The following is a 483,768-nucleotide window of genomic DNA, read 5'->3' on the forward strand; positions in this document are numbered from 1 at the left end:
TCGAATCGGCTTAATTATTTCCGAATTCATAACTTTTCTTTATCCATAGAAAAATTTATACATGTAGTATACCTGTATGTATCGACTCGAATACTCGTGTACGAATCGAACATTTCGTAGAGAGGATTAGATTGCGCGCAAGGTATACAGAGGATCTAATTATTATTCAGAGGGCGAAGATATCATCATGCGGGTCCAATTCGCACGGTTTCCGGTAAGTTCGAACGGTTTGGAAACTTGGAAACTGTGTTCCTTCGACGTGTTGACCCGTGCGACCCGACTGTGACATATTGCGTAATGCAATGCGGTGCGCAACACATTGCGATGCATGAAGAGAAATGGCGGGAGGGGAGGGGAGGGGTTGGTGCGCGTTGCGGAGAAGAACTCGGGTGTCCTCGATAAAGGGAGGAGGGCGCGATTCTTCCTCGTGAATCGATTATCGGGACCGCAGTCGATAATACGAATCCTCGCCTATTATTGCCACCTACGTGTTCCGTTCTTCTCGGTTATATCACACTTCCGTATGCATTGAATACATTTCTGTTTTTCCCGTGAAGATGATACCTTCCTGAATCTATATTTTATGCAAATGTGAGGAAGGGGCTGAAGGGATGAATGCGCGGCTTTGTTGGCAAGTTGGTTTTTATATAGGCGTGTTATTGGATTCGGTATTAGGATTGATAGCCGCGTGAGAAAAAAAAAAAAAAGAAAAAATTTTGCTCCACATTTTTGTTCTCCCTTTTTGAGAATTTATATACACTGTATAGTGGTGAATATTGATGAATAATTCTGCGTGAACGTGTGAGTTAATTTTTAGAAAATCGGTAGTTGAAGTACGTAGAATGTGAAGTCGGATAATATTTTGGATATCGAAATGCAATCTTTTTTATTTTTCTCTGATCGTGGTGAATAAAATCGATTTTTCTTTTGAGAATATATTTTTATATAAATGCACGAAGTACTACTCTCTTCACAAACAAACTTTTTTCTCTTAATCATGAATTTTAAAATTCAATTTTCACGAATTTTTCTTTTCTCTTCCAAACCGCACAATACATTCGCAAACCATTGTCCTCCGTTCCTCGCGAAATCTCTTCGAATGCCAAACTCCATTTGCTTCCATTTTCTCTAGATTGTCGATTCTTCGAATCAATTCTTGAAATATTTTCTCTTCTAAGTCTTCAAGTGATTCTCTCGGATTTGATGCCATTTCCCTGGTAAAATAAAATTTTCACGATACTCATTTTCGTTATTAGCAGAGATAGTTACAAGTGCTGTTTAAATATTACAATTCGAGGAAAGACATTGCTACAAATTTATTTTAACACTCTCTGATCTCTAAATCATGTCTCAATTATATTTCAATATACAAATATCGTTAAATCTTAAACCGTTGTTCCAAGATTTCAAGAAAATTGAACCGACTTATTAGTCCGTTTGATGATTTTTAAGCAAATAATAATAAAATTGACAAAAGAATTTGTAAATTCGCTTCTCTTCAGGAGACTAAATCCAATTTCGAATCGCTCGTCTCACCCGTTACGTATCGGACGAGGTTACAGACTTTTCAATTTTCTTTCACAGTCCGAGTGTTTCAGGGAGAGCATTAGGGTACAGATACGAGGCACGTATAACCGTAGAAATTTTCCGAGGCTGCATTTCAGCGGCCATTATGGTATTTCCATTTCCTGAATGTGATATCCAAGTGAAAGGCGGTTAAAGGATGGATACAGGGGACACGTGCGGTCCACGACAGCCGCAAGGACCGTGGCCACGGGGATACGGACGGATGGTGGTCATGGCTGGCAGAGATACGAAAATAATTGGGCAGAAAGCAGCCGGTTTCTCACATGAGTTTCTCTGCTGATGGTACACAGGCTTTTAATATATTCTTTGGAGACCTCGATTCTAGAAATTGAAACAAACAAAAGAGTAAATACAAATTTCGGTGAAGATTTTATTATAAAGAATTATTTACTAAGTTACCAATTTAAATTTAATAAAACTGTCTCACTTTCTTATATGATCATCATTGGGTAGAAAGCAGCTAGTTTTTCAGTTTTTCTGGTATGTACAAGGTGTTAATATCTTCTTTGGAGGTCTCGATTTTAGAGATTGAAACAAACAAAAGATTATATACAAATTTCAGTAAAGATTTTATTTATAAGGCTTATTTATTAAGTTACAAACAATTTAAACTGTCTCACTTTCTTGGTTTCTCACATGAGTATCTTTGCTGGTGGTATACAAGGTATTAATATATTCTTTGGAGGTCTCTAGAGATTGAAACAAACAAAAGATTATATACAAATTTCGGTGAAGATTTTATTATAAAAAATTATTTATTAAGTTACCAATTTAAATTTAATAAAAACTGTCTCACTTTCTTATATGATCATCATTGAGCAGAAAGCAGCTAGTTTTTCAGTTTTTTTGGTATGTGTTAATATCTTCTTTGGAGGTCTCGATTCTAGAGATTGAAACAAACAAAAGATTATATACAAATTTCGGTGAAGATTTTATTATAAAGAATTATTTATTAAGTTACCAATTTAAATTTAATAAAAACTGTCTCACTCTATTATATCATCATCGTTGGACAGAAAGAAGCTAATTTTTCAGACGAATTTCTCTGCTAATGTTAATATATATTCTTTGGAGGATTGAAACAAAAGAGTTGGTGTATATAAAAATTTTTGTGGAAGCTTATTTATTAAATTACGAGCAATGTAAATTTATTTAAAGTTCGTTGTCTCGTTCCAGTTTCGCGTTGCTCCATCATATGATAATTTGAATTTAAATTGCTTATAATTTAATAAATAACTTTCAACAATTTTTGTATATCAACGTTTGCTTTAATCTTGAGAATTAATCCTGCTAAAGTGTTATCACGAATATATCAACATCGTGTAGAACGATATTCGCCAGTTGTGCCGTATAATTTAGACGGTGGGACGGAAATACTGGGAAAGAGATGAAGGGCAGCGTGAATTTTTCCTTATCTCTTGGTAATGTACCGGGTGTCAGCGAAAATCTGTGACGATATCTTTCGGATTGAATTCGTTAAAAGCAAGGTGGGCTGGTTTATGAGAATTTGCATAAACTTCCCACCACCTCTTTGTGGATGGAGGATTTCTTTCTTTTATTACGGTTTTGTTCCTCGAGCAATTTTTTTTTATATTTTTTATGAGTGAAAGAGGCTTAGCTCGCGAATCCAAGGGAAAATGAATTCTATAGATTGAGATTGTTTTAGAATTAATTTATTAATTGTGAGAAATGGGAATGTCGTAAAAGATAGATTTAAGAATTCTGATCAGAAGTTGTAAGATAAATTCGCAAATAAACTGTATAATAATAATTTTTTAACTCGCTTAATTAATCTTTGTATATTTCGTGAAACGAAATTTTTATGATTAAGAATTTTATCAAAAAAAAGATTATTCTAAATTAATAATCTAAATAAAGTTATTTTTCAAGAAGGAATTTAATTTTCAAACTTACTGAATTACATTTCAAGTAGAAATTAATCTTTGGGATTAATTTTCAAGAGAGAATTAAATCTACCTTAAGATTATTTTCCAAGAAAGAATGTATACTCGAATCATTTCTAACTCGTGTATTCGTTCTAACGTATTCATCATATACATAGATGTGTTCAATAACGTGTTCGTTAATGGTATCGCGTACGCTTACCGATAATATTTAATCGACTATTGTGCGCGACGTATGTATAGCAATGATGTGTAGCGAAGCGTGGCATTCAGGTAATTATAAGTCTTGTTATAACCTAGCTGCAAACTGTTGGTCGTATCGTGATACAAACGCGCCGACAGCAAACTTAACAGAGGGGGTCCCGTCTCTTCTCGTGGAGACACGAGTAATTTGTCTTTGGTGAATTAATAACGTCGCGGTGTGCCTTTCATAAGAAGTTTTCAACGCGGCCTGTCAACCGTTTGAAATTCCATGATTTATCTTTTTTGCACAAGCGCGTCATCGGTGTGCAAATTCTAATTAACTGCATGCAAATATGCGACATTGAAGTTCGTAAGAGATATCGTATAATATCGTTGAAGCGAAAGGAAAAATTTAAGGAGAAAAGTATTTTTCATCAAGAACGGGGTTCTTCCATGTTTCCAAATGTTTCGTTTAGTAGGATCTTTGATTTTATTTTAGAAAATAATTAATTCTTCATCGGAGAAGAAGTTTGTGTTTAATTTGGTAATTGATCGCGATTCGAATGTATATATAGAAATTTGTACACGAGAAAAAGCTGGTATACGAAATTACAGTGCCAAATTAAAATTAATTAATTAGACGAGTTATTAGCCGGAAGCAACGAATGGAGTTTACGAACGACGTACAAGCATGTATACGTTCCATCCGGTTGTGTGCATTATCTACCGGTTAATTTATCGATTCTCGTTCGCACACAACAAGCTTCAGGCAAACGGTAGGAAATGTGTCAAAGCAATTTCACAATATATATATACATATATATATATATATATATCCTACCTGGGACTGTCCGACAATTTATCGAAATATACTGAATCTCCTGATGAATTGATCATGCCTACCTACGCTAATTTATTTGTCACTAATCTAATTTACTTGTTTCCGTTCTTAATATTTATGCGATCGATGTACGAATATTTCGATTTTCTTCCATATTTTTACACATTAGCTATTGCGTATTATATATATTTCAATACACAAAGTGCAATCCTGTTATCATTTCGAAGCGAAGAAGAACCTTTTAATTCTGATATTGACTCTATTTTATGAGCATTAGATACGATTAGATTAAATTACTTATCAATCTTCTTCGAGTTTCTTCAATAATATTTCCTCCTTCCAAACGAAAGAACAATATTCTTTCGATCATTAGACAATAGGAGCTTCTTTATTTATTTTTCTAGATACAAGAAAAAAAAATAAAATCGAAAATTAAGCTCAGCGAGCGGAGAGAAAAAGAAAAAGAGAGGCAAGAGAATTGTCTGGAAATAAATTTTAACGAGACACCAAGCGTCTTTTGTTTTCCATCCCAGTCCCAGGCTTCAGTTTTCCATAAATTAATATTTACCAGAAAGGATGAGGTTAAAGCGAGCTACTTTCCAACTTCGTCCCTATTTAGATCAAAGCAGTTCGCTAAAGCAAACACGGCCACTCTGTATTTCTCCCTCGCGTCTTCGGACGGCGAAGCTAAATTCTCATTACCTCGTTGCTCGATAGTTTAAACAAGTGTCGTTTCTTATCGACGAAACGGAACGAAACGAAAACGGAACGGAACGAAACGGAACGGAACGGAACGGAACGGAATCGCGTCGATATTGTGTTTTCTATTATTCTATTTTGAGTCTTCGCTCCCTCGAAGGATCCTCCCCTCCTCCTCCTCCTTCTCTCTGGAAGAGGAGACGCGCGAGCAGTTTAAAGAGTTCATTGAAGCCAATGCACTTCTATAAATCTAAATGAACGACAACGAACAGGAAAGTGGAACGCTTAAATGCAACTGAAAATGATGCGTGACTTCATCGCGTTTCAATTTCACGCGTCATCGTGGAATTATTGCGAGAAACGAATAAACTCTTCGTGGATAGGCTACATTACGATGGAATATATTTCGGGAATAATGAGTATCGAAAGTAGATTTTTTGGTTTTAAAGTTAGGATTTTAAGGAGTAAAGAGAGGGAATTTTTTTTTTTATAAAAATTTTTTCTTTCTTATATTCTTATCTCATTAGGTTAAGTATGGATGTATACAAGTTTCTTTCGTTATATTAAGTGGGAAAATATTATATCGATACAAACGTTGTATAAAAGAGAAATTTATATTTCATTTTATAATTGAACACAGGAGGTAAAATATAAAATGCTGTGTCAAAGAAATAAGCGAACTATTTTTCGCACCAATGAATCGTGTTAAAAGATAAATGTTAATAGGTGCGTCGATGAACTTTATTCGTTTGATCTTTTCCTTCTTGTCAATAAGAACGTGATATCATCGTGCAATGAAAGTTTTAAATGTTCAACGACACGATTTTATTTATCTCTTAATAGAAACTTTGTTCTTCATTTCGTTCGGGTTAAAAATTGTATATTGTAAAAAAAGAAAAAAAAAATAGATAGCGATGTTAATTGTGGTCAAACAGTGCGAATCGACAATGGACGTTGAAAAATTATCGTTAGTGATGCAACGAACGAAATAGAAGTTTTACAAGTTCATTCCAATTGTATACAGTTTTTTTTTCTAGTCCAATTCTTTCAATCTTAATTTATTTTACATTTTCATTTCAGTTTTATACTGAATCATTTTATATCAATTTATTTCCCTTTCATAGCTGTTCGTAAGTTAGGTTAAATATTCATGATGAAACTCTTGTGTACATACGATATAGAGAAATCACAATATGTTAAGAAATAAAGATAATTTCGAAATTGGAAATAAAAATATTCCATTTTATAAAATTGTATTTCTTAAATATCGAAGGATTAATAGGATCTTTTCATTTATTCTCGAATTATAAAGAAACGAGTCACGTAATACGCTTCATCGAAAATGGACAAAACTTTTGCCGTTCGATCGATATGTTTATATAAGAACTTAGAGACCGACAGTAGGAATAATTTTGTCCATGAGTGGATAGCACAAGTTTTATCGTCATGATCGATAGCGAGGCATCGATGGTTTGGGACGAAGAGTTTCTGTGGGGACAGCGAGAAATTCAGTGAACCGTTACAAATATTTGCACGTGTGATTGTTCTTATTCAGCAGAGAGCGTTAATTTCATATATGAAATCCCGGATAAAATTTCTATAAATTTCGTTTAATTTTCGAGTCAATAACTCATCGAAATAATGATTTTCCATGACGTTTTGATGGAGTCATTAATACGTGAATTTATATTTTGTTTAGTATTTCGATAATCTATGATATAATATATCAGGTTATTTTTATTTTGATTTTTACAAATACAATAAGAGAGAAAATGAATTTCCATTCTTTTATTTTTATCCATTTCTATCAGAAAATATATTTTTTATATATGAAATTCTAAATTTATAACGTTTCTTTTGTATTGCAAATATGTTTTATTACTTTAGTAAGATACTTAAATTCGATACAAAGAGAGAAAAAAATTGTTGCCCCCAGAGAGATTTGAACTCTCGACCCCTGGTTTACAAGACCAGTGCTCTAACCCCTGAGCTATGGAGGCTCACGGTTTTCCAATTCTTTGGGACCTTAGAAGAATGTTGTAAAGATTTTCATTTTTGATTAATTTGCTATATTTACTTCGTTATTTTTTTAAATATTTCTAAAAATTATTAGGACGATTAAACAATGATAAATATTTGCTTTTCAATTTTGTATATAAGTTAAACTCGAGATACAAATTGACTATAACATGCAAATGCTATTTGTTGTAACAAAAGAAGTATATGCGTATGAGATTGATATTTTAAACATCTACTGCTCTTTTTTATCTTCTATTTTACATTTGAATATTTATTCGGGTATACTATTAAAAGTTGAAGATAATTATTCCAACAGATAAACGATACGTTAAGAAAGATACATTTTTGTTACAATATAAAACTATTCCCGTATCTTTTCTAGTTAAATATTATAATTTCATTTAAATATATCTTTTATTTATGCATGAAATTTTACTTTTATAAAAACGTTATATCTCTATCTCAGCAATAGAATTTTTTTTATTTATTTTTTTTAATTAATTTATTTTTTATTACCATTTTATTCGAAACTCCAGGAATAAATCTTTTCTTAAAAGATTATATATATCGCATCTATAAAAATATTTATTCGTTACTCTTTCATTATTAATTTACAATGTATCACGTTATTAAGTAATAACGCGTTAATATCATCATCATTATCAAAAATTCACACAAAATCCACAATTTATTAAAACACATATATAAAACAACAAACATAAATAATTCAATCCACGTTTCATTTATCAAAATTCATTCATTCACCGAGTAAGAAAATTTACAAATTTATCTTTTTACCATGTACGTACTCGTTTGAACAGCTATTTCATATTTTCACAAATGAGTCATTGAAACGGCGGTATTTCAACGTTAATTCCCTCGTTAATATTACTAAAATGGAAGAGTGTCGATAAAATCTGGAATGGGGTGATTAGTATTCGCGTGTAACGGTGATTGACAAACACACAATTTGTAACAATTAAAATTGTAAGTGGTCTGATGGGGAAACGGGTAAATTGTACATCGATCTTGTTAGCGATTACCTAATTACGTTATTACTACACGGTAACTGCGGCACTCGATCGTAATAATGTTATTCAACCGAGTTCCAGAGTGATTTATTATGAATACGCTATGCGTCATCCGAGTAGTCATGGCTCTCTTCCGCGAATTTTCTACGGGAAAAGGAGGATTTTTCTGAAATTTTGATTTCACCTTCCCCAAGTTATCCACAAGGATTCGAATGTTTTCGAATGTTTAACGCGTAGCAACTTCTTCGAAGAAAAAGCTTCGTTACCTCTCCGTTACTTTTTCTTCAAATTATTAGTTTGCAATCGCTGTGAAAATCGTGTTCGTGCATATATAATCAGCGTAAATCGTCGTTTCACGTAACTATGATTAATTCAATTACATCTACACATAAGACCTCGTAACTCTCTTCTAGCTACGGTTAGCTAGTTTGTCAAACCGTGCTCCCTTCAAACTTTTTAACAAGAGGAGGAGGAAAAATAAGAGGAAGAAAGAAGAAAGTAAGCGTAACCCTCCTGAATCTTTAATTTGATAAACGTGGCAGCGAAATAAGTTCCAGTTTCTGTCCAAATAACCAAGTGCACGGCTACTATATTGTACAATGTCTGCAAGTACTCGAAGCGTATCCCTGTGCTCCATTTTCGTGTTTAATCGGTGTATCCCTTCTACATAATGTACACGGTGTTTTCTATTTTTCGATCCAAACTGCAGCAACTAGGAAACAATAAAAAATTGTAAACTTTGTCTGAAGAATTTACAAAGTAAATTGTACAAACCAAATTCCAAAACAAAGAAGATTAAAGAATTATACAAATACTTATAAACGATTATAATCAATTTTACAAAATATCGAACAACTTTTAAGTTTAAATTTTCCTTAAATAAAAGGAATATCACAAAATTTCTATGCATTTCAAATCCAATTCGTATCCAATTAAATAATAAACTCACAATTAATCTCGTGTCCATGATTCCTCCTCCCTCCCGCCAAAAAAAATCGAAAACACCTTGTGCCGATGTTGTTGCACAACAGGGCGAAATCGAAGATGAGGGAGGGGGGCGAAGGTGGAGGAAAAACGAGAACGGACGGATCTGTGAAGAGTCATAGGAGCTCGGGGAAGCCAAATGTTTGCGGACAAATCGTCGTCGTTTTCAACGGAGGGAAAAATCAACAAACGTTTCTGGCTTGGCCCTAATGCACCAGGAGGAGAACGATGTGCCAATCGTTTCCAATCGACACGGCTCCGACCACCCGAATTCCCCGAATCTGTCTAGATATTGGGAAGGATATCCGGCGTGTATCCGTTTTCGTTCGAGGGGTTGTCGCGTGTCGAAGAATTTAGGGACGGTTTGAGAAAAAGATTTTATGACGCGCGTCACTTCGAATTCATGGGGACTACTTGCTGTCCCCCATGAGATTGTTTCGAGGTTGGGGATCCTTTTGGAAGTGAGCAGGCAGATTTTCACCAAAGTGAAATTTGTTGTTCGTGAAGGGGAGGAGAAGATTAATTATTATGAGGTATCATGGGTTTGGAAGTGGCAGGAACGATCGTGTGACAGAAGTTATACGTTTTGTTATACACTTTTTTTTTTACGGGCGATTTATTTTATCGAGGTTGGTCTTTTTTTTTTTAAGAGAAATTTCAAGAATTTAATATTTTTGTTATTTGTTGTTCCGTCCGTAGATCGATGTTTTTCAATTTTTCTTTTTTTTAATCGTATTAAAAGAAGAATTATATTCAATTGATATTATGAAATTAATAGTTAAATTCGCGAAGTTAAAGATGTGAAATTAGGACAAGGATTATTACAAATTTTTATCACTTTCTTATCGCATAAAAATGTACTTTCTACAATCTCTAAAAACTAAAGTTCTGATCATTCCTCGTTCAAAAAAGTACAAAGCTATCACTTTAACTCTTGATTCAGCTGTACTTACGATAAATCCGTCAAAAAATGTTGATCAAAGGAAAGAAAAAGAAGAAGAAAAAAGGGAAAACAATTTGTACCAACTTTAATAAATTCATCCTCATTTTCACAAAGTGTTTCAATTTTCAAATTCAAATTTTTTTCAAAATAAATCCGTCGAAAGTTGATCAAACAAAAAAAAAAAAAGATTCTAAAATCCCAAGTTTACCGTTGAAAACCACGATTCGGTAGCTACGGGTCGATCGGTCATGTAATCCGGAAACGCTTTGACGAGTTTTTCCTTCCTCCTCTGCTGGATGCATGCGGTTTTAATTTCGACCCGCACGAAATTTCGGGATTCGAATTAAGCGGTTTACCGAGAATCGCTGCTCCCCCTTCATTCTCGCCGGGACTTCTCGTCACCGTCCCCCTTCGTTCACCCCCTCCCCACCACCTTCGTTAGACTAATATCAAACCGGATGGCGAATCTTTGGTTCGATGGGGAGGCAGGGAATTTCGCTTTAATTTTCTAACCACGGAGGTATCGGGGGCTCGACGATGCGGGCGTCGATGCTGGGTCCGAAATTCGCCTCGATTCTCCAGAAACTGCGTTACGTACTTCCTATTAAATTAACTCCCTTACCGTTTTAGAAATTTCCCAGCACGGTCTAGTAAACGAGTTGCGAAACGTTTTCGTAACCGCGCCATCGATATTAATTGCGCGTCCACCAACTTCGCCCGATTCCGATTTAATTACGTTTTCATTATTTTCCATCTTCTTGACTTCGTTTTCTTCCTCCTTTTGTTTTCTCTTTTCTTTCGTATCTTCACACGACGTTACGCGAAAATTTTATTTCGTATAACGTAACGTGTTATTAGGAAACAAGATTTATGTATTATTGATACGATGTTGATGCAATGGAAAAGCGATTGGTATACACGATAGGGTGAGGATTAGTTAATAATAATTGACGAAATAAAGTTGAATATTTAGAACAAAAAAGAGTTACTCGATTGTATCTTTAGAGATGAATGATATCGAGAATTTATTTGTCGAAGTTATTTATTTATGAAGCACATCAATTTTTGTATTTATTTTTACCCTCCAGTATCGATCCTCCTTAAAGGTGTTCCGCGAATATATTAATAATCTTGTACACGAAGAATTCAGAAGTCAATCGATACGAGTCACGTTTTCTGAACATAACTCAAGTCCTCTTCAATCCCTTTACATTTCTCTTCGAATCATCGACGAATTAATCGACGAATTAAAAATAATCTAAACGAATACTTTCATTCCCTTCGTTTTTACCTATTTAATATCATATCCAACACCAGCTTATCCTCCAACCCCCTCCACTGTCTCGAGAATAATATTTCGTATAATAATTTATCTAGCATTATTCGTGGCGGCCAACATTTAAACAGGCAGTCAAAAAGAGGAAGATGTATCGTTCGAAAACTCTGGCCCGGGATATAGGATATCGTTCCTTGTTAAATTTACAAGATGGCAATAACGTGGGCGTGCCGCTTCACCAACGATCCTGCTTCACCATGTATTTCGAAATTCCCTATAATTTCTGCCACGTATCGGCGAATATATACGGCGCCTTTACATTATCGGTGGAAAACCGGTCACGGGACAAGGCGTTCTCTCTCTCTTTCTTACCCCCTCTTTTCTTCTTCCAACACAATGGCGCTTTGCAACCCTCCAACTTACGATTCAAAACCTCCTTCCCTCGCTCTTTGTTGCGCGAATTTATCGATTTCTTAACCGATATCCGGTCGATATATATATATGCTTTGTTCGAGAGCCGGTAAAAAGTTCAAACCGTTAATTTGGCCGTTCATAAAGCGGCTCGTTGTCTCGTAGAAATAAAAGTCGAGGAGAAAATTTTCGAATTTTTAAAGAGGGAAGGGGAAGAGGGTTTCTTAATCGATCCTCTTTTTTTCACCCTCGTTGAATCCGATGGTTTTTAATTAAACGGGTTTTTTGAAAAGCTTGAATAAGAATCTTGGCGATGGCTGAGTTTTTTAAGGAAGGTAGATTTTTTAGAAAGAGGGTAGACGACTTTTTGAAGTTAATTTGAAATGGGGATTGCATTTTTGTTTTGTTAATTTTTTTTTCTACTTCTATTGAAAAGAGAGAGAGAGAGAGAAAGAATGCTCAAGATTCTAAAAATTCTTGAATTTAGGGATTTAAATTTTTTATTATTAGGATTTTGAAAGATACAATTTCAAGTAATCCGTACAAATTTAATATGTGACAAGGGAGAAAACGAAGGAGGAGAGAAAGTAAATCGCGTTGAAAATGAGGCGAAGTTCAGTTTCAGAAAAATGGTGAAAGTAACGAAATTAAATTGAATTTGGTTACTTATTTCCTTCTTTTACGACTTGGTATCTTTCGTTTCATTTTTACGTACAATTTCAGTTTATACGATCTTATTAACGCGAGGCTCACTTAACCGATAGCATTAGCAAAAGTAAGAAAAGGTAGAGTGGGAAGCTGTGAAAAAATTTGCCTCCAGAGAGATTTGAACTCTCGACCCCTGGTTTACAAGACCAGTGCTCTAACCCCTGAGCTATGGAGGCTCTTGAAGTTTTTTTTTCTTCTGCACGTCCGGCTATATCCACGTTTTAAATTGCTTAATATTTTAACACAATATTCCAATTTTTTGTGCAAAAATCAAGAGGTGAAAATATATATTTTGCATCCGCAAGATAAATTTTTTGAAAAAATTCAGAATAGATATCAAGAGTTAAAATTAACAATATAATAAATTAGTTAATATTTTCTAATTGATATGATTGATCGATGTTTCTTTATTATTATTATATAATTTATAAAATTTCACAAATAATATTATTTATTTTAAAATAACGATCTTAATCTTCATATTAAAAATAAAGAATTTAATGTTTTATTGATCTTTAAAATGTGATCTATTATGCAAAATGACTTTACTGTCTTCGCCTTCATGAATAGGAAACACTGAATGAAATTTTTTTTATTCATTTTATCTTAGTTTTCAGTTTCTTTATCGTAAAAAAACCTTTTTATATTTATCACTTGAGTCCCTCTGTCTTCCTCATTCATCATCTCTTACCTGCAATATCCTAATATTCTTTGGACTTAATCTCTTCACATTTTTAATTTATTTTATTCAAAGTATCTTTTTAAATACAAGATAGATATAATTTAACGCTTGAAGTATATTTATCTTATTTTCGAGCTTAATAAAGTTTCGTAAAAATTAATTTTTAAAAAATTATTTCTCACATATATATATATATATATATATATATATATATATATATATATATATATATACACACATAATGGAGGAAATATGAGTAAAAAATTTTTATAAATATTATAAATATTAATATATAAATATTAATCTATATTTACATAAAAAGTATGTTATAGCACATAATGATAATTGAATTATCTTGCTAGAGCGACTTATTAAAATTTTAGTAAAATTTTGAATCGTTATAACTTTGAACTTGCAGTTAACGAGTGAACGATCATTAGAAGCGTGGAACCTTTCCTTTTAAAACGCTTCTTCATTCACCTCAATACGAGTTCCGGTTCCGGAAATATAATCATCTAAAGAAAAAGTAATTTTTATTTGCCTTAAATCCTATTAAAATTAGAAAAACTTTAAATCGTTATAACTTCTAAGCTAGTGATTTCCGATCAACGAATGAACGATCGTTAGAAGCGCGGAATCTTGCCCTTTAAAACGCTTCTTCATTTATCTCGATAGGACTTCCGGTTCCCGAGATATCGTCGTGTAAAGAAAAGGATAATTTTCGATCGTTTATCATCTACGTTCTTGCCGCTTATTCGGATCTCTCGCTCGCGCCTGACCTATCTCAAACTATAGACAAATGGTAAACACGGATTCTTAGAAAAACACAATATACATTTCCAGGAAAAGTATATAAATCAACGAATCCATTCATAATTTCTTGCCGCTTATGGACTTTGTATCTCGGTAACCAATTGAGATACCGAGAAGAAATAAAAAAAGATTTCAAAGGCACACTTTTCTCTATTTTCTGAGTAAGATTTCGACCACGAAATTTTTATAATTTCTTCTTACCTACTTCACATTGGAAGATTAAAATTTTTCAATCGTGACGATTAATGATAGTTTGTTGTCGTAACGTAAAATTTAAAGTAACGTACGTAAATGATATCCACGATCTTTCAAGTCGTTTTTTCGAGGTTGCTTCGTGTACTCGAGTGTATTCGTGAGTGCAATCACCCACGCTTCTGCGCTTCCTCCGCGAAAAGGCAGCTGGCATTGGTCTTAAAAGTTAATTGTAACGACGGCCAGGAAAAGCAGCCGCAGATGCTTCGAATGTGAATTTTCCTTTTTGGTTGGGTGGCGTGCCAGGGACACGGAAGTTGCGCAGTTTCAGCGGAAATAATAGCAGTTGCCCCGAGTTCCGGCGGCGTGGCTTCCGGGTCGCGTACACCTTTCCTTAAGTTGAAATCGAAATGGGAAAAAGGAGGGGACCGATAATTCGTTTCGTGGATGGCGGTAGTTTGATAACTGCGGTTGGTGAAACGTCAGATCCGGTATGGGGGAGGGCATTTGCATGGTTAATTCGTCGCTTAGTCGGATGAAAATGGAAAGTTATTGTTATTGCTCCTCGCCAAAGTCTGGAGCACATTATTATACGTAGCTGGGAATTATATTGGGCGGATTATCGAGAAGTTTCTGCGATATTTTTTTTTTAAAGTGTTTGAAAGAGCTCTTTTCATCGACTTGAGATCTAATGGATTATTTTTCTTTCTTTTTTTTTTTTTTTTTTTTTAACTCTAAGAGGATTAAACCAATTGTTAAAAGCTTTCCCTCCTCTCAATAACAATAATCGATACAGGGATAAAATTCCACTCGTTTCCAAATGGATCCAAGAATATTATCTTGCCCGTTATGTTTCAACCTCGTGTTTTCCTCGAATCGTTTAAATAAGATTTGAAAGATAGATAATTTGTTGTATTTAACGGCGATACGCACGTGAATACAAGACTCGTTTGTGTGCAGCAACTTTCAAAGCCGAGGGAAGAAAAGGAAACGATCGGACGTCGCATCAACCCCTCTCTCCCTCTCCCTCTCGTTTTTATCACCTCCATTTTAAAAGCTCTTTCGGTCTGAATACCGAATGCACGATCGCGAACTAATTAGCATTTAATTAAGCCCAGAAAACGCTTTATTATACCGCCAAATTCATTACACGTACATTTTACAGAGATTTCCACAACGTTTCATTCGAATTTATTTCGACCTGTTTCGCGAATCGTACAACATAACATAACACGTTGAAAATTATTCGATAACGAGTGTTTTATATTCAATCGACGCGATAGTGAAAATATTAGGGAATTTGGAATACGGTACGAAATGATGGGTGATTAAATGATGCACGAAATTTGAAATAAATTGGAGGATCGAAACGATTATTTTTTCTTTTTTTCCCCTCGATGCTTCGAGACATTTAATCGCGTCGAATTCGAATTGTTTTAAAATCGATCGTCGCTACTGAAGCTTATTTAAAAAAAAAAAGAAAGAAAAGTTGTTCTGCTTCACGATTGAATAGTTAAGATAATTCGATACACACGGGAGGTAGGAAGTATGCAAAGTAACTACTCACTGCATTGCGACAATTGTTTCCAACAAACTAAATACGGTGGCTCGACATTTAGTACCAAAGTTGAAGTGGTGGAGATCGATAATTGTGGTGCACGACTTTTACAAAGTTCAAACTGTTATAAATTTCACTTTAATAAGATCGAATATTCGAGTATAATTATTGCGATTCGATTCGAGGATTGAAAAATAATTAAATACGATAAATTTATAAAAAAAAAAATTAATATTATTCGAATAATTTTTAATATACGTATAAATTTTCAAATTAACACGTAGCGAAAGATTAACACTAAATCCAGTTACATTTTGCCCTGTTCGTTCTCAAAACGGTTCAATCTATTACGAGGTTTAAATTGTTGCATAGAATAGTGGAATATGTCAACACGATAGAGACGATAACAGTATGGATTAATTGCATGGTCAAGCGTGTTTGCCGTTACACGCGTAACAAGTGTGTTCCCGCATCCTTGCGAAACAGATCATTGGCTTAACAATGACGAAGAGAATAGCATAATTTAGAGTCCAGGATAATTATCTCCAAAATTGACGAAACGGTATCAACGATTCTTTTACGTTTCGTCGACCTGAAATTTTATTTTCATTTTTATTTTTGAAGAGGAAAATGGACTTTTTTTCATTATTTTTGATTATATATTTGATATTAATATTAATTATTTTTTTTTGAATAAATTACGTTTGTTAAAATTATAAGGGTTATTTTATAGAATAGAGGAAGTCAACATGGTCAACAACATTATGTGTAATTACAAATTCCCATTTATTATATTAACAAATTACCGAGGGAGCGCAACGTTGTAACAATAAATATTAAATAAAGTGTCCTCTTGCATATGAATAGATGTTATTTTGGTAAAAATACAGGGGTAAATTATTATTCTTGTTTACATAAATTTATAATTATTGAATTGAAATGTTTTCGTAAATAAAAAATTTGAAAATATTTACATTATTACATTATGTATTTACATATTATATACTATGAATATAAAAAAATAGATATAAAAAATACAAAAAAAAAAAAAGAATAAGAATTTCTGAATAATTTTAAGGAAAAAATAAATAAATAATGTATATTTCTTACAAGAAGAAAAATAAAATTGGATTTATATAAAATTCGTATAAAAATTAAATCTTTTAAAATAAAAAGAATTTATGATCTTTTTGGTACAGTATTTGTACAATAATTATTATTATTATTCTTATTTCTTATATATTTTAATACAATATTCATAGTATGTAATTATTTCCTTCTTTTCATGCTTTTTAATAATTATGGAATTTTTTTTCTTCATTTTATCATATTTACTATATTTCTTCCCCTGTAATAATAATGATATGATTTTCTCGTTATTATAAGCTTTATGCCTTCGCTATTGTGTTCTACAAATAAATATCTATCGATGTTTTTTTGCCCAAGAAAACTATTATGTCCAAATCTTTTTGAAATCGTGCTTCGATATCTCCAAATCATTTTTACAAAATAATAAATTAGAATATAAATTGTATTTCTAACATTAAAATATCAATAATTCCAATATAACGTATTATTGACACAAAATTAAAATAGTATTAATTTTTTCAAGAATCAGAAAATTTTCAGGAATAAATAAAATTTGAGGGAATTTAAAGTTCTATAAAAATAAAATTTGTTATCGAAAAAATACCAAATCATTAAACACCACAGACGATATCGTTTAAGTATTTTTATGCAAAAAAATTTAAAATTTATCCAAAGATAACATTTATTGATTTTAAAATAAATCGTGAACCAGAATCTTCCGACAATATTTAAATTCTTCCCAGTTTCTTGTATCGTCACGATAATTTACGATCGAGTTACAAATCGTTTCCGGGAGAGAGAATTTAGATATTTTCAGAAAGAAAGTTCACCCCGCAAATTATGCGTCCCCTTTTCACGGAATTTTTGCCTCATTTCCGTGACGTTATCCCATCTTTAACGTTCCTGTTTTCATGATTAATGGATCTGTCTCTGCCCCTCCCCACCTTCATCCCCACTCATCCATGCTTCTTCCCGTTCTCGAGGGAATGATTCGAAAAAAGCGCGGCAAATAGCCGGAATAGCTCGGCCAACGGAGCGGAGATAGTGGAACGTGCGAAGTCGATTATTGCAGGTATTCTCGCGGCACGTGAAAATCGATACCTAATTATCGGCCGAGGCGCATTCACCAACTACTGTGGGAATCGCTTTGTTTCACGTTTACAGGCTTAACACCCGTTAGGTACACACGATCGATGCTAAATTGTTCAAACCGGTTCCTTATTTTTTTTCATCTTATTGAAAAAATCTTGCACGTCCAATTTTTAATATATAAATGGAAAGTGAATATATAAATGGAAATTCTATCTTCTTGAATTTTTTTTTTTGAATTTTAACGTCAAAGTACACGGCGAACGTTTGATTTTGCAAAATTTTGCAATTTTTTTTGGAAGAATCTTTTACGATCTTTGATACATCGTGTAATTTTATATAATTTTAATCGAGAAACATCGAATACGACCGATCGTCGATTTTATTACACACAACGTTATACTGAAAAGGTTAATCGTGCTATTACACGATGAATATTTAATTTTCCACAAATTAATTAATTATCTTCGATGAAGTCAAATTCGATTTCTTTAAAAAGTTGATTTATAATTATTTTATTATTCAACATTGGACAAATACGATGATTTAGAAAATTTTAAATATTAAATTCATTGACTACTACTGGATGAAAAAAATGGCCGATATTTCAAGCACAGAAGGCGTAGGCGATCGAACTTTTTGCGATTTCATTTTACGTTTCGTTTGTTTCAACCCTACTATCAAATTGAAAAATATGCTTTCCGTTTTTGATAAATGATGCGAATTACTCTTCAGATCCCGAGTTTAGCAAGTCAGCAATCGATTCTTTTCTTTACCACTTATAAAATGATCCGACTATTTCTCTTTACTTTTCCCATTCGTTACTTCGAAATGATTGCCCCCGTTAAATTTGTCTGAAAAAGCTTTATTATCAGAATCTTGATGGAGTGTTATATCGATCGATTGCGAGTTTCATTTCCCCTGAAGCTATTACATCGATATCGACAAAAAATCTTTACATTTTTCCACGTTTCATTTACGTTTTATTTGCCTCCTTTCGTTCCATCAACTTCGTCACATTAATATTATATCAACGAATTATTTTATTTTCTCTCTATTCATCACGTTTCATCACGCTTTATTTCCTGCTTTCTTTACGTTCCATCATCTTTATCAAGTACAAGTTCAAACTCATTACATTATACCAACACGACATTTCTTTACATCTTATTCTTCCTTACATTTTATTTCATCTTTTCCTTAAATTTCATCACGTAAAGTGGTTCACATTTTTTTCTCAAATTATCTCTACATCCACGTAACAATCACGATAATATTACATCAATAATATTTCTATATATTTTTTACAATTTATACAATTAATCCATACTCCTTCGAATCAATTCAAAAACAAAACATCTTTTCACACTCTTTTTTTCACATTTATCGCATCTCACGCCTCGCCACCCTTTATTTCGCGTCCTCTTTACATCCCATCCTCTCCCATCGCACCAAATAACTCGAGCAAAGACACCAATCCGATCCATTTATCCGACACGATCGTTTCTGACAATCTCCCCCTTACTAAGACAACGTTTACTTTGGACATCGTGACAAGCTCGTATTTTCTCGAATTTCCTTGGAAATAACAGCTTTTCACAACGGAATTACGACTCGTGGAAATGATACACCTAGGAATTTCGCAGCGAGAAATACAACGAAATGAAACTAAATGCGAGAGCGATGGATGATACGCATTATGCGAGCGTATACGTCCCTTGTTTCCTTCTTGCGCGAAATCGTAGATTCTTTGGGATGGATACGAATAGAATATGATACGATCTCGTCGAAAATTTTTATAAAAGAGGATAAAATTAGCTTGAAGTAAGCCAAGATTTTTTTTTTTTAAGATTTGTTTCTTATAAAATTTATATCGATAAACCTTAACGTTGGTGTTTTAATACTTACGTGAAATGGTTAATGGAAAGATGAGATACACGTAAATTAAATATATAATATGTTTAAATATTTTTGGTACATCAAGAGTGGAACGTATCATTGAAAATTCTACAGTGCTAATCGAATATTCTTCTTAATCCTCTTATTATATCCCAACAACCTCTTATATTCATTATTATTTACGCAAAAGATATCGAGAATCGATTCTGTTATCGCTTAACGCAATTATTAGCGCAACGTATACAGCTCTCCTTTCAACGGGATTATAATAAAGGATTTAAATTAATTAGCTTGACTCGATCGAAAGCGAAAAAGGGCAACACGGATGTTCGAGTAAGATCATCCTGTTCACCTCGGTTTACGGAGCTACATTTATTGCGCCGCGTTTCTCCTCAAACAGCTTCTCATCGATTCTGATTCGTCCGCGAACAATGGGACGATAGTGGTGGAAACAGCGGTTGTCAGACGCACAAAGGGATCAAGTAAATGCTAATTGCTTTTTCTCCATGAAAATTCTGTCTTCCGCTCCTCCTCGCTTCCAACGCTTCCTCTCCCCTTCGTTCCTTCCGTTCGCCAAGAGCGAAGATGCCGGCCCTTCCACTTCCGTTAAATACGGAAATTTTAATTAAACCTCCCTTTCATATCACGCGCCTCTTATTAGAAAATCCGGTTGTGTACATGAATTATTAAGAAGGTTATTAGGAATTGAAGAAATTATTCGAATTGATCGATGACGAGGTTCCTTCGTCTGCAATTCGATGGTATTCAAATTTTATTTTGATTTCTGTCGTGATTCTTGGATATTATTATTTTGGGAATCGAAGATCGTTTACCAATTTGAGAATTGGTAAACGCTTTAAAAAAGGCTACCTGGGAAGAAATAATTTTCGTAATAAGCATTAAATATTTTCGCATTTTTAAAAGTTTTAAAATTATTTTTCGTTAGCGACTATTCCAGATTATACAATATCGATTAGCAACAAATTATTCTCGAATGTATTCGAAGTGACTTAAAGAGATTAGATAATTCTAATACATTGGCCGTTGACGAATACGGTTACGTCACGAACTTGTTCAAGAAAAAGTGTAAAGTGAAAAGGAATTTTCTTTCGTATTCTGATTCGTTCGATTTTTCTTTCGTATGCTGATACGATATAACCGTGATCAATACGCACAATTATTTTTAATTTTCCAGCAGTCAAAAATAAATGTTTGTGTTATGTATAATATCCAAGATTCAAATAGAGAAATTGTTAGTTTTAATTAGAAATTTTACGAGATGAGATTAAGCTTGTACCGCGTTTGGAAGATATGAATCTTATTTCCAACACGTAGTATGCATCTACTCAGAGAGATATTCATCCCCTATGAACGTGTATTTATCACGAATCCAACTCGTGATAGAAATATATTCGGATCAATTCATTTGGGATACATAAATCAACGTGGAAGTCCGTTGGAAACCCCAAAACCGACTGACAAAAGTTTGAAACACGAGCCGACGGTTTCAGTTATATCGACTTTGTTCGTATATTCGTATTTATTTTTTGACAATATACAAATATATAAATTGCGATAAAAAATTGGAAAATTAAAAATATTCAATGTCTAATAAAAGAATTAATTAAAAATAGATTTTTAATATTAGAATTATTAGTTATTCTTCATAATTACTAAAAATTAAAAAAAAAGAAAATCTATAAATCAAATTTAATAAACACTTTTTTTAAAAATTTTAATGAATAAAGAAGCAACTAAGCAACCAATTTCGATTTTTAATATATTAAAATATCGTCAAAGTGATTATAGATAAAGTAGATTTTATTTGGCAATCGTTATTAAAAAGTTACCTAACCTAACCTAACCTAAATTATCTAATAAATTTTTGTTCTTGTTTAATCAATTAATTTATATTAAACCAATAATAAATCCAATTACAATTAATCTGTTCTAATCTAATCTAAATTATTTCAAAGAAACATTTTTATTAATAATTTTTTAACGATCGCCATTGCGAAATAAAATCTTCGTAACACTATTCATAACCTTAACCATGTTATAAAAAATCATCGAGATCAAAGCGTGATATCCTTTCGTTAATAGTTTATCAAAAATTTATCATATCTTTTCCAACAAAATTAACCAATTCGTTTAATTCGTATAAAAAAAGAAAATTAAAAATTACGCTCGACGTGGAGATTGTAGTTATACACGTCGATATATACGAACGATGTTATTACCGATCGAGTTCAAAGGGTTCGGATTATTAGATTAAAGGAAACATTGTTTCGCGGAACGAAGCGAGATCTTGATCGTGTGTACGTCCATCCGCGAATCACGTACGCAAGTAGGTGAATGCACATTCGGCGAGGAGATACGGGTATGTAAATTGGAAATGGGCGTTGCTCTTCTCTCTCTCTCTCTCTCTCTCTCTCTCTTTCTTCCTTCGAGTGAAACGTGAGACGTGTATAAATGCTTTATATATCCACCGACACATATTTTACACGGTGAATAGAGAGCAAGTAAGTAAGTACGGTCGATTCGATACGAGAAAACGGAAGATAAGGGGAACAAGTCGGCGAATATAATTCGTCGTTTCATTGCGAATATATAATTATTTTTTTTTTTTTTTTTTTTAAATGTGTTTTTGCCTTGGAATTAAAAACAAATGTTATAATTTTGATCGTGTATCTTGTTGATTAATCAAGTGAAAAAATTAAAGAAATTGGAATAAACTTCAATTTCGATATATTATCATCGTGTTCACTGATTTTTTCAGAACTTAACAGAAAAATTTCCACCAATTAAGTGTAATAATTAAGATAAACTTTTTGACAAATAAATAAGAGAAGAAATTAAAATATGTCAAGAAATAATATATGTAATTGCGATAAAGTTTGATAGAGACGGAAGAGAGAATTATTAAGTTGTAAGGAAGAAGAAGTTTGCAAATAGGATAAGAGAACTGATAAAGAAATATATATTCTGGAGAAACAAGACGAATTTTAATTAACATAGTTCAAGTATTTTAATCGACAACGACGAAATGCCATGCAATGATCAACAGTAGACCTGTTCACGAGATATCTGTTACGAGGATCTCTTACGAAAGAAAAGTGGAATCGTTCATTCATTCGCAATGCTTATCGTAACGTGGATCTTTTTATCAATCAATTAAATTATCGTATTAACTTTGTCTCGAGATTAATTGTGACACTTTATTAATTTTTTTTTTAATTTATCTTGATATGTCGTCGTTGATGTAGCCACTCACTATAATAGTACTTTTTAGATAAATGCCTTTGATATCTCTTCTGGAGAGGACAATTGAAATCTCTTATGATATCTCGACGACACATCGTTCGTTTGATTGAATAATCTAAAAATAATTGTCGAAGTAATTATTAATTATTTTAATTCAAATAATTTGAGAAAACAATAAGAAATGTATTATTATAGACGCATTGTTCGATTACTATGGACTATTATCTTGGAAATAAGACAAGATTGTCCGTTTCTTTTTTTTCATCTTTGATTACACTTGATGCGTACTTTTATTACGTAAAAGATTCTCGAGTTTAACATAAACAAAGCAATAAGCGTATTTTAATCAAGCAATCAATATACGTTTGATTGTATAAAATAAAAAACACAGAGAAAAAAAAAATAGAAATATTGCTAAGTGTAAATGATAAATTGCAAGAAATCACACCCTTGCGTCTTATATAAAATAAAAAAACTAATAATCCTTCGAATAAAATTATATAACTACTCGTTGTCAACAATTCTTAATTAATTCTTGAGAAAACTCACGCCGAGCAAGCCGAGAAAATAAATTGAAAACATCCTTTTAAACAAAACCTAAAACCTAAAATCTTCTTAAGAAGAAAAATCTAAAAATCTAAGAAAAAATCAACAAGACTGTAAATAAGTAATCAAGATCAATTTCTTCAAAACCAAATAACTTTACAAAATTTAATAATGCACAAAATACACGTTAACAAACAAACTCATCGCTGATTTCAAACAATTAAATTTAAACGCAAGAATTCCTCCAATCTTCTCACGTGCGGACACACGTGGAAAGTATACTATTTCACGTATAAGAGATAGTTCCACTCGAACGTTTCCGCATAGAAAACGATAACACGTGGCAGGAACAATGGCTAGATCCTAGCGTAACGTTCTATCTGGGGCGAGGATCGCGTGGAAGAGGCTTGAACGATGGGACACAGATCCTAGATCACTTCTGGTACACCGGAACGGAAGAAGCCATCCGTTAAAGTTTATATTCCACACTCCACGCGATATACCTATGGCTATACCCATAAGTCACGCGCTCTTTACCATTATTTTTCAACCTTTCTCTGTCATGAAACTTTCCTCGAAACAGCTTTTTGTTCTTAAAAAAAAATTGCGAATTTTTTTGGATCGATTTTCCACTCATTCGTTGCAGAAATTCTATAATCGTATATATCTGTTCAACCGTTCAATCGAACAGTTGTGTATTAAATTTAGATAATTTCGTCATCGATCGAAAATGTACAGTTTTTCAACAATTTTTGTTCTTCACCTCTTCGTCTATTTTGCATCTGGTTGTCCGATCATAAAATAACTCGTCTCACCAACTCGATTCACTCGGTTCAATCTTGTTATTTATGTTACAAAATATCGAAACGAAGTTTACCTTCACCCAAGAAATAATAAACTTACGCGATATCGTTTATATATAAATAATCCTGAATAACAATATTATCCTACGATATCCATCATAAAATATTAAATAGGAACAATTGTGACTCGAGGCACGAATCACGAGCAATATAAATAACGAGATAATTGATAAAATTAAATTGATGAATTCGATCGATGGACGAAACCACCAGCACACAAATCTCTCTCTCTCTCTCTCTCTCTCTCTGTTTATCAAGAGATTATGGGACGTCATTTGATCGCCTGATCGAACCGGAAGTCCAGTGAAGGTTCAACCCCGGAAACCATTGACAGAGTCGGTAAAAGCGTGGCTGGCTAGTGGAGTTTCCTATGGGATTGGTTACGAAGTTTCCATCCGAGTTAAGATTAGTTAGGATATCACCAGCTTCTCTAACGTGTCGTCCCATCTCCTTTCATCTCAGTTTCTTTTCTTTCCTTTTTTTATCGAGCAACAACTTCTTTCCTTTCTCCCTTCCTTGCTCGAAACAGGTTGTACGACGTTGTAATTGGCCAGGCTGAAGGAAAGGATTCATCGTGTTTTCCAACCACGAACTTGGATGTTCATTTTATATATATATGTATGTATATATACGTGTACGTGGTATCTCGTGAATGGTGATACGCATGGAAAAGTGGAGAAGATAAGGTCGAAGATATCGTGGATTAAATTTTCCTTTTGCGAGAAAAGTAAGTATTTGTAAGTGTTGAATTTTGGCTAATTTACACGAGGAAATGAAGATTAAGAAGGTTCACGATTCTAGTTTATCCGCTCGTAAATAAGGAGGAAATCAAATCTTATTGCAAGATTATAAATTTACTATTGTACTCTGCTCGTTTATGAAAATAGAGACTTCGAACGAAGAAATTTTAACATTACAGCGAATTTTAACGAATTAATTAGTTGTAACAAGACCATTGGAAAGTTATATGGAATGTAATTTGCTCAAATTCGGAGTTGGATATTGAAACTCGTTAAAAAAGTAACTCGGTTGAAAATTTCGAATAAAGTTATTTTAAATAATTACTTGTTAAAATGTTTGAATAACATTTATTCCGTTGTTATAGTTGATTCATATAACTTTGATTAACCACGATTATTTATTATTATTATGTTTATCACGAAGGATAAATTATTGAGGTAACTTATCCAAGTAACTTTATTCAACAAGTAAGTTTAATTGTTAAATTTTGCCTTAAATCGTTGCTCACAAATCTGAAGCACATTGAACGAGATCGGTAAAACTTAAAAGCGAGCAACAGTTAGTAGAAACGGTCGATTATAGTCAGCCAAGGAAACCAGTGATTCCTTGTCTGCTCTTCTATTATATTATTATTGACCGAGAATAACAATATAAATAATACTATTCATCACGTGACACTAAGAATAATTATTAAAAATCTTGTTAAAATAATTAAAATAATTAAAAATTATCCAACGCAAAGATCACGAATTCCAGTTAAGCTACAAGAATAATTACTAAAAATTTTCTTTTCAACGAATAAAATAATTAAAAATTATTAAATGATATTATTAAATAATTAAGATTAAAAATTATCGAATCTTATAGAACTACGAGAATAACTATTAAAAATCTTCTTTTCAACGGATAAAGAAAATTAAGATCAAGATTTATCGATTACTTACAATTATCACCAATGATATCTCGACATTCGATATCGATTCGACGTCCAACGCAAAGATCACGAATCGTGTAATTAATATATTCTGCGTATTAAGAAATATTTAAACATTTAAGAGAATCGAGATAGGCGATAATTAAAATTCATAGGAGTTGCGATTGAGAATAACCAGCATGACGGGTTAACCGGCGTCACAATAAAAATCACTACAAATTACGCATAATTTATCACAGAAACACGCGGAAACGTCCATTTTTCAATCAGTCACGTCGCCTCGGACCGCGAGCGGGAAACTCTTGATTCTCTTCTGCTGCGAGGATGATTTAAACGCGTTGTATCGGCCATTTAACGGAGGCATTATTAGCCCAAGGTTCCTTGCCGATTATCGTTCATCAGTAGAAGGAATCACGAACGTTTCCAAAGCCTATAAAAGATGGGATGGCGGACGGATCGCGCTAGTGCTACATGGACATTCGGCCCAATCCATTCATTGATTTCGATCCGAAACCTTTATAATTTTTTATATTGTCTTTTAATATTCCGTGAAGTTTGACAAATGTATCAAAATAACTTTTTCATTCTTCGAGTTTGTTAACAGAGTTCGGTTAAATTTTGTACTTGTTGTTGCTATAATTTTTTTTTAGGAAGAAACAAACGATGGATGAGCAGAGTGGAAGAATCGATTGAAAATTGAAATAAGAATTGGTGAGTGTTTATACTTACGTATTTTGTAATTATGTTTGTACGATCTTTTTTTAATAATTAAAATTCTTCGCAGTTCTGTGATCTCGTTCGTCGACACAATGTTACTTATGTATTTGATACGATGTCGTTGCACGCGATGTATATAATATCAATTTCATATTAGGGTAACGATAATAGAGAGTGCTACGTTCTCGTAATAGGAGGTTTAGATAGTGGAACATTCGAATAGTAGGACGTTTAGATAGCAGGTGTTCGAATAATGGAAATTCTACCGCGTATTGCATCCAGGTGGCGCGATAATTTTGCGTATTACTTGCTATTTTGATTTTTAATCAATGTGGATGTTACACGATATTTATTTGCCCAGTTACATTTTGTTTACGTGTCAAAGAAACGTGATTTGGACGAGTGTTGTTTATTCATCGAATTAGATCCGCGTTGTTTTTCAATGTACGTGAAACGTGATAGTTCTAGTTTTTTTTTTTATTGATCCTGTGCGGAGAAATATCGAAGAAAATTCGACTAACTCGGTTTTCAAAATCCCGTCTATCTCGACGTTTCGTATTTTATCTTGTATATTGCTTTCATATTATATTAGAGCTATAAAACCATGGAAAATTAAAACGTAAATCTTTTATCACTTTTCGAACTGTGCATACAACTGCCTGTGTTATATATCGTTTATTCAAAAGTGATAAATGTTCAAAAGAGCGATACGTTGAAAAAATTATTATTTTATATGGAAAAATTCTATTGTTCAAAACAGTTTTTATGAATTTTTATTTCAAAACAGTTGAAATTCCCTATTCACTTTTTAACTTCGTTTTAACACGGATTTCGATGCAAATTTTGAATGTATAAATTCAAATTAAATTACTTTATTATTTTCATAAATTATTCGATATCTGGTTAAACAAATTTTTTAATTTTCTCATCAATACATATATACAATAATAATGACAATTACTTTATACATTCTATACATTAAATATTCCAATATAATTTAATCCAATCGATACCTTAATTCAAAAAAACTTCTCTAATTTCTACCATTCATGCTTTACAATTTTATACAACCTTAAAGGGAAACACGCAGAAACATTTGAATATTTATAAAATATTCAGTACTCGATCGAAATAAACTTCCTCAATTTTTTTTTACCACGATTTCCAATTTAACACAACTATTCTATATTCTCATTCGACCAACCAACACCGAATAAATTTCTATACCTCTATCTTGAAAGAACTACGCGAAGAACATTTAAGCAACAATCATCCTTCATCTTGCTCACTCATAATTGTGAATTAACGATGCCAAGTGGCACCATGTCGGATTTCCAGTGAAATGGAGAGGGGGAGGGGAAAAAAGTGGATTTCCGGATTTAACGGGGGAACCGGATGACCGGCTCGAAAGCTAGTCTTCGTCCGGAAATGGTTTTAACGAGGTGGTTCGAAAGGGACGCGAGGAATCAAAAAAAGAAAAAAAAAAAGGAAAAGAGAAAAAAAGGATGGTGGACGAAAGAGTCCCCCTTTGGGCGGGGATAATCGCCCCTCGGATTCGCGCGTGCCGCCGCCGATTGATGGAACTGAGCTTCTCGTCGAAATTGTAACGCGTTCAAGGGTCCCTGTATGTTGGAAACGTTCGATTCGAGAGTTGTCCCGGACAGGTATTATCGCGTGGTATTATTATACGTGGTATTCTTCGAGTATCGGTTCACGTTCCGCTTTTGTATTTTCCGGGATAGTACGATTTTCCACCGAGGAAATTACGCGTTTTTTAAAAAATTTGGACGTCAATTCAATTCTTCTCGAATTGAATTTTTAATATCGATATCAAAGTTGTTATAGATTTTCTCTTTTCTTCTTCAAATTTAAAATAATAATTAGGATGAATTTGTTTTTCTAATTTAATTTTATCGATAAATCTGTAGTTCTGAAATTTTATTTAGAAGAAGAGTTAGAAAAGACGAATGTTTGTTAAGGGGATTATTATTTCCATTCGAGGTGTTTCATCGAACTTTGTTTATTAATATTTATATTTGAAATTGTTAGACAAGTTTCGAGAAGGTTTTAAAGTAAAAACGAACGAAATTTTAATGAAGTTTCTTTCTTTGTCGAGGGAAACTTTCTGAAACGAGGAAGAGAGAGAGCAGTTTTTCATAAAAATCTCCACGACTATCACCGGTGGAGATCTGCCGACTCGGTTGCAGTGGGATTAAAACGCTTTTCGAGTTTGTCCCGTTGCTCTCGATTTTGATATGAAACGTGCTCCGAGGTGTTCAAGTTAGATGTTGGTGAATAGGAATAGATAGGATAAAGATAGGGGGAAAAAATGGAAATGACGGAGCGCCTCGTATCTGGTTAATCGAATGGGATTACCTATATCGTTTCGATGGTCAGGATGCATAATAAATCAAAAGGGGTGGGTAAGATTGGAAGTGGATGTCCTTTCGACCTCCTTTCAATCCAATAACGTATCATTCCACGTTGGATGTCACGTTCTTGATTGAAAATTATCGAACTGCTCCTAATTATCCTTATTAATCGGTGGAAAGATTAAAATTTATCCCCTCCCCTCCAAAAAGAGATCAATCATAGTCCGTTCAATTTGAAACGACGAACAAGCAAACAAAGAAATTGCCAAGGGGGTATTAAATTCTGAAAAAAGAAAAAAGAAGAAATAACGTAAGAAGCCTGTTATGCTTTCTCCCGATTGGAACACCAATTTCATTTTTCCACTCTTAAGAAAAGAAGATTGAGAAGGAAGGGGGGAGGGGTTTGTCTTCGAATACTCGAAAAGAGTCAAGGTCGGTAATTAGGGGGAAGGAAAGAAGTCCCACATCGAAGTTTCGTCGTTTTTATTTTATCGTATTAATCATTTATTTCTCGTGACAGGTTGGAAAATTGAAAATGTGTTTACCCCGAAATGAGAGTCTGGAATTTTTTTTTTTTCTTCTTCTTCTTCTTTTTTCTCTCTCGTGTTAATCAAGTTACTGCCTCGTTTCGTTTCTTTTATCGAGAGACTAAAAAAATATCGAGGATCCCTTAAATCCCGTGAAAATAGCAATATCGTCCTACAGAAGAGGAACAAATGTGTTTTTATTAATAAATCGAATTCTAAGACTCGATTATTCTCTGTATTGAGATAGAACTTGAAGAATATTTCTTTCACGTTTATGCGAAAATTTAAGTACTTTGTATTGGGTTAAGAATCAAATCTCATAATTCGTAAAATATGGAATACTTTAAAAAAATAATTCGGACGAAAGTTGTAGGAGGATCGATTATTTCGATATCTGCAAATGAAGAATTTTAGAACTATCAAATTTTGAACAGAGAATAGATAATCATTTTCATTCAAAAAATATTAATTTTCACAATGAAATTTTCAACGATATTATAGAATAAAAGTTTAAACTAGACTAGAAAGAGTTATTCGAATAAACAAAAATTCTACGAGTTACATTAATACAGTTCGAAAATAATAATTTCCAATTTTAACATATCAATGCCAAAATAATTAATAAAAAAAAAAAAAGAATTAAAATACCAAAAATTAAACGAAAGGAATCACAACTCATAAATCCTTGGACTCGAAAATACCCATCAACATTGACGACTCCCTGTCACGCCACGAATCGATCCAAGCTCGAATCGATACGAGATGAAGACAGCAATCAAGCGTACCAATAAAAAAAAACAGAAAAAAATTTCCCTTTTCACGAAACACAGGGAGGGATGAAAAGATGCGATCGAAAAGGCAGCATGTAACGGTTGATGACACCGATCGTTTGGATATGGAACATCGGCACACGGCTGCCGGCCATATCCGAGTTTGCAACGATGACACGCGCACGTCAAACAGAGATTTCGGTTTCGCCTGTCATTTTCGAAAGTTTCGTCACACGGCTGACTCGTGGAAAATCTTGCCATTTTGATGGATGGAATAACATCTTGCGCGACATATTATCTCGAATATTATCCAGTTTCTGCCGCGTCAAAATTCTCCTTTTTTTTTTTTTTTACCTATGCTTTGTTATCCACGTGGATCGATGGTTCGTTTCATTGTTCCCAATTTTTCAAAGAATCGCGTTTCCATGCAGGCGTTTCTATCAAAATGCGCGGGAAACGGGATGATTTATTCATCTCAAGGCGGTTTTAATTGAGAAGAATTTCGCTTTTGGCTTGTATAGCGATTAATCTAGGGGAAAATTCGTGTTCATCGTGGTTGAGCTTGATTAATCGATAGGGGTATTGTTGTTGTCGAGCGTAGTTTCAAGGGAAGAAGAATTTCGTTCCGAATTTTGAGAGTTCTAATCAATAATAATAATAATAATACGAATAATCGAACAGTTTTTGAGAAGGGAAGAAAGAAATTAGATAGATCAGACGGTTCATATTTTTCTACGTTATAATTTTTAATACTTTTTCTTTTATCGCTAGCCTTTATCCGATATGCGTTTAAAATGTAAATTGTACGACAGATACCTATTATTCTCTGATCGATAGATTCGATGTTTATTAACGAGTTGGTTGAAACAATTAGAAGCACGCTTTTGTTATGGAGGAAGCGATGAAATGGCTTCGAGATTGTACGAGACGAAAATGGAATACTAATTAGAAATCAATTGCCTACAAATACTTAATTACATCTCCCTTGACTTTCGTGAAATTATTTCGTCTATAAGCTTATACATTTTTTACAATTCCTGTTAGAGAATCGGATAATTATTTACGTAAATACAGATAGCTGTCTTCGATCTTGATGATTTTTTTTAAATACGTTAGTCAAGATCGCGTTCCATAAAAAATTATTAACAAAATTCTTCGAAACATTTTAGATTAAGTTCAAGTCAGATTAACAAATTTGTTGCTATGAATAATTTTAGATGAAATTAAATTCAGAATTTGTTCAATTTTTGACTTCGTAATTTATATTCAATTTTAGATTAGGTTAATCAAGATCGCGTTCCTTAAAAAATTATTAACAAAATTCTTGGAAACAGTTTAGATTAAGTTCAAGTCAGGTTAACTTTAATCAAATTTATTGGATAATTGATTTTAGATGGAATTTGTTCAATTTCCGACTTCGAAGTTTATATTCAATTTTAGGTTAGGTTAGATTAATCAAGATCGCGTTCCTTAAAAAATTATTAGCAAAATTCTTCGAAACATTTTAGATTAAGTTCAAATCAGGTTAACTTTAATCAAATTTGTTGCTACGAATAATTTTAGATGAAATTGAATTCAGAATTTGTTCAATTTCTGACTTCGTAGTTTATATTCAATTTTAGGTTAGGTTAACCACTTCTCGATAAACCAAATAAAATCTTACGCGATATTATTCAGCGCGTGTGATAATCTTGACAGTCTTATTAATAAAAATCATCGAGATAGAAGAATTTTCATTACTTTTCATAAACCTGATCTGTCGAAAAGCGCTTCGATCCCCCTCTTTGCCTTGAAATTCAAACTTGATATAACAAACTTGGCCCGATTTCGAACCGTAAAATATAATATTCGGTTTGTACGCGTTATTCGAACGTATCCAGTGTTCCCGAGTAACTCGAAAACAGCGAATAATAAACTCGGTTGAATAAATCTCGCAAATTCCTTAATTGCTTCAGCAACTAGCAGCTTCATAACTTGGCTCCGTTTCAAACATCGGGGAGAAAATTAACAAGATTTCGTGCCTTCGGTGTTCATGTTTTTCAATGGGACAACGCTATTTTGGTTACGTACCGTACACTTCGCCCCCTCCTCGAAAACTAATCTATCCGTAATTGGGTTAATATCTTCCGTACCCGTGGAATATTTCTTCAGGGAAATTAACTTTGTTAAATAATTATCAATTCTCTCTTTTTCCTTTCTTTTCTTCTTTTTTTTTTTTTTATAGTTTGAAATAACAGCTTTGATACAGTGGCTTACTTTTTCGAAAATTTTTTAGTCGAGACTTATAATCGACGTTATCGCTATCTTGTTTTTTATTATTTTATTGAAAGGTAAAAAAAGAAAAAGTATCTTCCATTTGATTTTTATAATCCAAATTTAGAAATTTCAATCGTTGGACGAAGTTTTTTTTAGAAAAAAACGATGCGTCGAAATTTTGAAATATTTGAATCGTGTCAAATGTCGAAACATTCGGATCGAAGATAGCTTTTACTCGATCTTGCTATAATTCATTTTCGCGGGGATACTTTTTCACTTTTTTCGCTCGTGCATTCGAAAAAGATTCAAGGATTCCTTCTTTACTCTTCCGTGCTTAAATTATAAATTCGATATAAAATAACTGTGTATCGACTCGCGTGTTTCCCGAACGAGCATCATTTTTCACGTTTTCCGCGTTGCGTACAACGATAGTAATTCGATGCCTCGAGGAGAAACGTTTTCGATATCTTCGATTCGACCCTTACATGCATTCGTCCCGGATTGGATTTTTCGAGGAGGGTCGCGGCAAGCTTTATTTCCATGTTTTCCACGTCGAGTTTATGGCTAGTTACTCGAGAGTAGAGTTTGTTTTATTCGAGAATATCGACTCCTTTCTTTTTTTCACGCGTGTTTACGTGCGCACGAAATTCATTAATTTAGCGTAAATATTCGTTTTTCATTTTACGCGGAAGGGAATATTGCTTGTGAGATAGATAGGTTGAAATTTGTGCGCATAAAAAGGAGGGGGGAAAAAATTCTTTTTTAATTGTTATTTGCAGTAGCCAATTTTCGCGCCAATATTTCCCAATTTAACCTTTTTCACGATATTCCGCCCGTTTCATCACTCTTTAATTTAACACGAACGATTAATTTCTCAAACTCTACTCTTCACGAAATAACTTCTTTCATTTACGTTTCACGCGCGAACGAAAAATTATCCCAATCGTTCATTTTCTTGATAATCCCTTTCCCAATCGCTCCACCCTCTTTCTCCTTTTGTATAATAAAATTCACCTGTGATGTTACCTGTATTAATTAAATAAACATCTTGTCGTATCGATCGATACATATCATCAAGTCATTAGAAAATTACTTACTGTCTCACACACAATTAACAAGAAAATTGGTGTCGAAAAAATATTATTGGCACAAATACTCGCGCCATAAATCCAATAAATGAATCGTAATCGGTGTGTTTGAGAAAGGAAGATGATCATCGAAGCTTTCGTTTGTCGTGCAACACATCGGATAGCACGAACGGATCCTAATCCATCGTTTAGATAAGCGTAAGAATCTTCGTAGACGAAACTTTTCGCTCGTTCCACAATGGAAACGTTCTCTATCAACGGCAGGAATATGAGTCGAATAAACGAACATGATTCGCGTGCCTTATCTTCGTTTACGAAAGAGCGGAGATACGAAAGAGATGACTTAATTTTTGCTCGTACAAACCTTAAACTAATTAACGATAGGCAGGGATGTTCGTGACGTTCGATGTAACGTCTTTGCTCGCAAAAGAGAGAAGACGTAGCGAAACTTTTTCCTCGTATCGTCGCACAATACCTGTGAATTGCATTATATGGAATAGGATATGATAAATGGATCCTAGTTGTTGTGTTCGTTATTTTTGGTGTGCAAAAGGGCGAAGATAAGAGACGATTTAATTTTTGCTCGTGTCATTATACAAGTATTGCCAATTTATTAATATGTATTGTTACAATAATCAATTTGTATAAATGGATCTTAATTCGTTTATGTCATCTTTGCTCGCAAGAAAGTGAAAATAATACGTGAATCGTATCGAACAGCATAATAAACGAATCCTAATCCATCTTCCTCTCTTTTGTAAAAGAGTCAAGATAAGAGGCAACTTAATTTTTGTTCATAAACAATTAACGATAGAATTTAGAAATGTTAATAGCATTGTATAAATGGATCAGGGAAGATAATTGTCTTCGTAGCAAAACCTTTTCTTTATTATCGTCACACAATATTCAAGAATACGCGTACCGATTTGTTCATATTCAAATACTCAATTAGCAATTAAAAAATAGGAAATAGCGCCATATCGGATACGTCAAATGGATTTTAATTCGTGTGTGTCGTTTTTGCTCGCAGAAAAGTGAAAATAATTATTTTCCTGGCAAAACTTTTTCGTCACATAATACTCAAAAATATACTCGAGTCGTATAGAACAATAAACGAATCCTGAATCGTTTTTTGCAAAAATCGTTGTGTCACACAAACATTTCAATTAACATAAATAGATCTTAATCTGCATGTATCATTTTTGTAAAAAAAAAAATAAACTTTCTTTTTCTATCGTCACACAATACTCAAGAATACATGAATCGTATAGAACGGCACAATAAACGGACTCTGATCCATGTGTATTGTTTTCGTTTGCAAAAATCATTGTGTTACACAAACATTTCAATTAACATAAATAGATCCTAATTTGCATGTGTCATCTTTGCAAAAAAAAAACTTTCTTTTTTTATCGTCACGCAATACTCAAAAATATGTGAATCGTATGGAACAACATAATAAACTCTGATCCATGTGCATCGTTTTCTTTGCAAAAATCATTGTGTCACACAAACATTTCAATTAACATAAATAGATTCTAATCTGCATTTTTGCAAAAAAAAATTTTCTTTTCCTATCGTCATACAATATTCAAAAATATGTGATTCGTATAAAACGGCACAATAAACGAACCCTGATCCATGTGCATCGTTTTCGTTTACAAAAATCATTGTGTCACACAAACATTTCAATTAACATAAATAGATTCTAATCTGTATTTTTGCAAAAAAAAATTTCTTTTTCTGATCCATGTGCATCGTTTTCATTTGCAAAAATTATTATGTCACAATTAACATAACACATTTCAATGAACATAAATAGATCCTAATCTGCATGTATCATTTTCCCAAAAAGAATAAACTTTCTTTTCCTATCGTCATATAATACTCAAGAATACGTGAATCGTATGGAACGGCATAATAAACGAACTCTGATTCATGTGCATTGTTTTCGTTTGCAAAAAGTCATTGTGTCACAAATATTTCAATTAACATAAATAGATCCTAATATACATTTTTGCAAAAAAATTTTCCTATCGTCACACAATACTCAAGAATATGTGAATCGTATGGAACGACATAATAAACGAACTCTGATCCATGTGCATCGTTTTCATTTGCAAAAATTATTATGTCACACAATTAACATAACACATTTCAATGAACATAAATAGATCCTAATCTGCATGTATCATTTTCCCAAAAAGAATAAACTTTCTTTTCCTATCGTCACGCAAGAACACGTGGTGAGCGTATTACTCGATAACAAACCCTGATCCATCCAAACGAGGGAGGATAAGAGACGAAGTTAATCGTTGCCCGTAACGTTACGCTTCGTTACGAACGCGTGTATCGGATAGCATAAACGGATCCCAATCCGTGTGCATCGTCTTGGCGCGCTTGCGAAGGGGTCGTGGGCCAAGTTTTTGCCCCCCGAGGGTCGGCGAGAGGCGGCCGAGTTTGCGCCAGTTGGTCTCGCGCCGCACGGAGAGACGCGCGCCGCCGCCAACCGCTCCGCTCCGCTTCCAGCCACCTCGCGCGCGATCCTCGCCAGTCTCGCTCATCCGCTCGTGCCACGCTCACCTGCGCTCGCCGCCCGCTATGCCCGACTCTAACTCGCGCCTCCGCGTCGCTTGACGATCCATCCTCCTCCCCCTCTCCCCCTCCACCCTCCCCCGCCGCTCTCTCCATCCGAATCGCGCGTGAATCGCGTGTGTGTGAACGTTGAAGGGAGTGGAACGAAGCGTGTGGAGTGTTGATTCGAGGAACAGTCGGAGAAAATTGATTCGAAGGGATGAACTGAAGACGGAGGCTGAACCGAAGGGTAGGAAGGAGGGATTTTCGATTTTTACGAAGATCGAAGAAGGAGGGAGTGGGTTGGTGCGGTCGAAAAATTCGAAATTCGACGAATTTTTCATGTGCAATTTTTCATGGCCGAGGAGATAAGAATATTATAAGAATATTGTAAGTACGTGTGTAATACATTTCGAAGGAATTCCAATTGTTGCGGATTGTTGCAACAAATTGAAGGAGGAACATCCCGTCGCCGAGGATCGTAAGAACGTAAGGGAAATTTCGAATAAGGTGAATTTTCACGGAGGATTTATTTCGTGGATAACGTGACAATTTCCAAAAAATTGTATTTTATATTGATTTTAAAAATTCAATCGAATAATAATAATAATAATAATAATAATAATAATATCGTAAGATCTAAGAAAAATTTCGAACAACGAGTTTGAAGAATATTATCGCGCCAGGAATCGTAACATTTCGAAAAAAATTCCAATTATGGGTATATTAGAAATTCAGTCGAGGAACAAGGATATATGATATAAATATCGTTGTGGAGGAATCGTAAGAAATATCTCGGATTTCTCAAAGACTGCGGCGGAATAATAAAATTCTAAAGATCCGAGGAAGATTACAAGAGGATCGCTACGTGCAACGCTGTTTGGCAGAATTATCGCGACAGGGTTAATAGTATCTCCAGGCTTTAGGGGTTCGAGAGATCCGAAGTGGACGATCGTGAGGTTTAACGGGGGCCTGTTAGTTGTAAATCTCCTTTCGTGTCTTGCCTCCATTGCCGTAAACGCCGTACCTCTAACGTTCGAGATAAGTGCGAGAATAATCATCGAATAAGCTCATCTGTTTACCATCGAACACGTGCAAAAGCAAGCCCGATTTCATCCGCTGTAATGTAACGAATAATAACGAATTTTAAAGAGTTCTAAGCACCGAGGAACGCGTGGATAACAACAATAAACAGCGAATAGTGCGCAATTTGTGTCGATATAATTTTAGAGTGAGACGAGGATGAAAGGACGAATGGTTGGTACGTCGTAGCAAGGTCGATGAAGATACGAGCTGGCCATACGGAAACTGGCCAAGGAAGTGTTCGGTTGGATTATTGACAAGAGGAGAGGAGCTGTTCGAGTTGGATACAAGAAAATGGAAAACGTTCACGGGCCGGTGAAACGTTCAGATTGGAAGGATTGACGCGACGATTTGATCGTTTGATTAATCGTTCCATAATACGTTCTGCGTACGTGTTTTTCACCGATTCTGCGTGTCTCTGATTCTTTCTCCAGTTTTCGGATCGAGGATTCCTCGAAGTCTGATCGGTGAGTAAAAATATTTCTAGCTTAAATTCCTGAGAAATCTCGTATAATTTGGGCGAATTGATATTGTTGGAGAGTCGATAAATGTTTTCGTCGGAAACATATATCGAATAAATTGATATTTCAAACGTAGAAGTTAAATTTCTTAGTTAAATTTCTGACTTCAGATTTGGTAATAACGACGATCTAATTAATATCGTTCAAGAGTCAACGTGTTTTTATCGGAAATAAATATTGAATTAATTAATATTGCAATTTGAAATAGGTAATTATAGATATTTTGGAGATAGAGTTTAGTAATTGTTTTAATATCACTTTGTGTATACAATTAGATATGGAATTAGATTTACGTTAGTGTATGAAAGTGAAATTTGAAGATCTCTATCTGTTAAATTAATCCGCTATTTATTTTAACGAAGATTCGCTTCCCGGAATTATGCGAAATAGGTCATCAGTATCCAAGTACGCTAATCAATAATAAAACGAGCTATATTATTTTCCACGAATAATATCCATATAGAGCATTAATAAATTATTCAAATATAGACGAGCAAAAAAAAAAAAAAAAAAAAGAACGAGTTTCAATATTTTTGATCCGAAATGATTTCAATCCACGAGCGAAAATTTACATTTTTATTACACGAAATACACATTTATAACGGGAGATCATTTACAAAGCATATACGTACGATTCGTAATTTCCAATTTATCAAAATATGATACGAGTCTCTGACCTCGGTAAATATTTTCATCGATATTTCGTCCAATTTTGTAATTTTCATTTGTTATTATTCTTCTGGTATTTTTTTTTTTTCCCCCCTCTCTCTCGGAACAAGCGTATAAACTTGGCGTTGAAATTCGTGCTTCATGGAACGTGTTTTGTTCACGTGCAGTGATTGATAAAATAACTGGACAAACGCGTTTCGACTTGGTTGCGTATATAACATGGACGTTCGCAAACTGATGTAAATATTTGCCTGGAAAATTAAGCGAACAAAATTCCTCGTTTGTTTCCTCTTCCCATGTTACGATATGGGTAAATTTTTATCCGAAAGAAACGTCCTTACGAATCGAACGCGTTTGTTTGAATTTCTGCTTATAAAAAGAACGAGAAAATTATCTCTTAAATTTCAAATAAGAGAAAAAAGAATAGAAATTTATATATATATATATAAATTACTCTTCTTTCGATTAATCTAACGAGTAAAAATTAAATCTGAAATGGAAGATAAAATATCAAAGGTAAAAAAAGAAAAAGAATAATAAAAATGAATATGAGAGAAAAATTTAATTTTTGCGAAATTTAATTTTTTTGAATTTCATTGAATTTCACGGTTTGAATTTCGTAACGGTAATTAGATACAGATTAATTAATTTAAGGGATTGTCAGGTATAACGGGACGGGAAAGAATTTTCTTCTTACAACGCGAAGGAAGTTTCTTATTCGTCGCGTGATAAGAAAGAAAAAGATGTCACAGCAATTCTTACAGTTAGTTGAGCTCCCAAGGATGGGAGTGGAGCGGGTCGAAAAAAGTTGGGGAATTGAGTTATCTTCATATTTCCTCTTCTTATCGTCAAATCTAACGTGTCCTTTTACCGGCGAATACTTAAACTTTTTTAATCCTTATTAAATTTTATACCTTATAATCTTTTATACGTCGATCGAAAAAAATTTAACATTTTTATCGGTAGGAAATTTTTTTAATTAAAACTTGAATCTTATATCCAGAATTTTGCTAAATTTTTAGGCAATCGTTATCCCGGCCGCGTAAAAAGAAAATAAATTCCGATTCAAATTATATTCCATATACTCGTATTAGATTTATTTCTTCTTAAATTTTGGATCTCACATGCTTTGAATATTTATAACAATCCAAATCACACTCTATGCATCGTAACTTTTTTCTCAAGTTTAAAATTTTAATTTCATTTTCAAATTTTTCCAAGAGAAAAGAGTTAAATGTTAAAATTTCGTTTTTTTTTTAATTTTAACAAAATATAATAACGATTTTCCTAAATTTTCATGGATAATTGTCTCGGCCATCGAACGACGTCAAAAAAAAAAAAAGAAAAAAATAACCCAATAATGTCAACTCCAAGTTACGTTCTGTCAAAGACAAGCTCGTAAATTTGTTCCAAATACCATGACACGTTACGTATCTATACAATTCTATATACGCAACGATTCGGTTAAGCTGTCTTCGATTCGGGTCAAATGTAAAAGCTCCTATTACGATTCACCAGTTAACCGCGAGTCTATGACCTGCATCTCGTGTTCAGATCGGCCGGCCAGGCCTCCCTGCAACTTTGCGTCCGTATTTTACATTTATGCGCAAGATAAGTCCATCCTATGTATCCGGTTTATTGTACACCTCATCTGTATCGACTTTTCCGCACCACTTTCCGTTCTTCCCTTCCGCCCGCGATTTTTCTCCAAGTATTACGATCTTACATCATGTGGAACAGATAGAATTTTAAAGGGAATTCGACGCGTTGAATTGCATACAGTTCTTGAAAAGATTAAATTTTCAATAATTCGGATAGTTTTTCTGTAAAAAGAATTTTCCAAATTTCAAATTTCGTAAGATCGCTTTGAAGATCGCTCATTTATTGTTGAGGTTAGTTCAGGTTATAAATTTTCAACATTTATTTCGATACACGGAAATGTGATAAACGAGGAGTTATTTATGATGTATCGTGGTCACGAAATAATGAAGTCGTCAAAAAATATTGTGAACACTCCACAAGACAGATTTTCAATATCTATCTCGATATTTCGATAAAACTCGAAATCAATTGATTTAAAGTGCACTATTTAAAAAAAAAAAAAAGAATCGCAGTTTAGTTGTGAACGAATATTTTACGAAATTTTAGAAAACATCTCGTTGAGAATAAAATTCTTGATATTCTTCATCGCATTTCAAATTGTCGGTTCGAACATAACCTCAAAATCACGAACGGGCAAATTAACGAACGGTGCCCCATCGAAATTACGATCGCGCGTGAATCTCAAAATGGAAAGTCAAAAATACAGAGCACTGTTGATAGATACGAGTATAAAACGAATGGAATAACCAATAGCTTTTCAACAATGACGCGTTATTTGGATCGGTAATATTGAAGCGGACGTTTCGAGTGCGCCCCATCCAACGTTTCATTTACGATATAATGCCGAATTTGGTGGAGTATCGTTACGGTTTTAAAACGTTTCCAGGATTTTCGCGGGAACCTTTGTTTCCCGATTCGAGTGAACTCGCCGAGCTACCAAGTTTTTCAAGCGGAGTTGGAGGGTTTTCTGCCATGGTCGTACGAATTTTCTTCTTTTTTTTTTATTTTTCTCTCTCTTTCCCCTTTTGTTTCTCGATCGAGGTACGATTGTTCGATGATACGAGCGAAGGGAGGATGGAAATGCTCGATTGTTCGTTACGCGGAACAACATTTTTCTGTTTCTTTGTAACGGAGCAAATGTAAGAAAGTCTTTTTTGAAGAATAATTTTTATAAAAAAATTTGTTTTCATTTTGTGAATAGTTTTTTTTAGAAGTTATGGCAATTTAGTATTATACGATATTGCAATGTTATTATTGAACATTAAAAATTTTAAATATCGGAGTATGATTGTTTGATAATACAAGGGGGGAAAGAATAGATTTGGATTTATTATCGTTTTTCTTTTTTTTTTTTTTAATCTTATGGAAGATTATTTCTTATTTTAAATATTCATAAAAAAACTCGTATAAAAGTTCTTTCTCTGAATTTTATTCCTGTCTATTATTTTTCCAACGCGATAAATTTCATTCAGTGTTGGCAAAGAAATAAAGCAAGGACCACATCTGTGTATCTACTAAATGCATTTCGACGTCATGTTAAGCGATAACGATTTTATTATCGTTTAAAAATAACGAATAAATGAAATAATAACGGTATAAAAAGAATTTTAATCGTACAATGGATACGCGAAAAGCGACGAAAAAACATTTTCGAAAAAATTCAATTTTCGTATATACATATATATATATATATAGATATTTGAACCGTGAGTTACCCCAATGATACTCCTTTTGTCAGAATTTCACGCTGTCAACGGAATCCAATTAAATATCGGATCTGCCTTTTGCGTTAATGGATTTATACAGGGAAGAAAAATCACATCTATCGGTGAAAAAAAAAAAAAAAGGAAAAAAAATATTTTAATTCAACAATTTTTTCCCAAAAACAAAACAACAAATCTTTTTTCTTTTTTTTTTATCAACAACTTAAAATGACATAACACTTTTATAATTCGATCAAGAGAATTTTCCCTCTTTTTTCATTTCATTTTCATCGCGTAAAAATTATCGAAAATTATTCGTTCGCATCGAATTCGAACGTGAAAAATTTTAATACCATTATAACGAGAAAAAACGAGAGCAAAAAAAGGAGAGAGAGAGAGGGAGAGAGGGAGAGAGAGAGAAGAAAAATAACATAAAATAAAATAAAATAAAGAGACGAAAAAAAAAAGGAAAAAGAATAGTTAAAAACGGACAGTCGTTTTATTCGGGTCGCGTTAAAGCATGAAATGAACTCTAATCGGTCAGTGTTGCGCGCGCCAATCCATCCCCCTCTTTTGAAAATCGGATCGTATTTGGACAACTCGTTAAATATTTCACACAGGGTTTCGCAAACCTGTGGCGGACAACTTTGCTTTCGCCCTCGTACTCGAAATTCTTCGTTAACGATTCCATCGACGCGTTATTTAATTTATTTAATTTATTTTCGGTCTCCAGAGGGGGTTGGAGGAGACCGGTGCAAACAATCGGTCGGCGGTGAAAATTGATGCTCGCCGACCAGTTTCGCGAATGTACATATTCTCCACAAGTACAATTGGAACCACGATTGTGCTAATTCATCAAGTTTTCCCACGTTTTTTTCTTCTTCTTTTTTGCCTCCTTGATGTTCGACTCTGCTCTGGTCGAGTATAAATCCGATCGCAGAGAAAAGACAAGTTGAGGGACGTGTAACGTAGTTTGAGAAATTTAGTATTTCTGTGATTTGTGTTAAAAAATTTTAACGATGTTTGTAATATCGATGAATCGTGGAAAGTATGCTTTTTTTTTTATTTTCGTTCACTTCTTTATCATTTCTTTATTCTTACTTGTTATGTATTTTGTTATATTTTCTCTCGTATATTTTTCTCAGATTCAAAATTTCTTTTTAAAACAAAAGCAAACGCGGTCGTTTACAGTATGTACAGCGATGGAAAAGTTACAGTTACGAAGTTTGTTTTTGGGGATCATTAAATTTTTCCGGATAACAGATATATTTAACGAACGTGGCTTGTGTTTATTAATTCGCTGATTCCGTAACTTATCTAATCATTCTCCTATTGCAATAAGCAATAAGTTTGTATATACGCTGTGTATAAATATTTCAAAGCGTCGAATTCAAGATTCATACATAATAGAGCATAATAGACACGTAGCAGATATATATTATATCATTCCACGTAATATCAATGCATTAACTTGGCCAGAAGTTATTTATCCTTGGAAAGGAAATATTCGACGATAGAAAAAATTAATTAATAATTTAAATTGAATCACCTCTATTTTATTTTTCTGAGTTAAACAATTCCATCGTTACAATTTCACCGTTTACAAAACAATTATCCAACAATTTAATCAAATTGTTAATAGCTTTCTTTATTTTATATCCTATTCGTGAAAACTTTTTGCAAAAAAACGGAAAAGGATTTTTACAAAAAAAAAAAGGAATCGAATAGTAAAGTTTGGATTGACGAAATTATATACTTCTAACGTTAATATTTCTCCGTGTTTTGCATTAATGAACGCATTTCTGTCTCGATAAATTGACAAAGATAAATTGAATGAAATCGGTGTTAAATTCCACATTCGTACCAATCGTTAAATAACAACGAATTCTGTTATAATAGAATACAATTAGTCAAATAACGATAATTGACGGGAATATTCCGTTGATTAAAGACCGATTTTATCGTATTTGCCCGCGAGATAGCAACAATAATGGATTCCCTGTGTGGATAAGTAATTCGAGCGAAAATATTTGTCGGAAAATTGAGATGGATAATTTACATATCGTTAAGCAGGGCGTGATATCAATACCGCACTTTACACATTGTTCACATTGTCGCGGCCAAATCTACTTACGTTTCTTTGATATCGGAATTTTTATTTATATAAAATAAAGAATCGAAAGAAAAATTCCTTTCTTTCAGTCAGGATCGTCAAAGTTTTATTATAACGAAATACCTTTGCTAAAAAGATTTTTACCATCTGTTCCTATTTAAAAAGCTTCGCAAAATTATCTTACATTTTTTAGAAATATTTCGCTTCATCCTATTGCGAATAATTCGAGTAGTATAATTTTCACACAATTATTTTTTATTAGTACACTGTATAAAAATAATCTGTAGATCGAAAGATTCTCACCCTTAAATTATTATACGATTGTAGAAGAGATTGAGAAGAAGAAGAAGAAGAAGAAGAAGAAGAGGATTGAAAGAACAAAGAAATTTTTTTTTTCTTTCTTTCTTCATAAAAATTATTTCAATTTTACAGTTATTTTCCTGGAAGAATTTATTTTTCAGGGTGGATGATGCTTGTCGTTACTCTCGTTTCTTCTTATTTAAACCGCATAAACTCGACGACGTACTCCACGTGAAAACAGAGCCGGGAAACAGTGAGCTCATTACGGTCCACTGTTTCTCGTTAGTTATCTGCTGTGTCGTCCCCAGCTATTCGTATGGCTCGGGGCAAAAATTATTTCGCCTCGAAAATTCCTTCCATCGCGCTTTCTTTCCGCGTGACAATCGCTACGACGAGAAACAACGACGCACCTGCGTTTTTTCGCTTCTTTAATTCGAGAATCGATCGATAAAATATCGATATTATCGATCGAGCATTTTACCCCAACGATTCGACATTATCCGTTCAAACGAACGTATCGAATGTTTCCTAGTATTTTATTTGATCGAATACGATGACGTTTTAATTAAAAATATTTATCACCAGTCATTTTATATTACAGATAGAGAACTTTAAACGTGAAATATCATCCCGCGTAATTGTGATCGAAACGTTGATTTAATTTTTAACGAGGAAACTTGCTTGTTTTTTAGGTTATGGAATCAGCTTTGGAAAAAGATAGGTTAAATGATTTTAAATCTATATTTTAATTTTGATTCACGCTTCTGATATTTTTCTAAAATACGATAAGAGATAGAAATGTAGAAAGTGAATCGAAGTAGATGTTTTTTATTGTATTTATTGATATTGGAAAAATTAATTTAACTGAAAAATGGTTGGCAAGAGGTTATATTTTATATTTTCGAAAATAAGAAAATTTAAGAGAAACATCAAGGAGAGGGCAAGGAATATGGTCAGAAAGCTATGGCCATAGAAGAATGGAGAGAGTTAGAAATAAAATAAATGGACAGTGCTTGTCTTGGTGTTCTAAGTTCGGGCGAGGTCTCTTTTCTTTTCGCGCTGTCTTCGATTCAAGCTTACAAAAGAGGTTACCATCGGGAAGAGTGTTTTTTGAACAAGAACTGGTTCAAGTGTAGAACATTAAGCCAAAGTAAAGGACAGGAGGTAGCTAAGATATTTTAACAAAAGCTAGAGGATTCGTTGAAGTAGTTGAAAAATTCGATTTTTTCTCGATATTTTTTACGTTATAAAAATTTTAACCATCGCATTCCTTCTACGACACGTTAAAATTATTTTTGTTTTCCAAAGGAATTATTTAAAAAAATCGTTCGAACAGTTTTCCTAATTCTAAAATTAGAATTATTTCTCAAAACCATAAACTTTTTCATGTTTTAAACTTTATGAAACGCGTTGTAACTTTAAATTATTCAAATTATTTTGTTCTCCAATGAAATTATTATAATCATAAAAAAACTTTTGCGATTTTGCAATATTTTTGCATTCCAATATTTTCCGACAGAATTATTTACATTATATTAATATTACGATTTATCGCGAAATTTTGCAATTTTTCTCTTCCCACCCGAATATCTATTTAAATTTATGTGCTAAATCAACGTATTCGCGTTCGTTTCGAATGAAAAATTGATCGTTCAATTAAACTGTTTATTCAATTTTGATGCTCGATCCGTTCTCGAGAATAGCAGACACGATCCTTTAATTGTTTTCAGCGGTGTATTATCGGCTTAAGGCTTGTTCGCTCACTTGTCCGGATAATCGGCATCCCCTGTATTTCCCTTTTACTCGAAAGCGCCTCGTTGTTGGCCGGGGTCTCTCTTCGAAAATTACACCGGAAGTCCGCTTGTACAATTTTCCGCTCCACGGATTTCGACAGGGGACAAGGGAAAATTTAAATGGAATTAAAATAAAATAAAATAAAATAAAACGAAAAAATATTTCGATTATTATTATTATTATTATTTCCCGTCAATACCCGTAATAATTTAAAAAAAACGTTATAATTTGACGGTTAAACACGAAGCGAGAAACTTGTAAATTGTTATTTAATGTAATCGAGATTAAAATTGTAATAAAACAAATGGAATTTAACAAATTGAGAGAAAAATCACGAAAAATTTTGCATAAAATGATATTGCAATTTGATGTTGTGATAGAACGAAGGATTAAAATTTTATCGAGATAATAATAATGGAATTTGGGGTATTAAAAAAAAAAAAAAGAAAAAAAAACATTTCAACAATAGTTTAAAATTCGTTTTGCGTAATCAATTTAGTTAAATTTTGTAGGTAAAATTTTCAATTTTTTATATACAGAGAAGCGTATATTACGTGTCTCTCGTAATTATTCGAACGACAACGAATTCTAATTTAATTGCATATCGTGATAATTATTCCTTTAGTCAATATCCTTTTATCCTCGAGAGATAAATATAATCTTGAACGTCGTAGAAATATTACATTTTTAGCCAAGTACGTTGAAGATGTAATAAATTTATTTTCAAGTGCCTTTTATCAATTATTCTAAATATTTATCGTAAAAGATTTATATTAATATGAATAATAATTCAACGATATTTTATTCAAGCACTCTTTAAGTTTGATTAAATATACATAAAAATTAAAAGGTTTATCACACGAACTCGTAAAACCAGAAAAAGATAATTGCTTTTTTTCAAACCAATAAAAATACCAATGCTACAAATTTATGAAAAAATCCGAACAAATTCGCTCGCTAAAACATCTCTCCAAATCGTTACGAACCTCCGAAAATTATCTCTTTAATGGATGCTTCGATCACAATTCGAGCACAAACGAGGATAATTAATTAACGGTTGAAAAACGTTTGAACCGTATTCTCAAAATTTCACCTTTACCCATCGATACACCTGTTAAAAGCGCAATTACAACACCCACGAAATCGTATACCACGTTTCTCCACCACAACATATCGCGTCGCAACACTTGCCCCATTTTGCTCGTGCTTCAAAAATAACATAGTTACCGGCTCACCGACGAGAAACTTTCTCCTCCCTCTCCTCTCCCCCTCTCTTTCTCTCTCTAAAAAAAAAGAAGAAAGAAAAGAAAAAAAAAATGGAAAAAACTCGGAGGCCGCAACGAACACTTGGTATCTGGCCACCAAGCCTGTGTACACGAGGAAGGGAGAGGGCGATGGTTGGGCGGGGAAAACAAGTGGAGATAAATCGAATAATCGTTGGATCAGTGTGCGAGGGGCGGATGGCGAGAGCCGCCGATTCCTATGGCATAAAAGCGTCGCCTGCAACCCGGTGAAACGCAAATGCTGGCGGAGTGCGGTTTCGTGTTAGGGGTTGCGAAAGGACCTTCTCCACCCCCGGCCCTGCTCGTTGTTCGCGCGCGTCTTTATTGACTTTCGCGGGAACCTGCCGATTTTTGCCGATCTACATGGCAAAATTATAATTGGGCGAATGAAATTTTGATTATTTCGATTTCTTTTTTTTCTTTTTTTTTTTTAGAATTTTTTAAAATAGAACGAATATGTATCTGATTTTTCGTTCCGATTTTCGAGAGAAATGGCGAGAAATTTTGTGGCGAGTTTCGATTGTTATTATTTTTGAATGTTTTTTGAGAGTATATATGCAAAATATATGGTTAATGAATTAAGTGAAATTTATTTTTGCGAAACGAGCGAGGAATTAATAGATTTTAAAAATAAAATTTTGACGAGTTAAAGTCGTTTCGTAAATTATTCTTTTCATTTTGCATTTTTTTGAAATGCGAACAAGCTGCTTGGTTGACGAATATATTCAATTTTGCGTTTATTTTCGAGAATCGAAATTTTGATTATTTCTTTTAAATAAAATATTCTTTAGACTTTGAGAGCAGATCATTATATTAAAGCCATATTTTTAAAATAATAAATCCATTTTTCATAAATATTCTTTTCGATACTTTTGAATATCGATTTCATATTAATAAATACATCCAAACTTGCATCTCGGTTGATCCTTTAACGCGCTGAGAAACAGACTAAACATCTGAACAATAATAAAGTTCAATACAATTAAAAACTGGGACAATCTTTGATTTCAATAATCAAACGATTAACACGATATTTCAACAATATTATACAAATAATATCTACCTTGCAAAAAATTCTGAGAAAAAAGAATTATTATATTCTTTAAATTTCTTCTTTTTTCTTTAAATCTTAAAATAAAAATAAATCCATCAATTTCCAACGTTATAATTTTCCCATCCAAAGGCAAATCCGAGCGTAACTCATCAATAGTATTAAATCACGATTAAATACGATTTCGAATCTCGTCTCGTAAATTCTTTCGCCAAGCTTTGTTTCGTTTTCATACATGCTCGTTCCACCGGTTCGTTATCCACGAGGAACGAGGGAATGAAGATGGAACGCCAAAGGGACGTCCCTTTCCCCCCTGTCCTCCCCCCTGTGATCGGTGGAAAATGGCGCAAGTTTTTCGAGGACGTATTTAGGGAGATGGAGGAGACGGCTCCCTTGTTACGTTGCTGTCCCTCTGTTTCCCTGTTACGTTGCACGCGTGTAAATTGGCGTGCATCTGTCGCGTTCCCAGAGCTAGAAAATACGAGGAGCTTCCAATTAAAAGGAAATAAAGATGGAAATTTCGAGTACTGGCAGAAATTCCCTCGTTTCTCTCTTACACTCTGTATATATGTATGCGTGTGAATACGTATATTTGTCGATACAAATAAATGCACTTTACCTGTTAAGCGAGATGGACGAGTTAAATCGGTAACCGGATTGGACGATAGTTTGGGATTTAATGTATATTTATGTAGTTATGTCTCTTCCTTTTAACTCCTCGATGCGTGGCAAAAGTGTAGAGGGAAAAAGGAGGCCCCAATTTTCTTCCTCGAGTTGTTTAAAATAATTTAAACATTCTTTCGAATTGTTGATATACACACCGACAAGAATAGAAGTAATCTTTTCAATTGCCTTTAAATATAAATGCACGTATATGGATCTTCAAAATTTTAAACAGAAATCATTCTTTTGCCGGCAGAACTTATTTTTACGATTATACGTGATATTTTTCTCAACGCCATCTTTTTTGGAAAATCAGAAGCGGCCTTTCACAGACCCATTCCCCGCAGGATGTTGATCCTCGAGGTTCTCAGGGCCACTTTTCCTATCCTCCTTTTCCTTTCCCCCGACGCGAAAAACGTGCGAATCGGTTGCGCCTCGCATTTCCACGCGAGGCCATTCGATTTTATGAATATTGTTGGCGAGCGCCCCTCCTTTTACAATTCTCGTCGTGCAACCACCAGGATAGCTCGTAGAACGTTGCAGCGCGCTTCCAACGCGCGAATTTGCAAACGACCCCTCCCTTCCCCCACCCCTCTTTTCGGGAAAAGCACCGCTTTATTTCCGCGAATAAATCAGCTCGAATTCGAGGGGAGCTCGAAAGCAAACGGCGTTGTTAACGGTGTTGTGCCGCGTTACGTCCTTTTCTTTTCCTCCGAAATATCGAAATATCGCGAAACAAGGCGGTTTCAAGATATTTTTCTTTCAAGGAATTTTCCCTCTTCGATGAAAATCGAATGATTGCAAAATTTAACGAATTATTATGAATTGTCTTCGATTTCGAAGGATTTAAGGTATTTTGGAATTTCTTTCTTTGCTGAGAATCCAGCGAAATTTAATAAATTATCGTGCCAAGCGTCTTCGATGTGTTCGAGGAATTTTTTTCTTTCTTCCTCTACGAATGATTGCAAAATTTAACGAATTAAGTGTCTTCGATGAAGGTGTATGTAAGATATTTTGGAATTGGAATTTTCTCTTTTGCTGGAAATTAAGCGATTGTAATATCGTGAAATTTAATAAATTATCGTGTCTTCGATATTTCTTCCTTTTTTCCTTTTTTCCTCTGAATGATTGCAAAATTAATTAAATCGTTACGTGGAGCGTCTTCGATGCATTTAAAATATCTCTCATAAAATTTCTCCTTTTCTTTTCAAAAACATCGATATATTTCTTCGACTGCAATTTCTAAGATATTTCGCCTATTAATCTTTTCTTATTTAAATAATTACGAAACTTTTCGAAGAAGGAAGGTTCATGTAACGAAAAGTGAATCGAGCGAATCGTGTCAGAAGTTTAGATCTAATTAAAATTAATTACGCCGCGATATAAACCGCCGCGGTTGAAATTAAAATTCATCCGATCCCGGCGCACGAAAGGAAATTAATCACAAGTTTCCCTCCTGCGGTTTTCTCCTTCTTTCCCCCCCTTTCTCGCGATACAAGTGGCTAATTGACGAGAGATTTATGCAAATTTAAAACGAGCCTTTAATACTACTAAGATAATCAAAGCCTTTCTCTTTTTTTTTCTTCTGCTTCCTTTCTTTTCTTTTCTCTTTTTTTTCTTACAGTTGGATCGGATGCACGAAACGCGTAAATGTCTCCAGAGTTTCCTTACTGGACGATTCGTAAGTAATTCCTTGTCCTTGTAAATTGATCGATTTTTAGAAATAATTATTCCGTTTTAGAAGAAGAAAAAGAAAATGTGATAGCTGTTCAGTCGATGTAATTTCGATGGAAGGAGTTCAGATTAGATTTCGTTGACGCGACATTAAGATTCTGTGTCTCGTATCGTCTCTCTACATGTTTCGTAATATACGGTATGACACGTAGATACGCGTCACGAGATATTTCTTTATCCAAATTTCCTATTAATTTTTCTTTTAATTATCAAACATTTAAGTAAAGTGTAGATATAAATTAATTTCAATGTTAATATTTTCGTAGAGTAGCTTTGGAAGATTGATTCTCAAGATAAAGTTGAGTGCAGAAAAAATTAACGAAATGAAGTTAATCCAACGTAAACTTTAATCGCTCGTTTAAACTTAATAATAAATTTATTTCATTCGAAATTTTTATACGCCAACTTTTGTTTCGATCCTTCTAAAAACATTCTATTAAACATAATAACACCGTATATAAATAGAAAATTATGATACAATGGTAAAAAAAATTAATAGATGGAATTACTCCTCTGCACAAAATGAAGAATTTCAAAATTTTCAATATAAGAAATATAATTTACAAACTTCGTTACGTTTTCTTCAAGTTTTATATATATATATATAAAAAGATTAGATTTATTAGCAGAGAGATAATAATCCACCACTCGATAACGAGAAGAGAAACTTTCATGTTTCTAAAATGAGGAAGCGTCGTTGGTTGGAAAATTACGATAAACTGGAAAATGTTCAACCTTATCAATCGAATTCTAAAACTCTTCGCCGTTTCTCAGTATAATTCGATCGAACTTGTTCCAGCAAAACGAAAAAGAAGAAGAAGAAGAAGAAGAAGTTTGTCCTGGACATTTATTTGACGTGGAAAAAATGGCAAAAGTTGTTGTTTCATTTTTCATCCTGATTATATTCCATCGATCCATCTTGAACAACCGTGATCAATTTTCTTATCATATTCGTGAATTTCTTCGTTGTCTTCCTTTTTTTCTTTCCATTTAAAATGAGACAGAAAGAAATCGACGAATTTTTTTTTATACTTCCGGATCCGAATTCGATTCTCGTTCGTTCATTGTTATTACTTTTTTTCAATCAATTACACTACTCTTTTCGTTGCAATCGTTCGAATTACACGTGCCAGGACTTTCAACGCAACAATTTCGAGGGAATTTATCCGCGAATACGTCTACAACGAGACAAGACGCGTACAATCTTGGTGAATACCTGATGGATTATTCCAAGAGAATGTCTGAATGCATTACTGCGACGTACAATTGTTCTCGTGGCTCGCGATTCTAATAGAAGCCATCTTACAATACCATAATATTGTATATTTCACGTTGGTGCATATCGAGTTTTGCGTTTATAAATTCGCGCGAGACGTATTACGATATTTATAACATTTTGTGTTATAAAATCGTTACTTTTTAAAAAAAACGGCCAAGTTAGAGAGATCGAAATTCGACCAATTCGAAACAATTCCGTGTATTCGGATAAGTATTCGTGTCCGTAAAAATTCAACAACAAATTCGAGGAGAGAAACGAAGAAAAGGTTTACATTCGAAATAACGTTGTTTCAACGTTATTTCGAAACAATTATGATTTAAATTTAAAAAATAAAAAAAGCATCGAGCGCGCCGATTCTTATCGCCGCCATTCCATGCTCCAAGTCTGCCATTACGACGTCGTTAGCTTAAAACAACCACATGGAACACGTGTCACGAAATAAGCGCAAAAGAGTGTGTGTGTGTATAAATATGTATATACATAAAGTGAGCACACAACCACGGCAATATATATTTTCTTTTTTCTTTTCATTCGCCACGTTTTTCTTTGTGTCAACAACACGCGAGTACACATCGACACGACGAGTGTAAACTCCTTTCCCCTCCCCTCTCCCCTCCTTTTTTTTCATCCTTCATAACGCGGCAACCTTTTCTTTTTCTCGTGGAAGAAAAATAAAAATGTTGCTTTGAAAAATAAACGGCGTTACGACGAGGTTCACGAGTTCTCCTCCACCGCGGTAAAAAATATTTGACGAAATTAACGAAGGGTCGATGCTTAAACATTTTTTTCGCGTGTTTGCATCAGTGTTTCTCCGAATCCGTGCTTCTTTTTTTCTCTCCCCCACGGCAAAAAGCCGTCGTTTCTTTCTTTTCTTTTCTTTTTCTTCTAAAGGACGATTATTTATTTTTCAAGCTCAAGAAATTTTGCGATATTTAAATATCGTATAAATTCGAACGATTCGGGCGAGGAAAAGTTTCTAAGGGATGATTATTATTTTATAAGGGGGAAATTTTCGTAGTACAAATTTTCCGTATCGCGATTAACATATTTTACATCTTCATTTATACAACTATTGCAAAAGTTATAATGATATAAATTTTGAATATATTCTATGGATGAAAATGGATCTCTCTATTCCGATTTATACATATATATATACATACAGCTTCATCGATTTTGATTTTGATAAACTACCGATGGTAATAGAAGCTTGATTCTGATAAATGAGCAAGCAATTGCATTCAACGTAGCCACCTATTCCGCTTCATAATGCCACGTCATTTTTTTCATTTTATTATCACATATACAGGGTGACTCTGCAGAAACGAATCTTGCCTCTAAAGGTATCAATATTTTATGAATATTCTCAAAATGTTCTTAAAATACAAATATTTATATTACTTAAGAAGAAGAAAAAAAAAAAGAATAAATCCGTAAATTAAAATTGAATCATTTGCGAGTAACTTGTTGCGAACGTGTAAACAATTTTTTCGAGTATTTTTGCTGCAGTTTTCCAATGTTTGGGAAGTTTTATTGTCGGATGTTTACGGTTGAAGCGAAGTTGGAATCTCTTTCTCGCCCACGAATTAGAACACGATGCAACGAAATTATTTGGCTTAAAATGTTTCACGCTACTCCACACCTTTCACAACGTGGCCCCTTCGTAAAAATATATCTCAGAGGAGGGTTGTTCTCCGACGTAACGACATCGAGCTTCCACCGTCTTTTCCTATTTTCCCCGCAGTTTCGTTCCGTGATTTCTTGTTTACTTCCCTACGTGGAAAAATCAACGTTCCATTACGATAAAGAGGACGAAGAACGAAGTAAGGATATTATCGTGTTTTCTCCTCCTTTACACGCAAGTTTAATCCTGCTAAGTTAAATGCGCGGTGTGTACGATTAATAAAAAAAAAAGAAAGAAAAAAATAGCAGCGATGATATATTTTTGAATTTAAATTTTATTCTTCGAGCGAGGTTGTATTGAATTGATCCAAGGATTGCAATTGATTGGGAAGGAGAAGATTAAATCGTGCTAAGGAATATTCGTCGAATGAAAAAAGAATTCGATTAAAAATTTTACAACGAGATCTAAGACTTTCTTGCTTAAAAAGCAAGGATTTTGAACAATTAATTAAAAAAAAATATTAACGCAAAATTTTTCAATTAATATCTCGAGAGTCTCGAATCTGGGTCAATCCTTTGCGACGTGGTTGAAGTTCGACAAACTTGCAACAATTAAAAGTTCAATATTTAATAGCTCGATCGAGGAGGAAAAGCGAAGGAAAATCTTTCTTAAGGATTGGATTATTAATCGGAAAAGAGACGATGCGAGATATAATACTTTTGCTGAAGCTTCTGAGATAAGTAAGGGGAGGAGATAAGGCGGATATAAAAGAAAAATTGATTCTTGGTTTTAGTTTTTCCAACCTTCTTAATCGTGGAATTTATCAAAAAGCACGATTCTCTATATTTCGAGCGTTGAATGGAGAAAAGTTTTTAACGAGAATTCTCCACCGATGATGTTTCTTCTGCGATTTTTTTTTGCTTTCTTAGAATGAAAAATATAGATTTATAATACCAAATATTGATAGGAATAATTAATTAATTAAAATCGTAAATATAAAATGCAACAAATTAGCTCAACTTAAAATTAAAATATTTTGCTATTTTCTTTTTTTATCCTATTGTTTGTAAGTTTGCATACATATGGAATAACAAAAGAGATGTTGAAAATACTTGTTCGTAGCCGTATTCTTCGCAGTTACATCACGAGATTAAAGAAAAATGTTTAACAGTGGAAAAATTCAGTAGCTGAAGTAAAATTTTAAAAACCTTTGTTCGCTTCGTATTACGCATATCGCACAGAAGAATCGGTATTAAAACGGAAATCCCGATAATTTAAGAAAATTCTTTCTCTCGATCATAATCTTTACAATTTTTATGAATAAAGGAATGAAAAGAGAAATTGTCCAGAATTTTTAAAACGAGACAAATATTTCTTTTTGCTATGTGAATATTATCACACGTGTATTAGGATAAATTTAACATTAATTTAGAGATATCGTTGCTGATCGAAAATTTAATTGCAGAAAAAACAGATACTCTTAAAAAAAAAAAGATAAATATCATAAATTTAAAAAATTTCTTCAGTAGATCGAATCACAAAAACATCGAAATTTTTCTCGACACTTTTCAAAATTTCGTACGATCCATTTCTATACAACAATATACATCACGAACACATTTCACTTACAGAGATAAACCCACCTTATAACTATCTAATATTTTATCAAACCTCAAAGGACAGTCACGTAGCAAATAAATTCTAGTATAAATCAAACAAAAACCTGGCTCCAATAAATTCCCAAGAAACTGAGAAAACTATACACAAGGTATCGAGAATGCACGTACAAGTGTGAATACTCCCGTGAATTTTTTAACAGCATCGTTTCGAAAGATGAAAAAAAAAAAAAAAGGAAAAAAAATGGAAAAAAGGAGAAGAAAAAGAAGACGAAGAAGAAGAAGGGAAAAACGTGGAACAATGAGATCGGTGAGGTATTATAAAAGTCGAGAAAGTTGAAAAATCGCGGGCACCTTGTGCTCGAGCGAGTTAAAGATGGCGACAGGTACGACATAACCTAAGATAAATCTGTGGCCTCGGGATTATAAATAATTGTGGGTGTATTCTCATGGGAAGCAGGCCTCGGTAGAATTAAATTTCGTAGGGCTGGTTTCTTCTTGCTTCCTCTCGTCCATCGACCCATTCTTCTTTCCCTGCTTTCGCATCTCGTTCTGTTTTTCAATTAAGCAAATTTTCCTGGGATTATTTTAGGTTTAACGGGAGAGAGATTCGACGAACTTTCAAATTTTCTTGCGTGGAAATACAAATTTAGTATAAATTTAAATTTTATCTTTTCTGTTTAATTTTTACAGATATGGGAGTTCATTAATAAAAATTGCAATAATTAAGATTAATAAATATTAAAATTTGTGATTTTTTTTTTAATTTTTCCAAGATGAAATGATAAAGTTGTAATATTTTATAAAATTATTGCATTCGTGTATCGTTCGTACACAGAAAGTATTGTACATATCTTCATTTTCTATAACAATATCTATAATAATGTTGTGCAAATGCAATTTAATTAAATTTTCGAATCTTTTCTAACAAAATCAAATTTACATCAAAAAAATTTAAAAGGAAATTTCAACTGAAACTCTCTATAAAAAAATTACTCGTATAAATTTTTTACTCCATTCGAGTTCCGATGGAAAATTTCATTTGAAACCTTATAATATTCCAAGCATCTAAAAATAAAGCCGAAAAAGCGCAAAAGGATACACGTAGTAATCGACTCCTATCCCGAGTAATCTCTTCGTTTAAAAGATTTCAAGAAAAAAAGGAAAGAAAAAAGAAATAAATAAAAGGAAAAAAAAATAGAGCAAAGAAAATCAAGATCGACGTTTAATTAAACATAATTATACAATTACGATCTCTTGATAAATTTTTTGAACGACCCTTGATAAACTCGACTCCTTATTCCTTTGAAACGAATGAAAAAGAGAGAAGAAAGAAGAGGAAAGGAAAGAAATATACACGTCGGCCATTTTTCTTTCTCGTGTCTCTCCGTGAGGGGAATACCCATGGGGACAACAGAATTTAGGATATTTAGGCTGTGCCAGGTGGGTCGAGATTAAATTTCGCGTTGTATTGATTGCCACGAGTAGCCATCGTGGAATTTCTGCAACGAATAAAACTGACTTCGCCCGAGATGACCATACGTAGATTCGATTGCGAATTCTGGCGACCTTTTGCCGAGTTGGAGCAAAATTGTTTCGAATGAATTATATATATATATGTGTGCGTGTGTGTGCACGTACGTTTGCGCGAAATGAATTTAAAGCGAAGGAATGGATGAAGAAGAAAAAAAAGTGATCTCGACCGGATGTCTGGACACGCGATTTCGCGCGATATTTAATTTTCGCCTCGTGAGATTTGATTCGTGGCATTAGAATTTCGTACATCTTCAAGATGATTTAATTTTTATAATCGAATCTCGACTTATGTTGTACGATATTATTTATAATATTTTGGATATTGATTTTTACGATATCGCATTTTGTCGGATTTATTTTTGCTCGGAATTAATTTTCCTTGGAACAAATATTATGATTCGTAATATTAGTTTAATATTCAGAATGCGGATATAATTTGAGGAAAGTATAAATGGATTTGTTTTAAGATAAAATTTAATTTATGACGTAATATGTCTATCTCGATTGATATTTATTTCGTTATTAAAATCGCAATGGAAATTAATTTCGCATTGAATATTAATCGTAATAATTTGCGATAAAAAGAGAGGCTCGAGAATTTTAATATAATTTATTTAATTCTATTTATCTTGATGTTAGGATCTTCATTAAATATATAATTTAATTCGAAAATTTCGACCGAGTGAGATAATGAACGCGTACGATACGCATAATTTTATGTACGGTGGAAATATTCGTTGTTTGCATAAGAAATCACATCGCTAATGTTACATTGATTTTTCAATACAGACCTTTTCGATTCTACTTTTGTGCATCGATATTCACAATGTAGTTTCACGAGGGTTTGATATTTAAATGTTCTGAAAACAATGAATATTCGTGTAGCATAGGAACTCTACAGTGTTCTCTATTAAATATTCAAAAAGCGATGGAATATATGGTATAGCCAGGCAAAGGTTGATTCTCTCGTATAAAAATAAATTCGAATTCGATTTTTCGTGTAAAAATAAATTCGTGTAAAATATTCTATTTTATCTGTTCTTCCCTTTTCGTAAAAATTGAAAAATTCAATTTTTACGAAACGATTTTAAATTTTTAATCATTTATGTTTCGAAAATTAAATTTCTTTTTGGTATATTTGGTATAAATACCAATTACAGTTCGATCGTTCGTTTCATTTTGATACGCCTTTGATAACAAAGCTTAAGATACGTTGATTCGATTAAAGAAAGTTTTTCTTCCGTACTTGGATTTTATCCAAGTTCACCCTTATCCAAGTTATCGATAACATTGGATAACTTGTATCATTACGAAAGTTGAAAGGTACTCGGTTTAATTATAATGAGATAAAATAATAATCTTGTGGATGATGGAAATATTATATTATTTTAACATAATGGGAATATATCGAAAGCAATATCGCTTTTTCTTTAAAAATGGAATGAAAAAAGAGAGAGAGAAAAAAAATTGGGAATAAAAATTTGGAATTAAAATTTTTTATCTTCTACGAATTAAAAATGATTACTATCTTTGTAAAAAAAAGTCATGTTGTAAAAAATGATGTACATCGTCGTGATGGAATTAATCTACATAAGAGCGAAAAAGTCGCAAAATCCAGATTTCATGATAATAAAAGGACCAGATTTTATAATAATAACTCGAGGGCATTTTATGCATTTACGAGGAATTTAAATGTGCAAAAATATATAACCAGAAATGTGAACATAATATGCAAAATTATGCAAAATATTCAAAGTATTCATTGTAATATTTCGAGGACGAAACAAATCTTCATTTGCGTAATTTTCATTTCTTTAGTTTTTATTCGCAAAAATATAAAAATTTATATGAACATCCAATTTTACATTTGTGACTTGTAAAAGAATTTACAATATTTAGCAATTAATTTCTAATAAAATATTCAAATTTCTTTTTTCAAATAATATTATAGTCGAAGAAAATTTCGATAAATTATTTAATTTATTTTTTTAATTTATGTTGATAACGTTTTTATTTTAATTTATGTCGAAGAATGCCTGATTATATATATATATGCATATAATATATTATATCAATACATTATTCGATTAAAAATTTATCAAGAATCATTAAAGAGAATATTTACTAAATTGTTGATGAAAGAAAAATTGAGAACGAGAGAGATTAAATTTTTTTAAGATAATTTAAAAAACAGATTCCTTGAAACACCATGCATTTAATATCGCACGATAATTTTTACGCAATAATAAAAAACAAATAATAAAAAACAGGTTATGAAATGATTCGATCGAAATAAAGAATGCGCAATAAAACAAGAAATTAAAATAGAATATTTAATAAAGGAAATAGGAACGAACTATGTTGTATAGATGTGGATCGTGCCGATGCCTTTGTTCTACTACGCCGAGCTCGTGTCGCACGGTTCGAAAAGGGGAAATAAACAAAACGGAATTCGAAACAGCGCTCAATGACGCCCAATACGACTCGCATCTTTACGTGTATAAACTCAACACAAAATTAAAATCTTCGTAGAAAATGAAAAATTCACATATCAAAAAAAAAAAAAAAATTAAATCACCATTGGAAGATGATCAATTAACAACAATATCTTATTGCTAATTTAACTTTCGTTCGAGATACATTTTTATACATCATATAATTGCGAATATTTTCTAATTCGAATAACAAATTTTCCCCGTAAAAAAATTGTTGAAGCGTTTCGAAAAGGAACGATTTTCGTTTTCACAAAGGCGGGTTAATTAGTTCTCCAGTTCCGATGGTTAAAACTCTCGATATTAACGCGCAATAAAAACTCGAAATTAATCTTTTCAACCGCCGTCAAGATTATTTTTTTCAACCATGGTGAAATCACGCCTCCAACTCTTCTCCCTCTCTTTTAAAAAATTCTAATTGACCAGCTAACCAAGCCCCTTGAAGCCAGCCATGATCAGAAAAGAGAAGGGCCGAGCAAAGAGTTACCGGAACTCGGCAAACTTGGAAACGGAACTCGATCTCTCGAGGAATGTACTTTTAATTAAAGCAAGCTTGGTAACTCGCGCCGCTTTAATATCCAGCCAAATAAACAGATCTTGGTCTCTCTGTTCGAACAATCATCGAAACCGAGATTAGTTTTCTCCTTCCTCTCTTTTTCCTTTCCTCGTGATTTTCGAAATTTTACATTTTCATGTACAAAGTTCCTTTTTTCTTTTAATGTTCGAAATTAAATTCTCGCCTTTTTTTCTCGGTCTCCAATTCGAACAATTTTCGAAAATTGATTTCTCAGAATTGTGACGCAATATCCCAATAAACAGGTCTTGGTCTTTTCTTCGAACGATCATCGAAACAGAGATTAGTTTTCTTCTTTCTCTCTTCGTTTCTCCCCTTTTTTATTCTTGCGATTTTGGAAATTTTATATTTTGATGTACAAAAATTCCCTTTCTCTTTTAATGTTCGAAATTAAATTCTCGAAAGAATGCCTTTCTTTCTCGTTTTTTTTCCAAATCGAGCATTTTCAAAAATTGACTTCACAGAAATTCACGCCATTTTTCAATTGTGACGCTGGTATAATATTATTGAAAATTCTCAGTATCCAAATTAATGCAATAAATAAAGTTGGGAAAATTTAAAAAATCTTTGTCTAAGATTTATAGCAGCATCGTAAGGGATGATTATTTCTGAATTATTCTTGAAAGGTTAGCTCAATGCGTCTTTCCTGTTCTATTATTTTTAACGTTCGATAGAAAGTGGTTTCGATATTTTCTCTGAATTTATCAAACAACCAATGGCACTTTCTCTGGAAGAAATATCGCGACCCTTCCAAGAAATTCCAAATCTTGCGTGATCCTTAGGTGACATTTTTCGAAGCTTTCGAAATGGCCAATCAATCGCGTTTTTGGAAGAACAGTTCATCAAACACAAACAAGAATTCTAAGAAATCATTCAGGACTAGAAATCATTGTCTTTGGACGCCGACCTCAATTTCTTATTTATTTAAATTAAAAGCTGAACACGATTTAAATGTTCACAAACGATTGACCAACAATAGGTTTAACGCATCCTTTGTTTCAAAACCTTCTTCTTAACTCGAGTTTATTTTTCTCCTCTTCTCCTGAAAACCGATGATTCTAAATTTCGAGAAGAAGATTCGTAATTCCACTTTCAATTTCTCGAGAATTTATCCCAGGAGGAAATTGTTGCAGAGACCGATTGTACGGGGGAGTTGATCCCTCTTTGTATCGAGCAAACTGCAATTAAAACGGGTTCGTTATCTCGAATAATGAAATTTTCGCGGCGTAGCGCCGTGTAGTAATCGCGTTAATGCAGATGTTTCCGAGTTTCTTCCGTTGATTGGACGGGACAGGATGAATTATGCGTTTTTGTTGTTTCGAAATTCGGATTCTCGTTTTAGGGAACGACATTATCTCAATTATCATCCGAAAGATGTCCATTGTTTTCGAATCAGCTCCAAACGATCAAGGAATATTTATAAAATTAACTTTCGTTCGAACGATTGGTATCCGTAAATATAATTTTCAAAAAAGAAAGATAAGAAAGTTTGCATCATCGAGAAGAAATTGGATTGTTGGAACGAATAAAATGTCAAACTGTTAACGTTTTTTCAAGAAATTTGACAGAAGATAAGTTCGATCGAATCGCGATAAGATTCATTTAAAAAATATCAAACGTCAAAAGTATCTATCTGTTGTAAAATAATTGTACAAATTATTCATTTACGTATCAGTTCACTTTTCGTACATTAATACATCAATAAAGAATCGTCATTGAAACTATTTCAATTTGAAAATGGAATTATTTAAAAATCGCTGTGTTATATGTTTCACACTATTCGAAATAATTTTTAAATATTTCGAATAACTTTTTAAATTTTGAAATAAATGATAAATAATTTTGGAATAAATTTCGGATAAATTTATACCGATAAATAATATTGTGATATTTTTAAATAATTTATATAATTTTTAAGAGATAATAAAATAAAATTATCTGTTATAATTTTACAACGTAAAGAAAATAGATTACGAAGGGGACGAATAACGATGCCATTGTATTACATTATGATAATACGTAATACAACGATGGTAATATTCTTGTTGTGAGAGTGATTGGTTTCTTATTAAATCCCTTAAATTTGATCCGGTTCAATTATCACACGATTAGACCAGGTTGCTTCGCTGACCTATATATCCACGTAGACGACTTTGTGTCAGCTTATCCTAAAATTGTTTTCACCAACACGCACTGCAAAGTTAATTCGACTAAGGGTGGCTGATTCAATTAACAACGTGCACGTTCGCCAAGATCATCGGTGGAAAGTCTCCCTCGATTTAAAATACAAACACGAGTATGAAATACTTTGGAAGGAGTGCTTTTTTTTTTCTTACAAAATCTGACTTATATACATATTTTTGATAAAATATCCTCCTAGAAAAAGGAGAAGAAGAGAAAAGAGAGAAATAAAAAGAGGAGGAACGATTCTCAATTTTTTTTAGAGGGAACGCTTATTATCGAGAAATTGGAAAAATCAGATTTCCCTGCTTTTGATTACCTTTGACATTTTTACGAACGATAAATCCGCGCAGGTGTATCTTTCTCCAGGTGGAATTTAATTCGAAAGCGAAAGAAGCGAGGTGAATACGGAAAGAAGAGTGGAAACTTCTTTCGCGAGAAATACACTTGCGCGTATTTGAAAGCGTTTGAGAGAGAGAGAGAGAGAGAGGAAAGTTTTTTAGGATACTAAATGTCCAGCCAGCTCCTTCAAGGATTCGAACCGAGTTTCTCACGTTCACTTGAGAGCCAAGTTTTCGAGTATCTCTCACTCGATGAGAAAGTTGAAGTATCCGAGTGGAGTGGAAACTGACTCTATGGAAAATGATGGATAGACGTTCGTCATCGTGGATTGATCTTATATAAATATTTTTAAAGCCTCCACGATATTGGTTTTGAACAAGTATTTCAATAGAGATTCATCTCTTCCGGATGATTCCCTAGAAAGGGAAATTGCACACGTTTATTGCATCCCTTCTGGTGTAATTATAGATGTAATTAATTATTTAATGGAATTTATTAGCGATATATAGTTAAGTATTAAATAATATAATTGTAATCGATGTGATGCCATGCACGTGTGGTTAACGTAATTAACGAATTGCTTTATACGATGACAAATTGAATTTTCATTTATTTTTTTTATTATTATTGCTCGTTGATAATTAATTTTCAAAGAATATTCAAGCAAGTTCGATTATTAAATTTAACTGAAAATCAAATCGATGCATCGAATAAAGGTATACAATAATCGGAATATTTTTCTTTATCGTAATCTTTGGAATAATAATCAAAGTATCATCTTTCGTTACAATTCGTATCGAACAACTAGTTTATATATTTTTATTTAAGAGTAACAATAATTGAAATAACTTTTCTTTATCCCGATTACTCACCTTCTTCAGAATAATTGGAATATTCTCTTACAACTTTTATCAAACAACTACCACTCTACGTATTTCTATTCAAGATACAAAATAACGATAATTAGAATTACCACTCTACATATATTTATTTAAGAATGATCAGGATATTTTCCTTTATCGCAATCTTTAAAATATACAATATTTAAGAGTGACAATAATCGAAACAACTTTTCTTTATCTCAATTATACTTCTTCAAAACGTAGGATAATAATAATAATTTCGAATCCTCTATTTTACCATTTTTCTTTTTACCAAACAAATTAAGATGGAAAACACGAATATTTTTCATTATCCTCGCCGAAAACAGAAAGCTCTGTTTATATTTTTATTCAAAAGATGGGACAACGACGAGCGGAACAATTATCGTCAAGTTCTCGGGGACGTCGTTACAAGCAACGATTTATCGGCCGTATCCGTTTCCAATTTGCCGTACAATCGGCTCATTTCGGGGAATAACTTGGCGGCTAGGTTGTTCCAGAGACGGCATATCGGTGCCTTAACCGACTCGGTTAACTTTACTCACCGGTTAACCGAATCGGTCTATTGATTGTTTCGCTCGGTTAACTAGCCAGACTATAGGCAATAACAAGTGAACCGACCAAGGTTAACCAATTTCACCAATTTCGAGAGCCGGCCCATGCAGAAATTTACAATTGATTTTCATTCACGGTATCAACGTTCCAGTAGTTCCACGTTGCAGAAATACGTAAACGCGCGTGAATTCGATGTGAATTTGTTCATGTTTCCCAGGAACCACAGAATTTTATTTTTTCCACATATCTCGAAAGGAATTTGTAAAAGAATTTTCCATTGAAATTTCCTTTCGATATTTACGTCTGAAGTTATCTTAACTATTTTTACATACGAACAGATTTTCTGTTATGAATTAATACGTGGCTCGATTGCAAATAAAATCAAAATTCTGCTTAGAAATTGTTGATATGGTTATTCGTCGAGTCTTCCAACTAAAAAATTTGATTCACTTTTTACTCGTCGAATAAAAAAAAAATTAACATACATTCACATCGTCTCAGTTTAAAGAATATATATCCATCGATAATTCGATCTTTATCGTGACAATTAAGTATTAAATCTAAACGTTCTATTATTTCGCTATTCACAATTCAAATATTCGCGCCAATTTCGAATTCGCACGATGCTGATCGAGCGAATGATTTTTCGAACGAATAACCTCTCGAGAACTAACGGCGACGCGACTCGTTAACGGCTGATAACGGGATGTAATTGATCGCGAGAAAAAAGCAGGGATTCGAATGTTTGGGAATACGCGAATTGGGAAAACAATCGGCGTAAAATAAAAGTTTTCCGCGCGTACACACACACACATACATATACATATATATATCGCGTGGAAAACATCCTGACCGATACGATTGCATTAAATTTTCCGTGCAACAGTTAAATTTCGCCGAGTTTAATTGACTGGGAACCTGGACGCGTTCACACGTGTAAATGACGCGATGCATCGAAAGGCAGAACGATTTTTCAAAACGCGTATGGTATTATTTCACCATCAGAAACGGGATCGTGTTAAACGAGCACGCGATTCTTTTCTTTTCTTTTTTCCTTTCTTTATATTGGCTAATGTTGTATACTTTTTTTTTATTTGTTGTTCGTCATTTTCATTTCTTTGGATTTTTAAAAGTGATAGGTTAGGTTATAGGTTGAATTTGTTATTCGGTATGTAACCACGAGCTGAGAAATATATGTTGCTCGCAAAAAATTGATCAATTAATAATAATGAAAAGTTACATTTTCAAAAAATTAGTCCTTTCATCGATATTAAAAACAATATTTTTCAAATACTTAGGTTGTTTAGTTAGGTTATGTGAGTTTGTTATTCGGTATGTAACTACGAGCTGAGAAATATATGTTGCTCGCAAAAAATTGATCAATTAATAATAATGAAAAGTTACATTTTCAAGAAATTAGTCCTTTCATCGATATTAAAAACAATATTTTTCAAATACTTGAGTTAAAATTGTTTCGCAAAAAATATGTTCCGAATAGATAAAGATTCCGATATTAAAATATTACATTATATATTTCATATATAAGATATATTCAGATTCTAAAACAATCCAATACATAAAGAAAATTTCCAAAACATCATTTTTCCGCAACCACTTCTTTCTTCTACTTCGAAGAAAAGAAACTATTCAAAAATTTATCCCTTAAACCACGAATTAACCCATCCACCGTTGTTCAATTAACCCGTACGAAACATCTAAATCACGTCTGATTAAAAGCTCGCCTGAGCACAATTCCAATCACGCGCCCTAATTAAAATCCGTTTCGAAAGTCGCCAAGTTCATCCCCTGTCCACTGCACAAGAAGATCCAGAGATACATATCTTTTTAATTACCAAAGGGGGACATCTCTCTTGCCGAAGAAACGAGGCTCGGGAATGGAAGGACTTGAACAAAGAGGGCGTTATTAAAATCGATAGAATTTCATCAACGAGTGGATCATTAATTCCTGTTTCGAGGAAGGTTAAAAAGTGTGATGGAAAGTTGAGAAATGGATATCGATGCGGATTAACGTATCCAAATGTAAATTTCTACCGCGTCGATGTTATTACGACGTTTCACGTTCGGAGGGAGAGAAATGGGATCTCGATGGTGTTGGAAAAAATGGCGGATATAAAGCACGCTCTCGTACGATCTAATAACTTTTACGGGGGGAGGAAGATGCGTGTTGTAATGTAGGGGGTCTGGTAATTGGTAGCGTGCGGTGATGGGTGATTCTGTACGAAGTAAGAGGCAAGTTAGCTTTTTTTCTCCCCCCTCTTTTGTTGGGATTGTTTGGTCTAATTGATGCTGTACCAGGGGATGGTAAAATTTCTTGCCTCTGAATTGTTGCATAGAGAGACAGAAGAAAGAAGAATGAGTTTATGGATATTTATACAAAATATCGAAGGGATGGTTGGATATTATTCTTTTTTTTGGATTTTACGTACGACAAAAGTGATAAAAGTGGCGAATCATTGTTATAGATTGTGAAATTTATCAAAGGTACAAACAGTAAGAAAGAATATATTTAATAAAATAGGAACGAAAAGTATTATGTAGATATGGGTTGTGCCTTTGTTCCACTGTGCTGAGCTCGCTATTGCAAGCTCAAAAATGGAAACAAACGAAACGGAATAGAAACAACGATCGCGTTCAGTGAAACACACATCAATTCACGCATAAATATACAAGATATGATACTTTTACACGTACAAACTCAACGATCATTTTATAAATCTAAAGGAATTTACAACCGAGTTAATAAAACATCATTATTTGTACTTTGTACACATCTCATTGATCAAAAGAAGCATTCAACGAGATCAAACTCGACCATTTATAATAAAAATCATGGATATTATTATTCTCATCGATACAGTTGCAGTAAAATAACTCACCACGCTTGTGATCTCTTTTGAATCAACCACAGGAAAAAAAGGGGAAAAAAAACAGCAGTAATCGAGAACGAGCACTTTTACGAAATTTTCATTGCGAAAAGGAAAAAAAAAAAAAAGAAAATTAACCGAGGAGAGGAAAGAAAAAAAGAAAGAGAGGGGGAAAAAGGAATTTAAATTCGAGAATCTCCGCGAACCGTTTCTCTTCTAATTTTTCGCGGAAATTCCGACCACGTTTTCGAACCTCGACCACGCACCTCGAAGTGATCAAACGAAATTAAACTGGATGGCAAGGGATGGATGATTATTCGAAAGTTGCGTACAAATATTAATCTCGTGAAAAATTTGTTTTACTTTCGTGCTTTAAATTATCGACGAAATGAAACAAGACAAGCGAGAGAATAATAATCGACCGAAGAATTTTTCGTTTTTAACGCGGCTGGGACGAATATACGAGTCTCAGGGATCGTCTATTTTATGGCGAATGGTTAATAGATTTTCTGAGAAATTGTGAAAAGGATGAACAAGGATTTCATCTAACAAGTAAGTATTGAAAACCAATATTCATTCTGAATTTTTCTTTATTACTCCATTCTATATTTTTTTGTTATTTATCGAGTAATTCATTCAATTGATTCGATGAAATTAACGAATTAAGGACACTGAAGGAAGAATATCGTTGTGAATGAATCTTCTATCGTGATTCATGTATCGGATTATAAACTCTCGAATAAATGAAAATAATAAAAATTGCTGCAATATTTTTTATAGTAATGGAATTTTATCATAGCGAAGAAAAATCAAGCATCGAATCATAAAAATACTCGTAAAAAATAAATAAACGAGGAAGAAAAACAATAATAAAACGTCGTCTCATATGCAACGTGTGAAATTCGGAGGGTCAAATTGAGGGGAAAAATTGGTGGAAGCTGATTGGACAAAGAACGGATGCAAAAGGCAATCCGATTGATCGATCCTTGTCGCTCCTTTGAGCTCTCTCGTTCTCGATGATGATTGCAAGCTGCCAGTAGATTTTGATCTTCCTGACGGATCTCAGATTTCGGTAACCCGATACCGAAAGGATATGGAAGCTGGGTAATGAAGTAAGTTTGATTTAGTTGAGATTGGTTTCATAGAGGGATTTCGTCGAGTAATAACGAAATTTTAACGATCCAAGACGATTTTGCGAAATCAATTCATCGAGGAATGATGAATTCGCATGTGCTTTCATTTTTTCTTTTTTCTTTTTCCCTTCTTCTTCGATAATCGGAGGATTAAGGGAGCTCGAGTAGAAATTTATCTCGCTTCTTAAATCAATACTATTCCTCGCGCGCTCTGCAAATTTTCTACAAACGCGGAAACCATTCATACGATCCCTCAACGAACGCGAGAATCGAAGAGATTATTTTCTCAATAGTAGAACTCGAAGATAGAGCAACTCGTGCAACGAACTTCACGCCTTCAAGAACGAAACAACGCTTTGCGTACGAGATATCTCGTGCACGGCAAACCGAACTTTGTGGTTGATATCTCGTTTCTTTCGAGAAATTAAAAACACTCGAACGGGAAAAGAAGAAATCCCCTACGAAAAAATGTAAAATCTATTCGTCGAATGGAGAAAGGAGTAAAACCATTGCACAAAGGAAAATGCTTCATCACATATCATAACATTTAATTTTATTTATGTAACGAATAAGCCTACATAATAAATAGAAATGTGTAGTAATATATATGGTAATATAAGAATAAACTTTAGTGCACATAAGCGTGGTATATTTTTTTCTAGAGCGCTCAAAAACGAGGCCTGGAAGCGCGTCGAGCGAGCAGAGTTTAACGAATGATTGTCCAATATAATAATTCTGTCCCGTGAAACGAGTTTTCAATAAATTCGAAAAAAGGTGGAAATTTCTGAAAGTGATTTCCCCCATCTTTGGAACGTTGTTCGTCGAGAGATAACGGGAGGATTCATCCTCGCCTCGAAATTGTCCCGCGAACGGAGCGAGGCTGTGATCTCGCTTCCAAGCAATTTTTCAACGGGGCCATTATTTTTAACAAACTAGCGCGGAACCGGCTGCTAGCGGCCCTCTCGATCCATCGATCGCCCGCTTCATTTCCATCGAAGGGGGCGACGGAAGACTTCCGGTTCTCGGCACGCTTCCTCTTTCCAGATGGATGTTTCCATCGAGAACCCCTTTAAAAATGGATGGAGGTGGATTTTTTTCCGAAAAGAGTTGAAATAAGACATTTAACGTCGATAATACTTTTTAAAAATTAGATCGAGTAAAATTATTAAGTAAGAGTTTTACGTGGTTGAAATACCATGTTTCACGTCGAGTCGTCAAATTCGTTTAAAAAAGGAATCAGGAATATTTCTCGTTTATTACCGAATGAAATTATTGATACTTTCATATCTTATTTCTTTTTTGTTCTTTGAAAAAATCAGGAACATAACGTATAAATAGATTAATATTTTTATTGTATCCTGCTGGAAGTAATTCTACGAATTTTTATTCGTATTTCGTATAAATTACTATTCAAAGAAAAAGAGAAAGAGAGAAAAAGAGAAAGAGAAATAGAGGTGTTCGATAATTCGAAGAGAATCTTACGTGGTGTAGCTTTCGTGATGAAATCGTGATGGGAATGGAGAGAGAGAGAAAAAAAATTAATCGCTCTTTCTTCACTCTACGACTGTAAACGATTGTTCGATCTTCTTGATGAAACGGGATATCCCCATTAAAATATCGAAAATATTCGTGGAAATAAAAAAAAGAGAAAAAATTATTATACTTAAGTGGTTGGAAGTTTAAGAGCACTGTACGAGATGAGATGAATTTATACGAGATATCAAGGATCGCCGATTTCTATGCAGGCTGAATAACGTTTTCAAGCACTCTCACCTGGAAGGATATAATTCGGATTGCAAATTGGAGTGGTTGTAAGACCGAAGTGGATCCGGGATATTTTACCGGGAAATTCTTTAAAATAAATCATGGTTACACACACGTTATTATACAAATCTTCGAAAATCGATACACGTTTTAGAATTAATTAATTTTTCGAGACGAGCTAGATAATTAATCATTCTGATAAATTAAAAATTCTAAATTCAAAAATTACATCAACACATTCGCTCGTTCTACAGGATTCTCCTAGAATAGCTTCACCAAAAAGATGTATTTTTGTATTCGAAAGAGTTTAACGCAACTATTGGGATAAATCTTCATTGTTCGATAATTAAATGCGTGGATAATCGATCGTTCTTATAAATTAAAAATTCTAAATTTCGAAAATTACATCAACACTGGCTACGATACTTTTTCTTAAATTATCGCTGGTTCCACAGGGTTCTCTTAAAATAGTTTCACTATTGCTCCAACGAGGATGTATTTTTGTATTTGAAAGAGTTTGACACAAATCTTCTATTAAATCTTCAGAGACCATTGTTCGATCCACGTATCGAGCCATAATAATAAGATAATTAAATAATTGAATAATTAATAATTAATCGTTCTTATAAATTAAAAATTCTAAATTTCGAAAATTATATCAATATTGACTACGATGCAACACTTTTTCTTGAATTATTATTATTCTTAAATTATATATTCTACAGGGTTTTCCTAGAATAGCCTAGAATAGCCGACGAAAAGGGAATGTATTTTTGTACTTGGAAGAGTTTAACACACTTACTATTGGGATAAATCTTCAGAGATCATTGTTCGATAATTAAATGCGTGGATAATCAATCGTTCTTATAAATTAAAAATTGTAAATTTCGAAAATTATATTAATATTGATGCAACACTTTTTCTTGAATTATTATTATTCTTATATTATATAGGATTCTCATAGAATAAGTTCACCGCTGCTCCAACGAAAAGGGAGTGTATTTTTGTACTTGGAAGAGTTTAACACACTTAACTATTGGGATAAATCTTCGGAGAGCATTGTTCGATCCGCGGATCGAGCGGCGTAATCCATTCCATTCCATTCGCTTCTTTCCTTTATCCGAAGAAAGGGGGAGACACAGAAAGAAAAAGAAAGAGAAAAGGGAAAAGAGAAGGAAAATCGCACTCGAAGAACATCTCGAAGATTGAAGAAGAGCAAACCGGTTAGATGTGAAAGAGTAGACGTCTGGTGATCGAGGCGAAGTGACAGAAAGGCAATTTGATCGATTGCCGCGATTTCAGATTTCAGGGGGAATCTCTCTTGAGAATTTCTTCTTTGTTCCTATCAGAGAAGAGAATAAAATGCGTTCGCCGATTCGCGAAAAATAAGGATAGAACGAAGAGTCGGATAAGTGCAGAGAATCATTAGGCGATTCCTTCTCCCTTTCCCTCTCTTATTCGCCCCTTCGTTCATTCTCTCATTCATTATTTCCTTTCACTTTCTTTTTTTATTCATTCTTCCATTCATCCCCTTTCTCTCTCCCTCTTTCTGGAAGAGAGAATACCGTTATCTGGTCGTTATCTCTTCGACAGACGTCTGATGCCCGATAAATCTCATAACGGATGTCATATCGATCTCTGCCGGAACCAATCGTGACTCGACCGAAACCGTCTTAACGTTTCCCGATCGCTGTGTCGTTATCGTGCAACCGTTTCGTTCCATTACAATTCCGTTTAAACGATTCGATTAAAAAATCTAACTTTCGTAACAGTACATCGAGGACAGAGGTGTCAAGTAATAATCGATCGTTTCGATCACGTCGAATTCTTTAAAAAGAATTTCAGAAAATCGATCCACTACAACAAGACAAGAAGTTCAAATAAACACGTAAGAAAAATTTATTCACCCCTCATGTGAAGTAGCAATTGAAGAACTGTTATTATTAATCAATGACCGAATCGATTCGACGAAAGAAAAATGTGAATCGCGGGGAGAGTTCGGCGTCTCGCCGATTAGAGAGAGACACCGTAGGAGGACAAATTACAAGCGCGTGCAACTGTCTGTCGGTGCGATTCGTTGTTCGAAAGGGGAGGGATCGATCGTTCGTTCGCTGCGTCGATCGATCTCGGCGGTGGTGCGGTCTAGGCAGCGTCGGCGGCGGTGTCTAATTGCTCCGAAGGGAATCGGGTCGCCGCCGCAAAACGCATCTACGGCCGCGATCTACGTAGCCAATTAACTAAGTCGCTGAATCGCACCGTAAATACGTACAAATGGCCCGTAGCTGATTCGACGATCGAATGAACGCGCCGCTTCCAGCCGATCATTCTAATAACCGGCCCGCCTTTCACCGCGGAGCCCGCACACAGCTGCGCTAATGGACAATTTCAATCGGCTCTCCCTTTTTGCCAGAGAAGTTGTTTCAATGTTGAATCGAATGCTTTTTTTTTTAGGAAAACAACGATCGGAACTTTTTCTTTTTTTTTTCTCTCTTGAAAGGAGGTTGGAGGAAAATTATTCGAATACTATTCTATACTATTTTAGTTTATTCATTAATTGTCTTTTTCTTCGGAGAGAGAAAATTCTTGGTTGAATCAAATTTAGAAAAATAAGGATCGAAACTTTTCTTTTGATACTTATAAAAGAAGTTGTTGAATTACGTTTAATAGAGTAATAAGTAAAATTTTCTTTCGTCGGTGACAAGTTATTGGAATATTGAATTAGGCTTAGGAAAATAACGATTGGAATTATTGGAAAAAAATTATTCAAATGTTTATATGTTTAGTTGTGTTGTTTTTTTCTTGATAGAAATTGTTCGAAAGTTGAATTACGTTTAATAAAGTAATAATTAAAATTTTCTTTTGTCAATGAATTAGGCTTAGGAAAATAACGATTGGAATTATTGGAAAAAAATTATTCAAATGTTTATATGTTTAGTTGTGTTGTTTTTTTCTTGATAGAAATTGTTCGAAAGTTGAATTACGTTTAATAAAGTAATAATTAAAATTTTCTTTTGTCAATGAGAAATTATTGGAATATTGAATTAGGTTTAGGAAAATAACGATTGGAATTATTGGAAAAAAATTATTCGAATGTTTATATGTTTAGTTGTGTTGTTTTTTTCTTGATACATGATAGAAATTGTTCGAAAGTTGAATTACGTTTAATAAAGTAATAATTAAAATTTTCTTTTATCAATGAATTAGGTTTAGGAAAATAACGATTGGAATTATTGGAAAAAAATTATTCGAATGTTTATATGTTTAGTTGTGTTGTTTTTTTCTTGATACATGATACTTATAAAGTTAGGAAAATAATGTGTATCCTTTTCTTGGATATTCTTATATATTCTTGGTATAGAGAACGTTTAGAGGACTGAAACTTTTTATTTTTATTCGTGTATTCCTTTTCTCTCTTTAATTACAAGGAAATTTATGCGAATAACGAACAGATTTTAAGTTTGGATTTTAAAGATTTAAAAAATAATTGTTGGAATAACTTTTTATTATACATATTTTCACTCGATTCACCTTTTTTCTTGCTAATTATGGAGAAGTTATTCGAACATTGATTTGGAAAACCAAGATATCCATTTCTTGTATATTTTTAATAATTACAAAGGAAGTTATGCAAAATAATTGAGTTAGATAAGGATTGAAAACTTTTTATTATACATATTTTCATTAAGTATATCTTTTTTTCTTCCAAGTTTTCTTGAACATTGAGGTTTAGAAAAGCAACGATTGAAACTTTTTATTGTACACTGGCCGCAACTGTGTACTCTTTTTATTCTTGGAAGTTATAAAAATGTTGAAACAATTTTAAGAGTATTACTATTGGAACTTTTTATTGGACCATTATGCCCTTTTTTTTTTCTCGATAGTTACAAGAAACAAGTTATATGGAATGTTAAATCAATTTTGGAGAAAATAACGATTGGAACTTTTTATTGTACATTTATCTACGCGTATCTGCCTGTCTATAAAAATATATTAACACGGTTAATCGAACCATTATAACTTCGTGAAAAATTGTCGTACAATAATCTTCGTGGAATCATCTTTTTTAAAGTTTAAACTCTCTCTATGCCCTTCGAATTCCCTCGAAAATTACTTTTATTCGAGATATTGAAAGAAATAAACGAACGTAAAAAATCTATCACTCATAAAAGAAGGTCGAAACTTTCTTTTTAACCATCTTAAAAATTAGTATTCCTTCCTAGATATATAATATACGAATTATCCTTGTTGACTAGGCAGTGAAAATAATAAATATAAATGTACGAGTTTAGCTGAATGAATATATTTTGATTATACGTGATTGCGCGTATCTGTACGAAACAATTGAACTATACGTATCTAAAAAAAATAAATTGATGCCAACTATGAAGTAGTGGCATTGCTAGCAACATTGAATAATAAAACCATAAATAAAATTTTAGTGAACTTTAAATTCTATAACAAGATGAATAAGGATTGTGAGAACTTGTGAGATTTTTGTGATTGAGAAATTAAGTAAAGGGGAATATTGATATTCACGAATAATTATATCGAAAAGTATGGGATTATTGAAGATGTGTCGACAGAGCAGTGAATAAATATAAATGTACGAGTTTAGCTGAATGAATATATTTTGATTATACGTGATTGCGCGTATCTGTACGAAACAATTGAACTATACGTATCTAAAAAAAGCAAATAGATCCCAACTATGAAGTAGTGGCATTGCTAGCAACGTTGAATAATAAATAAAATTTCGGTGAATTTTAAATTCTATAACAATCCTCTTAACATGATTTAAAGCGATTCTTCCTCCAAAACTAAATAAATAAATTTAACCGATCGTTATCCAATTCTCTAACACCGTTCCATAAATTCGTATCGACACACCTCCTCTCGAGTAATAATCATCGAATTCCATAAAATTCTAATCCCGAATCCCGCTCATTTCTTATCCGTCCCCTACAAATCTTAATTCCCCCCTCCCACGTAACAACGTCTTTACGTGCCGATATTCTCATCCAGGGGCAATATACCTGGTGGAAAATCCCAACGGTTCCTCCGTGATCCACGAGGTTTTAAAGGGAAATCCGGATGTTGTCGGGAAGGAAGGTAAAGCGGGTGGAAATACGAGGGTGGCGCTCGCAAGCATGCAAATCCTTCGCATTTCGGATTTCTCTCCCCCTGGTTTATCCATATTAATGCCCCTAATTAAGCCGTGGATGGGTCATACTTCGCGCGCTTATTCTTGCTTCTCTTCTGATAAACCGATATTCATTTTCCGTTTCGATCCTTTCGAAAAATTGACTCGAGTGAGTGAGAAGTAATAACAACGATCGAATTTCGATGAAAGTTTTCCTTGAGATTTGTTTGTCAGGCATTGAGATGTATCGTCGTTATTATTATCGGAGATTTAAATTTTTTAGATGGTCGTTTTTTTGCTCGAGGAATTATTTTTGCTTAAGGTGTACGCAAGCTTTTTCGATTTTTCTTGACAAGCTTTTACCACGTTTCACTATCGATCACTCTTTCAATTTTTGATCGATCGAATTTTGGCGTTGATTAAATTTCAATCTGTTGAAATCTGAATTTAAGTTTACGAAATTAAAATTCAATCGAGAGATTGTTCCACAAAATTACGAATTAGTATTAAAATATTCACTTCGGTTATTTCATTCTTTTTTTTTTTTTTAATATTCGCGATACCAGAGAAAAGAAGAAGAACAACAACGAAATAATAATAATTTCCAACGCTACTTTTCATTTTCACGCAGAGAAATGTATTCTCTATGGAATAAAATGGAGAAAGGATCAAAAAAAGTCGTTATCTTCGTTAACCCCGGAATACGAGGATTGTTGGACGCGCCGTTTCTCGCGCTTCCAATTCGTTGCCGTGGCTTCATTACGCCCCGTAATTGCTCCGCTAATTAATTACACCAACTCCGCGCGCTGCACGCAAATTCCGTACGTCGAATCGCGCACAACGCGTGCACCAGCGTCAATAAATAATAGATGCGCGCGTGTCGCTTATTCGCGATCTCTACGAACCGATTAACGCTATTATTCGTCCAAGAATCTTCATCGATTCTATCCCAATTCAGAATTACGTTTGATCCATCGTTTTTCGCGTCTCTCTATATATCTTCTAAATCACGAGTGATTTAAAATGATACTCGGAACGATTTATCGTTATTATTATTTTCTTAAATGTTTCAGGAGGATGAAAGTTGAATCGATTGGAAATTTTTATAATTTTTCAAAAGTTACGTCGAATCATTTATTTTTGTACGTTTATTTAATTGTATTGTTTTTGAAATATCTAATCAGATTTTATTGAGATAAAAGTTGCTTTCTTATTTATAAAGTTTGGTTAGTTCTTATTTTTTTGAACGTATAAAATTGATGATTTCCACTTTTTTTTGTATAAATTATGTATTTTACGTATCAAATTTTGCACGAACAATCGACAATTAGAATTGATTTTTATTTAAATAATCTTAATCCTGTATTTTGAGTGTCATTTATACTTTCCTTGGATTTAAATTTTCTGCAAATTATATTTCATAAATATAATAAATTTATCCAATAAATTTAGTTGAAACTCGTTAGGCAAAATTTAATCGACTAATTCAATCGTCTAAACTAAAACGGTATTAAAGATATTACTTCTTTCGCGTTCATTAAAAATTACACACACGTATACAGAGAACAAATTTAATTTCGCCGTCAACTTTAAGTAAATTCTCATACATCATCCACATACGTTTCAATTTCTCTCTTTTCCCCCTGTTACAGTTTTTTCTCCTGCGGTGCCGGAAGAAACGAATTGTCCCACCGATTCCTGGTAAGTTTCACCTTTTTCTTTTTCTCTCCTCCCCCCCAGTAATAATTTTCGGCGGACCAACGAACGAAATCGCCAGATTGGAGGACCGTTAATCGAGAATATTTTACGCGGCATTCGTTTCCATTTCACTGTTTTTCTTTCTTTCTTTTTTCTCCTCGTCAATAACTCGAGCACGAGATTTGAACCGCGTTTCGAAACCTCGGTTCTGGATCCATTAATCGTGGCTACTACTTTTTCCATTTTCCATTTGGATTTGAGATTAGAGCGACTTTTTCTTTGTTAATGATAAATCGAATTTTTTAATTTTTGGTAAAAATTTGAAGAAGAATTAGAGTTTTCTCGAAGGCGAATAATTGAACGTAGATAAAACGAGTGGATTTGACAAAGATTTGGTATTGGATTGTATAAGATCAATTTGAATATAAATAATATTCATTTCTTTTATTATTCCATTATTCTATTCTGTATTCGATTTACATATTGCGTCCTATCTTGAAATGTCAACGAGTTATCAAAATATTTGTCTCGCGTATAATAATTAATAGAAGGATATACACAGGGACAATTATTTAAATTATTTCTGTCATAAATCGTGTTTACGTTATATTTTAATTCTCTTTTTTAAGAAAATTCCCAAACAAGTATTCTTTAAGCGTACAAAATTTTTATTCGCATATTTCATATTTGCGACAACTCTCCTCCACGCAGCAACAAAAAAAAAAATGAGGCTGTACAATAAAATTCGACGCACGTTCAATCATATTTTTGAGGAAATTTTCGAAGGAAATTCGCGCGAACGGTAAGGAAATATTATCGTTCAGACATGATACATGCGCTGATATATTGAATAGTTTATGGAGACAAAATACGTCCCCGTAATAAAGCTTTTCTGTCGAGACGAGAAAAATTTTCGCATTCACAACCGAATGACTGATATCCCCCGTAAATCGATCCTGAGTGATATTCATGATTTTTCTGGGCGACGCCGTTCCACCCTTGTTACGCGTGATAACCGTGCATGGACCAAGCTTCGCCATAAGAAAGACAGGGTTTCAAGATTCATCGTTCGATCTCTCTTGAGCAAAGTAAAATATATTTATTTTACGGGGACGAGATAAATGATAAGGGGAGGAAATTATGAAAATATGAAATAATATATATATATATATATTTGAAATGAAAGATAAATCGAAGAAGATATCGTAAAAAGTTGGTGGTGAAATAAAGAATTTGTCGATTAACCGAATAAATAAAATGTTTGAATAGTGAGATCGGTAATTGGACGAAAAAATTGCTAAGCGAAATATAAATAGTTGGTTTCGTTAAAAGATAAAAAGAAAAGAAATATCGAATGGAACGTTTGAAAGAAATTGGAGAAAATTACAAAAAAATTGTTGGCGTGGAGACAAAGAGTTTGTTCGAATGAAAATGATGGAATTTAATAATTAAATAACCGGTGAATAACATTTTACGTAAAATAATATATTTTCTGGCACGAATTCTTTCAACGTGATTTTCTTGCTATTTTATTACTTGGCTATTTTATTTTCTACAATTTTTCCCCCATATTTGACGTTTCTTCCGTGAGAATGAATAATAAAAGGAGAAAGAGTCTCGTTTATCTTTATCGACACAACATTTCAGGACTTGTTCGATTAAAAATATAAAACAATTACACAATGTTTCATTTCGTCGGAATAATTATTATTACACGAGGAATACCAAGTTCTTTTATTTCCCAAATATTGACGAAACGAAAAATTTTTCCCAAAATTCACCCGCATCTGGCAAAACAAATTATCAAACAGCAACGAATAACACGGTTCGTCGCGCGAGCTCTACCGAATAAAATAATACTTTTATCACAAGCTTCCATTTTATCATCGATAAATAAGAAGAAGAAGAAGGAAAGAAAAAAATTACCCAACCTTTCGATATTTCCTGGTCGTCGATCTCACGAGGTTATCAACATGGAAAATCACGGGCGCGCAAAAGAGGAGAGAGAAAGAGAGAGAGAGAGAAAAAAGAACACTTCTCTCCCCACACTCGAAGAGAGAAACGACGAAAAACGCATTTGCATTCGGGTCTCTGTGTTTAAACTATCGCAGTGCCGCGTTTATATGGAAATTCCACGAGCGATGAGCCCCACAAAGGTCCCTGGGATCGAATTAAATATCACCGTTGCTCAAAGGTGGAGCTCGAATCGTTTGCCGATGGTTAAATGAAAATATTCCTGGTGGAACGTGTGTATCTTCCCTTGGCCCTTTCTCGTTCCAACGTTGCCACTCGTTTCATTAAGATCGTCTTTTGCGCTTTTCGACCGTTCTACTCCGCGTGTATATCGTTAACTATCTATATGTTTGACGAGTTTTGAAATACGTAAGAAGAAAGAAGAGAGAGAAAATGTTTGAAGAGAAAAAAGTTGTCCAAGTGGGTGTGTTGTTCGATTAAAAAAGCTGCACGACGAAAATATCAGCGAGCTTAACTCTCTTAGATACAGATCGTACAAATAATACATTTCTGAAAATGTCCATGTCCTTCCCGAGATATCCTTTGGACGAAACGAGATTGAAATCAACATCCGCCTTTCCATTTCGTCTCCCATTGTTATACTTGCAGATGACCCGTCTATCCGTCTTTCTCTATCCTCCAAACTTTTGATTACTTTTCCAACGAAGAAACGAAACCGTGTATAATAACCGTAATAACAATTGATCCAATTAATAAAATTATTCCCGCGATTATCCACGTTAACGATACTCGAACATCGAGACATATCACGGCGTGGTATTACATCGTTCAAAATATCTTTGCAAATATTTTATTCAAACACCGCGGGACTCGTTACGTCCCCTTTCACGAATTCTCGATGAAACGAGGTTTCGTTCGTGTCAAAGGATCGTTTGAACAATCCACCTCCCCTCCCTGTCGAAGATCGTGGACGTTAATATTTCATTCCCCTCTCCCGCTCCTTCTTTCCCCGTCGCGACGAGGAACCTTGGCTCGTCGCAATATTTAATTTGCCCTTCCCTTTGTAAACTTGGTCGTCGTCCCTGCCCGACCAAAATTTGCATGTAACGTGCCGCGCCGCGTCTCAACGTCCACGAGGCCGGCCACGAAAATTCAAAGCTCGAAATTCCCCTCACGTATCGCTAAATAAAACTTGTACCTTTCTCCTTCTTTCCTTTCTTTCTTCTCTTCATCTTACGCGTGATCCTAAGATGATTTTACGAATAAAATTATCGAGCTTATTTATTTTTTCCATCGCTTTTCATTGTTTATTTCATTGTTTTCTTGGAATGGTTGGAATACAATTCGTATAAAACGCCATGATACGCTATGGTATAACTATAACCGCTCTGCACAAGATGCCACGTATTATAGGACAATTATTATCGAGTCTGGAAATGTAACATCGGTATTTTCATTACAGTTATTATTACCATACAAATATATCATATTATTATTCCAAAGTGTAATTAAATGTGTTTAGAAGTTATAAATACCCCGTTTCGAGGAAACATTCTTTTTCGACAAACGCAGTGAAAACATTGCAGTGAAGCACTTTCAAAAAAACCCCTCATTCCCAATCATATTTTTCGCGGAAAACGCATCAAACTTTATTAATTTCCAACACCTCCGCGAAGTAACTCAACTTACACGGATTCACTTGTCTCTCGCCAACTTAATATTTTCCCCATTGTCGAGGGTAGTTTCCAAGACGAAACCACCACCCGGCACGTCTCTCTCTATCCTTCCACAGTCGCATCTCTGTTCTCGTCGCGATACCTCGGCCCAATTTACGACGCTTGGGCGAACAGCATCGAGGGTGATTCGAGGGTTGTGTATTCGGGGGAGGTTTACTAGAACGCCTCCGTTGAACGGCGGTCTCGCATGCGTGCACCACGGAAACATCGTTTAAGCGGAAGCATCCACTAAGCAGGAACTTAGCCGGCACGTCCTCGAGTTTTGCCGCGCAACAAGCGCCATCTAATAACCCGGGAGGGGGGAGTGACATTCTCTCCCTTCGTTAAGTTTGGAATTGTTACTTGGTTGAAGTTTGGGTGGTTGGACGTTTCTAACGAGGATCGAGGTTAATGAAGATTCCCCTTGAATCGTGATTTCCCTCCTTTTTTTTTTTATACAGGAGTGGAGAGGAGGGATTCGGATGTGAGTGGATGGGATTTGGTATTGTGATTGTTGTACGATTATTTTGCCAATTATGGAGGTAGAGGAAAGATGGAGGTAGAGAATTTGAGGAAATTGAGGAGAATCTGATCTTGATTATCGTAGGAGAAGAAAGGTGTAGAGAATTTAGAGAATTTGATAGATTAGACAGAGAAGTTTTTAATTTGGTAGAGTCTTGATATCGTTTAGATTTTTATTACGAGAATATTAATTAATATTAATTTAGTGGAGCACGAATATTTTATTTCGTAGGAGGAAAGGAAAAGAGATATAATATCGTTCCAGAAATGTCTGTTCTCATAATTTATTTACTTCGTCATATTTATATACCCAGTGTATATAAAATTCGATCACGAGACAATATCTATGACACGGAATGTTTGTCACCGAATACACATGGCGTGTAAGAAACAAAAATGGAATGGAAGTTTTGATAGCAGTTTGTATCGAGAAAAATGTCCGTGAAATTCCAACATTGTTCTTGCAAGTTAAACAACATTTCTCTCTTTCTTTCTCTCTCTCTCTCTCTCTTTCTCTCTGATGTTTAAATTTATCGTTAGGAAGGGACGGAGGATGCAACGGACTGCATCCTGTTTGGTGTTTCGAGTTCTTTTCGGAATATCAGATAAAGTATGACCGTAGAAATGCATCGTAAGGTTCTTTATATTCCGTTGACGACATTTACAGAGTGGCTCAGCAGTTTTAAGACCTCTTATCGTTGGGTCGAATTGAATAATAAACGGATGTATTCTAGAGGGAATAAATTTTAAAACTTGTGCCTTTCCTTTCTCTTCTTAATTTCTCTCGTTATCGAAATCATAAAAATATATTTTTAACGAATACCATAAATTGGTAAAAGACGGGAAATTGATATAATGTAAATATATTTGAAAATATATTTGCTTTAAAAATTTGTTTCCTTCCTACAAAATAACGTAACAAGGGAAGAACAACAGAATTGTTTGATTGGTTCGTACGAACGAAAACATAATATTTCCTTTCATTTCCCGTATTTATCGCGAGTACAAGTATTCATTATATTTGTGGAATATATCCATAAAAATGGTTTATTGTTATTATTATTACGTTATAAATTTTCAAACGGACAAACGTTGTTTCTCCATTTTATTTATTTTTCCGAACCACTTTCGAAAAACAGAAAAATTCCTTCTCCAATTGTATTCATTATCGATTCATTATCGATTAATCGAAACGTACATTTCGAGCACTTTGAAGCCGGAGCACTATGTATCCAAATCATTTCCGAAATCAATTCAACAAAATTGATTGGAACAACGCGAAATAAAATGATTTCTAATTCTTTTAAATAGTTATTAAATTCCAGAAAATTTTAACGAATAATCTCACGTTCGATAGCCTCCTAAATAAAACTCGCGAGAATGCGATTCGCGCGACAGGGATGAAATAAGAGGAATTTAAGTTCGTCTTACGAAAGAAAAAAAAAAGAAAAAGAAAAAGAAAACGAAAGAGAAGCGCAGGTGGAAGAGTTGGAAAGCAGTTGGAGCCGAGTTTCACAATCGATATCGCCCGAAGACGTTTCCTCACCGCTCATCCCCATTGCTTTCGCCTCTATCGTCGAAATATAACTCTATCCACAAATGTTTATCGACGTTGTTTCGGCTAATACAATCGCGAGTTTGTTACAAGATGAAATCGATGAGAGGAAGAGAGAGAGAAAGAGGGAACCGAGTGTTGACTCAACGAGTTTTGCCTGTCGCCTTTGTAGTTTCCTGTGCTATAGTTGTTGGAGAGTTCGCCAAGGTGTAGGAATCCGAGGGGACCGAGATACGTTTGTTTTGTCGAGCACCGTGCTTCTTTGGTTTCGAGGGACTCTTTGCATGACTTTGCACACCAACTTTGCTCCGCGTGGTGGGAGAAATTGGTACGTTTTTGGGAGAGAAGAAGGGAATTAGAAATTGAGAAATTTTGAAGAGAGAAGAACGTAGAAGGATTGGTAAATTTCGAAAGGGAACAGAAGAAAAAGAACGTAGAGAGAGTGATAAATTTTAAAGGAGCAATGGCAGAAAGAAATTTTGGGGAGAAAGTAACCGCATAGAAATCGATAAATTCTGCCAGAGAGGTTGAAACATAGGGAATAATAAATAAATTTTGAAGAGAAAATAACATTATCGAGATAAAGTGAAGTATAATTCGTTTAAATAAACCTGCTTCGAGCGACGTATCACACGACCTCCCCATATTAATAATCATCAGCCATAATATTACCATTCGTAATACCTCTTTCGCGCTAATTTCTCTCTCGATCGAAGCAATCCTCCTCCTCCTCCTCTCATCTCGGTCGAAAGGAAGCCACGAAACGGTGAGAGAAGGAGGAGGAGAGCTAGTTTCCGATGCGTCTTCCAATCCTGATGGAATTGCGCGTATAACTAATCAGGCTGGAGGCGTGGACGTTCACGTATGTACGTAAACTGTTCGACAAACAGGGATCCCAGGTTGAATAGGAAATTGCAAGAGAGTAGAAGAGAGAGATGGCAGTGGACGAAACGAAACAAGAGAAACTCGGCTGTTGTAATAATACCCTCTGCACAGGAACGTGACTGTTTCAATATGAAAAACAGATTCGCCTCTCGAGTGTTGTTCCGTTTTATTGCGACCTTTCAAACGTTTCTCTTGTTCCGCTGGCAAAGAAAAGCCACGATTGCTTTTTTCCTTCAACCTGCCACGAGAGAAGAAAAATTTAGCAACTTCTAGCTTCCGATCACTATTATCTTATCCACTCGCCTCTTACGCTCCCTCCAATCTAAGCATTCGTTCGACCACAGTTGAATTAGTTGCATTCCAACATTTTTAATCGTACCATTGCAACGTCACCGCGATAATTAACCAGGGAGACGCATAGTTTTTTCCCTCGCGTCCAAAGAGGGGGTGTAAAGAGAGTCAAAGGTTTAAGCACGTTTTAACGGCGGGTGTCGCAACAGTGAAACAGGTCTGTGTCGGTTACCGCATTTTCTACAGCCGGGAATTCGAAATGAATAAAATCCCTTATAAAATAGCGCGGTGTCCATGCATGCAGGAGAAACGTGCGGGAGGGAAACCCCTCGAATTGCTGGCGCGCCGCAAATCTGAAACGAGCCCCCTTTCTCTCCTCTCCTCCTCACCCTCCCAGGGGATAAACGTTTCCTTCGAAAAGCAAACGCGCTCTTTTCCCTCCCCCAATTGCCACTCGAGAACCAATTTCTTGCCAATTCTTTTTTTCTTTCTTTCGAGGATAGATGACGAACACGCTCTCGCCTTTGGAATCGGCCGATATCGGTTATATATTTACAAGGAACGTTTAAAACGATGAATTCGACGAATCGAAGGAATATTGGAATTTTAGAAAAATGGAGAGAGAAGTATTCGCTTCTTTCTGTCTTTTTTTATTCAAATTATTCGTTGAATAAATAAATCTCGTCGAGGGATGAAAATGATTGCCTTTGACGAAACGATTAAATCGGAGGAATTTTTAAGAAATATTTTATTTTATTCGAATTATTCTAATCGAGTTGCAAAGGGGAAAGATTCATCGTCGACAAGTATAAGATTCTTCGAAATCGTCAATGCATTGGAAGATGAAAATTGCGGAGAAATAGCACATTAAATCTGCATTATACATTTTGCAAATCCTTTCCTATTCTCGAGGAAGAGATGGATATAATATAATTTTGGACGGTTCAAAAGTCCAATTTTAATGACGTTTTCACAACCAACCCCGTCCCAAAACTGTTACCGTCCCATCGTGGTGGTAATTGCCCGTCTACGATTTCCTGATCTCTCGCTAACCCCGAGAAAACGATGAATTCTGACAGCGTTATCATTGCCACGCGCACTGTTTGCATAAACCCACGTGCAAAACAAACACACTCCTCCCAATACTGAGATAACGAGCGGTGGTTTTTGCTTATTTTAACGATGGATCCGAAGGTTTTTCGCGCGAGGGGACACTCTGTTCCCGGATAACGCCCTCCCCCTCCCTTTGACGTATGTATTCGGTTCAATATCGATTTCATGCTCCTTTTTTTTTTGGAGAAATTATTGTATTCCTGTTTTCTTTGTTTCATTTCTTTTCGTATATATTTCGTAAAATAAATGATAAAAATGTGAATATATATGACACGTTTGAAGCGTTAAATAAGAGAAACTGTAATTTTGTGAAGGTTCCATTAAGGCGCGAGTAAGATTGTGAGTCGCTTAACGATAATCGTCTTATTTGTCCGAGCCAACGTTTCTGCTTATCTTAGAGCCTAATAAAACTCCATAATCGTTGCAATGAAATAAAATTAAGTCGACGATGGTTGAATGTATACGTTCGCGTTAAGTTGTGCGATTCGTATCTCGTACTTTATTAGATACGTTCCTTCTTACCGTGTACTCTTCATTTCACAAGACTAATAATGATGATGAAATAAGAGGGTGATAAAATATCGGTACAATCGGCGGCTGAAACGATGTATCTAACGAGATATAATTTTTGATCGAAAGTCAACCATTGGCAACGTTGAATAGGAGAAAATTTTCCATATTTTTATTCCCATTGCGATGTTGAATAGAGAAGGGCGATCAATAACCATCCACGGACGAGAGTGCATTCTTAGAAAGTGTCTTTTGTTACGCAAACACGCACGGTTCGAGAACAATCCTGAGAGAGGAACAAAGCTCGTTGGATTGTTGTCAGACACCACAGCAAGGAATGAATAACAAGGAACGAAATTCCAGAGAAATATTAGTCCGAAAGATTCAGATTTTAAAATTATATTATGAATTATTAAAATTTTACACGAAAAATCATAGTGTAAGGTTAAAATGATGGAAATTTTTATTTTCGATGCTTGGAAAGAAGAAATATTTCTGCTCGTTGTATCATACTCATTTTTCACATACACATGCCAAATTTTAATCTTTCAACGGCTTCTATTCTCATTGTGACAGTCATTTCTCAAAAAATTTTCACGCAAATGATAGATTTCTCTACACCTTTTGCGTCGCCATCTTTTCTATGTTCGAGTCGCGCGAGATTCGAAATTATGCGAAAAGCGCATATACAAAAATCTTCTTCGAGGGATTAATAATATACGAAAGATTCCAAGTATTTTAAAATTAAATTATGTTTTGAAGATACAAGCTCGAGCACGATTTATTTACCGTATGCTGCATATGTAATGGAAAAGAAAACGACGCAAGAATTTCTAACGAAATCCTGAGACGTTTCCTCTCGAAATTAATCTTACCTTCATTTTTCACCGAAATTGCCATTTACGTACTTTATGTACTTTGCCGGGTTTCAATTCATTCTTGACAAGCGTTGGCAACTTCTTCCCATCCATCGTGATCGCGAAGATAGAATCTATAAAGTCCGCGAGATCCATTATCCGATCTTTTGCCAAGTAAAATATTCATCGCGGAACTTGGATCATTTCGAAAGATACACCGAAACCAAGTTGGTCGAAAGCTGAAGAGCATTAAATCGGAATGATAAATCCCCACGGATTTTCTTTGACGCGTTTTCCACCGTGTATCGATAAATCATTCGGTACAGTTGTTCCGAAAGAGCGCGCCCCGCCCACGTTGTCAGAAAAATATCATCGTCCGCGATTGATTTTTACAAACAAACAGAGAAAAAAAAAATCGATCGATCGATCATCTTTCGCCTCGGTGAATTGGTTTAAAACTAATTTTATCTGTCTCCTCTTTCTGTTTGTTTATTCATTGAAATATAAACATCGTGTCTTTAAACATTAAACTTGGAAAAAGCAAGAAGATCGGAAATTAGATAGATAAATTTTGGGAAATAATTCGAATCGGGTTGTTACGATTAAACGTATCGTTCTTGCATATGTTTGTCACATTTTTTTCGTACGAAAAAAAGGAGATAGAGGGGAATGGAAAAGTTGGTTCTAGCGGTTCGAGGGGGCAACGAATAAATCTCGAGAGAAGGAAACTTGACTGCGTTTTCGCCTGCTGTTCTAAAAAGTCGAGCAACTGTGAACAAAAGTCGCGTTTCTTCTCTGGGCAATAATCCATGTGAAACGTCTCGGTAAAGGGAGAGAAGTCGACAAAGCGGAATGATCGTGGAACGATACACTTTTCGCAATGTTGTCTTCCTCTTAACTCGCATACCTCGCGTAAGTAAAAACGAAATTTTTTCGTCTCGTTTAAAATTCACTCGCAACGTCCATTTAGTCGGCAAACTCGCATAAATTTCCATCATACATCTACGTTCACTATACAACCTCTACGGAAAAAATATAGAGTCCCTCGTACAAAGTCCTTCACGAGAATCTGAACACTCATCTTTCGTTCATAAAAAAAATAAGTACAATTTTTTCTAGCAAATCCGCCCAACTTTTCTATATTATTATCTGCTATATTTTAACAAGCTTTCCAAAAAAATCCAAAGACACCTAAACTCACCATAAATTCATAAATTCATTTCTCCTTAACCACAGATAGAAGAACACTCGAGTCACTCGTGTTTTACATTATAAATACCTACGAATATGCTACAAATCCTTGGGAAAACTCGAGAACACGTTCAAGAAAATGATGTCTCTCGAGAAAAAAAGGAAGAAAAGTAATCCGTGTACGGTCCCTAACTGCTTCTCGCAGCGTTGGAACACGAAACTCCACTCTGCCCTCTGGCGGCAGTGGAGTAAATCGAAGAAAAATCAAACGGAAATGCGATCTCTGTACTCGTTTCGAGCGGACCGGTGTCCGGATGATGTAAAGCGGTCGTCGAGCGCAAAACCCAGGTTATTTCCTCTCTACATATTCATAGCTGCCCCAAGTATACTCGATCGTCTCCACCACGACACGAATTCGGCGCTTGGAGTGGAGAGAGAGAAAGAGAGAATGGAAGAAGATAGTCGAAACGAGAGGAGTGATCGCAAGAGAGGATTCGAAGAATAAAAGGGACGTTCTCTCCTCGAACGAGTTCGAATTAATGGTTATTTTGGCTCGATATCTTAACGATAAAAGCATTGGAAAAAGTTTCGAATAACCGGGTCGAAGTTGTGACTATGTCTTCGATATCTCTCGTTACTTTCTGGTTTTTTTAGAAAAAAAATATTATTTTGATGACGTAATTAATAATGAAACGTCGACGAATCGATCGATTTTATAAACGTATAAAATTGTTGGAATATTCGAGGTTGGATTATTATTAGATGCACACGTAAGTATATAATAACGAAACGTGTAACGTTTGGCGAATTTGTTCAACCGAGGAAAATCATTCCTCGGAATATATACCTTATACGTCTTTCCCCGGTATTCCCACGAATGCCTTTGTAATGCGGCGAACAATCTCGATCCCTTTGTCTGAGGAAAGCCAACGGGGGATGAAATCGCGTTTCAGCAACGTCGATTCGGTTATAAAAATGCGAATCATGCGACAAAGGTCTTAATAGACGTTACCGGCTTTCTTTGACGGATTTCCTCGGGGATCGTTCTTCCCTCTTACTACTCGAACTCTCGTCTCTCCACACAGACCCCTCTTTTTTCACCTCTTTTCCCCCCCCACGCTCTATGATTAAACGCACGAAGATGTATATTTCCATAATCATCGAAGAAGTCGATTAAATTTTTCCTTCGATCCTCGAATCGTCGATGAAAAAGTAGTCGTGGAGCAAGCATGCTTTTCATCCGCATCCACAATTGAGTGTACCGTTTATCGAACTAAATATAATAATCAGAAATGTGATCGAAAGTGAAATTTCAAATTTGGGATGGAGATGGTTAAAGCGATGGATTAACTTTCTTTTCTTTTATTGATTCTTCCATTGATATATTCCGCGGAAAGTGTATCATAATTAAGTTAGAAGGATCGTTCAATTATAGACGGGATTGTGGTATTGCTTGTATCTCGAGCTAATTTATTATGGGAAATATTGATCCGGCGTTATGTGTATATAGAAGTTGTATTGTTTCCTACCAATACTGATACCGATTGATTAAACAACTAGCTAAACTCCATTGTTAGAAACTAACTTTGCTATTCTGGCCGTTATTTGATTGATTGATAGCCACACGGTTTAATTCGTTGAGCGTAAGGAATAAACTGATTAGCCTTCTCCGAAACTTATCCGTCTCTCGAACGTATACGAATATTATTGATCGACGGGAGAAATCCGGATATCTTGAGAAAATGAAAGTTTTATTGAAAAATATTATTATAATTCAATTCTCATTTCGAATTTTCGCGGGTTTCCATTTGCCATTATGCAAGATTGCCACTTCTTTTCTTGAACGCGATGTCAAATTTAAACGCGAAAACTGGGTCGAAGTGTTTCGATTGCGATACACGGAAAACAGGCTAATTACGCTGACTTCGTTTCTAGTTATTTTTATCTCGACGACACATTTTTCCACTTAATGGGAAAAATGGATTATCGAAAATATGGAAATTCGTAGAAATTTGCGAGAAAAAGGGTGGGGTGAGTGGAAGAAAGGTTCTTAAGTATTTCTCACTCAATTGCTTAATAATTCTCAAGATTCTTTTTTTTAAAGTTACAATAAATCCACTGGTACACAGAATCCACATTGAAATTTAGCCAAACAAAAATACCTCCCGCTTAAAATTTTCGCCCGTCGCCTGTGGATGTTTTCGTTTAATTCCACGAATGATACTGGGATCCCGCTCGTAATAACGCTCAGCGTAATGTAATTTCATTGGAATGTGCGTACATTCCCTATGTATTCCATTCCTGAAAATTCTTCTTCGTTTAATCGCTTCAATCGTGGAGAAAAAAATTGAGAGGATCCCTTTTCCCTGATCACCGAATGTCCAGATACAAATATATATCTCAAAGTGAATTTAAAAGAAAAATCTTTTCCTTTCACCAGAAACAACTTCTATATGACGTATTCACGACTTGTTCTGTATTCATACTTTCGCGTGGAAAATTCGTGTTTTGTCGTGAAAAGCGATAGCGCGTCGATGGCAGTTCCAGTAGTCGAAATCGGTTATAGGCAGACTGGCTGAGCGCATCCCTGCTTTCACCACTGGAATTCGATATGACACGAACTGGCAACGTTTCGGCCACGCTTCCTCTCTAAACGATAAAACGTGGCGTCTAATGAACCTCGTTCATTTCGTTCAAATATTTCTATATAAATCGTTTTAATCCGAAATTCCAAAGTGTAATCATTTTGTCATCATGGTGAATTTTCCGCGATATTTTCACTCGAGAATTCGAGAGATGATTTTTCATTAAAACTCGTTATATATATTTTTTTTTATGTCGCGAAATTTGTTTAATATTTTCATTTGAGGATATTGAGATTTGTAAATGTTTGAGATATATCGTATGTATATTCGTTGTACATTTTTTTAAATCAAAGTATTGGTATAAACTTTTTAGAATTTTCTTTCGGTGTCAAATTTCGTGACGTGGAATTTTTCGTTATTGGAATTTTCCGCGGGGAACAACGGGGAGGAATTTCGAAAATTCGGCTCTATCTCCGTCTACCCTAATTTTCGAGCCCCGTACAACTTTACGCATCGAAGCTCTAAAATTCTGAACCTTGCAATCTTGAATGCTCCGCAATGCTCTTCAATTCTAAACTCTACAACCACCGAGTTCTCTAATCTTCCAATTTCACAGTTTCCAACTTCTCAAAAAGCTATTTCTCATTCTCGCCAAATATTCCAAACCGTTCTCTAAAATTTCAGCTGCTGCGAGATCAATGAAATTTCAAGTATTAAATTTCGTTTTTTGAATATCTTGAAATTAGTAAAGAAGCCATTATAATAGTGATAGTTTATATGTAATAGTTATATGTGATAGTGGAGGAAAATTTATCTTTTGTTTTATTATTAAATTTCATTGAATTACTAGAATACAAAGATCGATAACACGGTTGATTAAAAATTTCACGTCGCTATCTTTCCAAATTACATTCCAAGCATAAAAAAAAATCTTTTTTATGAATTGTTAAATCATACATTTCCGTATGATAAATCATTTTTTTAAAATATTTTTCCTTCTTCCACATATTTCCAAATATTCTTTTTAACAAATTTTTCACAGCACTTTTTATTATACACCCTCATACCTCACTATTCTTTCAAATACATTTCGAATATTCTTTTTACAAGTTTTTATATACCATTTTTTACGTTACATCCATTGCATTCCTATTTTTTTCAAATTTCCAAGCACAATATTTCCACAAATTTTACTGCACCAACATGATTTCACGAACAATACATCTCCCAAACACATTCCAAATACAAACAAATTTCCAAACAAGAAATCTCCATTTCGAAATGACGAGTTTTCACACCGTCTTTTACTTACAATACACCACCCCCGTGTCATAAACCATCCATTACATTCCAAGCAAAAAAATAAAAAAAAAAAAAAAGAAGAAGAATAAAAAAAAAAATCCTTCTTTACAAATTTTCATGACGCTTTTACGACGCTTTACCGTCATAAACCATTGCACTATCGCTCTCAACACCGATACATCACCGATATATATATATATATATATCAAGCACAGTGGTAAGATCAGCCATATCGGTATATGCAATAAAGTCGAGACGCAAAGGTCCTCGAGATCGAACGTCAAAGATATTTTTCGCTCTGCTCCATCCTCTTACGCTCTCCTCCACCTCGAACACACGTTTTCATTTTCTTTTTTCCCGGAATCCGCCGCCTTTTTCAGCCTTTTTCCGCGCAGACGATAGGCGTATAGAGCGAATGCAAAATGGTTTAAGATATATAGAGCAGATATAGGGTGAGAGAGGTGTGCCACCTTACCCACTTACTCCTTTTTCTATCGGCTTTCTCTGATCGCTCGGGCCTGAAATCGAGACACGATACGAACTCACGAACCATTTGCTCTCCTCGGGTATCGACGACTCCCGTACCAACCCTCTCGCGATACGTACCTTGAACGATACGTATTTGGCAAAATTTCAAATTTCCCTCTCTTTTACTTCAACGCGACAGTTTTTCGACTAGTGTTTTAGCTAAATAATCGGACGAATAGTGCTGTAGAGTGGAATATGGAAAGTGGATAAATGTAGATATTGGAGAAAGATGAGTTTTAATAAATATATGTAGTATATATATATATACAGTTGAATGTAAAAAGTGGATAAAATATTGGAAAAGGATGATTTAGAAAGTTGATATTGGGAAAGGATGAGTTTTAATGCTATAAAGTGGAATGTAGAAAGTGATAAAGTTGATATTGGGGAAAGATGAATTTTAATAAATATATGTAGTATATATATATAGTTGAATGTAAAAAGTGGATAAAATATTGGAAAAGGATGATTTAGAAAGTTGATAAAATTAATAAAGTTGAGAAAGGATGAGCTTTAATGCTACATAGTTGAATGTAGAAAGTTGAATGTTATAGAATATTAAATGTGGTATGTTGTAAAGTTGATATTGGGAAAGGATGAGTTTTAATGCTATAAAGTGGAATGTAGAAAGTGATAAAGTTGATATTGGGGAAAGATGAGTTTTAATAAATATATGTAGTATATATATATATACAGTTGAATGTAAAAAGTGGATAAAATATTGGAAAAGGATGATTTAGAAAGTTGATAAAATTAATAAAGTTGAGAAAGGATGAGCTTTAATGCTACATAGTTGAATGTAGAAAGTTGAATGTTATAGAATGTTGAATATAGTAAAGTTAATATTGGGGAAAGATGAATTTTAATAAATATATGTAGTATATATATATAGAGTTGAATGTAAAAAGTGGATAAAATATTGGAAAAGGATGATTTAGAAAGTTGATATTGGGAAAGGATGAGTTTTAATGCTATAAAGTGGAATGTAGAAAGTGATAAAGTTGATATTGGGGAAAGATGAATTTTAATAAATATATGTAGTATATATATATATATATATATATATATATATAATATATATATATAGAATTGAATGTAAAAAGTGGATAAAATATTGGGAAAGGATGACTTAGAAAGTTGATAAAATTGATAAAGTTGGGAAAAGATGAGCTTTAATGCTACATAGAAAGTTGTAGAAAGTTGAATGTTATAGAATGTTGAATATAATTAAGTTGATATTGGGGAAAGATGAATTTTAATAAATATATGTAGTATATATATATATAGAGTTGAATGTAAAAAGTGGATAAAAGAAAGTTGATAAAATTGATAAAGTTGGGAAAGGATGAGCTTTAATGCTACATAGTTCAATAAACTATAAATATATCCAATAATTCACTACCTATATCTATACATCTGTTTACAAAAATTAATTTGAAATTATTCTATATAAAAGAAAGAAAGAAAAACATTAAAATTTGTTCAACAACTCTTCGCCACTCACCCATATACACACACCGATATACAATATTTTCTTTCACAATCGCTGGTTTCAAAGTATCTCTACATCACCTTTGCTTACACAAAGCCTGCGAGGAAAGGATCAAACATTCACCCATTCGAAGGATAAACCCATTCGAAATAAATGCAAAAAGTGGGCGACAAAATAAACCTCGCTGACGCGAAAGCGAAATTTCCGGCTGATCGGGCAAATCCATTTAACAACCCTGCCTCATTGACACACAGGGGGAACCGGGCTCATAATCGGCTGATTTTCCGGCTAGATAGCCGTGTCGCCGGCCCGTGGCTGGGGAAGACGAGCGTTTAACACGGTCGGATTTCGGTCGGTTTTCGCGCTGTAGGCGATTTCCACGGAACGCCAATCTGTCTTCGTTTGGTGTACCGTTGCGCGTGGAGCGCGCAACACATCCGGACACGTCGCCTCCGGAGAAATAATGAAATTTCCCGCCGATGCGGGCAATCGTGATTAATGAGGGGGCGCGTTCGAGCGTGGAAATCTCGGATACACGGAGAATAGAAACTGATTTCGACGCCGCGCTAATGCGAGTAGTTAATTCGTGCGTGTGTGAAAAGTTTTTTCGATCCTTTCTCTTCGCTACTTTTACTCCTATCTCCTCTTTGATTACCTTTCATTTCGACGATTAGGAACGTATATATTATATTTATTAATTAAGAGAACAATAAGCAATGAAATAACATTTGGAAAATAATAAATGTATTAAATTTGGAACAAGCGTCCCTATAAAACGGAAGGATAAAATGATATATCGTTCAACCTGACTTTCGGATTATTCGCAAAGAATAAAAACGAATTTAAAAAGACGGATCCACATATATATACGTTACCTCTTTACCAGAATAAAATACACGATACAAAGACTGTTAAAAATATTCAAGAAATAGTTGAGTCAAGCTTGAAAAAGACCTAACTCAAATCCATTCGTTCCATAATATTTCAAAAATAAAATCTCAATGTCTCGCATTTCTCATATTTTTGTCTTTCTCTTCCTAAAGCTCTTAAAACGCTTCGTTCAAACTTGCTCACAATTATTACGTAGACGAAATACACGCGATCATAGAGAGAAAGAATTTCAGGGAGGGGGGCACGAAAAGGAGGAGAATCTCTCGCGTAAATCTCTATCCTGGCGTCGTCTTTGGATCGTCTTATTTTCAGTTTTTTGCTCTTTTTCTGGCTCCTCGTTTGGCGGGCGTGCAAGGCGGCGCACACGAGACGAGGCCGGAAAAAGGGCCGAGATAAGAAGGGGCCGGTAAGAGGCTTTCTTTAATGAACACCTCGAAAAAAATATAAGCTCTAGTTCTCGAGACGAGCCAAAGAGAACCGACGTTGAGAATCCAAACGAGCTGTGCCATTTAGAGAAGATAAATCGAGAGAGGAGGAGGGATAATTAGTTGCGTAATTGAGTGGGAGCGAGATTCTTTCCCTCCTTCGATCTCGAGTTTAATTTTATTAGCTAATAAAGTTCGCGAATTTGAATGAAATCTCGTGGCGATTACCGTATCTTTTGAAAAAGGAGAGTTATTGATAGTTTGGATACGGTTTCGGATATTTATTCGGAGAAGAAATATATTCGGATGAGGAATTATTATTTTTTGAGACGAGAAATAACTGTAGACACGATTGAAATATAAATGTTGTTCGTATTACAGTTCTGGAATCGATGACTTTTCTCGGAAAAATGGCGACCTATTCGAATTCGAGGAAAGGGAGCATGATTGAACGAACGAAGGATGAAATTCCTCATCGAGGATGAATTCTGGTTCTAAATCGAATCTCTATTTTATAATGAAAAACTAAATTTTGTTTATAAAGAGTATTTCTTCTTTTCCTTTTATCGTGGAATAGGGGTATAAAATTTTATTTTGATAAAAGAAAAAGCTTTTCTTCTCAAAGCGTTATATTCGCATCTTTTTAGAAAGTGAATACATATTTTTGGCTTTCGAGCTCGCGTTCAACATTTCAAGCTAACTGATAACAAACGGTTGGTGAAACGTTTTCTCCACCGGCCGAATAAAAGATGTTTTGTAAAAGGATAGCGTGCTAAAAGCTCGACATGCAAACAAGATTCATGGCCCTCGTTCGGGGAATAAATCTCGTATTTTTCCGCCCTTCGTATAAAATAATATTACGTACCGGGCAAAATATTATTCGAATTAAAAACAAGAACGAGATTAACGCGCAAAATTTAATCGTCTCGTCTCATTTTTTCAATGTTTTCCCACTGAAACGGACAGTTTATTCGAAAAATAAACGATCATTTAATCAGCAACCAAGAGAGATAAAAACGTTACTCGTTTCATCATCATAATAAATTTACAAATTACGAAAATACACCTTCGACGAGTTAGCCCTTTTTTAAATTCCAACCCCGCTTTGCTTCTTCGTCTCCGTTCCTTTCAATAACGCGTCATCAACTCGGTGTGTTCCAGGTTCGTAATCGGAAATTATGAGGTGGTTCTGGATTATCGTGCTAATAGCCCTGGCGCTGCCAGCAGCCGTGCCACGAAAGACGCATCGCAGCAAACCTAGTAAGTAGAGAACATTTGTATCAATCCTTTCGATTCATCCCTCTCCTTTCTCTTCACGGGTTAGAATAGCCGATACCTTCGGCCAAATCTAAATCTACCTAGGCGAATATTTCTTATCGAATCTTTGGAACAACGAAACACGAGATAGCTCGCGATATCTCTTGCCGTATTTCGCGGGGGAGGAGATGTTTCGAGAATCCATCGAATGGATGGTGAATTGTGACCAGCTTCGAACGTCGACGAGACATTTTTGACGAATAGAATGTTTTTTCCCTTTCCTTTCCTTTTCTTTTTTTAATATCGTTGGATACATATTTTTTTTCCACGGAAAATTCAGAAAAGTTTCGATAACGTCGAATCTTGGACGAATATTTTATCTTGCTCTTTAATGAAAAAAAAGAAAAAAAAATAGTGGCTACGAATTTTTTTCACGATATTCATTCGGTGTGTACATGATAGGTGGAGAGAAAGTTGCACACGGATTCATTATGCACACCTGTTACCCCAAACTCTGAACTTCGTCGTTTCTAATATTTCGAGGCAAGGGGGAGGGGGAGCTGGAAGTACAAAGTTGATATAAACAAAGGTCAGGGAAATTCGTGCGAAACTGTTTTAGGGATTTTGTAATTTGCGAGTGAAATTTTATTCGCTGAGGGAGGAAGAAGAAAAAGAAAGGGTTAATTTTTTTGACGGATTGCATCTCCTTCTATGAGAACGAAAGAGAAAACTCTTTTGTCGATCGAGTCATCATTTTAAATATAAATAATAAAAACAGAATTATCGTAGAAAAGTTTAGCGCTCGATTTATTGATATTTAAAAATTGAAATACGAATAGATGGAAATTCTTGGAGAAAGAAGTTAAAAGGAGGATTTAGAAATTGAAATTTCTCCTTTTCCCGTGTTTCTCAAAGGAAAAATTAAAACGTGTAACGAGGGTGATGAAACGAAGTGTAATTACGATCAACACTTTTTTTTTTGAAAAATAAAAAAAAAAGAGAAAATTCGTACGAAGCATTCCAAATTCGTATGAAAAAATTCCAAATTCGTTGGAATTTATATTTTGCCAATATTTTCCGTTTTATTTTTTTTTTTTCATCAAATATGAATTAAAAACGATGAAGAAAAATGTAAAGAATATATATATATATAAATTCCGTGCATGTTCCATGTATATATATGAATTCATATTCTTTTTTAATTAAAAATAAGAAAAAACTTACGAAGAATTTCGCATAAATTCCACGGATTTGCAGCGAAAATATTATTTTAAAAGAATTTTCGATAAATAACTAAAAAGTCATCGTGCCGAAATAAAAATAAAATCAATAAAAATTCCAATATTCTCGAGACTTTCAATAAAGTCTCGAAGAAACAAAAATAAAAGTCAATGATACAAAGTCTCTGAAATTCCACTTCGACGCACGAGATCCGAAAATAAAATAAATTACCAAAAAATTCACGATCGATAGACAAAAAGAAAGAATAAAAAGGAGAATATCCAATCGAGATCCCCAATAAATCGATAAAAAAAAATCCCAACGAGTAAAAAGAGATTCCACTCCTTCAAAAATACAGATCCAATATACCCTCGAGTACTTGCCCATATTCGCCCCCCTCCTCCACAACAATCGTCTCGAAACCATCCTCTACCTACCAACTTCTTCCAAAGTTTGTTTGTTTCGAACCCTAAGCAGGATCAACCCTCCTCCTCGAGGAGAAGGAAACCGCGCCATTCTTTTCCGTTCGTGAGAGGAGGGGGAGAGGTCAGGTCTAACCTGGAATGTTAAATTAGGGATGTTAAGGCAGGGTTGTCAAGGATGTCCGTGCTAGATTTTATCGAAACATCGCGAGGTGGATAAACATCCGATCGATCAGCCGAGAGATGATGACTAAGAGGGCGCGATAAATTAGGGATAATAGGCGGGATAGGTTTAATTTACGAGGAGATCAAGCTCGTCGTTGATACGCGCCTCCTTCGATCTGGATCTGGGACAATGCATTCCCCGTATCGATAATTTGCGATCATTCGCGGGATATTCGGGGATCGATGATTATCGCCTGGCCGAATCGGCGAGCTTGTCTCTCTGTAATCAGATCTCGAGCAGGGGAACGATCTTTCTCTGCCTTTGCCACATCAAAATTTATTGCTATTAATCTATCGATAATATTAATTTCACACGGAGAGAGGAGTGAACAAGAAACAAGGGGACGTGGAGAAATCCACTTGCAAACGGTTTAATGGAAAAACGATCGATGGAAAATCTTATAATTTTTTGCCTCGCGTCTAAGAGAAAAGTAGCCGGTGATGGAGAAATGGAGAATCGGTCTCTTGGCAAAATTCAGTGGTGCCAGATGTCGTCGCGAATCCACGATGGAAAGAAATCTGCAAGATCCGTATTTACCGCGCACATAGGTGGCAAAGTTTCTCCAATCTGGGTGAGTAATATCTGCCACTTGGCGGGGGCAGAGCAGAGAGTTTTCGCAGCCCCACCGCCCCCATTAATCAGAGAAAAATTCTTACGTTGCGAGACGTATTACGTATGGATTGATATCGATCGGGAGACTTGGTGATTTGAATCCGGGGGAGGTGTTGCGTCGAAAATGGAATCGGGTTTGAGAGTCGATGGAAAAAAAAAAAAAGAAAGAAAAAAAAAAAGAAAAAGAAAAATGATTGATGAGAGTAGAGATTTTGTTTCCTGTGTGAAAAATTGAATCGGTGGTTTGGAATATTTGACAATTTTGAAAGGGGAAAAAGGAAAAAAAAATGCGAATAGAGAATGTCTCCGTGAAAAATTGTGTTTTCGGCGTAGTTTTGAAATATTTGAAAATTTTTAAATAATATAAACGGAGCTTTCCTTTTTCTGTGGAAAAAAAATTGAGTTGGTTTTTTGAGTTTTGTAATTTAAAGGAATCGATAAAAATAGGAAATTTGGTATAGAATTTTTTTTTTCTTCTCCGTGGAAAATTGAGCCGAGTTTCGTAATATTTGAAGAATTTTTTTTTCTTTTTTTTCCTTTTGTACGAGCAATCGAATCGAAATATATTTTGAAGGATAAGTAATTATTAATAAATTTCTATTTCGAAAGGAATACGAATCTTTTTCGTAAAAACAACTTCTTCCTTATATATATTCTTCTTTTCCTTCTTAATGAAACTTTAGGGCGAAGGGAGAGAGAAATTTTTTTAATTAAAATTGTAATTGAGGATACACGTAAGGGGTTACGAAAAATGGGTCTCGTGTTTGCTCTGTAAATGGACTCGTCGATAAAGTAACCCGAGAAGTTTCTTAGACAAAGGATGGGTAGGTGTTAGGGAAATGTTCCGTTCAAAGGGACCCTTAATTAGATGTTAAATTTGTGGAGGATGGAAATACCGGTGATAATGGTTGGAACTTTGTAATGGAGATCGCGAAAGGTGTTGTCAAGAAATGGTATGCAAAATACGAGGCCACTTTCAACAATTAGAATCGCCTCCACGATCGAATATTTATAATCCTTCCTTCTCCTTTATTCTCCTTTCTTACGATATCTCATTACGAAAATCCTTAAAAAAATCCAAATTCATCATAATCCATCTTCAAATTTAAATCCTTCAAGAAGGATTCTCACTCTGTCTCCTCGAATTTAAGTTATGTAAATAATTAAAAAAGTCTTTTTAATTCATTTTTAAAAAATGAATAAAATAATTCTTCTCTCCCTACTTCCACACTTTCGATATCTCATTCGATTTACGAAAAACGATTACGATTTACGTTTATGATAGACACGATATCCTTTAAAAAAATCCAAATTCATCATAATCCATCTTCAAATTTAAATCCTTCAAGAAGGATTCTCACTCTGTCTCCTCGAATGGAATTTAAGTTTCGTAAATAATTAAAAAAAGTCTTTTTAATTCATTTTTAAAAAATGAATAAAATAATTCTTCTCTCCCTACTTCCACACTTTCGATATCTCATTCGATTTATAATAAAAAAGGTTTATGATAGACACGATATCCTTTAAAAAAATCCAAATTCATCATAATCCACCTTCAAATTTAAATCCTTCAAGAAGGATTCTTACGTACGAATGGAATAAATAATTAAAAAAAAAGAAAAAAAGGTACGGTTTTAACCCACTTTTAAAAAATAAAGGCGCGTATAACAAAATTAAAAATCTGATATAAAAGTCGGTAGCAACGCTAACTAATTGTTTCGCAAAGGCGGAAGAGAGTCGGGTAATAAGATTTTTTTTTTTACGAGCACTTATATCAACTATTAACCGGTGCACTCGTTGCGTGGCTTTACGAACCCGTTGCATCGCGGACGTTCCGCAACCGAGTGAAATATGGCCGAGATCGGAGTGATATACGAGGTTTTTATAATAGACGCTTTCCGGCCCCTATTGTTGGACGGTAATTGGGCAAAAATTACACGGAGGGTGTATCACGACTTAAACGCGGGGGTGGTGGTGTGGAAATGGCCGTTCACCTTAAAACAAGTGTGACCCATTGTTCTCGGACACGGGCGTAACTTGGTTTAATAACCGAGCTTTCGTTTGCTCTATCAACGATGGAGTAACCCATTGTTGGAATTTCTTTTCGTGGAACATTTAACCGGGTCGAAGGATCTTTTATCGATTTTCTTTTCCTTCTTTCTCTTTTTCAAGTGTTTCTCTTTAATTTTATACAGGAAATACATATTATATATATATTTCGGACAGTTCGAAGTTAACACCAATTTCTTCAAGCGATTGTTAAATTGTAACATCGTTTAAACAATTTTTTCCCTTCTTAGAATCGCAGCGAGAGTAGCTGAGCCTATAATTGGTTTATTTTTCGATGTAATGGAAAATATTCAATTGTTTATCTTCATCTGTGATAACAGAAGCTTTTGATTGTAAACGCGTGGAGAGAATTCAGGTATTGTTTATTTTTATTTTTTGATGCACGAAAGGATAGAAAAAAAGCTTTCGAAGCTAAGTTCAGTGTACGTATCGATACAAAAAGGAAATACATATTTCTTTGTATCACGTTTGTGTGTCATTAAGAACAGTTAACTCCCCTGTTCGCATAATATTCGCATCATATTCGAAACAGGGAAGCTTCCCTTCCTCCCCCCTTCGACATGGACGAACGCAAACAGGGTAGAGGGTATGAAAATAGAACGTTATTGCTCGTTTCGAGTTGGCGCTGTCGATATTCACCCTTTAAAGCGGACACTTGTTCCATGGTCGAAAGGGAAGGAAATGGAGCAACGCGTGTAAAGAGAAAGGGAGATGGGGGATGAAGAGGGTAGAGAGAGAGAAGGAGAGACTTTTATTGACAAGGAGTATCGGTTATCGAGACGTTGTTGAGAGGAACGTTTGCTTTTGCTTTCAGCGCCGAGGCTCTATGGGGAGAGGGTGCCTGTCAAGTTGCTGAGAACGAGCAACAGCAAGGTCCGACAGAAGATCGTCGATACCCATAACTATTTTCGCACCCAGGTCAAGCCTCCAGCTGCTAATATGCTGGTCATGGTGAGTGATCTATGTATTTATTCGAATTCGAAATTTGGATCCTCTATCGTTCCAACGAGTTTCAACCTATCCTTATAATCAATGCGTGTTCTCCAAATGCGTTTGAACGATATTATTCATTTGGATTTTATTGAAGGAGTATAAGGAAAGAAACGAGCAATGAACGTATATTATTATATAAGAGGAAATTTTATAAAAGTGTTATCAGATTATTGTACTTTTAATACAGGATAATACGAATATAAATCGGTTAGTTTTTAGATAAAAGTAAGAATTATATTAGTATGAGAAAGATAGGGAACTCGATTGATTCAGTCCTTTGCAAATGACTTTGGCGCGTTTTAGACTAGTTTGCACAATTGATGGATTAAAATTAAATTGTTCATTCCTAATAAATTCATCAAGATATTGCTCCAAAAACCTTATCTATAATATTCATATTAAAATCTTTAACGCATCGCGTATCAGCTTAAAAGGAAAAACAACTTTCCTTCCACTGAAATACCACAAAACCTTTACCTCATCCCAACTTTAAATCTCTCACCAGTTACTCACCATAATTCACACCTTCGCAATCGCAAATCATTTCCTTTTAATCTACTTTTTGTTTCCGAAATATCGTCGCTCGAAATCGATATATAATTAATTTCTTTATCGTCTCCCGTCGCGTGTTCCACGATTCAAACTTGTGCGCAGCACTTGTGCGCTGGTCAACGACAGATGCTGAGTCATCGCTTTTTTCCCCCCACCACGGGTGCCGCGTGGATGTACACATTTCGGGAGGGGAGGGGAGAGAGGGAACGGGTCAGCGCGTTTCTTTAGACTAGTTTCGATCGCCATTCATCGTTGGCGCGTCCGTGCATTTTAAACGGGCGAACTTTCGAACCCCTCCCTCTCCCATCTCGGCGACGAATCGAGGTATCGACGTGAAACAAGCTCGCGTTACACTCGACTCTCGTCGTTTCTATATATTTCGATGAATTATATACGCGGGACATACGAATGGGTAGAGTTTGGTTAGGAAATCGTTCGGTGTTTTTATTTGGAATTGTAAATTGTTCTGGTATCGTTGGAACTAAATGGCCTGAAATGCTGGAACTTTCTACGTATATTGGGATTGAAAGATGGGATTTTTCGTTTAATTAGAGTTTGTTGTGCGCTCGATTCTCCTTTTCTTTTTTTTTTTTTTTTTGGAAATTGTTGGAAATAGGGGACGATTTTTGGTACAATTTTTTCGATAAAATTTTTCAGTCGCGGAGGATCCGCGAATTTTACAAATGCATTTAATTATTTGATTTCCTAAATTTTTAGAATTGCACGGGGGGATTAACTTTTGATCGCAATTTCCATAATCGTAGTAAAAAAAAAAAAGAAAAAAGAAAAAAAAAGTGTGACGCATCGATATCCCGCCAGTTTTATCGCGAAAATGGAAATTACTTTCGGATCGTTTTATCCCAGTAAAACCGACATTAAACTTTACGCACAAACTGCAGTTTACATAATCACGGTTACGAAAACTACTCCCTATAAACAATGTTATTTCCCTTCGATTTTGTACTCGACGTTTGGTCGATCGGGAATGGGACAAAAGTTTCGTACGATATTTTTTGTTATTGCGCGTTAGAGGGAAAACGTATAGCCCACGATATTCCACGAGAATGAAGGTTCTAACTTCGCTACACGTTAGTTTATTATCGAACCAAATAGAAGGGAGATTTCGAATTCTATACTACGGCGGTGGTATTGTGTTGTTTCGCATAAATACGCGTATTTCATGAATAAAAGATTTAATCAGTTCCATGTTTTATTTACACGCCGAAAATAAAAAGTATAGTTAGATGGAAAATTTAATACTTTTATAATATGTATTACCTTCTTTCACTTTGTCTTATCCTCTACACCTCTCAAAGATTCGATATTGAATTTAACTCTCATGTTTCAAAATTAAAGAAATTGCATCGAATATTTATCCAAATTCCAATCGACGAAACTCGAGTAAAACATCTCTATCCCATTTTTTTTCTTTCGAAAAACCATTCGAAAAGCATTCGATAATCACGGTTTTGCAAAATCGATGGAGTCACGAGTTCTCTGTTCGAGTTGAAAATCCCTTTGTGCCTCGTCCACGCTTCGTTGACCATCGCGACAAAGCAACTGTTCGATTTTTTAGAAGGCTCGCCGAGAGATAAGGAAACCGAGGATCGTTGAAAACGACGCCCTTACGAAATGTTTTCCACTCGGATTGGAACGGACCGCGGATACTTTCGAGAAATAATCGAATCCGACACGACTCGTTGGCGAAATGCATTTCGTTCAACGCGGCGCAAGAATGCTAGAGATAATTGCCTTTGAACGTGGGTGATTCTGCTCATTGTTTATTTCGGCTTCCACGAGTTTGCCTCGAGATAATCGACCGTGAAACCGATTTTTTTTCTCGCTCCATAATCTTTCCCTAACATAAATCGCTCAGAATGGTTTGTCCAGGCTATTTAGCGTCGAGTTTTAGAGTTCTTTTTATGGGATTACTTAAAAATTTCCGATTGAAAAGTTGTCAATTCAAGTAATTCATAATTCTACGTGGCAATGATCGATGAAATAAATTCACTTCAGTTGCTCGCAATAATTATGAAAGAACCGAAGTTTATTTGATTAATCTTTTGCTAAAATCCTTCGATCTTTGATAGAAGATAACATTTCGCGCAACGAATAAAACGAATCGAAAGGTGTTGAGTGTATATATGTAAAGACTCGTTGTATATTTATGAATGAATTGGGTGCCACTGGACGCCGTTTCGATTCTGTTTTACCTTTTTTTGAATCAGTGTAATAGAACAAAAGCACGACCCACATCTACGTAACATAATTTATTCCCATTTCGTTTATTAAATATATTCTTTTTCACCGTGTATTCTTTATTTCAATCGAATCGTTTCACAAACCTTCTCCTTAATAGAAGAAAATAAAAATTTAGAAACTAGCTCAGAACTAGGAGGGGAAAAATCATTCCATTCGTAATTACCAGCAATTTTAAATTATACGTTTAAAGTAAATTTGATCATCGAACAAGTAAAAAGTATCCCCTTTATTCGCGCAATTTTACCTAGAAATAAATTATTTCGAGAGCAGAGAGAAGGGAGGGAGCAGAGTACACTTTCCATTCCGTTTGGTCGCAAAATGGAAATTAGCTGGAAAGTAGAAGGAAAAAAATCATTTCGTTCTATTCGACATATAATTATCGCCAATTTTAAATTAAATTAAATTATAAAGCGAATTTAAAACGAATTCGATCATCGAGTATCCCCTTTCATTCGAGAAATAAATTATCCATCGAATCGAGAAGACAGAACAAGAAGGAGGCAGAGAAAAACCACTCCATTCGTAATTATCGTCAATTTTAAATTACACGTTTAAAGCGAATTCGATCATCGAACAACAAGTATCCCCTTTTATTCGAGAAATAAATTATCCATCGAATCCGGAACAAAAAGGGGACGGAAAAAAACCATTCCATTCGTAATTGTCATCAATTTTAAATTACACGTTTAAAGCGAATTCGATCATCGAACAACAAGTATCCCCTTTTATTCGCGCAATTTTACCAACGCATGAATTATCCATCGGGTCTAGAAGGCAGGGAGGGGAGGAGGGAGGGAAGCAGAGTACACTGTTTGGTCACGGGAGATCAATCACGTCGCATACCGTTTTGTTCATTCAACATCCGAAACAATTACTTTCGCGTTTGCCATTAAACACGCTCCCCTCCCCTCTCGTTGTTAACAACAACGGGAAGGTTTATAGCTCCCGTCCAATGATGAATTTTAAGTTGATTGCACACGCTGGTAAAACCCAAAATGGTGGACGATCGTCCCGCTGTTTCACGGATATTTCCCCCGCCATTACGGTTAATGCATAATAAATAATCTCATAAGTCACGCCACCATTGATACTGATTATTCACGGGCATTAACGATGATGAATCCCCTCTGGTTCAAGTGCCGGCGCATTTCGTTACTGTCGAATAATCGCTTGTTCGATTCCAACCCACCCTCCCTCTCCTCCCCACTTTTGATTCGGTTTAATTAATCCAGGGGAGGGGAATTTCGAATTTTAATCATCGAGATATATTGGAAAACTTGGAGGGGAAGGAGGATTTTCGAAATTAACCGCGTTAGGAATAAATAATCGGGCGTTTCGAATGATAATTCCATCGAATTATCACTTATCGTCGAATGACGATTAATAACACGATGACGCAATGTCGAGGTCGCAACGTCGATTTAAATTTCAGTTTCGATTTCGATCTTCTATTTTCGATCGAGAAGAAAGTTCACTCGGGGGAGATTGGTCGAGATTGTTTGCCACGAGATGGAGTGGAAAAAGGTAATCGTTGTTCTCGGCCAGGTTCAAAATTCAACCATTTGCCTCCATTTGGCTCGCTCTAGTTGTCGCTACAATTCGCCACAGACTAATTCGCCTCGAAGTTGCGGACGACTGGTCTTGAGTTTAGCTGAATAGTTGACCGTGTTCGAGTTCCAAGCGGTTCGAGTAGATTATGTTTCGATGTCGTTACGTAATTGATTATGGATCGGCAGGACAGAACGGAGCTAAGTTGTGTCATTCAGAATCGCGAAAAATTCATTGGATATCCCGAGGAAATACCGTTTTCTTTAAAGCAGTGTAGTCTGTGTGTATTGTAAAAGGAAGAGAGAGGGAAAGAGAGAGAGAGAGAAGTCTAAGGAGGGAAAACAATTTCTCTTACGTAATTTTCTTACCAGAGAAGATTTTTGTGGAAGATGTTTTCCACGCAATACGATATAGCTCTTTCTTGGTAGTCCAGAACCTGCCTCTTGACCTAATTGTAAGTGTTTTCGTTTCAAGAACAAAACTATTATATATATATATACATATAGCAATTTAAAATTTTTGAAGTTTGAAGAATCGTTGGATTTTCCTTATCTTGAAATATGTTTCATTTGTACGCTGGCAATGTAAATATTCCATAAATTTAATTTAATTAATAATCGTAATTTGAATTCTACTGGAGGGAGAGAGAAAAAGAGGGAGAAAGAAAGAGAGAGAGATAGTGCAAGTTTTAAACTTTAAAACTTCCGAGCTTTCTTCTATGGCCGAGAGAAAGGTAAACGTTTGGACAGTGTAATTTAAAGTTAGATTTAATTAAAGAAAAATAGTGCCGTGTAATTTTTAATATAATTTTTCATCCTCCGTTCTCACTCTCCGCGACTGACTTCACTTTAAAGGAGCGGCAAACAATATTTTTCTTCGTTTATTGAAAGTTTTATGCAAAGTAGTGGCGTGATATAAAACGCGTTAAACACTCCATAACTCTTGAAAATCTACATAATTTCCCTGTATTCTACAACTTCTCCAACTCGGTCTCGGATCTTTCCAGACTTCGCTAACTCTTCGAATGTAACGCAATTTACAAGCTTTCATATTTCATTCGTACTCGCTATTTCGGGGCACGTAAATCGTCGTTCAAAATGAAAATATGATAATCCAACTTGTACGAAGAATTTAACGAAATTTGCAATTTTAGTATTCCATTCGGAAATTTCATGCGCGTTGATTATAACACTTAAGTTGAAGCGAAAGAAATGAAGAAAGGGAGAGAGAGAAACAAATACTCTTCATTGAAAAATTTCTTCTTTATCTATTTCACGAAAAATATAGTATCCCATTCACGCGAATGTTGCGTGAATCGTGAAAAGAAAGCGGGACGAGAAGTAACAATCATTGACTTTATTCCGAATTCTCTTTTCATTCTCTTCAGAATTTTTCAAATTTACAACGTTAAAAAACATCTTCGAGGCAAGATGAAAAGAATCAATTTACAAACTTAGAGATTTTAAATTACGCCAAGGGTAAAGAATAATTTTTGCTTCTTCTTCTTCTTCTATTCTCTTCTTTACAAATAATCTCGAGATCTCGTAAAGAGAATCATGGAGAAAAAGGAAGTTGGCGATTTTCATCGAGTGAAAAAGTTTTGGACGAGCGAAAAGAAGATTATCCAGGGGGCAATAACAAAGGAAACAGAATCACGTCGAGAGGAGGGAGGATGAGGAAACCTCTCGATAATTCTCGTAATAACGTTGAAAGCGATATAATTCAATTTTTTGACCCGGGAACGGTGTAACACGCATTTCGATCCACCCGATAGAAAAACTTTCCGTGCCGGTAATTGGACGTTGATTAAAGCGAAACGGCAAAGATACTTGGGTAGCTTGTTAGGCCGTGAAAACGTTTCGCCGATTTTACGAGATAAAATCGAGCCGATCCACGAGTTTTGATGCGTTTCGATTGAAATCGATTAAATCGAGATTATTATATGGGATGGGAGATATTGGAAAAGTTCGTTCAATTTCGTAGATGGAATTAATGCAAGTATCAGGAAGGTGGTAGAAATCGTGAAAAGTGCGATGTTTGTTTCCTTTTTTCCTTTTTTTTCATAATTTAATTTTGAATTGTGAACGATATACGTGATTTTATGAAAAAAAAGAGTGGTTAGAAGAGGAATTACAATTTTTGTTATTTGAAAATAATGAAAAATTGTAGGGCGAGCGAGTTGATTCACGAGTTTCGAGCAAAATTGATTACGCGGTACGCAGATGAAAAATCATCCAACTTCCTTCCGGTAAAGTTTCACAGACTCTTTACCGAATGCAATTAGTCCAATTATCTTACGTCCACGTAGTTGGAACAATTATAGAGCATCTACGAGCAGAATGCGTTAATGGAATCAGCGCTGCATTTAACGAATGGATTCTAACTTTGAAACAAAGCAGTCCGTTTAATTCGTATCGAATAGAAATTCCAAACAACGTAATTCGATAATTAACAGAAATATACTCGTAAAAATTTCTCTTCTAATTTCAAAAATTACACTTAATTTCCAAACTCCAAAAATTCACATCGTAATATCTCTATATAAACGTATCTAGGGTTCCCTAGTAACCTGTACATTTGAACGAACATTAATCTACGATGTTTCATCGCGCATGATCAACGAAAATCAACAAAAAAATCAATAAAAAATCCATAATAATTTCTGACACGATCTCTGAACTTAAAATTAAATTAAAACCTTCGACTCTAACAATTCACAGCTCGGTACACATCTAGGGTTCCCTAGTACCGCTGTATCGATGATCCATTCAAAGAAACTCAATAAAAATCGATATAAAAATTCATGACACGATCTCTAAACTTAAAATTAAACTAAAACTTTCGACTCTAAAAATTCACTATTCCTACATTACCGATATAAACGCGTCTAGGGTTCCCTAATAAGCCGTACATTTTAATAAACACCGGTCCACGATGTTTCATTAGGAGGATAGTGGCTCGACGACGCATTTGCGTTACCTTTGTGTCGTTTTAATCTTGGCGAATAGAGGGTGGAAAATTCGCAATGTTCACGGGGAAGGAGAAAGTCATCGAGACGTTGTTACAAGGGAGCTTAAAGGGGAGGTACGAGCCGGCTCGATAGCCGGATGTAAGGTCTGCGATGAGTTATAAATTTTTATGAGGATCGCTCTCGCGTTAAAACGATACCGGGGTAGAAAATTAATGGGATGAGTTGGAACAAACGAAGTGGCACTTGACGTTACAGTCGCTTTCGTTTCATCGAAGGGAATATCGTGGAAGAATGGTTCGATAAATTTTTTCCCAAGATTGTAAGTTGTTTGACTTTAAAAGATTTTATTATTTTTGCGAAATTTCTTTATTCAAACGTTTTTACGGGCGAATAATTTTCTAACCAACTTTTATTCTTCTTGTCTCGCTCTCTCGTTCTGACTCTTCGTTTTTTGTTTCTTTATAAATATACACGTTTACGTTAGAATACTCTTAGAATTACTTTGAAGAATTCGTGACAATTCGTTTTAATAAATTAGTCATGCACCCTCGGAATACCTTCCATCCTCTCTCTTTTCCTCCGGATTTTTACCATATCCCGATACGTTCGCCAACTTCATCCAACATTCACCTATTCCGTTCTCTGATTTGCATTTGAATTTGAAATTTCGTTTTCCCAAATTTTCGATTAATGTATGTAAATTATTAGGAAAACATTGGTACGCTGTTTCAGAAATGGCATCCAGGCTTGGCCAAAGCTGCGCAAAGATGGGCCAATCGATGCCTTGGATTGGTACACGACAACGCGACTGGCCTATATTTGGATGGTTTTGGGCAGAGCGGACAAAACATTTTCATTACGACGAGAAAGACACTGTGGTGAGTACGCATATTTTAAATATTTCGCGATTCTTAAGAATCAGAAAAATTGGGGGAAAAAATTTGAAAATTTTTCCTATAAATATTTCGTAAAAATTAGGTTGTACGTCGGTTTAATTTAATCTTCCTTTGCTCAGAAGAACAAAGGAGTGGATCAAAATGAATATTGCGGGCATTGAATTATTTTATAGAATTTTAAGATAACTCGGTTTCTCCGTAAAAGAGGTACCGTAGCATCTTGTTGCCTTTGAATTTATTCCAAGGTTCGTTCGAAGACGTCGAAGATCGCCAAGCTTTACTGGGATACCTCTTTCAGACGAGAAAGTTTCGAGCGATTTACGAGTCAAAGTGCATCAGAAAGTACACTAGCTACGATGTTTAACCAACATTCGCTGCTCTATTCTTATTAAATCTGGAACGGATGAATATAATATACGATTTATGAATGTTTCCCTATTAATTTTCTTTCCCATAATTTCGAACAAAATTACTTCGTACGTCGTTAACAAATTTAGAAACTTTGCAAGAAAAATTCTGAATTATATTTTACAAATTCACAGATATAATAATAAACGTCGATTTTCGATCTTCTCTAAGCTTTCTTAAGCCTTTTGAAATTAATCAAAGCTCGAAATATAATAACAAAAAAAAAAATATTCCGTAGAGTATACTTTAATACAACATACGCGACTACGACTCTTTATTATTCAAATTCACATCGAAGAAATCTTCTTTCTCGAGTTGCGCGAGAGCGCAAAATTATTCGTGGGGCGAAAGGAAGGATTATTCGCGCTGCTGCGAGATGATTGTCTCCATGATGTGTTCGAGTAACCGCGTAATTCTGATGCATAGAGCATGGAATTTCGAGCAACTATGAGAAACGGACTTCCTTATTTCCATACCAAGTTACCACGTCGATGTCATTTTAATTAATTCATTGTTTATTATTGTTTTCAATGGATTTAGTCCCGTAATTTCATTATTGAAAATTCCATTAATCCCAATGAATTTATGAAATTTAATTAAATTTCGAAGTGAAATATTCAAATACTTGCACCAAAAATTTTTTTTTGGAAAGATAATTATATAAGAATGAGTCATTATTCATCAAACTTTAAAGCATCTGTTTGTTGTACAAAATTACAATGATTATTATTATTATTATTATTCTGTCCGTCTTTTCGTTATATATTTTTTACGTCAAATATTTCAATCTAAATTATGAAAATTATATTTACGATCAAAAACATAAATATCCTTTGGAACATAACAAAACGTGACATATAATAACAAAACATTTTAATAATAATAAATAAAAAAAGAAAAAAGCAATCATAGGGTAAATATAAATCGCGTCAGATTTATAATTTGTCACGCTGTTTGCGTCAAGGATGGACCTCCTCGTGTATCCATTAATTATATTTCGTGCATTTTAATCGCTTAATTAATTATCCGCATTTTAATTAAATTTCCATATTCGATCAAATTTAACTCTTTATCTTTCTCATTCTCTATACATTATATATTAACGAAATCACCATTTCGTGAATTTCAATATTTACTATCATTAACCAGGATACAAATTAGACAATATTTAAAATATCGCAATCTATCTGCGATCACTTTGAACGCTTCGAATTTCAAACGGTTAAAAATACAAAAGAAAAAAAAGAAAAGGAAGCTCAGCGGAAATTCTTTCTACGAAACAAAATTTTTCAAATTTTCAACTTTAAAAATGAGAAAAACTATTTCTCGAGGAAAAAGATTCCTGATACGATACATTATTCATCGTCCCCGTACGAATAAATTTATATAAATACACGGAACACCGTGGAAAAGGATGTTATTGTTCAGACAGAAAAGTTCGAGCTCGATCCCAAAGTTCCCACGATCCACTGTTCTATTTTTCCGCCTAACGATAACTCGTTCTCGTATTCGTCGCTCTCCTTAGAGAACCACCTGTTGACGTTTGACACGGAATCGAACCGAATCGAACCGAACCCAACCGAATCGAACCGAACCCAACCGAATCGAACCGAATCCAACCGAATCGAACCGAACCGAACCGAACCGAACCGAACCGAACCGAATCGACGCCATTTCCATATTTTCTTTTCGAATTCCAATCGAGATTCCAAGGAGAAGAGAATTCTAACGTAAATAATTCTCTCGATTATTGTCGATCTACGATTAAAGAATTCGTCGTTTACACGTTCGATCGTGTTAAGGACAGATGTACAAGGCTTGTACAAAGTTCAGACGCAAGACACGGTTTTTATTTTCAACAACTCGAGCTTCCTAGCTTTTCAGATCTTTTCCAATTTTCATTTTCAAATTTATAAAATAATTGTTTCAATTATAATACGTTAAAATTTTAATTCCTTTTTTTAAATTTGTTCACAGTGATTGAATAAAATACGCATATATATATATTGGAACCAATCGGATAACCGATTGATCACGTTTCAATAGTTGAGAAATATTTCGTATTTATAAATTTATTAAGAAACGTTTAAATTTCAATTTTGTCACATCTCACAAAACATCTATTCTGATTTAAATCGTTATAAAGTAATCTGAAAATTAAATCTCCATATAAGCCCCATAAAATCATTTTCACGAAAAGGAAAAACCAAGGCCAGCGACAGTCTTCCAGATCAATTAAAATATAGAACATAGAATATAGACAGAATTCGACAACGATAAAATAATTTGCATCGAAATATAGTTACAATCATTACAGTTAAATTGTTCACTGATAACGTAAACAATTATATAGCGCTATGTACATAACTTAATAATCGTTCAGTTTCGACTTTTTAACGGATCGATTTGAGGTATTCTTCCTTTTCTTTTCAGGAATTTCCCGATCAGAATGTGGTACATGGAGTACAAAGATTACAAATACGGGGACGACGAGGCGAACAATCTACACGAAATCGGGCATTACACCCAAATCGCGTGGGCGACCACGCATCTGGTGGGCTGCGGCGTGAGCCACTGTACGGGTGGCAGAGGACCACTTGGCAAGGATTTCTTTATGTACGTCTGCAACTATGCCCCGAGGTGAGTGTATGCTCCCTTTCTCTCGAGATTATACAATCTACCTTTCCATTCTTAACCCAATCCTTTCCAAAACTGGTAAGTATAAATTTTGGCGAAGAGATTAAAACAGATATAATTTTTCGACTCGTGGACAAATTTTATTCTCATTACCTCGCGATAATAACGATTAGTAAGTTAGTTGTTTCGACTTTTTCGCGTGTTATATTAAAAAAAAAACTTGATCGAATTTTCGAAAACGTATCGTTTTGGAAAAGCTGAAGTGCAATGTTATTCGACTTCGTTTCTGGCTTAAGCCTCGAACGAGGATCAAGAGATCAGAGCTTTTTTCAAAAATGTCCCCATAAACTCTCCCCCTGTCGTCCTTTTTTCGCAAGACACTCTCAGAAAAGAGCAACGAACCATCTCCGATACAATTTGTACAAGAGTCTCTTGTTTCGTTGCTGTAATAATTTAAGAGATTAATAAATTTCCTCTTCATTCTCTCAGACTTGGAAACACCTACTTGAATCCAGGCGCGCCAAAATTAAAATCTCGCACAACACTCTCAGATTCTGCCCGCTCTTGGAAATTAAATTTTCCAATCGATCCAACCGGAATATAAGCGAGCGAACGAGCAATGAAATCGAGTATCGATGAAATTTCCATCCGCGCGAAAAGTGTAATCACACTTGGTGATGGCGAGTTGGCATCGGGGAAATTATCGCGTGGTCGGTGGACGCAGCTGCTTCCTGGGAACAGGGAATTTACAGAGAGGGAGGGGAGGCTCATTGTAATCGAAAAGTTTCCCGTGGCCGGGCATAATCCGGAAAATTGCGGCCGGGGAAACGAATTTACGACGACCCTCGACGCGCGTAATTTTAAATTCCACCCCCTCCTTTTCTTCCCTACTTTCCCCACTTTGCTCTGCCTCCGCGTCCTCCGCCAATTATTACCTCGTGTACGGTCGAACGGGAAAGTTAACCCTTGTGGATTCTCATCACAGCCACCACTCGAATCTCGATTTTTTTTAAAGTATCGCTACACGATTAGATGCAACATAAGCTCTTTAAGATTTGTAATCTTATGGAATGATGGTTGGAGATTTTTTTTACGACGTTGGTCTGAGTTTGAAATATTATTTTCAAAGTTTTGTAAGCATGGAATATGAATGGTGAAGATGACTTCGATTTCTCGAGTTATTGAATATTCGAAATTATTTCTACTCGTTAAGAGATTGAGAGAAGGAAAATAGAGATGTAGTATAAGAAGGATATGGAACGAATGAAAAATAAGAATAATAGACGGTGAATGTGTCATCGCGATATTTGCCCTAATAAATATAATAATATTTATAAATAAAATACTTTAACGTTCGACAAATTTTCTTTCTTTACGCGCGAAGATGCATAAAATATTAGGATATAAAAGTTGATTCGCGCGTGAAATCGTTTTAAGTTAGCTGCTCAGCTGTTTGTTATTTCCCCAATAGCCGATTCGTCTGACCAATTTTTCCGATCCGACCGTAAAATAACTCTTTCTACCTTCATCTTCCCTTTCTTCATCCCTTGTCGTCTCGTTGTTCATCGCACCGTTTAAATCCCCTCCTCGTAACCGAGGAGGAATGAAAAAGAGCGGGGATCGAGTAGCGAAGACGAGAGGAGAAGGAAGAGGAAGCGGGCACGTGGTCGAGGAAGAAGAAATCGTATTAACCGCGCGAAGGAATACAATTTTTCCCTAGTAAGCGAAATTACTGGATGGAAAGAATTTCCTTCAAAAGAATTCATCGAGAGAAATACGCTTCTCTCCGCGATCCCATAAACGGCTATTCGGGGGAAAATTCACGTTTCATCCGTCCGTCGCGATTCGTCTCGCAGCCAGCGCCGCGTTTCCATCGGTCGGTGTCTCGCCGACGAGTTATTGGGTATTATTGTGCTGGAACTTGTGACGAACGGTCCCCAATTCCAAAAGGATATTACTCCACGGCTATTCGTTGCGTCGTAATCTCTGTTTTTATCCGACTACGGCGAATAAACGCATCGCAGCAGCTCTCATTCTCGTCGGTTAATTCGGTAGAAAGAAATTTTGAACGCTACGCCTCTCTTTGCAAATTTATTCTCCTCGTTGTTCCTGTTTCCTTCCCCGCTTCTTCTTCTGTTTGTTTCTTGTTTTTTCTTGTCTTCCTTTACGTTCTCTCGAACATCTTCAAGATTTTTTCATAGATTCATTCTCTACCTCTCTTTCCACCTTCGTTTTTCCCCGCTTCTCTGCTTTTCCTTCTTGCGCGTCCCTTTCTTCGCCGCGCTCGCTCATTATCGAGAACTCGACGTGACACGCGAGAGAGGAATTTTAATGTACACGGTTGAATTGCGTTGTTCGCGCCGAGAAAAAAAGGAGAAAGGGATGGGAGGGGGAGAAGGTGAATTGCAAAGTGTTCCTAATAGGTGGCGTATCCAGTGTTGCTTTTTGCCGAGAAGAGAGGCACGTCTTCTCGAGAGAAGACATCGTCTGACGTTTGACCCATTTCTACTTCGACCTCTCCTCGCGTGCACCGCCACTTTTTGGCCATCCTTTGCAAACCTTTCGACCATTCTTTTCTTTTTTATTCGCGAGAAAATCACGCGAATACCATCCTTCGTTCTTTCTCTATGTATTTTCATTTTTACTTCTTCCTTCTCTCTCTCTCTCTCTCTTTTTTATTGCCGAAAAATATTAAAATTAAACTCGAGGGGGAAAAAATTGGAAATTTTCAAAGGGTGTATCGTTTCTTCACGATAAAAATTTTAAATCGCAGTAAAATATTTGACATGTTTCCCGTAACGTCAAATTTTCGACAAATGGATAAAACTGGGGCGAACAGCAAAGCTTTATCACGTTTTAAATAAAATATATAGCGATATTATCAAAGCTGCACAGCGGATTTCGCAATTTTTCGCAAATTCCCGAAATTCCGGAATAACGCGTGCAATTTGACTCGGTTTTTTCCCCCTTCCGATTGATCCGATTCGACCAAGTGTTTACGGTTGCAGGAAGATTAATTCCAATGTATCGTTTTTGTATCGAAAAGACAAAAAAATTCGAAATTATTTTACGTATACTTTTATAGAATATCGAGTTAACGAGTTCGAACTTGGAACGAAAGGAAAAAACCTATTCTGTTAAAACCACCGTCTTAAGAAAGCAAGAAATTCCAAGTTCCAAACCTCTCTATTTTTTACCTCGATAGTTAAAACATACGAAACTTCATTTTTCCAATATCAAAAATTTGCTATATTAACCCTCCCTCCTCTTACTCTACACGTATTAAGCTATAAAACCCATTTATCCGAATAAAGTATTACTTGTAACCACGATCATTTCATATCCGACCGATGATTTATTTTCACTTTACCTGCCGGGATAATTTACCCTTCCATTACCGCAACTAGACTTTCTTCTTTCAAAAGGACAATAATAATAATAACAATAATAATTACAATCTTTAAATTCTCCTAATTTTCCTGGCCACCGTTTGCGCCATCCATTCGACGATAAATAAAAACTGTCAAGGGACTGGTAGTATTTTTCCCCCCCATCCGGCGTTACGCGGCCTCGTAATTAATTTCACGGCGGGTCATTTGAATTCAAAACGGCGGCGGCCGCCACGAAAAATACTTTAAATGTAAATTAATCGGGGAGGATTGGCCCCAGCCTCGTTCCCAACCTGTTTGTCGTTTTTCGGAACGCGAAACTCGAACCGGGCTCGGGACGAAGAAGAAGAAGAAGAAGAAAAAGAAGAAAGGGAGGAAGAGGAGGAGGAGGAAAGTCGCTTCTCGAGCTGCAATCGTGAAACGTCTTGAAACGTCACGGCTTAATTGTCTGAAAGTAAAGTCGAGGCAAAGATTGCTCGGAGGAGGAGAGGAGGGAGAGCGATTCGAAGCGGGTAAACGCGGAGTTATTAGGGGAGCATTTGCCAGGGGGAGGGGGAGGGGCGAAATTGATGGGGAGAAATGAACGAGCCTGGAGAATCTTTTGTCCTGTCCTTCGAAACGAAGAGAACTTGTTTCGATTGCGAGTTATTAGAATTGTTCTTTTTTTTTTTTTTTTTTGGTACGAGTAGAGTTTTGTAAAATTAAACAAGCATTTTTTTTTCTTTCGATGAGATAATTGTGATTAGTTTGTAAATGGCAATTGTTCCAAGGATGGTTATTATAAAGAGGAAAAATTTAATCATAGTCGCAAAACTTGAGAGAACGGATGAGAAAACAGAATAGAGCTTCCTTTAATGTATCCCTCTAGTTTTAAATTTAAGATTATCATCCGATTAAATTCTTACAATTAAAATTTTTTAGATTAGAAATTTAGATTCGAATCCAAGAATTTCCTCCATCAGATTCAATAGTCATTCGATATTTTCCAATATTCCAATCTTGAAGAACTAGACCAGTCCCTAATTAATCCCAAAAAATCTCCATCACAAATACGTACTATAACTCGATCTCCTCCACCAAACTCTCTAATTAACCTCTAAAAAATCCTCTATTACAACGTCAATCCAAGAATCTTCTCCAGATCACCATTTACACAAAAATTGAGATTTTTTTACGATGGAAAACAATACTGTCATTCGATATATCTTCCAATATTCCAAACTCGAAACCAAGAATCCTCTCCATCGGATCACCATCCAATTACGCAAAAATTAAGATTCTTTTTACGCCGGAAAATAATACTATCATTCGATACATTTTCCAATATTTCGAAACCAAGAATCCTCTCCATCGGATCACCATTCAATTACGCAAAAATTAAGATTCTTTTTACGCCAATATTCCAATATTCCAAACTCGAAACCAAGAATCTTCTCCTCTAGCTCCTGATCACCCAAACGTTCCCGATCGCAACGCGAGATTGGATGACAATTAACGGAAAAATTCTGGTTTACAGCGGGAATTACAAAGGTCGGCTGGGCCACCCGTACGTAGCCGGTAAACCGTGCACCATGTGCAACGAGCACTGTTCGAGGAACAAGCTTTGCACGAACGCGTGCCACCACGTGGATCTCTGGTCGAACTGCGTCGAGCTGGCGAGGATGTTCCGCTCCTGGGTCTGCGAGACGAACACGAACGAGGGCCGCGAGCGGCGGAAGTTCTGCGGCGCCACGTGCAATTGCAAGGGCAAGATCTACTATCACCACGGGTAGTGAACGATCCACCCCCACCTTCCGACTCTTCCCCTCGCGTCGGCTCGTCCTTCACCCCCTCTCCCCCTTTCGGGACGTAACGTCGATACGATCGAGGTGTCCGAACTGAAATAATTTCAGGGTTTTGGAGGCGGCGCGCGAAACGTTCGAGGCCTTCCACTACTTGCTGGCTGCGTGGAACAATGGGAAATTTTCCTCGACGAAAGGGAGACGAGTCTCGGTCAATGAGGGATCAATTCGTTTCACGCTTTGTCCATATTAATTTAGGCGCCATATTAATTTATGATCACGTTGACGAAAGTTTTCTTTAATTGAAAACGCGATTCGATTGGTCGAAAGATCGACTTCTCTCAACTTTTCGTGTTACGATTAAAAGTTCTTGGACGAACGTAAAAATTCGGAGAAATATTTTAAACGTGTTTGCTTTTAGCCAAGTTTTTCTCCACGCGTTGCAATCACTTTCAGCCGCGGAGTAAATATCGTTAGAAGGATATTTCGAGGGAGAAAGTGAGGAACGAGAGAGAGGAGATAAAGCGCGAGCAGAGGAGAAAGTAAATTGAGCTGGATCAGCTTGTTCCCGCCTCTCGAGAGGAGTTTGACTTTTCAGAATTTCTCCGCTTTTAATACATTTTATCGAGCGTTCCTCCTTCGTAAACGTATTCAAAGATTATCGCCTTCGTAAACGCAACGTAACTCGCGACTTTAATTTTTAGATTAAATTAAAAAAAAATAGAGAATTCTCTCTTCGCCAATAAAACGTGATATTCGATCTTCTATTCGTCAAATTTATTCTGATTTCTTTTCCGTTCTAATACGAGGGGTGGAAAAAAAATAAAGAAAATATGATCGAAGAATTGCGCAGAATCTGGACACACAATTAAAGGTATATATGAAACATAAAATTAAATAAACACTGCAATTATTTCTCTTCAGAGATTTTATTAAATTTTATTATTATAACGAGAAAAATTATGTTTCTAATTCTTCGTTTTCATTAAGATCGAGGAACAGTTTCCCCTTTGCTCCACGAATTCATTCATTCGACAACTCTCGCCGTCCCGTCCGGAAATTTACTCTATTTTCTTCGAGCCCTCTTGGCTCGCCTTTCCAACCGTTCCCGTCGATCGAACAGGAACAATCCCCTGAAGGCGAGCCACGATGGGGTTGGGAATGGCCGAGGAGTAATGGACGGAGGGATAAACCGAAGTCCCGCGAAGAAACGGAGAGAATCGCGGCGAGATCCTTTTGATATTTGTAAACGAGTAAGAGTGTCTATATAGACGTGCATGCGGTGTGTAAATACGTATAGATAAGAGATAAATAGATTAATAAATAAATAAATAAATAAATAAATAAATAAACGAATGAATAAATAATTAAAATTCGTAGGTGAAAAACGTGGTTGGGTGTTTCTCGGTGCTCTATTAGATTCTGTCGTTTGATCCTGGACGTTCTGGCGAGCTGTCGATAAAGATCGTTGCTGCTGCTACTTTGTTACTTTCAGTTTTGGAAAATTAACGAAAACTTGTTTAAGATTCGATTAATGATTGTGACGTAATATTTAATTTAAGTAGATGCGTACGCGTTGATGGAAAATGTAATTATGCTGCAATTTTAATTAAAGTTGATCCGACATTTTGATCGGGAAATAATACGAAGAAAATTACTCCCTTCTTAAATATTAATTGGTAAGTATATTAATTTTAGCAAACGCTATGATATCGATAGGATAAGAATATATTTTATTATTATTTTTTTTTATCTATTTTAGCATCATATTTAACAAATCGATCTTTAATGATCGTCTCATCGTTATCTGAAACTCGAAAAGAATTTTATTCTATAAATAATAATTACAAGATGTACGTATATATTTTTTTTTAATCCACATATGAATTGATTAGTTTTATCGACGAGCTCGCACGTCGCCTAAACGTGGGACTAAAAAAAAAAGAAAAAAAAGAAAAGAAAAAGAAAAAAATATGTATAAACGTAACCGGAACCCCTATCTCTTAATCGTGTTTAGCGATGTAAGGTTATACGATAGTCAATGTATACACGAAATAACAATTTAATCTCGTGATTTTATTTAACCTTCGATCTCGAGAACTTATGAATGCAACCGTTTTAAATTTAAAAAGAAAAAAAAAAACGGGAGAGAATCAATCGCTTTATAAAAATTGTAAATAAATTTTTGGATCTCTACATATCCATCGGGACAATTACTAGACTAATAGGAATAATTTTAATTCCGATTGAATCGTGGTGGAAAAATTTTATCCATCGTGTTATTATTGAAATCATCGTTCAACGCGACGTCCTTTTTATAAAAAAAAAAAAAAAAAATGGAAAGAAATCCGTCTTCTTTTTTTATCCATCGCTGCATTCACGAGTACTCGAACGAGAAAATGTAAATTTTTCCACCGTTATATTTGTAACGCTATATATGGAGGATTTTCTTTTTCTCGGATAGATAGATTAATTTACGCTTGTGACTGTGCAGTACTAATTTTAGTAATCTAATTTTTTCGAAAAAGGGAAAGAAGAAGAGTGTAGGAAAATATTTTTCACTTAGATATTTTTACTTTAACTAATTCTTTTGAAATTATATTCCAATTTTCGTTTTCCAAATCTATTCTTCGACTCGTTTCATCCTCGATCGATCCCCGCGAACGTATCCCTCGAACGTCCCCAACGTAGAATTCGTCCACCTATGTTTTTACTTTAAAAGAAATTATCGTTATACTTTTCATCGCGTCTCAATTCTCGTCGAGAACGATCGCACAGCGTGCGGGGGAGAAGAGCAAGTACCACGATGGAGAGGAGAAAGAGGGATGGAAAAAAGGAAGCGGGAAGAGATTTGCGAGAAGGGAGAAGAGGGGAGAAGAAGAAACGTTTTAAATACCAGAGAAAAGATGAAAGTATGAGACGCGAACGCAGTCGACAATGCAATAGGAGTGATGTAAACGATGTAATAACGTTTCGGCTCTTCTTCTTGCGCGGAAACCGGCCGTCGATCGAAAAGAAAACGTTGTAACAAATTGGTTCACTTACCGAAATAAAGATCCTGTAAATATTGATTGGTAAATATTTTTATTGTATTTTAACAGGTGTGCGTATGCCGAGTGAAAAATTATGACGAGTTCTCGTTCTTATTCGGAGATCTAATTTGGACGAGGAAGAGCGATAGAGATAGAATGACGAGAGCGATAGAGATATAGATTTGTAATTTAACCGATAAGTGAGCTTCGTCGATACTTTTTGTGTACTAATTTTTGTGCTTCTTCTCTTTAACAATCTTTCTAAACGTGTATAAGTTGTAGAACATAGAATTTTTAAGATACATACTCTTTTTGAACAAATAATTTTTTAACAATCTGGATTAATTTTTCTTACTTGTCGATTTATTTTAACGATTGAAAATTGTTGCTCCACTAATTTTCCTCTGCTGTATCAAAAGTATGTATATATATATATATATATATACAGTGTATCCAGACGTGGTAAGTTTCGTTTATGATAACTTTTTCGGGCATAATATTCGGCAGAGAAAACATGGTGTTGGAATGGATGTTACGTTTCCTCAACATCTGCTTTCTAAATGGTGCATTATATTACAGCGCAAACGTAGCGCGCAGAATTATAGGCGATAACGCATTTTCTTTTTACGATCGAGCACAGTTATATCGATCTCTCGATTAAACTTCACCGTACTTTGAGAATTTTTTTAAACTTTAATCACGTTCTCACCGATAAATACCCTATAAACATAAACATAAACTCTCTAATTATTTTTTCAAACTTTGAAACCGAGTTGAAACATTTCTTTCTCTTTCTCTTTTCCTTTTACATTTTCGAAACACGTACAAAAAAAAGAGGAACAATTAAACTGATTTTTATTCAATTGAACGGCGATACGAAATGTTAATATAAGAAAAAAAGAAATTTATTCACCATATTTCGAAGATGATGTTCTTGGAAAATTTTGAAATTTCCCAATAATAAAACCGAGAGGAATTCGGTTAATTGAATGAAACGATAATTTACAATCCGACTCGATGTGCCCTGTAAAATTAATCGTGTACGAATGGAAAGGTTGGGGGGCGATCGATGCGATATGCGAGGGCACGGTATCGAGGGGGTACGCGAAGCCGCAACTTTATCGATAAATCAGATTAAGCGCTATGGAGGGTTCGTTCTGGAATTAATACACGGGATGTTATCTTCGCGACGTGCTTAATCGCTCGCCTCTATTTATTCCTTGCCGGTGGAGGAGGGATTAAGCGGAATTTCAAAGGGAATAAATCGTTTGGATATCGAAAAAAAAGAGTAGAAAAATATATCCACTGTCGAGTGCAATACCGTTATGGAGAAATTATTCTCGTTATATAGCAAATAATCTTGAAATTTGAAATTTAAGTTAACGAAGAAGAAGGGAGATCGAATTAAGACGGGAGGGAATTTGGATTCGATTCATCGAATGCTTGGAATAATTTCAAGGAAACGAAACAAACACGAACGGAAAGAGTCATTAGTCAAGTAAGCAGTGTAAGGTAAGTCAGAATGAAAAATGTTGAAAATATTTATTCTGCCTTTTGACTACGTATGTGTGTACGTATATATATATACACATTGGGGATTAGAAGTTTCAAAGAGAGGAATTTTCGCAGGGGGAAAGGACACCCCTGTTAAATAACGTTTCGAACGTTAGAAAAGATCGGAACGTTACACGGCGTGCAACGTTACAAACGAACGAAGTAAAGTTACAAACTGCGGAACATTGAATTGTGTCGCGGAATACGAAATTACTCGGCGTTACAAAGAGGAGGTGCAAAGTGTTAGGAGAGAAGACACGTTGCAAATTTCCAAACGGTACACAAACGAACGCTTTAAAGAATCTAGATTACTGTGAGTAGTCGCCTTTCTTATTAATTCTATCGCGTTCGTTTCGAAGAGATAAAGAAACTTCAATTTCAAATACCATTGGAAATCTTCTTAATATCCTTCCAAGTACGGAAGACTATTATCTATTCTATCTACTCTTGAAATTCTTATTTTTTATTGCTCGCGAGATTTGTACAAACAGAAATTCCTCGTACAAATCCTTTTCTATTTATCTCTCTATTAAATCTAAACAAACGTTGTCTGAGAAGACTGTCGTTTTTTGAGAGTTTAGAAGTCTCTCTAGACTCAACTGTGATATTTTTGACACGCTTCAGCCTAGTTGGACCGATCCCAAAGTGATATATCCATCCAGACACGTGCTCGCTCAACGGCAACCAACATCATTCGAGAAATTTCCGTCCAACTTGGAGTGTGTCGCGAATAAGTCACGTTATTATCGTGGAAGAGAAACTGAGATCCTCCCAATCGAATTAGAAAAGGATTTCACTCGATAAAGAGAGGCTGAACAGAGGGTGAGTCGCCATCTGACCGTCGGATACGACGAACTGTCGTGTAACTTGCTGTGACATCTGTGAGAGATCCTGCTCTCTTATGGACACGCGCATACGTAACTGTTCATCTTTGAGAAATAAAATTGACAGTCACAAGAATCAGCTTCTTCGAATACACAGACACATATACACTTCAGTGAAAAAAGAGCATTCGTCACGTGTATCCATGCACTTTATCCATTACGATGCTATTGTTGCGAACAGTCACTATTTAATTTAAGATAAAAAAAAAGACACAGGTAAACTCAAATTGGAAATCTTTTCGAACACAAAGTACTTCAAAGTATCTTTAAAATTCCGTATAAAATCTATAGGTGACACATTATCTCATTTAAGACCAAAAAAGAACAAATAAACTTAAATTTCGATAAGATTGGAAATCCTTTCGCAAAGTACTTTAGGCTATCTTTAAAATTCCGCATCGAATTTAAAATCCTACCTATAGGTGACACATTATCTCATTTAAAACAAAACAAAAAGCCAGGTAAACTGAAATTTCGATAAGATTGGAAATCCTTTCGAACGCAAAGTACTTTGAGCTGTCTTTAAAGACACGAGAGAGAAAAAGAACAAATGATTGTTTCGCGCGAAATCGACCGATCGATGGTAACGATTAAATCGGTCAGCCTGTACACCAGCAGGGGAGGCAGTTCCGATCGATATTGGAACTTAATTTAGCCGCAAGTGGAACATCGATACTGTGGATGAACCGTGAGGGGAGGAGGGAGGAAAGCAGGGTTCAATCTTGGGCAGGGATTCGCAGTTGATTCGCAAACAAGATTCGAGTTCTAAACGGTCAAACAAAGTGAACCGGTCGGCCGGTGGCTGATTTATTGACGGGATTTTCCAGCCCTCGGCAGCCTGAGGATCTCTTGGTCTTTGTGCAGCTCTCGTTACACGCTCCCCTGCCTCCACACATCGCTCTATTAATTCGTTCGAGAATTGAAATTAACCTGGATATTCTGACTGGGGCCGGATTTCTATCGTTTGTACCGTTTAATCGTTCCAACTCCTTCCTCTTTTTTAATCGGGAGATTATACGTTTCTTATCGATGAGTTTTATCAAAAGTGTCGAAAAACAAGAATGCACTAGTATCGCATTGTACGAAAAATTAATCAATAGTTGGCAAATAAACTTGTTATTATTCGAATGAAGTTTAATCGGGGCAACTTTCTCAATATCGATCGTAAAAAGTTTCTTTGAACGAGAGATCATGGAGTGGAATAAGATGTAGCGAAACAAATAGTACAGGTCAGTTATTGGGTCAAGTGCCATTTATACGAATTCCAATAATTGAAATTTGCATTATTATTATAAACGACCTACATTTCAGTTCACAAAAGAGACGCCGTAATCTTAGCATTCGCATCAAGTTAAGATAAGGATAGTAAAACAAATAGTACGGGTCAATTATTGGGTAGACAAATGGAAATAGAAGGATATTATAACATTCTGTACCATTTGTATGAATTCCAATAATTGAAATTTTATTATCATTATAAACGACTTATATTTCAGTTTACAAGGGACACGTAATCTTAGAATTTGCATCTCCTTATTTCATTAAGATAGTAAAACAAATGGTATGGGTCAATTATTGGGCAGACGAGTGGAAATATAGACGAATATCATAATATCGCGTAACATTTGTACAAATTCCAATAATCGAAATTTGTATTATTACAAACGACGTATATTTCACAAAAGAGACACCGTAATCTTAGCATTTGCGTCAAGATAAGGGAACATCTGGGACCGAAGGGAACGATTTATGACACACGTATTAGGACCCACGCCAAATCTATACACACACGCGAGTTTCTGCTATCCGATATACATATTTTATATCGTTTAAACGTTAAGACACGGTTTCCACTCGAAATAGAAAATCTTGTTCCACCATTTGCTCGGCGAGATAATCGCATTCGTGTTGAAAACAGCACGGTACAGTTCGTACTACTACGTGATCTAGGCTTAATCCGAAGCCAAGCGCAGGACATAATCTGGACACGATGTTTTCCAGTTGATACGTCGACACTCGTTTCCGATCGATCACTAGTAGCACATCTGCCACGAGATGGGACGAAGCTGACGTAGGTCTTTCGATTTAACAACCTCTGGCCATCTTGCAGAAGTTTCCACGATCCCGAACTGACACGCGAGGTGAGCTCTATATCATACGTTTAGAAGCAACGTCAGCAAGATTTTCCACCTCCCCAGATCAATGTACGAATATATATATACACACACGTTCCATCTCTCTTTTTATCCTATATAATAATTTTGAAACGAACTCTCTTTCTTACAATCTTCCTACTCGTTTCCTAATTATTGATTCGCACTACTCGCGCAACTACGATTGATTTATACTCCTTATTTTATTGCAACTCTCTCGTTCCATTTGCTCGGTAAATTATCGATATGCACCACTTACGCAACCACCCTTTTATCCCGCCTTTTATTCTCACCACCACTGTCTTATTCATCTTGTTTAAACATAATTCTCTTATTCTATTTGTTAACAGGACTCCCCGTCGTATTCCGTTTGAACGCGACGGTCCCATTCCACTTTTTTTTTCTACACACGCATTAACTGCCGCTTTATTTGTCCAATTATTCCTATCCCTCTTATTCCAACGTTTAAAATTTTCACCGATGCTCGAATATTTAACCCCATCGATTTGATTCGCGAAATGATGCGATATTCTCCTTGCTTAAATTCTTATGGTCCCTCTAGTTTATTCCTGAATCGAGTCGATACGATTTCTCCATGGCAACGCGTTGTTAATCGTGGCAAATTTTCCACGAAGCCAAGTTAAATCTCGAGCGGGGAAGAAAAGTGAATTAATTAAAAATCCTCTCGGCGAAGTGTTTCACTATCGAATAGTCCTTCGATGCTTAATAAAGTTTGGCTTTGCTCCAACCACGTGTTTCGGAAAAATATATCGGAAAGAAAAAGGAATCGCATCGTTGAAACCACGAGCAACGGAATCCTTATCCGAGGGAAGTTGGAGCGTTCCATCCAAGTTGCTTTTTCCACAAAATGGATTTTCCTCCTTCGCGTTTTGCTTTTCTCCTCTTTTCTTTTTTGCCCGGGCAAAAGTTTCGAAACGCCTCTGAATTTCTTACGTTTGAATTGTTACACCGTTTGATCGATGAATCACGAATACAGATCTCTAGCTTCGAATTTTCGATCGAATTTATAATAATATTCGTTGAGAAAGGATTTTTTAATATTATCTCTTACGTTATTTGTCGAAGGTATGGGACAAGCGTCGTCAATTGTCGCGAATCGCGTATGAGAAAACTTAAAGGTTTAAATTTAACGGAAAATTCTAAAAATTGATAAAAGGGAAAGAGAGACACGGACGTTGGAGAAATATGCGGGTATGCAAAGTTATGCAAATTTTCTTGAAACCCCGTATGATACGGACACAATAAGGGGCGAAAAATAAAAGACAATTTTTTTCGAAAACATGAAATCCTCCGTGAAAAAGAATCGCGAAAAGATAAAAAAGAGAAAAAAAGAAATATCGTCATATCTCTATGTAAATTTATATGTAACGTATCTTTTTTTTTTTTACCTCCGTTTCGTTTAAATAATTCAACACGAACAGTAGATTTTGCAAAAAAAAAAAAGAAAAAAGGGAAAAAATTCTGATAACGCGGATTCACGTTGGAGAAACCGAATCAAGAGAAAATGAACATCTGTTGAATGAACGGCTCGAAATCGCAGTATCGATTTTATCGCACTCGGTAATCGATGTCGTTTGCATCGATTGCACGACAATACGTTATATCGCGAATAGTATGACAATAGACACGCGAATTTACATCGTGTTTAGCGAGGGGATTAAATCCGACGGAATGCCTTCGAAATCTGGATTAATTCGTTGATTAACGCGTGTCCATGTTGCAGCAGGATCGGAGAATCAAGATTTTATAAGTCGAGATAAAACTGTGAAACGGAAAAATTGAGTTCGATGAGTAGATAAATCGAACCGTTTCGAAAATTCCTCATCTCGTGTCGTACAATTCGAAGAAGGATAGAAATCACGAAATCGACGCAATTGAAATGATTTCAAAGTGTTTAAATCTTGCGAAAACAAGATTTTCGTTCATTTTTGGCACTCTTTACCATTGTTCCTTTTCAAATTTCTCGAAAGGATTTTTACTTGTCTCTCAGCAACACTGATCGTCCTTTTTTTTGTCGTATCACAATCTTAGGATGGTCACGCATTTCGAATCCGTTATCTCGTTACGAATGAAAGAAATTAATAAATTTTTGAAACAAAAATCCGAATAAAACCGATTTTTTAAACCGGTTATTATGCAGTTACAAACGGAAAGCGAAATAATGGAACTTCTCCGACACGAACGTTATTCATTCCCCCGTGAATAATTCTCGATTCAAACTTTTTTCCCGAATTTCCGCGAATTCCGATTCTCGAAAACCGCCGGCCGATTAATAATTTTCCAAATTTCACGCGCATTGTTCACGTTTCGTTACTCCCTTTCGCAAAAATATTATGCAAAACACGGCGTGCATATAAATATCGAATAAAATGCGCATATATTTCTCATAAAAAAAAAAAAGATCCTTCCGACGAACAATACTTGTTCACCACGAGTGACAATCGTCCGAAGATTAATTCCTTATTCGACACCCTCAATTTGTTCCTTCAACCAGCTGGAATAACCCTCGTATTCCAGCAGATAAGAAAAATTCTCAGCCACTCGTGGGCGAAGGAGAATATTTCTAAAACACGGAGCAAGAGGAAGGTAGGTATCCTGAATGGTTAACACCCTCCCTTAACAACAACCTCTTCTCCCCACCCCCTGCAAAACCTCATCTTCTCGGTATCACGAATTCCTCGAGCCGCATAACCACAGTTACGATAAAAATGGTAAGCTCGTTGTTATTCCGGGAGAAGACGCCGCGCGATCTTGCTTTCCTGGAGTTGCTCTCCTCGTTCGTGGTTTCGTGGGGAATCGTGGCGCCCAAGATATCGCGATATTCTTCGTGGCTCGTTACACTAAGGAAGGACGAAGGGCGATATCGTTGAATGGTAGACGTGGTTAGGCGGCTCGATTATTTTCAATATATTTTCTCCGACGCTTTGTTCGCGGAGATTGCTTTCTTGCTCTCTCTAAGGAGAAAGGGAGAGAGAGAGGGAAGAGTCAGATTTAGGCTTTTTTCGCTAAGAATTTACTTTTCGTCGCATCTTCGAGATTCTTTCATCGTTACTCGCGATTCAATTGTTATTTCGTGGTTAATTTCTTTTATATGGAATCACAGGTATTATACCACGAAAACTTTATAATAATTAAACATCTTCGAAATGAATTTTTGCTATAAGTTTGTGTTCTTTTTTCTTTTATAAAGAATATTGTGCAGCATCGAAGAGTTTATTTTTAAAGATACTGTTAGCCTCGTATCATTTCTATCCATCTATGAAAAAAAGAAAAAGTAATCTTTCCTCGAAATCGATTTATCTCAAATATTTTATAATATTTCCAAAAAAGTCGAAATAACCATTACTTTTTATCACGACTCGCCTTTTAAAAAATTCTCCACAACGATCGATAGACAAATTAACACAAACTGTTCGATATCGAATCGGGATCTCTACCTATTAATTCTCCATCGTTTTCCGTTAAAAAGAGAATGGAGAAACGATTATCGGGAGGAAGGGGGAGAGGGAGAAGGGATATATAACTCGACAACCAGAGACAGTATCGTAAACGTGAAATAATTAAAACGGTGAAAGATCGTTTCGAACAAGATCGTTCTCCACAATTGATACTCTCGAATTATCGCGCACCCCGCGGTAATTTTAATTAACGCTGCCTCTCCTAGCAACCCCTCTCCGTGTAAAAATGATAATTAATGGAATCCTCTTACCCGCTGTTAATAAAATTATTTCAGTTGGTAAACGTGGTTCGATTCGTGCCACGACTGTATTTCCACGTTTTAATAAACGAGAACGATATTCTCTGTCGTGCAACGAAGCTTTTTTTTTTTTTTGCATTTTGCATTTTTCCATCCACGGATCGGCTGCTAATAATCGAGGCTTTTGTCTTTTTTTTATCGGTGTCTCGCGAGCAGAGGAATCGCATAGAATCGTGAAATTACGTTTCATAATTGAAACGAGCATTTTTTTTTTTTAATCTCTAATGTTTAACGATAAAGGAAAATAGAGAAGGAAATATCGTTCGAATTATAATTTCGCGAGTATCGGACGAAATAATAATTTTTTCTTTTTCCTTCTTCTTTTTTTTTATAGAGAACGAACGAATAAAAGTAGTCGAGCGAAGCGGAATTAAAAGTAAATATAAGTAAAATAAAAATCACGAATGAGCGAGATAGAACTTTGTCTTGTCCCAATTCGAACCTCCTTTCGGCCGGTCACCAAAGTGTTGCTTCCAGTTAAATTATAAAATCGCTTGCCTATCTTCGGGATCTGATTCCAAGGTTTCGTCCATTCGGAACATCTCGTTGCGGGCGAAAATAAGAAAAATGTAGGAAATCGATTGTCGAATCGATTGCCTCGTTATTTTCAGATAAAAATGTAATAATCCAAGATAAATAATTTTTTCGTAAGATCGTCGAGATTGAATTTCTCTCCTAAAAATTTCTTATTATCCAACATGGAAAATTGAAAAAATGCTCGCGAAATTTTACGAGGCAATGTATCGTTTTTTAAGTGGTTCCTTTCATCGACAAATTCCTTGTGAATTCTTCAAGGAGACGTTAGTTACGGCTTCGAAAATATCTCTTCGAGATGCTGGTATCTTTCTCACTCTATCATGTGATATCAAAATCAAAAATTGATATTTTTGATTTTGAAATTTAGTTGGGCCTCTGATGCGTTTATTTTCGACGGATTTTACTAGAGATCTATTAGTTTGCGTTGCTGGATTGTATAGAAACAATGGACCCGTGTTTCGCTCCTTGTTTTTCATATTTCATTTTAGTTTTAAAAATTGTTATATAGGATATACGATAGTTTGAACATTTTTAGATTTTAGTTTTTACCAGAGCGATGTGAAATTAAAAATTAGGCTTGTTAGTTATTTCATTTTTCTTTTTTCTTTTTTTTTTTTGACACTCATGTCAGGAATTATTTTCGAAATAAAATGTATCACGATCGAAGTGAATTTTTTTTTTTTTAATTTCGAATTCGTTATTTCTTCCGGAAAAAAATATCGAGAGAATTTCGAAAAAAAATGAATATTTTGAACATTGGAAATATACCAGTTGTATATATATATATATTTCTTTTTTTATGAATTTTTTTTATCCCCGCGAAATTTTCCCCGAGGATTCGAGTGTCATTCGGTAATTCGATCGCGATGGAAAAATTAATTTCGCAACGTTGAGAATTTTCAACCGCGTGAATAAATAATTGCGCCGTTAATAAAATATGTTTCGATATGTTAATTAAACGTAACCGTGTTAAATGTTTTTCTTTTACGTCTAATATAAATAATTCCGCATGCTCGCTCTTCGCCAACGTTCACGCTGTTTAATTATTCATTCGTTACATTATCGCGATAATGTCAAATAATTTTAAATTACAATCAAACATTAATTACCACGTTACAAATTATACACTAAAAATATCCACGTATCTACGTTATCCATCGTTCAATTAATTTTGACAAACGCCGTGACAATATCAGCGAACGTTGTCCATCGACGTTGGATCAACTTGCCAAATTGCCCCTTCAAATTTTTGCCCCAAGAATTCTTCGAAAAATTCTCTCGCGAGAATTAAGAAATAAAGAAGAAAAAAAAAATTTGCCGCGTCAGGAATATTCGAAAAAAAAGATGGTCGATATTTCAATCGTAATTTCATCGTCTAAAAGGAAAAAGAAAAAGAAAAAGAAAAAGAAAAAGGTGATAAAAATTGCTCCTTCGTTCGAAAGGAAATTCTTCGGCATCTCTATTCCCCCTTTCTCCTAATTCAAACTTTTCCCTCGGATTCGAATCCTTCCTCCTTCCCTGCCTCCCTCCCTCCCTCCCCTCCTTCCTTCCTTCCTCTTCCTCTTCCTCGGCTTCGCAAATGCAACTCTCCGTCCGGCCGCGATATTCTCCATGGAAGAAGGCTAGAAAAACTTGCCTACGGGGAAAATCCCGCGAATTTTCCGTGTCTTTTTGCCGGAAAACAAGCGGTCGCTGGGTCGTCGGCGATGTTTCGTTCCCCGCCCTGAGAACAACTCGGAGAAGAAGGATGCGGAGGGAGCGTTTGTCTGCCTGGCCAAGTTTTTAACAACGGTTCTTCTTGCTGCGAACGAAGAATCGAAGAAAATTTAGCCGAGATAGAAATTAAAAGGGAAATTATCGGGATACCCGCTCTCCTTTCCTCCTTCGAAATCGTTCTCTCTTACACCTTCGCCACTGCTGCGTTTCAAATCGCGTTAATCGATTAATTTCTTTTCTAATCGATTCGTTCGATCCGATTCGATAAACAACATGTATAACGGACGAATGGAAGTCGATTAGAAGGTCGAGTAAAAGATAAAGTAAAAGAAAGTGAAATATAAGAAAATAATAATTGTCTAATCGATGACTGCACTGTTTATCTCATCTATACCATTCGTATTAACCACGGGTTTACACATACTAAAATTATAGGCAGAGACCGGTGAAGAATACTTCTTTAAATATATCGATGAACAACTTATGAACAATTATTGTCTCCAATAAATATTTTCAACATAGTGCCGATTCTAAGAGTCTATCGCGACTTGATTTTACTAAAATATCATTTCTTCTTTCCTTTTCAGAATAGCAGGCCGTGCTAAAAGTAGCCGCGGTTAAAGGCGAGGTAAACAGTGTTACACAACCAGTCATTAACGAGACAATTAGAAGAAGACAATCGAAGGAGACTTGTCCATCTTGGAGAATTATAATAACTATAAAATCGGAGTAACCAATAAATAAATAAATAAATAAATAAAAATAGAAGAATTCCCAGGAGTGGTCGCGTTCACCGAGCTCTGGAAAAGCGGAGGTGGCAGGAGAGAAAGAGAGAGGGAGAGAGAATTATTTCGACGGCGTGAGGGAAAAGCGTAATTACTACGAAAATTGCTTCCACCGATTTATATTCTCGTTGGACGACCGCTGGCGAGAAATGAAAAATGAAATCTCGACCAGCCTCGAGGGCGAAAATATCGGGCTTCGAAACGAGCATGGAGAAGCAGAGGAGAGAGAAAGACAGAGGAGAGAGAGAGAGAGAGATATGGTCGCAGGTGTTAGGGAAATTCCACGATCGTCGGAGTTTCTTACCAGACCTTGCTACACATCTAATTTCCAAATCGAATCCCGACGATTTGTAATTCCGCCTAGCTCGGTTGTACGCTAATGAAATCGTATGAACTACGAGCGCAATTAGTTCTCTCGCGCGTAGCTGTAGTCACACCCTCGATGAGAAACTAATGGAGGGGTGGTCGCAGTTGGTTACAAGCGCGAATTAAGAACCGTTGTGGGTTCATTCGCGCGGATAAATTAGACGTAACGAATTGTAAAAATGTCGAAAAGAAATCTTGGAAAATCGTCGAATTTTCGCGAGTGAAATTGTTGTTATCTTCTTTAAAAAAGAGGACGAAACGAGGTATCGCAAGTTCAGAGCAACGCTTCGAACTTTCCTCCTTCGTTTCGCGAAGGAAGAGCAAGTTAATTCGTCGGATTTCTCGCACAAGATTCCGATAAATAAAGAAGGAGGTATCGAATTTTTCGATATCAAGTTTAAGTTTCTACCTGAGAGAGGGAAGTATGTAATTTTCACAGGCCAATTTCCGAAATTATAGAATCGATCATTTTTTTTTTTTTTAAAGGGAAACGAAGAAGCAAGGAGAAACAGCCCGGAGGGGAAACTCGACCGTGTCGTATCGTATAAGATTTTCTGCAAACTTTGCCCAGCACTCATTCGTTCGCAGTTTTGTTTATTTGTCTCTTTCGAACCCTTTTCTTTTCTTTCCAGACAAATCCCCTCCCCGAAATCAACGAATTCGGCGGAGCATATCGTAGAAAATGATGCTCCTCTTTTCTTTTACAAAAAGGCAAAATAAAAGTAAGATTCTGGTGAAATTTTATTCGTTGTCGAGCGTCATTCGATACTTTGAACGAAGAAATCGTGTATCGTTTTCCTATCAAATTCCCTCCCCGTTTCTCCTCTCCATTTCCGAGCAAGTTTTATCGAACGAATAAAAATTTGAATCTCACTCTCCATCCCCTAATTTCCATTCCCGCTGCAAAGATTGCGTCAACGCGTAAGATTATGAAAGAGGCAGGAAATTCGGGGATCGGTTTCGAATTTTAACACCCAAGTTCGCGATAAGTCGTTCAGAAACCGTAGCGGAGAGATTGTAGCATTCGGAGAAAACGGGAGTCGGTAGTTAATGGCCGGTTGGTAGTTGCCAGTCTCGAGGAAGTAATCAGGCCTCTGGCCGGTTATTAATATTAGAGGAAACCGAGTTTCTAGTTAGTTGGCCGGTCTTATCGGTAATGACGCTTGTACCTTGCTCTTTAATTAGTTGATCAACATCCGAAACATCGAAGCGTCGGTCCGTTCGATAACCAACTCGTAACAACCGCACCGTACGCTTGCAAACTTGCAACATTCCGTTAAAAATCAATCCTTCGATTCATCGGGGGATCGAAAAATAATCTCGCTCGTTGAATAAAAATTTCCATCCCATTTGTCCATCCAAGATACGATAAAGAGAAAGGATATTAATTTTTTACATTCAATCTCTTCATTATTCGTTGATGGCTCTCGATATCGAATCTCCATATTGAGAATTTTTAATTACAAGCTGGACGAGTAATAAATATTACCAACTTATCGGATTACTCTTATTCAATTAGTAACGATAGTTCTGTATAGTTGTGTATAAGAGGAAATATTTTCTGTCGTGGAAGGACGACGTTGTTCCCGATTAATCGGACCAGGCAACTTCTAATATCGTCGCCGTATCAGAATTTAACTGCGCTACTTTTCCCACGACGGGTTCCCTGGCTAAATTTTATCGGGATTTCGTCCCGTTTCGGGGCCAATTTATCTCGCCGATTAACACCGGAGAGCTTTCAGAGCTCCGTTCATCGTCGGAATTCTTAATTACTTCGGCTTAAAAGAAGAATCAACTGTTGTTCAATAATTAGCTAGCTCGAAGGGAATTAAGAGGAAGGGGGAGGAAGGGAGAACTCTCGATCAAAGGGAAGAAATTTTTAATTGGAACATTTCGTCGAACGAAGCGAGTTACGCGCTTTGATCTACTTTCGTACTCCGGATATATATTTCATATTCCGGAGGAGAAAAGGATAGCATCGATCTTTTGGAAGTTTAAGTGGACGAAAGTGAGAGATTTTTTAAGGGAAATCGAAAGCGGATTCCATTTCCCCTTCGAGTAATTGCGAACGATCGAGTAGTGGAATTTTTACCAATTCAAATGGAGGGTTTTTCTTTTTTAATGAACCTTGTGTCTTGATGCGAGCGATTATGTATTATTGAGAGAGTTTAGTGTACAGCAGCGATTCGAATAATACAAGTTAAATTGGACAAAATTATTTTTCTCCAGTTTTGAGCTCGAGATTTTATTTTTGGAAACAACACTGCTCCATAATTCGTTATTTCGTTAAAGTATATATAAAATATAAAAATACTATTAAATATGTATAAAAAAATTAATTACAATCAATTTCGAGAAAATTAGAAATGGTACATTCAAAAGGGATGTCCTCGACAGTCAAACAAGTTTAAAATTTATAAATATTCCTCGAGGATCCTTTCGATCCTCGATATTTACTTCGAAAGATTATAAATTCGTCACGCGTTATTCTAATTTTTCTCAAATTCTCAAACTTTACGAGAGATTCAGATTAGGATTAATTATCTTTCCGTTCAAGAGACGCTCGATTTCTCTCAATTGTGCGTGTGCGCGAATTATACAAAATTATACAAAAGCTGGAGGAGGTCACAGCTCGAGGAATAATAAAAAAAGCGGGTCGCGTGCAACGAGACAGTTTTCGCGTAAAAATTAAAACTCGCACGTTTTGTAAAATACATCCCCCGCGTTACAACTCGCATTAAAACTCCCGTGTACGCTCCCTTCCTTTAAGTGTATCGTTAAATTTTACAATTATCACGAGTCCCTCTTTCTTCGTCCCTTTTTTACATTAATTAAAATTAATTATCCTTTCACTTTGGTGTAATTACGCCAAATGTAATCAACTTCTATTATTACCGTTATTACCCCGATTATTGTTACCGTTTCCCAAGAATTCCGTGTATGGCTTGAAATGTTTCTTTGATTAAAATCACAAACGCGTTTCGTTAATTCGCGTATTTTTCTCAAAGAGGAGATGGAGAAAACGAAGGGATCGAAATTAATAAAGTTTCTTCTCGTTGTCACAGAGAAGATATTTTTTTTTCAAGTTACTTTTCTTCCAAGAAAAGTAAGGATTCGATCGTTGAATCTTAGTTGCACTCAGTCAAGTGGTATAGGTCGATTATTAAACAGTGGCAGTGATCAGTCGTTGCATACACGAAACAATTATGATCTAGGCATGGCTGGTGTAATCGATATATGTAATATAGATCGTTGATAAGAGATATAAACGAATCATTGATGAAACAATCGTGGCCAAATAGCGTAACTCGGCCATTGATCGGACATGTAAGATCGTCGAGACGTAAGTAGTCGGCCAATGATAAAAATAAATGGAGAAAAACAAGCACAGACAAATGTAAAATAGATCAATCGTTAGTAATAGAAAAAAAATAAAATTATAAAATAATTATATCAATCATAAGATCAAAATATCATTTACCATAGCGTATTCAACTATACAAAGACAATTCTTCGATAACTCGAGGGTTGAAAAATTCATGGAGGTGATAAGGGAAGAGAGGAAAAAATTAAGAGACCGGAAAACCGGCCGTGCGTCCCTTTCTACCCGCATCCTTTTGCTCTTCCCATCTTTTTTTAACCTCGTCGCGTATTATTTTACCCGATTCTGGATCGAGATCCAGCGCAATTTTAACTATTTTGTCTCGAAACGAGATAATTCCAACGTTAAGTTCGAGCCCTTTTTCGTGGTTGCCAGGGATTCGCATAAAATCTCTTGAATTTGAGAAGTTTCGTGGTGGCCGTTAACGTTTCTTTAACGGTGAGTACAGGATATATCAATACGTTCGAGGAACGAAAAGTGATTGATAAAACTTACGAAATGTAGAAAAGAAATGCGAGCAGAGTTTTTTTAAACGATATAATTTATTATCTAAAACGTGCCGACAGATTTTGTTCGTTACAGACAGAGATGGTGCGACAAGGTTTTTATTAAAAATATCTTTCTCATCCGGATAATCCGGATTTCGTTATTCAACCGGTATCGCTTTCACCTCTATTTTCAATCGAATTTTTTCTACCAGTTATTTAACTCTCTTCGATTGTAAATAACATCCCACTCGTGCCAATTCGACGACTGGTTTAGAACATATTTAGAACCGTTTCCGGTTTTTCTAATATCAAATTTTCCTTCGTAAAGGAAAAGAAAAGAAGAAAAGATTCGTTTCGTTTTGTCCCCCTCCCTCACCCGTTACATTTTATCATATTTCCCTATTCCGTGGTTCCAATCTCCCCACTGTAAAACGTAGTTTTGCGCAGCTAGAAACTTTCTTCATAACGTCGCGTCTATTTTCCTTTTTTTTTTCTTTTTTGACCGGAAGCGAGAGAAGAAGTTTCGCAATTTTTTTTCTACCCATATTTTCGATCGCTTGTCCATATTTTTTCCCATTCTCACCCCTCGAAAGGGAGCAAATTCCAAAGGGTTCGTCAAATAATACCATCTACTGCTCGACTCTTTAATTATATTTCGAATCCTTTTTTCGAGCAGCGAAAAAGTTCTCCCCGCGATTTTTCGAAACTTCACCTCGTTTCGAAAGTTCGCGAGAGAGGTTCCATTCTAGAATTTTTCGGAAAACAACCGCGCTAACTCGAATCAAGATCCCGGGAAGAGGAGAAAAATTGTTAACGAAGTGATGGAGAATGATATTATTATCTCGATGATGTTCGAAATAAATATCTTGTCGCCATATCTGTATTTGTTCGGCAACGACACGCGCAAAATTTCTACGCGATTACGAGGTGTTCTCTTCGTTTCAGTTACGCTTACGAATGATAGACAAGATTATTAATCGTCGAGAGAACAATACTAAATTATGCTATACACGACAATGCTAAAACGCGCGCATTAGCGTCCGATTAATTCGCAAACATGGCCTAGCATAAATTATCATAAACTGTAAAATTACGAATATACCATCTATGTTCTACGAATATATATATATATACACATGTATACGTGAAATGAAAAGAAGAAGAGATATATATCAACAGAAATTATTCTTCTCGAGCATTCGAAGGAATATCCTTATTTTTCTGTAAAATTTACAAAGCGAAAAATATTACGATATGAAAAAAAGAAATCGAAACCTATAGAACGAATATTACAATAAAAAAATATTCTAAAGAAGAAGAAAGAAGAAGAGAAGGAATATTTTTATAAAATTTACAAAGTGAAAAGTATAACGATATCAAAAAAAAAAAGTTGTATCGAAAAGGGAAAAAATTCTACAAAAGTTGAGATAAAATTAATAACATTTACGTAACGAGAAAAATTATACGATTATTCTTACACAACATTATATTCGCTGCGATATCAAATTATCTCTCTCTCTCTCTCTCTCTCGAGGAAATTTTCTCGAGAAATATCCTCGAACCGTTCAAAGATAGTCTCGACGATATAAAATCGAAGTGTTTCGAGACGACGCTGATTCCTGGTTATTTTTCCGGTCCGGGTGATAAGGGGAGAGGAGGCCGAATGGAAGAGTTGCCAGCCCGTTTCCCTCGTTTGCCGCATTTTCCAACCCCCCTCTCACCCCTCCTCCCGCATCCTTTTGTTTTATCAGCTGCACCGGGTCCTCCTTAGCCGGCTGAGCCAGCGGCTGAAACTGACAGCCCTGCGAGAAACACGTCCTTGTTCCCCGTGTTACCCGCTACATAAACGCTACGTATGTACACTTCATCGCGATAAAACTGCGCGCAACTCGCGGCTATGTATCATCTCGCGGTGATGCCAGAAAAATGTTCTAATTTCCTCTCCCTTGGACTTGCTTTTCATCGTTTTTACGCTCTCTTTTCTACCTTCTTTTTTTTATTTTCTTCTCACACGCGATTACGCGAAATCCGAGTCTGGATGATCCGATCATTTCATCAAAATCGAATACGTTATTACACATGGTTTGCGAGAAATTTTCCGTTCCAATGGAAATAAGATTTTTGAATCACGCGTTCTTTTCCTCGAGTTTACAATTGTTGTCAAAATGAAATTGCAGATGTTCATAATTCATAACACGCGTAATCCGAAATCCAGAATTATTGTAACGTACAACGATAAACGTGGTTACAATCCATGTTTACTCTTCTCTTCGTTAATTTGAAACGGATCGATCATGTTTCAACGCGATGATTGTAGATAATCGTTGGATACGACAGACGATTTTAAACGGACACAGGGCATTATTTTTTTACATTCCCTCCTCTATGGAATTCGCGATTAATTCGCGGGTATTTTTATCTCTTCGGAAAGAAGAAAAAAAAAAGAAATAATCTATCTCTTCGAAATCATTCATTTACCCCGACAAAACCTGCTCGACGATCTTCTAATTAAATATCAACTGAAAGAAAAACTAACGACCAATTAACCAACCTTTCTCATAACGTATCCCCCCCTCCCAACAATTTTTCCTCCTCGCATTATTAATACGAAGCTTCGCCACATCATCCATGGAAGCCACCGAAATATTAATTAACGAACGAATTGCAAAACGCGATTCCCGAACACGAAGAGAAAAACGCCGGGGTAAAAGTTATCCCCGGACAACATTATTTCCCTTCCGCGTTCATTAATTAAAATATCATTTTTTTTGTTAAATCCGGCAACAGAGAAAGAGAGGGGGAGAAGGGGAAAAAAGGAAGAAATTCTCGTTACACTCGTTATCCCTATATCTTGGAAAATTTCATCATTGCCACCGGGTTATATCCGCGATGCGAATGAAAATGCAATTTGCTCGGGAAAAGCGGAAGCGTGGCGTTGAAATATTCATCCGGGTTTTGGAGGGGTGGGGGAGCAGTTTGAAACGCGAACGAGAGACAATAATCGTTAATTAAACAGCGCGGGATCTTGAAGCGAGGGGAGAGAGAGAGAGATTGCAAAGCGAGGCAGCTGTCTACTTAACGGATTCGAGGAATAGAGAAAGAAACGTGCAACGCTGTAATCGCTGTAACGTAGCGCGGCTACGATGGCCGATTTCCATTTCGAAAACTGGCATGGCAACTGTGGAAACTGCGGTCGTTATAAGAGGCGTTGCGAGATAACGATTCGGATCGAATTTCGTGAATTTTCGCGAAGAGTAACAACAATAATTTTCAAATTTTCATCTCATTTGTCCTAAAACCCGTTGATTTTCGTTGCAACAGTTTTATTGTATTATTGCATTATTGCGATTATGATGATTAATAACAAGTTTCGGAGAGGTGATTCGAAATTGATTTAAGGGCCATTTAAGGGCCACAGAGAAGAAAATTCGTTTGAAAATCAAAGCGAAGGGTGGGGATTGTCCGAGAGGAACGTTTCGTATATTCTAATTACACTTGTGCTTGTTTGAATATTTTTCAAAGTGTACAACGTTAATAGCGTTTTCGTAGAACATGCATTAATTTCATCCACGTAAAATTGTAAACTTCATCGGGTTTTATTAATTTTTTTTTTTGCTAGAAAACAGGAAAGAGCTTTTGGCAGTTTGCGAAATATAATTATTTAAAATCAAATAAAGATTTTGCATCTTTTGCAGCATGTGCTTCTATAATATTTGTACCGCTTTTTGTTGTATTTACGGATTTTTAATTTTAAATAGAGAGCGCCGTAATGGAGAAAAAGAGTAGTAAATGGAAGGAATTTCTAAATATCAAAAACATTATACAGGAGCGGCGATATATATAATAATTTTCGTTTCTCTTTAATTTTAATTATACTGTTAAAATATTTGAGAAAGGTAATTAATTAAAAAAAGAATGAACGAGATAGAAACCGAAATAATTTTAATCTCGATAGATTAAGCGAGGAAAAGAAGAGATGTTGTTGATAAAAAAGAAAAAAAGGAGATAATATTTAAATTAATTAAAACATCTTAATACACATGAGTTTACATTATACCACGAATACATTTTCATAAACGAAATAATTAAACGCGTGTAGCAACGCAGTATTTTACCGAGTTGCATCTCGCTATGAACCTGTTATTACTTTACATAAATTTCATACAGAAAATAAATTATTTTAATCATATGAATCACCGAGCCAACTTTGGAATACATAAACAAGAATTTACAAAACGGAACAACGTTTTGCGGAATTTATAATCCGAATAACTGCAAACTTAATCTCCCTGCTTTCTTCTTTCCTCCGTGATGTCTCGCCTGTACCCATCATCGATACAATCGTACTTTCGTACTTCAAACACCGTTCAGAAATTCCTGTTGCGTTTGCAAAGCTGCGACCCGTATCTTGTACATTTATTGCGTGTCGCTGGGGACGCGATCGCTGTTTCGATTCCGTTTGTTTCTCTTTTTGAACCGCGACATAACGAACTCTGTGTGCTAGAACAAAGGCTTCGGCACGATTCACGTCTATAATTAACACATGGTTGATTTCTTTATTAAATACATACCTTCTTATCGTATATTCTTTATTTTAATCATTTCACGACCATTCACCAAAACAAACCAAGAAAACGAAAGGGACAACGAGAGTGAGACGCGATAAAAGTGTCACGAACTCGAAAAAAATATAAAAATATATCATTCTTTTTACCGTATATTCCTCATTTCGATCGAATCATTTCGCAATCTATCCCTCCTTCGAAAAGAAACCAAAGAGGAAAGAGACAACATGGCGATAAAAGTATAATCGAACTGGAAAAAAATATTAAATTCATCGAAGCAAAAATCCTTGATCAATTATCCTTATCAATTACTGTACGATCAGCCATCGTCGGTCGAACAAACCATCTAACGATCAATCTCAACCCTTTTCTCCACGTGCATAAAAGCGGAACGTTAAACTCACGGCACGGAAATAATAAATCCGTACGCTCGAAGGGTACTTCATGAATTCGTTAGTACGCTCGAGCCTTTTAGACCTCGTGCTCCGCCGCGACTGTGGTGTTCGCGGTTTAAAATGGCGAGAAACAAGGCCGTGAGAGAAAGGGAGAGAGGGAGAGAGAGAAGAAGAAGGGTGGTTGGCAGAGATGCGAGGAGACAATTTGCGGGTGTAGCTAATTACAAGGCTCGTTACGAAAGAAAACGATTTCGAATTTTCTCCTCTTTCCAATTTTCTTCTCCTTCTTCTCTCTCTTCTCTCTCTCTCCTCTTTGTACATCGATATATTTATTTATTTATTTATTTATTTATTTATGAGAGAAGCGAATAATTTCGGGGCGGAATTGTTTCTCGTTTTCGTGTGGATGTAATTGAAAAGGGGCACGAGTGTGATTTCGCGTAATTATTCATGGCAGAGGCTTGAATTTGGGACAAATTTGGCGGAATTCGAATTTTCTTCCCCTTCTTCGTCTCCCTTTTTCTTTTTCTTTGTTCACCGACTCGATCTTATTTAGAAAGAAGAAAGTTTGGAGTGGAATGGAAATTATTCTCCGTTTCATTCTCCGTGTTTTTTCGAACAAGACGAAGGGCACATTTCGAATTTTCCTCTTTTTCACCGTTCGTTCATCGATTCGTATCGAAAGAAGGGATTCGGTTTTATTCATGGTTATCGGTGGAAGAAAGCTCGAAGTTGGAATGGAAATGATTTTTCGTCCCCACGGATGTAATTGTCGACGAGAAAGGGACACGGATCTAATTTCGTGTAATTATTCATAATGGAAGGTTGAATTTGGGACAAATTTCTTGGTCGAGAACCATGTTTTTTCGCTGGAATGGAGCCTCGAACGAGACCACGGATATATTTCGAATTTTCCTTTCCTCCCTCGCTTCTCTCCCTTTTCTGTTTGTTCATCGATTCGTATCGAGAGCTCGGTCGAAAGAAACGACGACTCGGTTCTCCGATTACGATTATCGTATCGTGCAAGTAAGTTTGGCATAGAATGAAAATTATTTTTCGCTCATATGGAGTCGACGGATGTATTTCGAATTTTTTCTTCCTTCCTCTTCTTTTTTTCACCGATTCGTGTCGAGAGATCGGTCGATAAAAGCGATTCCACTTTATTCGTGGTTATCGGTGGAAGAAAATTTTGGAGTGGAATTTCGTCTTCACGGATGTAATTGTCGGAGGACACGAGTGTAATTTCGCGTAATTGCTCATAGCGGAGACTCGAATTTGGGACAAATTTCGCGGAACGGTCGAGAACCATGTTTTTTCGCTGGAATGAAAGCTTGCGCGCGCCAGAACAAGACGAGACGTTTCCCTGCGAGAGAATTAAATAATTTTCTACCCGTCGATTCGCTTAATTGTATGTCGTAAATATTTTCCCGTTTTTACGATTTTCCGCTTTGGGTAACGAAATTTCCTATAGTTTAATCAAAAAATAAGGAAACGAAATTGCATATGATCGAGATCGGACGGACAAAGACGTTTACCGTTGTCCTTGCGTTCTCTAGTTTGAACTCATTTCTCTATTTATAACCTTGTTCCACGGTGGGGGCGAAAAAGAGGTTGCAGTCACGTTTATTGACGCGTATAGTCCCCCGAGTCGCTGTCAAACGCGAGATATACGGTGGTGATGAGTGGATAAAAAGCGTGGCTATTTTCGAAACGGAGAGAGGCAGAGGGAAAAACCGGTTTAAATAAATCAAATCCAGTTCATCTTTTACAATTATGCGAAAGTTGAACAACGTTCAAGTTATATCACTCGTTTGAATTAAACCTCTCCTTCTCGCAACAAACTTACTGTTCAATCGTTTCTACGCGAAATGTAAATAAAGTATCGTCAGAAGAGAAGGGAGTTTTTGAACGAATTATTCCTAACTCTGAGAATAATAAAATATAATTAAAAATATAATGGACCGTTTAACGAAGTTTATATAAACATTCGTGGAAATTCATTTGTTATTGACGCGTAAGTAGTAACTCTGATATCCACGAAAATCGTGGAAAAATCAAATCGAATACAAGCGAATTTTCCCAAAGCCACTTCTTGCGCGATTAAAAAGTTGCCGGCATCGTTTCGTAACTTCTCCTACTCGTAACGTTCATTTACAGATTTTCCATCCAGAGGGAGAACGGCATTAACGCGCAAACATCATTATGCGAAAAAACTTGGGGGGAGGGAGACTATTTCTCTGAAAACTGGATACGAGGAAAACGCGGCGCACGATGTCAACAATCAGCCAACGACCATGGAAGGTTTTCATCCGGGTCCAACTTCCATTTCCCGCAGCTCGGTGACGTGGAGCAAAACAACCCCGTTTCATTGGAGACAAAAAGAAACAACGAGAGAAAAAAGAGAAAGAAAAAACAAAGAGAGAGAGAAAAGAGAGAGAGGAAAGGAGAGAAAGAAGGGAAAAAGCAACGAGAAGCGTCGTTTCGCCCGTCCAAAATAACGTTGATCCGCGAAGAGAAACGCTCCGGTTGTCGAATGCAGGGGACGGGATGGATCTCGAAACGGGAGAGGAGGGGAGGACGGTTGAAACATCGGGAGAAAATTTATTCGCCCTAGAAATAATTAGTTAGAGTTTTCGCGGAATTTTTCTCGGCGGATGGATATTACGCCCGTTGGATTTTATAATGTATACGAGGATGGGGCGCGACACGAGCGAAATTAAAAAGGAAGCCACGATTTATGGGGGGACACGTGTGGACAAAACGGCGGGATTTCGGTGCTCGTAAAAGGCGGCGGGATGCGGCGGCTTCCCGGCCACCGCGCGGTTTTATATATCACGGTGAAATGAAGTCGGTTTAATCGTCCTCGGCCAACGTCAGTGATATCGGGTTTTCGTGCTACCGCATTACACCCACCGTCGAATCGAGGATAAGTTTCCACAAGAAGGTTCTATCTTCGTCCAAATCGTGAAGGAGAAAATTGGAATAGTTTTATTCTCCGATAATTTGTCTACGCTTTTCGTCCAATTATCTTACTCTTATCTGATCAAATTCTCCATCGCGGAGACGATTTGTATTGTACTTTCTATTTTTCCTCTGCAATTGTGATAACTCGTGTATCATTGCTTTATACTTTTGATCGAGATATTGTCCATCCCATCATCTCATTTGCAAATTCTCCATCTCGGCGCGGAAACGATCGATTTGTACTACTTTGCCTCGTTCTATTTGTCGAAATACTCGTCGATCCGTGCTACTCTTTTGATAATTGCGTTTTATTTATACACGGTATCTCAATATATATATATATATATCTTCTTTTTCCTCTCCGTCGTTTGAGCGTTTCGCGAGGCCAGAAGCACGCGGATCGATAAAAGATTACAGAGTTGGTAACGAAACAGGACTGGAAAGTGTAAAATGGCGATAGAAGGATGGGGGAGGAGGTAAGGGGATTATTATCGAGTCCAAGGGAATCGATGTCCGACAGGTGGAAAATTACCGTGAATATTATCCAGGGGCAAGGAGATAGAGGGTACGCACAAAAGGATTCAATTTTCCCGTGGAAATACAGACGAAACGATAACAACGCTGCACGGAGAGGGGGATGAAGGAAATATAGATTCGAGGAGGAAGAGAGGGTTGCGTCACGAGCAGACAGTTCACCGGCATGCCTCCATAACGAAACGATGAGATTTATTATAACGCGATCCATTGAAGTAGATCATCTGCTTTTCGATCTTTACCTTTTTCTGTACATGAATCGAAGTTATCGTAGAGAGTTTATATTACGACAAACGAACGATTACTCGAAATGTGTTTATTTTTTATTATATCTTCGATTTGAATTATATAAATTGAAGATTCACTATCAAATCGATCTTTCGTTTCTTTAATATAACAGAGCAACGAACGAGTATCTATCGTCTTCAATCTTTGGCTTCAACTTTCTAAGTAAATTAGAAGGTAGATCATTTCGTCGAATGAATTGTCTTCAACTGTCTACTTTTACACTATAGATTCATTTTTAACTATAATGTGCTAAAAAATCGACTTGTAATATATTCATCAGGATTACTTGCCTCCAAGTATCTACTTTTTATCTTTGAAGATGCTAGACTATAGATTCATTTCAACTATAATAAAAAATCGACTTGTAATATATTCATCAGGATTACTTGCCTCCAAGTATCTACTTTTCATCCTTTGAAGATTCTGTAGATTCACTTCAACTATAACATGCTAAAAAATCGACTTGTAATATATTCATCAGGATTACTTGTCTCCAAGTATCTACTTTTCACCCTTTGGTTTTCCTAAATAAATTGAAGATAGATCGCTTCAACTATGATAGAGCAACTCTTAATACGTTCGTTTTCTAAATTAAAAAATTCATTTCGATTCTGAACAGAAAGGATTACGCATCACGGATACTCTTCGCTTCTTTGGGCCACTTTTTCCCTAACGCACCACCGCGGGACAGTCGATTCTTTCGAAGGAAAATATAGCTGGGATAGTAATCCGGACGATAAAGCTGGGAGTCATTCTGAAAACCGGTAATAAAAACTACATCAACGAAACGAGCGCGGCCCCCACCACTCACTCAACTGGAATTTTACTTTTGCCAGGGGAAGATTGAACGACTATTAAGATCCCCGGCGACATTTAACACGCATTCGGGGGTTACCTTTCGAGGGTTTCTTCCCCGTGAATTTACTCGAAGGAGGAAACTGGATAAGGGACGAGTTATTGCTCTATATAAGAAGAAAACGGTAAATTATGCTCGGCGAGATGGTCGCCTCGTTTAACGCGCCTCTGAATTTCATGATTTATTATAATTTTCACGCTGTGCCGAGCTGTGCTCTTCTCGCCAAAGATGGTGAAATATTCTGAATACGTTGGCGAATCGTTTGACCGCTTTATTATTATCTCGACCGTGCTCTCGAATAATTCGTCCAAGAGTTTGCGCTGCAATTTTTATCCATCTTCGATCGAAAAAAAATGGAGGAGAAGTTAGACTGTTATTATCATCATTATTATTATTGTTATTATCTATACGGTCTGTTTAAAGCAGAACCGTGTAAGAAGAAGATTAAAAATACACGAGAGGTATAATGAGTGGATAATGGCTGGTAATTGGAAATTGGAAAATTTAGAATCGGGGAGAAATGGATAACAAAAATTGTAATATCGATCTTCCTTTCATTCTGATAATAATTTAATCACGTTTTTATAAAAAATTCAACTTTTATGCTTAAAACGATTTGAAAATTATTCAATCTTGTTCGACGTTTTAAAAGATTCGAAGCAAGAAAAAATATTTCAGCCGGGAAAATGTTGCGAAAAAAAACTTTCTCCATCTTTTTATCATTTCAAATCCAAGTTTTACATTTCCACCGCGCCCACCATCTACATTTCAAAATCGCGTCTATTTTCGACAAACGAGGCGTAGAAAAAGAAGGAAAAGAAGGGCGAAAGAGAGAAAGATATTAACACGAGAAATAAGGAATAATCTATCGAACAAATTCTTCCTTCCAATCATACAAATTTCGCGAGGTCGATTTTCACGAATACCGATTTGCCGATGGACGTGAATTCGCGAGAAATTATCCGCCGAGGTGTCGATATCCGAAACCAGGACAATCGATTTGTATTTCGACAGTCGAGCTGACGTAAATTGAAGATGGAAAAGCGCGACGCACCCGGATGTATTGCGTGGAAAAATTTCGCGGCGGAAGAAGGAGAGAAAAAGAAGGAAACATGGACAAAGCGGAGGAAGGCTGGAAGCGAACCGGAAGAAACGGGCATTTTTCTTGGTGGAAAAAAGGCGGAAGGGAGGAAACTCGGAAGAAAAAAGTGGCGTTCGAAGGAAACGCGTCGCTTTATCGGATACAAACGCGATTGTGGAAAGTTGGCCGAGTTTTATGAGGATATTTTTTAAACTCGAACAACAGAAATTGAGTTGCCAATTGTGTAACGCGAGAAGTGAAACGCGGGTTATTCGTCGCGAACAGAGATAAAATTAAAGATTAAATATTTTAAAATCTTCCCCCCTATCTTCTTCCTTAATTTTATTCTTCCATAAATATTTGTTCTTTTCCTTTTCTTTTTCTACCGATATATCAAGAAAAATCTAATATTTCTCGCAAAGAGACGCTGAACTAATATTTACCCTTGATGTACAAAATAAAACTTTATTCTCTCTCTCTATATATATATACACATATTCGATAAAAATCGGCGAAAAATCCTGGCCAATTATCTTCGTATCTCGATTCATATTCCCGATACGTAAATTTGCTCAACGTTTTTCATACATTTATGTGACGCACGGATCGTAACTCCCCTCCCCTCCCCTCGAGCGGCAAATAGAATTTGAAATCATCCGCGCGATGTATAAATATAATCGAATGAAAAGTATTCGAGCCGCGTAAAATCGGGGAGGGAGAAATTCTAATTTTCGAAAATTGTATCGATGTCACGTGCGCGCGCGTCGTAGAGCGCCGGTTGATGACGCGGAATTCGGCGGTCCGCGAAGAGGAACGAAAGAATGGGGGGAGGGGAGAGGGGAGACGCGATGGGAAAAAATGTTTGGCCGGTGATAAATTTTTATTAGGGAGTAGAAAAAGCGCGTTATCGAGGCTCATTTATCAACGGAACCGTGGAGGCAAGCTTCGGCAGAGGAGAGATTCATGGGCTACGAAATAATAAAAAAATCCTTTTTTCAAAATGGAGTGATTTGTACGCGCAATTTTCCCAATCGCGAATGTTCTCTCGGATTTTCTCTCGAGGAACAGAGAGAGGGAATATTTCGAATTTTCAAACTTTCCTTCTCGAATGGGACACGGTGTACGATCTCACTCGATCGTAACAATCGTTGAAGTATTTTTAGATTGCGAGACTCGGACGACTTTGCGACTTTATTCGATTTTCTCTGGTAAAATAAATTAATAACGATTTTTGGTATTATCTGTTATTTGCTTTCAGTCGAATAATTTATATCGTTCGTTATCCGTGTTATTTTGGCCACACGATTATAGAGCTACTCTACTTGCCCGATCGTGATTACATCACGCTACTTATTTAGATACATTTTGCTCTAATCGTTTAATTCGCTCGATCGATACTATTTCTGAACAGCTTGATTTCCGAAGACAGCATAGATTCCTTTGAAATTCTAGTGAAAGTCCCTTTCTTTTTAAATTAAATAATACGATTCGAGAGACGAGGAGGATTACAGGATTAAATAATTTCCGGCGAAATTTATTCATTAGTACGTTCAATTTATTCACGCGGGGAACGTTGTGCGTGAAAAATATCTCGTCGGATGTTTCCACTGACGCGGGGGAGGAGGAAAAAGTCGAAAAGCGTAAGTATATGAAGATGAGAAGTAGGTTTCTCGGAAGAAAGGAGCGGAAAGCTCCGGTGGAAGTCGCCGTTTAAAAGAATTGCAAGAACTTAAAAGAGAGCAACGAGAAACGGACTGGCGTCAAATGGGCGTGAAACAAAAGGTGCGAAACAATACGATTCTTTGTACACCGTGAGAACCTTTCTTCCAACCTGAAATTTATAAAATGTGGGAAATCTTCGTGGAAAATCTTCCGGAAAATCACGAGTATCTTCGACGAGCGAAGGTGTCGCTCGAAAGTCGATGCAGTTTGGTAATTTTAGATTTTTAAGAAAATTATCGGTGGAAAATTTTGAGGAAGATGAAACAATTTTTATTCGTAACGAACAACTACGAATTTTCGATTTGTAGAAAAGTTATTTTTTAAATCTTTGACAATGAAGCGAAGATACGAAACTGCAAATTTTAAATATATTGAAAAATTATTTGTATTTTATTAACATTTGAGAACAATTTATTTTGAATTTCTGATATTTATTATCGTTACCATCGATAGAATTTATTGAATTAAAATATATTTATTATATCATCGTATAGCGCTGAAATTATACGAAAACCAATAATTGTTTAGATGAATTTGATATCCAGAGTTTTGCAATTTATTGCTTAATTAACGATAATAATGAATACGTTAGATAAACAGATAATATATTATTGTATACCATGTATTATAATTATCATAAGCAGAATCACTGGATAATAATTACATTGTTAAATCATTCGCGATATTATTAATCGATTTAATAATAATACATTTGCAAATATTTTTTTCTTCCCCTTTCCCGAGGAAAAATAAAAATCACTTTAGAGAGAAAACATTGCTGATCGGATGAGATTCGTATTAGATTGACGTATTTCCTGAATTTACCATGGTAAATCCAACCACCGGTTTCCAAGATAATTGGACAGCTCAGGACATTTCGAGCGGAATTTCCACAATTATGATTCAAAATACTTTAGGAAAATTGCAAAAACAAGAAATGTTTCGAATTCGCAAAGGGAGGAGCAACGATTACGACTCGTTTCATTTCGAGGCAAAACACGAGGGATCGATTGGTTGGTCGAAAGGAGAGATTGTTGTTTATAGAAGAGAGAGAAAAAGAGCGAGGCGGCCGATTAGCGGCGGTGAAAGGAGAAGCGGGCCGATGCGAATAAAGAGAACGGCTGGAAAGGAATGGAACAGTTGGATGGAAAAGAGGACAAGCGGAGGGAATAAAGGTGAGCAGAGGGATCGAAGCTTTTGGCCCCCATGAATTTTCGTAAAAGCCCTCCAACTCCCCTCCCCACCCCAAGACGTGGATGAAAGCCCATTTGAATCGTCTATTCTACTCCTGTGTGCCGCTTCTATTCGCGCGTGTTCGCTCCTTGCTGCCACTGTCTCCCTGCGAAACTCGGAGGGGAAAGTCTTTCATCCACCCACCCTCCGTTGCGAAACGGAGACGCCAACTTTTGCCCGAGCTGGTGAAGACAATTGGATCCCGACCAAACTGGAAACCGTTGTTTCTCGTTTGTCCCGGGTATTCGGGAACGGAATTCTTGCCTTAGAGTTTAAGCTTACCTTTCTTCACGCGCCACACGAATCGTTGCAATCCTACGCTCAATTATGACAATTCTTCTTCCATTCTCTATTCTTTTCCTTAGTTTCAACGTGATTGCAAATTTGCTTCACGTTCGAATTAAATAACAGCAAATGGGTGAATATTTAATTCGGATAGAGAATTTTAGTACAAGTTGTAGTGGAAACAGAGCGCTGTTAAAAACTTGTCGCGCCATGTATTTCGCGAATAATTTGATTAAGAATCGTTAACTCGATTATGCATACGCGATGCGGTTATTAAAATATTAATGGCAGAGAGGAAATACGGAACGAGATGTTTGATAAATAACGTTCGAAAGGATCGGAGGAAAAAAGTTAACTACGACAATATCTATTGTCCATTGACTAAAATCAACATTGGCATCGAATTATTTGCATCCGAATTTTAAAGAATGAAAAAATCGAAGGGGAATAAATTGATCATCGGGATACAAAGAGGAAGCACTTTCATCTCTCGTGTGATTTCCAGCCATTTTGTTGCAACAAACGCGGAATCAGAGGATACAATGCGATGAATTCGATGCAAGCTTTGCATGCACGGGTGCATGACGTTTAATTGATCGAATAACACAAATCTAGGTTGTACGGAAACTTGGATGAAAACGTTCCTTCCAGAAATATTCGGCCTCGTTCATTTTCAATCGAGGAAGAGCATTCGATTGATTGCGATCTTCCATTTAATTATTAAACCGTATGGGCGATTTATGCGAAATTTAACGTGAATTTTTAGAAAAGAAAGTATTCGAAGATAATTATAAAAAGATACCATTTCTTAATCATCAGATACGTTGTCAGGATCGTCATTTTGGATGTTGCGACAAATTTTAACCGATCGTGGCATTAATCCTCTTATTAAATTTAACCCAAATTCGACATAAAATTCGTGAAATCGAGTAAATTTTAAATTCGACACCAATTATTATTTATTCGTGATTCAAAGTTTAATTTCTTAATCAATGTGAATATGAAATATGAATAAAGACCGTTGGCTAATTTAAAATAGCGTCTTTTATGATATTAGAAAAATCGTCGAAAAATATCTCTTTATAAATATTTATCCGATTTCAAAAAGATTGAAAACAATCGAAATAATTGGAGAAATTATTTTTGAAATTATTCCGCAAATCGAGGAATAACGCGGTATTTTAATATTTTTCCATGCCATGTATAATGTTTCCAGCACACGTTGAGCCTTTTGTTGAGAAAAATTCTCGCACAGTGATGTTTTCAGTGCATACAAAACAAGCGATAGCGTGTACCATCGATAGTGCACGTGGTCTGAATGAAAAGTCATGTAAAACCGACTTGCTAAAAAAAAAAAAAAAAAAAAAAAAAAAAAAAACGAGCGGATGTCAACGATATTTATACGTAGCCCAAATTGAAGGTGATTTTAAAAAAAATGTATAAAAATAAATATTCCTCTTCAAGGGTAATTTAATCTTTCCGACAGAATAATTCAAAATGAAAGAAATCGCCGTGCAATTGAAATGTTAATGGTAATATTCGTGAAAAATTCTGCAAATTCGGGGAATGAAAAATCGTACGGCAGAGATTTTTTTTTAAAGAAAATTAAACGATTTTCCTATCGTGAATCTTAAGCTGATTTGTCGCACAAAACTGCATCAAATTACAAAACATTTGGGGGAAGAAGACATTTGTCGGGGAAGGTAATATTAATTCGAAAAGAGGATGAATCGAGCGACTCGTAAAATCTCTTTTAAAATTATTACGATTTAATAATCTAAATTAACTAAAGAATGTTTCCGCTAAAAACTAGACCGCTTTCAGACCTTTAAAAAAGAAATCCCAATCCCCTCCTTAAGTATCTTCTTGGTTAACAAACAATTTTTATTGTCACAGATTAAATACATATAAATTTCACTTCCTAATAATAACAATTCTATACAATTTTCAAGTATAACATTTCATTATTCCTTTCCACTAAATTGAAAAATTTAAACGCTACTTTAAAAAAAAAAAAAAGAAAAAGAAAAAGAAAAATTTAGAAATACACAACTGTTCCTACGCAAATAGACTTTTATTCTTAAAAACTCGTGCCTCCGGTATAATAAAACCACGCTATATACACGAAAGAAATGCGTCAAGAAAGGAATCTCGGAGAAAAAATGAGGGAAATTCTTTAAAAAGAAATTGCATCTTCGAGACTGGTGCACGTACACGCCATAAACATTCCATAAATTTCCGCAACGAGTGTTTAAAATATTTTTATTGCGTTAAATCGAGTTCACGTCGTGGATCCGCGATTTTAACCACTTTTTAATCAAATGTTTCTCGCGTCGAATCATCTCACCCGCTAAACAGCTCGATATCGCCTCGTTCGAATATAGAAACCTATTTAAAATAAATTTTCCGCATATTTCGTGCAAATCGTTATCGACCAATCAATTCAGATCGTTACGCTACTTTTTTATTCCGCTCTTACCTATTTTCCCATTTTTCTTTTTTCGTTTCCTATTGTTTCCTTTGCCGAGAAAATGCGTATAATAAATTTTAAATTCGCTCGCATCGAGAAGTCTCGTTTCCCGCCTTTTTTTTTTATCTATTTATTTATTTCTTTTTATTTGCGAATAATTTAATTTTTCGTAATTGTCTACACAAAGTTATAGCCAGAATTTTTTGAAGATAAAAAAAAGCATCCATCCGTGTTTTGACAACGCTCGCGCGAAATTTCGACTTGCAAACGTTAATTGAATCATACGTGTTTGAAATTCTTGCGCGCTCGTTAAATCTATTTATTGCTGTACACGTTTGATCCCGTTGATATCGAATATACGAATCTCGAGTAACAAAGAAGATTCTTAATTAATTTCTGCTGGTTTCGTTTCTGTGAAAAAAAGATAATTGATGGAAATATAATTATTTGTTTTTCTTTACACGGCGTGTAATTCTTTAAAATTTCACAAGTTGGAACAAATGCGAGAGAAATTCAATGCGCGATAAAATAATAAAATTCAAATACTGATTTTTGGTCGTTGAAATTTGTTAATGAAAATTAATGTTTAGAAGGGAAAAAAATAGAATTGCAATGTTTCCATCGGATAAGTTAATTTTCATAAATGAGAAAACTTGTATCTATTTTCCTTCTACTATTTGCATAATATTTGAGTTCGGTTACTATCGATTTTCACTTAGGAAACTGTATTACAGAAGCTTTTTCTGACGATGAAATAACGAGAATCGAGTAGCTCAGGGAGAAAGCATTATTCTGACGTTTGACGGACTGGGAACGCAATACAAGCAAATTCTTTGTAATGGAGTTTAACGAGAATAACATAGGTACTATGTTAACATTCTTTAAATAAATACTCAAATTTTCAATAATTCTCTAAACTTTGTAAATTCTCTTTGAAACTTTATTTCAATATTCGTAAGTTTTTTTTTTCAAAACTTTATGTTTTCAGATTAGACCAATTTGAAATACTTGTTTATTAACGACTCGAAATAAATAGAAATATAATAATAATATTGTAAATAATTTGATAAGTATTTCGTTAAAAAAAGGAAATTTACAAATTTTCTTAACCTACTTTTCATAAAATCTTTGTATCGATTATAAAAAATATTATTTACGTCAAAATATCTAGTAATATCAGCTTTAAAAATAATCTCACCCTCTTCGCATTATTTATAAAGAAAAAAAGCCAGAAAGAAGAATCTCATTAAAATGAAAATTCTTAAACTATTTTTCCTAAATCCATTACTATAAATATTAACTACATCAACATAATATCAGTCTCAAAAACTACATCATTTCTAAAGAAAGCCAATCCCTCGAATTATATAATAATTAATCAAATTAATTGAACAAAAAAGATATTCAAACAAGTGTCGATATCAATCGCTCGACTCAATTTACAACAAATAACAATATTACCATTCATCATCATAACCTGAACCTTTGAAAAAATCCATTAATCGCGCAACAACATCTCGCAACCATTATCATTAACCTTCTTAATTCTATTTTCATTGATGTACTATCACGTATTGTCTTTCATATTTATAAAAATAATCGACAGAGAGAAACGGATTATATATGAGAGAAAGAGAGAGAGAGAGAAAGAGAGGGAGAGGGAGAGGGAGAATAAAAAGAAAATTGTGTTATCAAGCGATGGATAAAGAATAACGAAGTACGCGAAACGGGTGGGTTGCTCGTAAAAAAACATGCGATTTTACGAGCACTTACACTAAACGACAAAATGAGATTCTACGGCCGAGCACCCCGTGAGATGTTGTAAAGGAGAAACTTCGAATGCAACCCGTTCACGTCGTTGCACCGTCGGCGCAAGAAAACGACCTGGGTTGGAATTATATTGTTCAACCCCGGTTCACGCTCTTTTCCGTTCCTGTAATTTATCGTAATAAATTACGATGTGCATCGCTGTGCACATTGTAATTCGAGAAAACGAGACAAACGTGTACACTCGATCACAGAACATTCTTTGTACAGCTTATGGAAATTTAGTTGTGTTAACAAAATCAATTATAATCGTGTTTTATATGAAACAGTAATAGGTTATGTATGGAACAACAATTCTGTGAAATATATCATTTAGAAGAAGTGAGATCAATCCTTAAAATTTCGGAATTATTTAAATATAATTTAATGGTTTAATTTTAATGTATCAAATATTGAAATTTTAATGCTACATTATCTTGTTATAAAAAATATTCGCAGATCAAATTATACAGAAAATTTGAAAAAATAATAAAAATTTGAGAGTTGATTTGATATAATTAATGAGATTTTCTATTAAAAATAAATTGATACAATATAAAAATAAATAAATTTATACTTTTGCAATTTAAGAAAAAATACGTATTCAAGAAGAAAATCTTTAGTTTTGAAAAAAATATGGAATTCTGATGAATTCTTAATTACAAAATCTTAAAATGAACAAACTTTAAAACAAAAAATATATAAGAAATCTTTTTTTCATTCTTTCTTTCTTTAATAATATATATAAAACAAAAAAAAAGCACCAATATTCTTCTATCTTTGTGCTCATAAATAATTCCCTTCATTTAAAGTACAAAATATCAAGCAGAATTATAAACTGCTCGTTTATTACTCACCTTTTTTATTATCTTACCTTCAAAACTGGACATGGAATTAAATAATATCATTTCCCAAAGAAATCTCGTTGGATCCAAAACGCTTCATCATCTGTTCCAAATTTCCTCACGAAATGTGTACAAAATTCGTGTGGCGTCGTTTACAATTCAGTCAATTGTAAATGGCTGAAAAATATAACAGTAGTTGTGAATTAAGGTTAAGAAACGTTGTTTCGCGGAGAGTTATCTGGGCTTTAAAGAACAATATAGTTTGGTTAAACAGCAAGACATGCACGGCATGGGAGTTGTGAAGATAACGATTTTTCCTGGGTTTATGGTGATACAACTCGTGCACTAGGTTCTAAAGTTACACATTCGATGGTTCACTGTGAGATAACAATGCCTAGGAGTAGAGAGATTACGAGAGAGAAATTCAACGGGACGACAGCAGTAAAAGGAATTCGATGGAGAAACAAGGAAGTCCGCCCTGGTTTGACCAAATACTGCGAAGTCCTTTGCATCGAGCTTTATAGGATCCTTAGTCCTAAGATTTATCGTTGGTTTCCACAATATACAGACGGATTTTGCGAACATTTACGAGAGTTTAGCTTTTATTACGATAAAAGTAACGTTCTTTATCATACACTTTATAAAAATATAGTATGAAATGTAATTGATATTTTACAATATAATTAATGAATCACGAAAAATTCAGCATAATTTTTTTTTATTTTCTATAAATTAATTATACATGATTCATACTAATATTTCTTAAATATTATTATATTGAATATAATGCATAGAAATTTAACCTTTAAATCAAATAATTATACGTAATAATTATATATGTTATTATTATTATAAATGATTGACACATTAGAATTAAAATTATTAATGTGAATTACTTGAAATCAAAATACGCATGTTATATGTAAAATCAAAATGTGTATTTGATTTATTATGAAAATTTAAATTGTTCCACGTATGTTTATGACAGATGAAATGTTATAACGACAGCATGTGTTATATGATAACAAAATATGTCGCAAAAATATCTTTTTAATATTGTTCAACCATTTGACAAGTTCGTCACGTTTGTCTGATATTTTATATAATTTTTCATAATATTAAAAATTAATTGCTACATTTGCGTATAATTTTTGATGATTTTTACTATTCCAATTATAATACAATAAATAAATGTAATTTTTAAAAATCTTTTAAAAATTATAACGTATAATCTATAATCCAGTCGTCGAATATAACCTTACAATAATATAAAAATTTTCTTTGATTGTACTATAAATAATATATATATATATAATTTGAAATAATTACCTTTTTACTCAGATTATGATTAATTCATCTGTAACTATATAATATTTACACAAAAGAACTTAACAAACTCTTAATAATTATTTAAACAAATCACTTTCACTCACTTCAAGTTACATGAAAACTTCCGAAGTTCGGATTCTTCGGAAATCTTCGGATATTTTCGGCCGAAACTTTAATTTGATGAATTAGACGGCGCTGCGCATGCTTGACAGTTTATTGCGTATTAGTGTTAGACAGTTTCATAATTTTTTCGTTAAAATTATTTATATCGAAATGTGGAAAAAATATTGAAAATATTCATTAAATGTATAATACTAGTGAAAAATAGAAGTAAATATAATATAATAAAGTACAACAAAGTGATAGATAGATAGAAAATCAGTTGAAATTCTCGATTGAGAATTTGAAGGAAAACTGATTTCGATACTACGCAGTTTCTGTAAATTTTAAATTCTATCGAAAAGATAATATAAGAGAAAAAAATATGATAAAATTTGTTTAAAAAGTGATTTCAGCAATGTGCATTCTCAGTGAGAAAACATTCAGTTGAACAATGTGCCTATATTTTTTATATTCTCAAATATCCTGTTTTCTATTTTCCTGTGAAATCAACGGTTAAACGACAATCATCATGGCGGACGTGCAACTGCAGATTCTTGAAATATTTTCTCAATATGGTGAGTCTATAATATTAATTATTTATTTCGTATAATGATAACAAATTTTTACATTATATACCGTATTATTGAATTTTATACACAGTAAAAGTACATTAACATAAAATAAATTATCATAAATAATTGTAAAATTTATTAAATATTAAATATCGATCTTTTTAGCTCATTAAATTTATTATTTATATGAAATATTTAATAAATTTGAAATATAACAAATATAACTTCTCATCATAATTATAATTCAAATATTGAATTTCCATTCAGTAAATATTTTACGTTATCGTATTATATAACCTTAAAATATTTTTTTAAATTCTTTTCTAGTAAATGAATATTATATTAATTAAAATATGAAAGACTATGAGAATATTTTACATTATATTATTTTTAATAATACAGTATATACAGAATCCATATATAGAATTTATTATATAATATATACATATTCTATCTTGTTGGACGATAAATTATTAATCTATTCTAAATAGCGAGGAATAAAATCATTATAAACTAATAAATATTTACTTTAACAAACTAAAAATAAAACAAAACTAATTCCAAACATCATAAATTCGAGTAAAATTTTCTTTCATCCCAATTTCCATTCTATACGTAACCCATCCAAGCAAATCTAATTCATAGAAAGTCCAAAGAGCGTTACATCAACGTTTATCAGTATGGTTCAGCCACGGTATTTCAGAATTAATTTTCGACCGTATGTCTCCTTGTATCATGGTATGCAAACACGTTCCGTTACGTAATTCGAAATCTGTTTAATTCGCCATCCGTGAGTCCTGCTTCTACTGTTTCTCATCACTGTGACACAAGAACCAGGATACGATTTACGTTTCACATAGACGGACAGCTGCACTTCAGGATATTCGGCGTGTATCCTTTCAGACGCTGTCTCATCTTGAGGTCATCTCGCTGTGTCCCGCAAAATGGAAAAACTTAAATTATCGCATTTATCTTTTCTCTGTCCTTCTTTGCCATTTCTTTATCGTTTCTCATTCTCTCTCACGTTCCCAAAACTCGTCTTTCGTCTTCGACTCGTATTTTCAACGATTTTACGAGGATCTTTCGGTTCATTTCTCCTATACCTTTCCTTATTTCACCCGCGTCAAATATTGTCTCTGGCTCTTCGTTTTTTACCTCTCTTCAAAGGAACGTCCATTCTTCAATCTTTTCTATTTCTTTGCCAAATTTTCCCTTTCGGTTTCTTTATATTTGTTATAGGTGAAATACGAGTTCGTTTATTGGAACTCGGATGAACTTTATATGTTTATTACTTATGATTTTATTGAAAAACTATAATTTATCTTAATTTATTTATTTTATTCAAATGTTAATTTTAAAATTTTCGAAAACAGAAAAGAATTCCTTGACAAGAAAGTATTAAAATCGTATTTTTTAATAATAATTCGAACGATGATATTTATTTAAATGTTATTTATGGAATAACATCTATTTTACATAATTTTTTAAACAAGCTTTGCACGACTTATATCTCGTAAAATATGCCGTATTTTACCAAATATATCATGATATATAATGTTTTTCGTCACACTTTAAAATACGAAAAAAATTTTCGCTTTACGTCTACCGATTTAAAAAAAGAGAAATCTATTTACAACACTTGGTATATGATCGGGTAACAGATTTATATGCTATATTTTCTTTCTTTTTTTTTTTTTCTAAACATTCACGTTTCAGTCTTTCGACGTTTTTCTGTGCTCTTGCCAAATTTCCTCGGTATCTTTCTATTCATTGCTAGTATCAATAGTTGCATATCTCCACAGAATATACGTATATCGTGTAACATTGTCTCTGATATTACCATCTGTATTTGAAAGTTTTCTCTTCAATCCTTTGATTCTTTTTCGTTTCACTCTCCTTTTACAGTCTTCTCTATCTTTTTTATGGAGATTACTGATAAAAAGTTTGGGAATATTTTTCAAAGGTTTTTTCCCCAACTTTCCAATTGTTGCACAAACAATGGGACATGAAAAATTAAACGTATTACAATATTTAACAAGAAATATACGAGATTTTTTTACTTATAAAAATAAAATATTCGAGAAACAAATCGAAATATGAAAAGTATCCATTTTTCTCTTTTCATTGAAAATATTAAATTTGCATTAAAATGCGAAAAAGTAAAACTACCCTTTGCGAAAATTCAATTTTTGAGACTTACTTCCTCCAAATGAAACAGTTTAAGTTTCTTCACTGTAATGAGCGCTTACCCTTAACCTTGCTCTTAAATTATTTTACGCCTTCCTCGAATCATCCCTTGTATCCACGTCTTCCCTAGTTTCTTAAAACGATCCTCCTTTTTCATCATCCTCCATACTGTTCTATCTCCATCCCACTTATCTCACAGTCACACGGCGAATAAAGGAAAGTTTCGAGGACGCTGAATATCCTCTTTTCGATTCAACCCTCTTCTTCTCGTTCTGGATTTCTTCCCCTTTCCCTCGCCACAGATTTACAACGACCAAGTACGTACTTCGGCCTCGTAATTCGAAAAAAGTTTTCTTCTTCCCGGTAGAGCCGGTTTAGAGACGTGTCTAGAAGATGGAAGGGGAGGGGATGATCCTCCACTTTCCAAACTATACACCGCTCTTTAAATTATTCCCTCTAGCCGGAAATTCGGAATCGGTTGGACGACCTTATTTTAGTTAACGATGGCTCTCGTTTGCCTTTCGTATCGATACGAATTTTTCTTTTCTCTTTTTTAAAGGATTGTTTAAAGTCAAACGCGATTCGAAAGTTAATTAAGCTGGAAATCTCGGAAAAGTGAAATTTATCGGGGATTGGATTGGATTTTTTCTTTTTTTTTTTTTTATGCTTTAGCGAAATTTAAGGATACTAGAGTTCAATAGGTTGTCTTAGAATAGTTTGAATTTGTTAGATGATTGAAATTTCGATGTTGTATTGAAATAAGTTTTTTTTCGGAAACTTTTCCATTCCATTCTTTTCATTTTTTATCTAATTAGTAATTTCTTGATCGTTGATATAATTTTTAAACATTCGATAATTGTTTAAAACTTTCCACTCGATCCTTTTTCCAATTAATATACTCGAAAGTGATAACTAAACCGTTCAGAAGGTGGTTTCAAAAGATGTCATTTCAAACTTCTCGAAAGAACTTCGTGAAATAAGTTAACTTCAACGTTGCGGAAACTTTAGTTTAGCAAACTAAATAGGTATCGTGTCAGTTTATTTTTCATAGCCCTAAAGAGCGACAAAAGTTAACCGACCTGATAATAAAGATCATGAAATATTTGCCAACTTTATTGTACTTTCGGGGTAAAAATTTTTACGTCGTTTTTTCAATTCTACAATTTTTTAAGTAATTTTTTATACTTAAAAAAAATATAAAAAATTCTTATTAGTAACACAGTATACAAAATTCTCACGAGACACCAACTATGATACCACTTATAAAACATTACCAAACAAATCGTAAAAAAATCAAAAACTTAAAATCGAAATTTTTAACTTTAATCGAAGCTTGAAACTTCTTCCATTTTCAAATAAATTCAATCTAATTGGGAATAGCGTAATAAGCAAAAATAATAAACAAAGAAAGATTTTACTCGCAAAAATCTAATAAATCAAAGACGTTTCATCGTTCGAATCGAGGATCGAAACGTCTTCGATTTTCGAAAAAAATTCAAATACAGGAATATTTTATTTATAAAATATGATCGATTAAAAATAAATAAATAAATAAAAAATCAAAGACACTTCAACTAATTGATTTGAAACATCTTGAAAAAAAATTCAATTCAATCGCGAGTATCAGAAACAGAAAACAAAGAACGAAGAAATATTTTATACGTCGTTAAATGCGTAGAAATCACGTTTGCGGCTTCCGAGGATCGAGAATCGAAGATGGAAAGGAATGGAAACTCGTTTATATAATCGTTCTCCACGGTATTCTCACTTCGTTCTCACGCGAATCACACTTTTAACCTTTGAATCGGAGATCGTATCGCGGGAACAGCTAGTTAAGAAGTTTGATTGCGCTGAAACATGCCGCTCTCGTAATCAGATAAGAGCTCGTCGTCCTCCATTTTCGACTCCTTTAAACTCATAGACGCCTCTCCCTGTCCCCTTCCGCTTGGATAATTTCGCAGGAGCGAAAGATAATCGCGCGAAATTGCTGCCACATTTACAGTAACCAGCTAGCTAAGATCCCTTATCGTGGTAATTTGAATCGACGAGCTCGTTCTAAGGGAGAATTTTTTTCTCCTAATTCGTGCCTCGATACATCCAATTGTCCAACTATTCTATTTTCCCCGAAATTATTTGTACAGCATTTATAAATGTTTGGACACATTTGAATCGCTGTAACTTTATGAAAGATTATTTTAATTAATCCGTTTTAATTAAATTCCTTTACGAATTGTAATTTATATTTATTATCGATAGGAAAGTAGTAGTTTTCAAGAAAATTGAAAGAATGTCTAAAGAATTTTTCACGCAATCAAACCAAGCCAATTGAAATCTTCTCTTTGTAATGACTCTTTCAAAAGTTGATGTACGATTTTTTCCTCTTTTCATTCCATTTCGAATAGAAACAGTATTGGCGCAAGTCGAAGTCTTTCCAATTAGAAAATTGTCGAGGATAATTTTTCTTTCGAACTCGATTTTTTAACGGCACGTTAGAAATTCCAAAACTGTCATCACTCGTCCACGAGTCCGAAACGCGAGAAAGAAATCGATATTTGCAATTGGGCGTAAACCGTGTATACGCGGATAAATTTCACAACTGCACTCTACGGTACAAGATTAAATCGAAAGATTGCATTTCGAAAACCTTTTAAAAGGGATTATCTTGCCGGAGCCGAGATTCCATCTGAAATATCGATGTAGATCCTGGTAAACAGCAATTCTTGATCCGCTTTACGCGAATTCATGGCCGCGTGTCATCTGTTTGCCAACCGTTTTCTCCCCGATGAAAGGGTACAAGTATGAAGATAATGAAAACAGATCGTTCGTTCTACTTTGCGAAAATCAAGAGAATTCCCTCTCGAACGATGCTTAAGAGGATTGTCCGACAATGAAACAAGAAACCGATCGTGGATTATTGAGAAAAGATGATTGATGGGACGGAAGGAAATTTTGTTTCGAATTTTTTTCAAATGTAATTTTTAATATTTATAAACGAACGACGTAAATTATTGAAAAGAAGGAAAGGAAATTTCGTTCGAATTTTTTGCCAAATGAAATTTTAGTATTTATGAATGAAATATCGATCGTAAATTATTTAAGAAAAAGAAGAAAGAAAGAAAGAAAAGAAAATATTGAATGGCTCTGTTATTAATTCAAAATGATATTGATTTTTATAGAAGTTTATGTATGTATTGAATTTTATCGAAGTTAGAATAATTGTTTAATTTAATATCATTTTATAAATATAGCTATTTATATCGTAATTACCATGTGAATATTAATTTTTTTTTTTTTACGAAATTCGTGATGCGAATAATTATGAAGCGAAAATTGTTTAATAATTTATCTGTACGGATGAATTAATATGAAATACGAGGTAAAAAATGGATAATGAAACATAATGGAGAATATTTTTTATTTAAAATATTTAAAATAACGTCCGTTAATATTTTCCATTGAATTTTTACACATTTAAATATAAATTTGCGTTTTCCTAGAAAAATTAATCATTTAAAAATTCATACGCAAAAGTCATATTATAAATATTTTATATTACCAATTTTATATTATTTTTCTTATTCTAAAAATTTCAGTTACGAAACGAAACAAAAATCAAAATAAATCTCAATCCTTTAATTCTAAAAGAATTTTATTCCCTTGTATATTATATTTCCTAAAATAATTAAAATATTAGGTCGTATAACAAGTTTTCCATTCAGTTAAATTTTTTTATTATTATATTTAATCGTTATATTCATCATTTATATTCATTAGTTTATTTAAAAGAAATTAAACGATAAAAGAGTATTTTATTTATCCGAAAAAAAAAAAATCATAAAACGAACTAAAAGCGTATATCTCGTTAATTACGTTCTATACAAATATTTAATATTCTCACAGATAAACGCAAACAAATTCATCGCGCACCTAAACGTCAACAAAGTGAAGGCGAGCAAAAACTCGCCAACCTCAAGGATTCCAAACACGACAACAACTCTTCGCCACGATGAATTCTGAAAATTGGGCGAGCAAGAATTTTCCAAGAATTTTCGTCTACCGTCAACAAAGGAAAGGACAGTAGTTCGTGCCCGTTTCGAAATTCGTCGTTCGATATAATTGTGTACGAAAATTTTGTTTTGTACGCGTCGTTCAGTCTTATATCGAGCGCCGTCCTCGTAGGACGTTTCCCCGTTTCTCTCTCGCGTTCGAATACGAGTAAAACGTGGCGTGGTATCGTGATATTTCGCGATGAAACGTAGCGTAGCTAAATTCGCGATTCGATCGAGCTTTGTTCGAGCAGTGCATCGCAACTCGCCAACCTCATCTATATTCTCCTGCGAGATGTCTTAGAGACGTCATCTCTTGGATGCTGTGGAGGTGGATCTGCTATCGGGGGTGAGTCTATTTATTTTTAAAGTAGAAACCGTTATTCCGTGACGATCGTGAAATTAGAGATGACGTGGAACTAATTCCTGTTTTAATCAATGATATTTTTGTATCTAAATGATTAAATTCGAAAATAATTATCGTTGGAGAGGAAGTGATTCAAATTGGAATTAAATTCTTTATTTTAAGAGTGTAAATTATATTATTAATTGAAATTATATTGGAATAATTGTAGAATTCTCGAGTGATAAACTAATTGATGTTATAATTAATATTATTCTTGTATTTATATGATTAAATTTGGAAATAATTATCTTTTGAATAGGGTAATTAAAGTAATATAGTGGAATATTTTTCATCTTTAAATGATTAAAATTATATTGGAATAATTTTTGTTCGAATGAATATTTATTTTGATTATTTAGGAATTCTCGTTAATAAAATTAAAATTAATAAATAATTTTTAGTCAGAGTAGAATTAATTCGAATAAAATCTTTTTTCATTTCTTTTTTCACTTACGTCACGGAATAGCGTAAACGAGTCTTATTTATTCTTATTATATAATTTTGTAAAAATAGAAAATGCATGGTATCGAATTAATTTGTAATTATTTCACTTCGTATACACTTTTTCAAGAGATTTTTCACAATCGTTTCGCAAAACGAAAAAAAAATTGAAATTTACACGAAACATTCGTCAAAATCAAAGAACTATTAATCCATCTATATCGATGGTGTTCGGTTCGCGTTATAAATTACGTCCAAGATATATATTTGCTTAATCCTCCATTATATGTGTAACCCATCATTATCTCGTGCATGATATTATAGCTAATGGACCATTTAATCATACATATATACGGAGTAGGATTAAAATATTCTAATTGGTTTGTTCAGGGCAGATGTGCGCGTTGTGTTCAAAGCAATCAATATTTTCAATCATGATGATATTGTAACCAATATTAGCTAATTTAAACAATGTTTCTAAATTTTTTATCTGTCGATATCGATAACGAAGAGAAGTCTTTTGATTTATTTCATTAAATTTTGGTAAATTTTATTTTAATTATTTTCATCGATTAGGGATGGATCTTTCAAAAATTTTCGAATTCTCGAAACTTTTTATTTTTATAATTAGATTAAATTTTTTAAATCAAATTAAAGATAATATTCGCATAAAAATTAAATTCTTCGCGAGGATATTAATCAATTGTTAGCTACTATCGATCGATTAAGAACTTAAATGCTTCTAGAAATAATGATTCATTAAAATTTTATTTCTTCGCAAAATAAATCTTTGGAAAAGAAGAGAAAAAATAAGTTGAGAGTTTCGAGAATTTTTTAATTTTATAATTTTTATATATATTTTTTTTTAATATTTAAAATTAGAAGCAGATATAGAGAATTATTTAAAAGAATTAAGTAATTAGCAGTTGTTTAGATAATAGCGTGAACGATAGATGAAGATTTTTGCTTTTGTATTTCGTTGAAACGTAAAAAAGAGGATTAAAGTTGTTTTTTCCCCTTGTTTATTAGGGATGCCTTCTTTTAGCCAAATCGGAAAACAGAGACAGAAGAAAATCCCTATTAATGCGAACAACGTCCCTTTCTTCGTGCTAATCCCGTGTTTGTTACTCTTGAGATTGAATCGTGATTATTTTTTCTTCTTAAAATATAAAGCAAAGGTGAATCGTTAGGATATTTTTTAATTCCTCTACAACTTTCAACGAGCATAATTTCAAAATAAGAAAACTTGGAGAGATTTTTAATTCCAAAGAAATATCGGTTGAAAGTTAATTTAATTATACGCCATACATCAACGGGTACCATAATTTCAAGATAAATCTCGAGATTTTAAAAGATTTTTAATTTCATGAAATTACAATCATCGTAAATCAAGAAGCGTTACGTCAAAATAATGACACTTTGAAATTAAAGAACGTTTAATTTCAAGAAGATGGATCAAAGCGAACCTCTAAAATTTAAAAACATTTCCTAAGAACACCCATTTCCACAAAATGGACCAAAGAAAACATACATACATGCTTGCCAAGATATCAAAAAAAAAAGAAAAGAAAAGAAAAAATCAATTTTAAATCGATCAAACTCCACTCCATAATACGCCCCTCCTCGAGCAAATGGAAAACTGAATTCCTGTTAGTTAGAATTCCCGAGAATTGGTCAGAAATGGGGAAAATTCATTTGGATTGAGTTTGCTCGTTGCGTCGAGAGCATAGACGTGAGACTACTGCGAATATCGAACCGATTTCTTTCTTCTTGGCCAGTTATCTCGAGGCCGCAGGTAACAAGATACAGGATTACGTTGGCAAGGGGATGTTACAGGATTAGACCGAGCTTGTACGTTGAAGCTTGCGATCTTGTAACGCGTCCTCGGCAACACGGCCGATGTTATCACCGAGCCTATCCCCTTTCCAACGGAAACTGATTCCATCCATGTACTTGTTAATAATATTGCTCGATTCGTGTCGAGTTCTTTATCGTCCACGCGGAATATATCCACCTTTTGTTGAATATCGAGAAAAGTTGTGGAAATGGGTAATTTTTGGGAATTGGAATAGGTATTAGGTTCTTGTGAAATCAGTCAGTTCTTTTTTTTCGTATAATCGAAGAAATTTGGTTTAAGTTTTTGCACTGAAAATAGGTAATTTTGGAATAGAATATTGGATATTAATTTTTGTAAAATTGCCAGCTTTTTTGTCGAAATGCTGTAATTGGAGAAATTTCGTTATTATTTGGTAAGAAAAGTTTTTTTCTTCTTCTTCCTCACTGAAAATAGATAATATTTGGAATATTCATTTTTAATTTAATTTACTTCTTTGTATTCACATTTTAAATTTTTATTTCGCGATATAAAATATCCGTGGAGAATTACTCCATTCCGTTGCGTACGATTTCAAAATATTTGTCATACGAAGACTCATTCACCCCCGAATTATTAATGTAGCTTATAATTACCTTATAATCCTCTCTCTCTATACATATCACAAATTAATTATCCTTATCCAATCCTTATTATTCTCAAGCCAAACCACTCCAATCTGTAATTTATACATTCCCCGATCCAATTCTCCCCACAGATGGCAATTCAGCTTTGCAACGACGAGCTTTTCGCACTTTCCAATCCATCTCTCCACGCGAAATAATCGAGATTGTTTATCCGAAAAAACAATCTCGAAACTTTAAACGCGAAACTGGAACCAATTTGGGAAACCGTACACACACACATCCGATGCAAGCGGATCTCGAATACAACAGGATTTAATTATCATTATACGTATATCCGGCTCGGCCGAAATTTCAATTCGCCTGCATATTGTCCCGTTCCGTAATCCGTGCGCATTAAGATTCGAAATTAAACGCGCGCAAACGCCCCCTTTATTATCTTCTGAGCAAGCACGTGTCGCTATACGCGTATTATTGAGCTTAATCTCGATCGAGATCCCGCTTAAAAGATATTTTTTCTTTCTTTATTTCTTCTTCGTCGTTTTCTTGCATAATTAAAAGGAGAAAAGGAGCGATTTCAGCGTAGGCGAAGTTTTGCGTTAGTTTCGACCGTGGATAAATCGACTAATCGTTTCGTCATAAAAGTATGTTATAGAGGGAGGAGAATGGAGACGAGTTATTATATGAATATTGTTGGAAAACTGTTTTTGGGGGAATGGACGGAGTTGGGGAATTTGATTCGAGGATGGAAAAGAATTATCGTATTTTGCGAATCATAATTCTATAAGAGATTACTTAAGAGATTCAATGGTGTTAGTACGTTTGAGATACGTAATAGTTTAAAGGATATAGAATTCGCGGTAGAAGAAAATTTAATTATAGTTGAGATTTAAAAATGTTATCGTAAATGTCTATTTATTTATATTCTCGATAATAATTGCAGCTTAAGAAATATAGAATGGAAAAGTTTATTTTTCACGTAAAAATGTTTCTCGATAAAAAAGACACGGAAACAGCTCGTTTAATTCGAAATGAATCATGGACGCGAAGAGAAATGATGGAAAGATCTTTGATGCGTTCGGTTTTATCGGAATCGAACGAAACTTCTCCTTGTACACACGCTTCTTTCCACCCTACTTTTTTAAGAGCGACCGCTTACGTAGTTTGCAGTTTCGTGAAAAATCGAACGCGAAGTTTTGCTTGGAAGTTTAACCAGACCAGTTTGCCGGACGAAATTTACCTTTTCCTTGCGATCCAGCTCTTTCTAACGTGCATGTGTACGTGCATGTACGCGGACACTTGTAGTTCTCGAACGATTCAACTTTGTCGCGCGACATCTTTGATATACAAACGCAGCACGTGACGTGGTATCGCTTTCTGGTATCACGGCAAGCACAATGATTTCAAGAAATTTCCCTGCTTCCATGCTAACCTTTTTCTTTATTTTATCATCCGTTGTTCGTTAAATTCTAAATCGCGTATAGGATGTCAAGTGTATCGATACTTGTACGAAAGAGTAGTTCTCGCGACATTGAGGATTCGTTTAACGAACGCATATACGATATTCGTGAATTAAATATTGGATGGGCGAAGAATTATTCAGAATTTGGATTGGATTGGATTATTCGAGTGAAATTAATAAAACGCAGGCTGGTTGGTTTGTTTATCGTCGACTCGCGCGAATATAGATTGTAATTGTAGGGAAATAATTTTATTTGCGATATATAAAAAAAAAATAGTGGCATTTTCCACGGAATAATTTAAAAGCGGGAGAAAAGTGGAGGAGAAGGAAAAACAATGAAAAAGAGGGACTATTTCACCTGCCTCGGACACGATCCAATTTGACATGGTGGAAATTAATATCGAACATCGTCCCAGCTTTTCTGCTACCGATTATTTTTTGCCGGCCGACCAGACGTGATAATTGATTGGCGCATTTTGCGCTGAAAATCAAACGTGGACAATCTACGCGTTTTTAATTTCTCCTTCCAATCCCTTCGAATCGCTTCCCACTTCGAATTCCAATTCTTTCTTTCTTTCGTTTTCTCCAATAATAAAAATTTGTTAAGGAATAAATTTCGTTATCTCGTGGAGGAGAGTGTAATTGCAAAATAAACGCAACGATAATATATTCGTCGAAATTTCATCAAACGAGTTTAAAAAAATTTCTCCAATTTTCAGATTTATTATATACTTCTTAGAAATTTATTTATTTATTTATTTCGCGCCTGGTAATGCGATACGGGACGGAAAAAGAAATGCGAAATACTGAAATATAAAAATTTATGTTATACATGTTCCCATTTACGTATTCTGCTATAAATACGGAAGGATATAAATTTCGAGCTGTTGCTGAATCGTGTTAACGAAATGTTAAACAATTCGGGGACGACTGTTTACGTCAATTAATTATACACAGAGCAATAATTAGCGGATTACTAAGCGATTTAATTCTTCGGAACAAGCTGACTACGCGCGCGCGATAAGGTTTAAGCTTTATCATTCGAAATTTGCAAGCGATTAAAATTACTTTACATTGTAAACGAGCGGGAGATCGCTTCTGAATAATAATTGTTAAACGCGACAAAATTCGTTCTCGCCTTCGTCGCGAATGACAAGTAATAATAATGATTTTTATACAAATTAGTCGATGAGATATAATTTCTTTTTTTCCTTTGGAAGTGGATTGAAAAATTCCTCGAAAAAAAACGCGGAAAACGATCGAACGACATCAAACTAGATTTTTTTTTCGAGACCTCGAACGAAAAAAAAGAATTTTATTTCACATTTCTCGATTTACTCGAGCTTGTAGAAATAAAATAAAATAAAATATTCCGGTTCCAATCGTTCCATCCTTATTTATTCGTCAAGTGTACACTCGATGAATTTTCAAACTTGGATATATTCTTGAAAAAGGGAAAGTAAAAGAATTTTTTCCTTCGCTTCTTGTATTCGTATGTACGCATATTGGGCGAAAAATTTGAAATTTTTCCAATTATGCATGTCGAAGTTTTGTCGTTTAAAACGACTAATATTGTTCATATCAAGAATAAAAAAATTTTCTAACATAATATTTTAAATTTAATTTCTTTTTAAATTCTTGATAGAATACATTGTCGATTTCAAACTTTTAATCGATACCTATATACATGTATCGTTTAAAAAGAAATGAAACAAAACTGACGATTATAGTAGAAGATTAAGGTTATTTCGATAAATCGGTAAAAAGATAAAAAAACCGTACTTAAAAATGGAAGAAGGAAGAAGAAATGAGATAAAATCACGAGTTTTCCATTAACGCGTCGTTCAGCTGAAAAATATTTTATGCAACTTTTGAAACTTTTAGAAAATACGAATAATTGCATAAAACCGGATCCTCGTTACTCGGTTTTACTTTCATAATCGAATTATTTCCGCTTCCTTTCCGCTTTTCGCTTTCTTCGATTATTTTCACTTCTTTTTATTCCTCGCTATTTGTTCCTGTATCCTGCGAACCATCCATCATGGTTAATTGCACATCATCGATGATGATTGATTAACCAATGCCCATTTTGCTCGTTAATTCGTGTCGTCGAAGATGATTTTGCTTTAACGGCAAAGAAATTATTTGTCGATTAAAATAATTTTACTTTTCAACATCTATCGTCTTATTTTATAAAAATAAAATTAAAAAACGTTGATCGATTTTTTTATCTCGTAATATACATTTCGTTTCTAAAATTATTTTTTTCAAATTAAATTGCTTCGAAATTATTCGTGACACAAAATTAACTTGTGTTTACTTTTCGAAAAGAACGTCATCAAAATATACTAATATTTTTAAAAAAAAATTCAAATTCAAAATTTACCAAAATTATATATAGCGTTTGATGAGCGAAATTAGATTCTTTCTCCATAAATTTTATTATTGTAGCTTCAAAACTAATATTTCGTAAATCAATATCGAGCAATTGACGATCATGTTGAATTATTAATGCCTTTCTTTCATGCAATAAGATTACATTCAAAAACAACGATATTTCGTGAATTCTCTTTGCGTGAATTAATTGAAAGGCAAAACTAATCAAAAAGCGCGCGAATCAAATAGTAGATTCAAAAGGGAAGAAAAGAAAAAATGTATCGTATTGAGAAATGCCGAATACGGGGAGTTGAACTATGAAACTGGCGCCGTTTGAAATTCGTCACTGTACATTTATTAAAAGAGACTGAAAATCGCACGCTAATTAGTCGCGGTTTAATTAGCGAGCAAATTAACGACGAAAGCGACCCGAGATATTTTCCCCTTTAACGAGCATTTTTTCGCTTTCTTCGAATCGAGTGAAACCTTTTCCTCGCTTTTCGAACAGGATTTGCCAAAGTTAGCTCGCGAAAAAGCCTCGATTCCACGTTTGTCCGATTTCCAGTCGATCCTCGCCGGAAGTTGAGGCGCGCCAACTTTGAATTGCCGACCAAGGTGTATGGAAAAAATTACTTTTATTAGATTTTGCGTTTTTTTCTTCAAAATATCGATAAATAGGAATATCGCAGAAATAGAAAATCGTTTCACGAGATTTTTTCGAATATTGCGAGGAGAATTTTTGAAATTTATACTTGCACAATTTAAATGCAAAAAGAAAAAAAATACCTCTAAAGTAAATTTTTAGCGAAACGGAATTTAGGGAGTAAGATTTTTAACTATTTTAAATCAATCATCATTAAGGAATCTTTAAGGAGGGGAAATTTCTGCGTGAGATGGCGCGTTAAAGAAGCAATTCCGAAACGGTGAATTACTAGGCTTGATAGAGTACTCGAGCAAAGAGTCAGGGCTGAACGACTCGTGCAGTTACTGCCAATTTCCATTAAAGGCGTAATAACGGGGCGGAAAGGAGGCTAAGATTGCTGTAATAACATCGTTAATCAACAACTCGGCTGTAACATTGAAGATTGAAGCGTTTTATCTTATTGTTAGACGTTCTATTGTAACATGGAGTAATATTATGACGAAGAATTTTTATTCCGTCATAAACTTCGCCCATTGTTCTTCCTTCTTTCAAATTATATATATATATACATAGGGAGAGAGAGAGAGAGATTCGATCGAGGATAAAGAATGATAAATAGTACCGTTTCATCGGGAAATATACTACGAAATTAATAATAAAAGGATTATTGAAAAATAAAATTGATCGTCTCGTATCAATTTTAATCAAGATTGAATTATATCGTAAATATAAAAAGTTTATAATAATCAGAAGATTTAATAAGTTGATTTTCATACCAAGTATATAAATAGTGCGCTTTCTCTTACCCTTATTGTCTGACTCTCCTCTTCATTCACGAGATAACACTGGTCACGTCACGGTTTAATCGTTTGCGCATGGCTGTTAACGTGCACAGGAATGGACAATGTCAAGTATCTAATATTCGAAGCCCCAATGTTGACGGTGACTTTGATCTAAACCGCATGATTGACTCGCGAGCATAGAGAGATGGAGAGGTGCATTATCAGGTGTCTAATATTCGAAACCGAGATTGATGACGGACCTCGACCCGTAACAGTTCGACATATGATTGATATCGCTTGGTTTATCACTCCACCTATTTCTCTGTTCACCTTCTTCCACGTCGGGTCCCGTCTCTTGTAATATTTTATCCTTCGATTATGCGTATAATAGAATACCGTTTATCGAGTATAACATCACCGTGGAAAAGATTAATTATTATCGAAAATATGAGAAGGATGAAAGTGATTGGCAGTTTGGTATGAAGAAAAAAAAAAGAGGAAAGGAGAGTCGTATTGGCGGGAAAAGCTAACCGCAGGAGCGAATCGAGCTTGAATCAATTTCCATTGACAGAGTTTTCATTTCACAATGCGTTTCAAGTTCGTCCAACCGTCAGAATCGATCTAAAACGATGGACCGTTACCGAGTATCCGCGTTGTTTCATTTCAATTACGTTCCATGCTCGTGCAATTATCCGACCGATTCATATGAAAATTCTTCGAATAAACGGGGGGAAAGAAATGAAAGGAGCATTCGGCGCGTGAACCTTCAAATGGAAAAGAGGAAAAACGGAAAAAGAAAGAAAGAAAAAAAAAAGATTCGAAAGATCTCGATCAACGAATTGATATCTAGTATCATTCTTTGTTATATTTGTAAATATTTGATATCGGAGAGAGCGTTAGTGAAATATTATTGCACATCGCAGATACGTAATTTTGTGATTTTATTTTAGATGGAATTTTTTTATTCTCTCTCTCTCTCTCCTCCCTCCTCTCTTTATCAAATTAACATTTAGATTCTTTTACACTTATTAAAAATAAAAAAACGAGAATTGTGACAAAATTAATATTCTTGATCTTGTTAAAATGCAAACGTTGTATAATTATTTTATTCGTGTATGATACGAATACATTTATACCGAAATGAATAGGATAATCAAATAACTCGTTGTACAAAATTTTTTATTCTCAATTTTACCCGAAAGAGAAGACAAACGAATCTTCGACAATCGATAATTTGAGTTTCGATTTCATCAGATCAATTTTGAAACGATTTTTAGAAGAGACTCTTCGTTTCTCCCTTGTTTATTAACAATCTTCAACAAGAAATGTAGCTGTAGGGACGTACCTCACTTTTCGCCCCCAAGTTTCACGGAGAACTAATACGAGAAGGGGACGGATAAGAAGAAAATTTTACTTTTTCCTCGAGGATCCACGACGCTGTCAAAGAGAAATTTTAATTTTGAACCTTAGCTACCTGATGATATCGCGATACATCTCTCTCTCTCTCTCTCTGTGTATACCGAGGAAAAAAGATGGAAACGTGACTGGGGAGAAAAAACAATTCTCGTTGCGGAATAGTATTTTAGCGGGGGTGGCTCGTTTGTAGTTTAAAAAAGATTTTTTACTCTCCATCGCATTTCTGGATTTGTTTCGTATCGCGGGATACGACGCTGTTTCGAAATTTGCTAGCTTGGTGGCTCGTTTGTCCTGGAATCTGTAGTCGGTTGTTCTTTTTTTTTGAAACTTTTGTTAATGCGAAACGCGAATGCGAAGATAATTTCTAGAAAATGTTTGTATTATATTTTTAAATTCGAGAGAATTTTAAAAAATAGGAAATGATCAAATTTTATTTCGAAAAAATTGATTATTTCATTTCGTTGAAAATTCAACAACGAAAAAGGTGAGAAATTATCGCGTTTCTTTTTAATTTCTTCGCAATCCTGAGTAGATCCCTAGTAAATTTACGGATGGAAATTCCTTCTTCCTTCCTTCGTTGTTAAAAATGATTTCCAAGAATGAAAAAATAAAAAATTGGAGAAATATTCAACCGTCCTAATTTCTTCGCTCGTCTTCGAAGAAAAGATGTCTTCAAATTTGAAACAAAAAATTCTCGTAATTTAATCGTCGAGAATTTCAACTTGTTCTCGAGAGAAAACAACGCTCTCTATCGGAACATATAATATATCCTCGAGAAAAATCCTCCTTCTGAAATTCCATTCCGTGGAAAACACGGAATTCCCCGCATCATTATTCGCCAGACACATCAACTTTGCTTCTTGATTCGAGTTTAACTCGATACGCCCCATTCGTTGAAAATTTTCCCCCGATATCCAAAACGAAAGGGGGTGTGCGCGAGAAATATTACGCTGTTGAAAAAGAAAAAAGGAAGATACGTGTCTCTCCAATTTCATTCTCTAATTTTTTCCTCTCTTCTTCCTTTGACGCGCGAGAATTCTCGCGCGGAAAGAGAAATTCACCCTTGTAAATAATTTCACCTCGAGACACGCGCATAATCAACTCCGTCCACTCGTTTTCAACGCGTTGAACAATATTTTTTTTTTCTTTTTCTTTTTGGATCTTTGATTTCTTTCCTCTTCTCGTTCGTTCTTCGCCATTTTCGGTGTTGCTCGCAATCGGTTGTTTTATTGACAGAGAGATCCGTCGTGGAAAGGATCGTTGACGCGGATTCGGTGGATACGATTAATTGGCTCGTTACGGGAATTTATGGTTCAAGGTTGGAGGGTGAAATTGTCGCGAAGAAAACGGGGAGAGTAATGCTCTCTGTTCGACCGATGCTGGATCCGTGGTTCTTCGGCTGGAATTGGCTGATTAATTTTAAAATTAAGCTTAAAATTAGCGAGGTTGGATCGTTGAAGTGGAGAAACAGGTGAAATTATATCGAGATGGAATTGAAGGATATATTTTTTTTTTCTTAATCGGTAGAACTTTGTTATCGAAGTGAAATTATTAAATTTTTAAGATCAATTTAAGAGAGGAAGAGGAAATGAACGAATCTTTATTTTTTTTTCTTTTTTGAAAATAATTTATCTTTCAAATTAGTAAGGCTTTGTTATCAAATTTTAAAATTGGACAGGCTACGTGTTGTTGAAGCGAGGAAGGAGAAGAATCGAAACGGATGAATTTTTATTTTCTTGACGAAAAGTTATTATAATTGAAGATCGAATTTTTTTAAAATGAAATTTTATTATAACGAATCAAGAATATTAGAGACGAGAAAGATTGTATTATTAAACAGTGAAGTTATAAGAACGAGATTAATAAATTAATTTTGTTAATCCGATTTCTCGACGAAAATTTCTGAAAAATAAAAAAAATTTACTCTTTATACAATGAAACGTCCCATAATTCAACTAAATTCCTAGAAGAAAATCTTGTATCCCAACTATCTCTTCGCTACTTAATAAACAAATTTCTCGGAAAATTCGCGGAGACGTTGATTCTCTAGCTCGCTCTCCCATCCACTTTCCGCTTCCTTCGCCCCATCGACTCTGCTTTATCCCTGGAACGAAGTATGTAAAAACAAAGACGCAATTGCCCTGATTAAACATTCGTTAGAAACCGGTTACCGGATCGAGCGTAAATTGTTTTCAAAGCTGAAGAAGAATGTTTTTTTTTTTTTTTTTTTTTTTGCGTCGAGAAGAATTTTTCGCCGTTCCTTGTTTCCTTTTCATTTTCACGGGGTCCAACGGCACCATCCGGCCACAGCTTCTCCAACTCCAGCCAACCTTTTACTCGGTTAACAAGATCACCGGTGTCCCCTCTCTCTGCCCTCTTTCAAACTTATCTCTCTTTCTACCTCGTCGCCCTTTCCACAGTCACCTCCATGAATACGAAATAATCTGCCTAGGAATCGCTCGGCGATGCGCCACGCTTTTTTGCGTTCCGGATGGGTGTGTGCCGCGTTGAATTAATCGTGTGAATTAATCATCGAGATTGATGAATAAGAATAGGATAATGTGTAGCTGAAACAGCAGTTTGAATTTTCAATTTTAAAATATTTAGCAGATTTTTTCTTAAAAGAGGGATGGATATTGAGGAATAAAATGAAATAGATAGTGAATTTTGAATATTTTGGAAGGAGAAGAGACAATGCTTGTAAGTGTTTTGTAAAATTAATCATTGAAATTAATGAATAAGAATAGGATAATGTGTAGCTGAAACAGCAGTTTGAATTTTCAATTTTAAAATATTTAGCAGATTTTTCTTAAAAGAGGGATGGATATTGAGGAATAAAATAAAATAGGTAATGAATATTGAATATTTTGGAAGAAGAAGAGACAATGCTTGTAAGTGTTTTGTAAAATTAATCATTGAAATTAATGAATAAGAATAGGATAAAATGTACTGACTGAACTAGTTTGAATTTTCAATTTCCTGGATATTTAGCAGATTTTTCTTAAAAGAGGGATGGATATTGAGGAATAAAATAAAAATAGGTAATGAATATTGAATATTTTGGAAGAAGAAGAGACAATGCTTGTAAGTGTTTTGTAAAATTAATCATTGAAATTGATGAATAAGAATAGGATATAGTAGCTGAAACCAATTTGAATTTTGAATATTTAAAAGATTTTTCTTAAGTTTAAAGGAAGGATAAATATTGGAATGAGATAAGGTGAAGAGGTAATGAATTTGAATTTTGAATATCTGGGAAGAAGCAGAAAATGCTTGTAAGTGTTTTATAAAATTAATTATTGAAATTGATGAATAAGAATAATGTGTAAGATAATGTGTAGTAGCTGAACCAGTTTGAATTTTCAATTTCCTGAATATTTAGCAGATTTTTCTTAAAAGAGGAATAGATATTGAAGAACAAGGAATAAAATAAAATAGATAGTGAATTTTGAATATCTGGAAAAAAACAAACAATGCTTGTAACTGTTTTGTAAAATCAATCATCGAGATTGATGAACAAGAATAAGATAAAATGATAAGTTGAATTTTGAATCGTGAATATTTAGAAGATTTTTCTTAAGTTTAAAGAAGGGATGGATATTGAGGGATGGGATAAGATGGGTCGCAAGAGATAGTTGATTTGAATTTTGAACATGTGGGAAGAAGCAGGCAATGCTAGTAAGTGTTTCGTAAAATTGAAAGAAAAGAATATTGGAGGAATAGGTATGAGGAAAAGTAGTGTAAAATGTTAGCGTTTTCAAGTATAAAGGAAAGATGGTTGTTGAGGAATAAAGTATGTTGCGATTAAGATTCGAATTTTCAAGTTTAAAAAATCTTATCTTGCTGAATATTTGAGAAAAAGGAGGGGATATTAAAATGTTTTATGAAATGTAAAACAGAAGAAACGATGGATATCGACGAGTAATGAACAATCAAACTTTGAAGTTTAAAAATATATTCATAAAAATAATATTTTAGAAAAGTGGAACGATACTTGTAAATTCTCCTAGAAAAGGAGAAAGGATGTATAAAGAGATAAATCGAAAATGGGGGACGAAGGAGCGATTAATAAATTTTTGCAAATAACGGAGAATCGGTGTTAAATTGGAGGAGAAGTAATCAGTTGAAATTGATAAAAGAGAGCGATGTTCGTTTCGTGGCCATCGGGCAACAAATTGCTAATCAATTTTCGTATAACGACAACGCAACGAACGAACGAATGAACGAACGAACAATAGGCTTTAATTTACACGAGGGAAGCCATCAATGGCAATTTAATTAAAACACGCGACTGTAAGCCGATGATAAAGATTCCATTAATTTCCTTGAAACCGACGGTAAAACGTTCAACTTGTTTTTATCCCGATTCTGGGTCACGATGACTTTTCGCGTTGATACATTTTTTTTTATTTTTCAAACGAAACGATGTTTCGTTCAAATTCCTGGATATATTTAATAATATATCTAATTTTGATTCGTTACATCGACGATTGCATAGTTCGAATAAGAAAATTCAGGAAATTCAAAATTCGACTATGAAGATATTAATATCTCAAATTCTGTAATTCAAGATCGATTGATTCCGATACCAGATCTTTTCTTTGAAAAAGGACACGCGTTCTTGAAATTTTCCTCCGTATCCATTTCAGGATCCTCGACAGGATACGATCAATCTTAATTACGCAACATATCTAAACGAGAATTGCTCGATTTAGAGAAGAAAGATATCCTTCTCTCTTCGTGTACGATATGCAAAATTCGAGCAGTTTTTCATTTTTAAAAATGGAAATGTACAGACCCATTTTCTCTAAATATGTGATTCGAGGTGAATTTTGGGAAGAACCGAGGATATATCGGAAACGAAGAAGTAATAAAGACGAGCGGATTTAATTTGACGCGGATGAATTTTAAGAATTATCGCTTCATCAAATTATTATTCCGGGGAACGTATAATAAAGACGAGTATCTCGTAAGAGAGTGGCGACGTACAAGTTAAACACTTTCGCCCAAGTTGGAGCAAGTTGGCGAAATTTGCGCGCCAACTTCCGGCAAATACGACTTTGCCGAGGCGAGATTTTCCGTCGAACGGAATTTCAGCAAATTTGCACTGCAACGGGGTGTTAAAAGTGATGAGTTGACAAACGGGACATCATCCCGTTCGAGCGAACACGATGTATTTCCGTGTTATGATTATTGCTATCCTTATCAAAATCTCGATTCACTTTTCTCTCGTGAATCCTTTAATTCTCAGACGATCTTTTTTACTCTTTCTTTCTTTTTCTCGCAACGTTGAACGTGGAACGGGAATATTTTTATAATGAATGGGGTAAATAATGAGAGTAATAATTGAGTAAAGTTTTTTTAACCACATTTGTTCTTATCGATTTTACTCTATTTTTTACTTTACGCTTGATTTTAATTTCGTTAAATCGAACGTCGTATCGATTCTCTCCGTCTTCTTCCACGATGAAATTGATCGATATCGATCCATATCGAATCGTATTCGGATTACTGCGTCGAAAATTCTCGCGTGTTAAAATGTTAACCGTCGATAATTCGATAAATCGAACGAAGCGAATCAACATTGTTGATCAAATCGACGTCAAAATAAATCTCTCGCCGTTTTCTCTTGGCGAAACTTTAATATCAGATTTTCCAGACACTCGAGAAATTTCGATCTCCGCGAAATTATACGGAATAATTTCTCAAGTTGTTCCCGAGCAAATTTGGAGGAAATTTACTCGGGAAAGATTAGAAATTTGCAGAGAGGAAACGAAAAAATAAATAAACACAGCGATAGCGATTGCTGCAGGGAGAATAATGGTTTAAAATCGTTTAAAGGAGGACTTAAGAATTTCGAGAGATAAGAGTTTCTCGTTTTAACGGAGGCACGATATTATTCGATTCTCTCGAGAGGAGAATTATTTTATTTCGCGTTAACGTAGATTGCGATGGTCGTTTAAAACTGAGAACTTTCTAATCACTTGTTCGATCTGTTTGCTCTCGAAATCGGTTGAACGTAGCAGGCCGGATGCCTCTGTTTACAGGGGAGGTGTTTTAAAGTCGAAGAAGTTCTCGAGCCACGGTTTATCGCTCGCGAGTTAAACGAGGAAAATTAAGAAGTTCGTCTCCACGCGTCGAGCTCGTTTGCATATCCATACGTTGTACATACGTATATACGTGCCGTGAGTGTTTGAATATTTCACTTCGACGGAGCGGCAAAAATCAAATACTTTTAGCAATATTGGATACAATTTAATTAAGATCGAAATATAGTTGAGAATTTTAAAATTGTTCGCATATTTTCTCTCGACGAAGCAATAAAAAGCAAATATCAAATAGGAGAAAGTACGCGTATTGTAGAATACTTTCTCGTTATAATTTATTAACGATTTTTCTCCGTTTCTATTTTTTTTTTTTTGTTAAGATTATTATTTTAATAAGACACGTGTCGCGTGCAATCCTCGACGAAGGATCCGGAAATATCGGAACGAACATCTCGAACGGTAAAAAGGAATAATTTATTCCTGGAATTCGATATTAATTCGATCAGCGTGGAACCGGGTCGAAAATACACGAAAAAGTTGAATTAAACGAAATGCCGAGAGACAAATATCAGAGGGCTTGTATTTTAAATTTGACACCACGTATCTCGCCCCTGAATATTAAACGCGCGGGATATTTTTATAACTTTGCCACGGATAATCGTACCATGCTCGCCCCGTTTAAAATTCAATCGTAAATTTTTCCCAATTCCTCCCGATTTTAATTCGTTGAACGATCTTCTATCGCTTTACAAATCGTTTACATTTAACGTAAGTAACATTTTCATGAATTATAGTAAATTATAGCGAACAAGTTCTCTTTTATTTTTTTTTTTTTTTCAAAAAACACGCTTACCTTTCACGCACCTATCTCATCGATTTTTTTTTAATTACAAAATAACAACGTGTAATCTTTTTTTTAAAAAAAGGTGCAATTTAATCACTTTTACAAAAACCGATTTAATAAAGATAAAGTTTCCATGAATTAATAATAAACCAATCTTTTTCAATTTTTAAAGAAAGATGCATCTTTTTTAATTTCCAATCACGTATATATAATAATTACACATCTATGTATTTTAAAAAAAATTATTTTTATTATTTTTCGTCCAATCTCAACGACGAGCTAATAAGAACCGCCCCATATCTTATTTTACCTATAGTTGTTAATTCAAATTTACGTCTGGCTACATTTAATGGGGGATCTACAAATCATCGATAATTACACAATTGCGGCCCCCCGCCCCCAACCGGGATCATAAATTTTTCCTTCGTTATCGCCCCTTTCGTTCCCTTTTTCTTCTCCTTTCGCCTCTCCCCCCGTCCTCCCTCTTTCCCCTGCGCGCTTTCTCGTAACAGTAAGTAATTTCCAGAGTAATTCACCCGGTTGTACTCCGGTTATCGATCGTGGAAAATGAACTCTTTTATCGCGGCCGATCTCATGGGGTGCCCGACAAACAAACTCTCGGCCGAAAGAGGGGGTGAGAGAGAGAGGCGAGAGGAACACGCGAACCTAGTTCTTTCGATAGTGATTATCTTGGTTGGAGTATGAGAACCGCAATTCGATGGAGGGAGGGAGGTAATTTTCGAGCAACAGGCGCCATTTTCTTCTGGTAAACCGGATGGATCTTGGAAATAATTTCCGAAGATCGATAACGAGGAGTGGAATTGGGAAGAAATTTTGTGAAAAGTATTCTTTTTTCTCTTTTCTGTGGAAACAATCGATTAAGATAGTAAAATTGGGAAGAATTTGTGAAAGATTAGTGAAAAATATTTATTTTCGTCATACGATATTTTTATGCTTTGAGTTTTCAGTTATCCCTTTTATTATACAGAGAAGTATGTAAAAGGTTGAATTGAGAGAGAAAAATGAGAAAGGAACTTCTCCTTTCACCGAAGGATATTATTTTGATTGACAAATTTTACTGGAAATTGCTGGCGTTACATTGCTCTATCCTCCTACGATAAATAAAATATAATTTCGAATATTCCTCTTTCTCTCCTTCTCTTCTTCCCGTCTTTCTTAAAGATGGACTCGTTCGGTGAATTGAAGTTCATAAATTTCAAAAGTCGCGGTACAGTGTCGTTGGAGGGATAAAAATTGTGGAGGGAAGGGAGGATCGTGATTGTGGACGTGTTCGTAAAATCGTTCGAGTAAAAATTCATCGGGGGGAAGGATTTTTTCGCTAAAATTTAATTTTCTCGCGGAAGACGAGAGAGAAGAACAAAAGAAAATTATTGACGAAACGCGCGGTCGATTTCGATTCACGATGAAGACGAGGAAACGATGCACGCGTGTGTATAATTTTTTAAAGAGAAAATTACTTTTAAAAAATAATAATACGCAACGATACGGTAAATTTGTAATTTATTTATGGCCACAATTTGTCGGAAAAACGGGTCGCGAATTTTTTGGCTTCGAAATTATTTAACGATATAGCAGGTGGCTTTGACGATTAATGAAATTTATTTCTTCCATTGTTTTGCAAATGTTTATACAAATTTTTAGAAATTATAGAGATATGTTTCGTGAAAAATGCATGCCAATTATGTGGAATATTGCAAAATATATGGAAGAAAAGCGACGTAAGGCCAATCGTGATTAGAAAATATTCAATTTTCAAATTTTTTTTTTCCAAAGTAAATTAGTCACGGCGAAATAATGAAATTTATTACATACGCGTATTTAAATTAGTGGAAAGTGCGGAAGAAAGCGCAGAGCGGGACTCTGATTTACCCTGTAAATTACGTCGCCATTGTGAAATGAGCTCGCAGGATTTGTAAAGCAAAACACGTTTGGCCGGTAAGAAAAGTGTGATTAACGAGCAAGAAGAGAAGCAAGTAGAGAATGGAAGAAAAGTAGAGGCGGGCTGTTTTTGATTAGACCGTGCTTCCAACGGTAACGAAAGTTTTACAGCCCATTCGCAATTTTATTTAAGCTTTCACCTCTTCTCCTTCGTTTTTACTTTTCAACCGTAAAACGCTTCTTGATCACTTTAATGCAATTTATATTTTTTATCCAATTAAATTTTCTCCCTTTTTGTAAACTCTGAAATTTCTTCACGTCCGCGTAATATTTAACAAGAATTCTGAATTCTTTTATTTTATTTGCTTCTTACTTTAACAATTTGTTACTTTAATTTAATCGAATCAAATTATTTTTTTAATCGTAACATTTTTCCAATCTCTCTAACGTTTAAATTTATAGAGAAGTGATAAAGGATTTTATTAATAGTCATTTTAATTTTTTCTTTTTTCATAAAATAAACATACAATTACTTGTAATTTGATTCGTTCGTTGTATATTTCAATAAGTAGGGAAATTAATTTAAACAATATCGTTCAAATTAATAGTATTTAATAACGAATTTTGCAGCGTGTTTGACAAATATACGTGGCATTAAAGTCGATCAGATTTACAATTCCTGCACACCGCAAATTGCACGTGCTCTCGTTATCGTTAAACGTTTAAAATGAATTACGCTCGTTTAGATCGGATTAAATTGTTGATTCGGATAAATTTTTCTTCGAACGGCAAAATAATCCTCCAACTGTACACGGATAATGCAAAATTCTATTATTCCAACGAACGAGAAATAAAGGGTACGAAATTTTATTTTTTCAAATTTTCGAAAACTTATTTCAACGTCAATTTCGAACAACCGAACGATTAAAAGATCATCTCTATCTCGTTTCGAAAACTTTCAAGGAAAATTCCTATCTTCTTTCATTATAAAAACGATGGTATTAAACTTGTCTTGCAATTTAAATGAATCGAGGACGAAATGTGCAGCTAATGTTCTTCCTAATTACTGCTCCTTACAATTAGCCCCATTCTCGTTGCAGTAAAAAAGATCTAAGGGAGAAGTCTGGGATTGCAGGATAGTTGGAATCTGTGTGATTACCAGAGAACATTGCCAAGAAAATTCTTTTAATTAATACCCGAAGGATGTGTGTGCGCGTCTACGTGTCTATCCTTAACGATATATTTTATTTTATCGTTGAACGATAAGCAGACTTTCTCAAAAAAAACTTTGCATAACTCCACGATCCTATCCCCTGGATCGTTCTCGAAAGAATCTTATTAGATTAAAGTCAACCTCCTTTCTCAACACGAAACGAACACGGAGCATATATCGCATATAGATACATCCTGAAAATGCATAAATTGGCCGTCGTTACATCGAGTTTAAATACGATTATAAAAATATTTAGAAATATTTCGATCGAGAATTTTTGATCGACGATTTCTGAAAAATTCTGAATAACAATGCTCTGTTCGAATCTAAACAGGATCGAATTGCCGATTCAAATACATTTCAATAATATTCGTACAACAATCGTGTAAACGCGAGATGGAAGTCGTGTTACAAGAATCAAGGAATAGAAGGAGAGATGCCAAGTCGGAGCAAGAAAGAGAAAGAGAGAGAGAAGATTGGCTAAATGGCGGTCAATATTATATAGGGCTACTTCCTAGACGATTATTCCAACATTGTCGAGGAAATGAAGCCCCTGTGTTCCAGTTAATGGCAAATACTTGGTCGTTGCACCGGTGGCAAAGCTTAGTCGAAAGCAGATGGCGACGACGACAATGATGAACCAACAGGGACCACTCCATCTTCCCCTCCATTCGTTCGAATCACGTCTACGCAACTGTTGGCGATAATGGAACTTGGAACTCGGATTACCATTACCGATCCTCTTTGCCTATCCAACTTTTTAAGATTTTATTCTCGAGAGTAAGGAAATAACCGTGAAATTTTTATGCCTTTATCGATAGTACCTTTCCACTCGCGTTTCTTTGGGGAGAAGGGATTTTGCGAGGGGTGAGGCGTTGGATTATTGATGGCCTTTGTCGAGGATTCGATCACGGTTTTCACGAATGAAGCCTGGATTGGTTAGATCTTTGATTATATATATAATCCATATATAATCGATCTTTCTAAACTCCTACAACTCATAATACAATTAAATGCAATTGTAACACAGCGATACTGTTGAATCTCTGTAAAAAGAGAATGCTTAAATCTTGGTAGTTACAATACTTTTTTAGTATAATTATGTATCAAATAGAACAGTCAATACAATTCTTCAAATATTTTCTCTCAACCTCCAACTTTGAACAACCTCCAACAACTGAATTCATAATTAAATACAGTTGTAGTACAGCGATGCAGTTAAATATCTATAAAAAGAAAATAATCGAATCGATGGATCTTGGTACAATACCTTTTTTAGTTATAATTATGATTCATAACATATATAATTTCTAAACTCATAATACAATTAAATGCAATTGTAATACTTTACAATTATAATTATATATCAAATAGAATAGTCAATACAATTCTTCAAATATTTTATTAGTTAAATTTCTGTGGTTTAATAGCATTTCACTTGGAGATATCTCAATCTCTAACTTTTCTGAATTCATTAAATACAGTTGTAGTACAGCGATGCAGTTAAATATCTATAAAAAGAAAATAATCGAATCGATGGATCTTGGTACAATACCTTTTTTAGTTATAATTATGATTCATAACGTTCCATATATAATCGATCTTTCTAAACTCCTACAACTCATAATACAATTAAATGCAATTGTAACACAGCGATACTGTTGAATCTCTGTAAAAAGAGAATGCTTAAATCTTGGTAGTTACAATACTTTTTTAGTATAATTATGTATCAAATAGAACAGTCAATACAATTCTTCAAATATTTTCTCTCAACCTCCAACTTTGAACAACCTCCAACAACTGAATTCATAATTAAATACAGTTGTAGTACAGCGATGCAGTTAAATATCTATAAAAAGAAAATAATCGAATCGATGGATCTTGGTACAATACCTTTTTTAGTTATAATTATGATTCATAACATATATAATTTCTAAACTCATAATACAATTAAATGCAATTGTAATACTTTACAATTATAATTATATATCAAATAGAATAGTCAATACAATTCTTCAAATATTTTATTAGTTAAATTTCTGTGGTTTAATAGCATTTCACTTGGAGATATCTCAATCTCTAACTTTTCTGAATTCATTAAATACAGTTGTAACGATACACTTAATTACATGTCAAATAGAATAACAAATAAATTTCTGTGATTTAATAGTGTTCCTCCGTGATTGATATAATTTCCAACGTCTCTGAACTCGTCACGGTACAATTAACGTTAAACTGTAGTTGTACTAACGTTTCAAAAAACATGGATTACCAACGCTGATCAGAAATCGATAAGGGAGCCCTTTGTGTCCGTTATTGCCCGTTTATAAATGTAATTTTCGGGTTAATTCGACACGGTATTACGGAAGCAGAGAACGTTATGCATAAGATAGGAGGAAGAGGGAGGGGGAATTTGGGAAAATTCGAACGCCTTAGAACAACGCCCAGGAGGGCCGTTGCACCCTTGCTCCGGTTACAAGTGGAACGAACGACACGTTCACGCGAGGACGAAATATCCCACGTGCCTTTCATATCTCGAGGAGAGGGTTTGCACGAGACGCGTTTAATCGCGCGCAACGCGCTCGTCACACGTCCAAACGGTTCCTCATTAAGGAATTAAGACAAAATACCGAATGAGTGTATTTCGTTTTCTTCATCCTTATTCCTTCGAGATTTGTCCTCGGAACCGGGTTTCTCGATTTTAAACTTCGTGACTTGGTTTTCGAATCCTTTCGAATTTTCTTGCAAATGATGGAGACGGAGAACTCGCGTCGTTATTTAGAACTCGTTTATCTATTTGGATGATTCGCTCGTCGAAGGAAAATTTTCCAATTAATCCTTGCGCGACGTGTCGAAAGATAAAGAAGAAAAAAGGAAATATTATTCGATCTATCTCCGGTGTACGTATAAATATAGGTCGAATATCGTCGAAGATATAGGTTGACACGGCAACAAGACGTAAAATATCGACAGGTTGTTAAGGTAATCGATCCTGCTGCGGATGTTTTTCGTCGCGAGGGAAAAAGGACGATGCATCGATTCGCGATGGCACGTCTCGTTGTATCACGCCACATCCGCCACCAACCCATCTGTATTCATTCCTGTGTACGCTTTTGTAAGCGGTGAAAGGACACGAAACGCGGGATTCGACGCTTTCTCGATCGAAATAATTCTATAGATTCGGCCGATGAATAAATTTATACCGAAGTACCGAAAATCTCGTGCGTTTTTTTTTTTATAATTTCAAATTTTAACGATTAATTTTCACACGAATTTGTATTCGACAGAGATGGGACGGGAAATGGCAAGTTTAACACGAACGAAATACGAATAAAATTGACGGTGGATGATATTTAATCGAAAGGATATAAGAATATCATTTTACTTTGAAAATAATGCGCGGTTAATTATTTTCGAGCGATACTTGACGCGAACGTTTAAAAAGTTGAATTGAACGATTAAACTTTCGTTTTCAAGCGTGTTTTTATGAATATGAGAGACGAGAAGAAGAATTAAATTGAATAAATTGCGTTGCATTTTTGATATAATAATAACAACAACAATAATAATAATAATAATGTAAGACTGTCGATTGGTCGTTGTCAATCGAACGAAGGATTAATTTTTAATTTGTATTATATTTTACGATTTTAAAACGATACATTTAAATCAGGGAGGTTATTAATTGCGTCAACGAGCAGCGAAGATGAATTGCGTGTATATATATACACGTTCCAAGTATTATACAATACAAATCCTCATTTTCGATAACAATCATGGTGCATTTATATTAAAAATAAACAGAGTTTCGATTTGCATTTATGCGCGGGCAGAAGAAATTAATTCGTCTTCATTTATTTTTAATCGCGTGTTCAATGAATATTTCTCATTAAAAGATAATTCGGTTATCCGATTAAAATTAAAACGGGCGATAAAATATTAAAAAGACGATCTGAAAATATCGAAAAGAAGCGGAATCGCGAAAAGTTTGGGGAATAATTTTGAATAGCAAAAATGACAGAGTCTCGGTCATGTTAAAGATACGAAACAGATATGAATTAATTCCGGCATGTAATAAAACGCAAATATTTAGAAAATTTCATATTCGCACACGTATACAAAATCTAAAGTGAATACATCGTTTAACGAAGTGTTTTAAAACGAGCTTTTTAAACATACCTTGGCAAATCCCTATTCATCCCTTAAAATGGAATAAAAATTTTTAACTTTTTAAAATTGGATCGAGCAATTTGAGATTTTTTTAAAAAAGTTGAAAGGGTTTCGTTTAGAATAGTAGTGCGTAAAAAATTTTTTGAAAAAATTACAAATTTCCATAATGATGGAATGGAAAAGATTGCAAAAGAAAATTGAAAGATGTAAAAATCTATTTTAAAATCTTAATTCGACGATCGAACGTACCTCGGTTTCAAAGATCGTGTAAACATCTGCGTCCCATTTTACTTTTAATTAATCCAATTTCGCGCAAAAATTATTCGAATCCGAAATTGTTAATAAAAACCCTGTTTTTAAACACCCTCCTTCCTCGCCATAAAATACAAAAACGTAATTTCCAAAATGTCTAGTCGGACTAAAAAATCGGTCTCATTAAAGCCTAGATCTCCAGTATCGTTATTAGCATATCGAATTATCCAATTTTTTCCCAGAAATTTCGATCGTGTGTTATTATTCCTCTGAAATTCGCGACAGTTTCGCGTCATTTCAAAAGCGTTGAAGTATGGTTGCTTCTTCTGCTTTGCACGGCTAATGTCCGAGTTTCTGACCGTTGGTAGAAGCTGGAGCGGATCATTTATACCGCCCTATCGATCGGTGGTGACCCGTTGTGCGGCAATTTCGCTCGAGTCACCGCTTTTCCATCGCGATCGAGCTCGTTGTTCACGCGCTGAAAACGGCGCGCTGTGAAAAACAAGTTACGCGATATACGGCAAACGCGTTCCAACGAGAACGAAAGTGCACGCGGACCCTGTGCACACGATGATGCTTTGCGCACGGCTCGTTTGCCGTCGATTCGTTAGCTTTCGCGATCGCCCTTTTTTTTTTTTTTCTCGTTTTTTTCAAGGAAAGAGACAAATTTTCCGTGTTTGACAGTGTTTGCGGACGTTTGTCGTCTTGCAATCGTAATTAGTGGTGCTTTTCGTGTTTTAAAAGAAAAAAATTTTCCGTGGTTATAACGTTTGGAAATGTTTGAGATTGTTTGGAGATGTTTGTCGTCTTAAAATCGTAACTAACGATCGTAAGTAATGGTTCTTTTCTCGTGTTTCAAACGGGAAATAAATAGATTTTCGATGCGTTTGAGAAAATTTGCGAGTACGATTAACAAATCAATTTACTTATTTTTCTTCTTTTTTCCTTCTTCTTTTCACTCGTGTTTTCTTACTACTTTTCACAGCGCTGCGTAACTCCATCGAGTAAAGAAGCCTCCAATGAATAAAGATCCACGAAGATAAGAGATAAAAAGAGGCAAATGTGCCGGTATCTCGTTCCCTCCACCCTCCGGATAGTGTTTCACCGTTAGGGTGGCTCCCTTCGTCTCTTCTCATTGACCTAATTGATTGACCATAGAACTCTCACTCTCACGAGTCCTCTATTAACAGTTGAAAAGATACAAACCCTTTTATCTTCCATTATTTTCTCTCTCCTTTTTACTTCCATTTTGCAACCTCACTTCTGCTCGACTCACTTCCAGCAATTCGTTTTCTCCACCGTCTGAGGACTGAAAAGAAATTGCACAATCGTTGCGCAACTCGTCGATTAACTCGGCTCAACAAATTACCTTAACCCTGTCGAACTCTAACTCCACCCTTTCCCTTTCGATAAAAATCTTCGTCGTTGAAATCGCCATCGAAACGGCGACACGTTATTTCCATTCGGTTTACTCGGGGCTTAGCTTAGCCTCGTTAGCCTCGTCAGGGGCCATAAGTCTTGACTAGTATTTTCCAACTAGCGCGTATTTCGAGAAAAAGAGGAAAAGGGGGAGAGATAAAAAAGGATGGTCCGTGGCATTGTTGAAATTATATATCGGATTCACCGTGCACCTCGAAACGGGATATCTGGCTCGCGTTCATAATCAAATTTCGACCCGACGTTTCGATACACGCCGGAAAACGGGTAACAGGATTATCGCCGACTGCCGACCAAAAAACGCGAAATAACAAACGAAGTTGGGAACGAATGTAGATATCATTGCGCTTTGCTAAAAAAAAAAAAAAGGAGGGGAGAAGAGGATTAAAGCGTTGTTCTTTATTAGTCGAATCGGTGTGAAATTGGAAATATGATGATAGGTTTGATTCGAGAGTTTTATATTTATTTTTAGATTGTGTGCGATTGGAAGCGTCAAGTTTAAGATTCATCTTAAAAAATTTTTCCTTTGAGAAACGGAAATATTCTTTTCTTTCTTTTTCTTTACTAGCAATAATCGTCATAATTTTATATAGTTATATCAATAGTTTGATCCACAGATTGTGCAGAATAAAAGTATACCACTGTTTTTGTCTCCAAGATGAAGAATATTGGCTGGATACGGCATCGAAAAAACATAAAATCAATTCTTCGAAACTTTTAATAAAATTTAACAACATCTTGGAGTCGCTATAAAACTCGTTATTCTCCACGAATACACTCGACATCTCTTCTCCAAATGAAGTCCAAGATGGAGGTAAATAACCCGAAACTTTGGTGGAGACGTGTACACGGTGACGCGTGGGCGATACGTTATTCGTCGTGTTCCAGAGCGTTGAGATACGAAGAGGGAAAGGGGCGCCAAGTGAAAGGCGGAGCGGAGGATGTAGACGGATGATGAAAAATGAGAGACGAATCCTTAAGTAAATTGTATAACGCGGAGAAAGGTTGTCGCGAGGGTGGAAACGAGGGATCGCGACAAGGGTTGAAAGTCGATGGGAGAGAAACGAGGAGGGGCGATAATGTCGGAGAAGGAAAGAGAAAAGAAAAATGGGGATTGAATCATGCGTAAGGGTGGAGGAATCGCGAGGCGAGATTAAAGGGAAGGTCAAGGATTTCGAACGAATAGATAATGGAAAACTGAGAGAAAACTGATAAAGTGTCGTGGTGAGTCGATGACGAGTCAAAGGATGCGATTGGTCGAGAGGATTTTTCTCAAGTGTATGGAGAATGTATGGAGAAATTAATGAATTGGATGGTATTAATTTTATTTGTCTAGTTTTATTGACTCGTTCGAAAAATTTAGTTTTTTTCACACGAGTTTCGAACGTTTGTCCAATCAATTTCATTTTGAACCCTGTCGTTATTATATATTTCGAGAGTTGGCATTTCATGGTTTATTTAGAAAGAAAAATTCGCTCGATTGTGCTTCTCTTTTGTGCGTGATAACAAAGGAGCATCGAGTGAAGTAAAATTATTATAAATCAAAGATGTAGAAATATTAAAAGTAACAAAAAAATATATATTATTTTCTACTAAATTTTATTATATACTAGTGATTGAATCTTGTCTACATTAAAACTTAATTTAACTTAAATGCAATTTCTAACCCACTGTGGCAAAGGGTCGAAATCGAAGATCTCGAAAATCCGCTTCTCTTCCATTTCCCTCCGAAAGCCTCCAATATCCAAAAACATAATTCTAATAAAGAAAAGAGGTAGAAGAATCCTTTTCTTTTCTATCTCGCCGCTAATAGGTTAATACTTTCGCCCAAGAGAAGAGCCGTTCCTTTCTCGTTATTCAAAGAATCTCGATCACGACGAGAGCTCGAAAATTAGTCCTTCTCTAGAATTGGCCGTGACGCGAGAGGCCATTGTTCCTCGCAATAGTACTATCGAGCCTCGTTTCAAAAACTCTCTTCAATTGCGCATCAAGGTTTAACACACCGTCTCCGTTATCGTTTCGAAAGCGCGCGCAATCTCTCGCTTATTAACTTGGCAAATACTTGCCGATGATCATTGTTCCAAAGTGTGCGATTTTTAACGGTTATGCCCTAGATTTTGCCACGCTTAATCCTGCTTCCAATGCCATTCAGGGAAACGTTGTTTGGTTTGGAAAATTGGTTTCGCGACACCTTGGCACAGGTGTCTCGAATCGCTTTTTCATGCTCCCCCTTTTTATAGAAACGACTTCGTTGCAGATTACATCGTCGAATTTTTATTCCTCCTCGGATCCTCCACTTTTTAAAGTCCAATTAAATTCACGAGTCGTAAACACGTTCTCAACAAATTTTTATCTCGAGAACTCGCGTTTCATTCTCGTAATCTTTCGAAATCGGAGGAGAGCTTGAAAAATTAACTTCACAAGAATCATGGCAAAAGATACGATTCCTAACTTCGCCCTGATCATTGAAAAATTCGCATCTTTTCCTATTATAAAATATCAAACACGAATTCATTCCCTTTTCGTCGACTCGAATTGTTAATTAGACCGCGTAACAGCGCGATTGGAAGAGAGTTTTCGAAAGGAGGAGACGAGGGATGGGATCGGGTTAGAACGATTTCACGTTACGAAGCGTTGGACAAAGGAGCGTCGCTTTGCTCATTGAATCGATGCCAGGTCGTGGGAAGGGTGGAATAACTGGAAGGAAAAATCGGTTGGCAGCTAGGCTCTCTGGCCTTTTGGCCGGCTGACCGCTAATTACAGTGGCGTGGAAATGAAAGGGCCGCATGCGATGAGGTCCATCCTCGATGAAACGATATCCGGCGAAACGGCTAGGATATTTACTCTGTGAAACCTGCTACCTGCTCGGATCGATCGAAAATTCGATGGAAACCGCGAGTCGTGTCCCTTTTTGGAAAATTATACAGCTTCGTATATCGGTTCGGGCGAAAAAGTTAAGCGGCCGCTCTGTTTTCGAGAAATTTTTATTTTTTCGTTCAATCGTGAAAATTTGAAGTCTTACAACTCAATCGAGGGAACGAAGAGAGAAAAGTATTCGGAATTGTGGATGAGAGAGAATACGAAACTTATCGTTAATTGAGATTGATAATTGATATATTTTATCGAAGAAGAGGAAGTTGATATTAGAAAAACGATGTAATATTTATAGCTTCTTTTATGGCCGATCTTTCGATTATCGTTAAAATATGGCGGAACGTTTGACAAGGTCCTTTGTGATAAGAAACGCATTATTAATTTCCTCTCGAAATTTCGACGTCGGCGTATTCTGTTTGACGTCGCGATCGATTACTTTGACATTAAAGTAAAGATAAAAAAGGGAAAAAGAAAACGGCGCAATTGGATGCTCCCCTTACAGCATATCGAATCGCTAATTAGTATTTTTTTAAATAAATATAAACAGAAACCGTTTAACTGTTCGCATAACTATTTACATAAAACTAATTCTTCTTTCAAAAGTTAAAGTAAACGTGCAGAGAAAGAAAAAAAAAACCTCCTTATAATTGCTTGTAACTCGAAAAAAAAGAAAAACATGAAAAAAACCAAGGAGGATACGAAACGCAACGCCATCGCGAGAGATCACCGAAGACGAGAGCAAATTAATCGCGAAACACCGAAACGCAATTAGAGGATCGACTGGCGTGAAACCCGCCATAAACCGTCGTCTATTTACGCGTTTTCCACGAGCAACGACAACGACGAGACAGTTTCCCATCGTGTATCCAATGTAAATACATTAGGTATCGACATGGTCCCGCGTGAAAAGGGCCATTTGCATCAAGAATGGAGGCAACTGGGTACGGGAAGGCATTCGTCATCGCCGTTATATTCCACGACGATGCGGATGCACGGAACGACAGAGAGAGAGAGAGAGGGAGAGAGGGGGAGGAGGCTCGTCTCCGCATGATAACGAGGGAGAGCCGCGATACGATACAGGAAATGCACTCTGTGCCGCGAGTGGATCCGAGTGCCGCCTACGAGGACTCGTGGCCCGCTCATATTTCCATACAAATTGCAATACGTGCGGGACCGTATCTCGCCGCCACTACTGCGCTTAATCGCTTGCCTCGATCGTGATCCCGCCCGCTCCTCGTGGAACAGCCTGCACCTTTTCTCTTCTCCCGCAGTTTCTCCTCGAAGTTTAGTTTAGTCTCTGGTTTTTCTTTTTTTAAATACTCGATTAAGTTCCATTTCTGGATGCCTATAATTTGCGTAACACGTTCGAAATAGGGTCTCGTTTTTGCAAGTGAAATAAAATTTCAAATTTCAAATATCTATTGATCCCGTGGCGTTCCAGTTGTTCTCGCGATTCTATTAAAATAGATATCGTGTAATAATCTGTTGAGATGAAGTTGGTTTTTAAACTTGGAGCTAGGAAATTATTATAATTCGAATGAAAATTAATTCCATCGACGTGGCGATCGCGCGAGATAAACGAAATTCTTCCCACCGCGTCGCGATTTATTTCCCTCGGCGGATGCCAGACTGTCGTCGACTGGCCAATGGCCAGCGCACCGTCCGGATGAATATTTAACGAGTACGTAGGCTACGTAGGCCAAACGACGTGTCACTGGCCATTACGCCGCTATAGGCGTTTCCCTCGAACGCGTCGTTTTACACACCGTGTAAATATACTCATTCACAAGATGTTCAAAAAGGAATCACGATGGAAGCTGCTACGCTGATCGATATCGAAAATGCTCCGCTATTTTCTTCTGAAATCTTCGATAAGAACGACACGATCGAAATTAATAAAAATCAACTTTAATTTCGAATTAGTAATAATAAAGTACGAAAGAGAGAAAGGAGAAAGAAATTTTACTCTTTAACTTTAATTTTTCCCCTCGAACGAATCGAATCTTTTCTCATCCTCCAATTTAACGAATACGATCTACCCGATCTACACGATCGAGAATAATTTTCGACTTATTATCGGCGATACTTGCACAACTTTATAACTTGGATATATATAAATAATGTCGAATAGAATTGGTTTCGATCCCTTGGCCGGAAGTATTAATTCACGCACCAACGTCCTTTCCTCTCCTTTTTCTCATTCCATTTTTCCCTCTCTCTATTTCGCAACTGAAAGAAAGAGAAAAGCGGAGGAACGATATCGGCTCGTTGATTTCAATCCCGGCGCGCATTTGTTAACGATAATGGGCGCAATCGTGTCGCTCGCGCGGGCCGGATTTCCGGCTGGAAACCGCGCGAAATTAAACCATCAGACGCGTGCCACGCCGCGTCCCAATTAATTTTTAACGATGTCCCCTCCATTCGTACTCTCGATCCTTCCTTCCTTCCGTAATTCCATGCAAATTGGACACTGGATATTTCCATTCATTGATATTGCTTTCCCCGATTTTTATGGATCGCGTGAGTAATTTTTTTTTTCTTCTCTTCTTTTCTTTCTTTCTCCCGAAAATTCTATTCGAATGCATAGCGATGAGTGTGTCGGCCCTTTTACGTTCTTCTTTTTTACTCTCGATCGATCTCCCTGCGAATCGTAAATTTCGCTCTTTTGCTGTTTTGGTCATTCGATTCTAATCGAACGCTGGGTTACGATTGTTGGACAATTTTCACGCGACTAAATTTTCGTTTCTTTCGTCGTTCATATCCTTGGATCGAACGTCGATTTACGATCCATCCGTACAGCTTTTATTTTGTTCGCCTGGGAATTTTCACGTACTAAACCACGTAACTAAATTCTATAAGGTTATAATGTGTTATAAAGATAATGTTTTAGGATCTAGTGAGTTGTTCTTTCGAAATTGGTATAATAAAATTCATGGAAAAGATGCCAGCAAGATGCATTAGCATTACGTAGCTACATGTTTGTTGTGGATGACTGCTTCCTAGTTGATAGGCGTCCAAATCTGTATTTTTAAAAATTTGCCAGTGAAAAAAACACGAAACACCTGTTGCTCCAGTTTTGAAATACCCCTATATATATATACACATATAAAACATATATTTCCTGAAAATCTTTTTCAATTGAATTTTATTCGCGAGAAAGAAAAAAAAGGGGGGGAAAAATCACATCGTTTCCTATCGTTTTCGAGATTTAAACTCGGAAAAATCTCTTATCCCGAATTATTCCTTCTCCGCATCATCTCTCGGCTGAATTTGCGTTAGCTAGATAGCGTGACAAGATTCTTGGAAAATAATTCCTTCTCCGTCGTGGAACATCTCATCCTTTCCTTTCGCGGGGAAAGGAAAAGGAAAGAAAGAAAAATCCGTCAAACTCGTGTTCACGAGCGAGAAAAGTTACTCTCGCGAAACTTCTCGACAGACACTTCTCGACTTTTCCTCCTCCGCTCGAAAAGAAAAAAAAAGGGGGGGTGAAGAAAAGGAAGAAAGGGAAATTCATATCTCGGGGATGCAACGAGCGGGGGGAGCGTGAGTGTAAAAGCTCGACAGGAAATCTGTTGAAGTAATTTCTCAACGTAATTTCCTTCCCCACCTCTGTTTCTCTCGAGCCTCCTTACCACTTCGATAACTTCGTTAGATTCTTCTTCTTCCTCTTTCTTTCATTTCCCTTCCTCTCTCATTTTCCTCTCGACGAGAATCGAGACGAGAAAACGAGGCAATTTGTCCGTTCGAGAATTAAACAAATTTCGAGGAGAAACGTGTGTCATAATTGTTTCCACGTTCGAATCCTTTCCTTTTTTTTCTCATGGTTCGATCGACGAAACTTTTTCCTCGCACCCCTTCCATTGCATCGGCCACCATCGTGGGAGGAATTTCAATTCTTTTCGAACGACAATTCTCGTCACCGGCGCGTAAAAAGGGGATCCCTTTGGTCGCCTTATGGCGCTTCTCTCTCTCTCTCTCTCGTTTATACACGTGGGAACCTGTTCAAACTCTCCCTTTTCCCTCGCTTATTTCCTTACACGCTCTATTATATCCTTTTTCTTCTTTCTTTTCCTTTCCTGTGCCGGTCTCGGAGGATCGCGCTCGTTATACTTGTCATAAAGCTGGTTGCAAACCTGGCTTCCCTCTTTGTCGAGATGTAGTAAAATAAAGATGTTGGTATTTACTGTTGAAACAGTTAAATTTCAGAATTGGAACTTGAAACGATTTTCTCTCTCGATTAAAAAGATTCGAGAATCGTGTATATAAATTAATCTTTATATTCAAGTCAAACTTTTATCATCGATCCACGTATTCAATGAATCAAATCTTCATTCCTTATCATCCTTCCAACATCTCGTTCTTAATTATTTGGGAGAATCGTCCTTGTTCAAAATTTTTATCCCCAATCGTCCACTTCGAATTCGTCTTTCATCCCCTCCGAGAAACCGTCTAAATACCGTTTCTTTTGTTTGCAAGCGATCTCCAGATTAATTTATCGAGAAAAATTGGCGCGTTCGATTATCCATCATCGATAGAAATCGATTCCCTCCCCCAATAACTCCTCCACAATGGCTACTCTGATAACCGATTCTAATCCGATCCAGCTTGGTTCACAGAACGACGAGTCGAATTTAATCCGCAACCGTGCGGCGGACCTTCGACTTTCTCACCAGGTTGCGCGAGATTGACCTTACTATATATATATATATAACGGAGATTTTGGCAGAACGCCTGCTTACGAGCTCGAAAAATTGGCGGAAGGACGGTCGGTGAGCGAGAGATCGGATGGTCTCGATGGCTTAATTCCAGCTTGGAGATTGAATTACTGCGCCTCGAGACGGGGTGGTTGGATAGCGGATTCGTGGGCTGTATTTCGCTTTATAAGGTCGGCTGGTTAAAACTTGGAATGCGTCGGAACATTGTTTAATTGAAATGAGGCGAAATTTTAATGAGCGCCTCGTTGCGTTCTGGAAAAGATTTTTCTCTTGTTATGAAGCGATGAATTTTTTCTTTCTTTCTTTCTTTCCGAATTTTGGATGTTATATAGGTTTTTTTTGACTGATTTTTTTTTTTTATACAAACAAGGAAAGAATAATCGAGAGAGGATTTTGGTTAGACGATATTTGGAAATCGTGATTAGATTGTCAAATATTGGTACAAAACTTGATAATAATGAATCGAATGAGGAAAATGATCTACGATCCTGTGAAACACTCGAGTGAACAGGCACTATGCACAATTTATACCACTGATAGCGTGCCGTTACCTCTGTTCCGCTACGACAAACATCGTACTATCCATTGTTTCCTATCCTAACCTATTCCCAGTCGTCTCACAATAAAATATCTTTTACCAAAATATTACCAAGCAACGTTTTCGTAGGACCAAAAAAAAAAAAAAAAACAGGATATCTGGAATTTAGAATCGTTGGTCGAACGTTTGAAGAAAATCGCTCGAAATCGTTTGTTCAATTCATCGTTCTAAAATTTATCCACAAAATATTATTCGCAAGAAGTTCTTATGCGCTCGAGAATACCCCATTTAACCCAAGTCTGATCCGATGGAAAGAATCTAAGAAACGATAATTCGAAACAATTGGCACTGAAACGGATCGAAATTGAAAAATTCCCTTCTCGATCTAAATCAACGACCGACGTGGATCGATCGACGCGGTGAAACTGCTTTTTCTCCACTTTCGGCTGGATAACTCGGTCGGTGTGACTGCGTATACGGAGATAAATAAACGGGTTTGTGCGGCCGGTATTTCCGCGGGTTGGCGAGAAATAAAACGATTTCACGCATCAAACGTGGAATTTTTCGGGTGGATGGGGATCCAGCGCCATATGGGAAATCAGTTGGGATATTATCGAGGCAGAGGCGTTCTACGTCCGCACCGGTTGCGCGCAACCGGTGATCGCCTTGACAGGGAAACCAGCCATGCCTGCTTCCTATCCGCCGACGCGTGTGCACTGTGCGACCCTGTGGGACCCGCCCCGCCTGAAAGGGGAGGAGAAAGAGATGGAAACAGGAAGAGCAGAATTTGAATAGATTCTTTGAATAGATTTTTCGAGTCGAGCGCAGAAAAAAAGGGATTGTGAGAACTGTGAGTGACGGAGGTCGTTGAAGATGAGGGTGCAAGGAGTTGCCGCGTACGCGTGTGTTTGAATCGAGAAGGGAGAGAAGTATCGATTGAGATCTTTGTGATTGAGAAATTAGGCAAAGGGGAATATTCAGGAATAATTGAGATTATCATTATATTGGAAAGTATTGGATCATTGAAGATGAATAAGGATTGTGAGAACTTGTGAGATTTGTGATTGAGAAATTAGATAAAGAGGATTGATATTCACGAATAATTATATTGGAAAGTATTGGATCATTGAAGATGAATATAAAGGATTGTAAGAATTTGTGAGAACTTGTGAAGGTTTGTGATTGAGAAATTAGATAAAGAGGAGTATTGATATTCACGAATAATTATATTGGAAAGTATTGGATCATTGAAGATGAATAAAGGTGAGAACTTGTGAGATTTATGAATGATTAAGATTTTTGTGATTGAGAAATTAGATAAAGGGGAATATTCATGAATAATTAAGATTATTATTATATTGGAAAATATTGGAAATATTTATTCATTAAAGATGAATAAAGAATTGTGAGAACTTGTGAGATTTGTGATTGAGATTTTCATGATTGAGAAATTAGATAAAGAGGGGTATTCACGAATAATTATATTGGAAAGTATTGGATCATTGAAGATGAATAAGGATTGTGAGAACTTGTGAAGATTTGTGATTGAGATTTTTGTGATTGAGAAATTAAGTAAAGGAGAATATTGATATTCATGAATGATTAAAATTATTATTACATTGGAAAGTATTGAAGATTATTGAAGATGAAGGTATAAGGAATTGTAAAAATTCGTGAGATTTATTAGATTAAATATACGCATGTGCTTAAATTGAGAAAGAAGAGAAGGTTATTTAGTATTTGTGAATGATTGAGATTTTTGTGATTGAGAAATTAGATAAAGGGGAATATTCATGAATAATTAAGATTATTATTATATTGAAAAATATTGGAAATATTCATCGAAGATGAATAGAGAATTGTGAGAACTTGTGAGATTTGTGATTGAGATTTTAATTGAGAAATTAAGAGGAATATTGATATTCACGAATAATTACATTGAAAAGTATTGGATCATTGAAGATGAATAAAGGATTGTGAATGATTGAGATTTTTGCGATTGAGAAATCAGCTAGAGAAACTTGCAAAATTTGTTGCTTATATAAGAACGATGATTTTCAGATACGAAATATCAGGGAGAAGAGAGAAATGGGCGGATCGAGGGGGCGTTCGATCGGTGCTTTCTGCCACGCGAGTCGTCACGTACGTAGACGGCTCACGAAGACGCGCAATAACACCTGTCGCCTGTCCCGCGACAACGAGCCAGTAAGCGTGCACACCGGGTCAATTCCTTTTCACTCTCGACACTTTCTCGTGGTGCAAACCAGTTTAAGGATTCCGTTCGACGGTCACCGCCTATTGCTTTTCGTAGTCCGTCGTCACCGGTTACACGAGTCGCATAGTAACGCTTCCGTGCCCGCTTCTGAATACCTGAACGAAACCTGGACGAAACAGAGACGTCACTCGTCTGGAATGGGAAAGGCTCGACGCAATCTGACGCCGCGCGACCATTAATCGGCGCGTGGGGAATCAAGCTCCAACAGCTTTCGTGTTTCGAACAACGTTTTTCGATTACTAGGGCTCGATGAGGAGGAGGAGTTGGAAGAGAGCTTGCTTGGTCGAATGACAAGTCGAGTTAATTGTGGAGAAGATAAATTTTTAGAAAATGAGACCTTCTTTTTGGTGCTTCGAAGAATATTAGAATTAGAAAGTGAGAGAATGGTTAAAAGTTGGATCGAATGATTAATTTGTGTAAAATTTTGAAGAATTTGTTAGAATTGAGACGAGTCAAGTTTTGGAAATTGAAAGTTTTTCATATTCCTCGATAAAAGCAAAGGTTTGAGCATGATTCTGATATTCGGAATAGAATTTGACGCTGAGAGTTTAATTTCACGGTTGAAATGGACGGTTGAAAGTGATAATTAGAAAAATTATTACGACGATGCGAAAGGGGACCGAACGGAAGTTTTTTTAAAGACTTTTTATCAAATTAGCAAACATTAGAGATTGTTTTCGAGAACACTCATCGAATCGAGTCGAGTTGAACAGATCTGGATCTACTATTTATTTTATAAAATGAAAACAAACTTGTTGGAGGAAAGGAGAACCGTTTGACTGACTACAACACCGGAAAATACATTCAACAAGTTAAGAAAGTTACCGTTTGTTGGTCGAAACGCGTAAAAGTTAATGAAGCACTTCTTAATTACTTTACCCGTGCCTTAATTTCGCGATTGCAATCAAAACATTATTTATAGCAGTCCGATAACTTAATTCTTCCGTTTAAATTTCACAAATTTTCGACAAATCACCGCTCTCGATCATTTCTTCTTTCCCCCAACTTTCCTTGCTCGAATCGCGATAACTTTAAATAAACTTGAAATAAAAATTAATTATCAACCTTTACGATTTCTCCAAATTATTCCGAACGATTCGATCGATTCTTCAAAATTTTCGACGATCCTCTTAAAATTAAAAAACTGTGCTGGATTGGAAGAATCGCAATTTCGTGATTTGAAATTACTCCCGTCCTCTAACAGAAGGCAACGTGGAAGGAAAAGAAGGAAAATCAACGAGATCGAATTTGGAGAGGAACGAAAATGGAGGATATTAATTTAAAGCCGCGTTTGAAAATAATGTAAATCTCGTACGGTGTAATCTCCATTCGCGTTCGTGTGTGTGCATTAATACACGGGAGTATATTAATTTAAACCCAAAGAATATTTCTCTGAAACTCGTTTCAGACCGGAAGGAACAAACCGAGGAACAAATAAATTACCTGTTAAATATGTTTGAGGAAAAAAGAAAAGAAAAAGAAGAAGAGGAATTAGAAGCGGATTTGCGAGCGAAAATTGTCGAAAAGTGTATTTATCTTTTTATATGTGCATACTCGCACAGTGTTCTTCGAAACCTGATAACTTTTTTAAAATTGAACTTGAATCGTTCGTAAAAAGAAAATGTTCAGAATAACGAAGAAAATGGTGAAGATCGAAAATTTTTTATCTCTAATATTCTAATAGTATATACATATAATATAATCTCATTATAATTTCAAATACATATACTAATTTATTCCCAATTTTACCTGTATAAGTTAAATTAAGTTAGGTTAGAAAGACTAGTTTATTGGATGGCGCGTAAAAAAAAAATTTTGGAAAGAAAGTAGTGTAAATCACAACTTTTTTATCTCTAATAGTATAACCAATATACGACGTATAATCTCAAATATTATGCTAATTTATTTCCAACTTTATACCCAGATTAGATTAAGATATTGTACAACGAAATTATTTAAGATACTTTAAAATTTACTTAAAAAAAAAAAAAAAAAGAAACGACACGCGAATCGTTTAATATATTTAAATTCACCTTCTTTGATTCAATCTCGAATTCATCCCGCCAACAATTCGACCAGCGAAACAAATCTCGAGTTCGATTAATTCATTATTCAGCACGCGTGGTTGGAAATCAACGTTAAACTCGAATCGATATTTCCATCCATCCACACACATATACGCGAGTCGAGCGAAATTCATCCAGCAACAAAGCGTCGACGATTTTCAATGTTGTATCGCGGATAAGAGGAAAACGGGGGGGGGCCAAGTATGGAGACGCATGGAAATTCTTCTCGTATGGAATTCGAGATATACCATCTGTACAAGAAAAATATTTGGAGGGAAAAAGTGGAGACTCCAGTCGGCGAATCAAACGCACGGAGGAAAAATCGAGAATAGGAGACGATTTTTCTTTTTTCTTTGAAAGATGATTTTTCGCCGAATTTTCAGCCTTTTCACATTGTAATGAAGACGTTTCAACGATTCAGATTTTCAAGGGTCCGTGGGGAGAGGTGATTTTGGTAGACTGGAAGGGAGAAAGGGGTAAATGAAACGGAAAAGAGACGTAGTCCGGGTTATGACAGGCAGAAAAGGGAGATCGCGAGACGATGATACGGATACGGAGAGAAATTTATGAGATTCTTGCTTTTAAATTCGTGCTATTCCTCTCTCTTTTCCTGTATTCATTTTGTCACTTTTTCATTTCAATGAAATCGAATCATTCAAATCGAATTCTTACTTTTGCGACATTCCTCGTTCGACGAATTAGATTTGATTCGAATTTCCAACGAAACGCACAAGATTTTCCAACCCTGTTTCGAAATAACTAGAATTTTCAGTGTTGAGTTTTGGATAAAAATAATCGACCAACTCAGACGTATATAAATTAAGATAATTGACGATTAAAGGAAAAATGAATCGAGCATAATTTTTGAGAAAGCTCGATCCTAGTACTCTCAATTAAATGAGAGGACGAGCTTCTAGTTTTATCTCTTTCCAAACTTTGTTTCGGTTTCCCGTACGTTTCCATATATCCTGTATATAGCAAAAAAACGAACATTATTAATCGTATTTAACTTCCTGGAAAATTTAGAAATCCGCTTTTCTCTCTCTCTCCACTTTTTATCCGCTTTATTTACGATAAAGGTTTGGACGGGAGTGTGTCGAGAAACGTTTATTTGCAAGAGCCAAGGGTTGAAATCCTCCTGGTCCTGGATACGTGGATCGATGTTCGAGCCCGAAGCGAGCAAATGGTTTCGTTAAATTTCCTCCCACGTTTCATAACACGGTCATGCAGATGGGGTTGGACGTGTTTTCTTTTGGAAATCGCGATGGACCGTGCCTTGTTTCATATCCGTTCCATCATTACCCCGTGCTTTTCTTGTATGGCCAGGGAAAAAAAATAGTGACGATAACACGATGGATGGATAGAATTCGTATTTCAGTGATATGAATCTAGATTATACGTACGATATAATCTACATTAACGTATTAAAAGACGTTGAATTTATTTAGAAAACTCGATCGATGATGTTATAAATTAATAATAATTACTGTTTACGAACAAAAATGGAATTATATTCAAAATATAGTAGGTATTATTTCTTTAATTATTCTTGTGAAAAGTAATTCTTTTTTTTTAATAATTATCGAATCGAATTCTTAAGAACGGATCTATTTATGCTGGCTTTATCTTTCGTTTCAAAGATGCACTTTTCGAAGCGGAATGAAAAAAGAAGAAGAAGAAGAAGAAGAAGAGTGAAAAAAACGAGTACTTTGTAACGAGATCGCGGCAATATATTAGCTGTTACGTAATCACGGATAAACAGCATTAACTTAATGAAAGTCGATTTCGAGTTTAATTAAAGATCTCGGTTTGCGAGAAAAAAAATAAAAAAAAAATGTTTGGTGGACGAAGTTTAATTAAAGAGTAACAAACGTTTCGCAAGTTTCGTCGTGATACGAATAAACGAACAAATAAAACGAGCTTGGATGAAAGGTTCGACGATCGTCTCGTCGATCCATGATCTAAAACGAAGATTATAGTATGTCGATATTTTTTTTTTTTTAGAACAACATTCAACTCGATATCATTTTTAATTCATCGATATACCTAATCAGTGATCATCGCAATTCTCATAGATATAAAGATAAAGTTTTCCAACATGATCGCCCTTAAGGATCATTATTCTCCAAAAAAATCGCAACGTTCCTCGAACCAACCTCACCCCATCCTTAATCACCGATCATTACTCCTTTCTTTTCCAACGCGTGAAAATCGTCTTCGACCCTTAGAAACTCGAATCACCGACCGATCATTACCGCGGCCAAATATCAATAGCAAGAAGCGATCATCCGTTGCAACATGATCCAACTCGACGTCTCCTAATCGTTCCCCATATTTAAGCGGAGCCGTGAACGAACGAGATCCTTTTTCTCGCCCTCGTGAACCAAGTTTACGAGAGGGTGGCCAATCGATCGTGTGGCACTCGACAACGATCCCCCTCCCATCTCGCAATTTCACGGCTACCCCCGATTTACTCGACCCTGCCAAATCTGACGATTTATCCGAATCGTCCGAATTCTTTTTTTAAACATTCTCGCTTTCCTTCGATCTCGACTTATTGTTTTTCTGTATTCTGATCTTTTTTTGGATACGAATCTCCTACTTTTCCTGAATCGTCGCATTCTCTCGTCGATCTCGACTAACTTATTGTTTTTCTGATTAATTTATTGTATTCTGATCTTTTTTTGGATTTGGATCTCCTTATTCGAATTCTGCTTTTCCTGAATCGTCGCATTCTTTTTTTAAACATTCTCGCTCTCGTTCAATCTCGACTTATTGTTTTTCTGTATTCTGATCTTTTTTTGGATATGATTTCGTTGTTCGAATTCTACTTTTTCTGAATCATCGCATTCTTTTTTTTAACATTCTCTGCAACTTATTATTTTTCTGTATTCTGATCTTTTTTTGGATACGGATCTCCTTGTTCTCTACTTTTCCTGAATCGTCGCATTCTCTCGTTCGATCTCGACAAACTTATTGTTTTTCTGTATTTTGATCTTTTTTTGGATTTGGATCTCCTTGTTCGGATTCTACTTTTTCTGAATCGTCGCATTCTTTTTTTTTAACATTCTCTGCAACTTATTATTTTTCTGTATTCTGATCTTTTTTTGGATACGGATCTCCTTGTTCTCTACTTTTCCTGAATCGTCGCATTCTCTCGTTCGATCTCGACTTATTGTCTTTCTGTATTCTGATCTTTTTGGATTTGGATCTTCTTGTTCGGATTCTACTTTTTCTGAATCGTCGCATTCTTTTTTTTTAACATTCTCTGCAACTTATTATTTTTTTGTATTCTGATCTTTTTTTGGATACGGATCTCCTTGTTCGAATTCTACTTTTCCTGAATCGTCGCATTCTTTTTTTAACATTCTCACTCTCGTTCGATCTCGACTTATTGTTTTTCTGTATTCTGATCTTTTTTTGGATACGGATCTCCTTGTTCTCTACTTTTCCTGAATCGTCGCATTTTCTCGTTCGATCTCGACTAACTTCTTGTTTTTCTGCATTCTGATCTTTTTTTGGATACGGATCTCCTTGTTCTCTACTTTTCCTGAATCGTCGTTTAATCGATCAAGGGTTTTTCTTCGCCGATGTCGAGGCTGTTGTACTTTTTGCGAAATGGATTGAACGACAAGCGACGAACTTGTAGTTTGGCACCAAGATTCGGGACGAGGCTCTGTTGCAAGGCTAAATGAATTCTGTGCCCGCGTTGATATAAGCTATCGCTTTCGCAAATATTTGTCTTGTATGCAGAGTGTGGCGTGCGACAGGAATGGTGGAAGTGGCATGGATACGGGATACAGCGCGACAGCGACATAGAAGGGATGGATATTTTTTTTAGATGGAAAAATAAACCCGAAAATGAGAAATAATATTTTTTCCCCCGAAAGAAACGTGGATTTGGAGAAATTGAATTTTAAGATTTTTCCAGAAGAAATTTCTGGACATTTTAAATATCCTTGTATTTTTTATGCATTTAAAAATATATACGAATGATTTCCGTTTCGTCTATCAAAAATTAATTTATCCAACTCGTTCCCATAATTATATCGAAATGTTCGAAATCGAAGGTAAATCTTAAGTTCGTTCCAAGGATAAAATCGCGATACAATTCTCGACACGTTCCCCCGAGAAATTCCCTTTTTGATTTGGATTTTAACGCGAATTCTCCTCATTCTCGAAATTTCTGACGGGATAAAGTAGATCGAAGATGGGGAAACAGGACGAGAATCGTGACTAATACGAGACACGTCGCTATTTAATTCGAGTGGAAAAGTTGAGTATAGTTGGCGCAAGTGTCTCTGGAGGATTGATTTAGTCGTTAGGTTGTTTGGAATCGAGTTCCTTTAACTTTGAATGAAGATCTTTCGAATGAACGATGAGGACTATTTGTTTCGAAATGCTCAAGTTTAACTGGAACGCGTGAAATGGATCAGACAATGGTACATAGTGGAACGATAAATACGAATTCTTCCGTTTTTAAAAAATAAATGCGTGAAATGAGGTGATCGAGTATTGAGAGCTTCTCGAAAACTGTAGGATAACTGGAAGGATATTTAAACTCTTGGACTTCTTCGATGATGTCGAGATACGAATGAAAAGAAATCTAATATCCTATTTTCGACGATTTAATTGACCGAACATAGAAAAATTGGAATTTCTACTTTAAATCATAATCACAAAAATATAACGGATGTACGCGTTTAATATATTTATGGAGCCGACTCGAAGACTCGATTCTGAAGATCAAAACAAGTAAAAAGTACTTTTATCCAACAACTTGCACGTTTACCTTGGCCTCTAAATTTTCTGAAATCTTCCAACACTTTTAAAAATATATCGATACCCTGTATAAACGATAAAATGAAAATTTTATTTTCGAATCAAAGTCGAAATTTGATCAACGAGTTATTGGAAGCTGAAAAACTTTCCCTCCTCTCTCTCTCTTTCTCGATAAACCAACGCCGATCAACACGAATTAAATTAATCGAAGCAAGTGGCGACGAAATCGAGAATTGGCTCGGCGATTTTCTATTTAATATTCACGCGTGAGATTAATCCATCGTTTCAACCCGTATTGTTGGTGGAAACTCGTTTACCACGAGGGGAAACGGTTCAAAACTACGCTCTAAATGACACGCCGTGACACGCTTCATTAAGTAAGAAATTGACAAAGCTCGGCCATCGTGGTCTCGCCACGGTGGCTTTCGAACGGCGTTCGCTGAAACACCACCAAAATACCGACCATTCAATTTTCGAATTCCGTCTCACCGCGTATTCTCCCCCATCCCCCGCCCCCTCCTTCGCCTTATTTCTCCTCTACGCGGATCCTATCTGCGCCGAATTTTTTAACTTTTCAATTTTTTTCAAATACCTTCTGATGTTTCTTCTTATTACGGAAATCGTATAGCAGAGTCGAGGATTTTGCGAAAATTAACGTCGATCGAATTGATAGTGATTGTGACATTTCTTTCTTTCTTTTCCACGCGGATCCTATCTGCGCCGAATTTTTTAACTTTTCAATTTTTTTCAAATACCTTCTGATGTTTCTTCTTATTACGGAAATCGTATAGCAGAGTCGAGGATTTTGCGAAAATTAACGTCGATCGAATTGATAGTGATTGTGACATTTCTTTCCTTCTTTTCCTATCTGCGCCGAATTTTTTTTTTCAAATACTTGTGATGCTCTTCTGATATTTCTTTTTATTACGAAAGTTATACGTAGAAGATTTTATTTCATCTTATTTCGGTATCGGTTGCGAAAATTAATCGATCGAATTGATAGGTTTGCTGAAAGATTTTTTATTTCGTATCATGTTTACGTTAGAATAAATCGTGCAAATTGTAACATTTCTTTCTTTCTTCCTATCTGCGGCGAACTTTTTAACGTTATTTTTTAAATCACTTGCGATGCGCAATTCTGATATTTCTTTTTATTATGAAAGTTATATAATAGAATCGAGAATTTTATCGAGGTATCGGTTAACGGCGAAAATTAAGGTCGATTCAAGTGATCGAATTGACAGGTTTGAAAGATGTTTCATTTTAGTATAACGTTTACGTTATAATAAATCGGTATCGTGCAAATTGTAACATTTCTCTCTTTCTTTTTTCTTGAAACACATTATTTCGTTACTCCTAATAAACCAGAATCAGTAAAACTTCACGTCGATGTGTCTAAGAAGCTTTACTTTGCTCGATCTTCGAATCGGATACGTTCCCGTTTAAATAAATTGGAAGGACGAGCGAAAAGATTAAATATTTACAATAACTATCGATTTCCATTTCTCCTAACGTCAGAATACGAATATTATTGCTTAAAACTTGACATCAATTTCTTCTCCCTCAAATCCTTATTTATTTCGATCCTCGAATACGTACGCCTTTAAGCGAATCGAATCCATCTCGTTATCAATTTCTCTCTCTAAAAAAGAAAGAAAAAAAACCACTCGATCTATCGATATAGATCCGTTCGATATTTTACAATTATTACAATTATTTGTATTATCAAAATACACAAAGAAAATTCGAAATTAACGAATCGAAGAAACGAAGAGATCGGAAAAGACGGCGTGGAGGTGGGGGTCGGGAAGAATGGAGGAAGAAGGAGGGCGGAAGTGACACGAATTGTTGTCAGACGTCCTATTGTCCCGGATTCGGCGGATGTAGTCAAACGTCGGGGCCAGGCTATTTAGGCTCATCCGCTTTAATTGGCTTCGTTTGTAATTACGAGTTGAAGAGGGTGGTAAGAGGGTGGCGGCGGGGACAATAAGAAGAGAGAAAGGGAGGGATACCTTCCCTCCCCCCGAATACGTGGATTGCGGGTTGAAGAGGCGCGGTGGAAGTGGGTTAGAGGGAATGCCATTGTCGCTGCTTCTTCCAGCTGATAAAGGTTAGCACGAGACAATAGGCTTGCTCCGTTTCTTTTTTTTTTTTTTTTGGAAGAGTTTGCTTCTCTCTCTTGATTTATATCGATTAGAATATATATTTTTGTATTCTGTTAAACGGAAAGATATATTAATCTCTTGGTCGGTTTAACAAGTGTGACACAATTTTTGTTGTTAAATGGAAAAGTTAAACCGTTTAATTGACATATAAATTCTAGTTTTCTTCCACAGTAAAGATCTTTGACTCTCACCTCGATAATTATGATATATTTTCATTCAGAGGCAGGGTCCAGAAATATTTACAAAGTTAATAGAAAACGTTCTAGCAAATTCTCTTCACCCAAGTTTTCCACGATCGATCTTCTACTTTACGTCACTGCCCGGAGAAATCGCAACTTTTTTCACGAGAAAAGACGCTCCTCGTCGATCGCGAAAACCGAAAACGGGAGTCAATCTGGCAATTCATCCTGGCCGGGGAATAAAAGTCTTAGCCGCAAAGCTCCTCGCAGCACGGAGAAACTCGAACACAAAGAACATTGGCCAACGTATAGAGACCCCATCCCCCCCCGTCGACCAGCTAATACGAACCGTTTCGACACGAACTTGTTGCGCGACACGGATCGGTTGTGTCGCACGCCCGGTCAACTGCGAACGGAAACGCGGTGGGTTCTCTTCTTCCTCGATCGTGGAATCTTGCTCGAGAACGGAACAGAGGGAGAGAGAGAGAGAAGACGACCAGTTCGAGCCGTGTGATACGCTTTGGGCTTCGATCGCGTGATGAATCGTTCGGCGACGTTGAATCGCCGCTACTGTTGCCACGTTGGTCAGCTGAAGTTGGATTTTTCTCTTTATTATTACTTACTGAAAATCGATACAGTTTTTTTGGTAATAATAACGAGGCAAGCCACGAGAAATTATTATTATTCGAGTAAAGAAAAAATTATCGATTGATTCGCGAATCGAATTGTAATTGAATTGTAAAGCACGAATGACAATTATTTATTATTTTAAAGTATTGGAAACGCGAAAGTACTCCAACAATCCAAAATTATTAAATTAAAAATTTTTCAGATGAATTCAAGATAAATAGTTGCAAAATTTCAAATCCAAAGATCCAAAATTATTAAATTAAAAATTTTTCAGATAAATTCAAGATAATCCAAATGGTTGCAAAATTTCAAATCGAATATTACGAGGGCGTAATTTTTCGAATGAATCAAGTCACGAGAAATTATTATTATTCGAATAAAAAAAAATTGATTCGAGTTTAATAATCGATTGATTCACGAATCGAATTATAAATGAATAAGCCAATTTTTTACTATTTTAAAGTATTGGAAACGCGAAAGTACTCCAACAATCCAAAATTATTAAATTAAAAATTTTTCAGATGAATTCAAGGTAAATGGTTGCAAAATTTAAAATCCAAAAATCGGATATCACGAGGGCGTAATTTTTCGAATGAGTCAAGCCACGAGAAATTATTATTATTCGAGTAAAAAAAAATTGATTCGAGTTTAATAATCGATCGATTCGCGAATCGAATTATAATCGAAGCCAATTTTTTACTATTTTAAAGTATTCGAAACGTAAAACTACTCCAACGATCGAAAATTATTAAATTAAAAATTTTTCAGACGAATTCAAGGTAAATGGTCGCAAAATTTCAAATCCAAAGATCGGATATCAAGAGGGCGTAATTTTTCGAACGAGGCAAGCCTCAAAAGATTATTATTCGAAGCGTAAAACTACTCCAACGATCGAAAATTATTAAATTAAAAATTTTTCAGACGAATTCAAGGTAAATGGTTGCAAAATTTAAAATCCAAGGATCGGATATCACGAGGGCGTAATTTTTCGAATATCGAATACCCATTTATCCAAGTAAACGGGAGGAAACTTGCGCGTTGAAAAACGATATTTTTCGGTGGCGTGACACACGTTTGCGCACGCTTCCTGGCTACGAACACGGACACGCAGGTTGATTCGGGGAGCGTGGGAAAATGCGTGCATGCGTGGCGGCGCGGATTTGCATGTAAGGGAACCAGCAACATTGCAGGATTGTTCGTTCGCGGTTTGCGATTTTCGGGGAAACTGGCAGCGAAGAAACGGCACTGCGACGCCAATGGTTTCGTACGGGAAGAGGAGGATCGAATATATTTTTCGAAGAAAGAGGGGAAACAAGGAGCGGTATTTCAAAATAAAACTTGAATAATTTACGAACTGAGGTTTCTCGTGGATGATCGGATGATTCGGATGATTTCAAAAGAAGTATTTTTCCTGGATTAAATTTTTCTATAAAAAATATCGCAGAATATAAGCGTTTCGAGTGGATGGAAAAAATATAAAATTGTTGTCGTAAGAGGATAACGGACAAGGATCGGAGATACCGCGTGTTATTTTGAAAAGAAAAAAAGAGATGTCTCGAAGTGAAATAACAGCGAATACACGATAATGATACATTTCTCTTCAATTACCGATGAAAGAATAATAGAAATAATAAAGAGGATGTGGAATGGAAGAATATCGAAAAGATTTTCAAAAGATGACAGAATTTTCGATAATTTATTAACATTAAATGCGCGATTTAAGAAAAATAATAGGTCGATCAATTTCAAACGATTCTTTTTTCAAACATCTACAGATTGACTGCGTGAAGTCGGAGTGTAACGAGTGGAAGGATTATCTAAAAATTATATCGCGTGGAAATGGAAGAAAAACAGTGTGCACGTAATCGAAACTTTTCGTAGAAATAATAATAATCGCGATGAACAAATTTTTCTATATGCTACGATTGATAGGAATGCGAGAGAAAGTAGATCAAAAAATATATATATATAGACATACGCCGTCTATCAAGATCGTCGCTTTCGATTCAAAGTTCCTTTCGATCGAAAGTTCGTTTTAATTGGTCGAAATAATTGCACACTTCCTGATGCCACGATCGCTCGTGCGATTTTCGACTTTAGACGACTTTAGAGAAAAGAAATATGCGAACAAACAAGCTCGTAGATTTATATAAATGTGTATATAATAATCCGCGAGATACGTCCCTTTGTCTACATTCCATTATCTCGGGAAAGATGGGAAAAATTGCGAGAGGACTGGAAATCTTTGGATCTGTGTCATTTTATTTGGTCGAGTGCCAAAGTGCGGTGGAAAGCAAGAGAGAGCTTTCCCTCGAAGAAATCTCCATTTGAATTGGCAGTATCTGGAGACGGGAAATGAAGCGATCTTTAAGCAAATCTGGTGTCTCGAAAGGACGGTATTGGACGGTATTGGACGGTTTCGATCGACCTACGATTGTCACTTTTCCTCGAGTGCGATTCCTCCGAGGAACGATTGAAAATATTTTAATAATTTCGAAACAAGCAACGAATCCAAAATGATCAAGCTCCATCTCGAAAAACTCCACGAGGAAGGTCAACATGGAAGTGTTAAAAATCCCCAAGCTGCAACACTTTCGTGACCAAAAACCAGGCCAAAATAAATTCGAGGACGAAAAAAGGAGTGGAGCGGAAGTGCATCGTTGTTCGACAGCTGGAACGGAATCTCCCCTCCTCCCTTTCTCGCAGCAGCGCCACGCGAAGACGACGTTCTTTCGTCCGCCATTCCCATCCTCCTCTCCCCTACACTCCCCTCCCCGTCGTTCACGCACGTAATAATAATTGGGAGAGAATCGTCTCTCCCGCGAGACCACGTGAAGCGAGCACGTGGAAGAAGAGAGGCGAAGCATTCCATCTCTCTTACCTTCCCCTACCTCCTTTTTTCATCTCCTACTACTCCCTTAATCCGCTCGTTGTTCACTCGTCTCACGCCTTGCTGTCCTTCCTCCTCCTCCTTCCTCCCTCCCCTCTTTCCATCGCTTCATTGTCCCTTTCCCTTTCCTCGTTCCAGCCAACGTACGAGGATCGTGGCATGATCGTGCAGCGTGGTGAACAGGTAGAGGAGACAGGGAAGAGACAGGTGGCGGCCGATATATTCACGATGTCGGCGACGATGCTGAAAACGAACGGTGGCCAGTGGCCGCGATCCCTCGTTGCGAGAGGCAGTGCGTTTTTATCTTGCCGAATTTTCATGGGAAAAGATCGGTAAATGAGAGAGCCGTGCGAGTCGGTCGATCACATTGCACGAGACAAGTGTATTCGCGCGCGAGTTCGTGCAATCCTTGTGAAATCCTTCGAATCGAGTCGAGCGAATATTCGCGATAAAATTGTGCGAATTTCTTAAGATTTTTAATAGAGGAGAATGTAATTCTACGACGAGATAACGAACGGTGGAAGTTTAATCCTCGGATAAAGGTAGACGTTCCAAGTTATTCTCGAGTCGAAATAATTTATTAACGGACTTCGTGGCATTTGGATGTTGTGCAGGGTGATCGAGTTTGATTGGTACTTGGTGGTGAGGATAATTAATGCGAGGTAATTAAGTTTGGCCAGGCGACGATTATCGATCTAATTAACCGACACTCCAAGATTACGTGCGTGATACGATTAAATTTTCCACTCGAGTTGATATCGATTCACTTTAAGTGTTGAGAGAAGAAATGATCGAACGACTTAGCTTTCGTCGGTGGGCGTGAAATTTCGAGACCGCGGTGATGAGAACTCGGTTAACAGTGAGATCGTTCTTGCATCGTTCTTGGTGACTGTGAAAGTGGAACGAAGTGCGTTGTTTCGAGCGTCTTTTGTTATCGGAAGAGCACGGCCAAGTGGTGGTGGTGGAACGAGCAGCAGCAGCAGCAACAGAGGCATTGCGACGAGTACGCAACGCGCGTAAGTGTCGATCGATATTCGTGTCGAGTATTTCGTATATTCTGAACGAAAGTAACGATGCATATCCTTGTTTTTCGGCAAGTTGTGTCACAATAATTGGATACATACATATTGTTGAGGGGATTCGATTGTCGCGAATGTGTTGTTTGATATTCCGTGTGCGCGTGGATGACTCATAGAGTTCCACATGCCTGGGATCATTCGACGTTGGAGAATTCCTTGCCCTCCGTGGAGGCAAGATGTACGCGTGATTTAATATTTTCCGCGAGTTTTATTCAAAAAGGTCGAAACTTTTTTGCGTGGAACCGTTCGATGTTGGAGAATCGTTAATTCCTTTCGTGGAGAGAGAAGATGAAACGCGATTTAATATTTTATTTATTGTCACAGATGTCGAAGCGAATAAGTAAATTAATAATAAACCTCGATCGAAAATATCAATTTGGAAAATTGAAAATTTTAAATTTATGCGATCGACGAAGAAAATTTTCAACAAAGAAATGATAATAATAGGAGAAAAACTATTATACCAATGTAAAGGAACGTTAAACGAGCGATTGTGAAATTTTATTTTTAGTCTCCAAGCGATGTAATTTTGACAAATAGCTGAAAGTAATTGAGATTTAATGATCGGAGGGATAAATTAAATACGTTACTTTTTGTCGAACGCACATTATTCGCTATATTATTTCAATCGAAATTACGAGAAACGAAAGATGCAAACTGTGAAGTCTGCGAAAATTCGAAACGTCCATTTATTAACGCGGACACGTTACTTCGCTTTGTTTCAACATTCCTCCACGAATATCTCATACATTAATCGCGTCAAAGCCAAAATTCGTACTTTCTATTTATAACATGGAGGAGACGAGATCGGTATTCGAATAATTTAATAAACGAATGTAATTTTATTCATTTTTTGATCGAAGATATTGGTTCGACATCGACTATATATACGATAAATGATAAATTGTACGAGCATTAGAATGAGAAATATTTGTTCGACAATATTTGAAATATCGTGGCCGCTGTTCAAACACAAATTAATATCAAAGGATTTATAAGGATAAGAAGGTTCTTTGAACGTTTTTAAATCGATTCGATGGAATAGAGAAGAAAATAGAGTCTTGTATTATTCGTGTTTAATCGAGATCGTGTGTCTCGTTAAAAATATCTTCCCTTGAAAAAATGGAAAAATTTTTTTCTATTCAATGTTTCGACTTTGACTGTTGCCAACGAATGATATCGCGCATACACCTCGAAAGATCGACTTTTATTTTTCAATTTGTAGAATTTAATAAAATCGATAGGAAGCAGATATGTAAAAGATATTTGCATGATTATCTGCATGGTTGTAATCATTTGGGCGATTTCACTTCGAAATTCACCGATGCAAATATTTCACGAATTAATTGGAAATTTTTTCCTTTCGGCAAAAGCGCCGCCATCGTTTATCCCCCAAATCGATTTTCTCCGCGATATCGGTGACGGAAAGCGTACCTTTGCCGAATTTCGCGCAGACTATGCCCGATATATATATATATGTATAACGTGGAGAAGTAGTTGAAAGCGAACAAAAGGGAGGAAACGTTTGCTCGTTCGAATCACGTATCTTGCTTTCTATTTATCCATCGACCCTGTCCACCGACAGGGATCCGTTTATCGCCGTATCCGCAAAATTTATATCACCTTCAAGAACACTAGTCCTCCCCCCGGCGTGCGGAGAAAACGTAAAATATTTCGGATTGAATCGTTTCCATGTTCCAATGTTCGAAATTTTTTTCTTTCGTCCGAAATTTCACACTTTATACTCGTCGTTTTTCATTTTGAAAACGAAACTTTCCCGCGATTCGAGAAGAAGAAGAGGGGTTGAAATATAATAGGGGTGTACCAGATCTTTTGAAGGATTAATATAACGACGATTATTGCGTATGGAATAAATTTGATGAATTAAAAGTACTGTTGCGCGATTCGAGAAGTTTGAAAGGTTTAATTACTCGTGAAATGAGTTTGATTAATTTCAGAAATACTGTGATTTATGAGAAATACTGTTGCGTGTATTCCAACGTGAATGGCGGACAATTACAAAATTTGTTTAATTCATTACACAAACTCGAAAAGCCGTCTTATGTATTATTCATACGTGAGTTACCATCTGTCTCTCAATTTACATTTCTTCAAGTTTCTTTCGCACAATCCTATTCCCCGAACCTATCATTGTTCGCGAATCTTGCAAAAATTTTCCAAAAATTTCGCGAAAATTCCGAATACACCCTTGTATTCCAATTTTCACCAAACATAATCGAAAGGAAGCAAGAATGAAATTTTCATCCATTCTAATTTTTTTCAGCCTTCAACCTTGCAAAATTCCCTCGTAAAACAACCGAAATCCGGTCGATCGACGCAACAAACCCTGAAAGAATCGATCGGCGGAGCGAATGATCCGCGAGCGAAATGGTGATCGCGAGCGGATCCGCCTGCGGTGGGGCGTCGAGCAAGCTTAGGAGGTCCCGAAGATTGTCCTCGACGAGGGGTTTGAAGCGGGTGGTCGAAGAGGGGGCCGGGCGGAGCAAGGAAGTGGAGACGAGGAGGACGGCGGCGATGAATTGGGAGCTGAACGAGAGGATCAGCCTGAGCAGCGGCTCGAGTCCCGGCTTGGCGGTTCGGGCGGACGCGAGGAGGGGGATAGAGTTGAGCGGGAGCCGGAAGAAGGTTGACGCGTGGTCGTGGAGAGGGCGCGTGGAGACGGGACTGGAGCTGATGAACGTGTCGGGGTTCCAGCAGGGGGAGCAGGACAAGAGGCGTGGCAAGGACACGCTCGAGGAGAAGAAGGGGGCCGTGATCAAGAGCGACTCCAAGTACGAGATAGGGGTCCCCGGCAGCGATCCGGGGTCGTCCGGGAAGTGGAGCAAGCAGAGGAGACAGCAGGTGTCGTCCGGCGGCGGCGGGTCGTCCAAGTCGCGGAAGTCGAAGAGCGAGAAGGAGGGGGAGAAGGGGGAGAGGAAGTGGGTGGGCGGGAGAAAGAAGACGGAGAAAACGAACGACTCGATCTCGAAGAGGTTGGAGCTGATACACGAGCTGAATCAGAAGATCCTGGCCAACTACGAGCGGTTCCAGCAGAGGTCCAGGTCGAAGAACCACAGCGCGAAGGAGGGTAAATGCGATGGTTGGAAGAAGGAGCAGGGCAGGAGCCGCGGGTCGGGGAAGGAGGAGGAGGACGCCGAAGCGAAGCGGAAGGGTAGCAGAGGCGCGAAGCCGGCGCAAAGATCGTGCGACCGGGACTGTTCGAGGAGGATGGACCAAGTTTCGACCAAGAAACAGTCCGCCTCCTCGCCCTCCTCCTGCTCTTCGTCCGAGCCGAGAACGTTGCGGGATAACGAGAACTTCATCATGGCGGCGAGGCCAGGCTTGTGCGGAGCTGAGGATAAGGAGGAAGCCGAACACCGCGGGGGGGAGTGGAAAGACAGCGATCGTCTGGGCAGCTCGAGGTTGTATCCGGAAAGATACGATTCGGAGGGGATCTCGCGCGCGGGGGACGAGGCGAAGGTCGAGCGCGGTGGAGCCCGCGACGAGGAGAGGGTTGGCGATCGGTTGGCGATCGAGGAGGTCCCGCGGGATGTACGGGGCTGCGAGAGGACTGTGGAGAGGTGGTTGGACGGGGAGGGAGGGAAGAAGGAGGAGGTGGAGGAGGAAGCGGCGTGGGACGAGAAGAGGAGGAAGACCGCGACGGGGAAGAAGAAGAAGAGGAGGGAGAAATCGGGGAGCGAAGGAGCGATGGACAGCAGCGGCGGGTGCTCGGCGACGAGCGGCGAGGCGATGAGCGGGCCGAAAGTGGCCAGGCTCCAAGAGACGTTTAATTCCTCTTGGGACTCTGGCGTCGGCGTGGATGTCGGGAACGGTGGAAGCGGTTGGGTGAGGATACACACGGGGATCGAGAGCAGCCTCGTCTATCTCACTGTCGATACCACGGCGAGAGACGTGTGCAGGGACATGCTGTTGGGCGACGACTTGTCTCTGTTTATACAGGTAAGCGGACCCCCAACTTCCGTGGCTAATTATTCATTTGATTTACGACGCAAAGGTTGCGCGCGACCGCCCCGGTTAATGAGAGGGACGAACATGCTAATGAGGAACTGCTGCTCTCACTCGCGTCTTTGCGACGATGGGACAGAGGATGTTTTTCAAACGTTTTCCCTTCTTTCTTTCCTTTTCTTTTTTTCTTCTCTTTTTCTTCCTCTTCTTTCTTCTCAGCCCTCGGTTCGTTTCGAAGTAAGGAAGTTGATTAGCTCGAACGGTTTCTTCTTTCTTTTACGATAATATTGAAAGGAAACGATAAAGAAAAGAAAGAGGATCGATCGAGGTTTTATTTTAAACTAAAGATAGTTGGATTATTATATTCTGTCTTCTGTTTTTCTTGCCAGCAAGAAAGTCTCGAGCTTAAAAAAAGGAAAACACGCAGCGTCGAGACAAATATGAAACGTCGCCGGCAAGGAAGTTTAAAGGGTGAAACTCGAAGTGATGAAAAAAAAAGCGCGATTTAAGGAAGGGAAGAGAAGAGAAATGAAAGGGAGGACAAGGTAGAGGACGTCAACGTTGAGAATAGGGAGAAAGAGTGGCGGGGAGGGGGAGGAAAAATACGAGAAGGTTTTCACGGAATATCACGGTGGACTTTATCTCGTGCTCGAACGTTAACGACGGACCGGAAATCCTGACGTACCGCAATATCTCCTTCTCCCTTTCTCTCTCTCTCTCTGCCTCTCTTTGAAGGGATCCCAGCGAGACGATTTCGTTTCGGTTGAGAAAAGATGGAGAGAGAGAGAGAAAGAGAGAGTTATCGTTTCCTTTTGATGAAAGAAAGATAAGCGTGTGTGGCTTATACGTCCGTGTTGCGCGCTTTCGAACTGAAATTTCAAGGGTGAATGTCTTCGCGGCTGAAAAGTACGAACGAAGACGAGAAAGTTTTGAAAAATCTCCGATTGATGCGACGGATTTTGTTTCCCTTCTTTTCTTTTATTTTTAAGAATTTCAGGGCGAACCGTTTCACGATTTATCGATGAGAGATCCTTGTTGAATTTTAATACGAATTTGGATATAAAAGAGGGAGGGGGATAAGAAATATTAATTTTATCTCGCGAGATAAAATTTGCAGTTAATTCCATTAGAGAATACGAGATTTTCTATTTAAAGGATCGTAATGGTTGAAATAGGGGATGACATTTGTAAACCAACTGGTTGACTCGAGTTGCTTTTATTAACCTCCCTCTTTGTACATTTGCCGAGTAACAAACATGTATATTGGAAACGTGATCGTTCCGAATCTCCGATATCCAATAACATCGTCTCCCCGTGCATTTTGGGTCACGTTAAACCTGATATTAGTAGATAGAGTAAAGTCAAAGACTCGGCGAGACGTTCGAATATATATATATATAACGTTCCATTATACGATTATAATCAAACTCATCGAAACGTTGCTTTCCTTTGAAGAACCATCGTAACGATAATAACAATGCACACGAATTATCGAAGATCCATCCATTAACATCTCAATTACAGAACAGATCCCTTCCTTTAACGTATTACCTTAAAATCCTCGAAAGAAAAGAAAAGAAAAACAATCAAAGATACTCTTTTCTTGTCGAGGAAAACGAATTATTTGAAAGTCTCCAAGAAAACCCTCTCCCTGATCCAAAATCGCGAGACAAGCAGCAAATCCACCCCAAAGATACTTTTTTGAATCAAGGAACTTTGTCTCCTGAACAATCTTCTCCCCTCGACAAAACGTCTCTCGTCCCTGTTTGACGCGGGGGTAGAACGTAAAAAGCGGGATGGGCGCATCTCCGCGCTTTCCCCGTCCGGGGACAAACCGATTTCTCGTACACTCAGTCAAAACTTTCCTTCCTTACCCCTTTACCACGAGTGGAACGGGCGGGCTGCCTCCTCAAAGATAACGAGGTACGCGCCAGTAATCAAAGGAGACTCAGACTTAAATAGCGGGCGTGCCTCTTAAAAGAAGCTCTCGAGGTGGATACACTCCACTGTCACAGCCGCTGCTCAAAGTCAACCCTTGCGTTTGTACAGACGGCCGCAATAATGACGCTGATGGATTTTCGTGTTTTCGTTTCATCTGTTCACCCTCTTCTCCCTCCCTATGTGCTATTTATACACGCTGTCGTTACGGGCCTCTTTCCTAAAAGTCTTCTTCTCTTTTTTTGGTTATCTTTCTTTTCACAAGATTGCCAAGGTCGATGGTTTAATGTTTCCAATGAAATTTATTACGAGTTACGTTTGTGATTTCTTAAAAGTCTTTCTTTCTTTTATTCTTCGTGGATTGGTTGGTTTTTCGAGTATTCGTTTGAGTAATGATTTGATAAGATTTGAAGTAAGAATTTTTGCGCAAAATGGCGTACGTTGAATTTCTTCTCTCTTCCGAGATACCCACGCTCGTGTAAACGTCCTACTTCTTTTCGTCGAGTAGCTGCACGACTTGGAATTAACTGATCCAGAAACAACTCGTTGCGTGTATTATAATCCATGAAACGTGATGAACGTATGAAATACGATCGTGAACGACGAATCGATTGAAAAATTTTTGTCGAGAATTTTAGTATTTGATAAATATTTATAAATCGAAATTCTTTTGTTTGATTTAAAGGAGTTTAAAACTTTTCTTCTTCTTTTAATTAGTCGATGATTTTTTCTTTCGTTTGAAGAATTAAAGAGTCTTCTGTTTTAATAAGACAATAATTTCTCAAAATTTTTTTAGTAGAAAAATGTACAATCTTGCTCTTCCTTTCAAACGTGCTATCGTTTACGAAGCTGTTTTTCCAACAAATTATAAGTACATATGTTTTAAATATTCGAACAATTTAATCTTTCCAAAAGAAAAAACTTAACCTTTTTAACAGTGTTTTTTTAAAAGTGTTACGATAAAACTCGAACTAAAAGTTCTTTAAATGGGATCGCTCTCTAGTTATAAATAAGCCGCAAGAAAAGCCACGACGAGCCGTATAAAAGAAAAAATATCTTTTTCCGTAGTAAACATATCTGGTATCTCTATTTAGATAAAACTCTGTTCCTAATGTAAACTTTATTCGTAGGTGTTATTTCGATCGATTGGACGCATTCATTTTTAATAAATCTGGAGAAAGAGATACGGGTGGAAATTCGTTAGAGAGCGGAACGGTATGCGAACGACTTGAGAGCAGCTGTCGCATTGGAAGCCATCGTTGAAACAGGTGTCCCCTATCCGAGAAACTGTGGCAAGGAAGTCAGGTAGTTGGTAACACGTGACTGACCGGTTCAAGCCGCGAGAACAGGTGTTTAATTACATAAGGGTCGGGACAAGTTCGCGCTGGGTTACGTGTCCGTCTCGCTACGAGTTTCAGGAATTTTGCCGCAGCTATGGGAAACTCCTCGTGGAGTTTTCGCCCGATTCCCAAACCTATGAGTATTTTCCACGATGAAAATAAAATAACGATAAACGGGAATTCTTTCGAAGAATTTAAATTTCCAATATTTCCAACATCGTCGTCTCTTCCGAAAATTCCTCCGTTTCGATTACGATTCAAAGTCCGGACGATCGGTTACGATCCTCCCTTCCTTTTCAACAACGCGATATTTTACTACATTTTATTAAAAATATTTCTCCTTTTTTGTCCCTCTTGTTCGCGCGCGAATGGGATTATGAAATCGGCCGATTGTATTCCACCGAGACGAAACAATAACGCGATACGATTAACGATGAAATTAGCGGCCGATATTATAAAATTAATCGCAGCGCGGTGAGCGCCGTGAATTCGAAACGAGCATGCGCGCCGCGTCGACTTCCCGTCCAGCTATCGCGACAAATATTTCCACCGCTTCCTCCTCCGTTTAAGCGTACAACGCCTGCGTATCGACGTTACCGATCGAGGGTTGTTGTAATCGATGTAGATAGAAACGCGCGATTAAACTCGAATCGCGATTGATTCGGATTTTCGGCTTCGTTCGCGCGGAATCGCGTTTCCAACGTCGAAAAAGCGAGCGGGAAGAGCGGTGATCCGCCGCGATCGAAAACCTCGTTATTTTTTAATTAATTCCATCCTCCTCCCCTCCACTTACCGCCAGACGATAAAAAGCAATCTTTTCCCCGCTGAAAATTCCAATTGTGGAATTAAATTTCCACGTTAATCCTCGTCGTTCTTATTCGATTTTCGTTCTTTTTTTATCGTAATTATCGCTTTCCCCTTTTTCCCTACCTCATCACCAACAATTAAACTATGATCGAAGGAATTCAATCTTATATCATCGTCGTTATTTTTTGCTTTTCTTTCTTCTCTACGTCATCGTCGATAATAAAACTACGATCGAGGGAATCCGAGTCAAACTCGCGACAACGTTCAATCTTTATATTTTCCACGGCTTTACGAAACGAAGGAAAGGGGACACGATTTGATGGCAATCTACGTTTATCCCTCGCATTTAATCTCCCCCTTTTCTTACGTACGTTTTACTTTTTCGCCCCGTTCCCAGGACAAAACGCGGGAAAATTGAATGATTATCGGAATTCCATCAACGAGACGGCAGAAATAAAACACGGCTATGGTTAGCCCATTCACCCTCCCCCCTCTTTCGTTTCATCCCCAGCTGGTGAACGTCTAAATGAATCTGAATCGGGCATTCGTCTGTGCCACTTTTTCCTCCAACCCCGGCCAAGGATATTTTTAAGATCATTTGTTACAGGGATTAAGCGCCCCCCTCGCGAGATATTTTTTTCCTCGCGTTGAATTCCTTTCTCGACGGGAACTAGGGATGAAAAAGTGTCTCTCTACTATAAATTGAATGTTCTTCGTTATATAAGTCTGATATAATAATTATGATGGATATCGTTATGGAGGAAGATGAAGGACGGAGAGGATCGTTTTCATGTTGAGCCTCGTTTTTTAATAATACACGCAAATCTTCGAAAGCCGTTTCTTCTCCGAAAGCATGCTAAAAAATATGGCAAAAGTGAAATGTGACAAAAGACTTTGGAATTATTAGATTTTATTTTTATTTGCAATCGTATATTTCATATACGATCCCACAAGAATTATTTGTATATAAAACTGATAATATGATTATCGGATTATTCGACGTGCCGTCTCAACTACTTTTTATAAAAAGCGACTTAATTAAGACTTAATTTATTTATTTATTTATTTATTTTATTTTTCGTAGAAATCGTTTAAATAAAACCGCGCAATTAATCGACCCTCTTTATTATTTTCAAAATATAATAATTTTAATTTTCTGGAGTTCAAATGTTCATTTCGCGCGGAAATTTCCGGTGGAAATTTTAGAAAAATTCAAGCGAATTCGGGTTAACGAGCGGAGCTCGATTATCGATGATTCTGAAGGGAGGGTGGCTCTCCCTTCGTATAATAAAATAATATTTCGATCGGTTGTAAAAAAAAATTAACATCTTCGTCACGAAAGCAAAATTTATTTTTCCAGAGATTCGTCGATGCTTGAACAAAATTGAACCATTTCGAAGATTACGGATTTATTACAATATTTTGTCGCGAGTTAATTAATCCTAACGAGCGTAATGAATATTCACGATAAAACGTATTTGTAAATTTATCTAGATCGTACGTATAATTATGCAAATAAGTGTAATTTTATCGATGAATTAATTTCATTGTCCTCTTCAAAATATTCCAAAATATTTTAAAATGCGTAAAGTTTTTTCGAATTTTCTTCGAAATCTTCGAGAGATTCTAGAATTAAATTCTAAAATGCAAAATTGGAACTTATCCATTCTCCAACATTTCTGAAATAAATATTATTCCAATCGATCTGCGCAATCTTTCGTTCAAAAATTACTTTATCGTTTTCCTCTCTTCAGATCTGAAAAAAAAGACACTCCTTTTTACATTCCACTTCTCGCTCGTGTTAATCCCTTAAACACGGATAGCGCTGTAAATTCCGTGAAAAACAACTGGGGCTACAATCGAGATCATCGAAAGGGTAACGCGTGTAATCGCCCTTTTGCGAATTTTCACCCTCGATTCGCTCTCGTGTATACGAGAGATCAAAACTCGGGGGGGAAATTTGGTGGTGCCATTTCCCAACGAGCGTATCGTGACGAAATAATAAAAAAAAAAGAAAAAAAAGGAGATGAAAAAGCATCGCAACACCTGCAAATGCTCTAATCGTAATCCTCTTAACGGGAGGGGAACCGGGAGAAATAAACGGCGAGAAAATAACGAAACATTTATAACACCTTGCTTCCAATAATATTGAATAGGAAACTTTGGAAATTTCCATACGATTTTCACAAAATTTTTCGATTAAATTTTAAATCGTGATTGAAAAATCGAGGCTTAAAGAAGCTTTTTGACATTTGAACATCTTAAAATTCGAATTTAAGAATCACGGTCCAAACTTAAAATCCATCGTTTAATACAATTTTTCGATTGAGAAGAAAGTTTCGGAATAATGAAAAACAATGGTTGCGATAAAAGACAATTTGCCATTGTCCGTAATGCGGACAAATTTCGTTTCTTATGAAAATCTTTTCGAACTTCGTATCTATAAAGGATCAAATCATCGATGTTCGCAATTAACCGATAATTTCCACCTGATATCTTCATCTTTCAAAAGTAAAACGGAGAAAGAAAAAAGGGGAAAAAGAATGAAAGAAAAGAAAAATATATAGCAGTTCCGGTCCATAAACTCCGTGGAAAAAAGGGGAGATAAACTGAACGACACGATTTCCCGGGGAAGTGGATCCGAGTGTAAAGTCGAAAACGACGAATTCGCGCCGCTACGTCGTTCCATAAATAAGTATAAACCGCGCACCCGTGTCCAGCTTAGAGCTTTTATATAAAAATCGTAAAGTTGGCGAACACCTGGCCGAGCGTAAAGTGCTTTTTGACGAAGCGATCGCGGTTTTATCGCGGACCATTAAACAGAAATATTCCTTTTCCATGCCCCAACTTCCTCCTCGTCCCTCGATGCCACCGATATGAAAAGGGTCCGAGAAAAGGGTGGCATAAAGGGGTTGAAAAGGGTGGTAGGGACGTGGTTACACAGTCGGTGTGCACCGGCAATCGTTAAATAACGTTCGCCTTCCCCGTGAAAGGAGGACTCGTTAAACGGTAAATTGTTGCTCGTGGAAACAAGGAGCCAAGTTTTTATTTATAGTTATACGGAAGTAGGTTGTGTAAAGGGGAGATATATATTCTCTCGTTTTTAAATATTTTTTTCGTTCAGAGACAGATAATACAGATATTTTAAGACAGATAATTGGGATCGGAGAAAATTTGGAAAGAATTGGAAAGCAATTTTAATTTTAACCTCGAAAGATTGTTATTGAAGATTGTTGGATTGAGATATGTTGAAATTGTGAAAAAAATATTTCCTCGTGTATGTTCTTTTATTTCGTAAAATGTAGTAGAAATTTTTTAAAATTTTTATTTATAGAGATTTTAATATTTTTTCTTTTTAATTCGAATTGCAAAAGTGAAACGAGAACGTTAGAAATTTAAAAAATTTTAAATCTCGATTTCTAGACGACTTTAAATTTTCGCGAAACAGACCGACCGCGTTATGTCATAAATTTTAATCGCGTCGTCTCCACGCAAATAATCCACGAAATCATTTTATTCATTACGATACGTTTGCATATGACTAATTTTTAAAATTCTATTTCCGATAATGGTTCAACAAAACAAACGAATATCGCCGCGACGAATCAACTAGGATATGTACATATGTACATACAAAACATTAGCTGCTTATAATGAGTTTTGTTAATTATACGCAAAGGCCCCTGGGGAAATGCAACTAGCTTGGTTTCCGCTGTTCGATCGATAACGTCAATTTCCATCGAAAATAAAAATAAAAAAAATCTTCTCTATCTTTAATTCCGGATTCGAATTTCTTTTTAATCGTTCGACGTTTTCTCTTTCCTATTCTTTTCTCTTCTCTATTATTCACCGTTCATCTTTAATCTTCGTTCGTACGCAAATTCTCAAATATTTACATTTAAATTGAAATCGAATATCTCTTATTGCAATAATTATTGCTCAATTTCTCTGTTGATAATTACGATACTTAATGGCCATTACTTCGGGTTTGTAAATTATTTTTGTTGTATATTTGTTTTATATTATTAATCGGGCAGTTAGTCGAGGTTGATTACGATTAAATTGCTTGATTTTCACTGAAATATTATTGGAACGTAGAGAAATTTTACGAGGTTGTTAATAATTTAGGCGCATAGATTTCGCATGTTTTACAGCTGTAATTACAACTCGTTCCCTGGGAACGTCCTAATTAACGGAGTTAGAAGATACGCGGGAAATTGCTAGAGTATAAACATGAAAATAACTTCGAAACTGTTCAAATCGAATTTTTCAGACTCGTGAAATATTCGAGTAATTTATAAATTTTAAATCCATTCCAACCTATTAAATTGTTGATTGCTTTCTCGTGAAAAATTCGTGAATTACGTTTTACTTCAACTTTGAATAAATAAATGATGCAACATCTATTATGTTTCTGTTACACGTGCAAACTGATTGCACAGTTTCCAACATTTTTTAACATTTTTCTTCGGTATTGGAAATTCTCCATTTTTCGATATTAAAAAATTTCCAACACTTTTAAATCCTTCCTGGTTAATTACTCCGTACGAAATCTTTCTTTCTTTCTTTTAAGAATTTTTGACAAATTTTTAAAATTTTCCTTCGCCGAAGAAATTTTCGAGAGATCGTCCGATCTGTTCTCACTCGATACGAGGCTTGATTCTTTCCAGAGAGTGACAGAAAAGTCGTCTCATGGAATCGAATCGATTGATCAGCTATCGGCTGATGGAATAGCGATTCTTTTCTAAGGCGGATCGCTTACGATACTTTTCCACGCTGGACTCTTGAGAAATACTCCATCTTCAACTCGTTTATTGAATTTATTCACGGTAATTTCGTAAAAACGTAACGTTGAAACAATAATCATAGATCGAGTTTGAATGGAAAGTATTCTTCGAAGAAATTCGAAGAAAACTCGAAAAACTCAATATTTTTAAAAGTAAAAGTTAGAAAAGGGAGAAGAAATATTTCGACTTATCATCGAATCCAGTTCTTCTACACTTTTTTGTTTCAAAATTAACGAAAAATTATCAAATTTACTCCATAATTATTTAATCGCATTACCCGTATCATCGTTGTACCCTGTATTATTTAATCAAGGCGATCGTTTCCTCGAACGCCCTTTTACGAAATTTCCGGAATATGACCGGCTTTGTTGGTTCCTTGGGATAGGGGGAATCCGCAGGAAGTTGGATCGCGTAACTTGGGCGAAAGGAAATAATCTCGAGGGTATTGCCGACCTCTCTCTCTCTCTCTCTTTGTCTCTGTCTCTCTGCAGACACGATTTGTGTAGACACACTGTTCCTCCTCCACGATGACATTTATACGACGTTGTTTCGCCCATCCGGAGAATCGGTTCCAGACAACAAACCTCGGTGTGAATGGAAATTCTGTTCTTAATAAAAAAAACAAATTAAATCACGAATCAATCGGAAGCAACGACAGCAACTCGTCGCAATTATCCATCGTTCGTTTTGAAAAGAAATTTCAATTCAAAGTTCCGTTTCTTAATTTTGCATCAATGAAATTTTCAGATATAATAAATATAATATATAATAATAAATTCAGAGCCGTATTTCGCCGGACTGAATACGAAATTCTGATACCGCGAACAAAAAGAAAAAAAAACGGAAAAACGGCACAATTCCACTGGGCGGATAATTGCAGAACGATCCGTTATTTTATTCTTTCGCAAGTTGGAACACTTAACGCGCGCCAATGTTTGAAATCGGTGTGGAAAATGGCGAGGGAAAAAAAATCGTGTCGCGAAACCAAATATTTTAATCGATTCGCGATCGATTATTTTTTTTTAATAATCCACCGAATAAACTTTTTTCTTTCTCTCTCTCTCTCTCTCCTCATCGTTTCTATGTCAATAAACAGAAATTGAGATCGGTTTTCGGTCACGTCGCGATTAACCTCAGCTGGATTATTTTTTTTTTTCCATCCTTTTTTTTCTATAATATCCTTTTCCCCCGTTTAATAAATGGGACACGAGAAATGGAGAGCAACTAATGGCATATTTGATCAAGGATTTATCGCCTTGTTTGTGGAGCGTGAAGATACGCATGGTGAATTATATTTTGGGGATGAAATTTTTCCGATATTTTTAAAGTTGAAAAATTTTATTTTATTTTATTTCATTTTTTCGTTTATAGATATAAATTAAAAGTATGAAATTTAAAAAATACGAGTTAAAAATTTGTCGTGTTTGTTATAATAATTTATAATATCGCGATATTGTTTTTCTCTTTTCCTTTTTTTTTTAATCGAAACAATCCGATCTCAAAACCCATTAAACTCGAAAATCGTTCCATGTATCTTAACAAACTCTTGGAGAAACTTTTTCTCAACAATTACATCGGAAGAAGTAATCAATCGAGCTTTCATAAAAAGTTGGAACAAAGAAGAAAACGAAAACGCCTCGAAATAAAAAGACTCTCCGGGACGATAGTAGGAGAGGAAGGGAGGAAGGAAATGAAAACGCGAAGAAGGATTAAAAAATGAAAAAGAAAAAAAAAAGAAGGAATTCGCGTTTCTTCGTGATGGCGGGTCAATCAAACTTGCCGCGAAGTTGGTCCGATTGCAGGTAAAAAGGCTGTTTGGCCGAGGCACCACTTTTTCCAACAGAGACAGAAACTTCTCGATTGATGCGGCGTTGAAAGCCCTTCTCCAACATCCTACAGAGTGGTTTCTTATAAAAGAAACCTGTCCCTGGGAACAGTCCCTGGATCGAAAAGTTTGCAACTCGACGGCTGGAACCTCGAACAGCCTCTAAAGTCCGCAAACATGGCCGCCTCGAGGAGCGAAGATATTCGAGGGTGGCAAGATGCGAATACATTTGGATAATAATATCCTCGACGGCATTTTACTTTACGAATAATGGACAGACCGTGTCGAGAGCGAAAGACACTTTTTCGAATAATTAACGTTTAATATCTATTAAGAATTATTCCTTCCTTTTACTTTTGGCTCCATTTTCGAATTCTCCAACATATTTTACGAACAGTGTACCAAGAATTACTCGTTGATCCATAAAGACTCTCTCTAAGTGTTTTTCACGCTGCATTGAAATTAAAATCTCTCACTCTCGAATATAATATTTACGTAATATCATGCTCTTCGACGACGCCTTTTACGCTCTCTACAACTATTTTTGGGAATAAATTCCACAATACGTAGAATCCATCGTTGTTCGAAGATCCGCCATCCTCTCATACGTTCAAATTCTCGAACTTGATTCTTTTCTCTCCGATGAAACAGTTGCAGTGGTCTTCGCTACTTTCAAGAGCTTTTGACTTTTACTCTCGGTTTACCAAGTAAAGAATTATATTTGGAAAAAGTAAGTCAAACATATTCGTATAAATTCGGATGGAAACATGAAGCGATTTCGTTGGAGCTACGCGGCCAATTTTGATCCAACGTTTCCCTGGCCACGGGAAAGCAGTAAAACGGAAGTCGTAAACAGCGGCACGGCGGCACGATGGTGTGCTGCGGGGCTCGGATTGGGATTGGTTTGGGTGAAAGGTTTTGGGGTTTGAATTGGATGTTTAATAGGTTTTCGATCGACGCGAGTCGATGTCCGCCATTTGAGAATTTGATAATGCTTCGGGCCAATTGTGACGGAACGCTTGTTCCCTGTTTCCCTCCTTCTCCCCCATTTTAATTAAACTGGATGGATAGAATTCCATCGCGTGCTGAGATTGAACAACGAAAATTTATTTATCCTTCCTTGAGACCGATAAATTAATCAGAAATAGGTAAATTTGTCGTGGCAAGTGTGAAAAAAGATTGAAAATAACTCGTGCAGAGCTGGTGGGCAGAGTTGACTCTTGGTTGAAGGAGTAACTAGTTAAAAATTTCGAATAAAGTTTATTTCGAGAGGATGGCTTATTAAAAATACTTTCTGTATTATCATCTGACGGTACAATTATTACGTTTCGACGAATATAAAGTTATTTAAGTAACTTTGTTCAACTATTAAATTTTACTCATCGTCGATCCTCCTATTATTATCGTGGAAATGTTGCATAATTGAAGCGTTTACTTGCTATAAGGAAGGGTTTATTTCTTTATCCATAATAATGCGGTTAAATTAGCTTTCAGATCACGCTATCCAAAGATTTGATACGAACGCGACGTGGCTGGATATTCTTCGGTTTAAATAAAATAAGGAGGGAAAAAAAAGGGAAGAGGAAGAAATTTTCAAACAAAGTAAATCGTTAAAAAGGATCTATTTGATTTAATCCCAAATAATCGCTACGTTATTAAGCCTCGTCCATCGCGTTGATGATCGTTATTTCGAGTGCTGGAGGGATGTTTTTTAATTACCGAAGATGAAAGGGAAACGCGGGCTCGATCCGGAAAACTCGGCGGATGTCGAAATTAAGATGGAACGCGGTCGGCCCGCGCCTCTCGCTTAATTAAGTTGGCAAGATTTACGCGGGAACACGCGAAAAACTCGTCGTTGGTGACGAAATGTCGCTAGAGGAAAAAATACGAGCCCGATTCTTCTTATCTTTTATCTTTCCTTTTTCCTTCTCTTCTTCCCTCCCGTAACGAGTTCGTATTCATCATCCCGTGTTATATATATGCAAACTACCGTAAAAACTGATAAATTTCGTCGGATACGTACTACTTTTCTCTCTCTCCCCCTCTCTCTGTCCGATATTAAACGTCGAAGTAAACGAAACATTGGAAAATTGCTATGCTAACAACGATTAAAATTTAATCAATTTAAAAGAGGGAATTAATTCGATTATAACCGATTCGAAATTTCGATCTAAAGTTAGATTTAATTTTCAGAGAGCAGAGATCGATCGATTGACTCGTTCGAATTAGATTTCCGAGCAATTGGGAAGTTGTTTTTCGAGAAAGATACCATTTTAAATAGTCCCACGACTGATCCTAATATTATATATTGTAAAGGAAATAAAACTGTTCCCCAAGCAGGGATCATTACCCTCGACTTGTTCCATCCCACGAAGAAACTCATCGACCTTTACAAATTCCTGTGTGCCGCCCCTCGCCGAGGAAATTACATTCCTTTTTATGTAAACAAGATCGGGAGATACTCGTGGCACGAGCCGATAATAAGATCCATTAAGAGATTACGTTGGTTTTTTTTCAGTATGGAGGGGAATCCGGAAGGAGATTGGCTTCTGAAGAGAAACCGCTCGAGATACAAGACCAATTTCTCCAAAAGCTCGGATACCAGGACGTATCGAGACGGTCCCGGCTCGGGGTCGATCCTGAATTACGACACCTCATCGCCTTCCACGTGGGTGAGTACCGTTTATTCCCCCTTTCTCCTATCGGACTCTTAACATCCGCGATTCTCCTTTCGATTCTTCTCTCGTCGCGTCTTCTCTCTGGCCGAATAGTCTGTTGGATAAAATACGGTAAGAGTAGGCGATATTTTGAGAGTATTTGATCATTTCGTTAAGCGTTGTATTCTGGATGGTAAATAATCGCATGTGTAATCGTGAGACAATAGTAAAATATACTAATAGTATTTTATTATTATAATGTTATTATTAATATTGTGGTATTAGAAATATTAAGATAGTAGTTTTTGGTTTTATATACTTTGTCTCTATGTGCGATTATAAGATTATTATTAATATTTATTATTATGGGTTATATATTAAATGATTTATAATAACGTGTTGCGATTATTAATATTACAGATAATGAATAATCTACATAAATTATATCGCATTATAGTTTAAAATATTAATATTATATCAAAACATCAATAATTGATAATTTGTAATTGCAAATACTTTTGCATGTATATTGTAATCGTAAAATAATGATAAAGTTATTGTTATTTCATTATTGCAGTCTGTTTATTATCTGTAATATTAATGGTTATAACGTTATTGCACTATTAATACTAGATCGAGATTTATGATCTTAAACGTTTTTCTCCATTTTCTTATTTTTAACCAATTGAATCCATCCAATCCTTTCAGTCAAAATATTCGCCTAGTTAATTCCTAATTACACTGGGATTGAACTTGAAATTATTTCGCACGTCCTCCATTGGCTTAAATCTCAAAATTGTCAAGTAATATTAATAGATGATCAAAATTGAAAAAAAAATTGTCGGTGTGTACACGATGGTGGAGTTGCAGGAAGAATTTAATCAGAAATAACCGGGTATCAAAAGATTTACGGACGAGAATGTACGTTGCAAGCCCTGAGAGCCCTGAGAATTTCGTTTCCAATAAAAGGACGGGCCTGTGCATTTTCGCCGAGCGCGAAATTTCGTTACACGGCCCATGTTCCCCTGTCATGACCGAGAGTGGGTAAATTTAAAGGGGTGAAAATGAGTTCGGGCACCTATCCCACCGCGTTCGACGTTACAAAGGTAGAAGTTCGCATATTTATCCCTAAACGACCTAGATTTTTTTCACCTTATTTATTATGAATTTTTCATCTTGTCTATTTCCGTTTTTTTATTTTTATATTCATATTCATCGTTTGTAACTGTTGATTATTCCGAAAAGCGTGGTGTCGATTCAACTTCCGTTTAACCCATAATCCTTTATCCCATAATTCTGTTTCAATTTTAATCTTAATTTCATCCCGCTTCATTCCTCAGATTTATTTCAATCTGACAGTAGTAATTATTGTATTATCCTGATATTCTCGTGCTAATTAACTTAAGATTAAATCAGGTTAAATTAAGTTAAATATCGTGTTAATATATATATATATATTATTAATAATTTATTCGAAAATTTTTGTTCCTTCTAATCTATCGCCAAATTAAAAATATTCGAATACATTTGCAATTCAGAAATATTCGTGAAAGCCAATAAATTGCTTGCATCAAAATATAAAGTTCATTCCATCCGGTTCGATCGATAATTCTTTGACTTCCACTCGCCGATTTCCCGGCGAAATTGAAATAATTACATCCGGTTTTCGCTCTCCGCTTCCTCTCTTTCTCTCTCTCTCTCTCCCCCTCTTTTCTTCTCGCAATTAAAACAAAATACACAACGAATCGTAGTCGTTGAAACTTGGCAAAGTGTTCGATCGATCGGGGACAATCAATTTTATGAACTATCGAATCGCGATAACTCATTACACCATTCTCGAGCGTTAATCGATCGCAACTGTAAACCGTAGAATTTAACGGCGGCGAAATTCCTGGTGGTGAATGGCGGCCCTGCCGGAAATCGGATGTCCATTGTTCCCGATAACTTTATGCCACTGTGTGACGAGTTTACAGAGTCGAGTGTTACTCTGTTTCTTTGAAGTATTCGCTTTCGTATGCAAATTGGGACGGATATTTTATTTGGTCGAGGTTGTTCCTTTTTGATTTCCAGAGTTTGGGATTGGAGATGGCCGAGAAGAAATTCTGAAATTCTGGGATCCGGAAGAATTTTGAAATTGTTAAATTTCAATCAGAGGAATCGTAAAAATTTTGGAATTTGTTGATTTAAAAAAAATTCTCTCTTTTAAGAATTTCCAATATTCCAAGAAGAATTCTTGGCAATTCCAAGTGCTAAAAAGAAAAAAAAAAAAGAAAAAGAAATTTTGAAACTTTGAAAATTGTCGATATCGAGGAAAAAGTGGTAAGATTTCAAGGAATATTAATTTCCGAAACTTGGAGTCTCAAATATTGAAGAAAAGTTTATGAGTTTCCAATAGAAAGTTTCATAAGAGGAATTTTAGAATTTTGAAAGTTACCGATATCCAAGAAGAAGTGTTCGAAAGATATCGAAAGTTGTTAATTCTCCTATCGTGGAACAATTAAATCGCACAAAGGATTAATTAAAATATTCCAGAATCTCATTACATCGTAATAATTACGCTCAAACTCAAAGTAAAACTTTGTATATCATATATATACATATATATATATATATATAATCAAAACCCTTATTCCAAACTTTTAACAACCGTGTTCTATTTTCCTATATTTCATAAAACTTCAACTTTTTAGCTTATTACAAGATGCTCGTTAAAAAATACATACATACAAAGACTTTGAACATCGTCCTCGGTTTTTCTCCGCCCAAAGACCAAACTTTTTTTTCTCTCTCCACCTTTAGTTCCACAACTTTTTTATCTTAATATCCCAGTTGATTATAAGCTTGGGAAAAATGTGGGGCAAAATATCTATCCCCATAATTTTTCATCCCAGCCACCATAACAACCGCAAATTTCTTCCAAGCATTTGAAATTTTCTACTCGGCGTGAAAATTGTTGTTGTTGATTAAAAATTACAAAGATTTCTTCCGCTCGTATTCGATATAAATGAGCCCCTTGTTAAAATTCGCTGCTCGATCGCGGATCCACCGTCGTGTTGACAACGTGTTGAGAGTGAAAGTAAGCTGTAATAAATGTTCCGTGGTAGAGAAAATTAAAAAAGGTACGGCGCGAAGGGATTGAAAATAAATAATCCCGCGTGTATGTTTCGAAACGAAGACGAGTCGTCGACCAGTTCTTCTTAACGCGGCTGTTGCACCTTCTTTCCTTGGGAGAAGGTGTGAAAATTTTTGAAAAATAATCGCGAATGAGAGGAAGAGGAAGCTCGATCGAAGGTGGATATAATGTTACGTGAATATTGAAAAAGGGTTGGATAATTGTGGACGATCTTGAGGATAATTTAATTTTTTCTTCTTCTTTTTTTTTTTATCGCTTTTGTAAAAATATCAACGGAGAAGAGGAGTTCAGTGTCAAAGAATGGAAATTAGAACGCGATCGCTTTTTCGATACTCTGCAGTATCGCATACTTGTGCACATTTATTAAGCCGTGAAAGCGTATGTGCCGGGAAGTGGCCATAATTCAGATAAAATTATGCCAATACCGCTTCGCGTCGCGTATATAATTTTGGAATTTTATTCGAGAAGCTCATAGCCCATTTTATATATCGATAAAAATATAGTATATCTATAAATTGTACAATTTTTCGAGATTAATCTTCTAATTTTTGCCTCTTTGACGATAAATATAATACCGTAATCATCGATGTGTCGTATTTATATTAACATTACTTGTCGATTAATCCATCTCTGGACTTATTCCGGGTATTATCCCATAATTGAACTGGAATATCTTGTTTCTCGGTGTCTGGCAAGAAATTGGAGCCCGATTGTGTACAATCTCTTGTCTAGACTACGACCTTAACAAAGTCTCGGTTACTCTTCACCTGACATCCACCCTCCTCCTCCGACCCCTTTCCTCCGTCACCTCGGAATGGTTAATAGGTGTTTGCCCATCAAATAACGTTGCTAATTGCTTGTCACCTTGGATACACGTTTATTCGAGCGTGTCCAATCCTCTTGGACTTGGAGATACGCGTTGTCGGAGGAGAGAGAGAGAGAGAGAGAGTATCGTAGATGTTTCGAGATGATAATCGAACGATACAACGATATACATTTGATATTGAGCTCGAAGGGAAATTGGAGTCGGTATGGTGGAAAAAATGAAGTTCGAGTTGGTTGGGGGAATGATTAAGGATGGAAATTGCGATGAGAAAAGTTCTATCCGGTGTTTGTTTTCGAAGAAGTTCTGAACAAGGTTTTTTTTAAAGTTTATTGTTTTTTTTTTTATCGAGGATTCGAAGGATTAAATGTATTCTGCGCGCCGCAAGATGATCCAAGAATTTTTATTACGAAGAAAGATGTTCATTGATTAAATTTTTAATAAAGAAGGAAGAAGGTAAGGAAGATTCTTCTTGTTGAAGATGTTTAAGGTATCTTTATTGGATAGTATTGGATTTCTAGGGTAATGTATTCTGTACGAGACGGTGACAAGGTCGGCAGATTATTGAACAAAGATGTACATTGATCGTTTTGATTATTTTAAATTTTAACGATCGAAGGAAAATAAAAATGTCGAAGAATTTGTTATTTGTATTTTATATATAAAAAAAAAAAATACGTATCGCTTCGAAAAGGGATATTTTACAATAAAACAGATACTCTTTGACATTAAAAAGATGTAATAGAATTTATAGGAGAGGATTGCAAAAAAGAATTTCCAATTTAACCCCGTTCGAAGAGATGAATTACTTTTTTCAAAAAAAAGAAAAAAAAGAAAGAAAAAGGAAAAAAAGATTTTCATATATTCTAAAGGATAAATTTAAAAAGAGAATCAAAGAGAAGCTCCAATCTAGAAAAACTTCCACCTTAAAAGGATAGATTACTGTGTATAAAAAAAGAAAAAAAGAAATATAGATTTTAAAAATTTTAAATAACCAAAGAAATAAATCTGCAAACTAATATCATCAAGATCAAAGGCAAAAAACCGGCTAAAAAAAGAAAATATTAATAAAAAAAAATCTCCTATGATTAAAAAAAATATGTATATATAACTCGCATTTACAACTCTTAATTAAAAAAAAATTAACTTAAAATTACGAACGAACGAGAGTTTAAAATTTACGTCGAAAAAGGGGAAACGAAAACTGATGATCCCATTTTTCGAATTGCTTCTATCATTTCCAGCGTGACAAAAAAAATAATGATATTTCGCGCGTTGAATTGAAATTAATTGTTTGATTGAAATTAAAGTTGCGTTGAATTGAGAGGGAGGGGGAAAAAAAGGAAAAAGAAAAAGGAAAGACGGAAGAGGCCGGTGGTCCCATTTCCGAATTGGTCGGGCGAGCGCGTTCCATCGAGGATGAAATCGTCATGGATTCCTGCGGAATCGGTGCATCCCCTGGAGGGTAATTCTCGGTGGAGAGCCCGGGTGGAAAGTTTCCAAGAGAAATTCCGAACAGTTAGCCGGCCTGTAATCGGCATTTAACGTTTCAGCTTAGCCAGCCGGGTTTGGGTCGTTTCCCCTGGCAAGGAGGCCGCCGCCTCGTTTCCGCAACTTCCGCTCGTTCAATCTCTCTCTCTCTCTCTCTCTTTCGGTCGTTAGCGGTTATTATGGTTAAACATGTTCGCTCGTGACACGAGTCACCCTGGCTGCTCGACACACAGCCAGGTGAATGAATTTACGGTTTTAAAGGGTGGTCTAAGCTTCGACGTTGATTCACTGGATCGTGCGGGGTATTTCGATGGCGGTTGACAGGTTGGCAACTATGGCGAAGAGCGAAGAAATTTTGGGGATAATGTTATTGGTTGCTTGGTCGTTGCGAACACAGGAATGCGAGTAGGGATAAAGTAAATAACGCTGTCTGATAATAAGTTTTTCTCTCGATTGTGTATTTCTTACTCGTGCCTCGTTCAATATAGTAAATTATTAAACGATCCGTTTTTCTAAAGGCCAAACTTTTAATCTTAAGATAAAATTGCGGTCGAAAGTAACGCGAATGCAAAATAAAAATTAATTTCTGTTAATAATTATCGTAACTGATATTTTCCGATCGCTCTATCAATTTCAATATTTTGCACGATATTCCTTCTTGCGTGTCGTAAACTGATTTTACAAACAAACTCGGCTTGAAGAAAAAGGAAAGAAAAGCCGAAAGAAAAATACACGAGCAGCGGAATATTCTGCATCGACGAATCTATGTATCGTGACGAGCGAAGTAAATACGATCCCACGAGATATCGGTCCACAGACTTAAATACAAATCCAATTGGTGGATCGACGAAACGATCCGTGGCTCCGGCATCCGTGGATACTCGTTGTAATATTCATGCGTGCTGTCAATTGTTCCACAGTCCATCAAATCCGTGTCACCGGAAACCGCTGAACAACGAACGAGCGCCGCGCATTGTTATCAACACGGGCCGCATTGTTTAGCATCGCGCGGAACCCAAGATCGCCTCTCCATTACGTTGATTAATGTATCGAATCCCCGCCCACTCTTCAAATTGGATTCATTATCGACGCCCCCGAATTTTCCACCCCTCTCTCTCTCTCTCTTCCCTCCAATTCGAATTCCGTTAAACGATCGTCAACCATCGAAATTTTTATTCGAATTGCGAGTGTTTAACGTGGGACAAGCGATCTTTTCATAGGTTTGGAATAGAATTAAAAATAAGGGAGGATATTTTTCAACGTTCGTCATTTGCAAAAGAATCAGAATTATGTAGAAAGTTTCGAAAACGAAGCTGCCAAATTTCTGTCCACCGATTCTCAATTCCTTTTACGAAAATCAGAAAAATATATGCTGGAGATGATCTCGTTTCTCTCGCGTTGGGGGTAAAAGAAAAATAAACTCGCAAGATATCGTCTGTCTAAGCGGAAACGACGTGTACGTACTCTGCGCGTGCAACGTAATCTCGTTCCATGAAACACGAAATCACGAACGAACAGCCATTTGCGTGGTTTCTCAGGGTCTGGCAAGGTCGGTTAATTAATCAACTAGAGAGAGAGAGAGAGAGAGAACGAGTGTAACGTTGTTTCGGTTCGACTGAAACGCGGTAGAAACGTTCCTCGACGCGTTTCATCCCCTGTTTCGTCAAAGAGTCTGTCTCTCGTGGACTCTCTCTCTCTCTCTCTTGAACGTACAGTTCAATTCGATCGTTTGATCGGTAAGTTTCCATCGGTTAGACCACGAGATTCCTCCTCCTTCGCCTCTGTCCAAAGGTATCGAGCGAGCATCCTCGTTCGTATCCTTCTCGTTTGAGTGGAGGATCGATGGATGGAAAGAGGAGGGACTCTATCTCCTTACGCAATTAAGCGTTGACCAGAATGTTTGCGATTGGATTATTAGTTAACGCTGGAAAGACAAATTTATTTATTAGTTGAATAGTTTTTTAACATTAAATTGTGCGTGTATTAATAGTCTTAATATTTGTATCTTTGGTAGTAAATAATATTGTGTTCGACGTTTAATTATTGGAAATAAACGGAATCATGGGTAAAGAGTAATATTGGAAAATTTTTTGATCGCCATCAAAATATTTTTAATATTCGGTTATTAAAAAAAAAAAAAAAAAAAAAGGAAAATAAATATAAACAAAAATGTAACAAGATTACAACTGAAGAATAATATTTAAAAAAATTCATCTTCTGATATATAATTACGCAATTAAGCATAAATTTACAAAGTCTTTTTTTTCTTTAAATGTATATCTATATACATGTACAAAGCATACATATATTTTTTTTTTTTTTTTTACGAAACAGAAATTACATTTTCGTATTTAAAATATTCTATTCTACATTCTCTGTCACGAACGAGCTTCATTCCGCAATTTGTCAAAATAAATAAAATGAAATAACGTCATAAAAAAAATTTCCATCTATTTTTACCACTCTTCCGTTCATCATTTTAAACGGATGAATTCTAATTTGATCGAACGCGTCATATACAGTTCTTTTTTTTTTTTTTTTTTCCTATCCAAAAACCAGATAGATTTATTTATTTATCTCGTTGTTTGATTTAAAATTGTTACGAAACGAGCGTTAAACTCGCGCCGCGCAACCTAATTCTCCTCGATAAAATCGATTTTTCTACTTGTCGGTGCAAACGACGAAAATAAATTTCCCCAACGACTCGCCTCCATTCTTCGACGAGCCGTTTTATTTGTTTCGGCAATTATATTCGATTCGATTGTTTTTCACGGGAAGAACAGCGAGCCGGCGACGGAGTCGGTAATTGGCCACAGATTGTTTCATTTGGTAAATTGAATATCCGATTGTTTACGAATCTGTCGTGAAAGAATCGCTATTTTTTTGCGCGAATTTTTTCCCCGGAAAAGAAAGAATAATTTCTTTTTTTAATCGAACGTGAACGATATACGGAAATTTATTTCCTTTCCGAATCTTGATTGAGAGATATGGATACGACGAGAGTTTATTAAATTGGGATGGTGTGCAAGTTAGGGATGAAGTTGGTGGAATTGAAATAAGCTAATTCTTTCCGAAATATTCTACCAACTTTGAAAACTTTAAATTGAAAATTTACAATTCGAAAGATTCCACTTTCTTCTTCTTCACAGATTTAACACTCGGACAATTTTCGTATAGAATTGAAGGAAAAAAATTTTTATTGAAATTGAATTGAGTTTTCCGAACTTTTACGATATCTCGATGAAAAATTTAAATCAAATTGGAAATTTACGATTCAAGAGCAAAGATTCTTCTTCTTCTTCTTCTTCTTTTTTTCAAGTTTAACACTCGGAAAAATTTAAACTAAATTGGAAATTTACAATTTTTATTACAACTCCGTAAATGCAAATTGCATAATTTTCGCAACAGAATTCCTTTAAATTCATTTTTCTTTTCGAATTAACATTCTCACATCGCTTCCCACCCCATAGAAGGAGAAAGCAGAGGGGGTTGAAATTGAACCTTTCTTCCAATCGCAATAATTATCGATTTTTCCTGTAACTCCAAGCGGGAATGCAAATTTTGAATTCCTACTTTTTCTTTTTTTTTTAAATTCGCCCTTTCGCAAAGGAGACGGAGGAACGGAGTAGGAGGAAGAGGAAAGATGGTTTCACGCGTGCCACGCCAATTATAGCGTTATTGCCGCTATTAATGAGCAATTTCAGGGGCTCTGTGCCATCGCCGCCCCCGTAAACTTCAACTGCATTACACCCAACTTACGTTATACAATTTTCCAGGTTAATTAAGTTAAGGCGTTACGTCGCCACGTAACCGCGATACCCGTCCCTTCTCCTCCTTTTTCTTTACCGTACACGCCTCTCGAAAAGCTTTGGGAACCTCCTCGTGTCGCTTCGTATTTCCCGCAACTGCCAGGTCGAGCAAGTTTCGAGAACTTGGAACGGACCGGTTTTGAAAGCTTTCGAATTTCGTGGAAAGAATGGGACGCCTTAGTGGCGAACTTTCTTTTGTAATCGGTGTAACGGAGGTTATCGAAGGTTTTACAAGCGTAACGTAATTTTACGTTGAAATTTTTAGTGAAACACGAATTGGGGATATACCTTTTTTTTATTTTTGTTTTGAAGGCGAAATTCGAGGGGGAAATTATACTTTATCGGAGAGGGATAAGAAGAGGAGATTGTAAAAATAAATAATTTGTAATATTTCGAAAATATTATTGGTAGAGATATCATTTATTCTGGTTAAAGAGCATTCCAGATTCGCGCGAAATCATGGATCGTCAAAGTGAATGTTAAATATTACGTTAAATTTAAACTCCAAGATGTACTTACATCAAAATCCGTGAATACCCTCCGTGTAGGTAACCATGGAGAATGTTTGGACAACCACCACTGCTAAGCTTTTAGGAAAACCAAATTTTAAAGTCCATACCTTTGTGCCCGAACTGAGTTTAAAGGATAAACAACAAATAATGATCTTTGCGTTTCGGATAAGTGTTCCAAATGAAATTTCAACAGTATGTTATTATTAAGTTGCACTCCACCAAGTTGCCGATCTTTGAATAAATGACTATCAACTCGCGACTCCCCTATTTCCCTTATATATATTTCCTTTGTAATAACTTGTTTTTCCCTTTCTTTCACAAGTGAACGAATTTAGAATAATATTCCTGCATGAGCCACGAGTGCAAACGAAGCGTAATCCAAATATCGGATTAACTTTCGAGAGTTGATTCCATCGATGAGAGGTGGTTTGAAAAATTCGGCTTTGGAAATGAGAATATTGAAAAAGAAGCTCGAGGGGTAGATCATATATGAACGAAGCTGTGGTGGAAGCAGAATTAGACAAATCTTGGATCACAGTTTTCAGACGTTTGGGATGCAATTTGGGTAAAGTGAAAAAAAAATTGGAAAAGTGGATGGCAGCCGACGGAAGATCAAAAGTTGCAATGTTTGAAAATGTTCTTATCGCGTAAGGCTCGTTTTTGATAATAAAATTGTAATGTTGTAATGATGTTTAAACGAGCGTTAAAGTTATGGCAAAGGGATTAAGAAACAACCCTTAGTCGATAGATCTATTCTTCTGCACGACAAAAATTAACTGAATCGAAATATAAAATCTTATCCATGAAATCGATTGTTCCTCCATTTACAATTGTTTTTAACAAAATAAAATATTCGAGAAGCTCGTTTTCTGCTATGTCGGTTAGAATCTCCTTTGGGAAAAGATCATTAAAGCCAATAGCTCGTGTTGCTCTGTCGAACAAAGATTTCTTTTCGACCAGCAAAAACGATAATTTCACGCGACTCGATAAATTCTTCTGAAAGAATCTATATTACGAGATTCCTCAAAATTCTAAAATTTAAAGAAACAAATAATCTAATTATTGAAAGATATATTTGCAGACGGATGATCAAAAGCTATTTTTTAGAGCTCGTTTTTCGATAGAATTGTAACCCGTGATGAGGAAATAAATTAAAACAAGGAGATACTGCCAACGTCAAAAATTGCACGAAGCTATTCTTCCGCATACATCGCGAAAATTAGCTGAATCGAAATATGAAATCTTAACCCATCAACAAATTAAAAATACTTGAATAAATTTGTTCGCGCCAAAACCGTGAAGCGTTTTATTTTAAAAATGGAACATGTAGAGTTGGAATCTCGTTGGCGAAAAAGGTAATTAAAATGGAATAAAGATCGTAAATAGTTTTTCAAATATATCGCAATCGGTATGGATAGCAAGATCGAACGCTAGCAAAGCGGAAACGGAAAAACGATCGCGTTCCTCTTCGCTTTTTCATCTTTCGAAACGGCGAAACGGTTCGTTTAAGAACGATTAACGAGCAACGAGTAAATATTTAAGGAGGAGGAGAGTTTGAAAACGAGTAGCGAAGTCGCGTTTTCAAGCTAATATCGAAATTTCAGGAGGAGTCGAAAGTTGGACGACAAATGGAACTGGAAGGCGGAAGTTAGGGCTGGAAACGATACACTTGGTCCATTTCCAAAATTACGGGGAACAGGAACTTTTGGCGCCGCGCGAAATTTCGCACAGCCGTCCTCCTCCTCCTCCTCAAGAATGGATGCGAGTCGATGGTTTATCGAGGGAAAGTTTCACGCTACTATCTTATCCATTTAATTGCTCCCCCTTCGACCTTCGAGTTGAGCAAAGAGGATCTGGTGCAAAGTTTTAGGCAAAGTTTTTGGACTTGCGAGCTGGGAAAAAGTGATTTGCCGTTGGACGGATTCGATCTTGTGATTATTATGGGTGGAAAATATGGGATCCTCTGTGGGGAAGGGGGATTTATTTCGAAAGACTTTGGTACTTTTCAGAGAATTTAGTTTCACAGATCCTTCCGGAGAATTTGTTTCGAAGAAATCGTGATTCCTTTTGGAGAGTTTATTTTGGTGGAACGGTTGGTCCTTTCGAAGGATTTAATACTTCTTTTAAACATATTTCGAAAGGATTTTTTTTAGAGAATCATATAAATCGATTCTTTGCACGAATAATTTTTTAAACAAAAAAATTTGTCTCTCCTCTATTAATTTAATCATTCAATAGAACAAAACCGAGAAAAGCTGAATCCGAAATAAAACGAAAATTCGTTCGTCTCAAAGTTTAAAAATCAGGATAAAATCGTATAACGAGATGAGAAAAGAGTGGAGGAGGTTCCATAGAATCCGTCTAGAAAGAAGCTTTTAGAGGTGCGGATAATTACAGGATGCGCTTGGATCCTGTTACACAGTGACTACGCTTTTAATGGCTCGCCAACCGGCCACCACCACCACCACCACCACTGTCAACGGGTTAATTGAGTTAACCGAGCACTTCGTCATCTTCCCATCGAGTATCGTGATTCTGTATCAACCTTGGTCCCCAGTTTTTCGATAAATATTCGTGGCGGGCACCGAGCAAACTTTGCGATAAATACGAAAGCTTTCGTAGCTGGCCGCGTTACAAAAATATCCGAAATATCCGCGCGATCGAACGCATGATTCCCTTTGGAACTTTATACGTCGGATCGGATATATTTCAATCTCGCTCGTGGAAGAAGAAATAATTCCCTCGAACAGCAATTGAAGTGCCACCTTCGAAATTCCGTCGAATTATTAAAAATAAATATCACGAAATCTCTAAAGGATTGACGTTTAAATAAATATCACACTCGAAAAGAAATTTGTTGTTTTGACGAGGCGAATCGCTTCCTACGAAATTAACGCAAGGTTGGATGCCTTGATCAAGCCGCACGGGCGAGAGAGAGGAGATGGCATCCCGCAAAGCCCCCCTGCGTTTGCTCGATGAACTAGCATCGCGCGTATCTGTCGGCATACTAAATGAAAATCTATCGAATAAATATTGACGTTGATGCGGCTCCCGATGCAGCTTCCTGCTTGTTTGCCGATTAACGGACCTCGGTTATCACGAGCCGCGTGCACGTATTATAATCGATCGTTGCCGCGCCTGTGTCCATGAGAATCCGCCATGTGGTTCGTTACGCGTCAAACTTGGGATTGGAAGCGAATTAAACGTCATTTGTTTTTTTTTTAAATACCTTTTAAATTCCTCCTCTCGGAAACAACCGTGAACGGATCGATTCCTTCGCTTCCTTTATCCTTTAATTTCCACGTTTCCTTTATTTTGCGTCTTTCACGGATTACTCTTGATCGAAAATATTTATCCGTCTTGGTTTAGATTTTTTTCACAAGTGTGAGAAGTGGATGAATAAATTCGTTCGTGTTTTTCCCTTCCTTCTCTCCTCTCGCAAATTCCTCCGAGTCTTATTATGCGAAGTGAAATTGAAATAAGAGGGGAGGGGAAAGAAAGAAAGAAAAGAAAAGAAGGAAAGAATTTAAATAAGAGGGGAAAAAATGGTCGCTAAAGAGAACGTAACGATCGGAAATATCGTAGTTGGAGGGACGATGGGGGAGCCGTTTATGCGCATCACTACATGAAATATACATGATGGTTTCGAGCGAACTCGGTCTATGATGTCTCTTGGGGATGATTTGCATGCTTTGCACCGTGAAACGTTATTTAACGATGAATTTCGGTAACATCGAAAGTGAATTCTAACGCGAAACTGCATTAATACCGGTTGCATACAGATGTCACGCGCGCATACCGTCCCCTGCGCTAACTAATTCTAATGCGATTCCGTTATCCCTAACTTTTGGTCGGTACACTGTTTGAAAACATTGACTTACTTTCACGGATGCGAAATTTTTTTTTTCTTTTTGCTTTTTTACTTTTCCTCTTCTTTGGAAATATTCGCAATATTGTTGAAAAATGTTAGAAAAAGGAAATGTATTCTAAATATTAACGTTTCGTTAAATTTCCACGTCGTTCAGTAATACAGTTTCGTGATAAAATATATCAAGTATATCGGGATGGGAAATTGTGATATTTTGTAAAATTAAATGTTCAAACGTGAAAAATTTAGATAATTAAAATTAAAATAAATATTTTTCTAAGATTAAATCTTCTATTATTTCCAAAAATATCTCGAATTCATCTTATAGAAATATTCTCTCATTGTATCCTTTCAAATTTCCAAATCTTTAAAGATATTTTGTTAAATAACTCGTAAAGGCAGCAAAATTTAAATAAGACGTTTCAATGATCGCGATATTTTTCGCATAAAGTGTATCAAATTTGTTCGAAATTTTATCTCGAAATCGATAATCCCTTCCTTAATTTCTTCCTGTATCTTCTTCCAAGTTGCAGAAATCCCTTGCACATAATGATATTTTGCAGGAGAGGAGAGGGAACGGTAAGAAATTACAATTTCATGAATTCGAAATCCATACCGCGAGGCAGCTTCTTCCGCGAGAAACTTACCACGATGCCGGTAGAGGAGGGGAGATTCGTATTTTTCAACGATCGGCAACAGCTTGCGAAGAAGAACCGCGCCGATCGAGATCGAATCGCATTGCTAATTAACGAAAAGAGATTTTACTCTTTGGCCAAAATTTTATAGGCGATGCACGAGGCGATTCTTTTTAATTTCGAATTTCGAGCTCAAATTTAAACGATTTCTCAATTAAATTAAAATTCTCAAGTTATTTCTTTATTCATAATTATATTTGGCTTTTTCTGTGAGAGTAATCTGATAAGAGGAAAATAAAATATTACATTTCTAAAATTTATCTTGAAATTTAACCTAGAAAATCGATTTGACATGTGGCACAATTGTTGGCACATGAATACAACATTTTGGAACGGATATGAAAATATCCAAACATGTTATAATTATATTACCACTTTGATGGCTAATTTAATCGCTGTCATTACTTAAGCTCCACTTCTTTGGCCGTAAAAATACGGATTTTTAAAAGAACGCGAACAAATAAAATAATAACAAACCAATTAACAAACTCCCAATAATAATCGCACACCGATATCCCTCGTAATCCTCCTTCAGACCGATCAGGAATACCGTCGCTCGCATTTTTATCGTTTTTTCTTTTCTTTGTTTCAGGACCCGCATCCCCCTTGCCCGAGCTTCACGGATACAGCCGTTGCGGCCACGCTTTGGTATTGAAGGGGTTGGTTTTCCCCCAGTGGAAGAGGCGGCCACTGGCCGTCATCGGATCCAGGCTGTTCCTTTATCCAGGTATGCGTTCCAACCCTGGATTCCGCAAATCCAACCGCCCTCCCCTATATACGGATAAGAAACGGGGTTGAGACCGGGTCTAAGACCTGTCGAACCAACGGAAGGATGTAAGGACAGGCTTTATCTCTCGCTCCCCTCTCTCTCTCTTTCTTGCTCCATTTCTTGCAATTATCGAAACGTGAATCATCCTGCTTCGAGATGAGATTTTCAGGTTGGCGAGCAATGTCGAAACATTGATTTTCTTTCTTCTTTTTTTCTTTTTAATATCGTAGAGCTATTTTTTTGATAGAGTTTTTGGTTCTTATTTTAGGGATTTGAATCGAGTTCTTTGCGTCGTTCGAAGGATTGGATAATTTTTAGGGAATTCGTGGGATAATTTGAGGTTTGGATGGAATTTTTATTTTTGGATCGGAGTGGATTTGAAAAGTTGCTTTTGCTTTTGTTAAGGGATAAGGAGATTATTTTGCCGATCGGAAGATTTGGAATAAATGGAAAACTGTTTTGATTTGAACGATCGAAGCGAAGTGGAAGAAGTTTATTTTGGAAAAGGAGACGTTTTCACGATCGCATATGTGTATACCGGTTTTTGCCGCGCGATGGCTACTGAAATTCGTAATTTAACTTGGTAATTTTCATTCGACGATCAAAACTTCCGTAAACTCGTTTCGAGGAAGTTCCAACTTATAAATCTCTCGTTCCTTCGTCCCTTCGAGTCTGCCACTCTCCATTGTTTCCCCGTTTTCTGTCCTCGATTTTTATAGTTTCAACTTCTGGCCAAGGTATCGAGTGTTTCCACTTGTACGATATAAAAATATACCCGGGAAAGTGGACGATTCCGAGGAAAGAATTAATACACTTTGAGAATACAGAAAAGTTTGCTCGATGTTATGGAAAAGTTACGACAAGATCTTCAAGAATTGTCCCACGAACTAATTGAACATTTTAAACGAATAAACTTTTTAGTAGTTTTAATAATTTCGAGAACGAGAATCGAGTATAAATAAACGAATATAAAATATCGTACAAATTCAACAATAAATGTTACATCCATGTAATTCTACGAAAGATTCAATCTATCGCATTCGAAAATTTTTTCATTCCGTGAAATCTCAAATTTTCAAAATTCGTACATCGAAAAGTATACATATATATATATATATATCGCAAAACTTCCCCCCAATTAAATCCATAAAATAAATTCCACCATCATGGAGAATACAAGAAAATTCACGCGTCAATTAACGCAAAATTACACGCATATTTCTCCTCCGTGTCGCGAATCACGCGCGAATCTATCTGAAAATTCAAAATTTCCTTGTAATAAAAATTTTTGTTATAACGAGAAATCGGCACACATCACAAATTACAATTAGATATCGTTTAAAATATTGGGAAATCCTTCAGCTCAACCACGGTATGGAAATAAATTTTCCTCCATCGGTTGCGAAGAATGGAACGAAATATCTCGATAGAATCGTTTTGTCGGGGGATCGTCTCGTGGAAAGAAAACATGTCCAATATCGAGCGGCGCAATTTATGTTCGGCTTTGATTTATCCAGAGGGGGGAGGAAATAGAGAGAGAGAGTTGCGGTGCACGCCGATCAATCGTCGGATTCATCGAAATCGTTTGAAACCCAAGGTCCTCCCTTCAGTGACTGATAACCGAACTTTAAATTGGATTTTCTTCTTGGAAGTGGACAAGCGCTTGACCATCCGAGATAAGAAACTGTCAACGTGGATGAAAACATGGAAACGTTCGTTCGAGAGGAGTTGGCGTGGAATTAGTGTATTCGGATTAATCCTGGTCGGCCGCTCTGTCGGTGTTTTAGATAGATGTTTGGTGGTCTGGTGCCATTGGAAAGAAACGGTGGTATTGTAATTGAAAGGAAGGGAAGAAAAGGAGGTAAAAAGAGCGCTTTGTTCGAAACTTCTTTCGGCGAAGCTTCGTTCGGATTAATCGTGTTACTCGAAGATTCGATTTCTTGTTCCTTGAAACTCGAAAGGAATAATAACTAATCGTATAGCGGTGTTAGATTTTTTTTCGAATTTTCTTCGTTTCTCTTGAAGATTTCCAAGATTTTTGGATTTTTGCACCAACTCGTTTCAAGAATTTACCTTATGTGAATTATGTGTATTTCCTTTTAAAGATTCGAAAGGAGATCAAGGAGATCAAAGGGGAAATTAGTGTTTAAAAGGATAACTTAGGTAAAAGGATAACTCGTGCTCGAAATCCAAAGACGAGAAATGGTGTTTCGCAAGAAGAAACAATTGGTATGCAGAAATATATCAATATTAATTTCGTGTATTATTTGTTCCAACAGAGTCCATCATCAAGTAATTTAAAGAAACATCAAAAGAAAAGAGACTCGAGCGATCTCATCCTTTCCAGTTCCTGTTTATAAAATAATCGCGTTAAATTTCGAATCGATTACCTTCACTCGCATCGAATTCGAGCATCGTCTGGACACGTTTCACGGCGATTCGATTCTCTGTCCATTTTTACGCGGGCGTCGACGAGTTCTTTCGAAAGATAAAGGCACGTCAGTTGAGGGTGAAACGAAAACATCCATGGATTCACGGCCTCCTCCTCCTCCTGCATTCCTCCCCCTATCCTGGCCACGAAACACCATGATTTATCTACGTCCTGTCCTTTATCCTCGTGGAACGATTCTGTCACCGTTGGCACGGCTACGGTTCCGCTCGCGGATCAAGAATTTCTTTCTCCAAGGGAGAAAAGGATTTATCGCGTTGACACGCAATTACGATTTTAAACATCCTGCAAACGGTTGATCTCGTGAAATGATATCGAGATAGATCATTGAAATATCCTTTTTCTATCTTTTTTCGAAGAAAGGAGGAATTTGTTACTTGGAAATTGTATTGTTTATATTTTTATTGATCATTCGTAATACGAAAAGGATACGGTATAATAATGAGGAATGAAATATGGTAAAGAAGGATGTATTATAATACCAAAGAAATTCGATACTTGGATATAGATATATTTTTATTAATAATTTATATCGATGTTTTTCGTGCATTGAAAATATTACGTTTTACGTTAATTTAAAGAAATTTAATATTTTGAAATTATATACTTTACGTACTATTTCTCGTTAACAATTCGAATCGAGACGTGTTTGAAATTTTATAACACAGTTATTTCACTCGTGACGAGAGATTCGATTGATAATATTTTTAAATCTAGTAGAAGAATATTATAAATTACATAAGAGATATTTCTTCTAGTCGCAAAAAAAAAATATATATATATATATATATAATTTCGATATCATTAAATAAGAAGAATCTCATTCAAAGATTTATTTAGATGTAAAAATTTAAACAACCCACCCTCCTTCGATAATTATCCACAAAATTCACCGTGACACCGCGATATCCCCCCCTAATCCAGGAAAAAACGAGCCATAAATTGCCATAAACTGACGTGGAGGGAGGGATCGTATTTCTCATTAAAAGATGGAACGAGCGTCCCTCTTAACGGAGACACGGAGGATCGTGGAAAGATAATCCACGGTGGATCAGCGATAGGGGCTAATCGCTTCTCTGTACCGTGGAATGAATCGATAGTCGTGGTGCTCGTCACAAGGGAGGGGAGGAGAAAGGGGGACGTGTCGGCCGAGCTGTCGATCGTAAATTGCACGGCGCGAGAGGAAGGGGAAAAAAGAAGAAGGGAAAAAACAATGCACACCGCTTGGATGAAACGAAACTGGGGAAAAAACGAAGTGTCTTGTTCCGAAATTAATCGATCGGCAAGTTTTTTCGGTGTTCCGCCCCGATATCTCGAAATGTTGCGCGAGAAAGGGGCGAAACCGGGGGGAAAGAGGAGGAAAAAGGAAAAAAAAGGTGAAACGAGATGGAAGGAGGGAGGGATAGAAATTGGATAAATGGAAGAATTGAACGGTTTCGAGACTGACGAAACTAGCCGCGAAAAGGAAGAGGAAGAAACTCGGGTAGGAGGGAGGGGGCAAACGTGAATTTTAAGGGTCGATCGATCGTGCAAAAAGGACAAAGTTGGAATAAATAAATGTGAAACGAGAAAAGGGGACGGGAGATAAAGGTAGAACGTGGCTCTGGCTTTCTATCGATGATTGAACGAAGAAAGACAGAGAGAGAGAGTCTTTGAACGAGGAACGAAACAGGAGGAACGTGGAACGAGAGGGGGGGAAAAAAGAAGAAAGGGAGAGAAAAAACGATATCGTTGGACGGAATCTTTAAAAGATAGAAATGATAGAACAGAGGTAGAAGTAGATGGAGGAAGGGAATAAGAAAAAGAAACGGGGAGAAATGATTAGATAGGAATCTTTGGGGAAGAGAAATTGAAGAGAGAGAAGGAGAGGAGAGAAAAAGAAGATAGGAGAATAGAGCAAAAATCGAGAAATTGGGGTGGATCTTGTGGAAAAGAGTGATTGGAATAACGGAAAAATGGGAATAAATAAGAGAAAGACGAGAGGAGGAGACATAGAGACATAGTGGAGTGATATCGATTGAACGGAATCTTTGACAGATCCGAAACGATGGGAAAAATAAAATGAGGAATAAAGGTGGGACGATTGGACGACGGAATTCTTGAAATAGAGATCAAAATTGAAGGTAAAAAGGGAGGGGGGAAGAAAGAGGCATATCGTGTCTGTTTTCCATGGCGTTGCGCTTCCATTTGTAGCTGCAAGTTGAAATATCGAACCTCGATGGAGAAGCCGGGCCGAGGAAGAGCGGAGGAGTGATTTGATTCCGGGCACGTTCGGCAAAGCGACGTTCAACCTCGTTGTCATTTGATAAAAATGTCGGAATCAATGGCCGTTTCGTATGGATCCGTGGCGGAACCTCGTCGATCGCAGCAACGCCCCTGTAGGCCGGCAAATGGCCCTGATACTGGGGGAGGGGGTGAAAAAGGTGCAAAATACCTTTGTAAATATCGCTTTGATCCGACTCGAAAGCGTCAAGTCCATCGGAAAATTTACTCGTGTTTTCCATTTTCTCTCTCTCTCTCTCTCTTTCTCTGTGCGCGCATCCGTGTTTTTATTCCATTAAGAATTATCGCGAATTCGATGAAAGTTGATCTCGAGATAGGTTTACGTTTAGGAAAAAATTAAGGAGGGGAAAAAGAAAAAAGATTCGACCTGGTTTTCCTTTCTTAACAAAATCCTATAAATTGAATACTTCTACAAAAAAGAATCCTCTCTCTCTCTATTAATTCCGACGTGATATTCTAATCTAAATCGATGAGATTTAAATTTCGGCGATTAAAAAAAGAATTTTTTTCGGCCGATTTTCACTAATTTAAACTCTGGAAACTAATACACCGAAGTTGGAAAGTAAAAATCGAATTAAAAACCGCATCAAAGAGCTGTGCTCTCTCTCACACACACCCATTCACAAATCCATGGACAAATTTCCAACCCTCGTGCTTCTCATTTTCGGACATCTCTCCACTAATCCAAACTTCCTAATTATCTCCCCTCCCCTGTGCACGGTGCGCGGAACCTTCGTTCTGTGTGCGCATCTTCATCAACGATCTCGAACGAAACGACGATCTCAATTAACTCTGAAGGGCCGAGTCAAAAGTAGGCGACGAAACGGTACTCGCTTTCTCGAAACGGATCGATTTCACCGATTAACCCGAGAGAACCGAGAGAAAGATCGATACGCTCGGCGAAATTCGCGAGGGAAGCCTGGAACAGTAAATGAATTGGTGAACGTAACGAGCGCTGTTAAGGAAGTCGACGAACGCGATTCTTGTCCCTGTTTCGTTCCACTCGCCACCTGTTACCGACCGCTTTAGACGGTTTAATCAACCTGCTGGAGAGTGGAAGCTCAAAGTCTCTCCCTCTCGAAATCACGCGACAAATCCATCACGGAGAAGGATGGATTTAGAGCTTTCGGATTTTGACCTTTGAATCCTCGTTTCGGTGGATGTTCGGTGCTTGATGAAAGCTCGACATGCGGAGGACGTTTCGAGACGAATATGAGATATACTGGTGATTTTTGGTAGACTATCGATACGTTTATGCGAGAAATGCGAGGAGATTTTGTAAATTTCGGTTATCGTGACCAGTTGTGGGAAGATTGTACATTTTATCGTTAATTGTTAAGGTTCCAAAGCGATGATCACTTCGAATACGAATACGTGGTTTCAGGGAAATTAGGTGGCGTTGATTATGAAATTTTCTCGTAATGACGAGTGAAATTTTTCGAGTAAATGTTCTTATCCGAAGATTTCATATTGGAAAAATGAATGAAATTCTTTCCGACAATTTTGGAGCGAAGTATTCGAGAAATTCCAGAACATGTCGGATCAAATACGATTGTGCTTTTATTATTATATTTTACGTTAGAAAGATGAATAATTCTTTCTCAACCAAGCTCAAGAATCCAAATTGAATTGTTCGAAACAGCAGCTATAAAAATTTCGCTTTTAAATCAATAGGAATATTAACTCCTAAATATTCTCCAAAACTGAATTGAAAATTCTGAAATTTGTTCCAATAGAGATTTTGAAATATCTTTAAGATTTTCACTGTATCTACTTACACTCTTCCCCTCCTCGTGGATCACGAATAGAAGTCGTAGAGAAGCACGGTCGATTTTCCTCTTGAGCGGAGGGCAAACATGGACGCGTCGGTTTGGCCATCGAACGATTTTCTTACGAGCACAGGTGAAGAAAACAACCGAATCGCCGTATAAATATTCATCGGCCGATTTAAATTCATAACCCGGCACGCAAATCGACCGACTCGTGTTTTATTTTCTCGTACACACGCGCGAACGAGAGAATAATCGACCGGTTGGAGAAAAATGAAATTTTTCTCCTCCAAGTCCTATCACTATCCTCGATCGCGGAATATTTTTTTTCTTTGATTCGCGAGTAAAAAATTTTCCGTGGAGAAATGGAAACTTTGCAAGCGAAGTGTGATGTTTCATACGCGAGAAAGAGTTATTTTGACGATCTCTGGAGTGTCATCCGCTTAAACGGATCTAATTCTCGCCCTCCATCAAAAAGTTTCACTCTCTAATTCCCTTAAATTCATTTAAACAGGAAATCTCTCGAATCCCGTGCGATTTCCTCCTCCGTTGGAAGCTGTGTTATGCTATATATTGCACTGTATAAATTTTACGAGTTCCTCTCGTAAATTAGATCTTAACTCGAGTCACCTTAAGAAATCGCGTTATCGATTCTTAACTTAAACTTTCTTCATCGCGTATCGTGCGGGATGAATATTAATTTCGGTTGTAATCGATTTAATTAGTTGCTGGAATATAATCAACGAGCTTTGTCTGTATCAGCACGAAATCGTTTTAAAAATCTAAACTTGAAATTCGGTCGAATTCTGTGTGCAGATTCGTCGTTTCATTTCGCGTGTGACCGAAGCTTGGAAATGCATCGTGCAAACAACTCGATTTGAAAAGAGAAGATAAACAAGCGGAGAGAGAGCGTAAAGTGAGCAGCGTGATCAGAGTGGTGAGCAGTGATTAGGATTGGTTTTCGATGATAATGATGACGCGTGAATCGGCAAGTTACAATTTAATTTCGATGGAGAATTTGCCGTGTAAATTTGTCTGTGAAGAAAATCCTTTGACCACGATCACTTTCGACGTTTCGAGCATCCTCGAGAAAAAGTTTTTTTCGGGATTGCTTAATAACGAGTCGAAGCGTTTGAGATCCAACGCCGCTTCCCCGAAAGTTTCTCGGAAACTTTTAATTAACCGACGTTCACCCAATCGTTTATCTCGTTGTTACTTTGCGCGTCGACCTCAAGTTAGGCTCGAGTTGGATCGAACTGTTCTTTCGATAATAACGAAGTGATCGATTTTTCTCTTCCCCAGCGATGAATTTTGATTATAAAAATTTTTTCCAATTATTTTTTAGAGATTGCAAATTTTTTATCATCTTTATACGACATTTTCCTTTACTCGCAATTTTGTACAAATTTATGCATTAAAGTCGAATTTTATCAATTTTCGCCCCCCTTCACCCGTTTTCTTATTACAAAAATGTACTTTTACCCGATTCCTTGTTAAATTATTCATTCCCGACCACCGATCTGGTCCAAACTATTAATTTATACCCCGAACGAGCGTATAAATTCAGATTCTTGATTAAACTAAATTAAACGATAACGTGAATTCGCATTATCAGCAACTGAATTATGGTTAACCATCGAATATCATGAATATACGTATACACGTGACACGATAAAACATTGGAATTCAAAGCGAGGGCTTGGATTGAAGAGAAAGAAAGAAGAAAAAAAAGAGATCTCTTTCCATCTCGGAACGACGGGATTAAACGAGAACGAAACGAAAGTTTAAATTAAATTGAAGGAAACAGGAAGGCCGTTTTTTCGCAAAATGGGAATATCATGGATTTACACGAGTCTACGGAGGACTACTTTTCGCGAAACGATCGCTCCCAAGCGGTTAATATTATCGGCCGAGGACGGTCGTATATACACATTAGAGCGCAATTGTTTTCGCCTGGCAGGCGAATCACCGCCAATTATTAATTCCCTCCCGAGCGAATACGGCACGTGGTGTCGTCCCCTAAGTGCTCCGCGTAAAATATGATCACGTTGCATATGGGCGTGAAAATTGTAATTAATATACGTAGCTGGATCGACCGTTCAAGATTTCAAATCGTATCGTCTGTGACGTAATTGCGGTGATTGTGAGACGAATATATACGTGTTCGTTTATTCATTTGTTGGATCGATCGAAAAGTACGCGGAGCGATCCTCTGGAGGGGAAATTATATACATATTTTTCCCAAATAGGGAAATTAGAAAAGTTTCAAAAAGTTGGGGTTGTCGCTTTTATCCTTAAATTACGATCGAATGAGCAAAAATTTCGACCTTCTCGACGCGAAGAAATGCAAAAATTTTGAAGGGCAACGTTAGAAAAATTCGAGGAACGTTATTATTCCAATCATCCACCACCCGAGGGATGCTTGATTCCAATTGATCGTATCGCGGCGCCGGGCAAATAAAATCCGATTTGCATCGGTGTTTTCCCGGAAAAGGTTTGGAAAGGGGAGGATATTGGAGAGAGAGAAAGAGAGATGGGCCGCGTTGTCAAACCGCGAGCACCGCGTTACGCGTGGCTCACGCGGCGTGAAACGAACGTGGCTGGGATTTGAAACCGCCTCCCTCCCCGAAACATGGACGGACAGCTGCCACCCGTAGTCCCGTGTAATTAGATGACGCGGCTCGGCCGCGTTTGTCACTGTCAAAAAGCCGGTGGAACTGTTGATCCGTCCTGAATTTACCTCGTTCGAGAGGTAACTCGGCAACTATGGTAACGAGTGACGAGCGCGATGAAACGATTTTTTCGCGAGACGATACAGTTTGAGGATAAGATTGAAGGAAGCAAAACGTGGACTTTGAAGGATAGGGAAAAGGTGGGAGTGAAATGTGATGCTTAATTTAATCAAATGTAGCAAAGATAACAAGTTTGTAGATTAATAATAATAATATTTAATTTAGATTCAGAAAGAGAATATAAAAGTGTGATATGATAATTGTATAGAATGTATAGAAGAAGTGTCAAACACTTAGTATCTAGAGTGCTAGTATCTTATCAAGTGTAGCAATGATAACAGAAAGATAGTTTCTAAATTAATCGCTGTTTGGTTTATATTTAGAAAGAGAATATAGAAGAAGTGTCGATTTAAATACACATGGTATCTAAATTAATAGACTGGAACTTAAGTTTTATCTTATCTAGTGTACCAACGATAACAAATAGATAAGATTGGATCTGGATTAATAGCTGTCCAGAAAGAGAATATAGAAGTGTCAGACACTTAGTATCTAGATTAATAGGTACTTAATTTACGAGGAATGTATACGTGAATACATATTGGAATTTAATTTTTATCTTATCAATAATGAGCAGGAAAAATAAACGAGTATCTGAATTAATAGCTGTTTAAACATAGAAAGAGAATGCGAAAAGCGCGATATGATGATAAAAGGATAGAAGAAACGTGTACGTGATGAAGAAAGTAAAATACACGGAAACAATTTATTTTTATCACTAACGAAATATCCATCTGCGTTATATCCTCGATGTACGTATCGATAAGGTGATGACCAATCTCGATTCCAAGCTTGCTGATTGAAAATGGGTCGCGTGACAATAACGGAGAGTCAAATTGGTCGTAACTAAATTCGAAATCAATCATCCTGATTTCAGCCTGTCCTGAATCTCGGCCAGAGTGGATGGAACTGGCCGGTGGGGGTGCGGTGTGCTATGCCCCGTCACGTCTGGGTAAACTCGTGCTGCGTATCACTGGATTTCCAAGGGTCACTCACCAGTGTCATCAGAGTCAACAACAGGAGGACAGTCACCATCGCGAGACAAGACACTTATATCTTGGCTTTCACCACCCCTGGGACAGAGACTTGTGGAAAAGTTGGATTAAACAGGTAAGTCAAACACGATGGTATCTCCACTACTACCGAGCAAACTTTCTACGATGACCATGCTCCTGGATTTTCCTTTCTTATATTTTTTTTTTTATTTTTTATTTTTCCACGTCTCTTATTTCTTTTTTTCCTTTGCGGTTAACGAGAGAAAAATTGGAATCCGTGGAAGAGAGGATAAGAGGAAAAATATTTTCTTCGAAATTTTATATATCGGGGATGAATCTATCGAGATGAATTATGGAAACGATTGCTCGAGATGACCATCTTCTTTTATTGACCAATATTCGTCGCGCAACATTTTACAAATAATTTATACCCCGCCCAAAACTTTCCATTTTCTTCCTCCCGTTTCAAATTTTCCAAAAAATTGTTATTCCTCCTTATTTTATCGTACAGCGGGCCAGCTATCGCGAGGGACGGAAAAATCCTTGGAGAAACGGAGATTTCAATCTCGAAACTCCTCCTCCTCCTCCTCCTCCTTCTCTTCCCCCTTCCACGAAATTTCAAATTTCAACGTCTCGATGGCTGCTTCTCCACGCGGCGAACAATAACAACAACGACAACAAAAACAATAACGAGCCACGATAAATATTTATTCGAGATTATTCGCGGCCAATTACATTTCTGCCCCATTTTCGCTCCTTCGAGAGAGAAGAATCGGAAGTGTGTAATAATCCTTGGACGGAAGGAACGAGCGTTAAAAATTAGATTGGAGATTAAATTGGCCGTGACTTCCCTTCCCTTCCGGGATGGTTCCTTTGTGATCGCGCCCTTAATTGAAATTGGCAACTCGTTTAATACCTCTCCCCGCGATGAATCGGTTGAAACGCGATCCCAACGATTAAACTCTTGCGCGCTTTTCGCAAAACCATCTCGAATTTTAACGCCTTGGATAATTAGAATTAATCCTTTAGCGAGGAGAAGAATATAGGGGGAGTCAGTCGTACGAGAAGGAAATCAATTTGAATTGACGAGCAAGTTTTCATTAATATTAGTACTCTTTTATCCTGGAAGAATAAAAATTTCGTTGGGGTATTTTGGAGAGTAAATTAATATTGGAAATATTGATTATTCGAATAAAAGGAAGAAGGAGACGTAATAACGGTGATATTTTAATTAATGATTTTTCCTTTTTTTTTTGTTTTTAGCATGTTTGTTTTCACGGTATCGTCGTTGATCGTTTCTTTAATCGAGCAATTATGATTATTGTTTTTTATTTTATTTGTCTTTTAACATTATCCTCCGAGTATTCAGTGTGTATGCATAAATATGCAGTTTATTTTACGATACATTGAATCGTATAACGAATAAATGTATTTTCAATTCACGTCACATTTACAACTCGTTGCGTTTAATGAAAAGACAGAATTTTATCAAGAAATCGTATTATGTATACCGAGAGAGGGAGAAAGAGGAATCTGCAAAGCTACCGTTCCATTTAATATTATTGCATCGTTTAAAATTAAATTAAGCAAAAAATTAATTATTAAAATATCCAATAATATTCGTAAAATTGTCATAAGAAGAGAATCGTAAGAAAAGTACATTTTCTTGACCTCGTTTTCCATACCGATCAACCAAATCGAGCCATAAATTCATAATTTTCGAATCACCGTACGAGAAGCAGCTCCTCGTTTCTTCATTTTTCTTCGATAATTAAATTTAAAATTAAATTATCAAAATAATTCGTTAGGAAAATTTTATTCCAAACCTCGTCAATTTACTCCTCCGTTCCATCAACTTCTTTCGATATTAAATTCACGAGGAAACAAGTTAATCGTATTATCAATCATAAACAATTTACTTGAACCAGCCCAACCTCTCTACTTCACTTTTGCTCCGCTCAACCTCGCAGGAAAAAATTCACTCTCGATCATGTTCTCGTTCGACAATCGACTTATAAATCCAATCGAAATTAACACCAATAACATTCCCTTATTCCATCAACTTCCTCCAATATTAAATTTAAAAAAAAAAAAGTTAATTCAAAGTTAATCGACGACACTCGCAAACTACGTAAGAAAATCGTTCCTCCTCCGCGATCAAATCGATCTTGTTCCTTCGACACTCCAACGATCCATCTCCAAGTGGCGTAAAATCGACGCGGGTCACAATAAAGCGGTCATTTCGAGCGTGGGCCATCGTGACGGTGCAATATTCATGGCGTGGCACGCGGCGTCCCCCTTTAAAATCGAGAATTCAGCGGCGGCACGATGAATTCAATAAAACGAACCGAGGGGCCAAAGAAGTCCAATGGCCGCCAGTATCGAGGGTCGAGATCGATGCTTTTGCATCTTTCCATCGTTACCCAAACGGGGAGAATTCGTTCGATATTTGTTCGAACGCCGGTCACAGACTTATGGGAACTTATATCCTGGAAACCATTCACCTGAACTCTCTCTCTCTCTCTTTCGTGCTCGAGATCCGTTTTTCTTAAAAAGATACGCCCGTCGTCGAGACTGCATTCACGACCCTAGGCCACCCTGGCTGGGGAAATAAAGAAAGTGAGCTCGATAAACGGGACGCTCTGGAATTCAATCGGCGTCCTCCGTTCGATATTTCATATTTCTGGGATATTAGCAGGGCGGGAAACTCGGTTGAGAGTAGTTTATACGTGATGATGATGATGATGGTGGTGGTGATGATGATGGAATGGGAGGATCGAGGAAAGTGGAGATCCTGAAGAGGGAAAGGATAAGAAGGAGGATCTAGAGAAGTGGAATTTTGATTAGGTGTTTTTCGTTATTATGGATGGATAAGTGTTCCGGGTTGGAGGGTTTTGAAGAAAAGTCTGAGATAAAAGCGTAATAGTAATGGGTTCTGTGTTGAACAAAGTGTGAAAGTATGAAATATTACATGATAACCGAACGAGTAAAAAGTGTCCTCTTTTAGGGAGGAATAATTAGGGAGAGATAAACTTTGGAAGAAAAATTTAAAGAAGAAATTGTTACTGTGTCTTCCTTTATTAAGGATCATTAATGTAGATTGTTAATATAGATTTGAGATTTTTAAAACTTAATTTATGAAATATCAAATGATGAACCGAGCAAGTAAAAAGCGATAATTGAGAGTTAAACTTTCCTTGAGAAAAAGAAATCAATAATATAGATTGTTAAATTTGAGATTTTTCGGTGAAAACTTAACTATTAGTAGGAAAACTTTAAAAATACGAGAAATATAATATTATTAACCAAAAATTATAATCCGCACGAATGAAATCTTAATCACAAACCATTTTATAAATCTTCCATTACAAGAAGTTTATTCCACCATGATATGATCGAATATATAAAATTCCTAGATTCCAATAATCCTTGTACACAGAATTGTGGACAGAGGAACAGGGACAAAGAGCGCGATGAGAGAAAGAGAGAAAAATTGGCGCGAACAAGAAACGATAGGAGATAACAGAGATAATATCGTTACGAGATATCGATCTGGACGCGGCAATGAATCGGAAAGGTGCACGGTCCATTCTCAAATGGGGCCAAACGCGTGCATCCGCCGCCGCGTTTTGATGCAGGTTAATCGAATCGCCCGCCAATAATGGAGAAATGGTGGCGCTGCCTGCGTGTTCCCATTGGCCTGTAAGGTATTGTGCACGTTAATTCACGGGGACCAATTCGATTTTCCCTCCCCGACATCCGAAATTCTACCATAAACGTGCACGATTGATGATTGTACGGGATACGAACGGAGTTTCGCAATGGAAATCCCTCCAGTTCGAATTCTGCTTGTAGAACAGTTGTAAATCGTGAGAAGGAATGCAATTAGGACAAGACGATTAACACTTGAATTAGATAATTTACTTGCTATTCTTCGCTCTGGATTTTTCTTTCTTTCTTTTTTTTTTTTTTTTTTTGAGATAAATTGAAAATGAATAGAACGGAATCGGAAGAGTAAAGGAATTAATTTAAAAGAAAGTAAAATAGAATATTAGGAATTTTGAGGCGAGTTAAGAATGAATATATCTATGTAATAGTGTACGATGAATTGAGATTGAGCGAAAATAATGGCGGAATATTTTTATATTTTTCAGAAAGAAGGACATGGAAGGTATGGTTATTCTTTCATAATCTTTCCGTCGTATTAGTCGACAACAAAAGATGAAATAAGAGAAAATGATCGAATATAACCTGTTATCCAACGAAATATTAGTTATTATCAGGAATATCGCAGAATTATCGATTGCATTTGAAATTGCGTACTACGTTATTACGTAAAATTACGCGTATTGTTTCGAATAAGATACTGCCTGAGGAAAGGTAATAATCTTAGATGTGCCATAGCTAATATCGAAAAGATCCACGTGGATTACGTTAAAGCGTTATTGCGAAATGGAAGAAAATACAAAACGCGATTATATCATATTTCCATACCAGATATCACAAGTTGCACAGTAAAGTCCAAGAAAGCAACTTGACCAATTATTTACACGGATATATAATTATCTTCATATCCCGTTATTACCATATAAAATTCCCTCTTTCCGATTCCCCTTGATATTTACAATCGCCATTAATCGGATCGTTATAATTTGTCAGAGATTCCTTTTCCACAATTTTCTACTTCATTAATTCATCTCCAAACCCTGTACCCAAATTCGAATTTACTTAATCTTTGGGAAAATGCGCGACTGATATTTCGCAAATCCGCGGACGTATTTGCTTCCTGTTCGAAAATTCATCTCTCTTCGTCCCAAGGAAACCTTAAAGGCGACTTGGAAAGAGGCCCGCGATCGAACATGAAGAGACGAGAAGGAACCGCTCGAGCGCCATATCGAATTCGCAATATCTAAAATCCATAAAGAACCTTTCCTTTTTCGGGAGGAAGTGGAAGAAACGCGTGAAACGTCCACGTGAAATCAAAGGGAGGAGGAGGAGGAGGAGCCATCGTCCTCTCTTATCCCGTAAGATAAGATAACGTTGGAAAGATCGGGGGAGGAGACGGGTTGATGCTATCGAGTGATTCAGGGGAGCGGAAACGGGAGGAATTCGGAATGGCGCAAACATTGGCCTAAGGGCACCGGGTGAATATGAAATCACGATGAACAAACTTTAATATCCAAATGTAGATCACGGCGGGTCGATATTATTGGCCCTGGGACGAACGGAATGGAATGTCTTTTGTGTTATCGCCGAACGTTTCGCGTTATTGCTTCTTCTCTATTCCGCTGGAAACGGTAGTTATTCGCGATACGCGAGGATCGATCTTCTATTTTAACAAAAGCGTGCTTGCTGCATCCACCTCCTCCCTCGTTGCGCAACGCTCCGCCTGCGTTTGTTTCCAGACGAAAAGAATTCGGAACGTTTGTCAAGTATCGCGAGAATTCCTGATCTCGGGGGCTTGCAAAGCGTTTCCAGGGGTAGAGGGATTGTTCTTATTGATGTTTGAAAGAATAATTGAAAGCTTTGAGGAAGAAACGTGAAATGAAACGTGGGATTGTTATTATGTTGCTCGAATATGGAGTACGAGGAGTTTTGAAGAAAATTTATATCGATATCTGATATTTTTGAGGATTTTGGGAGAAATGTACGAGTAGAGAAATGTTTGAAGAAGAAATTTTTAATTTGGGAAAGGATATATGAGAGAATTATAATATCGTTTGAAAGGAATATATGATTTGAGGTTTTTGAAGAATCGTTGGAAGAGATAACCGATATTTGTAACAATTTGGGAGAAATATATGAGTGGAGAAATCTTTGGAGATGAGGAAATTTAAAAAGAAACGTGTCAGGAATGAAGAAATTTTAATTTAAAAAAAAAAGTTGTAGCTTATAATAATAAAATATCGTTCGAAAAAAATATGATTATTGAGGATTTTGAAGAAATATGAAATCTTTGGAAGAAGAAAAAGGTTACTGATATTTCTAGAAATTTGGAACAAATATATGAGTCACGAAAATCTTTGAAAACGAGGAAATGTGAAATTCCAAGAGATTCGAAAGAAACGTGTTACGACTGAAGAAATTTTTAATTTGAAAAAAAAGCTATAGCTTATAACAATAAAATATCGTTCGAAAAGAATGTGATCATTGAGGGATTTTGAAGAAATATGGAATCTTTGGAAAAAGAAAAAGGTTATCGATATTTATAAAAATTCGGGACAAATATATTTCATATAATAAAAGAAATCTTTGGAGATGAGGAAATTTGAAGAAGAAACGAGTGTAGAAATGTTTGTAAAAAAAGACAATTAATAAAACATCAAATATATAATCTTTAATCTACATAAAATAGATAAAATAAAATAACGTAACGAGCGAGACTCCCTTGCCCGGAATATTCGAATTCGAATAACTCGGTTGGAAAAGTCAGGATGGAGCAAATGAAGAGATATATTCCATCTCGTATAGCTGTACGTAACCGTGGAATTACGTTAAAGTAGTGAAGTGAAACTACATCACAAAGCCTCGATTGAACTGATCTACGATACGTGAGTCAAGTCTGGATTTTGAGGCCGAACCAGAGTATCATTCAATCAGGAATTACTGTCCGTGCGGCCGTCACTTTTACGATCCATGCGCTTCGGACTCGTGTCACATTTGCGTCACGAGAAGAAGTAATTTGTCTTTCCATCCCCATTTATCTTTCTCTCCCATGTTGCGTGATAAAAGTAGATGGCAAAATCATATCTTGGATTATGATTTTTAAATTTAATCGTTGCCACACGAGAATCGTGGCGGCATCGATCATTATTTTATTGAGAGATTCATATTTCAAGAAAGAATATCTTTCTTATTTCAATATTTTAATTTGTAATCATTACGTTGAGTTTCATTAAATTTGGTAAGTGAAGTTACATTAATAATTGGTTTAGCGGCTCGATATAAATATTTAATAATTATTTTAATTTTGTTTATCTAGTTTTTATCTATTGAATTTATTTATTTATATTTATTAATCGTAGAGAAATTTATATCGAATTTAAAATTGAAGAATGATTTGTTAGTTGAATATTTTGTTTTATTAATGCATCGAATTCCTTTAAAATGTTATATTTTATTTAAATATTCAAATGGTTTAAGTGAAAATATCGATTTGTGAAATATATACTATTTATTTTTAATTTATATCGATTAATTTAAATGTAAACAATATTATAATTTTAGATTGAACCTACCACTTTCATCCAACACTTTGGTTACTTATTAATTTTTTTCGTTTCAGAATATTTCTTTTTTTTTTTAATTTTTTTTTAAATTTAGTCTTGACACTCAAACGTACGCAATATTAAAAATTTCATCGATTGCAAAGAAGTATTAGATTACCGTGCGTATTTTGAATCACGTTACACAAACACCTACCTGTTATTTATATATATATATATAAATAACAGTGTTAATTTTCATTTCTAATTTCTTTCCATCTCCCTGGCTGGCAAATTTAGCGTGAGCAAATTTTGCATTCGCCTATCTCACGTAAACATCTCATTCCATCTCTCTTGTTTCGCTGTTCTCGTACGCGCTATTAATTCCCTTCTTAACTCTCCTTCTTTTCATTAAACACACGCGAGAGAAGGGAATATATTTCTTCGAATAAAGTGCGCGCAGCACGGAGGAAAAGTTCGTGGGGCAACATCTCGCGTGATTCGTGCTCTTTGCTTTTTGCAACGAACGCGTTCCTTTGATTTTAGATCTCCCTTTAAAAACATCAATTTTGTTATTGGCAATTGATCGACAAAATTGATCGAAATATATTTAAAAAGAAGGAGGACAGAAGTGAAATTTAATTAAAAATTGTCGGTGCGTGGATGGAGAAAAAGAAGAAAAGAAGGAAAATTGAAGAAAATTCAACGAAAAACCGTCTCGTAAGATTATCCAATAAATAAAGAAATGGAAAGTGAAAACTTTGTGAAAGAAGCGATGAATATAGCCAATAGACGTAGCGTGAATTATGGAAGAGGATTTATCCTTTTCCCGCAAACGCAACTTTGATGAGTTCGAGTATCGACGTTCTACAACATCTCCAACAGCTTATGATCGCCAATTATCAATACCGATCCGCGACATCAAACGGTTGATCTAGATTTGCTCATCGTTCGATAAATTTCTAAAAAAAAAAAAAACAAAAACGTACGCTTCGCCGAGAAAGAAAGGATTATAAAAAAAAAGATGGAGACTTGGCGAATAAATAATTCTCAGCAAATTCGACCCAATAAATCATTCCACTCGATCCGCGAGAATAAAAAGGGAAACAAAAATTAGAAGAAGCGCAACAAGAAATGGAACGACCCAACTTCGAAGAATCGGAAAAAGCAGGAAAAGGAGAAACGATTGCTCGATATTTTTCCACGCATCAAAGAGCAGGGACGAACGAAAATGAGAGGCGAGCATCCGTCGCATTATCCGTCGAAATGGTAAAAACGACAGAGGAATCAAAAGTGAAACTAGATGGAGGGAGGGGGCTGGTCGTTTCGTCAGGTGGGACACTTTGACGGGATACGAGGAAGGCAGGGAAAATGGGCGGCACGTGTGTTGAATTATTCACGGGTGAGCCAACATGCCGGTAACTCTCCTCCCCCCTATTTGTATCGTTGATCGGTGAATATTTAGCGAGCGAAATTTATCCGAATCATGATCTCGAATTTCGTCCCCCGCGATCGACCAACCGATCCTCGAACCGATTCGTAAAATCGATATTCCTCGGTGACGAATGTCCGGTGACGTCGATCCCTTCGCTCGGATACAACGAAGCTCTGTTTTCACCCCCTAGAAACGTTTTACCACGATCAATGCAACGATTCTTTTTCAAGAGTGCCGCGTATAATAATATCTCATCCTTATAAATAGCTTGTTCGAAGAAATTCCTTGTATGGAAACACTGTTTTTTTATTATTATTATTATCGGTCGTCGATCAAGCTTAAATAAAGGATAGTGTTTAATCTGAGAAGGGAATGGCCGTCTCTTGAGAAAAGTTATTAGCAATTCGTCGACACTTATAATTCTATATTTTTACGTAATCCTTTGGTTAGGTTTAATCGAGGTCACCATTAATGATAAAAAAGAGTTCATTTACAGCTTATTCGAAGAATTCCTCGTATGGAAACACTGTTTTCTTATTACTGATCGTAGTAGGCTTAAATAAAAGATGGTGTTTATCTGAGAAGAGAATGTTTTTGAGAAGATTTTTAGTAATTCGACACTTTTCTGTATTTTTACATTATCCTTAACGACCGCTAATGATAAAAGAAGAGGTCCTCTTACTCGAAGGAATTCCTCGCGTAGAAACCCTTTTACACCATCCATTTTTTTTAAGATAATGTTTATCTGAGAAAAGAATGTATTTGAGTTTAATCGACATTTATAATTCCATATTTTTACATCAACCTTTATTTAGGCTTAATGGAATTTATTAGGCTTAATAATAATAAAAAAAGGGTTGCTCTACAGCTTATTCGAAGGAATTCCTCAGAAACCCTTTTACCTTATCCTTTTTTTCAGAATTTCTTCGAACAAACCGTTTACAAATCTCGCGATTAACAAATGCTAGATATTAGATAAAACGCTATATCCAACGGTGACATACTATTCGCTCAACCAACATCGTTCTAATTCCAACAATTTCCCTCCGACTTGAAGGCATCACGTGTCAACCATTGATCCTCGTATTATTAGTTATCATCGTGTTAAACTCTGATCCTCCCAATTGAAGGGATTTTCTGAGGGGCCTCGGTTGAAAAATATCCTCCTTCCGAGCAAATCGTGCTCTGACAGATAGACATCGTGACATTGTGAGAAACTCTCATACAATTTTCTCTTTACACGTGTACATCTCTCATTCCACCATTACTACAACTGCACAACATCTCTAGAATCGATAAAAAAAAGAATTAATGATCCCCTGATTTGATCCCTGCGTTAAGAGAATCTCGAATCGAACGGACAAACGATGGAACAAGCACGAGACGACGGAGTTGTTGGGTCGATGGAGGCAGACAGTTATAATTAGACGAGTGAGACGGTTATTGCCGGATCGGTGGAATAAGATCGGCCTTAGGGAGAACTGGGATAAGCCGATAATGGGCGGACAAGTGGAACGAAACATTTCTGGTCGGACGAACGCCGGTGAATCGTGTGGGATTAGGCGAGAGAGTAGTAAGGCAGTAGCGAGCGATTCGGCCAGTGGAATAAGATAATCGAAGTTAGGGAGGCACGGCTTCATAGTCAAACAAATGGAACAAGTTGATCGAGTTGGTGGAATAAGGTGGCCGTAATCCGACGAATGGAACGGATTTATCAACGGAGTGAATCAAAAGGCAACAATGTACGACGTCCAAAGTAGTGGAGCGGGTAAATATAGGTAGGTTTACGTGGGGAATTAAGCGGTGGAAACTATCCCCGTCTCGGCTATCATTGCATCATTAATTAGTCGTATTCATTGCCCGTTCCATGCCCGTGGGAATTCCGAGTGTATCGCCGGAAATCGCGTGTTTATAGAGTGCGCGCGTGTGCTCTGGGCACATTCGAAACGCGTGTGCTCGAACACGCGGAAAATTAATCTAAATGCTGATTATCCGACGAAGAAGATAATCGACACAGTGGAAGAGAATTAGAGTATCGTGTGCGCACAACGTTGTGATTCGTGAGTGCAAAATCGAAGAATCATTGATTGGGAACGTATTCTACGGTGGGCAAAATTTGATCGAAGAGTAAAGTTATTTCAATCGGTTATTTCTAGATAATTTATCTATTTATAGTTTTTAATCCCCAAAATTCGTTCTCGAGAGAAAATTATCTGAAAAAATAAGGGAGAAAATCGAAATCGAAAATGATTCGTTTTCTGGATAATTTTTATCCCAAGCATCGAATAACCGCGATTTTTTTAATCCCCAAACTTTGTCCGTCGATATACCAGTAATCCACTTTCAACGGAGAAAATTGCCTGTAAAAAACAAGGATAAAGCGAGAAACACGAAAGCTCAAAAATTATCAAAAAATGATTCGCTTTCAATAAACGAAAAAAAGTTAAGAATAAAGTTATTACTTCAACAAGTTGCTTCTTTGGATAATTTGTTATCCAAATATTCGACCGCAATTTTTTAATCCTCAATTCTGTCGACATACTAATAATCCACTTTCGTTCTCGAGAGAAAATTGCCTAAAAAAAAAAAAAAACAACGATGAAGCGAGAAACACAAAAAAGCATAAAAAAAAATTACCAAAAATGATTCGTTTCGCAACAAACAAAAAAAAAACTCGATACGTCTAACCGCGTATCCTGATGAAATAAAATAAAAACATGGAAAATATATTTCGTTCGATTGGCAACATTTCGAACCGATCCTTTTACGCATATTTCACAAATCACCGATATTCGTTACCGAATCGGCTGTCGTGTTCAATTTTACACGCTCGCACCTCGTCGAATTTATACGCCCCTCTCCCCGCTCTAACGAGACATTACGATTTCCCCACGCGTGATTATTGCAACGTGCGTGGCGCCACTCTATTTAATATCCCTTCTTCCTTTTCTTTTCTTTTCTTTTCTCGAATTTTTTAATCCGTGCTCGCAAATTTCCGTTTTTTTTTTTTCGAGACGAAAAATCGTCGTTCGAGTATCGAGCACTGGCCTAATTTCCCGTACGTTTTGAGGAAAAGGGGAGGTGGAAAAGGGTGAATGGCTCTTTAGGAGAGGATGAACGGAACGATCGGGCTCCCACGAGTGGCTGGGAATTAGGACTAGCCGTTTTTCGGCTATTTATCGCTCGGTTTTTCAAAGTTGCTCGAAAAGTTCTCTCGGAATTACCCATCTCTTTCTCTTTCTGTCTCTCTTTTGTGGATTGATTTTTGAGATTTTTTTTTTTTTTCGTCCTCTCGAATAGGATGAGCGTTGTTCGAGTGCATTATTGATCATTTGTAACTGGATACCAAATCAAATTAATTAAGAAGCTGAAAGGGAGAAAGTTTTTTCGAACCGAGCCCGATTGGCTTGGAATAAAAAGTTTGGATGTCTTGAAAAACAAAGTGAATTTTGTCGAAAGAATAATTCAATTTGCGACGATTCATAAACGGATCATTGTCAAGAATAAAATTATGAAAAATTAGCAACATTTCGATCGCTCCGAATTATCCGATAGCTTATTCAAGACCAAAGACTTGGAAAAATTAACAATTAAAATTTCGAATAACGTTTATTCCTAGCCACTGTAATCGCTCTTCGCTATAACCTCGATATTATCGAAATAATTGTATTCTTAACTTGAATTTTCCTTAAAATTTTGCCCCCCCACTCGTCCAAAAATCACGCCAAGAAATCAGTTGTATCTCTCCTCCCTGTAATCCGAACCGTTCCATCGAGAAACTATTTTAATAATCGGGTACGATAAACTCGTTTCCCAATCGAAAACCTATAAGCAAGGGAGGAGGGAAGCGCAATTAAATGTAAAGAAAACGAAGCTCGGATAACGGGTTTGCACCGATACTTACAACCAGTCTCCAATTTCCAAGTTGTTGGAGAAGATATAAAGTTCAAATGGCGATTTCAGTCGTAAATCTTCGATTGGATCGTCGGTGGGGATGTGTCTGCGGCGAAATCCACTGTAAATCGCAAAACTTTCTTCTTAATCGTTGAAAGGCAGTTCGCCAAAGTTACCGCTTACAACTTTCCCTCGATTCCCCCCTCCTCTTACGAACTGTGCCCGCCCTTAAAAGTCTTAACATCGTTCCAATGTAATACAGACGTCGAAATTTCCGGAGGAACGAACTTGTGACCTTCGCGCGATAAAAAAAGAACTTGGTCTTATATCGTGACGACTTCTTGGATGCTCGTTAGAAATGGTGGCGGTTGGTGGTGGTGGTTGGCGATGTGGTCGGAGTGGCGATTAAACTGCGCCACAAGTGGCACGTTCGAGTTTCGATCGTTAAAGTTTTCGAAAGGAATCGAAAGGAGATGAATATTTCGATATTTTCTTCTTCGATAATTTCTTCTAAGTTTCTTTTAATATCATCGAATCGATAAATGCTCTTTCATAGAGGAATAATACTCGCTCGAAACTTCAAGTGTTTTGTTATTTGCTTGGTGAATATATGTGAACGGTAGATAAAATGTATGGATCATCGATACAAATTAGTGGTTTTAATATACGCTACAAGTGGCACAGAGTTCAGAGTTTCGATAGTTTAGAATTTCCAGGAATATTTTGGCGATTAATTGCATTTGCTGGGAGCTTCAAATTTTATTTGCTTAATGAATGTTTAATGTATAAATAGTAGATAAATTATATATTATAAATCGGTAAAAATCGGTACGGTAAAAAATTGGTCATCAAGACGATCTCTTTGATGCTTGTCAGTGGTTAGAATTTTCACGAGATTGAAAGGAATCGAATATTTTCATTTTCATCTTTGAATCTTTCAATTACTATTATTTAATATCATCGATAAAAGTCTTTCGAACGAAATAACAAATAAATATAAATTTGTTTATATTCGCTTCGAATTTTGGATGTTAAAATTTTATTTGTTTCGATGATTTTATTTGTACGGTAAATAAATTGATTGTAGATCGTTTCTGCAATGTTTTCAATGTCGTTGAAAGATAAAAAACGATAAAATTTTTAAGAAAAAAGATCGTGTACGAAAATTAAAATATTATTAATATAAATTTGCCCGTGATGAAACATTTTCGAGGTGGACGAAATAGATGCGTCCACATATGATGCAGCTTGCCGTGAAATATTATAAATGAAGTTATTGCGACGCAATGTGCAGTTGAAATACTGCTGACACCTGCTATTTCACGTGCAATTGTTTGCAGTATGCTAGATTGGATCTTCGCTATGGGTATACACGCATAGAGTCGTCTATTCGAGCAATTTGACATGCGATTGCAAAAACAAATTTTAACGAGTCCACACTATTATTTCTCCTTTTTTTCCTTTTTTTTATTTTCTATCATTAATAATTCCTCTTATTATTAATCTATCATTCTTCGACGTAAATCAATATTATCGGAAGGATAATTAAAGAATAACAAAAATATGTACACTAGAATTCCAACTTTTCAATTTCCAACTTGCTATTATTTCAAATGAGATCTCTCCATCCATATTCTGTTCGAACCACATTGGTCAAGATTAAAAGTCGATTCCTCTGTTCCATAAGTGGGAAAAATATAAATAAATCCCCGAAAAAATCCCCAGAAAAAAGAGAGGTTAGGTAAGGCGATAATCGCCTCAATCGAAAAGAATCTTCCCGAAAAGGAAACAAAGTGCAAGAATAAAGAAAGAAGGAGCTCAATAGAAGGGAGAAGTTACTTTTTTAACGCTCCGCTTTTAATCGAGATTCTCTTTGATTCACTTCTAGACATCCATCCCCCTTCTGCGAATTTTCTCGCCCAGCTGTCGAGCGACATTCCGCTATTATTCCATCGAAGGATCGTCCCTAGAGGGAGTTGCGGGCACGAGTTCACATGAATTTTCGCTCGTTAGACGGCGCACAAAGAGTGGAGACACAGACGCGTGCGGAAAAGATCCGCCATCTCTCCCCTCCTTGTATTCTTCTCCCTTTCTTCTCTTCGTTTTTCTCTTTTTCTCTTTTTCCTCTCTCTTTCTCTCTCTCTCTTTCGAATAGAAATCGTTCCCAAGGGCCCTTGAAACGTCGAATAGTGACACGATCAAAGAATGCGTTCCGATTAAAGCACTGCTCCTCGAGATGAGTGTTGGCGCGAAAGTGTAAACTCGCTGGGGCTCAACCCTTTTATATCTGCCGTGCTTTCCCATGTTTAGAAAAACTGTTCGATGCTCGCGCGTGTTTTGCGCGCAAATGGATTTAGTTTAGTGGATTTAGAAGTGGTGAGAGATAGGGGAAATTTTTTTATCGAGCTATCACCATTGATCTTTAAGATCAAAGAGGTTTATATCCTTTATATTATTCTAAACGTGTTTCTTTTCGCTGTGAGGTAAATCGTTGTGTATTTTATGGGCGAATTAATTTAACGGAATTATGTGAAAGGTAAAAATTTTAATAAGGAACGAGAAACGATTGTTCTAAGATCGAAAGTTTCATCGAATCGAAAGTTTTCGATCAAATCCATCGAACCTGAGATAAAAAATTTTTTAAAAATATTTTCTCGTTTTCGTTCTCGTTCGTTGATGCTCGATCGAAAGTATCTCATTTTTTCAATTTTCGACAAATAATATCGAACGATTGTTCACGTTGGGCGACGTTGGGTTACGTTCGATTGAATAGTGATTCAGAGAATTTTAAAAATTCATAGAGAGAGAGAGAGAGAGAGAAAGAGAGAGAGAGAGAGGAAGATCAATCCACGAAGAAATTTCCCAAGACACGGTTTTACGGAGGATCGAGCGAGCATCAAGTGGTCAAAGAAGCTACGAGATTGCGAGGTGAAAAACGACGAAATATACGTGAAGTCAAAGTTCATCGAGAACAGAGGAGAGATTTAGGAAGGAAGAAGAGACTCGTTCTTGATTTTTTCAAAAGTTCTTGCGATTGTGAGAAATTTTTCTTAGTTAGAAAAATATGACGTGCTTGTTAAAGGAAATTAGATATCTTCATTTCGATCTATCGATAAATATCGTTTAATAATTTTTACGAATAAATTTTTTTTTGACGATTAATGGAAATCTAGAAATAGAATTTCTGTAAATTCTGTGCATGAAAGAATTTAAAAATGGTTTTTTGAGTAATGGCGTTGAAGAAGTTTTTAAGTTTCGATAGAAGCGATCGAGGGTTTCAATCGAGGAAAAACTTTGCACTTCTGGTGAGTTCTCGTTCCTTCCTTGACGTGTTACGGAGTTACAAAAATGGTTTTTATAATTAATTTGTCGTGGAAATTCAATTTTTCTCACAATTTACGTCGAGTTTATAAATAATAATAAAAAAGGAGAGAAAAAAAATCATATGGTTGAAGGAATATTTATTATACGAAAATTATTGACAACTCGCGATTGCTGGCGCCATCTACGATCGGTAGAGAAAAATTCTCGGGGAAGAGGTAATTTGCCGCAACGGCAGCGACCTGTAAATAACCAAAATAGTTAAAATTTATTTACGCTCGCATCGATGCAGATTTAATATCGTTTGAAACTTTCCTTTCAAAACATGTAAATTTCTTTCCCCCTCGAATTTGTTGAATCTAACTTTCTTTCGATTCTCCACTGTCCACGAATTCCTCGAAAACTTATATCTCATATCATATTTTCTTTTTTCTCCCAGGAGAGATTCAAATATATTTCTTATTCGTATCGACTCGATTTTATTTTCCACTCGCTTTTAAAAGTGCTAAATTTATTTGCTAAATTTGCTCGTCTTTATCGCGTCTTCTAAAATTAAACTGAAATTAAACTGAAATTTTCGTAAACATACGATAAATCAAACGTTTCTACATTGAATACAGCTGAGGAAGTGATAAGAGAATCGTAAATCTCGCGCGCATATCTCGTCGGAAGAATTGTTTCATCATTTGTATATATCTATCCCCGTCAACTGCAGACACGAAATCTAAGGAGAAACAAACAACTTAAGCCCGTTGTCACGTTGTTCATCGTTACATTGTTAAATCTAATTAAGAAGAAATATTTGAGAAACGTTATCCAACGTTACCGATCTGAATATTTAAACTTTCCCCTTGATCCCTCCGCTTCTATCAATTTTCCCGCGCAAATATCGATCGTGAAAAACAAATTCTTCCTTACCTTTCTCCCGTCACGAATTATCTTATTTTCAAAATTTACGATCGAATTGATGGACCAATCGATCGAGCAAAATCGGAATATCGCACGAAAACTGAAACTTTTTCTTTTTTCTTTTTTTTCCTTCTTGTATTTCCGGAAGAGCCACGCGGGCTAAATTACGAGTTTTATAATTCATCGCGTCGTTCATCGATTCGAAAGCTCTCTCTCTTTCTCCCCGGAGAAGAAGAGAAAGAAAGAAAGAGACGGAAACTTCGGTTCTTACCTTCAGGGCGAATCCTTGCCTCGAGTGATCGAGCGAGAGTTTGGATCGCGGACAGAATGCATCGTTCGAGCTAAATTCTTGCTCTTACGCCCATGAAGATGTTAAGTAACGAGGTAGACGAACGGGGCCGTTTTTCTTACATTTTTCTCGCTCTTCTCCTCGCTCTGATACCAAAGTATATTTTGCCATGACGATGACGGTTCGAGCTTTTCGCAGAACTCGTTAAAATGAATAGGTTTTTTCAATTCTTGTTTTTTCTTTTTTTTTTTTGACTATGATTATCTTTTACAGCGTTCGAATTATTCGAGTAGAGTGTAGAGTAAGGAAAATTGAAGGAAAAATTTGTTAGAAATCATAATTCGAAGAATCGTAGTTCGCTCTTTTGGCGAACTTTGGATAATCGATTTTTTCCTGTCTTTTTTTCTCACTTTCGATTCCCTTTTTCAAATAACTCTTCTTTCTCTTCTTCGTAAAAATAAAAAGTAGAAAGGATTGAAGAAAACTCGTCAATTAAAAATAACGATTGGTGACTCTTTTGCGATACGAAACATTTCTAGAGACTGGAATATTTTTAAGACTGGGATATAAATATAGTTTATATCTTCTTTTCTAATTGTTGATAACAATTATTACAATTGTTAATAATATTATTACTATGAAGAATGACTAGAATATTTGAGAAGCATATGTTACTCATATTTTATTACTTGGAATTCTCTATCTCGCGTACTTTTGCCGAGCAATCGATTCTCGTTACGCCTTAAACATACCATTGGTATATCAATTTCTAGACACAACAATTCTTTATCTTTTTTTTTTATATCTATACATATATTATTGGAACGAGAATTTTATCGATGTCAATTGGATTCGAGATAATTAAAATTTGATTTTTATTTAAAATATGATAAATTGATTATGATTTATAAAAAAAAATTCGATATTCTAACAAAGTTCTTTCGAAAAATTTCTCGATGTAAACAAAATCCGTTCTAAAGTCTGGCAAAAATTCTCTTTTAAAAATTCTCTTTCTCTAAATAATAAATTCCTTGAAAAAAGATCTTCCTTTTCGAACAAAAATCCTTCAAAGTCGAGTAACAAAATTCCTCTTTTAAATAATCCAAAAAAAAAATTCTCCTCTTTTTGCACCTGTCCTGCCCTTATTTTATTTTGTCTGACGGTTTTCAGACGTGTCCGCGTTGAAATTTAAATAAATGAGAAACTGTGTCCAATGTAGAAAAAAGATTTATGAATTTTCTCAGTTGTCCGGTAATACCGATTCTTGCACGGTCGTTTGCACATTAAATTCTCGATCTCGACGCCCTGCCCAATAATAAGCGATTAAAAATTCCCTCCATTCGAATCCATTCTTTAATCTGAATGAAAGAAAAGATGGCAATAATTTAAAATTTTACGAATACAAATTTTTTAAAGAATAAAACAAGAAACATTAAAAAAAAATCATATATTCTCGATATCTGTCGACATATCGAAAAAAAAAAAATCATCGACCGTTTAATATATTCGCATCATACTCCGACACACGTTAAACCTTCGTCAACTTGTCGAAACGATCGACAGCGAACAATCCGAAACACATCTTCCCCCTATCCATGCCAAAAACACGTCCTCCATCCTGAATCATCCCGCCTCCATCTAAATCCTCAGCGAGGAGAAACAGTCGAAAACAGGAAGCGAAGTATCGCGGAACAAGTTTATCGGATGCAGCACGAAAGAATGCTTATCTCGTTATTCAAATATCACTGATGGCGCTCGCGTGTATCAAGTATCTCGCATTGCCATCGCCTTTCCACCCCCTGTGCTTCTTCCTTCTCCTCCCTTCCCGACGAAACACTTTTTCTCCCTCTTCTTCTTCCTCCTCCTCCTCACGCCAAGAAGGCTGTTTCTCCTACGAGTCGAGTCGAAAGTTCCCCAACCGTATCCCCAGGACGCTTCCTATATTTCCCTGTATTTCTGCCAAGACTCTTGCTCGGCCCAGTAAATTACGAGGAGGGCGAGGGACACGAGATACGGGCCGGAGGCTTTATCTCGCCACGGGTATCGCCATTTCTGCCAACTTTCACGGGAGCGCGAGCCGATTTTTCGATTCCTTCGAAAGGAACGAGGCCAGGTGAGAAGGGAAAACGGCTCGAGATGAATTTGAATTGGATTTTTATTATCGTTTGTTGGAGGGACAGAGAGAGAGGGAGCAGTGTTTCTAGGATCTTTCAGGATTTTCTTTTTCTTTTCTCTGTGTGAATTTCTTTTGTAACGTCCCCCTGTGGATAGAGGGAATTAATTTTAACGAAGAGAAGAGAAAATTGAGAGGGTGGATAAATTTGATTATCCGTTTGTTTATCTAAAATTTTAATAAAATTTTATAGAGGAGAAGCTTGGGAACTTAGTTATGAGAGTCTTGGATAAATTTGATTATCTTTGTTTGTTTTATCTAAAATTTCGATGCAGAAAATGGTAGAAAAATTTTGGATATTATTTTTCAGACGATAAGAGAAGAGAAATGTATCTCTTATCCATTTTTTCTTTCCTTTTTCATCGATTATTCCCAATACTATTATTATTATTATTACACGCAATTTTAAATTAACAAATTAGGAAATTATTTATACCTTTATCCAAACTTATCTTTATCCAAAAGAAAATGAAAAGTAAATCTCGACGAGATTTCAGAGGACGCGGTATCTGTCTGCACACATAAAACAATGGAAACAATGGAAAAATTCGCGCTCGAATTTTTTTTTTACGATCGACTTCGTACCCGCATTTCCCTTTTCACCTTTCGGTTTTATTTTGTTTTCTTTTCTTTTCTTTTCTTTCTTTTTTTCTGTCTCCCCTGTAAAAGAGGAGGCACCGTTGCTTTATATCCCCGCGTTTGCATTTCACGCTGCGCGAAGCGTGTCGATCCAATCTCCAGTTGTTCGAACAAGTAGCCAAACAAGCAATACGCAACTATACACGTTGCACCCGTTCATTATCATCCGTTCTTGTTTTTCCTATGATCGTTTCTATCCATGAGAGTTCCTCCTCCATCCTCTCTTCCTCCATCCCGAAAAATGTTTCGTTTCGTCGACTCGATCGATTGAAACAAGTATTTCTATCATTTTTTTTTTCCTCTCCAAAATTTTAATGGTAATAATGTATGTTTCTGTTTATTTTATCAAATGTTTTTTGAAACTAAAAACTAGTGATTGGTCTTCTTCGTCGAAAAATCGATCATTGTGAATTATAATGGTTCGAAAGAATATTTCGACGAGATTCGTGATGGAAAGAAATACCTATCATCTTCTTGCGAAATTGTCAGAATTTTTTATTTCAATCGCATATCATTTCTCTGATTTTACGAGTAGAAAGGGATAACATTCTATACGCAGCTTTTGGAAGATCGATCCCGAAGATGAAAAAAAATTACAGAAATTTAGATTCGTTTATTGAATTGTGATTAAATTTAAATTTATCACGCAATAAGTAATCGATAAAATTGATGGATGAATCTCCGCAGTCACTTCACCAATATATTAACGAATATAATTTTTTTTTTTAGAAAAAATAGCAATCGCTGAATAAAGGAAATTGGCAAACTTTGAGATTATTCGTCGCAATTAGAAAAATATAAAAAAAATTTTCGCGATAAAGAAAGGGAAAACTTGGAAATCTCTCGAGACTGATTAAAAAATGGCGTTACATTTCGGCGACGAAAGAAAAAAAAAAGAAAGAAAGAAAGAAAGAAAGAAAGAAGTAGGTATGCAAGTGTATTGCCCCAGGGCAAAAGTCTAAGAGAAAAATGTCGTAATAAACGTAGGTTTGCGCTCTTCGTTTCCGGGATACGACCTTTTTAAGCCAGGGAACGAATTATGCCAAGCAGTTTTTAATTAAGCGCAAAATGAATGTTAAAAATCTAACCTCGTCGACGAGATTAATCCCCCTCCTTTCTCTCTCTTTCTCTGTCCCCTTTTTTTCTTTTATCTTTAAAGTAAAAATTTTCAGGAATAATAAATAAATAAATTAAATGGAACCCAATCCACTTAATTCTAATCCACAGAATCCACGAAAAGGAATTGTTATATTATTTTTAAATTACCGCTTTAATGTGAAGTAAAAATGGAAATACAAAGAGGTATATAAGTTACTTTGCATATTATTCATCGTAAATATTTATTCGAACTTGATTTCATTTTCATAAAATTGTTTCTCTTCGATTTTAATCACGGTATTTCGATTATATATATACATATATACATATATTCCACTCTCTCAAAAGCTGATGCAAATCTTTAATCTAGCCATCCTCCCCGAAGAAAAATTATAATGACAAAAGAACTTATTATTTCTCATGAATAAGTATCAACTATATATTTCATCATCCGTTATTTCCGCGATCGAATATTTTGCAATATATATTAAATTAATATCGCGAGATTTGATCGTTTGAATTTCACGTTTGTAGCGTGCTTTATCCGTATTAAATATGCTTTATTACGGGAGAGGATAAAAATGGATAAATATCGAGGCATGGTTGAATGAAAAGCAATGCTGATCGCTGGCGCGTTCGATCGGGAACAAAGGGAGAGCCAACCGGAAATCATTAATTGCTCTGTCATCGTCGAAGCGTCGAATGAGTGGTAATGAGTTGGACAATTTTTCACAGATGTTCGATTTCGCGAAACCGGCCTTGAATCTCACTCTTTGAAAAAATAAACGTTGCAACGTTGCTAAATAATTACGCGAACGTTGAATTGCAGTTGGGCGAACAAAGAGAACCGGGAAAGAATAACTTGAAATATTTTTTGTAAGGGAAAACAATTTCGGCGCGAATCGAACGAATTTTTTCTTTACGCGAATTTGCAAACTCGATTCTATTTTTTTTTTTTTATAATATAATGGAATTTGTTAGCTCTTCGAGGTGGGAAAAATCGCAAACGCGAGAAGCAATAAATAAAAAAGAATAAATATTCCTCGATGATGGAGGTAGTAAGATTTTCTTAAAATCTGCGTGAAAGGATTTTTGTGAATGGGAAAAAATTCGCACAATTTTCGTACAAGAAAATAAATGAGGAATAAATGCGAAATATTAAATGTTGAAAATTAAATTAATAAAAATTCGTTCGAAGTAATTTCGAGAAGAAGAAAGAAAAATGACAACTGCGAAATTCTCACGAACTTTTCCAATTTTCATTCCTCTGTCAATTCCTATTTTTTTTTTTTTTTTTCCTTTTTCATAATAATCGAAAACATACCTGAAACGTATCGTTCTCCGTTACAAAATGAAAAAAAAAAAAAAAAAAGAATAAAACGATAGAATTGGTTTTCAAAGCTCGATCTAACTCAACATCCCCTACTCCCCTCCCTCATAAATGCGAATTCACGCGACGAATATTACGAATGGATGACGATCGAACGTGTAAAACGTCTGGTTTCATAAATATTTTCAGTATCTGGCGTGTATCCGACATTTTTTTTTTTTGCGGCTATAAGTTTCCACCAGCGGCAAGTTTAACATTATCGGTTTTTTTTTCCTCCCCTCGAGTTCTTCAAAAGTTTGTTTCCAACTTTCTATCGTCGGAGACAGGCAATTTTGCTCGAGTTCGATCGAAGATTCGGCCTCGACCCTCGCTTTCTGCATTCTCTTTCCTTTTAATTCCGATAATCCGATATTTACTGTGAGAAATACGTAAATAGATCGCGTTTTCCTTTTATTCCCTATTTTTTTATTAAATGTTTAGATTGGAATATTTTTCCCTGTTATTTTTTTTTTTTTTTTAATCGTGAAATATCATTATTCCTACAATGATCGACACACGCGATGGAAAGGAAAATTTCATAACGATTTTTTCTAAATTACAAACGTCACAATTAAAATTTTTTTCGAAGAGTTGTTCCTCGTTAACTTTTACATACGTATCATTCTATCAAAAGTTTAAAATCGACAACGTTTTTCTCGCTGAAAAAATTTAAGGAAAATCCATTAAAATAGAATTATCGTTAATATCCCTTAGAGTTAATTTCTACTTAAAAGTTATAAAAGAAAAAAAAAGATACTCAACGATTCAAAAAAATGATTCCTGAACAACTTTTGTCTGATACTGTATATAAGAAAAGCACTCGACGTTCGATATTGATCCACGGTTTATTTCGAGACACAATTACTAATGCGGCAGACTTCCGTTTCGAAGCGAGATGAAATAAAAAAGAAAAAAAGAAAAAAAAATTCTCACGTACGAATTTCCATCGTAAACTCTTCGTTTTCGATCAATCGATCCGTTAATTACGGATATTCGAAAAGCGCGAGTCTCTCTTTATGACGAGCTATTAACGAGCGCTGGTTTTCGAGCCGAAAATTTACGCAGCCGGATGATTCGCTCTTCGAATCAATTTCAATTAAACGTTTGACAATTCGAGCCGATATCCCGAATTCTAATTAATTTCCATCCACGCTTCGAATCGACTAATGAGAGTATTGACACAAGGATATAACGCGTTCGAGGTTATGTTCAAAGCGAGAATTCGCGCTCGTTCGATTTTCGTGCGCCCCCCATTTTTCGACGCCATTTTCCTCGTTCTCTTTAATAGGGTTGCAGTGTTGCGGGTAGAACGAAATAATAATTTCGTTGGACGAACGATAATTTCTGTCTCAGATTAAAAGAAGACCGTGATGGATGGACGTATTCTCGTTGAATGACTTTTTTAAATCTCTCCTCGATGATTTTCAATGATTTGGATTATTTGTCGCGTATACAATGTCAGTCTTGATATAGGAAAAATGAATTTGCTAGTTGTTGGAAGAGGCGTATGATATATTACTTGGAAAGTGTCAAAATTGAAAATTTTTGTACTCTTCTGGAAGAATTTATTTTACGACACTCTGTTACATATTCCCTTGGAATTTCACATTCGTGACGCTTAGTTATTGTAACTGTAATGAAGCGCAATTTAATACACGTTACAAAGTACTACTTGTGTAATTCTATTTCTATAATTGGAATTAATTGTACACGCAGCAATTTGTGTAATTAATTGTAATACCTTTCCGTACCGATCGTTAGTTCGCGTTGTTGAATCCTCTGTTATATCGCATCGCCGATTATAAACTCGTTACATTATAAAAATACTTGTTGTATTATTGACATCGTGTTTTTTATAGGAAAGGGAATATTTGAATTAATCCAGAAGAGAAAATGGATCGCGGGCAAGGAGCGAGTTGAAGGCTTTTGATACGAATATTTCATTGCACGATGAGAACCGGTTGTAAATAAAATAAAGTGAACATTGATCGCCACAAGCGTTGACAACGATAAGATCAACATTAGACTCGATTGTTTAATTTCCCTGTTTTCATTGTCCCATGTACGATTTTACTCGCGAAATTAATATAAACTTTAGTTATCTCCGGAGTTTCCCAATTAGTTCCAGAGTCATACATGTAGGCCACTGACCTAGAAAATTTCTACGTATCCACCATTTTCACAATAAGATGTCGAGAACATCGAGGTTTAAACTCCCGTCTCTTATTGTTACGGTGTCTTAATAACAACGAGCTATCGAATTTATCGATCGTTCATTAAACTTTTCTAAACGTTTTGCAAAATGATGCTTTATATGATGCACTAATTTTGTAAATAATTGGGAAAATATTTTCGAATTATTCCGCTCGTCTACGATATTCATTAACTTGAAAAGAAGAAGAAAAAAAGAAAAATCTTAAATTCAAAAAAGAATCCACGATTTTTAAATATTTATTTGTACACAAGATTCCATTTCCATTTTCACTTTTTCTTTTTTGCAACGTACAATAGAGATGCAATAATAATTATAAACGGTTGAAAAAGAATTATATATTCAAAACATGATTGAAGGAGAAAAAAAAAAGGAAGGAAATCAAAATTTGTCAGATTGATAACACGAGTTGCAAATTTTACGATCATCTTGCAGACGTGTATAACGGTGTATATTTAACGGTGCATGCGCGTCCTTGATGACGGTGCAATCGCATAAATAGAGGCGCGGAGAGGAAGTTATCGATATTGTAGCGCGACCTAACGAGTTCAATTCCGTGCAATCACGTTTAATACGTACGATCGTATCGTTCATAAGCTCTGTCTACCGGTCCCCGCGTTTCCACAGCTAATTCTCCGCGTGATCGTCGCTTTTATCGATGCTCGATCCATCGTGAAAATCGCCAATTATGCGAAACGTGTCATCCCATTAAGAATGGGGAAAGCGGGGACAAATATCTTGTTGATCCTGGGAGGAATTAATAATGGAAAATTGAAATTGGAAGATCGAGAATAAATAAATCGAGCATTCAGAAAAGTTTCTCAACTAGAAACTTCTTTTTCGATTCTTTTCTATTAATTCTTTGTTAAATCTCTTTTATTATGATATTGATCTTAAAGATCCGAAAGACGCGGAAAGATAAGAGATGCGTTTTAGTGAAATTCGATTCAAAGAAAAAAATAGACGGTGACTGGTAAAATTAGAAAAGAGGTGGTGAGGTATATAAATTGAAGGAACGAGCGGATGAATCATTTCTAAAATAAGGATCACGTGTAAATCTAAGAAAAGTTCAAGGAATCGATTTACTTCGGCATAGAAAAATAAACTCTCGTTTTAAAAGAAATATCAATTCTCTAAATAAAATATTTATTATTCCAATGAATAATGAAAAAAAAAAAATGTTCAACTTCAAAAATTGTATATATAAATAATGAACTTCCACGTTCTCCCTTCCACATTGTTCATTCTTCAAGAAGACACGATGAAATAAAACTTGAAATACGTTCAATTTAGAACGAATTTTAGCACCCTTCTTAGGCACCTTGTTAGTCGATTACTTCGGCAAGTTTAAATTAAAATTTTATTCACCCTTCCTATTTCCAAAAGTCGCCGTGAATTTTGGCCGCCCAACATTCGACGAGGTGACTCGCGCTTAAAATGTAAAATCGCCTCCAAACTTTCATAATTCTTGTTTCGAGTCCCTCGTTGTCGTCGAATATTCAACCCCCCTCTCTTTCTCTTTCTCTCTCTCTCTGTGCTCTGTCTTCTTGCCGCGTGAAACGATTTATAACCCTCGAGAATAAACGAGAGAGTCGAAGATATTTTCAATTCTGGAAATGGAGTGCAAGTGTGAATTAAATTCCCGATTGGAAAAGTTCTTCTCGAAAGATTCGTTCGATTCGTGTGTTCGATTTTGCGATTATCGATAAAGTGTGCAAAAATGTGAAATCCATTTTTGTGCGAGTTGTCGAATGGAATATGGATTGTAAAAATTTTGTAGGAGACTGTTTTTTGACTGGTTTTTTTTTAAGTCTGGATTTAAAAAGTGCTATTTTTTTTTTTAGATATATAAACTTGTAACATTTGTTTCTTTGATATGGATATTCTAAATAGATTTTATAGCACAATTATGTGATTACAATTTAGTAATAATCCGTCTCCTTCGACAAACGGTTTTCGATATAACAGCTTGAGAGGAGGAGAAAGAAATACAGAAACGAACCGTTAGTTACGTAAATTTCAAGGATACGCGAAATTGATCTTGAAAATTGATCGTTAGAAAAGTTCATTGACCGTGTCAGGAGAATTATGCTCTCGTTAAATTATCGTAAATAGAGAATAATTGGATACATTTTTTTTACTTTTTTTTTACGATTAAAAATACGAATAAAGAAAGAAAGAAAAAAATAAATGAAAGACGATAAAAAATGGAAAAGTAAAGTGGATGGAAAGAGGTAAAATTTTAGATTTTTATTCGTCAGTAGAATTTCGTTGTTTTATAAAAGTGATAGATCATTCACGGAAAAATGTGACGTGCATAGGTAGATTGTTCGATTGGATCAAAAGAAAAAAATAATAATAATTAATATTCAGTTTGTTTTCGACGGTTTTGTCAGTGATTGGAGGTGACGGTAATCGATCGTCCGAATAAACTATAAACACTGCTCGATATTTGTCTATCGCCATGAATATTTGAAATTGAGGGAGGGGGTATGTCGACATAGCGTGAAAATTCGAAATGGTTTCTATAAATTTTGATTAAAATTTACTTTGGCGATGATAAAATTTCATCGTTCGATTAACTCGAAACTTATTCGATTCCCATCGAAAAAGTCAATTTATTTCATATAAATTTTTAAAAACAGATTAAAAACTATAGGTTCCAATCTCTCCTTAAATAAATAATAAAATTCTATTATCCGATTAATTTCGTATTTATTAATTTGATCGAGACACCTAATCTCATCCCTATTAAATTCCTTCGACATCGAATTTTGAAATTTTCGATTGGAAATAATTAAAAGTTTCAACGAATCAATTCTAAGAGATCATTGAGAGATCCATTTTTGAAATAGATGATAAAATTCCTTATTCCCTTCATATTTAACAATGTTCATTCAAAAAAAGAATAATACTTAATTGAAGAAAATCTATCTTTGATGCATAACCATCCCTTTTCTCTTTTCCCAACAATTTGAATTTCGCTCAAGTTGATCAATCGTTACGATTTCAACAAAGTAATAACGATAATAATAATAATTAAAAATAATAGAAACCTTACCTTCGACAGACCATCCATATTATAGATCCCATCGATATCCTCTGTTATCCCAGCGGCAAAAACGACGAACACGACAAAGTTGGAGTGGTCAACTGAGCGTGTTCTTCCGGTTTACACGCGGCCAAGACAGGCGACAGACCCACAATCCACCTCAGTGACGATCCTCTCCTCGGTCATGAATAATCTTCTGCAATGGCAACTGTTGGAGACGGCCGATGGTCGACGCGTTCAGAGACTCTGAAACTTTGTTTTCGCGAGCCGGGGACCAAATTTCCAAGCCGAAATCGTTGCGAAGTTCCGCCACGCGTACGATGTCGTCTGGACGGGATAAGTCCAATGGTCGTAATGTGATTGACGAACGATGTAGAGGAAACGATTCCCTTGCGGATAACGGAGAGTGCGATGTTTCGTGCGAAGAAGAAACACGATGCTCTTAGTATTTGGTGCAACTGGTGATTGGTGGAATGATGAATCATTAACGATTTTCACGTGGGTTGTAGAGGATTTGTGTTGGATTAGGTGAAGGAAGAAGTAGATTATTAAAATGTGTATTTAAAAAAAGAGGGAGGGAAAAATATTGGAGCAATTGTTGAACGTATAGATTCTTTTTCCAAATTATGACAATTTCAGAATCTCTGATTTATTTTAATTAACATTTTAACTCGGATAAATCTCGAACTGTTAAGATATTTAATTAGAATTGGCTAATTATCCGGTCATCCGCACGCAACGTTCCATTCCTCTGTTCCGAAGAAGAGCAAGATGGTGGCCAAGAGGACGATGATGTTGCGTCAGAGCGAGCACCGGCCCCGTTATTTTCCTTTCCAACGCGTCCTTTATCCTTGCGTTGTAATTTCTCAAAAGCACGTGCCGCACGCGAAACAATTCGAATTAATTTGATTACTAATGGGAACAATAACGCATACCCGAAAGAGGAGATAACCGATAATTGCAGGGGTGTAGAGATTCCCTTAATCACTTTCTTGCCTCTCGCGAACTCTCTAATTTGTCGCAGCCAGTTCGTTAGAGACGTCCTTATCTTCGTTCACCGGATTATTTACGGGGTACTGCGTAATAAAGGCGTACGAGAGGAGAGTGTAAAAGAGCGGTGAAGTCTTCGAGAATCGGTCTAATGTGAAAATGAACGTGTCTGGGAAGCGAGAGAAAATGAATCGTCGAAGAGGAAGATTAATGGATGATAAGACTCTGTGAAGTAGCGATTAAAAGCTTGGAATTTATCTTTATTCGTTCTAGAAAGAAATCATAAACTCAAAAGTTTATGTCAAATTTTCTTGTCAAATTTTTATCTGAAATTAAATAGAAAAATATATCATCGAATATTAAGAAAGAGACTAACAGATGGCTTTGTAACAGCGATCAAAAGTCTAGAATTTATTAATTTGTTCTAGAGAATCGACGAATTTGATTAAAAAGTTAAATTAGAATTTCTTAACCTCAAAAATTCTTTGATTTTTGAATAATTTTCCCAAATTTTGCCAAACTTTCCGTCGTTCTTTTTCTAAAATTATCATCCGTATATTTAAATAAACCAAATTTTCTTTCGCCGTTCCCAATATCTAATAATTTCGCCGAAAAATTCAAGTATCAAATTCGAGAGCAGGGTCGATGTTAACGCGAATAGAATTTTGCCAATTTCTCCGCGCGAAACGACTTTTCGAAACGAAATTGATAGACGATACGTGATGGCTGCCTCTTCTACCCATGAGAGTAATTCCATATCCGTTGGAAACCGCTGTAAAAAGATCGATCTCTATTAATAAAATTTGTTACAAATCCCACGTATCTCGTGTATCAAGCCAAATCATCCAAGTTTTTCGCCATGCATCGAAAGCCACTTTATAAAGCAACTTTTTCCTAGCGCTGCACTTGGTAGGAAAAGTTCCCTTTCTCGTTAACACGTGTCTAAAGAGAACGTGAGACGCGTAAAACTTCTCTTTCCTTCAACTTCTTTTCTCGGCTTTTTTGTCCTCCTTTTCTGCCTCGCCTTTTTCCTTCCCTTTTTTCTTCTTTCTTTCTTTCTTTGGATCGCCGATGTGCGATGCGCAATACACGAAACGCATCCTTGGAGACGACGTTTTGCCTCGTTTCCTTCACCTTTTCCTCGTATGCCATTTTTTCAATTTCGTGTTCATCATTTATCGATTCAACGATTTGCGTGCACGCGATTCTTTTCAAAAAGGCGCGCGGGAATAGAAAAGATTGTAATAATAATTGTGGATCAATTTGGATCAATATAAATTATAAGTAACGTGTGAACTATCTTTGAGGAGGAAATAGATTTTGAAAATGATTCTTTTAATAATAATGCTGATCAATTTATCGTATACAGGATGTGTTGACAAATGTATGAAATGGATGAAAGAATATTTCAACAAAAATACTCGTATACGAGACATTTGAATATAAGATTCATCAAGAACATTTTTACGCATTAGTTTCTAAAATTTAAGTTTGTGATTGATCGTGCAATTACAAAGTCATTATTCCGCGATCGAACTTTTTCATGACTATTAATTCTTCTTACAAACAGTATATATATATATATTTTTTATTGTAAGCGAATTATTGAACAACAGTCTAAATGACGAAATTTATGATACATTTATAGCGCCAAGTTTATCGTACGACATCGATATCAATCGCAATTCGAACGATCCATTATTCCATTGACGTAGGAATATGCGATATTAAGAATTTTAAAATTATTCGCACGTCATTCCGTTTCTATTTTTAAAACTGAATTCATATTCATAGATTCGATGATATTTGATTAGAAATATATATACTGATGTTTGATAGAATATTTGATATGATAGGAAAATATAAACTGGAAAATTCCGATTTTTACATCTTCTCTAAGAAAGAATATAAAAAGAATACAAAAAGAATACAAAAACAAAAATACAGGAAAAATTTTCCCCTCCCTCTGGATTATAACTTTTTTCATCGGATTTCACGAAAGTTTTAGAAATAAACATCGACTTGGTTTCTCTCGATGAAAAAAAAAAAAAAAGAAGAAGAAGAAGAATCGTTAAAAGAAAACGTGGCACGATTTTTTTTCGCGTAGACAAATTGAAATGGAATCGATGATCGCGTGACGAGAAAAATATTTCACGATTTGAGGTTGGATACCGAATACTCTCCTGTTCCACGATCGATAATTATCATAGAAATTGGAGAGAATATGCGAAAAATGGTGTATCTCGGGGATTTGGTCGCCATTATGGAGGAACGTGACTTTGACAGGGACGCCATCGACACGGACTCTCTCGAGTCCGAGGTAATGGAACTTATTTACTTCGTATTTCGATTCAACAAAATATTCAACAGGCCGTTTCAATAGTTCTTTTTCTTCGTTGACGAAAATTTCCGCTCTTACTTGTAACTTGTAGTTGAAAAAAATTAAGAAAAAAGCGTGTATAGAATAATAGTTACGAATTTACAAAAAAACAAGTTTTCAGGAAAATATACATCTGAGAAAATTTTACTGTACAACCATTTGTTATTAAAAAACTCCTAAATTAAGAAAAAAGGTATTCTACGTAAGGAACAAGTTTTAAGAAAAATAAATCATCTGAGAAAATTTTACTATGTATATATAAAACTATCTGCATTGAAATTCTAAAATCTAGATTAAGAAGAAGGGATGTATAGAATGATAATTACGAATTTACGAAAGAACAAGTTTTAAGAAAAGTAAATCATCTGAGAAATTTTTACAACAGTCCAATAACTTAAACTTTTGAAAAAAGAAGTAATATCTATATAAATATGAAACAGTTATTAAAGAAAAGCAATAAGAGACTAGGAAAAATAGATCGATGAAATTTAGATCGATTATTCGTGTTTTAAAACAATTTCCAATCACTTTGTGGATGTTGAAAACGCGTTGCATTGTTGCAGGCTGTGCAATTGTCATCGTGCCCGAAACAGTTGGATCTGAGCAACGGGGGCCTGTCAAGGATCCCCGACAGCGCTATAGCATTTCCGGCGATAGAAGAGCTGATATTGAGCCAAAACCAACTAACGAACGCGAACAACAATCTGACATTGTTGCACAGGTACGAAAACACTTACTTTCACCGTCGATTCGTCCTTATTAATATGTTGCGCGCGAAAATCGAATTTTCATTAATACAATTGTATTTGTTAATAGAGAATATTCGAACGCGATCAAATTAATCAAATTTATTTCTTTCTTTCAAAGGTTTCCAAAACTTCGCATCGTTCATTTGGAGAGCAACGAGTTGAGGAGGATACCACGAGAGTTATTGGAGCTCACAGGATTGACCTACCTCAATCTCTCGGACAATAAAATCGAGAAAATTCCGGCCGACATAAGCCAGCTTATCAAGTATGTAGAGTCAATTTTATCAGATTTCGCTTGGAAAACAGGAAACATGTTGTGTGCGTTGTTGTACACGCGGCTTGTTTCTTTGCTAAGCAATTGTACCGAACGATTTAATTTTTTCTTTCTTTTTATTGTCAATTGTTTATTAAACGTTTCGTTAAATATTTTTACTAATTCAACTAATTTTCGAAAACTTTTCGAAAAATTTAAGAGTTTTTATAAATTTAGAGGAATAATTTGAATGGCTGAGAATGGAGAATGATTAATTTTTTGTTTTTTATTATTTATTTATTCATTAATCGTATATCCATAATTTCGACATAATAAACTGGCTTTCGAAATCGTTGGCAGTTTCAAAATTGATTTCTCTTCGAGAAACCAGTGATATATATATATATAGATATATCAAAGCTATCGATAAATGCTGAACAACGTGAAAGAAACTTGAGAAATATGAGATTGCTCGAGTCGCGATTTGACGTGGAATAGCATGGTTGGAACATTGAAGGATAATACTCTTTCACAACGAGGAGAGCGATTTCTCCTCGGAGAAATATTTTCAAATCATGTAGAAGAATCGTAATTTTAAGATGTTCTTGACGTCTCCTTTCTATATCAACCGAACAGTCACTTATCAAAATTTTAACCGCATAATATTTCGTAAAAACATTGGATTCAAACCGGATTGAATCGGATATTACTGGTCACGAAACTTTCTTTTTTCAACGGAATTTGCGGAAGATTAACATTTCTTTTTAAATATAAACAGTTTAATCAACTTAGAAATAATTTAATTGGAATTGAGATTAGATAATTCTTCTTACGATATACAAATCTACATTATTAATCTATTTATAAATTCTGTGCTTAAAAAAAATCTCTCCATCTTTTATCGGATACATCAGTTACCTCATTTATAATCTTACAGGAGTTAACATTAAAAATACAATCTTTTTCTTAATTATTTAAAGAGATAAGATACATAGAATTGTATATATCTTTCTACTTAAGATATCGAAAATCTCTGTAGATTTAAAGTGCTATTAAATCTTAAAATATCACGAAAAAATACGTGTATGTATCATTTTAATATAACCGCAAGGTTTAATGTCACAACATATGATAACATATGATAACATATGTTCCTCGATAAAGGAACGAGTTACACAAACGATTTCCACAAACACAAATCGTTTATCGACAATCTGTCGATGAATCGACGAATCTTCCACGTGGGTGATAACAGAAAGTTATCCGTTAATTAATCGGTCGAATCGCCGAGTCAGATATATTATTCGCCGATTTCCTTGCATCCGCAATTGCCAACCCTTACCAAGTCGACGGTGTGCTAATTCAGATAAATCGCCTAACCCCATGGATAATTGAAACGAATAGAAATCGATATCGCGATTCGTGGAAACTCAAACTCTTAAATTAAATGTTACACGAATATATCGATTAAAATTGTTACCTTTTATATTTTCTAAAATATGGAAATTTTCTTCCTTTGAAACGTCTTACTCAAAAATGTCTTTCAAATCGATATTATCGTACTCATAAATCAATCCAATATCATGGCAACGCTGAAATTTCGATAATTAATCTCAGAGATCAAACTTCAAATGAGAAAAACAATTATCGATCGAACGTATTAAACAACGTGAAAAATATAACGATTATCTATAGATCAAATTTTGAATCGAACTCGAAGAAAAACGACCATCAATTGATGTACTTACAATTAAAAAAATATTAAAACTTCAGTGAAAAGACACTCGATTACTCATCTCAATTGCTCAACTCGACACAATATCACAATAATATTAAAAATAGAACAATTACACTAGATCCAATCTTAAATCACAATCATATCGACGTTGAAAAGACACTTATCAATTATCAACTGAACGTTATCTAGAATACAATTACCTAAAGACGATCGATCGAATTACCCTAAACCCAAAATACCCGTACAAATCAAATTTCAAATGAAAATTATAGAATTGAAAATAAGAAATGAGTCCATGTTCCAACGTTATCGCATCGCAAGCTAAAAATACAATAATTACGCAAAAATCGAAACGAATATATCCGTGGGCTGTTTTAATCGTGCATAAAACTCGGTTTGCCAAATCCTCTCTCGAGGCAAGGAGAGATAAACGGGAGGGGGTTGTACGCGTGGGTTGGCCAATAAATCGCGCAAAGCGTCTCATCTCTCGGCTCGATCGCGAGAGGCCCTCTGTAATTAAGCCGGAGATTACGTAAAGTTTCTCGAAAAGTGGTTTCCACTGGCCGGAAACCGGGATGCCACACGGATGCCCGGGACGAGGAGGAACTACGGGCGTGAGCACGAGCCCACTACTAACATACATACCGACACACATCGCCCGCCACACATCATCCATATATATATACGTATATATATATAGTGTACTTTTCGAAAGAAGGAGAGAAGAGAAATAAAACTGGGTGTACAAGAACTCATCCGTACGAGTGGGAAACGCTGAAGGCAAGTTGGAGGCCTCGGGTTGGGCAACACGGGCCGACGGGTAGAAGTCGTGCATCGGGGTGCAGTGGCGCGGAAACAGAACCGCGCGTGGAAGAAGGAGCCGTGCAGCGAATTAATGCCGCGAAACTTTCCAATAATCGGCTGGCCGTATTTGCTTCTGGCTCTGGGTTGAAATGCGATATGAAATATGGAGGATGATTCGTCGGCCACGATGATGAATTAATAAAGGAAAACGTTGCGCCCCTTGATAAATGCGCGTAATAATTAGCGCATTAACTGTGGGGGAATTGCAGTTTTTTTTCGGGGACGAAATGATTTTCGTTCCGATGACCCACTTTGGATTAATTATGGAATGGAAATAAATAAGGTTATTTTCGACCGATTAAGTAATCGTTATGGATCATGAAAGAGACTTTGGATTATTGCCATATTTAAACGGTATCTATAAATATTAGTGTAACTATGTATATTACAAATGATTAAGTAATTAAAGTAGTAATTAATGTAATAAGTAATTAATGATGTGAAGACAAATAGATACATGTAATTACGTTTTTATCTAAGTAATTTAAAATAAAACAAGGAAATGTGAAATCATTTTTTTATGGTTTTGGTTGTTCTAGCGTTAATAAAAGTTTTTTATTGTAGTTTCTACTGTTTAGATATTCTTTTGGTGATCGAAATTGGTAGGAAATAAATAAGATATTTTTTAGATAATTGTTATATTGAAGAGACCATAAATTATTATTTAATTGTAATGTTTGATAAAAAAAAATTATATATATATATATATATGTTAAATGTATCTAAAATTTTCTATAAATTTATTCGTAACTATACTTATCATTGTTCAAATAAATTTTAATCATAATTGCACACAATTACAAAACTTGAACCTTGAAGTTTACACGTGCTATCAATTAATGGTAATGATACCGATTCCCCTTCCTAACTTTATGCTATTTTATTTCCTCCTCGTTGTAATCATATGATTTGGCTAAATTACTGCGAGGAAAAACGAAGTGAAACTATTAAACTAGATATGAAAATGAAGTTGAGTTATATAATAGGACAAAAATATTCTTAAACTCTTCTAAAGATTATTCTTCTATAAAAAATGCGATGTAGGATATTTAAGAGCGTATAAGTAGAATAAAAAAACATTGAATAATAGAATTTACGATTTTTCCTAGTTTTTATACAGAAAATATGTCATATTAAACTTGTTGCAATAAAAATAGTAATTCCATGCATTCCACGTTCAGAAAATATTATTGAGATGAATATTTTAAAATATTTCCATTAATAAATGTTTCTCATTAATATATTCCAAGAATTCTATTCATCATAATTAAAATTACATCGATCAATAGTTTATTATTAAGAGTCAAATGGAAAATGGCAGTTCAAAATTCAAATCAAAATTTGAAAAAAAAGGATCGAATTCAAATTCAACATCGACTATTTATTACAATTACACTTTTAAAGATATTATTTTACGGATATATAAAGGATAGAATTGCTTATTACGTTAACCGCTTTTACCAAATGTGAACGAACTCGTTCATTATTCATAAGTGAAAGAGGAATTCCTTGGTACGATTAAAACTGTACGTGATGCATTGCATAAAATAAATGAACCAATGTTCTGCATTGCATTTCCCGAGTAATTATAAACGATAAAAAAAATTTATCCCCTTGTTCAATAACGTGATAATAATTTTGTAATTATTTTTCTTGCAGAAATAGATTAGTAGAAGAAAATAAGAAGAAATCCTTGTTTCATAATATAATGTATAATATTTCTACAACGTAATCTTGGCAAATGTTTTATTTTTCTTCTTTATCATAATTAACGGTATAATTTTGACGTTAATTTAACGGTATAACATCTTGGATGGATACCAAACACGCGAGCATTTCGTCTTTAACAAATTTAAAAAATTAATAAAAAAAAAAGAAAAGAGAGATTGAAATATCGAATAAAATTCTTTATTAAGATGCCATAGATAAGTGTATAAAACTTTTTAAAAAAATACTTTTCTCTGATAGTTTCTTCGTTACAGAGGAAGAAAATTTTCAAATTTTGACGATCAAAACGGACCAAATTTGCGAAAGAAATCTTCGCCATTCTCTACGTGTCAAAAATATCGTCCAAAGAAAGGAGGGGAAACGAAAGACTTTTTCGAGCGTTCTCATACTTTTTCATCATTCACCGATCATCCATTCTCATGAAAATTATCCTCGATAATTCTTCGAGTTGTCACGAACGTGACGCGAAAGGAAGCTATAAAATCTACGAAAGACGCAATTACGTGTTATACGATGGAGAAGAAAAAGAAAGAAGAATGAGAAAAAAGAGAAAGAGGATGTCCAAAAGGACCAACAGGCCGTTCCCCCCGAAGGGGCGAAAGAACCGTTTAAAATATTCAACGCGGTCTCTTGGAGGCCGTAGCAACGAGGAGGAGATCTTAAAGAAGAATCTTCTTCGAGTTTCCCAACTCCGAGGAAACACAGAGCCATTCGCGAGAAGCGCAATTTAAAAGCTCCTTATCACTGGATTCCTTTTTCCCTGCGAACGAGCCACACTTCACGAGGAACAATGCAATGCCGATCAAACAGTGGAACCGTGCAATTGCTTCCCGATCAAACGTCGAGATCGAGAGAAGCAAGAAGTCTCGTTGCTTCAGTTCTTCCAGTTATGAGTAGATGTGCGATCGCAGAAGATGGTGAAAATCGCAGATTGAAAAGCGTTGAATACTTTTTTTCTTTTTCTTCTTTTTAAATTCTTGTTAATTTGTTGGGGAAGAAACGATGACAATTGTATCGATGCAAGTAAAAAAAAGTACCTTGGATTTGAAAGAAAATTGAAAAGAGAAAGATATACTTGGTCCCATGAAGAAAATTAGAGTTATTGTTATGCTAAGAATTATTACGTAAAACGTTTCATGCGGGATATAACTATATATATATTATTTCAAAGTGAAAGTAAGAGGAATCTTCACAACAAAGTAGAAAGAATAATTTAATACGTAAAAAGATAAACGTGGATAATAAACAGATGTTTGAATCTGTACAAAACAAACAGACACAGTTCTTCCTCAACTTCGCTTCCTCGTGTCTCGATTATTCAACCTAGTAATTCCTCCGCTTCCTGTCTTACCCCAAAAACCAAGCATTGTTATTATATTGCCAGTAAATCGAAGCTCTCGAAGGAGTTTCTAACTTCTGTGCAACGAAACCAGGTCATCAAGGTGCATACATACCCCCTTCCAACTCCGTTAACTAGGAACCAATCGCTGGTTGCTGGTACACAAGCAGGCCAGGAATCAGCATAAACCAACTTACACCACTGGCAAAAGCTAATCTTTCCTTTCTGTTACGTCACAGTGGTCAGCCAAGCCATCCTTGATCTCCTCCCTCTTTCTTCTTCGATGCAGGAACTGCTTGGACACGCTTCGACTCGTAACGGACTTCTTAGTATCCTGAAGAACTCGCGTGAGCGTGCACCAACTTGTAACTTCACAATTCTATGGTATCCTGAACTATTGACGGCTGGCAAAGTGACGTTTGCACAGTCTCTGTGAAGAAACTGTTCAACTATTTAACTGAAGGTCGTTTGAGTGTGAAACTGAAGCGGATATTCAAAACACTCTGCTATATTGGTGACCACGTTAAAGAAAATTATGCAGTGGGTTTATTGGAAGAATATATTGAATATGAGTTGCTTGATGGAATTCTGTTGAGGAACTCGTTCAAGAAGTTTCCTGAAATTGTGAGGGTAATTGAATATTATATTGAAGAAATTAGTTATAATATTGTTATTACAATGCTGGCATTGTAAAGAAAAAAAAATTTGAAAGATTTTACTAATGTTGAAAACTTTGAGACAATATGGAATAATATTTGAAAAAAACGGTACCGTATAAAATAATACTTGAAAATAGTATGATACTATTGTAATTGAAGGAATGGAAAATTATTAAATGGACTATTTTTTTAAAAAAGTTGCGTCAAAAAAGTTTACTGACGTTGAAGAGACGTTCATTATTATTTGTGAACATTTATTGGAATAATGGAATGTATATATTTTAACTATTGTTTGTATCTCTTTATTTAATATGACAATTTATAATTTTCAAGTTGAAAGAACTTTATTAAGAATTTTAAGGTTCTAGAATTCGCTAACCATTCTCTGATACAATAGAATGGAACACGTTTAAGCAATAAAAGATCTATAAATTGTTTAAAAAGACAATAAATGGTTTAGACGATATCAAATTCTATTAAAGAATTTAATGAAGTTGAAACATTGAATTTACATTGTTTTGTAATGTTTTATTTTATTAATTTTATTATAGCTTAAATAACGAATTAATGAAATTGAATTGACGTGGAAGAACTTTATTTAGGAATGTCACGAGATAAACTATATTTCAATAAATTTTTAAGCTTTTTACAAGAAATTTAAAAAACGCAAAGAATATTTTCTGAAGAATACAGTGTTTCAGTTATTCATTAGAGAGTGCTGAAAAGGATGCTCTAGATCTTTAGATACATTCCACGTTTTTTAAGCATCAGGCAAAGAATAACTAATGATGAAGTAGGTGACGAAAAGTGACTGTCTTCTTTGGAAATAAATGCGTGTTGGTAAAATAAATAAAAAGATACAAAGAGGATACAAAATGATGTTTTGATACAATAAAAGAATGAAAAAAATAGCAGCTAAATACAATAATAAATTAGATATAAAATTAATATAAAAATTTTATCTCAATTCCATTAATATATCAATCTATTAATATAAAAATCTTGATCTCAATTTTTTTTAATACAATATTTAATACAATTCTTTTAAAAATGCAAAAAAAACATCAAAAGCAAAAAAATAATTTTTTTTAAATTTCATGTAATTTTCAAATACGTAATATTAATTTTTTTTTTATATATATTATAAATTGATTAGTTTCACAAATTAATTAATTAATGAATTATATCCAATTTCTAACTTATCTTTATTTATTGTCTAAAACAGCAATAATTTCGATTTTACTTTAAAAACTGAAAGTCTATCCGATGACACAAATGCTTACTGCCAGGAAGGTTTTCACCATAATTTGAAACTTTCTACTCAAGTGCACATCCTGTAGGCGGCCCGCTCGTTTGGGTTCACCGATTCGTTTGTCCGTGCAACGAGGGTGCAACGTGCATTGACATCGAATCACTGTAACTGTAATGTTAATTTATGTCGATTAAGAATAATCAAACTAAAAATGAAAAATGCCATGCAATATGATGTTAAAAAACAATAATGATTTTTATTTTGTTGAAATTTTTATAAGTTAAGTTATTTATAAAATATTTTATAAAAATATTTTTAATATTTTTAATATAATTATATTTAATTAATAATAATAATTAATAATAATTAATTTTAATAAAATTATATTTTTAATATAATTTTTAAAATACTATTTCATTTAAAAAATATTGTAACAATATATATATATATATACAACAGTAATAAAACATCAAAATCAATAAAAATAATTGTTCACAGCCTCAAAGAGCTAATATTGGATCGTAATGGAATCAAAGAGCTGCCATATGAATTCGTCGAGTTGAAGAACTTGAGAAACATTTCTTTAGCTGGAAATTGCTTCACCAGTTTGCCATCTTTCTTCAACATGCGTGCCCTAGCATTAACGGTAACGTTTCACAAAATTATTAACAATATTTTATAATTCAAAATTCACACAAAAGCACCGTTACGATGAATAACCATAGAACGATGTGATGTGGTAACTTATGTTGCAACAGATATACTAATTCCAGGCCAATGAATCAAACAATTATTTCAATTAATTAAATTCAAGAAAAAAAACTTGTATTAAAAATCAAATCGATATGATTTTTAAAATTTTATTTTTCATTGTTATACAATTAAAATTTTATTAAATAATTTTGTTTGTTAAAAATCGATAAAAGTATCAAAATTGACACCACACACACACATACACACAAAATTAACGATAATGAAAAATTTCTTAAAGATTATTCAATTGGAAAATAATAAATATTTTCAATAATTTTCGATATTTATCATTGAATCGTTGCGAAATCTTAGTTTTGAGCAATCTTAATTCATGTAAGTTTAAACATATGATACTAAATAAAGATAACTTGAAAAATACTTTAAATTTTTAAACTATATTAAAATTATCATTCATCATTATATTTGTATGTAACGTAATATAAATTGAAATATTATTTATCGCCCTTAAGAATATTTTAAAACTTAATATGTAAATATAAAAATAAATTAGTAATTATGTTTTATTTTATTAATGACCCAGCTTGCGCCGGGTACACAAAAAATTAGTCTATAGACTCATCAATTGTTCCCCTCCACGGAAATCTTTAGTAAAAGGCGAAAGATTTATGCGTGATTTGAAGGGAAACCAGAGTACCGATTCGTATTTTCAAACATCTTTATATATACCTCTGAATATATTTTAGTTTCGAGAAACTCATTCGAATAGTTTGCCACCTAGCGGTCGAATAAGGTACTAATGCTTGTAGATATAGTATACTACTACATATAGTATACGATTATATTATCTTATAATATACGTACAAGACTTAACTAAATCTATTTTTATTAATATTACAATAATATTAGTTATAATATTAATAATAAAATAACAAATTTAAATTAAAAATTATTTCTAATAATATTATAAATTATATTTATATTAGAAAATTAATTTTTTCAATATTTTTAGGACGTACTATCAAAAACAGACTATAATAAAGGTTGTAAAGATGAAAAGAATCAAAATAATTTGTACAAAGTGAATCTACGAAATAATCAATTAAAAGGAAACATCATACTTGGAAATTACGGTGTAAGTATTTCATAAATATATTCATAATTATAATTATATTTAAAAATCTTAAATGATTAACGATCGTTAATATTTTTATTTCTTCTTTAATCAAGAATTTAACGCATCTAGACGTCAGTGAAAATAGCATTGAGAAATTGGATATCAGTGCTCTTCAAGAATTAAGAAGCGTTCGTTGCGCGCGAAATATTTTAACAGAACTGACGGTCTGCGGGAAAAATATTGTTTCTCTTATTGCTGGAAACAATAGTAAGATCTTTTTTTATTTTTCTTATCATATATGTATAAATATATGTACCATATATGGACATAAAAATTTTTTATTTGAGAAAACATTTTGTCATATTGCAGAATTAAAAAAATTAACTATCGAGCCAGTGCCTGTGAATCTTGAACATCTAGATGTTTCTTAGTAAGTAAAAATAAAATAATAAATATATAAAAAAATATCATTAAATAGTAATATTACATATAATAATAATATTAAATAATTTTCAATAAAATTATATAACATTATATAACAATTATATAACATCAAAATAAATAACACAACTGTGAATGTGCTTCTTAAGTTTGATATATTTCATTTTTTATATAATTTATACAATTTTGAATTTAATTAAAGAATTACATAGTTATAAAATATGTAAAATGTATTAGAAATCTATAATTCAAAGTTTTAAAAAATATACATATCATATAACATATTCATATTTTTATATTATCAATCATTGAAACATATTTATCTGAGTAATTTAAATATAAATCATTAACATTATGTTTTTACATAAATTCATTTTAGTAACAATTTAGACGCACTTCCGGAATGGATACCAGATCTGCCTTTGTTGCGCGCACTTTTTGCGTCTCACAACGCTTTAACAGCCCTTCCAGACAGATTACTAACGCAGCCGTCGAGACTGGAAGTTCTTCACTTACCCCATAATAGACTGCAAGCTCTTCCGCCACCTAGGAAACCACTAAACATCGTTCATTTGACGCTGCAAGACAATGCACTGACAGCATTACCAACGAGTTTCTTCATCAATACGGAAAAGTACGCGAATAGTTTAATTTCCTCGACACAATATGATATACAGGATGATATAGCATATATTAAGAAATAATATTTTTTGAAAATAAAAGCTAGAAATATTAATATTAATAACAGAAATAATAATATTTTTTTAGATATTTATGTTTTATTAAAAGAAGAAAGAAAAGAAAAATTATTTTTCTATTTTAAAACTATTATAATTCCATTCTATAGGATGAAAGTGTTAAATCTTTCCAACAATCGATTGTCAGAACTTCCACACTTTGGAGAAGGAAATAAAAATCGACATAACAATCACAGCTTGGAGAAATTATATCTCACTGCGAATTGTTTAACAGACACTGCTTTGGATGCTCTTGTAAAATTTACATCTTTAAGAGTTCTTCATATAGCTTACAATACTTTAGACACGCTTTCAGAAAGGTATAAAATTTGCGAACTTTCATTATTATTTTAATATTTTATAATAAAATTGAAAATTAAAAAACTATTGATTTATAGTTGTATAGCTTCATGGAAAGATCTAGAAGAATTAATATTATCTGGAAATCGTCTTCAATATTTGCCAGATAATGTGGCCAATTTACGACATTTACGTGTATTGCGTGTCCATTCTAATCGACTCTTGACTTGTCCAACATTTAATAAAACAGCATCGTTAAAAGTAATTCTACATATTAAAATTATTAATATATTATATAAAAATATATATGGATATTTATTTATTTAGTATAATAGTAAATTTAATATTTAATGTTAATTAAATAATTATTTTTTATGTGTAGGTATTGGATTTAGCTCATAATCAATTAGATAGAGTAAATTTAGCTACTCTGGTGCCACCGCAACTTCAATTTCTCGACATATCTTGCAATTCAAGACTTCACGTAGATCCTAGACAATTCCAGGTATACCGGTCTCAACGACCAATATCATTGGTCGATGTATCTGGACAGAATAGACCAAGTCTGCCTTCGCATCCCCATCAGCAAGAAATTGTTTCCTCGGAAAAAGGTTCGGAACAACCTTGGAGATTAGGATTTTCAGAAACAGCAGGATGTAGAGAAAGGTTGGATTTATAAAATTCTCTTCACATTAATTCTCAGTTTTATTATGCCATAAATTTTAAACGTTCCTATAGTACAACAAAGGAAATAAAAATTTTCCAAGTTTTAAAACTTGGTTCAAATTGTGATTAAGTAATTTGTATGCACAGATTGTATGTATCCCAAGTTCGGATGCCATCCTTTTGTAACGTAGAAGGCCTATTTGGTATATTCGATGGCGGTTCGAACCAAGAAGCACCGAGCGCACTCCAGGAAATGATTCCGCGTCTTTTACTAGAGGAGAGAACCGTTCGAGAGACGTCAAAGGAATACTTAAAATATACGTTACTATCTGCCCATAGAGAGTTAAAAGATAAGGGTCAGAAATATGGAATCGATGCAACTCTCGTGCATATTGTTAAAATACAATTGCAACAAGGATATCCGAAAACACCAACGAAATATTCGTTAAAGGTAGCCACTTCTGGAGACGCAAAAGCAGTTCTTTGCAGAGCAGCTGGTCCATTAATTTTGGCTCCACCTAAGAAGCTATCTATGAAGAATCAATTAGGAAACGCAGCTATGTTTCCTCTTGTTGTTCCCGATCCTACATTCGAAGAAGTAGATTTAGAGGATGACGATGAATTTATTATAATTGGTAATAAAAAATTATGGGAGGTATTAAGCATTCAGGAAGCCGTTCGAGAAGCCAGAGCAGAAGCCAGTCCTGTTTTAGCCGCTAAAAGGCTTCAAGATTTGGCACAAGCTTATGGAGCAGAGGATAATCTGAGCATTGTAGTTGTACGACTAACGGGACCTAATCAGGGTGATTTAGATCAGTTGATGAGGGAATTGAGACATGCTGTTGGAAAGAATAGAGGTCAAACTGAGACAAGTTGTCCTTGTCCTTGTTGCATGCCTCCGGCAGCTCATAAACCACCGGGACCTTGCTGTTGTCACGCGAACGAAGGCTATTATTTGAATGGCGTGTTAAAAAGCATAGTGAATAGGTGAGAAGTTCACATGAAATTATATAATAAAAATGTTATAAAGTGTATAATAGAATTAAAAGAGAATTGGTAATACAATTGAAATAGACTCGAGATCATTTTTTTTTAAAAATATTATATATTTAAATAAAAATTTTGTATAATTTGAATAATTTTAAATAATATAGGTCAAACAAAGCTCACAATGGATCCGGTAGATATTTTAAAAACCGTCGACCAACACAAGAAAATGAAAGTCCTCCATACAAAGATGATAGAAGTTCACCAAGTGGTCAATCAGACCAAGCTAGTGATAGTACTTTGAAATCGAGATATCCTTCTGGTAGAGTTTGGTCTGGAAGTGCCGCTTCTAGAGCCACGAACAAAGCTCGTCAAAGTGTTCTTGTGAATGAAAACAGTACAAGAAAGGTAAATGAATATTTTAATTTGTTAAATTGTTTTTTTCTTCAATTCATTACATAAACAATATAATATTTTATATATATATATAATTTATTTAAAATTTATTTATTTATTTAAAATTTTCTGTAAGCAAATCATTGTTAAAAAAATTGTTTATGTGTTGATTACGTGTTGATTAATTACAACAAACAATTCAAGCTTTTAATATTATTTAAATAATCATTTCGTATTTAAAGTAACAAATAAATGATATCCGAATTTTAATGTGAATAATTGTAAATTTTAAAATCCATTATTCTCTCTTTCTCTATTTTACATTTTCTTTCACTCGTTAAATAAGTCATGCAGAATTCTTAAGAATTTATCCGGTCACTTAAGATCTCTAATGACTATGCATTTTAATCTCGAATATTCAAGCTTTTCACACGTTCGAAACAGTAAATCAGTGACTCACAATATACATTCACATTAAATTTCTTCGATAATATATGAACATATTTATTCTATTTATAAATAAATTATCTTATACTACATAAAAAATGAAGATATCAACTACTTTGACGGCTCAAGAAGACACTATATCCGAGAGATCTGGCGCTTTGAGCGAAGAGCAATTTCGTTGCTGGGAATATATGCTGGAGCAAAATACTCAGCTCTTGTTCGACAAGGAATTAGATACTTTAACGAAGACTCCACTACGACGAGGTCAATCGAGATCCACGCCTCAATTAGCTGGTAATTTGCCTTTTCTATCGAAGAGGTTTGGAAGTGCCAGATCCTTTAATCCTTCTCTACCAAGACCACCCATTGTTCGATTCGGTAGCGGAAGAAGATTACTTAACGGAGGTCCAAATGCGGCTTATTTTGGCAGCTTACAGAGGTTGATGCCGTATAATCTTGAGTATGATTTTGCCGTAATTCAAGAAAGAAACGGGTTAGACTCATTAGAGCAAGACGCAACGAGAATGCAACAATATTGGGGAGTGGCTACGACTGAATTATAATTCACAAGTTATATAAAATTATGATATTGAAAGATATATGCATTATTGTTATTTATAACAGATGTGAAATATTAAAAATTGAACTCATACTTTAAATAGAAAAACATAAAAAGTGGCAATAAAATGTTGTAAATCGATAAAACACGAGATGTTGAGCTTTAAATGATTGCAGCAATCTGAGAATTATTTATTTGAAAAAGGTATCTCGATAGAAATTATAGCATTTATTTTGTTTTTCGCGAAAGAATTTCATCGTAAAGATATCGAAAAAATACTAATAAAATAATGATTTTAAATATATTATTTCAAATGTATTATATATTAATGCATTTTAAGAATTTTATAGAAAAATTTATTATTTTTCTTTATTCTTAAAACAAAACTTATTTAATTAATTTTTTCGCAAAAAAAAATTATTATTCAGATTTTTATTATCCTTACATACTGGATATATATTTAATATGGATCATTATGTTGTTAAAATAATTATTGAAGTCATTTACATTCTAAACTTATACGAATTATTATCGAAGATGCATATTGAAACAATATCTTTTTATATTTATTTGTTGAGCAGAAAAATAAAAAATGTTCGTAATTATATAATTTTGCCAAATATAAACTAATAAATTATATTAAATTATATATTTTTCTAAATGTTGCATAAATATAAAATCAAATTTATGAGTATGCTTTTTTAAAACATATAAATATATAAAAAGAAATATAAATAAATATAAAATATGAAATATCATTATAAATTGTAAATATGGATTTAAAAACAAAAAAAAATTGAATAAGAACATAGTAAAGTATATTTAAATGTTGTATATATGTATGTATATAAGTATTGTATTTTAAGTATGTATTATATTTTGAAGTTTACGTGAAGTAAATGTAAACATAAATTTTCAGTTGAAACGACTGATTAAGATAAGTTATCATGAAAGACTAGAAAGCTAAACATTTAGCTTTAAGATATATGTTTCTACTCAAGCAACAAATAAGATCTCATTATTTGTACAAAGTATACATATTACAATGAATTTTAGAAATCCATCGAAAATAATTTTGAAATTATTTTTCAAATATTAAATTCTTTTATTCTCGTTTTAAATGAACATTCTGTGATTTATTTTTCATTTCTATAAATTAATATATATATATATGAATAAGAAAAGTTATGTATTATATAAAAATAGAATTTTAATTCTGATTTGTAAAAATTATTCAATCTCCTATAACATTTATAATCAAGAATATTTTTATATTGATTATAAAATATAATGACTATTGTACCTGAAGCTATCAAATAAATGACAAAACAACAGATATTTATTATATCAAAATAATCTAATTAATATAAATCTCAAAACAAAAATTTATACAAGTTATGTTGAACAAGTACATTAATTAGTTATCTTGTATATATTTTTCACCAATTTATAATGATAATTTAACAATCTCACTCCCAGACATCATCCCGTTATCTTTGTTTTCTCGCCATCTAATATCTTTTAGTGGCCTTGATAAGCATTATCTTATTTGTTCAATATTAAACTCTCTATTTCTCTATTATATATTATATATATTATATATCGCAATAAAGTTTTTGTCAAATTAGACAAATTTAAAAAAATTAAAAAAAATTAGACTAGACTAGATTAAAAGAAATAAAGTTAAGATAAAGAGATAAAGATAAATAAAAAATCTTTCATTTTCTTTTTGTTATATGCATAGATTTTAAAGATTGAAAACAATATGATCGACTTATAATAAGATAAATGCAAAACCATGATTAACTATTTATAAAGATTTGTGTAAAAAATTCGTAGAATTTTTTCTCAAATTTATTCGTTCTGACTAATTATTCCTTGGTAAATATATGCATAATACAAATTTTATTAATTTTTACGTTAATTATAATTTGATACGTATGTCTATATAAATCGTTATAACTGTAATTTATTCATTTTTTAGTATTTTATTCGTTTTTTCTTTTATAATAATTTTATAATAATTTTATAATAATTTTATAATAATTTTTTGGTACATGTTGTTAATACAATAATACAATAATTCTAATGCACATTTCTTAATTGAATCTCTTTTTTAAGAAGCATATTTAATAATTTTAATTACAATCATGTTTTTTTGATTAATTCATTATGATATTAAAATTTCACAATTTATTATTTTAAATTATTTTTTATGAATCATATAATTTTGTAACATAAAGATAAATACTTAAAATTGTATATTTTTATAAAATTAATAATTTTTATTTAATTCTCTATTTCTGTCACATCTCTAAAATGAAGAGATTGATATTTTTGGATCGTTAAATAATTATTTAATTTCAAGCATTTCTTTATTTATGAAATTTTTAATATTTATTTCACGATCGTATAATAATCATAAAAATTAATTAATTTTTAATTAATTTTAAATAATTGATAATTTTATTATTATAATATATTATATCTTATTTATTATACTTCTTAAATATTAATGATTAAAAAAAGAAAATTAGATTAATTTAAATTAAAATTAATGAAATTCATATGAGAAATTGAGTAATGATGAACAAATTTTTTTTAAAATAACTTTATATTTTATTATATACTTTACTATATTCATTGCAATGTATTACATATTTATGACATTTTATTCGTTATGATAATATAATAGACGTCACATACCTATACGTAAAACATTGACTTTATAATCATAATACTTTAAACTCTATATTTATATATAATATTACATATAATATTAAATTACAGAAAAGATTATTTCGAATATAAACTTGACCTCTTTATTTCATTCAATTTATTTACTTACAAATAAATTTATCATTGTCGCACAATAAAATATCTAATGATAAAATGATTTTAGAAATGAATTTACGAAAGAGAATTCATCTATAAAATAATACATATAAACATTATATTTATAAATACTATTTATCAAGATTATTCTAAATCATATTTATTGCAAATATTTCAATAATATAAATTTGTTCAAATTTGATGATAGAGAAGTTTCTTTTTGATTGTGAGTTAAAGAATTTTTATTTTATCTTTTATTTTAAAATTTGCTTGAAAAAAATCTCAAAAAAAAAAATAGATTTTTAAAAAATTTTTTGAAAAAGATTACTATTATGATTGTCAAATGTATTATTTTCACATTTTATTATTTCTTGAATAATAAATATTTAAAATAATAATAAAACAAAATTTGCTTTATTATTATATAACGATATATAAATAAAATTAAAATGGAATACATATTCGTAAATATGAAATAATAATAATTTACATAAATAGATAGAAATCGAAACTTAAATCTGAAATATGTATTTAAAATTGAACACTTCAATAATTTATAATCTATAATCTATAATTTTACGAAATACGAATTTATTTTCAAAAATCTGTATAATATAATTATTTATATATATTTATATCATTTATTTTATATATATTTATATCAATTTTATAGAAGAATATGAGAGGATAATTATTTCTTTCTCACATATATGAACTTATAAATACGTAATTATAAAGATTAATTGATTTTCTATATTAAAATAATGAAATTCATAAAATTATGAAAGAATGAAATAATTTTATAAAATAATGATTGTTAAATTATACATAATTAATTATCGATATTAAGTATTACACATATAAATGCATGTTATAGCCAAGTACAATTATACTCGAAGAACAAAGAAATTTCAATAAATTTCTTGAAACATTCCATATTAAAAATAATTCTTCATCATAAAATATATAAATATTTTTTAATATTTCATTATAATATTAATCATCAATATTCTTTTTTCAATATATTAATATTAGAATATTATTTTAAAATATATAAATATATAAATAAATAATATACATATAACATAATATATTACTATACTATATTTAATTATATTTTAATAATATTTTAATAAAGATTACAATTTTTACATACAATTTTATTACAATAAATGTAAAATTAGAATAAATATAAAATTAAAAAAAATATATATAAAATATTTTATATATATCTTAATTTTACAAAATGTTGCATTGTATCTACATGAGTTATATGACGTGTCTAGACAACGTATATGTATATACAATAAATGTGGAACACATTGAAGAGTCACGTGCGTAGGTATACAAGAGGAAAAGAAAAGTGGGGGTTTGTAGGGTTTGCATAACCTGATTGAAACCCGACGCCACAGTCAGTAGTATTTCGACGGCAGTAAAGGTTACGTGTTGTTTCGACGATTTATATCTTTTCTCTTTCTTTTTCTTTCTCTATCTTTGTTGCTTGCTTATGATTGTGTTCGTAATATTTGTAGAAGCTTTATCATTGCAATGTGTGCATACGTTACATATTCGTTTGTGAAACAGCGTGTAGCTATTTTTTATAGTTAATTTATGCTATGATATCTACCAAACGAAAAGCGTGATACAGTGCACGTGACAAATTTAGTGAGTAGATTCATGCGTTATTATATTTTATTAACATTACCATTGCAAAAATTATTAAAACTACGAAAATATTTCCTAATATTTTGTTTCTGATACGTGATATGTTATCTAATGCATCAATTTATTTTCAAGGTGTGTTCCAAAAAATAGTATCCTTACCACTGTTATTTATCTATTTGTTATACATTAAAATTAAATAATAAAGTAATTCTTCTTATCGATTGTAAATGATGAATCGATTTCTATCTATTGCATATCGTAATTTACGATATATTTTAAATAAAGCCACCATATTTATAATACATTTCCTTTTTCCTGCGTATATGTATATTTTTCCTGATTATAAAATAAAAATCGATTCAAGATGCACATACAAATATATGCTTTATTGAATATTAACAATAAATCATAGAATTAATTATTTTAATGTAATGTATTTTTCATTGTTAAAATGATTTTAACATCTATAATCTGATTTAATCTTTATTAGATTGTTTCTTTCTCATCATTACGAAACCATACGCGAAACCGTACAACAAAATCGTGAATCCTTTTACATTAAAACGAAAGTCTACGATCGATAAATTTGTGACTCAACTGCAAGCCGTTAAATCAATTTATCGCGGTAAAAAATTGTTACATTGTGTAAGTATACTTGCAACAATCATAATTTAAAATAATCACAGTTATTTTCAATATTTGTCTATATCATATTTAAAGAACTTTGATTAAAATTTTATTTAATAAATTTATTATTTAATAAAATAATTGAATAATATATTATTAATAGTTAAAAATTATACACTATCTTATTTTTATGAGTAAATACTTTTTTTTTTTATCGTTTCGTCGCTTATCATCGTAACTCGTGCTTGTTTTTTTTTACGCTTTTTCTGGTAGGTTTGCCTTGAGATTCCGTTGAAAAATAACAGTCGAAATAAATATTTCTAAAGAAATATGCTGCATGTTTTATATTGTCTAACAAAATTCAATGAATGCAAATACAACAAATCATCTGAAATTTTATTAAGAAATTTGGAATAATTGAAAAAAAAACTTTTTTATTTTTACAAATAATAATAATATTACAAACATTTCGATATTAAATAAAAATTAAATAATTTTAATAATTTAATAATTCAATTATAAGTATAAATTTTATAATGATGAATGAGATAAATTTCTTCTATCTAGATTTTGAACTTTATATATATTTTATTTTTTAGTTTCTTTTTTTTAATTACACGAAACAAATTTTTTTCTAGTAACAAAATAGTAATTATTCAAATAGTTAGTTAACGATTACAAATTAACTTTCTTGATTTTAAATTATTCTAAGAATTTCAATAATCTCTAATATATTAAAAATGACATATTCCTATATTATTGTTACTTATTTTAATTAATCATAGAAATAAAAATAATAATAATTAAATTCGTAATATTTAGAAGTATTATATTATATTTAGAAGTATAAATATAATTTTTTTATAATTTTATAATTTTTATAATTTTTTATAATTTCATTATTTTTTTTCTTTTGTGAATTGGTTGTATTCTGCAAAAGAATATACAATTTCATTAAGTGCAAATATTATACAACAATTATAACATATGCTATATAAAAAAGCATTATAATATTGTATATTATATAAAAAAATTTTCAAATCGCATCAATATTACGTATTATGTTCGCTTTATTCTCTAATTTTAAAACTCGATAAACAATTCAAAGAAAATTACAAACAAATGGCGTATTTCTAAAAATAAAATAATATATGTAATTAAAAGAATATATAATATAAATAATAAGAAGATTTATGATAATTAAGTATAATCAATAAAAAGAAACTTATTAGAATTTAGGTAATACATCAATTTATGCAAAGATATTTAATTAAATGTAATTGCTTATAATTTTAATCTTTTTAAATGCAATAGAATGAGAATAGGAGTAAAAAATATTTTTAAAGTTCATTTATAAAATTCGCAATGTTTATGAAAATTTTTTTATTTATGCAATTGTATGCAATAATACTAAGATAATAAAAAAAGATGGATGTACACACAATTACGAGTACAATGTACATATATCTGTGTCAATCGTAATAGAACAATGGTATTACAATAGCCGCATACCATAGTTTTGTTTCCTTGAGCGTTTTTTTTTACATCTTTGTTAAGAGTGCACCACTATCTACGATACAGACAGATCGATAAGTCACATAGCATGACTTTCACAAAGGTTGATCATTATATATTCATTACATATTAACTTTAGGCTATCTTTTTCTATTTTTCTTTTCAATATATAAAAATTCAATCAGTTTGATATTTCGTATAGTCAATATTTATCAAAATCATTTTCGTAATCTCTAAATCAAGTTATAAAATTGTATATATTATTATTACTATTTGATTTTCAATAAAATTATTTAAAGTATATACAGTACAATATAATACAATAAATACAATAGATAATATATAAATAATAAATTTTTTTATTTAAAAAATATAAATAAAGAAAATATAATATATATTTTTTAGAATTCATGAAAAATACATATAAATATTCGATTATTTTAAATATTTATATATATATAATGTATAAATATATAATATATAATTATATAATATATAAATATATGTATCTTCCCATTTCCATCCTTTAAATATATTCAAATAATCTTTCTTTCTATAAATATTTCTTTCACATTTCATGTTTCATAATAAATAAATTTTAAATTAAAATTATATATATAATTTATATATTTATATATTTATATAAATTATAATAATTTTAATAAACAGTAAGGAAAGGTACAAGATAGACTCATAGTAGCTAAAGATTGAACAAGACATTGAATTGTATCCAAATTACACTTAAGTTATATAAATATAATTCTATTTTAAAATATTTATTTTTAAAAAATTGTTATTTTGCAGCCAAATACGTAATTTATAAAGAAATCATAAAAAAATCATTATTAATATTCCTTTTATTCTTGTCGCTAAAAATTATATTTAAAAAATGAAAATAAATCTAAAGATACGAGATATTTTTACTCAGTATAATGACATTACAAATATAAATTATTTTTGTCGACTTCATGTGACATTTATTACACATTTATTGTTTTTTATGTCATTGAACTTATTTCAGACATTGTTTATATATGATAGATAAAACAAAAATTGAAGTTTTTAATTTCCAATGAATTAAAAATATTAAAATGAAGAGAAAGAATAAGATAAATAGTAACGAAAAATAAATATTGATATATCTATAAGTAAATTCATAATAATATATATATATATATTCAATATATCAATATTTTTCTATTTTATAAAAAATAAAATTCTACATTCTAATAATGTAATATAACTTTTAATATAACTTTTAATATAACTAATTTTATAATATATATACTTTTATAATATATTTACTTTTATTTATAATGTATTTCTTATAATTTTTATTTAAAAAAAAATTATTTATAGTCATTCAATTTATCAGATATACGATAAATAAATTTTAAACTTTGACACATGATAAATTGTAAAAATACTAAAAAATGCAAAAAAATTGTATTAATCAAAATAAATTATAAATCTCATATAATAAAAATAAATACTTACAATGTTTGAAAAAATAATTTTCATAAACAGTACAAAAATATAATTAAAACATACGAGAAAATATATTTATGATAGAACATTCACTGAAATGATATATCCTTGATATGTACATTGATACAAATACTTATTTCTTAACAAAGGAATGATATTGATTTCTTCATTTGTATCGATACATTACTCAATACCTCGAATAGTATGTCAAGCTCTGTTGAAAATATTTTTACATAGTATATATTTTTAAATATTTTAAAAAATCTTTTATAACTGATTATATTCTAAAAAAAAATAGAATATAGAATAAACAAAATTAGCAAATAGAAGTTTCAAGTTTATATAAACACTCACAAGTGAGAACCAAAAAAATTTCGAATATAATGTAATTAATTTTAATCAATTTCTTTTTGTATAAAATACATATCCATTATTATCTATTAGTTATAATAACGTTACATATAAAAATGTAATTAAAATTAAAATATATAGATTGAAATGTAATGAATCATTATTACACTTACATTAATTAAATTAATTATATGTATAAATCTAACTGAAAACATATTTTTTATTTTTTTTTGGAATATATAAAAATTTTTTCAGTATTCGATATAAAATATTTTCATCATTACAGTTTAATTACATAATCCAACATAAAAATATTATAACGATTATTTATAATAATCAAAAACAATGTATAATTAATATAATTTATAAAATAATTAATAATTAATATAATTTTTTACATTTGAAAATGAATTAAAAATAATTCTGTTAATATAATTCAATATGATATATCAATTGAAAATTCAAGATTCGATAGTAAAATAAATGAGAAACGTTGTTTACTATCTAATTCGTTATAATAATAATATTATATTACATTATATCAAAAAGGAACAAAATTTATATAATTTACGTAATAAATTTTTTGATGTAAAAAATTATTTGAATTATCCATTTATAAAACAATTTAATCCATTATTAAAAATAAATAAAATAATATATTTTAAAATAAAATTAATTTCTACTTTATAAATTTAAAGAATTTTTAACATAAATATGATGTTTTCTCGCATGATTGTTAGACATATCTAAGTTATTTAAAATTTACAAAAATAACAAATTGCAATTCTTAATAATTTAATAATAGCTGATTTGTTTATATTTTTATACATTTTCTTAATTGTATACTTTTCACGTTTCAATAGTAAAACTCGAAATCTAATCAAGTCTAATATTCCATAATTATTCTATATAATTAATATGATTATATTTGTCTGTAATCTAAAATGTAATCTAAGAAACATATGATTTAATAATATATTAATTTAGTAACAATATGATGAACTAATAAATTAATGCATTTATATTATATCATGTTGTTTATACATATATATATATATATATATAATTATTTTTAAATGTCTTTATTGTGTAGTGTTATGACAAAATCGATAATATTATAATCAACGCATCATCCTGCATTGAATGGTTTCCTCTTTTAATGCGTCATGACTCTTATAATTCCCCTGTAGTCGATGCGAACATTTTTTTTAACAAGTGTTTTCCTGTTGCCTACTATTACTTCTTCCGATCAAATATATTAAAAAATTTTTTTCATCTATATTTATTTATAAAAAAAATAAAACAATATAAATAATATTTAATAATATCATATTATATAATATAGTATTTTATTATTTACTATTTTTTTACTATTATTTTAAGTTGGAAAATGATTTTTTAATACTATACAAGTTAAAATTTTCATTCACCCTTTTCTCTTTTCATGTATTTTTTGAACTATGAAACGAAACGAATATCTACAATATTTTGTAGCTAATGTTACTGAAAATATATTTTTGAAAATAAATACTTACAAATTATATTACATGTAGCAATAAAAATATAGCGTTTCGATAAAAAGTTAGACATTCATTTAGTATCATATGTAATAATAACAACAAACGGAAATTTTTAAGTAAATATAGAAAGATATTTAAAATTTCATCAGCAATATAAATTCATTCAATTTCAAATAGTATTCTCGAATTTCATATATTTTTACTAAAATCAATATTATATGAATGAATATTGAAAATTGATTAATATTTTTTCATACAATTTTCATCGAACAATAATAGTAAATAATTTGTATATTTTTTATTATGTGCAAATATAAGTGATTAAATTTTTATAATTTATAATATATATGTAATTCAAAGTATAAAATTCAAATGTTGCCTGAATTGTATTGAATGAAAAATAATATATAGAATATTTTTACTTAACAATATATTGTTGTGTTCGATGCAGCATGGCGGACAGGAAGTAACTACTCGAAATTTTGTGAAATGCTACTTAAGTAAAAATGTTTGCATGAATTAAATATAATATTTTTAATTTACTTAATAACTACAGATACTAATATTATTTGTAATGTTTAATATTTATACACAAAGTTTTAAGAATAACAATTTTTAAATTGCAATAGTTCAAATAATTTGAATTAGTGGTTCTACTGAACTATCCTTGTCGTCACTTCCGCGTTCACGACGTTGCCAAATCGACCATTATTTCATTGCGAAAGAAAAAGTACTGCGGTGTAGTGTTGTACTTGAGCTGTTTCGTGTCAGTTAAAATAGTTGTGTTGTGCTGTGAAAGAATAAATTATGACAAATTTGATAAAAAATATAAAGCGACTGCCTTGGGCATTCGTTAAATAACACAAACTCTTATACGAGGTGAATACCAGACTGCTAATCAATCTTTACAAATAAAATCTACCGTGTTTTTTCCATGCAATAGGTAAACTAATATTTTCAGGAATGATATGTTTTGATACATAAAATTAATTTGAATTAGCGATTAAAAAACTTCATTTTTTTATCATTTTATTGAATTCTTTTCCATTTTTCTCATCTCCGACATGTTGTTTAAAAGCTATTTTCAAACTTTTTTATATTAATACATTTCTGTGTACATTGTTTCCTCATTGAAATTATAAAAATGTCGTAGTTTGACAACAGTTTATGAAAAAAAAATTATAATGAACTTTATTTTATTCATATATGACATATATTAACATACTATAACATTTATCAGATGAAACAAAAAGTGATGTTTATTTATGAATATTTATATGATATTAATCTATTAAATTTATTATTAAATAATTTAAAAATTATATTTTTGATTATTATAAAAAAAATGTCATATTTTACTTTTATTTCATATTGATGTTTAGTCACTTGTTTCATATTATATTTTCTAATATATTCTTGTTAATTTTTAGTAATCTATTATCAAACAATAATATAAAATATATTATATAAACTTGTTTAAATGTTAAAATTTTTAATTGAAAATTATCAAATATTTAATCAAATTAAAATATGCAAAATATCTCTTTTATCATTCATGATTTCGTAGAATCTATATATATATAATTTTTAGATAAATTTGGATTGTTTTTTAATAAAATTTTTCATTCATTATAATATTAAATTATGTTTTTAATTTATTTATATATGTATATGTGGATGTTATATTAATATTGTTTAATTTTATATTTATTTAAAATGTTCTTTTATTTTAGGTTTCTTTTATTTCTAATTTTTTTCTTATTTTCAAAAATTATTTACTATAGAATAATACAATATCATATATGTTTTAATACATTTTAATATAACTACATAGATTTTTTTATTAAACATATAATTTTTTATTCAAATCTATGAAATTAAATAAATAAATAAAATAATTTAAACATTTAAAAATTTAAATTATTATTTAAAAATTATTATTTTTAATTTTTTTATTTTAATAATCATAATTAAATTTCAAAATATATGAGTTAACATAAAATATTTAATTTTTTTTAATAATTATTTATATTAATCAAAAAATATATTAAATAATATATTATATAATAGACATGAAAAATAATTATTAATGTAAAGTTTGTAATAATAATTCTTTAAAAGAAGAATTTACAAAAATTGATTTTCATAAAAGTTTTGTCTATAAAATAATCGTCCCATTTGATTGCTATTAAAAATTTCTTGACATACTTTATAACAAGTCCCTTATTACAGAAGATTAGCTGATGTGAATTGAACACACCTTGAAACACAGAAAATTGAAAGAGAAAAACACTGAGAAAAAGAAAACATATATAATATGCAGCGGATGTGGTTTATAGAGAACAAAGAGGACGGGGAATACAAGCAGCAAGAGGAGCCACGTGAGACTAACTTCATCGAGGTGGCAACTGAACATACATCAGACATGAGGGGATCTAAAAGAGATTGGATTTTTAGAGTCCAAGTAATTAATAATAATTTTTTCATTATTTTACTTGTATTATATATTATAATTTTTTAGTATTTTAATTTTTCTTATAAACTTATTTAATTAGGTACATAAAATAGAAAAAAATGAAGTTTTGTATGTAGTGGGTAATTTGCCTGAACTTGGTGCTTGGAATCACAATCAGGCAATTCAGTTGTCACAGGAACATGGCAGTCGGGATTCTCCTATACTTTTTGACAGTAATAGCAGTGGAGAATTTTATAGTGACGATGGACATGACAATGCTGGAGATAATTCATTTGGTGATATAGATGATGAGTAAGTATATTTTATGTATTTCATTTCAAATACAATAAAGTTTTATTGATAATATTTATATGATCTATATTATATTTAATTATAATTAAATATATATTTATTATTATTATATTTATTTTATTTAATATATTAAATATGTGTATAAAATTTAATTATCATTATTGAAAATTATAGTACATATAAAATTTATAAATTTCAGAGGTGGAAGAATATTTTCACAAAAAGTTGCACTTCCCATTGATGCTGATGTAGAATTCCGATATTTTGTTGCTGTTATCTGTCATTCTAATGGTACTAAAAATTCGGCCAAGACTCTTATTATTCGTAGATGGGAAACTCATATGACACCACGCTTTATTAAGAAAAATGGTATGTAATTTAATATAATTAATAATGAATTTAAAAATAATATTTTTTTATCATAAAATATAAAATTAAATAAAAAAAATTGTTATAGCACCTAGCAATTTTAGTAGTGACACATTGCCTGATCCAGACAAATTTGGTTATTATAATGGCTACTGTAAAATTGAACGAGGCTGGTTGACCGATGAAACTGTGATACAATTTAAGCTTTTTAATAATCCAATTAAATTATGGAAAAATCGATTACAAAATAGAAAAGTTCACATTAAAGTACGTTTTTAATTAATCACTTAAAAATTAATATATGAAATTTGAAAAATTAAAAGTATTTTTTTAATGACACAAATAATTTTTTTAGATGACACCTGTAAATTTAATTAGACACAATTCTTTAGAATTGCAACAATTTGGTGGTGATTGTGTAGATGATAGTCTTTCTATGGATACGCAAGATATTATTGATCAACCTGCCTTTAGTATTACAGAAGTTGCGGTATGATATGTTATGATATATAATGTCATTATATAATTATTATATAATTTTATATATTATTATAAAATATATATATAATTTTTTATATATCTTTGTGTGTGTGTGTGTATATATATATATATATTTTTGTTATCAAAATCAATTATTATATTTATTTTTGCAACAATATTATAATTATATAATATTAAATATGTTTATAATTTTAGGTAATGAATGATGAAGAAGCTCGCTTCAAAATACAAGAACAATTTGGTCGAGCTTACAATGAAGACGAATTTATTATCTTCAATGTTGCAGTTCGATATCCTGAAACTATTGTAAGTAATCATATAAAATATCTCATCAAGAAATCATAGTAAATACACAATTCGATGAATAACCATTGGTTAGTATTTATTGCTTATAATTCTTATAATATTACATTATGTATTTATCTAGGATAAATAATATCTTCATTTCAAATCATTTTTCCTGTCTTTTATGGATAATTCTGCAGATGGAAATATCAAAAATATTAATTTTAATAATTTATTGGTTAAATTAAAAAAGAAAAATCCAAATAATTTAAAAATAAAAAATATGTGATGTAATTTTCAGTTCATTCTGAAATTGATGACAAAAGTACATCTTTATTCAAAATAGTAAATAAAATGGCAGATAAATAAATACGTAAAAATTAATCAAAATTATGAATATGGCAGAGCAATAAATGATGAACTATTGGTAATTCAGATAAGAAATTAGACACGCTAAAAATACGCATTGACCATACCATGTGAGTTTTCAGTAGACCACGAGTAGGCCGGCCACGTCTTCTTTCGCGACTTGTTCAAATTACTTGGTAAAAAATAATTAAACTTGTTCAGCAGCTATTGCCCTCCTTGGAAACCAGAAGCGATGTCACGCGCATTGGCCTGGAATGAAGACAACCGTCAGCTTTGTACAAAGCAAGATCTCTGGTGCAAATGATGATGCTAACATGCAATCTGATGTATCGATGCTATGCATCGTCTACCACTTTACATCTGTGTCACATGACATCACACAGAGATATGATGGTTTTGATTGTCGTTAACCCTACCATACCTATCCTTAGGTTGATCTCTCATAAATCTATAAATTTTTTCGAAATATATTATCGAAATATATATATTAAATATATATCAAAAGACTGGATTTTATAAGATTATTTATTATATTATATTATTATATAAGATCGATTTATGCGAGTTGCAGCCATCCTAAATAAACCTAAAAATTTAGAGATATCAACGCTGTCACACCTCATATCCATCTGTGTGCGTCGAAAATGGTGAGGCTCCCATCACTCCTATATCCTTTTAGTGTACTACTAATATTTTCTAGCTCTGACCAACTCTACTGTACCGTACGTGACACCGCTGCGCGGCTAGTGCCAGACTAAGCTGTCAGAATCTTCTAAATCTGAATTACAAACTTTACAGACTTGATATCGAAATTTAATAATGAATGATCGGCAGGTGTTGCGGGATACGCGTCATCAGGCAGAGTACAGCATTTGGCAATTATTGGTCTGGTTCATTGCTAGATTATGTAGGAAATAAATTATTTTTGTTTTACTAGTAATTTGTTGCTCTTGCCTATAAATTACTTAAAACTGCCAAAAAATTGATAAAAATTCGAAAAAACAAAAGATGTACAAATGTCTTTCATGATATAGTTTAATTCCTACGATTTTTAGTGATCAAGGATCGTTAATAATGTGCCATAAAATTTGATTTTATTTATTAGTAATTTTCTTGTTTCTCAGATTAGAAAAATTCAGAAAAAAGTTTCTTCAAACCAATTGTCCTTGATCATTGGACTTAATTAATTGAAACAAGCTCTATAATGGATAAGCAAAAAATATTGATGCAAGCATTTGGTGTTGTTATAAGTAATAATATTTTTCCGTGTATACTGAATATAGTGTTTTTTCAGGCTTATTTGGTGGACTACTACGTATACAGCTCAAGATGTTTTCCAGGAGAACCACCAAGTCATATCGGTTTCAGCTATATTTTACCTAGTACATTACAATCTAGCGTTGGACTTCTAACAGTACCAATTACAAGCACAAAGCATAGACCAATTGGTATGATTTTGTTTTTTTTTTTATTTTGTTTTTTAATAAAAATCATTGTCAATTACTATAAATTACTACAAATAATTTTTCTTTTTTCTACAGGACAACTTACATTAGAATATGTTGTGATAAAATCAATTCCAGATTATCCATGGGATATGAATATTTCATATGCTAAACATTGGGAACAACGGTGGTCTGGCCTAGATGTAGGACATAGGGGATTAGGTACATCTTTTCAAACAAAAAAGTACGTTAATATTTTTAAAATCATTAAAAATTTAAAATTTTGTTAAAATTACTTTGAATGTTAAAGTTTATATTTTTATTTATCTGTGTCTATTCACAGCTGTGCTAATGTGCGTGAAAATACAATAGCTTCTTTAAAGACTGCATCTTATCATGGAGCTGATATGGTTGAATTTGATGTTCAATTATCTAAAGATCACATACCGGTTATTTACCACGATTTTTATGTGTCTATTTCATTAAAACGCAAGAAACAAATAGAAGCTATGGATATGCTAGAAATACCTGTTAAAGATCTTACATTAGAACAACTACATCTATTGAAGGTAATTTTGAATATAAACATATATATATGATTTCTAAAATATATATTTAAATTTGAATGATATTATTTTCATTCATATCATATGCATTGTTTCATAATTATAATTACAAATTTGCAATTTAATATATTTTATTTTTTTCTTTTATTATAAAATATTCATATTGTGTAAACACGCGAAAAAAAGTTAAAAGATTTTTATTTAATTATAAGAATATATAAATAGTTCTCTGCAAAAAAATATTTTGAATTAATATTATAATTAATATATCAAGAAATAAGTATTAATTTCATGTAAAAAGTGTTAATCAAGAATTATTATACTTTTAATTACTTAATAATCTTTCAGAAAATTAATAGGATTCATCTAACATAATTTTCATTTATCATTAACCAATAAAATGCAGCTTCTTAATAATGCTACGCGTGTTAATATCTCGCTTTTTATGTCCTTTTTTGTATTAAAGGAAAAATCAATCACTTCAAGGATTGTATCGTATGTAGATACACAGACATGAAATCATGAATTTATAGGTGTAACATACCTATTCGTATTTGTCTCTTTTTAATATTCAACAGGATTTTTATTACCCGGGGGACTCGTTGGGTAAGGTGCTGTATTTCGTTGATAAAGCTGAGCAGGGGGTTAACCAACTGGTGAGCTTTCATACCGCTTGCGCCGCCTAACTCGTCGCCAAAATATATAACCAATTAGTTATTTAAAAAACTCGATGCATGCTATTTAAAATTTATTCTAAAATCAACTAAAATTAATTTTTAAAATCATATCATTGTGCCACAATATCGTACATTATATGCTTTAATTAAAAGCTAAAAGCTTTATCTTATTATAATATTATTATTAAAGTAATTCAACTGAAAAGTATTTTTTATCAATATATCACCAAACAATCTTTTACAAAGATGCTTTAAAGATCTTGAAGATCATTTTTAATAATCTTTCACCAGTTTTATTTCCCTCTGACTTCATATATTTGTTTTCGCGCACAAGCGCGAAATTTTTCATCGAAAAATGTTTACACATTATAAAAAAACACATTATCACAGCATGTGAATAATATCATGAAAGGCATGATATTACTTTTAATATATTCACATGATTTCAGAGTGTTTGCTTTTGTTTGGCTTCAAAAAATCTCTTATATCAAATATCGACAACATTTACCAACTTTTTATGATCTAACAGAGTTTCCTTGACGGAATGATTTATTTTATTTACTTTTTATTAAATACATTTTTTTTTACAGGTATATCATGTGGCTGAAGGTCGAGAAAAAAATCCAAGATTTTTTGATGAAGATTTAGAAGATCATCAACCTTTTCCTACCCTTCAAACTGTACTTCAAGAATTAGAACAACATGTCGGCTGTAATATCGAAATTAAATGGACTATGCAATTAAAGGTAAAAATAATAAGTTTATTTACTTATTTTATATCTTTATTATTTTCTTATGGAAATTGTATATATGTGTACACAGGACGGTACTTTCGAGCTTAATCATCCTTTTGATCTTAATATGTATTTGGACATTATATTGAAAGTCGTTCTAGAATATGGAGGGGATAGAAAAATTGTTTTTTCATCATTCAATCCAGATATTTGTGCTATGATTCGTCTTAAGCAAAATAAATACCCAGTAGTATTTTTAACACAAGGTGTAACCTCAAAATATCCTACTTATCATGATCCAAGATGTCAAACGATACCAATGGCTGTTAGACATGCATTAGCAGCTGATATCTTAGGAATTAATGTTCACACTGAAGATATTCTTAGAGATCCCTCACAAGTCAAATTTGTAAAGGATGCTGGATTAATTATTTTTTGTTGGGGAGATGATAATAACGATAAAGATACAATTCAACATTTAAAGAAACTTGGTTTGCATGCAGTTATTTATGACAAGTAAGCAATGTTTAAAATTTTATTTTTATAAATAATATTATAAATATTATAAATAAATAAAAATATACATATAATAATTATTTATTATTAAATATATATAATAATATTTTGTAATATTTTGTATAGAATTGATGAATATAACGCAAAAGAAGTCAAGGAAAGCATATTTCTAGTTGATGCAAGAGAAAATCAAAAGGCACTAATTGCTTTAGCACAATGTAATCAGAGTTGTGCACCTCAACCTCAAATTACTAATTCTCTAAATTCAGAAAAGGTTAGTAATAATTTTTTTTATGAATATTAATATTATATTTGGCAAAAAAATTAATATAAAAAATATAAAATAAAAAAAACGATATAATTCAATTCATTTTAGGATTTTTATATGGACATTGATAAATCACGAAATATGATCACAACCACATCAACTACAACTTCATTTGCATCTTTTGGTAAGAATAGTATTGGTGACGATAATAATATATATCCAATATCAACTGTTAAATTACCAAGTACATGTGACCATCAGGAGAGCAAAGAGATCAGTGAAATGACGAAAGATTTTAGCGTTTGTGCAAAGTCCTTCGGCCACTCAGTAAAAGCAAAAAGTATCTCAGACTTAGTTTGCGGTCAAACAACAACGTTATCAGAGATCTATGGAGAGGATGACACTGCGAAAGACTGTCTTTGATGTTTCTCTTTTAAGAAGCCGTTTATGTCATGGTTCTGATTCAGAAAACACTGTTTGAAAACAAAAAGACCACAAGAGGAAAAAAAACCGAAGAAAATGTTTTGTAACTTGTAATTTACTATAATATTTATACCAAAGGGGTTAAACAATTTTAGTTTCCCTAACAGTCCTAGGATCCATAACATTGGATCATCTTAACGGCCATTACATGGAATATATTTATATATTAATGCACAAGAAAGACGATTGATTGTATTTTTCACATGGTTTTATCATTCCTACAATCAGTCAATTTCATATTATGTCTTACTTAAAACTCTATACAATGGCCTTTTTTTTAATACTGATAAAGTCCAATGGCTGTAGAAAAAGATGTTTATTTCTGTTACTCTGCCTGTGGCAGATGAATACAGAAGTTGCAAGTTTTTAGTACAAATATTCTCAATATTTTCATTTAGTTCATAAAAAAAAGTCACCCCTCTCATTTTTTCTTTTAATTATATACTAATTTCAAAAAATGAAAATTGACAGAAATATCTATATAATATAACACAAATATATAACGTCATAAATATATTTTTTCTCTTTTTTAGTAAGTTATCAAAAAAAAATTTAAAAAAAAATGTGATTTGTTTTTCGACAGTTTAAAATATTGATAAAAGTTGTGAAATAATTATTATGTCATATTCACTTATTTATGTTTCAAATTATTTTTAATGCAGCATTAGAAATTGAATGAATCATGAAAAAAGAATTATGTGTAAAATTAGTATAATTATAAAAAAAAGCGCTTTTTTCCATATTTATAATAATATGGTGATTGTTACAATTTATTCATCTATGTATAATAGTTACCTTAAAAAATTAAAAATCGATTTTCTTTAATATAAATAAGTACACAATTGTGAAATTAACAAATTTTTAAAATCATTTATTTGCTTTATAGATTTTTTCTGTTCAAATTCTAATACCTGATTAATTTTTTAATAAACTGCATCAGTGACAAAATAAGTATGTAGTATGCGAATATCTTTTCAAAGTTATTGAACAGAGAAGATAATTTATACCGTTATACCGCATTGGTAGTATGCTATACAACTAAAGAGAGCGATTGTATCAATCGTTATGATTCTGGCAATATACAGAATATCTGTTGATGGTTTAGAGAAGTATACCACAGATATGTTATGGGATCATATATGTAAGTGCACACATATAGTGCATTAAGGGGGGTGGTTACTGATCTTTTCTATTGTCATAGAGGCTATGCATTATAATAAACCAGTTGATAGATATAAATCGGTTCGATAAGTTTATAATTAAAATACATTGATAGAATTTTGCAAATTCTGACATGCATAAGTTAATATATTACAGTCTTTAAGTGTATAATATGATAACATCATATATATTTCAGATTTCTAATTATGTGTCTCTTTTTATCTCTCCCTATTAAACAATAATTTGAATATACAACGACTAATTACAAATATAATAATTAATTAGTTGTATAATTATATAAAAATTTGCATACATATATAAATATTAAAAAAACTAATAAGATGATATTTTTGCATTTACATTTGAAGTTTTAATTTCATTATTGAAAGTACCTGATTTGAAAATAAATATTAAATGTGACATATAGTTAATACATTATGGGTCGTTTTTTATTATATTTGAGATTTATCAAATAAATTTTAAATACATTTTAATATAATAGATAAAATTAAAAATAAGTCTATTTTTTTATTCGAAATATTATATTAATATAAATTAACAAAAAAATGTTTTAATTTTAATTTTATTTGAATTATTAATATTATTATGAAAGATTAGTTATCATATATTATTTATTATTTTAATTAATATTTTAAGTTTTTAATTAATTTATTCTATTTATAAAAAATAGTATCTCACATTCGTTAATAGTATATCTTAATTAAATGCAAAAAAATACAAATGTCAAAAATATGACCATAATGTGATAATATTAATATTAACTTTTAAATTAAAAACTATTTTTGCAATAAATATTATTTAAATGTAAATGCAATTGCTGTAATAATATTTATTTTCGGAATAAATTTTAAAAAACAAATTGAGTGTTTATAATATTCATAAAGAACATATTGATTTTCAAGTATAGAAGTTTATGATTAAATTTTTCAATTTATTATTTAATAAATCTTATTAAAAAGACTATCCTCATTCCTATAAGTTACTCCTTAAAGTATTTATTAAATTTAGCAAAAATTATATATGAAAAATATAAAAAATCAATAACTTTTGTCATATTCGCATGTATGTGTGTGCGTGTGTGTGTATATATATGTTTTAATTTTTTTTTATAGTTTTTAAATAAAATTCTAATTATATTCTTTATAAAATTATAAGAAATACAATAATTTTAGTTTAAAAATTAAATAATTAACTTTTTTTAAAATTAATGAAAATAAATTAATTTATACATTTATAGTATAATTTGAAGTTTGATTTATTATTTTTTTAATGTTTCATTATAGTCCTTTTAATTCAATGATTTATTAAACAAAAAAAAATGTTCATTTTTGTAATAAATATCTCAAAGTTGTAAAAAACACGTGTAAAAATTCTAAAAAAAAAATTTGTTTTTAGTGATTATAAATTACTTGATTAACATCATAAGTTGAGCATTGAGATATAATGGAAAGTGATTTTATATGACGTTTTTTTCAATCAAAGTGTCCCTGGATACTTTCGAATATTGAGACCGCGTTCGAAATGAAGGGAATTTAATGGCGGTTGAAGAGCCCCCACCCTGACCTCATATGCAGAGACAGTCAAGGTGTCAACAGGCGAGGCCGAACAGAGTTTACGCGATAATTCTTGTCTGTTTATATTTGCAGATTTATTTTATCATTTATCGTTTTGTATTAGCAATATTTAAGTTGTGATAATCAAGATATATATTTTCATAATAACTGGTGTTCAGAGAATGCAACTGTTCAAAGTATAGCATGGTACAAATTTTTCTGACGTGTATATGTGTATACGTACATAATGTTTTGATTCAGTCGCAGCTGAAGTTTTATCGTATCTATTTAGTTAAAGAATGTTTCTTGATTTTGTTTCATTGATAAAAATTATAGTGTTTTGTCGTCTCGTTACTTATTGTTGCAAATTTTATAGTAGTGTATTTATAAATTAATATTTGTTATAAATTTTTTTTATAACTAATTAATGTTCTAGTCAGGAACGATATGTTTGACGCTTGAATGATTATTGTACAACGTGACTGTGACAAGGCACTTGAATATTATTGCTGTGATTTAAAATTATTTGTAATACAGAATTAATAATAATGGTGGATACATGTTTTTATAAACAGCTATGGATAAAAAGATTTTATTGCATAGTATTAATAATAAGATTTTATTTATTTTTCATTTTTTATTATTATTTTTATATATATAAATAAACAAAAACATTATGATTTTTTTATATTTATTACATAAAATATAATTAAAAATTTTAATAAAAAATTCATATTTAATTGTTTTTATAAAATATTATAACTATTTTATAAGATATTAAAATTTAATAAATAATATTAAATAATTAATAGTTTCTTGATAATTATTGAAATAACAAAAAAATTTGCTTTTTCAGATATCACTATTTGTCTTTATAATATAATTGCTCACAAAACAAATCCAATAAGCATGGATGATGAGTTTTATTTTATCAAACAGCAGTGAGGCGAATATACTGTAATGGGGTGGGTTTTGTCCACCATAATATGGATTACTATATGGAGTTGCCTCTTGCGGGGCTTCGAATTAGCTCCACAGATATCTCCAAAACAAATTCCTTGTGATAAAACAAGAAAAGTTTTTACTGATTCTTGGGGAATTATTAGTGATGGACCATTGGGATCAAATTATACTCAAGATTCTCATTGTGAATGGCTTATAAAAGGTAAAAAATCTTATACAATATATCTTATAAATAAATCTTACAATAATTTTTTGTATTTTTTGTTTATAATTAATTAATTAATTTATATATTTTACAGCAAATAATAGTCGACAATTTATTACTTTAAGTTTTCGTACAATGGGAACAGAATGTAGTTATGATTATGTTTTTGTTTATGATGGAGATTCTTTTCGATCTCCTCTTTTAGGCAGTTTCAGTGGTAAAACTGAACCACAACAAGTAACATCATCATCTGGCTATGTATGTGAATATGAAATTCTAATAAACAAAATAAATAGGTAAATTATTAAAAAATTATAACTTTATTTTTTAAATATTTTTTTTATAGATGTTAATACTATTGTATAGTGATACAAACTATGTTTTGGATGGTTTTCATGCGGAATTTTCAGTTACAAATTGTTCAAACAATTGTACAAATCATGGCAAATGTATTGATAATACATGCTTTTGTGAGGATGATTGGGGTGGACGAGATTGTTCTAGAGCTCTTTGTCCAAATAATTGCAGTTATAGTGGAAAATGTGATTTAAAACGATGTCATTGTCATAATGGATATTCAGGACAATCTTGTTCATTACATAAAATGCACCCTGAAGGCAATAAGTATGTTATGGAATATATTATTATGTTAAATATAATTATTATTTATTAATTATTAAATATGATAAATAGATGGCACTGGCTTTCTCATTCAGAAGGTGGATTAAGGCCAAGGGCAGCACATACTGCAGTTTATATAAAAGAAACTGATTCTCTTTATGTTTTTGGTGGCTATGATCTCAATTATATACTTGATAATTTGGAAGTGTATCGATTTAATATAAGTCAATGGGAAGACGAATATGGTAATGAATTAGGTAAGAAGAAAGCACTAAAATAATTCATTATAACAGATATATATATATGTATGTATGTATATATATTTTAATATATATTATATTATAAAATTATTATGTATATTTCTTTAAAACAGAAGGCATCTCATCTGCAGAACATTTAGATCCTATACTCCTTGCCCTTGAATTAAAAGGAACAAATGCAGATGAAAAAGAATTATATGGCCTTCGTACTTCGTCTTTCATATGGAAATTGCTTTCTGGTATTAAAGATAATAATAATACCTTTAATTCACGTAATCTTGCTAATGTAGAAAAAAGATATGGCTGGTCAGAATTTAAGATTGGAGATCGCGAAAAAAAAATTCATGAAACTAAAGATAATGAAACTAGTAGAAGTACAGTTAGAATAGAAAGAAATGATGATCTTAAAAGAAAACATTCTAGACATCCTAGACCTCGATATGCACAAACTGCAAGGTAAGAATAAAATACGATATAATTACTTAATGATGATTAATTTGATATTAATATTTTTTTTATTAATTTAATGTTATATAGACATCGTAGAAATCTTGAAAACCTAGATTTCTATAAAAAATTTCATACTTCAAATATAAAAAGTGATATATTAAATTGGGAAGAGGAAATTGCAGAAGATTCTATTGGAGACAATATTTATGTTCAAGAACCTAAAATAAGAGACGAATTATTTAAAGATGAATCTATTAAATCATCAATTGATAAATTACCTAAACCAAGTCCGCGATATGGCCATGCTGCTTGTAGATATGATGGTCAGTCACATCCATTTGAAATATTTAAAAAAAAAAATAATATTATTATAATTTATAACTTAATTTGTACATTAATAGGTGGTTTTGTTATATATGGTGGAAAAGTACAAGATGGTTCTTTATCTAATGAATTATGGTATTACAATGTTAATACACGTTCCTGGACATTGAGAGCAAAGAATTCTCCATTTTATCCTCCACAATTAACAAGACATACACTTACTTTAGCAAATAATTATATTTATCTTTTTGGTGGTAGTACAGTTGATGGTGAATTTTCATCAAATTTATATAAGATTAAATTAAATTTATGTAAGTTTATATAATTCAATATATTATTATATTTATATATATTTATTATATTTTATTATAATTAAAATATTTTATATAAATTTGTTTCAATTCAAGCTGATCCTACAGCAACTACAGAAAAATGGAAAGAAGTACATCCTCGAGGAGGTAAAGAGTTAGATGTACGTGTAGTTGCACATTCAACTGTATATCATCAAGCTACTAATTCTTTGTTAATTTATGGAGGAGTAGTAGCCAGTGTAGCACGATTTAGTAAATTATCAGATAGGATGTTTGTATTTCAACTTGACAAAAAAGTTTGGTCTGAAATTCATTATCCAAGAGCACATTTAAGAGATACTTATGTTCCAAGAGAACGAGCATTTCATACCTGTAATATTATAGGTAATAACTATTTATTATAGTTTTTATAAAAAAAGTTATGAAATGTATTAAATTTCAATTATAATAATTATATTATTAAATAAAATCTTAATAATTTATATTAAAAAATTTTACAGGAAATTACTTAGTTGTATTTGGCGGATATTCTCATAGACATAATAAAGAAGAAATATGTTATGATAATCAGATGTATCTTTATCATTTAGGCTGTCACGCTTGGGTAAGCCATGATGTATTAGGTTTAAATGATAAAGGTAAATCGAAATTTCAACATTTAAAATAAAATTGTGTAAAATTTTAGTTGCTTTTGTTTTAAAACATTTATCGTGATATCTAGACTCTCGTTATCCAAAACAACAGGGAGTATTTGCACATGCAGCAGATGTACGGAATGGAAATACATTGTTATTAGTTGGTGGTTATCATGGAAATGTAAATGCTGATTTACTTGCATATACATTACCACCAATGCTTGCTCCAGGAGATGAAGATAATATAGAACCTGAACAAATTTGTTCAAGACATAAAAGTTTGATGGAATGTACAGCTAATCCAGAATGTGGTTGGTGTTCGGCAGACGAGGTATCCTCCTAATATATACATAAAATATTCTTATTATTTATTGAATATTAAAGATCAATTAATATTAAAAATTTTTATTTTATTTTAGATATGTTACGGTAGGACTATTGGTAGTAATTGTACAACAAATCTTCAAACGACGCGTTGTTTAGGTGTTTGTCCTGCGCTTGGAGATTGTCATTCTTGTTTAATACATGGTCAACCTGGTGGAGGGTGGGGTACAACTGCACGTGGAAAAAAGTCTGTATCTAATAAGTTAAATCGCGGAACTTGTACTTGGTGTGTTCAAAATGCACGTTGTCATCATAAAGATGATAATTATGGTGTTTGTGGACTTCGAGATGATACACTATCTCAAATACCGGGATGGTGGGGATCGAAAGGTACAGAAATTATAAAAGTTGAAGAATGTCGGGAAATGGATAAAAGACCAGGATTAACATTTTTAAAATATAAACCTCCAGTAAATTTTACTCAACCTGATTCAGTTACGATAGTTAATGCTACCACAGTAGATTTTAGTGTTCCATCTATGCAAGGAGCAAAAACAGAGTCAGCACTTGGTGGAGAAATGATTGCTAGATTAATTGGTTTTCTTAGACCACCTCAAGATTTTTGGGATAGCACAGTAGAACATTTAAAAATTTGTGTTAGCTATAATAGTGCAACATTACATGTATCAAGAAGTGATGATCCTCAAGAATTGGTAAATTGCCTTTCTATTTTTTTCAATCAATTTAACTATTTAAATTATTATATATTATACAAATTATTGTATATTAAGTATTTAACTATTTAATATATTATGTTATTAATTCTTTCATAAAATTAATTCATTAATTCTTTAACAAATAAAAATATTTATTTAATAAGAAATTATTTATTTTTATTATAATTATATTTCCTAATTTTTTTTTTAGGAATTAGTTGCAAATTTAACTGCCGAAACATCGCAATGTATTCCAACAAAATGGCCAGATGGACATCAAATGATGTTATTACCAGGTCGATATTTATTAGATTTTGAATCAAAAAGAATGGTTACTGCAAGTTATGCATATGCTAGCAAAATGGAAATTATTCATAACAAAAAAACTGAGAATCCAAAAGTATTTACATTTGAATATCTCGAACCATTTCAAAACGGTTCTTGTCATCAATATAAAAACTGCCTTCATTGCTTAACTGATTCTTCATGCGGTTGGTGCGATATTATTAATAAATGTCTTTCACGTTCAATTAATGAAACAGAAAGCTGCATAGCTGATGTAGAATGGGATGAAGATGGAAACCCTATTCGCGAATGGCATTATTTAACTATAACTCCTTCAGCTTGTGCTAATTGTTCTAATTATATATCATGTGAATCTTGTGTTGGTAGTAATTTGTGTGAATGGTGGACAGAAGAAGCTCGTTGCGCAAGAATAGGTAGATTGCCTAATGCAGTTGTTAGCTTTGATCAATGTCCAATTCCATGTAGACAACGTTCAAATTGCACACAATGTTTAGATGAGCGTGGAAGATGTGTTTGGTGTGAGGCCACACAGGAATGTTTTTCTTTCTCAGTATATACATCTGAATATCAATTTGGTTTATGTCGAGAATGGATGGATCAGGCTGGTTTAATGGGAGTAACATCAAGGTCAGGATCATCTTTAACAGGCAATGATCAATGCAAAAGTTGTACTCGACACACAAATTGTTCTAGCTGTTTACATTCATTGAGTTGTGGTTGGTGTTACAGTTTAGAAAATCCTATTATAGGAGCATGTGTTCAAGGAGATTTCAATCAACCACACGTCAATTGTAGCTTAATTATCAATGAATATCAAAATACAACCTTAGAGATCAATGAATCGGGTTGGGCATATGCTCAATGTCCAGATGTTGACGAATGTGACTTAGGTTTACATGATTGTCATCTTAATGCAGTATGCACAAATACTCATGGTAGTTTTAGCTGTCAATGTAAAAGAGGTTTTAATGGAGATGGCAAAGAAAATTGTACTAAGACTTGTTATGAAAAATGTGTTAATGGTTATTGTAGTGAAGCTCCTGATTATAAATGTGAATGCAATTTAGGATGGACAGGACCAGATTGTAGAACAAATTGTGGTTGTTATAATCACTCTACTTGCATACAAGGACCAGGTATTTGTGATAAATGTCAAGATTGGACTACTGGTACATATTGCGAAGAATGTAAGGCAGGGAGTTATGGTAATGCTACAACACCTCTTGGATGCAAAAAGTGCAATTGTAATGAACATGGAGATAAAGATCTAGGAATCTGCGATCGACAAACTGGTGTATGTTTTTGCCGTGATAATACACAAGGGGATATGTGTCAACGTTGTAAGAAAGGTTATTACGGCGATCCAAGAGATGGCGGAATGTGCTATTATAGTTGTATGTCTCGAGGAATGCTTGGGGGAGAAGGAAATGGCAAACAAGGTCTTGGAAGCAGACATTCACAATTATCATTATGGGAAAGTCATTTTGGAGATTCTCCAACAAGAGAGTGTCTTTGGATAGTTAGTCCAAAAACAGATCTTTCATCAGACAACATGCTCTCAGGAATACAAAATGTAATACAATTTACTATACATGATGATATTAATGTTAGTTGTCAAGAAAATAGTGTTTATGTATATGATGGACTTCCCGAATTTGTTTCATCAGTGACTAGTCATCAGAGTCAACTTTTAGGTGTTTATTGTACAGAAAGTACAGATTATCCTGTTACTGTAGAAGCTAAATCAGGATTTCTTACTGTTCATTATAAACAATTGGATGAAGTAGAGGGCTTTAATGCAAGTTATTTAATAATGACTTGTAATAATTGTCCCGGAAATCGGGAATGTCGAAATGGTAATTGCTTATGTAAAGCTGGTTTTGTAGGAATTAATTGCGATATTGAAATATGTCCTAATAATTGCACTTCAACTAAGAAACAAGGAATTTGCGATAAAGGTTATGGCCGTTGTGTCTGTATACCTGGTTATGGAGGACGTGATTGCTCAATTAAGATTAAAGAACATCAATTAATTTTTACCGAATTGTTTAATTCAGAATATTTAGCTGATCATTTGGATCATCTGAGAAAAACTTTACCACGATTTGGCCATACATTGGTTGCTGATAGAAGGGGTAGTTTATGGATGTTTGGAGGCTATTCTCTTAGTCATGGACCTCTAAATGATATTAGACTTTTTGATACTAAAAATAACACATGGATGCCTATTACTGTAGAATCTACTTCAAAAGCCTCTATGCCTCAAGGTAGATATTTCCATGCAACTGAAATAGTTCATAGTAAACAACAAATATATGTTTATGGTGGTTTGACAATGAAACAAGAAGATATTCAAGGTTTATCAAATAACACTCTGAGTGATTTTTGGAAATTTAGTCTACAAAATCAAAGATGGATGCAAATCATACAAGATAAGTTTAAAAAAGAACCACCATCTTTAGCTGGACATACATTAACTCTTCGTAGAAATGGAGAATCAGAAAGTCTAATATTAATTGGAGGATTCAGTCCTAAGTATGGTTATCTTGACACAGTATGGGAATTCAATTTAGAAACAGAAGCTTGGGATACAATAAATACAATTGGAAATGGACCATTAGGAGTATATGGCCATTCAACTGTATATCATAGCAAGTCTGATAGTTTTTATATTTTTGGTGGATACACTTATGCAATAAATCGAACATTTATTTCTAATAAATTATACGCTTTGAATTATAAAACTCGTATGTGGTCCGTACTTCCTCCATTTGATGATGATCTCACTGATGGAAATAGTTTGGTAAGCAATATTTTTTTAATTAATTAAAAAATTTTAATCATTTAATTTTTTTTAACAAAGATCGATTATAATATCATTTTGTTATAGCCACAAGCTAGATTTCTTCATTCTGCTGTTACTACTGATGAATATATGGTGATATTTGGTGGCCGTCAAAATCCACATAATACTTCAGATTCATTGATTGCTTATAAATATTCATGTAATTTATGGATTCGTTTAATAACAAAAGATATGGAAGTTATTGGATATCCACCACCTCCAGCATATGCTCATGCAATGACTCATGCTGATCCAGAATCTAATGCTGTATATGTAGTTGGTGGTTTTGATGGTGGAATTAAAAGTCACGTCACTCTTATAAGTATACCGGAAGATTTATGTAATCTTTGGACAGATAAAATAACTTGCAGAAAATATTTTGGATGTTCTTTTTGTTCTGTTATTACAATTAGTGGAAATAATGCTTCATTTTGTTTTTCTAATGAAATATCAATTAATAAAGATGATAGGTAAATTCTAGTATTTAATAAATATTTTTTTAAACATATTTATAAGTATTTCTAAATATATTTAAAAAAATATTTTAGATGTGATATTAATGTTACTCAAGCTCAACGATCAAATGGAATCTTTTGTAATTTAGAATGGATGATGAGTAGAAAATGCCAAAATTTTAAAACTTGTACAGAATGTTTAGCAGAATGGCCATATTATAAAAGTGAAGAACCAGTATGCAAATGGTGTACAAATTGTTCAAATGGAAAATGTATACCATCTGAAAAAGATTGCGATGAATTAAATAAATGCAGTGTTAGACAAAAATCGGTAACAGATGTAAATCAATGTGGAGAACGTCAATGTCCAGCAAGTGATTGCGAGAAATGTAACAATCTTGAAGGTTGTGTATGGACAAGACAAGTTTTAAAAACTTGTGAGTTAAAAAATCATTCAAAAAATATGTAAATATATGTAATAATTTTTACACAATTTTTAATAATTTTTCAAAATATTTGTAGCTGAATTGGGACTTGCAGTAACAGGAGAACCTGTCTATGATTGGAATTGTGTACCAGAACATATTTTTGAAAGATCAAGTATTAAAATGGGAAGTACGCAATGTGAAAAACGATGTGGTGATCATAAGGACTGTAAAAACTGTCTAAAAGGTACAGGAGCTGAAGGTGGTTGGCGAGAATGTAGATGGTCAACACAACTTAATGAAGTAAATATATGATTTTAAAAAAAAATAAGTATGTATGTATGCGTGCGTACATGGGGGGGAGAAAGAGGGAGAGAGAGAGAGAGAGAGAGAGAGAGAGAGAGAGAGAGAGAGAGAGAGAGAGAGAGAGAGAGAGAGAGAGAGAGAGAGAGAGAGAGAGAGAGAGAGAGAGAGAGAGAGAGAGAGAGAGAGAGAGAGAGAGAGAGAGAGAGAGAGAGAAATTAAAAATTTTTCAATTTATATAAATTTTAGTGTATTTCTCCATCATATCAACCTTTATACTGTGCTGGCGGTGTATGTGGTTTGGTATTACGTAGTTCTGATATGGATCATTGTCCTGAACCATGTTCAGTTTTTAAACAATGCAGTACATGTTTGAAACATTCACACTGTGGATGGTGTTCTTTAGATTCAGCTAATATAACTGGTCAAGGAATATGTACAGAAGGTTCATTAGAAGCACCAGCAGATCATCCAGCTGGTGGAACGTGTGAAATGTTATATTATCAACAGTTACCCACAGTTGAATTATTAAGTAAGGAAATCTAATATGTAATATATATAATGATTTGAATTTTATTAATGTCAATTTTATATCTTTTTAATTTTATTAATATTAATATATAAAGATTATAATATTTGTAACTATATTATTTTTATTTGTATTTAGAGTTTCTGGAAATCTCAGACAATGTTACAATGTTAATTCCAAATGTAATGTCGAAACCAATATTTTCTTGGCATTATGTGCGATGCCCACCAGAAAATGAATGTATGAATGGACACCATACATGTTCTACAAAAAGTGAAAAATGTTTTGATTTAGAAGAAGGATTTGAATGCATGTGTGGCGACGGATATAAAACTGAAACGTAATTTTTATCAAGATATTTTTTTTTTTATTACTTATATATTGTATATATTATATTATATTATATATTATATATATATACATATATATTATTTTATTAATAAAGAAACAATTCATTAATTATTTTATATTTATTTCAGTCCATCATCATTTAATGAATTTGGAAGGTGAGATTCAAATTTTGAGTTATTTATTTATATATGTTATTTATTAAATATTTTTAATATTAAGTACAATTTATTTTGTTCTTAGAAAAATTTGCGTTCCAATGTGTACACAAGGTTGTGTTAGAGGAACATGTATAGAACCAAATATTTGCCGTTGTGACTTCGGTTATGTAGGTGCCAATTGTTCCATTCAGTGCCAATGTAATGGTCATAGTAATTGTGCAGGTCCAGATAAATTAGATGTTTGTTTAGAATGTCATAATAATACAATGGGACCACAATGTGACAAATGTAGACCTTTATTTGTTGGAAATCCAGCAGATAATGGTCAATGTGTACCATGTCTTGAATATTGCAATGGACATACTCGAATATGTATTAATGAAAGCATGACTGTACCGGTAATTTATATACTAAAAATATAATTGATAAAAAAAGATAAAAAAATCTTTTTTTTTTAAATAAATAAAATAAATAAAAAATAATTTTTTTAGGATCCAAATTCAATTGAAAAAATGTCTATAGAATTACTAGAAAAACAATTAGTTGAAGGCCCTGTAGCTAAAGCCAAATGCGTAAATTGTGCAAATAATACAAGAGGTGACAAATGTGGTGAATGTATGATTGGTTATTTCAGAGGAACAGAAGATCTTCGTGATATATGCCGATCGTTAGTATTATTATATCAATATTTTTATTTATGTATATTTATATTATATATGTGTACTATATATATTATTAAATGTCTGCTGTATATTATTAAAAGTTTATTATTTCTAGTTGTCAATGCCATGGACATGGATTCACTTGCGATCCAGTAACAGGAGAAAAATGCAATTGTGGTAATAATACAGAAAGTGATCCAACTTGTACTAGTGGACCTATGAAAAGTACAAATACTGGTAGTTCACCATGTTGGATGGTACAATGTAGTAAATGTAAAGAAAATTATGCTGGGACACCAACAATGGGTCATCAATGTTATAAAACTGTAACTGTTGACAACAAAATGTGCTTTGATTCTAAATTAATAGGTGAATTATTTAATATATTTATATTGTTTATTATATCTTATATAAACATATTTATTATTATATTATATTATATTATTTTATATTAATTTTCTTCAAAAAATTATATAGTTTAGAATTATATATATATTTTGATCAAACATTACTTTTTTTAAATTGCATCTTTCTATTATGTCAGGAGGATCTTATGGTTCGTAACTCCTCCATTGTTAAATTATATATTTTTTTTCTTTTTTCATTAATTTTTGTGCATTTATATGAAAATTTATTATTTTCACTAATTACAGATGAATGTAAAATGAAACCAAAACCATTGAATCCCGGTCAAACGGTGTTTTATATGGTACAGCCTCGTTTTATGAATGTTGATATTAGAGTTATGGTGGATGTTACTCAAGGGGCTTTGGATCTATTTCTTAGTCCTCGAGATGATTCTTTCGTTGTTACATTAAATTCAACAACAGGATATCAAGATGTAAGAGTTTTATATGCTTTTTTTTATTTATAAAGCATTGAATATTAAATATCTTTTGAATTAAAAATTATACCTACAGGTTGAACTGGACAGTAGATTTATGTGGCGAAAAAATTCACATAATATGTGGTTAGATGAACAAACTCGTAGTCAAATGAGATTAGTTGAATTCCAACCTCATAACACTTTTTCATTTGCTTTAAATGGCACTACAACCGAGCCGACTTGGAATACTGGCCCTCAATATATTGTAATGGAAAGATATGCAGAAGGTTTAGCTACATTTTTAACAATCGAGAATAGAAATACATTCTTGGTAGTTAGAAATCTTACGAATCGGTTAGTGTTGACATTACCACAAGACAAACATGAACTTCATGAAACAAAATTTCATATCGCGTTAAGAGCGATTGATCCTGTGCATCCAGAAATTAGTGGTCGAGCTGCTTACGGGATGATTTTTTTTCGACAGGATCAACTTCATATTGATTTGTTTGTCTTTTTCTCTGTGTTCTTCTCTTGTTTCTTTTTATTTTTAGCCGGTTGTGTAGTTGCATGGAAAACGAAACAAGCAGCGGATGTTCGAAGAGCACGGAGAAGACATGTTGTCGAAATGTTGCATATGGCTAAAAGACCTTTTGCATCAGCTACCATAATTTATGATCGAGATGGTAATGACTGTAATCCAAGCTCACCTCAGCGAAAAAGCAGACGTAATAAATTAGTCAGCTTTCATAGTGATGTTAGACCTGTAGCAGTTGAACCTACTGATGACGGAGTTGCGGCTGTAGCCACTGTTTTCATTAGATTGCCTGGAGGTCGACAAGCTCCAGTTAAATTAGCTCTTGGTAGCTCATTAATACTATTAACTAGAGTTTATCCAGTTAATAGTAGAGTGTTCCTAAGACGTAGAAACAGTCACGCGTTGAACTGAGCTTCTTTCTATAGATATTTGTTTTGGCTATTTTGGAATAGTCTATTTGTGCTCTCAAAATTTATAGCAAAGAAACATGTAACAATCATGTTTATTTTTTTATTACAATTATTAATCATTTTTCGTTGATCTCATCTTTTTAATCGTCAATCTTGTAGTATCATAATACTTACAATCATTTTTCAAATTGGAAAACTTTTTATAGATAGCATTTATATCTCTCGAATTTATATAAGTTGAATTGATTTTCAATCATTGAATTTTTAATAATATTCTTTGTTTACTGACATTATTCAATGTCTGCCAGTAATATGAAATTTTAGTCGAAGGGTTGTATTATAGTTATAGAGAAACACTTGTAAAGCTATTTAAATTAAATGATAATATATATACATATACACAAATACATATATATTGTCATACCATTCCATGACGAGACTGTATGTTTGTATATAAAAAATCTGTAATTATCTGTATTAATTCGTAATTTACACGATTTTGTAGAAGCATTTTATGTAACAAGACATGATTTTATGTCTTGAAACATTTGTAGCTATCTTCAGAGGAAAATGAATGATTTTGTTGGTATTTTAAGAAATTTTATATAACCATCTATCGAATTTAAAATGCAAAAAGATTACAAAGGCAACTATAATATTTTAAACTATTATTTAAATTATCAAAAATTTCAATTAATTAAGCAAAATTGCTGAAAATTTTGCTAAATATAAATTCAATAATATTCAAATCTTAATAAATAACGAAAATAACTAATTTTCTTATTATTATGAATGGATTATTTAAAAAATATTATCTATTTAAACACATTATAAAGCTTGAAGTGATATAATATTTCAACAAATTTTATAATGGTTCTTTGTAGATAATTATAATATAACAAAAACGCAATAATAATCTGTCAACTGATATTATTATTTTTTAGCAGTTGACAAACAGGGTGATTTTTAAATAGGATGGATATACATAAATATATGATTATGTATGTTTGCTATATTAAAAAGTATTGTTAAAATGGTGACCGAAAATAAATTATATCCGCATAATTAAAAAACGATCAGTATTAGAAGTTGATTGGAAAGAAGCTCGATGCGTGCGAAAAGGTTCCTATGCCAAAAAATGAGGAATAATATAAATGTCATAGTACATATGATATATTTATGACAAACAAAGATTTTAATTAGAAAATGTTGTACATTGGAGTATGCACATTACAAAATATTAATTATTAATATCATAAAATATGAATTATAAAATATCAATAATACGATATATATGTATATATATCGTCATTATCGATTTGAATATGATGAAACTAAAAACAAATGTGTCCTTTATCAAAGATAATAAGCCAAGATTATATATTAATCAAAATATAGTAATAAAAATAGGATATTGATGTAATGATATTAATAATGCGTACTTTTAAGATAATTTTAATAAGCAAATTAATTGAGAAAGTGAGCAATGTAGTGACATAGATGTAAATATGAGGCGTTTTTTTGCTAAGCTGTTATACGGTACCAAACGAGTTTAATATATTCTGTACAGATTGTTTCTCAGGATAGTTGTTACACAACTTGAATATTTCTTACTGTATTTATAGAAAAAGATTTTCAGAATTAAAAAACTTATATATATTGTATATCGTTTAATCTCAAACTTTTTTAATGCAATTTATTTTTTTGTATAGTTAAGATATTGTAATTAATATGTATAATAATATTTGAGTAAATTTTTAAGATATTTATTTTTGATAAATGATAGGATTAATGATATTTTCTGAAAGTACAGTGTGAAATTTTCAAGTTATTTTTGAGAGCATTCTAATTATGTCATCTATGTTATAAGAATGCACGGTTACTTGATTATAGGAACAATCATACACTGAGCAAATATTAAGTATGCATATGACAATGTTGTACTTTTTATCTATTGAATCTCCGAATTTAATTTTTTTGTTTTTTCATAAGTCTCGTCATATATCTTGTCAAATAATATTTTTGTTACCATTTGCTATATTTATCTTTCTCTATCTTACCAGCATATTTTTTTTCGTTTCATTTTTATTATAGTATACGATTCTATTCGTTTACTTTCATGCGACCAACTATCCTAACTATTATCGCGAGTCTGTAAACATATAAGAATAATACAAACTAACATTTATATATATATATTTATATAGATTTACGTAAATAGAGATATATATATTATATATATAATAAATGTATATAATATATACTATGTATACATAATGAATGTATAATTTCTCGGTTGTACAGATCTGAGCGTTATCTTCAAAATGTTCTATTTTATATATAATTATTACATTGCATTCAATGTAAGCGATATCTTCCAATGCCGGCATTGCATCATCGCGTTAACAAAACATTTGTAACATTATGAGCTACCATCGTTTATAAAAGTGAAAATGAAAAGGTTGTGAAGTCCGAGTGTCGGCATCCTTAGAAGGATTCGTCAGCTTCATGGATTTATTTGTAATATGGAGAAGAATATGAGGTTGTGCTAATGAAGATTAATAAATTGTATTGAGAAAGCTTTAATAAATATGTGTAAAATTGGGTTTCACTTGATGAGTTTTCATTCACTTATCATTAAATAAGTGAAAGATTTTATTTCATTAAATTATGAATATAATATATGTTATATATCGTAATATTGTGTTACTATAGTAACCAAGTATCAACAAATATCCGGACTTCAAGGTTTGATTAAACACGCGATTGAATTTGTACATGAAATATATTCACATTTTTTAATGTCAAAATATATTGATTTATATAGATTTTACATAAAATTGTAAACATTTTTACATATATATTTATATATAAATTAAAGTAACAAATAAACATATAATGAGATTTAAAATTTCTACACAAAATCGTAATGGTCACAAGCGTTTAGTAACTTGTGTTGCATGGAATTCAACAGAAGAAATTTATTCTTGCGGGTATAATTTAATATTTATGAAATAAATATCTGAATAATGATTATATAAAATTATTATATTTTTCTCTTTATTTGCAGAGAAGATCATTTATTAATATCATGGCATTTGGAAGGTGGAATTGCACATTCCAATATTATTACAGAATTTCCCGATGATTTTTATCCGACCGACATGCAATGGCATCCGCGACCAAATTATGCAGTGTTAATTACAAAAAAACAATCATTGGATATTCTCTTAATTACTACAGCTGATGGTATTTGTAGTTTTATTTTTTCAGTATTAAGAATTTTTAGAAATTTTATAATTATATTATTTTATATATTTTTTTATTTTAATATTTTTTTTTTAGGAAAATATCATTTAGTTAATAAAAATGGACGTATAGAAAAAAGTGTAGATGCTCATAAAGGAGCAACAACAGTAGGTAGATGGAGTAATGATGGCTCTGCTCTTTTGACTGGTAAAACACTTTATAAAGACATATGATTCAAATGATTATAATTTTCAATTAATTTTTTATTATAATTTTAGCTGGAGAGGATGGTTTGATAAAAGTATGGTCACGTAGTGGCATGCTTCGTTCTATTATAGTTAAAGGAATGTTTTCTATATTATCTGCTGCTTGGAGTTTAGATTGTACAACAGTATTATATTCTCAAGGAGCTCATTTAACTTTTCAATCACTTAATTCTAATTCCAAACCTCGAAAGGTTAGACAATCTTACAAGTACATAATATTTTACAATTATAGAATGTTTAAAAAAAATTGTATTTTATTAGTTATTAGCACACGATGGTCTAATTTTGGTTTTATGTTGGAATCATACTCATGGATTAATCATTTCTGGTGGGGAAGATTGTAAATATAAGGTAGAACATAAATATAAATATAAATAGAACTCAATATAAAATTTAATTATAATAAATAACAGAATCAATGAGAAGTTAAATTTTTTTTTAAGGTATGGGATTCTAACGGTACTCAATTATTTTCTAGCAATGTAGAGGATCATCCTATTACAGCACTAAGTTGGAGTTATTCTGGAGATTACTTTGCTGTTGGATTATTTAATACAATCAAACTTTGTGATAAAACAGGAGTTAGTTTAAATTACATATAAATTTTAATATTTAATTATGTTCTATATGTCCTTTTTTATTGATATTATTGATATTACATATATATTTTTAGTGGTCTCATTCATTAGAAAAAATTAATTCTGGTAGTATATATAGTATTGCTTGGTCAAGTGATAGTACTCAAGTAGCTATGGCTTGCAGTAATGGAAATGTATTAACAGGACATATAATAGACAGGTATAAAAAATATTAAATTATTGTTTTAAATAATTATATTTATACTTGTACACTTAATATCAATGAAAAATAGGAGATTGGAGTGGAATAATTATGAAGCCACATTGATTAAAAGAAAAGTGATTGAAGTCAGAGACGTGGGTAATGAAACACGAGAAGAATTAGAAATATCAGATCGTGTAGTTCAGCTGGAATTTGGTTTTGATTATTTAGTTGTAATTACACCAGCACAATGTCATGTTTATTCGGTAGTAAACTGGAATACTCCTGCCATATTTGATTTGAAAAATACTAGTGTATCAGCAATACTTCTTGCAGAAAAGTAAATATTTTATTTTACAGAACAAAAATTTTAGAAGAAATAACATTTAAAATGTATTATTTTGTATAGGCATTTTTTATTGATTGAATGGAATACTGTATCATTATATAGTTATCAAGGTCGTTTATTAGGAACTCCAAAATGGAAAGGAATGACACAAGAACGACTTTATTCCCCTTGTATATCAATATGTTCCGATACTTTAGTTATACGATCGCAAAATAACGAAAAACGTATGATTAAATAAATATTTTAATAAACATAAAAACATTGTAAATATAAAAAAATTGATGTTATTTTTTAGTACTTCATGTATTGGAAATGGCTTACAATAAACCTATAACAGAAAGCCAGACTTATACACATCTTCAAAATATTACAAGAGTTGCATTAAATCACATTGGCAGTGTAATAGATCGACAAGTAGCACTAATCGATATAAATAAAGATTTATTTCTTGTTTCTATAAGAACCACTGGTTTTGGTAGAATATGTAAAATAGGTATGCAATTTTAAAAAAGTATTTGTATTTAATATATAATTTTAGCAACATTTTTATGATTTTTCATCTTTTTAGCTGCTATGGCGCAAGATATTGCATGGGCCACTGATGCAAATGTTTTAGCGGCGATGTTGGATGCAACATTATCTGTATGGTTGTGTCCTAATTGTGTGCATTATAGTGATCGTAAAATTATACGAAAAACAAGAATCGATAAAGAAAGCAGGTTTTATTCTTTTATCTCTATTATATATTTATATATAATATAAATATTATAAATTTATATAATATTATTATATAAAATATATTTTATTATTCTTTTTTAATAATGATATATAAAGTTTATTTATATTTTTAGTGAATTTGGTAAACAACCAAGTATAGCAAATGTTTATAATGGGATAGTAATGATACGACGTGGTGATGGAGCATTAGTAGCTTCTTCCTTTTATACATTTTTTATTAGTCTTTATCAACATATTTTAAACAAGAAATGGAAAGAAGCGTTATCGCTTTGTCGAATTGCTCAGGTAATTAATATCTCTTCTTGTTTTTTTTATAGTAGATCAAAGATTTTTTTAAAATATAAAAATTATCAATAGAATGAAATATTGTGGACTTGCATGGCCGTTATAGCAACTGATAATAAAGAATTAAACGCTGCAGAAGAAGCATATGCAGCAATTTCTCGATATGATAAAGTTGATTATATTCAATATATAAAGGTAATAATTTTATTTTTCTAATTTCTATTCCTCTAAATTAATAATTTAAATAATTTAAATAAATTAATAATTTAAATTTTTCAAAATTAGAGTTTACCAAATAAAACAGAAAGGCTAGCAGAAATGGCACTTTTGTCAGGAGATTTGTTAACTGCAGAAGGTATACTTTTGCAAAATGGATTAATAGAGGAAGCTATACGAATTAATATTGAAGTATACAATTGGAATAGGTACTTATTTTAATGTATAAACAAAATTTTTAATAAATAATAAATTGTTTTTTTTTAATTTATTAATTATTAATTTAGAGCATTAGAATTGGCAATCAGACATAAAAAGCAACTGGATGAAGTATTAAACACAAGAAAGAAATATCTTCAAGTGATTAATAAAAAAGAAACGAATCAAAGTTTCCTTGCATATATGGCAAATGTTGCAAAGACACAAGTAAATTGAATACTCTCACTTTATCACTCACATTTCAAATGTTTTGCACATAATTTTGTCTTTTTTTACTAACTAGTGAGACCAAAACTATTTTCACCAGGAGATTATCGAGGACGTTTCATTTAAACGAGATGAAGAATTATTGGAAATAGAAACACAAAAAAATGAAATACTTGATCAAGAAATACATATATGAAAGCGTAACGGTATTTTCATTTATACAAATTACTTATTAAAATATGTAAAAATAAATTACAATGAACCTATGTTTTAAAATATCTTAAATACAATTTTTAATTACTATAGTAGAAACATTTTATATGTATAAAATGTCAAGATGAAATGTTTAATGAATTGTTTATGGAGGTAATATATAAATATTTTACAATTAATGCTATTTAAATAATATTTAAATACTACTCTATTAAATCAGTTTTTATACTTACTTATATTTAATATATGTTATAAAATTAAAAGTTTTAAAAACATAGAAATCATAAAAATAATTAAAATGGTAAATATAAATAACAAGATAAGTTTTCGCAAATGCCATGTAGTTTCTTTTGTTACAGATCTGTAACGCGTTGCTAAAGCAGACTGAAAAAAAAAATAAATATATATATTTTTTTTCAAATTAACATTTGACATTATATTTTTATTTTATTATATATTTTACTGTCTTACCCATCCTCCGTTAGCTTGGATCCATGCAGCAAGATCCTCTTCTAAAACATCTGTCATTCCTTGAATTAAAAAGATTTTTAAATATCGTAAAATATTTAATATTTTATAAATATTTATATTATACACATATTATAATATTTTATTATATTTATATTTAAGCTAAATTGAAATATTTTTAAGACAAAAATATTAAAAGAAATATAAAAATATGAATTTAATAAATAAAATAATTACCTCTCTGTATGGCAGGTAAATATTCAGGTTTGCCCTGACGTACACAATCCACGGCAATACCACCGGCAATTGCATAAAGAGCTACCACTTTACTCCAAGTCATTTCACCATTCCTGATCATCTCTCTAGAGACATCCACGATGGCCTCGCTAGCAGACTGTTCCGATGAGAAACTACCACATCCAATTTGTCGTGCAACACGATTGAATAAATTTGGATGCATTTTCTCAAGTTCAGCTCCGACTGATACTAATTCTGGATAAACTTCTCCCACAACCGCACCACCAGGAAGCAACATGGCACTTCTCATTCTTTTCAATCCAAGCTTTCGATGAAAAATACCAGATCGTTTCAAACGATTTCGGATATATTGGGCACATAAGGAGGATCCCTGTATCATTAATTAAATAAATCATTACTTTCAAGTTTCAATTTTTAATTTTATTTTTAATTTTATTTAATGTTAAACAAAAAAATGTTTTAATTCTTAATAAAATTAATATAAGAAATTAATTTAAGAAATTTATATTTCAGATAATGATATTATTACTTGAGATACTGTAAGTTCGATTGATGCTGAAACCGTTCTCCATCGAATTGTATGAGAAATTTTTCTGGATACGACATCACTGACATTACTAAATCTTCTTCGCGCCGAATCAACTACATGAAAAGGTGAGACTTCTTGATTATTAGCAACAGGAAAAGCTGCCAAATTCGAATGAAGAGATAATGCGAGACTATTTCTACGATAAGGTTGCCCTGCATTCCCAGAATTGTCCTCCAAGCCACGTAAAGATCCGACGAATCCAGACATTGAAGGATCTTCCGTGGAGAATTCCTGCCATTCAGGCTTTTCAGGCTTGAAAAATTTTAATGATTGTTAAAAAATTTAACACTTTGTTTTTTAAAAGGAATAATTTTTTTTTCATTTATAGAAAAAAAATAGATAAATTTTTAACTTACTAGAAATTCTGATTATTGATTTATGAATTCAATAGAAAAAAATACCGTATAAAAATTAATTCATTTCATGTTATTACTAATATGCATTAAATTTTTTAAAAATTTATGAACTAAAATAAAACAAGAAATAAAAAAATAATTATGTTTAATATAATTTTTTAAATAGAAAATTAATCGCAAATCTATTCTGCTAATATTTCAATTTTATAGGAATTTTTTGCGGTTTCAAAAAGAGATATTGATGAATATTTTCAATTCCTTTATTGTAATCTTAAAATACACAAATACACACTCTCACGCATATTATGAAAAAAGAACGATGATAGATTCTTCTCTTCTTGTTACTATAAAAAGTTGTATATTCACACTAGGCATCGTAACGTAATTATTATTCTGCAAGTATAGCTGATGTTATCTCGCAGCCTTATTTAGTGCAGCTATTTGATATGCTTCGCGGTACTTTGTATTCCGGCTCGGTAAGATACAATCTCATTGTATGTATATTACTCATTTTCATTCGATCATTTACCTTCTTAACGAGCAGAATTAGGCCCGGTATGTATCATTTTTAAATTAATCCGCGTGATTCGTTGATTAAAATAAGACATTAATTAAAATATTATATTTTTAAAAAAACAATATAGCAAATCATGAAATTAAGAAAAGAGTTAAATATTTCTTTAAAAAATATAATAAGTGCAAATTAAAAGAAAAAAATAAAAGAAAAACTACTTTGAAATTAAATACTTTTAATAGTTTTAATATAGTTGTTTTAATAGTAGACTTGAATAATGAAATTAATAAAAGCATATAGAACAGACATAAAAAATATAATTAATTTGTTTATTAGATTTGAAAATTAAAAACTGATGATTTTTAAGAAAATTTTTATGACTTTACAATTATAAATCAATTCATAAGGAAAATTATTTTACATCTATATAGTGAGATCAAAAGTAACATATGAAAAATTAATTATCAATGCTTGATTCGTTTGTACGTTAGTTATCAGTTATCAATGATGAGTTAATTGATTATCATTTGAGAATTTATATAACTCTATCATTTGTATTCTAATATTTGTTTAAATAATAAAAGAGAATATAAATATCTATAATTAAAAAGAGTAAATATAAATAAATAAAAATATTGATTTATAGTTTGTATTATTAAAAGTTCAAAGTATTAGTTTTTGTAACCATAAAAAAAAATACAAATTGAAGTTTAAAATTAATTCAAAAAATAGAAAAAAAACACATTAATTAAGAATTATTTAATGTTACAAAAATAAAATAAAAAACATGATATAATAATAATAAATATTTATCTTATATATACTTTATTATATTATATTATATTTTTATTAAGTATAAAATGTAAGTATATTAAGTATTGAATGATTATTGTTTTAATGATAATGAGTATTATCAAGAGATAGTTATAAGTGTTTATAATTATATATAAGAATTATTAAAGAAAAAAATTTTTTACACGATTAATTTCTGATAATCTTATTATAATCGATATTATTTTATAAATACAATTAATCAGATAGATACTAAGATTTAAAGAAGCAAAAGTTATCTTAACGTGTTTTATTTCATTGAAAAGAAATAAAAAAATTTAACTTAAAATTTAATCCAAAAATTCCAAACTTTAAAAAGAAATATAAAAAAATTGATAAAATATTAGATTATAAGAAAAAGTAGAAAAATTAAAAAATCAAAAAAAAAAAAGAAAAAGAAAAAAAATTCTTGCCACTTGATCTTTTTTAAATTTAACTATATTTCATTGAAAAAAATGAGATGAAATATATTTTTCCTCGCTTAATAGAAATTGTTGATCTCTATCAAGCGTGTCAAACTACAGGATATGGAAAACATTAAATCTACAAGAAGGAGAGAGTTGAATGAATTTACCATCGGCAATGCCGCGTCCTCCTGCACCCCCAAATGAAAATCCATCTTCATTATGATTAACGTGCAATCACCTCATTAGTCACTGTCATCTAACTCGTTCCATGTATACATTATATGCGTAATATGTTACTGAATTATCGCTTATCAACGGTATAACTGGCCGGTTGATTATCGTTCGAGAAGTATGCGCGACGGCGCGTTTGTTTTATCAATTTCCAAGGCTTATTTCCGTGCTACAATAATGCCTGATAATAAAGTCGTCATTTTTGCATTTTTTTAAACAATGCGTTAATTTCTTATTAATATATTCTGCATGAAATTACAGCGAATAATAATTTTTATTCTTCGAAGATCAAAATAAAGAAGTAATTAATTTGAAAAATTGCAATGGCATTTGTAATGAGATTTAAATTATTCTCGAAATACAGTAAATTGATTTAAGAGAGAAAATCATAATTAGATATTATAATTAGTTTTTTTAAATGAATTAGTTATAATTACTTTTATAATTTTATAGTTACTTTAAGAGCAAACTAAATTAAATTAACTGATAATTAGAATAGTGAACTAATTGTTTAGGAAAGAATAGCAATTAAGTTTTAAAAAGATACTTGAACAAAAATGGAATACTTTGACATCATTTCCACAGTTACATTAATTATTTATTGCATGGATATATTCGTAACAATATGATTAGAATTTTGTTTTTATTTTGTTACAAAATATTGAAATTTTAATTTCAATCATTATTTTATAATTTAAACATATGTATAATATGTATAATATAATAAATGTGTTGAAACTTTAATATGTATTGAAACGTAACCGTTAATAATATTTAATAATATATTAAAGATTATATTTAAATATTTATAATATTTGTAATAAATGATATTTATTAGTTCATTTCCTATATAATATCGTTGATTATAATAATATTGATTATAATCTATAATCTATAATCTATATCTACAATTTTAAACAATTTATTATAATTTGCTATTTATATATAATCAAAAAACAAAATTAATTATAATTAATAAATTTTTAATACAATGTAATTAAACAAAAGACTAAATATAAAAGAACTTTCTTAGTTTTAATTAAAAACATCATCATATTTTATAACGATAAAAAATCGAACTTGTAATCAACAAAATTGTATAGCAACTGTTAGATAATTATATACCGTAAAAAACATTTATCGCATGTTTGAAAAGTTTTGCATAGAAACGTGCAGATGACATGAACGTGATCAAAATTATGAAACATTCAAGAGAAATATGTTGTATTACTTAAAATTAGATTTTGTTCAAATTATTTTTTGTTATTTTTAAAAATATATAAATATTTGTGGTTTTCTATCACGTATGTTATTGCAGTTTAAATAATATAATAATAATAATAAATAATATAATAATAAATTTTTATTATATATATTTTATATAAAAAAAATATTTAAATTTTGAAATTAGATTTTAGATTGTGAAAAAATGATCAGATATATTGAAATGAATATTAAAATATCCATGAAGTATAATTTTTTTCTAGTTTAAAATATTTAACTAGTATAAAATTTTATAAAAATTTATTATTCAAAATTTTACTTATTTTACAAATACATTATTATTAAAATTATTACAGAACAATTGCATATTCTCCATTGAATCAGCAATTAATTTTATATTATATTCAATACATTGAAAGAAATATAAATCATATAATCTTATAATATAATATTATAATTTAATTATAGTTCTACTTATATTGCTTTAATTATTTTAAACATTGTTTTATTTGAAAATTTATTTGAATAAATAAACTTTGTGCACAATAAGTATCGGAATTTAATTGAAAATAAATTGTCTTTAATCGATAAATCAACAAGAGCGTGTAACAATTAAACCACTATGAGCCAATAAATTTTCTCGTACAGTTAAAGTCAACATAAACGTAAAACATCGAGAAAGAAATATAAATCACGTTTCGAGAAAGCGAATCGATCAAGTAAGTGATTCTTTATTCCGAGAAAGTGCTTACTTCGAGCGCCAGTATCGAACGTATCGAATTCTTCGAATCATCAATCGTGACCTTTTGCGAACATAGTTCGTATTTGAGGCACGTACACTGATATAACTCACAAAATATGAATGTCAGACATTAAGAAAAAAGAAAGATTTAATAAATAAATAAATTAATTTTCGAATAAATTTTCTAATGATACCAGATTTTAATAAAGAAATATAATTTTTATAAGATTTAAAAAAATTGAAAATTTTCCCGCTTTCTTTTTATTCTTTTTATCTTATTGTCAGTTATGCGATGTCTTATGCACATGCGCACAAATTGTTTTCTAGTAGTTCATTAAGTAAGTGATTCAAATTAATAATTATCTGCATATTTTATGATAAAACAAAGATAATTTATTAAACAAAACAAAAAAAATAAATATAAAAATAAAATATATTTAAACATTAGATATACATATTTAAAATCATGTATATTATATGTGTAAAAGAAATATGACATATGTAAAAATAACATAATTTATGATTATTATTATGTTAATTATATACAATTAATTTTATATAGAAATAATAAAATAGAATCAACTATAAAATCTAAAGAAATATCAATTTTAAATTATAATGTTAATAAAAGACATTTTATTAGATGTTTTCTTTTTTTAAATTATTGATATCTTGTTAATAGCTGCTATATCGTTTCTTTACATAAATTTACATATTTTATTGCTTTGTTGATTAGACTTGCCGATAAATTTCAAAGATGACGTAAGGAAGAAGAAAAAAAAAAGAAATATAAAATTGAAAGGGCGACGCATAACTAACAGTACGAAAATAGGTCGAGACAACATAAAAGATGCGGGCTACATATTCTTCAGGTAACGGCTATACCCCCCACTTTTTAGAAATTTTTCCAAAAAATGAAACAAGTTTTGTTATACAAAAATTACTCTCTTTATTATCACTTGCAATAATTAACAAATGATGATTTAAAAATTTTTTTAATATAAAAAAAAATAAAACAGAGTATTTATAACATTTGATATGATATGAATATTTGAATAATCTAAACAATCACAGTTAAAATATTATTACAAAATATCCGTTTTCGATAAGGAAAAATTACTTCTTAATAGGAAAAATATTATTAAATTATCATTACGACTAACATAAAATTTTATTTATCTATTTTTATTGACAATTAATTATTTGCATGTGTTTCAACAAGAAGCTATATTATTACCTTGAATATTAACGAAGTACGGAGAGTTATCGTTTTTTTCTTTGATGACCGCACAATTATATTTCATGCGTGAAATTGGTTCCACACACTTTTGTGGAAATTTGTACGTTCAATCACTTTGTTATACACTACATTAAAAATTTCTACAACGAACGATTCATTTCTGTTAGAACACAGTGATTTTATATTAATTAGATTATTTTTATAGTTAAAAAAAAGAAAAGAAAAATAAAGTTATAGTTATCGAAAAATGCGAGAACACGATGCGACGCATCGAAATTGTAAGGAACACAGCGCAAACAATACTGGTGACTTTCAATTACATATGATACAACTTGAAAGTGTTATATGAACGCCGTGCGAATGTTTTCCCTACTTGCATCGTTGTACAACGGTTGAGTCACTATGTAAAAAATATTTCATAAAGAAATATATTTTAAAAAAAATTTTTTAAATTTAAAAAATTGAAATTAATTTTTTATTCATAAATATGTATATATCTAAATAGAATTATTCTGAAATATTTTTTCAATTCGTTTTTTTTTAAATAACTTAATATAATAAAGTTGATTCATTGATTTATTATATAAATTCATTAGAATGTTATTGAATATATATGAAATATATGAATAAAAATATAATAGATTTCAGATGAAAATAATTTTATAAATTTGATAATCTAATTATACATATAAAAATAACATTATCAATCATATTAAAAAGAATTTAATATTATATTTATAATTAAAATCAAAAAGTTTTATAACCATAATAATACATGAAAAATATATGAACACGTAATATTAAATATGAAATGTAAAAAATCTTAATATAATTATAATTTAATGATCAATTAATATAATCTTTAAATAAATATTTAAAAATGAAATTTTTTAAATGTTTTTTATGATTAAAAATTTATATAATGATATTGATATTAATATATTGATAATGATCATTAAATTTTCATCATATATAATTAATTTTAAATAATTATAATAATAAAAATATAATAAAAATAAAAAATAAAATTGATTATTTCTAATAATTCAAGTTTTATATCTGTTGAAAATGATTACTAAAGATGTAAGTAATCCTGATGATAACATTTTATATATTTTTTTTAAATATTACTTAAATTACTATAAATTTTGCAAAATGTAATTGATCGTTAAAAAAGTTATATTTGATTGTCTAAATTTTGAAAATTTTATTAAATTATCATTAATATTGTTAAAATGTTTAATCCAAAATTACTGATTGTTTTTATATGAATTTAAATAATAATTATTTTCATTTATTTCTTATTTATAGCATTTTAAAGGATTTTGGGATATCTTTTCTTTAAATAGATTTTACATTATAATATTTAGTTTTACATATTGGTTTTTTAGGATCACATGCAGTATATTTGTATAATAAAGAATGTCACATGAAATATCCTTCTTAAAATAGAAGGAATAATAAGTGGGATGATAAATTCGTATAACAATATTCTATTCACAACGGTGATATGATAAAGTAGCATCGAGAGGCAACAATTTTTTCGGAAATAGTACAACTTACATTATATATATATATATATGTATAGTATAACAACACTGCGGAAAGCTTGAAAAAGCTTGAAAACACTCCATTCAGTTACATTTATTTTCCTTTTCTCATCATTTATAGGCATATTTATATTTATATATATATGTATGTATGTATGTACGTATATACGTAAAATGTGTATATATATGTATATATATACATATATATACATGTATATATATATATATATATATATATATATATATATATTACTTTCTAACGTAAATTTATGTTATGCTGTGCTACGTTAGAAACTTTGAATAATAATACTTTTCATTGTCAGCACATTATTATCTTTCTCTCGATCACGAATACACAATAAATAAATATTCATTCATTCAATCACGCAACTATAATTTCACAAAAAATAATTATACTAGCAACAATTGCAACCATTAATTCTGGTAAGAATCTTGGAACAGTTAAGAAAAGGATTAATGTAGAAACACAAACTTTGATTTGAACAATTAATATATGGATTGTATATGATTTATATAAATATAAATTAATAATACAATAATTTAATTATATGAAACATATATATACATGCAGATTTCCTTTTCTTTAACTATTCTCATGTACAAAATGCACATTTACTCGTATCGTGTTTATAAGATTAAATTCTGTCGATTGCTTAATTTTTTTGTTCCAGTTGTGACGCCTTTCACATTTCACATATCTGAAATGTAGTTATCTATATGTCTTTAAAATTACATACAATCAATTGTCCTAAATATATCTTTCAAAATGATATTTTTTATATTTAAGTTGAGTTACTCAATTGTTTCAATGACCTGATTTCTGTCTTAATGTGTTTCACATATTTTTGCGCTATCTTATCGTAGTACAGCTTTTTCATTGAGATCAGCAATATACCTTTTTTTTTTATTTCATACGAGAATACTATCATAGATTTATAAAACATTTAAAAAGTGAACATAATTCGCTATTATTTTCTTTTTGTTATGAGCTATGTCGTTGATTTTATATAAATCAGAAAACAATTGAATAGCTAAATTCGATATTATAACACTGGTTATATTTAAAATTAAGTTCAATATTGTAGTGTATGTGTTAATCGTTCTTTGTTATGTTATTTTTTCATTTTTTATTTATGCCTTGATTTTATAAAAGTCGATATGAAAAAAACTACATTATAAAAATCAAAGGAGGTGACTCAGCCGATGTACAGAGCATTTCAATTTAAACTCTCTTCTTTAGAGCGCTTCTTAATAATTCAATGACTTTAACGCATAGCCATAATAGCATAACATTTGTTATGTTATTTTACAATCGATGACATAATGGGGGGGTGAAAGATACACGATCTTCCTATGCAAATGTTATATAATTAGTAAATATTGTCACTTGGACAAAAGTGGTGCCAGCCACTTCTACATCACAACCAAGGAATCTAAAATCGACACCTTTAGTTTTTCCATGCATTCAATTTCATTCTTCGACTTTTCCTTTCATTCAAAAAAAAAAAAAAAAAAAAAAGAAAAAAAAAGAAAAAAAAGTAACAAGAAATTAAACACAGAAGCAGGTACTCTAAGAATTAATCATGTATCGTACGATATCGATACAGATTTGATCACAAAGTGAGACAAAGGATAACGATAGTAACGCTAGTACGCGTCATCAGAATGCCCGAAGTATATTGAAAAAAAAAAATATCATTGTTTCTCTCTATATATATATATATATATGGATTTTTATAACTGGTACTAGTTGTTATCCTATTATCGACATAAATTTACGTAATCTATATAAAATATACTAATCCTTAATATACTACGTGAAAACTATGGCTTTTCGTATATCAATTTAGAAAATAAGTCAATCAACATATGACATAAACAACATTTGTTTTCTTTTTTTTTTTTAATGTAATCATTTCTAGAAATTAAAAATTATCGTTGTTCAAAGTACCATTCGCCCCCTGCCATCAATATTTCTTCGTTTCTTTTCTTTCTATGCTTAATCAATATTTGTCAATGTACATACAAATTAGTTAATTTATTTCACATTAATATAAATGCGTAATTTCACGTAAAATTCTCATTATATATGTGTTTATATTAATGTAAAATGAATCAACTAAATTTACGTATATGTGTATATGAATTTTGTTCCATATATTTGCGCAAGGGGCACTATTTATAATATTTACAAAAATTAAGAGACTAACATATACATATGTATACAGTGTATATACACGTATACGGTAACGCATGACAGACACAATATATAACGTATAAACAATACTCTTTCCTTCCGTTTGTTTGCACTTACATACATTCAACAACTGATTAAGCAAGCCATAACAATACTAAAGTAAATAAACATTGTAAGGCATAACACATACGTGTACGAGCATTACTGTCAAATTAGAAGATTAACAATAGATTCGATGAAATTAATTTGCAGCATATGTATATATAGGTATATGTACGTATATACACAAATATATAAATATATATAATGATAGCATCTGGTCCAATGAATATTAAGTATTCATGTAAATAACCAATCATTTCTTACATATGTACATATTAGATATTAGATTTCTAACATAACAAAAGATGACTCAACGTTGATTATTGTCGATGTTCATTACGTCGCAGGCTATAATCTATGCATTAGCAACCATTTTGTGTCATATTATTCTCTATCTGAGAATAAACTCGCGACACAATGAACGTAGGAATTGTCTGCAAATGTCGAGACAAATAATCGAACAAGCGTAATAAAACGAAGGAGATAAATCTATATAATCTCAATCGGTACAGAACCTCTTATAGCGCCTCAACAACGAAACATGCATATATAATAATACTAGTACTCCGCAAACGACTGAAGATGCATCATAAATACCGCGACTGGAAAAACACGGTAATTTTGCGCAAATATGAAACTTGTACATAATATTCTTCAATTCTATATATATATATAGAAGAGAGTCGTTAAATGGCAGTAGGGAATCAAGTATGCTGATACGTTGTAGTGCCAAGTTCTGTCTTCTGTTCAAGCACCGGCAAATCCATACACTTCTAGTACCCTAATCTCAAAATCGCCGCTGGCACAGAGAGGTGGATTATTGAATGTAGAGCACCGATCTGTTTTTCCGAATCTTATATTTTCATCCATCCATATTGCTTGACCATCTCTAAACAAATAAAATAATTTTTATATAATTCACATAAATTATACACAATATTTATAAATACTGTATTTTACTATTATATATACTATTATATATTACTATATATATTACTATTATATAATAAAGAATTGTTTTTTATTTTTACAAAAATATTTATTTTTTTTTTAAGAAAATAAGAATTATAATGTATCTATTATGTATCTAATTTATTTTTTTCCATAAAAATGTATTCTAATTTTTATATATCATAAATTTTATACATTTATATATATTACATATTTCATATAATTAAAAAAATCTTACCCTCCGCCAATTGTTATCATTTTGGAATCTGCCGCCATAAATAATTCAGCTGAATGATGAACTTTAGGATCATTGTGCGAAGAATCCATACCCACCCAAGGATATTTTGCTCGTTCAGGATATAAACTAAATAAGAACGTTTCACCTGTTCCAAAATAGGCTTGCCTTTGTCCTTTATCATTTTTCATATTACGTTCACACCATCTCGTGGAGCAATACGCACCAAATACCTTAAATAAAAAAGCAATAAAAAAATGAATATTAAATATTATTTCAAATGAAAACAAAAAAAAAATATTATTCAAAGAAAAAAACTTACTTCATTATTGCATGTTTTTATCATCAATAAGGTTGGTTCATGTTGCTCTACTCTTACGTAAAATGTTGTTAAAGAACAACCATGTTCTTCTGTTGTATACAATAGAATTGGTTGATACATAGTGATCCGCATAGGCAACCAAGACCATAACGTAAATAACTGTCACAAATTAAAAAAATAAAAAATTAATATAATATTAATATTATATATAATCGATATTTGTAACTGTGCAAACATTAGTTTTCAATAATTTTCTAATTGTTCATAAATACAACAAACTAAGTCACAGCAGCGGTAGATCATGCGCTTGACTGAAAAAAAAATTAATAAAATAGAAAATTATAAAGCCAAATAATATAAAAAAAATGATATTTATTTTTTTCATACTCTTTCATACTTTATATAATTTCATAAATTATATAGATATTAAATTTTTTTAAATTATCTTATAACATAATTTATTTTTCTAAAAATTGTAATCTAAAAACAGTAATTACTATAGTAAAAACAAAAACTCAAAAAATCAAATTAAAAAAAAGAAATATTTAGGAAAATAAATATGCTTATACAAGATGCAAAAACATCATGCAAAAGGTAATATCATTCAATATAAAAGTGAATTGTTACAATATTATAAATTGTGATTTTAAATGAATTGAAGATGTGAAATGATTATTTGATGAAGCAATGCAAATGGCATGATAAGAGTTTAATAAATTAAAAATACATATACATATGACTATATATACTTTTAAAGATTGAAACGATGTAAAATCATAACTATGAGTTTGTTACATTTATTATTCCTTTTGAGTTATTAGTTACATGAAAAAATATCTAATATATCTATGAATATAAAAAGAATGTAATAATACAAATTAGTAAAAATTGAAGAGGGGAAATTTTAAAGATACTAAAAATACATGAAAATAAAACAGAAGAAACACATGCCGAATTACTAGCAAAGAAACTGAGTATATAATTTATCAAAAAGGAATACGAGAAAGCACTAATTTAATCAATATAAATCAGACTATACATTATTTAATTCAATGTGTATACTCTACAAGAACATTAAACCTCAAGCAAAAAGAGGAGTACAACGAGAAGTGATAACAAAATCACGACTATAAAAGCTGACTTAATCAATAATTATTAGTTAATATTTAATACTGAACGTGAATGACAATTAAATGTCACTTATATCAATATTTGGTCTTTTTTTAAAAATTTTATTAGAAGATCTGCTAAACAACTACCATTGTTCAATCGATATATGTTGCATACTTAAGCTAGTATCTTTTTGATAGTAGCCAAAGATAGTAAATTAACATCCTATAGAATATATACTTCAAGGCGGCTATATACACCAATAACGACAATATCGACATGCCACAGAAAGGCGACCAACGAAACTACAGAAAACTCTGTTACTGTTGAACTTTTTGTTCTTTTTTTGGATTAGTTTTGAACCGTAGTTTTGGCCGTAAGTACTTACATCAGGCATGTCTAGAATCTGGGAGCATATGCTTTGTATGGGATAAACGCCCATTGACAGAGCACGCGGTCCAGGACTGTGTGCACCCTACACCCATGATCATTAAATCCATCATCATTCCAGTAACGCAGCATGACACAAGATAACATAGAACCGTCAGTTATATTGGAGTACAGCATTGGCTGAACTTTGCATATCAGAAAATGAGAATAAATATTATACGAAACACTGGTTAAAACCATCGGAGACACAGAGCATAACAAGAAACATCGGCCATATTTTCGAGTTTCTCTTCTAATATCACACAAAATATAGAATATATGAATGAAATGCTCAAGAGTCACTGTTAACCAGTATAACCAATGTAATGATCTCAAAAACGAAAATTAAACGATGTAATCAATGTACTACTAAAGCATTAAAAATAATTAGTATATAAAATTAAAATGTTCGTTTTGAACATTTGCTATTTGGATTTTCCATATAATTATAACAATCAAATTGTGATTTGAACTGCAAATAGACTGAAATTTATAAAGCACGCTGCTGCATTCACTGATCGATTATAACTGATGTTGCGATTTCAAGCACTTTTAACAGCTTTTTTATTCTTTTGCCTTAAGAGATAAGTTTGATTATCCTATCAATCAATGATAAGCAAACACATTTTGTGTAGCTCACCAGTAACAGTCATCATAAATTGATTATAAATTGATTTTTCAACATTTTTCATAAAACATATACATAAAGAATAAATGTTTTCGACAAAATGTACAGATATATATATATATTTTATATATATATATATATATAAAATTCTTATATTGTTATATCTGGCATGTCATATATGCGAAACACTGAAAGCTAGAGAAGACCTAATAAGAAGAAGATATAAATTTTATTGGAAGAAATCTTTGTTATTTTCTAATATTCAAAAAGGCAATAACTGCAAGTGGATAGACGCTAACAGCAACAAAGCTGGCACGATAAGTGTAACAATAGTGAGTATGAATGAATGTAACAGGTATAGTTCAGGAACAGAGGGCAGAGCACATGAAACTAACAACACATTTCCCAAAAAGATAATTATACAATACCCTGTCTTTGTATGTGTCTTCACACTCTTTCTGAAAACAAAGTGAATCATTGAACAGCTTTTGCATAATTTTGCATTCTAATACCCTAAGAAATTATTTGCTTAATCCATCATCTTTGTCTATTAATATTATTTTACAGTAAGAGACATTAATCACATTAATTATTGATACTAAACCTTTAAACCTGCAAGTTTCTTACAAATAAAGAATCGCAATATTTAAAGATAAAAATAATGGGCTCACATATATATATAATTGTCTTATAAATATAATTTCATACTTGGAAAATAAATAAAAGAATCAACATTATTAAAATGTCAATATTGAGTACTACAAAATTAACAAGATATACTTCATAAGAATTCAAAAAAAGGAACAATCATATAGAAAAAATCTTATAAAGCATATATGTGAGTCCATACTTTATTGGAAAAAAATCTGTCAAATATTCGGACTATTTTGAAAAAAAAAAAAGAATACAGATAACATACTTCTCGTATCGTGAGCGTGTGTGACATCATCTGAATGTTGACTTGAGACTGACTCGTCGGCAGATTGTCTGTGGATCGTGATCTTGCCAATGATCTGGATCCCGTTAAAACACTTTTACTTTTTAGAGCCATTTCTGTGCGCAAAAATACTCTTGATATGTATGCAGAACTAAGTCCACGTATTCCAAATGCGGTACGTAAAAATTTAGCTGATGTTACCTACAAATTTATAAAACATACTATATCATTTTATATTTATTATATAAAAATATCAAAAGAGTTATAATTAGTTTAATCGATTTTTTGAATGATTCTGATAATGCACCAACAACCTTGCTTTTATATACTTATGCTTACCGGTATTTGCCTACAAAATTTTGAAAGTGCAGCATCAATTCCATTTTTCGAAATTTCGTTCATCCATTCAGAATTTTGCAACGATGAATGTTTATAGAATAATAAAACTATTGCCATTGCTACTCGATAGAATACCTAAAACAAATACAAAATTAACATAAAAAAAAGAAACTGTACTTATAATTTATAAATATGTATTAATTTTATATATCATACATTAGGAAGAATCAACGTGTAAAAACGCACGCATCTAATTTTTCACTGGCATATAGTCAACATTTGTATTTATCATTCATACTATTCCTGGAAGAGCATTCCATATTATACATATCTTTAACTTTTTCCTTGTTTTGAATCAATGCCAATAATACTTTTTTAACATGTTGTGTAAAGATGTGATAAAAAATAATGTAAATGTTTCAAGCTGATCCCACTCGAATTTTGTAAATACCTTAATGCCTTCATGAAGAAAACAATCCATAACTCTGACTAGATGTTGGAAAGGAAGAAGTTGTAGAATCCACCACATCCAATCCATGTAAATTCTCTCTGCTCTTGATCCAGAACAATGCCTCGCTAAATGTACCGCTGCCGATTTCTTGAATGAAAAATTATAATTCTATATATTCTTCCATAAGGAATGTATAGAATTATTGAATTTAAACTATTCTATAAGATTTTTGCGTTTTTTTTATATTTAACATATAATTTTATGTATGATTTAAATTCACGTAATTGTATAACGTTTTTTAATTAGTCTTACAGCTTTTTATAATTGGTTTTTTTATATTCAGATTACTAATCATTAGAAAATTCATGATTCACTTCCAAACATTAAAAAACATCTATATACAAATTCCGTTCTAACCTGTTTAATTTAAAAATAATTTGCATTTACAACAATATCAAAACATCATCAAAACACTATTTTAAAAGGGAAGTTGAAAACAGCTGCAATTTCTTAGTAAACATTATCTGTGAGTAAAATGTAGATCATTTTGTGCCAAATGATCAAAATGTGATTCATCTTGAATAATACGAATTGTCCAACATTACATACCACATGCTTCTTCGTAATTTGTTCCACAGTTTTCCAGGTAACTTCGTAAAGGAGCTTCGTTTGTGTGATGAACATCTTATCCTTAGCGGCAACCAAACTGGCCATGCAATGATAACACTCCTCCTCTGCAACAGATGGAAAACGGTAATCTCGTGAACATTTCTGATTTCAAACTATTAATAAAACTGGGATTCTATCCAACCGCATGCCTAACATCTTAATTTATGAGAACAGACAAGAAATTCGATTTACGACACGTAATATGAATTTCTATTGTGTTAGTAGAACAAAATGGAAGAAAAATCTTATTGAAAAATTCTATCCTTCTTCTATCTTATATCGTCAATTCTGAAGAATGGATATTTATTTTATTTATAATATACTTACCTGGCATAAAGTGAAGAAGAAGAGCTGTGATGGGATAAAGAGAAGGACTGTAGGTAATATCGGGACAAGCGTATCCCAGCACAGATACAACCCTGTCCGCAACGCACCTGCCTTTTCTCGTCAGGTGGTACGACAGGCAATGAGTACTGTCCACGAATGGTGGTAACATGATTGATTTTTCCGGCAGTTCTGTAAACAAGTAAATTAGTCAGAAATAGCTGGGGAAACTTTAGTCTTAATAAGTTCTGATGACAATTTGTCAACATCTGATATTTGATAATTTGAAAGGTTTAGGTAATATATCATAATATGATTTAATATTGTATAAGATACTACGTAAGACAGAAGATTATATGATTTTCAATAATTTAAGAAGATCGATAAGTTGTTGTCTATGAAGCTTATAGCTTGAAAATTTTAGATATCGTGATATATTGAATATTGCGTAAATAATAATTTATATAGTTTAGAAAAAATTAGTAATTCAATTTTTATTATCTGCTTTTAAAGTAATTTTTAAATATTATTATATATATAATACCATTGTATTTTGAAATTATATCTAAATATACTAATAAATTTTTGGGATTGAAATTAAAATAAATTAGATTATATTAAATATTTTGAAAATGAATAAATGTATAAATAAACGTGAGTAGATTCATCTGATATTAATTTTCACTGTTAACGCAGTATCCATTAGCAAAAAATAACTTTCAAGAGTTTTATTCTCAAATGGATTCGTAACCTAACAGAGTAGAGTTAAAGTAATCTATTTTAAGCATTTTAAGCGTCGTATTTGACTGCCTATAGTAGTTGAATTTCTTGTTTATTGATCATTTTTCACACCAACCGGATGAAGGTGTTACATATCATCTTTTTCTAATAATAAATACAAATCAATGTGAAATACAATTCGAATATACGAACTTTCTAACTCGCGTATTATAATTCGTAAAGTAAATATAAATTTATAATTAGCATGGAATAATTAAAATAATGCTCTTATAAAATACATTAGCATTGTTTAATCTAAATCAAAAAGATATATACATACAAATGTATGAATTATTTTCAATATCTTTAATCATCTTTTAAATTAATGCTACTATATGTCATCACATCTTGTAAAAACCTATACATTATAACGTATAATAATAACCGTTGCAGTCAATCAAGATTCTATAAATATTGGTGACCGTTAAGAAACAAGCAATAGCGTGAAAAGTAAATGGATGAAAACTGGCTTTAGATCACAGAAATACTCTGTATTTACATTATGAACAGGAGGCTTAATGTACAGCTGCGATATGTAGGACATTTTGAACATTTGTATTTTTGTCTTTTGTATTTTTTCTAGCCAAAGAAAAATTAATTTAATATTTTAATATAAAAAAAATAAATTTTAAAATAAGCTTTTCTCGATAAAAATATAATTTAATCAATTAAATTAAATTACTAAATCAGCAGTCTGTTTCCTATTTTTAATTTTATTTACTAGAAAGTTGTAAAGGCAAGCAATTTTAATACACTCGTAAGATAATTATGATTTAGTTTTTACAGCAAAAATTCTAAATTGACTTAACCCTCAAATGGTAGGGTTAAATATTATGTAACCGATAAGATCTGGTTAAAGAAATATATGCTTTATCTAATGAAAACATGCAACTGTACTTGAATTATATGTTAAGTTAATTTATTATAAAATAGTAAACTGCATGACAATTACACAAATTTATTTAATAATAAATATTCCAATAATTCAGGAAGTTTATTGTGTTGTATTATTTTATATACTTTAGTTAAGAAAAAAAAACAATAAATCATTCTATTTAGATAAAATGTTAAATAAAAAATAAAAATACTTATTTATATATTTAATTTGACAAGAAAGAAAATTTTCTATGTGAAACATAATAATTTTTGCAATGACAAATTTTAGCCAAAAAATTTTCTCGTTACATGACAAGTTTCATATATAGAGACGCTAATAATATATATCTATGCAGATAGATTTTAGTTCGTTATTATTAGAATAGTAAATATTTTATATGTAACTTCATAACTTTAAATTAAAGAAACATCAACTTCTTGTAAATTTTTAACTATATATATATATATATATAATTTTATGCAATATATTAGTGTTAATTAATAATATAAATATAAATATTAATAATGTCAATTCAATATTCAAAACAAACCTGTAGTTCCAAACACTTGATTGACCATATCCCAATAGAATCCATCAAGCATGTTCTTCCCATGTGCGTGTTGCTGACAAAGGGCTGGCCACAATTGCGTCCTGATCCCGTTGTTCAATGGCCACGCGTTTTCCCTTATGATCAACTTAGCCTCCCTTTTCCTGCCGGCCTGGAGGAGCGCGTTGACCTCGTTGAAGGTCTTCAGTGCCTGCTTCTTGCTGGTGGGCGACTCTGGTTGTATGACGATGTTCGTCGCATCAACGTGTGGCGGGAAAGCATCGTCAACATCGACATCCGCCTCCTCCTCGAGTACCGGCAGCATATTCGGCAGATTGTCCGTCGAGGAGGGTGTCTGTGTGACTAACATTGCAAGTGGCGACTACGGCGCGAGATTCTTCATGATGCCGTTCCCCGTATGTTTTATATTAATATTTATGTCATGTCTTGTGATGTTTCTATTTTCATCTGAAATCAAAAAAATAAATAAATAAAAAGAATTATAGAATTATATTATTATAATGGAGAAAGAATAAAATATTTATTAATTTAATTTACAATTCTTAGTTATTGAATTAAAACACCGTTAAATTTTCTTTAGTCTTCTTATTGAAAAATAAGTTTTTTTTTCAATAAAGTTATTTTCTTGTTTTCTCTCTTCAATTTTATAGACAGATATATGATATAAATTATTTATTATTTATTATTTATTATTTTATTACTCTTTTTATTATTCATATTATTATTTTACTTTATATTTATAAATTTATTAATATTAACTTTTACTTTTTATTTCATTAAATTATATAACATACGGAATCTCTCGATCGATTCACACGAAATGTGAAGAAGTTATCGTAAAAAATAAGGTTAGAATTGATTGACATTAAAAATATCAATATCTTTATTTGATTTTTTATTTTTTTTTTGTTTTTAAAAATCATTAATCATTATTAAGGGAAAAATATATTAATAATTAATACAATGAAAGCAAATAAGAGGAAAAAAAAAAGAAATATATATATATATATATAAATAATGTTATTAAATATTAAATAGATTTTTTACTGATATAATTATTTTAAATACTTAAAAAAGTATAATCAATATTGAATTAATGTATATGTAATGATTAATAATAATTAATAATGCTTAATAATAATTTAAATAAATATAAGTAAATAAATATTTATAATAAAAATTTTAGTTGATATTATTATTTAATTATATTTGTTGATTAAATTTTTAATGAATATAATTCTATTTACTTCGAGAAGAAGCCAAATACGTCATACATATTTTACTACACACTCATATAAAAATACTATGTTTTGATATCTATTTTTAAATTGTTATTGAAGGTGGAAAATTTTTAGTATGAATATTGTTGTGTATATATTTTTATAATTAATATAGCTATAAATAAATAAAACTTTGATTATTCGCAATTAATTCAAACAATTTCTGTTAAATTTTTATTACAAATTATTACATTTTTACTTTTCAAATTACAACTTATCTATTATATAATTTTTTTGATCAATATTTCAAGTACAATAATACCGTATTCAAATTAATTTAGTCTATTGATGTTGCACACACTGCTATACCGACGAATTCAGAGTGATAAGCCAGCGTGTATGAACACATAAGTTGGCGTAAACATAGAATGTTTGTTTCCCTTTGCTAGATGGCACTGTACAGATAATCGAACATTCGATTGAACAATATTCTACTGCATCGTAAACGTGGTTCTTGAACTTGCCTCCTACGCACGATATAATTGTCCACAGTGAAATATCATTATAAAAAAGAAAAAATATTCATAATATCAAAAGCACAAAATCATTTTTATTCAAAATTCAAAAGTCAAATAATATATATATATCACATTTATTGTACTAACTGATCTATAATCTTATAAAATTGTATAACTTTTCAATCATTTGTATTATTTCAGGAAAATTATTTTTCGATTAAAGTTCAAGACTGAACGACGACATATATTTCCAAGAATCTTCCGTAAACATTCCCATAATAATCATGACTGTAGTTAAATGTATCATCGCTTAAGCCGCGATGTACTTAATCGTTCAAACGGAGAGGGAAAAAAAGGAGAAGCGAATTATCTGAGCCAATGCATCTTTCGTGTTACCATATGCAATATACTTTTTGTTGGCGTCGATTTATCGCAATGCGTCGGTTACTTTGCAACCAAAATCAATTGTCTTCTGTAAAGATGCCAATATCAACAAGACTTACAACCAAGTGTCACTTCTTATGTATCTAAACGATGGAAATCATTTGCACAGAACTTTTTATTTAACCATTCATGATATAATAATAATAAAAAAAAATACTACAGGTAAGAAGTAAATTTATTCTTTCTAAGAATCTTAAAAGACAGAAGTCTATTATATTTTAAGAAATAATATATTATTATACATTGAAAATTATATTATTTAAAACCGATAATAAGTGAAAATTCCGGCAATATGTATGATATCAACTTTCTGCCAAATATAATTATCCTGCAATGCATATAGAATGAGAATCGAATGGTGTTAGTTAAAAAGCATGGTGGTAAAGTTCTATTTATGCGGGGAAAAGAGTGTCGATCAGACAATGACCTCGATAACGACATGTTTCTAAAGGAGTAAGCCAGCAGGAGACAATGGATATATAATATCGCCTATAATTAGCCTCGTTAAAGCTGTCTCTAATAATAAGCAAAGCAGCCAGATGCAAAACCGTGAGCTACGATAATCTGTCTTGGTATACTTAATAGTTATTAATAAAATGCGCGAGTTATCTTGCATCCACAAACATGTTTAATTCTTATCAATACAGCATGTGCGATTTGAGAATATTACTGTACACAATCCGCAGAGAGACTGCTCGGCAGATAAAGCCTTTTATGATGATGCTCATTATGCCTGGAGGCTGAACAGCAAACGGAATTCCCTTATCAAGGCGTGTTTAACCCTTTACGTACGGTATATAGAATTAACCATGGTAAACAAATTATATTAACGACAAACAAATGTTAAAAAATTCAAATAAAGTAAAATTTATGTGTTTGAAAAACGCTTTAGAATTATTTTGTTTGCAACGTACTAAGATATATTTTATAGAATGTATTTCTGCAGAAAGATTCTTCTTATATCCATCAATTATTTCACACTATGTTGTAATAAAAATATCATTTTCTAAGAATAACAAATCATTATATTACTTACATCTAATCAAAATCTATTATCGTTCAAATAATAATTAAACATTTTTGTTTATCAATTTAGGATAAAGAACACTGAAATTATAATTCAACATTAAAAAAGAAAATTTTCCGATTAATACTGATCGATTAATAATAACGAGATGCTGCAAAATGTGTTGTATAAAAACAGATTTTATTATCTATTATTATCATTATTCGATATAACACACGAAGGAAATTGCTCTAGTGATAAGAAATATATAGCGGTTTATATAAAATTCTATAATGTATTCGATCGGATTTCTATTTCACGGAATGAACACTACGCGAGTGCAAAGACTGGAGATTCGCGGTTGCCGCAGCAGATAAATATTATTGCAACTCTGAAACGCTCGAACCACTTGATAGTATAAATATATCTCATTGGAGACGAGGGCAAACACGCGAACGCGCCAACGTTGCATTGTTGAATACGCTAAGCAAACAAGATCGAGCCTACAGCCGTGGTAACTGACAAATTTGCATAATTCCATTAACTCATGATACGAGGTGTTCGCTTCGTAATTCAACGTGCGTCTTTCAGATGGAATCTCGCTTTCGATTCTATGATGATCGCTGCCGAGTACAACAATTATTGCACGGTACAATTGCCAACGCTATTCCGAGTATTTAATTAGACTATGCAGCCTGTTGTTACTCGATGACACATCTCCATTGGGTTTCTCTGCACGGATTCTTGTGGATTTCTGTTTGTCAAGTGACTAATATATACAAATCGGAATAATAATGAAAAGTATGATATATGTATAATAAAGTATGAATGATTTGCATTTTTGTCTATAAGGATATATAAGGATCTATAAGTATAATCTTTTTTATATATAACGTATATATGTATATATACATTGAAGATAAAGACTAGATTTAAAAAATAAATTAAAAATATATTTAAAATTGTAATACAATTGTTCATGTATATTATTTTACTTTTTAATTTATAAATTCTTTGAATTTATAATACACACATACTCAAAAAACCTGAAATACTCATATCTTAAAGATTTATATCTTTAAGACAATAATCTTACCTAATTTCTAATTTTATTTATTATATCAATAAAAATAATCTTTCAATGACATCTAATTTTAGATATATATAAATTTATGTCTATGTAATATAATGAATGCATCCCTATTAACCAGAGCTTGTGTAAGCAAAAACATTGTTGTATAATTTCAGTTTATTTTTGCAAGGAATACTGCTACTATTAGTTTCTCAAACAAATAAAGCGTTCTTAGCTATACTTATACGTACAGTATGAGTTGTCTGTAATGACTAAATGGTATTATAGTAAGAAATTTTTATTTGTTTTTATTATAATTTACATATATTTTATAAAAAGATAATTTATACAAATTTTTTAAAAAATAATCCAATCTTATTGATTCCATTATTTAATTATTAAAAAGCTTAAAAGAAACTGTAAATATGATATTTAAATAAATGTAATATTTAAATAATCTGCATAAGTACGGAGTTAAAGAAAAAAAAAATAAAATAATTCCAATGTTTATTGCTAATTTTGCCAATATTTATGTTCATTATATATCCTGTTATTATTAATATAAGTATTGTTCAACTCGTTAAATTATACCTAACCAAATCTTACTATTATTATCATTATTATTATTATTTCTTTATTTACAAAACAATTATATTAAAGTTAATTAATTTGTTTCGCATATTTATTTTATATTTAAATTGTATCAATTTGATAGAGATAATTAATAGAGAAAAAAATAATTTTTGAAAAATAAGTAATGTGATAATTTGTTCTGTAAATAAGATATAAGTACCATACCCTCTTGATGAGCGTTTTTCTTCGAAAAAGTCAAATCCAAGACGAAAGTAGATATGTAACTGATCAAAAGATGATTTAAGATAGATAAGAAAGAACGCAATTCTGTCATTTATAAGAAGAATTGCGCATTATTACTTTATTCGATCTTGTCTCTTATCACGAAAGAATTATCATAAGATCAGCCGATTAATTTCTAGATAATTCTTAATATTAAATTCATTAAAATATCTTTCTGTTGCAGAATGAATTATATGAATGAAACGAACACCAATTTAGAAAGAAACTCGCCAAGACTAAAAATTTAAAAATTTTTATGAGAATAGCGATGTAATTTAACAGAATTTCCATCTGATTTAAAATTAAATAGCTTAAATGCAATATTCATTGGATATTATCATTGTAAAATAACTCAATGACGTTGAACACGAGGCAATGAGGAACTATCATGGAAAATTAATGATAACCGGTTTCAGAAGAAGGTCGAGATGATCAACCTGAGAAATATCAATTATTCTCGAATTTTTCGTTAAATCCCTCTCTCCCGTTAAATCCCTTTTTAATAAAATGATATTATTATCTTGTATACTTCATTCTATGTATATTTCATAATAATTTAATTCAACAATAATATCATCTTGTCTTTCGATATTATATGGACACTTATATATACACACTTATATATGAAGTTCTTCTTGTGTCGTTTGCTGAAAAAAGTCGCTACGATTTCATAATCAGGTAACAGTAAAAGCGACAAGAAAAACCGGAAATTGTAATTAAATTTTTCAACAGAGAATAATTTCTTTTATGAATTTTAAATAATGCATTTATCAATTTAAAATTGAATTTTATTAAAAAAAAAAAGATTGATTCATATACTTTATCTTTGTTTTTCGTTACAAATATGAATTTATATAAATAAAATTATAATCAGTGAATCGAGGAAAAAATTCATTCATAGAGATAGTGTTCCGTTTGATTGAGGAATTATTTATATATCTTTCCGTATATATTAATCAAATAACGAATTCATCTAGAAATAGTATTATATAAAAATTACAAATAAATATATATATAATTCATATTTATATATATATATAAAAAATTTTACATTTATATATAACGAAAAGATATATTCGATCAGAAAATTTTTGAATACAATTAAATACAATGATATTTTATCATAATTTTTTTTTTTAAAGAATATTACAAGAACAAATAAGTATGACAAATAAGTAATGAAATTATTGCATAATAATTATGGCAGACAATTCAAAAAACAAAGGACCGGTGGTTTAAGCAAGTTTGGCGAGAAATTTTGCGATTGCAAGCGAGTGCCAAATATGCGTACGCGACTCGCTAATATCATCGTGCAGCCTTGATTCCAACGATCCACCGGAGTTATCATTTTATTCCCCTTCGGGATTCACTGCATAATTCATTACCTCGCCAAAGGTATGATCTCTTCGACGATCAAGTAGATATTGCGATAAACTTTTTTTTTTTCCGCGAACTGGAATACGCGTCAGGAAATTGGCATCGATTGATTCTACAATTTCTGACCTAGAAAAGAAAATCGATAGGTTCAATGGAAAGGTGCTTTTTTATTTTCAATATGAACGAGATAAGTAAGTATCTATCACAATTTTCTTAAATTAAAAAGATATTTTACAAAACAAAATGTTTAAATAAAAAATAGAATTGTTACGTAAAACAGTCGAGAAATAATAGAAATTCTGGGGCTAAACATTACACGATCAGTTTCAAAGCAGACATAGGTTAATCAGCATAAGGTTAATCTCATTATGCCTGCGCGTTATTATAATGTATTATAATGTGCAGCAATAGTATCTTATGCATTTGGTAATAACATGTAGCAGACATCGTTGCTCAGAAATAATTCTCTAATTGCCAATTTTCTAGAATCTTTGCGGTTGTCGGCTACAATACTTCGTTGAACGGAATGTGCAATTACTTCATTAGCGCTTGATTAACGAATAATTCGTATTACTCGTGAATTTTTTGCCTAGAGCTTTCTAGAGATCTATGAACAATTTATGAACATTTCTACGCTTCTTCTGAACGTTTAAAGAAAGTTTTTTTCATTCAATCTGGTAACATTAATTATTGTTGATATTGTATATATATTTGAGCGCAAAAAATATTTAATTTGTTAAGAGTTTAATTGCCAATTATTTCTTTTCGATAATTAAATATAATGACCATTAACAAGAGGTGAGAAATAATAATAATAACAATTTGAAATATAATAAATCCTTATAAATAATTGATTTTATTCGAAAGATCCAAACAATTCTAAGAATAGTAAATAATAATAATTGTGATTTATAATTAACAAATCGAAAATTGAAAATGATTTATTATGAAAAGAAATAATATATTAGTTTGTCTTCATTCTGTCTTCGTAATCTTACGTTATCATGTTACAATAAGTCACTGAACTCACCTTTGAGATTATTGTCACTTGTCATAATATTAAAGAAAATGAGAAGTCAAACAAGATGGATGCCATAAAGCAATAACCAATAAACTTCATGGTTTCTAATAAAATTACTAAAAGTAATTTAATCAAGAAGAAAAACAAAATTACTCTCATAAAATATTCTATAATAATATGATACCGATTTCACATTAGAAAATTCTTATTGTATTTTTTTGAATATCTGTCAATACATATTTCTCTTTTTTTTCTATTGCATCAGATTTGTCAACGATGCATGCATCGAGGAATTTCTTCTACTTTGTTGATGGATTTATACGTTATGATGGAATTATACGTTGATCTTACAACTGTGTAAAAAAAAAAACGCACATGATAGCGTGAAACTAATATCGAAATCTCCCGCAAAGACGATATAGACATCTTCCGTTGTTTAAAATTTTAGGTAGTTTCATTCACATCATCGCTAGAGGGCAGTCATCAGCTAATTAGAAGTGGTGGGGGATACACGCCAACAATGGACAGATCTGCATTGCATTTGTCCAGAATGAGTTAGCACTAAACGCGCTATAATGCTTGATATATTATAAATAGAAAGAAATATCTCTATTTTCAATCATGGCTTAAAAATAAAAATTATAGAAATTTTTACGATGAAACATATAAATCATTTTGATTTACACTATATTACTTGATTTCTATTTAAAAAGAGCATTTATTACACATATTTATCCAATATTTATCTTATATTAGAAAGAAAAATGAATATTTTCAATGTTCAAACATAAATTACATTGGTAACTCGTATGAATCACTATGTACAACATATCGCATGAATTTTCATCGAGAGAAATTATATCGATTAATGGGATTGAATCGAATGCGAATCGACAGTAAAAGAACAAAGAAACGATTAGACATTGATTTATTGAGTAATAGTGATAAATGAAAATCGTCGAACAAAATAAATGGATCGAGTTTATCGACGTCTCGAAACTGGAGCTCGAAATCTTTTCCTTTAGCGCGATAGGAACGCATCAGAAGACTTGTTCTCAATGGCATCGGTCCAAATCACATGATACCAGGTGCGCATGCTATATCCAAGTATTTTTTTCCTTGTCTCATACGACATCGCGCTATTTTAATGAGATGTATCCATCTATTATAAGTATTGTAGTTATTTTAACTTTTTACCTGTTACATATAATTACACTTGCTAAGAATTACTATATTTTTGGACATAGAATGAGATATAAGAAAGATAAACGCTTTTTGAAGATTTTCTTATTTAAATTTTTTCATTTGGATTTTATCAATTCTTTTTATTTAACTATTCTTATATCATTATTATTAATTTATCAATTCTAGTATTGTATATAGTATTATATATAGTATTATTCGTTATATTGTAATTATATTCCATTACTATAATTATAAATTATCATATATATATAAAACTCATGCTCTTTTCATTTCAATAAAAAAAAAAAATGGATTTTGTAGCATTCAAAATCTTCGCATTAATAAGACAAATTCTCATCTTGAAATTTCGCAATAGATCCAATTCATTTATCAAAACAAAGTGACATTGGTCTAAATGTCTGTTGTATAAAGGCTCAATTGCATAATCCGGTTTTCGGTGTCGATGATCGATTATACAGGCCATTGGACGGTCGATTTGTCGATAACTGATCGGACAACTGTTTAACTTGTATTTGATTTTTGGCGTATAATCGTTGTAACATCAACACGGTTTATTGGATTTTTAATCGATAATCGTGCGCAAATAGGACTCACGGATATATATTATATTCACGAGCGAGCTATAATTACACGAGTCGTTCGTATTTAATGAAATACAGACGAATTGGTGATATTGTGCAATAATTCACGGACACCGATGTTAACAGGAAGAGAAACGTTTGAAGTTTTGAACGCGTTCTGCTCGGTATTTTGTGAAGTTTATTTGGTAGAAATAAAGAAAACGGATATATGAAAGGAAATTACTGCAATTTGATACCGTTTAGCAATTTCTAAATGATGAGGTAATTATAATAAAATATTAATAAAATATTATTTTTTAAAATATAATTAATTTTTTATTAATTCGTACAAAATATATATATATATATATATTTTGGAATTTTTGGATTAAAAAAATTTGCATTTAGAAATGGGTATTTTTTTTTCTTTTTAATTAAAGAAGTCATTTCTATTTTTCCTACTTATTTATTAATTTATTTTTTATATAAGTGAAAATATTCGAAGAAATAATTGTTTTCTTTTAAAAATGTTATCAATTTAGATCATAATAGCTTTTTTAGCAATTAGAAAACGTGTTAATAACGTCTAAAATTTATATTTCTACGATAATATGTTTTAATATTGCATACAATTTCAATTTATTATTTTTTATTTTTTTTAAAGTTATTCATTTAAATTCCAATTATTTTTTTCTTTACTTTAAAACTAAATAAATTAAGCAAAGTTACGATACAGGTAATTGCTACAATTTGTTCGTAGAAAAAGAAAAAAAAGTAATGCAATATATATAATTCCCTGATTTCACTGCATTCGATTGAAAAAACATGTCTCGGAGAGCATAAAATTATACGAGAAATAAATTAAAAATAAAATAATTTAGCAAGTAAAATTCCGCATTGTAAATAAGTTAAATGGATAAACTATATTTTTTGAAACCATTTATTATAAGTTATTTTTTTATAATTTAATTTTCAATATTTTTCTTATTAATTTAATCATTTTACGACCGTTACAGTATCATGTTTTAATATGTAAAATTTTCATTCTGTATATTTTCTTCATCATATACTTTTTTTCATCATTATCTAAAAGAGAGAGAAAGAATTAAGTAAAATTTACCAGAATGCGTAGAATGTGTTCGACTAGCTTCATTTTTAAAAGCAGTATATAATCACAAACTAATTAAGTTAAAAAATAAACCGTGATGGTATTGGCGAGCACTCCAGCTTCTTAACATCTAATTGCGAGCAATCATTGTGATCACAACGTGTGCAAGTAATTATAAAGCAAACATCGTGAAAACATAATTGCAGCGTGAAAGTAAATCCGTTCTATTAGTGGTTTATTAGAAAGCGAACATATAAATCTTTTTTTCTATAAATAAAGAAATTTTTTGATCTAGAATTAATTATTTATATATCTTACTCAATGAATTTCTTAGAACGAATATTAAATATCTAATTCTATATAAAATCAAATAAAATATAATTATTTGTAAAATTAAATTAAATAAAAGGATGGAATTAATCACGATCATAAATTTACGTTTATTAAAAATATAATAATAAAAATCAATCTTGTAATGAATATATTAAATTTGTGATGATTATTTGTTTAGAATATTTATGATTATGCAAAATATCATTCATCATCAATTAAATTATTTGATCTGTTGTTAAATGAAAATGAAACGTTATTAAAAAAAAAGAATCATGCAGTCCATTTGAACACATCATCGAATAACTGTAGAGACAGTAATAGGTAACGAAATAAAGATGATGTTATGCTAAAGGAATTAATTTTCTAAGAAGATATAGAAGATATATCTTGAACGTAATATTTTATTTATTATGTTGAAATCGAAATCTATTATTAAATTTAAACTTGTAGTTCTAGTAATAAGTTCTGGTAATAAATAATAAGAACACAAAATTAATCAATATTAAATTATAAATGTCAAATTAAGAATTGTCGATTATAACAAGATTTGAAAAACATAATACTATGTATCATTTGTCACTTTATTCTTTGTCACCGTTATGAAATATATAATGTTTATGGATATTTTCCTTTTTTTATTATACCAAGGTTATGTAAAACGATTTTATATAACATAAACATTCGTTCTATAATAATCATTACAACCTAGAAACAATGTTTGTAACGTTCGTTACTATCATCGATCAATTCATTACAATTAACTTTTATCGCCAAACGAGATGAAATTACATCACCGAGCATAATTACTCATTTTCTTTGCCACTGTGTCTATCAATAAATTACGTTTCTTTTTTTATTTTTTCTTAGTTGGATATCATTTCGTTCAGTATTTACTTCTTCTTAATATATATATCTCATCACCTGAATACATTATAGTTCTTTCTTGTAACAAATAATTTTTCAATTGATCATAGATATTTATTATCTGTTGACCGTTTATGAATTATTTATCTATTTGTAAATTACTTACTCAGTCCAATTTCAATATAATAAATGGAATATATATTTATATTATGATATATTGTAGTTTAAATATATTCATCTGGAATTATCTTATATAACAAAATTTACATTATATTTATAATAAAATAATTTATATTAATTAATTTATTGATCATAATTGATAATTTGTTATATTAATTACAATTTATTATAATAATAAATTATTATATTTGTATTCACGATATTCAATTGCAAGATACATTAATATTTTTATGAAGGATGATAAAAAGAAAGTATAATCTATTTTAAATTCTTCTTAAAATTTTAAAATCAAAATTAATTATAATAATTTACGATTCCATACATCTTATTTACTCGCCAAATTAAATTTAAATGAATTTTTCCAATGAAATGATAGTCGATGGATTTTGCTAATTATGTTGTCCTGTTGACTGCTAGACGACATGTGAATATACATTACTGTCATTTGAAATAATTTTTTATTCTTGACATTATTACGATAGCAATTGTTTCAAGAGTCTAACGAATCTTTTATGTCAACCTTCTATTACGCCATGTGACATTTACATATCTATCCATAAATATATATCAATACTCTTCTAATCTATATCTCTATCTATATTTTTTTAAGCCTATAATACTCGGTATCATTTCATAGCATATTACGTATTTCGCATTATTATCGTGCTATTGCACATTAAAATCTTTGCAAAATTCTTATCAACATTAATAAACACAACTTGCAATTTGTTAATTATGATTTTATAGTCTTACCTTATTTCGTCATTTCCTCGCATTACTTTTCTTCTCATAATAAGTAAATGAAAATTCGATCTTTTCCTTTAATAGAAAGAAAGCATTGATTTCTCCATCGATTTTTCGCAGCCGATTTTTTTCTATGTACATCATTACATCAAGAAAGAGAAGAGAAAAAAAAAGATAAGAAATAATTGAATTTGCATGGAAGAATAAGTCTGAAGCCATTTAAAACAAAACAACAACGTCCGCCGGAGAAGACCCTGCAAACACTTTTGATCAGAGTCTTCGATATTCTCCATAAAATTTCATACAATCTCTATAATATTTTCTTCGATTATTTCGTTTTCCGATCAATCCGATTAACTTTCCGCACATTTAATAATCTTAATAATAATCTCGAGATGTATCATTAAAAATATAATCATTTTTCACAACAACTTTCTCTTTTACACATAATCGGTTCTAGCTTTCCAATCATTGGCAACAAATTTTTTATATTATAGATACCATTGATTTCTGCCTATACGTGTGCATTCATATTCGTAACAATGTATATAACTGTTTATCAGCTATATATATCAGGACGACTAGCAACCAATACGAACGTAATAAAGGTGAGTTTATAAAAAAGTTATTTTCTTATTTAAAAGAATATATCTCTATTGTAGCGTATATATAACAATGGAGCAATGATAGATTAAACGCAAGAAATGAAATTGTTATCATTGCAATCATGCAAGATGTTTTATACCGGGAATTTCACATAACTTGACCATTTGGAATAACTTGCTCTTTCCAAAAATAATATTCTATATAAAGTTACGTGAGACACCTGGTATATTTCTGGATTCTTTGAAATTACCAAAAAAACATTCAATGCAAAGGTTGCAAAAGATAAATGTGCAAAAGTAAGTATATTTTATAAAATATATATATATATAATTACAAAAAAAAATTTATCACTCCCACTATCCAATTATATTCTTTTAATAATAATCGAAAAAGTGGTCAAAAGTTTCTGCCTCGGAATTTTTGAAAAAAATTTCACGCGTCATCTCCTATCCATTTATGTTCTCTCTATACAAAATCGAAATTTTTGACAAAATCAAATTTACGATTCTTTATTAGGATAATATAAAATTCGAGAAATTTTTAACCGATTTTTCGACTTTTAGGAGAATATAATTTTAGAAAAAATAGAATTACATGAAATTTTTCTGGAATTTGATGCATTTATTTTTATCTTTTATTCATATTACCAAGAATTAATCATTGATAATTTACTCAATTTTAGATATATTTATCTTTAATATACTTATTTTTTACAACACGAATTGCTATCTTTTTATAGTTTTAAATATTTTTGGAAAATTTATGTAATTATAGAGAATTTAGTATACAATTTAGTATACAGAATATCTCGCTTATTTTTAGAAATATTAAAAAATGTTTTAAATAAAAGTTGAATTTAAAGAGATTACATTTTGATGTTTATTTAATTTTTTTTTAATAGATGAACATGTAAAAAATTTGTGAAGATTAACTTCATTTTTTTAAATGGAATCATGAATTTTTTTAATACAAGAATCGATGTACTTTAGTTTTCTTTGCAAATCGAAAATTTATTAGAAATATATGATTCTATTTAAAAATTCACTTTCATATGACTAAGACTTTCATATTTCTAAGATGCATCCTTCTAAAAAAAAAAATTACATCACATTATATTCTTTTTGAAACCATTCAACTTTTGCTTGTAATATATTTTTAATATTTATTTGTAACATTTTTTTTAATATTTCTAAAAATAAACAAAATATTTTAGATATAGAATAAAGATAATTGGCAAATTCACTCTATTTTATAAATTAAATTAAATTATAGAATATTGCTAGAAATTTCAACTTTGTATCAAAGAGAATGACATAAGAAATTTATTAACGTAGTCTTCTATTCTTTACAATATTAGCAAAGTTTTATTCCATCACTGAAAAACATTGTATCTAATTACTCTATGACATTACATCAGGTAATAAAATCGCTATTTAACACTTTAAAATCTCACCAATATTGCAGAGATTATAATAACACTGTTGTATATCTGGTGCAATAAAGTAACGCAATTAACTACTTAGATTTAGAAGTCTTAAATCTATCTTTAAATCTGATTCAGATAAAAAGCAATTGTAGCATTTATTAAGCAACCATGAAAAATTGTATCACTATATAAAGAAGATAAATGATAATTTTGTAGAATAAATAACGTAATTGTTAGATATTATTTATAGTTTGACGACTAACGACTTTGTATCGATTTCACGAGATATATATACATAATATACTAAGTGCATATAAACGATTTTTCCTTATTTTCCGAGATATTCTGTGTGTAATGTGTATTTAACTGCCTCAGACAATGCAGAGATGATATGCCTTTTAATCTCAGATCGTGTAAATAAAGTGCATATAAATATAGTTGATCGATGAATAGAATTGTTACTTTCACAATGAACCGAGCTGCATCGATCAACTAGGAAATGACCCGTTAAATGTGCTATTACCTTTTTTCCTAACTACTTTTGGTAACAAACATTTCAAAGTTGTTCATACAAAGTAAATTCTTCAATTCATAATCATAATTATGCATTGATTGATTATAAATAGCTTGATTGATTATAAATTTATAATATAAACTGAGATGATGAATATTTTAAATTCTTTATTTTTAAGATAAAAATGTTTAAATTCAGCTATAAAAATATTATAAATCACGATAATTTTAAATTATTTTGCTTATTATATATTATATAATATTCCATAAGTAATTTTAATTATTGACTTCCTGTAATAATAATAATATTGTAGATTAGAATAGATTATTTTATCGTACGTAATATATTTTACGTAGCATTATTATGTTTATATATTTTGTACGCAACATTATGCTCGACAAAGCATGAATGAAAAAGTTCGTAAAGGGGAATTTTCAATCGTGATAAAATGAGATCAAACCTTTCTAAATATCATGTGACGGGATTATGCAAGAATAACTTTCAATTTATTTTTTATAAATTACGTCAGTAAATCACATTTGTTATTTCTTGCTACGATTTTATTTTATTATTATTATACATATAAAAAAATATAAAAATTCTTTTAAATTATTATTTCCACGTAGCAATAATTTTTAGTTATTTCAAAAATAATAAGAAAATAGATATGTTTTTGAAGAAATAAATCTTCATAATTTTATGTAAGCGTACAGAAATTACAAGCATTGTCTAGAAAAAAGAATCGGGTCAGCGCAGGTACGAATAATTTATGCAAATGCCGCGATAGATCCCACTCATTTCATGTTTTTCACTAGGCACTTTATATAGACACGATCAACGCGAATACTGCGTTGTAAAGTGCATTCTAGTTTAGTGGTGACAAAAATAAACGAGAAGTCTGTTCGCGTAAAAATAGAGATAATTGCAGCGATATTAAACGACAAACGCAAAATATTTCGCCTAATCTAATGACGTTCTGTTATCAATAATCTTTTTTTCTTTTATTTCTTTCCAGTTTATTAATCTCTTCGGTTTTTTTTTAACTTCTTTTTTTTTCTTCACATCTCGGGGAATGTATCCTCTTCTATTTATATTTATCAATCTCTTATTTTTTTTATGTTTAGTAAAGTTTTGTTTAATATCTAATTACTTTTAAAAAAAATATTCTAATTTCTAAGATTAAAGATTATTTTCATGTTAAACGTTAAAAAGATGATAAATCTCAAGTAAAAATGTTAAAAATAAATATAAATATTATAATATAAAATATAATATAATATTATAAAATATTACATAATTAGATTATATTGTAACATATAATTAGATCATATATATATATATATATATATAGAATAATTAAAAAACTATAAAATGTAAAATATAAGATAATAGAAATTAATTTTAACAATAACTACTAATTTTATTCATTTTTTACAATTCATTTTTAACTTATAATATCCACGTAATTTTCTGTTTAAATAAACGACTTTATTCGTTTAGAATGAGATGTCTTATTCATAAACGAATATTTTACTCGTACTGACTAATGCTTAAAGTACTTCTAATTTAAAAGCAACAATATATTTATACTAGCATAAATGACGAAAATACTATACGTACTATAATCACAGTTCCAATAATTGATCTATGCTAAGTTATGCTTCTAGGGAAAATTAATTTTTCATTGTAACTACTATATTTTGTGATAACTAAGACTTCTATCAATTTCAAGGTCTTTTTCACAGAATTAATTGCTTCTACAAAATAGTTAATAGTGCATATTAAATTTAGATCATTTTCTAGAACGAATTGCCTTAGAGCCATTATTGCTCTTAGAACCGCGTTCTGAAAATCTATGTATACATATATAATCTACGTATACTTAACATATAATATGTACAACAATATAATTATAATAATAGTTTATTTAGTCTCTGGCTTAAAAACAACATTTATAAAGATTGAGTTTTAACTTCTCTAATTTTGGAATAAGTTAAATTTTAAAATTTATAATACGAGTTTTAGAAAAAATATTTTATTTATTTATTTATTTATAAAATATTAATGTAATCTTGATTTTTGTCAATAAAATATGTTTCTTATGTTAAACGTTTAAAATAATAATTTTTTCGAAAGTACGAAAGTATTCAATAAAATTTTGTTTATCTGACCTGATTAAGAAATAGTGATACAATAGAATTCACTAATTTTCGTCTCTATTTGTAGAGATTTCTCATTTAAATAATAATTCATGTTCAGATAAGTGGATTCAATCAGCAGGAATTTAATTTTAATTAAATACCAACTAAACTTTCATTCGAATAATTCTACTTTACTATAATTTAGTTCTATAATTTACTTGCATTATAAATTGCAATATTGAGCAAATTGAGCATTATTTAAAATTTTTTCATATTCTTTTCAAAATATAATTTTTTTTAAATTCATAAATTACATTTCATTATAATCATACAAAAAATTAAAAAGTGCTATCGATTTCAAAATAATCCAAAAGCCATTAATTCCTATGCACCTACGTATATATTTCTCAAATTTATTAATTTCCTTCAACGAGTTCTATGAACCTCATTTATAAGAATACATCTATAATTCATTTACGTATTGGATATTTCTAGTCACGTGGCATTTTTTAAGAATGAATCTATGTGTATAAACCGCACGAAGGCATGTCGAGTATATGAATTTCCGGTCCATGCACAACCGCATTTGCAATCGATGTTAAAACTAACCTGGACGAGGTAAACCACCCTATCGCTGGCAGTTGACCAACGATTGGCTCATGTGTTTATTAACGCACGATAGAAGAATGTAACGCGCATCTAAACGATTTCATAATGCAATTGCAGCGAAGAGATCGTCGTGCTTTGCATACCAATCGGTCTTCGAGATTTACCACTGTCATTTTGCTGTGTCCATTCGTTTTGATATGGATAATTCATATAGTATATCGGAAGATCCGCGCGGGGCGCTGTAAGCTTTTCTTCCGGGAAAAGAGCATAGAGATATACGTGAGATACAATATATATTATTAAAATAGGTTAGTCATGTATATGACTAAAAATGATTTTAAAATACTAGGAATATATATTTTTTTTTTTTGAATAAAATATGTAGAAGATTCGAATAAATTGAATCGAGTGTTTTAATTAATTTTTCAAGATTAGATTAAATGATTTAATTACAAATAATGAAAATAGCATTAAAGTTTATTGATAATTCATCATTATTTAATTGTATTAAATTTAAAATTGATAATATTTTTCAGAAAAGAATGAAAAGAATTTAATTTTAAATACAATATTAAATGTTTTTTAATAAAATATAATAATAAAATATCTTTACAATTTGTTCAAATCTATATAAAATGTTTATCCAAGATTTTGATAAATAATTTTTAAGAAGTATAATCATCGCTATCAGCAATTTTTAAAAATAATAAAATTTTTGCATTGTTTTTGATAACTTTGTGCAAAACAAGTAACTCTTGTATTTTTTTTTTTTACCAATCGATCATTTCAATCAAAAGTTGTTATGAATAAGTACATAATAATTGTTTATTTGCCGATTGAAAAGCATTAATAATATGATATGTATTTTTCAAGATAAGATATCAACAAATAAACTGTACTTCGAGTACAATAAATTTAATTTAATAAATATAGTTACAACAAATAAATCAAAACAAGATTATCAAATATAATTCATATTGAACTTAAAAAATTTAAAAAACAAATTTTACGAAATCTCTGATGCGTTTGCAAAATCATTTATTATTTTGAAAAAAAATTCTTTTTCTCTTTTTCATACATTATCGTAACATATTATTTCATTAAATTATGGTTAATAAATTATCTCTGGCAACTTTGAAAATAATAGCTTTTTAATTCTAAAAAAAAGAAAAGAAATGATTATTTTTCTGTTGAAATTGGGATTTAAATTTAAATCTTTTATTTATGAAAGTTGATTACTTTAATCAATATGATTTTAATTCTTTTAATCTATCTTATTTAGACTATCTTCAGATTTCTTTTCATAATTAAATCATAATCCTAAAATATCCTAAATTAATAATTTTCAATCAATAATATTGTTTGCATTTGTGCAATCATTTTATTTTAATTTTTAGTATTAAATAAGTCACATAAGTTAATTTCCTTATAGCAATCTCATTTATAGAATATAGCATTCTATCGATATTTCAGTTTTGCGCAGGTCATTTTTCAAACTCGCGCATACCTTGCCACTACAAATATTTGAAGTTGGTAGAGTAGGGATAAAGTTAACGTTCGCTGAATTATGATGAAATCAATGCAGAATGAGCGTAACATCGTGATGATCTCAAAGGACGGTGCTCGTGAAAGCGTTTACGACTTTTAAAACACGCGAAAGTGTGGAATAACGAAACGCGAGTTTTAACGCCGGTTCGAAAATAGTCGCCACGCCAGGTCGTAGACTTTGATACTTTCTAGAATCAAAATATTTTTCTATGGTGCACGCACGATTGTAAATTTTCTCTGTACGTATTTTCTGCCAATGAATTGCATCTAACACACGTAATAACGCATTACCATTCCTCTGAATCAGTATTTTAGAAATTGATTTACGATTCGTTCAATTTAATGTTCTATTTATCAACCGGAATTTATATCGCTGCATTGATTTGATATCAATAGATATTAGATTTCTTTACTTTATCATGTTTATGTTTTCTTTTTGTTTCTCTATTAAATTTTGTCATTATTAGTCAAAAATAGTTTGAGCTTAACCTAAGAAATACTTAACCTAAACACTTTCCAACAAGATTATAGGTTAAGTTCAATCCTTGAATTTTCAACATTTCATCAGACAAAAACTATACGATAATAAGAAAAACTAAATATTGTAACGTAAATCAAGGATCAAAGATTCGCAATTGTTTATTTTTTCTCAGTTTATATATATATTAATTTCAATGATCCATAATTTAAACATACAAAGCTGGCAATAAATCACGTCAAAACACGTTAGATTCATATTATCAATATGATAAAAATATCATAAGACGATTACAGAAACTTTTCACTTAAGTCTATAATATATGTATAGAAATATTTCGATAACAAATGATTCGTATGATTTATTGAGATTAACATTTAAATATTAGATCCGCGTATACGATTAAAAGCGTTATTGATATCATCACCTTTTGTTAGACGGTTATCCATCAGATTGCACGTTATCGCGTATAAATCATATCATAACAGATTTACGATCGATTTGTCCGGACTTGTAGTCCATTATAATGATCGAATACTTAAACATGAAATTATAACGTATGGAAATAGATAAGTTTTTTATTTGGATATATTTGCAAACACGGAGACAACCATTACGGTTTACTATTATGTAAAATTATAACCATTATCACTATATATAGTACTAAGTAATGATATTAATACTTATTATTTAATTTTTATTTTAATTAATATATTGAATTACATAAGAATATTATTATAAACAAAAGAACTACAAGAATCAATTACTTTATAATATATATTTATATTATAAAACGTATGATTAATTTATTCATGTATAATAAAATATAATATTATTATACATTATATACAAACGTTATTCAAAATCCATTATTTCAAACTTTTGGTATCGTATAAACGTGTTTCTAAGTGTTATATGAAACGATTAATCTGAAAAAACGTTTTACTATGATCGACGGTCGGTCTAAATTGAATGAGTTGGTTAACAAAGCGAAACAAAAACGGAATTGAAAGATTACAACTATTATCGTGGCAAAAAGTTTAATTACGTAGGTAGAGTCATAAAAGATGGCGGCCAGAATAGCAAGAATGGATTAAATCGTTCGATACAAGACACATGGAACCGTTGAACGGTTGATTAGTTAGTTAGTGAGTTAAAAAAGAATTCAAGCAAATAAGTATCATAAGACTCTAGACGAATCACAGATTAGAGTTCAGTTTCGTTTTATCTCGTCTCTTTCTACCTATATATACACGAAAGTCCCTGAAACGAGAACTACCTACTTCCGAGTAATAAAGCCCAATGCCGTAATCATCGTGATTTAACGACATCGACCCAAGTGCCGCGGAGGGTCGATCGTGCGATCATGTATTTCTTTCTAGATACACAATGTATAAAAGTATGAACATTATACGCATTAGTATACAAAAATGTAAGCACTAGAATATTTTATTATCAAGTATATTCTATTGGCGCGTATATGCATTGAAGAAAAAAAAATACATTGAAGAAATATTTAGAAACGTAATTCTAAATTATTTTATTGTATTGAAAATTATGTGTATGCAACTATTTAAAGATTTATGTAAATCATTAGCAATTTATGAAGTGATATATGTTAGATTAAGTGTAACACGATAGTTGAAAATGATAGGAAAATTTACGTATAGTACATATATTATTATATAGTTTAATGAATAATGTAAATTTATTCGATCGTTTTTATTTCTTGAACTGATGTTAATAGAATTGAACTATGCAATTATAAACGATATTATAAACGAATACGAAAATATATAAAAACTCATTTATGTATTAACAACAAAGAAATTGTTAAAATATTATATACATATAAATGTAAGTAAAAAAAAAATTGAAGTAAAGAATATGTATACATAAATATACAACATAAAGTGTTACGTTATATACGCTATAATGTACAAAAATATATGTAATTATTCACACGAGGCCTGTTATTATTACACCAATGATCGCCACAATGCGAACTATTGAAACGTGAAAAGATAATGAGAAACGTTTAAAGATACGATAAGTAATAGACTTGCTACCCTGACGCACAGCAACTATTGTATACTCTAGTGTAGAAGAACTCGGTCATTCATACTCGGGGATCGTTATCATGCTAGCGCGTCAGTGTTCACAATACGATCCGGTAAGGCGTGTACGGACAAAGAAGAACGTTTAAAAACACGGTAAAGTGCACTGTATCATGATCACCGATGGAATTATTCATATGCTTAGTCGTTATATGTTGAAACGAGAACATTTCTTCTCTAATTATAAATTATTTGATGTAATGAGTTTCGTGATTCCAATGGTGATCTTTGGTGCTTTAATAATTCATAGATAAAATAAATAATTCAGATAGATTTTTACGAGCAGAAGAAAAAAAAATAAAATTAAGAATTGTTTCGAGGAAGTTAAGTGGCATAAAATCTCATTTCCGTTGAAGCAATACTTCCCTCATATGTTCTACTTCCTCGCGAATTACAAGAGTTTATTATACAAAACTCAGCGCCATATGAAATTTAAGGTTTCCTGGTAGAATGTCAAAGACGAGATATATAATATTATGCAAAACTGCATTATCTTTGTTTTTATAGGTGGTAATAATAACTAAATATATATATATTTTTGGCAAATGTTTCATATACTATATAATATATGAAAATAAATCCTTATATGTTTTTTATGATTTTATTTATTTATTATTTTTTTTGGTTTATGAATTTTTTTGAAAATATAAATAAAGGATATGTATTTATCTCAAAATTTTTTTTTAAATGTTTTTAATGCTTTCTAACAAAGATTTGCAGATGAGTTTTGATTTCTTTAATGATAATATATGGTTCTTTTATGAAAGAATTATAGTATATTTATTTCTAGAATTCAAGAAAATTAAAAACCCGAGAGTTTCACAAAAATTATAATTTTTTTATATATTTACATATAATTTTCATGCAAGAAAGTAATAAACCATTTATTAGGAAATATATCAATGATTGCTTTTTATTATTGATTAAAGCGGCATTATTTAATTTATTCTATTTTATTATTCTATTTGAATGACTTTGTATTTTAAAAAATAGTTAAATGTATTGTTATGAGAAATTAAGAAATTAAGATATTATAATAATATTTTTATTTGAAAAATTTTTAAATTCTATTTAATTCTAATAAATTTTAAAATTCTATATTTAATTATATGTATTATATGTAACTTATAAAACATTTATTCAGAAATTTCTTTGAAAATTATAGTAAAAATGATTACATAGCAAAAGTATTTTTAAAATTGTGCATAATATACTACATAAATAAATATGATATAATACTATAAATAATATAATATATATAATAATTATACATAATTTAATATCGATTAAGAAATTTTTATTTTCAAAGAAATTTTATATAAGTATTATTTAAAAATTATGATAATAAAAAATAAAATTTCATTGAAAATAATTGAAGAATTTCAAAAAATTTAACAATAATGAAATTCTAATTTAAATAAAATTAGAATAATCGTTATTTTATATAAATAACGAAACGTTTGCCAACAATATTTATCTTTTACAAATATACTCATAATAATTCCGGCTAAATTACAATGTATTACAATCTTTACAAGAGAAAATCTAGCGTCATTCGAAAAGAATTCAGAAGCGACAAATTCCTAGCGATCAATAAAACAGCTGTAACAAAACCGATTACATATCTTGAAAATGACTTAACATATTTCTTACTTATTGCATCATAACAATCGTTTTCACTTTAACAACTAATCGATCAACAATATTTAAAAGCATTTACCTTGTCGAAATCGAATATATCGTAAAATCTGAAAATCTAAAACCTGTTGCGAGAGGAAATTCAATTAGTCATGAATCATGCTCATACAAAAAAGGTTAACATGCATAGTGAGTCTGGAAATGTTCTATTTTCTAGTAGTTGAAATGATTTCGAACAAAAATTAAAGAATTTTATATTTAATTTTTTCAATTCTGACTGATATAAAATAAAATAAAATAAGATGTATTGTAAGATAATTATTATTATAGTTAAGAAGTGAAAAATTATAAGTCAGCGTTTCTAACCTCTACATCGTTCACGAATCTGCTACATATATTCATACATATATATTTTTCATCAAAATTCCCGGTGGATAATGAAATATTCATAAAATATTTTTCTTTTTCACGGTTAGTTGTATCACTAATTATTACACAAGACATATTTCATCAATTTAATATCAGGATAAGAATTTCATTAATGCAACACAAGGATCGAAAGTTATGCACGAGTTGCACATCTATCTCTGTTAAATTGCACGTTCATTCTGAATTTCATAATTCGCGCTGATTAATCAAGATTCAATGTTGAATCGGCAGTGATCCATGAATATGGATATTATCCGTATATTTCAAAATGATTCGCACGTTTGATCTATAACTTGAAATTTTTGAATTAAAAGATAGTCATAAGATCGTTATCAATTTGAAGTATTGATGTGATTATTGTGGATGAAGTTACAGTATGAAATATTAGCAAATATCGAAATCATGTTTTCGATGTTTAGTAATCGAAGATAATTGAAATATGGAATGATAGAAAAATTTATAAAAATTTTAGAGAGATTTATTCTAAAAATCAAAATTTAAAAAAGAAAAACAGAAAATCAAAATTTAAAAAAGAAAAACAGAAAATCAAAATTTTAATGATATTTTAAGAAATATTTTTATAAAATAATTATGAATGTAAAAAATATATAATAAAATATCATTCATTAATTCAGAATTAATTCATTTATAATTCAAAATTATATTTTATTTTCTATTCCTTAAAATTAATATTTATTTAAAAGAAAAAAATTTATATAAAAAAATATGGTTTACAGATATAGGATTATTTTTTGATATAATTTAAATCTAAATTGTTTATTTCAAAAATATCTAGTGTCCATTTATATAAGATAAAACTCATGTTTCGTATTTGAACGATAAGATATATCAAACATTAAGGAAATGATTTTTTTACGTAAAATTGAGTTACAAATTTAAATCAAAATAAGATTAAAATAAATCTTTTTAATTTTCCTTAGTGATAAATATTATATTCAATGAAGAATTTTTATTAATTCATTAAAACTTTATAATATAGTTCTAGATTTAAAGTAGACTTTCATTCAAACTTTCATATCGAACTCTATTAATTCTTCAATTTTTCCTTCTACTTTTAGCGATGACGTGAATCGATGTTGAAGAAACTTATCGATTTCTTTTCTAGAAAATGTAAAAATAAAATTGTGAAGTATTGTGAAAAAAACAAATAGAACTATTAATTAAAAAGTAATATAATATATAATAAAAATAATATAAGTAAAAATACCAAATGTTATAGATCTATAATTCATTTCATATTTACATACAAACATATTAAATATTTTCGCTATTATTATATCTATCCTGAATCGCAGATGACCCAGACATATCTATAAGGCACGGAACCCATTAACATATTTCAAAGCCGAAACATATGTTTCACATACGATTCAAAAAAAAATTATTTTTTTTCAACCTTACATTATTCGCATTTAGAATTTGATAGCACACACATATTCTAAAATCAAGATTCAATTAAATGTTCAAATTGAACTACCTGTAACAAGAAAGATAAAACTAGCTCAACTTTCAATTCACTTTTATCTTGGATCATCTCTTCTATAGCTTGAAATTAAGCGAACGCCTACGATTTAAATGTCGCCTGACGTGTAAATTTACCGTGTACCACATTTCACATGCTATACGTCCGATAAATAATCATTGAATAATGCCTAATAAAATGCTTAATTTCATTTCTTTATTTGTTTGAATCATATATGGAATTTTTGCCAATTTCAGTATAATAATAATTTCGGTGAAAGTGAAAAAAAGGAAATGACCTTGAACAATCAATAACTAGAAAAAAAAATATCTAGTTCTAGCATTGTGTTTTTCTATATCGATTGAACTTTTATGTAAGCAACTTTCTTATATCTTCGAGTTTAAGAAATAACTGAACGTACTTACATAGGTAACTATGTTTATCTATCTATATGCATAAATATCAATTGCATTATAGTATATATATGAAATTAAATGAATACAATTTTTATGAAATTAAATAAATACAATTTTTTAAATTCACATAACTACAGAATTTGAATCATCAATTTGATGCGAATCATCAATATAAATATGCAATTATAGTAGAAGAGGTTAATGTTTTAGATATGACACATGTAAGCGATCAATGATTAGAATTTATACAGTCTTTTTTTCATCTTTTTTCAGTTATTAAATATCATACTGAAGAAATATTGCACTTTTATATATGTTTTATCATTGAATATAAAAATGCAAGTTAAAACACTTAACTAATCATAATAATAGATAATAAATAAAAGAATAAATAAATATTAGAAATAATGAGATATTTTTCAAATTATATTTTGTTAATTTTTTTATTTCTTAATTAATATATTTTTCATATAATAAAACATTTAAATAATTATTCTTTGTTGATAATAAATAATTAATAATCATTATATATATATTGATGAATAGATGGGAAATATATTTTGCCCATCTATTTATACATTTATAGTTCGAGGATGATTCGCATGAAGTTTGTCGCAAGCAAAATGCTCTCGTTGACTACTAATATTCACATGCGAATACATTTGTCTGGCAGTAATGATCCACCAAGTTACATATAGGTAAATTTATTTTATTTATCTAACCATAATTCTTTTTTTAATAATTGCACATACTTCATCAAATACATATATCACATATTATATTAAATTGAAAATACGATTACAAATTATTCAATTCGTTTTAAAAAATATTTTATCTTTGTTTAACGATTGAGTTAAATTCTTAAGTGAGTAATATTAAAAAAAAATCACGAATACCAATCGAGCGCACTGCTTATAACTTGCACGTTTAAGAATTTTGCTATCTGAAAATAGACTAATTGACTTATGTAATTCGGTAAACGTGGTCCCTCGGTTTTCAAGTGGAAACGGAATTGCACGATTTTCACGACAAAACGCTCAACGCGGGAGGATGTTTGATCGTGCCGATTTCACATCCATGGCAACGTATATCCTTATTACCTAAACGCATTCATCAGTCCCTTCATAAGGGAACGGATGCAGCTATCCAAACGATTAGCGAACAGCATCCGGCGCCGATCTAAAAGACGCTGTGTGGGTAAGCATTGAAGAACTGGATTAATGCTCACAGAGATTACAACGGCGAATACCGATTCTAGAGTGATCGAGGATGGGAGGATCCCACTCGATGATGAGTGACGTTTATTGCACGTTCGTAAATCATTCTAGTGTGTCTGTAAATGTGTGCAACAAGAAAGAATCTCGTAATTGAGGACTTAAGAAGAATTATATATATATGTTCTGAAAAGGAATTCTTTATCTAAAGAAAATTGATGCAGGGCGGAGTCTAAAGTTTTCGTGCTTGGAAAAGCGCAGGCGATATCGCTTCCTCCGGGTTACCGGCCCTCTGATCAATATTAATACGTGACACCGGCGAGAGGGCGAACTGGTAAGACTCATACATACAAATATATATACATATATATATATATATATATGTATATATATATATATATATATATATACACACATACATACATACATACATACATACAAAGAATGTCATATGAAAAATTAAAAGAAAAAAAAAAAATTAGAAAGAAATGATAGAAAAATTATCATGCATTCAATCGCGTTCGAAATGATACATATGATAGATGAATGACGATAGGACATAAGCAGTAAAAAGAAAAAGAAAAAACAAATTCACAAGAGCGAGAAAAAACGAAGAAGATATACAGTTGATAAATGTGTATTTACCGCCAATCTAGGAACGTCCACAGTCTTGTCGGTGCAGCCCACCTCGATGATTAAAATGTGACAATAAAAACCCTTGTTTTTTGCCCTAGCACGCTGCATGCAACACCTTTTTATCCTCGTAAATCGATCCACAACACGTCATCGATAATATCGTTCAAAGAAAATCACGGTAACTACTGTCAACGATTTAGAAGGGCGCGGAGATCAGGGTGAGACACTCTATTCACTCACGTATACGCACTTTTCTTGTCGATTTTAATGCTTTAGCGATTTTCTAAACGTAGCGAAGCCACGACTGTGTAATTGGCACTGTCATTACTGTCACGTATATTTCCGTATAGATTTTGTTGTTTTTCAATGATACGTGTACCCGTTACTATAAATGAAGATTCGAAACTGTTAGCATACAAGTATCGGTACAAGCGGAATCGCTACAGAACAATTCGACCTCGTATGTACGGTCACGATACGTCCGTGTATTGCATTCTTTCAAGACTAACTGCGGGATCACGATTTTTAGTTCTCTAACATCTCAAGTGGTGCCCTCCTATGGCGAGCGTTGCCCAGAAATATATAATATATAGAAAGGCATTTGTATTTATATTTTTAATAACATTTTCATGTAACGATAAAATAAAAGTAATTTCCATGTTACTAAATTTTTTAAATAAAATTTTTAGAATAAATATATTCAAATTATTAATAAAATTTAAATAAAATGTTTATACTAGAACATAAGTATATATAATAAAATAATATAACATAAATGGAGTTAATTTGATTAGTTTTGTATTCATATAATAGTATCGAGATTTGTTTTTATATGTTTGTATTATATTAAATATATAAAAAAATTTTATTTTATTGGATGTTAAATAATTTTTTTTATGAAATTAATAAAATCAAATTATAAATATTATATTAAATATATTTATATATAATCCATAAAAAAAAACTATATATTGAAAATTTTGTTCAATATTGAATAAACATTAGTGTTTTACTAACAAAATGTATGAAACCAGTCTAATATTAATCGTCTAATAGTTCGTAGCTGGTAAATTGACTATGACAATTGTATGGTATTGATAATTGAAAAATAAATAACATATTCCTTGTGCAATTCTTAGAAGAATTTATTTTAGATTATGCGTTTATAATTTTACGTATTGTTTGAAGAAATGCAGTGCTAATACAAATTTTACTAATATTATACATTATTTTTATATTAACAACAGTTTAAAAGTGGACGATTATTGTTTGTTATACTTATGTGTTATTACAAATAATTTGTTAAATAATTAAATTAAATAAATTTATAGTGATGATTTCTTAAGTACATTTTTGTACATATACACATACTATTATATATTTTGAATTAAAAATAAATATATTCAATTATAAAATTAACATATTAAAAAAAAAAAGCTTTCATTTACTTAACAATCTAAATTCTTATCATATTTTTCTCAAAGCTAATAATTTATAATGAAATTAAAATATATGAATTGACTTAAAAATTATTTTTGAAATCATCTTGACCTTTTTATTTTCATTTGTGATGTTTTTAAAAATTTTTATTTATATTAATTTATTTTTAATTGAATAAAATGAGTAAAAACTTGAGATGAAATATTTTTATTTTAAAATAATTCAGTGATCTTATAATTTGATTATTATTGATCTTTAAAATATATTTGGCTCTAACACATTTTTATTTCATTTCTTTATACACTTAAAAGAAGCAATAACATTTGATCGAAAATTTCGTACGCATATTAAAATCATTCAACATAATAGTTAAAAATAGAGAAAACGAAAGAAAAGTACATATTCTCTTAGTTAATCTGTAAATAATTGTGGATACATTAATTGCACATGGATCTCATTACATAAATATGTTAAAACGGCGCGTATTGCAGCATAATAAAAAAAAATGTATATAGAAAAATATGATCAACTACTATAATAAATCGCATAATTAAAATGTGTGAGCATTTAGTATTATATTTATTTCTTAAATACAGCTGTCGGAATTTTTTTTATTTTTTCACAGGTGAATATAATTGAAAAGGGATTTCGAATATAATAGCATAGTAATCGCTCGCTTACAAATGATATGCTCAGTGAATTGTGTTTCGTATGAATTGTAGGTTATATTTTTGTTTTTTAGTATCAGGGTTCTACACACGTGTATAGAGTCCTATAAATGAGACACATATATAATATAAATGTCATTTTTTTTTTTTTTGCTTAATATTATCTTTGCATTGTATGAAATACAATATATTGTAATTTTATTGTAATTTATGAACAATGTAGAAATGGATTGATTCCTTAAATAATTATGATATTTGTATAATTATGATATAATTATGATATATTTTTTGTTTTTTATATAATGTAATTCAAATAATTTACATATTTCCGTGGCAGTTCTATAATAATAATTTTAGGATAAAAAAAAAGAGAGTATGAAGAATGCAATTATATAAAAACATTTAAAAATGTGATAATTATAATATAAATCATAAAGAATTTTTAATATAATTTTAAAAATAACATATAAATTAAAAAAATTTTTAAAGAATTATCATTATGATCATTTTTTGAATTGAATTTTGGTCAAAAATTTTATTCAAGGGATCAATCCCTAATAGAGCCAATGCTACGAATTGAATTTATTAAATTATTCACAAAAATGAAGAGCAATTCATTTTCATATACAATTGTAGCAATTACTAAAATTATTCGACTTATTAATAATAGATTATCGTATAATGCCGATATTTTTCAATCGGACTATTTAACGCAATTTTTTTGTAATTAATGCATTAATGCATTTATTTTTAAAAATTACATAATATCTTGATGTGCAATCTTCGCAGAAGATTTTCAAGCTCAAAATGACGATTATTATGCAATTTGTTGTTTGTGTAAAGCAGCAATAAAATATATACTTAATAAATTATGATAAATCTAATTTAATATTTATATTTAAAATATATAAATAATCTGAAGTTATGGTTTTCGTATTTTTGAGTTCATTTAAAATTTTTGATTGTTGATTATTTTGATCGAGAAAAATTAATTTGAAAATTATTTAATGCTTTGTTTATTATGTATAATTTTTGATTCAATATATTTACATTAAAGTTTATTTGTCTGTAGAATAAAATAGTGAAAATTATCTATTTATTTTTTTCCTTCTTTGTTAAATAACATGTAATTTTAATGATATTTTAATCATTAATTGCTAGAAAGTTATATTATAGTCATTATTAAAAATTATTTACAAAATAAGTCAATCTGTATTAAAAAATTTTGTTAATTGTGAATTATTTTTTTTAGTTATTTGAATAATTATTAATCTAAAATTATATATTTTGTTAAATATATTATTATATTATACAATTAAATTTTATAAATATTTAAGCATACGTTAGCATAGTATCAGTAATATATTTATTTCGATATACATTGTTGTTGACTACATAAAATTTTCTTTCTCCCCTGATAAAAAATCACTTAAATTTTGATATCTCATGCTGCTGAACAAACAAACAAATTACATCATCGTTAAAAATAATGGAATAAAAATCGATATTACTTTGAATCAATTTGTTTTTCGAGATTCTCCTTTTGGTATTTCTTTTAGCATTCAGATTATTTTTTTGTTATTTTTAAACAGCAATACAATGCATTTTGTGGATATGTTCTTTTTTTGTCATGGCGATAATTAATACTTTGGTAAACATCTTTAAACTTATATTAACCAAAGTATCGAAAATCACAGCAGACCATCGGTTATCGATACTTTTTAATACTTACCATTGTACCTATTTAAATGTTAATTACACATATAATATTTTTTTTGTTGTTGTCGATAAGAGATCAGTAACACATTAATAGTAATTATTACTTATTTGACGCTTATCGATTATTCGCTAGGGATATTACTTATTGTTTTTTCATTGGAATAACACATTTAAAACATTGGTAATTGAAATTCGGCGAGAGTTATTTGACTACAATCGACTTAGTACACGATCGATTTTAAAAGTGCGGATAAATTTCACATGGTTGTTCCAGAAATGTTCTTTTAATTCAAATCCTAAAACATTTTTGTTTTCTTATTTTCGAAAATATATAATAAGAGATCGATGAATCGTTCGTCATCAAATTTGTTGTATAATATATTTACAATCTATCGTTAAAATAGCAAATATCCCTCGCCTTGGAAGTATCGATATATGTGATAAAGGGCGTCGCAATTATTTCTCGGCGCAAAAGTCATTCTTGTTTAAGAATAAGTTTAACAGCGATTGCTTTAGAGTCCATTTCCATTTATAGACTGTTCTGAAAGCTAATACCTACGTTCAGCAAAAGATAGAAAAAACACCGTATTACATTTTGTTTATGCTAGTTTATACTTGGCTAATTAAAGACGAAAGAATATAGTCGCAGATATTATTCTAGATTTAAATCTAGGTAATTAATGTTATTGATAATAAGATAGATTTGATAGTAACAATCATTTAAGAACTAAATATATTTTTTTAAGATATTCGATACATAAATTTTTGATTTATTGTAAATTTATAAGATAATTTATGATTGTATTATAAGTATCTATTTATAGTATAGAATATATAGAATTATAGTTATGATTTGTTTTAAAGAAAATTCAAGAATTTTAAATGGATTAGAAATCTTAATTACTTAATTCTAGAAGTTACAAAAATCGATTTTTAATTATATATCTGTTATTTTAATTCTTCGACATATAAAACATAGATAAAATATAAAACGTAAAGATTGAATTTAATGTAATCACATGGCAGATATTTGCTTAATAATTATTATTAATATAATTATTAATAATGATTCCAGAGTACAAAATTGAATATAATATTTGAATTGCTTAGATCATAAATATTATAATTTATTTATTTATTTTCTAATTAATATTCTTGTAGTATAAAATAAAGAATTTCAAAAATATCTTATTATCAATTTAATCATCAATTCATTTTTCTCACAGTTTGTTCGCCTACCACGAAATAGCCTATTATTTTTTTTATCTAATAAACTGACCGAGTCTATATTTTTCGTTGCATATTCACTGTTTTTATCTCACTCATGATTTTGTTAGCATTTATCTTAAATTGTATCCTTATATGCTTACGCGAAATTTACAAGAGAATTCTGTTAACAGTAAATTGAGAAAAAATATAATATAAAATAGATGCAACGGCAATTAATATAAATACATTACATTTATAAATACACTTTCAGTGAGCCATTTTATAAAAGGAACTATTAACAGAATTTCAAAAAGTAGAAGCGATTTCGAAGTATATGTACATGTGGATTGGAATTTGAAAGGATATGATGTATAAAAAAAATTAAATTATAAAAGAAAAATGACAATGATTCTATTAAAGAAAAATACAGAAAAAAAAACGAAATTGAACCTGATTACCAGATATCCTAATATTATGCAATGAATCAAAAATACGTAAATTCCTTATAACAATAAAAATTATAATTTATTTTATATATATAATTAAAATAAAAATCAATTTGATTTTTTATTAACGAAAATATACATGTATGTATATATATATTTTTTATTTTTATGATTTCTAATATTAATTTTATATTTGGAAAATATTGCTACATATTATAAATAGTAATGTTTTAATTTATTTTAATTTATTATTTTTTTTTTGTGATAAGGAATTTATGCGTATTCATTACTTCAAATTGTATGACTCAAGGATATCTAGTAAAATGGATTGTCTATTTAATTTCATTAATTAAATGAAAATAATATAAAGATAATGATATTCGCTACTATAAAAGAATGTAACATGGCATCACAATGATTTTGATTAACTTAAAAACTGCATGGGATTAATTACGTCGTGCGTAAAATTAATGTAAAGATAATACGCTGCGTATATACAATTGTGAATAATAAATGGGCACTCGCGTACATATACAACAAATTATGAATACAATCAAACTATTTACAACGTTAATAAACTTCTTTTAGTTATAGATTAGACAAATTATTTTTTTATGTACCAACTATTAAACATAAAATATTTGTCTTCACATACATTTACACACACACACTCACGTATTATGAATTTTGTGCAAAAAAATTCACATTTACCATCATATTTATACTTATAACGAATTATTGGTGCAACATGTATGCTTCATTAAAAAATTTTTAACTAAGATTGATTTTTTTCCACTTTTTTTTCTTTTGAATTGTTTATAGTTGCAATTAACGGAGTGCATCTATTTTTATAAAACAATTTTTAACGCTTGTTATTTTTTGTTTATGATTTATATTGAAAGCTATGTATACTTGTTATGTATACTTGGTGCATGTTTAGAAATTGACAAATGTTTATCGAATTTATATATGTGTACAATTTTCTAACTATATCTTGAGACTAAATCATGGTTGTTTTAGCTTTATTTTTTTTTTCAATGTTTAATGATAAATTTTAATTAATCATTATGCTTATAGACCGACGTTAACTATCAACTGCTTAGGCCTTTTTCTTTAACGTGAATAAGAATGTACAATCGGTACGATTATACATAGAACGCGTTAACATGCAGATGATAGTTCCTTTTTAAATCTCTTAAGCCTGATTATTATAGCTTTGCCCATGAATATTGTATACAAGACATTTATGTTATTAAATGTGAGAACAAAGAAGTGTTAATAGGCAGATATTCATTCACTCTATAATATGAGGCACACAGACAGCCATATATCATTATAGCGGTATTATTTATCTTAGAAAGTCAAAAAAGAAAAAAAAAAAAAAAAAAATTGATGCACTCTATTAAATTTCGATATATTTAAACAAAAATAAAAAAATTATACGGATAATTAATATGTTTTTTTCTTTATCTTTATAATTTTAATAAAATTAATTTGATCGAATTCTTTCACTCTATCGGAATGTACTGTGAAAGAAAGGCTCTTGCTTTCATTGCTGAAATCTATAAACGTAGAAAAAAATTTGGTAGTGAAAAATATCAAATTATGATATATTAATATTTATAATTATCAACAAAACCATTGGATGATGTTAATAAAATATCAACTCAATTCTTTTGTTATGATCGTGAGTTTTTTCACACTTAATTTACCTACATATTTCTAGGTAACCATTCGATTTAAAGCTGAAAGCTTGGATACCTATTAACAAGTTTCCAACAAAAAGTGTTTCCTAGAATCATATACAATAGTATATGTAACAGTTACGCTCAGTCGTGCCATGTGTTCGGAAAAGCGCATTATTTTTGCGCTAATCTGATACTACAATGGCTCTACATTAATCAACGTAATTGGTGTTTTTCCTTGCGAAGTCAACAGATTTTTCCCTGTTGACGTTTGAAAAGTTTTTCTACCTACGATAAAGCTATATGATGGACGTTCACATATATACTTAAATAAATTAAAAAAAAGAAAAAAAGAAATGAATGACATCTACTATTTTTTACATGTCGCTGATATAAGGCAAATAAATAAATAGTTTTCATATATATATATATGTATATATATGTGTATATATATATATATATATGTATATATATATATAGAATATAGTTAATATATGTGCGGGGTTTCTTTCCCTTCATGCTATGTTAAGCATCGTTATAGCTGCATCGTTTAAGTATACGTTGCATAGATCCATAGCAAATTTTTCCCTTATTTATCTTATGGCAAAAAGGAAAAAAACTACAAAAATACATTGAGACATGATTGATCTTAGCCAATTCATTAAAGTCTCGACGCGTTTCGATTCAATCGATATCCATACACGCAATTTATATTTTTAAACAAAACAAATATATCAAATTTCAATTTGATCTAAATGTTTGTTTGTAATCTTTTTTTCTTTTTCCTTTTGTTTAATATAGATTGAATACTTAAATTTTCATAAATTAAAATACAACCTCACAGAGGCTGTTGAAACGGTATAGACATAGCTAACCCTTTCACCACCCTAGAGTGTTGTATCATTTTTCTTCAGTTCATAATTAAAAATTTATCTAAATACCATAAATATAAATTTCTAATTCACTGATTCAGCCTTTCGATTTCGAGACACAGGCAGTGAAAGGGTTAGATATATTCTAGTTCTGCGACTGTGCTTTTTTCCCACCACGTGGTTTGATACTTTCTGAAATCTGCCACATTGCCTCCTCACAGAGGAAATCACTGAAATTGTTGAAGAACGTTATTATACGTTCGTGCTTCTTGAATGAATATGTCCTATAATAAATGAATAATTAAATTTAGAGCAAAATAATAAACAAATAAATTATAAAAAAAATAAAACATACCCTTTTTTGAACCTTTTCATATTTTCAACAATATTAAATTGTTGCCATCTTTTCGAAAAATTTATACTGCCATCAGGTAAGAGATCACTATTTCCAATATGCACGAATGTAAGATCTTGTAATACAAGTCCACTGTAGATAGAAAAGTTATTTAAAAATATTTTATATATTTGATAAACCTTGATTTTAAATTATTATATTCAAATAATTAAATATATTTACATGTAAGGAATACATGGCGGTTGCGTTTCTGCCAGAGCTTGTCTGTAAGCTCTAAAACTACTAGAACTATCAATAAGAGCACAATATTCCTTTAAGCCTTCTGTAATATGTTTTTGCCATTCGAGTCTTCTAATAGGTGCACTATCCAATGCAGAAAGCAAGGCTAAATAACTATTAAAATTGTTTATTTTTCTAAGATGTTTCATTATCTTAATGAATTTAACGACATATTTTTCCCTATCTTTTGCTTCGTTTTCTAATCTGTGTTCTAGTATCCTCGATCTGGCCCAATACGACATTTTATTAAAGTGTTCTGTAAATCTAGTTAAGTTCGGACTTCGTTCTTCGTTTTGTTCTTGTGCCCAAATTAGTACTTCCGGTATCTCGATTTTCATAAATAAATCAGCATCTAATAATGTCATTTGTTCCGCAATTTGTTCACTTTTAAAATCGAGAAGGGAAGCTTGCTTTGTTGTCACACTTAACGAAGAAAGAATTGGTTGTGCAGATTGTAATTGTTTCACAGCGTGTTTTTCTAAAATTTTAACACGCAAAGCTTTCGCCATGGTAAGATCACCGCTACATACTAATTGTTGTACGAATTCCATTAGAGTTTGCAAGAGGGTATCGTCCAAATCAGACATACTAAAAATAATCGTTTTAATTATTTTAAAATACCTTAAATATACAAGAAAAAAAAAATAAATTTTCTTAGAAAACTTACGTTAAATCGCTAACAGCTCTAACTAATAAAGAAAATGCTTCACGAGCTGCTCTTTGTTTGACAACGTCAGCAGAACAGGAGAATCGCTGATGACGTTTATGCAGTTTTTGAATTAATTCCAATGGTTGCATGAATGTTCTATACGTTGTTAAAAATGCTTCTTGATACAAAAAGTCTGTAAATAAAATAAGCATGAAAATATATTAATTTATAATTTATAAAATAATAATAAATATAATATAATAATATACTATTAAATATTTCAATATATTATACATATATGAGAAAATTGCACACATCTGGAATTTTAGTAGAATTTAAAATGAATCTAACAAATTATTACACTGACCTGATTCCTTCTCATCTATGAAGCATGAAAGAGTATGAAGTGCAATTTTTATTCATATTCTTTGATAATATTTATTAATATGGAATTAAATGGAATTCAAATTTCGAAACTTAAATAATAAATTCTTACCGTGTTTATTAGCTTTAGTTGCATGAATTAGTAATGCATCAGGATGACCACCTCTTATATCTGGTCCTTCTTCATCTGGTTTTTTAAAAACTAAATATTTACTGATATCCAATTCATCTAATATGCTATCGTCTTGATCGATATCTCTTAATTCCAAAGTATTATCATCAACAGATATCGATGATAAAGCATTACTAGCTGGTCTTGATGATGGTAATATTGTATCTAAGGCAACGTTATTCTGAAAATAAAATGGTAGTTGATTAATAATATTTGATAATATAAATCTACAGTAATTTATGAATTTTTAAGATGTTCACCAATTTTACTGGAGTCGAAGGTGTCAGCTCTTTCTTATCATGAATGCAACCAGATTCTTCTATCTTTACTGGAGTCGACGTTACGATTGGCTCGATTGTATGTATACTTTGCATGCTAATGGTAGGTTTTGGCGAAATTGGTGGAGGTGTTGCATTTGATTTAATGGATCGGGATCTCTTTGGTGGTAATGCTGGTGGGAGACTAGAATTATTTGTTAGTTCTGTTACTGATGGTGTCATAGTTATGGAGGTACTGAAAGAAATAATAGATGATATTTTCTCTTATTTTCTATATTAAACATGAGAATACTTGTGTATATATTTATATTAAATTACATACTTTGAACTATCGTGCAATGTGGTCATAGTGTGTGCCATGAAAGAACACGATTGTGTCGTAGTAAGGGCCATATCATTTTGCCATTCACCTAGCATTGAATTATAAGCTGCCACTGAATGGCGGGTCCCAAGACCAGAGATGAAGTCATTGTTACTATGAGAACAATTCCCAAACATCTCCATGTATGCCATGACTGCAATAGATATAATCACATTTATATAATTGTAATGTATTGACAATGACATAGTTATTATGAAATAACAAAAATAGATAAATAAAAATATGATTTCATGGTATATACATATATGTATGTATACATACATACACACATATATATTTATAATATATATGATAAATACAAGCATGATTCATATTACAATAAAATATCAAAGCACAGATGTATAAAATACTGAAAAACACTGATGCACAAGCATATATATCTCCATACATAATTATACATAAATTCACGAATACAAGATTCGTAAAAACTCACTGGAATAAGAGTGTAATCTTTTGAATAACATTTTCACCAATTACAATACTTTTTACGATTAAACGATTATTTAATTGGAACAAAATCACATAATACAAGCACGAATAAATATCATATATATCGAGAAAATTTCATTTTATAAGAGATCTATATTTTCTTTGATTCTTTACGTATAATCGTGGAAAACTAAAGTCAGCCGGCTTAACTCTAGAGTTAAAGAAGCATAAGTGTTAACTGACTATTAGCAAGAAAAGGTCAATTTAATTAATGGAATAATGTCGACGCCCACAAGTAGTTGAAGATTAATTTCTACGATTAATAACATTTAGAAGTTATACAAAAATGTTAATGAAAATAATAAATTTATACAATAAAATGTATTGTGTAATAAATTTAAATAAAAAAGTTAATGTATGAAATTTTAATCCATCAACTAATTTAAATAAATAAATAAAAAAAAAGAGAAATAGTTGAATGCACTTAAATCTGAAAGTTAAAAAAATTCATATTTAAAAAAAATGAATATTATTCTCCATGTTTAGTATTATTTCAATTAAATTAAAAAATAAGCCATAAAAAAGCCGAAGTTATGAATAAAATATTCAAGCTTAATATTAAATGAAATCGTATCAATCATTTCGACAAAATGAGATCAAAAGTAATTGATGAGAACATGCCGCAAAAAGCTAGGAGCTTAAAAATCGTGTATAATCAATGCGTGAAACGAAGGGTTTCAACTTAGCGTGAACGTGTTTGCTGAGGGATAGCTGATTTGTGTGGGCAGGATCCCACTTACCAGAATATGCCACTGATTGGAACACTGGGGGATACAAAATATTGTATCAGTTTTAACCTACTATGTGGAAAAAATTTGGAACGACTATTCTAATATAATCTAAATAATTTCTAACATAATTTTATCTAATATTTATTCTCTTCAAATTCAAAGTAATTTCATTTTCAACACATATAAGTTATTAATATTACTTTAATTAAACAGCAATAAAGCAATGACGACAATAGTATTAAATATTATCTGCGTTATTGCTGTCTTCTTACTATAAATTATGATTCAACTTACTATGCCTTTTTTTAAGAGGAAGTGGTGGAGGTTTACTGGCATCTGGATTATCGCCGTTATTAGTATGTAAACTACAGGTTGATAAATGCTCGTTTTCAGGTACATTGTCGTACTGTGATGGCTGACGTTCTTTTCTCCGTTTCGATCGTTTTTCTGGTAATGCCGGCGGTACACCATTAGCGTCCGATGTAGATATCGATTCCATTTCCTGAACAATATAGAAATTGAAGAATAAAAAAGAAATTTTGATATAATTATTATTCGAACTATTATAATCATAACATATAAAAAAAAATGAAGATTTATCAATTATCGTAAATAACAAATATTATAATAAAATAGAGTAAAAATAAAAAATAAAGATACAACATACAATAAAACACAACATAAAATAAAAAATACAACACCCACATTTACCAATTTTTCTAATATCGCGGAATCTCCACTTCCAGATATATTTGTGCTAACAGTACTCTTCGAACTAGTCATTGTCTTCTGAGTGAAAATAGACCCGTTACTATCCGAAGATAGTTTTGTTTGTGAAAACGATTGTTGAGAATTGAACGTTTGTGAATTATAACTAATGCTGCTCTGCTGGGAAGATCTTTTGGACGTTATACTGGAAGTAGTAGTATAACTTTGGGATGAACTTCGTTGTGAATGCATTGATACGAAACCAGATTCTTGCGTTTGGGTCGATAATCGATTTCCTTCTATACCTGAAACATAATCATCAATATAATTTTTAGTAACACATTAAATATAAATATATATATATATAATATTTTTCCTTACGCAAGAATGTCTTCAAAGTTTCCCAATTAGTGGCCATGATGTATTCTAAGATTAGTATTAATTAATTAAATTTCGAAAGAGAGTAAAGAAAAAAGAATTTCAGTATGTTAGACTGATTCGAATGAAGATCTATACGATACTGTTTATTCATTCAGCGTTAGAAGGTCTAACGCCTACGCTACTTTACTAGCTCTATTTGAGAAATTCTTGCGTAATTTTAGATTTTTATATTTTTTTCTTTACATTTATAAATACGCAATGTCATCGGTAACGCCTTTATTTCACCACGATAGTTACGATAAGTACAAAATAACTTTATATTATTTACCAGTAAATTGATGAAGCACTTCTTGTGGAGTTTGTTGACCTAATAACATGGTACTTGGTATATTTGTTTCGGAACCGTCCCAGCAACTACAGTTTGAACTACCATTAACTTGCATGCCTATAAATACAAAATAATAATTAGCACAAAGTCTTTTTTTTAATATTATTTTCTCTATAACGATACTGTATAAATATATAATAAAAAAAGAAAGAGACTACATTTGTGTTTTATTATTAAATATGATCTTTTATTATCACACCACATAATTTTTTAACGTTAATTATTTCTCTTCACTATTATTTCTTTTAGAAATTGAAATTAAAATGTGTATCTTAACACTTTTCCAGTAAAACTGATTCGATGATTAAGACAAGCACAGTTGAGAACTATTTTGCTGACTAAGCACTGTCCACATAATGTTCTTCTTGACACAGATGGAAATGTACTTATACATTATTCTTTCATTACCTTGTTAGGATAACTTCGATTTCATTTCATCGTTTTCTTTTTTTAAGAATTAAACGTAAATTAATAATCATTTATAAATAATTAATCTCTAATAAACACAATTTATCCCTAATTTAAAAAAAACAAAAAAAAACAAAAAAAGAAAAATCAATCGCAAAACAATCATTCATTACCCTGAATAGTAGCCATCAGGCTGAGATCCATACTATCGTTCAAAGAGTCGTCGTTTGGTCCCATGATCGCCCGTATCTCATCCTCGTCGCGAGAATGATTCAGGGCCGAATCCAAACTGCCAGCCGACGCGCTTAGAAGAGACGACGAATCCTCTGGAGATCTACTTCGTAGGGAAACACCATCAAGACTAGATGCTAAAAGACCTTCGGATTCGTCGAGCAACTGTTGAGCCCTCGTTCTCCGTTTCGGTGGCAATGGCGGGGGCGTACCGGAAGAACTATTTTCCTCCGACAGACACACATTAGTTCTGAAATTTATCACCATTAGAGAAATTAATTATTTTCCAACAATGTTAACTCGACACGTAATAAATCATTATCGAGATACACCGAACAATAAGATTGAACATGCATTGTTACTTTCTATAAGAAGCTTAGGAAACTACCTTTCGGGGAGTGGTGGTTTTGGGGGTGGACTAGAATCCCTTAAAATCGACTCTGAACTATGCGAACTACGGACCAGACTAGTAGTCGCAGCGGTCTGCTCTAAAATCTGCCTTTCCCTCGGGGTTAGCGGGATATCGGGTAAAGAATTTCTTTGTGGCGTCAATTCCGATCCATAACCCGACGTTCTGAAAGTTTGATTTCAGTTGTACATCGTGTCAAATTCTGCTGGTTATGACGACACAAAAAAATATCGAATTTTTGGTCGTTTTTTTTTTTTTTTACTATTAGAACAAATTATCGAAGTGTGTAAGATTTAATGGAGATTATTATTAGCGAAGAAGAGAAATTGTGTTATGTTGTGTAATGGATGGACGAAGAGAGTGGCTACCTATTGCTCGTTGCGACGGCGGCAGGTTTCTGTCTGTTGGCGATCTTCTCGTTCGCCAGATCGACCAAGTTTTTCACCGCATCCTCGACTAATCCTATAATGTGCGTCACGTTCTCGGTGTCCAACGCGGAGGACTGGTCGCCGTGCAGCAACACGTCGTCGCAGAGTTTCAACAATTGTGCTAGAGCTTGGTACACCTGATTCGTCGCTGATCCCAGAGTGGAGCTTGGAAAAAAGGGGAGAATAGAAAAAAAACCGCAGGATCTTCCACCTCGTACGATTCTAACAATAATTATTATAATAGGAAAATTACAATACCGATCGTATTACCTGTTCTCGTAGAGCAAATAGGATTTCAACACCGTGTGTATCGTGGTGATGTGGTCGAGGATGATGGTGCCGTTTCCGGGCAGCATCTCGAGCTTCTTCTTCAACACGACGTCCTTGAAGTGGAGCAGTGCCAGCTGCACCTGTCGCACGTGGATGTGCAGGTCACGGAGGGGGTTCTTGTCGAGGGTGGCGTCCGTGCACCCGGGGGCGCTTTTGTCCCGCGGCGTCCGCGGCGAGGAGGGAGAGGCGGCCCTCGTGGCCGCCCCGCTTCCTCCGCCCCCGCTGCCGCTACCGGGAGAACGCATGTGGGAGAGCTTCTCCAGGAAGTCCTCCTTGAACGAGCGCGCACGACGCGCAAGTTTACCGCCGCGCGCCTTCCCGCCGGACCGCTCCTCGACTTCTGTAATCAAGTAAACGCGATTGGGTTAGATTTCGCTCTTTTGAAAATTCTTATTTGTCCAATTATTTTGCGGATATTCCTCTTCCTCGTCCCTTTTTGAGATCATCCGTGACAGGTCGCTTTTATTCTTATTATTAATTCGAAATATAATTTATCACACGGATTTTATTAAATTATTATTATGGAATGGAATTGTTAATAAGCTGTTACTTTATAATTCTTCCAAGATATAATCAATTATTCTTTCAAAAGCTTCTGGAAACGACGATCGAAACATAAATTTCTTCTCCATCTTTGTTGCGCTGCGTTAAATCGAATTAAAGAAGGAGAGCATTTGCGAAGCAAGTTTCTTCAACTGTTCTTTGTTCAAAGAACATTTCCAGACGGTATAATTTCTTAAGAGAGAAACGTTTCATCGGTATTGGCAAAAACTGATAATGGTTTACTTTTAAAGAGGAAATTGAACGACTGCGATATACATTTTTTTTCGCGCGTAATCGTCGTAAGTTAGTTCCAACTTGAGCGTTATTTCAGCCAACTTCGGCCAAATGGAACTATCGTAACTTAAAACTGCAGTTTGGATATCGGGCCGTTGCACCGGGTGCAATAAACTGCAGTAGGGTCGCAATACTCTCTGGTGCAACCGATAAGCGGGAAGAAATACGAAATTCCTTTGGTCATTCCCAACGAGTTTTCTTCACGGACCATTCAGGCACACGTGCACGACCGATTGCATAACGCCAGGCGCAACGTACAACGCAACCTCTTTCTTCTCCTTTCTATCCTTTCCTCGTTTCCTTCATTCTTTAAAATTTTAACCAAATATAAGATGGATTAAAAAAAAACGAATTATCGAAATTCAATCATCGAAAATCGAATTTAGATGACGATCAGCAACGAATAACCGATTTCGTCGTGGTTTTATTCGAGGATAAAATCGCGAAATAAATTTGCCTCGATTCTGGTAAGTAAATATCAAACCGCTCGCGCTCCAGACACTCGGGTCATCGGCCGATATTAAAACAATTACAATTACTCGAATACGATTTGCCTGGGGTTGCGAAACGATCGCGAAATAATCATTTAATATGGCTTTCGTCGTGGCAAATATGTTTCCGTATAATGAACACGTATCGAAACATGGCGGAACAGGGCGTAATATCCGTGCAAAGCCGCGCGAAACGCGTTTAATGGACTGTCCGTCAAACCGGACGTCGCCGAGGCGATTACAAGCGTGTTCAACGAACTACCGTGTTGGAAAATTTCGCGGTTGTGTAGTTGTCGCTGAAAGCACGTGAAACCGATCAGGTGGATTCGACGTACAAACGAATAGAAATAAACGCGTGCGTGTGTGTATACACGTGTACATATATCGCGAGCGGGGAACAAAATGGGAGTAAATATTGAAAGTCAAAACGATGGCCGGGGCTCGATTGATCGGATCGCTTTTCGAGAAGATTCGAGTGTGCAGAAGAGGATTTTTGTTTCGATTCGTTTCGAATTTTTCCCTCCCCCCCATTTTTGCTACGATTGTTTATAGAAGCTTTCGTTTCTATAGGGCTTTGCGGTGGTTTGCGTATCGCAACAGCACGTTCCGTATTGTTTGAAAAGTTAATGGACCATGTAATTTATTTGCGTTTATTTATTTATTTTTTCTTTTGCTTCGTTATTTCTACGATACGAGCAGTAGTAATTTATCTATTAATTGATGCGTACAAGTAAGACAATGTACAAATTAAAGTATATAATTAAACGTAATCAATATTTTTGCTTTTATATATATATATATACATATATTTTTATACTTTATTTTATACTTTTACTTTATCCACAACTATATTAAGCAATCTTTATTCGTGTAATAAAACTCGTATCTCTAATAAATGTCGCGCATTACACAACGATAAAATACGATAATTACGGACGAAACAGGTTTTCAATAACCCCGAACCGAACATTTTCACATTCCTTCCTATCCCCGCGATCGATCGCGAATTATCATTCATCTTCTTATATTCGTATAATTCTTATTTCACAGAAAACGGGGCGAATTTCTCTTCAATCGCGAATAAAAAAGATTCTCCTTCGGGGAGCGTATTAAAAAAAATATCTTACTCTCCTTCCTTCCATAAAAAAAAAAGAAAAGAAAAGGAAACTCGTAAAAAGAGGAGAATAATCCATCAGAAGGAAGCGGGCGTAAGTGGCGCGACACGGTATTTATTTATCGTTTTCTCGCATAAATTCAGGCCGCGCATCTCGTCCCTTGAAATTTGCAATACGAATATCGCAACGGTCGCATTACGTCGTATAAATTTTCCAGGGGAAAAAAAGCGATCCTTTGACGAGGCTCTCACTCGACGGTATTCGAATATTTTTTCCCTCCCCTCTCTCTTCGTTCCTCCCCTTTGTAGCCAGATTATATCGCGTCGAAATATCCTCCACCAACCCCTCTCTCTCTCTCTCTCTCTTTATATATATATATAATGCTCGAAACGATGTTTAACGCCGCGCGAATCGTATCGATTCCGCCCCATTTTTATCGACGCGCGATATATTCGTCGATACGTTCGTCGATCGGAATAATGGATTTATGCGAGATCGACGGACGTATGAGATTTTCACCGGGAAACATGGAAACGACGCGTTATCGTTACGTACGATCGGGTCGATAAATCGAGGGAAGATGGCATAAACTTTTTGTCCAATCTTCATCGATTTCTTCATCGTATTTTTTTTTTTTTTTTTCGTAGAAAAACTCGTGAAACTGATCAGGAAGAATGATCTCCTGAAAAGAGATGAATTTTACGATACGTGTATATTATTTTTAATCTCATAATAAAAAGCTGTTCACGTTTTCACTTCACTATTACCACCAGGAAGAGTGTAATTCGAACGCGATATCACAATCAGAATCGAGATACCCATCTTCCCATCCTTCGAGGAAGAGGTTCCTCTTCGAACCAGATCGATCGATCCCCCGATTTTCGAAACTTCGTCCCTGTTAATAGAGATGCAAATCCTCTCGAGGCATTTGCACGATCATAGCCCCCCCTCCTCCTTCTCCCCCGTAAAACACGGGAGGAAAATAAGCAAGGGGGCGCGCAAATAGTGGAAACTCGGTTCATCGAATCTGTCCGCAACGCTTCCCTTCGATTAATAACTCGCCGCTCGAATCATTACCGGGCTATTTGGCACGAGTACACGGGGGGAGAGGGGAGGGGGCCGTTTCGCGGACCCAGTCATCTTTGCCGGGTGACGAGGGGTGAAACGCGCCACCCCAAGCGTCCCAAAGCGTCCTCCCCTCCTCCCCCTCCTCCCCTTCTCCCCGCGTACGCACGTAAATCAAGTTCTATTCACGAATTCCGATTGAAACCTCAATCAGACGTGATTCGCGCTAAAGGCAATGGGTTGGCTCGGATGGCTGACGGAGAGATAATAGAAAACACATGGAGGGAGGAGGGAGGGAGAGAAGCCAACGGCGGATGCAAATTGCCGTGATTGACTGGATTCACGGAATCCAGTTCGATTCCCATACGGTGGCCGTGTACGATCGGTGCCGAGCCCCCATCGTTGTTAAACAAGCTTTGCAAATAAACGCTCAAACTCTGGAGGAAAAATCTCGGCCTCGATGGATTCTAGTTTTCCGCGGGGAGGAGAAGGGCGACGACGAAGTTGAGGATACTTTATCGTGAAAGCTTTTGATACTGTCGACGGGAAAGACGCCTTTCCTATTTACCTGTTTTATTTGCAAATGGTGTGATAATTAGATGATATCGGATTCGTTAATTGGAATTAGAATTGGAGTTAGAAGAAATTCAAATTGAAATATTTAGAAATGGATTAAATTAACGGTGTATAATTTAAGCAGCTCGTGTTAAGCAACAATTTTTTCCTCCGTTTCACTCATTTATAAGGGATAACAGCCGTCACCTGGCACGTTACGAATTAACCAAGGAGCCAAGACGTTCTAATAACTCATTTCCGCACGTTAAACCCATTTAGTCATCACGGCGACACCGAACATGTCTTCGACTAAAACTAAAACAAAAAAAAAAGGAGGAAATCTTCTGTCGTTCATTCGTATCGCTCGCATCGTTTCGACAACGGAGATGAAGCTTATCGATAGCGTAGCATCGACGGATTCGCGGCTGGAATTAATGAAACAGCGCCTCTGTGGCGGACGCAACTCTTCGAACGGGGGAGAGGGCACAGCTCGGTCCTTTCATCGTTATCGCGCAACGGTGCTCGAGAACGCAACGCCCGCGATAACTTTGCACGCGTGTCCCTTTAATCGCCGCCACTGGCGGCCATTCATCAGCGTGAAAGCTGTGCGAAAACCAACCCTTCCGAATGGAAAACGCACGCGAGACCCGTCGTCACAGATCGTGAATGAAGCACAAAGGTAGCGAGTGCACGCCCGATTTCGAGGATCGAGAGGAGAGATCGTTGGATCGAATTTTTAATGCGGCTCGAAAATGGATCGAACAAGCGTGAGATGGAGGATCGCTTTCGCATGTTTCGAGAATGTCGATCGAACGAGATTTGGGGGATGGATCAAAGAGGGTGTTTTTACGAGAGCGAATTTTTACAGCATCGATGGACGAAAGATGACGCGTGTGTATATGCGAATGGGTCGAGTAACGATGGGAGAAAAGTGGAGGTTTTGGAGGTTGAGCAGGTTGAACGCCAAGGAAAACTGTTGGAAAACAGTGGACGAGAGTGAATTTTCAACGTATGGACAGTGTTAAAAGGATTGAGAAAAAGGTAATGATTTATCGAGCTTTTTAGATGTTGAAAAAGTTTTGCGTTCGGCGGTTGGATATTATTTTATAAGAGTGGGATTTATTGAAGTTAAAAATGTTGTTTCATTCGAAAGAAGGATTGGCAAGATTGATATCGTTTCGTCTACGTTATTATGAAACTAATTAAAAATTTAGATACATCGGCCATATGTAAGATAATCATTATACGTTTGTGTTTCGATGAAAAGATTAAAATGATTATTCCCAATTTAATTAATTAATACACTCGCGAATAATGTTCACGGAAATAAATGATTCCTGATTGTTCTATTTCTGTTGTGTATAATGTATCGTTGGAAACGATGATAGCGCGTCGCTGGCTCTTTGACGTCGATTATTCGTCCGAATGAATTTAATCAACCCTTTAATCGACAATTATGCAGACCACCGGCAAACGAAATACGTTCACATAATTCACGATTTAATCAACTTACGTTGGAAATTTACATTATCCAATATTATTATTATTATCGTTATTATTACAATATTTGATACTTTCTATAAAAATATAAAATATTAAAATGAAAATGCAATTTCATACACAGTGACAATTTAGATTAATACAATTCGATGCAATCCGAAATCGAGAAGGATTCCACGATCGAATACAATTTCATCCAAATTTAATTATCAATCACAAGATTCGTAAGAAATATATTTATATTTCATCGAGGATCAATTTTACCTGATATTGCCAATTTTCCACGAACCTTACAAGAAAAGTATCGATTTCCCTCGAAAATTCCCTTCTCACGTTACCATTTCACCGATCCAGGTATCGAAAAGTCGAGAAAACATCTCGATGGAGGAATCCTTGACGAGTCGTGGCACCGATTAATTAACAATTAGGCCGCCGAGTGACGAACGCGCGAACGCTAATGAGGCCGAGATCCGCGTTTTCGACCGCGTTTACACGTGTATCGAAACGGCCGTGTTTCCCTGCCACTGAATTTACGAGAGATCCGTTTCACCCGGACGGAAACTCCCTCTCGCCCTTATGCAACGAGTCCACCATTCGTGGGCCAGACTGCACCATTAATCGTGACTAATAAGTATTGAGCAAAATTGAGAATTATTTCATGGAGAATGGAAAATTAATTATTGCAATGGTAGAGACGATATAATCCACTACATCTATATTCGAGGTGTTCTAAAATTGGGAATGGATTAACCAGCAGGTTTAATTGCGACTAATACGTTAAGCAAAATTGAGTATTATTTAACGACAAAAATGTGATATTTTTATTTAAGCGAAATAAATTTTGTATTTTAAATTCAAGGATTATTTTATTTAAATTAACTATTACAATCGAGATAATGTAATTCATTACTGGGTTATCGATTAACTATTCTTGAGGTAATTTCGAGCAATATTTTCCTGCAAAAACTTTCGTTAAAATTGGATAATCAGATAAAAGAGGGAATTCTATATTCTTTTTCTGGCCAGCGTCACATATTAATCTTTTATTAATAACTCGTTAACAAAAGTTATTGCAGGAAAATGTTGCTTTTCCCTTTTTATTTAATTACATTCTTCCTTTATAAATGTGTAAATTTTATCTCAAAAAACGAACTTATAATACATTTTGTAGATCAATTGTCAATTTTTATTTCTTATCTTCCTAAAGATATAAAAATTGACTCGCTTTTTCCATTTGACAATTCACTTAACACTCTATACCTGTGTAATTCAAATTATAATATCATCTTTCACGAGAAACTGTAATAACATAAATTGAAGAAGATCGGAAAAGATGAAAATATTTTCCCTTAATCCAATAATTCGCTAATGTTCACTAATAATCAATCTTTATTTTTTTAACGTTTTATCCGTTAAAATAAAATCGTATTGGAGAATCTATCTCCATAGACGTTTTTTACGAAACGTCTGGCACGTGTCCAGAGACTTATGGAGACGACATGGAGTTATCCGGGGAGGAAGTGGATGGTACCCTCGCCGATTTAATGGCCGATCGTCCGCGTAGAACCGCAATCTACGAGTACCGTGATTCGAGTACCGAAATTCCAACGTGTTTGTCTCGTTTGGGGGAGAGGGAAAAAAAAAAAAAAAGAAGAAAAAAACGAAACGCGAGCGTGCACGTTCCCGAGAGGATTCGCGGGTCGTTTGATTGCTCGCCGCTGGTTCGTTAGAGGTTTTAATGGATGGTGAAACGGGGCGAAAGGGCGTTGCGAAATCGAGGATGAACAAGAAAATATTATATGTATATTTTTTCCAACCTTAATTCTCGTCTTATTATTTCGAAACGATCCAATTGACGGCTCGTTTTACTTTTAAATAATTGTTATTAATTTTAAATATTGTAACTCAATATTTACTTGCAATTTACACATCGTATATTATATAAATCAAACATGTTTTAATATTTTTCCTTTTTTTTTTTTTTTGCACAAATATCGATCACCCGTGAAAAATACGATGAAAAATATCGCAAACACGAGGATGAGTTAAAAATGATAAACGAGATAAAGGGATTACGCTTGAAAATATATTAAAACAAATGGGGATATTAATAGGATAATCTCGAATTTCCGATATGAATTTGCAATATAATGGAGCGTCTAAAGCCCGCTCATTTTACATTTCCCGGGAATTTTCTTCTCGCTCTCGTTACGTCATCGATGATTTATTCGAGCCGACGTTTTCCACCGCGAAAATCGGGAGAATCACTTTAATATCCCGCTGTCACGTTTCATTATTCGCCTCCCCGTGTTTCACCCCGATTTCTTCTTCTTCCCCCTCCGCTCGACCAATCAACTCACTCTACGAAACTCTTCAAGGTTATCATCTGCTCGAAGCGCGGATAATCGAGTCGAACTCGAATCGACCAACGTATCGAGGGAGCGGCCGACAGATAACAGCAAACTAATTAAACTTTCAAACGTTTCTGAAAACGTATGAAAAAATCCAACTTCTCCGCCTCCGTAATTATTCGAGTTAAAGACACGAGTGTACAATTAACTCGTTTCTATCGGATTTAACAGTTTCTATTAACGTTTAATTTCAAGTCTTCGAGGATATCTTTGGTTGAAACGATTCCTTTGAATTCTCGGGCCAATTTTTTCTCAAAAATTCGTCAGTTATACGCGATTCGTTTTTTTCGCTTCCAGTGCCGATTTTTATGAATAAATTCGTACTATTATTCAATGAATGCTATTCCAAGCGGCGCAAACCGTGATTTCCAACGAATTTCCATCGTTCTCACTTTCTCCATCGTCGCGAGACAAATGAACCGGCATCTTCCCCTCTCTTCCTGTTCTTTCTTCACGAACTAACCGTTCGAACCGCGAAAGATGAACTCGTGACAGGGTGTCGAGCGACGTTTCATTCTCGAAATTACGAATGGACGAGGATTCGACAAAGGGGAATCGCGCTAATAATTGCCTTAGCCGGTGAAAATTCATTAACCGCGGCTTCGTTAAGTGGTAGCTCGAACTAATGGATTTCGGATTAACGAGGCGCGATGGAATCCGGAACCGAGCAAGAAATTACGCGGGGGTGATCGAACTCTGCCTAATTGCGACAATAGGGCTTAGAGATGGTAGTGTGCCATAAAGGATGTTGTTAACGATGAGAAAAATTAATAGGGGGAGAAGATGAGTCTCGCGATTAAAGTTCACTTTGCAATAATAATAAATAACTTTTTTTCCTTTTTCTATTTTTATTTCAAGTTCAAACGATTACACCGACTCATTAGATGTATTTTTTTATATTTGAAATAAAAAGGATGATTTAATATACAATTCCATCGATCTCACAATTTTCTTTCCAAAATATCCATTAAAACTATATATATATACTCCTAATAGTGAATGGTAATTCAATACACTATATAATCCTCTCCTGAACGATTAAATTCTCTCAAACGATTACACCGACTCGAATTAGATTTCTTTTTTTTATATTTGAAATAAAAAGGACGATTTAATATACAATTCCATCGATCTCACAATTTTCTTTCCAAAATATCCGTTAAAACTATATATATATTCCTAGTAGTGAATGGTAATTCAATTCGAGATAAATTCAATACACTATACAATCTTCTCCTGAACGATTACATTCTCTCAAACGATTACATCGACTCGAATTAGATTTTTTTTATATTTGAAATAAAAAGGACGATTTAATATACAATTCCATCGATCTCACAATTTTCTTTCCAAAATATCCATTAAAACTATATATATATATATATATTCCTAATAGTGAATGGTAATTCAATTCGAGATAAATTCAATACACTCCTCTCCTGAAATTTCATGGAAAAAGAAGACCAACATCTCGAACCATCCAGCACAATTTCGTTCAAGTTTCCTTTCAAACCTCGGTTATATAAATCAACATCGAGTTAATGAATTATCACGTATATCGAAACAGGAGTTCCATTAAAATCGAAGAGAAGTTAGGATCGCGGATCGAGCTCCTGCAACGACCCCCCTTCGTCGTTTCATCGGCCAATGCTCGCCCTTATCGCGGCCAACAATTTCGCGAAACGATATCGACGCAGGACCGTCGACCGGTGGTGCGGCATCGTATCGATTCACCCGACTCTCTGCCTCTGATCAAGGAACGGGGTTGAAAATCGTCCCCGAGAATACCACTCGGGGAAACTCGATAGCGGCGCGGCCATAATGTGACGAACAAAACGGCACAGGATGTCTGAGGCAATCTATACGTCGTCGAGAGGAGGAAAAAAAAAAAGGAGTGGAAGAAAAAGGGTGGAAGAGAGGGAGAGAGGAAAGGAAGGCAGGGAAATGTAGCAACCGAAGGTATCACGCGTGTACACTCTTGTTCATAAGTAGACTCGTGAGTGAGATTGGAAAAGAGGTCGAGGCTTATTTCATTAGGTTATAAGACACGTTTATCGGTATAAATATATAGAAAAATTAGAATTTACAATTCTCTAAAAAATAATCCCATAGAATATATTATAATTCTATATCAATTAATCCTCGTGATCAAGTATAGCAGAAAGAATAGAAATTTTAAATTGAATCGTTTAAAATTATTTCGCTACAACATTTTGAATAAAATTTGTATAAATAATCTCGAATAAATGTTAGAGTTAAATTTGTCCGTCAGAGTGGAAGCATTAACCCGTTGAAAATTAATTAAAAATTTCGAATAAAGTTACTTTGACTAATTACTCATCGAAATGATGCGTAATAACATTTATTACGAATTATAATTGATTTTAACATAATCACGCGCCGCTACGATTATTTCCCCTTATTATTATTATTATTATTATTTCGAATAAATTATCGAGATAAGTTTCATTCAGCTATTATTAAATTTTACCCCATCACCGTGTAATTATGGAGAGGAGTGTACGCGGAGAAACACGTGTGAGACACGAGACACGGGATGGTTATCGCGGTTTGCGGTTATCGGATACGCGATTTCACGGCGGATCGTGCCTAATACCGAAATGCGGATTTTCCGGGTATTTCGCGGCGGGAATCGCGGGAAATCAGGATCATCCCCCTGTCCGCGGAAAACGGTCTATTAATCAATCGTTTCGCGACGTTCGGGCCTGAATATCATTCCCTGGATTTCGTTTCGCCCGGATTTAACAACAACCGGAACGTTTCGTGGATGGATGACGTATTAGTCGAAAAAAAAATTCGGATATTTCATTTTCTTTCGTACCTTCGAAACTTATAATTAAACTTGAAACTCGGATAGAAAATTTCATAATTCAAAGCCTTCACCGATGAATACAATTTTTCAAATCTTTATTTTTCTTCGCACACGATGACTTTGAATAATAATTCAACGATATTATATAACATACGAAAAATTACAACACATTCGTAATTAAAACAAATTCAGAAATGATTGAAACTCTCGATCGAGTGGCTCGAAAGAAGGATATATTTTACTATTCCCTCACACACACGCCCCAAAATTCGAGCGTAATCTGAAACTCGATATTTCATCCCAGCGATGGATTAGATTCTCATACACGAAAATTACCAGCTCGTAAAACACGTCGATTCGAACGTCCCTCGAACGCGTGCACAGGCCAACCCTTGTTTCAACCCCTGGAGAGAGTTGGAGGGGGCGGATAGGCCGCTTCTCGCCATCCAATATCCCCGCGGACTATCATCCGTGGCGGAGGCATGGTAACGATGAAATTCGAGCGGCGGCATTCGTCTACCATTCGTTTTTTGGAGACTCGAATGCGCGGCACAGTCGTCGCGTATTACGAGCGGTGCAACAACCTCGCGGTTATTTTCGGGGTGGATCCCCGGTGTCAGGGAATGCCGGCGTTCCACCGAAATTAACGGATTATCCGGATGATGGTGTACCTGTTATCTGAACGGAGTAAAAGTCGAACGAAAAAGGAGAATACTTAGAGAATTCAATAGTTTAATGGCGAAAAGGCGGAAGGAAATATGGTAAACAAAAGAAAGATTAGATAAGGGAAAGCGTGCATCTATAAGCACGTTTGAGCATGAAATTGAAATTTAGGATTTTCCATCCAATTCCCTTCGTATTTTATCGAGCGTGATGGCGAATGAAAGAGGAAAGAGTCAAAATAAATATACATCGTTATTTAAATCTGCTATCTGGGAATGAATAGATCGTCCCATATAATCGTTCAATTTTTATTTTATAACTTTATCGCACTTCTTTTGCACAGCGCGAAATGCGCTTAAGAAACACGTTGACAACTTATCGCCCGTATGTACTCTAGATAAACTTTGTTCCTCCTTTTTTTTCTCTTAGCAGTGGCTCGAGGAAGATCGAATGACGCGTTAGGAAGGTATGAAATTCGGGGAATATCGCGGATATCGTGAGTCAACGCGATTAAGAGACCAATCGCACGAACCGTATAACACACTTTGCCGTAAATATTGAATATCGAATTCGAAACACGATGGAGATCACGGGTTAACAAACGTTGGGCTCAATTTGTCCTATGGATTTCGAGCCAAAATTTCGTCAATCTAATTGTTCGCGGAAATTTCTTAAATAATTAGTCGTGCAAAATTGTGCCCAAGCACTGGAGCCTTTATTTTTCGATAAAATAATTATCTACATTTCTTTTTTCTTTATAAATTTTTATAAATTATTACATCAAACTCTTATTCTTCTTAGATAAAAGAGCGACGTATCTTCGATTATACAATTTCGTATTAAGAATGACAATAAATCGTCAAAACGAAGACGCTCGATTTTACGAAAGATCAGATATCCTTGAGAGGAACGACGGGGTGGTTTAGAAGTCGCGGTGGAGTACGTCGTCGCGGCGGAAAATATGAAGAAGCGTTTGCCCGAGCTTTAAAGAGCTTTCGAAATAGCTTAAACGCCGAAAGAGGATTATTCCAAGATGGTGGCTTCGGACAACGAACTAAATTTAGTAAGCGAGGCCGAAACCGGCGGCCAAAACACGATGAAACACCGTGAAATGCTTGCTTCTCCGCCCCGAGAATCCTCCCAGTTTTCGAGACGATCGATCGATGCGAGGACTGGCGAGTGGCGGCGAGACGCATCGCCGCGGCAAATTTCAAATCGGAATAAACGAGAAAAAAAAAAAAAGAAAAATGGAAGAACGGCAATTTTTCCATCTCGTTGCCTACATTAATCGTTGTACACTCTCCGCCGCAAGGATACAGAGAAGGCAACGCTCACATTTTTATCTCTAGAAGCCTCTTTCTTTTTTGCTTTTTGAATTTAGACAAATTATAACCATTCTCACTATATATATATATGATAACAAATTTTACCGCTCATTTCCCGAACCAGAACGAAACTGTAAACTCACCATTTGCACACTCACGTTGCGCGTTATTGCACGGACACGATTGATACTTCCGGCGGGAACATTTGCATTTAAAATTACCCGTGTATTTAACGAAAGATCCTGCACAATTAGCAATGGAAAAATAATGTAAATTCTGCGAATCCTCTCTCTCTCTCTCCTCGTTTCCAATTTCTCTCCTCTTTAAAAAAAGAGAATCCCGCCCATTTTGAATTTGCCGCCGTTTCACCCTCCGCCGAATCTGTATATATTTCGCGGCTTAGCTAAGCTGAACGCAAACGTGATTTATGCGAACGCGGGCCAACCGAGTTAATCACACTTATTACGGAATATTAATGGGCCTCGCGTAATTTCGATCGGTGGTTTAATCATACGCTACGTTACCGCCGCGCGCTGCCACCGATCAACAAATTCCTCGGCTAATTTGTTAACAGGTCCGAGTTCTGTGCAACTGCATCCACCGTGGAACGGCCGCCTCCATGGAAACGAGGGGGTGAGAGCGGAGGAGGCCGATTCGGCACGAAATCTCCTCCCACGTTTCGCCTCGCAGCGATGCAGCAATTACGGGACTTTAATGTCCACGGAATACCACGGGCCAGTTTCCAGCTGGGAAATTCATGCTTCGATGCTGATATTGGCGAAGGGGTGCTACACGAGGGGAGGGAAGAATTAAGAGAGATCGAATCGAGAGGACGAATTCCCTTTCTCGCTCGATTCTGTCGGATTTTAAAATTCGTAAAATGTCCGTAAACCGGCCGGATATGCTCGATTTAACGCGGGAAGGACGATTTAATGCGGGAGAGCAAGGATTGGAGGGTGAGGATCCTTGAAACGAGGATCAAATAGTTTTGAATGGAGAGGGAAAGGGAGACAGAGAGAGAAAATTGATTTTATTATTATTATTATTTAATTTCGCTTCGTAATTGGGTGAAGAGAAATGATTTGGAGAAGTTGATATTTTGGTCTAGTTTTTGTAGTCGGTTGGAGGAAGTTAAAAATTTGAGAGAAAAGGAAAGAAAAGAAAGATATGAAATTGAGGTGGAATAACATTTCGATCGATCGAAACTTTTTTATACGAATGAGTGAATGTACTTTGAGTATGGAAAACGACGTTTTTCAAGTTGAAAAATCTGCTCTGATAAAATCTTCTTCGAAAACAAAGATATATCTCTTTGAACTGAAGGAATGCAAGGTTAAAGACGAGAGACTACGCCTCTTTATGCGTAGTATTTTATAATATAAAGACTGGTCTTTGTGTGACTATTGATATCTAGAAAAATTACTAACCTATATTTTCTCGTTGCATCATAGTTATCTATTTGTTAATACCGGTTCTCTTCATTTTTAATATTAAAAGAAAAAAAGAAACTTGTTTAAAATTATCTAACTAATTATTCACCCTTTTATTTTTTCCATCGATAATTGAAGCGAGCAAGAAGAAACTTCTTCGGATTTATTTATGAAAGGTTAAACGAAATCACATTTTCGTATGAAATTATACAGGATACTTTTGGCGTTGTCATCATTCGTTTTTTTTTCCATTTAAGTAATGTTTCACATTATTGAAAAAATGCTGATGCAATGTCCGGGAAGGAGTCTGTCTGAATCATCCTTTCTCAAGACCAATTCTTGTAAAGTTCTTACCACATCCATTTTGCCATACATTACCATACATTTTCTTGCTCCTTTATCATTAAGATATAATATCTACCGTATATTTTCTTCTTTAATTCCACGTTAACTGAAAACTATTCTTATACTTTAAAAGAATTGAATATTTAAATAGAATAAATATTAAATATTCTAATTTTAATCCTATCTTGCAAAATTTCAAAGAAATATATGATTAGAAACAATCTAAACCATTAAAAAATTCGAGACTCGCACCGACATTCCAGGTGTAAGATCATTACTTCGGAATGAAAAAAACCTTTTACCATACCTTTTTCCAAAAGAGTTTAATCCAATTCCACCAAACGAACGAAAACTCAACCGTGTTTCATTCGCGACAAATATTTGGAAACATCCAACAAATCCAATTACATTTATCCCGTATTTAATTTATTTACAATTCGAAATTCGTTTTCCATTCTCAAATATATTTTTTCTTCCTCTCTCGTTCGATTTTTCGTCAAATGAGCAAGATACACATCGTTGTTCCATCAAACATTTCCATTTCCTAACCTAATTTAATTAAACAAACTTGAAAATATTTATCGAATCCAAATCGTGGTTAATTTATTCTATTTTATAAATTGAGACTCGTTTTCCATTTTCAAATATATTTTTTCTTCCTCCTTCGATTTTTCGTTAAATACTTTCACATCGTAATTATATTATTAATCTGTCGCATGATTTTGGACAACGTTCACTCGCGCCAAACATTTCCTAACCTAACCTAACCTAATTAAACAAAATTGAAAACATTTAACCCGGTCATTTATCTGCTTTGCAATTCGAATATTCGTTGTTCAATCTCTGAAATATATATATATTTAATTAATATTAATAATATATAATAGTATATTAATAAATAATATTATTAAATATATATATATATTTTTTTGTTCTCTCTCGTTCGAATTTTCATCAAATTCATTAAATTCTCAGGAGGACGCACGTCACAATCACGTTAATTCGTCCGGTGATTGCTCGAAACGCGGATAATTCCGTTAATTATAATGAGATACAGGCCGAATTTGATTTACGATACCGATACTTCGTTAGCCCCGACATTTAAACACGGGGGCTATTTACGGTTCGAAATCGTGTCGTGGATAAATCGGTCTCAATCTCGTCTCGAAGGAACGAAACGGATCGCCGGTTTAATATAGTCGACGTTCTCAACGTTTCCTCCTTCGGTGGTGGCTTCTTCGTCAATGATCGTTTCAAATAATCGATAATGCTTGTTCGATTTTTATGGTCGAACGAGATGGAAGCGGGGATGGAATCGATACGTGAATTAATGGAGGCTGTGTATTTCGTGAGATATATATATATATAGCTTTTTTGATAAATGATAAAATATGACGATCTCCTCTTCGTTCCAATTTTTCATTGCTTCTAATTAAAATTATTTTATATATACACAGTTCTTTTTTTATATTAATATTGCGATTATTGGTAGTAATGGCTCGTGTAAAGATGCAAATATATTTGATAGTAATTTTACGAAATAAGTTTTAGATAAAATAATTTTCACTCTGAATTAAAGATTAACTCTCAAAGTATGATCGTTACGTCGAGTTCTTTTTTTAATTTGAAATTTCTTTTCGATCGATTTTACCAGAAGAAGAAAAACAAACCTTTCGCGTAGAATCCATCCCCTCGGTGGGGGTCCGGTACCATTTATAGAACGCTTTGTAACATCTTTGATACTCTTCAAAGTGCAAACAATGGGTTCCATTAAAGGGCCAATCCCTTATAACGTTTGAAGATAGTTGGACGAGAAAGCTTTCAAAAGGCTATGGTCGGATAAAAGAGGACAAAATATCGGAAGCGAAAAATCTTTTTTTTTTTTTTTCTTTAAACAGTAGAAATAGAGTTTGCGGGTATAATGGAGTACAGCGGGGTCCAGTTTCAACTCGGTTTCCTTGGATATAATTTTTGCCTCGGAGGGGAAAAGCTTAAGACGCTAATGTCTAACTTTAAGAAAATAATCCGTTTGAAAAGGATAAGTTTGTTCCGTCTGAATCAACGAAGGAGAATATGGATCAATGGGAAAATTGATCGAATTCAAGTTACAAAGATTTTTTTTCCCATTTGTACGACTCGCTAATACTAGAGATATTAAAATTTTAATATCAAAATTAAACGTTCAATCGTATCACGATTCAACATTTTTTTTGACAACGGAATGAAAAATAACTAACTTTAGATTAAAACAAATGAAATATCGGACGTAACGCATAAAATAATGCAAAGTAACGAACGAATCGTTGATAGGGAAATAAAAGGAGGAAATAAAAAACGATATTGACTTATTGATTTCAATCAAACCAAATTGTATCGACAGCTGCACAACGTGCAGTTAACCAACGCTCGTGACATTCGACGGAAGAAAAGTAACATGGAAACCGACGTCGACGATGATTTTGCACGAGTTTCCAGCCGTTGATGCGATTAAAATTAAGAACGGCTAATGAGACGCTGGAAAGAAAGTTGTTAATGAAAGAAAGTACTGTCCCCCTGGAGAATAAAAAAACGCGTAATCGGCGTTTATATTACATTTAATAGATTCGCAGAAAACGCAAATCTTCTTGCGATTCAATTTCGACAATTTCTTTCGGCTCGGGAAAAATATTTTTTCATATTGATTTCTCTTCTTTGAGAGGGGAATCGCATTGAAAAACGTAACGTCGTAACGAAAATTTCGTTTCAGTCAAAGTTGTAAAGAAGAAAAAAGAGAAAAATAATAATTCATTTTTAAAAATTATCGCAACTTTTAAAAATTTGTTCGGGAAACACTTTTGATTCGCTCTTTTCACATTTTTCACCGAGCGTTAATAAAACGTTTGGCGAAATTTTTTCATCGTTACCTTTTGTTGTATCACATTGTTTGACAATTGTTTGTTTTTCACGATTCGAGATTTTACACGTGTTATTACGGAGCAAAAATTCAGTTTCGCGATAATGAAGTTACAATAAAAAAAAAAAAAAATGGATATATCTGTCGCGCGAAATATACACGTGAAATTTTTTTTCATCAATTTTTCACGAAATACGTTTTAAAATACGTAAAAAAAAAAAAAAGAAATTTACTCAAGAAAAATCCTCGGAGAGATATTTAACACGAGGGCGAATGAAAAAGTGGAGTAAACGAACGAAATAACGCGGATTAAAAAAGATGCGGGTACGTTTAAATTCTAAATGTTACGCATTATCCCAACTAATGTAAACACATTAAAGTTGAAAAATCAAGGAAAAATGGTGGAAGCCGAGTGGATGGGGCTTTTCTAAATCTCGCTACATGCAAACTGCGCGCTCTTTTCACGTGAAAAGCCGGTGGAAAAGTGGCTGGCAAAATGCGGATGAGAAGTGCACTCGGCGGAAGTGTGGAAGAACGCGAGTAGTCCGACTGCTTGCTTCCTGAATTCGAGGTATTATACCCTCCACCGTGTACACCGTGCATTTTTACGATCCGTTCATTTTTTTTCACCGTCAAACAAAATCCGCCTTGTTTTCGCTAGAAAACTACCATCTCGTTATGTCACGATCGATTAACACCCTTTTTTTTCTTTTTCAATAAAAAAATTTCTTCCTCAAAACAAAATTGATTCGTCAATAACGTTTTTCTTTTTTCAACGACATCGTGTAATTTTTCTTCTCGTTAAAAACGTGAATTTTTGATATTTTTTTTTTATTTCAAATTCTTCACAAAAGAGTAACGAGAAGAATACATTGAAAGGTAGATAACGCTATTTTTATTTTTTATCATCCCATTAATTTTTTCCTCGTCGTTTCTTAAATATTATACGTTACGTTACGATTGATTAACTCTACTTTTTCTTCTTTTTTATTTTGCAATAAAAGTCAATACGAGCAACTTTCTCTTCTTTTTTTTCATCCAACACCAAAAGAGCAGAAAGCACAAGTTGAAAACGCGAGAATCGATACATTCCCTCGCTCTATAATCCCCCCTGTCAATCCTCGTACAAGCAATTTCTGTCAACGTTCATTCGTTCCCGAATAATCGAATCATTCGAAGAGTATCATTCCGAGGCGGCGGCGGCCCCGATCCATCGAAACCATCTTCTCGAACGCTCTTCCCGAGAATCCGGGAGAACCATCCCTCCTCTCATTTGCATTTAATTTTCCCCGCGCAAAATAACGCGGATCCCTCCCGAGATTTCGCTTTTACGTTTTCCTCCTCCGTCGCTTTATCAGCGGTTACCCCAACACCTCGTCGAGGAAACCTGGCGAGGTGTACCCGTAACTCCACCACGGCTACCACGGAAAAATGGCCGCCTCTCGTAATCAAATAAGACTCTGCAAACAAGAATCCAATTTCTATCCGTTCCCTCCCTCCCTCCTTCCTCCCCCACTCGCCGCTGTCGATGCTTTCTTCCGTGTAACGCGCCGTTGCTCCAGGAATCGGGGGAAAGAATAAAGAGACAGGAAGTGGAGGATGGAAGCGGATGGATTCAACGAGGATGCTCGTTTATTGGCCTCCCTTTTCCTTTTTCTTTTTTTTAAAGGTACATCGGATAAATTAGGAGCGGTTGGGGGGGTCTTAATAAACCGCGGACACGTTTTTGAATATTTGAAATTCATCCCACGAGTTATGCGAAGGAATTTGAAGTCTTTTTTTTGTTTTACTCAATGTGAAGTTGGCGAAATAGTGAAACAGTAGGTGGAAGTCGATATTGGACGAGGATTAGGAGTGAAATCTCGATAAAGTAACAGGTATTTTGGGTATTGGAAATCGGTTCGTGAATCATTTAGAGAAATTTTAATCCTTTTTTGAGCGTAGTAGGTAAAATAATAAAACATGAGATGGAAGTTATCGGATAAATTAGGAGTGGTTCAAGTTTTAATAAACCGCAGACGATGAATGGTCCATAAATTATTCGGAGGAATTTCAACTTAAAAATTACATTTATTGCATCTCTCTGACTGTAAATATTTTTTTTTTTCGTTTTTTTTTTGGAAATGAAGAGAATTGAAGAAATTTCAATTTCTTTTCATCCAGTAAAATAAGTGCATAGTATTTGGAAATAATAGGCAGTGTAATTTGAAAGTTATACGTGTTTGTGACTACATCTTCGACTATAAATATTTCATTTTTTTTTTTTTTTATATTTTCAGATGGGAATCGAAGAGAATCGGGAAGAGGTTTAAACCTGTTTGTCACTCACGCGATGGATAGACGATGAATAGATTATATCTTAAGCTCGATTCACTATTTATATATTATACATTCTTAGCACGCATGATGTGTTTATTGCTTCTCTCATGAGTCACGCGAGATACGCGGCTGCAATTGTTAGAATAGAATTTGCTTAGAACGATAAAATGGTGGATGGATCTATAGTGTAACGTTAAAACAATATGGTATAATTTTCACATTGGCAAAATGGCAAAATAATTTTAATTCGTTTAATTATCAAATATTATGAATGCAATTTTATTCTGTATGTAGAAATATTGTTTGTAAAATAAGAAGAAAAAAGGAAGGGTGGGGGAGAGAGGTTTCAAAGGAAGTAATAAGACACCGAGCTGATATAAATTGAGAGCAAAAAGAGTGTAATGAAAAGGAAATGCAATACGGAGGCCTGGACAAGGGAGATTAATGCTTTCAAGAAAGTTTCCCAAAGAAATACGTACTTACGTATTTGAAATAAGGATCGTACGAAAGCAATGAATTAAAAAGCACTTTCTTAAATTACCAAAGAAATTCTCCCAAAACTTTTCAACTTGAAATCTAATACTTGACACTCATGAATTAAAAAAAAAAAGAAATATTCTGATATTCCGTGAAAATTATACTTTAAAATTCGAATATATTCGTAATCGTAATTTTAATAATTCTGTCGCAGAAAAAAAAATATATATATAGATATATAAAAAGGGCAAACTAAAGAAAGAAAGAAAACTGACTATTTTATTTTCTATTCAAAGCTGTCGCGAATGAGAACGAAAACCGAATGAGAATAAAATCCAAAAAAACGCCCATCCCCGTAGACGAAAAAAGAAACACGATTTACAAGTCCGCAATGCGGAGATTCAAGTTTGAAAAAGCGAGAGTAGTTTTTGGAGAGCTCGCGTGTGCCTCCTCGATGAAAGAAGATCGTTTTTCAACACACTTATCCAGAGGCTGTTCTGCATCTAATTTCCCTGTGCACGTTATCAACATCCCTCTCTGGACATAGCACATGCTCGACACACGTGTTACACTATTATGTCAATCGTTACCACGTGGATAAATGCTCGAGCAATTTATTACTCCCAGTTTCCTTCCTTTCAAACCGTGTAAACCGAAAAACCGACGTGAACACGAGGAAACACGAGTCGTACATCTCCTTACGCGTCTTGTAAAGACAAATATTTCCTTTAATATTTCTTTTTCTTTGTTTGTTTGTATTTTTGTAATTGGAAGAAAAGAGGAATAAAATTAATGAAATAAGAATAAAACCTACATAAAATTCTATCCACCTCGAATCTAATTTCTTGTCATCGAACATTAACGATCACCTGATATCAATTCTTGGTCGAAAAAAGAGACGAGAAAAATTGTTTTTCCAAAAAATTAAATTACACCTCGAATCCTCGAATAAAGTTCGAGCCTAACCTAAATCCAACCAAAGAAAAATGAACAGGAACAGCCACGATTCATCGAACCGATCGAACCAGTTCAAGAGTCACGCGAGGCAACGATAAAAAAACAAGAGGCAGGCAAAATTCCCTGGAAAACAAAACGAAACAAGAAAATCCACTTTATCCGTGCACGCGGTCTCTCGACCACGGCCTCTGTTAATTAATTAACCGCTTTCGTTACGAGGCAAAGTCCCTGACATTAGATTCGCCTCGAGGACTCAACGATGGTGGAAGCTCACGGTCGGTTGGAGGATCGGAGCCGATTTTTCATCCACGAATAAAAAAAAAAAAAAAGGATCGTGGTATCGCGTTTCGAGCTGGATTCTCCGATTTCTTCCTCCCTTCTCTCCTTCCTTCCTTCCTTGCTTCCTTCCTTAACGTCTTAACAAATGGCCCGTACGAGGAGAAAATCGACGAAGCCTCGTGAAAAATTTCCTCCTCGTCCTCGTTTTAAAATTCCGGAAAAATCTCCTTGGAAACTGTTGGCGAGGTGGTTCCACGGTTATAACGGAGGAAAGTTTTATATACGCTGAATTTTAAGGTAAATTTGATATAGGACGTTGATTTTAGACGGAATTTTAGATGGAATTTATGATAGAATCGCGCGAGAGGAGAGTTCGGTTACTTTGTAACGCGTTTGTTTTTTTTCTTTTTTTTTGTAAGAAAGATATTCGAAGAATCTTTCTTCTGGATATTCGTTCTACGACGTAAATATCGAGGAATATTTTATATTTAACTTTCTTGAGGTGGTTGCATGTAAGTAGGAAAGATTTTTCGTTTTTTTTTGGAAAGAAGAAGATCGCGTTTTAGAATTCGAACCGAGATCGAATATGAACAATTCGGGAATAACGATCGTTTATTGAACGGTGATAAAATTTGTAATGTAAAATGGAATTTGTAAGAATAGTATTTATTTGGAACATCGATAACAAAATCTATAAAAGAACGCTTAGAAAAATTGTGGATGAAAAAAACTCGATCAAATTCTACTAATTAATGGATTAACCAAGAAAAAAAAGGAAAGAATATTTAGCTCAGATATTATCTCAATTGAATATTTTTAAAAGTGGAGAAGAGATCGGAATTTGAAATCCTTTCGTATTAGCCAGAATGTGCGAGTCGAAAATAAAAGTGTTAACACAGTTGATGACTTAAGCCTGACCTTCGTCCTGCTGTTTATTGAATCGTCCGACCGCCTACTTTCGTGCACTTGCTATGATCTCATCTTTGAATTCCTTCTACGGTATGTTTTATTGTATAATGCGACGTCTGCAATAAATTTCAGGCTTAACGAATATCGATATGTTCCAGACATTCTTTGGTCGATCACGAACAGTGGCCCTAAATGAACAGAAATACCATTGATTCGAAATTTAAGATCGTATCTCATCTGTTTCTTTAAGATTTTTCGAATTATTTTTAACTCTTCGCGAATTCTGGAATTCATCCGAGAAATTTCAATTCTCAGATTTTCTTGACCCACTTTTTGTAATTTTCTTAATATCACGTCCAATGCCAATTTCAAGTTTTATCAAGAGATTACTTTTTTTACTTTCATAATTTAGGATTAACTTACAGAAAGTGATGGTATAATCTAGATAATTATTGTGAAATTAAATGTCGACAGATTAATTATATCTTTATTTTAATTCATTCTTATATAGCAAATAAAATGTGATAATTTTCAGAAAATATGTAATAATTTTGTAATCAACAAATATATTATGTTGTTCCTAGATACAATTTCTCGTTTTTATCTTGAAATAAACATTATTCGAATCCTACTTGAGAATCCTACAAGATACGTTCGATGCTTACAAGAGATTTAATAGAGCATACTTAGAAAAATTGTTTCCGTAAGATCATAGACGATAACTATCAGATATAGACTTAGGACTTTCACAGCCTAAAGCGCTTGATAAGAAAGTATTTTCATTTAGGGAATAGAACTTTCACGATATTGAATTACAAAATCGCTAAAGTTGAAACCAATTTATTGAATCACTAAAAAGGATCGAATGTTTTACAAAATTTCTTATTTAAAAAGAATATAAAATTATATTTAATTATCAAAAATCAATCATTAAATTAATAATTATTATATTCCTTTATTTTTATTTTAAAACATTTCTATTTTCAATAGAACGTCAAAAAATTTTCCTCTCTAATGACGTTCATATGATTCGTAAAACTTGTATCGAAAATTACATTGTTAAAAAGATTTCAATTTAAAACGTCCGATCCTTTTTTTACCTATTCATTTGATCCTTTTTTTGTATATGTAAATATTATATCCAGACGCCTCGGAGGCAGAATGCGGATGTAACAATATTCCTTCCTACGATCTCATGTCTCGTCGTTTCAACCGCAAAAAAGCACAGTACACGCCCGTGAAGTGAGTCACAGGCGCCGGTTCAGTATGTACAACGACGACAATGCACCTATATAATATATGAAAACGGAAAAGTTTCATTAGGTTCGTCGTTCGACTCACCGACAACGGGACACTGTGATTTATTGTTACGCGACAAAAACACGAAGGCACGAAGGTTTGTTCGAACGGGCGCGTCACTTCTGTCACGAAGTTATTAATAAACGCCATCCTGTCATTGCCACCGTGCAGCCATGATTGATCCACCCGTTACGTCGAGCGCGACTTTAAAATTCAAATACCGTCCGAAAAATATCGGGAGAAGAAATTAAGCGTGAAGCGCCACGATCGGCCCTAATGCATATTTCACCGTTTCAATCCGCATATATCGTTAACAGGGAGCATTTTTACCGATCGTTTCGTAACGGTATTTTGAATTGACTACCGGATAGTTCTATGAATATTATTGCCTGATTTCAATTTGATACGATTCGTGACACGATTATTCTTAATCCGTTAGGAATCGAACGCTATTGCATTTAATTATTTCCTATTTACCAAAGTATATAAAAAAATATAGCTTATCGTGACGTGATATTTAAAATTTTATGAAATTGTAAAATCTAGACAAAAGGGACAGTCTTTAAAAGAAGAAGAAAAGAAACGATAATGTGTATTGACCGGAAAATTATTATACGTAAAATCTAATTGTTTGTACGATATCGAGTCTCAATAGGTTAAAGAAACTACACTAAATATTTTGTTTTACCTGATTCAGAATTTCAGGAATGCTCCGAGTCCCGTACGTTTCTTAGAGAACAACAATCTCGACGAGTCTCTCCAGTTGTGTTTACGTTTCGTTCAAACACCAATAAGAAATGAACGTTCTAGTCGATAAGGAGCCATTGAAGTTTTCCGTTAAGATAACGTCGTAATTAACTGAATCTCGAGAACACTTGTCATACACGCGGATTTCAGAGTCACAATCAATGTCACAAAAATATCACGAACATCGTGAATTCCGATATAGTAGCACTGGTAAGATCGGTTTTCATGAAACTCGAAACCGGTCACACGCGGTCCCTTCAAGGAAGAAACTATGAAGATGGTGTACGGTCGACCGAGTTTCTATCGTTCGTCGATCGTTGTGAAAGAGACTCACTTTCGAGCGGAAGCGTCACGGATTTCCCTACCTCGAACCGGACACGTTGACAAACCGAGAGAGAAACGAACGGACAACACGACAGGACACCGGAGAGAGGTACGAAACGACGTACGTCCGGACCGCGTGGCGTGTGCGCATCGACTGCTAACTAACTTCACCCGACGAGCATCGAGTACGATCTCTTGTCTCCGTCTTTGTTGCACCGGCGTGCATGCCCCGCTTGACCCTCTCTTTCTCTTTCTCGTCCGTTTATCTCTATCGTTTCGTTCTCTATTCCTCTCTCTTTCTATTCTATATAATTTTGTCCTTGTCGCATACGTCGCGTGTATACCTTGGAAGATCTTCGATCTTTCCTCCGTTATTTTTTCGTTTCTCTTCCACTCGTGCATTCGAGTCGAGAGATATTCGATCTCTCTTTCGTTTTTTTCCTTTTCATCTTCGTTCCACTAAGTGGGCTCGATCGTGTATCGTAAGCAAGCACAAGCTTTCTCGCGTCTTTCACGCTCACACTCCCACGATGATAGAAAGATGCATCGGCCGTGTTCCTAAGCCATTTAACATAATACTTTGCTATTTTCGGACACCATTATTATTCGCTGTTAAATTCATTCGATTTAATTTTTTTTTTTTTTTCATATTTTACGATAACGATTCGTCGTGAATAAGTACTTTTGTTCGCATTACAGTTTTGATTATGATTAACCAATGATAATTGCAATGGAATTAGAGGTATTATATTTCGAATTAAACGAGCAATAATTCAAACGAGATTACGTGAGTAACATGATGATATTATTATACTCTGAGGGAATAACGATACATTTCATCAAGTATTCAGTGTAATGTGAGAATGAATATAACATTATATTAAAGAATTATGATGTTTTAATAGCATTTGAAAAAAATAGTTTCTTTTTATATTTATCAAACATATATGAAATTTAATTTTAATTAAAATACAAATATTTTAATTACTTCTCCTGATTAAATATCGTGAGTGAAATTAATTAATTTTAATTTTATATGTTTTCATATTTCACGTTCATATTGCTAAATTTAATTGTACAATAGCGGGAAATGTTTAATACGAGAAAAAATATTAATAAATATAAATAAATCATATACCAATTATAAAATGATCTTTCTGTATATTAAAAATAATATTTAAAAGATTTAAGATAATATATTAAAAATAAATATTATAATTAACAACGTATATTATGAAATGAAAATGAAAATCAAAATGAAAATCATTTCGTTAAATGAAATAATAGAATTATGTATTTGTATAATAAAAATTATATTTGGAATGCAATAAAATAAAATAAAATAAAGCAAAATTTAAATTCAAATATTTTTACAAAATCGTGTAAATTTATTTCATTTCCAACTTCTAAACATTACGAATTTTCTTTGAAACATCAACCGATGAAATTTTAGAAATTCTTATCTCATCTTGACAGGGAACAAAATCAGACAATTAACACAGCGGAAAAGGAGAACGAATATTTTTCAACGCAATTAAAATGCTAACGATAAAGAATCTGCAGGGGCGTTCGTTTAGTTGTATTCGGAATGTTGGAGGAGCAGTTTCGTAAACTTCCCCTTCTCGCGATAGAAATCGAAAACAGACTTCTCACTCTTCTCGTGGAGGCGAGTCCTCCTCCTTTTTCTTGATATTTGATTCCAGAACGTGACTTCGCAGCTTTACTTTCGTGCTGGTTTTTTTTAGGCGAACAGGCATATCCATAGACAAATTCTCAATCACTTTACTACCATTTCTATTTGCATATATATGCATATAGTTATATATTTTTAATTTAAAATCTGATATTTCTTCTATAATTTCAATTTCAATTTTTCAACTTTTGCTTACGTATACAAAAATCTTAGAATTTAACGAAAAAAAAAAATTAAAATAAAATTATATAGAAATTAGAGAAATTGAGAAAATTAAATTTAAATTACTATTGCAAATATTTGAGAAGAACTATTATATATGTGCAATAAAACTCTGAATATTTTTAAAAATCCTTTTCTCGAATCGAAAAGATAAAAAAATTTCCAATTTAATTTTCGATTTACTCTCCGCAAAGGAACAAAAGAATTTAGGAGAGCGTAAAAGAGATCCCTTTTTTCAAATAAAATACAAGGTAGTTTCATTTAAAACGATTACTAAAACTTGAAATGCATCTTGTATTTTTATTTTACTCTTTTTTCTTTCCCTCTCTCTCCCATTCTTACCATCACGTTCTTTGTGCCACTTCTTTGACCAGTTCGTAGTTCTTCGGCGTAATAATAAAATTTCTAGATGAAACTCGTGGAACAACTGAGACAGCCATAAAAAACACGATCCGCGTGCATTTCGACTCGCAGTCGAATCATCCGATTGGCTGAAATTTGTTGAATACCTTATATGTACCATCAGAGATTCGTTTCGTATAATGTCATTTGCTGAATTGTTTTTTACATATTTTTTTTTCCAGTTTTGCAAGATCGATAAAACTGTGTTTGCTACACAGTTTTTATTTAATTTTATGTGTAATTCTATAATAGCTTTCTATAAAAATGTTTCAATAATTTTTAAAATAATTTTTATCAATGAATAATAAATTGTTAAAAAATAATTTACAAATGAGCAATGATTTAAAAAAAAAAAATGTATGAAATATAATAATTTAAAAAATAATTTCAAGTTAAAATTTATGTAACGATCGGATTGAAAAAACTAATCTAAACTTTTCAATTATTAGCCCATTTGATGAATAAACATTCGATATACTATATTTAAATTACGCTCGATAGTAAACACACGTAATTGACTCGTAAACTTTTAATGGTTTGCAAGTTTAAGGAATAAAAGAGAGTTTTATAATCGTGATCGAAGCGAGGGATTTTTCTTCCTTAATTAAAAATAACTTGGTATTTTCGAAGTCGAAGTTTCGAAGCGTCATCGTGGAAACATCGTCGAAATTCATTCGTTTAATTGACAGATTTATAGAACGAGCATGCGCTTTGCCGGCACAAAAGCCAGCCGTGAGTTAAAATACCTTTTAATTAACAGGCTGGAATGGCTATAGAACAAACTGTTAACCAAACATCGTTCCATGTACAGTATCGGTCTCGGGAAATATAAAATTATTAAGACCGAATTTATTACAATCGTATCGAGAAATATTTTCCAGGGAAGAAATATTTGTGCACAAGTTACACGACACCAAAACCATTCGGCAATCTCGCGACTTTTTTGTCGAAATTTTTCCATCGGTCAGCTTCAAACGAGTTCCAACTGAAATTGTAACAAGTTTTGTCGAGTTTTTTTCGGACTCGATCGATAGCGCGGAAAAGTTGGCAAATTTAACAGAGAGAAAGAGAAAGAGAGAGAGAGAGAGAAGAATAACTACTCTTTCAGACGTATTTTTTCAAAGTTTGATTTGAAGAAGTGGCGTACATCATTAACACTATCAAAGACGATGTCAAAATTGAAATTGAATTCGAAACATCTTCATTGTGAATCAACCGAGATTAGCTTCATTTTGCAGGAAATATGGATATATACCCTTTGTAACGAGAAGGGTGAAATTGAGATATCATAAGAGAGTTGACCCAGGGTCAAAAAGGGGTTCGTATATTACTCTCGTGTATCCAAACTGTGACGTTACCAGCGAAAAATAATATACCTCCGCTGCTGAATTATTTCTGTAATTATCCTCTGCTATGTTCTTAAATCCTTAATATCCATCTGATTTCGTGAAATATAATATTTTAAACTCAGCCCGCGGAGTAATTAATACGAAGAAAATAGTTTTTGTAAATTTGCAATTTTTAAAAGTTGAAAATAACGTCGGGAAAAAAACGAGAGGATTCTTTTTTTAAATTCAATTTGCAAATCCTATGAATATCGTTATTAGTTTAATTCCAATCGCTCGAACTCTCTCCTAATTCGAACTTTTTGGCCACGAAAAGATTTTTTAACCAAATTTCAATTTTAATAACCTGAATTTTACAATCGATCCTTCAGAGGATTGAGAGAAAAAATAAAAAGATTCTTCATCCATCTCAAATTCTATAAATTCAAATTTTCAAACTCTGTCCAACGTAATCAAGTAAATCTGAATACCTCTCCCGATTCCAATCCGAAATTCTTTCCAAATAACGGGAGAATAATGGAAACACCAAACGACTTTGGTATCGACTTGCATAGATATTAGTCGACGTCGTCCCGAGAAATTTCGTGGTCGCAATTTGCGTATTAATGGCGTCCCGCGGAGGTAGCGCCGCCATGACTTCAGGGGGTGATAAAACGTATTTTACGACCGCGACCCCGAAGCGGTTTCTCCTCGCAATTAACGGTAAAACACCGGTGCGCACCCTGTGTGAGTGCACCTCGATACAAGTGCGCGCATGGAGGAGCACCTGACCAACGGTAAATAAAAAGGTAATGGCACGATCGTTTTCATTTTTCGATATCGGGATCGAGGATGAACGTTAAAGGATTGCGATTAAAGGTTAATTGCATAAAAACCTATTTTTCGGGAATTTTCGAGGAGTTTTCTTTTTTTTTCATTTTTGTTTGGAGGCACGTTTTGGAGGGGATGATCGAGGGATTTTTTTAACGATGATGAGATCGTAATTGGAGGGGATGTTAATAAGATTTCTTTTTAGCAGGTGTACGGTAGAATTCACTTTACACGAAGAGGGAATGAACATGGTGTAGATTTATATGATAATAAGTGTTTATCGATTATTATCTATTTTTAACTTTTCTAAATGATCGAGGCCTAGGTTCAGATAAATTCAAACGTACATTCAGCTTATTTTTATAATGAATAGAGCGACAATTTCGAGTAAATGAAATTATATAGGCGAGTGATATTGATTACGAATTATCGATGGTGTAATAATTTTATTTTACCCCAAAATTATTCGTAAAATCGAGGCAAAACGTGATTAAAATATCTCCATTTTTAACTCGATCCCCAATAAATCTCGATTTCTCTTCTTTTAATAGTTGATATAAATTCTTTCCTTGGTGAAAGGAAAGGCAATATTCAAATTGGACACTTTTTTTTTTTTTTTTACCTTCGCACACACGGGAAACGCGAGAATTGTCCTTTTCAAGGTCTCCCCCCCTTCCCCTCGACAACGATCGTCAACCAATTAATCTTCGAAGTCGGCAAGAACATAAATGACCGTCCACGGAGCATTTTACAGGACAAAAGGACGAGAGAATGACACCGGGGGGAACTTTTAATCGAAAAACTTGGAACAATGCGTCCTCGCTGCTTTTAACAATAAGTCCAATCCGATACCCGGGTCCCGCCAATTTCTTAAGCGTTTTATCATTCCATTCGACGAATGAACGTTGCAACTTCCATCCTATCGATCATCGGAGACTTCGATGCCCGCCATTATTCGCGAATGAAATGCTTCGCGAGAAACGACGAGAAGTTGCGAATTTAATCAACTCTCTTCCGAGAATTCAACAATCCTCTTTCTTCTTCCTTTCTCGAAAGAAATGGAAATCTCTGTCGATTCGAACGAATGAATGATGGAAAGCGTTTAATCCTCGTATGGCCGATATCCAAAATTTTCGATATCGTCCAACTTCTCGATCTGTGCCATCTTGATTCGTAGAATGACGTTTAATCAATGTTCTACAGTATCTAAAATTTTCGACAACAACTTCTCGATTTTTACCATCTTTATTCGTGAACATTTTAATCTTCACAGAATCGAAAATTTTCGACATCGTCCAACTTCTCCATCTTTTCCGTTCATAATACATTTTAATCTTCACGGAATCGAAAATTTTCGACATCGTCCAACTTCTTCATCTTTTCCGTTCATAATACATTTTAATCTTCACGGAATCGAAAATTTTCGACGTCGTCTTTTCCATCTATAATGCATTTTAATCTTCACAGAATCGAAAATTTTCTTCAACTTTTAATATTTTACTAATACACGCTTACTTAAATATACGTTCTCCATTTCGGTTAACAAATCCATTCCAATAATGAATCTCCTCCTCCAAGATCCTTCAAATCGCGCACTCGGTTATCGAACTCGCGCAACTTCCTCCACTGGACGAGCTGGATGCCCGGCTAGAAAAAGTACAAAAGATAGATCCTCCCTATTCTCGAAGGGACGGTTTCTATCGGGAACGGATAATATCGTAGGGCGATATACGCGGCGCTCGACGAGCTCGAGGCTGGAAAAGAAGTAACACCGCGCAACACCGTGTACTCTTCACCGCCCCTTTTTTCACCGACCTCCATCACACGTGCGGTTCTCGCCTTGTGTTCATTACGCCCGGTTTTACGACAACATTTTTCTCCGACAGTGTCCTCCCTCGTGAGGGAGGCGCGCGTTGCGTCTCGTCGCCGTATTTTCCCTTAGAAATGCTCGATACACGGCGACATTTTCCCCTGGACAGAATTTATGTTTCCTCTCTCTCTATCTTCCTCTCTCGTCTTCTGTTCTACGCCATGGCTATTCATCACACGATTCTTTTGCTCGGTGTTGAACTAATTAATTGTTTCGAGGTTAATTAAAGAACATGCAAAGATTGATTTACGATTCTGTGTTTGAGATTAGAGGAATAATTTTTTTCTATGGTACGAATATTTTCTAGCGATTGGAGTATAGGTAATATTAGCACGGGTTTAAAAAGAATAATTTCGCCAGAGAAAATATTCGGGTGAGGATTAAGATACTGGATTCAATTCATTTGTTTGTGATACGAATTTTCTAGCAATCGGAGGTAATATAGGTAATATTAACACTGTTTAAAAAGAAAAATTTCACCAAAGGAAAATTTGAAATATGAATTGTGAAATATGAGGATTAAAATATTAGCATTGTTTAAAAAGAAAAATTTTATCAAAGGAAAATTATTGTGAAATATGAGGATTAAGATACTGGATTTAATTCATTTTTTTGTGATACGAATTTTCTAGCAATTGAAATATAAGTAATATTAGTACTGTTTAAAAAGGAAAAGGAAAATTATTATATAAAATATTGATTTGAGGATTGAAATATTCGATTCAATTCATTTTTTGTGAATATTTTCTAGCAATCGGAGTATAGGTAATATTAGCACTGTTTAAAAAGAAAAATTTCACCAAAGGAAAATTATTGTGAAATATGAGGATTGAGATATTGATCAATTTATTTTTTTGTGAATATTTTCTAGCAATTACAGTGTAATATTAGCACTATTTAAAAAAATTTCACCAAAGGAAAATTATTTTGAAACATTCATATGAGGATTAAGACACTGGATTTAATTAAAATGATCGATCTTCTCAAGATCGATTCAACTTATCAATTCTTCAGTGTTCAACATAAATTGTTTCCTTGGAAATAAGATATAATGAACACAAAAGAGATATCATCTTCGATGCAATCTAATCTAACCTAATCTAATATACAATGCCAATACGTGTAACCTTTGATATCGATTGTTTCGAATATCCTCTGTGCTAATTAAACGTCGTGATAATTAACGCTTTTGGAAGCGGCGCGGAAACAAGGATCGTCCATTTCCTTTGTTTCCGCGCCTCGTCCAAGAATCGCAAATCTGTACTTCCTTTGTCCCTCCTCCCTCTCCCCCGATACTCGTTTCAAGTTTTACTTGAAACTTGATCGTTTCACCTTCATCGAAATCCTCTTCGTAATTTGTTTTACGCGCTTAAAGAGATATCTCCCCTTTGTTTCGAAACAAACAAGTGGTGCGCTCTTTGAAAACGGTTTTAAAAGTTCAGAGTTCGATTTTATTACGTCGTTTATCACTTGACACGTGTATAAATGATTCTATCAATTCTTAACCCTTTAACTGTGGCTACTTTTAAAATCAAATCATAATATGCCTCTTAGAATATGGCTGTTTATCACCACGGTATTCAAAATATTTATTTCCAAGAAGATAATTGTCGTAAGTTGTTCATCAAAATATTTAGAAAAGTATTCTTTAAGTTTAAATCAAAATTAACATGTTGTTTATATACCACACCCGTATTTTCGTTTATAAATCACATCCTCAGTTAAAGGATTAATAGAATTTTTTCTTACTTTATCCCGTATCATTATACTTTTTTTTTTAAATTTTCTTTCGACCGTAAATATCCGGCTTTAATAAATATTTCGTATATATTTTATACATATTCCTTTCTGTACTTTTACACGAACACGGGTTATTAAACTGTATCGCGTAAAATAATGGTAAAAATAGAGTGGCATGATTAAATACGAGCTCATCCGTTATTAAGTTTAATGGAACGGGGAGAAAAATAAAAACGTAATGTAAAAAAAAAAAAAAAAACGGTGCAGAACAATGAATCCAATATACCATTTTATACGATAGATATAAAAAGTATAAATAATTTCTATGAAACGTAAAGTAACAACATTGAATGGTAAAAGAGCACTCTTCATAAATAATTGTTAACAAAAGGAATTATAAATATTTGGAAACTTTTCATCAAATGCATGATTCGTACATAATTCGCATAGATTTTATATTCTTGTCGAAAATAAATCGATGAAAGCAATGACAGCGATAACGGGAAAGGGGTAATAAAGCAGTTTCATCCTTCGCGTTACTGCGAATCGTTCGCGAGAAATAAAATCGATTTCCTCAAGTTCGACGGTTTCCCATCTAAAATAATGTCGAATGCCTTCCGACCGTCTCGATTAGGTCATTCCAGTGGATGGAAGTCGAGTCCATCGTATCCTGCGAACTCTATTTCCGTTCCAGTTGCCTCGATGGCGACTTTTCCTTCTTTTTTCTTTTTTTTTTTCCTCGAAATAACAGGCCAAAGTTCAAATTATTTTTCTCCTTCTTCTGTTCGGTAATTTTAATAATTTAAATAATTTAAGACGGTTGGAAGTCGGATTTATTAAACTGGATCGTCCTCTATTTCCGCCCCAATGTTTCCTTTTTTGCAAATAGCAGTTTAAACTTCTTCTTCTTCTATTCTGTTTCTTTATATATCCGAAAGTTCGACGATTATAGAATAAAAAGACTCTTCTAAATTTAATCCAAACGCTTTGATAACAACTTTTAGTTCTTTCGAAACAATAATCCAAAATACTTCATCTTCGCCTCGCCAGATTTTTCCAATTCAGAATTGTTTCTTCTGAATATTAAACCCAAGCATTTCAACAGCATTTCATTAATTATCTCAAAAATTTGATGTCTCGATTATTTCTTGATTAATCATCGATTCTATCGAATCGCAACGAAGACTCAACACGCTTCGAACGCTTTCGTTGTTTCTCTCAAAAAAGCTCCACTTTGATAGGGAGAACGAGAAATTAGCATTATCTTCTCGCGTTTATCCTCTCAGATCCGAGCGTCGTTTCGAGCAGAAACGTTTCTTCCTCCCACGTTTCCATACGGCACGACGTTTTCTTTGAAAAGCTCTCGCGAAAAAAGCCCTGCTCCCCTCCTCCTGTCGTCAGCTTTTTCGATTCACGACACTTTGGAACGTTGAAGCGCATCCACCACCCTTCTCTTGGTCGCGAGAAACGTTTCACCATGGTTTTTTCGACAAAGGGGAGGGGGCTTGCGTGGTTGTGCAAACAAGTAACCGCCGTGGGAGACCGTTCACCCTCCGGAAAAAGCGTTGAAAGCTCGCGGTTCAAAGCTCGCGGCCAACGCATCTGCCGCGCGATTGGCTCGGAAAAGTGCTCGGAGATAGTTTCACTTTGCAAATTGGAGGGTGAAACAGACATCAAAAGACGTTCCCGCTCGCGTTTCCACTCGTCACTTTCTCGCGGGCTGACCCCTATCTTTTCTTTTTTTTTTTTTTTTTTGCTATTTTTCCTCGCTCTCTATAGTCTGGTTGATTTTTGACAAGTGGAATGGAATCTCTGTAAAGAAAGGGCAGCTTGTAGTTTGGATAATTATTTGCGAAAAGCTGTTATCCTCCGATTTTTTCGATAAGTTGGATTTTTGTGAATTTTTGATAGAAATTGAGGGAAGAGTGTGAATTCTTTTGGTTGATTTGCAAGGAAGAGCTCGAGGATATATCTGGTTGATTTTTGACAAGTGGAGAGAATGGAATCTCTTCTGTTTCAGAAATTTGTAAAGAAAGGGCAGCGTGTAGGATAATTATTTGCGAAAACTGTTATCCTCCGATTTTTTCAGTTGGATTTAAGTTGGATTTTTGTGAATTTTTGATAGAAATTGAGGGAAGAGTGTGAATTCTTTTGGTTGATTTGCAAGGAAGAGCTCGAGGATATATCTGGTTGATTTTTGACAAGTGGAGAGAATGGAATCTCTTTCGTTTCAGAAATTTGGTGATTTGAAAGGACACCGTGTGATTTGGGTTGTTTGCATTATTTTCCAATCTTTTTTGATAAATTGGATTTTTGTGACAGAAGTCGAGCGAAGAGTACGAATTTTTTTTGTTTGGAGATTTATCGATTTGGAAGGAAAAGTATATTGAGAAAGTGTTGCGATTTGGAAATTCGAACGTTGCTTCGAAACAATTAGATTAAGTAGTATTAGATTAAAAAAAATTAATCTAAATATTAAATCGGTTTAACAATCAAACGAGTTTTTATTTAACTTTTATTTGAATTGTGAAATTAAACTTAGAATTAAGATAAATTAATTGGCGTTGAATAAAAATTTATGTAATTTTTTATGTAAAACGATCATCGATTAAAATCTTCATAATACTAATTCAATGGCAATGTATTAAAAAGAAAAAAGAGATCGAAGAATGGTACCCTTTTTGTAAATAATTTCTATTATTTGATCGTAGGATCGAATTAATAATTTTTCATACGAAACATTATATCGTATTTAAATAGAAAGTTGGATATTGAAAACTCTTTTGCACCTTTCACTTTTCTTGAGAAGAAAATTTATGACGCGATCGTATTGCTGTAGAAATAGAAAATCCTCATAAACTGTACATTTATATTCATCGAAATAAAACTTTTAACTTTTTGTTAACTTGTGCAGGATTCCCTCCTCAGTTACGATCATTGTTATCAAAATCTCTACGCACCGTATAAATCCAAGCTAATACCTAGCGATTTCACAACTATTGGAGGGGGGAACAATATAAAAATTACAATATTCTACCGTTGAATTTTCTAAAATCAGATAGCAGATAAATGGCACGTTTGAAAAAGATCAATCCATTCTTCAATCTATTATCCAATACCTTATTATCCTTCATTAATTTCACTTCAATATTATTCTCAGGTTAATGTAAACAAATTCGTGGAAAAGATACGTTTCGTCCTTCCATCGTTTACAATTCCAATAAATTCCAAATCGATCAATTTCAACCAAAAATGCAAGGACAATATAAATAAATAATAATCCTAACTCGATCCCAATCGATATCGCTCATTAACGTCCATTAATACCGATCCATTAACAGCCAACTTCATACACGTAACCGATAGACGAGGGACAATATCCCTGCGGCCAATTCTATCGATTCTACGATTCAACGAACGGTCTCCAAACATCGAATCCCTCCAAACAATAACCCTCGACCAACGGCAATAACCCTCCTCGAACCCTCGTCTCGCGAGGGGCCCTCGCGGTTGTAATCCGGCGCCGGACCGATCATAATAAAATAAACTCGTTTTCCTCGTGTAATCGGAAAGAAGACGAATCGCGTGCGCCTCGATATCGCGGCATTAGCCTCCTCCTTCCTTCCATACGTTCGCCGAATCGATAAAAAGGAGATCGCGTGGGACGAGTCGCGCAACTTTCAGAACTTTCGATACATTTCGATTCGGCCGATCCATTTATGCGTGTATTTCATCGAATCCATTATCTATGGAACGCGAATATACGTATGTGTACGTATATACATCTGTTTGGAAGAAGGTGATGCACGAGGAGGGTTGTTGCTTGCGGGGATCGAGCACGATAACCTTTCGAAAAATATTTAATCTCGAGATACGATATTGGCGTGGAGATTCCATCGGAGAGATTAGTGGTTGTTTTAATTGGAAACGTTTACGTTAACGAGTTTTGAAGCTACGGTGAAAAAAGTTGTTTTTTTTAATCAATTTCTTCGTTGATGACATCGACAGCGTTGATATAGTTGACCTTTTTCGATATTCGAACACGCGGCGACAATTGTCGATTGATAAGATCGTAACGAAGAGATTAAACGAGGCGGATAGTTCTGATGTTATGTATACGATAACGTATTGTATTCTCCAAGCGAGTCAAACGATAGCAAGTGAAGCGGGGAAATCCCCTTTCTTTTTCATCAGAAGACGTCAATCAAGTTCTAGGGAGATTAATATCCCTAACCAATTTTCTCATATCGATAGCATTAAAAGTTGACCTTTCCGATACGTTCAATTGTATTCTTCAAGAGTTAAACGGATAGCAAATGAAGGTAAGAAATCTCCTTTCTTTTTCAGAAGACGCTAATGAACTTTTAATCAATTTTGTCGTATCGATAATGTTAAAGTTTTCCATACGTTCAATTGTATTCTCCAAGAGAATTAAACGGATAGGAAATGAAGCGAAGAAATCCCCTTTCTTTTTCACCAAAAGACATTAATAAACTTTTAATCAATTTTATTATATCGATAATGTTAAAGTTTTCCATACGTTCAATTATATTCTCCAAGATAACAAATGAAGCGAAGAAATCTTTTTTCTTTTTCACCAGAAGAAGTTAATAAACTTTTAATCATTTTTGTCGTATCGATAATGTTAAAGTTTTCCACACGTTCAATTGTATTCTCCAAGAGAGTTAAACAGATAGGAAATGAAGGTAAGAAATCCCCTTTCTTTTTCACCAGAAGACGCTAATGAAGTTCTAGGGAAATTAATATCCCTAACTAATAAGGAGACTCGAAAAGACTCCAACGTGGAAAGACAACGTAACCACCCTGTTACCATCCTCCCTTGATTTATTATTCCGTACAATCTCTTGCTCCAATCGAGCGCTACCACCACCACCATCACTTTCCCCACTGTCCTTCCTTCCTTCCTTCCTTCCTTCCTTCCTTCCTTCCTTTCTTCCTTCCTTCGAGAAAAAAGAAGAGAAACGAAAAGATTAGAATGGAAAAGAAAGCTCGTATCGATTCGTCCCGGATTAATCCATGGAAACGGTGATAGCAAATCAAAGGGAATGCACGAGTGGCTTTTAATGAAACAGAGAAGGAAAAAAAGTAAGCGGTCTAATGGCGCTTGTTGTTAATGCCACCGCTTTAATGACGTCGATGCCCCCCTATTTCCTTTGCTCGCGTGTCTTTCCTCGAGTCTGAAGCGAGTCCAAAAGCGAGACACCGCCCTGTTGCGATCAAACCGAGGCCATCTCGCTAATTAATGCAGCTTTAGTTGCACACTTTAAGGAAACGGGAGCCTCCTTACGTGTACTAAGTGCTTCGCCTCCAAACGATTCCTTTTTCCACCCTCGCAAACGCGCACTCTCGTTACCTTAATTCTCAACCGCTCTCGCGATGTTTATCTTTCATTTTCCTTGGCTAACGATAAGAGGAGAGGGAAAGAGAAAGAGAGAGAGATCAAGCCTCGAAATTTCAACGAGGTCCCTCCCCGTTTAATTATCGCTAACGTAACTCTTAAAGCGTGGTGGACACGTTTATCCGTGTAAATCGGGATGGAAACGTGGGGGAAGGGCGATTCCTGGTGAGAGAAAGAGAGAGGGTCGACGATAGGGCGATTTAATCTTCGGATAAACGGCTTACGGGGATTTTGGAAGGGTTTCAAAAAGATGGAGTTTGAAAAAAAAAAAGAAAAAGAAAAAGGTGTTAGGATACTTGTGCGCGATATTCTTTTCTCTTCTCTCGAATGTGTCAACCTTTATCGGATATAGGATCTTTATAGATGCATCAGTTGTTACTGGGTCAGAGTATTATTTGCCGCTCATGTGAAAATGTCATATTAAAGGTGATATCGTCTGATAGAACGGAAAAACATAAAACAGTCGAAGATCGATAATATAAAGGTTTAAAATAAAATATACTGGTATCCTGCTCTTCTAATTCTCTCTTTCACAAATTGAAAAGAAAAAGATTTCTTCGTTAAACGTTTCCTTTTCCATCGTTCGAACTGCTTCCCATATTTATATACAAATCCTTATACATCTCCCCGTTCCAATTCCTCGTTTAAAACGAGTTTCAAACTAATCCTTTGATCCCTTCGAGCCACCATCAATCTATCAAAAATTTAAGATATTCTTCACCTTTCAACCCACGTTTCGATATTCTCCACGCACCTCCTCTCCACCTCCAAGCCGTTCGTTTAAAACGATTACAAAAGACGATTCAAAACCCCCGTCGCTCGTTTCAAATCCACTTCGATTCGCCTTAATCGGTCGATCCATCGTTCAATTTTACTTGACGGGGGTGAAACGTGGCGAGGTGAAGGCGAATTTTCGATGATCGAGCGAATTCCACCATGGCAGCGGCCGATCGATATCGGGGAAGGGGAGGGGAGGGGACGGGATTCGCACGTGCCGCACGGAATATCGTCGCTCGGCCGCCGTGAAACTGTATCCCGCGCGTATTTATAACCGGCGATCGGTAATGAGAACGACCCCCAGAAGGGATATCTCGGCCCTCCCGGGCCTGATTTCCATAATTTCTGCAATTCAACCGCGATGTCGCATTGGCGGCTCTTTAAACCGGCGATGAAAAAGCGAACAAATCGGGCGGCGATTAACGCGAATAATCGTTCGGTGAACCGTGGAGCGATGAATTGGAAATTTCGGTAGTTCCTAGGGTAGAGAGCGATCGATCGATCGATGTGCGCCTCCATTTTTTTTTTAATCCTCTTTTTCCCGAGGAGATGGGAGGAACGGGAATTAATGGAGGGTGAAATTTGATTTTTGAGCGCGGTGTAATTGTATCGTGCGGTCGAGGTTGCGGGGTGTTACTTATGGAAAGTGTATTCACCGTCGATTGAAAAATTGGAAATGATTTTTTTTTCTTTTATTTCGTTTTATTTCGAGGGGGGCAGGTTGTGATAAGGATGGATTAGTGAGGTGAATTGCGTGTACGTGTTTCGAAGGGGAGCGATTTTAGGGGGATAAAGTAATTGTATTTTACGACGGAAATGTTTCGGTATCGAGATTTTATCATCAATTGGAAAATTGGACGGGATTTTTAGAACGCGGTGTCGATCGAACATCGACGTGATATCCACCGGTTCAAATACATCAGATCGAACATGGCTGAGAGAGAAATTGGATCGATTTAGCAAATTGTACGTACATTCGCGAAAATATAATATAGGATCAAAATGAAAAAGAAGAAAAAAAAAATTCATCTATCCACGATAAAATAAGTAAAATTAAATCGATCGTCGTAATCGAAACTGGCAAACATCGGTTCTCAAATAATCAAACTTGTATTAAAAAGCGAGGAAAATGAAAAAAAAAAAAAAAAAAAATTCGCGCATCCACACGGGAAACAAGTCGCTCGAAATTAAATCGAATCCTGGAATTAAATTGCGCGCCGAGTGTCAGCGGATCGAACAAGAGGAGGAGCACCGCCAGCAGCAATTAATCCAGTCTCTCGTCAAATTAGTGCGTCGCCACGATCGAACAGGACGCTCGATTGTTTATCGCCATATTTTTCTTTCCCTCTTTCTCTCTCTCTCTCTTTTTTTTAATATCCGCCTGTTCCTCGCGTTTCTTCCGCGCGAGACAGAGGGACGACGACTCGCCTCGCGGTAATTAATCTCATTAGCGCGGAGGATTCGTGGACTAATGAGATGCCAGCGCACGATCTTGCCGCGACGACACGCGTTCCCTGATATTTTTCTTTCGCGCCTCTTTGATACAATCCCCCCTCCCCACGTGGCCGACCACCATCCAGTCTGCACGCCATTTTTTTTCTTTTTTCTTTTTTTTAACGAGCAACACGCCGTTCATTTCGCCACGTAATTTTTCTTTTTCCCCCTCCCCCCTTTCTCGCTCCTGTCCTCCTCGTCCAAAGAAATTTTTAATTAGTATTAGGCGGCGGATACATTCCTGAAACGTCACGTTGACGCGTTCATATCGGCCATTTATCCCCGTTAAGTTTTTGATATCGATATATCTATGATTACGTTGATGAGGTAAGGTTTCAGAGCAACGAAAAAAATTATAGAGCCAATGGTATTGATTTTAGAATTAATTTAGAAAGAAGAGCCAATGTCCAATTCGATCCGAGGAAAAGCTAATGGAAGAAGCTACGATTAGCAATGTGATTACCAGTGAACGTAAGTTTTTGATACTTTCTATTGATTTAAATTCCTCGATAATTTAATCCTTTCGATTATTAATATACCATTGGTTGAATTTAATTTGATGAAAAAAATGGACCGAGGAGAAACTACTAGAAGAATCATCCTATCCACGAATTCGTTTTATCCGCACCACCTTCCCCTCCCCCTTTATCGTCTCTATCAGCGTCTAACATCTCGTCTCCGCGAACCGAAATTCACTTGGCTGGAAGTTCTTGCATGAATGAGCGAAGAATCGAGCCACCATCAGCCTACGGGAAGAAGAGAGGAAAGAGCAAAGTGTTAGAAAAGGTAGTGGATATAAGAAGTAGAGAGAAAGAGAGAGAGCGGAAGAAGAGGGATAGGAAGAAATGGCGGAAAGAACACGCACAGGAACCCCAGAGACTCCTTCTCCCATTTATTTTTACCGCCAGCCACCTCTCCCCACCTAACCCCTGACGAGGAATTTCGCATTTCTTCAACCCTCCGGGAGCACGGCGATCCCAAGGCGAGTCCGTGCGATGTATACAGGGTGGGGCGATAACTATTGTCACCTGAAATCGTCGCCTCTTTTATCGCGACGCGAAATTGCTCGGACGAAATCGTGAATACCATTAAGGAGGGAGATGGAAGTTTTTTCCCTTTATTCTCTCTTCTTTCGTTAATTCGTTAATGACTCGATCACGGTTGGGGGAGGAGAGAGAAAATATAGGTACGAATATTTCATGGGATGCAAGGGGTGGATTCGTAATCCTCGAGCTTTTTACTCGGCTATTTAATGCGATTGGGGATTAATTTAATGCACGTGTGCGGAATTGATAAAGGTGGATATCGACGTTGCTTCGTCGATTGGTATTTAATTCTTATCTTCGTTACACTGGATGAAATTTTTTTACGTGTAATTCGATCGTCCATTTGTTGTTAATCGAGGAATTTGTTTGCACGATCGATCATAACTTTTAAATTTCGTTTAAATATATTCTCCGTCGAATTTCATTTTTCTTTTTACGATGTACGATAAATAGATAATAATAACAATCTGAATCACCAGTTCGTAAGTTTCGTTCGAAATAAATCCGCCATTATCGCGGAATTTAAAATTCATAATTTTATCTCATACACTCGCGCGATACCTTCCTCGCGAATAATATAAAATTCAACGGTATTTCGAAAAGGATTATTATTTTATTCTATAGAGATATAAATTCCCCCTCCTCTCTAAATAAATTATTACCATACAATTAAACTTAAGAACATCTATAACGTTTCCAAAAAACGATATCTACCTTGCAAAAATACAGGAAACACCAACGATTATTCACACAAATGATCTCTTTCCACTCGTGCCGTATTCTCATATATTTATTTTCCATCGAACAGCTTAATTATTAAAATTAAAATTAAGCAAGAATTACTCCTCCTACTTTTCAAGCTTCGACATTTCGACCCAACGATAAATTTTCCCTGTCCAATAACTGCGGAAAGATGGAACAATATTTCAGTTACCCCTTATACATGCAAGCGTTCCAAGCGTGCAGGTTCCCGCGTAAGCGAGACCTGTCGAAGCCACCCCCTCTTCGAACGCCTATCCCCGCGGGGGAGGCGCGTGAATGCACTTTGCCAGGCGAAATATTCTCCTCTTCTCGGTTGAAATTTATCGGTGAGACGACGACGACGACGACGTTAAGCCCCTTTCACGCGGAAAGCGGATTTCTTGTCATCTTCGCTCGGCGAGAAGAAAGAGGAGGAGGAGGAGGAGGAACGCGTTGCAAAGAGTCACGTTGATCCGAGTGTCTCGAGATTTTGCACGGGCGAATAAGTGCACCCGTCAAATTCGCTTTCGGCGGTGGCGCAACGTGCATTAAACGGCCGGCTTCTTCCCCACCCACCCCCCGCGGCCAGATTTGATTGCTCGCTCGCGAACCACCGTGCTCGCAACCCATTGTGTTCTCCTCCGCTCTGGAGGGAGTCGTTCGCGCCGAGAAATTTTCGATAATTTCCCGTTTTGGAGCTGGGCATGTTTTAGCAGAATTGCTTTACCAGAATTTTCAGAGAGAAATAATTGGATATCGTTACTAAAGTTACGAAAGTTTAGAAACGGTGAGAGATAAATTTATTTGTTTACTTTTATCCAAAGTTTAAGCGAAGAATAATAAGAAAATATTTATTATAACGCTTATTATGTCTGAACGAATTCCATCTATTAATTTTTCTTCGTCTAATTGTAGTTGCCAATGAGAAAGAAACATTTATTATTATTTAAGTGGTTATTTATAAAAGATTCTCTGTTTCATGTATGATAAAAGTGTGATATAGATACGAGAAGGACAAATACGAATAAAATATAAGAAAGAAAGAAAGAGAAAAAGAGCGAATACATTTGCGGCGGAAAACCTTTTATCTATCGGGGATCGATGGATGCTAAAAGGGGTGACCAACCCCTGGAGCAAGATGGGTTGGAAAACTCTCGCGAGGAGAACTCTCGTGTAACGTCTTGATTAAGTGGTGGTTTACACCCTCGTAAGCGTGTAGGACCACCCTCGTAAAACAAGCTTTCCCTCCTGCGAATTCTACTTGACGCGTTAAACGCTCGTGTACAGGAGGGAGGGGGAAAAAAAAAAAAACGATTTATAACTTAAATCTAGTAACAAATCGGTATCGAGAGGAACAAATCGTCGTCGAGGAAATAAAAAGAGAGAATAAGAAGAGGAAAAAGGAGGGGATTTATTATTTTAATCGCGTCTAAATCGAATTCTTTCTTTGTTCTTGGGACTAATACGATTAATTCGATTTAATTATTTTTTTCGAGGAGGATTTTTAATCGCGACCGTGGTAATTTTGATCCTCTCGAAATTCCTTCCTTCCCGAGTTTTAATGATAAATATTCGAGAACAATTCTGTCATTGGCGCGATAAAGGCGATTGAAGTATCCAGCGAAACACAGTGGTTTCGAGTTGAATAATTAATTAGATTTTCTGCATCCCCTGTTTAAAGGTATATCGCGTTATAAAATTATCGTGTTGAATATAAACTGATGAAATATGAAACGAAATATAAGCGAATTTAAAGCTGATTTTTTTCTTAACCTTATTTCTCTTTCCTTTCCTTTTCTTCTGTTTTTTTTATTTTTGAAGCCTCGTATCAAATTATTCCCAACTAAGGCGCTCCAATTTTTTTAAATGAAAAGAGGGACAGATAATCCGTAACGAGGATAATCCGGGTTCATAGAGTTTTCTGCTTAATAAAATGATAATACCATCGGTCCATTTGGGGAATAAATGAAAAATCTAACGAAAACCCCGGTATTAAAATAAATCTTCTCTCAAAAATTTCAGATATATTCAACATTTAATTCTATTCCCCTATAAAAGGGGAGAAGGAAAGAATAGAAGGCAAATTAAAAAAAAATATACGCGAACGGTTCAATTGTTTATTCGATTATCTTTGGAACATTTATTTCGTCGAAAGGAAATCCATCTTTTTTTCTCTCTTTTTTTAATACGATTATTATTTCATACAGATGAAATTCCTATTCATGAGAGCGTCGAGTTGCAACGAGTTCTATGGATGTAGATTACACCACCGGGAGGATCTTTTTTCTTTCTCTCTCTGGAAGCACCCTCGTTTCAAGAGAGAGAAAAGATAAACTCGAATGGCGGGGATACATTTTGATAAACCTGCAGCACTCCTCATTCTTATTAGCCATGAATGCAAATCGACTAATTCGACGTGAAAGCGCAGACAGTGAATTCACTATTCGAAGTGAAATCTTCTGGCTTTTTTTTAATGGACAATTACTGTTTATTAAATTATCGTCATACGAAACGTCATACTATTTATTCCCTGATAATACTTTTGAATTTAGAAATCAATGTACATTGAACTGGATACAGGTAAGCGAATTATAGAAAATTAATGTATCCCTGCACTCACTCATAAAATTAAAAAGAAAAATTTTAAGCCTGTTAATTTCAAACTTTATTAAATTTATCCATATATCGATCCAAAATTGACCAAGAACGAAATAAATTAATAAATCTACTTTCCAAAAATCTTCGCAATCGTAAAACAAATATAATTAATTTATCGAGGGAATCAATTGACATTTCTCCAAATCTTCAAAACCTACATTAAAATCGCATATCATCGAGATATTAGAACAAAATTCATGCCGATGTCGAAAGATCGGTCAAAAGAATCATTAAACCAATTGACATATTTCCCCTCCAAATATCGCTCTCCATTTTAACCGAAGAAAATCGAAAAACTAAACACCATCCTAGCTAATTTCGTGAAGCCGGCGCCCGCTACACACGCGTCACAATCTAATAAACCCCCACCCTCGGCAACCCCAACTTGCAGCTCATCATACCTTTCGGCGGATCGTCCAATCCGCTTAAAACGGAAAAGAGCCGCCACGAATAACGCCGTCTCTCCGAAAACAAATTTTCGACCGGTTCGGTTTAATTTTCGGCCGGGCATTTGGACAAACTTTATCGCTCCACTAATTATCGACCCGTCCCCGGCACAACGTTTATTAACGTTCGCCCCCTCCCCCCACGCGCCCCCCTTGTAAACGTTGCGGTCCCGTGATAATCGGGCGCCGGATTCGAGATATTTATCGCGCACGAAGCATCGGGGAAATCTCTCTCATTGAAGGACCGTGTTTCGTGCCGTTTATTGACAGCCCATGGCCAGGATATTGCCAGCGGCGAGTACCGCTGCTAACCGACTTCCGAGCGAGGCGGAACTTGGAAAATCTGTCGGTCTCTAAATGAGAATTTGTACTTTTTTTTCTTTTTTCGAATTAAAAACGGACGTTGACGGAAAATTGGCGATTTATTAATCGTTTGCGATGAAGAAGCTTGGAAGAAATTATACGTTGGTGAAAGATGAAAAGATAATCCTGAGAAGAATTCTTGGCTTAAATATAGGAAAATTGTGGTGTAATAATTGACTTAAATGTGAAAATAATTCTTAATAAAAAAGAAGAAAAAGTCAAGGAAATTTTCTCTCGTCTATTGCAAAAGAATTTCAAAGTTTTACGTAATACGAGGATAGATCACGCGATATTTTGTTTTAATACTTCGTTGTAATTATATAGTAAAGGTAAATTTAACGTAATGTACCTTAGTTGTTGCACTGCCAAAGACCTCGTTCAAATACGATTGCTTAACGCGTCGTATATCAAAGATGGAAAATTTCCTTCTCGTGATTATTTATTATTCGCCTGGTTAATTTCTGATTGGAGCAACGTAAAAAAAAATTGCACAATCTCAAGGTCAAGTCTAAAGGATACTTAAAAATAGAATATTTCTAACGTTTAAACGTTTAATCAAAACTTGAACGATCCAAAATGGGTGGAATAAAATTCGAAGGATGAAGGAGAGAAAGAGGCGAAATTCAAAAGATTCGTTTTAACGCCGATTAATTACGAGGCTTGAATGTGTCGAGGCTTCTTTCTTCCGCCATGTTGAACAGAGGAGACGAGAAAAGTTAGAAAAACCGCGTACAAGATTCTATTTCTGGGGCCCATTCAAGCCAAGCGAGAGCATTTCCCGCCGTTTCTTCAAAAAAAACAATTCGTCACCGCGCGGCAAGAATTTGCTTTTCAAATGAAATTGAAGAGGAGCAGAGATACATAAATATAGATTTCGATTCAAATTAAACGAAGATAAAAAAAGGACGTGGAAAAAGATTCATAAATATAAATTTTGTATTTCGTGGGGAAATTTCATCGAGGCAACGGTGCTTCGTGATCTTTGATTTTCTTTTTTTTAAATCCAATCTTTCATCCGACGAAACTGCAATAGGATTCGATTCGATAAAGGAGGAAAATTTATAATACCAAAGTTTTTCAACGACCGACCCCTCTCGATATTCGTCTTTAATTACTTTCGAGATATCCGTGCAATTATGGCATTAATATGTATTTCTGTAATATGTACATTGCGCATTGTGCATTTCAATCTCTTTGATAAAGTAATTCGAATGCATAAATATAAGCCATTAGACGATCAAGTTCGAGGTACAAAAGTTAAGCAATTCCTCCTTCCAACGCCGACATAATTCGCTTCTCTTTACGTTCATCCGTTTCTCGTTATCCTCCCTCTTCCTTTTACGCGAGGACACTTTATGCAAACAAGAAAAGTTGGAGATCGATTATATTAATTTAATCTCCGCCATATAATCTAAATTATATTTTTCAAATTATAACACTTCCCTTCTATCGACAACAAAACTTTGGAATAATTCTTGCCCAACCCAAAAAGAATAATTTCACGCGTCACAACAACATTTTTCCTTCTTCGTCTCCTCTTCCATCCTATTTCGTTTCGAACATCGGATATCCTAATCGTCCGTTTCGAAAGTGATAAATTTTTACGACATTCCTCCAGAATGGAATTCGTAGATTGTACAAAATCCCCTACAGAAGTGTATTACATATATATGCTATATATATATGCAACGCGTGAAGTGTTAATAGCCGAAGGTGGCTGTTTAATATGATTGACACCACGAATGGGTAATTAACAGTCGCTTTCATCGATGTCTGAGGGGCCTATATTTAGCGCGGCCAAACTCGCTTCCATAACGCGGTTATCCTAAGTTTAATTACTCCGACAGAGTATTTGGGGAACGGTGATAGCGTTTGCCCATGCGCCATTTCGGTCGTCGAATATTACACGCGAAAAATACTGGCGAAATTGATCGATGCACGACTCTGGAGAGGATTTTGGGCAATTCGGTTGCACGTCAAGGATCGACAGGGGAGAATCGATTTTACTTACTTGCGAAGATGCAGTGAATAAATAATAACGTGGTTGTACATTTTCGAGAAGAGTGTGAATTTTCCTCGTGTGCGTATATTATACGTTACTCGCGTATATAGTCTGAATTCGCTTCGAGAATGACGATAATAGTTTATTTCGAATAAATTACAACTTTTTTGGGATCGTTCGATATACGAGCAAGATTTATGAGTCTCTCTCTTTTTCTATTTTTTTTACGATATCTTATCTTAAAAAGCCTCGATCAAATACCCTTTGATAAAAATTGACATTTAATAAACGTCGGTGTTCTATTTATAAAAAAAGGGGCTATCGAAACAATAAATCTCCATATCGAAATTTCCATCCATCGAAAGGTGCACACCACACGTGTTTTTCCAATAGCCCATTCTCTCGAGCGATACAATACGAAAGTGGCGGGCAATTAAAACCGAAATCTAATCGTATATTCGAGGAGAGGAGAAAAGCATTCGCTCGATCGAATTTCCAACAAAGAAAGAAAGAAAGCGCCTCTCTCGAGCGGATCCCCTTTCTAACCCGTTGGAACGAAACGCACACATCGTGCCCTTAACCCGAATTCTTTTCCCTTCCCTTTGTTACCTTTGAGGCTGCAGGTCGATAAGGAACCGGAAAGGGTCCTGGCGTGATTGGTCACGGCCAGCAGCAAAGGTGTGGCCGTGACGAAGCTGCTCGACTTGGGCGCGAACTCCTTCTGCACGGCGTAACTACGCGTGCGCCGCCGGAAGATCGGCGAGTCGAGGAAGGTGTCGTCGTATTGAGGCATCTCGAGAGTCGTCTCGCCGCCGTCCAACAATCACGTTAGATCCTCGAGACGGATGCTCGTCGATGTTCCGCACGGCTTCTCGAGTACGCTCATCCTCGTCACGTTGCACTGGGGCATTGCACAGGTCGCACACTCGGTTCGACAAAATTCTCACACGATTAATCGGTAAACATCGAAGCGTTTCCTTCGATCGCGCACACGTTACGATACCGTTTCACGTCTCGAATCGACAAGAGGGAGGATTTACAGTGACGCATCGCGGAGAGGATGAATTAATACTGCAATAACACCTTTGTTCTAACACGTTCTGTAATGTTCGAATTTCAAAGGCACCAGGTTAACCGAGATCCACTTCTTATCTATCTCTCTAGATAAGTCGACGCAAGTGTTTGAAAGAATTTTGCATCGAACGTATCCTCGACGCGTTGTACGATACGCGCATATCGAGCTGATTACAAAACTTTTCTCGATCGATGCAAACGAGTTCATCAATAGACGAGTTACACGGATGATGAGAAGACGCTACGCAATTATCGATGATCGCTATCGAACGAGCAACATCGAGCGAACTGAGAAACACACGAATGTTTACATACATATATAATATTGCACATGATCTCACGAACAGTATATTTAGCGAGTGACTAGCGGGTTCACGCTGTAAACAGATAACACCGTGGCGACAATACACTGTTTGCTGAACTTTAATTCTACAGCGCGTAATTAAAGATACGTGGTAGAATCTCAACATACCGTGTCTATCTATCGAAGTAACGAACGATTATTGTGCAGACTAATGATCGAAATAACCCCCTTTTTCTTTCGTTTTCGATAATTATTGAAACGAAATTACGTTTTCGTAATTAAATCGCGACATTTTAATCTTCTATTATAATTCAATAGAAAATCAATTTGATAGAAATATAATTTAAGAATTAATTTTATCCGAGATATTCATCCTGTTTCGAAAATATTTTCAATTTCATTTAAATTATTCGATCGATAAATGGACACCTTCCACGGCAAATTGTCCGCGATGTACGGTGAAATAAGACGATATCGATGGCGAAATTTCAAAGAGCCAGAGAAGGCCAGGTATTTAGATTGAACCGAGCCGATGACAGTCATCGCCTAAATATACGTGCGATGATACATTTAGCAGCCTCGAGTACTACACCGAGGCAGAGTATACTAGATTCGAGTTCCAGGATGTCTATTTTAACGCGACGGATGTTCCGTTACGATTTCTTGATCCACGCGCTTCCGTGGTCTTCTCCTGGCGAGCATAGCGTGATCGATGCCGTATCAAAAAATCGTGATATCAGGTATCAAAAGCCAAGGTGTTAAAAATTTACTCCGCCGATTTATCGACCAATGATCTCGAAATTGTATACGCGTATTTTCGAAAAATTACTGTCGTTCTTCTACAAAGAGCATAGAGATACAATCTTTCACGTAACAACATAGAATTTGGAATTTTTGAAAATGCAATCACTGTAATTCGACGACGGACACGTATTGGATTCTCTTAGCTGAGATGCGACGTTACATCGTAAAAGCGAGAGAAAGAGTTTTTCGATCTTGCTAGATTTTCTAAAAAATTTTAAAAGATCACGAAAGAAAAATAAGTGCAAGTTGATTCAAAGTTTCTTCATTTACGCAATAAATAATTTGACCAATAAATAAGATAAACGTCATTTTCGATATATAATCTCGTGCCAAGGAAAATCCTCTTTATTTCGATCACTTTAAACTTAAAATCTATCGACGAGCGAATTATGGCGTGGTTGTTCCACATTTATTTCGAAAACACGATATATAAATCTTTTCGATCTTGTTCAAGTCGAGGTCCAAGTGAAGGATAATAGAGGGAATTCTTAAAGATTTTTCGCGTCGATTTTCGACGACAAACGATTTACTGGAGCGAGAGGCCCGACCTGTTCGACCGATCGCGAATCCACGTCGCTTTTACCGCTCTTCGAACCGCGTGTATGATTCGATACGAGACCGACCGGGAGGTCAATCGTGTAACTCGTTCCACGCTGGGTTGAGCACAAGGACCACGTTTTTCTGGCTTGCTTGCCCCCAGTTAAATTATCGAGTTTTCTGGCAATATTTATATATACCTAGGACTTTGTCGAAGAAATGAAACGTGCCACTGCCTCGTTTGGACCCCGAAATAAATGTGAAACGAACGGTGAAGAGGGAGGAAAAAGAAGAAAAAGAGGTACATATCGAAGAATGCTCCAAAAATTTATCAAGAAAAATTGCAAGTACATCGTATCGTATATTTATACACGAAACGAGCGTAGTCATAGAATAATCGAACAATTTCCATTCCATTAAACTACTTTAGATTGGAAACAGGTACGTACCTGTTCTACCGTTTAATCTCTGTAAATATTCTGTCGCTCGCAGCGCTTTCGACGACGTTTTATTTTTCGATATATCACGCCTCCAAACGAGTAATCGTCTCGATCGTGCGACATTTCGTTCGAAAAAAGAGAAAAACCTTTTCTTCGAGGAAGAAAAAGAAAAAGAAAAACAGACAGAGAGAGAGAGAGGAACAAAGAGGACGATGATCAAATCGTACACTCGACCGATTCAATCTTATTTTCGGACGATGATTCATCGCAATTCCATCGAGGAATCCGCGTCTCGTCCCGTCGAACACGGGATGGAAAATGGTCGGAAATGGCGGGTGTGGGGCATCGAACTCCGAAAATAAACGCGTTGGTAGGAACGCTGGTGGTTGGGGCGCGACAGGAAGCGACGCTTTAACTGGGTCGCAAGTTCATCAGTGGTAATTATTATTAATCAGGAAATCTCGGCCCGGCCGCGAAATTCCCGCAGATTTGCATGATTACGCCGAAGAGCGCGTTGAATAATTGGCGTCGCCGGGAATTGCCGGCGGGGACGTGGTGTTTTCAGCGGCCGGTTAATTTGTTGTTATTATTTGACAGAGTTGCGAGAGAAGATTTATCGCGATTCTGTCCTCCGAAACATGGATGCTTGGAGGAATGGAACGTCCACTACCACTTTGACGCGACCCTTGCTATTTTCGACGTCGGATCCTTTTGATAAATCGCGATAAAGCCGTGTCAATGTCGCGCATCCGTGATCCAATTCATTCGAGCGATTTTCGAATTCTTTGCACTCGTGTTTTTTTATTTTATTTTATTTATTAAGAAGTCGATTCGGAATTATTTTTCATATTCTTGTTAAGCCAAGTTGCCGTTTTAGTAGGACATAAATTTGAAAGATACATCTCAACCCTTAGATCAGTATATAAAAATCTATATGATATTTGTATATGTATTTTGATTTTTCAAAATTACTTGGAAGGAACACAGGAATAAACGCTCCAATGTTCCTCTCGAAAACGCAAACTTGTATGATAAAATATGGCAAAAAGACAACTGTTAAAGACCAAAAAAGTAAATAATGTTGAAAAAATTACATTTCATAATTTTGCATTGTTAAAAACAATATATAATCCTGGTTTGCCGGAACAAAAAATCTTTTATTATTTTCTATTTATTTATTTCATTTCGTATATACACACATTTAAGCAAAAACATTGTAACAACAGTCCAAAAATATGTGTAATAACACGAGTGCAAAGATTAAATTAATCTCTCTGTTTTCAGAAAATTTTCTATACCGTCTTTCTATCCGTTTAATTTTTCTTTTCTGATCAAAAATTATCAACGAACCATCGATCGTTCCATCGTACACATTGAAATATCATCGAATTATTTGAGAATAAATTATCGTCTTCGAGCGGAACGTCGTTGCACGCGTTCATCAAAACAAGCAGATCGGCCGCCTCCTGTTCCGCTAACTAATCGGGCCTTGATCATTTATTACGCAGCATCTACGTTCTGTTTGCTCGAGAACGTCGAAGCGTGCCGCGATCAAGATCGATCTATGTGAAAACAAAATTACAACGATATCTTCCTTCTAATCGTTTAAAAATTTAAACTTTTTTCGACAAGCTTACGAATTTCCCTTGAATCATCGCGAAATAAACCTCACAAACTTCGTTCATTCTTCGATCTCGAAACGTTAAAATCGCACCAACGATCGTTTAATTTATCACGGAACAAATTACCGTTGATTTACACGAGCTATTTTCAAATCACGAGTGTCTAAATTCGACGATCACAGAGTCTCGATTTTCGAACGGGATCTTCCGCCCTCCAAGATGAGATTCTCCGGCGAGAAACTTTTCTTCCGAGTGGAACTTGCGAGTAGTAGTTCTCGATCGACCGAAAACGCAAAAGGTCGCTTGATATTTCGAAGCCCTTCTCGAGCTTCGAAATATTAATCGATCGATCGATCGAGAGGAAAGGAATTGTGCTTCTTTCGATTATGAGGATGACCTCGATCGATTTATCCTATTGAAAAATATAGAGAGTGTCTAGATAAAAGTGAGCGAGAAACGGAGGATTGAGAAATTTATACGTATCGATAATATTCAAGAATAAAAAGAATAGCTTTGAGAGAAGCTAATTTAAAAATAATACGTGAAATTGTAGAACGTAGTTGTATTTTTTTATCAGAAAGGATTTTGGAAAATTATTATAAAATTTTCTCACTCTTCTTTCGACTTATCTTTTACACTTTATATTCGTAATCATTCAGACACTCTGTACATTCGTGTGAAATATTTTTGGAGAGTCAATTTTAGAGGCCGGAACAAACATAAAAGTTGCACGAAAACATCGATTAATTATCGAGACAGCGAAAAGACAGAAATAGCGTAAGACCTCAAACCTATAACTCAATAACTCTCAACATTTTGTCCATCGACTTTTATACTCGTTTTCTTAGAAAAAAGACTTCCAAAAGATACAAATGTATCAATACCTCGAACAAAAATCTCCATCACGTGAATCTTCGTCGATTATTACGAAATATTACGAAGAGGAAATTTCCCTTCTTATCCTCTGTGCTTCCAACATCGGAAACTCGTGGAATCGATTTATCGGCTCGATGAGGCCACCATCTGGGTGGAAGATCGCGGAACAATTAACGATCTTTCTAGATTCCCAAAAGATTTGTATCAACAAATGTATCGACAAAAACTCTCCACTTCGCATCATCTTAACCTTCGTCGCAACGAAATGTTACGAAGAGAAAATTTCTTACGCTTCTAACATCGGAAACTCGTGGAATCGATTTATCGGCTCGATGAGGCCACCATCTGGGTGGAAGATCGCGGAGCAACTAAGGATCGAGAAGCTTTGCCTCTGACGTAACACGATATACACACCATCAAACTTGGAAGCTTGGATCAATCGAGCACGAGACAGCGAACGATCGCGGAAAACTCCGACGTAATAACACCGTTCTCCAAATCCTCCATCGATCTCTCGCGCATTGTCATGACGTATAGCCGTGGAAATAGCTTCCTGGTAGCGCGGCTCTACACAGCTCGAGTTCATCGAGTTTACGAGGCTTCGATCGATCTTCGCAAGCTACGAGACTTTTGTTGAAAAGAAAAAAGAAAAGTTAAAAGAAATTTTCTTCGCGCTATTTCCTCCAGATTTCTTCCTCCTCTCAACTTTAATCTCAATCCTCCGTTCGTTCTTTCTTAATTCGAGCTTGCACCTTTCGAATTAACCAAGTCTGACTTCGAAACGCGTTTTTAATACGGATTTAACGTTACGTTAAAAAGTTATGGAACTCGGTCGAATAATTTCCTTCCTTCGTGATCACAGCCGATTAGGATAACTTTCCCCGATCCATCTTGCCACTCTGTTACTAAGACTAATTCTTCTCCTATCATTTTTACGATTCCTCGAACCGAACAAGATGAATTTTCTGTAAATCCTCCCGTGCAATTAATAATAGCAACGCGGAAATAGCAAACGATGATCACCGATGATAAAACTCACTATAAAAAAAAAAAAGGAAGAAAAACCAATCACCGGATCTCCACACATCGAATCCTCTCGTTCAATAATAAGGATTGTTCCTCCCGGTCGATCCATCTTCAATCGATTTTCACGTCTTCCCGAAAGATAGGGATCTCCACTTTCCACGGTAACCTCGCACTTTCTCCAAACAGACGAGAGCGCGTGCAATTACGTAAAAAAAAAAAAAAAGAACTGAATCTCTAACCAAGTTTCTATCCCGGCTCGTCGTCATCGTTGTCGAATCCTCCGTCCTCCGCCATCGTCCCCGATTACCAATTAACGCGACCAACGATCCATAAATTTTACCGCAACATAAAGCACAATCAAACACTTGCATACCATACCACCTCGCGCGAACGGATCACGATAACAAAGGCGAATCTTCTCACACGGGATAACACAGAATAATAATAATAATAATAACAACGCAACGATCCTTGGAATTATCCACCACTGCTAATTGGCCGCGATGACTCGCCGCGTCTGTCGAGGCGGCCACCGCTCGCGCAACACTGATTCAAACAAATTTAGATGCACCCGCGATCTTCGAGATCGATAATTCTGGCAGCGCCGCTAATTACGATCGTTCCACCGAAACGAAACTTGGATCGTCTTCGAACGCGATTTGATAAAAAATGTACGCGGATTCGTTCACATCCTGATAGAATCCTCGGATCACAATGGAACTATCTATATATATTCGTTGAAAATATATACTTTTCTTACGAAATTTCTTTATCTTCGTATAAGAGGAATAACTTTTCAACGAGATACAAATATTCCAACATCTCCCGACACGATTCTTTCACTCACTGAAACTTGTCACTTCCTTGTCGTATCCTTTCGAACGTACCGCGGAGTTGACGCACGGAGCGTGAATCGCGGGTAGATCTGGGCGGAAAATTTCGCCGATTTTTTCGCCGGCGATCTTTTTCCCTTTTTTTTCGTTCCGCCGTCTAGACGCGTCTCACGGTTGAGCGTAAATCTGGTCCGCGGATCGTGTTCCAAACAGGTCTGGCCGAGTTTAAACGCGTCGCCGTGTCAACCGGCGGTCAAAGAGGAGGAGAATCGCAAGAGGTGAACCTTCTCTCGTTAATAGCCGTGTGGTGGGCCGTCCGCTGGCAGGATCGTAATATCTGTGACTTTGGCCGGGAAAGAAGGCTTGTCTATTTTAACGGGTCAGAGAGAGGAGACAAGAGGAGAGACGAGACGCGAGTGTTGGAGCGAGACGATAGAAAGAGGGGAGAGACGGAGAGGGACAAGGGAATAAAGACAGACTCTTTTGCGCTCGTTCTTTATTTCGAGGAAGAGAGAGAGGGAGAGGGAGAGGGAGGGGCGGGAGAGAGATAGGAGGAGGAGGGACAATTTATTTGCGGACCCCTGCAGCAGTGTGTCAGTGTGCGAGAACTACTTTTCCTCCTACTCTTTTTCTTTCGCGCTCTCTCGCTTCTTCTTCTTCCTTTCTTTTCTCTTTTCTTTTCCCCTTTCTTCTCGATCCTCCGTTTCGACAACGCGCGTTGGACAGTGTCATTGTCGTTGCAACGTAGATTAGATCACTCGAGAAAACGAGCGTGGAGAATTTCAATTTGGCGTCTGCGTCGTCTCTTTGCGGGTTGACGATTTTGATGCTGATGCTCGACAGGATCACGATTCGCGCGTAGACAATTGTTTGGTGTAGGTGGAAATGGAATCCTTTTCCTATCGTTTGCTGGTAAAAAAAATTTTTCTTCGTTGCAAGCGAGATCACGATCGTGGTTTTCGAAACACCTTTGGCGTAGGTATTCTGTACCTCGAAGAAAGTGGAAACTTTTCTATTTATAACAATCTGGAAATATAAATAATCTGAGACAAATTACAAATGATATTTATTCGATATTTCCATTTATCGAGTTCATCGAGACAATGTATCGAATCGAATATGCAATTTATCTTTCATTTCTGAGAACTACGATACGCAATTTTAGATACGTATCTGCATTGAAAAAGTCGCGTTGAAAAAGTCTTAGTTTTGCCAAGAGGCAACGAATGTAATTCATTTTGCCGATTGCAAAGACACTGTCGAAGAAAAAGTGGCGGTTTCTTGGAAGGAGGAATCGAAAGAGAGAAGACATTACGCGGCTTTTTGTATCTCGACGAGATTCGAAGCATATGTGTGTGAGACCGATTCTCCTAATGGCGAATATTTTCACACGTTCCCGTGTGATTATCCTCGTTAACGAAGATCTATTTCTGGTCTTTTTTTTTTATCTTAAATTTTATGCTATACCTATACGTGTATTTTTTTTATCTCGTGCATCATGTAATTTGTTTACTTTAACTCGAACGTAATAAACTCGAACGTTAAAAGTGTAAATATAAGTTTAAGGGATTTATCCTTCTCCAAGAAAATTATCTCTCATATATTGGAACGAATAATATATTATATCTTATATATTATATCGAATCGATTAATCTATCAAGTACAATTACAATGGTGTAACGTAGATACGAGAGCTTTTCAAAAATAAAACAAACTGAACAATGTATAAAATTTTAATTTAGAAAACACATACACACATGTACTTGTACATATATAAAAATTAACAAGATTAGAAGTAGAGGTCATGAATGATGAGAGAAATGAATGAATTTTTATTATCCAAATTTTAGTATTATAATTAATCGTATTAAGAATTATTTGTCTCGGGATTCAGATAAATGAGTTGGGCTTTATCGGTAATTATAAATAATACTTATCTGAAATTCTAGTAATATTATAATCACACGCGTAACGACATTTCATAATGTTATCGCGTGGAATAAAAAAGAAAAAAGAAAAAAAAAAGAAAGAAAGAAAGACAAGATAAGCGAGCGATTCAAAGAAATATTATATTGTTATATTAGCGAGCAAAGGAATTTCTTAATGGCGTACTTGATCTATATTTTGACTTCTAAATCTATCTATTACACAGCATGGAAGAAAATCGAATGAGACGGATAATTCGAGGGCAAGAAAATATTTTGGCACGTGTCGCGTAAAGCCGATGAAAACCAACATAAAATTTGCTATTACAATGTTTCTTAAATAACGTTTGTTACGTAAAAAAATTGGCAAATAATGTCGGCCAAAATTTAAATAAATTTCGAACGAGGTTGATATTCCTCTGTATATCTTTATTATTTTTTGAATTATAAAAGCACGATAAGAGGCACGATACTTTGATAAAATAAAAATATTTTAACGCTTGAAATTTGTCATTTATCCAACGCTTTGTTCACTTTTTGAATAATCCTTGAGCTGTCTCAAGTCAGCAAATTCTTAAAATGATCGATCAAAATTTTGACAACAAAAACAAAGACACTGGACTTGACTTACGTTTTCGATAGATGAATTCCACAATCATTTCGACTCGACAAACTATATCCATGCCACGATAAAATATTCAATTTGATCGATTCTCTAACGTCGACACACTGTCTCGGAAAACAAGAGATATTCGGACCACGATCGTTTCGCTACGATAATTACCTTAAAGACTCGCGATTATCTCTATCAACCGAGATATTAAACGGTAAAAATACGATAACGGTAAATAACTTCCTCAAAGGAGGTGGAGATATCGTTGATCATTGTTGATTTGTGTTCAATTACAAAATAAATTTAGAAAACAAAATAAATTTATTAAAAATTTCTCGTTTAATTTTCATTTCGATTATTATTTTTATTAATATATACTTAACTCTTGTTAAAATCACGTATAAATCAATCTAAGTCAAAAATATTAAAAATGTCTCATCTATCGAGCTTCAAGAATTAACCATACCTCGGGATGACTTCATTGAAAACGATTAAAAAATAAAATTATACTTTTTTCCCTCGATCATTCTCCTTTACAACTCAAAATTTTTATTCAATTGTCAATTCACTTAGTTCCAGCACGAACGAAAATCAAGTCGTAGAGCACCTCTTCGAAAGGTCTCCCTTATCCTCCTTCATAATTCAAAATTCTCATTTCAACCTTGGCCGATCCAGTTGCAGCGAAACATGAGGAAAAATCAAGCCAATCTAAATCAGAGTTAAAAATGTCTCATTTATCAAGCTTCAAGAATTAATCATATCAATGACTCTATCGAAAGCTCTCACGATTAAAGAATAAAACCATTCTCCCTCATCCTCCTTCATAATTCAAAATTCTCGTTTCAACCTTAGTCAGTTCACGAGGAAAAATCAAACTTCTTCAAAAGCTATGCATCTAACTTCGAAAATATTTTCCAATATCGAAAGCTCCCTCATCCTCCTTCATAATTCAAAATTCTCGTTTCAATCTCGGCCAATTGAGTTCGAACGGAAGACGAGGAAAAATCAAGTCGCACGAGATCCCTTGGATCAAAAGCTAAATTAGGATCAAGCGTAACACGTGCGTCGACCGGTTTTCGCACGTGCGCGCCCCTCTAATCCGTGTACCGAGGCCGGGTTTGCCCGGCGAAACGTGAAAACAGATGCATATTCATGAACCGGCATGGCGTTCAACCGACCCTCCTCGCGCGACAGATCCCAGCCTGTTCCTGACACCGCATCCCCGCTTCGTACAGGATCTGCAACATTTGCCCCTATGCCCTCGCACGGACACCGACAGGGTCGAGGAACACGGCAACGTCTAAACGCCGTCATCCTTTATGACGGACCGTCCGGGTATATCTCGCCGGGTATGTCTGCCGACCTGGCCTCGATCTCTCTGCTTTTGATGGACCAAACAATGTTTCGGAGGGAGGTCGAGCCCGTCGAGACTGATCCCTGCACGAGAGTTGCGAGTTTCGCGACGACGACCATGATGAGGGATCGGTTTTTCACCAACTTTGCCGGTTAACTGATGTGGGATTGAAATTGAAATCTTATGTTTACGTTCCTTTTTATCAGAGGTTGTAGGAACAATCGTAGATCGATAGGATCGTTGCATCCTCACTTTCGTGAGATTTTCGTGAGCGATCCGCTTGCTTGGTACTGTTTTTATATATTTGATATGAATATTTTTACGAAAGATGAATTTCATGAATGAGTACGCGTTTTTTAAATTGAACGCTGCTTTCGGACGAGTTCGGTCTAACCTAACCTCTTCTATTTCGCGATCTATTTGGAAAAAAAAACCTTTACGAATCTAATAACACAATATATCGACGAACTTTCTGTACCAACTGTACCTTTAATCATTCCAAACTTTCGGTGTACGAATCATAAAAAAAAGAAAAAAATTGGAGAGAGAAATATATATATTTAACAAGCACGGTTAGATTTAAAAGTTTCGACATTGAAGTACGAGGGTTGCAGAACGGAAGGGTTGCAGATTACCCCTGCAGAAACTTTTTTTTTTATGTTTCCGATACTTTTACTCCCGCGTGGCCGGCCGCCAGTCACGTTTTTCCCATGCACGTGACTACACGAGATCGCGAATGTTTTCTCCCTTTAGGACCCACGTGCAACCCGGCGTATAAAGTTTACTTTAATTCAAGTCTCCCCGGTCATTGATTAAATCCGAATACCCTGGAAACACCGTGCACGCATCGTGGAGAAATTGAGAAAAAAAAAAAATAATGCGATTAAACAACACGTTTCGACGTTGTTTGTTTCCGCAAACTAATTGCACGTTTTTAACGAAATTTCGAATCCCGAAAAACGATAAAATTTCTCCTAATTTACGTATACATAAAAAAAGATAGATAATTTCTCGACCAAAAATCGGGAGATACGCGAGGCGTGCGGGATGTATTTTATCGAAGCTGGATGAAACGATCGAATTTTGATGGCAATATTTCGATGAAGCGGAGATATTATTTATCGAGGATGGAAAAACGAAAAGAAATTGAGAAATCTTGAGAGAAGGATGCATAATTCAAAAGAAAAGAAAAATACAAATTACTTTAATTACTCGAGAAACACTTAGATCCAAAATTTTCGTACCCATATTCCCACACACGATTCCTCTAACAATGCCTCCCAATGACAAACAGAGAAGAGGAAGGAATTCCATCTTCCGAACTGTGAAACACGCACTTTTAAGCAAATACCCTACTATATGTATATATATCTCCTCGTGTCCTATTTTCACGGAGGAGATTCTTATTCGAAGATCCAGCGGGAGGCGTGTAACGGATAAAGCGGTCGAATCTCGACAAAGCCTATATCGCGGATACAATATCCGCGGGAATGGAAAAGGAAAAGAGCACACGGAACGGGCAGAATTTAATCACATTTCGATCTGGCGCACGTTCTTACCATTCCTCTTTACCACCCCCGCTTCCCACCAAGCTTCCTTTCTTTCCACGGACAAAGTCGTCCAATCTCCTTCGAGCACCGGTTGTGGACCTTTGCACGACACACCATAGAATTATTTCAATGAACCAGCCCGTCTAGCTGGAAATTTAATGAGAGTTCGCTTTTCACAGGGAATTCCCCCAACGGGGCCGCGGGTTTATTATTGACCGGGCTCGCGATACCGTTCGATCTGCCGACGACACAATTTCTCCTCTTCCGTCCGTGTTTCTGCGTTACGTGGTGGTGTTAACCGTTTCTATAAGCATTTTTATCTCTGTTGCGAGCGGAAGAAACCTTAGTAACGAGATTTTTTTTCGAATATAATTAGAGAATGTACAGAGGGAATCTTTTTGAGACGCTCGCGATGATATTTGTCGAATTGGATACATGATATTATAGCGAAGATTTACTTTTTTTTTTATATATGTTTTGATAATTGGTAATTTTAGAATAATGTAGGTTGATTGTGATTAACTAAAAAAAAAAGAAAAAAAATGAAAATTTAAAAATTACTCTATAATCCTCTCGTGATCGACAACTTGAGAACCACTATAAGTATAATTTATCGATAGGAACAACTTGACTGGCATTTCCTTGTCAATAATTGTAACAAATATCGATTATATTTTATCCATTCGATTTTAATTGTATAATTGATATAGTGTATAATTTATATATTTAATTCTTTATTTAAAAGAAAATTAAAATTCTTTAAAAAAAAATGATGAAAATAGAAAAGTGTTTTGAATTTTTTATAAAGGAATTTAGATAAAGAAAAAGATGTTGGAAGAACACGAAAAAAAAAATATACAAGTGATCAGCTTGTAAAAAGTTTGTGCTACTTTCGACTTGCCGCGACGCTAAAAGTACATTAAAAGTTCGGTAATCGATAATGACTCCAGCTTTTTGTCGACGTCTTTTTCTGCGCGTCACGTTCGTATATCCTCTTTGACCGCGAAGGGGGAGGGGGAAGAATCTATTTTTCAGAAGCGAGATACGATGCCAGAACACGATAGAGATGCCATGATTTCAACCGGCAACAAATCAACTCGCATTAAACACAATTACCCAACGACAGATGACGTAGGGTACCGAGTTAGTTGCTACTCGTTATCCGGCAAATTGATCAAACTGCCTTTACTTAAGTGTATCTATCCATCACCGGCCCTACGAGGTCGAACGTATCAGTTCTGATAAGTTACGCACCTGTTATTATTATAATAATAAATTAAAATTACGAGTATATCGCATTTAAACGTTATTCATTTTTATTTTCGAATTTTTTAATTTATTACATTTAGAATTTAAATTAAATTATGATAATTATGTATTGATAAATGATAATTATATTGTTGCAAGATTTTGTATAATATAAATAAGTATATCATATATCTTTCAATTAAAATGTTAATACAAAATTTCACATATTTCAATTAAAATCTCTCATATTAAAATCGATATCACATTCATATCGTAAAATACGAATTTTTCGATAAAATCGTGTGAATTTCGATATGAGACATACATAGAAAATATATTAGTTAATAAATAAATAGTTCTCGTGAAAATACTGTCGTACCGATACCGAGGTAACTCTTTGAAGGGTGCAAACGCGGGTTAGAAAACTCGTGACATGGGCAGCTGTTCGAATTACATTGAGCTCGCCCCTGGCGCGTGGACGGTTTATTGACACACTCTCCAGGCGACCGCGTATTATTACCAGCGTCGTGCATTTACTACGAAATATATGACTCGTTTTTCAAGAAAGAAAGCGACCGGTGGAGCATCGAGACGAATCTCGGACTAGTAGAGAGAGAAAATCAACAATGCTTTTACCTTTCGTAGCGTTCTCTCCATTCTTCGCGCGGTCCTTTTACATCGGACAGCATCGATTCTTTAAAATATAGATATTCGAAAACGCACATACGATGTTCTTTTGAACGATAGTTCAAGATATTTTTCAAAAGATTCGAATATCGAAAATGAATTCGTTAATTCTGTATGAAATTTTAAATCGCTAAAATTCGAATGATACAAGAGATAATCGATAGTTTCGATGAATCGAACGAAAGATGAGGTTGTGAATGTTGATTTAACAAACGATTATCGTTCATTTTGTAATTGATATTTGTCGAACGCGATGTTTGTCGAAAGGTACATTATTCTTTTTTGAAAAAGCTTATTGTAATTGTTAAATATAAAATTAATATCTTTAGCAGTGGCACAATGTGAAACAAAGACGAAAAGACGAAAGAAAGAAAGGGATGCGATATATAGAGACATGCTTACATTAGGTCACACGCATATGCTTTTGACGTTTCGCGTCCGGGTAGCGTCCGTGAAGGATTTCTTCACTAATATTTAGATTATCGATGGTAATTACTATAATGGCGTTCAATGATGTTAAATGTTATGAAAATTTTTTATGATACATTCGTTCTTTGTGAACGAATAAGAACTTGACTGACAGAGGAAAAGAGAAGGATCACGGAGACCGGGTTCCGTCGTTGTTACAGAACATCGCATTCGTTCTCTTTCATCGTAGGTCATAGTATAAGTATCACTTACCTGCATGCTTCTCCGACTTCGGCATGGAGGCCATAGCTAGCCGATAGTATGTCCTCTCGAACCACGACACTATCTCACTATTTCTACGAAAGACCGCATCGTAAACTACACACCAGTGGCTGCCGCGGCGTTTTCAGTCTGATGTAAACCCGACGTGCACCGCTACATCTTCGTTTGTCAGCCATCTTTCGGGGCGCGAGCGCGCGAACCGCCATCACGCGGCCAGAATTTGAACATAGTCAGCATCAGTCCAACATGGCCGACGGACTGTCACTCGGGTGACATATCATTCAATTTTCGATTCAAAAAGGATGCTCCTGAACGATTTTCACGAACGAAACATGTTTCACGGCTATTTTTATATAAAAGTGTAAACGACATTGATTAATTTGCAACGATTGACACCATAAGTATTGCCAGTGTGAAAATTAATCGAAAGAGTGGCGACGCAACAACTGGTTTTGTTACGTTGATACAGTGGCACGCAAAAATCATTGTCCACCGATGATTGAATATAATCTGTAACAAAGTATAGTTCAATGTGTTTACATTGCTATGAAAAAGTGTGAGTAACGAGCATCGATTGAAAATGTATAATAAAAAATTATGTGAATTTTCAATAAATTAAATTATCGTTCATTAAAAAATAAAATATTTGACAAAAATTATATTTCTGCTTCTCAAGAATTAATAAACATATTGACATAATTCACTTAAAAAGTGTAATATAAAATATTTAGAAATAAGCATATGGGTTTATCTCGTTTTATGTCAACGAAAAATGGGAAACTCTGGTTTAAAACAGCATTACGAGACTGCAAAGAAAACCGGAACATTAAAATTGTCACGAAGAAAACTCCATGAATTTCCACAAAATTTATTAGCTTTGGCACCGTTGCTACGTACATTGGATTTATCGGAAAATGAATTTGTTCATATTCCCGATAATATTGGTAATTTTACATTATTAAAGCTATTGAATGTTAATCATAACAAATTGACAACTTTACCCGAAGCACTTGGAGCATTGACAAAATTAGAATGTTTAAATGCAAGCTCGAATCAAATAAAAACTATCCCATGGTCATTGTCAAAACTAACACGATTGAAACAAATCAACTTATCTGATAATCGTATAACCGAATTTCCTCCTATGTTTTGTGACTTAAAATTTCTGGATGTGTTAGATCTATCGAAGAATCGAATTACGACAATCCCTGATGCGGCTGGAGCGTTACATATAGTTGAACTTAACCTCAATCAGAATCAGATATCAACTATATCTGAGAAATTGGCGGAATGTTCGCGCCTAAAAACATTAAGACTTGAAGAAAATTGTTTACAACTGAATGCAATACCTAGTAAAATTTTGAAAAATTCTAAAATTTCAGTCCTGTCTGTCGAAGGAAATTTATTTGAAATGAAACAATTTGCTAATCTTGATGGTTATGATAACTATATGGAAAGATATACTGCTGTAAAGAAAAAACTCTTTTAAGAGATATTTTAATGAATATTTATTATTGAATCTATTATAGGTAATTATTATACATATATAATTATTTTATAACATTGAAAAAGATGCCGCATCGTGTTCGCGTAATTATACTCGATACCTGCGATAATATAATATAGAAATAAAATTTTCAAATTAATTGATAATAATGTTTTTAATAATGTGAATGCTTATACAAAAAAAACACTTTTTTACAAAGCGTTTGTTAAATAAGCACTAATAAACTATATAGAGATATATATATATATATAAAATCATTGATCTGCACTTGATGCAGTACTCGTACTAGATTATAATTTTTATTACACGGATTATAAAATGATATCCTAATATTTCGTATCACACTGCAATTCTTATAAAAATGTTCTTATACGCAACAATTACAATTCTTATGCATCATTAAGATGTATAAATAAAATGTATTAAATAATAAAATATGTTTTATAAAAATCTTTTGTATTTTTTTTTTATATAACGTTTAATTACATACAAATTAAAATAAAAACATAACATTCTTTTAAATCTCTTTATATATTGTAAAATATAAATAATTAAAATTGTATGAAATATTTTCAAAATTAACGTAAACGTTATTATAAATATGCAAAATTATATCGTACAATTAAATAGTATAAATTAAATTTTGTAAAAATAAATTTCGTATTTATTTTTAATATATAATATTTTTTTATTCGTTTCTTAATAATTTTCATCATAATTGCAATACATACAACTGGATGTATGCAAGCAAAATTATCTTACCATTGTAAGTGAAAAACAAATGATCTTTTGCATCCCAAAATGGCGTGTCTGGTCTTTACTTTCTCAACAGGAAGAGCTGCTGAAATTAAATAAAAAAAAATCGACAGGTGAGTTACGGGCAGTAAAAAAAGTTACATGTTTCAACTTCCAAGTTAGCAACCCTTCACTTGCGAATACGTGAGTAGCTTAACTATTACTTTGTTAGGCATAAGAGATTTGTATTCCACTCTTTTGCCGACTGAACAATTACAGCTAATTTTAGAGTGTATTCAATATTCGATGATCAGTTAATATGTGAATAACCAATGATCAGAAGCCTATGTTGTTTTTATGTATTTATATTTTGTATAATTGTTTAAAATTATATTATTAAAATCATATTATTTATACGTAAACAATATATGAAATCGTTTTATGAATTTATATTTTGTTTGCAAATTAATCACGGAAAATAATTACAATTATAAAATTTAAAATAATTGATTATAGCATATAAAAATAATAATTTTTTCAATAAATCATTATATTTATTAGCAACAATATTTTCTTTTATACACTTTAAGATCTGTTTTGAATTATTTAAAGTGTAACAAAACTTATCCAGATCTAGGGTACAGACGACAAGAATCTTATGTATGGAAGATATACTACTCTAATTGTTGAAACATTTAAAGATATTAAGTGTATAACCAATTCTAAAATTCTTGGCATTTTAAATTATAACCATAACCATTTATAATTATAATAGTATAACAAAATCTTTATCAACACTGTCATCAATTGTTTATATTATACTTGCACCACAATAGAACGTCCAACTAACGACCATGATCGTATATCAAAATTTAAATGCCCTGCACCATGTTGATCATAAATTTTTACGTACACAATAACACACAATATATGGCTTATAATATAAAAGTAATTAAAAAAAAAAAAAGTACATATGCAATTCTTTTTATTCATAATTCATTTAATTTATTTCTTTTATTTAAAAATAATATTTCTTAAAAATATTTTCCGTAGTTATTTAAATATCTCTATTAATGGGACGTATATGAGGTTATAATACCTATGAAATGTAATTTTAGAAGTAAGATTCGTAATGTTGATGAACTGTTTCCAATAATTTTATAACATTCCAGCAGTAATATTATACTTTCTAAACAAAACTAGTAAGTGTAACGCGAGAAATGGGCGTCCCTGTTTCGTTAGACATCCCTACGGGGAGCACTGCCACCACAGTAGCTTAGTTGACCATCGTAGTTTCTAGCAAGTGTTTCCCCGAACATGGCGGACGGTGCTTATTCGAATTTTCAAGGGACACAATGAAAGTGCACCGAGTTCGCGGCGGTGATGTCCGTGACTAAGGGCGTGTGGTAATCCTGAGGGTGGCCGACGTGGGTATCCGGACGCCGCTGTGATCGTTACGGTTGCATGCGTGCCGGCGTGTCGCCATCCTGACTTCACGAGATAGGGTTTTGCCGCGCCGCGATTGTGTGTCTCAGAGCTACCGACCGTGGCGGGGCCCCCATGGTTGTAAATGGCTGACGGGAATCGGAAAATGAGGGCCGAACGTCGCGCGTGATTCCACAGCTAAGACGCTGAGGTACGACATACAAAAGGTGTTCAGAGATCGAACGATATTCGCGCGGTCTTCTGTCCTAAAAACACCACCACCGGGTCCAAGCACCGCCCGGTGCTAGGAGCTGTCCCGGGGGTTGTTCGTGTCTATCGTATCACCAGTGTCTTCGTCAATTGATCGGTTTTTAGGTCTTTCTTATTTTCTTGATCAGCAGAAAGTTTGATTTCACATTGGATACTTGTCATCGATGATAAAAAAGTTCTCGAAAGTGTAGCCGCTCGTGCGCGACGTTTCGTCTTGTTTAGAACAGCATTTGTAGGTGCTCTCGTTCGTTAACGAGAGCGAGAGCGCGCGGACTGGTTTTTAATGAGATGCCGATCATATGGTCGTTATTTCTTTCGCAGGTATTTTTTTGCGATACTTTTTTGATTCTTGTAACGTACTTATCGCCACTTGTAATGGACACGTACAATAAATGAATGATTTGGCGGACGACCATCTATTTTACACATTTGCGTGGACCAAGCATTATGTGTACGTGCATGTAAGATTTGCTTTCCTTTCGGATTTCAACAAACATTTTAAAGAGAAGATTCTGTACTAAATAAGATTCCTGTGGTTATATTCGAAATGTTAACTATTTTCTTGATGTAGTTATTATTCTTAAAAAACTATCCAATCTTTTTTTATTTTCATAAGAGCTATTTCATAAGAGATTAATTGTCATTTTGCATTTTATAATTATAATATTAAACATTTAATTTAACACATAAATATATGTAATGGTTATAACTAACATTATAAATATTCTTCTTTAATATTATTATTTAATATCATTAGCCTAAAACAAAATAATATATTTTTTATATATATTCATTTTTTATTGATTGGAATATATATAAACAAAATATTAGTTTAAAAACTGAATAATTTTATAATATTTTTGAAAACAATAGTTTTGAAATATTTCTAATAAAATTGTCTATAATATCTCAATCAAGTTAAATAACTTTCTTTTAATTATATTATTTAGATTTGATTTGATAACTATTGCAATATATTAAAATATATTTTTATTGTTTTGTATGACTATAGAAACAGGGTAGAAAATGTCAGAGCCAGAAGAAAGTCTGGCAGCGCCGGATAGTACTACGAGGGAACAGAAATTGGGTTTCTCTCATGGGGATGATGTTCTTCTACAACACAAGGATGGAAAATTTTATCTTGGAACAATTGTTGAGGTATATTTGTACAACATTTTTTTATTATAATTGATTTTTTTTATGTCTTTTAATAAAATATGATTACATTGTGTTTCGCTGTTAGATTTATCATAGTTAGAAGTTTGACTATATTAAACACCTTATATATAGGTGGATTTGGCAAGGGAGAAATGCCTTGTCAAATTTATGGACAACACCTCCGCATGGTCCTCTGTTAAGGAGCTGACAAAGCTTTCAATGCCAGATTCTGATGTTATGTGCGTTCTTTGTAAAAAATCTCAGCCCAAGACTGATAATGACATTATAGTTTGTGACAAATGTGGTCGTGGTTATCATCAACTTTGTCATCAGGTAATAACATATAATTTGTATCTATACAAAAAAAAATTCATATAATTATATTGTTATTAATATATAATCACATGAATACAACAAATTATGAAATTATTTTAAAAAAATATATATTTTTACAGCCTCAGATATTAAAAGAAGAAACTGCAGCTGAGGCACATTGGATGTGTAAAAGATGTATAGATAGTCAACCAAGGACACGTGAAGTTATAGAACCAAAAACTTCTATGGTAAAGGCAAGTATCAGAAAAGTTTGCAGTGGTAGGGACCAACCTCAGCCACCACCAGATGATATGACAAAGTTGCCGTATGATGTAAGTATCTAAAATATATTAATTTCCTTTATAGTATTAATATTATATTTGATATGATTGATTAATAATAATATGATTGAATAGTAATTTTTTTTAATCATATTAAAATATTTTATTAAAAAATATATTGAAATATTCATAAAATTTATAGTTAATATTTATTACAGCCTAATATGTTAAATTGGGATGTACATCATAGAGTAAATGCAGAACAAATTTATTGTTATTGTGGACTCAATGGTGAATGGTATACACAAATGTTGCAATGTGCTCGTTGCAAGCAATGGTTTCATGAAAAATGTGTTAGTTGCCTAACTTATCCTTTATACAGTGGAGATAGGTAAGATTAGATTATGTAATCTTAAGACAGTAATTTTTTTAATTTAATTTCTAAAATATATTTCATAATTGATATTATTTACAGATTTTATGTATTTGTTTGTTCAATGTGCAATTATGGCAAAGAATTCGTACGGCGACTGGAATTGAAATGGGTAGATCTGGTGCACCTGATGTTGTACAATTTGACTGTTTACAATGCTAAAAAGTATTATGATTTGGACACTGTTATTGTACCTTATGCCAATGATAATTGGAATACTTTACAGCTTCCACCTCGGGTAAGAAGTTTTAATAAATTTTTAAAATGTGAAGTTTAAAATATTTTTATTTTTTTTTAAAAATAGTTAAAAGTATATTATTTATAAATACATATATGTATTTCTTACTATCAGATCAGGGATGTCAGTGCTCAAATACGCAGAGAATCTATACTAGGGATATTGACAAATAATAGAAACAGGTTTAAATGCGGCAGAGAAATAAAAAAACGTACTACGATATGGGGTCTTAGAGTTAGATTACCACCACCATGTCCAATTGTTAATCTTCCAGCAACTGGTGTAATAGATGATTCTGTGTTACGTAGATGCTGGGGTGCTAATAAAAGACTGCAATATCTTCCTCCACCTACAGGGTTAGTTATTTTTTAAATGTTCGAAACACGTATTTATTGATCAGCAGAATCTTAAAAAAATCTTATTGTTTCAGACCGATATCTTTACCAGAAAGTACAAAACAATTAACTGCATTAAAACAAAGCACAGCAGAAAATTTAGAAATTCCAGTGAATCCATCGGATGTAGTGATGCGTGGAACAATTTATCAAAACTCGGAAGCAGAACAAAGTTCGTGTCCAAGTCCAAGTCCACCGAGTCAATCTACACAATCTTTACGAGAAAGGTAAATTCTAATTTAATTTATTGAAAATGCGTAAAACATTTGATAAAACACTTCGAATTATTATTTTTTTATTTCTTATAGGTATAGTGGAGGTGGCTTTGTAAAGAAATCATTCCCATTTCCTAAACTCAGTTTACAAAGAAGAAGACGTTTAATGGCGTTAGGAAGTTCTCGTGAAAGAATGTTACGTAAACATAAGAAAAGAGAAAAAGGTGATGCTGCCTTGAGTAAGGCTCAAGGTGTTCGAGAAGCTAGATATAGAAAAGCGAGGAAACTGCTAAAAAACGCTATAGCTAAGGTATCATACGTAATAAATGTAATAAATGGTATCACGTATAATATTATATTCATGTAACAAAAACAATAAAAATTTAAATGTTCATTAAAATAGAGCAAATCTCGAAACTCGGAAACATCTGATCTACCACCTACGCCTCCAACTTCAGTTTCTGGTCCACCTACACCCCCTGCTACAACCTCGGGTATATCTGAATTATCTGTGCCTAGTTCCGTGGAATTGATGTATCCTTTACCACCATCGACGCCTGCGGATACAAGTGGGGATGAAACTAGTTCAAGAGGGACTTTGGACTCCTTTATTCCACCACCCAAGGACTTTGAAGGCAAGAATAATCCTTTTAGAAATCTCAGTGATTTATTGGGTACACCCGGTAATCTCAATCAAACAAATTCAAGTACCCCGTCACCGTACAATCAATGTCCAATCACATTACCTCTACCGCTTACTCCTGTTATATCTCAACCGCCGGTAGTACGGCCAGCCAAAAGACAATTATCGGAAAAAGACATTATTATAGACAGAAATGGGCAAGTAAAACGTAGACGTCAACATCGGAGAGGACGTCCGTCGCAACAACAAATACAACAACAATATCAACATACTGCCAGTAAGACGGCAACCATCTTACCGGCGCGTAATAACGAAGTTAAAAGTGAGTTTGCAAGGAATTTAAGAAGTTCGTTTAACGGTGCCTCAAGCAGTGCTAGTAGTCAAATTGGAAATTGTGTTGATTATGCCTTAAATGGAAGGAGACTTAGACAACGTCAAAGCAATGACAAATTACCACCCCCGGATCCGCAACCGCAAAAGAAAGGTAGTGTACCTTCATCTCCAAAGTGTTCACCCGTTAAACAAAGTGCGCCCGACATATCTCTGGATGATCTAAAGTCATCGGTGAACATATATTTTGGAGCAGCTAATAGAATCGCTGCTGGTGAAAAGTTTGTCATCAGAGCAAAAAGGATAGGACCAAACGGTCAGACTCAATATCTAATCGAGTGGGAGGGACTTAACACTTAACAATAAATAATTTGTTTATGATTATAAATGCATTGCAATCATATAAAATTTCCGTTACATCATCGAGCAAGAGCAGCGTTAAATTGTTGCTCGATCATTTTCAAAAGGCTCGATATGTAAGAGAAATGATTAGTGGCAAATTGATCTGTGTCACATGCACTGCCATTCGTTACATATTTTTATGTAATAAGTATGTATTATTAATTGGTGTACGATGTGTGACTGTTCTTGCAAATGTAAATTTTATTTTATTCGTTTAGCAGATCGAGTCTTACGAAGATGCTGTTCCAAACAACAATAACAATGAATTCATTGCTGGACAATGAATTTGTTTTGCCGCTTATTCAAAATAAAATATCGATTCACATTTTTTTTTATTATCCATATAAAAAGCGTGAATTTTCTATTCGATTCAGATTTTTATATTTAAAATGTACCGTCCATGATTAGCTTCGATGCATAAAATTCAATTAACGTTTGTATATCTATTTTAATACAAAGGCAAATAAAAAATGTATGAAGGAAACATTTACAAGAACAATCAGATACATTGCTTTATAAATTGTATATATTGTAGCATAGTAGTTTCGCAGAAAAATCGACGAATGTAAAGCAAAGAGAATCATTTGCGCTGGATTTTGCATTCATTAGAGATTGGCCAATCGCTCCTTTTTTATGAGTTATGGAGCAGACCATGATCCCGATGACAAGAAAAAAAAAAAATGCGAATTGAAAAACTGACAATTGTTCCTCTCACTTGATCTAACATACTAGCGACCGTTAGTGGTTAGTGTTTAAAGAATAAAAGAAAAATATGGAATAAAAAAGAAAAAGCAGACATCCTGCAAAAGGTTATTTTTCAATACAATTGTAGAGATAGACATCCGCTTCTGTAACTTCATCTTCTTGAACTGTTGTCTACATCTTCTATCCATATGACAATATAAATAAAATCAAAATCATTAATTAACGCATGATCATACTGCCACACTTGCACCAATTTATCTTTTATAGTTAAATTTTACCCTCGAATACATAATGTTTAATAAATATAATAGCTAACAATGCAATTATTCATCGATACGAATCTTAGAAAAGAATTTTTATTTTTCATAGACGGTTCAAGATGATGAGGATGCGGTTCTAGCATTGCTCATTATTATACAAGACTAAAAGGAAAGAACATACCTATTTCGTAATAACGTACAATTTAAAAAGTCGCAGGGCTGAGTACGTAAGTGGTTGGCCAAAGTTATCTGTGCAAAGGATAACACATTGTAAATTTTCCCTATGATTTTCTGAATTGTGAAGAGGAGATCATTTTGAACTCGAAATGTAGCGAATCTTTATAAACTGTTCTTGTTACATTAAAAAGAAAAAAGAAAAAAAGAGAAAGAAAAAATGTAGGGCATGTGAAAATATTTGTTCGCATGTAATATAGACATTCGCGTAGATATTTTTCCATTATTCGAAAATTTGTTTTAAGTTTCTTAGAATGAATTTTAAATGAACGCTGATACGACTTGAATTAATAAAATTAATAATGAATATTCGTACAAAATCATTTATACTACAATCATTTGTCTGATTCTCGAATTATAAAATTGATACAGCACAGAATCTATGGTCAGAACTTACTGATCAGTGAATATTTGAAAGAAAATTTGAACGATTCCTCGTTAAATTCTTGAATCGATAGAATTTATCAAAAATAATGTCGAAGAAATTTATTCGTTCACACATAATTATACTCTTATACAATTCGAATCTAATTTTATTTAATAGTTTATTTGGGACGACTATAGTAAGAATTATTATAATTAGAATGTAACAACGAAAAAATTTTAGTAAGAAAGGTTGTAGTCATCTGATAATCGAGTCTTTCTTTAGATGCTAAAAAATACAGAGAATCGAGAGAAAAAAATCATGTTTCGCGTAATCTATTCTATTTTGCGTTCGTTCATTTGATTTTCGATTTTTTCATAGAATAATAATCATACGAATTTTTCCTAAATATCTGGATATGAGAAATCCGCGAGTCATTCATGCATAGACAGACTTACCTAAGATAGGTATTTTTAAGCGCTATTTATTTAATCTACTATACGTAATTTTTTTTTTTTTTTTTTTTTTTCTCCATTGTAACTCCTTTAGAGAGATTTTACAAAGTCGCGACCGACTATTGTTTGTAAGTTCGGTGAGGTTAAACTTTAGTGATGGTAAATTGAAATTATCAATTTCTATCTATGTGTACAATTTTCTGCCAATAATTAAACACACTCATTTTTCTATATAAGTTTTTACATTGTTTTTCTTTCAAAAGAAATTTTTCTTTTGATTGTCTTCGCGTATTAGAAAAAGAATGTGTTCAAGTGTGTTCAGACTTTTAATCACATTATTATACACTCTACAAAATAGAATTTTCGTAACATTTTCGTACAATAGATACTCAAATGGTACGCATATCTTATTTCCAATTATGCGGTACTGCGCGAAGCGTTATTATACTCTCTAAAGGAAACGTATATAGGTAAATATTGGACGAAGACACTGCCAAACGTTTAAGTTATAATTTAATAAACGACGTTAGACAATATACTGCGCTATGATACGTTAATTTTTCTTAATTAAACGTACGTTCTTGCGTTTATATGTATAAGTTTCTTTCGTTCTCTCGTTTTCTTCTTCGTTCATCGTTACGCACGAAGAATCGGAAACGAGCTGAACTTAAGTACAACTTAAACCGTTCTCGTGTACGTAGAGTTATTTTCTTTTCTTTTTTCTTTCTTTTTGCTTGCGTTGTTAAAAAAAAAAAAAGAAAAGAAGGAAAAATGTTAATAATATTCGTGCATTTTTCGCACGAATGATCGAACTCGCGATCAGACTACACAGAAGAGGAAGTTAACGATCCATTTTCTTTTCTCTCCTCGGTCAGCGTCATCGAAGTTTCGTGATCGTTTCATTGTTTCTCATGTACGTTCAACTAGGTTACTTAGAGAGAATGATGTAAGATCGACGCTTGTATCAGTGAACGAACGTATTGACCAGATTAATCACTTAATCAGGCGTTGCGTTATTACTCATTGTATTGTTAAACTATTTCCCCCCCCTTTTCCTTGTTCTTTTTTTCATTTTGTTACGTTCTTGCGATCTATCTATTATAAGTTCCACGAAAATGATTAATTTTCCGTTCCACGGGGGCCTGTTTTTCGTTGAGGTTTCTTTTTAACTATGCCAATTCCAGATCGAGTCGATGAAAATGTGAAATGAAAAATTGCGAATTTTCTTTTTTCGCGAAATTAATATTTAAAATCTTAAAAGGAGCCAACAATACGCGATACATCCTATTCTATCCTGAAGATTAAAAATTTCCACTGGTCAAATTGTTCAGATCTCGTCAAACCAATAAAATATGTCAAAATCCAATTTCATTTCATTTCAATTTTAATATATTCGATCTGGCAACAAGGCGCAACACAACAATGGTTCGAAAGCGACGAAACGACAGAAACGAAATATCCCAGAGAATTCCTACGAACGAACTCCGCTTAGAAACAATCATCTCCTGTACAAAAAGTCAGCGTTTTAGCCGCGTATCGAGGCGAGGCGAATAAACAAAAATAGCTCTTGTACAGAGCTTATTTCCAAGGAAATGCGTTCGATATTAGTCGATCGATTTTCGTATACGAGCACGATTCGTGTCGGATCGGCGAGAGCTCGACTCCGCGTTTCCACATCGTGAAACAAAACGACAAAAAAAAAAAACGAAGATGTACTGCCAGTATCATATGTAAATATATTCCTCCCATCGTCCTTTCAGATACAACTGCCCCTCCCCCCTTCCCCTACGGTCTCCCCTCCCTCCTCTTCCCGTTTTTTAACGCAGATATTCCACGAGATACGCGAGGAATACGCATAGCTCTAATGTACGTTTGTGTAAACGTTTGTACGCGATTATTGGCGGAATATGAGGTCGTGGAGGAGATATTGTTCTTCTTCGACTCGCTTCCGAATGAATGCATCCGACCACATCCGTGCTGCCGTGTGCGTGATTCCGTTAGACACACTGCTCTTTCGCGGGGAAAAAAAAAGAAACTTGTTCTTTTAAATAGATAAGAGAAAAGATCGGATCAGATTTATACCAAGTGGGTGGTCACGATTACTCAAGGGTTGTTTAAAGTGTATAAAACCCATATTTATATTTAATAGATTTTTCAGTCTTGAAATATTTTATTGTTATTGCTCAATGTTGATGTACAATGATGTCTGTTAGTCGAAGATTAACTTGTAGCAATAATTCGAAAATAATATGTTATATATTTGTGTGTATGTCTTATATCGTGGAATTTATCAAGGTTTAGTTCTTGTTTTGTCATTTTTTTTTTTTTTTTTAGAAAGTGAGAAGCTGAGAAATTGATCAATCCGAATTTTTTAAAAATTCTTCATTTTAAGAGTTCAAATGTGTGATTGATGATTTGAAAAGAAAATTAATTAGCCTTGAATATAAGGAGTATAATCACCTTGGTTTCTAATTTGTATTTGCTAGTTTTTTTAGTCTTTTTTTTATTTTCTTTTATTTTATTGATGACCGCCCATTTAGTAAACAGAATATAGAATAATATCTTTTCTCGACACAAATAACAATGAGCACTTTTTTTTTTTTTCATTCGATTGTGTACACACTCATCAACTCGTCAATCATTCATATAATAATCTTTCAGGCTTTTGTCGAAGCTTTTTTTTTTCTCCGATAAAATTGAAAAATTCGAGTGCTGGTTGCCCGAATAATTTGCTTTTCGTCGATAAATCGAAATAAAAATAAATATTTTCCTCGTGAAACAAATTCTTGTCGCGTGTTTCGCGTTGAAGATTGAAATAAAAAAAAAAAAAAAATCAAAGAAAAATTATTAGCAGCTCTCGAATCAAGGGTACTTAGAATGGTCCATGTAAATACGTTTAGAGAATTTTTGTATGAAAAAAATTGTTCATAACTACCGAACATATGTATTTAATAAACACAATGTTTCTAACAAGAGATAATATTTAATTTTAAGCAAACGATCATATGTATGTCTCTTCATGAACGTTGTACAAGATGTTCTCGTTATATTCATGCATTTTTAAATATACGAAATATTTGCTAAAGTAGGCGATAGAATTTTGTGTAATCGTAGGTTTAAATGTTAAGTCTAGCCAAATATATTTCAATTTCGTATTAGTGTAATATTTCACTAATTTGAATTTAAATTTAATTTAGTTACATTTATTTATTTTATAAAATATGTTTATTTATTCGTTTTTCGTCCCTTAAAAAAAAATGTTGTCCGAGTGATAAATTTTCGTATTTGTTTATAGATTATATTATGAATTACCGAAAAGAATGATTTTTTTTTTTTTTGATTTTATATTTTAGTTTAATTTAAACATAAAATCTTATAGAAGCTTACTAAAATAAGCCAATAGAAGCTTACTAAAATAAAAATCTTCAGAATTTTTATAAGAAAGTAATTAATGTCGGGGCATTAAATTCTACATTATACTCTATATATATATATAAAAATTCTGGAGAAGTCTTGATAAGTAGAAACTTATGGCTAAAAAAGTAAAAAAATAGAACCAAAAATTAATAATAATAACTTGTGATCTCATTCATTTAAATGTAATGCTATTTGACAAATCATCAAACAAAAAATAATATATGTATTTTCAAATATTTTTAGAAAACAGTAGTCTACAATAATATACTTTAAAAAAATCTTTATTAGTATTATATGATACATAAAACATGTATAGACAAAAAAGACTTTTATAATTTTTTTATCATAATTTTTTATATTAAGTCTACGATAATTTATCGTAATTAAGTTCAATGTTATTTACGTTCCCTTAATTTAACGAATATTACGTATTTTAAAAATTTCTTGAATTTTTCAGCATCTTGTACACACCAAAAAAAGATCGACCTGTAGTAAATACCTCAAACAACGAAAGCTCGCTCGAAAATAGGTGCCAATAAATTGCTAATAATTTTTCTGCGATATCCGCTTGTCCGTAATATCTTCAAAAAAAAAAAAAATGTCCAATTTATCGTGAAATTTGCGATTTGCGTGGAAGAAAAGAAAGAAATTTTTTTTTTATAATTTTCTCGAGCGAAGAGATGTGACTACGAATGAATGATGAAAGTCTGAGAGAAATAAAGAGAGAATGTATGAATTTACGTGATGCGCGATCGTAACCTGTGAAAGATATCGAAGAAAAGGGGATAAAAACGTAAACGAGCTATCTTTCGATATGAACGGTTTCATTCGAGAGAATATCAATCGAAATATGAATCGAATTCGAAATCGAGTCGTATCATTCCGATTTTTCTCTGATAAAAATTAATATAAATCGAATTGATCGATAGATCGAGAGGAAGGAAATGTTTAGGAAAATTTGAATTCGAAGTTTCGTCTTCCTTATAGCCTCGAGAAATGAAAACGAAAGTGAAAGAATGTGACAGCGCGATTTTCCGTGTGATAATTGAACCGTTTCGTTCCAAAGATCTCTTGGTTACGTTTTCGCTTACATTTCCATTCTTAAGGTTACTTCTGTAGCAAGA

At 33.5% G+C, this 483,768-nt stretch overlaps 10 protein-coding genes, 4 long non-coding RNA genes and 3 other non-coding genes across 82 annotated transcripts; 9 read left to right on the forward strand and 8 right to left on the reverse strand.

Annotated features, from left to right (window-relative positions):
- Positions 1–726: 726 nt before the first annotated feature.
- On the reverse strand, positions 727–26,559 carry LOC107998083 (uncharacterized). Of its 8 annotated transcripts, none has more exons than XR_009829196.1 (4): positions 26,267–26,559; positions 2,355–2,470; positions 2,015–2,276; positions 727–1,908 (listed from the first exon to the last, which is right to left on the reverse strand). It is a non-coding gene; the product is annotated as an uncharacterized LOC107998083 (long non-coding RNA). The 8 variants fall into 8 exon arrangements; XR_009829197.1 differs by having other exon boundaries at positions 2,384–2,470; positions 26,267–26,558; XR_009829200.1 differs by lacking the exon at positions 26,267–26,559 and adding an exon at positions 5,084–5,540 and having other exon boundaries at positions 1,987–2,276; positions 2,384–2,470.
- Trnat-ugu (transfer RNA threonine (anticodon UGU)) lies at positions 7,142–7,214 on the reverse strand. The gene has a single exon. It is a non-coding gene; the product is annotated as a tRNA-Thr (tRNA).
- On the reverse strand, positions 12,690–12,762 carry Trnat-ugu (transfer RNA threonine (anticodon UGU)). The gene has a single exon. It is a non-coding gene; the product is annotated as a tRNA-Thr (tRNA).
- A 73-nt stretch (positions 26,560–26,632) lies between the features above and the next one.
- Positions 26,633–121,210, forward strand: LOC114576766 (cysteine-rich venom protein-like). Of its 7 annotated transcripts, none has more exons than XR_009829194.1 (8): positions 26,712–26,967; positions 76,731–76,779; positions 95,774–95,872; positions 101,235–101,371; positions 109,479–109,624; positions 112,484–112,690; positions 117,593–119,536; positions 119,620–121,210. XR_009829194.1 is itself a non-coding variant. In XM_062072838.1 (8 exons), the coding sequence occupies exons 4-8, from the start codon at positions 95,791–95,793 to the stop codon at positions 117,846–117,848; spliced, it is 828 nt and encodes a 275-aa protein (XP_061928822.1). In that variant the 5' UTR covers positions 26,712–26,967; positions 50,967–51,023; positions 76,731–76,781; positions 95,774–95,790; the 3' UTR covers positions 117,849–121,210. The 7 variants fall into 7 exon arrangements, 6 of the variants coding, with proteins under 6 accessions (XP_061928816.1, XP_061928822.1, XP_061928818.1 ...); XM_062072838.1 differs by adding an exon at positions 50,967–51,023 and having other exon boundaries at positions 76,731–76,781; positions 117,593–121,210; XM_062072834.1 differs by lacking the exon at positions 76,731–76,779 and adding an exon at positions 50,967–51,023 and having other exon boundaries at positions 117,593–121,210.
- A 35,927-nt stretch (positions 121,211–157,137) lies between these two features.
- LOC107998068 (PH domain leucine-rich repeat-containing protein phosphatase 2) lies at positions 157,138–303,823 on the forward strand. Of its 2 annotated transcripts, XM_062072840.1 has the most exons (19): positions 157,138–157,582; positions 163,667–164,161; positions 216,135–217,810; positions 231,032–231,185; positions 246,094–246,228; positions 256,441–256,673; positions 288,088–288,245; positions 288,392–288,538; positions 296,605–296,752; positions 297,830–297,952; positions 298,048–298,201; positions 298,304–298,364; positions 298,755–299,009; positions 299,223–299,432; positions 299,511–299,673; positions 299,795–300,078; positions 300,226–301,065; positions 301,233–301,473; positions 302,013–303,823. In XM_062072840.1, exons 3-19 carry the CDS (start codon positions 216,239–216,241, stop codon positions 302,469–302,471), a joined length of 5,337 nt encoding a protein of 1,778 aa, XP_061928824.1. In that variant the 5' UTR covers positions 157,138–157,582; positions 163,667–164,161; positions 216,135–216,238; the 3' UTR covers positions 302,472–303,823. The 2 variants fall into 2 exon arrangements, with proteins under 2 accessions (XP_061928824.1, XP_028522636.2); XM_028666835.2 differs by lacking the exons at positions 157,138–157,582; positions 163,667–164,161 and adding an exon at positions 212,970–213,787.
- Positions 297,394–297,514, reverse strand: LOC114577604 (U5 spliceosomal RNA). The gene has a single exon (XR_003697788.1). It is a non-coding gene; the product is annotated as a U5 spliceosomal RNA (small nuclear RNA).
- Positions 303,824–306,691: 2,868 nt separating the features above from the next.
- Positions 306,692–322,813, forward strand: LOC107998176 (glycerophosphocholine phosphodiesterase GPCPD1). 20 transcript variants are annotated; one of them, XM_062072850.1, is made up of 16 exons: positions 306,700–306,967; positions 307,100–307,612; positions 314,808–314,932; positions 315,024–315,235; positions 315,435–315,604; positions 315,693–315,871; positions 315,960–316,094; positions 316,301–316,411; positions 318,054–318,207; positions 318,301–318,448; positions 318,548–318,773; positions 319,349–319,426; positions 320,038–320,193; positions 320,270–320,697; positions 320,824–320,971; positions 321,074–322,813. In XM_062072850.1, exons 3-16 carry the CDS (start codon positions 314,894–314,896, stop codon positions 321,386–321,388), a joined length of 2,499 nt encoding a protein of 832 aa, XP_061928834.1. In that variant the 5' UTR covers positions 306,700–306,967; positions 307,100–307,612; positions 314,808–314,893; the 3' UTR covers positions 321,389–322,813. The 20 variants fall into 20 exon arrangements, with proteins under 20 accessions (XP_061928832.1, XP_061928835.1, XP_061928830.1 ...); XM_062072852.1 differs by lacking the exons at positions 306,700–306,967; positions 307,100–307,612 and adding an exon at positions 313,120–313,347 and having other exon boundaries at positions 314,701–314,932; positions 321,074–321,149; positions 321,227–322,813; XM_062072855.1 differs by lacking the exons at positions 306,700–306,967; positions 307,100–307,612 and adding an exon at positions 313,121–313,347 and having other exon boundaries at positions 321,074–321,149; positions 321,227–322,813.
- Positions 322,814–323,980: 1,167 nt separating this feature from the next.
- LOC107998147 (multiple epidermal growth factor-like domains protein 8) lies at positions 323,981–339,411 on the forward strand. Of its 2 annotated transcripts, none has more exons than XM_017057237.3 (24): positions 323,981–324,390; positions 325,040–325,348; positions 325,446–325,609; positions 325,698–325,975; positions 326,045–326,229; positions 326,346–326,688; positions 326,770–327,005; positions 327,084–327,317; positions 327,414–327,701; positions 327,818–327,955; positions 328,039–328,283; positions 328,372–328,989; positions 329,204–332,101; positions 332,189–332,613; positions 332,692–333,035; positions 333,121–333,326; positions 333,576–333,858; positions 333,994–334,195; positions 334,335–334,361; positions 334,447–334,762; positions 334,856–335,031; positions 335,142–335,395; positions 335,680–335,867; positions 335,947–339,411. In XM_017057237.3, exons 2-24 carry the CDS (start codon positions 325,144–325,146, stop codon positions 336,799–336,801), a joined length of 9,108 nt encoding a protein of 3,035 aa, XP_016912726.2. In that variant the 5' UTR covers positions 323,981–324,390; positions 325,040–325,143; the 3' UTR covers positions 336,802–339,411. The 2 variants fall into 2 exon arrangements, with proteins under 2 accessions (XP_016912726.2, XP_061928825.1); XM_062072841.1 differs by lacking the exon at positions 323,981–324,390 and adding an exon at positions 324,411–324,734.
- Positions 339,412–339,558: 147 nt separating this feature from the next.
- LOC107998148 (intraflagellar transport protein 80 homolog) lies at positions 339,559–343,747 on the forward strand. 2 transcript variants are annotated; one of them, XM_017057238.3, is made up of 16 exons: positions 339,559–339,793; positions 339,871–340,049; positions 340,146–340,256; positions 340,328–340,506; positions 340,577–340,666; positions 340,759–340,896; positions 340,989–341,113; positions 341,187–341,435; positions 341,505–341,668; positions 341,740–341,937; positions 342,013–342,163; positions 342,296–342,467; positions 342,540–342,662; positions 342,753–342,892; positions 342,971–343,109; positions 343,210–343,747. In XM_017057238.3, the coding sequence occupies exons 1-16, from the start codon at positions 339,699–339,701 to the stop codon at positions 343,303–343,305; spliced, it is 2,349 nt and encodes a 782-aa protein (XP_016912727.2). In that variant the 5' UTR covers positions 339,559–339,698; the 3' UTR covers positions 343,306–343,747. The 2 variants fall into 2 exon arrangements, with proteins under 2 accessions (XP_016912727.2, XP_016912728.2); XM_017057239.3 differs by having other exon boundaries at positions 343,186–343,498.
- Positions 343,539–347,320, reverse strand: LOC107998149 (uncharacterized). Its single transcript, XM_062072861.1, has 5 exons — positions 346,913–347,320; positions 344,578–344,889; positions 344,028–344,418; positions 343,794–343,852; positions 343,539–343,706 (listed from the first exon to the last, which is right to left on the reverse strand). Exons 1-5 carry the CDS (start codon positions 346,961–346,963, stop codon positions 343,572–343,574), a joined length of 948 nt encoding a protein of 315 aa, XP_061928845.1. The 5' UTR covers positions 346,964–347,320; the 3' UTR covers positions 343,539–343,571.
- Positions 347,321–352,724: 5,404 nt separating this feature from the next.
- Positions 352,725–391,012, reverse strand: LOC107998199 (GTPase-activating protein skywalker). 6 transcript variants are annotated; one of them, XM_062072860.1, is made up of 13 exons: positions 390,445–391,012; positions 369,173–369,290; positions 362,655–363,119; positions 360,451–360,639; positions 360,064–360,188; positions 359,455–359,601; positions 359,004–359,138; positions 358,647–358,865; positions 358,156–358,185; positions 357,059–357,145; positions 355,561–355,719; positions 355,242–355,471; positions 352,725–354,941 (listed from the first exon to the last, which is right to left on the reverse strand). In XM_062072860.1, the coding sequence occupies exons 3-13, from the start codon at positions 363,019–363,021 to the stop codon at positions 354,800–354,802; spliced, it is 1,830 nt and encodes a 609-aa protein (XP_061928844.1). In that variant the 5' UTR covers positions 363,022–363,119; positions 369,173–369,290; positions 390,445–391,012; the 3' UTR covers positions 352,725–354,799. The 6 variants fall into 6 exon arrangements, with proteins under 6 accessions (XP_061928844.1, XP_016912832.1, XP_061928842.1 ...); XM_017057343.3 differs by lacking the exon at positions 369,173–369,290 and having other exon boundaries at positions 390,445–390,962; XM_062072858.1 differs by lacking the exons at positions 369,173–369,290; positions 390,445–391,012 and adding an exon at positions 367,731–367,815.
- Positions 364,378–366,828, forward strand: LOC114577582 (uncharacterized). 5 transcript variants are annotated; one of them, XR_009829204.1, is made up of 5 exons: positions 364,378–365,016; positions 365,198–365,426; positions 365,502–365,666; positions 365,951–366,374; positions 366,452–366,828. It is a non-coding gene; the product is annotated as an uncharacterized LOC114577582 (long non-coding RNA). The 5 variants fall into 5 exon arrangements; XR_003697760.2 differs by having other exon boundaries at positions 364,386–365,426; XR_009829203.1 differs by having other exon boundaries at positions 364,386–365,016; positions 365,198–365,666.
- LOC133665818 (uncharacterized) lies at positions 388,892–391,306 on the forward strand. Its single transcript, XR_009829205.1, has 2 exons — positions 388,892–389,782; positions 389,844–391,306. It is a non-coding gene; the product is annotated as an uncharacterized LOC133665818 (long non-coding RNA).
- An 834-nt stretch (positions 391,307–392,140) lies between these two features.
- LOC107998141 (guanine nucleotide-releasing factor 2) lies at positions 392,141–469,039 on the reverse strand. Of its 18 annotated transcripts, XM_017057218.3 has the most exons (18): positions 463,352–463,508; positions 453,889–461,821; positions 405,417–405,816; positions 405,087–405,311; positions 404,698–404,883; positions 404,252–404,559; positions 403,611–403,727; positions 402,905–403,206; positions 402,488–402,695; positions 402,203–402,226; positions 400,914–401,106; positions 400,574–400,826; positions 400,254–400,494; positions 400,125–400,139; positions 399,776–399,950; positions 399,052–399,696; positions 398,830–398,961; positions 392,141–398,758 (listed from the first exon to the last, which is right to left on the reverse strand). In XM_017057218.3, the coding sequence occupies exons 2-18, from the start codon at positions 454,070–454,072 to the stop codon at positions 398,620–398,622; spliced, it is 3,747 nt and encodes a 1,248-aa protein (XP_016912707.1). In that variant the 5' UTR covers positions 454,073–461,821; positions 463,352–463,508; the 3' UTR covers positions 392,141–398,619. The 18 variants fall into 18 exon arrangements, with proteins under 18 accessions (XP_016912707.1, XP_061928855.1, XP_061928856.1 ...); XM_017057221.3 differs by lacking the exons at positions 453,889–461,821; positions 463,352–463,508 and adding an exon at positions 468,854–468,996 and having other exon boundaries at positions 392,426–398,758; positions 402,899–403,206; XM_028666914.2 differs by lacking the exon at positions 453,889–461,821 and having other exon boundaries at positions 392,426–398,758; positions 402,899–403,206; positions 463,352–463,512.
- Positions 411,879–422,057, reverse strand: LOC133665819 (uncharacterized). The gene is made up of 2 exons (XR_009829207.1): positions 420,354–422,057; positions 411,879–420,159 (listed from the first exon to the last, which is right to left on the reverse strand). It is a non-coding gene; the product is annotated as an uncharacterized LOC133665819 (long non-coding RNA).
- Positions 469,040–469,634: 595 nt separating the features above from the next.
- Positions 469,635–470,819, forward strand: LOC107998142 (leucine-rich repeat-containing protein 57). The gene has a single exon (XM_017057226.3). It carries the CDS (start codon positions 469,635–469,637, stop codon positions 470,349–470,351), a length of 717 nt encoding a protein of 238 aa, XP_016912715.1. The 3' UTR covers positions 470,352–470,819.
- Positions 470,820–472,597: 1,778 nt separating this feature from the next.
- On the forward strand, positions 472,598–482,383 carry LOC107998209 (polycomb protein Pcl). 5 transcript variants are annotated; one of them, XM_062072877.1, is made up of 11 exons: positions 473,121–473,250; positions 473,812–473,957; positions 474,090–474,290; positions 474,413–474,604; positions 474,772–474,944; positions 475,029–475,224; positions 475,339–475,580; positions 475,655–475,846; positions 475,928–476,144; positions 476,238–476,469; positions 476,665–482,383. In XM_062072877.1, the coding sequence occupies exons 2-11, from the start codon at positions 473,826–473,828 to the stop codon at positions 477,165–477,167; spliced, it is 2,280 nt and encodes a 759-aa protein (XP_061928861.1). In that variant the 5' UTR covers positions 473,121–473,250; positions 473,812–473,825; the 3' UTR covers positions 477,168–482,383. The 5 variants fall into 5 exon arrangements, with proteins under 5 accessions (XP_016912857.1, XP_028522735.1, XP_016912856.1 ...); XM_017057368.3 differs by lacking the exon at positions 473,121–473,250 and adding an exon at positions 472,598–472,740 and having other exon boundaries at positions 476,238–482,383; XM_028666934.2 differs by lacking the exon at positions 473,121–473,250 and adding an exon at positions 472,978–473,120 and having other exon boundaries at positions 476,238–482,383.
- The last annotated feature ends 1,385 nt before the right edge of the window (positions 482,384–483,768 follow it).

Source organism: Apis cerana, linkage group LG3 (assembly GCF_029169275.1).
Source record: "Apis cerana isolate GH-2021 linkage group LG3, AcerK_1.0, whole genome shotgun sequence".
NCBI classification, from domain to species: domain Eukaryota; kingdom Metazoa; phylum Arthropoda; class Insecta; order Hymenoptera; family Apidae; genus Apis; species Apis cerana.

Excerpts from the sequence above, each read along its gene's own strand:
- LOC114576766 (XM_062072832.1), top strand. The coding sequence starts at position 95,791 with ATGAGGTGGTTCTGGATTATCGTGCTAATAGCCCTGGCGCTGCCAGCA. Across the intron at positions 109,625-112,483 it reads ACGACGAGAAAGACACTGTG|GAATTTCCCGATCAGAATGT; the intron begins GTGAGTACGCAT and ends TTTTCTTTTCAG. Across the intron at positions 112,691-117,592 it reads GTCTGCAACTATGCCCCGAG|CGGGAATTACAAAGGTCGGC; the intron begins GTGAGTGTATGC and ends TCTGGTTTACAG.
- LOC107998142 (XM_017057226.3), top strand. The coding sequence starts at position 469,635 with ATGGGAAACTCTGGTTTAAAACAGCATTACGAGACTGCAAAGAAAACC.
- LOC107998199 (XM_062072860.1), bottom strand. The coding sequence starts at position 363,021 with ATGTTAGTCACACAGACACCCTCCTCGACGGACAATCTGCCGAATATG. Across the intron at positions 359,602-360,063 it reads AAATTACGAAGAAGCATGTG|AAATCGGCAGCGGTACATTT; the intron begins GTATGTAATGTT and ends TTTTCATTCAAG. Across the intron at positions 358,186-358,646 it reads ACACGCTCACGATACGAGAA|AAAGAGTGTGAAGACACATA; the intron begins GTATGTTATCTG and ends CTTTGTTTTCAG.
- LOC107998141 (XM_017057218.3), bottom strand. The coding sequence starts at position 454,072 with ATGCCTCAATACGACGACACCTTCCTCGACTCGCCGATCTTCCGGCGG. Across the intron at positions 403,728-404,251 it reads CCTGATGGCTACTATTCAGG|GCATGCAAGTTAATGGTAGT; the intron begins GTAATGAATGAT and ends TTGTATTTATAG. Across the intron at positions 400,495-400,573 it reads CTTCGACTCCAGTAAAATTG|AATAACGTTGCCTTAGATAC; the intron begins GTGAACATCTTA and ends TTTTATTTTCAG.
- LOC107998068 (XM_062072840.1), top strand. The coding sequence starts at position 216,239 with ATGGTGATCGCGAGCGGATCCGCCTGCGGTGGGGCGTCGAGCAAGCTT. Across the intron at positions 299,674-299,794 it reads ATAAAACAGCATCGTTAAAA|GTATTGGATTTAGCTCATAA; the intron begins GTAATTCTACAT and ends TTTTATGTGTAG. Across the intron at positions 300,079-300,225 it reads ACAGCAGGATGTAGAGAAAG|ATTGTATGTATCCCAAGTTC; the intron begins GTTGGATTTATA and ends TTGTATGCACAG.
- LOC107998209 (XM_017057368.3), top strand. The coding sequence starts at position 473,826 with ATGTCAGAGCCAGAAGAAAGTCTGGCAGCGCCGGATAGTACTACGAGG. Across the intron at positions 475,225-475,338 it reads CTTTACAGCTTCCACCTCGG|ATCAGGGATGTCAGTGCTCA; the intron begins GTAAGAAGTTTT and ends TCTTACTATCAG. Across the intron at positions 475,847-475,927 it reads ACACAATCTTTACGAGAAAG|GTATAGTGGAGGTGGCTTTG; the intron begins GTAAATTCTAAT and ends TATTTCTTATAG.
- LOC107998176 (XM_062072843.1), top strand. The coding sequence starts at position 314,786 with ATGCAGCGGATGTGGTTTATAGAGAACAAAGAGGACGGGGAATACAAG. Across the intron at positions 314,933-315,023 it reads ATTGGATTTTTAGAGTCCAA|GTACATAAAATAGAAAAAAA; the intron begins GTAATTAATAAT and ends TTATTTAATTAG. Across the intron at positions 319,427-320,037 it reads AGCAGGGGGTTAACCAACTG|GTATATCATGTGGCTGAAGG; the intron begins GTGAGCTTTCAT and ends TTTTTTTTACAG.
- LOC107998148 (XM_017057238.3), top strand. The coding sequence starts at position 339,699 with ATGAGATTTAAAATTTCTACACAAAATCGTAATGGTCACAAGCGTTTA. Across the intron at positions 340,257-340,327 it reads TGGCTCTGCTCTTTTGACTG|CTGGAGAGGATGGTTTGATA; the intron begins GTAAAACACTTT and ends TTATAATTTTAG. Across the intron at positions 341,436-341,504 it reads GCAATACTTCTTGCAGAAAA|GCATTTTTTATTGATTGAAT; the intron begins GTAAATATTTTA and ends TATTTTGTATAG.
- LOC107998149 (XM_062072861.1), bottom strand. The coding sequence starts at position 346,963 with ATGAAGATGGATTTTCATTTGGGGGTGCAGGAGGACGCGGCATTGCCG. Across the intron at positions 344,419-344,577 it reads TCGAACTTACAGTATCTCAA|GGATCCTCCTTATGTGCCCA; the intron begins GTAATAATATCA and ends TTAATGATACAG. Across the intron at positions 343,707-343,793 it reads TCCAAGCTAACGGAGGATGG|TCTGCTTTAGCAACGCGTTA; the intron begins GTAAGACAGTAA and ends TTTTTTTTTCAG.
- LOC107998147 (XM_017057237.3), top strand. The coding sequence starts at position 325,144 with ATGGGGTGGGTTTTGTCCACCATAATATGGATTACTATATGGAGTTGC. Across the intron at positions 325,610-325,697 it reads TAACATCATCATCTGGCTAT|ATGTTAATACTATTGTATAG; the intron begins GTATGTGAATAT and ends TTTTTTTTATAG. Across the intron at positions 334,362-334,446 it reads TCATTTAATGAATTTGGAAG|AAAAATTTGCGTTCCAATGT; the intron begins GTGAGATTCAAA and ends TTTTGTTCTTAG.